Below are 576716 nucleotides of genomic sequence, written 5' to 3'. Positions count from 1 at the left end.
TGTCTCTAGAGGTGAAAATAGGTACAATATTTTAAATGGGACAAATTCCACGCTCAGTGATATATGTTTAAGGACCATATTCTGGCCTTAGTTACACTGATGCAGCTCTATTATCTGCAAAGGCCAACCCTTTATATTTACACAGATATAAGTGAGACAGGAATCACAGGAATCCAGTAGCTCCATATCTTGGATTTTATAGAACCTGATGCTGATGAGAATCAAGAATAACTTCACTGAAATTATTGAAGTTACAATGGTGTAAAACCATTGTTAATGTGCAAAAATCAGGCCCAACAAGTTGTGTAAAATAAAGATTTATTGTGGACTACTATTGCCCTGCTTCTTAAATTAAGTATGTTAAATAATCTCTCAACAAATTATATTCTGTTAAAGATTTCTATAAGACTTTGGGATGCATTCTCAAATATTCCCTTAAGAAAAGAGGTAATGAATGTATTACTAGATAACCTATTTTTCATGTTCAGGGCTATATTAAGTAGGTTATATATAAGGAGGAAAAATGACCCCAAAATAACTAATTAGCCATATATGCTGTCATCCTGGTGATTAATATTCTTCCTGAAAAATATGACATATCAGCAAAGTGTATACCATTTTCATCTGGTAATAGATCTATTTTTGGTCTACTCACTTCATGGCATCTAGATAATATTATCAATCAATCTTGATAATCAGATGTAGCCTATTCTGGACCAGCTATTAATGCCATCAATATATCTCCTCTTAAAATACTAGGTTTCCAAGGAAAGAGAGAGTAATGCCTTTGGAGACAGGTTGATTGGAAGGTATATCATAGAATAGAAAAAGCCATGAAACCTACTGAGTATGCCAAAATGTTTTCCAACAGCCCTTGGTGAGAGGTCTGAGGTGTTGATATCAATGATGATAATATTCTTTTGGAGCTTCAAACTAGAAATAAGAAGAACAGGAGTACTTGTGGCACCTTAGAGACTAACAAATTTATTAGAGCATAAGCTTTCGTGGACTACAGCCCACTTCTTCGGAAGCTTATGCTCTAATAAATTTGTTAGTCTCTAAGGTGCCACAAGTACTCCTGTTCTTCTTTTTGCAGATACAGACTAACATGGCTGTTACTCTGAAACCTGTCAAACTAGAAATGTAAAGGGAGTACAACTCTCCCTCCCACACACACCCCATCCTCTGAAGTGTACAGATTAGTTGCTGTCTCTTGAAACATTCTGAGTAGCTGGTCAGCATCAGTCCCAAAATTACTTCAATTACCTCCCTGTAATAACTCCTAGGAATAATGTCCGCAGCAGCAAGACTTGGTTATTCTGTATAAGGTAAGCAGTAGTCCTTCACTGGGACTGCATTCCCTTTTCCACCCTCAACTTGCTATGATTCAATATGCATACAACTTGTCTACATGCCTGTGAAATCTCAGTTTTTCAGTGGAGTTACACCAGTGTAAAATTGGAGTAACGCTCTGGTGAATCAAACCTTATGTATTTGAGTATAACTTTGAGAAAGTTTAAATGAAACCTGACATCCATAAATCCTTACACACACATGCAACTAGCAGATTTGATAATAATTAATTGTCTTCTGCCTAGGAGCTAGTGGTAGCCTACATCCAATCATAACTTTGCAAACTATTAATTCACAAGATGACGCAAGTTAAATATTTCATTCAATAAATGTTCTGTACAGTTGAACAATCACAAGTACTGTTGGCAAGTATGAAAAATTTAGAAATATTTTTGAGTGGGAAGTAGTCTTCAAAAAATATCCACAGAACTTTTTCATGTTTTTTTTTTAAATGAGAAACTAAAGAACAAATAAAAATGTTATTTTTGATTATCTAGAAATCAAACACAAATTTTCAAATGAAAAGAAAAGTGACATAAAAGAACAAGGGGGAAAAAATGTTTATAAAGACAATCAGCACAGCCAAAATGTATATGCCATTTTTGGCAGTTTTATATTGCATTTAAACTTTTCAATGAGAGTGAATAGCAAGGGGAGGAATTTTCAAAATTACTCAGTGACTTAGGAGCCTATGTCCAATTAAAAAAAAAAAGATATTTAGGCACTTGGGAGCCCAAGTCTCATGCTCTTGATGTTAAGTGCCTATGTAACTTCTGAAATTCAGATTTAGGTTACCAAGTCACTTAGATGCTTTTGAAAATTCTACCCCAAGTCAATTTCACCAGCAATTACATCATGGGAGATAAAGCAAATGCAATCAGGACTAACTCCAGAGCAGAAGAAGGAGTCTAAAACAGTCAAGAATTTCAGCCACCTGCAGAAACTATCAATGGGAATATGAAGTTTGAAATTTCAGTCTAATGAGGTTGAACAAAAAGGTCAAAAGAGATTCAAAAATCTGAGCAGCTGCAACAGCAAACTTGGTGCCTGGGTAGCAAAAAAAAGGGAAGACTGTAGGAATAAGGTATGACAACACACAACAGTATTCCCAGAAAGGTGCCCAGTCTCAAAACCTGAGTGCAATAGACGTTATAAATAAGAGCATTGTGTAAATATTCTGAACAGGCAGAACTTGTACATTGTGAAAAGGAACTGAAGAAAGGAGATACATCCCCATTGATGGTTGGTGCACATTACACTACAACACAGAATATCCTGATCAGGATCCCTCGGCTGAGTTACTCTAAAGGTAATCCACTTAGTTACACAGGTGTGCTCAAGACACAAATGACCAAAGCATATAGACTGCATTATTCCATATATTTAATAACTTATGGCTCAGATACATAGCTGACTTGCTTACTCCACTTTAGGCAGTCATGACTGAGCTACGAATTATAGCCTGTAATGTAACCCTATTTAGTAGAGTCATTGATATCAATCTTCCTAAAACTCTTTCACAAATAAGTCTGCTTATATAATGTCCCCTTTAAGAATAATGGTTTGATAGAAATGTATTTTAAACAGCTCCTCAGGGGCATGATGGAGAAATTCCTATTATTACAATCCTGTGGTATTAGTCTGTTGTTCATGCTAAACGGAACAGAACAAAGGACACACAGTAGCTCAAATTAGCAGCTAAGTAATTGTTATGTACATGGGCTCTGCAAGTCAGCAAAGCCAAATCTCACCTCAGGGTTTGCCACTCTAGCTTCCCTCTCCAAAACTCAGTTTTCTTACAGTTGTCTTCCTGCTTCTGTTGCTACATATAGGTAGCTCTACAGCAAACAAAGATACCCCTCAGCACACTGTCAAAGTTACAGACTCAGTTACACCTCTGGAGAAAACAACTGCAAAAACTGCCAAAGATATCAGATAAAGTGAGTTAACTTGCCAAATTAAATAATACACCTAGGAAAAGCACGTCAACCCAACCAAGAGGGTGAAAACAGCCTATGTTTCAGGAGTATAATTAATATACTACACAGTCATTTATGACTCACACAGTTTATAAGTCATCTTATAAATAACTTATTGCAGAACCCAGGCTTTAGTCATATGTTCCTCATAGTTGTAAGCTGACCCTTTCATCCATACCCTGCCCATTGATTTTAATAAGGCTCCTCAGGGGTGCAGGGATTTGCTCACACAAAGTGTCATTGCAGAATCTTGGCCTAACAAGGAAACACAGTATGAATGTGTTTATTCTTACTCCAATAAGGCTTCATAGTCTTATTCACACCACCTTCAACAATAACAAATATACTGAAACGTAAACTATCCAAACAAGCCACAGGCATTTCTCCTGAGTCTTTAAACACACCCAAATCAACACTTTAGGACAATGACTTATACTAACATCCCACCACACTTCAGCATCTTTAGTTTAAATACTATGTCCATATAAATCTGAAATTGACATTGCAATCTATGGACTCCATTGCAAGAAAGGATCTTGTTTTACTGGTTATTCACAAACCTTCTTTAGAAATCAGCCACTATATTAAACAACATTAGCTATTAACACAGTATTGTATATGATATACTCCTAATTGCCCAGAGATTTGATTCTACAGCTCCTAACCTACTAGGAGAGCTAAATAAGTGCGCTCACCACCTCACTTGTTAACATTCATCATCTTCTCAGCAACAAGAAAAGGAAAACATCAGGTACTTACCAGCAAGAAGACATAAAGATTCAATACTCAGGAACAAAATGACCATTCAAAGACTACAGTTGTTTGACTCTGCTGAATTTAAAGGGCCAGTCCCAGAAAGGCATGCTGGGAAGAAAGTTCCTATAAAAGGTCAGCTCTTCACGGTACTTACTTGTGAGGACCTAGGAAATTGTTAAGGAAGGAGGAAGAGAACAGTTTCTATATCATAGAGTATCCTTTAATTAGAAAACAAAGGGGGAGGAGTTGATATTAATGAATAACGTTTTTAAGTGCCTACATTTCATTGAAAGTCAATAAGACTTAGGCTTCTTAGACACTATTGAAAATTTTACTCAATGTCTACTATTGACAACTGATCATTTGTGCTCCTTTAATACTGGAAGTTGCTACTTTAAGTGTTTCTAAAGTTACATGGGGAAAAATTTGATAAGATGATAATTGAAAAGATAATAGATACAGGCATTTACATCTATTACATTTATAATGCTGTATAAAGTTTTCTAAGTATTATTTACCAATAGTTGGTTGTGGAGGAAAATAAAAAAGAGAAATCATAACTGGGGCAAGGACACAGAGAAATACAGAAATAGAGCCAGTATTTGAAACCAGTTATCCTGGATCTAGTTCTTTATCATACAATCAGCATGGTACAAAAAATAGAGAGAGACAACCTGAAAATAAATAACTCTTTCACAAATCAAACCAGTATCAGCTTTCACTAAAATACTGCCTGGAATGATCTTGGGTTACAGGAGCTGGCTAAATGAGCTTCTTGAATAAAACTTTTAGGATTGCCGGGTGTCTGGTTTTCCACCGGAATGCCCGGATGGAAAGGGACCCTAGCGGCTCTGGTCAGCACCGCTGACTGGGCTGTTAAAAGTCCGGTCGGCGGTGCAGTGGACTAAGGCAGGCTCTCTGCCTTGGCTCTGCGCAGCTTCTGGAAGCCGCCGGCATGTCCCTGCACCCCTTAGGCGGAGGGGCAATCAGGGAAGCTCCAGGAACCGCAACCAATGAGAGCTATGGGGGTGGTGCCTGTGGGTACAGTCAACATGCAGAGCCCCCTGGTCCCTGTGCCTAGGAACAGGACATGCTGGCCACTTCAGGGAGTCATGCAGAGCTAGTGAAAGTGAGTAAGGGTGGGGGAGAGCAAGCGATGAGGGGAGGGGTGATGGAGTGAGTGGTGGTGGGGCTTTGGAGAAGGGGGGAGCAGGGGTATTTGGTTTTGTGCAAGTTGGCAACCCTATTCTTGATCTTATCAAAACTTGAAACCTTGTTTTAAAAAATTGTTAACCTATCTTTCATAAAAGCTCCTCAGTCAATAAGATTAAAGGCTTATTGTACTGTTATACAGTCAACTCTATTTTCAGCAGACCTGAAGACTGAATGTGATCTGGAGATTTATTTGCAAAGTGTGCAGTGATCTGTGTATACACTTGTCCTGATGCTGGTCCCATTGACTTTGAGTATGTAGAGGAAAATATTCATGACATGTTGTGTTGATTTGGCACAGTAGGAACCAACTCAAGGACTTTCCATCTGCTTTAAGTATAATAAACTGCTGATTTATTCCTGGGAGTGTTATGCGTATTTTTCAGAAAGCATTATTGCAAGTGTCTCTTTGAGAAAGGGGTCCCACTCTCTTACTAAGGATTGATCCTGAGGCAAGATACAGTAATAGGATACTTCCAGCTATACAACTGAGAGAGGGTGCAGGGATAGCTGTGTTCCACTTTCAATGTCAAATCCTCCTTTATACTTACCCTGGAATGTTCTATAAGAGACTGCAATAATGGGGAGACAGCAGCCTCCCTTATAACCTTCAGCTTAGTGGTTAGGGAACTGACATGGAATGTGGGAGGCACCAATTCAACTCTCTTCTCCCCACCATGAGGAGAAGGAATTTGAACAGGTGTTCCTCATCTTTCAGGTGAGAGCTCTAACCACTGCACTCTAGTGTCATTCTCTCTCTTTTGCTGGGCCAATTATTATTCAACTATTTAATACAAAGTGGAACATCTTCTACAGGCGATATTGAAAAAGATCCATAACAGAATATTCCATGCCCCTTCTATAGAACTGAACCGGGGTCTCCCACATCCTGTGAGAGTACCCTAAACTATAGGATAAAGGGCTAAAGGGAGGCCACCATTGTCTCCTCCCCTGGAATTAGTTGTTTTCTGGTCTCTTTGGCCCCCTCCCTCAGTAAAAGGTGTAGGCCTTTCATTGTAGGAGGGCTTATGTACACGCTCCCAGGATGCAAATAGGTCTGTGCCACTGCTATCATCTGTTGCTGGAGGTGTTCCTATGGCTTCCAGGGGCTGGCTCCACATCATTAGGTCCTGTATTGCTTCCTCCAACTGATGTGGCTATTTAGGTAATAAGGGATGCACAGCCTCAATTAATATGAAATGATATCACTGAACATCATATTTATTATGAATGCACTAATCTCAAAAGTGTTTTTCTTATTTTTTTCTGTTTTTACAGAAAACAAAATGGCATGCAGCAGTTCTTTACTGGAAAGGAAATCAACATTCAATAATACCACTGTTGTAACTTGAAATAAATGATAATCATAAAAAGCAGACCTAAAACAGAGCAATATTTTGTATTTTCTAGTGTTTCTAACAAAACCAGAACAAAATAGTTTATTGGAGCCTTAAGTTTAAATTTATAAAATTTGGAATTTATAATCACTAAATAATTCACAGTTTTATGATTTACATTTGTGTTTAAATAAATCCATCTAATAATGCGAAACCTCCCTTATAATCATAGGCAGATCCCATTTGAACACTTACAAAGTGATAACAATGAGCTTCACTGGACTATAAAGATTTAGATAAACAAATTGAGGGTTTTCTCCATGAATCCTACCTCGTTGGTGGGTTTTTTTCTCTGAATTTGTTTGGCTTTCTGCTTCTAAAGGATCATGTTTATGACCTTAAACTAAAAGTGAGAAAGACAGATAAGTCAATCCTTGACACTTTCCCACAAAGACCAGACCATCTGGACTCTTTGTATTTGTAACAGGTGCTTTTGGGACTTAGAGCCTAATTCTGGCCCAGATTCTGTTCTGTATGGGTGACTCTGCTGCTCTGTGCAATTGTGCATTGCATTAATTGAAGAGACTGGAAAAGGCCAAGTACGGTAATTAGTCAGTTGGTCATGCAGAAAACAGACTCGTGGCTAAGTGCCACTAAACGTTGAATGCACAGATGTACAGTACCATCAACTTTTGCTCTCTGTGGTACCCAGCTAATCTATGGCAGGTAGAGTAAAGATCTGTCTTAGTCCAGGTTTTCAGTCTCTTGGAAGCAACAACATACATTTCTTAACCACTGGGAAGAGAAAATGGTGTGTTTGACTGACCTAAAAAACAAGCCACATAAGCAGAAAATCATCAAAACAGTAAAAACACCAGATGGGCCAAATATGCTAGTGAGGATTTTAGGTTTCAGACTGAACTCAGATTTACCTAAAAATCAGTCAGTGTGCATAAAAAAAGTTCTGGAACTTGTACAATTCCAAACTTAGTATAACACTCTTTTACAATATAGCAGGGGTTCTGAACCTTTTTTTCTTTTTGAGGCCCACCCAACATGCTATAAAAACTCCACAGCCCACCTATGCCACAATAGGGTTACCATTCGTCCGGATTCCCCCAGACATGTCCGGCTTTTTTGGGTTAAAAATAGCGTCCGGGGGGAATTTGTCAATGTCCGGACTTCCCCTCCTCCCCCCCGCCCCCATGCAGAGCGTGCGCGCGGCTTACAGACCAGCCGGGGCTCCGACAGCCAGAGCCAGAGCCCTTCCTGCAGTTCCCCCCGCCTCTCTCCTGAAACTTGACACCACTCCCCTCCTCTCCCTCCCTCCCCCTCCCTGCATTCACAGATCGCCGGGCTGTTTGTCTGGAGCTCCGACCCTGCTGCCCTCCCCCGCTGTCGAGCGTGCTGCTCTGCAGCACAGTAAGGGGGCCGGGGGCCAGAGAAGCGGCAGGGAGGTTCTGGGGGAGGGGGTAATCAAGAGACAGGGAGCAGGGGGGAGGGTTGGATGGTCAGGGAGTTCGGGGGGGGGGCTGTCTGGCTGTCTGGGGGTTGGGGGTGTAAGGTTTTGGGCAGTCAGGGTACAGGTGGGGGGGTCTCAGGAGGGGGCAGTTGGGGGACAAGGAGCGGGGGGGTGTTTGGGAGTTCTGGGGGGGGCTGTCTGGGGGTTGGGGGTGTAAGGTTTTGGGCAGTCAGGGTACAGGTGGGGGGGGTCTCAGGAGGGGGCAGTTAGGGGACAAGAAACAGGGAGGCTTAGGTAGGGGGGGGGGTTCTGGAGGGCAATTAGGAGCAGGGGTCCCAGGAGGGGGCAGTCAGGGGACAAGGAGCGGGGGGGGGGGATCGGGAGTTCGGGGCGGGCTTTCTGGGGGAGGGTGGATAAGGTTTTGGGCAGTCAGGGTACAGGTAGGAGGTAGGGTCCTGGGGGACAGTTGGGGGGGGGTCTTAGGAAGGGGCAATTAGGGGATAAGGAACAGGGAGGCTTAGGTAGGGGGTGGGGTTCTGGAGGGCAGTTAGGAGCAGGGGTCCCAGGAGGGGGCAGTCAGGGGACAGGGAGCAGAGGGGTTTAGATGGGTCAGGAGTTCTGGGGGGGGGCTGTCAGGGGGTGGGGGTGTGGCTAAGGGTTGGGGCAGTCAGGGGACAGGTAGGGGGTAGGGTCCTAGGGGGCCAGTTAGGATGTGGGGAAGGTCTCAGGAGGAGGCAGTCAGGGGACAAGAGGCAGGGAGGCTTAGGGAGGGGGTGGAGTCCTGGGGGGTAGTTAGGGGCAGGGGTCCCAGGAGGGGGCAGTCAGGGGACAAGGCGTGGGGGGGAGGGTTGGGGGTTCTGAGGGGGCAGGAAGTGGGAGGGAGTGGAAGGGGCAGGGGCGGGGCTAGGACAGGGGCGGGGCTAGGGCGGGGCTCCTCCCGTCCTCTTTTTTGATTGTTGAAATATGGTAACCCTATGCCACAACAACTGTTTTTCTGCATATCCAGTAGATTAAAAGCCAGGAATGGCATTACAGGGTAGCAAGCAGGGCAATTGCCCAGGCACAATGTCACAGAAGGCCCCACAAAGCTAAGATGCTCAGGTTTTGGCTTCAGGCCTGCACAGCGGTGCTTGAGCTTTCTGCCCGGGGCCCCAGAAACTCTAACCTCAGCCCTACTGTCTAGTTTATTTTGGCGGACCCCTAACACCTGCTCGCGGACCCCATAGGGGCTTCAGACCCCTGATTGAGAACCAAAGTAATAAAGTACATTTCTTTAAGCATGTTCAACTCCCCTTTGCTGGCTAAGTTAACTCTTTGTAGCCTTGTTTTCTAAATATTTTAGTTACATTGGAAGCCTTCATTTACTTACTATACGAATATTTTCACAATTACATTGAATTTACATATATGTCCCACCCGAATCCTAGACCCCAGTGAATCAGACCCAGCCGGAATGTTCCATGCAACCGCCAATGGGAACGCTATTCCTAAAGCCTCAATCCTGCAAGCACGAAGATACTTAACTAGCTACCGAGTAATCCCATTGAATTCACCCATTGTGTCCACTGATGGCATCACTCACAGTAGTAAAATTAAGCATGTGCGTGTTTGCAGGGCCGGGGCTTTAGTTCTTTCCTTCATCAGACCTATCTTGTCTCCCTCCCATTTCTAATATGCTTGAGGGTGGACACTGGAAGCCTGAGTGACCCACATCATACTGTCAATTTTTAAGGAGAATTTCCCACTGATTTCAGTTGGAAATTCAGCTTAAAAATGATGGCAAATCTAACTCAGAATGTTCTTCTTTCTGAAGATGAGTTTAGCCATCTCCACACTTCTTTGACTGGGCTTAGGGAACATAGTGCTCTAGAAATTGGTATGGAATTCAGTGGTGTTACACTACTTTATCCCAGCAGAGAATCTGGCCCTTAGAGTTTTTTCTTTTCCAAGGTCAGACTAATCCTCCTCTCATTGTCTCCTGGAAAAGAGGTTCTGGCGCTCGGACATTTTCTTCTTTTGTCACACATGGAAGCAGCCAGCATCTTCCTGATGTAGATGCTCTGGGGTTAGGGAAGGAGGGGGCCTGCATTTCAAAATAGATGTGTTTCTTTAAGTCAGACATTCTTAAATGGAATATTTAGAACTGTTCATTGTTTGGTACTTATTTACCTTCAGAATATAAGTTTGCTGTGGGAGCTGCATCTGCAATAAAGAAGCCAACAGCAGCAGGAAGACGCAGCAAATCAGTTGGGAAGTAAATATTCAGACTTATTTTACAGATATTGATGGAAATATTAAATTATGCCTGATCAGTTAGAGAAAGAAAGCAAAGGGAAGGGGTGAGAGGAGAGAAGTGAACCCTAAAGTTCAGCTTGTTTGATATTTTGTGTTTGAACATTGCCCATCTGCTCTGCCGACCTGTTTCCTTTGCATGAGCAGACATGGGATTCAAGATTTCAGAGGGCTGATCATCCTGGAAAACTTCAATGAGCATTGTGTATATCAATTTCCAGGGATTATTTGTCATTTTATGTGGCATATTTCAGTCCCCTAGCCAGTAATATGAAGAATGGAGCTGAGCGACATCACAAAGAGAGGATGTGATGTGTATGTTGCTGATTCAAAACAGAATCCCTGATTTCATTTTAAACTCATTGGACTTGAAAGTGTCATACACTCCTCTTTATATATAGAGAGATAAATATAGATATAAATATATACAGATATCAGTATTTTTTCAGTCATGATGATTTGCTGTGGATCTATATCTATGTTGATATAGATATATATTCCCAGCAAATGCATCATGTCTGAAAAAATAATAATTGCCTCAGTCAGATGACAGATATTAGGAACTGGTTTATTCTGCAGTTGCTGTATAATGTTCATTTGCCACCAAAAGTTTGCAGACAATAGGCTGGATTCTGCTGCCAGGTAATACTAGTGTGAATCTGATAGAGCTCCATTAAAGCAGTTGAGTTACTAAAAGTTCATACTGGTATGTAAATAGGACAAGAATGGTTATCATGGAATGCTGGGAGGGTGCACCTGGTGATCATGAAAGGCAAGGAGGTTGCAGGTATGAACAGTGAAGATAGCAAGTACACTACCACCACATCTTTGATTCTTCAATACCAGTTCAACATAAGTATTTGCTTTACTTTATTCACATCTGCAAACCTGAAAATATTAATACTAGCCTAATAATTAAAGTATAAAAGTCTATATAGAACTAAATTATTTTCTTTGTTACACTGGTATAAATCTGGAATAACTCCATAGGTATCAATGGATACTATGGAATGATAGAGAAAAATCCCATCTTCAAGGTCTTTGAAGGAACTGTTGTCATATCACTCTATATTTCAGCTCTGCAGCCACACAGGCAGCCAGCCAAAACATTTAAGGTCAATATAATAAAAAAATAAACATGAAGAATGGCTGAGAAATACAAGCAATGTGGCTCCCTACTTCAGATTCCTGACCTATACACATTTTCATCCCCACGCTACAGACCACCAGTGTCAGTGATTACCAGGGTCACTTATTATTGTGTCACTAATGTTATCCTTTATTAAACGACACCACTATCGATAACCGACCATGACTGCTTGAGTGCTTGTCACCAGATGACATCAGATGGCAGTTGAATCAAGAACAGCACCCTGGTAAGTAATGTATGCTCTCTAAAATTTGTTACAAATTTTGGGCCAGATATTCAGCTGGTGTGAACTGCTGGGATGGCTCCACCAATTTAATTTACCAGCTGTGAATCTGTTATTTTATGTTTTTTGGTGGTACCTTCACTAATTAAATTATAATAATTGGAATTTATTAGTTAATATATATTTATTTGTTAGGTGCCCCATACCCAAAGGGCCAACATGATATAATAAATAAGTACAGTAATATCAAGAAAAAAGCAACATGGCCCCATGGCAACCAGGGAAAAGGTACAGGAAATGCATAAGACACATATAAGCAAACATATGTAACTCTTTAAAAAAAGTACAGCTAGTATGGAAACAAAAAAGTCTTGAATCTCACCTGAAAGAGTATACTGTTGTATACATCTAGGGAGAACGTGCCACAGTTCTGGGACATAAATGGAAACAGCTCTGCCTTCTGTCCTTTTGAGACTACATTGTGGACCCTATCACATGGGTAGATATTAGGTGTCCGCAACCAAATATCTCAGTCAGAATAGCCTTGATATGTGGGGACATTTGGATTCCAATCCAAGCATCACAGGCTAATCTCTGGCAGAGATTAGATATGCATTTCCTTTGGTTCTCTTGAGTTTCTGTGTTTAATTGAAATGTCAATCACAAGAAATTCAGTAACAAAACAAGTTTCTTAAAATTTTGGATTTTTCAAATGGACAAAACTGAAATTAATCTAATGAGTTCAAATGATTATTCTTTATATTTGAGTAACTCAATTTGCTGTTGTCATTGCTACTATCAGGTATTATTGGCCAGTGCTTAATTTATAATGAAGGAGGAGCCAGAGCTCAAGCAATTAGGTGCTGGGGCTCAAGCAATTTTTTTTTTTTTACATTCATAACTAATGCAGCAAGCCTAGAGGTGGCAGGGCTATGAACTGCCAAGAATAGAGGTGCTGGGACTCAGATCTGGTAAACCAGGGCACAAATTAAGCACTGTTATTGGTGTCATATTTTTATCACTAGTGTTTAAAATGTGGCCTGAGTTTTATTTTACATACACTGGAGTAAACTGAAAGTGACTGTGTTTAACCCAGGAGACATACCAATTTAAAACTAAAGTGAAATCAGAATCAGACATCATATTTTTAAATTAGGAAAGTTAATAACTTAATTTATTTGAAATTCTGTGTTGCCATTGCTTAAAGACAATGCCATTTATTAGTGAGTTACAAACAATGGTATTTTAAAGGCACAATGCAGAACTTATTTATGCAATAGGACATGAAGTTTATTCACTTAATTATTGTATAATTGTTGTTCTAATACACAAAGGTGTATATGTCATTCAAAAACTGGAATATGAACTTGTGCATAAAAAAAACAAAGATGAGCTTAATTCAAAGTCAGTTTCTTCAAATTTCAGAAATTAAACCTAGATCTGTGTAAATCTGTCACTTCAGTGGAATTACTCTGGATTTACACTGGTGTCACTGAGAGCAAAATCTGGTCTTAAATTATCAAAACTATACAAACAGTGGCAGCTCCCCCACTCCCAATAAACAGATAATTAATTAATTTAGTCTCCTAAAATAATTTTACTCATATAGGTTTACTGAAAGAGAATATACCATCTTTGTCAGGTATGAAAATCAGGTTTACCATTACTGTGCTTTGGACTCCATAACTAAATGGTACATGTTTAATTCTGTGTTTCATGACCTTCTTCTGCAGAGATGCTTACTGAGACTTCACCTCCATTTTCAATCTGATGATAAAATAAGCTAAACAAAGCTCAGACTACAGCCCACCCTCTGGAGGGTGTAGCTAAGTGACAAAATGCTTGAACTCAATGATGGCACGAGTAGCTGTTTCTCTCTGCTGCACCCTTCCTCCCACCAGATGCAGCTTAATCAAGCTCTCTGGAAGGAGAACCAGTTTCTTCAAGAGGAGAATCAGGTCCTCCGAGAAGAGAACAAGGCTTTCCGTGTGGAGAACAAGGTCTTCCACAACGATAATCAAGCCCTTCGAGCAGAGAACAAAGCCCTTTCTGAGGACAACAAGACCCTCCAGGAGAGGAAAATGGATTATTTTGAAGAGAAAAAGGTTCTTGAGAAGCAGGAAAAGGCCCTCCGAAAACAGAACAAAGCCCTTTGGGAAGAAATCAAGGCTCTCCAAGAACAGGAAATAGCCTTCCAAATGGAGGAAAAAGCACTTCAGGAAGAAACTGTGGCCCTATGGGAGGAGAACAAGGCCTTCCAAGCGCAGATTAAGGCTCTCCAGAAGGATGAGATAGCCCTTCAGGAAGAGGAAAAGGCCCTTCAGAATCAGGGAAAAGCCCTCCAGGAGGAAAAAATTGCCCTTCGTGAGGAGAACAGGGCCCTCCATGAGGAGAACAAGGCCCTTCAAGAGGAGAAGAAAGCCCTTGATGAGGAGAACAAAGCTCTCCAAGAATGGAACAAGGTCCTTCATGGAGAGGAATAAGGCCATCTAGGAAGAGAAGGCTCTCCAGCAGGAGAAATAAGAACTTTATGCAGGAGGACAATAACCTGAAACTGTAATTAGATCATGGTCCAGTTTGCAGACTAGAAGATCAACATGGACAAAGGGAGATTAACTGGATGTAGATAAGTCTGTTGGGCTCAATGCCAAGACCTAGAAAGTTCACATGTGCTGAAATAAGTTGGGTATCTACATTCTTGATCCCAGAAACTAATAAAGTTCTACTGGAGGTGCAGAATGTGCAGCATCAGACTGCTACTTTATTTATAAAATTGGTATCATTGAATTGGTTCAATTTTATTTACAATTGGATGAATACAATATGCATATTTAGGTGAATGTGCTTTTAGCGGGCTTACATTCTATTGATATTTGCTTTCCACAAATATACTCTAGCACTTTTGGCCAAAAAAGTTGGTAAATGCTCATGGAAAGAGAATTTTGATTTTGTGAATTCTGAGGGTAAAGGAACGGCACAGGTGACTCTCTGCCACCTTTCCATTCTTCCAATCCAGAGTCATTTAATACAGTAATCTGTTTCTGAGAAGAGTCAATATCAGATACTTTATAGGAAGAGCAAGAAACCCTACAATGGAGAGTAGCGGAATAACTTTTCCACAGGTAAATTTCTTCATAACTTCCACAGTTAGGTTTGGTTTATCCCCGAAGCATACGGTTTTATATCCCTTTTAAAATTTCCTAATTCCTTTCCTCAGGGCACAGAACAAAAGCTACAAGCGATAATGTGAAACACTGGAAGATAAAGATAGTGACTTGTGTTAACTTCCAGCCAATGTGTTATCCTACAAGTTGTCTCCCCAGTTTTCACAATGGTCCCGGTGCCTATCCATTATTGTTTGCACAGAAATGGAACAGTGATGCAGAGTCATGGGAATTTGCAGTCAAACATGTTAATGACACTGTATCATAGCACAATGACACCATTCATTTCACTACTTTACAGCTGATATCCCACTGGGAGAGACAAAAAACAAATAGATAAGTAAGATGGGGAAATGAGGTGAAAGTCCTCTCAAAGACTGTGACGTGGCAACAGGTTGGTCCTATCATCAACATCATTGTCATTAGTTTTTAAAAGGGAAAACAGACAGTGGAATGGAGAAAAAACAGCAGTGAGCTAGGGTTACTCAAAACACAGGACTCAGCAACTAGCCTTTTCAGGATTAATAGTCACAGTTAATCAGGATGAGAGAGCATGATAATAACCCTGCAAGACGGTGTACCAATGATGATGGTTTTCTATTTAGAAAACATTTGGTTTGTAATTGCTTGAGGGGTTATTTCCATTCTGAGGTTATGTGTTTAAATAACGAAGAAATATGGCATTCTAATTTGTCTTTATAATATTAATAAGATTAAATTTACTTACATGCAGAGAAATTAATTATCTTCCATAAATACATTATGTTTAAAACATTAGTAAATTATCATGTGTAATTAGGAACTTCAAGTATGATTAACAGCATTTAGAAGTATTTAAAGCAGGCTGTTTATTTCTTGTGAAAAATTAAATACCATAGTGGCACTAGTGGTGATGATGAAGCTTCAGCCTAATATCTACTAAGAGCTGTATATTGAACAAATTGTATTGCTGATAGAAGGGGCTGGTCCTGCCAGACACTGAGGATCTCTTGGTGGGTACTGAGCACTTTATGCTTCCAAGCTCACATTAGGCTCTCATTATCATGAGATCTGTAATGTTTCTTTAAATCTGTAGGAGGAAACTAGGCAGGAGGGAGGAAGAGAGAGAGAGACTGACTGGCTCTAGGGAAAATACTGTCTTTTTCTCATTCTAATTAAGTGCATTGATCAATGTTAGAAAACAGCATCTTTTTTTTTTTTGAGATGCTCAATCGTTGTCACATGCCACCCATCTCACCTAACTGGACTTTTAAAATGATAGAGAAAAAGTGTGAAATCTTGTGAATTTACTTAGACGAAAAAGGTAACTGGAGGTAAGTAGAGCGCTCAGCATTAAAAGCTCTTTGCGATCCAAAGATCTCCAGGGAAGAAAAGCAGAGATTGGAGTGCTTAGTGTGTCCTTCTAAAATCAGGGAAACTTTCAAAGCTGAAGATGAGCAATCCAGATTTACATGCTTGTATTGTTGCAGTCACAGAGACAATATGCAGGGATGGCACCTGCAGAGATCTCTATTCCACATTCCGCAGTTCATAATAAATCAATTCAACGCCCTGGATCTGTTTAAAATTATTATGCTAGTTTATATCATGGCAGAATTCAAGCAGAGCACTAGCTTCCTTAGGTAAAGAGAAAGGAGGGCTCTAGATAACCTACTGACCCCTAGTAATATCAGAAATTGTGTATCTGACCAGAAAGCACTGAGCTAATATTAGGTGGAAAAGTGAATCTGATATCTGACACTTGCCAACTAACAGCCCCCAAGTCAAGCACTGCCAAACACCCAAGCATAGCATCTGCTTGCAAACAGACACACCGGACAAGGAACTTGTTGAAAATCCAGTTATATCCTCTTACAAAACTGCTGTTAAATTAATTGTCAGCAGAATTGATCCTTTTACAAATCTGCTGTCTGCCGGATACCTCTGAAGGGAAGGCTGGGTAGATTGTTCAAGGGTTGAGAGTATGAGCAATAGGCAAGAAATAAGGCCAAAATAGGGTTCCTGTTTTTTTGGGGAGGGGTAGGAGGGTATAATGGCTATGGGAACCAGAAATCAAACATCATTTATTATTCATTGTCATATCATAAAATGCATGAGGTCTCCAATTTACCTCTAAAGATTCAATCAGTCCACTAGACAATACCATCACATATCCTCAGTTTCTTTGTATCTCTCCTTCCATTCTCACAAAGAAGTCATTTGTTACTCACAGCACAGGAATTGCATACATCTGCCTTGTCAGAAATCTGCACAATAGTTCTGTAAAGCCAATATTCGATTCCTCCTCAGGCCTCAGACAATAACAAGCAGCACAGATCAAAGTGACCACAGCACAATCATCATTGCACATACCCTGTCATGCTACTGTGTCTTGGCCACTCAGTTCAGCGAGGGCTTAATGGAGAGAGGGTGATCAATAATGTGTAATTGTGAAAACCAAATATGCAAATACCTCGGGTGCCTATGCCTATATTGGTCCAATCTGTCTAATCTTTTTATACTTATGTAAATAAATCATTTGCATATGAACATGAGAGCTACGTGCATACAGACACTCAACAGACAAGAAGGAAATTAGCAATTACAAGCTGAGTTGCCTAGCTGTAGAAAATACATGGGAAAGAGGCAAGGTAGAACAAAGACTAGGCCCAGGTACAGGGTTGAATGTAAACAGTGGGGATGACAGGCAAACAAATAGAGCAAAATGAAAATTCAAAGTCCAGCTGACAAAATGTATATGTCCTCACCCTCAAGGTATCTGCCTCGCCACTCACTTCATCATAAAGAGCTTCTGGGTTTCCAGGCCTGGAGCGCCTCGGCAGCACCAAAACCAATGGCTTTGGGGTTGGATCCTCAAAAAGGCAATGCATTTGGGGGAATAGCAGACAGCATATTAAGTAGCAAGCAGGATATTAAATACACTGGAAAGACCTGTGGCTCAGAGCTACATTGACAGTATCCCAGCACTGAGCACCCCTTCAAGGAACACCAAGCTAATGGGAGGGTGCCTCTGTACTCAGGGCCTAGGATAAAGCACTCTTCCAAGGCACCCCTATGAGAACCATCATGGAGATTAGTTATTTGGACACTCTGGCAGTGGACAGCATGATAGCAAGTATAGTTTCACGCCACCTCATTCAGTATCAGTACAATGTAAGAACAGGAACACACAAAGCAGTAACCTCAATTTAACACTCATCTTGTATGTATCTCGCTCCTCAGCTGTGCCCAGTACTCACCATAAAATGCTGCCTCTAACAGCAGTAAGAATCTGCTAAAAAGTGAAACCTGACTGATAGAACATTTCTGAGGGAATTCTGGCAGATAATCAGATACATTTCATTCTGGCTCATACTGATACGCTGTTCTCTGCAGTACAAAAACGCCCTGTTCTTATGCGAGCTGGTAGGGAAGATAAAAGTAAATCACATAAGAAAGTTTGCTTAGCTATGCGTTCACCAAAAGAATCTTTAAATAATGTGCACACCTGCTTAAGGCATATCCATTAAAATATGATTTTTGTGTTAATTGTGTGGAAAAAATATGCCTGGCCTTTGAAACTACTACATTTTGAGTTGCTCCAAAGAATTACTTCTCACTAAGTAGTTATCTTACTCAAACTTTCTCATGGGCATTGACTCATAGTACTCACATCAAAATATTAAATCAACAGGAGATGTAGGAAGCAGAGTTCAGATAACGTTTTGATGCTTATTAAAATGGCCAAAATTATACCTGGTCAGTAAAATCAAGACCACTGATGTATAAATCTAATATACAAACTTTTTGTACTGGAGAATCCACATGTAAGCGCTGGCATAATATTACAGGTTCAAAATGCTCTGAATCAGAGACTCAGGCTTTACTGTTTCCTCCCTGCAGTTACAGACTTTGAATGCGGTTCAGCCAAATGCATCCTGGAGTCAGCAAATGCAAGCTAAATTCATCTGATACCCTTAGACTAGGGCAGAATTTCATCTCCCTATAACAGCAGATTGATGTAATTTGCATTGCTTTCCCACTTACTGATAAACTTATGCCTGATGTGTAACTTAAACATCCACTCACACCACGTTGGCATGTTGTTTTCATGCTGTTTAGACAGTAAACCAAAGAAACGACAAACATTGAAACAGCACTTAACAGGTTTTATAGTCTAGGAGAAATGGCTCCTGGATGCTTGAGTTTGAGGCAATCTATAGGAAGGAAGCTCCTCAGGAAAATTATTCCCTCAGATCCCCATATCAATGTGTAAATGAAACTACTGAAGTTCTGCTGCAAAATAGGAAGATGGGATGGGGTATGAGGGAACATGATCTAAGGAGACCTCACAGGGCATCCATAGCATTTGCACGCTGTGGAGGAGTCCTTCTGGAATGAGGTGGGCAAGTGATGAAAGGTTGTAGCTAACCATTCAAATCCATCATCTAACCCCCTCTGACTGGGAGAGGGGAGTGCAGCAGCTACAAATTTACAGTAGTCCCAAGATTACAGAAGACACAATGGGTCTTACTTTCCACTCTGCTTCTGACCTTATGGACTTCCTTTGCACCATGTGTATTTACCACTTGTCTGAAGGTCATGCTTGCAATGTATTATAACACTGTGCTAGTAACAGTGTACTGTACAGTGGTATCACAAGAAGAACGAGGAGTACTTGTTAGAGTTTCTTATACTTGAATTGTTGAGGGTGATTCAAAAGGAAAAACTAGGAGGGGGGCATAAAACTGGGCAATATATATTGAAAATCAGGACAACTTTCAAAAGTGTGAGAATGTATTAATTAGGTAGAAATATTTTAATGGAAGTAGTGGAAGTACTATAACTTTAGTCATTTAAAATAAGCTTAAAAAGAGATAATCCTCAATTTACAAGAGTATGTACAAAATAACCTAGTAACACATCTTTTCTGCAAGGTGATGTCTAACTCAAATTACTAGTTCTAATTGTAGGGAGGAGTTGATATCCAACCATTGAGAAGAGGTGAGGAGAACCAAGAATTGTTTTGGACTGTTAATAAATGGTGATTCCATTTAAAGAGAGTGTTTTTATTAGAGATGTGCCCATGTCATACAGCTTAGAAGTGAATCTGGAACCAAACTTTCTCAAAAGTCTTGCTATTCAGAACCAGGATTTGGATTTGGTTCATTCTCAGGAAAGAAGCTAGTCACAAAACTAGGATCAAGCTTGCCCGAAGTTTTTGAGTGGTGGTTCCAGGCTTTTGCTGCATGTGCATCTCTGGTTTTGTTATTTGCATAGTTTCCAAAGATATTGCAAATTCTATATGTAATTTCCTGTACATTCAAAATTCTATATTTTAATCTGAATTCCAGATAATAAATTGGATGAAACAATAAGATGTGCAAGCTGGCAGATGTTCAGGGGAAATCTCACACGATGATATCTATTTTCAAATATTCATGAAATGCATATTGAAAACAACATTTAAATACATTTAAATATTTGATACTGAGGCATCATTAACCAGTTGCATTAACAAATGTGCCTTTAGAAATTGAAAAATTGATGTTTCCTGAAACAACACTAAAGTGGGAATGTTAGGTCGTAAATTTTAAAAGAAAAGTAGTATTTCAAAATTGTTCCGTCTGGTGGGCACCTAAACATAGTAGTCACACCTGCCTTACAAGTGCCAAAATTGAAATGCTGTCTTGGAACAATGCATAAAAGAAACAGTTGGTTGAACTAACTGGACCTCCTGTATCTGAAGATGTTGGCCAAGATTTTCAAAAGTGGCTAATGATTTTGGGTACCCAACCTGTGGCACCTTAAAGGGTCCTGATTTTCAGAGGGTGAGTGCTTACCTTAGTAGGACTTAAGCACATGCTTTGCTGAATAGGGATGGATTAAAGCACATGGTTAAGTGCTTTGCTGAACTGGAGTATATATTTCTGTCTGAATTAACTGAAGAGTTAATATCATCATGAAGAACAAGCTTGGAAGAGCAATGGGGGCTTTTACCAAGAGGAGCAGGCCTATATGTTCAAAATAGCCAAACTGGAGTGCAAAACTATGGTTCCTAAATCTGTAGCTAAGCACTTTAAAAAATGACCTCTTTTACAGAAGTGCTAAGCACACAGAATTAACCTTGATTTCATGAAGAGCTGCAGGTTTTCAGCACCTTTGAAAACCAGCCCACTGTTTAATTGCTTATACACGTATTTAGATGCCTAAATGTATGTACACACATTTGGAATTTTTGGCACGGACATATTATGTATTCTGTCTTTTCCTCTTCTTAATCATTATAGATTCTCCTTAATTTCCTTTTTATCACATTCCCCTTACTTGCCAGCTAATTAGCATTAGAGGAGTCACCTAAACTGAGACTGAAAGTTTTGAAATATGTGTCTGAGATACAGAAATAATCATGTTAGTTATAAGCTGGGGGATATAATACCTACACTCGGGATTTAGTGTTCTATATATAGTGTTTTGTCCTTTGTTGTAGAGAATGTGCCTGGAGAATATTCATTTCCAAGAACAAAACAGAAGTGAAGACTTTGTTCTACTTGTATATGTTCCAAGAGTTAAGGCCCTGATTCAGCACATGCATAAGTCTAAGTTCATGAGTATTCACACTGAAATCAATAGGATTGCTCACACATTTAAAGTAAGGCACCAATTAAGTACCTTGCTGAATTAGGGAAGTTGTGACTATAGATCTGCAGAACTGAATCTACAGCATAAAAGTGCAAAATCGTTCTCTGTATTACATCAAATGTGAACAGAGTACAGACCACATTCTTTGTCAATCCAGAGAGTCAGAGCAATACCCCAGATGACAGCAATACCCCAGAATCACTCCTGTCTAGACGGAAGCAGGAATGCTTTTTAATCTAACTTATCTTGGGCCACCGCTGGAACGGTCGATGAAAGGCACCACTTCTAATGAATAAAAAGGGGGAGGGCTGTTTTTTCAATTAATGATATTTTAAGAAATGCAACTCAAAGGTGGAAAGCTATTAGATTTAGAGGAAGAATGAAAGAAAATAATGAGATCAGAAAGGTGAACTATTTTTGTGACTATGAAAGGTTGTTATTTTAATTCAATATTTATCATACTGTCGCAACTTTAAAATTGGGAATTTACAGAAAAGATGCTTAGATTTTAGGTACCATCTAGCACATTCAGTTCAAGATAAGTGCATTAGGAAAGTATGGGAAAGTAATGACATTAAAAATGAAAATGTTTGTAAAAACACAGATTTTTTAAAATCAATACAAAATGTAGCAGCTGGTAGACTTTTCAATTAAAGATTAGAAATTAACACATAACAGGCAGGATACTACACCTCTGGAAATCACTGGAGTCCTGCCTTTGACTTCATTGGGAGTCAAAAATCATGGGGAGTCAAAATGAATATAGCACGTGCATCAGAAGTAAAGAGAATTTTATGTAAATATAGAAGGCCAGATTATCTCGGTCAATGAGGTTGTTTTGAGCTCTGTAAGCATAAATTGGATTTAAAGTGGCAGAATATGGCCACTGAAGAATTCCCCCAGTGCAGGGGATCTCTCCACTGGCAGAATGCTGGTGGAGAGAGCTCTGTTGAATATGGCTTACCGGAGTTTTATGTGCTCTAGTACAGCTCTAATACACTCAATTCTCCACTGGCATAAGTTAGAACTATAACTCTTTCACTCTAACTTGCACCAGACCCAAATAGCTCAGGATCAGGAAGACATAACTGGTGTCCTGATGGCTCACTATCTCCCCTATGCCCACTCTCTCCTTGGGCAGGGTGAAAAATCTGCCCGCAGACATCAATAAATATAGTAAATTTGGTTTATATTTTTATGTTGAATGATTTAGACGTGCCATGCCCTATCTCCCTATATTTTGAGCTGCAGTAGCATCTTTCATACAATGATTTTAAACCACTTTCCGAAATATTATTATTACATCTGCTTAACAGATAGATGGGTACATTGAGACATAAAAACAAGTGAAGTGACTGCCCACAGTTATAAAACTACTTAATGGAAGGGGCAAGAATGTGACACAAAAATCCTGACTCTAGGGCAGTTGCTCTAACCTTCAGATATACCTTATCCCACATTAGTACAGAACATTTTCAGGGAGAAACTGCTGTCTGTGTTTCTCCTCTTTCTGCAGGAAGTCATCAGGGGAAGCTTTTGAGAGCTGCTGGATTTCTGAAGGGATCAGTACTGGTTCCCTTGTGTTCTGCATGAACAGAAATTTGGGAATGCTGCTAGAAGGTGCCTCCCAGTTCAGAAATATTTCCTAAGTGCTTGCCAACAGCTGTGGAAACTCTGCAGGGAAATCAGTGGCTACACTGCCAAATCCCAGTTACAGAAGCATTAGCGGGTGTGTGTACAAGTGATGCTCATTTTCACTGCTCCCGGAGCTGTGCACAACACATCCAGCCGTAAACACTCTAGTGATATTTTGGACTTCCAAAAGTAGTTTTAAATCCCCTTTATGAATTGCTTTCGCACAGAACGTGGCTGGCCTTCGCCTGAGTGTGCAAAGGGGAGGGCAGAGGAAGTGTGGAGCTTACCAAAAATACAGGCATTTTATTCACCTGAAATCAAGGAATGCACCCCACTGATGTCTGAAGCATTCTAGCCAGTCTGAAAAGATTGGAGAGAGCAGGAGATAGAATTATAGAGAAGAAAAAAAACCCTCTGTACTGAGTAGCAGAGATGGCCAGCCATGATAAGCAATGTATGCTGCACCCTCTTAAGAAAAAGCTGTTGCAGGTGCCCTGCCCGTATTCCTTTGTCCCTACTGTACCTATGCAACAATGTTTCCCATAGCTTGCACCATGCAATGTAGTTCTGCATCATCCCCAACCATGGGTGCCAGGTTTGTATCATTTTTGATGGTGCTCAGAACAGGTCCAAGCAGGGTCCCTTTGGGGGGCCCTGTGCTTCAGGGGGACGCAGGGTCCAGGGCAGCCTGGTGGGTTAGCGGGGGGCCTGGCACCAGCAGCAGCAAGCGACTTGGCCCCAGCCCGCCCCACTCCCCCAGCTCCCGGCGTCACTCGGGGGTGGAAGCTGGAAAGAGGTGGAGGCTTGGGAAAGGGGTGGAATGGGGGCAGAGCAGGGACAGAGCAGGGGCAGAGCTGGGGCAGGGGCTTGGGGAAGGGGTGGAATGGGGGTGGGGTGGAGCAGGGGTGGGAAGAGTCAGGGCAGGGACTTGGGGGAAGGGGTGGAATGGGGGGTGGAGCGTAGTGGGGTGGACTGGGGCCAGGTCGCTCACTGCTGCCAGTGCCAGGCCCGCTGCTAGTCCCCCAGGCTGCCCTGGATCCTGCATTCCCCTGAGGCGTGGGGCCCCCCCAAAGCGGTTGCCCCGGTCCGTCCTATTGATGGGATGACTCTGAAAATATAAGCCCAAACTTTGGTGGAGCCTTGCCCATGTTCCTGAATATTGGTGAATCACAGGCACCATGGGCCCATATAACTTGCAGCTTATGTCCCCAACCTCAACACAAGTCTGTATGTAATAGGCATTACTGACTAATAGGCATGACTAGAGGACATCAGAAGGAACCAAGATAAATACTAAGTTCCTTTACAAAGCTGATATATTTTACAAAGATTGATGATGCCTGTTCAGGTCATTTCATGTTGGATTGACACAGAGTTATTTGCAAGGGTCACTTCTCTATGGTTACAAATGATTTAGGAACTATTAAATAGAAATAAAATCAGATGCCAAAACTTTGTCCGTATTTAAGAAATTAGATGTGTGCAAGTTATTTACTTGTTATTGAATTCAAACAAAACAAAAATAATGTATCAATTCTACATAAAGAGTTTTAAAAGTGAAATACTATAATTAAAGTAAACACCAAGTACTGAAACTTATTTTTTTCATTATCTATATGAAAACTGTGCTCCTTTTTTAAAGCTACACTATATAATTTTACAATAGCTCTCTCTTGTGGACATACAAGTTTCTGCATTGTAACCAGTTATAGTATTCACAGGACTTGTTAATATAAGTTTAGATCCTGCAAATGCATAGAAAAATAATAATCATACACAGTCCAAATAGGCAGCAGTTAATAATAATATCATTGAACCCACAATGGATTATCTACCAATCTGTGTGTTAAACAAGGAATGCAGGCCCTGTTATAAGTACAGTCCTAGATTCACCTGAAATCAAGTTCTGTAGGTTCTATACACCTTGAATAAGATGAAAGAAACCAGGGAATAATTATGCATCCGAAGAAGTGGGCTGTAGTCCACGAAAGCTTATGCTCTAATAAATTTGTTAGTCTCTAAGGTGCCACAAGTACTCCTGTTCTTCTTTTTGCGGATACAGACTAACACGGCTGTTACTCTGAAACCAGGGAATAATTAGTGCTCCAGATGCAAAGACAGGGAATAAGTTAACCAAATTAATGCAATAATTTGAACGGAGGGATAGATTTGTGATCACTGGAAATTGATGTATTGTAAGAATTGCTACAGCAAAAACATTCCCTGTGCTTGTTTTATGTGCTCTTCTTAGCATATGCGCAACGTGCCTCAGGTGGCATGTGACCAGGACTCCTCACCAATCCTCACTGCTGGTTGAATAATTAGCTTCCCTGGCCTGGGCTGGCTACTGACGGGGAGTGTGATGTGAATGCTGATCCATGTCCCCCTCGTATATGGTGATACAACTAATCGGGTGAGACTATAGCTCAGTTTCTTTAATAAACAATACTTAGCCTATCTGCTGCATCTGACCACAAGGGAACCAATTCATAACTCTTCACCTTTAGAAAATGTCTTCAAAACCCACCTGCAAATGCATACAGGGACCATGATTATCACTTGGGATCAAACTACTCACCTTCAATGCAGATCAAACTCGAGTCCAGCACCACAAAGGGCTTACACATGGTAATATTAAGTGTTGCCATGTCTAATTTTTAGGTGCCGAGAAAATCACTTAAACACCAATGGGACCACAAAGCCTGAGTTAGGCACAAAGGCTCCCTGTGCAATGAATGGGGAGAGGTAGGCACCTAAGAATGGGATCCACACTAGACCTGGAGCCACCTAAACTGGCGTAACTAATTATTTTATATAATCAGTTAATTATGTTACCTATTGTTGTGGTTAATCCATATGTAATGCATGTGTATTTAATAGATGTAAACTGTAGGTATAAATGTAAGAATACAAAGGATAGTATAGGATTGATAAGCATATATTATTGGTAAGAGTGTGTTAGGTATATAAGTAAGAATGGGATACGTTGTAAAACAAGGCCCACGGGACTGAGGCCTGTCAAATTTCAGCATAGCCATAATGGGCCCTAGGTCTGAACAAAGTTGACATGACTAGTTGACCCAGGACTAACCCTGTACCAGTAAAGTTGCAAGATTATTGTAAAAGATGTGTTAATTAGTGATGTTTGTGAAGACATGCCACAATGTGCCCATCACTGCTGCAAGATGCTGGATTGAAACATCATGGGAAATTCTGCGATGACCGTAAGTTACCATGGGGTTTTGGTGATGTAAATGCTAATGAAGATAAGGGGTGCTCAGAGGATAGCCTATGAAAAGCCAGGAACCCCAATATTTATGGAGTGTAGAAGTCCAAATAAGGAAAAAGGGGCTTGGAACCCTCATGCATATCCATAAGGGTTATAGATGTGAGTGTAACACAGGATAAAAAAGAGGTTCCCCAGCATGAATAAGGAAGGAAGAATCTATCAGGAGGTCCTCCACAAATGACCACCTGTTGAAAGATACACCCATCTCTATGGTATCCTTGAGGTTGTGAATATGAAATCATTGAAGCTAGACATCTTATAGTTTGTGTCTTTCTCTGTGTATGTCTCAATAGATTTGGCTTTGTTCATCTGCTTAATGAAATTGTTAATAAAATGATGATTAATATCTTGTGAATGTTGTGGTCATTGCTATTGTTCCTCGTGTGCTCTTAGAATCTCCAAACCTAATGATATTTCTAATAGTGATTCTCTCTCCCATTAATTCTAGTAATGTAGCTGTTAAGGAGTATGAACCTTTGGTACAGGTGACTGTGGTTTAAGGTATCTTTGGTAATACCAACCCATCAATATTATAAAGCAGAGGTGGCCAAAATGCAGCTCATGAGCCACAAGCGGCTCTTTTGCAGTTAAAGTGCAGCTTGCAAGAAATGCCAGTGGTGGTGGCGATGCTGCCACCCTCATAATGTTTAGCCAAGTGGTTAAAGCACTCACCTGATATTTGGGAGACCCAGGTTTAATTCTCTCTCTGCCTGCTGGGGAGAAAAGATTTGAACACTATCTTTGCAGCGACTGTCCTAACCACTGAGCTATGGGAAACAGCAATGTGGAGCTTCCTTATTCTCTCCTTTTGAAGCTGTGCCAGTGTGGCTAAGCACTTAAATCGTCATTGGAATAGGGGAACTGGACCCAGGTGGGTGCTCCAACCAGTGTAACAACCAAGCTACAGAATCATTCTCACTCTCTCTCAGGCCCAATGACTGTTTCCAAAATATGACTTACCCCCCACCCCTACAGATTTCCAAACTTATCTAAAAACTATATATTTTATAGGATCCAAGCTTGTCAAACTTGCAAAAACAAACAAACAAAAAAAGGTATTTTACATTCAGAAATCAATTGTGGTCAAATCTGTCCAATGTTTTGTCAAAGTTTCACTTAATTCAAAATATAGTTGTAGTTGCTATAAAAGCCCACATTGCAACAGTACAAGCATATTCGATACAATACCTAAAGATCTGTTTCCCATATTTGTCAAACAATTGTCCCTTTTAGCAGAGGAGCTCAGCTGGCGGCTTGTGACCGTCTGGGGGCTGAGAGCAGGTTTCAGGAGGGCCACCAAAGAAGGCTGGCATTAGTGTTGCTGGGGTGGCCCAGGGCAGAAAACCCAAGCTGGAGCACGACTGGGGCTGAAGCCCACACCGTTTAGCTTCACAGGCTCCACTGTGGCGTGGGGCCATGGGCAATGGCCCTTCTTGCTGCCCCGTAACGCCGGCCCTGGCTTTTATATGCAGAAAACCAACTGTTGTGGCACAGCTGGGCCATGGAGTTTTTATTGCATATGGGGGCGGGGGAGTTCAAAGAAAAAGTTTGAGAAACACTGACGTATAAGAACCAAAAAATAAAACAATCTATCCCACATAGAAGCTGAAATCAAAAGTAACTCCCTCTTTAATAGTGGTGCCTTTACTATGCACAGTCATAGGGAAATAATTTTAACACCAACTGACTTCATTTTTAAGCCTTCTCTTGGACAATCACATTGAGTGTCACTGGTGGTGTGAAATGGCATTAGGTGGATGAATCTACTTTGTTCATGTAACACATAACATTTTTTTTCAAGGTATCATTAATGTTTTGTTTATTGTGAATTGGCTTTGTTGTTTCTACAGAAAAGTGACAAGAAAAAGCAGGCTTAATATAGGAGTGCTGGCAGTTGTGCCACATGACAACTTGGCAACAGCACTTGTTTTAAGGGTTCTACCACTTTCCCTCCTCAGTTCAACCCTGAATAAAGAATCCACAGAGTAAAGAACCACATAATGATTCATTACTCTGGCTAGCATACTTGCAACTCAATATCAGCTGTCTCATTCATTAACTTGATGATGTCTCTCAAGAGAGAAAAATAACCACAATGCACTCTAAACTTAGCTATGACGTGACGGTTCTATAACTACAGCTGGTTGAAAAAATTCTGATGGATGTTTTCCATTAGAAAATGCTGACTTTAAACAAAAAAAACATTAAAAGTTTCATTTTGGTAAGGTTGAAGCACTTACTTTTAATACTTATAATATAACACTGCTCTACAGCCAAAATGCTTCTGAAATAAATATAGTCAAACTTTACTAATTCTGGGTCACTGAGAACGAAAATGATGCTTAAAATTGTTGATTGGCTCTAGTTTTCAAGATATGCTATTGGGTCAGTATATACGACCCTTGACTTGGGAATGGCGGAGGATAAGTGAGTTATAAAGGGAAGGGATCTCAACTTAAACCAGAAATGACTAAAATATATCTTTGACTGGATCTATGAATAAATCTATGACTGGGTTTGGATAGTACTTGCTTTTTAGGCAAAACAATGAATGATGCAATTTGAAGCTGGTATTGTGTCATACATGACATGAATTGCATCATGTTATTCCTAGAAGTCATGGATGATGCAATCATAATGAAGCTTACATCATTCTGCTGAATAAATTGCCCTCTATCAGCTCTAGAAATCATACAGTGTTGTGCTCTCTTATTTGTCAGTGTTTGATTTTGCGAAGGGACACATTTCTGTTTAGCCAAAGTGAGCAGAGATGCCTCGTACTTGTGTGAACAGTGCAGATAACTTCTGCCATGTTTGTCGTGAAGTGACTTTTGCATCACAAAAGCGCAGTATAACCACTATGTTTAAGAAAGCCTATCACCTTTATTTTCGCTGCAAAATTGGAGATCAGGACAAGAGGTGGGCTCCACACATATGCTGCAACACTTGTGCAACAAATCTTGGCCAGTGATTGAACAGGAAAAGGAAATCTATGCCTTTTGCAGTGCCAATGATTTGAAGAGAGCCTGTGACGTTGTGCAGTCTATATGGTTTTATAAAAACTTGATAAGAAGTCAATATAATGTAACTGAGATAGTTTTAGAGAAAATACGGTAATAAGTGAATGTAACATAACTGGGATATGCTTCATGCAAAAGGTCTCTTGTAAAGTATCATTACAAAGCTTATAATCTACTGAGTATGATCATCTGATTTGTGTAAATGTACCACTCTTGTATCTAAAACTAGAAATATAAAATGTAACTCTGAGGGCCTATTGTAATTGTGTAAAGTGTGGACCATTAATGATGGTTTGGAATCTTGATGACTCCCATTGTCTGCAGATGGCTGTATTTACCTGTGAGTCTTCCTGTATATGTGTGTGCTGGCAAGTGAGTAATGAAGTCTTGCAGTGACATGTGATCATGTCACCTGAACTGGAATCCATCTTTAACCTGGTGCTTTTCCAGTGAGGGGGGGTGTGTGGAAACCCAGAGGGACAAAGGGTTCCCACCTTATGCAAAAGATATATAAAGGGGGGAAGAGAACAGAGAGGGGGAGGAGCCATCATGAAGAATCCCCTAGCTACCACCTGAGCTGCAACAAGAGCTGTACCAGGAGAAAGAATTGTGCCCAGGCCTGGAAGGTGTCCAGTCTGAGAAAAACTTACTGAAGCATCTCTGAGGGTGAGATTATCTGTATTTAGTTTGATTAGGCATAGATCTGCGCATTTTATTTTATTTTGCTTGGTGACTTACTTTGTTCTGTCTGTTACTACTTTGAACCACTTAAATCCTACTGTCTGTATTTAATAAAATCACTTTCTATTTAGTAATTTACTCAGAGTATGTATTAATACCTGGGGGAGCAAACAGCTGTGCATATCTCTCTATCAGTGTTATAGAGGGCGAACAATTTATGAGTTTGCCCTGCATAAGCTTTATGCAGGGTAAAACGGATTTATCTGGGTTTAGACCCCACTGGGAGTTGGGCATCTGAGTGCTAAAGACAAGCACACTACTGTGAGCTGTTTTCAGGTAAACTTGCAGCTTTGGGACAAGTGATTCAGACCCTGGATCTGTGTCTGGAGCCAAACAGGAGTGTCTGGCTCAGCAAGACAGGGTGCTGGAGTCCTGAGCTGGCAGGGAAAACAGGAGCAGGGGTAGTCTTTGCACATCGGGTGGCAGCTCCCAAGGGGGTTTCTGTGATCCAACCCGTCACAGAGCCAACAGATCAAACCAGCAATTCTTACTTCTGCATGGTGCCTCCAGTTGGGAAAGGTGTGTCAAAGAAGAAAAAGTGGACTGTGCATTATCCAAACATTCCATCAGCTATACGCCCAGTACCCCACGGAGAAGAACCGCCGGTTCCTGATGCACCAGAATCATTCTCAATTGAGTCAGACGAGGAAGAGGAAGAGTATGAAACTTCTGGTCCTGAACAATCAATATCACAGGACCCACATTTTCTCCCATCCTCCTCCTCTGAACCACACCTCATAACACAAGGTGAACTGAATGACCTTGTCAGGGATTTGGAACTACCCAAGAGTAAGGCAGAGCTGTTGGGCTCCAGACTACAGCAGAGGAATCTCCTGGCAGGTGATGTTACGGTTTCCATGTTCCGTGACCGTCAAAAGGATCTTGTCCCATTCTTCTTCATGGAAGGTGATCTTGTAGCCTGCAACAACATTGATGGTGTGATGGCAGCCCTCAACATCTTTCAAGATCCAGATGAGTGGAGACTGTTCACTGATTCATCAAAGACGAGTCTTAAAGCTGTTTTACTGCATAATGGCAATCTTTTGCCATCAATTCCAGTTGGTCATGCAGTCCATATGAAGGAAACCTATGACAACATGAAACAACTTTTGAGGTGCATAAACTATGACCAACATCAGTGGCAGCTTTGTGGCGATTTGAAGGTTGTTGCTCTCTTGCTTCGTCTGCAGCCTGGATACACAAAGTACTGCTGTTTTCTCTGCGAATGGGATAGTCGTGCAAGAGATTCCCACTACATCAAGAAAGATTGGCCACTCCGACAGTCACTGGAGCCTGGGAGGAAAAGTGTTCAGCATCCACCACTTGTTGAATCAAGGAAGATTTTGTTACCACCCTTACACATCAAGCTTGGTCTGATGAAGAACTTTGTCAAGGCCATTGACAAAACACAAGCAGCTTTCAAGTACCTCCGTGGAAAATTTCCAAGGTTAAGTGAAGCTAAAATAAAGGAAGGTGTCTTTGTTGGTCCTCAGATTCGTGAACTTCTTCGAGATGATGCATTTGACCATGCACTGTGTGGCAAGGAAAAGACGGCATGGAAAGCCTTCCAGTTAGTGGCGATAAATTTTCTCGGAAACAACAAGGCAGACAACTACAGGTTGTTGGTGGAAAACCGCCTCAAGGCATACAAAAGCCTTGGTTGCAACATGTCACTAAAGATACATTTTTTGCACTCTCATCTAGAGTTTTTTCCACCGAATGGCAGAGCAGTGAGCGACAAGCATGGCGAGTGATTTCACCAGGACATTGCAACAATGGAGAAACACTATCAGGGCAAATGGAGCCCATCAATGCTTGTAGACTATTGCTGGACAGTGACAAGAGATGCTCCATTTAATGAATACATGAGACAAGCCAAGAAGCGCTGAGTAGACACTGAATAGGACTAAACTATGTACATAATAGTTTTTTGCCTTTTGTTTCACAATACATTTTATTATATAACCCTTTTGCTGATTTTTAAAGTGTTACATAAACAGGACAGGTGAAATATTAGCATGCAAAGCAACCATAAACACATGAAAAGACCTAGGTTTACAATTTATGATTAAAACTCTACTATCTACACAATATACATAGACATAAAATGTAAAAACTTAAATATCTTAGAAACAGTAGCCAATCAGTTGTTTTAATTGTTATATTTGAATTCAGCACATCAAAATACATAATAAATAGCACATTTTATTTCTGACTCAGACGACTTCTTAAAAATTGTTGACCAGTGTAATTAGCGCTGTTGATTAATCGCAGTTAACTCACGCGATTAACTCACAAAAATTAATCACGATTAAAAAAATTAATCAAAGTTTAAATTGCACTGTTAAATAATAGAATACAAATTTAAATTTATTAAATATTTTTGAAGTCTTTCTCCATTTCCATGTATATTGTATTCTGTGTTGTAACTGAAATCAAACTGTATATTATTTTTGCTTACAAATATTTGAACTATAAAAATGGAATAGTATTTTTCAATTAATGTCATACAAATACTGTAGTACAATCTCTTTGTCATGAAAGTGCAACTTACAAATGTAGATTTTTTTTGGTACATGACTGCACTCAAAAACAAAACAATGTAAAACTTTAGAGCCTACAAGTCCACTCTGTCCTACTTCTTGTTCAGCCAATCGCTAAGATAAACAATTTTGTGTACATTTAAGGGAGATAATGCTGCCCGCTTCTTATTTACAATATCACGAGAAAATGAGACCAGGCATTTGCATGGCACTTTTTTAGCCGGCATTGCAAGGTATTTATGTGCCAGATATTCATATGCCCCTTCATTCTTCGGCCATCATTCTAGAGAACATACTTTCATGCTGATAAAAATCAACAGAGTGTCCTGTGGCACCTTTAAGACTAACAGAAGTATTGGGAGAATAAGCTTTTGTGGGTAAGAACCTCACATCTTCAGATGAAGTGAGGTTCTTACCCACGAAAGCTTATGCTCCCAATACTTCTGTTAGTCTTAAAGGTGCCACAGGACCTCTGTTGCTTTTTACAGATTCATACTAACACGGCTACCCCTCTGATACTTGACTTTCATGCTGATGACACTCATTAAAAAAATAAGTGTTAATTAAATTTCTGACTGAACACCTTGGGGGAGAACTGTATGTCCCCTGCTCTGTTTTACTCACATTCTGCCATATATTTCATGTTATAGCAATCTCGGATGATGACCCAGCACATGTTGTTCATTTTAAGAACACTTTCACTGCAGATTTCACAAAACACAAAGAAGGCACCAATGTGAGATTTCTAAAGATAGCTTCCAAAATCTGAGAGGGACGAGGTGTGGAGCGTGCTTTCAGAAGTTTTAAAAGAGCTACACTCTGATGCATAAACTACGGAACCCAGACCACCAAAAAAGAAAATCAACCTTCTGCTGGTGGCATCTGACTCAAATGATGAAAATGAACATGTATCGGTATGCACTGCTTTGGATTGTTATTGAGCAGAGCCCGTCATCAGCATGGACGCATGTCTTCTGGAATGGTGATTGAAGCATGAAGGGACATGTGAATCTTTAGCACATCTGGCACGTAAATATCTTGCAACACCGGCTACAACAGTGCCATGAAAACACCTGTTCTCACTTTCAGGTGACATTGTAAACAAGAAGCGGGTAGCATTATCTCCTGCAAATGTAAACAAACTTGTTTGTCTGAGCAATTGGCTGAACAAGAAGTAGGGCTGAGTGGACTTGCAGGATCTAAAATTTTGGATTGTTTTATTTTTGAATGCAAGTCTTTTTGTACGTAATTTTACATTTGTAAGTTCAACTTTCGTGATAAAGAGATTGCACTACAGTAGTTGTATTAGGTGAATTGAAAAATACTATTTCTTTTGTTTTTTATAGTGCAAATACTTGTAATCAAAAATAAATATTAAGTGAGCACTTTGTATTCTGTGTTGTAACTGAAATAAGTATATTTGAAATGTAGAAAACATACAAAAATATTTAAATAAATGGTATTCTAGTTTTGTTTAACAGTGTGATTTAATTGTGCAATTAATCATGATCAATTGTTTTAATCACATGATTAATCATGCAATTAATCACAATTAATTGTTTTGATCCTGCTATTAATCAAGATTAATTTTTGTAATCGCTTGACAGTCCTAAATATAATATAATATAATATAGAAACAAAGTGCTTCAATAAGGTCGTGTTGATATTTCTGAAACATGTTTTGTTGGAAATTTGAGAATTTCATTCCAATTTGGGATGAATGAAAATTTCAAAATGGCAGAAATTCCCATGGAACAGAATTCCAAAGTTTCCACCAGCTCTAGCTAGAACCATATTTCTGTTTTTCCATGATCTGAATAAAATACATTAACTACATTTTTCTCTTCTATGCTACCTCAAACCTGGCATGTCATAGCCACCATACTTTCAACAAATGAGGGCTTTGAATGACCCATCAACCCTGCACCTGAACTGGCCAGAGGGAGCATCATAGTGGATAATATTTTCTAATATTTCCAGGAGTTGCTTCAGACAGGTCAAAATAATTTTCAAAAATTTGTTTTTTAAACCTAGAAAAATACAAAGAATACAAAGTTCCTGTGTTCCTTCATTTTACTTTGAGAACAAAATCATGTTGGTCTCATAGATCTGAAATTCTCTCAGGTGCAGGAGTTTTTTTAAAAAGAAAAAAAAAAGTCAGACATCAAATCCAACCAAGATGCATGTACTATAATGAAATCTTTTCCTGCACTATCTTACAGTACATTTCTTCCCACATGGTGCTAACAAGCTATTTTCCACAAAGCATTCAATAAGCAATTATTTCCAGTATCTACTGTGTTTCTTCCAACACAAAGTTTAGAATAAACAAACAGCTAATGCTGCCACTCTTTGATTACACTGAGCTGAGAAACAGCAACCTGGGGGGACTTTTTCCATCAGTTGCCCACCCTTCTGGCCTAGAATACAATATAGTCCATAAAACATACAGAAGTAAAATAAAGTTTCACTGCTCATGCAAAGGTGGATAAGCCAGTTGTGCCAGGAAAGTGTGGTATTCAAGAACAGCAAGAATTTAAAAGGTAAGCAGGCAGGAAGGGGGACTGGACAGTGGAGTGGGAGGAAGGAAGAACGAAAAGAAAATAATACAGAGTTGAAAATGAGAGGAACAGTATAAAATGGAACCAAAGAAAAAATGAGGTTGACAGGAATACTCAAAATGAAAATGGTGGCTATAGAACTCCATTAAGGGCCTTTTTATTCTATATGGTGCATTTGGAGAGTCTGTATTTAGTCCTGAGCAGAGCCCCCCGCCCCCCCTCCATGCAAGTCTGAACACTCAAAGGAGGCCTTCAGGGGCAGCAGCCATGGAACCAAATGGCTCAGAGCTGGAGAAAGGCCCCAGGGGCTGGTGTGGAGGCACTGAACTTTGTGCATATGATCATATACTTCCAGCAAAATTCACAAGATCTCAGAATAACTACAGGTTTGGAGGTCCAAAACGCAACACAACAAAAAATCTGTGCAAGGAAACCTCACCTAATTTTCTGCCTCTCAAGCCTCTTCCCATTAATCTTCCCTCAGGAGGGCAGGACCTGGCCATGGATACCTTATCAATAGATGCTAGTATGTGGGGTTCACATTTTCTTACTGTGGTTACTATTGTAAACATCCACTAGATGTCAGTGCATGCTTGCAAAATGGCTTAAGAGTTCTAAAGATATTATGTTTCAAGTACAAATCTTGTCTATCCTTAATATACTATTGAAGTACAAAATGTTAGTATATAGCTAATGCTGCTGCTAAAAGAACAGCTTGCAAATGCAAATACCAGAGTAAGACATTATTTGGCCTGTCTTAATTATAGATTTTTAAAAATAAAGGGCTCTGATTCTAAATTGTGCCCCACTTTATGTAGTTGTCTACCCCAGGACAAAGTGGTGTTTCACACTACCAGTTTGCTGCATTTGGTAGCTTTTACACACCCTTTGAACTAGGGTAGATGACCTCAGAAAGTGCAGGGCAAAGAAGAATCAGAGTCTAGGACCACTTACAGTGGTATAAATCAAAAGTAGTTCCACTGAAGTCCATGAAGTTACACCAGTGTAATGCCTAAGTGAAGTAAGAGCAAAATCAGGCCCTACAATGCTTTTTGGAATTCCAATAAGTCCCATATCCTTATGGTTTAAAATGAATTTTTGTAGGCTGTTAGTCTGTAATTGGTTTTCAGATAGGAAATTTAAAACTATTTCATTGAGAAGAATGGGTTTACTGCACATGCATGCCAGTTTTTTTCACCTAAATTTTAATAAGAATTTTAACACAGCTTTAATAAACATATGCAGAGCCAGATTGACACAATATGCTGTGAAGTCTCTTTCCAAATGTTACTCAGCTACTGTAAGTGAAAGTGTACCAAGGACTGTTGAATGTAAGGGGCATTTGATCAAATCCATAAGGAATGATTTTTTTTAAACTGTATTATTCTTTAGGACAGTGACCATCTCTAACTTCTTCAGGTGACCTGAAAAACAGCTCTATGTGGCTTGAAAACTTGTGTCTCTCAGCAACAGAAATTGGTCCAATAAAAGATATTACCTCACCAATCTTGTATCTCTAATATCCTGGGACCGACATGGCTACAACTACACAAACAAGCTTGCTGCTTATCACAGCCAGGTACTTCGCTCCTCTAGGCTGCTGGCAGCTGCACTGAGATGTTCCACTGATCATTTGTATTGCTCTGCATGACACATCACATCATACACAAACCACTGTCTTACTGTCTGCTTTCTAAGTTGTAGAACAAGACCACTTTATTTTTGTTTTGGTGCAAAGCTGACACCTTTGCCTCTCTCTCTCTCTCATTTCCTAAAATATGTCAATTAAGACACTGATTTTGAATGTAGCCTAAGCATATACAGTTGCTTTGTACCATAGAATCATAGAATATCAGGGTTGGAAAGGACCTCAGGAGGTCATCTAGCCCAACCCCCTGCTCAAAGCAGGACCAATTCCCAACTAAATCATCCCATCCAGGGCTTTGTCAAGCCTGACCTTAAAAACCTCTAAGGAAGGAGATTCCACCACCTCCCTAGGTAACCCATTCCAGTGCTTCACCATCCTCCTAGTGAAAAAGTTTTTCCTAATATCCAACCTAAACCTCCCCCACTGCAACTTGAGACCATTACTCCTTGTTCTATCATCTGCTACCACTGAGAACAGTCTAGATCCATCCTCTCTGGAACCCCCTTTCAGATAGTTGAAAGGAGTTATCAAATCCCCCCTCATTCTTCTCTTCTGCAGACTAAACAATCCCAGTTCCTTCAGCCTGTGTATATATACAGGTATCCCTGAGCACCTTGCCTATGCCAATCTATACCTCACTAATAAATGCTATAAATATAAATATAAATATAAATATAAATATAAATAAAAGAATGCTTCTGTCACTCGAGGAGATGATGTTCCCACATCAATGGAAAAAACCCTTCTGTCAATGTAGGCTATACATTAGCTATGCTGGCGCTGCAATGGAAACCTGCTGGTATAGTCTCCATACCTTAGACATACCATTAGTCAAGAAAACTGCCTACTGAAACCTGAGTAAAGATTCAGTTATGATTTTAGAAATGAGTCCCATATGTGTGATATTTGGTTCAGTCACAGGATATATCAGTTTCTGATGGTTAATACTAGGGCCTCCTCCACAGAAAATCTCCCTGAAGGGGTGTTGCAGGGGTGCTCATAATGCATCTTGTTCTGGGAGGTCTAGAACTAGTCAGCAGATCTGCCAAAATGCGTGACATTGGCTGAGAATGAACTATGTCCACAGTACTCCTGGGTGTGTTGATTCAGTGTCTCTCAAACAGCCTCCACTGACTAGCCCTAGGCACAAATTGAAACTGCTCGGATAGGGTCTTGGCAAAAATACAGTCTGTCCTCCCTTTTGGATGGATTCCCCACGGACTTAGGGGACTGTACAGGGAACAAATATAGTCTGATGAGCCTAGTCTAGTGTAAACTGACAACCATTTTATATCATGTATCCTATTGTTTTGTTTCTTAGTATTCCAAATAGCCTCTGACTCTGCCGACTTTACTACAAGCAGTCAAAAGAAACAAGCTGTCATTCTTGGTTACACCACAACTCTCATTCTTTTCAGCATCATGTAACTGAAATCCCATGTGATCAGTGTTCTAGCCATTTTACTGTCTTCATTTATCTGCGTAAACAATTCCTAGTCTGTCTTCTCATTTTGCCCTGGAGATATAACAGTTTTTTGTATGTAACTATCTTTTACTTCAATACAGTTTGTCGCTGTATTTTCCAAGAGCATTGTGCCATGCAACAATGCAGCTTTATATTTCCCTTTCATTATTGTATGAACATTTTTCTACATAGATGGACCTATCCTCCATGAATTTATCTAGTTCTTTTTTTAACCCTGTTATAGTCTTGGCCTTCACAACATCCTCTGGCAAGGAGTTCCACAGAATGACCGATGGAAAAATACTTCCTTTTGTTTCTATTAAACCTGCCACCTATTAATTTCATTTGGTGGCCCCTAGTTCTTGTGTTCTGAGAAGGAGCAAATAACACTTCCTTATTTACTTTCTCCACATCAGTAATGATTTTATAGACCTCTATCATATCCCCCCTTAGTCGTCTCTTTTCCAAGCTGAAAAGTCCCAGTCTTATTAATCTCTCCTCATATGGCAGCCGTTCCAAACCCCAAATAATTTTTGTTGCCCTTTACTGAACTTTTTCCAAGTCCAATATATCTTTTTCGAGATGGGGTGACCACATCTGAACACAGTATTCAAGATGTGGGCATACCATGGATTTATATGGAAGCAATATGATATTTTCTGTCTCATTATCTATCCCTTTCTTAATGATTCCCAACATTCTGTTCACTTTCTTGACTGCTGCTGCACATTGAATGGATCTTTGCAGAGCCCTATCCACAATGACTCCAAGCTCTCTTTCTTGAGTGGTCACAGCTAATTTAGACTCCATCATTTTATATGTAAAGTTAGGATTATGTTTTCCAATGTGCATTACTTCACATTTATCAACAGTGAATTTCATCTGCCATTTTGTTGCCCAGTCATCCAGTTATGAGAGATCCTTTTGTAGATCTTCACAGTCTGCCTGGGACTTAACTATCTTGAGTAGTTTTGTATCATCTTCAAATTTTGCCACCTCACAGTTAGAATCATAGAATCTTAGGGTTGGAAGAGACTTCAGGAGGTCATCTAGTCCAATCCCCTTCTCAAAGCAGGACCAACATGAACTAAATCATCCCATCCAGGGCTTTGTCAAGCCAGGCCTTAAAGACCTCTAGGGATGGAGATTCCATCACCTCCCTAGGTAACCCATTCCAATGCTTCACCACCCTCCTAGCGAAACAGTGTTTCCTAATATCCAACATAGACATCCCGCACTGCAACTTGAGACCATTGCTTCTTGTTCCGTCATCTGCCACTGAGAACAGCCTAGCTCCATCCTTTTTGGAACCCACCCTCAGGTAGGTGAAGGCTGCTATCAAATACCCCCTCACTCTTCTCTTCTGCAGACTAAATAACCCCAGTTCCTTCAGCCTCTCCTCATAACTCATGTGCTCCAGCCCCGTAATCATTTTTGTTGCTCTCCGCTGGACTCTTTCCAATTTTCCACATCCTTCCTGTAGTGTGGGGCCCAAAACTGGATACGGTACTGCAGATGAGGCCTCACCAAAGTTGAATAGGGGAATGATCACGTCCCTCGATCTGCTGGCAATGCCCCTACTTATACAGCCCAAAATGCCATTAGTCTTCTTGGCAACGAGGGCACACTGCTGACTCATATCCAGCTTCTTGTCCACTGTAATTCCCAGGTCCTTTTCTGCAGAACTGCTGCTTAGACAGTCAGTGCCCAGCCTGTAGCGATGCTCTTCCTTCCTAAGATCTGGACTCTGCACTTGTCCTTGTTGATCCCCATCAGATTTCTTTTGGCCCAATCCTCCAATTTGTGTAGGTCACTCTGAACCCTATCCTTACCCTCCAGCATATCTACCTCTCCCTGCAGTTTAGTGCCATCTGCGAACTTGCTGAGGGTGCAATTAATCCCATCATCCAGATCATTGATAAAGATGTTGAACAAAACCAGCCCCAGGACCGACCCCTGGGGCACTGCCAACTAAACATCGAGCCATTGATCACTACCTGTTGAGCCCAACAATCTAGCCATCTTTCTATCCCCCTTATAGTCCGTTCATCCAATCCATACTTTTTTAACTTGCTGGCAAGAATACTGTGGAAGACCATATCAAAAGCTTTGCTAAAGTCAAGATATGTCAGATCCCACTTTCCCCATATTCACTGTTTACCCCTTTTTCCAGATAATTTATGAATATGTTGAATAGGACTGGGCCCAGAACAGACCCTTGGGGGATACCACTATTTACCTCTCTCCCTTCTGAAAACTGACCATTTATTCCTACCCTGTCTTTTAACCAGTTACCAGTCCATGAGAGAACCTTCCCTCTTATCTCATGGCAGCTCACTTTGCTTAAGAGCCTTTGGTGAGGGACCTTGTCAAAGGCTTTCTGAAAATCTAAATACACTATGCATCTGACGAAATACACCATGCATCTGATGAAGTGGGTATTCACCCACGAAAGCTTATGCTCCAATACATCTGTTAGTCTATAAGGTGCCACAGGACTTTTTGTTGCTTTTTACAGATCCAGACTAACACGGCTACCTCTCTGATACTAAATACACTATATCCACTGAATCCCCCTTGTCCACATGCTTGTTGACCTCCTCAAAGAATTCTAGTAGATTGGTGAGGCATGATTTCCCTTTACAAAAACCATGTTGACTATCCCCCAATAGATTATGTTCATCTATGTGTCTGATAATTTTGTTTTTAAATTAATGGAGATATCCCATCTCGTAGAACTAGAAGGGACCTTGAAAGGTCATTGAGTCCAGCCCCCTGCCTTTACTAGCAGGGCCAAGTACTGATTTTGCCCCAGATGGCCCCCTTAAGGATTGAACTCTCAACCCTGGGTTTAGCAGGCCAATGCTCAAACCACTAAGCTATCCCTCCCCCGCAATAGAATATCAGGATTGGAAGGGACCTCAGGAGGTTATCTAGTCCAACCTGCTCAAAGCAGGTTGATATAGTATCCCCAGACATACTATACTATAGTTTCAACCAGTTTGCCCAGTACTGACGTCAGGCTTACTGGCCTGTAATTGCTGGGGTACCTCTGGAGCTCTTTTTAAAAATTGGCATCACATTAGCTATCCTCCAGTCATTTAGTACAGAAGCTGATTTAAATGATAGGTTACAGATGACAGTTAGTCCTGCAATTTCACATTTGAGTTCCTTGAGAACTCTTGGGTGAATATGATATGGTCATGGTGACTTATTACTGTTTAGTTTATCAGTTTGTTCCAAAACTTTCTCAATGACACCTCAATCTGTGACAGTTCCTCAGATTTGTTAGCTAAAAAGAACAGCTCAGGTTTGGGAATCTCCCTCACCTCCTCAACCGTGAAGACCGATGCAAAGAATTAATTTAGTTTCTTCACAATGGCCTCATCGTTGATGAGTGCTCCTTTAGATCTCAATTGTCCAGTGGCCCCACTGCCTATTTTACAGACTTCCTGCTTCTGATGTACTTAAAATAAATTGTGCTATATCTTTTTGAGTCTTTGGCTAGCTGTTCTTTTTTGGCCTTCGTAATTATATTTTTATACTTCATTTGCCAGAGTTTATGCTCCTTTCTATTTTTCTCATTAGGATTTAACTCACACTTTTGTAAAGGATGCCTTTTTTGCCTCTCATTGCTTCTTTTACTTTGTTGTTTAGCCATGGTGGCTCTTTTTTTGGTTCTCTTGCTATGTTTTTTTTTTAATTTGGGGTATACATTTAAGTTGAGCCTCTATTATGGTGTCTTTAAAAAGTTTCCATGCAGCTTGCAGGGATTTTACTTTTGGTGCTGTACTTTTCAAGCATTGTAGATACTGTGAGCAGAGATGTGGGGGGGAAGAGGTAATTTGTGTATTGCAATTTCACTTTTGTTATACCCTTTTCCCCTATCTGAGGATCACCCACAGCTGGGGGGTAGACAAACCAGTCCCCTGTGTATGTGAGATTCTAAATGTCTTTTAAGTACATTGAAAATTTCTTGCTTACACCTTCTTTGTATATGAAGTCTGAGCCATCTCAGAGATGATATGTTTGTTTACAGTCTCCCCTGTTGACGAATGGTTGCTTCAGCAGTTAATAGTTTTCTATACTTGTGGTCACATCCTTTCTTGTCTCTGAGGACCTAGTCTGTGGGTGTTCCCTAGAAATACAATACATTTCAGTAACAAACATATAGTAAAATTGCATAACTTTACACACAGTGTTTTTACATACATTTTAACAGAACAATGCTGTTCAGCAGATTATGAGTTTTAAAATGATACCTCATAAGGCATACTTTGTACAAAATATATCACACCATATAAAAGTGATGAACACGGGGTACAGGATATCACAGAAAGGCAGTATGCTAAGTGGATGAGATAAGAATCTACCATATTAGTGATCTAGATTCTATCAGCAGGTTTGCCAGAGTGACCTTATACAACCTCTCAGTTATCCCTTCTGTAAACTGAGACAAATAATACATACCTACCTCCTAAAGTAAGGGTATGAGTCATTGCTCATTAATAAGGGCTGTTAAATGAACACTAGCCAATATACAGGTGAGATAGCTACATGGGGTCCTGGCATCTTCCCCTAAGACAAAAGATATTTTGGTGTGGGAAAGCAGAAGAAGTAGTGGAAAGAATTTTACCTATGGCCTATCAGGAGCTCTGACTGCACACTATAATTTGAAAAAGATGCAGGAGTCTTAGTAGGAACTAAGATCATGTGAAGTGGAACATTCAGAGAATTTAGTGCAAACATCTATCAAGTTCTACTAAACAGTTTGATTGGGGATTTTTCCATGGTTCTAAAATTGAACTAATTTGGCAGGGACAGTGAAACACACCTCTGCGTCCTGAGGACTATATCCTTATCAAATTTCAATTCTGAAGTCAATAGGACCACTTGTGAAGAAAGATACTGCTCAGTAGTCAAAAGGGTAGCACAATCAGGTCGTAAGTGACTAGTCCAATGTAACCCCGAAAGTCAGGTGTTGGAGTAGTACTGAGGTCTGTCGACTCCCAACCTTCCACTTTAGCCTCTAGGCTTCCATCGTTACATTTAAAGGATTTATTTAATTTTGAAATATTCTAACTGTATGAGCGATAATGGCTATAATTAGAATGGAGAATATCACTGGAATGGTAATATCTGGAATTAACTTTCAAGTGCGGCTACTCTGTATTCTACTGTTGGGCGTAGTTACAAATCTTTTTAGTGTGAAGCAGTGGCATTCAGAAACCAAACCAAACTCAGATAGTTTGATGCTGTAAATAATTTAAACGTTTGTCATTGTTACATTTATCTCTTTTTTTCAGAAGTTTGAGAGCGTTTTTTGTAAATAATAATAATAATAATAATAATAATCCCTGTAGTCAGCAGTCTCAAGGGTAGAGGCTTCTGTTTTACTGCTGTTGATGCTCGTTTGAACTGTAAAATCTTGTATTCTTGAGTTAGCACTGAGACAGAAGATGTCATGCTTGAGACTTCTGATTACATGGGGAAAAAATCATTTTTTCCAAAATTCACTGAGTCTAAGTTACATATAATGAACCAGATCTCCAGCTGGTAAATCAGTTTACACCTACTGGGAATGTGATGCAGTATCACATATGGCCAGTTTCTTAATGCATGCAGGCTTCTTGATACTGCAGTAATCCTTTACTGATAAGAGCTTTTTGACAGTAACTATATCCTTTCTAATCCACTGATTTGCAACACTCACCACTTCAACCCTCTGGGTGGGGTGATGTCAAGCCACACACCAGCTCTTTACCAGCAGTATATTTCTGGTAGTGTTCCTGTTAAACTATATGTATTTAAATTAGGCACTACACTTGGATACATAAAGGGGAAGTGTTCTAATATGCAGCTGCCTTATTTTAAAAGTAGAACATTCATGGAGTCCAATCAATTAAAAATAGGAGAATGGAGAAAGGGAAAGAAATGAGAAAGAAAGGAATATATATATATATATATATATAGGTGTCAAGGCTGGATCCCCACTTTGAACTTTAGGGTACAAATGTAGGGGCCTGCATGAAAACTTCTAAGCTTAACTACCAGCTTAGCTCTGGTTCGGCTGCCACCATTTCAATGGATTCCATTCCTGGGAAACCTTGAAAAACCTTCACCAAATCCCTGGTGAATACAAATCCAAACCCCTTGGATCTTAAAACAAGGAGAAATTAACCATTCCCCCTCCTTCCTCCCACCAACTCCTGGTGAATCAAGATCCAAACCCCTTGGATCTTGAACAAGGAAAAATCAACCAGGTTCTTAAAAAGAAGGTTTTTAATTAAAGAAAAAGGTAAAAATCATCTCTGTAAAATCAGTATGGAAATTAACCTTACAGGGTAATCAAACTTAAAGAGCTCAGAGGACTCCCCTCTAGTCTCAGGTTCAAAGTACAGCAAACAAAGATAAACACTCTGGTAAAAGGTACATTTACAAGTTGAGAAAACAAAGGAAAACTAACACGCCTTGCCTGGCTATTTACTTACAAGTTTGAAATAGGAGAGACTTGTTTAGAAAGATGTGGAGAACCTGGATTGATGTCTGGTCCCTCTCAGTCCCGAGAACGAACACACTCCCAAACAAAGAACACAAACAACAGCCTTCCCCCCCCAAGCTTTGAAAGTATCTTGTCCCCTTATTGGTCCTTTAGGTCAGATGCCAGCCAGGTTACCTGAGCTTCTTAACCCTTTACAAGGAAAAGGATTTTGGGGTCTCTGGCCAGGAGGGGTTTTATAGTACTGTACACAGGACAGCTATTACCCTTCCCTTTATAGTTATGACAATGGGTCTAACAGTGGACATAGAAGCTGGACAAAAAAAAAGAGTCTTAACTAGCTTCCTTATCCCCTAAAAATTCAACTGTTTTCAAGTTATCAAACCATTCTAAAAATTGATGTAATGTAGTGATACTTTGAATTTTTTTGACAAATTGTCATTTGAAAAAGATGACAGCAAAAATACTCTGACAGCTTTTTTTGTTATTCTTTGTGCTCAAAATTGTGCTAGATAGTTGTGATTGGTTGCAAAGAATTGCAAGGTAGTCACAGTATCAATAAATAATAATAATAGTACTTAGCTTTTACATGTCACTTTTCATGAGTAGATCTGAAGGTGCTTTTCAAAGGAGATCAGTATCATTATCCACATTTTACTGAGGGAAACTGATGCAGAGAAGTGAGGTGACTTGCCCATCATCACCCAGCAGACTCATGGCAGAGTGAAATAGAAACCAGGCCTCCCGAATTCTAATTCAGTGTGCTATTGACTAGGCGAATGGGAAAAGCACACTTTTCTACCACATCCAACATATGTCAATGGAAAGGGCATTTTGGAACATAACAGCATTATCTCCAGATGAATCCCATCAACAAGTAGGACTATGAAAGGGTGATCACCATCACTGGCTCTGATCCAGCACCACTTAAGTCAGTGGCAAGACTCCCATGATGCAGCATCAAGTATTTGTTAATGACATTTCCCCAAAGCAAGTCCTGCAATGTCCCAAATTAGAGGATAATGGAGCTCTAACATGTCTGTTTGGCCATATCATTCAAGCTGTCCTCCAGGGCAAGACACAAATGTTCAGGTTTCACAGGGCAAAAATATATATAGTTGCAGGTGTTTAAGATTATGTGCTCCTTGAGGCAGGGACCACATCGACTCTGTGTTTGCTACAGAATGACACACTGTCAACACTGAGTAAATAATAATATACTATCATCCATATGCTGAAGATATGCTATTGTGTGTTTAGATGAGCTGACCACGAGGCTGTGTGCAAAATAGCAGGTATGATTGAGCTTTGAAGGTTGTTGCATTTCAAATACCTTAGTGATAATTCTCAGGTGACCATCTGTACTGATTGACTTCTACTATAATCGAACCTCTAGAAGACATTTTCTGGCACATCAGCAATATCCTTTCATCCCCAAAACAATACCCAAAATGAATTCCTCTAGGAAACAAAAACAGCAGTTTTCTTCAGGTCTTACAAATGACCAAAACACAATTCTTATTGGGAATTTTTCCTTTAGCTAAGCAAAGTAAAGCATACTGTATTATAATTTGTCAGTCTCCTCAACTTTGCAAGACCTTCAGTTGTTCATTCCCTGTTTCTATTCAACGCTAACATTTAAACTGGGACTTTATTTCTTCTTTGCTTATTATACCTCTTATCTCCATGTTTTTATTCCAAGGTACACTCATTATGATGTACATTAGATTACCAGAGCACTGAGGGATATGCCACATTTAAACACACATAACTACACTTCTTCACAGATTTATTTCAATTAATTGTTCCTTCTGAAGTAAATTTTACAATGCCATAGCTCTGTTGCTGATACCCATCAAAATCTTTATAAAGAGGCACAGAGATGACAGCCTAGCATTATATATCCAGACAAAAGGATTGTCTTCATCTAGCACATTTTCAGATTGGTGTTAACATTTCATCTTAAAGGACAAACCCTAAAGTACCTTTGCCTACATTTGCACTAACTATTGCTTACCCCACACAAAAATCTCTACATGCGTCTGAAAACTAGACATTTAACACGATTGAAACTTAGGATAAATATTTTAAGTAAGTGTGATCCAAGAACCTCTTAATGCCAGCTGGCAAAGGGATTATAGGCATGTCCTGATCCTGGTATCTACAATCTGGCTCACCAAAGAAAGTCATGTGAGGTTTTAAATGAAAGCTGGGGTGACAGTAATCATTAATGTTATTGTGAAATGTATGCACAGATACGATCTAAGGAGTTATGTATATATACTGAGAATATATTCTTTGAGCCTGCATCAAGTAGTAGTCACCAGCAAAGATTAAAGACAGGGCATTTCTTCCAGACAGGAGGGAAGAAAGGCGTATCACCCTTTGGAATGTAAATGAAGCATTGTAAGCTAACACCATGGATTCTCATTTACATACAAAGTCAAAATGTTAATGAAGAGATGTGAAATCAATAGGGAAACAGCACACAGGGAAAAAAAGCCATAGGTGTGTATCCTGTCTATTTGAGGGTTGTGACCTTAAGAGCACCCCAAAGCCAACTGGCATGCAGTTGTCATGATATTTATCCAAAGGGTGGCATGCAATGTATCACTGGAAAACTCATAACTCACTGAACATGACTATTACTGTGTGGTACACACTATGTACAGGTATGTATGTATGGATAATGTATGCAAAGTTACAGACGTGTTGAAATTGTTATTAAAATGTTGTTTTACATGGTGTTACTTAAATCTATGCCTTTTTGATTAATAAAATTGCTTTACTTTTTAATATAAACCAGCACCGTGCTGTGAATGAAATAAGAGTGTTTGTCAAGCCCCATTTAAATTAATGAGCTGCTGTTTACTGTCTCTTAGGGACAGTGAACCTAATAACTTCTGTGAGTGTTTGAGGGAGGACCGGACTGCAGGGCAGACAGTTTGGGGGAAGATGTTGGGAGCCAAGGAGAGGCTATTGTATTATGAGCATGCTACTCGTGTCAGGGCTCTGAACCAAGGAGACATAGCCCAGAGATACCCAGGATTATAGGCCAGATGGTAACAAACCCTTTACTGGTCTGGGTTGAACCCCACAGTGTCACAGGGGTATACATAGGAGACAATGAAGACACCCCCTCATCTTGTAACTAGGAAATACATGTTCAGTGTGTTTACATTTTTGCTTTTTTTCTCTCAGTTTCTGTTTGCACCCAAGCTTTTCTCTTTCCCACTCAGACACACCCACTCACCTGGTGAGAACAATACCTAGTGGAACCCTCTGCCCCCATGGTGCTACTTTCCCGGCAAATTCTATTAGGTCTGGTTTTAGGTGTGGCCCCTTAACTGTCTCACAACTATCTTAAGCGAAGGGTGTATTCACACATCAATTTTAATGAGGTTTTAATTTAACCCATTACAAGGTTTAACCTAGATAATAACAATACTGTACCACTTTGAAAACGTTTTGAAAGGGTTAAATAATGTGCTGGTGAGAAAAAGAAAGAAAAATTCTGTGAAAAAAATATTGTTGGAAAATGTCTTCTTTTTGTCAAAATTTGAAATTTTATGGCCAGCTCTATTAAGGGTGGACATTTTAAAAGAGTTAATGGGATGTGAGCACTTAGGTCCTCAATGGAAATTACGTGTTTAAATCCTTAGGTGGCTTTGAAAATCTCAGCCTAAATATTTCGTTCCATAACACTCTATGAATATGTTGTATTGTATCTATGACTCCCTCACATACTTACACTTTTTGTTCACTGCCAGAAAGTTAGAGGGTGTTGTGGACTAAGGGTCAGAATCAGAGTGAACTCCTAATTATCAGAGCCAAGGGTCAAACCGGAGTCAGAGTCAGAAATCAGAGGCTGGGGTCAGAGACAGGACTGGTAACTAATGGTGGAAGTGAGGTAAGGGCAGGAACTGGACAAGAAGAAAGGATCAAGCATTGAGCAGGAAATCGGTGGGAACAGGCGCAATGGCTGGAGTGAGACAGGAGCCAGCAGCAGAGCAGGAAGCAGGCACAAATGCAGCCACACCGGGAAATCAACTTGTTGCTCAGACAACTTCCTGTGCCTCCTGGCTTAGACAGCGTGGTTGGACAAATTGGTGGAGCCTGGGTGATCCTCCAGTCAGGGCTCCCGTGGGTGACGCCTTGACAGTGGCTGCAGTCCTAGTAGCTTATTGGCAAACCAGGTTTCAGCAAACAATGGGTGAAGGCCACAGTGGGAACTACTAGGTCTTGGTTCAAGATCTGGCCATCACACAGTGTGGGTTATAGAGAGTTAACTAAGGTGCAATCGTTATCTGTTGTAAAATCTGAAATGGAGACAAGGAACTTGCAGTGTTTATTACAATCTAACTAGGTGAGGTGAGCACTGCAGCCAGGCCTCTGCTTGATCTCGCCTAGTTTACCACACGGTGAAACTAAAGTGCCTTGTCTCCACTATGTTTTGATTGTGATATAACTAAGGAATGTTAATTATCCCACAGTAAAAAGCACATCTCTTTTTCTTAATAGCTTCACTAAAAATAGTCTATAAGCAAAAAAGAAGAATGGCAGTTATGAAACCATTGTGGAAGTGAATAGGGAACCAATGGAGATGGCTGAAGATAGCAATGCTGTAGTTATGCTACTTTGCAAGCATGAAAAGTATGTGCTGGAGTCTGGAGTGCTGAGGTTTGGGGGATCATTGAGTAGAAAATCAAAATACCCAGGCAGAAGGAAATAGATATTATATAATTTATGCATGTGTTTAGTTGCCGAAATTCATACATACAGAGAATCCACACAAGCCTCCGTACCACTTAAGTCCTGCTTAAGCTCTCAGAGTTCCTTATCATGATGTACCAGCAAAATTAATATGATATATGGCATTTTTAGCTTTTTAAATCACCGTGGTAAAATTCACCCCAGTGCAAAGGGCTCAAGTGGGATGCAAGTGATGTAATGGCCTTGAATGTGCCTCTGCACTGGGAAGAATTTCATCCCCTGTGAATTGTAAAGTCAGACTTACTACATAGCACTAAAACTTGGAGACTTATCAAGACCTTACTATCAAAATTCCAAGTTTTCATAAACAGCTGCCTTAGAAAAATCCTCAGTATCAGATGGCCAGAAATAATCACAAACAAAGAACTCTGGAGGAGGATGAATCAGGATTGGCTAGAACAGGAAATTACAGAACAAAAATGGACATGGCTAGGACATTCATGGAGGAAAGACACAAATAACATAACAAGACAAGCATAGGACTGGAACCCCCAGTGTAGAAGGAAACGAGCTAGACCAAGGATAACATGGAAATGCACAATAGAAACAGAACTGAAAGCTGCCAAAATGACAAGGGAAGACGTTAAGATTGCAGCAGGAGATTGGCAAAGATAGAAGACAGTAGTGAAGGCCCTATGTTTTGAATGCAATAAACAGGTATAAGAGAAAGAGAGAGAATCCAATAGCTAAATGTGTCAAATTCCATATTAATTACCATTGTACATCACAATATAGTAATCAACAGCTGAATTCTGCTTTCATTTATACCTGTAAATCTCCACAAACTTCAGTGGTGATGCATAGATGTAAACAAGAAAGAACAATGTCTATCTCTATTTGTAAAGACTTACATTAATCAGAGTACCAATGTTGAATAGAAAAACATATACATTAATTATAAACAGTTTACTTACATGCATGAATTATCCTGTAAGTTTGGAACACAAATATTTCATTCGCTACAACACAAGAATAAAAAGTCAACTTTTACCAAGAGATGACACTCAATTAGATTTTTTTTTATTACAAGTCACTTCTATGATAAAAACTACTATGATAAAACCCATCAGAGGCAAGAGAAAATGCATAAAACAGGATTTATAGCTCTTTAAAATATAGCTTTGTTACACACATGTAAAAGACTACTGAAAATAATTTGTGAAATATTCTGAGATAGCAACTTTTAGTTAACCTGAAGGACCTCTCAGTGGAAAAAAAATCAAAACAAAAAAACAGTGATCTTTCTGCAGCAAATTACTGTTCACAGGTGGAGATGGTTGCTGGGCAGGAACTTATACGCAGAAGTGTGAATAAGTCTGTTTTGTAAAACAGTCATGAATGGATGTCAGGATGCATTATCACAGGAAAAATGAGAGACAGAGAGAGAGAGATCATGGCTAAAGTAAAGATTGAAAAAGAAAGAGTGCTGATACGGGCAAAAAAGTCAAAAGGTAAAAATGAGAAAGAAAAGCAAATCAGATTTGGTAGATAGCAGTAACAAAGTTAGAACTGTGGCAATATTGTAGATTGAGGGCATGTAAGACTAAGAACACAGAGCTCAGAATGGAAATATTAGCTTGACCTTTCATTACTGTGAGAAGTAGCTCGTCCACTGGAAGAAAAGCCATTCATTTCAGGGTAGTGCTGCTGAAATTACAGTCCAAGTTGACCTGTTTGAAATGCTTTTTACAGATGAGGTTATGAACCTTAATACAGGACACAGAAAGCAAGTTACCTCTTCCTGTCCACTTCTGGAAAGAAATTCTCATCTGATATCTGTTTATTGGCTGGCAACTGTCTGCAAATGTCTACTGAGTCGCTAAGGAATTTAACATTAAAATGGTGACAGGTTTCAGAGTGATAACCATGTTAGTCTTTATCAGCAAAAAGAATGAGGAGTACTTGTAGCACCTTAGAGACTTACAAGTGTATTTGGGCATAAGCTTTTGTGGGTTAAAACCCACTTCATCAGATGTATGCAGTGGAAAATACAGTAGGAAGATATATCTACATAGAGAACATGAAAAAATGGGTGTTGCCATACCAACTATAACGAGACTAATCAATTAAGGTGGGCTATTATCAGCAGGAGAAAAAAAAAACGTCTATAGTGATAGTCAGGATGGCCCATTTCCAACAGTTGACAAGAAGGTGTGAGTAACAGTAGGGGGAAAATTAGCATGCGGAAATAGTTTTTACTTTGTGTAATGACCCATCCACTCCCAGTCTTTATTCAAGCCTAATTTAATGGTGTCCAGCTTGCAAACGAATTCCAATTGTGCCGTTTCTCGTTGGAGTCTGTTTTTGAAGTTTTTTGTTGTTGTTGGAGAATTGCAACTTTTAGGTCACTTTGAGTGACCAGGGAGGTTGAAGTGTTCTCTGGCTCGTTTTTGAATGTTATAATTCTTGACGTCTGATTTGTGTCCATTTATTCTTTTGCATAGATATTGTCCGGTTTGGCCAATGTACATGGCAGAGGGGCATTGCTGGCACATGATGGCATGTATCAAATTGGTAGATGTGCAGGTGAATGAGCCTCTGATGGTGTGGCTGATGTGATTAGGTCGTATGATGGTGTCCCTTGAATACATATGTGGACAGAGTTGGCAACAGGCTTTGTTGCAAGGACAGGTTCCTGGGTTAGTATTTGTGTTGTGTGTTGTGTGGTTGCTGGTGACTATTTGATTCAGGTTGGGGGCCTGTCTGTAAGCGAGGACTGGCCTGTCTCCCAAGATCTGTGAGAGTGAGGGATCGTCCTTCTGGATAGGTTGTAGATCCTTGTTGATGCTCTGGAGAGGTTTTAGTTGGGGGCTGAAGGTGACGGCTAGTGGCGTTCTGTTACTTTCTTTGTTGGGCCTGTCCTGGAGTAGGTAACTTCTGGGTATTCTTCTGGTTCTGTCAATCTGTTTCTTCACTTCAGCAGGTGGGTATTGTAGTTTTAAGAACACTTGATAGAGATCTTGTAGGTGTTTGTCTCTGTCTGAGGGATTGGAGCATATGTGGTGGTATCTTAGAGCTTGGCTGTAGACAACAGATCATGTGATGTGGTCTGGATGAAATTGGAGGCATGTAGGTAAGTATAGTGGATCATTACACAAAGTAAAAACTATTTTCCCCATGCTATTTTTCCCCTACTGTTACTCACACCTTCTTGTCACACCATAATCAGGATTTGTTTTTTTTCTCCTGCTGATAATACCTCACCTTAATTGAATAGTCTCGTTATAGTTGGTATGGCAACACCCATTTTTTCATGTTCTCTGTGTATATATATCTTCCTACTGTATTTTCCACTGCATGCATCCGATGAAGTGGCTTTTAACGCACGAAAGCTTATGCTCAAATAAATGTGTTACGTTCTCAAGTGCCATAAGTACGCCTCATTCTTTTAACATTAACATAGTGGTGTGTAGGGTGTTATTCCTCTAGTAAATGCACGTGCAGGAAACTCTCAACACCTGGGTCGCTTCCTTCCCAAACAAGACATGTCCTCCACAGCATGATTCCTTCACTGACCCAGACCCCTGAAACACCCTGCTAAGGTCAGGGATCTGTCTGTATGGAGATGGTAGGGATCAGAGGATCATGAGATGGGCAGAGGCAGGACTGGGAAGAACACTCCTAGACACCAGTTGTAAATCCACCTGGAAATTAATGCAGCCTGAGGACACATTAACTTATCTCACAGGTTGCTAACAGAAGCCTGCCTGCCAAGCAGGTTTTGAAACAGTCAGAAAGTTGCCTGGTTTCCTGCCTGCTTGATTATCCGGGGCTTTGGCAGGGCTCCCAGGGCTGCCAAGCTCCAAGCTCCCTGGCTCTGGAGCCATAGAGCTGGGCAAAAAAAATAGTAATTTCATGTAATGGAACATTTTGAATTTGTTTTTGTTCTGAATCAGAATAAAAACAAATTTCAAAATCTCAAAATCCTCCATGAAATGGAATTACCACTCTCTGCACAGCTCTACTGGGCTTATAGAACAGCTGGTTGGTAAATCTAAGCTATAAGGATGTCACCCAAGCTATGAATTACATCAGATGATGGGTAATGAAATACTCTAATTCAGTATGATGCAGAGAATGCCTTATGATGACATCCTATATGAGACTAAAATAAGATATTCATTTTGGTTTAGATTTATCCCTGTGAGAGAAGGCACCAGGACTATGCACTGCTCAAGTCCCTCTGAAGTCCTGTGTGAAAGTGAAATGAATTATATTAAAGAAATAGAATGAATTAAAGAATGCTGTATGTACCTTTAAGTAGAAATGAGAAATGCTGCAAGCCAGGGGGGCAGGAAAGCAGACATTAACTGCTTAACTTGCCTCTTAAGGGCAATTGGTGAAGCATTAGCCTTAGATCGATAAGAGTTAATAAGGAAGCAGGATATGCATATTGTGCCCTATGCAAATTTTACAATTTTGCTCTCTCTGTCCCTTTGTTTAGTTCGCACCCTTTTATCTGTATAAATAAGACTGTTTGAATCTTGCATGGGGGCTCACATTATCTGAATGTATTAGCAGAGCGCTATGCTAATAAAACAGAGTGGTCGGACAAACTATGAGTCCTGAGTCTAACTTTGACACCTGTTTTCAGTGGAACTTAACTGGTGCATAAGTTTTACATTGGCCATCTGCATAGGGATGATTTCACCCCTTCTGAATTCTCTTTTATTCTTTTTATTTTTTTCCACAGTCTGGCACAGAAATTCCTTAATTGTTCCCAGGCACCTTTTCCTTCAACTTTTTTTCATACATGTGTACTTAACTCATAAGATTCCAGCCTCTTGGCATGTACCCAGTGTATTGTAAAGGTTGATGCAAATAGCATTTCCAACTTTAGGTGGCACTGTCCCTTTAAGTTGGCACCAAGATATAGTCTTGTTTGCAAGTTTTATTGTTAGGCAAAAAAACCTCTCAGTTGTACCCTATGTCCTATTTGTGTATGTATCTGTTTGAAAAACCGAGGGCATGAACAGGACCAGGGTGTTTTGGTACAGTATGTTTTATAACCAGATTTTAATTGTTTATGATTAAAAGGTGATGGCTATAGTATTTGTTCTTATATTAGCTTTAATAGGAAGTATATATTCATGTAATTCATTATTATTTTAATGGTGCCAAATGGTGTGGTAGGCCCCTCCAAAAACAAAGATCAAGATCCCAGATTCAAGCAGTTTAAGAGATAGTTTCTGACGTAACTGTGATTGAACTCTGTGGAGATAAGCAACAGAGGGTCCTGTGGCACCTTTAAGACTAACAGAAGTATTGGGAGCATAAGCTTTCGTGGGTAAGAACCTCACTTCTTAGTCTTAAAGGTGCCACAGGACCCTCTGTTGCTTTTTACAGATTCAGACTAACGCGGCTACCCCTCTGATATCTGTGAAGATAGTGTATTGAATTCCATGGGTGTTGGACTGGGCCCCACAGCCCCAAACGTGGAGACAATTATGAACCTGAGTATTTCTTTTTCGCATGAGAATTGTATTGTAATTAAGGTTAATCCTAATTTTGGATAAGATAAACAGAGGATAACTAGGGAGAGAGGACAGGAGTGACTAATTTATTTTTAATATGATTAATGGAAAGAATGACTAGGCAGAAATTGGCTAATTGGTTGTAGGCATTACAAAGAAGTGAGTCTTCAGAAAGGATTAGAAAGGGGAGAGGCTTTATGGACCAGTGTTCTTGTGGTAGAGGTAGGCTGAAAGAGAGAAATGAGATGGCTGTGGGTGGAGTGGACATTTCTATAACACTTCCCTATCAGAGGGCTCCCCAGCTGTGTGCATTTGCCTCTGCAGTTACAGAACCCATGAAAGTTCAGTTGAGTTTGCCCCCTCGTCTGTAGGCGTCTCGTGTGTGTGTGTGTGTGTGTGTACCCAGCACCTAATGAAGTCATCTGAGAGGCTCCCGTTACATTCAATAGGTTCTGGATCTAATCTTTTAATATGAATAAAGATGCAATGTTCTCAGAAGCAAAATTGTAATTACAGTTTGAGCATTTTAGGTAAACAGAGCAAAATAATTAGTGATACTGTAAAATTACTTTTTGGATGTTTAGAATTTAATCCATATTTTAACATTTTTAAAACAAACAGCAGTTACTGATTCAACTTTGTGTTAGCCATAGCTATTAACACTAGGGTTACCATTCGTCCGGATTTACCCGGACATGTCCTCCTTTTTGTGCTAAAAATAGCGTCCGGGGGGAATTTGTAAAGCACTCACAATGTCCGGGATTTCCCCCTCCCCCGGCACAGCAGAGCGAGCGGCTGGGAGGGCTGCAGGAAAGTCCCGGGCTGGACTCCGGAGCAGCTGGAGAGGAGCTCCGCCCTGCATTCTGAGCAAGTGTCTCAGCACAAAGTGCAGCCCTCCCCTTTTGCAACTGGGAGCGGTTTCTGCCATGCAGCGTAGCAAAACGGGAGTGAGAGCACTTTGTGCTGATACAAGGGCAGCTCTCCCCTGCAACCCGGTCCGGACCAGGGACCGGGTTTTGTTGTGCAGGGCCAGGGACCGGGTTTTGTTGTGCTGGGGAGCTTAGCCACGTGTCCGGCTCGCACAGAGCCCAACACCCTGTTCTGAGCAGCAGGGTAAGGGGGGGCAGGAGAAGGGGCAGGGAGGTTCTGGAGGGGGCAGTCAAGAAACAGGGGGGGGCTTTTTGGGGGGAGTGGAGAAAGTTTTGGGCAGTCAGGGTACAGGTAGGGGGTAGGGTCCTGGTGGGCAGTTGGGGGGGGGGTCTTAGGAGGGGGCAGTTAGGGGACAAGGAACAGGGAGTCTTAGGTAGGGGGTGGGGTTCTGGAGGGCAGTTAGGAGCAGGGGTCCCAGGAGGGGGCAGTCAGGGGACAAGGAGCGGGGGGGTAGGGGGCTGGGAGTTCTGGGGGGGAGCTGTCAGGGGGCAGGAGTGGGGAGAGGGATCGGAGCAGTCAGGGGACAGGGAGCAGAGGGGTTTAGATGGGTTGGGAGTTCTGGGGGGGGCTGTCAGGGGGCAGGAGTGGGGAGAGGGATCGGAGCAGTCAGGGGACAGGGAGCAGAGGGGTTTAGATGGGTTGGGAGTTCTGGGGGGGGCTGTCAGGGGGCAGGAGTGCGGAGAGGGATCGGAGCAGTCAGGGGACAGGGAGCAGAGGGGTTTAGATGGGTTGGGAGTTCTGGGGGGGGCTGTCAGGGGGTGGGGAGTGGTTGGATGGGGCGTGGGAGTCCCAGGGGTCTGTCTGGGGGTGGAGGTGTGGATAAAGGTTGGGGCAGTCAGGGGACAAGAGGCAGGGAGGCTTAGATAGTCCTGGGGGGCAGTTAGGGGCAGGGGTCCCAGGAGGGGGTAGTCAGGGGACAAGGAACGGGGGGAGGGTTGGGAGGTCAGGGGGGCGGGAAGTGGGAGGGGCAGGGGCGGGGCTAGGGCGGGGCTCCTCCCGTCCTCTTTTTTGCTCGCTGAAATATGGTAACCCTAATTAACACCAAAATATTAATGTTTTAAATAACCTTAGTTTCGTTTTCTCCTCAATTTGATTAGACAACACCCATAAGGAATTTCAACAATATTCATCATTATCGCTATAATCTGGCAAAGCTAAACCATTATCTGACCAAGCAAGAGATATAGAGCAGGAAAACTTTTGAAGATTCCTCTTAAGGGATATTCAACAAGCCCTCCAGTCACTTAATCAATTACAATGTTACCAACAGCATTGGATGCATTCTGAATTTAGAGTAGAGAAATAGGCACCTGAGAACATGACAATAGAAGTTATATTTCAGCCTAATCTGCTTTTTTTACTCACCCAGCAAAATAAAGCAAGAATTCATCACGTCTCAAATTGACAAATGTAGAAATCATATAGCCTTTTGTTTTTTAAGTCTTTGACCCTCCTGCCAATAACAAATAGATCCTTAAAAATGTAGCACAATGAATAAGAAGAACTTTATACATAGGTTTGGCAGAATTTGATTTTTAGGGGTTTATTACTGGTTTCAATGGATAATATGAGACCATTGCTTAAGATTTTCTATTTTATCAACTTGCATTTTCTCAGTTGCACAAAATTATGGGATTTAAATTTTTTATTTTTATCTCTCTAAATGTTCACAGTTATGGGAAATCATGGGGGTGTTAAACAATGGGGGAAGGGAGTGTGAGACAATAATTATAATCACAGTAGACATTGAGTTTCCAAATGTTAAAGCTTTATAACTATTAAAAACACAAATGTCAACATCACATGTCAAAATATACAATTAAATATCCTTAAAACAAACTCTAATTATCTAGCAAGCACCATTTTTCTGACTTTACCTATCTTTACATTTCAATTATCATCAATGGAAATATTTTTGTCAGTTTTCCTGGGGAAATTGGCATTTATTGATATTTACTAATAAAAATCTAATTCTTCCAAGCCTAATTATATAGCAGTCAGTATTTATTTACATAATTTTTTGTGCATACTGTTAGGCATGACTAGGACTTATTGTCAGGATTAGCAACTAAAGTATGCTCTAACACATAGTAAAGTATTGTGTCATGGCAATAATCTAATGTGAGTTACTTTGACAAGGACTGTATGTACTACCATTTTCTCAGCTCTTTTTAACTCTTTTAGGCTCATGAAAATATCTCTCAGTTTTTACATAGTGTATTTTTAGTATGATTCTGGTCTTAGAGACAAACATGCACATACATCTCAGCCTCCCAAGGGACATGTGAAAGATGTAGTGTGTGATAAGATTCACAGATCCATACTGGAAATTTACTCCTTTAGTGTTGTGTTTTTTCTTTATAGCTGCAGAAATTTCTTTTTAAAAGTGTGATATTGTTTTGGGTTATTAGCTGCACCCCATTAAAGCACACGTTCAGCCGTAACGCTTATATAACTAATATGTTTCATTTTTTTAATCATATGAAGTACATTAATTAGGATGAATTTCTGAGCTTGGCTGATCTTACAAGTGACTCTCCTGTGCCAACATCGAGGCCCACTGAGGTGTGCACAGATATTTGCTGGTCTGGGGCCATAAATTTTAAATACTCTATTTGACTCCTTCAAAGCACCAGGCATTAGAATCACAAAGAAATTAGGCATGATGGTACCAAGCACAGCCACACTTAACTTTTAGGTGCCTGAGTTCAGGACCTCAGCTCCCTGCACAATATATGGGGAGAGATCAGCACCTTAGAATGGTAGTCACAAAACTCAGCACGCTAGGCAGCTCATCACCTAAACTGGTGAATGGGAAAGATCAACCTACCCCTCTCGCAGAGATAGGCATCTCCCTCTGCTTGGGATTCTCAAATGCAAACCGTCTCTTGGCATTAGGTGCCCGTGCCAAGAAGCTGTGGGTAAGAAGCTGTGGGAAAAGGACAACAGCCTCCCACATAACCGCTGGGTTGAAAGCCATGGTACTCACCTGCATGTGGGAGCATCCCAGCTCAAGTCCCCCCCTCTACCTGAGGAGATAAAAAGGGATTTGAACAAGGATCTGCTATCTCTCACGGGGAGTGCCCTGGGGGGTGGGCTATTCTGTTGTGGGGCTTGTGCAGTATGTTGTGTTGAAGATCTTCCACTTTGCTAAATAATGAGATAAACAGAGAGAATGGTAATGACTCTGAAGCCTGGTGGCTAGAGAACTCACCTGAGAGGTGGGAAACCCAGGAACCAGTCCTCTTACTCCAATGACTTTTTGTTTGGTTGTTATTTACTATCCACAGTGGAACAGCTTCAGCAGATCAAGGGAATCCCACATCAGAAAATCCTGTGTGGCTCTGTGGGGGCAAACTTTTTAAAGATGTATCTTTGTAATTTTGTGCCTGCAATCAGTTGTGGAAACAAAACTTGCAACTTAAATTATAGAAATATGAAGCTAACTAACTTGATTTGTAGATTCAGTCAGGTAAATAGACACCTAAATTCTGTTATCTGCACCTACAACTGGTCAAAAATGCAAAATTACAGGTCAGCTTTACAACAGCTGAGGGGCTGACCCAAGTTTACTCTTTTAAACCTGCTGTGTTAAATAGATGACAAAGACTTCTGCTTTTGAGGCAAGAGGTAAAGCAACATGGTAATGATTATCTACTTCATTCAAGCACCTTAAATACTGAATGGTTAAGCCCAGACTTTGGAGAGATAGAGCACCGTAAATAGAACATACCTAAGTGATTTGTTCCCCATATTTTCACATTTGTTAAAAGAAGTTGCTGTCATAATCAAAAGGAGTTATGCTCATGAGGGGAGTCATGATAGGTATCAGCATGGAACATACATACAGAAACATTATTAGATACAACACAGTGAAACAAGAAATCTAAAAGTACTTATTTTAACCCTATTTATTCAGAGGACAATTCTGGAAATCAGGCATTTGAATTTCTATTTTTCTCTGTTAGATACACTGATGAGGCATAGCATTGCAGAGATCTTTCTGATTCCTGGTTCAGCTGTAATGTTAAACTATAGTATTCTATATGCTGACAAAACAACTTACAAGGTCTTTCAAGCTCCGTTGTTGAGCAAATGGAGTTCTCACTTCTCTGGATATTTTGTATATTACTAGTTACAGCCATCTTATATTCACTAAGTGATTCTCTCGCTTTCAGCTGTCTTTCATACATAATTTAGTAAGTGTAGCAGCCTCAGAAAAATACTTCTTTAGGAATCATTTTAAATCCAGCCTATTAAAAAGAAATTCTTATAGCTGAGGTAAAATATATAGTTCAGATTCAAATTTCCTTTAGGGGAAACCAGAAAGCAACATGACAATAAAAGGGTTACCCCTACTTAAAAATAAGTGGATAAATTGGATAATTTCTGATGTAATTGATTAGTCTTTACAAATGTCCCTCATGCAAAGAAAGGCTCAAGGATCTCAGCAGGAAAGATAGTGTAATGTATTCATCCTGGATCATTAAAAACTTTGGAAATAGTGAGCTATTTGCCACTCTGGGACAAGGATTAGATACTGTATTATCAACTCCAGAGCTGCGAGATACAGAAGCTAGTATTCTATTCATACCTTGCATCTTTCTCTCCCTAAGGATACTTTCTTTACGAGAAGCTATTGATTTTTGCCATCTGATGTACAGTCACTCAAACAATGTATTCTACCATTCTGTTTCCTTGCATGACTTTTATGGAAGGAACCATTGATTTTTATTTTTTGGAATAGATTTTTAAAATATTTCTTTTAAAATTTTCCTTTCATCTTCTGAGGTATCTGTAGTAGGGAAAAGATTGAAGTATTAAAAAAAATAACATTACAGATATGTAAGTATGCAGCATGCCAACATGCAGACTGTGTAGGAATACTACATGTTGTACCTGTATTTCTCTGAGGGGCAATTGAGAATATTTTCCGCAGAAAGCGTGCCCATGAATGCTTATTTAAAAGAGAACTTTATATATAAAACTTTATTTTATATTGCATGCAAACTATTTTCCAAAACTCTTTGAGGAGTTACTTCTTTATTACAAGGCAGTGGACCACAGAACATATTTGGTATAAATTACAGAAAACAAGTGTGTAAAAATATTGTATGCAGAAATAGGGCAAACTCACTGCAAACTGTTGTCTATTGTATTATTAGATATACCAAGCCAGAACCAAAAGTAAACTGTCTCAACACACTGGTTAACAAGAAGTCAGGAATGCACTCTCCTTAGGCACCACAGCCCTTGTTTCACCACCCAGACACTAGACTTAATAATGAGTGGTTATTTAAAACAAATTTCATCAAATAAGAGGTTCTTCTAATCTCAAGAGATCAGCCACATACCCAGGTCAATATATAACTCACATCTTACACAGTAAAAAGCAACAGAGGGTCCTGTGACACCTTTAAGACTAACAGAAGTATTGGGAGCATAAGCTTTCGTGGGTAAGGACCTCACTTCTTCAGATGCAAGAACCTCACTTCTTGCATCTGAAGAAATGAGGTTCTTACCCACGAAAGCTTATGCTCCCAATACTTCTGTTAGTCTTAAAGGTGCCACAGGACCCTCTGTTGCTTTTTACAGATTCAGACTAACACGGCTACCCCTCTGATATCTTACACAGTGATCACACTGTTACCAATCCTTTAGTATCTAAAGGTTTATTTATAAGAGAAGACAGTTAAACTGGTCAAGGAAAACAAATACATAAACTCATTGCAAAGTTATTGTATCAGGTTTGAAGTAGTGATGTAATAAACTGCTGGTTTGTAAAGTATCTGGTAACTTCCAAAAGATTGGATACTCCTCAGTCCATTGGTTGGAATGCTCTTTTTACAGTAAGCCCAGTGATCAGAGCAGGAAAGGGACAAAATAGAGATGCTGCCAGTGCTTTTTATACCTTCTTCCATGTGAAGGGAACTTCACTGTACCAAACAAAGCTCCCAACAGTTTGCAGAAAAAACAGGCACAAGATGGATTCCGGGGGTCACATGAGTAAGTCACATGTTCTTACATGCTTTGATGACTCATTACCCATATTTTGGCTAACGCAGCCTCAGGAAGGCTCACCAGGTGGAGAGGGGCTTCTTCTATGATTCATTGTAAGCGTTAAGTGTTTCTTAATGGGCCATCAACCTGAATAGTTCATTCACAATGTGCAGGCCATCCTGGATGTAAATTACTTTGTGGGTGTTACCACAGAAGCAAACACATTTGAAATACTAGTACATAGTCAATATTCATATCTTTAGATACAAAGATGATACATGCATACAAACAGGAAAATCATATTTAATAGACTGTAACTTTTACATGACACACATTGTACAAGATTTGTTGCAATTGTCTAACAGTGGCAATATTAATTATATAAATGGTTGTTTCAATCATACATCACACTTGCATTAAAATTAAAATGATGCAATGCTTAATTGTTTAAACTCTTTTGAAATACACCTTTAGATGCATTAAAAGAGCATTTTTAATCTATTGGATTTGTTCAGCAAAATTAATATTTCTCTATTTTGGGAGCTGATATTTACATACTGTGTTTGTTTAGCAATATCAACTTCAGTTTCTACATACACCCGCTCCCCAACTTACGCAAGCGTTCCGTTCCAGAATGCCTTGTGTAGGTCGAATTTTGTTTAAGTAGGAAATGTATGCCCGACAATTACAAAAAAAAAAAAAAAGCTTACAGGTCTTACGGAACTTTTTCCGTGAGTGCGGATTTGCGTAAGTCGGGTTTGTGTAACCCCGGGAGCATCTGCAGTTCCTTTTCTTGCAGATGCTTATAAAATTGTGGTGCACTAATATAACCTAAGTCAGTATACTGTTCATGGATATAAAACAGAATTTGTTAGCTGACTGCCAGGAAAGAAAGTATAAACAATATGGTTTCAATTTTAAGATATAAGCTCTTATCATTAACTATTCAGGCAAATCAACCACTTTTATGCTTAACACTGTTTAAAGGTAAAATGAGAAAAGGGTGGGAGGAAGGGCTTTTCCCCCTTATTTGGCTTCTTTATCATGTATTAGAAGGCCATTTAGTCTTGCCTACCTTGGATAATTCTATTACGCCAGGAGAACTACTGAAACGATTACGTCACAAGAAACTGTATCAGGAGGGGAACAGAATATTAATCAGACTGTTTAAATGAGTTGTTATGCTGCAGCATTTGACTGAAATCTATATTACTAACCTCTGTCTCTGCAACAGGGATATATGCAATACTGCAACACAAACAGTTCATCTAAAAGAGTTCAAAGAGTTTTGCTTCTAAATTGAGGATGAAATCATGATTCTGTTGAAGGTAATGGGACTTTTGCTATTGACTCAATGCAGCCAGGCTTTCATCCTGGGTTTGTTTTCATGATCTGGAAAGACGGCCTGAAAAGTTGAATTGAATGGGGCAGTGCATACTCAGATTTTTATTTATTTTTTTATGCTGCCTATAGGCTCAGGAGACTATCAGTGCATTTGTTTACACTTGTTTCTCATTTTCAAATTTAATTTTGTAGCCTATAGGGCTGGAAACATTATTCCTCCCCCTCACCTCCCACCCTTGAAGGAAACTGTAATTTCTGGAACACTCATTTGATAACAAATATGTTCAGCAGTGAAAATACTGAATGATTATCCTGATGTTTATAGAAACTCTTATTACAAATAATGTTAATACATCAAAAATTAACATACTAGTAAACTTTTAAAATATCTTATTACAGTAGATTTTGGTAAACTTTAGAAATAAATTAATTTTCAAATCTCAAAATTTCAGAATTTCTTTCCTGGAAAGATCTGAAAAATGTGGAAAAAGAGCAGAAAATGGGACATTCAAAGATAACTATAATTTATACACTAATTAACAGATATATTTGTGAAATATTCAGAAAATTCAAGAATAAGAATGGTACGGTTGGGAAAGGTACTTTATATTATTCATATAAATAAAGAAGTTTAATCCATACTTTAAGTGCAGATCTCAGAGGAACCTTACCTTTTCCAAAACAATTTGCCTTTGAGCAGAGAGAGATGGATATTTTAATATATGAATGTTGAAAGTTACAGTAGGTTATGGCCAAGTGAAAAAAGGACTTTTGCTATGGAAATACTTAAGCAAACTGAACTGTAGTAGTCACTCCCATTGACTTCAATGGCTGTTGGATCAGGTCCTGAGTGCTCCAGCTCTAAGACTACAATAAAATTAAAGTTCAAAGAATCTAGCAAAATTATAGCTGTTTCCTGAGGTGTTTCACTAGGATGGTAGGAGCTCCCTGCATTTTCTCTTCTTATCCCTCTCCTCATAATTTGGCCCTAAAAATCAATATTTTAATATAAATTAGATTCCATTAAAGATGTAACTTGCTTTGTGACATTTTCCTTATCATTACATGGTCAGAAGTCTTGGAAGAGGATAAAATACTCTCAAAAATTTAACAGTGGAGGAAGTGAGTGAAGCTATTCAAAAAAATCCTTGTTAAGTGTAGCAAATCACCTGGTAGGCTATCTACAAGTTTGATAAAAAAGCATCAAGCTATCTTCAAACCAAATCAAACTCTTCAGTGAAATAAGAGTTTTACAGACATTTTAGAGACCAATAATTTCACTCATTGTGAAATATGATAAAGACCCTACAATGCATGACAGCTATCAGTCTCTTTTACCAAAAGTGGTTTTAAGCCACAGCCCCTAGCTGCGGGGTTCAGAGGCACTCCATCCCCACTGTGGCTTCTGGAAGCACAGAGCTTCCAGGAGTGCTGGGAGAATTCACACAGAAATGACTATTGTTGCACCTTCAGAATGCAGAAGTCAGCTCAACTGGCCAATGAGGAATGAGAGAAAGGTCATGATTCCTCTCCCCATTGGGGATTCTAGGCTCCTTGCAGAACTCAACTGTTCTGGGCCTTGCTTCGAGGAGCTCAAGGATTGTGACTGGATGGCCCCTCCAGTCTTTGTGTTTGAAAGTGTGTGTGTTTTGCTGCTTCTCCCTCACAATTCACACATCTACAAGATGAGACACAACGTGGCTCTATAAATTATACATTAAGTCAATGGCCACAAGGCTAAATAAAGATCCTGATCTTGTGAACAATGGTGTGTAGAACTTCCACTGAAGTCAATGGGAAATTATATGCTGGAACATTTTATACCTCAGTCTCTAGGGTAAGGTTGTCACCAGATGGCTATAGCTTTGTACACGAGTCATTTATTCCAAGTACAGTACTAGCTTTATACACATTAAGGCCAAATTCATCCCTGCTGTACTTTCCCTGATGTTGGCTCAAGCTGGCAGCATGAAAGTGATCAAGTACTTTGGGTGAAAATGGAACTTCAGTGAACAGGAACATGAGAGGAATGTGTATACCTAGAGTCTGATAGACCAAAGGACTAGTAATCTGATTATTCATCACACTTGGAAGGCTTGGAATGAGATCATATATTGAAAATTCAACCAAAGAAAAACCTCATTTGAGAATGATGCCTATATACAAATAATTAACTATATTGTTTAAAATTCAAAGATACACACAGGCCACATTCTCAGCTGAGAAGAACCAGGGGAGGGGGTGGCTCTACACTATCTTTCCTCGCCCTGGATCTTGTGCTGGAATATCCCTAAGAAGTAATTTAATGTTTGTTGTGCTCCATTTCACAAATAACTGCAGCATAATACAGTTGTGATCCTGACTCCTATGCCTACATGCACGTGTGAACCACTTGTCAGCTGTGAGGTGTATTTTGTCATATGAATAAAAAGTAAATTAACATATTGTTAATGTAAAAGGTGAGTAAAATGCATAGCTACCATTTACTTCACATTATAAGAATGAAGCCAGGCTCTCATGGAGGTTACATTGCTCTAGCTTTTTTGCCACCCCAAGCACGGCAGGCAGGCTGCCTTTGGCGGCGTGCCTGTGGGAGGTCCCCGGTCCCGCGGATTCGGCGGCATGCCTGCAGGAGGTCCACTGGTCCCACGGCTTCGGCGTACCCGCTGCCGAATTGCCGCCGAATCCACGTTACCGGCGGACCCCCATGGCTTGCCTCCCGAGGCACGCACTTGGAGCACTGGTGCCTGGAGCCACCACTGCTGAGCACAAGTAATAAAAGATCTAAGATAGTAAATACTCTTATTCACTTATTGAAGGCACTGAAGAAGAGGTGAGTTTCCATAATGGATTTTCGGGCTAGATCCTCCAAGGTGTGCTCTAGGCCCATTCCAGCAATACAATACAGCATATGCTTAAATGTTAAGTATGATAATAGTCTTATTGACTATTATTTGGAGACAGGGTAGCATGACTTAACTGAGGAGAGGGTTGTGAGTTGGTGGACCGGAACCGCGTAAGGAGGGAATCTACCACAAAAACTGACACGGAGAGGCCTGTGGAAGGCAGATCAAGGCTGGCATATTCTTTCTGGACCCATTTTTTTTCTGTTGTCTTTTCTTCCCTTTTATCTCATTTTGTTTTTTCCTCTAACTTAAACTGTGATTGATTTTAAAGTTACATAGGTTGTATTATCCTTACTATTTACACTATTGGCTTTTTGTTTTATTTTATGTACATTAGTGTAATTATGTCTTTGAGATAAAGAAAATGAAGTGGTAGGTGTAACATTGACTCATTTATTTCTGTCTTACTGTGTATCCACTAAAAGAGAAATAGATTAGACATACATGAGATCACTCTTCTCATGTTTTTCAGTTTGTCTCATGTGGCTTTCTTGCTTATACTTTTCATTCAAACATGCCTTTCATTAGGTCTCTTTGATTCTCTCTTACATCTCATCTATTTCTCATGGGCTCAGTTCTGAAATCCTTGTTTGTGCCTTACTCAGTGTTTTTAGCCTTTTCATTGTCTCAACAGTTTCCCAAATGCTTTTCAAGGCTTATCAGGGTTCAGCTTTCCAATGGGATAGCATATCTAAATGATCATTTTTGGAGCAGGCTGTGATTTAAGACATGGCCCTTAAATATTGTAAATGGATCTAAGTGCATGTTCCCAGCAGGCATTCTCTGGGGAAAATGTACTTGAGGCACCTACAATGTCTTTACAGGAGTTTGGCTATGTCTACACTACAGAGTTTTTTTTTGATAAAAGTTATGCCGCTTTAATTAAAGAGTTTTAATTAAACTGTTATTGTATGTCCACACTATGCTTCTTTTGTCGGCAGAGCACATCCATACTAGCAGCTCTTGTATCGACACAGAGAGCAGTGCACTGTGGGTACCTATCCCACTGTGGAACCGGCCGCAGGGTGCTTTGGGAAGGATTTTTAATGCCTTCTGAGGCAGGTACAATATCACATGATGCAGGTTTCTCAATCCCATCATTCCACGGGCATCCTACTAGACTGCCAGTGGCTTTTCAACTGAAGTGCAGGGAGGCGGGGGCAGAGTGTGTAACAGGGAGTGTGTGGGGGTGAAGGGAAGAGACAGAAACAGAGTGTCTGTTGGGGACGTAGGGTGACCAGATGTCCCAATTTTATAGGCAAAAAGAAGAACAGGAGGACTTGTGGCACCTTAGAGACTAACAAATTTATTAGAGCACAAGTCCTCCTGTTCTTCTTTTTGCGGATACAGACTAACACGGCTGCTACTCTGAAACCAATTTTATAGGGACAGTCCCAATTTTGGGGTCTTTTTCTTATATAGTCTCCTATTACTCCCCACCCCCGTCCTGATTTTTCACATTTGCTGTCTGGTCACCCTATGGGGACGTGTGTGAGAGACTGTGTGTGGGGGTAATGTATATGTGTTTATATGAGAGATATAGAGTGTGAGTTGGGGAAGAGTGTGTCAGCATGCTGAATCTTTAAGTTCAGACAGCAGCTAATGCTCTCTCTCCCACCCCCTTCCTGCAGCAGAATCCTGCTCTGCCTGCCTGCCTGCCTGCCTGCCGGGGAGAGCAACACTCCACATTAATGGTTCTGATTCCCCCAGGGGTGAAAGTAGAAATAGGGACTTACTGGTATGGGGCTGGGTTGGGGCCAGCTCTGGCCCCCGGAAGGGGTGAGGCCTTGGGCGGAAGGGGCAGGGATGGGTGGTCAGAGCCAGCCCCAGCCCACCCTGTGCTGGTAAGTGCCCTCCCCCGCTGGGGTAGCAGCGGCAGCTGGGGGCTCCAGCAGCAGTTTAAAGGGCCCAGGGCTCGGTCGCTGCTACCGCCCCGGGCCCTTTAAACCGCTGCCGGAGCCCCCGGCTGCCGCTGCTACCCCAGGGCTCCGGCAGGCTCTAGGGGCTATTTAAAGGGCCCAGGGCTCCCCTGCCTCTACTGCCCCGGGCCCTTTAAATAGCTGCCGGAGCCTGCCAGAGCCCTGGGGTAGCAGCGGCAGCTGTGGGCTCCGGCAGCAGTTTAAAGGGCCGGGGCCATAGAGGCAGTGGGAGCCCTGGGCCCTTTAAATAGCCCTCAGAGCTCCGCCGCTACTCCAGAGCTCCGGCAGCAGGGCTCTGGTGGCAATTTAAAAGGCCTGGGGCTCCAGCCACTGGTACGCCGTACCGAGGCGTACCAGCTTAATTTCACCTCTGGATTCCCACCCCACAAGTTCTCCCTCAGCCTTCTTAGCTACCAGCAGCATCTACACTGATGCTTTGTCACTCTAACTTTACTGAAAAAGGCTTTATGCCTCTCCTCGAGATGGTTTTATTTTGTCAGCAAAACAGCAGAGTTTTGCCACCAAAAGTAGCTTGGTAGTGTGTATACCTCTACTGTTTTGTTGGCAAAAGGCAGCTTTTGCCGACAAAAGTGTGTAGTGTAGACAAGGCCTTTGGGTCACAGCAGCCTTTGCTAAACCCTTTAAGGGTGTATCTTCACTAGGAAAAATGTGTGTTCTTAACTCGAGTTAAAAACCATGGAGGAGACCAGGTTTTACTTTGACATGCTAACTCATGTGAAAACTACACACTGCTTTGTCTTCACTAGGATTTTACCTAATGTTAGTTAACTTGAGTTAAGAACGCATCACTTTTTATATTGTGAAGACAAGATCTTACAGTTTGATGTATGCAGCCCCCAGCAACTATTCCTCCGTGCCTATCTGGGGAATCCAATGATGCTCATACACTGCACAGATGAGTCCTACATCATTCAGGACTGTATTGTGCCCATTAGGACCAATTTATATTATGGAGACTTAATGCTACAGAGCCACCTGGGGAGCTCCAGGGGTCAGAATCCTTAAGAGAAGCAGAATGACTCCTGCAGTTTCTCCAGTAACCAAAAATTAAAATTTAAATTATTATTTTTTAAATAAATTAAATTAATGGAGATATCCTATCTCCTAGAACTGGAAGGGACCTTGAAAAGTCATTGAGTCCAGCCCCCTGCCTTCACTAGCAGGATCAAGTACTGATTTTGCTGCAGATCCCTAGGTGGCCCCCTCAAGGATTGAACTCTCAAGCCTGGGTTTAGCAGGCCAATGCTCAAACCACTGAGCTATCCCTCCCCCCCAAAAAAGTATGTTTATGGTCATACAACTTGGTGGAATGCAGTCCTGCTGTGCCCTGCTTCCTTTTGGGCAATGGAAGCAGATGGATAAAACGGTCCTTGTGATCCATCGAGCACAAGGATTGTAACTCAGACAGGCCCATGTGAAGGAATCTGGCACTCAGTGCACAAATCTTAAATAAATGTCTATTTTTTTTTAGTACAGATGCATGCACAGAGCAAGCCACCTCCCTTTAGAACATTGGCAGATCACACTGCTATGGTTTTCAAAAAGCTACTCAGCATGCACAAGGTGTGATTTTTTTTTTTAAAGGCTCATAACTCAGTTCAATCAAAACCAATTTCCACTGTCACACCCAAAGGCACTTTTCTGTAAAAGCCATCATCCCCACCAATTCATCTTTATCTTCCCAGGTACTTCAGTGCTAGAGCTGTTTAAAAAAAGAGGTCACAAGAATTTTTGAATTGTTTAGTGTTTGTTAGTTAAACAGTGACAATGTGCTTGGTATTAGACGAGAGACAATATGAAGACAGTTCCTGTGCCAGAGACCTTACAGTGTAAGAAATCAATTGCATCCAAATGCACAAAAATAAATACAGCAAACAAGGCTTTTTTTATTAGCAAAGCTCTAGTAGTCTGTGCTGAACCCTAATAGCTTGTGAACTGGACTTACTTTTCCAACAGTGCTGGAGTTCACTGGTTGCAATATGGAGGACTTACAGGGACATCACATCCCTCACCAAGTGCTTTGAAAACCTATCCAGGGCTACTCAACATAAACCTCTTTATTTTTCCCTTACCACTTCTCAGACAAGCACTGTCACTATTGCACTTCTTCTTTGAACTCATGTACAAAATATTCTTATCTTGTCCTCTTATATGAAATGGTGCTTAGGAGTCTGCTTTTCAAACAGCTTTTGTAGTTCAGAGTCATTTTAGCATCTGTCTTTCTGCATTCTGTGGGGTTCTGTGAAACTTTTTTTACCTTAACTATCTTGACTGATTGCCTCTCTGGGGTTTTTGAATGGAGTGGAATGTTCTTTTGGTTCTGCCTTTTCTCTGCTGTCAATGTACATCCAGAGTTTCTCCAATTTTACTTTCCCTTTGCTTATGTTTGCCATGGGATCTTTATTTCAGTATTTTATTACTTGGGCAGATGTCTAACACACTGATTTGGTGAGTAGGAATATTGCTATTCTTTTGTCTTTGGTAGTGGTCCAGCTTTGAAGATTTTCATCTTATAGGGTTTTTCTGAAGCAATACCATACATTAAAATTCAGTTTCTCACTGTTCCTGCTGTGCTTCTCAACTACAGAGGCATCAGTTCCAGAATTTGAAAGGTAAGGAGGTAGTGCAAGAGATGCATGTAGCAAAATGGGAGACCAGCCAAATAGACAAGGAGATTTGAAATGGGCGGGGAGGGACTGTAAGTGACAAACCTCTGGTTTATGTGCTTTGTCAAGTACCATGCTTGCCTGGTTTTGTGCATACTTCTCATTAATAATCCATATTGAGTATCTAATGCACAGTGTAGCTGATGAAAACTACTCCATGTGCATTTTCTAAGACACTGAAGGAGGTTATTGTGACAGTTCACACATAAATATGATAATCAAAAGACTGAGCCAGTACCTCCAGCTCAACAAATGCACCATCTCAGCTTCTGCCTCTATTCTGCTGAAGGAGAAAAAGTAAAAAATTACGTAAAAGAAAAAAAAAAGCAGAAAGTAAAGAGTGTCCCCAAAACCTGAGGTTGCTAAAAGCACAAAAATAAGAACATTGTTTTAAAATGATAAAAAAAAACCTTTTGACTAATTTTTCTCTGTCCATTTTCTCTGCCCATAATTCTCATGTATGTATGTTAACAATGTTCAGACTTATAGACTCCCACTCCCTCTCTTCTAATTTTCTGGGATCAAGAAAGAGACCTATCAGCATGGAAGAAATGTGAAAGAAGGAAAGAAGAAAAATGACAAAGAGGAGAAAAGATGTGTTAGGAGGGGAAATTGTGGGAGAAAGAGAACATGTCCTTCCATCAGCAGAAAGAAGGAATTTTATTTCCTATCCAGACAACAGTGGGTTACTGATTGTCACCTCCAGCATTAAAAATGTGGGGTCTAATTCAATTTCTGAATAATGTCAGATTACAGTCAGTGGGGTGGCACAGGTTTACAGCAACTGTAGCAGCAGTGCAATGTGTGCATACCAGTCCCTGGCCATTTTCATGGGACTCCACACGGATGTAAGGGTCTGCCCATGTGATTCTAACAACAGGATCAGAGCCTAAGTGCCTAACTATTGTTAAAATGTCATTGTATGATTAAATATATATCAATGCCCCTTTGTCTATAGCTATGCATTTAATCCCATACTACTTTATTTGTATTTGTTTTTAAGTACCATGTGTGGAAAATGTTAAAATGTAGTAAATGTGCAATCTCCAGATTTACTTTAACAATGTTATAAAAACATTTTATCACTTAATCCTTTGACATTGATACAACAGAAAAATCAAAAGACCATAAATAAATTCAGAATAACACAAATAATATGGCTCCTTTTGTTCTTAATTATAAATACATCATTTCATTCCTGAATTTGAGCATTTCTAATAGTTCAGGATAATTTGAAAGTTGTTTATATTAGCTATTTTTGTCCATTTATCTAAAATTTTAACCTGCAAAAAACATCACCACCCTAATTAGGTCATTGTCCCTTAATCAAAGACCTACTCAAGTTATGAAGTATCTAATTGCATTTTATAAAGGCTTTAAAGAGCAAATATGATACTTAACAGTGAAAAGATACTGCATTTGATTATAATTGTATCTTAGAATGAGTTGAAGAAGTTGTGCTGAAAGGATGTTTCATTCAGTGCTAAATAGCAGTTCAGGTAGAAATAACATCCTCATAAATACCTATTATACTTCAAGGGCTTTTTATGATGTAATTCCTAGAGAAAAATACAAAAATGTTTCAAATATACCTGAAGGACATCATACATATTTCATCTTTTCAATCTGTGAAAATTCTTTCCAAACAATTTATTTCTGCCTTAGACTTCAGATTAAGCAAAATTCATTTCCTGAACTTCAACAGGAAGCACACTTGTCTAGGCCATCTCAGACATGACTGTCCAAAAGATCCATCCATTTACAAAAGGTAATGTGCCTAGGATTTACAATTCACTGAATGAAAGGCTGCCAGGCTCCTGGGGCACCAGGTTTACCAGAATTCTCTGAGGGGGTCAACAAGCAAGTGGAAAAGGGTCATCCAGTAGATATAGTGTACTTAGATTTTCAGAACGCCTTTGACGAGGTCTCTCACAAAAGGCTCTTAAGCAAAGTAAGCTGTCATGGGATAAGAGGGAATGCCCTTTCATGGATCAGTGACTGGTTAAAAGATAGGAAACAAAGGATAGGAATAAATGGTCAGTTTTCAGAATGGAGAGAGGTAAATAATGGTGTCCCCCAGGGATCTGTACTGGGACCAGTCCTATTCAACATATTCACAAACGATCTGGAAAAAGAAGTTAACAGTGAGATGACAAAATTTGCAGATGAAACAAAACTACTGAAGATAGTTAAGGCCAAAGCAGACTGTGAAGAGGTACCAAGGGATCTCATAAAATTGGGTGACTGGGCAACAAAATGGCAGCTGAAATACAATGTTGATAAATGTGAAGTAATGCACATAATCCCAACTATACATATAAAATGATAGGGTCTAAATGAGCTGTTACCACTCAAGTGAAAGATATTGGAGTTATTGTGGATAGTTCTCTGAAAACATCCATTCAATGTGCAGTGGTAGTCAAAAAAGCAAACAGAATGTTGGGAATCATTAAGAAAGGGATAGCTAATATGACATAAAATATCATATCGTCTATATATAAATCCATGGTATGCCCACATCTTGAATACTGTGTGCAGATGTGGTTGCCCCATCTCAAAAAAGATATATTGGAATTGGAAAAGGTTCAGAAAAGGGCAACAAAAATTCTTAGGGTTATGGAACAGCTTCCATATGAGAATAAATTAATAAGTTTTGGAATTTTCAGCTTGTAAGAGAGACTACTAAGGGGGGATATGAGAGAGGTCTATAACATTAAGACTGGTGTGGAGAAAGTAAATAGGAGGTGTTATTTACTCCTTCTCATAACACAAGAACTAAGGGGCACAACCAAATGAAATTAATAGGCAGCAGGTTTAAAACAAACAAAAGGAAATATTTCTTCACACAACAATTTCAATTTCTTAGTCAACTTGTGAAACTCCTTACCAGAGGATGTTGCGAAGGCCAAGACTATAACAGGGTTCAAAAAAAGAATTAGATACATTAATGGAGGATAGGTCCATCAATGGCTATTATCCAATATGGGCGGGGGTGGTGTCCTTAGCCTCTGTTTGCCAGAGACTGGGAGTGGGCGGCAGGGGATTTATCATTTGGTAATTGCCTGTTCTGTTCATTGCCTCTGGGGCACCTGACACTGGCAGCTGTCAGAAGATAGGATACTAGACTAGATGGACCTTTGGTTTGACCCAGTATGGCCATTCTTATGTTCTTATGTACTTTACACAGCATACATAGCTTGCATTGCTAGTGATCATGCAGTTTCTCAAACTGCTTTGGAAACATGCTTCATGCTTATTCACCCTTGGCTTTTCTTCTAAGTGTACGCAAGCTCTACAAGAGGGGCCTCTGAACTTAATTAGAAGTGTTCCAGCTGGGAATCCTAAGTGCGGCAATCCAGCCTGGGAGACTACAACTCCATTTGCCTGGGGGAAGAGAGACTTCCACTTCTAGGGGATGCAGGGAGAGCACGCAGTGGGCTCCTTCTTGGAGAGGAGCTGAGATCCTTTATTGTTTTGTGGAACTGTGTCTAAATCAGAAGCTGCTGCTAAGAGTCTGCTGTGGCTTTAACCAAGCAAGGAGTCTCAGATGCTGTTGGTGGCTTCAGTGGAGCCAGGGAAGAGACTCTTTTGTGCCTAGAACTAACTGTGGTTGCCTGCAATGCAGGCAGTGTGAGTAACCCCATCTTTGTTGTTTGGGAAAGTGCTTGCAAGGGAAAGCGGGTAATGACAAGTCTTTAGGGGGTTGGCTGATTCTAAGAAGAGACAAAGTGGTTTTGTCGTCTAACCAGGATCCAGAGTTACTGGCCTCTGGTTAAAACAACTTCTGTCTTCAGAAGAGTTGTGCTTGGAGTGATCCCAGTTTTGACTTACTCTGCCTCTTGTTGCCTGGGCTGCGTGGGCTGGACTATTTTACTGGACCAACAGAGTACTGTCCCCAGCTTCAAGATCTTCAAGGTAGATCACGCAAGCAAGTGTGTAGAACTTCGATGTTCACAGGAGTGTGCTCTCAGGGGTGCGGTTAATTGTGACAGTGTAAATGTAAGTTTTTAAAATGTATTTACTGGTGCAAACTGTATTTATTAATTCATTTATTGAAGTGCTGCCTGCTGATTTAAGTTGGCTGTGACACTTTAATCAATCTCAATCTGTTATCTAATGTTTTCTTAAGTTGTTATGTAAAGGCATTAATTCAAATCTTAGTGTGTATTGGGTGTATATTGTTTATAATTGGTACTTTTTGAGTTCTACCCATTGCATAGATTAGCTCAAGTTTATTCCTGGAGTGTGTACAGGGCCCAGCCACAGGGAGGCACCACCAAGATTAACTTCCTTTGCAAATAAAAGGACTTCAGCAGAGTAGTGGATAGAGGATTCCTACCTATCCAACATCAGCAGTAGGATACTCAGGATCTCCTTTACTGTCAACTACATCAGGAGCCCTTGCACACAGGTGAGCGTTGCCTGCTCCCAAGTAACCCAGGGAGTAAAGGGGGAGATTACATAAACAGGCCAGCAAGGATATTTGTTTGTGCTAATTGTTAATGGGTAGAGAGATCTGCGATAAATACGCTGCTCAAGCAGGGAGAAAACTATAAGATTATGTGAAATTGATATTGTTTGGGAAATATTGTGAAATGCAGAGTCAGAAACGCAGTAGTCTAAGAGCTGAAATTTGGACTCCAGCGTTCCTGACTCCTTTACCTCAGGCCACTATACTCATGGCTGCTTTAGTACAATTGACAATATTTTTGCCTTTGCTCTCTTTCCCATTTATAGCTAAGGAAAATGATGTAGGTAACCATGGTATTGTTCTTGGCCTTGCATGGGCATGCAGGTGGGTGTGACAGTGGGAAAAGATGCCACAATAACATCCTGTGGCCCTTAGAAGGTGAGCAGGTGATGGGCACAAAGTTTTACTATAGTTTGATAAATATGATTATCTTACAACTAACAGTGCCACACAGATATATATCTCATATATATATCTATATAATAACTGATGTTAATTGTAGTGTTATGGACGCTGAACACCCATGGGAGTCAGACATTATGGCAAATCCTGGCAAAACTCCCATTGACTTTAGTGGGGCCAGAATTTCATACTGCATGCATGAAAATTGCACAGGCACTTATTTTAAATAGGTTTATTATACCAGTTGGATGGAAAGCATTTTGTGTTTAAATAGTGTAAGCTCATATCAAGATACTTTAAAGTATATGCCTAATCTAAATACTAGAATTGCCATTTAGGATGTCTGAAGGCTGAGGAAATGGAGGAACATTAAAGAAAAATCTATAAATATCAAGTGCAGATAATAAAATGGGACAAATCAGTCCAGCTGTGTACATAGGGTATTGCCAAGTAGCAGAATATGAAATACATTCTGAAAACTGAAATTGCAATGGTATGAAAACATATTAAAGTACCATAAAAAGAGTAGTAACCCAAGAAGTTATTTAAAAATGGGACATCATTACCAGGTTTTTTATTGAACAGAGAATAAACATTATAGCTGCCACCTTTATATATGAAAAAGAGAAGATATGTTTTATGCCATGTATCAGGCTAGGGTTATCTCATTAAAAGACAGAAATATTTATTGGAGTTAAAACTAAATCTAAGGAAACTGAGTTATTATGAGAAAAATCTTCTTCATAAATATCTACTGTTAGTAAGCTACAGATATTGTTAGAGAGAAGCTTGAAATTTTTCCTGCATCCCACCTATAAAGGAGAAAAATATTCTGTATTTTGTGGATTCTAATTTTCACCAAAAAAAACCCAGCAACTATATTCTAATGATAACAATGGTAAAGTAACAGAATACAGGTTGACTTTAAGTAATATTGCAAGTTCTGCAGGTCGGTTGTGGAATGTGTGTGTTTAATTTACCAGTTCATATAATGATAGTCTTTTTAATAGTACTCCACTCAGCTCTTTACTTGGCACCATTCTCTTCCTCTTTTTTCCTTCTTGGTTTCAATGACAAGCCCACTGTTTGCTAACTTGGACCGTGAAAGTCAATGGGAGTTCCACTTTCTCTATTTTAGGATGTAAACCACAGCCCATTGGAGTCAATAGAAAAAGCAGGGCCGCCTGGGGTGGGGGAGGGGGCAATTTGCCCCAGGCCCCGGGCTCTGCAGGGGCCCCCATGAGAATATAGTATTCTATAGTATTGCAACTTTTTTTTATGGAAGGGGCCCCCGAAATTGCTTTGCCCCAGGCCCCCTGAATCCTCTGGCGGCAATGAGAAAAAGTCCTATTGACAATAATGTGACAGATGCAATTGTAACATAGAACAACACTGTTACTAGTCCCTTTTGAAATATGAATCTCATTTACAAGCCTGACTTCTGCTCTTCCCAGGGAGCTTCTACTGACTGAAATGGAAGATTCACACAAAGAATGACTACATGATCAGTATGCTTATCGTAGTATCTGATCCTATATAAATGGTTATATTTTTGCTTATCTGTGATGGAAAAGAAAAGTGTACATTGACTTGTTTTTATTTAAATGTTATTGCTAAGTTAGTTCTCTACATATAGCATTTCTGTTTAAAAAGCTACAATAGCTTTTTAAGAGCAAAAAGACAGACATAAGTCTATGTTTATTGTAGCTATCAAATTGTAAATGAACTGCTGCTAGCTGGACATACAAAAAAGGGAGCTACTAAACAAAAATGTGTGTATATAGGAAGTAAAGCAAAGTTTGATTTCTGTAGTAAAAAAAAACCCTGAAACAACAACAACTACAAAAAAACCCTTAGATTTTCATGCTGCTTGAAGCTTCATTCTACCCAAAGGATTCAGCAATAAATTTACCATGGGCTATTTCATAGTCAGGAGTTGTCGCAAACATTTATTAAGGGGGGCTTGATTTGCTACTCTTCCTCATTTTGAATAGGACTTTACACTGTAAGTAATTCCATTGACATTAATAGCATTTAAATTTCCATTCAATGTGATTGTGACTAAGACCAGAATGTGGCCTCAAGAATTTAGCCCACTGTTTGAGTAGAAAATCCTAATTTCCTTTGATTATATTCATTATTTGTATATATTTGTCAAGTACCTTAGCCAAAAAAAAAAAAAAAATTCACCTCTGGCTTTTTCCTGAATTGTTTCGTGTTCATGCTGCATGGCCATCTAAGTCAGACAGTAGTATTTCTACTCTATGATTGAATGACTACAATATTTTAAACAGGAGAGTTTAAATACCAAGAATGGATTATATTCTTCCAGTAAAAAAATTTAACTGAATGGTCCTTTGGGCTAAAATCTGTGCAATTTTCTGAATTCTCAGAGATTTTCACCAATGGACGACAGTTGTTGGGCAATTGTAGAAAAGAAAACACCTGACCCCAAGAATTATAGGAAACGGAAGTTGGCACTTTTATTTGTAAATCAGTGTGGGGTTTTATTTATTTATGCATTTTAACTATTCAGCCAGCTCTACTTTAGAAATAGTCCAGGTAGGTTGCAGACAAATGTGACATTCACTTTCAAAAATACTGAAATATTATTGTAAAATATAGATAGAAAGATCTAAACTGAGGCTGAACGGGTGATTCTTGTGGAAATCTGAACCAATGAATGTTTGTTTAACTGAAGTGGAATGATGGGGTGGTGCAGCTCCTTAGCTCAGTGCTTCTCAAAGTCGGTCCGCCGCTTGTTCAGGGAAAGCCCCTGGCAGTCCGGGTTGGTTAGTTTACCTGACATGTCCACAGGTTCGGCCGATCGCGGCTCCCACTGGCTGCAGTTCGCCGCTCCAGGCCAATGGGGGCTGCAGGAAATGGCGCGGGCCGAGGGATGTGCTGGCCGCCCTTCCCGCAACCCCCATTGGCCTGGAGGGGCAAACCGCAGCCAGTGGGAGCCGCGATCGGCCGAACCTGTGGATGCGGCAGGTAAACAAACCAGCCTGGACCACCAGTGGCTTTTCCTGAACAAGTGGCGGAGCGGCATTGAGAAGCACTGCCTTAGCTATTGATATACTTCCATTGGAGTCAGGGGAGCTGATTTACACTAAATGAAGATACAATCCTTTAAAAGTGCAGTTCAATAGATATAGCATAGAGTTCCCCCATCCCTCATGATGTTATATTACTACATGCCATTGGCCTAGAAGAGTTCAACACTCCAGTAAAGCACTGTAAAGCTCGAACTGAAGGTTAGTCATTCCCCCATGACAAGCCCCCAAGAGCCTGTAGATTCAAAGATTCACCCTAGTGTGTGGGTGAGAGGAGAGTGCTGGATGATTTCCCACAATTGGCTCAAGCAACAGCAAAAGGAGAAGCTTGGAGTTAAGCTCACTGAACTTCATGATCCTCACTTGAAAACCATTTCTACTCTCAATGACCAAAAAAAAAAAAAAAAAAAAAAAAAAAAATAAGTTGATAAAAAATTCTCTAACTTTTGCAAGAGAGCAAATTGAGGCGTAGTAATTTTTCCAATCATTAAAAATGTTCATCACTTTAGAGAATGGAACAGATATTGACCAGCTGGGGCACAATAATGAATAACAGAGATATGACTAATGAGAAAAGTTATTCATTCTGACTGAAAGCACTGCAGTCAATTACATGAGTATATTCAAGGGACAATGAGGAAATCAGAGTGGAAATATTGCAAGTGACTTTTCATTTAGTAATTCAGGCCAGAGCTATAGGGCCTCTGCACCTTCACTTGTGCTGGGCAAGCAGGAAATCAAGCTGAACTACCTTGGGGAAGTGGGGAGTCTGAGCAGTAATCATACAGGACTAAACTGACTTGAACTAAGGCTACATCTTCACTACGGGGAGGTGGGTCGATTTAAGATACGCAAATTCAGCTACGTTATTCACGTAGCTGAATTTGACGTATCTTAGCCGACTTACCCCGCCGTGAGGACGGCGGCAAATTGACCTCCGCGGCTTTCCTATCGACGTTGCTTACTCCTACCTGCACTGGTGGAGTACAAGCGTCGATTCAGGGATCGATTGTCGCGTCCCGACGAGACGCAATAATTTGATCCCCGAGAGATCGATTTCTACCCACCGATTCAGGCGGGTAGTGAAGACGTAGTCTAACTCTTACTCCCTTGCATGGACATAAAGCCCTCCGTTTCTTATCCCTACAACAATGCACAGAAGTATTGGAGCAGGTGGAGGGAAGAGATCATAGTATCTTTCTTCCAACCCCTAGTTGATGGCTAAGCTGTTCTGGTAGGTTAGTAATTGAATGCTGCTAAGGGCCATCAGTAAATTACTACCCCACCATCCCCATGTCCCAGGAGCAAGGATAAAGCAGGGTAGGAACTGTGACTAAGGTGTGTCTGCCACCAGATGAATGAGCTTAGGACAGAGTTGTAAACCAGAAAGTTTGTGGCCAGAAGCTGAGCGGGTGAAGAGTTCTGGGAGCTTGACTGGAGGCTTTGATGATATTAGGAGTTTGATGCAAGCTTGTTTGCTCTTAAGACATGCTAGAAGTGATCTAGGACTGCTGAAGATGATGAAGGGGAAGATGTTGAGAGTTGAATTGAAGGCCTAAGAAAAAGGCCATTGAAATCAATGGGCGTTATTCTGTTGTCTTCAGTGGGAGCTAGAGGAGTGAGCAGGGGTAAAAGTTAAAATCTAAGAAGCTTGTAAATGGGATTTAAGCAGATGAATAAATGAGAATCAGATGATCCTTGGAGTTTGAGAAAGGGAGTTCATTAGAGGGAGGCAAATATTGGCAAGCAAGGAGTGCTTGTATCCCTTCCTGGTGAAGCTAAAGAAGCAATTAATGACTAGGTCAGGATAGCTGTAGTTGTAAATAAAGAATCAATGTTCAATAACTGTAGTATGTTTGGATTCCTGGGTAATGACTAACAGAAGGAATGGAATGGAATCTTATCATTAATATCCTTAATTCTGTGAGTTCTCTAGTTATCCCCAGTTATATCTCATACCTTCCAAGAATTACTATTTTAAGAATTAAGGATGCAAAGGGAAGGATAATAGTGATATCAATGACATCTACGGATAGTGAAAGACAGATGGGAAAATGACTATTTCCAGTATATGAGAGGGTTTACCCATGCCCTTTAGACACTGGTAGAATTGTGCAGAGGACAGAAACTCCATTTTGTGAAATACTGTGAGATTTTGAAATTTGGTTTCATTCTGAATCACTGTGAAACTTCCTGTAACAGGGTCAGTACCCACCTCTCACAAGCGCCCCCTTTCCTCTGGCTGACAGTGCCTGCATAGCCAGTTCTTTTTCATGGGGTGGCACCCACTTCTCGTGGACGGCTCCCTTTTCTTGGTTGGGTGTGAACCTGTTTTGTTTTTTGGTCATACATCAGGGTGGCACTCACCTCTTGGGGGTGTCCTCCCCCCCTCCTTGCCCCTCCCCGTACGATGTTCTTTTGGCAGGTCTTCAGCAGTTCAGCCCTCCAGCAGAGCCCCACACACTGTCCCACCCACCCCTTCCGGGATATACAGTTCAAGTTCTTATCATGACCCTGGTATGGGGCCAAAGCTCTAAAGCTTCTCCCAGAAGCACTGCCTTCTTCAACCACCGAGCCAGGGCCCACCTTGTTACCCGCTGCTGATGGTGTTTCAGCAGGCCTTCCTGGCCTCAGTCTTCAACCAGACCACTTGGGACCATCTCAGTACCCTCACTGACCTGTGCAGTTTCTGTACTCTGTCCCCCTGGGCTTCAGCCTGCCTGCACTGACCCTCCACTAGTCCTGCTTCTCTTCCCACCAGCCAGGCACCCGGTCTTCAGCAGCCTTCCCTGGGCTTCAGTCCTGCCTGCAGTGAGCTCTCCACAGTACTGCTGCTCTTCCAGCCAGCCAGTCCACAAAGCAACCAAAGGCTCTGCTTGTCTTACTTAGAGCCCTTCTGGCCCCAGACTGCTGCTCCATCAGCACCTCTGATTGGTTGTTCCTCTGCAGCCACTCAAGGCTGCCTGGAGGACTTCTCTCTGCTCTATTCTGGGGCAGGGTCACACAGGGCCATGAGGCCTCCAGCAGGGGGCCTCCAGACCTAGTCCACCCTGACACACCTCCCAAATTTGAAATTCTCTGTAAAAGAACATTCTAGGGGGGGAAACCATTTTGGATCATTCAAACCATTTTGTTTCAACAAAATCTAAATGTTTCATTTCCATATTGCCTTTATTGTATTATAATATAATACAAAATAAAACATTCAAAACAAAAAGTAATTTCAAAATGAAAAATCAAAGCTTTTCATTTCAAAAATGTCAAAATGGGTCATAACATATTAATATAGTTGGAACTCCCCCTCACCAGGTTTCCCTGAAATGAAATTTCAATGAAAATGATGTGGTTTCACAAAGCATCTCAATTTCAACAGAACTTATTTTCTGACAGAAAATGGTTCTGTTGAAGATTTTTTCCAAGCAGCTCTTGATACTGGGCTGTTTAACACAGATTAGGATTTAGAAGTTGTTTGGGTGATGATGGCAGTGCCCTCATTCCTGCACATTTTCAGTACAGTTTTAACTATTATGCATTTTCCTGTCATATGGAGAGACTTGGGTCTTTAGCCTTAAGTGTGGTTTGTTCATTGTGACAAGTGATCCTTATTAAACGGATATAAGTGTTTTGCTGTTAAACAGCACAAAAAGCAGCAACAGTTAATTTCTTATGCTTGAACTTAGAAATGGGATTGAATGAGAAAAAAGTTTAATGTTTGGTAAATAAATTCACTATTTTTGTGTTCAGAATTTCAGAGATTTCTATACTTACATTTTCATCAATATACTGGGGATTTAGCTTCTGACTTCCCTTCAAGTCGAGAATAATGCAGTTAAATACCCATGCATTGCTTTGGAAAATTAGGATTTAAGCTCTTGTAGTTAAGGACTGAGCTGTGAAACACTTGACATCTTAGTTGCAGCAAAATATTCACATTTGATAACCCTTTGGGACTACAGGATATGAATCCAAAGTCCTCAAGTTATCGCCAACATAATATTTCTCTCTGCACAATTCAAAGCAAAAAGTAAGTTACCTCAGATGAAACTGGAAGGCAGGATAATTATTTCCTAGTCTATTTAGCAAATCAACTGAGTTCATGGCTTCCACCACCCCCAAACCTAATAACTGTGTTGTTAATTAAGATACACTATCTGTAGGAAACTCTGCAATACTATCGCAGGAAGAAAAGCTTTAACTATCATGTTAAAATCAAAGATTTGTAATAAACTAGCTAGGTCTTATTGCTTTTAGTGAAGTACTGTACTCTCTGCAGTATTGGTTATACTTATAAAAAAAACATACAGAAAAAAAACAATACATTTCCATGTGTTTCCTACAGACCCTTGTGCATCTGTTTGTTTCCATACATATTACACATGGGATCCTTTAGAGTGTATCTTTTCTGAATGGTGCATAGATTAATTTTCCTTATGAAATTTAGCTCTGTGGGAAAAGATGCATCCACATACCAGCCCTACGTGACTTGGTAATTTGAAATATACACATAGGTCCATCAATGGCTATTAGCCAGGATGGGCAGGAATGGTGTCCCTAGCCTCTGTTTGCCAGAATCTGTGAATGAGCAACAGGATGACTTGATGATTACCTGTTCTGTTCGTTCCTTATGGTGCACCTGGCATTGGCCACTGTTGAAAGATGGGATATTGGGCTAGATGGACCTTTGACTTGACTCAGTGTGGCCATTCTTATATTCTTATTTACTTTCTATTAACCTATATCATGTTAACCAAACATCTAATCTGCATATTTTACACTTTACTGTGTTCTTCAACAAAGGGAAAATAGAGAACCAATAAATGCCCCTAGGGATTCTCACACTGCGTGGGAGGAGGGCACACAGGGAAGAAGATAAAGGACCCTGATTTTGACTAGGCTTGGGTTCTAATACAATATTTTGCACAGACCTATTTTGCAGTAGAAGTATTTTTACATTGTACAGTTGATTTTAGGGGCAGTTCATCTTACATGACACACAGTCTTAGATTAATACCTAGACTGGAGCAGGTTTATAGATTACCTATTTAAGTATTACATTTTTCAATAATGGTGGTTCATTAGTAAGAACTTCATGAGTTAATAAATGAAGCATTAGACACATTGCAATGTTTTTATGCTTTTCTGTGACACATTCTATATTGACTGTTGTCAGAGAAAGGGCCATTAATCTGCTCTAGCTTGGTAGTTATTATGTTCTTATGACAGTCTATTCTATAGACATAAAAATACTTTTTGAATCAGTAACAGTAGTGCTTCTGTGTCAGTTTTGGATATTTTTCCCTGTGTATTTCAATTGGATGTACCTTGTTGCAGGATAATCTTTACTTCATGAAAAGAAAAATAAAGCCAATTGCACTTGCAATCCTATCAGCAATGACAGATAACTCTTGTACTATAGGAGGAACATTAGACTGTTAAGATATTTTGCTCTCAAATCCATTTTTAGCACAGATGGTTTGGATCTGGTGAGACATGATAGCCTTTTTACTTGAGAGACTCTTCTTGAAATATGGAGGTTATTGAATTGAAATTAGCTGAGCTCATCTTGTGTGTGTCATTTTTTACAGGAAAGGAGTAATTTTCTCAAATAAATAATTAGTTAGTCAGGCATAACAGGAACAATTGATATATCCAGTAAGTAGAAATAATTTCTCCTTCTTAGTAACAACAGCAGAACATTTACTATATTTGGCTTACTGTTTATCAGTAGTGAGCCAAAACCAAAATCACTTCCACACTTCAATTCCCACAGAATAATTGCAGAAAAACACTTGACACAGGATCATATTAACAATATATAATGTAAAAAAGACAATAGCAGTGGAACATAATATAGTCAGAGAATAAAGGTCTTCTACTTTTCCTTTGTATATATAGAAAATGAATGCCAAAGTAAAGCAGGGTAATTTTATTTTCAAACCAAAGAACATTTATTCAGTGAAAAAGTTCTGTCACTAAGATTTCATTTGTTCTACACCACTTGACTGATGTAAATTCATCCACGTGGCAAAGCAAAGCAACAGTAGCCATTATACTTTTATGAGAAATACGTGAAGTTCAGTAAACATAAGAACCAATTCAAATCTTTGCTCATCTTTAATCTGAATATTTAAAGTTCAAAAAGGGCACTCGCATCTCCCAGAGAGTGGGGAGTTCCCAAAATGCCCCCTATTCTCACTGACTCTCTGCCATATCTCTCCACCTCTTTTCCTGATAGCCACTTTTCGTACAAATGCCAATATAATATTTTGGAGCTCTTGGTGGCTTTGGAAATTTGTCTGCTTGTCTCGGTCTGCTGTTTAGTTTAATTTTCATATTCCTTTATGTGTCAGTGTTGGACCTGATGGTGCATACAATGAATTCTGGGCATATGCACTATATTGGCCAGCTACATTCTGGTTTGAAAGCAAGATGAAACACCAGTCCCGTGACTCTGGGTTTCATTTTCCCTTATGATATGTGGTCCCATCACACCCATTTTCGCCAAAATCATTTTTTCCTCAAGAACTTCTCTCAACTATCAGGTATGATTTTATTTCATGGCTACTCAGACACTCTACTTTTAATAATATTTCCACTGCCACTTTCCTTTTTCTCTTCTTCCTACTTCACTTGCTGCCTCTGACATACAGTGGGTCTGGTTGGTGGAATGGATGGGGGGGAGGTGAAAAGAGGGATCTGCATTCAGACTCCCTCTCCCTTTGTCTTCACAATGAACTCAGTAAAAATCTGTGACATGATTGACTGTATAAATAATGTGTTTTCATACACTACTTAGTTCCAAATTATGCAGACTCACTATTTTATGCCTCTGCTTGTAAACAGAGCTGTAACAGAATAGCCTACAACCACGTTTTAGCAATGTTCTTCTGCTATGTGGATGGCACAGCTTACTTTTTCTTGTAAGCAGGTGAGCCTATCCTGCTACATCCCATGATTCCATGTGGGAGGACATGCCAAGACACAATGAACCATATGAAAAACACCCACAATCTTCTTCCCTTTGCACTAGTAGCTGAGCCATGTCAAAACCTATTTATACATCATAGTTCTAGCTATATCATAGATGGGGCCTACAGGGAACCTTGTTTCCATGGCACTCCAACTGCAGAAGATTTAATTCTGAAAATTTTAGTTCAATAATGTTCAAATGGGTTTGATGCTTTCTGGAATCCATTCTCCCCCTCTCAAATAGCGGATGATATTACATTAGGCACAGTTAGTTCCCAAAGGGATAAAATATGATCAAAGATTTTTTCCAGCTTTTATAGTCCCATACTGTGGCAAATCAATAGCAAATCTGAAGTGAACATTTGGTTTGCCAGAGGCAAACTTATGAACTCAGCTCTACTCTTTTTGCAGCGTATATTGTCTTTTGTTCTTATTTGATAACTCTTCAAAATAAGCCCAGGTTCTCGTCTGTGGTATACTGTCAGCAGCAGTAGTGCTCCCTTCTGAATTCATTCTTTTCATCAAAATGATATGCAGCAATGGTACACAATTTTGGATTCTTAGAAATAACAGTGATGTGTTTCAAAAGACAACTAGAGGGAAAATTTGATTCCAACACACAAATAATTTCTTCTACATTGCAGCCTATTATCATTCAGACTCTGATCATTTCACTTAATTAATACAAAAACTCACATTGGCCAAAATAAAATGTAATGTATGTACCATGCAGGTCAAAGTGCTACCATTATGTTATTAGTTTATAAAAATCTGTGTAAAAGAACACTGCACAGAATTCAATGTATCAGAAAAAAAAATCACTAAATAAAATAAGTGTCTGAAGATAGCAAAGAACTTTAAATGTTTTACTAATATAACGTTTTCCTTTCCTATGAAGAATGTATTAAAGAGGAATGGTCTAGAGGTCAGAGGTCAGGATGAGTGACTAGGAACTCTTCATTTGTATAAGCAGCCCAGTCACTGATTCTTTCTGTAGCCTTAAGCAAGTAATTTAGCCAGAGTTTTGAAACAGAGTATTCACTCTGTCATTGGATGTACAAGAAGTCCTATGAGAGAGCTTGACCTGAAAATATTTTTATCCTGATTTCCAAACTAAAGAGGTGCAGATAATTAAAATGTTCTTCCCAGGTTAGTTTGCTGCTGCTGCTGATCTCCCAGGTGGGTCTTCAGACATTTTTGTGGGAGGATGTCCTACAAACAATATTGCTTTGGGGGCTCTTCCCTCCCCCCCCCCGCCCCCCAAACAACAAAGTGACAGATTTTAGTATAATTATATGTAGGTATTTAGATTGCAAGATGTCTGGGTCAGGTCTCATGATTTGTTTTTGTCTTGTACCGTGCCAGCCACAGTTAGAACAACATTATTGAAATTTATATGTATATATAAGGCTACAATTTCAAAAATTTTTGAATGCCTCCATTTTTGGATGAACAACGTGAAACCCACAAAGAGGCTTGATTTTTCAGAAAGTGTTGAACACTTGCCCTCTGCAAGTCCAGCTTTTTTAGGGCATCCCAAGTTGGGTACCCAAAACCAAGGCAACCCAAAATCACTAATCAGTTTTGAAAATTAAAGCCAACATTTCCCCAGTTTCAGCTATGTCTCTTAAATTAGCTGAAGTGCTTTATTATTTACCCATAACAAGTGTCCTAACATCAACCTCCCTCCCTCCTTTTTCTCGAAAACTTTCCAAAAATTCACTTGGTTCATAGTGCATATTACTCTGATCACTCTATGTCACTCTGTGTTTTTGTTCTGGACAAAACTGTGCTATATTATACCTATGTATATACCTATGTATATACCATGCAATGGTGTATACATACCATATATATACCTATATATATATACAATGTAATGCCATTACATGGTAAGCTTTTGGGTCAGTGAGTTAGTTGCAATTCTTAGCTCACGTATGGTCCAGCATCATGGATGCTTACTGCATTGTCTTATTAATAGCAATAATGAATGTTATAGTTTACAGTAGTACACTTTTCCATTACTGTCTGTGCTCCTCATTTAATTCAAAGCTAAATTTGAAGCTCCTGAGAAGTCAACAGCATGTGATATGTTTGTTGTAAAAGGCTTTTTAAAATCAATTTTGAAATGTTTGCTTGTAACATTGAAGCCAGGAACTGACTAAGATTCAAAGATGGAGTGAACATTTACCTGGATAACAAGAATACCCTACTTACTAAACAGTAAAAAGTTTTAGAAGAGTTACAGAACTTCATGAGTCAAGACTTAAGCCTATTCCTAACTATTAGCGGGTAGGAGGAGACTCTCCTGGGCATCAGATTATACCACAGCATTTCTTCCCACCTTCCTCTAAATCATCTGGTGCTGGCCATAGTCAGAGACAGGATACTGGATCAGATGGGCCAGTGGTGTTATCGACTATGCCAATTCTTATGTAAAATCGTATAATACCAGCTGCTCTGAAGATGGAAATATGCTTCTTTACAGATTCATCCCTAACACACATGTCAATATGCACATATGTTCTTGTAGAGCTGTTCATTAGTGCATGCTACACTACTGGTAAAGATTTAAGATTACTGCAATATTTGTTTTGAAATATATATGTATATGAAGAGAGAGAAAATAAAAATAGAGATACCAAAATCCTATTATATCATCTACTTCATCTCCTTGAGTTGACAGCGGTGATCTTTGTTAACCCCATTTGTCTGGGAAAAAAAAGTCAGCTGTGTGCTGACTGGTGTCTTGTGCTCTCATTATATTATTAGATATAATAGTAAAAGAATCTGAACATACAAGGGTAACTTTTCAATCATGTGTACAGTGATTTAGCTCTGTGTTGCCTATTGAGATCAATGCAGGTAAATTCCCAATGCCCATCAGGGAAGGGAAGATTTTATCACCCTTTGTCACACTGAGTAATATCTTACTCTGTGAGTTGTTGCACTTGTTTCTATATTACTCCTGGGGTAAAACATTACTCAGTGAAAGTAAGGGTAATAGAATCTGACTCTGCAATTTTAGTCTATAATGTACAGGGCTAGACAGGACTCTTACCAAAGGACAACCGCTGTGTGTGCTAGATTAACAAATTTAAACCTGTGTTTAGATCATGTGAATTATATGAAAATATAACTCTTCAAATCCATATTTCATAGAATCCATGGTAAAACACATGAACTATTGGTGCAAGATGACTGTGAAGATTACTACCAGGCTGATGACGTGACACCATTACTGACATTTACAGTAAAGGGGAGGTTTATTTAGCTCATGTTATCATTTTGATTAACCAAGTTTCAGCTGACTGAATACAAATGTGAATCATATTTACTAAATCTTCTGTCAAAAGACTGATTTACAATTAAAAAAGACATGAATAATCAGGGTAACAAGAAGGTAGTTAAACTGCTCTCTCATCAGTTGTTTAGCAGTCACTGACTTTACAGCATTAACAACATTTTCATTAGAGATTGTCTTTATTTTATCAAAGCTGATATAAATTCATTTAATGTATAACTATTACAACTTTATTATAATTCGAAAGTTAACAACTGAGTAGCTAAACATATTGCTTAGAAATATCTTCCTTATATACCAGATGTGTGTCCTTCATGAGTCTCCTTGGGCAGTTCAGTTTAGAAGTGTAATCATCTGCAAGCATTCTCTTCTTTGCAATATATTTTTCGATCCTGAATAACCATACCTTCCCTAGCTTTTTAGTAGCAATTTCTTCTCTTTGTATCTTGACACCAAATAGTTATCCAATAAATAGTTTCCCCAATCTTCCTTGTGACTGCATAGGTGTTATTATTGTACATTAGTTCTATATTCCCAATGAATCAGATCCTCTATTGCGGCCAAGAAGTGCCACAGCACAATTCAGAACCATGAGAGGAATGTGTGCAAGTATGTGCTCCTGGACTATCCATACCCTGCCATAAATTGAAGCAGCCAAATATTATTAATACAACTTTTTATGCAGTCCCATAACCGTGTATGGTGCTTTACCAACAAAGCAAGGAGAGGGTGTCTCTATCCTAAAGTGACAAGGAGTCCAGTGGCACCACTGTACTTGTTGTTTTTGTGGATACAGACTAAGGCTAGGTCTACACTACCCGCCTGAATCGGCGGGTAGAAATCGATCTCTCGGGGATCGAATTATTGCGTCTCATCGGGACGCGACAATCGATCCCCGAATCGACGATCTTACTCCACCAGCGGAGGTGGGAGTAAGCGCCGTCGACGGGGAGCCGCAGATGTCGATTTTGCCGCCGTCCTCACAGCGGGGTAAGTCAGCTCCGATACGTCGAATTCAGCTACGCGAATAGCTTTGCGTATCTTAAATCAACCCCTCCCCCCCCCCATAGTGAAGTCCTGCCCTAAGACGGCTACCCCCTGATACTATCCTAAAGTGCTTACAATCACAGGTCTGAAACCCTGCTACCCTTGTTTTTATGAAAAGTCTCAACCTTGAATACACAATGAAATGCTGAAGGTGGCAAAAACATTTTGAAGCAGCAGAGAGGAAAGATGAGTATGACTACAATAAAGACCATGCAGTTACTTTGGTTAGTAACATGTACATCCTGGGTGGTATGCAATTTTCTTTTATTTTTTTATACTGAGTCTATGACGAGAAAGATAAAATAAGAACTCTGGGAAGAAGTGTGAGACTACGAAGAGGAGTGCTTGAATGGACTGTTGGGATTGGAAGGGATTTCTGGTGTAAGAGGGCATAAGAAACAGAAATTCAGGCCAGTCTTAAAACATACATGAGAAATCTCAATGGTATATGATAAATTCTCTTAACATTTACCTTGTGGCTATAAATGCCGCAAAAGCATCAATAAATTGCTTAACATAAAATTCTTCAAAAAGTTTCACATGCATTTAATGTGACATAACGATGATGACTCGTCCTGATTTGTCATTCTTACTGTGTATATAAAGTGCTTGTGTAACTAGTTCAATTTCAAATATCAACCAGAAAATCAGCTGAAATGTAATCTATTTAATGATCCCTGGTTGAAAGATTTAATCACACACAATAGCTTTAAATCTTGTTTGGATTCAATATTGAAGCATATCATATTCATGTTTTCTCACTATATCTTGTTTGTTTGCTTCTATGTGCCACTGGTGAATTCAAGGTATCATGGTATATTTAATTATATTAATATATGCCTCCAAATGCATTTATTTTTTATATTTCTAGGAGCATTCTTTTTGCACACAAATGTTATTTATGATCTTTGTGTTTTCTGAGGTAGGAATATTTCAATACAGTACAGTACTAGCACAATTGTATCAACTAGCCTGTTGATACAACTAGCTGCCTAACCCAGAGTTGTCATGATTTTTTTAAAATAAATATTATAAGACAGAGGGGTGGAGGGTGTAATGAAATGCATAACAGTATTTTGTATGTACTTGTTCTTGACAGTTTCCTTCAATATGCACCTTTTCAGAAACACTACAACATTTTTCTTGATAACAAGATGACATTTTGCTTCTTGAATAATAATTCATGGAATCATAGATGGCTATAGATTTTCTTTTTGCTCAAAAACAAATCTTTTCAAAATTTGGAAAAATCAATAGCAGAAAACGACAGCAGGGAATGTATTGCTCCGGAAAACATACTTGCCACAAACATTCATTCATTGTTTTTTCCCAACTGATCTGAGTTTCATCCCATCATTTGTGTGTATTTGGGAACTTAAGTACTCAATATTGAAAAAAAGAAATTGTCTTCTGATTGCAGTCACTTAAATGTATATTATTGTCCAATAGGTTGTTTCTGTATTTGAAATAAAGTTTAACTGAAGTTTTCTGAACTCTCAGAAATTAAAAGCTAGTCCTCAGGATAGTGTGTGGTAATCCCATTGCCCTGTGCAGCTCTTTTGTGAGATGCTGAGTGCCCTCACCTCCCACTGAGGTCATTGACTTCAATGGGAGATGAAGCTTCACTACACTTTATAAGGTTGGTCTTTTAGGCCTCAATTCAGCAAAATACTTAAGCAAGCACTTTGGGCATTCATTCATGGAGGATTAGAATGCTGGATTTCATTATATGCTATTGATTTATATTCCAGCACTAGTAGAGAATCAGCAGAGAGAGTAAATTACACTTAGTTATAGCTTGAATATTCATCGAAGTAAACCAGTGGTGCTGGAACAAGTTTTATAGTGGGAGTTGAAAGGCGGAAACCATGTATTTGGGTTATTATAACTACTTCAAGCCAGGGGGGTGCAGCAGCACTCCCAGTACCAGGGCTGGTGCTTCCATTTAGGCGACCTAGGCAGTCGCCTAGGGCACCAGGATTTGAGGGAGCAGCAATTCGGTGGCGGGGGTTCCTTCCGCGCTCCGGGTCTTTGGCGGTAATTCTACGGCGGGTCCTTCACTCGCTCTGGGACCCGCCGCCAAAGTGCCCCGAAGACCGGGAGCGCGGAAGGACCCCCCCCCCGCCGCAGAATTGACGACGACGACCGGGAGCGTGGAAGCACCCCCACCTAGGGTGCCAAAAACCCTGGCGCCGCTCCTGCCCAGTACCCCTCGTTACAGTACCTATCAAGTAAATTTGCAAAGAATTTAAAAAAAAAACAACTACACAGTATCTTAACATACAAAAATATTATATCTTTATAGACTTTCCTCCTCCTCTCTCTCTCTCTCTCTCTCTCTCTCTCTCTCTCTCTCTCTCTCACACACACACATACACACACACACACACACACACACACACACACACACACACACACAGAATGCTCTGGATTTAAGGTGGTTTTATCAGCCTGAGTTTGGGAATGGTGCATTATATAGTAATGCGGTTCATCCCAAATGAGAGGTAGTGAAACGTTTATAACACACCCTGGTGTATTGTAAATATGCCACTTGTTACAGGGGGGAAAAAACTATTTTGAAAAGTATTAACTGAGTTTTAAAATATTTTATTGGAACTATTTTTAATAACCCTCCACATCTAAAGCTAGGTGTCTTGGTTGCCATTGGTCTAGCAGTGCAGGGCTCAGCCATACAAAATTTTAAAATATTTTGTCAACAACAAAAAAATCACTTGCTTTTAAAAGGTGAACAGGAGTACTTGTGGCACCTTAGAGACTAACAAATTTATTAGAGCATAAGCTTTCATGGACTACAGCCCACTTCTTCGGATGCATCCGAAGAAGTGGGCTGTAGTCCATGAAAGCTTATGCTCTAATAAATTTGTTAGTCTCTAAGGTGCCACAAGTACTCCTGTTCTTCTTTTTGCGGATACAGACTAACATGGCTGCTACTCTGAAACCTTTTAAAAGGTGGACTCTCTAGCCTTACCAAGGCTAGAAGCGAGTATCGGGTTGCCCCATCCCATTCAGCTAGGTGCTACTTTGTAGCCCTATGGAGCCACAGCATTCCAGACTTTAAAATTGGGACATTTTTATGTAAAATAAAGCTATTACTGATCTGGGACTGAATCATATTGCTCAGTGGCTACAGTCAGAAAAGAAATTCCATATGTGGGGAGAAGACAAGTCTCTGTATCATAACAAACTGTTGCATTTAATCCCTGAGATAAAAATAAAAAATACATCTTGCAGAAAATTGGGTAAATTCAAATGAAAAGCGATTTTAAGGAAACAGAGGTCTATGTTTAGAAATTCGGAAGTTATTTGTTCATCTAACCATTGGTCTTAGTACAAGCGTCCAAAGGTAGGACCTCCAGCTATGATACAAAATCATTGAGCCTCTCTCCCAACACATACCCCTCCCCATGTCCCTAGTATGGAGTGAATATATAGTAAGTACATTGATAATGGCTTAGATCTTTTGAACTTTTTGGGCTGGGGATGGCTTTACATTTGTACAGTCCCCAGCACAAAATGGTTGTATGACCTGATTGAGGACTCTTGGATATACCAAGATAGACTCTATGACATATAAATATTATTTAAGCTCCGCAGATATGCCAGGCTAATGGTGGCTTTAGGCAAACTGTACTCCTCCAACCCTTGGGGTTGCTAGAAGCCAGTTTTTCCTTTTGATTTCAGTTAAAACAGCCTCAAGGTGAATGCTTGTGCTGTTTTTTTTGACTAGCTTACTGAGTGCATGACCTTTTTCAAAAATTTAATATAAAAATCATGCCTAGAATTTTGGATTTTTTTCATAAGGTTTTCTACCATTTTGACCCACTCTATATATTATGAAGTATTAATATGAATAATTTAAGCTGAAGCATAAGTGACACTGTAAATACATAAAGCCAAATCACTAAACCACAGAATTCAGCAATATACATTATTTCTTCAACACCTTAGTGGAACCAGCAAAGATTTAATCAATTTTTTTAAAGCCCAGTGTTGCTCCCATTGAAAGGCATAGCAAAAGTTGCCATGAAGTCAAAGGGGAGCAGTATCAGGGCCTAAATTGTGGCTGTATTTTAACTCTGTAAAATGTATTTGGATGCAGTTTCTAGGGAAGATGCTATACAAAATAACATTATGGAGTAAGCTCTCCAGGACAGGGATTGCCTTTTTTCTATGTTTGTGTATGATCCAGCACACTGGAGCCCTAGGCCCATTGCTGGCCTTTGGGCAGTACCATACTATATCTTTGGGCACTACTGTAATATACCATAATAATGTACTTTCTGAGATCTAAATTAGATGACAAGGCCCCAGAATTATGAAACAAGATCCAGCACACTGCTGAATCACCACCTCCTCCAAACCAGCACCAAACTGGCTTGCCTCCTCCTCTTCATATACTGTCCTAGTGCAGTATAGAAACCACACTTGGCCCCAACATGTGTCAAGTAATTGCTAAGTTTCCCTTCTCCCTACAGGGGACATAGCATAGCAGCACAGAGGAGAGGAGTTGTTTATGAAAATCAGGCCAGAAGTGTAGGGAAAGTGTTCACAAGGGGCTGAAGCCAGGAAGCTATTAAAGTTAAAACCAAGAAACACAGTAGAAATAGGTGATACTTACAGTAGGAGGTGCTTTAGGAAAGTGTAGGAAGTAGGTGAGACAAGCACATCTAACACTTCAGATCCCCTAAGGCACACAGGAGACAAGCCAGCATGTGTTGTGCCCTAGCCAGCCTGTCTTGGCTGACAGGTCCACCCTGGTTGATTTCCTAAGTTATGTAGGGGGACTCCCTCTCTTGTGTGGCTTACTAGCTTCAGAGCCTGAGAAGATACCTGTCTCACAGAGCTCTTAATGTACTTTGGAGCACGGTTAACATCTCTTCCAAAACCCTCTCTCTGCCACTGGCATTTTCTTTGCTCTCTTTGGCATCTTCGTGGTTGCCACTCCAATAAGGCCCATACACATTGACTAGCCATCAGTGTGGCACAACAATACATTTATGAGGCAGCTTTACAAATGAGAGCTCTGGCATTATTTGCATGGTATCATAAAGTCCTAGTAAACTGAACCTGGGGAATATTAAAACAATTTGATCCAACTAGGGAATTATAAATGATATTCATAGAAGATATAGTGTGTGAAATTATTCTGTTTTAGTTTAATGCACAAATAATCTTGTAAAACTACCATATCTAACTCTACCACATGAAGTATGATATTTAATATCTATCAACATATTTTAATAAAAAGTACTTGAATATCCATTTCAAAACCTGCATGGCTAAGAAATGCACTTTGCTATATATAGTGGTATTACTATACAGAATTGCATGGAAGTGGCAACCTCAGACAATGTAAAAGATAAAAGCTCAACTCTCTGACCTATGCATTGTAATATATCCTGTTAACGTTGCTGTCTCAGTGCTTTTATAGCTGTGCTCTGATGGGAAAAAAATAGAATTACAGCCAAGAGAGTGAAACCCACTGAGTTTTTATGAGCCTTACTAGCCTAACTGTTGTTTAATCTTTATGAAATTACAAATTCTATCAACAGGTATCTAAAAACAGTGTGGGGGGGAAAGCGATGCTGATAAGCTTAATGTACTGGAAATGTGCCAAATTCTTCAGTGTTAAATAAGCACAGTAAAGATCACATGAGAAATGCAAATCGTAGAAGACTTTGGAATGTAATCCATTCTAGTTATCCCATTTGCCTTGGATGCTGGGGGGGGAAAACACTTAATAGGATTGCTGGAGAGGGTAGGCTGGGTAGGTCAAGATCCAATAAGCAGTGTAAAAAGGGACCAAAATGTATTATAGATTTGGAGTCAGATTCTGTGGTGCACCTCAGCATAGAACTCTTAGCCCAGAGGGAGGGGGTCTAAAATGGGTTTAAGCAATCTTTGTGCCTCCCTGATCCTGGGAAGCTCTAAGGGCTGGAGAGTTTTCCAGAGTAATTGAAACAGCCCTAGGGGCCAAAGTTCCAGCTGCCTCCATGGGTTACCCTTTGAGCTGCAGTGTTGCCTAGAATTTCTACAGTAATGCATGCTTTGTCCCTGTCCAAACATACCTCCTATCCTGAGCCTTTCCTCCAACATACATGGTCCTTGGAAGGCAGTCTTATGTCTGCCTGCCACAATTCCTATAGTGGGGAAGCATCCCCCATACTGAACTGGGGCTTTTACATTACTTTTATGTCACTCTGGCCCTTTTATCTGGTTTATGGAGGCCAGAATGGTGGTGAGATCCTCACCACCATAGTAGCTGAAATTAAGACTCAGAATCACAACAGAGTGTGCATACAGTGCTGTAGTAAAAGCAGTGTTGGAATATAAAATATCTGATATTGTAATGGGGGGTTCCCATCTGTGATTTGTATGTAGAAGTATATATAAATATAATACACTAAGGTTATTCTACAATGTATTTTAAAGAATAACTATTTTATCAGGAGCAAAAGTAACAGCTGTAGAATTCACTCAAGATAAAATTACCAGAAGGGCTGATCAGAAGTCTGTGGTCAGTCAAATGGGGACAAGTTATATTGAAAACAGATCTTTGGATTTCAAAATTAGCTTTAAGATACTGACAATAAGGCTTGGAAGTACAGCATTATTATGAGTATTAGAAATATGGGAAAAGGGAAATTGAATTTTCTATGTAATAGGCTGCTTCATGTACATGTCCAGTTCGACTGCTGATGCAATGAGGAAGGGTGGATCAGTGAAGCATTATCCTGAGACTAAGTAAAGATTTATATGGAAAATGCATTGTGCACCTAAATAGAAAAAGTCCTGTACAGTCAGACTGGCAAAAAATCCAAGCAGTAATACTTTTAAACTAGTATCAAAGTAACTACAGTGAAACCCTGCTATAACACGATAATTAGGGTCCAAAAAAATCGACTGTGATAAATGTGGGGTCGCTTTATAGCGGGGTTATGGAAATTTACCATTTCAAGTTGGTCAGTTTAAGTCTTGTAAAAAAAAACAACGGTTATCCCAGCGTGTTTTAAACACAAAAGTAGTGATTTAATTATATTTACATGAAAGAAACATGTGACATCGACTATACTAATCATTGAGCAGAGTGCAAAGTCAATCTGGTTGCATGACTCCATAATTTTAAATTTCATCACTTCTTAATAAAGCTATCTAGTGTGGTCTGCTTATTTTCCACAGACTGTTGGCTTCTAGCAAAGTCAAGAATGCTTCTGAGTTGGAGGATTTTGACGCTGTCCATGTCTTGAGTTTCCAGCCACCTCAAACTGGCTTCTAGGTTCTTTACTGCCTCGGACTCTTTTGGTGGGGGAGTAGAGGTGCCATCATCATCGTCGTCGTCATTAGTGACACTGGTTTTGGGCTCTGGTGGTGCAGCTTCATTCTTCCTGCTGACATTTGCAACAATTTCGTCATCTGAGATGTGTTCATATATGGGGCAGATGTCATCTGCTGAAAACCAGTTGAGGATATCATGATGACTGTGCTCATATTCTCTGAGTGCTTCTTCGGCTAAACGTACGTCGTCTTCAATGAATCTTGTAAATTCAGGCTTATTGTTGTTACCATCATCGTGTGTAGATGACGGAAAAGCTGGAACAAGACCCTTTATCCAGCATTGTTCAATGCAATATGCAAAGATAGCATCTCAGGCTTTCCCACCGAGCTGATAGACTTCTTTCAAGTCGAGTGACGCCAGTGATGTGTCAACGGAGAAGTTGTTATCCACTACCATCCGCTTGATCATTTTGCGATGATAGTTTTGCTTAAATACCGATATGATGCCTTGGTCCAGTGGCTGGATTTCTGACGTAGTGTTCTTCGGGAGATAAGAGACTTTAATCTTGCCATCACAACTGACAAGATTTTCCGCTGGCGTGTGGGCAGGGCAATTATCCAGCAGGAGGAGAGCTTTTTCCTCCTGCTTGAGTTTTTGTAAATGAGCCCGTACGCCTGGCACAAAAGTTTTATGGAACCAGTCTTCAAATATGGAGCTATTCATTCATGCATTCTTGCTGTTGGTATATTCAAAGGGAAGGCCCTTCATATTAAAATGATGAAAACATCTGGGAGACCTCACTTTTCTGATCATCAGAGGTCTGACTTTGTGGCTGCCAGACTTGTTGACGCAAAACAAGAAAGTGACTCGGTCCTTCCTCTGCTTAAAGCCTTCTTGTTTGTGACTATCAGTCCTGGTTGCGAGGGTGCGATCGGGTAACATTTTAAAGCATAAACCAGTCTTATCACAGTTGTAAACTTGATTGGCTGTGTAGCAACCTTCCTCCAGCAAATTTTTAAGCTCAGTTAGGTAGGAATCGGCAGACTCTTTATCAGCTGAGCGGATTTCCCCTTTCACTCTGTTTTATGAGATCCTTCTATCATCTTTGGACTTAACTATCTGGAGTGATTTTGTATCATCTGCAGACTTTGCCACCTTGCTGTTTACCTCCTTTTCCCAATCATTTATGTTGAACAGCATTGGTCCCTGAACAGACGCTTGGGGGGAGGAGGCGTGAGGGGGCATTATTTACTTCTCTCCACTGCGAAAATTGTCCATTTATTCCTAGCCTTTGCTTCCTATCTTTTAACCAGGGAGTCATGGGGTATAGAGGCTACATATCACAGATAGTTGTTTAGCAATTTCACATTTGAGTTCCTTCAGACCTTTTGGGTGAATACCATCTGGTCCTGGTGACTTATTAATGTTTATCAATTTGTTCCAAACTTCCTTTACTGACAATTCAATTTGGAACAGTTCCTCAGATTTGTCATCTAAAAAGTATGTCTCAGCTGTAGGAATTTCCCTAATGTCTTCTGTAGTAAAAAACTAGGCAAAGAATTCCTTTAGCTTCTCTACAATAATCTTGTCTTCCTTAAGCACTCCTTTAGCTCTTTAATCAGTAAGAGGCCCCACTGATTGGTCAGCAAGCTTTTAAAAAAATTGCTGTTATTTCTTAGGGCCTTTTGCGAGTAGCTCATCACATTATTTTTTGGCCTGACAAATTATACTTTTACACTTGACCTGCCAAATTTTATTCTTTTTTCTTTTTTGTTTTTCTTTATTATTTGTCCTTTCCTTTGTCTGCAGCAGGGTTTGGCTTTTAGTTTTTAAAGAATGTCTTATTGCCTAACTATCTCTTTTACTCTGTTGTGTAGCTATAGTGGCATTTTTGTTTGGTCCTTTGGTCCTGTTTCTTTTTTATTTTATACATTAGTTTGGGCATCTATTGTTGTGTTTTATATCATTCCATGCAGTTTGCAGGCATTTCACTCTCGTGAGTGTTCCTTTTAATTTTCCTGTTTAAGAGCATCCTCATTTTTGTGTAGTTCCCCTTTTTGAAGTTGAATGCTACTGTGGTGGGTCTCTTTGGTATTTTGCCCCCTACACAGATATTAAATGTAATGAATTATAGTTGCTGTGACTGAGTGGTTCAGCTCTATTCACCTCTTGTAGCAGATTCTGTGCTCCATTTAGGACTAAATTAAGAATTGCACCCCCATTTGTGGATTCCTGGATAAGCTGCTCCAAGAAGCAGTTATTAATAGTGTCTAGAAATTTTACTTCTGCATCCCATCCTGGGGTGACATGTATCAGCTTGGTGTCATCCACAAACTTTATAAGTGTAATCACTATGCTATTATGTAAACCATTGATGAAGATATTGAACAGAACCGGACCCGGGACTAATCCCTGCAGTAACTTGCTTGATATGCCCTTCCAGCTTGACTGGGAATATTCTCTGGGAATTGTTTTCCAACCAGTTTTGCATCCTCCTTATAGTAGCTCCATCTAAGTTGTATTTCCCTAACTTATTTATGAAAAGTTCATGTGAGACCCAGTATCAAAAGCCTTACTAAAGTCAAGATATAGCACATCTACTGCTTCCCCGCTATCCACAAGGCTTGTTACTCTGTCAAGGAATGCATGCATACACCACCTCATACATGCTGCAATAAACTGGCTAGCCCTCACTCTGCTGCTGGATTTCTGCCTGCACTATTTTTACTCATATAGGGTTTTTGATGGTTTCTTTTTTTTTTTTTTTTTTTGCTTTTTTGTGGGGGCAGGGCAGGGTGTTGCACGGGCAGTTATTAGCCTAAGTTTAGAGAATGTTTGTTAGGTATCTCTGGTTCCCACACTCCCTCTATAAACTCTTTCACAAAACTCCATTGTCCAATAGCTTCCCTGGTTGCTTAGGAGCTGGCTTTTGAACCCCCTGTTCTCCCTGAGTTAGCCCTGCCTCCTTGTCAAGGGATTAGGGATCAAAGGATAGCAGGCTAGGGCCTTGTAGGAAAGCCCTCATCCTTGCCTACCAAGCTACTAGGCTCAGCCCACAGTCCCCCAAACAGACCACACTATAACTTCAATCAAGCTGGCACCCGGCAAACAAGCAAGCAAGCACACAAACAAACTAATAGACAACAAATTCACTCCAAGGGTCATGTAGTTGATCCTCCTTTATCTGGCGAACTCCCTCCAAATAAACCTCCTCTGTTTGCTGGTCCTGTTCTCTAGAATCAAGAGAAAATTCAATTCTTCTTACTAAGGAAAGTGATTTTTTGTTTATTTTATGCTTAATTGTGATTGATCTGACTCTTGAGCTTTTTTGCAATACTGTCAACCACAAGTTCAAAAATCATGAGGCAGTCCCCCTGTGACTGAATACACCCCTGTATTCACATCCTACACCAGGGATCGGCAATCTTTGGCACTTGGCTCTCCAAGGTAAGCACCCTGGCGGGCTGGGCCGGTTTGTTTACCTGCTGCGTGCGCAGATTCAGCCGATCGCGGCTCCCACTGGCCACAGATCACCGTTCCTGGCCAATGGGGGCTGCGGGAAGCGGTGCAGGCTGTGTTTTGAACTGTGTGGGTAACTCCATTTAGAGTGATAAACTGTTGTATATTGATTCCCTTAGAGAGGCAATGTACCTACTGTATCTGAATTGTCCAGGAGATGACTGGATGGTGAAGAATATATGTTTAGGGGAATATTCCATGACTGGGAGTGTGTTGGCTCATCCTGCAAGTGGTAATCGGGTTGGTGGAACCCAAAGTGTGACTGATGTGTGGTTAGCAGGCTGTAGCTATACACAGATACTCAGGGTGATACTTACATGATGTTCATGCAAGTATCAGGTGGGAGCTGCAGCAGCAAAACATTGTGAGGTACCCACTTTTGCAGGGCAAGGATGACATTGGTCACTGGACACCTCACAGGTCTGGATTACACCCTGGAATGTCATACTCCCCAAAAAATAATGAGATTTAATTACACATTGTGGAGTTTTCTTGTGACTTCTGATTTTTGAGTGTTTATGGCTCCTATTTTCTAAATTTTTCCGGCAACTACAAGAGCTAGAAACATACTAAATAAAAGCTGAGATCATCATTTAAATCCCTGAATCCAGGACATGGGGCTTTCAAGAAAAGCACACCAGCTATCATGAGACTCATGATACAATTATGCGAGTTGGCTGGGTGGGCAGTAGCCCAATTTACTTTATTTTCAAAGGCACAAATGGCAGTTAACTCCCACTGACTTTTCCTTCCTTTTCCTTGAAAATCTCTCCTTTAATGTTTCTGTCAGTTATGAGCTTGGCTTGGACCCCTTAATTATGACATTTTTGCATTCTCTGTGTGTGTGTGTGTGTGTGTGTATGTGAGACATAGATCCTCTTTCTCCTCTTTAAAAAAAGAACAAAACTGTATTAATTAAACATTTGTGACCTTGTAGATTATGGTCTTTCTGTGCAATCTAAGGGCCAACTCATTCTCTGGAGATTTGCCTGCAGAGGGGGCTTTCCCCTTGATTCTGCATGCAACAAGGGAGTGTCATCTCTGTGGTGTGCTTCTCTCCTTCCTCTCAACCCCATAGAAGCCCCTCTATGAGGGCTCTGTTTGTGTGTTGGAAGGTATTGGGAGGTGAGTGGGCAGCAGCAACTGGGTAAGTCTATGCTACATTCTCCCTAGAAGCTCTCAGAAAAAGCCTGAGTAAATTACTGCAGATAGAGAGAGCCTGATTCTGATTTCCCCAACTGTGGTTTTACCGCAGAGTAACTCACCTAGTATCAGTAATTACTCCTGATTTAGTCAAGTGTAAAAGAGGAGAATATGCAATAACTTATGCTTCCTTATGGTGGCCTGGAATATGTCCTTGAAGGTGATAGTGATGGGGAGCTCCTGGGCATGTTACTCAAGGAATTAAGAAAACAGAAATGGGTCAGGCAGCAGCATAGAGGTAAAGGGCATTTTTGTGCAGTAACTTCTTTCATCCTGCAGATATCTGGGACATCTGTAGGTTTGTAGAGTTTGACCTCCTCAAGTTTTTTTCACGGTGTGGGAAAGGGTGGAGTGCAAACCCCCATTATAGAATTCCATTGAAACAGTGAGATAAAGCTGAAGAGTTTCCACTTCCCTACTGGAGTTATTCCCACTTACAGTGTGTGTGTATGTGTGTGTGTGTGTGTGTGTGTGTGTGTGATGGGGGGGGGGAACCAAAATGGAGGAGAGAAGGGAAGAGTTCTGAATATGTATATGAAAAATGAATTTGTTGAAGGAGTAGTCTCCATTGCTTCTCTTGGATTTTTCAACTCCGCCTTTTCTTCATCATTTGGAATTTTCCATCTTCCTACTTAACTACATAGACTCCATTTTCAGAGAAAGTGTTTCTCAATGTGTTATTTAAGGGCTGTCAGGGCACAGGGTATTGTTCTCAGGTAACTGTCTGGGATCTGGGATGGGGATGAAAAGCACTGGCACAGTATGTTTGTTTTTTCAAAGAGGGTTCCTCCATAAATACAACAAAGAAATGTGTCCACTACAATAATACCCTAATAAGGTCTGTATTTGTCTGTCATGTTAGACATGAGCACACCATGTTAGTTGAGGTACTATATTTGAATGCAGCTATCTAACAGAAGCGTACGTGACCATAATAACATAAGAACAGCCATACTGGGTCAGACCCAATGTCCAGCTAGTCCAGTATCCTGTCTTCTGACAGTGGCCAATGCCTGGTGCCCCAGAGAGAAAGAACAGAACAGGTAATCATCAATCATGTGATTAAAAAAATATATGTTCGAATGCATTTTCAATCCATTGACTTGTCTTACAAGACTGATATAAGAGAGAGTATATTCTTAAACAAAGGCAAGATGAAAAGAGTTGATGGTAATGCTCACCATTACTCATCAGAGTTCCAGTCTTGGCTTTATTATATATTTATATTACAGTAGCATCTAGAGATTCCACCTGGGTTTGAGACCTTGTTTTGCTAGGCACTGTACACATTCATACTCAAAGAGACAGTCCATGCCCATAAGAATTCATAATCCACACAGATAAAAGTTGAGGGGGAAAACAGAGACACAGAGAAATTGAGTATTTTCCCCAAGGTCACAGAGCAGGTCAGTGGCAAAGATGACCTGAGACAGAACCCAAGTGTCCCAAGCCCCAGTCCCAAGCATTATCCACTAGATACATGCTTCTGTTGTGCAAATTAATCTGTTGGAGTTAGGGGTCTTTAAAAACAAACTTGAAGCAAACATTTGCTGATCTATCCAATGTGATTATCATATTGTCAATCAAAATAACATAGTGGCAATGCTGGAGTGCTAAATACCAGCTTGAAAAATACAATAATGTTTTCAACAAAAGTGGTGTTGACAGTCTGTCCCATTCTTCTTCCATTAAATGAACCCAGCTCGCTTTCTTATTTATACTGCATAGCATTTGTCTCATACGTATTTCAACAGGGTTCTGGTTTGTTCTCTCTGCTTCAGAATATGAATAACAATGGGGGAACCCATGCAAAGAATGGATCTATTAAGAACATCCAGATTATCGTTACAGCAAGATCTTGTCAAATCTGAGATTACATATCTAGGGAAAATTACTTTCCAAAGAATTAGAGAAACTGGAGATGTGGCAGATTTATTACACTAGTTTGTCATGTATTCCAATCAATGAACCACTGTTGTCTATTATTCTTTAAATTAATGTTTTCCGGTGATATATGGCAGGACATTCAACTCCTGTTTTAATCATCTAAGATGTTGAGTCTCATTCTTCCAAGTTTAATTTCTGATGAATCTGCATTTTTCAAGGAAATGTTTGTTTGTTTGTTTGTTTGTTTTTTTAAATGCTTGACCAGCTTCAGTGGCAAGTCCCATGATATTCATTCCCTCCCTTACAGCCAATATAGGTCCACCAGTAGGTTTCTTATTCCCCTTGCTCTATGGATTAGGATTATCTATGAGTCTTCACACTTGTACCCACTGGCAAAGGGAGAGTCCTGAAGTGGTATTGGCAACTGTGGCCAGAGATATAGAGATATTGGAATGAATAGTTCCAAGGTGGAACAGACTGGGTGCCCACTCACACACTTTATATTGTCCTGAAGACAGAGACAGATGATTCTTCAGAGCCCTCCATGTGCCATTTTAGTGCTAATTTTAAAAAGGCACTCAGTATAAGAGTTCAGAAGGAAATATTACCAGAGCTAGTAGTGAAATCCTCTATAGGAGTATTAATCCATCCCAGAAGTCATATGCTCTTGTCAAAATACAATTATAATGTTTAATCCTTCTTTTGTCCCTTCAGTGAATGACACTATTGGAGAAATTAATGTCCAGCAATGTCAAAATCACCAGACTAATCTAAACAAAGAACATTTATCTTTGCTATTCATATGTTCAGTGAACTACAACAGCATTAAATCCAAATTTTCTTTCCATCTCAGGATGAACTGGAATTCACAGTGACTGTGTTCTAGCAATTTTTACTCCTGATTTAAAAAAAATGTGCTTCTCCACACAGATAAAAAGTCTGAAGGACAAAAGAATTAAAATGTAAAATGAAGAAAATGAATGTGGCAGTGAAAAGACAGGGAGACTGCTCTATGGGTTATTCCTTTGAGCAACTCTTGAGAACTCTTCCACTGCCTTTACTGAGCATTTCACTATTATGTGAGCCATAATCTAGATCTGTTCTCCAAGGCTTGCCATTCCCTTTTGAGTGCGGATCTGGTGCCCCAACATGGTAGACGTGGGGGAAGGAAAATGAAAAGAATAAGGAGAACACCAAAGGGAGAGAGCCAGATTCCAACAATCTGACATGCTGAGTATTATATTCATTCAGAAGTACTCCTATGTTCTCCAATAGGATTTTTCAGGGAGTAAGACACTGCTCAGTATAAATACATCAAAATCTGGACTTAAGCTTTGGTTGTCTCTCTCGTAATGATAACATTCCCTATTTGACACTGACACGTTGTTCAGTATTGTATTTGGTACTCTCTTAGTGGCTGTTAATACGGTATCCTTCTAGGATGCTTTACAAGTATTTGCTGCTTTTTATTTTCCAACATCAGTGAACTTTAAAAAATGTTTACCCATTGATGGCCATCCTTTGATAAACTCGGTAGGCAGCTTTTCTTCTATTAGAGCAGTCAGCAGTCAGGGAAGTGGCGCGGGCCGAGGGATATGCTGGCTGCCTCTTCCCGCAGCCCCCATTTGCCTGGGACGGCGAAATGCGGCCAGTGGGAGCCGCGATCGGACGAACCTGCGGACGCGGCATGTAAACAAACCAGCCTGGCCCGCCAGGGTGCTTACCCTGGTGAGCCGCGTGCCAAAGGTTGCCGATCCCTGAGCTATACTATGAGAGTGTTCCTAGAAACCCAGAGCCAGTGCTTGGACTCTGTTCAGACCCAGGAAAGCTAAGAGCATGCTGTATTCAGTGGCTGGATCCAAACACAACTACCTGGTGAGCAGCCACCAGGAGAAGCTCATCCAGGTTTGTAACACAAGCACCGCACCGTGCTAACACTCAAGTCCCTATTTCACCATTATCACCAACCACTAGTAGGCCCATGTCAGAACTACTGCCTCTCCAATAACACAAGGAGCTGTTAGGAATATTGTCAGTAAGCAGGTCAAGTTATATATGGGAAACCCCAGCCATCTCAGCCACAGCTGCATGTGCAACTTCTGAGCTAGCTGGACAAACAGGAAACACTAGAAAAATGAGAGAAAATAGACTTCAAGGGGATTTTTTTCCTCTCAATGCAAGTGTTTATGTGCATATGAAACAAGGCTAAGAGTTTCCTCATATGCACAGTTCCCTGAGCCAGCCTATTCAACTTGTTGCAGTGATGTCCTCCATTATAACATGACAGACCTACGTTCAAGTCTTCTTTCCGCACTACACTCTTCTAGGTCAGGCATGGAGATGGAACTGAGCTAGAATGTAATCAGCTTCAGATGAGATAAGATGGTGTTAAAAGGGGAAAGTGAATGCATTGCTCGATCCAGTACACAAAATGTATCATCCCATAATTTGCTAATTACTGTAAAATTAAAGTTTAGTGGCAAGCATAACCAGTGCTAATGAATACTCTACAAACTACAAAACAACATGAAGTGCACAGTACTAATGGAAGCACAATATTTTTACCTCAAAGAGGTTTAGACATAACCAGGGATAGAATAAGATTTTCAGTATTTCACATACAATCTTTAATGGTGGACACATAAATTCTCACATTAAGAAAATACAAATCTCATTCCTTCAAAACCAAACATAACAGAAACTTCTCTTCCCAAAATGCCATTATGATTTCACTCAGTTCCACTCCTGAAGTTATCACTTGATGTCTGTTGCTACAACCGCCTAACCCTCACTGATACTAATGCCCAGATGTTACACAAACAATTAGAGATGTGCCACCACCTTAAAGTTTACCTGAAATTTATTATTTTAAAAAGTGGCCCTTAGTGAAAAGTTTCTAGTGACAAAACAAAATTTAAAAATGTGCAGATATGCCAACTTTATTAAATGTGAATTAAGTTTCAAAAAGAAAATCTTTAAAAAGAAACTAATATTTCTAAGCATTAAAAGCATTTCCCAATTGCTTTTAAACATATATTGTTTTAACAATTGAGGCTTAGGTATTTTTAATGTTGTTTTTTGTTACTTATAATATCCAGCTGTGTATGGAATCTGAAAGTATAGCTGGACCAGCTAATATAATTGGTGCTGGGATTTCTGCAGTTGGGATTATTTAGGGTCCCACCACTAAACAGCATCCACCCCCTCTGCGTATTGATAGCTAAGGAGTTGCTTCAGAGAGGAAAGCTGGAACTCCTTTTCATGACCCACAAAATCCTGCACACCCCCTGACACTCACAAACACAGCAGAATTCCACCAATACATTTTCCAGGAGATTGAATGATGGACATTTGATGTGAGACTCTGAATTAGTAGTTTGTTGAAATTCAGCTCTCATATGAACACATATTTAGCTCTCACATGAACATGAAAATCCTATCTAACTGTATTATTTTTAAAATCTCAGGATTTTTAATCATATATCATGATTTGGGGGGCTCTGACTCATGGTATTTGAAAGCTTCGGGTTTGCAATACTGTGAGTTAGACCCAAAGAATCATGAGATTGATTAAAAATCACAAGATTTTAAATATATAGCTATAGATATAGATAGGTATAGATTTTTAATCAATCTCATGATTTTATCTATACATACACACATAGTGTGTACATATATACACCACATAGATAGATAGATAGACAGATAGCATACATATATATAAATATTATATAAATATAATAGATAGACAGATAGATAGATAGCATACATATATATAAATATTTTCTCTCTCTCTCACTCTACATACACACACACACACACAAGAGAGAGAGAGTGTGTGTGTGTGTATGTAGAGGGAGAGAGAGAAAATATTTATATATATATATATAGTGACAGACCCAGACCAGTGGGGTACAGGAGTCTGGTAGAGGGCAAATATACTGGTCACTGGATGAGTAGTTGTCTATTCCCTGAGTGACCAGAGCAGGGGCTGCACTAGCATAATCAGGAACCTGCTAGAACCAGTTAAGGCAGGCAGGCTAATTAGGACACCTGGAGCCAATTAAGAAGAAGCTGCTAGAATCAATTAAGGCAGGCTAATCAGGGCACCTGGGCTTTAAAAAGGAACTCACTTCAGTTTGTGGTGTGAGTGTAAGGAGCTGAGAGCAAGAGGTGCAAGGAGCTGACAGTGATGCTGTGCTGCTGGAGGACTGAGGAGCACAAGCGTTATCAGACACCAGGAGGAAGGTCCTGTGGTGAGAATAAGGAAGGTGTTTGGAGGAGGCCATGGGGAAGTAGCCCAGGGAATTGTAGCTGTCATGCAGCTGTTACAGGAGGTACTATAGACAGCTGCAGTCCACAGGGCCCTGGGCTGGAACCCAGAGTAGAGGGCGGGCCCGGGTTCCCCCCAAATCTCCCAGTTGACCTGGACTGTGGGTTCTCCCAGAGGGGAAGGTCTCTGGGCTGTTCCACAACCCACATGGTGAATCTCTGGGGCAAGAAAATCTGCCAATAAGCGCAGGACCCACCAAGATAGAGGAGGAACTTTATCACTATATATATATGCAGAGTCAGGAAGAGCTCTACCCTGACATCTGGTGGTGAATTATGGTGAGTGTGGAAAAGAACTCCAGGGGCTGATCTTGTTTGCATAGGCACACCCACCTGCCTGGCATGAAACAACAGCAACTGAAAGTGGTTACTTTGGCTGGTGTGGGATCCCCAGTTTCTCTGTTATTGGGGCAGGAAGAATAATGTTTTGTTACCCTGATTCTGTGAATCAAGGCCAGTGGAACTGTTGTATGACAGAAGGACTCACCATTACCTAAGTAGCACTTGCTTGACAAGGGGGCATGGGTTACAAAACCTAGTGAATTGAGAGAGGATGGGGACAGGTATTTGTACCTGATAGTATGGGGCCCCCTTTGAGGGCTTGAAACACCAATTGCACCATCTCCTCTCTCCACTGTTGAATGTCAGAGCTAACTTTGATTCTATTAGGAGTCTAGTTACAGGCTGCTGAGCTGAATTCACTTTTGGCTAATGGTGCACCAGCACTGGGGCTCCCCTACTATGAGCTAAAATCACAAAAGAGCTAAAGTTATTAAGAGCTGAGATCACTGAGTGCTGTGTTAACTACTGGGGGAGCCTGAAGCTATATTGCTAAGCAGCTGGCAGAGCAATTTGTGGGGATGACTGGAGGAGCAGCAAGCGGCATGGAGCCTTGCGGGGACGGTTGGTGTGGCCCAAGGAACAGCGAGCGGAGCTGTTTGCAGGGACGGCTGGAGTGGCTCACAGGTCGGTGAGCGGAGCAGCTCGTAGAGCAGAGCAGTTTGTGGGATGGCAGGAAGTGGACTGGCTCATGGTGAAGGCTGCGGCGGAACTCCACGGAGAGACGGCCGGCCGGCCTCGGATCATGTAAGGTGCCCCTTAACACCCTGTGTGCCCCCCTTTTACTCTGGGGCTGCACTGACCAGGGACAGAGACTTTGGGGGTTGTTGGACTTTTGGGACTTTGCGTGGTTGCTGGACCCAAGAGACTTTGGGGGTGTTGGACTTTGGGGACTCTGGGTGATTTTTGGGTTGCTGGATTCAAGAACCAAAGGGAAAGGACACAGCCCAATTTGCTGGGGTGGGTCTTTTGCTCATGGTTTGTGTTATGAATCCTGTTTGTGGTGTTTTTCCAATTTAATGGTGATGTCATTTACCTCATGTTATTAAACATTTTCTGCTACACTCAGACTCCGTGCTTGCGAGAGGGGAAGTATTGCCTCATAGAGGCACCGAGGGGGTGGTATGTAATTGTCCCAGGTCACTGGATAGGGGCTCGAGCCGGTTTTGCATTGCGTTATTGAAACGGAACCCCTAGCTACAGAACCCAGCCATTGTTGCTGCCAACTTAGATGGGCAGAAGTGTTATATATAACCCGTCTCCCTTCCTCTCTGGGTGTTCAGAGGAGACCTCCATTTACCCACTCCTAGCTTCTGGGCGGGAGTGCATGTCTTTCTAGCAGTCTCCATTATTTATCCCTGTCCCACTTATTTCCCACCTGCCAAGCCCACCGCTCACCATCTCCCTGCTGTGCACTCCGTCCACCACTGGTTTATATTATGAAAATTACTTGTTGCTGGCAATGGATAGATGTGAACCAGTGCTGAACATGCAAGTGCAGCTAAGGCCATACTGCGTCCAGCTCTGCTTCAGGATTTCAACCTGCTAGTAGAAACAAGGCATTGTTTCTCTGCACCCTAAGATCACCTTGCATAATCCACCACATACCCTTGCCCTCCTACACAAGCCACCTCCCTACACTCTCCCAGCTCCCCCGAGTTTTCCCTGCACTGTGAAAAATCCCTCTTTCTTTTCCACCCACATTATCTCTGCCCCCTCACTCCACTTGCTACATCCGCCTCATCCATGCTACATTCCCTTTCCCAGATCCTTTTCCATTATCTTTGTCCCCCCTGCCATGTTTCCTCCCTGCTAACCCACCATCACACATCTTCAGCTCCTCTGTCCCCCAAATTCAGCTGCATTTCAAGATCCTCCACATTATGTTTCCCTGTCCACTATATCAATCATACAGGGTGACTAAATGGCCATTATTTTCCCTAAGGCAGGCTTGCTTTAGACCTATTAGAAACTCTGGAATATGGTGAGGAGCAGCCTCATTTTCACTTGCTAATGATGTAGGGAAAAGATGTCCATCTTGGCTTAGGGAATCCATGGAGTACAATGGCCCCTGTGAATAAAGGCAAAACTTCAGGACATCAGAAAATCACAAGAAATCTTCAAAACACAAATCATGAGGCTTGCACTGATGACAAGGGCTAGCAATTCTGAAGTCCACTCTATGTTGAGAAAGAGTCGACATGGCTTTTGTAAGCAGAAACCATGCCTCACCAATGTGTTAGGGTCTCAACAAATGTGGACAAGGGTGATCCATTCAATATAATATACTTGGACTTTCCCAAAACCTTTGACAAGGTCCCTCACCAAAGGTTCTTAAGCAAAGTGAGCTGTCATGGGATAAGAGAGACAGACCTTTCATGGATCAGTAACTGGTTAAACGATAGGAAACAAAGGGTAGGAATAAGGTCAGTTTTCACAAAGAAGAGCGGTAAATAGCAGCATCCTCCAAAGATTTGTACTGTTCAACATATTAATAAATGACCTGGAAAAAGGGGTGAACAGTTAGGTGGCAAAGTTTGCAGATGATACAAAATTTCTCAGGATTGTTAAGTCCAAAGCTGACTGCAAAGAGTTACAAAGGGATCTCATTAAACTGGGTGACTGTGCAAGAAAATCACAGATGCAATTCAATGTTAATAAATGCAAAGTAATGCACATTGGAACATATAATCCCAGCTATACATTCAAAATGATGGGGTCTATATTAGCTATTACCACTCAAGAAAGAGATTTTGGAGTCACTGTGGATAGTTCTCTGAAAACATCCACTCAGTGTGCAGCAGCAGGCAAAAAAGTGAACAGAATGTTAGGAACCATTAGGAATGGAATAGATAAGACAGAAACAATAATAATGTCACTATATAAATCCATGGTATGCCCACATCTTGAATACTGTCTGCAGTTCTAGTCACCCCTTCCCAAAAAAGATATATTAGAGTTGGGAAAAGTATAGAAAAATTACAACAAATATGAATAGGGGTATGGAACAGCTTTCATATAAGGAGAGATGAAAAAACCTGGGACTGTTCAGCTTAGAAATTGATTGCTAAGGAAGAATATGATAGAAGTCTATAAAATCATGAATGGTGAGGAAAAAGTAAATAAGGAACTGTTATTTATCCTTTCACATAACACTAGAACCAGAAGCCACCCAATGAACTTAATAGGCAGCAGGTTTAAAACAAACAAAAGGAAGGACTTCACACAATACACAGTCATCCTGTGGAACTCGTTGCCAAGGGATGTTGTAAAGGGCAAAAGTATACCTGGGTTAAAAAAGAATTACACATGTTTCATGAAGGATAGGTCCATCAATGGCCATTAGCCAAGACAGTCAGGGATGCAACCAACTCCAGGCTCTGGGTGTCCCTAAGCCTCTGACTGCCAGAAACTGGGACTGGACAACAGAGGAGAGATCACTTGATAATTACCCTGTTCTGTTCATTCCCTCTGACTCATTTATCACTGGGCACTGTTGGACGACAGGATACTGGGCTAGATGAGACCACTGGTCTGACCCATCATGGCCATTCTTATGTTCTTATGTAATGAATTGAATGATACATTAAAATTAACATCTAAGTCCCACAATTAAAAGAAGTGATATTGAACAACCTGACCAAATCAACCATATCCTAACAGAAACAGATATTGTTCTCTAAAGCCAAACTCAACAGAAAACAGTAAGTTATGAAAACCCCGAAGTACATAATGGGTTTATTTTCTCTTTATTATTCCAAGAGCATTTATTTCACTTTGGTTGCTTTCTTTCCTACTTGTTATTGATTATCAGCAAAAAAGATAGTCTATTAAAAGTCCACTTAACAACCTTGGTTGTAATTTTATTTGCTGATATTACCACTATAGAAAATGAAAGGTTTTATTTATTTTTTTATTTATTGCCACTTACTGATAAAATACAGTGCTATTACTTTGATGGAATAGAAATTTGTTTTCAAATTAGATGCAAAGAGAGAGTAATTATTTGAAGCAAACAACGTTTAGAGTAGAAGCCTGGAAGTATAAATAGTATTAAATAGAACATTTATGAACAAAAAGCCATTGTAATGTTGCCCATGTAAGTAATTTAGGACTGTGTTCAAACAAGATGAAGTTGCACAGGTGTGCTGGTCATTTTTCCAGAGAATTTTTATTTATTGCCCACAATTTATGTCGAGAACAATAAAATAGGATCTATTTTGTATTGTCCTAGCAACATGCTAGCTGATAATTGGAGTAACCTCTAGCACTTATCTACAAGGCTTAATTTTGCTTCCATATAAGCCAATGGCAAATGTCACATTGAGTTCAAAAGGAGCATTATTTGACCTTCTCACCTTAATCATTAAATATATCTATTATAGAGTTTTGGGGTGGAGCCTCTGAAGGTTCCTGCAAGAAATCTGCTGCTGAGAGAAAGAAATAGGTTCTAATCCTAGCTGTGATGTGTGGATCACTGTGTGGATAAAAAGAATGGCTAAAAATACTTAAATATAAATGGATACTTTACCTCACAGTCATGTTGTGAGGATAAAGTCAAAATGGAGCCCTAAATACTGTGTCTCAAATAAATACTATTATCCTCATTTTATAGAATTGAAGCACAGAGAGTATGGGACTTGCCTGTGGTTACACACCCAGTCTGTGGTGGAATTTAATCTGACTCTCCGGAGTGCCAGGCTAGCATCTAACCACTGGACCATCATTCCTGCCCAGGAATGAAGTCAGTAGCTTTGCCTAGTTACGAAACAAGTAAAAAGTGAGTAAGGACTGGAGTATTTGTCCCTATATTTCTGATCCTCACAAGCCCCAAACTCCTTAGGTGTTTCTTTTTCTTTTCAGTTATCACTACATATACAGAGATTGACCATCACATTAAAGGACTATCAGACTCACAATCCATGACTTCTGCGAATTCACCCATCAGTTTTTGGTCTCAGTGCTGGGCTTCTTAAAAGCTTGCTTTATATACCTGTGCACCCAGTCCCATCACTTTATTTTATCTTAAAACAACCAAAACATATTCACTAAAAAAGTCCAGACCATATTATTAAAAGTCGTAGAACAGTAAAAAAAAGAAAAAAGTTGCATTGTGGATGACGATGTTGTATGGCATAGGATAGAATCTGAATTGTTTCAACTTACAAAGAAAAAGGCAAGTGACATAACATTTACTAGATTTCCAAATATTTTATACACTGCCTCCCATATGCGATCAAGAGAACAAAGAGTGAGCGCGTGTTTAAAAACAGACTAACACAAACACTTAAATGCATTGTCATAACCACTTAATAAAATCACCACAGTAGAACATTAAAACAGGCAGATTTATTGTTGCACAGTGACATGTTCAGGATTCAGATATCTTTAAAAATGAGTTGTGGCAAATGAAGTCAGTTTTCTAAAGTTCAATGTTGTGCTCCATGTCTCCACTTGCATCCTATACATAAGTGTCTGAAACATAATGGCAATGAGGGTAAACAGAGTAACATTCTGTAAACTGGTCTGCAAATATTGCAAATTTTAACACAGAGTATTTGAATTGATTTACAAACATATTTCTATTGTACATTTTCACAGTATGTTTCTTATACATTCCAAACTACTAAAAATCGACTTTTTCTCTGCAGTTCTTCACCACAGTAAACATGTTGTGTATCCACAGAATCCCAAGACAAAAAAAGCGACATGAGATAGCTGCAGAAATGGCACTTGCACTTTATGGAGTTTGAAGGCTCATCATTGAGATATATTGTTAATTACCATGAGTATAGTCATGACCACTCTAGCTCTGGTACAGCTGCAGGGAGGGCTCATGGACCCTTTTCTTGCAGTGCAGCCACACAGAAGTCAGCCATCATTGGGTTGCATGTGCTGGGGAGTGCAAGATGAGCATATGCAACTAAAGTATATTTGGGTAGAACAAAGGCATGAATTTGGCCCTGTTGGTCCTATACATTGGTAGTACTGCAACAGCTACAACTCTTGTAATGGTTTAGCAAGTCCTACTAGCATCATACTTCCAGCCACAGCCACTTGAGCAGCGTGCCTAGTCCCCATCCCAGTCATGGCTCTGCCTTTGCAGTCTTAGGCCTAGTCCACACTTAAAAATTAGATCAACCTAGCTCTATTGCTCAGGGGTGTGAAAAATTCACAACCTAAGCACCATCGTTAAGCCGACCTAACCCATGGTGTACGGGGTAGGTTGCTGTGGCAGAATTCTTCCATTGACCTAGCCACTGCCACTCGGAGAGATGGATTAACTACAGCAATAGAAAAAATCCTGCTGCAGAAACCATCTACACTACAATGCTCCAGTTGCAGAGCTCAGTGCTGTATCTGTGGCCCTGTAGCAACTGTAGTGTAGATATGGCCTTAGTTGTGCCCTAATGTCCTGAGTCTACTCTTAAACCAGTGTAAATCCACTAAGTTGAGTGGAATTACTCCTGATATATGATAGTATGAACAAAAACAATCAGGCATTTTATATTTTTGTGCACAATCATGCAAGAATGTCAGAAACAAGGAAAACCTTGGTTCCATATTGTTTGTTTCTGTATGATGATGCATCACACTCTGTAACCCTAGTGGCTGCTAAACACAACCGAACATAGCTTAAATACATTTCTGCCATTCACCAGGTTTATAAATAAATTACATTTAGCTTGTAAGTGCCTTATAGCAGAAACCCGCCATTTTATTTGTCCGTGAAGTACCATCCAAATCTATGGCACTTTGTTAAAAAAAGTATTATTTAATAAATATATAAATAAATCATACATCCCCAAATTTTCAAACTTGGAAGCCTAAAGTTAAGCAGCCAAATCTACATGTAGGTAGCCAAAGCAAATGGCCTATTTTCTCCAGCGGTGCTGAGAATCTACAACACCCAATGAAATCAATTTATCTAATTTCGGATTAAACTAATGTTTCATCAAAAGAAAGAACCAGGTGATGATCACATCAAAACAACAACAAAAACAGTATATCTATATTAGCTGCACAATGGTTCTGTTATTTCTATGGTTGTGTATACCAGTGGTTTTCACAGGCGCTCCGCTACTTGTTCAGGGAAAGCCCCTGGCGGGCCAGGCCAGTTTGTTTACCTGCCACATCCACAAGTTTGGCCGATAGTGGCTCCCACTGGCCTGCGGTTCGCCGCTCCAGGCCAATGGGGGCTGTGGGCAGCCGCGGCCAGCACATCCCTTGGCCCGCGCCGCTTCCCTGCTCAGATATTATAGTAATGGCTGACCATATACAAATGTAGATAAACAGAAGTATATAAATCTGGATTTAGGTGTCTAACTTCAGACTCCAGAGTTTGAAAATTTTGCCCTTGTTCTTGTGTGAGCCAAACTGCTGCTACAACATTTGAGTGTAGAGAGGGTATGTCTGGTGAAGGAGATCATGCTGAGGGAGCTGGAAAACACTGATTTCAGACACAGCTCTAAGCCATCTGAAGTTCATAATGGTGTTTGGCTGCAGAGAATGAAAGTGGGTTTGTTCACAGTAGAAGTTGATTGTTAGTGTTAACTGCTGAGTGGTTAGGGTTAGTTAGGATAGAAGGCTATGTGCATATTCTGCCCCCTCTCCACGTGCAAAACCAATGCCACTGTGAGTTGGACTTCTCCTTCCCTGAAACACATCCTTTATGCTTCCTGTCAGAGATCCACCCAATTTTAGTGTCCTCTGTCTGAGGAGGTGGAAGGGACAATATTTTTAACATGACAATATCTCTTTTAATGGGAGTCTTTGCAAACATCTACCAGACTCTAGAAGTCAAAAAAGGAAAGAAATGGATGGTTATTTATCCATCCTGTTTTTACAACTACAAACCTCTCTCTTCTTGTGCACCAGATGTACTTCATTCCAATCCCCCTTTAAAACATATACACAAACAAAACAAAAAAACAAGACAACTGAAACGTTTTTCTCTTTCTCAAATTCAAGCCTACGTCTTGCATCTAACAGTCTGTGCTATTTTGTTTTATCTTAGGACCTGATTCTGTGAGGCTCTAAATCTTCAGAAATCAATTATTTCAGTGACTCTGGGCTCACACAGAATCAAGCCCTTGGACTGAAAGCCCATTGCAGGACTCACAGCCTCCTTTGTGTGTCTAGCAACACATTTCTAATTGTGCTCAATAAACAATAACAATGATCCTTAACAGATGAAAACTGGCATTCCATTTGTCACTATGTGAGGATGACACCCTCTTCCCCTGTTCTTTGGCTCAGGCAAAAGAATACACTAGATATTATTTAGTCTAAACTCTCAGATCTGAAGGTGTCCATATTTTCCCACACACAATTCCCACATCTGTTTCTTAATCAGGGTCTCAGTTTGTACCAACATTATTGGATAGTCTCAGTTCCTACACTACACCTTCATGTAGAGATCAACATACCTGTTCTGCGACTACATGATTGTGCTGTGTAAGTCTACACAGACATGCTTTCAAAGCCATGGCACTGCTAAAAAGAAAACAAAAACAAAAACACCCGCATTAGCCAATGAAAATTACTGCGTGTGAGCCTCTTATTACCTCTGAAGAGCAACACCGGTTTGCTTAGGTCTTGCTTATAGAACAAATTACTCACTCTAGTGATATACAAAGGATAATTTCTGTCTCACAGGAGGCGCTCTGCAAGATGGCCTTTCATAGACATAGCTCATATCACGTCAGTCTTAGACGGAAGGTGATTGCGTTCTGAGAAATCATGCTCACTGTATCTCCCGTCTGAGGACCAAGGTGAATGTTTTCTAACTTAAGTGCCTTTCCTGACCTGTACAAAACCTGAACAAATAGGTTATGGTCCTGAACATGAGAGGTGCTGAACATCTGCAATTTCTCTTGTAAGATCAAACCCTTAGTAAGGAGAACTATGTAGAAGTTGTGGGGCATGGAGATGGGACAGCCCCACAGCCCTTCCACAACCGCTATTCCAGCCCTTGATCTAGAATAGAGTTGACACTCCTGTGCAGCCCCACATAGTGGTTTGTGAATATTAAATACACATTATTTTGGATTAAATAGCTACATTCTATCCTTCACCTGCCCACCACTGATCTCCCTCAGCATAAGAGAACCACTGTAGTTTTGCAGCTTTGGGGACCTTCAGCAGCCTCTATTCCCCTGAGTGGATCTAACCTTCATGCATTATGCAGAAATACTATAATGAGGGGATTGGCAATGGAATTTAAGGTTACAGCAATTAGATCTGCTTTATATTAGAGACTGAGAATAAGGCTGAAGAATAATTATTCTGTTGTATATTTTATTTTTCATTTTCTCATTTAAATTAGAGTGGGGTGAATAGACATATCATGGTTAATTCATTGTTTTAAAATCAAGGATAGTTCTGAAGTTATGCTTACATATTAAGAATCTATTCTGATCTAGTGCTTGTGTCCATATAGCTCAGAGTTTGTTTTACTTGAATCATTGGGTGTAAAACTTGCTCAAATTCAGCAGTCCCAATGTTTAAAACATGCTACCAGACTTCTAGAATGGATATTGAGCCACTGTCTTTCAACACAGATTTTAAGTATAGCTATGGGATAAATAACTATTTTCCTCCTGATGTGGTCAAAGAGCCAGGTCAAGTATCTATTTTACATGCAGCACCACAAGAACACACAGCGCTAAAAATGCAAATAGTCTACACATTTATGAGCCAACAGACTGGTTGCAAAGTTATTCCTCCAAAATCTGACTACTACTGTTGAAAATAAAACACTTTTCAGTGAATGGACTATTGGAATTAATGAATCTCTATTTTTCTAATATACATATTACATTTAATATATATTTTAAATTGCATTATATTATCCCTCAGATATTACCTATTATTGTCATTCCATTTTGATGTATAATTTACATTTAACACTATATTTTACATTTTGTAAAGAATTAATATTGAATCACACCTTCATTAAAGTTGGAGGAGATATTCATTTTTACTGACACCTGTCCAAACAATACTTTGACTTAATCACATGCCTGTTTCATGCATGCTATGAAAAAGGTTCAAATGTAAGTAGTAAATATGGTGGTTCAAATTTTCAAAGACGTGAGTGCATAAGTGCCCTTGTACTTTTGAATACAAACTTAGGCATGCACATATACATAGGCACACACTTCAGAGATGTGCACACTTACATTGGGAGCATGGAAAAGTGCACATATGTTGAGGTACACATCTTTGTAAATTTAGGTTTGTAGGATTTAAAATGCCCTCTTTTAAAACTTATTAAACAGATACCAAAAAGTGGCATGGCATAACATGAATAACCTAATGTAGTGTGTTATTGGTCAGTGATGTGGGAAGAATTTAGTCAAAAGGTTAACAACACATAAGTTATACTTATGCATGCATAACTTTGATTGTGCCATCAAGTTTTGAAAAATGGTTTATGTTTTAAGAGAACAATAAGTGGTTTTGGTTATGCCATTCTCAAAACTTTTTTAGATCTATCAAGATAAATAACTAGTTACTGGTATGCTGCAATATTATACCTGCTGTACTTCTAAGAAATAATTCTGTTTAAAATGTGCACAGTGGTATACAGGCTCTGAAATATAACGAAAACATTGGGTTCAACTGTAATTCTCTGTACTTAGAACTGACGTACAGTTTCTGGTTTTCAATGGCTAGAGCCAAAAACAGGCAGTAGGCGCATTTAGTGGAGACATGGCATACATTAATGGTGTAGAAATAGCTGTAGGGCCCTGTTCCCACAATCAGACCTATACTGGAGAAGCTTTGTATCAGCACAGTCCATGGCTTAAGTCACTGGGGCTCCATACAGGCATGGGACTGGGTTTCAAGTTCTCAAACTTTGGGCAGATTATGAGTCCTACTTAAAAATACCCTGTAAATGTATAGTTATATATATTTCCTGCTGCTTAATAATAATAAAATGGACCTGACTATGACCTCCGTGAAGCTACATGGCCCACTCATCTCCATTCACTCCTCAGAATATTTTTGCTGAAGTAGTCTGAATAAAATGTTGGATTGTGGGGCAGTGGGTTTACATACCAATATGTATAGACCAGGTATTGCAATGCTTCCTTAACACCTCAGTCCATGGGGGACCTAAGGAGTATGAGTACTGCAGGTTTAAATGGAGCTGGATTCACTGGAGGCAGGGTAGAAGAGCTGTGGTCCACAGTTCTCGCTTAACTACAGCTTTGCCAGTGTTGGCCTAGGCATGTCAAAGCATGCATTTGGTCTAACAGGTCGAATTTTGCTTTCAATTCTAATTTTGCTTGTGACTCACTCCCACTGAAGTAAATGCGAATCATCTGAATGTATCTAAGGGAGGAATTTGGCATATTGAGTGTATGTAAAAATTCTAACTAGGGTGTTTATTATAGGAAATGAGAAGTAAGTTTAGTTTAAATTTAATGGAAATTAAAGTGAATCTAACATAGTGAATTAGTTAATCTAATATAGTGCTTTCTTTAGATACATTTGACTTGAATTCATATATGAACACTGAATATCTGATGGAGTCTCAGTTATGTTTTCTTTTACACAAATACAAAGGCAGTCAATATATCTTTCATATTTAAGTCATAATAATTTCCTTGTACCAATTAATGTTAGTGCTTATAATAATAATATGAGCTAGATCAGGGATCAGCAACCTTTGGCCCGTCAGGGAAATCTGCTGACGGACTGGGATGGTTTGTTTACCTGCAGTGTCTGCAGGTTCAGCCGATCGTGGCTCCCGCTGGCCGTGGTTCACTGTTCCAGGCCAATGGGGGCTGCGGGAAGCAGCACAGGCCAAAGGATGTGCTGGCTGCCACTTCCCGCAGCCCCCATTGGCCTGGGATGGCGAACTGCGGTCAGTGGGAGCTGCGATCAGCCGAACCTGTGGATGCTGCAGGAAACAAACCATCCCGGCCCACCAGCAGATTTCCCTGATGGGCCGTGTGCCAAAGGTTGCCGATCCCTAAGCTAGACAACTCCCTTAATATACCCTTACAATGTTTTAATATTTTGACAGGTTTCATATGTGACTATAAATCTGTCTTCTATGCACATAGCCTTCTATTCTAACTAACCCTAACCATGTCTTTTAAAAGCTCTATGGAGCAGGGACTGTCTGTCTCTGTGTTTTGTTTCGGACTGAGCACATTATCATCAATAAAGGAAATAATTAATAAAAGATAATAAATAATACAGGAGAAGAGCCAGAGACTCATAGAATCATAGAATATCGGGGTTGGAAGGGACCTCAGGAGGTCATCTAGTCCACCCCCCTATTCAAAGCAGGACCAACCCCACTAAATCATCCTAGCGAGGGCTTTGTCAGGCTTGGCCTTAAAAACCAATAAAGATGGAGATTCCACCACCTCCGTAGGTAACCCATTCCAGTGCTTCACCACCCTCTCAGTGAAATAGTTTCTCCTAATATCCAACCTAAATCTCCCGCACTGCAACTTGAGATCTTGATTCCAGTCTCCATGAAGTCCTCTAGGGACTGTACTATTCCTCTGCTATGCGAGGGGGTGGTGATGGATGCTATGGTGATGGATAGCAGAATAAAACCCTAAGATGGAGTGATACAGCAAATGAGAAATTCTTAGGAAAACTGATTAGGTTGGAAGTGTGGTAATACTATTACATTTAAATAAATACCAATCAATTGGAAAGAGAGAGAATTGAAAACAACTTTAAAATATTTAATTGATATTAATTGTTATTGTTTTCCATAAGCAAGAGGGTGTTTTGTTTTGTTTTTCAAATTAACAAGTTAGTAATTCCATTTTACACTATGTGATTAAATCTAGAATTTACCTACTTTACTTTATTACTACTACTTGCAGTGAAAGGTATTATTCAACATGAATAAAGGAGGCAGAATCTGGCCTTTGAAACATATTGGTACATCTACTATTCCTTCAAAGTTATTACTGTTTGCTTCAACACAGGCTAACAGGAATGGCTTTAAAGCCAGTGTATTCCCTGACTATTTTCTTTGGGGGTATATGGACTATAAACTTCAAGGGTAAGATTTACAAAGGCACTCAGTGTTGGCTTAACTCTGTTCCCTTTGTAGTCAAATGTAAAACTTCCATTGACATAACAAGAGCAGAGTTAAGCCAACACTGAGAACTTTTGAAAAATCCCACCCAAACTCTTCTCCCTTAACAAAATTAATGCAAAGTTGTACTGACATACAGAAACTGAGGGTAGGTCAATTTTTGCCTTTAATCTATATTGTATATGGATCTGTACAAGTATAAATACAATGAAGATAGATCAAGAATCACAGTCTTCCACCTTTGTTGTAAGTAAGGAACAGTGGAGAAAGCTTGACATTTTGGATGAGAGAATAGTTATCCAAGTAGAGAAAGTACAGAGAGATTACAAAAGATAAAATAATGGAAAAAATAAAGAGGGAATGTACAAAAGGGTATGAGAAAATCATGGATAAAAATGAGCAAAGCAGAGTTACAATACAAACCTCAACATATCTTGAGTAACTGTATGGTAATTCTTTTCTGAAGGTTAATATCCAGGGGTGCTATTCATATTTCAATTCTATACTGCATATAAAGTACTTTGGGGAAAATTGTGGAGGTTGAATTTAAAAGATCTTTGCAAGATCATTTGTTTGTCTCTACAGGTGCACTTGGAATTTTATTTATTTTTAGCTTCCAAGTTGTGTTTTTAAAAATCTCATTATTTTGGTTTTAAAAGCACATATTTAGGTGTACAGTATGCAGATTTTAATATGACAAAAATTCTGTTTTAATAATATTTTATCTACTACTAGCAGAAAAAGGAACCTTTTAAAAAAGAAAAATGTATACATTATTAAATATTTTACTTTCTTATTTTACTTGGTTGTTCCCTGTCTTCCCTTCAAATAGCCATGTCATCGGTTAAGTAGATGTTACAACAAGTTAAATGATCCACTTAAGGGGAACTGAGATATTATTATTATTCAAAACCTCATTTAAGATCTCAAATTATTGAGGATGGAATTTACTCCTGTACCAAGGATCAGCAAGGTGTTATACACCACTTAAATCCTACCTAAACCCTAAAAGTAGGGCTTAATTGTGATTTAGGTAATCTACTGGCCCTGAGATGGCCCTGTTTACTTTAACCTGCTAGTGAGTTATCTGTTCCTATGACTAGTAAAACAGAAGGAAACTGCTTGCAGTTGGTGTACACTTGGTAGCTGAGCTGAAACATTTTTAATATTTATATAAATTTCCATTCAAATAATGGTAGGATTTACTGTTTATATAGCTATGTCATACTGCAACTTTCACCACTGTTGGCTGAAAAAATGAAAGAAGTGTACAGAAGAAAAAAGTTGGAATATATCAACTCTTTTTTGGATGGGGAAAAGAGTGGGAAGACACCAGACCATCACTTTTTCCCCACTGTAAGGCCCAGTTAATGGTGGAACCCTCTGGTAGTACAATCACATAAAAAACCATGGTTTATTCCTAAATTCAGACTGTAGGATTCTAGTTTTATACTGCCCTTAAAGATTGCTTGGCTGGACTGCTACAGAGACTAATTGTAATTCAAGAGCCAAATGTTTGTGTGGAGCTTACACTCAGACATTTGCAACTGCCTTCACACTAGCACAGAGAAGAGCACAAAGATCAAACCAGCATCTATGCCTTGATATGAAAGTTGGTTCATGCTATCACATACTCAGGAAACAGGTCAGGTCATTCAATGATAGAGTGACATTATCTCTGCTGGTCCTTACCATTAAAAGGACACGTCTTCAAACCATATGTCACTAAGACTAATTTATATTCTTATCAACCCAAGTGGTCTCAAAGGTTTCCATTCTGATCAAATACTAAAAAGTCTTGTCTTCAGCCAGAATTACCTTCAAAACAGCTAAAGGCAAACCAGTTCAGAATAATTCTGAACTGTTACGAACTGAGTGACTTCTGTAATTGAACTACAAACTTTTTTCCTAATAGATCTGCATTGGTTCAGAGAAAAAGATTGTTTTCTACCAGTAGGTCCATTCCTCACAATTCATGTGCCTCCTTGAATGATGTGATATCTGGGATCCTCACCCTCCATTAGGTTTTAAACTGATTCAACTGAGCAATTAGAAAATACGAAACTCAGCACTATTGCTGACTGAAAAGCATGATACAGCTTTATTACTGTAATTGATAAACTTTAACAGGAAGCACACAAGGGTCTAGTATATTTTCTATACAGAATTGGTTAGCTCATGATGGTCTAATATTGTCTTATTCTACTTGCATACATTTCTAATCCATCCCTTACTTGCAATAACTTTCAGTAATAAAATGGAAGGGTTTTATGGCATCTAGAATAAGGTCAAGTTGAGTGTGTGGTTTTGAAAAAAAAGAAAATGTAATGACATTTTTATCCCTCTTGTCTATCTGCAATGAGGCTTCTGTCAAACTTAGCCAAAAGAAATTTCCATTGCCGAGTCATGTTTCATCTGTTAAATGATGTAATAAAATAGAAGTAGCTGTCTTCCAGGGGCTTCTACATGCAGAAGATGAATAAAACATTTAATGTGACCAAAACCCACATGCTTGATTTGAATACAAGATTAAGGTAGATTTATGAGACAGGTCCTTGGACTCATATTTTTTGCAACAAAGTCCCAATGGGTCTAAAAAGCTTGCTCTTATTTCTGAATTGAGTTTGTGCTAATTCTCAGGATATGATTTCAGGGCAACCTCTGACTCCCAACTCTGACAGGGAGGGACAGTCCAAAGTTACTGAAACAAGCATTGTGTTGTTTTAATTTTTTCATTTACTTCCCCTCAGACTCTAGAGAAGCAGCTTAATCATTTTGAATGAGTAAGAGTGCTGAACTATTCAGACCTTTCAACCTTTCCTCTTTATTTTAATAAGAACTGATTCCCTCTCCTTGTCTAAACATATGTCTAAATGGCAAAGCCATGATCCCTTTGAAGATAAGATTTTGACAAAAGAACATCACATTATGTCTACTTTTCCTTTTAATAAAACAAAAGTTGAAAAAGTAACTGAATGTGCTGTGATGATTCCACAGTCAAACCTATTTGTTTCATGAAACCTCTTCTCATATCCCTTCTGCTCCTTATGAAGAGCTAGCCCTGGGTGCTTCCAATTATCAGCTCTGCAGTACATATTCTCAAGAACAGTACCTGAACTTACTGCAGTATGTTTATACATTTGCTCCTACAACAGACTGATTTTTTCTTGTTCATTGACTGAACAGTTTCTAATGACTGGACAGGGCATAAATCCTTAATCTTTCCCATTTTCAAATTTCCTCAACTTTGTGATCAACAGAGTATTCACTATGAAAATCCTTTTTTTCACAAAGTTATCATTCTTGTTGTCTGATAGAAAAATAAACATTTCACAGTCAGTAAAATCCAAAGCAGTGCTGACAGAGTCACGGTTGCTTGATGACTACGATGCAGGCACCAGCTCTTCCAATATTTAGGGAAGCCATCTGCATAAAAAAAAAGATGTAAATTAACAGAAAATCACACAAGAAATGGCAGAAGTATTGTGGCACATATTATTCAGGAACTGTCAACATTAATAGCAGCTGAACTACCAAAAGTATACAAAACACACTGATATCGTAGTACTGTAATTTTCAAACTACTTGCTTTTATCATACAGTACTCAGTTAAAGGTATAAGGAGGATAGGGAGGCAGTATGTTTTTACAATTAGGCACTAGACTGTGACTCAAGAGGTCTGGGTTTGATTCTTGGCTTTGCCATTTATTCTCTATGTGATTTGGGGCAAGTTTTTTTGTCTGTTTTGTTGTAAATTCTTTGGAGTAGGGATTATTTCTTATCTGTACATTGTACAGAGCCCCAAATCTCAGCTGGGAGCTATAGGTCCTACTATAATACAAATACTTTTAAAAAACTAGCATTTTGGGTTTAGAGCAGGGGTTGGCAACCTCTGGCATGCAGCTCGCCAGGGTAAGCACCCTGGTGGGCTGGGCCAGTTTGTTTACCTGCTGTGTCAGCAGGTTCGGCCGATTGCGGCTCCCACTGGCCGCGGTTCGCTGCTCCAGGCCAATGGGGATGGCGGAATTCGGCCCAGGCGAGGGATGTGCTGGCCGCGGCTTCCCATCGCCCCCATTGGCCTAGGACAATGAACCGCAGCCAGTGGGAGCCGTGATCGGCTGAACCTGCCGACGTGGCAGGTAAACAAACTTGCCAGGCCTGCCAGGGTGCTTACCCTGGCGAGCTGCGTGCCAGAGGTTGCCGACCACTGTTTTAGGGGATAGCTCCCTTCCTGATTACTTTTGATTAACTGCTTTTTTCTTATTCTTGCATAGTATATAAAATATTTCATGAAATATTTTCCACGGAACTGACTTGCTTTCTATTGTTTTTGAAAGACATTTAACACAGTGTAGCAATGTTTACATTTCCCCACAGCTATCACAAACTGGTAACTGCAATACCAGTGTCCATTTATACTTAGGATAGAAAGTGATTGGGCTACTGCTGTGGTATTTGCAAAAGTTACATTTTAATGGCAATAACTGCCAGATACAGTGATGATTCATAGCTTCTGCCACTATGTGCTTGCCACAAATTCTTGTAATAACACTATTTTGTCTCAATGATTTAAAAGTTGTGGTATTTTAAGGCAACACTTCAGAGTCCACTTGAGGTGTTGTTCTGCCAGCTAAATTTATGTAACATACAAACCCCAACATCAGGAGTATTCCGTGATGGAATATGGTGCTATGCAATATGAGTTAGATGGCAGAAGCAGCTTTACAACTAAATAGACAAACAGCAGGAGAAAAGAAATATTTTACAGATGAGGAACTGAGGTACAGTGAGAATAAGTAATTTGCCCAGGGTCACACAGGAAGTATGTCACAGCCTAGAATTAAAGACAGATCTTTTGACTCTTAGTCCAGCACCTCAACAGAAAGACCATATTTTTTGAACATGCACTTTAGGTCAGTCTCTGACACCAGAATTTTAAGGGACAATAATTAACAGGAAAGATATGACACTACGTTCACTCTGATGGAACAAAACAATAGATTCCAAGGCCAGAAGGGACCATTGTGATTATCTAGTCTGACCTCCTGTATAACACAGGCCAAATGATAAGAACTACAGATGAAGGGCAGAACTGAAAAGTGAGGAGTGGAAAGTACTTCATAAGACTTTTAAATTATATTTAAAATCTAAAATCATTATTTAAACACATTTTAATAAGCATCCTGGCACCCACAAGGTACTGAGAAAGCTAAAAGATTACACTGTAGCATGGGTAAGGGAAATTACCTTTTGCATGATTTTCCATAATGTTACTACTGCATATAACCAAACTATTACAATTTTAATCTTGGGAACCATTGGTGTTATCACTACTTCTCCTGAGCGAACAATGAAGAGCATTCTTATATATATAGTGCACTATATATATTCCACTTATGCCAGTGTAGAGTTCAGAACTATTATAAGTTTTCAAAGGCCACTAAGGGTGAAATTGAAGGATGAGACGCAAACCACAAAAAAAGACCAGAATGTTAAAAGCTGAGGTGCTGATACAGGCCAAAATCTCATCCTTCCTTCAGGAAATATGCTTTGTACTGGGGCCTAGAATAGAATTGTGGAGCCTTAAAATTCCACCTCTCCTGCAAGATGAATTCCAATGAATAGCATTGACTTCCTGTAGTAAAGTCTCCCTTCTTGTGGGGCTGGTGGAACAATAAGGTTCCAGAATAACACAGATAACATGTGGCTCCAGAAATCCTTCCTACAGCCTGGATCCAGGATATGAAAAGCTGACACTCAGTCATTCTGTGGTTGCTTTTGCAGCATTTGTGCTGTAGTAGGAAGTGTTACCTAATGTGTACTTCATGGCCATGCTACATGCAAAATGGCTGAAGGCAGGATTTTTCCTTCAGACTTTAAGACATGTTGTTATGACAAATCAAAACAATATGCAATTCAGAGACAGTGCTGATTCACTGTTCTTTTTTATAAGAACATAGTAAAGTCTATTCTCACCTCATTAATTAGGGACCAGATTCTACTGCTTTTCCTCATGTCTATTATACTTGGCAAGTAATCCCATTCAATGGAAAGATACTACACAGGATGAGGAAAGGTGGTAGAATTAAGTCCTAATGGATTTATGCCTGACATTCCCAAAAGGATTAGTGGGAAGTACACACATTAATCTTGTATCCATCAATGGGAGAATAAAAAGCATTTGGTATTTAATTTTGCTTGTTGACAATAACATTTATTTGTAATTACACTAAAGCACAACAAAATCCTGAAGTATATAGTTCAATACTTGTTTTATAATCTTTTAAAATCCAAAGTTAAAGAAAATTTCACTTTAATAAAAGCAGTTGTCTGTGCACTGATATATGCACAGGCACACATATTTATCAGATTACTAGACTGTGCGATACTTTGCTCATGCTTTCCATAGCAACTTGTGACGGGGACTTTTAACCAGGAAAAAGAATTCCCAAGATAACTATATCAACGTTCACATAAATTGATTGTCCTCTGGGTGAAATTAACCCACAGTGCTGAGGGTTGAAGCAAGACTTCTACAATATCTGATTCATTTGGTGAGGCTGCATGAGGTGGAGGATGAGAACAGTTGCTAAGCCTTCCATATTCTGGGTACTGTGGAGAAAGTCTCCAGTCTGATCCCAAGCAGGCAGGAGTCAGATGTGTAAAAGTCAAGGTTACTAGTTTCAAAACCATGTGGCTCCAGTGTTCCTAACTTGATTCCTGCTTCCTATGCAAGTATAATGTGTCTATAGCTTGCTATTTCAACCCTTGAACAGAATTAGTTGCTGCAGAAGGGTGGGGCTGCAACGGCATGGCCTGTGGAAGATTAGGTGGTTCATTCATTGTTCTAGAACTATCATAATGACTACTCCAGAAAAACCTAAAAAATCAGAAAGCTTTCTTATTACTGAATTCTACAAAACCCAGTTGCTCATGCTTTTTTATGGGGACTGGCATACCTTTATGCCTTTTAGAAAAAAAATGTTTTTGCATGGGCCTGTCATATCACAGGATGCATAATCAATAAATCATACACTTGTGTTTTCATTAGCAATAAGTGATGACACAAAGAGACAGAGTAGTAAGAAACAGAACTTTTCCAAAATATACTAGGAAGCCATTGCTATGTGTCTCCAAAATATTCCAGGCATTCCTAAACCACGCCAATCTATGTTTCTTTTGCCATCAACTTAGTTCCACCCATCATACCACAGCTGTATATTCCACATTTCAAGTCACATTTTTTATATTTCAGCATTCAGCGTATTTCATAGTGTCCATTAAATGAAGGCAATGGAAGGAGAGAGTGAATAGAAAACTCTACATGGTAAACAAAGGAAACAAACTGCTTTCCCAGCAAGAAATCTGCATGGCATATTTGTCACCAAACAAAACACCAGTGCCACTTTTGACAACTACAGATTCAGTTTCAACCAGTATACTGAAAATTCAGGATGAAAATAGCATTTCAATTGAAAATCAGACAGATTAAAAACTTTATTAAAAGCATAGCTAGATAATATTTTTAGCAACAAGTTTATCGGTCTCTTCTTGGTTTCGAAGGAGACACATTTTTCTTTTGTTTCTTCTGGGGAAACTCGTATCATAATAGTTGTTGAAATATTAGGAATAATTTTACAGCTATGGCAGTGACAGCTACTTACTAATGTTAATTCATTGTGAAAAAATAAATAAAACAAGTTTATAAGTACCTGCGTCCATTCATTAGTTTGAGGGTCATATGATTCCATAGTGTTCAGGTATGTCTGGCCATCATATCCACCCACTGCATATAATTTATCACCAAGAAGACAGACACCAACTGCATCTCGAGGCATACTCAACGGAGCCACCATTGTCCAAGTATCAGTTTTTGGATCATATCTGAACAAGAAGAAAGGAAGATGCAAGCTTAATGAAAATCTAGGTATTAGCTCATGTCCACCTTTACAAAAATCTGCCCTTCTTAAAAGACTTGTTTACAAACATCTTATCATAAACAATCTTTTCAACAGCAGAAAAAAAAAGAATTATGTGCTAGATTCTGAAACTTTTATGTTGAATGGCAATTTATTCTGTGATTAGTCCCTTGGAGATGAATGGACTATTTACAGAGTAAGTTGCTGTTTAACATGACTATGACTAAGAATGGTAGAATCTGGCCCTATGTAAAAAAACCCAAACTAGTTAAACTGTTCTTCTATAGTATAATGGAAACTACTTTTCCTAAAATTAGATTGAACTCTACAGTAACTTCACTGAAACCTGTCTCAGAAGTCAAGAGATGTTTCATGCTGTATTGTGCCACTGTTATTCATGTTAAGTAGCACTACTCTGAAAGAAAGAAAGAAAGAAAGAAAGAGAAAGAAAGACGATTGATCTAATGTAAAAAAAAAAAAAAAAAGTAGTCTCTATCCCAGTGTAATATGACTGGGTACGATGATCAAAAGTACTTAAGAATTTAGAAGCCTAAGTCCAACCAAAAGTCAATAAGGGCTAGGTTCATAATAAGTCACTTAGACATATATTCACAAAGATACTTAGGTGTTGTGATGCTTTTATCCTTTAGGTGCCTAGAAAATCACAGAAACACAGTGATTCACAGAGCCTGGGTTAGGTGCCTATGCTCCCCTATACAAATGAATGGGGAGAAATAGGCAACTTAGAGTGGGATTCACAAAAACCAGCACACTAGGTGGGGAGCCAGCTATATAGCCAATTGGCAATGTAAGGGAGAGGCATGTATCATAAGCCCTGCTCCTCTCCTGGAGATAATCACCTGAGCCTGGGCTGCAGGGAGGTGCCTGATTCTATTTGTGATCCACAACGATGAACCAACCCTCTTTGGAGTTAGGCACCTAAGGCAATTTTTGCAAGAAGTCAGGGGACAGAGGTTGGGAAGATGAGAAGGAGGACCACATATTTTATCAGTGTTAGACCGTGGTTCGGGTAGTCATTAAGGATGCAGAAGACACCCCTCCACACACACACACTGTTGAAGAGACATGATTTAGACAAGGATCTACCACTCTAAGGTGAGTGCTCTACAATTGGGCTTTGGAATATTGTAATGTGGGGCTCCCTTGATCTCTCCTATTGAAGACATTGCATTCTGGAGAAATATTTAAAGAGTCATTTTGGCCAGAGAGAAAGTCAGAGAGCAACCAACCATAAGAATGAATACCCAGGATCCTGTCCTCCTTCTCCAATGACTCTTTAATTATTGATCCAAAGGAAAACACCTTCAACAGAAAAGTTGGAGGGGGCCTCATAATAAAATATCCCATAGCCCAGTGGATAGAGCACACACGTGAAAGGTGGCAGAGCCCTGTTCAAATCCCTTAATCTCATCAGGCAGAGGAGAACTTGAACTGGGTCTCCCACATGCCAGGTGACTTCCCTAACTACTGGGCTAGATGTTATGAGAGAGAGAGCCGCTGCCACCACCCTGTTTTGTGTGAACTCACCTGAGAGATCCAATCCAGTAGGCAGCCTCTGAGTATGCCTACTGGATTGGGTCCCACATGCAAGTTAGGCAGCCTATTTTTACCTGACTTGAGAATCATTGTGAAGCTTAGGTGGGAGATAGGTGTCTGGACTCCTAAAGTGGGGCAGCCATGCACATGCCCAGAGACAGACACACATGCACCTAAGGCACTTTTTATTGAAAAAAATCTTAGGTGCGGTATGAGTTTAGACACCTACAGAGTTCAGTGGGAGTTTTTGAATTGCAGTAGTGCCTAAATCTGGGACTCAGGCACCTAAGCACAGACTTAAGTGCCTAAAAACTTTTTTGAATTTAGGCCTTGGGCACTTCTGAAAAAAATTATCCACTTTTATTATCTATGCCATTACTTTAATTGGGCTAGATGTTTCTTCCATTTGCCTTTAGTTTGCTATGACAGACATTCTGGCACAGACTGCTAACGCCTGCTTTAATCAAACCTCCATTTTCTCTGTCAAAACACACTTTTTTTTTTTTTAAATCACTCTGAGCTTTATCGAAATCTGATGACATCAGCTTTGATGCTTCTATGTAATGATGTTAAATCCCGATCAGTACAAACTGTGAATCGGACTTCCAATTTCAACTGATTTTGGTATGTATGTAAGGGCATTTCCCAATTAATTTGATTGTTTTAGAGAAAAACAAAAGCTATATTTCTTTGCATGTCTTTCCCAAATCTTCTGCAGTTGGAAGTAATACTGCATATTATTATTATTTTATTAGAGGTGTAATAAAAAACTCAGTATTTTTCAGTTATAAATTATATTATTTGGGGGTTATTTTGACCATTTTTTAAAATAGCATTTACTCCCAAATAGGTGATGTTCAGGATATAATGCTGTTAAAAATATGAGCAAAAGCTCAGTTGCCTCTCTCCTTGTCCTAACCTTGACCTCTTACAATTTATTTATTTCTATATTCAGGAACTTTTATGGTATCCCCTCTCACCTTGGAGCACATGAAGTTACTACAAAGATGAAATATACAGCTGTTTTTCACAGAAGAATGTAAGAAAATGTAAGCATTTTCTAGGAAAATACAAACAGGGAGCTCTTTTTTTCAGTTGAGTTTTGTTGACAGAATTGAGTTCTAAGCATTCTATTTAGCCCCTGGTTACCTGATTATAAAAAAAACAGTGATGTTATTTATATTTAGCTTGCCTGTTTTTTTCAGCTACTCACCTTGACCCTTGCAATCAGAAAGAGAATACTGTATCATGGAGTCTATTAAAGTGTATTGCCCTCTGGGAGGTGAAGACACAATGCACACTTGTTAAAGCTGGTTGTAAAATGAACATTAGCTAGAGGCATATGGTGCTTTCGGAGGAAAAGTCATACAGTCTTTGAGAAAATCCATTCAGAATTAACATTTTTGGGCTTTACCATATGTGTATTTTCCCTTCCAGGTCTTCAAAGATTATTATAATCCCCATCCCCCCATAATTTACAACAATTAGGATAATACTGGGAGATGTAATAGAATTCTTGGTCTTTAGTCAAAACATACAGTCCTTTAAAAAAGATGAAGGAGGAAAAATGCATGATAGTAATATTTTAATTCTCAGCTAGACAGTACAAAAACCTGCTCACTTTACTTATTTGAGTTCCAGTAAAGTCAATAGGATTAATAAAGTCAGTGAATAGATGTTATCCCCAACTATATGTTTCACTTTAGAGACCAATTTAATCAAGGTGAAAGTAAAGAAAATTAATTCTTTTAACACCCAATTAGGAGAACATTATTACGAACTGCAAAGCAGTTAAGAGGGAACTAAAACCTTGTTAAAATATTTAACAAATATTTCACAAACTGCCATCTTTTAGGTACAGTATATGGGTTCTGGCACTATCTAAGTTACGTCCTTCTTAGAAAATACAATTAACTGAGGATGACGGTATAGATGGGAAGAAGATGCGGATCAGGCTTTTTTTAAGCAACTAACAAAATCGTCCAAAGCACAGGGCTTGGTGGTAACGGAAGACTTCAACTACCCAGACATCTCTGGGGAAAATAATACAGAAGGGTACAGATTATTCAACAAATTCTTGGAATGCATTGGAGACAATTTTATTACAGAATGTGGAGAAAGCAACTAGAGGAGAGGCTGTTTTGGGAGGAACTGGTTGAAGGTTTTAAGATGGAAGGACGCTTGGGTGAAAGTGATCATGAAATGATAGAGTTCATGATTCTAACAAAAAGTAGGAGGGAAAACAGCAAAATAAGGACAATGGATTTCAAGAAGGCAGACTTTAGCAAACTCAGAAAATTGTTAGGTAAATGGGAAGCAAATCTAAGGGGAAAAGAGTTCAGGAGAGTTGGCTGAAGAGATCTCTGAGCCATTAGCGATGATCTTTGAGAACATATGGAGAATGGAAAAGATACCCAAGGAATGGAAAAGGGCAAATATAGTAACCATTTATAAAAAGGAGTATAAGGACAATCCAGAGAATTACAGACCAGTCACCTAAACTTCAGTACCCAGAAAGAATAATGGAACAAATAACACTGGTCTACAATTTTTGAGAAGTCATCTGCTTCAGAGATAATATGTGCTATTTATTATGTATTTTGATGTGCTGAATTCAGATATGACAATTAAAACAACTGATTGGCTACCGTTTCTAAGATATTTAAGTTTTTAGATTCTATGTCTATGTATATTGTGTAGATAGTAGAGTTTTAATCATAAATTGTAAACTTAGGTCTTTTCATGCGTTTATGGTTGCTTTACATGCTAATATTTCACCTGTCCTGTTTGTGTAACACTTTAAAAATCAGCAAAAGGTTATATAAATAAAATTTATTATGAAACAAAAGGCAAAAAACTATTATGTACATAGTTTAGTCCTATTCAGTGTCTACTCGGTGCTTCTTGGCTTGTCTCTTGTATTCATTAAATGGAGCATCTCTTGTCACTGTCCAGCAATAGTCTGCAAGCATTAATGGGCTCCATTTGCCCTGATAGCGTTTCTCCATTGTTGCAATGTCCCGGTGAAATCGCTCGCCATGCTTGTTGCTCACGGCTCTGCAGTGCAGTGCAAAAAAATCTAGATGACAGTGCAAAAAATGTATCTTTAGTGACATGTTGCAACCAAGGCTTTTGTATGCCTTGAGGAGGTTTTCCACCAACAACCTGTAGTTGTCTGCCTTATGGTTTCCGAGAAAATTTATTGCCAGTAACTGGAAGGCTTTCCATGCCATCTTTTCCTTGCCACGCAGTGCATGGTCAAATGCATCATCTCGAAGAAGTTCACGAATCTGAGGACCAACAAAGACACCTTCCTTTATCTTAGCTTCACTTAATCTTGGAAATTTTCCATGGAGGTACTTGAAAGCTGCTTGTGTTTTGTCAATGGCCTTGACAAAGTTCTTCATCAGACCCAGCTAGATGTTCAAGGGTGGTAACAAAATCTTCCTTGATTCAATGAGTGGTGGATGCTGAACACTTTTCCTCCCAGGCTCCAATGACTGTCGGAGTGGCCAATCTTTCTTGATGTAGTGGGAATCTCTTGCACGACTATCCCATTCGCAGAGAAAACAGCAGTACTTTGTGTATCCAGTCTGCAGACCAAGCAAGAGAGCAACAACCTTCAAATCGCTACAAAGCTGCCACTGATGTTGGTCATAGTTTATGCACCTCAAAAGTTGTTTCATGTTGTCATAGGTTTCCTTCATATGGACTGAATGACCAACTGAAATTGATGGCAAAAGATTGCCACTATGCAGTAAAACAGCTTTAAGACTCGTCTTCGATGAATCAATGAACAGTCTCCACTCATCTGGATCGAGAACGATGTTGAGGGCTGCCATCACACCATCGATGTTGTTGCAGGCTACAAGATCACCTTCCATGAAGAAGAATGGGACAAGTTCCTCTTGACGGTCACGGAACATGGAAACCCTAACATCACCTGCCAGGAGATTCCACTGCTGTAGTCTGGAGCCCAACAGCTCTGCCTTACTCTTGGGTAGTTCCAAATCCCTGACAAGGTCATTCAGTTCACCTTGTGTTATGAGGTGTGGTTCAGAGGAGGAGGATGGGAGAAAATGTGGCTCCTGTGACATTGATAGTTCAGGACCAGAAGTTTCAGTCTCTTCCTCTTCCTCGTCTGACTCAAATGAGAATGATTCTGGTGCATCAGGAACCGGCAGTCCTTCTCCATGGGGTACTGGGCGTATAGCTGATGGAATGTTTGGATAATGCACAGTCCACTTTTTCTTCTTTGACACACCTTTCCCAACTGGAGGCACCATGCAGATGTAAGAATTGCTGGTTTGATCTGTTGTCTCTCTTCAAATCATTGGCACTGCAAAAGGCATAGGTTTCCTTTTCCTGTTCAACCACTGGCGAAGATTTGTTGCACAAGTGTTGCAGCATTTGTGTGGGGCCCACCTCTTGTCCTGATCTCCAATTTTGCAGCCAAAATAAAGGTGATAGTCTTTCTTAACCATAGTGGTTATACTGCGCTTTTGTGATGCAAAAGTCACTTCACCACAACATAGCAGAAGTTATCTGCACTGTTCACACAAGTACGAGGCATCGCTGCTCACTTTGGCTAAACAGAAATGTGTCCCTTTGAAAATCAAACACTGACAAATAAGAGAGCATGACACTGTATGATTTCTAGAGCTGATATAGGGCAATTTGTTCAGCAGAGTGATGTAAGCTTCATTATGATTGCATCATTCATGACTTCTAGGAATAACATGATGCAGTTCATATCATGTCTGATGCAATACCAGCTTCAGATTGCATCATTCATTGTTTTGCCTAAAAATCAAGTACTGTCCAAACCCAGTCATAGATTTATTCCTAGATCCAGTCAAAGATGTATTTTAGTCATTTCTGGTTTAAATTGAGATCCCTTCCCTTTATAACTCACTTATCCGCCGCCATTCCCAAGTCAAGGGTCGTATATACTGACCCAATAGCATATCTTGAACACTAGAGCCAATCAACAATTTTAAGCATCATTTTCATTCTCAGTGACTCAGAATTAGTGAAGTTTGACTACATTTATTTCAGAAGCATTTTGGCTGTAGAGCAGTGTAATCAAACAATCAATTTGTAAGGACCTATAAGTTAATAAGGTAAGTACAGTTAACATGGATTTGTCAAGAACAAATCATGTCAAAGCAACCTAATATCCTTCTTTGACAGGGTAACATGCCTTGTGATAGGAGGAAGAAGTAGATGTAATATATTTTGACTTTAGAAAGGCTCTTGATCCTGTCTCACATGACCTTCTCACAAGCAAACAAAGGATACATAGCCTAATGAGCATAATATAAAGTGGATGGAAACTGTATTCAGAGAGTAGTTATCAGTGGTTCACAGTCAAGCTGGAAGGTCATAGTGAGTGAAATCGTTCAGGGATGTATTCTGGGTTTGGTTCTATTCAATGTCTTCATAACTGATTTGGATAATGGAATATACACTTATGAAGTTTGTGGATGAGATCAAGGGGAGGGGATACAAGCACTTTGGAGGACAAATTAGAATTCAACATGATCTTGACAAACTGAAGAAATGCCCTGAACTAAATAGGATGAAATTCAGTAAGGACAAATGCAATGTAATACACTTGGATCTGGGGGTTATAATTAGGGTGACCAGATGTCCTGTTTTTAAAGGGACAATCCCGTTTTTGGGAACTTTTTCTTATATAGGCACCTATTACCCCCAAACCCTATCCTGTTTTTCACAGTTGCTATCTGGTAACCCAAGTTATAATGGATCACAAATTAAATATGAATCAACACTGTAATACTATGGGGGAAAAGCGAAAATTATTCTGAGATGCAGGAGTGCTATAAACAAGACATGGAAAGGAATTCTTCCATTTTACTCAGCATTGATAAGGCCTCAACTGGAGTACTGTGTCCAGTTCTGAGCACCACACTTCGGGGAAGATGTGGACAAATTGGAGAAAGTACAGATGAATGAAACAAGATGTATTAAAGGTCTAGAAAACATGATCTAAGGAAAGATATAAAAATGGGTTGTTTAGTCTGGAGAAGAAAAGGCTCTGGGAGACATGACAACAATCTTCAAGTACATAAAAGGTTGTTATAAAGAAGTGGGTGATAAATTGTCATCCTTATCCATTGAGGGCATGACAAGGAGTAATGGTCTTCAATTGCAGCAAGGGAGATTTAGGCTATACATTAGGAAAAATGTCCTAACTGTAATGGTAGTTAAGCACTAGAACAAATTATATAGGGAGGTTGTAAAATCTCCATCATTGGAAGTTTTTAAGAAAAAGTTAGACAAACATGTCAGGAATGTATTTGTCTAACTAGATAATACTTCAGTGCTGCTTCAGTGTGGGGGACCGGACTAGATGACCTATCGAGATTCCTTCCAGTCCTACATTTCTATGATTTTGTGATTCTATGTGTCAGTGCCTTTGTGTCTAAAAAAGCCTAGAATCAAGTCTTGTGCAGGTTACATATGCAAATAAGTTTGGTGTATGATTATCAGTTGTTAGTCAGCAAAAGTGTAGGACTACAAGAATGGAGATGTTGCAGGTCACAGTTATGTGGAGAAGATTCTAGAATACCAGTTTACAATATGCCTGGCTCAAAGCAGTGCTCTAAATTCCTCACTTTCATGTGCACTAAATTAACCCACAACTTTTTTTGGTATGGGTTTATTTAACATAAACAGTTCATGTATGTGAAATGACATAAAATACTATTATATGTGCCCATGTTTTTTTTAAAAAAAGGAAAAGTGAATTAAAATTAGCAGAGATTAGATTGTGTCATATTTCAACACAAAAAAGCAAGCACTACAATTTGTTTCCTCAACTTCTTTCATGATGCCTGGTTATTAGATAAGAGTAACATTTTATATAAAGTGCCAAATTCAACCCTCAGTTACATGCTTACATTCCCATTGATTTCAGTGTGGGGAGAATTCAATCCAGAAACAAGGGAGTAACCAGAAAGCATATGTGGCTGAAAAAGAAATGAAATTCATACCCTTTTTTTCAAATTCAAGTAACACTGCTCCTATATGACAGCTAATACAAATGTTAGAAAAGCAAAAGGTGTTCTATCAGTTTTGCTCTGTTTTTCTAATTCATGAGCCTCAGGTAAATCTAGGGTTTCATGTCCATGTCCACTTCTAAAGATTTTGATTAACTTTCTCCTTGGAAAGGAGTGGCATCCGAAGAAGTGGGCTGTAGTCCACGAAAGCTTATGCTCTAATAAATTTGTTAGTCTCTAAGGTGCCACAAGTCCTCCTGTTCTTCTTTTTGCGGATACAGACTAACACGGCTGCTACTCTGAAGCTTTAACTCTGTATGTTCCCACTTTCCTGGTTAGTCCTCCCTTTTAGCATTATAACTTTTGCATACCTTTGATATGTTAATTTTCTTAGGTTTTTTTTAAACAATGTAATAAAACCTCAATTAAATGTAGAAGAGTATCTGCAAATCACAGGCAGGATAGATCTTAATAGCTCCAATAGTGCCCTGGTGTCCTATTAAACTCTCTTGATTCACAGAATATTTGCTTGTGAAATGCAAAGTACAGGCTATATACTGTAAATACAGTGTCAGGCAATAACAGTCCTGCTGAAGGACCCACCATGGTGCAGTGTGCATCAGCATTACTTAAAGAGCTTTGTTTTATTACTTGCCTGACTATAATTTAAAAATTGCTAAATCTAATTTGGTATTACAGGTTTGCTTTCATGCTGAGTTCTTGTCTCTTCAATAAGAAAATATTTCTGCCTTAGATACAGAAGTTTCCAGTGGAAATGTGAACAGACCTTAGTTCTGCTTCTGTGTTCATGTGTTACTAATGCAGTGGTTCTCAAAATTTTGTACTGGATGCAAAGAGGGGTTTGGGGTGGAGGCTAACAGCTCGCAACCCCCCTGTAATAACCTCATGACCACCTGAGGGGTCCCGACCCCCAGTTTGAGAACCCCTGTACTAACGAAACAAAACAACACAGTATTGTTTTCTATAAGCTCACTTTTGTATGATAGGTGTTATGGTAATATATTATATTTATCTTATTAAAGTAGTTATATATGGTTAATAACATTTTTGAGTTCACTTGTCATTTAGTAAAAAACAACAACAACAACACCTTAACTCTTACAATTTTTAGGATACAGACAATTGTAACCTGTCTTGCATTCGAAAACAGCACACGTAATTGTACACTAAATTAATACCTTTCTACATAGTCCAGAAGTCGGGAACAGTGGTTAGAAGCAGGAGCATCATGGCCTCCAACTGCATAGAGAAAGCCATCACATGTGGCCACACCTACGCCTCCTCTTCTCTTACACATTGGAGCACACATATTCCATTTATTTGTGTGAGGATCATAATACTCCATTGAACTCAAACAAGAACTTCCATCACGACCTCCCACTGAATATAACCTAAAAAAACCCAAAACATGCAAATTTCAGTACAAGAACTTTGTTAAGCAAAACTATAAACAGAGAGGCTTTGTTTGCTTTTCTCATCTGTCATCTGAAATGAAGGGACTACGGAATATGTTTTGTCAAATTTCAAGTTCACAGAAGTATAACACACTGGAAAATACATTGATGTTAGTACTATTGCCAAATTCACATTCTTCTGTGTTTTCTGCCAACCCGCAGTGGAATGGAAGTTATTTCCTGATTAGTCATTTGGGAATAGGTGGTTTAATTCTCAGCTCAAAATGCATACTACTTTCTTCTGCCTCATGGGCCAGAAATCTCAGGAGAACTTGCTTCTCCCACAATTTCCAAACCACAGAAGCAGGGTTGCTGCACAGTTGCCTACCATCTGTGATGGGAAGGGAAAAAAAAAAACAAGGAAAATTGCAGGTGCTCAGTCATGCTCAGTAATCTGGTTCAAATAAGAACCTGGATAGACAGAGCAATGGGTGGAAATTGGTACGGATGAGGATAGAAATAATCTGGATGAAAACTACAGTACACATTTTAGAATTGCAATTTTAGAACATAAATGGAGGGAAAATGGATTTTTGAAATCATAGAACATTTTTTGTACAAGCTGCTGTGTACAGTTTAGAAGAGGAAAAAGCAAATTATCCAGTCAGAAAGCAGAAACAATATCACCATCTTCCCATACACAGTCTATCCACCATTTTCTTGGCTGTCCTTCTGTTCTCTGCCCTTGAACTCTAGTCTCAAATGGCTCCATAGTAGGATTCTCTTCATCAGGTGTTCATATATGCCCATACCATCTCAGGCTCCTCTCTTGTGGCTTCTCTCTGATGCAGCAGACCTAGGTCTCATTCCTGATGAGATCATTCCACACGTGGCCCAGCAATGGTCTTCTCAAGTGCCTCTCATGTCTCTGATCCTAACAGAAGAGCTGGTCTTACCATAGTTTTGTGTTGTTGTTCCGTAAGTAGTTTCGACATTTGTTGATCATAAATCATTCCACTTAACTTTTACCAGACTTCCCCACAGTCAGCAGCCTTCCCTGAAGTTTGCTGTTGATTTGTCCATTTGCCACTAACCAGCCCCTTAGGAACTTAAACACAGAAACCTGATTTAGGAACTGACTCTAATTGTTGATATTCAGCGGTCTTGATTCCATGGGAGTCCCCACCTGACTTCTGTCTTTTCTTTGCTCATTTTGAGACCATAGTTTGTTGGCATCACTTGTCTGGACTAAGTACTCCTCACTATCAGCTATTAGCACAACATTGTCTACAAAGTTTAACTCTGTACCAACTTCCATTTGGAATTGCTTACTTATGAAGTCTGTCACAATTATGAATAGTAATGGATAAGCACTGATCCTTGATGGAGCCCAACCTTCACCTCAAAACCCTTCATTGCACCTAAGGGCATCTGTATCTTTGTCATGGAACCATCCTACAAAACCATCACCATCTGGACAAGGTCCTCCAGTACCCCACAGAATTGCAGTGGAGGCCTCAGCAGTCACTGAGGTACTTTGTCAAATGTTTTCTCCAAATTGAGGAAAGCCCACCCTGCTTGATGTTTACCTTCAGCTTCTTTTCCGCCAACTGTCGATTGATCGGCATATAATCTGTCATCCCTTTTCCTTTTCTAAAACCAAACCACTCCTTTCTTAAAACAGGCTCCACTATTCAACAAATGTGACTATGAATGATTCTCTCTAACAGTTTCATGCAGTGGGACAACATTAATTACTTGGTACTTTTAATAGTCTTGTATGCCACCTTTTGTTTGTATATAGGTACCAGTATAGACTTTCTCCATTCTTCTGGAATTTTCTTCTCTTTCCAAACTGTGTCCATCAATGTCTCTCAAGTCTTTGATCATAGCTGCCTTGACTACATCTGGACCTGCTGATTTTCCAGGTGCCATTTTCAGAAATGCAGCCTTAACATCTGCTTCTGACAGGCCATTGATTATCAGTTCACACAACGGTAGCTTGGCATATAAAGGGTTCTCCTCACTAAGTAGACCTTCACAGTATTTTTGCCACCTGTTATGTACCGTGTTTCTTGTTACAAGCAGTCTGCCCCTGAATCCCTTACAAATGGCATCTTCCATCTTCCCTCCTTTTGCTTCTTGTCCACATGATCACATATATTTTCTGTCTGGCAAGCTGATGACAGTTGTTCAACTCATTATACAGCTCACCTATAGTTAGGTTTCTCACCATTCTGATAGCTTGATTTCCTGCTCCCTTGGAGGCTCTGTAGGCAGCAACTGCTTCTTCTGATGGGTTACTTTCCATCACCTTTATGACTTTTTCCTTATTTCTTATTCCTTTTTGCACTTCCTCATTCCACCAGCAGTTTTCACGAGATATCCTCACTGTGGAGCTTAAATCTGCGGTGAAGAGCATAATTTGGCTTATTATGTCTTAAATATAGATATCTAAAAAGTACGGTAAAGTCCTAGTTTGTTTTCATAGGCTTCTGATTGAATTTGTGGTGATTCTGGTCTATGTAATATGCCTAAGGGATAGTTTCAGGGAATGATACATGCAGGTACTGTTTGTTGATTTTCTTCAATGACATATATGATGAATTTATCAGCAAGGGCTGACTTATGTGTGGATGTCCTGGAAAAACTCTAAAATCTATTTTCAAATTCCAATTATGAAAATGCTGTTGAATTATGTTTCAGTTATGCTTGTAACTATTGTAGGCAAATGAAAATAATTTCCATCCCTTATAATGGTTCCTATGATGATATGATTCTGATTTCATTTTTCCAGTGTTACCCATGCTGCATAAATTTTTATATGAATCCTTTCCCAGTCTGCTGCCTGTTCTACAGTCCCCACAGATTAACTAATAGAAATGCGGGCTAGTTTAAAGTCCAAGCACTGAGCCATTTTGGATGCAAAAGTTTCCTGCAGTGAAACAATTATTCATTTGGAAGCTTTTATTGTTCTAAATACTCCATGAATTCCAAGCTCATTAAATGTTCATTTACTGTCATGTTTCTTTGGCACTGAAGCTGTTGTCCTGAACAAAGAAGCCCAATTCTACCACTAATCTTTAGTGAGTCCATGGAACTTTGAGGTATTGCCTCATAGACACCCTTGTATGGTAACACAAGTAGGCAAGGGCACCAGGCTACATTGATCTGTCATGTGAAGCGGATGTCAAATAAAGCAACAAAGCAAAAGTATAAAGCAATTATCTTACAAGAATGCCTGCAAACTGAGTCTTAAAACACGTATCTTTTCATCTGATTTCTATTGTTCAAGGTAACTGAAGGCTGGGGTCACTACGAACTGATGTTTCCTGCACGTCTAGTATGTGCAATGCATTATACAGTAGTTCTGCTAAAGTTTGCATGGGGGGAAATTCCATTTTGAAAGTGAAATGCATAATATAGATTTGTACTAATGCATTCACTCCCAATCTCTAATTCCATCATTGTAGCAAGACTATATTATAGTGAGCAACAATAGGTCACAAAACACTTTCCACTACAGCCCTGTTTTCATATGCAAGTGCAATTAAGGTATTTAGATGTCTACCTGATATGCAGGCAAATGGGATACTAAGTCAGATATCAGAAGCAAGATTTTCAAAGGTGGGAGTCAAAAATTTGTGTGAAATCAAAATGTTGCTTTAAAACTCTACTTACAATGCTCCACTCTGGCTATGTCTAAACAGCTCAGCTATCAGTTCTATGAATGCTTGATTGTGCATGACTCTGTCCTGACATGGAGAAGGGCATAGAGAAAGCAAAAGAAATCACTCCTGTATTTGCATCCGCTAAATTAGTTATTTATATTGTGCTCATCTCCATGCTATTGAAGCATCCCTGGGCACAATCACAGTCATAGTAGTTATAGAGCTAGATATTACTGAGGAGAGGACTGAGGTATTGGCTCTGCTCCTCCTTTGCATAATCTGGGTAGGTGAACACATACTAAACCCGGATAAAGGGTAGTACTCTGGCCAAATAATGGTGGTAACAGTGCCTGAAAAATAAGAAAAAAATCCTATTTGCAAATATTTTATTAAAAACAGTGTATAAAATTCAAAAAATATTCATGAATTATTTTCTCAGCTTTATAAAATGAAAATATATACAGTCATCTTCACATTATCAGTAGTTTGTATTTCAGAAGCACCCAGATACTCCAGCAAAGGTTAAGGTTCCTTTGTGCTATACACAGTACAGAGCAATATTCAGTTTCTGCCCCAAATAATTTACAATCTAAGTACATAAGACAAAGTAAGTGTTATTATCCCCACTTTACAGATGGAGAACTGAGGCACAAAGTGAGTTGGTCACATAGGAAGTCAGTAGCAAAATTAATATCTGATATCCTGTGTCTGAGTCCGATGCCTTAACCACAAGATGATACCATACTTGCAGCCAGTCTAGGGTGACCAAATGTCCTGATTTTATGGGGACAGTTCCAATTTTGGGGTCTTTTTCTTATATAGGCTCCTATTACCCCCCCGCCCCCATCCCAATTTTTCACATTTGCCGTCTGGTCACCCTAAGCCAGTCATAAATGCACAGTATGTATATGTGTCCAAACACACACATACACACAGATTAGGCAGCCATTTACTATAGCCTTGGATTGTGAAATATGGATTAAGGGCTTCTAATTGTAAAAACAGTTTATTTTCCTCTGAATACAATTTGTTAATGAATCCTTGATAAGGTCTATTTATTCTCACTCTGTTAATTATGCTTTAAACTGTTCTGTATTGGCTCATGCTGATTTTTATCCTTTGGTTGAGTTTATATTTTACAAATACTTTTTGACAGTTATTCATGCTTTGCTGTGTTTGCCTTTTCCTCTGTATTTTATTTGCAAGCATCCAAATACAAAGGAAATTTTTAAAAAAGGAAAGAAAATAGCCAGAATCAAATTCTACAAATCTCTCAGCAGTCTGATTTGCAGGAAATAGGATAAATTTTTAAAAGTTATTTTAATCAATAATTGCTTTAAAAAGCAAACATATCTATTAAATTTAACTGTGCAATTAAACATCTAATTATGCTCAAAATGCAACTGCACCTTAACTAGATGGCTATGCCTCCAGCCTGACCCATTTGTTTCTGTTCTCTCATTATGGGATGCACTGGTTTTCAGCTCTTATGTGCCACCTGTTACAGTTCATGCAAGCACATCTATCTGCCTGCCTAGTTATGCCAGATATTGAGGGCAAAGTAGGGCAAAAAAATCCTGCCCTGTGCTATGTGGATGCATAATGGGAGAAGCAGGATCAGGAAGCCTCTTGAATTGCCAAATAGCAGCAGGGAGAAATTGCTTTCTATCATGCAAAAGATCACTGCAACTGACTGCTGCACCACCAAAGAGCTGCCAGCTTTGGGTCAGGTATATGCACCTTGTCCCCCAGCACACAGGCTCCAGTATGTGGCAGCTGTTAAACAATGGAAAACATTGTTCTTGTGTAAAAGGAGAAGTTGGTTGAGCCAACCTGCCCTGAGCCATTTTGCCTCGCAGTGCCTGGCTGGCTGGTAATGCTTCACACTGAATAGAAAGGCAGGATTTTTCACTTAATATGCATACTTTTCTGCTAGAGTAAATATGTATTTAGCTGGATAAAATATTAGAATTAAGCACTGAAATTATTCCTTTACTGTCAAATCACAATCTTAAAGCTTTGCTGACAAAATCAGTAATGAAACCACACAGACAAGGAGGCAAACCAGAGAGTCCTAATGATTTCAAGGGTAAGAATGACAGGGCTGAAATCCCCATATGCAGAACGGAAACAGATGCAACTGGATGGGAGAGACACATTATTTTTAAGCTTTTCAAAGGATAAAACAAATGAGAGAGAGGGGGAAAACAATATATAGAACTATAACTAATTAATTGACAACAGCTTCAGTCCTAACTCAGACAACACGTTCATCGTTTCCACAGGAGCTTTTCCTGAGCAGAGACAGCAGGATTAGTTCCTAAAACAGCAGACACACTTCCGTCAGTAGAAGTTACAGGTTAATGGTTTTCTTGAAGGTTCCCATAGTTATTAGTCAAGTCACCCTGAAGAAGAATTACTTGCTTTGAAATTTCCCTTTGAAGCAGGGTCGTGCTGCCAATATTTTAACAAGGGGCTCCCACACAAGCATTTTCCACTAGTCTGTGATATACCTGGTGTCTCAGGGGTGCCTCTGTTTGCAGAAAAGAAGGGCGAAGAATTAGGAAATTTATTAATTTGTTTCCCCATTTAAACAGACAATCAATCCTCAAGGGAGGCAACACCAGTGCAAACATATTCAATTGCATTTGCTAGGGGGGAAAAAATCGACTTGGTTTCTTTAAGAAGTGTGGTATATATTCCATAACACTGTATGGTCAACTCATATCGTTTGAAGCTGGGCCTGTGTGTGAAAACCTTGTAGAGGAAGAACCAGGTCTTTTGGCATCTCTGGGAAATTTTACGAAAATTCTTGCCATTTTGTCCACTACAAAGGGAAAGCATTTGCTCTTCAAAAGGATTTTTTAATAAGCTGAAGGGATAAATTGTGTCTGGCATGTATGATTTAGCAGTATCCAGAGCATGGGTGACCTCCATCAGACGAAGGGAAATTATCCCAACTTTCTCTTCAATATCATGACAGAATTTTAACAAAGGGCTCCCAGGAGTTCCCCAGGAGTTCCATGCAGCATATCACTGCTTTGATGCCTTCTACTCGGTGTCCAGGTAAGGTTAGAGAAGAGCACTTCACTTTCAAAATTCTGTCCCTTTTATCTCTGCTGAAATACCCATTGAGACTGATTGCTTCAGTGGTTTTCAAATCTTCTTGTTTTGGTGCAATCACAAATAACTAAAAAGCATCTTGTTTTTATCCTTGATTAAATGGTGACTCAGCCACCTTCATTATTCATTAAATCATCTGCCAAATGAATTCAGACTCCGTTCAGACTATATTTGACTCCAGGTATTAATGTTTGTCATGCCTTGCATCAGTATGGCCAGAATTTTCACGAAGTACTCAGCACCCATAATCAGGGCCAGATTTTCAAAAGAATTCAGCTCCCATTTAGGTACCGAAATAACCGGCCGCATCTGCAGAAGAGCTTGGCATGACTGGTATATATTACTTAAAAATTAAGTATCTAAATAGGTGTCAGGTATACTGAAAATCTGGCCCCAGTGATGAGTTCTGAGGAACTGAACATCTGATTCTCAACCTCTTTTGAAAAATCTGTCCCTAAGGGCTTATCCAGGAGTTAATGAGAGTAGGTGTTCAGCACTTTACAGGAATGAGATCTTATAGGTCTTCTACTTACATTGGTTAAAACAAATAAAATAATAAAATTCAGTAAATTTCACCTATAGAGTAAGATGATGGTCATGCTGAGGCCCACAAGAACAGCTCTATAGCAATAATAAAATCATAATAAATATTATTATTAATGTATATACAGTTAATATCCAGCAGGATAAATTATCTCCACCGCTGGATTCCACAGTTCATCCCATCTTTGAAGTGTTTGATTTTTAGACTGTAAGATCTTAGGAGCAAGAGCTATATATTATGCCCATTGGATACCTCAGAATATAATATCTGAGCTAAACAACTGATAAGAAATAACAGCAATAGTAATATAAAATAATTGTAGTAATAAAAGTAAGCACAATAGATCATAATAACACTGTGCTGCTTACAGCAAGTAGTCAGTAAACAACTGTAAAAGCATTTATTTTAACATGAGGTGATATATCGTTAGTTACAAAGAGCATACAAACAAATGACCTATCAATGTCCAACATCTTTTACTTACTCTCAAGGACAAACATTAAAAAGGAATAAAAATGTCACAAACCATACTTTTTTGCAGGTATTGTCTTTGGCCTTGATTCTCTACCCATTGAAATTTATTTATTTATTTATTTATTGAGGGAAACAGTTGCCCTTGACTTCAATGGAGCAGTATCAGACTCTGAGATACATATTTTTTGTTTGACAGCAGTAATCTTTGTCTAGTGATCATTTTACCTTGACCTCCTATTTATACGGAAATTAATCCTGCATTGTGGAAAACTAATCAATCACAGTCTCTCAGTATTTAAAAGGCACCTGTGGAAAGGATTTAGAATTTCTCCCTTTTCTGAATTTCTCTAAAGTTTGGTTAATCTCCCATTTACATCCAAATTATAGTTCCCCCCCCCCCAGTATAAATGTAAAACGATTTAGCATGGCTTCAAACTTACTATTTGGACATTGTCTTTTTATTATTATGGACTTTATTGGTGCTTTTTGGAGCTTATCTGCATTAGATTAGATTAATATCCTATGATTTTAATTCAATTTTAAAATTAGAAAGACATGATCCATGTGCAAATAAAATTGAGGTGTGGGTACTTCTTCTGTTCCCTCATGTCTCTTGATGGCCTCTGAGTATTTACAGGATTGCAAACTTTTCATTTTGGACCATGTATGCGACTTTTTACGTTTGAGGAATTTATGTGCCTACAGAGTGGATAGCATGGTATGTGTTTCCTTTAAAAAAAATCTTTATTCATTTTCTTGGCTGGGAAAAATCTCAGTGACAGTGCTTACTGAACTCATTTACTGGGGTATCATATTAGTAAGAGCCAGGGAAATGGTCGTTCCTTTTTCAAGCATTGACTTGTAGGAGCCACAAAGAAGAAACAAAAGAATCAATCCTGAACTGCTGGATTTATGTCAATTAAAGTAGAAATGTTGCCTCAATAAGGACTGTCTCAATGATTTATGCTGCAGCCTATTCTAGTACTGTGACAAGAGATGAACTTAATGAAAACTCAGTCTTAACCCCTCCCAAACTTTGGATCTTCTGAACTTCACTTAGTCCCATCTCTAAATTTTGAGGGAGACAGGGAATCCTAAAATCCCTCACAATATGAAAATGGATAGAAGCTACAAAGTAGCCTCTAAAGTTGAAAAGTGTTAGGGAAAGTCATGACTGGTTAGGTTGGAAGTATTTACTTCTACTACATTGTTGCAAAGCTCCTATAACTAATCAGGGAGAACCATTTTAAAATTCAGTTTGAGATGAAAACTTCAAAATATTAGACTGCCTTTGATTTGAGGGAATATGGCTTGTAAAAGCAGTTTAATCATGCCTCTACTTCATTTGTTAATCGGGTTTCACCTATCAAAATGGTTTCAACACATATATCAAAGGCTAGAACTTGGGTCATGTTAAGACCCCTCTGTGCCTCTTCAGGGTACTTAAAAGAGCAGCTGAGAATTACCCTGGCATATGTGAATGACATAGGTATGAGGAGACCTGTCAAAGTAATTTACGGCAGTCCCAAGCTTACTGTCAATTATGGCTGAGGCTAAACCAGTACCCACATGGCCCTAGAATTTGAGTGAGGTGTAGGAAGCAAATATCCACCTTTGTCACATCCTCAGGCTTGCCAAGAGATGCTCCGTTGCAGCTAAGAAAGGAGCACCAACTCTCTGATGGTTGGACTATAGGACCAAGACAGTTTATTAATGGTTATCCCAGTGTGCAACATTTGGGGTAATATTTCCTTTGTTTAGCAATGCAGTATAAGAATTAAGTGGATTAAATATACAAGATGCTGGACAAAGAAAGAAAAGAAACCATTTTTTTTCTGAAAAGAATTGTCCTGACATCTAAGAAATATTTATTGATATTTTGCAAGCAATTCAGAGAGTGGTTTCCCATGGATAGGAGCTTAGCACAACTCATATGACTTGGGTCAAGGTTTAGTTCCTTTTGGTAGAAATAATTTCCTCTTGACAAGGAGTCCTGTTCAAAGAATTAATGTACGAGGACTCCATTAACTGGAAAAGTCTACTCCAATATCAGGTCAAGAGCCGGCCGACACAATGCCCAGCACCATCTCTATGAACAAATAATTTACTATAGAGTTAGAGTAAGAACATTTATTTACCCACTTATTTGTAAACAAACATACCTGGTGAGTCTGTCTTATTGCTCAAGAGATCATTATCGAACTCACAAAATGGTTTTGTGGTAGGCAGTGCTATTATTTTAGTGATATTTATCTCCTCTGTCAGATCAATCATTTTAGATGATAGCACTATTCCTCCTCAAGATTCATTGATCGTATTATTTTCTGTCTGAAACATTATAAAATACATATGTCTCCCTGAAAACTCTACAGCTAAGAAAGAAAATGTTCAAGGAGCATCTCCTCTTCTCTGCAGCAAGGGGCTGATCAATTCTCCTTTTGAGGAGTGAGAGTTTAATCAAAAGCTAGAGTTAATAAATACTCCATTTATAAAACATCAATGGTTTTGATGCTATCATGAAAAGAAATGGAAATATCTGGCATATAGCATAGTAATAATGGAGACTAAAATAATGTGTTACCAATGAATCAGAGTTCATTTGATAAAAGATCTCATTCTGACTAGTAATGAGCTAATTCTGCAATCCTTACTTAAGCTTTACTGAGACAAAAACTAATTGAGATCAGTATTTTTTTTTGCTTCAGAAAAGATAACTATTGTAGTAGTTGTTCCAGTGTCTCTTGCAATGGCCCCAGCATTAACATGTCTTCCTCTGTTTCCTCATGTTGTGAGAATTAGTCAATATGCATAAAGCTCTTGAAAATGAATACCACTAACACTGACTTTCTCCTCTTTCTAGTTTGGCAGGTAATCTGAGCCCCCCTACTGTAAATTGATTTGTAAAAGCAGGCAATTTTTTGATACAGGAAAGCATCGTAGTATTTCAGCAACAGGGAAAATATTTATAACATTCAGTAAAATATTCTTCATTTATATGTCCTGAGAAATATAGTGGGCAGAAAGCATACAACACAATACACACACTCTCTCTTATTCTTTTTGTGTGCTGTGTATGAATTGGCCAGCTTGTGTGGCAGTGTTTCTCTTGGCGCACATGGACCAATTCTATTCCTTAATCACTACATCTTTGTGTACTTTGATCCAAATTTCTACAGATTCACTTTCACATACTACCACATTCTGTGAATGAATGTCCCCTACCATCTTGGCTGGTGTTTTATATTTCTGTTTCTCTAGTTTGGGATCTTCATAAATTTCCCCACCTTTTCTGTATTTGGGATGATATCAAATATCTTTTGAACTGCTAGATCAACTTGTGTTAAGTTTTTTATTATTGAGTAAATTGAGATGGATTCATTCACTGTGAAGGTCACAGACTAAATAATCACACAGGGTATTTTCCAAGTCATCCATGTAATTGCAATGCTCTGCTAATTTTCATACTTCAGTAAACACTGAGAAACTTGCTCAAAGCTGCATTATTTTATCAAGTAAACTATTAAAATAAATATGCTGTAATTATGATTTTAAAGGGAAAATAACACCTCATGATTTCACTAGAACTGGGAAAATCAGAAAATGTGTCTGCACAATTATATTTTTATCAGAATAAGTGTGTGTGTGTGTGTGTGTGTGTATTAGCTTTGTTTCTTATTTGTTTGGTCTTGAAATTATTACACTTTTATTCAAGAACCAGTTTCTTTGATCTTTCTTTTCTTTTTTTTAATTAAAAGCCTTCTTTTTAAGAACCTGATTAATTTTTCCTTGTTTTAAAATCCAAGGGGGTTGGATCTGGACTCAACAGGAATTGGTGGGGAAAAGGAGGGTGGTGGTGGTTAATTTCTCCTTGTTTTAAGATCCAAGGGTTTGGATCGGTGTTCACCAAAGAATTTGTGGAGGAGTCTCTCAAGACTACCCAGGGAAGGGTTATAGTACTTGGGAGGGAAAGATTTTGGGGGAGAAAACAGAGTTTCCCTAATAACTCAAATATTTGGGTGGTGGCAGCATACTAATCAAAGCTGGTAATTAAGCTTAGGGGTTCTCCTGCAGGTCCCCACATCTGTACGCTAAAGTTCAGAGTGGGGGTGAAACCTATGACAGAAGGTCTTTGTACTCTAATGCAATACAATGAATAAATCAAGTAGATTATTTATCTCTCTAATTGATTGCTGAAGACCTTTATTATTCAGAAGTAACTGAGATAGTCCAAATGTGTAATCTCTTCTAAAGACGCATACAGATGTTTTCAAGGGAGTATTCCTTCCCCCTCCCTTCTGTGAGCAGCATCTTTTTTTTTTTGGCCTGACCAACAAACAGCACTCCCCCTACCTGATGAGGCTGGGGGAGGCATTTCCCTAACGTGGGCTCTCCCACACCTTTCCTTCTGGGAACAGTACATTCTCCCTACAATCCGACCAAATGTTCCCTCCACTGAAATGGGGAGAGGGTAATTTAAACAACCCCGGGAGGCTATTGATGCTATGCTTGGCTTGGTGTGTCATGTAAAGAGTGTCACACACTTTGAATGTCTTGTTTAAATTACTAGATATCTGTATTTTGTCCAGTGATTGACAAACCTCAGAGCTTTGATTGAATTTAGATATGGCCATAAAACGTTTGAATGTTGTGAAATGTACTGACTCATTTCAGGTATAATCTTACCTCTCCCTTCTTTGTGTCCTCACCTTTTTCTTCTCAGCTCGTTTCTAATTTTCCTACCCCTGGGCGACTACAGTCCACTCGGTAGCTAATCCACCCTGAACATAATCTAGTGACTGTTCCCCCACATTGTTTTTTTTCTTCCCCCAACAGACCCCATGTTTTTGCTAATATCATGACAAAAATGTTGATAGGGAATCTGCTAGACCATGTATGTTCTTTATATCCTATGTATGCTTGGAACCAGAGCTGGAGAACCAGCAATCTAAGAATCTAAAGGGACTACATTATCCATTTTAGCATGTACCTAAAAAGGAATTGCACATTGAGGACAAACTCTTTTCATTAATGGTAGGAGCTGAATGGTGGAGTGGTGTAGCAAAAGTAGAGTAGTGTCAACTGGGTATAGGATATGGTTCAAGAAACAGCTTGCTCATGCAAGGTGGTATGGTGAGGGATGAGGAGAATTGCTTGATGGCACCCAATTTGCAAGTACTTTGAAAAGGGGCACCACAACTGTTGAAATATATACACACTGCAACACATGAGCTATACAGCTGGGGGCCTGATGGTATCATACCAGAAGACAAGCCATGCTCCCTTGGGATTGCAGTGTACCAGTGAGTGTGGTGGTTGGACACCCCTTTGAGCTATCTCAAAGTCTAGTAGGAAGTCTTCTCTGCTATATGCACAAGCATGCTAGGATGGGAGAGAAGGTGCCCCTTTACCTCCTCTCCCCATTCTAACACATCTTTAAATAATTTTAGGATTTTATCCTAAATTTATGTACTTTTACATCCCTTCCTTTAAAATTTCCATGTATTTATCTGACTTTCATCCCCTCTTAAATGTAGGGCTTGATTGGTCTTTAGCTGGCTAGCTGTAATGCACCAAGTTAAATCCAACTTAGGAATTGATCATTTCTGAGGTTCTAAAAATCAAATAAAGAAACCCCCCAATGCACATTGTATTATACATCCACTGAGCTCTATGTAGGAAATGTGGATTGTGTGCAAAAGCACAAGAGATCAGGTTAGAGTACTGAATTAGTAATGAGTCCTAATTATTCTGCTAAGAGTAAATAACACAGATTCTTTATTATGTGATGCATGAGAGGCAGAAAAATAAAACTCCTCGAGCAGGCTGTAATCAACCATACAATCAGCAAAGGTACGTGGAGATATGAATGTGATATGTTGCTAATTTTCTTGGGCCAAATATTGAATCACCATTAAGGACTTGGTGGTACTGTTAACTTCATGACTTTGTGACGTCAATTAGCAATGAATGTGTCATAACATAAAATGGCTAACCCCAAACAAAGTTAGGTCAGCATAAAATTAACCATTAGCAAAACTACAGCCCAAACAATGAATGTGAGTGCATATTACATGAAAAATGCTTATCTTTCTGACAACAAAAAATTGAGGATGTTAATTAGGAAATGAATGAGTAAAAGTACTAAAGAGTCAGAAATGTACTAGCTACATAATGAGATTTATTCAGTTAAAGCTATTTTCAGGTACAGTGACTCAATATTGGTTTAAATATCATGGGTGAGATCCTGGCCCCATTGAAGTCAATGAAAATTTTGCCACTGACATTAATCAGGCCAGGATTTCACCCTCCCTAGAGCATGAAGAAACCAGTCCTCAGTCAAGGCAATTGTGGCTTTGCAGGTTACAAGGCAGCATGGGAATTGAAGAAGGTAGAGTTAGGGAGAAGTGATTTTCTTGGGTTTGCAACACTCCTAATGCAGAGAATTTCCAGGAGGAAATCTATATGGAAATTAATACTGCTGCAGATACAACCATCTAAGGGACACATTCTGCTGTGGAGGACCCAGAAAGCTGTATGTATAAGACTGCTCTTCAAGCAAGATGCCCAGCTAATCTTTAGGAATTCAAGAAGGCTCTGAGGAATTTCTGGGCCACACTCTCTCCTGTCCCTTTCCCCATCCCATGATTTCAGGAGCTCTCCCTCAAAGAAGGCAGAATCAGAAGGGAATTCTATGAGCAAATTTTTACAGAGTTCCCAGCTCACTTTTCCCCAAAACACAAGTTTTGTTTTGTTTTAAGAAGAAGCAATTGGCCTGTCTACTAAATAGCTTTCCCTTCCAAATCACTAAAGGATTAAGCAGCCTTACATAGATGGGTCTTGTACTCCCACACCAATTCAAAAGATTTATATGGGCTATCCTATTTCTTGTTTGCAAGGAATGTTAGGCCAAGTGGTCTCATTCTATAGCAATAACTTTTATTTTTCAGGTAATAGTTTATAAACTAATACAAAGACTCAAAAACAAAAGGTAAAGCTGCAGCCAGCAAAAGGTGTTTTCCTCAAGGGATAAGAAAATCAACAAGAAAGGATAATAAACAATCCTGTAATATTTGGAGTGTCCACACTCCACTCCATAAGCAGAAAAGTAAACAGAAAACTCCACAGTCAGGGCTTCAGGCCATTCCTTTAATTCTGAGTATGGCACTATACTTTCCCAAAGGCATTCTCTCATTGTCTCTCAGGCAACCACTTACACCCCTTCACCTGACCACCTGTGCAAGGGACTTGAAGTTAACCCTTTGTCCCCAGGATCCAAGGGAGCACTTCTGCACCTTATCACACATTTATTATAGGTGGCACGGTTAGTGATATCTATTGTTAAGGTTGATCAATACTTTTCATTAGCTCCCCTCCACTGTTTTCAGTTGCTTATAACTTTGCCAAACTTAAACCATTAGAGCTGAAATTCCCCCTACTCCCCTCCATACACCCACGCATAAAAAAAATAGCTGAAAATTTGCACCAAGACAATAATCAAATTTGTGGAAACCTAGTAATAAATGAGTACAACAAATGTCAATCTCACAGAACTGAATAAACCTAGCCAAATGTATACAAACCCCAACTGATTTAAATCAATCACTAAACCCTTGCTCACAAAAGTGATTTGTTAGAATACTCAAAAATACATTTGCAAAATAGGAGTGGAGTAGACAGATAATGGAGAAATGCTTTTTTTTGTAATGCATCATTATGTTCTACTTTTGTGATTCTTTCAGCAAAATTAATGGGATGTAAAATCTACACTAAATTCAAATTACTGCAACCAAACATCAGAGAAAAGAATTGCTCACAGCCAGTCTGATCATGAGTGTTCTCATGAGTTTGGCAAATATAAACTCACAGCTTTATGTTGGACCACCTCTTTAGGTGAAAAACGTGAGTGAGAAATAATAAATTCAAATATAAAAAGATTAGGCTAACAAGAGCAGTGAAAGGCTCAAACTGGGATCTGAAAGGGACAAGGGTTAAATCTGTGATGCAAAGGAATCATAAATATTCAGACTTGAGAAGCCAAATGAATTCTTTTGGAACTGATTTATGATATCTATCATGAGGAAGTGGAAGGATGGTGCATTGGATTAGGACTCAGGAAATCTGGGTTCAATTCCATGCTTCTGCCACAGGCTTCTTGTGTGACTTTAGGCAAGTCATATTCTCTGTGTGCCACAATTTCCAATCCCATGTATAAAATGAGGCTAGTAACAATGGTTCCTTGTAGTATATTTTGGCTGCACATTCCTTGGGGCTGCTACTGTGTGTATTGTGCAGTGCCAGGCATACAAGGTTCTGTTAATACAAATAATAATAATGGATTGCTGCTTCTGTGTCAGGAGAACAGAGTAAAAACAGCTGGACATCAATAGGGAATATTATTCACCTACAAAACTCTTGATGGCTCCTTAATACTTCTTCAAGCAAAGCAAATCCTCAAAAGAAAGTCCAAATGCAAAGGTCTATTTTTTTCTGAACCTCAGGGGAATGAAAGGTGATTTGAAAAGAAAGTTAAAAAGTAGTTTTACTCCTAAAAGTTAAGATTAAAAGATTCCTCACTTTTCTTTATTTATCTGTGATCAATAATAGTCTGTGATATTTGATATAAACCAAGGTGCAACTCTAAAGTCCTCTAAAGCACATCTTTGAGTACGAAGTAATCAATAAAGGGCAGAGGTTTTTCTTCTCAGTTCTGGAAGACCGTTACTCTGTGTGGGTGTTGGTTCCTGTGGTGTGCTGAAGTCATTACTGGTGACACTCAGCTTGGTATACCTCTGTGATGTTCTGCAATTGTCAATCAGCATATCCCCTTAGCAGCTGTGTATTTTCACTTATGCGGAACAACATTTATTATTGATGCGCCATTAAAGACACACTTAATTAAAGGTCAAGTATTTTTTTTTTAAATGTGAAATACATAGTTGTTTAACAAGCGTCATGCAGAATGACTAGTTTCCAAAATATGGTTCAGAAATCAGGAATAATTTTTAAAGGGCAATTTTAAAAGCTATAATATAACAGGAAAGTCTATTTGACTTTAATTTGCAGTTGTGTCATACAATTGTTTGGAATATCAAATCTTTGACATACATAGTCTCTAATAAAATCTTTCAATGGAAAGTGTATTGTCTTAATCTTTTTACTTTTATTGTCCCCATCAGCATAATAGTTGTTCTGTTATGAAATGTGTAAGTTCAGTGTTCTTGGATCATCTGTATTTCAAATAGTAAAGACTTCTTTAACAGCAAATTAATAAATAGCTAATATGGACTGGAAGGCAAACACATAGTAACTCACTGAAAGGTACAGAGAAAGGCAACAAAAATGATTAGGGGGTATGAAACTGCTTCCCTACAAGCACAGATGAAAAAGAATGGAACTGTTCAGTTAAAGAAGAGAAGACTAAGTGGGGATTTGACGGCGATCTATACAGTCATGAATGGCATGGAGAAAGTGAATAGGGAAGTGCTGTTTACCCCTTCTCATAACACAAGAACTAGGGGTCACCCAATGAAATTAATAGGCAGGTTTAAAAACAAACTAAAGGAAGTACTTCTTCACACAACACAAGTCTATCTGTGGAACTTGTTGCCATGTGATGTCGTAAAGGCCAAAAGTATAACGGAGTTCAAAAAAGAATTAGATACGTTCATGGAGGATAGGCCCATCAATGGGTATTAACCAAAATGGTCAGGAACACAGTCACATGCTCCAGGTATCCCTAAACCTCCAACTGCCAGAAGCGGAGAATGGACAGCAGGAGATGGATCACTCAAAATCGCCAAGTTCTGGTCATTCCCTCTGAAGCATTTGGCATTGGCCACTGACAGAAGACAGGATACTGGGCTAGATGGACTATTGGTCTGACCCAGTATAGCAATTTTTATGTTCTTTGATGTCAATCAGGATATTGGTGTGTGCATATGCATGCCATTTTCTCTCCACTGCATCAAAAGGATCTGCAGAGTACTGAGAAAACTTGCCAAGTGGAGAAATTGGATGTGATTCTCTCTTGTTGCCAGGCAATTCTCTCATGTTTCTGGAGAGGGTTTCAGAGGATTGAAATAATCTAAAATGGTCCTGCGAGCCTGTCATGGTTAATACTCATGCCACAACAGCAACTTTCTGCTTCCTCCCTGATGATTGGGCAAAACCCATAGATGGCATTTTTACCCAGGTGTTTGTCCACTAACACTATAAGTAGGGCCCTACCAAATTCATGGCTGATTTTGGTTAATTTCAGAGTCATAGGATTTTAAAAATCTTAAATTTCATGATTTCAGCTATTTAAATATGAAATTCCATGGTGTTGTAATTGTAGGTGTCCTGACCCAAAAAGGAGTTGTAGTGGGATGTGTGTGTGCGCGTGCGTGCGCAGTACTTACTTCTGTGCTGCTGCATGTGGTAGCACCGCCTTCAGAGCTGGGCAGCTGGAGAGTGGTGGCTGCTGTCTGGGATCCCAGCTTTGAAGGCAGAGCCACCGCCAGCAGCAATGCAGAAGTAAGGATGGCATGATATGGTATTTCCACCCTTACTTCTGTGCTGCTGCCTGCAGAGCTGGGCCCTCAGACAGCAGCCGCCAGTCTCCGGCCACCCAGCTCTTAAGACAACAGTGCAAAAATAAGGGTGGCAATACCATGACCCCCCTAAAATAATCTTGTGACTCCCCTGCACTCCTTTTTGGGTCAGTACTCCCAATTTGAGAAACGCTGGTTCCCCTGTGAAATCTGTATAGTATAGGGTAAAAGCACACAAAAGACCAGATTTCACAGGGAGCAGTGGGAAAAAATCAGATTTCACAGTCTGTGATGCATTTTTTCAAGGCTGTGAGTTTGTTAGGGCCCTAACTATAAGGAGAAATATCACCTGCCTCAAAGGAAAGATGCTACTGTTTTGAGTGCAACTTCTGAAGAGTAATCAGAGTCTGGACAAGGGTGAGGGCTCTGATCAAGTAAAGGTTCTTTTTGGAAAATTGCTGTCAGCTGGATGCATTAAGCTCAGGCAAACACAATGATCTCTCAGACCACAGCATAAGCAGGAGAGATTTTGACTCTACATCAAGCTCTCCTTGGCTGGATTTGGAAATAAGAGCTATCCAACTCAAGAGAGTGGAACTTGGTAATATGCTTCACCATAAACTTCTGCAGGCAAAAGATAAACTGGTGTCTCCCTGCTGAAGATACCAGTCAGCATAATAAAGTTCTGCTTTGTGCTAGGTGTATGTCTTTGTCACTCAAGTGAAGAACAGTTGATCACTGGTTCAGAGTGGGGTAGGAGGCTATGACAAGAAACTATCCACATTAGGAGATAATGTATGTTATGTCAGAACATTAAGAATTTAGAAGGTGGGGGAAGTGATCAGAGAATCACTGATTTATTTTGGGGAGCTTGGATAATTCCCCTATTCTTCTTTTAGAATACCCTCATTTAGATAGAAATGTAAGTGGGTAGTTGCTTTATTTTTAAGTGTAATTCAGGGTACCATTATCTTATGATTCAAGAAGACAATCAAACGGTATTACATTAGCAATTTGTATTATAGGTTTTAAAGAAGTTCAATTATATTTTTAAACTTGGTTTAAACTGTAGGAAGGGAAACCCAGTTTTCAAATATAAATGGATCCTTGTTTGATTTAATAATAGCCAATGTTTTGTCTCCATAACATTGGACACTACTGCTACCAATTGACTGAATTATGGCTACAATGTTCTCTAGTGTAGATGCAAAAAGATGTGCAAATTTGTTAAAAATGGCAAAAGGTGATAATTCGGTGTGAACCTTTTAAACACTCAATGTTTCCTTACATAGTTTATTCCTAAGCAAAGGTTAGATAGATGTATAAAATATAACCAAAGCACAAACCACTCCTGAGTTTCTTTGATGTATCAGTTATTCAAAATTATTCACCAATACTTAAGATGAACCATTTTCAGACTATTCTTTATTTGCTGTATTTATGGTGCATATCTAATCACATACTGGTAGTAAATTCTGCAATTTAGTTTTTACTTACTGACTGGAGGCCTGAAAGTTTGTAAATGGGCAAATGACTAAACCATAAACAGTAAATAACATCTAGAACTATTCAATGAGCTCTTATTAGTGCCCTACATTTGTCCGATCAAGAAACAAACAAAACCAAAGAGGGGAAGATCCTACAGGTGATGCTTAGAATGTGAGCACATTTTGTGGCCTCCACAAATGGCAGGTTTAGTGCACACAACAAGAGGCAGCTGACGCAGCGAGAGGCATTTTTCCCTTTGGTTTACCTGCTAGAGCTGCTGCACTTCAGACCACAAAGGTCATGTGGTTTAGTTTTTGACTGCCATAATATGCAGAATGCATATAAAGTAATTCCAGCTACTAGGGAAATCACAGTAGTAACTGGGTAAGTTGACTGCTGAATAGAACTAGCACACACAACACGTATAGATCAGATTAGCGAACTCACAGTGTGTCCTAGCCAACACTTTGAAAATGTTCCCCTGTACCTCCTAGAATTATAATATACACAGTTTGACTTCAGCTCTATGTTCTCAGATCTTTAATGTAAATCATGAACTTATTACTTAAAGACAAAAATGAGATAATATATTTTAATTTGCTATTTATCAACATAACATACAGAAAGATGATGTGCATATGGAAACAACCCTGTGTCTATATTTACTTCCAATGATGCCCTCAAAGGTAATACACCAAAAGGTATTTACTATTGTGCAACAGTTACTCATCCTATAGAAAAGTGTGTTTTAAACAGAACAAGAATACCCTACTCACTTGCCATTTAATGCTGCCACTCCAACAGTGCTTCTGGCAATTGACATACTTGCCACAAATGTCCATTGCTGACTTTGTGGATCCCACCTCTCAACCGTGTTCAAATAGCTCCAGCCATCATGGCCACCCACTGCATAAATAGGCCCTTCAAGTACTGTAACACCTAAAATAGAAGAGAGAGAGAGAGAGAGAGAGAGAGAGAGAGAAGATAAACATAGATAATCTTACACTACATCAGGGGTCGGCAACGTTCGGCACACGGCTCGCCAGGGTAAGCACCCTAGCGGGCTGGGCCAGTTTATTTACCTGCTGACGCAGCAGGTTCGGCTGATCGTGGCCCCCACTGGCCGCGGTTTGCTGTCCTGGGCCAATGGGAGTGGCAGGAAGCGGCGCGGGCCGAGGGATGTGCTGGCCGCGGGTTCCCGCCGCCCCCATTGGCCCGGAACAGCGAACCGCGGTCAGTGGGGGCTGCGATCGGCTGAACCTGCCGCGTCAGCAGGTAAATAAACTGGCCCGGCATGTCAGGGTGCTTACCCTGGTGAGCCGCGTGCCGAATGTTACCGACCCCTGCACTACATTCTTAAATAAATAATTACCATAACAAAGGTACCAAGTAAATATTAATATGCCCATATACTCCTAGTTGAATAAGATCATAGCAATCATCTCACCCCTCATCTCCTCCCACTCACACTGCGTTGTTTTTTCATGTTAACTGGCAAATGGGCTGAATCCTTAACATGTCCTCAAAAGAATATAGAGGACAGAGTGGGTCACAAAATGGGTTTATTTTTCCCCATGGAAAATGTCTACTTTTTATTGAAAACCTTTTTTGATAAAAAGTTGAAATTTTCTGTGGAAAGCAGACACTTTTTAATAAGAAAATAATTTAGCTAAAACCCCAGTTTTCCACTGAAGAACAGTTTTGATGGAAAAATTTAAGCCAGCCCTGAGTTAGTGTTCAACATCACAACCTCTTTCCTGAGGATTGATTGGTAACTCGAAAGCAATAAAACAGCAAACTTCAGCCTAAATTTCTTCACCAGTATTGCTTGTTCCTAGAGTTTTCTTCTGGGATCTCCTCTATCCTAGCTCCCCAATCTCATCTGGTCCAGAGACTCTGGTACCATTTCTACATCGTGGCTTGGCCCACATGCCACCATGACTCAGCAGTAGTGTCCCTAAATCTTAATGTAAATAGCATAAGAACATGGACCATACAGTATGGCATGTCCTATCTAGTCCATATTCTGATGGTGGCTAGCATCAGATGCTTCAGAAGCAGGTGAAAAACACTTTACAGTAGTTAGTATAAAATCTTATTGGGAGCAGATTATCCTAATCCCTAATAGATTGCTTTAAAACACAAAGCATGAGATATTTATCCCTTCCAAACTTTTTGTTAGCACTTACTATAACAATTCTGGATATGCCATGTATTTCTCTTGATAAATATATGATCCATCTTTGAATCTTGCTAAATTCTTTGCCTCAACAACATCTTGTGACAAATTCCACAGTCTAATTACACATTATGTGAAAAACAAGTAGCTTTTATCTGTTTTGAAACTTTTCCCTTTTGATTTCACTGAATGTCTCCTTACTCTAGTCTTGTGAGCCAGATAGAACAGTGGTTCCTAGTCAATTTTCTCTTTTTTTAATATACTTTTTATGGTTATATACTAACTATTCATTTTATATACTTTTATCATGTCCCTTTTTACTCATCTCCTTTCTAAGATAAACGATCCCAATTCTTTTCAATCACTCTTCATATGTTGTCCTTCTCTGAAATTCTTCAAATTCTGTAATATTCTTGTTTGAGAAATAGTCACTAGTACTGTACATAGTAACACAGATGTTTACTGAACAGAAATTTTCAATGAGATCTCCACAATGATGACCAGGTCCCCTTCCTGAATTGATACAGTTAAGTTAGAACCCTATAGAATGGATGAGTAATGGGTTCCCTGCAGGGTCCTCCTGGCTCCTGACCCCACTGGACTGAGAAAGTCACACACAGACCTTTTGGTGCAGTGCTCACCTGGTGCTTTTATTTACAGGCTGTGCTCCCACCACCTTTCCACCATACACATAGTCCCCTTCTTACAATCCACCAGCAGGAGAGAGGGGGCAAGCTATCTCTCTCTGCTTCCCCTCTCTGCCTTTCCACTACTGCAGCTTCCCTCTTTCCAGCTCCTTCCTTCTGGCTTCCTTCCCCTGGGGCTCTTATCCAGCCCCAGCCTGATGAGACAGCAGCTGTTCCAGCTTCCCTAATCAGGGCCAAGTGATCTACCCAGCTCCAATTCACCTCCTTTAATTGGAGCTGGATTGACAGAGGGTTGGCTAAGCAGTCTTCAGCTTAGCACCCTCTCACAATGAGTAATACATATTTTCCCTCCAATATGCATTACTTTGTATTATGAACATAGAACTTCATCTGGCATCATGTTGCCCATTCACCTCACTTTGTTAGGATGTTCTGACATTTCTCACAGTCTTCTTTGGACTTGACTACCCTAAATAATTTGTTCCATCTGTGAACTTTTATACCTCAGTGCCCACTCCATTTTCCAGAGCATTATTAACATCTATCAAATGAACTCAATAAAAAAATTCTATATTCGCATCTGCCACCCCATTACATTTACATTTGAAACAACCCCCTCTTTGCAGAGCATCAAATGCCCTCATTCTCCTTGTAATTCCTCCTCAAAAAAGCCAGTCCAGTTCTGGCCCGCTGCATTTTAAAATATTGAACAAAGAAAACTCTGGAGTGAAGAATTTCAACCCATTGTTGTACAGTGATGAAAGTGTTCACTGCAAAAAATTACTCGTTTAAACATTTTGAAAGATATAATATGTATATCTCCAGACCAGCTCATTAGTAACAAACAAAATCCAAGATTTATTAATTCAGACTGATTTTGATTTGTGTCCTACTGGAGTGAATGGGTGTGATACTAATTGAGCAACAGATTCTGCCAACCCTGTTGACATTGAGTAGTGATTTACTCCACAAATACTCCCATGGATATTAGTGGATAGCGCTACTGTGTGTATAAATAACTTGAGTTCAATAGAACTGTTCATGGAGTACGTTATTAGTCAACATGAGTAAGGCTGGCAGAATTGTGTGACCAGTAAATTTACCCAATGCTTTATTTAGGCAGCTAATTTTTCCATTTTAGGCTGTCAGTGGGTGAAAAGTAGAAACACGTAGAACTGCGGCTGTGTAATATATCTCGAAACTGGAAATACAACAGCCTTCAGCAAAAATGAGTCATCATAGTATTTCTAGTGATTTTTATATTTTCCCTAACCCATAGATATTTTAGTTATGCTTTTTTTTTGCATGTGGTTTTTAATCATACTGGAATAAAATCAGAAAGCTGCAACAGCTAGTATTTCCATGCAACAATTCAACAAGTGCTATCTTCTGACTGCAGGAAAAAATCCCATGCATTCTGATTATTTGCCTTTCTCCAAATCATCAGGAAACTATGACAAACCAAGTACTAGTATAATTTGTGAACAGAGTCAATCGTATCTGATAAATAGAACATTTCACATATCACTGATTTGTCTGTGCTCATACGAGATATATGACATCAGGTATTGCTTTTATATTACTTCCATACATGGCAATTTGAGGGACTGCATATGTTGCCTGCAAATGTGTGGGGAGAAGGGGTTGGTGGGTTTCTTTGGTTTGGTTTTCAAATTAAGAAAGAATGCTTAAAATAAATCTGTTTTGCATAAATAAGCAGATGGAAGAAGCAATGGAACAATCAACGTGAAAATAAATTGTAGACCTTTCTAAGAACACAGTAAACCATATCTTTGCTTGGATTAAAATGAAAAGAAAAAAGGGCTAAATTCTGCTCTTTAGGCCAGAAATGTGTGCATCCAGGATAGCAGCATGTAGTCAACACACTTCTAATACAAGAGACACCCTGCAGTCACATTGGACTGGCACACTGCAGGGCACTTTTTCTGCATTTGTCAGTGAAAACAGTATGAACCCTAATAAGTGCTGGCACAGCTTGCTACACTGTTGGCAGCATATGGGAAAGATTCAGAAAAGAACAAGAATTATTGACAACCTGGAAAACCTGCTTTACAGTGAGATATTTAACATCCGCATAGCTTACCCAGGATGTGTATCCAAGAGGTGATTTGATCATTGTCTACAAGTGTGACAGACTGACAATATCCTGGACAAACCTTATGGAATGAAGGAATGGAATTAAAGAATTAAGATAAAATTTACTTATCTTAAACCTTATTGAGTGAGAATTAATGCCTTTGGGATATATTATATTAAAATGCAATTGTGTATTTCTTATTGTGGAGGTGAAGGATGCTAATATAATTTCTCTGGTTATCAGTCCTTTGAAGCCACACCCTCCTTCCCTGAGAGGTTCACATTGGATTCTCCAGGGACCAACAGACAAAGAAAGGATAAATAAATAAATAGATAAATGAATGAATAGGATAAATAAAATTTTGGCTAAATAGCCTGGTTTTCAACAGGCTACTGACCTTCTTCCTTGTCCAGCAAATAGACAGGATCCCTGGTCCACAGAGGGCCCCAATCCTTTGAGAAGGGTTGGAAGGACTGGGCCTACTGAGGGCCCATAAGACCGGGGACGTGTTCTGAGCTGAAGCTGTGATTAACTTGTAACCACAAGAAACCCCATGGGTGGAGTGCTGAAGGACTGCTGTGGGAGCAGAACCCAGGTTAGGATTGGGATAATCTCTGATAAACTTCTTAGTAGGTGTGTAGGCTCTTTTATCATTTTTAGTATGTTTTATTTCTAGTGCTTTTACCTGAGAATAAAATAGGCTTGCATCGGAAGAACTGTGTGGTAATTTATCACTGTGGGCAGACACACAGATATCAGTCTCTGAAGAGAAAGCAAGCCCATCTATTTAGGCAAACTGCTCGGAATAACACAGGGAAGGCAGGGAACTGTTTGGCTTGCAAATACCCAGGCAAGGAGGGAGTGAGATGTGTGTATCCACCCATGAAAGATAACAGCCATGGAACAAGAAGCCTGAGAGGGGTGCCCTTGCTGAAGCACTCTGTATTTAAGGGGAAATACAGGTGCAGTTGTTCTGAACTGTGACAAGAAGTACATACATGGGGAGAATATATCTGATCAAAAGGGCTCTTGAACCTGGTTGATAAAGGCATAACAAGATCCAGTGGCTGGAATCTGCAACTTGATGAATTCAGACTAGAAATATGGCTCAATTTTTCAGTATTGAGGATAATTAAGCACTGGAACAGTTTATCAAGGGATGTGGTGGATTCAGACACTTGAAGACTTTAAATCTTTTAGAATTATTGGGTGAAAATCGATAGTCTGTGTTATGCAGGAAGTCAGATTAGATTATCATAATGGTCCCTTCTGGCCCTAAAATTTATGAATCAGTATGCATTTGCCAAATTGCAGCTCACTAAACTACACTTCCTTTGACTATGGTGCCCTAATCACTAGAATATGGGGTAGTCTGAGATGGGTCTTCTGCAATATCTTCTGTTGAAACTGTTCCACTTTGTGTGAACAGCTTTATAGTAACCGAGCAACAGCAACTACAAGAACGACTCTATAGTTCAATGGTTAGGGCATGTACCTGAGATGTGGGAGACCCAAGTGCAAGTCGTGCTCTACTGGCTTAGTCATGAAATAGGCACCAAGTGTTAGGACAGAGGCATAAGTGCATATGCCTCGCTGCAGAATCTTAGTTACCTAGGGGATTTTAACAGCAGAAATGTAGGTGCCAAGGATGTTTAGGGATGTTAGGCACCAGCTGAGCAGTAGTTTTGAGGATCTCAATGGTGCTTAAATGTTGGCTTTAGTTGTTGAATATGACAGTTATGTGCCTACATTCTTTTATGCGAATCTGGGCCCTAGGGACTTTAGGCACCTGTAGGGTTAGCCAACACCTGAGTGGAGGTTTTGAGGATCTAAATTTTGGATTTAGGCACTTAAAATCACAGTAAGGCACCTAAATCCCTTTGTGGACCTAGCCCATACTGAACACTGCCCTTTTACTCAAGTTGTCTCAGATGTGTTTGGACCAAGCATGCAATATTGGTTGGGTGCCAATTTTTAGCCAGTAAAAAAGTGATGATTTCTTCTTTAAATAATCAATTAGATACAGAATTTTATGGAAATAATTGAGTGGACATATTAGTCTGATTTGATTCTAAACTACTCTGAGATATCTCTTAAATGAAGATTGCTTTATAGTATATTTTGAAAAAATATCAGATCCCCATTGTGCAGGAGCAAGCTCTTCTGGATTTATTCAGTTCACCTCAACAAGATGCCTACAGAATCAAGAAAGAGCTTCTTACAAACAGATGACAATGTAAGTATGAATTATTACTTCTAAGGTAAGGAATTTTCATAAAGTTGAATCAGACTAAGAAATTCACTGTTAGTAAATGTATATATATTGTTCTAAGAAGGGTCCATAAGTAATCAAAATACACGTGAAGATCCTGAAAACAAAAGAATTAACTGAAACAATGGCACTGCCAAGGGGAGTACGGAATCTTCTCTTCATACTCTGGCAATGATGGTACAGTTCTAAAATGTATAGATAAAGGTAAATGAATATTAGTTGAAACTACATTTCTCAGTTACAACATGACACATTTACTAGCTGGAATAAACAACTTTGGAATTATACTGGATATAATATACTTGGCTCCTGAAGACATTACTACAAAGAGGCTGCCGTGCTTGCTGTTGAATAGGATGAATGTACATTTTGTCTATTAAGGGAGCAGACCTACTCTAATAGAGAAATGGAGTTTGTGTAACTAGAATTGATTGCTCAACAAACATTCTGCTTGCCTAATTGATGTCCTTATTCCTTTAAATAACCAACAATTTTCCTTAAGAGCCATGAATTAAATGCACACCCTTAATCACAGAGCAATAGTTTTGTAAATTGACCTGATGGAACTTTTTGTAAAATCTAATCAATGAACCTTGCAGGCTGTTACATCTACAATACAATTTCAATAAAAGGCTTTTGTTCCCTGTTTGCTATGTAATGAGTTACATTATTAATTAATATTAAACAATCATTTATATAGCTCTAGAATTGCAGACAGCACTTTAGCTAAAAATACTACTCTAACCCCGCCCCAGATGAAACAAAATGCCCAGCCTCAAAAAGCCTCCATCCTTAAGACATAAATAGCAATAGCACAGCCAAATCAAGGGTGGCATGAGGATTTTATCACAGGTCGGCCTTGAGCATAGCTGAGTTTTCAGAAGTGATCTGAAGGAGGAGGGGGATTTGCATATATTAAATTGGGAAGCCGTTTATTTCATACAGAGAGGACTCCTAACAGTTAAGAAAATTAAAAATGGTTGATGTTATTAGGGTACCTATAGCCAGCTGTGGGAGATGTAGACTCTTCTGTAGTTAGGGCTCAGACTATTAATTTTTATTATTATTATTTCAGAAATGTAGCTTTCCCTAATTCTTTCAGCTACCCAGACAACTCAATATATTTTCTTAAGAAACAAACACAGCAATTCCTAAAACATACTGACATACTCATTAAAGGCGAAGTCTGCCAATGACTATATATGCAAAGGACCATATACCAGCTGGGGATAGCCAGAGCACAGCAGTTTTTCCCACTCTCTTTCCTCCATGACATACCCTCTCCTTTAGGGACCTCAGGAACAAAGCTGGTTATGCCTATTCTATATCTGCTGGGGACTCCTTTGTCCTGGGGAAACGCCCAACAAGGGAATTGCAAGTGTTTTGCACTCCCCTTTCAGACGCCTGAACAGAATAGTCTACCCCAAAGTATAGATTGTGGATTCTTGTCTTTAGACTCCTGTCTTGTGCAGCCCTCCATTTGAAAAGGTTGGACACCTTTCTATTAAATGGTTACATTTTAAAGTTTCCTTGGGCTAGTTGGACCACTTTCCCTTCCTCTTTGCCACCCTTTCAGCAGCAGTTTGTTTTCCACCAACCACACTTTCTTTCTAATGTAAAATATTACACTGGGAATACTGAACAAATACCAGTTTAATCGTCACAAGAGAAAGTGGGTTGAAAGTGCTTAGAGGGCCATTAAATGTTGCTTGTCTTTCTCCAAATCATTCTCCAAGCTCCATCCCTTCTTTCCTTGCCTCTTTTTACTATCAGTCTGCTTCTATTTTCTTTTCCCCATCCATTCAATATAAGGAGTATAGAGATTCTTTCCTGTGAAATGCTGGGAGATGGTGCCGGACATGTCAATCAAAAGCACCCAACCAGCCAATCAGAAAATGGGTCTGGTGTTCATTAAAGTCAATGCATATACATCATTTTTAAAAGCATCGCAATGTCAGCACCAGGCCTCTTGAATTTGGCAAGATCAGCATCTCAGATATAGTGTTACATTAAATTTAGTTTTTGCACAGAATATACTTATGACTAGAGTGCAGCATGGACATTACAGGTAGATAAACTTAATCTGATGTTAACTGAGATTGTATTCTTTAGGCTCTAATTATACAGCTGCCAGAGCAAAACTATATCTGTAGTAGGGAGTAGTGCAGGACCTTAACGATGACTTTTGTTTAAAAAAACACATCTGTTCTATGTATCAGCAACAACTGACTGAAGATACAGAAGTGTCATTAATAAGGAAGACAGTCATTTGTGCATGGCCTGTAATTATGCTGTACTGCAAGCTATGAATATGAATAAAATGTGTTAACAAATTACCTTCATCAAATTACGGAGCAAGTTATTAAAATTCAAAATTATAACGGATAAAACGTCTTCTAACAATAATCACTGCTCTAGTGCCATCTGAGCCCATTCTTGTGTCTTCTCTTAAAAGCAAAAGCAAAAGCAAATAAAAATTGAAAAATAATACTTTCCCAAGAGCAATTTTCCTTTCCTCCTTGTCCTAACTATAGATCCGCATTTCCTCTTCATCTGCCATGGTCTGGCTTTTTCATTCCTCTCCCCCCCCCAAATTAAAAGACCAATTCTGCAAAGTGCTAAGCATCTCCTGAGAGGTACTGAGTGCCATCCATTCTCACTAAAATTAACTGTTTGGGCTCAGTTCTGCAAACATGGACCTGAGTAAAGTTGCACATGTGCGTAAAAGTGTTTGTAAAATCAGGTCCTTAGTTTGTAAACTCCTAGGGGCAGAGAGCTTGTTTTCTTACTTGTCATAGCTCCTTACTATGAATACCTATGAAACCAAATAGATTAAATAATAATAATAATTATATAGTAACTAAAAATAGGAAAAGCTTTCTAAATCCTGACTGTAACTCCTATAGAGAACACATTTCACACGCAAGCATTCCCAATCTTTTTGGTTTTTTTCTCAGAGATTAGATGACATATTTGTATCAGAACAAGATGTCACTGGCACTAGAAGGTCTCCAAATCTACCATACCTTCTGGGACACCTTTTACAATTTAACAGGCCCTCACACAGCACACAAAGCAAAATATTTTCAAAGAACATTGACAATAGTCTAGTCTCTTCTTATGAAAATTTTGGTTAATTTGTTTTAATATACAGAACTCAATTTATTTTAAAATAGTTTGGAGTGAAATGTCAGAATACCATTCCTACCAGCACACTGAATAACTTCTACTCAAAGAGCAAAGGTGTTAAACCCCCAAGTTTTATTTTTCTTCTTGGTGCTCCTGATTTCAGGGCAGTTTCTTGGGATTAGGGTACGTTAGCTGCCTTACTTGACGCTATCTGGTAACACAATACTGACTCTAAGGAATTTTTCATTTTATCTGTTTGTAAACAAGGCATTGAACAGATATGTTAGAAAATCAGTTGCCAGGGTTACTTTCTGAAACCAGTTATACACTATTTCATGTGCACTACATGATTCCTGCAGTAATGTAGCATCAGAAAAGTTTTTGGAGTGGTCCATACACACTAGTGCATCTAAGGTAATAAGCAGTCCTGTGTAATTTACTGAGGCTGACTGTAGATCCAAAAGTTCTTCACATATACTAGTAGAGAAAAAATTTACCCACATCTGCCGAGATGAACTTAGTGAAATAATTCCCATGTAGTGCATACCTGAGGTCCTATTGATGCTGTGACGGACTGCCCCAGGGTGAAATCTGGAATGGGGGTACTGCTGACATATCAATCTGATATACCAGCCTGGACTCCCTCTCACACTGTTCTGCTGTATCAAGCTGCAGACCACTCCCGGTCCTGCACTAACACAAACCTTTACACAGGGAATGACACACCCAGCTACAGTTACATGAAGTCTTCTCCTCAGCCACTCATGAACTAACAATAGAGAGATTCCAACCGGCTCACCCCACCCCCAACTCCCCAGCTTAGGACCCCAGAGCTGTACCATCTTGCCCTGGGCAAAAACTTGATCAGTATAAGTTTATTACTCAGTCCACCCCTCTCTCAAAGTGGAGAGGACAGTGCACCAGTTTTTGCTCCTCAGCAGATTCTCCAAGCACTTCTAGCAAAACACACGCTTTTAGGTAAAAAAAAAAAAAAAAGACAAATTTATTACCTACAGAAAGATAGATTTAAAGTGAGTATAAGTAGTCAGTGTACAGCTCAAAGTAGATTACCTAAGAAATAAAACAAAACTGAAATATAAGATTTATAAACTAGATAGGATTTGAATCAAGCACTGTCAGCTAGTACAAGCACGTTACAGCTTTATCATACACAGGCAGAAATTCTTCTGTCCCACCTGGGACCCCCTTCTGCAGTTCAGTCTTTGTTCCTCAGCTGTTTTCAGGTGTTGTGTTGTAGGGAGAGTGAGGCCAAGTGATGATGTCACTTCCCCCTTTTATAGCTTCTTCCATGTGGAGGGAACTTCATTGACCCAAACAAAGCCCCCAGCACAGTTTGTGGAAAAGTACGGGCACCAAAATGGAGTCCAATATCACATGATTTAATCGCATGGCCTTGCATGCTTTGATGAAGGAAGGAATCTCTTTCCTTAGAGGTTTTTAAGGTCAGGCTTGACAAAGCCCTGGCTGGTATGATTTAGTTGGGAATTGGTCCTGCTTTGAGCGGGGGGAGGGGGCGGATTAGATGATTTCCTGAGGTCCCTTCCAATCCTGAGATTCTATGTTCTATGATTCTAGGAGTCATGGCAGGCATTACCCATAATTTGGCTGAAGCGTCCACAGAAAAGCTTGTCAGGTGAGGCTAAGCTTTATCCATGGCCCACTGTTTTCACTGATGGGCCATTATAGCACTTTACAGTGTGCTGGCTAGACTGGATGTAAACTACTTTGTGGGTGTTACCCAGGAGCAAACACACTGGAAATATAGATGCATGGTCAATATTCATAACTCCAGATACAAAAATTATACATGCATACAAATAGGATAATCATATTCAGCAAATTATTACTCTTCCAATGACACCTCACATGATATATCTTGAACAAGATGTATCATAATTACATCATAATCATATCACTATGGTGAATATGGGGTACAGAGTGTTACTTTGGGCATAGAGTATCACAGATGCATACAGGGATGCACCCAGGAATAGTGTGGTATACTGTCATCTCTTTGAGGCATCTGTGCACTAAGGGGGAGGGAGGAACACTAATATGAAAGAATTGTGCCATACTTTCCCCATATATAATATTTTCATACTAGAGGAATAATAAAACGTAAATAAGACAGTTATTTGATTTACACTACTCAACAGTTCATAAGAGGTACTGGATACTTTGTCAGATCCAAGGGTGTTAATATATGGTGTTTGATGATGGTACTGTGGTAATGAGGTGAGTTAATGTTATTTTATGTTTAGGGTTGTGGAAAGTAAAACCTGTGGTTGGACATGAGCCAGTGATTTAACATCTGAGGACTCTGAAAAGGCCCATTTGGTAGGTAGAAGCTACCATGTAATGTTTGTTCAAGTGCTAGCAGTTGAGTGAGGACTGGTGGAAGGGAGAGTTGATATTTGCTGGCTAGAAATGGATTTCTCCAGCACCTGGTGTGACAATCAAGATCCAGACACCCCAAGAAAAGAGCACGGGATCTGAACCCCGAAGAATAAACAATTTAATCAACTTATTGTATATAATGTTATTTTGTATAAAAATAAGTCGAGTAAAGTCTTTCATGAAAGCTTGTAATGTTCTGAACTTGATGGTCATTCTGAGATATGCATAAACACTATGGTTATGAATCTATTAATATGGAAAACTGCTCATAACCCATACAATTTCAAACACAAATCACAGCAAGGAGGTGAACCTCCCACACCAGGCATTTACGCAAAACCAGATGCCAGAGAAAGGCATCAATGGGCCAAAAACGTTAACTGAAAGATATCTACAACAGGTGGTTTCCCCACTTTGAAAACTGATGGTAACTTGGGGGGGAAAACCTCCCTGAAAAAAAACGTTTTAAAATGGAAGTGAAGTGAAAGGCATCCAGAAACTCAGGGATAGACAGTTGGGGAGTATGTCCGTGAAACGGAGAGTCCCATCCATGGCCAGGGGTACACAGGGAAACTGTTCAGATGCAACAGGTAACTTGTCTTAGAACAGGGAGTTTATCTAATTTGGAAGTGTAAAGACTGAGGTTGTGTCTTTATGTTTATTTTCTGTGTACTGTTTACTTCCTTTACCATTTCATCTTTGAGTCTGTGATTTTTTCTATTAAATAAACTTTTGGGAGGTTTTTTTTTTTTCACCCAAGCAGGTCTCTGTTGTGCAAACTGTGTGGACTGTGGGTGGCAAAGTGACCTGATAACCAGAGGGCTCATTGCACACCTTCTGAGGATACAAACCAGAGTGGAAGGATAGATTTGAGGTGACTTGAGATTGGAGGGGTGTTGCTTTTACTCTGCAAGAAGTAACGTGGCTGGTGGAAGGCAGTGTCAGACCTTGTGCTTAAGGGAAGGCTACTGGTGTCAGGGCTCTGAACCAAAGCTGCAAAACATAAAGGCTACCAAGGTTACAAGGCAGGAAGAGACAGACAGAACCCCTTACCAGTCCGGGTGATTCTCAAAACATCACAGTTGACTGAAGTTTCCTGAAATGGGCTCTCAAGACACCAGAGACTAGTTCATTTGGGACTGTATGTGTCCAGGTTACCAAGAAGGCAGGACACAACATGTGGCTGGTGAGATGAAGACAGTCTGAGGGCTGGGTCATGGGCACTTGTTGGCACGGGGTGAGCTGCTCAATAAAAGGGCCAAAGAAAAGTTTTGTGCAGGGCCTGCCCAGGTCAAAGCTGCAGAGTCTGCTAGCAAACTGAGAGGATGAGGTAAGAATCAAGGTCCTGCTGGGCCGGGTTGTTGTATAGGGGTCAGCAATGGTCCTAAGCTGAAGACAGTAAACCAAGATGAGGGTTGGGAGTTGGGCCGAGGTAGTGAACCTGGGATCCAGGCGAGTTGAAGAGAGGATACACCACACAAAAACACCCCAGAGCTCTGCATTGCCAGCCAGACAACTCCCAGAAATGCCCCCCTGGTTTATAAGAAGAGTGCCAGTCAATCAGAAAATCATGGAGGGCTGTTGCTCATGCCCCTTAGGGTAGTACTTCCTGCAGATCTTAGATTCTGAGTACTTCTCAGTGGCAATTCCGCATCGGCCCTGATGATGATGAGAGAGCAACACCTGTGGCAGATCCTGGTTCTAGATGCATAGGTTATTGCTGGGAGAGACAGGAAGGGGTTTTTGTTTTTAATTTTGTTCTCTTAATTTCCAGGTATTCTACAAGGAAACACCCGCAATGGGAGGAGAACAGCATGTCACCACACCACTGTTAATTCTTCCTCTGCCTCCATCAGAGGGGCCCCTGCCAGACAGGCATCTTGACTATGGCAGCTTCTAAGCAAGTCCTGATCTTGACTTGATGGGAATGCAACCTGCATATCCCCTCTGACAAACGTCAGCCACCCGGTGTGAAAGGTGTCTGTTGGTGGAGTCCCTCAAGAAGCAGGTAAGAGAGCTGCAGGAAGAGGTGTCTTTTTTGCATAGCATCTAAGAGTTCCAGGACTTAACTGACAGGATGCATATGGAAACATCTGGGGTGGAGGATGCTAGTCAACTACAGATGACCACAACAACACTGTGAGAGGAAGAACTGGCTGCTCTATGGGGAGAATACTGGCTGCTGGCCGCCTGTGGCAGTAGACAGTTCACTATCCCCTCTGAGGTCACCCCATTCATCATGCTCAAGAACCAGTACACTATACTGGCAACATAAGATGAGGAGCAGAATCCACCTGCCCTCAAGGCTGAGGGGCTCACAGGCACCACACCCAAAAGGAATCATAAAGAGCTGGTGGTCAGGGTCTCCCTTCTGAGGGGGACAAAAGAATCCATCTGCTGATCTGACATGATGTCCCGGGAGGTGTGCTGCTTACTTGGAACCCATGTCTGAGACAGAAAGGTTGCCTAGGCTCATCTGTCTCTCTGAGAACTACCCTATGCCACTCATCCATGTGGGTACTAAAGATACTGCCTGAGCAGATCCATTGTGACTACAGAGCTCTTGGAGTGAGGGTAAAGGAGTCATGGACACAGGTTTTGTTGCTGTCCATCGTCTCAGTTGAGGGTAAGGCTGCAGGCAGGGACACACATATGCTGGAGATTAATCCATGACTGTGCAGATGGTGTTGATGTGAGGGCTTCAACTTCCTCAATCATGGGATCCAGTTCCAGGAGGGAAAACTCCTGGAAAGAGATGGTGTTCATCTGACCAACAAGTGGAAGAGCATCTTCATGCACTGACTCACCAACCTAGTGAAGAGGGCTTAAATTATGTTCAAAAGGAGCAAGTGACAAAAGCCCACAAGTAAGCATAAAAAAGACAACCTTAACAGAGAGCTAGTTGGGGGGGGGGACATGGGAAATTAAAATGCAGTCATAGGAGCACCAAGAGGTAAATCACTAGGGGAATCTGCTCAACTTCTTAGATGTTACACAAACTAGGGAAATTTAGCCTAGAGGAATCTACTATGAGGATGGTGCACAACTGGTTGGAAAACTGTACTCAAAGAATAGTTATCAAAGGTTCACAGTCCAAGCTGGAAGGGCATATCAAATGGGGTCCCACAGAGTTCTGGGTCTGGTTCTATTCTATTTTCATAAATGGTTTAGATAATGATATAGAGAGTACATTTAAAAAGTTTGTGACACATACCAAGCTGGGAAGGGGTTGCAAGCACTTTGGAGGACAGGAGTAGAATTCAAAATGATCTTGACAAACTGGAGAAATGGTCTGAAATAAATAGGATGAAATTCAATACGGAAAAATGCAAAGCACTACACTTAGGAAGCAATAATCAATTACACAAACAAAAAATAGGAAATCACTGCCTAGGAAGGATTACTGCAGCAAAGGACATCATTCTGGGAGGTAGTAGAAGGAGTGTTTTAAGCAAGATGTGAGAAGTAATTCTTCCACTCTGCTCTCCACTGACAAGGCCTCAACTGGAGTACTGTGTCCAGCAGTAGGCACCCAACTTCAGGAAAGATGTGGAGAAAGTCCAGAGGAGAGCAACAAAAATTAAAGGTCTGGAAAACATGACCCAGGAGGAAAGACTGGGAAAAAAGGATTTGTTTAGTCTGCGGAACAGAAGACTGAGGAGGACATGATAACAGTTTTCAAGTACGTAAAAGATCATTATAAAGAGGAGGTGGATAAGTTGCTCTTCTTAACCACTGCGGACAAGACAACAAGTAATGGGAAATTCAGGTTAGACATCAGGAAAAACTTCCTAACTTTACTTGTAGTTAAGCACTGGAACAAATCACTAGAGATGTTGTGGAATCTCCATCATTGATGATTTTTAAGAATAGATTAGACAAATACTTCTCAGGGATGGTCTAGATCAGTGGTTCTCAAAGCCGGTCCGCCGCTTGTTCAGGGAAAGCCCCTGGCGGGCTGGGTCAGTTTGTTTATCTGCCACGTCCGCAGGTTCGGCCGATCGCAGCTCCCACTGGCTGCAGTTCGCCGCTCCAGGCCAATGGGGGCTGTGGGAAGGGCGGCCAGCACATCCCTCGGACCGCGCCGCTTCCCGCAGCCCCCATTGGCCTGGAGCAACGAACCGTGGCCAGTGGGAGCTGCGATCAGTCGAACCTCTGGACCCGGCAGGTAAACAAACCGGCCCGGCCCACCAGGGGCTTTTCCTGAACAAGCGACGGATCAGCTTTGAGAACCACTGGTCTAGATAATACTTAGTCCTGCCTTAGTACAAGAGACTGGACTACATGACCTATCCAGGTTCCTTCCAGACCTATATTTCTATGATTTCTACATTTATATACAAATGCATGGACTGGAAGTATAAGTATATTAGATAATTATGACTTAATTGGTATCACAGAGACTTGGTGGGATACATCTCATGACTGAAATACTGGAATTGAGGGATACAGCTTGTGTAGCAAGGACAGGCAGAGAAAAAAAGGAAGAGGTTTTACATTATACATCAAAAATATGCATACCTAGAGGACAGAGTTATAAGGAATATCCAGAATGGATTTTTCAAGAACAAATAATGAAAAATGAATCTAATTTCCTTTTTTGACAGTGTTACTGGTTTAATGGATGGGGGGAAGCAGTCGATGTGATATATTTTTATATTAGTAGGGCTTTTGACAAGTCTGACATGACATTCTCATTAGCAAACTGGGGAAATGTGTTTTAGATGAAATTACTATAAGATGGATGCACAGCTGGTTAACAAGTACTACTCAAAGAGTAGTTATCAGTGATTCGCTGTCAAATTGGGAAAGGTTATCTAGTGGGGTCCCACAGGGTTCAGTCATGGGTCCATCTATATTCAATATTTTCATTGGTAACTTGAATAATGGAGTGGAGAATATTCTTATAAAATGTCTGAATGATACCAAGCTGGGAGGAGTTGCAAGCCTTTTGGAAGACAGGAATTAGAATTCCAAATGACATTCTCAATTTAGAAAATCAGTCTGAAGTCAACAAGATGAAATTCAATAAAGACAAGTGCAAAGTACTTCACGTAGGAAGAGAAAATCAAATGCACAACTACAAAATGGGTTATAACTGGTTAGGTGTTAGTACTGCTGATAAGGATGTGGGAGTTAAAGTGTATCACAGATTGAATATGAGTCAACAATATGATGCAGTTGCAATAAAGGCTAATATCATTCTTGGGTATATTAACAAGAGTGTTGTATGTAACACATGGGAGGTAATTGTCCCACTGTACTTGGCACTGGGGAGGTCTCAGCTGGAGTATTCTGTCCAGTTCTGGTGCCACACTTTAGGAAAGATGTGGACAAACTGGAGAGAGTCCACAGGAGAGAAACAAAAATGATAAAAGTTTTAGGAAACCTGACCTATGTGCAAAAGTCAAAAAAACTGGGCATGTTTAGTCTTCAGAAAAGTTGACTGAGGGAGGCCTTGATAACAATCTTCAAATATGTTAAAGGCAGTAATAAAGAGGATGGCGATCAGTTATTCTCCGTGTTCACTGAACGTAGTACAAGAAGTAATGGGCTTAATCTGAAGCAAGGAAAATTTAGGTCAGATATTGGAAACCCTTTCTAAATATAAGGCTATTTTAACTCTGGATGTTTACCTGAGTGTCTGCAGGTAAGGCTACCAGTAGCTGCAGTTTGCCGTTCCCGGCCAATGGGAGCTGCGAGAAGCGGCATGGGCCAGGCCACCACTTCCCATAGCTCCCATTGGCTGGAAATGCCGCGGCCACTGGAGCTGTGAGTGGCCGTACCTGCGGACGCTCAAATAAACAAAGTGTCTCGTGGCCCACCAGGGGCTTACCCTGAGCAAACTGCAAACCAAGTTTGGGAACCCCTGCTCTAGATGAACAGTGAATGAGTTCATTCATGGGTTTACTTGTAATTAATAAAGTAAGAGTTTGTTAATTGAGTCTAGAGTGGAGCTGTGGTGACTGGGTTTTTCTGCAGTGGAGCACCTACTATTTTTTTATCAGTGAGCACCCTGCTCCCGGGGACAGGTACCTTGGAATAAAGAAGCAGCATGAGGGATGGCATGGCATGACATGACATGACATGACTTTCCAAGTTCAAAGCTTGGTGGGGGCAGCAGTTATCTGAGTGTAGGAAAGATGGGGACATGACTGGTTCAGAAAACATTTTTTTTTATATCCATGAATTTTGTAACAGACCAACCAACCAACCAATCAACCAACAAACAAACAAACAAAATTAAGCCCTGAATTGTAAAGTTTAATCTCATTGAAAATAAGAGCTAAGAAATTAATAAAACCATGTGCACTGAATAAAGCAAGAATGCAAATTTAAATTTTGTTTTGAATATGATCAAAAACTTAATAAACTATGTTTGTTCCCTCTTCAGTCAAGCAAAAGTCAGTAAATATCAGTCTCTTTTGTCTCCTGAAATGAATGCCTTTTCTAGGGAGAATATGTTCAGTTTCATAAAAAAATAGTTTTAATCCAACTCAATTATGTCTCAGCATTCTGCTGTTTAAGAAAATCATCAGAAGGATTTAAAATTGACATACCCTTGAATTGGAGGAAAATTTGAAATGAATACAGAAAACATGGTACACAGAGTGGGAGAAAAAATGGTGGAAGGAAATATGATGATGAATTACAGAGTTTGTTCCATTTTCTTATTTCCTAACAAGAATGAGCTCTGTTTCTGAAAAAAGATGCCTCCTTCCCCTCGTTCATCACTTGGATGTTAGTCTTTCAAAGGGCAAGCTATGCTATTTTTCAAATAAACAAGAGCTAAAAGTAAACACTGTTCAATGGGAGGTCACTTGTACTTTCCCTTTGATTATTAGTGTTACCTTCAGGGAGCCATTGCTGTAAAGCATGCAGGGAAATTCTATTATGTTTAATTAGCTAATGAGGTCTATATGGCCTGAATTATTTATACTGGGAGATTATAATGGGATTTATAAATGTTTTTTTTCTGAAGATGTCAAAAAGCAAAGCTTTTCATATCTTTTACTTACTCTTGATTTCACATATTTGTCGGTCAGATTGAAAGACTCACACCATGTGAACATTTACAAAGCTTAATTATAGACTGCAAAAGTCCACATTCCTGACCAGCCCTTGTACTGGACAGGCAACTTGGCTGTAGGCAAGTTAAAAGAGTTTGACTTGAAGGGTTAGGACAAATATTGTTTTTATCCTGATTCTTTTACGGATACCTGTGAATGCTAAAAGACAAAGAAATAATTCTTTCTAAAGTTAGATCTTCTATGGCCTGCTGCAATTCCATCTCTGATAGATAATCTTAAATGGGACGAATTACCTTCTGCCCAGGTAAAGCACCACTGTTTCTGGGGTGAATTCCAGTAACTATTTAACACAACAGAGGAACACTAGACAACTGTTAGTCAGGACAACACAAAGAATATTGAGGTATGTTATTCAAACATCTGTCTTGAGATAAAACTGCCCAAGCTTCACACCCACATTTTTATTTTCAATTATAAATTTCTGACCTCGCCAATATTTTACTGATTTTCACTAATGACCTCCCCCAATTCCCAGCCTTCATCCTGGCCATTTTACATCTCAAGCCATCTCTCTTGCATAATAGCTGTCTGAACATGCTGAAAAACAGTAAATTGTGAACATTCTGAAAAACTTGCTTGAAATTATACAAAAGAGGCATGTTTAATGTATATGTAATTTGTACAAAACGTGACCTTAAAAAGGCATACAATATTCATAGAGACCCTGTCTGATTTTTGGAACACTGCAGACTTGATCCCTGCAAGAGGTCTGCACACAGAACTTCCACTGGCCTCAAGGAGTGTTTGATGTGCTGAAGGATTGGAGGATTGAGCCTAAAATACCCTTTTAGTGAACATTCATTAAGACGGTGTTGCAAATGCTTTGTCTTCAAGGAGGTGTTGAGATTTGTCCTGAAAAAGGGTTTGAAGCTGATTAAATGGGTTATGAAAACACCCAGCTGCTTCTCAGGGGCCAGTAGACCCTGTACAGCTATGTTAATGGAGCAGAGATTTACAGCAGTGCCTCTCTTTATCTTCAGTTCAGTTTTGTCAATGAGAAACCAGATTCTCATCTGTGACACTATATTACCCTGGGAACCTGGCTCAGAAATGTTTATAACTGATATTGTTATGATTAGTTGGTCTTTAGTGAATTGGAACATGATCTACTACTTAACAAGGGTGCAAATAACAATGAAAAGATACTTTATGATTCAGAGAAATAGTTCTTCAAAACGTGTGCTGATGTAAAAAAACGGAAGCAAAAATCTAGTACACAAACAAATCAATATTTCAGAGAAAATATGTTAAAAGGAGTGAAGCTTGAAATTAAATATTTCTCTTCTGACTTTGGCATAAAAATACAGCAATAATTTAACAAGTATCCTTTTGCTGCAATGAAAACACAGAGACACCTAAAACTACTGAAAAGCACGTCTCCAGTAACATCCTGACCCCCAAAAAATCTAGAGGAAAGAGATGTCCATAAAACAAGCCCTGCTACCTTGACAGATGTTGCTCCTACCTTCCTCTGCTTCTGCCCGTATTAATCCCTGGTGAAGTGAACTTTTGCAGGAGATTCATGGTAAACTGATTTAATTTAAGAGTAGAGATTTTAAGGATGGAATTTGCCAGATTAGTATGATTCTGTTGGTGCAGCTGGGGAGATTTTTTATTTATATGTAATTAGTGACTATGAGTGTGCATATGTTATAAATGTGCTCCTGAAGACACAGGCTGCTAACTGCTCATTACACACACCTTTTTCTTTTAAAATTGGCAAAGCCCCATAAACTCACATTGGTTGCACTGCTTTGGGTTGACTTTATTTTTCTGATGGTGCTTTGTCATTTTACGTAACAAAGGATGCATGTTTAATGAACACTTAGCGGTCCCCTTTTGTGCACTAACAAATTGAGCCTAGTGGAATGGGCAAAGTTCCCTTCATGAAATGCTCTGTTACTTTTTTAACAGATGTTTCATTAGTTGAAAAAGTAGCAATGACAAACTCTCTCAGAGGTTTATAATTACATCCTCTTTCTTTTTTAGAGTCCTCGTATTTCTAATAGCTGATGTGCATCAGACACTGAACATTACATTCAAACTAACCCAAAACAACTTTAGTTTTATTATTGGCCATTTAATCAGTCTCTTTGGAGGTACTAGTGTAAACTTTGTCCTTTTCAGTTCAATGATACTTGTCTCTGTAGCATCTCTTCTGTGACTTCCAGTGCCTAAGGACTATCTTAGCCTCTCCACTGCTCTTCATGCCTTCTTTTCTCTCGTTTATTGGGTTTTTGAAATGAGCTGCACTACCACCTCTTGGGCTTGGCAGAGATGTCGGCTATTTATCTGCAGGCATTTACTCAAGCTATGTTAGTAGGCCTAGCTAGGATCAAGTTGTTTACTAAGCCAGCTCTGTAGTTCTTTAATTCCACTGTTCAGATTCTACATCACTGCATCTTGTAGTACATTTAAAAGGTAGAACTGCTTTGCTGTGTGACCAAAGTATTGTTGCCCCTTTTTGACTTGAGTGGCTAGTCAGAGATTGAGGTTTAGGGATATTCCAGTTGGGAGTAGAGATTAATGATGGAGTCTGGTATTTTCTTTGATGCAATCTTTTTTATTTACAAGGAATGTACAAAGACCTGCTTCGGCAAATAGTAGAGGAACCAAAGGCAACTAGAAGTAGTTTCTTTGTTTACAGCCCCAAGCCTCTTTAGCCAGCCCAGACCCAAAGTGCCCTCTTTCTAACTTCCTCTAGGGCCACACAGTGCTTACAGGCTGTCTCGCTCACTCTCTGGTTCTGTGTTCACAGACACACACACACCCTTATCCAGAACAATACTCAGCAAAAACCTATTTGTCCACACAATCCAAAATTCCTGGCCAGGTTCACATGACCTTTTTAGTCTTTGATGGGGATTTATGATTAAGTTAACCTGAAAGTTATGGTAACTGAATTGGGTTGCCAACATTCTAATCTCACAAACCCAAACACCCTAGCCCTGCCCCTTCCCCGAGGGCCCGCCCCCTGCTCACTATATTTCCCCTCCCTCGATGGCTCGCTATCCCCCATCCTCACTCACTTTCACTGGGCTGGGGCAGGGGGTTGGGGTGCGGGAAGAGGTGAGGGCTCTAAATGGAGGTGCGGACTCTGGGGTGGGGCCAGAAATGAGGGGCTCAGGGTGCAGGAGGGGGTTGTGGGCTGGGGCAGGGAGTTGAGGTGTGGGAGCGGATACGGGCTGCAGCTGGAGGTTGGTGCTGAGGAATTCGAAATGTGGGAGGGGGCTGCAGGCTGAGGCAAGAGGTTGGGGTATAGGAGGGGGAATGGGCTCTGGGATGGGGGTGCAGGCTTGGGTTGGGCCAGGGATGAGGGGTTTGGGATTCAGGAGGGGGTGCCGGGCTGGGGGGTAGGGCTAAGGGATTCGGAGTGTGAGCGGGGGCTGCAGGTTGAGGCATGGAGTTGGGCTGCAGGAGGGGGTGAGGGCTCTGGCTGCAGGTGCGAGCTCTAGGGTGCATGAGGGGACTGTGGGTTGGGAGGGCTCAGGGATGGGGGTTGAGGTGTGTGTGGGGGGTGAGGTCTCTGGGGTGGGGCCAGGGAAGATGGGTTTGGGGTGCAGGAGAGGGCTCTGGGTTTGTGGGGGGGAGCTCAGGCCTGGGACAGAGGGTTGGGACTCAGGGTTGGGGCATGTGCTTACCTCAGGCAGCTCCCAGTCAGTGGTGCCGCAGGGCTAGGGCAGACTGCCTGCCTATCCTGGCTCTGTGCTGCACCCTGGAAGTGGCCAGCAGGTCTGGCTCCTAGGCGGCGGGGGGAGGTGGAGGGACAGCGCATGGAGCCAGACCTGCTGGCCACTTCCGGGGCGCAGTGCAGTGCCCCAGGACAGGTAGGGACTAGTTTGCCTTAGACCTGCAGCACTTCTGACTGGACTTTCAAAGGCCCAGTCGGCAATGCTGACCGGAGCTGCCAGGGTCCCCTGTCGATTGGGTGTTCCAGCCGAAAACCAGACACCCGGTCACCCTATAACTGCAGGGTGTGTTCACACCCATTAATCTCAGTGAAATTGTAATTTGAGCCATAGCAAGGTTTTACCCAGTTTATAACAGTATTATTTTTACTTTCTCTTCAATTGATTCCTTTTTTAAGATGCCCAAATTTTTCCCCTTCTGGTTTGCACCTACAGATGTTAGTGAACAGTTTTCTCTCCATGAGTAGCTCTGCAAGTGATTGTGCACAGGTTAGTGTGGTATTCAGTGACCACTCAGTGCTCAAGGTGCTTGCAAGAGATCTGCTTTATTCAGAGTCTAGTTACAACTGGCTATGTATAACACTATCAAGAGCTTCACAGGGCCCTGCCCAGATTCTCTCACAAGCTCAGCCCTTAAGGCCCAGTCCCCAATAACACAGTTAGAGGAGCTACCCTGTAGGTTAACAGCGAAGATATGTATCCGCTCTATACTCTGCTGCTTTTTTAAAAAATACTGTCCTATTTTATAGTCAGATCCTATAGTATCATGATCAGTGGAACTGAAGTCAGATGGACTGTATTCCCTGGAGGGTCTGTTTTGTATGAGACACCAGTGGAACTGCAAATGAGGGGAGTTAGACTTAAAGCAACTCAGCCACATGGACAGAGTAGACCACAGGGTTTAATAAAGTTTCACTTGTTCAACTTAACCTGCATTCAGTATCACTGTTTGCTAATGGAACATTGAGGCAAGATCAGAGCTGTGAATTCTCTGAAGTGCAGTGGAACACATGCTTACCACGAAGGAAAATGCCAGTTGCACTATGTAGTCCCCTTACCAAGAAGTTCAAATGTCTGCAAATCAGGGGAATCATAGCACCTGTCAAGGCTAGTACAGCCTGAGTAAGAAGCATGATGGTGATAAAAAAGCCATGAGGCAAATTACACATCTGCATAGACCCAAAGCCACTGAACTGTCATTGAAAAGGTGTCACTATCCAAAGCCCACAACTGATGACATCTACCAGAACTTTCCAAAGCCAAAATCTTATGGTCTGCAATGTGATGAATGAGGTTTGGCACATAAGCCTGGAGAAAGAGTCCAGCATGCTGGCAACCTTGGCAGTACCATTTGGTCGCTACAGATGGCTTCATATTCCAAAGGGCTTAAGCCCAGCGCCAGACGTGTTCCGAGAAGACTCATCAAAGTGAATGAAAGACTGCCTGGGCTGAAAATAATTGCAGTTGACATCCTCATTGTAGGTGAAAGGAGCAATGATCCAGAAGCTGAATGAAACCATGAGAGAAAACAACAAGCTTTTCTACAGCAATGCAGGGACATGAACATAAAGCCAAACTCAAACAGTGTGAGTTGACATACATTGAACATGTACTCACAGCAGAGGGACTGAAAGAAGAACCCAGCAAAATCAAGTCAGTTAGAGACATGCCAGCTCCATTGGATGTTGACAGGTGTATAGTGATTCATAGAAATGATATATTTTCTGTCCAAATTCTGTTCATATTTGGCCGCAGCTGCAGAACCCATACATCCGTTCACAATGTAGGATATTGAATGGGATTGGGCAGGTCCCCAATACAAGTATTTGACATGCTGAAATAAATAATAATGGATGCCCCTGTCCGCAAGCACTACTAGTCAGGAAAGGCAGACAGTCCAGTGTGAATCATCAGAAAAAGGTCTGGGTTGAGCTCTTTTGTAGGAGCAGATGATTACTTATGCTAGTGGAGCCTGTCAGAGACTGAACAGGATATTCACCCAAAGAAGAAAAGAGCTTCTGGCTGTGGTACACCCATGGCCACCCAGTGCTAATGCAATCAGACCAGAAACCCCTTGACACAATCATGGCAAAGCTCCATCTTAGTGCTCCAAACAAATTACAGCACGTGTTTATGTGCCTCCTGTGCTACCAGGCATAGATCAGATATTGTCCAGGGTTATCTGGTGTTTGCTGACACTCTGGGCAGGGGATAGATACCCAGTCTCAGAAAGTTAGGGGAAGGGGATCAGATATTGAATCCATCCATATACTGCATTATCTTCCAGTTTCAACATAAAGTTGATAGAAATTAAAGAGGCTACAGAAAATGACATCCAACTACAGACAATCAACAGTGATACTAGCAAGGTGGCCAAATGATGAATACCAGTAAGAACAGACCCATATTTTCAAATGAAAGATGAGCTGAGTGTGCAGGGTGGAATCATATTTCAAGGACAGAGAGCGTTTGTCCCTGCCTCATTATCTAAGGATGTTGTAACAGATTTTGCATGCAATATCTTCGGGGACCATATTGCATTAAGTTTACAAATGGTTTATGTATCACTGTGAGCTAGGGATCGTAATCAATTCCATGGGGGAAGGTTATCACACCTCCTCCAAGAACCAAAAGCAGTGGAAGGAGATTAAGGTGAATAATTCAGGTTGTAAACATCTCCAGAGAGGAACCACTCCCTGGAGAGGCTGACATATACTGTTTCCAACTAGATTTTCCAGAAACCAACTGATAAAGAAAGTGCTTTTGAAATGGGTTTAAACTGACTCAAGCCTCCTTGTGGATTCAGCAAATGGACACGACCTTCTCTCTAAGGGGGGGCCCAAACCTTGCAGAAGGGTTGGAGAGACCTTGGCTTACTAAGGCCCATAAGACTGACTGAGGAGCCCTGGTAAGCTTTTAGCATTCCTCTAGGAACTATTGTTTTATTATGTTTTCTGTGTAGTGCTTTTACCTTAAGAATAAATGTACTTTATTTAAAAGAGTTGTGTGGTAACTGCTGCCAGTACACTGTTCATAGCCCTCAGGGAGAAAGACAGCAAAGCACAGGTGCTGGCTTTAGGCAGCCTGGCTTGCTGGGGATATTGCAGTATAAGTCATGCAGTTGTGCAACCTTGAAACCCCTTGGTCACACTGAAGTGGGACAAGGATCCCTAACAGAGAGAGGTGATGGCTGGAGACCTGAGACCTGACTGGGGACTCCTGGAGTGGACCCTAGGGGCGTGGATACAGGTGCAGTTAATGTATAAATGTGATAGATGACATGCAAACAATATATGCCTCAAACCGGGGCACTGACAGCTGTTTTATAAGCACTCAATAGTGTGTTTACATGCTGGAAATTAATACATTTCTGCTTCATGATATAAGGGTTTGACAACTGCCAGTTATGTGATAGCCACTAGCAGAAAGAGACTTATTACATGAGCTGCCCACCCGATCGTGGGAAAAGGTGGGAGCAGACTTATTTACTGTGAATGAAAACCAATACTTGATTATATTGGACGACTACTAAGATTTCTGGGAGGTCAATAACCCTGCCTGATTGGTAAACTAAGGCCCACTTTGTGAGATATTACATTCCAGACATTGCATCACTAACAACAGACTCTAATTTGCATTGGAAGAATTCAAAGCATTTACACGTAAATGGGAGTTTGACCACCCCACATTCTTCCCAGCATACCCACAGAGTAATGGTAAGATGGAACCAGCTGTGAAAACAGCTAACTGATTGTTACACAAGGCTGTTTCTTTTGGTTCTGACTGATGCAAAGCAATCCAGCGCAGGCACTGACAGGATGAAGGTCCAAAACCTTGCTGTCAATGGGGAAGACCTGTTGAAGCCAGAAGGATAGAGATAGTACCAAGAGTAGATGGCCAAGGCCCTACCAGTCCTGAAGACAGGCACTCCTGTGAGGTGTCCACCATTAGAGAGACATCTGAAGGAGTGGGCTAAAGTCACAAGAGGTGTAGTGGCACCCAGGTGATATGAAGGGACAGCGCAAGGGGGACAAGTGATCCAAAGGAACAGGAGACACTTACAAATCAAAAGAAACAGCACCCAGAGAGAGTCTACAGAGATCATCATAGAACAGAGAGATAGAGAACCATCCAGATCTCAATGCCACAGGGAGGGAGGAAGCTCCACAGTGAGAGAGTTTGCTAGATTTGGAGACAGGGAGACAGAGATAGGTCACTCCTAGTGTGGTTGCCTGATGTGAAGGTCAAAGTCTCTCAAAATCTATGTAACCTGACTGAGTCTGTGGTAAAGATGAGACTCCAGTTCAAATATGTGCTAGCAACCTCTGGCTGAAGGGACATAGGGTGGGGGTCTGGGCATCATTTTTTTTAAGTTTATATTTAAATGTTTGTCCAACAGGCAAGATGCATCATGATCAGTGGCACTGGAGTCCAAAGGACCAAATTCATAGATGGACCATTATTAACGGGACACCAAGGGAACTTGAAAGCTGTTTAGCCACATGGACAGCTCCATCCTCAGGGTTTAATAAAATGCCACTGGTTCAACTTAACCTGCATTCAAAATCACTCTTTGTGAATGAAACAACAGTGAGATCCACATGGGTGCAGGTGTGCACACCCATGGGATTAATGCAGGAGCAAGGCATTTATTTGGATTTGCTTTTCTGCTTTCCAATGCTTTGTGCTTTGCCTGTGGATACTTGGGACTTACTGTCATGTGATAAAATTAAAGATAAAATAAAATCTAAGTTTATTTCCCTTCTGGATAGATTGTGAACTCTCTGATCGTCCCTTGGTCCGTACCACTTCCCGCAGCCCCCATTGGCCTGGGACGGCCAGTGGGAGCCGTGATCGGCCGAACCTGCGGACGCGACCGGTAAACAAACCGGCCCGGCCTGCCAGGATGCTTACCTTGGCGGGCCGCGTGCCAGAGATTGCCGATCCCTGACCTATTCTTATATTTGAGTCTTGGACAATCCCTAACTCATTTTCATTGCTTAACAAGTATGGCCAACTTGTCAAAATAGAAGCCTAAAGTTAGGTTACCATTAGCCTCAAAGTCACCCATCCCCCCAGGTCCAATGAGCATTAGTACTGATCTTGCGGTATTCACTACTGGACAAGCAGTGTCTTTCAACAGAGCCCCTCATTTGCCAGAAAAATTGTTTTCCTAAGTTACCACTTTTCTTATCCGCTGTATCTGTGGAGCTCATTGACTTTGTGTTATTTTCTGCTGAATATTTCACTAAAAATGTGTCTCACTGAACCTAGTTCTTCATAAGGTTGCATAGAGTAAAGATTCTTTCCCATAAGATTTATTAAGTAGAACAATGTCCATATTCACCCCATAAATTGCATTTTTAATCTGCATAATTCCCATGTTCAATCAGTTCCTCATTATAGACTCTCATTATCAAACTGTTTGAGATCTTTGGTTTGATCTTTACCTGTTTCAGTGTGCTCTGGTGTGTTTTTGCTCCAGTGGACAGCTTTATTGGAATTTCTATATCTATTTTTTTATTAGTTGAATAGTAGGATTGGTTACATCATTAGTTGTGAATTTTGGCGTTTAATCATAAAATAATCATTTAAAAATAAAGGGGTGGGGTTTTTTTTTTTCTTTTTCTTTTCACCAAACAGTTGTGTTTTAAAAATTCTTTCATTCATAATAGATTTTTTTTTCTGGTGGCCAGAAGTAACTAATTTATTATTATTTTGACATTAATTCCCTGGCTGATTGAATTCTTGATAACTTTCCCTAAGGCTTAATGCTAGATTGACAGACAATGATATGCTGATGTTGAATAGCAATATTTTGTTTTTCCACTTTTCTTAAATCTCTAGAATTAATAAATTAAATTGAAACCTCTCTCTTGTCTTTATCTAAATGATGACTTTATTTTGAGTCAAAAGCAACAGAGAGTCCTGTGGCACCTTTAAGACTAACAGATGTATTGGAGCATAAGCTTTCGTGGGTGAATGCCCACTTTGTCGGATGCATGCAATACATCTGTTAGTCTTATTCTCTGTTGCTTTTTACAGATCCAGACTAACACGGCTACCCCTCTGATACTTTGTTTTGAGTCTTATACTCTATTTTGTATTTTTTAATATGACATCTTGAATAGACATAATAGTTTTGGATGTTTCCAAAGTGTATAAATAAAAATAAAAAATACACCAATATTTTATGCTTTTATTTTTAACCTCCAATCACACATTCACATCACTCTAGAAAGATCTAAGTTATCTCAGCATTAATAAAAAGCTGCAGCTGTTCATTCTGCTTCCTCTCCTTAAAGAAATCTGTTTTAATTGATTAGTGAAGTTAATATGAGAAATAAAATCTGCATCTAAAAGTTGTGGACTTTTTTCAAATTTTTGCCTAATTAGCATTTCTAAAATGCATTTCCATCTCCTGCTTACAACCTAAAAACTCTCTCGGAAGGGAAAAAAGCATTTTTCCTTTTTTTCCCTCAAGTGCCCCCCTTTGCTTTTTAAGACTGGTTTTAAATAGGACTATACTGAAATTTCTATTCAAATCAATAGTGGACTGAATTTCAACCAAAATAGCAGTATTTGGCTTAAACTACTTTAAGCCTAATAGGTAGGAAGAGATCTAGGACCTCATTGCAATGCCTGTGCTATGCCTGATTTTGACACATATACTCTTTACTTCATGGCCAGAGATGATGGTGCTCCAGGTTAGGAAGAAAATTTGTCCCACTTCCAGAGTACCAGACACTTATTTTCCCTTTCTCCTCAGTGCCAGTTCATTTCACATTACCTCTTTCTATTCTGTCCACTTTTGTATTCAAATCCATCACTCTGGTATATAACCCCTGCTGCTTCTCACTGTCTTTCCTTTCCCACTCATCTTCCCAGAAACAGAAGTCTTTGCTGTCCTATGAATGAAATCAGGAACTCTGGCAAAATGCAGGTTCAAGGTCCACCCTATAGCCTGCAGGCACTTCTCATCTCAGCCACAATTCAAGAAGCCATCCCTGTTCAGCAAAACACATAAGCATGTGCTTGGATCCCATCTACTTTAATGGGACTCAAGCACATGCTTAAAGTTAATCACATATTCAAGCACATGCTTAAAGTTAATCAAATATGTGCTTAAGTGCTTTCATGAAGTGAGCCCCTCACGCTTTATTCCATACTTTAAAACTGTTTTTTCTCACTATCAGCAACTTTCCTTAAAGGCAGATATGAATCTCATAGGCAGACTTATTAACGTTATCTTAACCCTATATGTCAACAATATAAGCAAATAAGTGTTTGAAGTGCAGTCTTCAATCTTTCCAGTGTGTATCAGCCTAAGGTCTATTGTAGAAATAGAAACAATTATCATTTAATAAGAGAAAAGGTTTTATTTTCAGAATATAATTGTCACAATATCTTTATAGAAAATGGAAATACTGACGTTAATTATGATTAGGGGTAGAGTAACATTTTCATCAACCTATTTAATCAAGAGCACATTCTCTATCTCAAGTGTAACTGTTTGCTCCAAAATCTTATGATTACAAAAGCAAAGATTTTTTTTTTAAATCCTGTAGTGTGGTGGGTTGGGAGAAATGTAATTGAAGTGGGTGGGTGTAATCACTGGCGTTCATTTAAGATAGCTATAAGAAACAGTTACGCATCTTTCCAGCAACTCCCATCTAAAACAAAAACATATTAGAGTTTGCCCAGGAAGTAGAACTATGTGGGTGGAAGTCTTCACTGGGTATTGTTTTGGGAAAGAGAGAGAGAGAGAAAAACACACAGAAACAGACTCAGAAAGAAGCCCCAGATGCAGGAGACAAACATCGTGTGAGACCCTGGGAGAAGCCTAGAGAGAGTTTTTGGGTTAGGTGCTGTCTGAAAGAGGCTGGGAGCTGAGAGCAAGAATCATAGAATCATAGAATCATAGATTATAGGACTGGAAGGGACCTCGAGAGGTCATCGAGTCCAGTCCCCTGCCCGCATGGCAGGACCAAATACTGTCTAGACCATCCCTGATAGACATTTATCTAACCTACTCTTAAATATCTCCAGAGACGGAGATTCCACAACCTCCCTAGGCAATTTGTTCCAGTGTTTAACCACCCTGACAGTTAGGAACTTTTTCCTAATGTCCAACCTAGACCTCCCTTGCTGCAGTTTAAACCCATTGTTTCTGGTTCTATCCTTAGAGGCTAAGGTGAACAAGTTCTCTCCCTCCTCCTCATGACACCCTTTTAGATACCTGAAAACTGCTATCATGTCCCCTCTCAGTCTTCTCTTCTCCAAACTAAACAAACCCAGTTCTTTCAGCCTTCCTTCATAGGTCATGTTCTCAAGACCTTTAATCATTCTTGTTGCTCTTCTTTGGACCCTTTCCAATTTCTCCACATCTTTTTTAAAATGCGGCGCCCAGAACTGGACACAATACTCCAGCTGAGGCCTAACCAGAGCAGAGTAGAGCGGAAGAATGACTTCTCGTGTCTTGCTCACAACACACCTGTTAATGCATCCCAGAATCATGTTTGCTTTTTTTGCAACAGCATCACACTGTTGACTCATATTTAGCTTGTGGTCCACTATAACCCCTAGATCCCTTTCTGCCGTACTCCTTCCTAGACAGTCTTTTCCCATTCTGTATGTGTGAAATTGATTTTTCCTTCCTAAGTGGAGCACTTTGCATTTGTCTTTGTTAAACTTCATCCTGTTTAACTCAGACCATTTCTCCAATTTGTCCAGATCATTTTGAATTATGACCCTGTCCTCCAAAGTAGTTGCAATCCCTCCCAGTTTGGTATCATCCGCAAACTTAATAAGCGTACTTTCTATGCCAATATCTAAATCGTTGATGAAGATATTGAACAGAGCCGGTCCCAAAACAGACCCCTGCGGAACCCCACTCGTTACGCCTTTCCAGCAGGATTGGGAACCATTAATAACAACTCTCTGAGTACGGTTATCCAGCCAGTTATGCACCCACCTTATAGTAGCCCCATCTAATTTGTATTTGCCTAGTTTATCGATAAGAAAAAACTATCTCCTGTTTTATTCCTCCTGTATTCAGGGAAACAGAACTTTGTGCATTCATCAGAAATAAACAAAATGACATCAAAGAAATACCTAGCTCGATCACCAACTGGTGCAACCTACAAGACTCCAAATTTCTAGGTAGCCACTTGGGTCCAAAGGGGTTAAAAAAGGAAATATAATAAGTAAGATTTTCAATGAGCCTAAATGACTTAGGAGCCAACTTCCCATTTTCAAACGGGATTTAGGCAGTTAGGACCCTAGTGTGAGATTTGTAAAGGTATTTAGGCACCTAATGAGGCAGGTAGATATGTGATGGGATTTTTAAAAGCACCTCAGCACCTAACTCCCATTGATTTCAATGGAAGGTAGCCACGTAGGTGCTTTTGCAAATCCCACTAGGTTCCCATGGGTTTCTTTAGGAGTGTAAATACTTTTGAAAATATGGCCCTGAAATCCCACTGAATTTCAAATAGACTTAGACTCCTAAGTACCTAAATCATTTTTTGAGGTTGGAAACTTTGGTGATTTTGAGAAAAAAAAAAAAAAGGTACCACGGTCTAATTAGTATGTTCAGCTTCATGAGGATGTCTAACTGTGGAAATTTATTCTTTTATTAAAAAGTGGTAATAGTACTAACATTCTGCAGCACTAATAATCAAATATATGTGGCTGTATCATTCACTGATTCAACTTCTAATTTAGCTTTGGCTGTATCTCTGACACTGGCAGACCAGGTGCCAGCTAATGCCAAGGCCTTTAGGCCTCAACTGAACATTGACCAATGCACAGCTTGAATCCAGTCTGGCTCACCTCTGTTTTAGTATTGGTAAAATAGGTATTAGATTTATAAAAATGTTTTTAGTGTTTAAACTATATAAAATGCTTGTAAACTGCTGCATGCATTAATCTCACTTATAATATCTGTATCCCATGTTACAAAGTAATATTTAAGTGTTTGCTCTGAAACTGTAAACTCACACTGTCAGGAGAGAAGCATTAACAAGTGTGAAATATTAGTTTGCCACAGGAAGTGTTATCTCCTGGCCAACAAAAGAAGACCCATAGACACCAGGCAAACTATTGTGGAACATCAGAGGACAAAAGACTTTGTTGATTGCTCCCTCCACACACATCTAGAGAAGGACTCATTTCATCAGCTTGAACTCTGGGGGAAGGGAACAATAATCCCTGACAAGAAGGAGTGGATTTCTGTGCGGCTGGGACTTTCGAAAGGCTAAATTTCTAAGCATAAGCAACGGATGACCAGCTACATAGTTTGGGCCTTTAGAGGACATATAGAGCTTGCATATTACAGCAGCCTCTATTACCTTTTGAACCTAAGACTATAACTTGTGTTGTGTGTGTGTATTTATCTGCAAATAACTCTCTTATTTCTCTTTCGTAGTTAATAAATCTTTAGTTAAGTTATTATAGGATTGGCTACAAGCGCTGTCTTTGGTGTAAGATCTAAAGTACAATTGATCTGGGGTAAGTGATTGGTCCTTTGGGACTGGGAGTAATCTGAATTTTGTTGTGATTTTTGGTGTAAGGGTCCAAGGGGCCATCTATCACAAAGTCAAGCTTACCTGGGTGGCAAGGTAGACTGGAGTACACAAGGGTACTGTTTGTGACTCCATGATACAGCTGTTATAGTGCCTGCGGAGTTCACACTTGATAATTGGTTGGTGAAATCTAAGTGTAGAACTCACAAACAAGTTGCAGTGTGTGCCCTACTTCTTAACAATCTGTCCTAAGGTTGGCACTCATATTTCTGAGACACTCCAGAGAGCTTGATGGTATATATTACCAGTTATTCAGAATTTTGCTGAATACTAATAGATAATTTGGTATGAGTGACATTCATCACTGTGCATAGGACCAGCACCAGGTCTAAATGTGACTTAAGATCTCAAAATGAGTCTTAACTGGAAAATAAGGGGCGCATAGGACTTCGGTGGGCCTTTTGCATATGGGGTGATTTTTACCCTTACTACCTAATGTATAACAAAATTGGCCTCAATCCTGTAAACAGTTATGCACATGCATAACTTTAGCATATATGTAACCCCAATGGAACTTCTCATATACTTAAAGTAAAGCTTATGCATCGGTTTTTGCAGGATTGGAGCCTTAATGTGTAACCACAGGCTTGGTCTCCACTACATACTTACTTCAGTATAACTACATCATTCAGGGGTGTGAAAAATCCACACCCCGGAGTGACATAGTTACACCGAGCTTAAGTTCCCGGGTTGACAGCGCTATGTTGATGGGGAAGCTTCTTCTGCCAACATGGCTACTGCCTCTTGCGGAGGTAGAATTATGAGGCCTCCAGGAGAGCTCTCTCCCATTGGCAATGTTCGCTGGTGGTGGTGGTGGTGAGTTAATGCTCACGCCTCTCTTTTTAATTCAGAGTCTTGGCCTAAATACCTTTGTATTAGGTAACACACATCAAAAATATATTGCATTAAAATATAATTATTACAGAATATTCAAAATATTCTGGGAGAAGTACTTTTACACAGGCATGAACATAAAAAGAGAGAACATATACTTCCTTTGTAGTTTTTTACATATCACTTGCTATTTTTGATAATGTTTATATCTTACTATAAGCTGCCTGACTCGAAGTCCAACTTGTCTTGCTGTTTGGTGGTGCAATTAACTCATAATCCAAATGTTACTAGTTCTTTAGAAAAGATTCTGAAATAAAAAATTAAACACAGCGGAATATGCATATGTGATGGATTATAGAAGGACACAAATGCAATGTGCAGTTTCCTTTATTCAGGGAAAAGTTACCAAGGGCAATTGGATGTGTGTGAGTGCTGGGAAGAGAAGGAGCCTTTATTAAATATCTGGGCCCTGAGGGTTTTCAAAATACATTAAAGAAACTTCTGAGAGTGATAAAATTGCAGACATGTAAAATTTGCCTAATAATTCACTTTATTCAGAAATATTGTGACTGTATCTTGAGTAAAAGAGTCTCCATAATTCTATCTGTATCTTTATCTCAGAGTTAGCCTAATGGTGCTGTTTATAAATTAATATACATTATGGATCCCACAATGAGCCAAGTCAGAGAACTATTCCAAAGAATCTGTGGGGAGCAGGGGCGGTGTGTGTGTGAGAAATAAAGATAAATCCTCCTCCTCCTCTTCCCTCCTTTTACCACTGCCCATTGTTGAACTGACTATTTCTTAGAAATTAGTTGCATTTTTCAGAAAAGCCAGTTTATGCTATGTGGTTGTCTGAAAGCAAAGACGGGAAGCTTTAAGCTGTGCAATTTCAGTGGATCAAGCGAAGCATTTAGCAGACTTCCCTCCATTAAGAGGTTGGATCCACACCATGGCTTCCTCAGCCCCTTCTTATTACTCTGGTGACAAGGCCAGTAACACAGGCCTTTCAGCCAAAAATAAATAAATAAATAAATAAAAATACTAAGGCACATAAACCCCAGGCAAAACTCTGCCTTCCGCTACATCTGTGTGATAGATGAGGACGAAACAGCATAGCAGCACAGCACATTACAACCTATTGCTCAAAGGAGTGCTATTATGGAAGACCAGCTGCTCTGCTTGCTGATCCACCATAGTCCCAGGGAGCCAACTGGAGTTTAATTAGACTCTTGGTCCCCCTGAATTTATGCAGTGGTGGTGGCAACATGAACCCACAGAAGTTGCAAGATGATACTTCTCAGAGCGTTACATATGTGCATTTCTCCCTTGGCCACTATGAACCATTCTGTTCTGCAGTAACAAATTTGCATGGGTGCCTATAGTGAAAATGACACCTTACCCTCCACTCTTTGTGTGACTCAGTAAATAGCAGCAGGACATTGCTGTAGATAAAATAGTGATTTCACTCACCCCTGAAATTTACTCTTCTACAGTGAAGCACGTCAACTATTCAACAGTGTAGTTAACTATTTAACTACAACAATATACAACAGTTTACTAGGACTGGAGATGAACTATAATTTCACATATTGGAATTAAAGAGAAAAAGTTTAGGTAGCCAGAAATGGCTTTTGGCCAAAACACCAGCAATGTCACCTCTGCTCTTGTTGACAGTGCCCAAGATGGTCATTAGAGATGTCAGGATGCTGGCTTTATGTTTCATCTGATTGAAAACACTTCTAGAGGCACAGTGCCTCCAACTCCTGATTCAAAGGGGTAGATACCATCCTTGTCATGATTTCCTACAGCATGTGGGTTTTTGTTAGACATTTCCTTTCGAAGTATAGACCATGACAAACCCTGTGTTACATATGGGGTATGACATTCGCCTGATGCTGTGAAATCCCTCCATACTCCCAAATGCTTCAGTTACCAAGGATATGTTTTCCTCCCAGGGCTCTGAACAATTTCCATCTTTGTTATTACGTGCATATTTGATCCTCACCTCTTCGTGAAGTGAGTGACCTGGGGTTGCTAGCAATGATGTTACCTAATATTAAATTAAAAAACAGCAAACAAACAAAAGCAGATTTATTCTAAAGTTTATGAACATATAATGGACTGCAATAAGGGCTCTCCTCAAATTAGACGGAAGCAGTGCAACCATACTTAATCAATAAACATGACTAGAATGGCTACTAGAATAAACTGTGGGGCCCGGTCAAGTGCACTAAACCAAACCAGGTCTACTCACTATGTTAAACACACCCTGAAGTGTCTTCCGCTGTGAAAATTGTTCTTAAAAATGAATAAAAAAGTAAAAATGTATGTAAAAGAAAAAGGCTGCTGAAAATAAAAATCACTGTCATTTAATCTTAAATATATGTTTCTTTCAGTTTCAGAGACCTGGGATGATACTGTAGTTTAGTGGTCTCATCCTACCTCAAAGTGGGCACTGGACACATCGCAAACAACCAGTTTGACACCATAGCCAGGCTCTCATTAGTGGCCTTGTCTACACTGGGAAAATTAGATGTATAGTAAATCCTTTGGTTGAGAAAGACCAGCTAACATGTTTTTATATACCGTTGCCTTTGTCTACAACTAGGTGCCAACTGCTGTTTAATTAACAAGTGTTTGCTAGCTCATTTGATAAATACACTTTGTTTTTCAAATATGGATAAGGCATGTGTGTCCATGTATGTGTTAGGACAATCTGAACTACCTTAGTGGGTTTTTTTTCTTCTTTTTAAGCTTCTGCTTAAAATTCATTGCAAGCAGCAACATCAGAGGTGGGAAGCCATCCTTTACCAATGCCAGTCAAGCTCCAGTCTTGCTCTCTATGAATTCCTACAGACCAGCAGGCAGGCAAGCAAGCCGTGGAGCAACCAGAGTGTCTCTCTTCCCTTCTCTGAAAGGCAACAGGTGGTAGTAGGGGTGTTGCTGAGTAGCTGCAACAGAGAAAGTGAGTACTCTCAGCTCACAGTAGAGCCACTATTTTGAGATCAGATGGAGTGGTGAGAGGCATTTGGAGAGGCAGTGCCCCTGTTAACTTCCCCATAGTGACAGAGCTGAGTCAGACACTTCAATTTAAAGTCACAAGGCATGGCTCAGGGAAAACATTTTCAACTTGAAATAAAATGCAACTTTTTTTTCTTGACTGTTTCCCTTGGGGACCAAAATGTAGAGCTGTCAGAGTGGCCCCAAGCCACAGATTGGACACATATTTTCTAATACATTTCATGATAGAACATTTTAGTTTTTAGACTTATGTAAATGCATGATAATCCCAGCTTTCATTTTGTTTTAAATAGCCCTACTGGCTATAAAGAAAGCTTGTAAACATGACCCAAGTGTACCCTAATGGCTAAAAATAAAAAGGTGCATAAAAGAACCCAACATTTGTTGTATATTTTAGAATCTCATGATTCGTAAGGTGATCTCATGATGTTTTGGAACTTGACCCATGATTTTTGAACCTTTGGGGTTGGCAACACTGGGATACTTTTAAAATTAATTAAAGAAAAAATAATCCAAAATACTATTCTTCCAGGCTACAAGATATATAGGGATAGATTGTACCTTTAAGCACTAACCTGAACAAAATGCAGTGCAGAAACAGCACCATCTAAGCAGGCTTTGTGCCTCAGACAAGCACCTTTGAGGCACAGGTCCTCAGGGGCTTCTTTCTTGTGCTTGGAGGTTAAGGGGGCAGGGGGAGGAAAAGGGAGGAAGACAGGAGGGAATAATCTGCTACATCCCTATTACAGGCCACAACATTTTTTCTAAAACAGATGGACAGATATCAAAACATTCTTGTTCAGAAGTATCTAAGTGGACTGAAACATTTTAAGAGCTACCCAGTACATGGTTTCTACCTTCTTATTCAGTTTGGTTTAAAGGTTCTCTAATTCATCACTAGCTGCATTGTAGAATTTTTAAATATGTAATTATTTTTTCTGAGACTTGTCAAATAGCAAGAGTAAAAGTAAAGTCAATAGGAATGAATTATATAAGCGAATCACTGTTTTGTCATTTCACACTGATGAAAACATAAGGTTAAAATTACATCATTTTGCTCATGCTCACAATGTTTTCTTGTTGACTCGGCATAAGGAGCAAGTGTGATACACATGTATAGCAGTGAATGCTGCTGAGTTCTTTAAACAATTGCTGATAAGGAAATAAGTGATTAGACTATGTTCTCACGGCATGCAGATTTAACCCAGTGCAAACATTGACAGACTTCCTATCATACTGTTATGGACTGTGATTACAATAATAAAAAAGGAACAAGAATATTGTTAACAGCCATTAAGAACTTGATTGAATATGTAATAAGCATTCCTTGGAAGAGAATGAAAGGATCATTACAATTATCTACTACCAATTAACTGAAATAGACATAAAATATAGGAATTTATGGTAAAGGCATGTGCACTATGCTAAAATTGCCACAAAATATTGAAACAGCCAGGGGAAAAATTGCTTTCTGGGGGGCTGATTCATTTGAGACCAGTGGAAAATATTTAAATTAACAAAATTTTCCCTGCTAGGAATCAACTGAAGATTTCTGCATAATGAACCTGATGAACAAGCTTCTTAAACCTGTTTCAGAAGACTCATTTTCCCTTTGTTGTTAGGGAAAAGAGATGTTCTCATCTCTAGAGAGGGTATCAACACTAATTTTATCAAGTGGAATTAAAATGCCCTGCCTATCTTACATTGCAAAAGTACTCTCCAGCTAAACCATATCCATAGCAACGCCCAGTACTGAGACTATTCTTTACCAAGCCTAATCACAATATTATATATACACAAACATTACAGTCTGAGTCTTACATTTCTAACACCCCCAAAACTACCAGAGAGTTCAGTTATTAATTGGCTGGATCCTCAGCTGGTATAAATCAATTGAGGTTAATGAAGCGAGGTTGGCTCACGCCAGCTGAGCCTCTGGCTCTAAGCATTTGAATAAAAACAGAGGAGTTTGTTAATTATGTAGAAACACAGAAATTGCCCAAAAGGATCAGACCAGCATTCAGATCCATAAATGAGATCTAGACTCAGTGTTGTAATACCTATCTTTCAGGCATGCTGCCACCTCGGAGAATCTACCAAGTCAGGTGCCCAAACTCCCTATACAATGCATAACGAGAGTTAGGAGCCTAGTAGTAAATGCTGAGGGGAGGATTTAAGGCCTGGATCCACAAAGAGACTTAGGTGGTGTGGTGGTGCCCATCTTATAACTTTTAGCTCAGTGATTAGAATACTCATTGAGGATGTGGGGGGAAAAGTCCCCCCTTCGGCCTGAGAGGAAGAAAGAATTTGAATAGGGTTCTCTCATGAAAGTGCGCTAACCACTGCGTTATGAGATATTCTGATGGGGGACTCCCTCAGTCTCTCCTGTTGAAGCTGTTCCTCTGTACACTGGTACAGAGAGAGTGAGAATGACCCTATATTCCAGTGATTAGGCACCCACCAGGAAGTGGAAGATCTAGGGTCAAGTCCCCCTGCTCAGGCAAAATGACTGTAGATAGTCAGTGTTCTCTAGATCATTTCTATAGACATGTCTATAACTTAATATAGAGATAAGATGGGCAAGGTACTGTCTTTTATTAGACCAACTTGTGTTGGTGAGAGAGAGAAGCTATTAAGTTTACACAGACCTCTTCTTCATGTCTGGGAACCTGAAAAAAAGCTCTGGGTAAGCTCGAAAGCTTGTCTCCCTCACTAACACAAGTTGATCCAATAAAATATATTATCTCACCCACCTTGTCTCTGTCATATCCTGGGACTGACAACACTGCATATAACTTAATACGGCTTTTTCTATTGTAAATATATTATTTTATCCAGAAATTATTTCTTACTAGTAGAATGATTGTCAGATTACCCAGAATGCTGATGGCATCATTCACAGGTGCCGACTTTTCAAACTGCCGGGAGATGCTTGACCCCTGGCTCTGTCCCAGGCCCTGCCCCCACTCTACTCCTTCCCCCAAGGCCACACCCCTGCCCTGCCTCTTCCTGCTCCTGCCTCACCCCCACCTCTTCCCTCTCCACCCCTGCCCTGCCTCTTCCTACCCAGTTCTGCCCCCTCCCCCTGAGTGTACCACATCCTCACTTCTCCCCCCGCCTTCCAGCCTCCCTGCATGATGCAAAACAGCTTTTTGTGGCGGACAGGAGGTGCGGAGAGGGAGGGGGGTGGAGCTGATCTGCAGGGTCGCCAGTAGGCTAAAGGTGGCACTGGGGCAGGAGCTGATGGGGAGCTGCCAGTGGGTTCAGAGCACCCACCATTTTTTCCCCATGGGTGCTCCAGCCCCGAAGTACCCAGAGAGTCGGCGCCTATGGCATCATTAAATATTCTGTACAGCAGTTCTTTAAAACACAGAGCCTACATTTCAGCCATATTCTCATATTTATACATTATGGGACAAATTGTCATTGCTATGTACTATGGATTAGCCAGTCAATTTCTAATATTCATAAGACCGATTTCTGTTCTATTACACAGGTGTAAATCTGGAGTAATTCCATTGAAGTAAATGGACTCACTTGAGACCCACACCCTTCAGAGTGTAGAATTTTTCCCTTTGTGAGAGTTGTCCATCATACCTGTGGCACAAGGCATTTAATACACCTCTAAACTGCTCTATTTTCTGGTTCAGTGTAATACAGTAATGTTCTCATTTACTAACAGATTATCTTCAGTAGAGGTCAACTACTGATTATTTCAGAAAATTAGTAACATTACATTTTGAAATGGATATCATCTGCTCTCAGATAATTTGCACAGGTAGTCAGTCTATGCTCAGCCTGTAGCATCAGATTATGCACATGTATTCTAACTGAAAAAGCACTAGGAAACCATTGTAAAGTCATTTAAAAAATAAGATGATAAAGAAGAAAAAGCTGTACACAGAACAGAAAGTTCAAAAGTAATGCAAAAAGAAAGACAATAGTACAACTTGTAACTCAGGGGGATGGACAAGATGACCTAACAGGTCTTTTCCATTTCTAGATTTCATGATTCTATAATGATTCTATCAAAGTAGGCAACCTTACCAGAACGTAGTACAGATAGGTCAGTTTCCCCATACCTTATAAATGTTATATTCTGGTGGTGAATGTCCTCTGGACTCTAAATTGCTCTAAGAGAAAAAAATCCTTCGCTTAATAGCAGAGAATTAAAATTAAAGGATATTTTTGAAGCCTACTTTAAAATGTTGTAGCCTTTTCTGATCCCTTTTGTCTCTCAAGCAGAGTTAATTTACACTATTTCAAAAACTGTATGTAATCCCATGTATATCATCAATGTAACTGAAGTACAAGTAACAAAATTAATTGACATGAAATCAGGATGCCTTGCTTTCCATTAGGAAAAAAAAATCAGCGTTTGCCAATGGAAACCAATAAGCTTGGAAATACATTTTATTTTACAGATGAATATACATTTATGTACATAATTATTCCAAAGGATTACTAATAAATTAAAATAAAAACAAATAAAAACCCAAACTTTTTTTTTTTAAGTATTCAGTAGTTTTATCTTAATTTCACTCCAGGCAGGGCAACATGCCACCCATCTCCTGCCAACAACTAATACTGACAAAAAATACAAATAAAATAAAACAGTGTTAAGGTAAACTGGGGAAGGGGTGGCTCAAATAAATGGTAACCTTCCACCTATAACTCACTAATCCAGGACCACCTCAGTCATTGCCATCTGACAACTCTATGTTAGCCTTCATCCAGCTCCCAGTGGAGAAGTGTATATAACACAAAACCATCAGCATGGTTGGCATACTTCTTGACAGTGTCAGGAGAAAGGTAAGGAATTCAATAGACAAGAAAACAATTATCCGTTCACATCTATAAGGTGGACAGAAATCTGGCTAGACCATCGGTCTCAACGAGTACTGATCAATGGCTCCATGTCTAGTTGGCAGCCGGTATCAAGAGGAGTACCCCAAGGGTCAGTCCTGAGGCCGGTTTTGTTCAATATCTTCATTAATGATCTGGAGGATGGCGTGGATTGTACACTCAGCAAGTTTGGAGATGACACTAAACTGGGAGGAATGGTAGATACGCTGGAGGGTAGGGATAGGATACAGAGGGACCTAGACAAATTAGAGGATTGGGCCAAAAGAAATCTGATGAGGTTCAACAGAAGAATCTCATGCACAGCTAGAGACTAGGGACTGAGTGGCTAGGCAGCAGTTCTGCAGAAAAGGACCTAGGGGTTACAGTGGACGAGAAGCTGGATATGAGTCAACAATGTGGCCTTGTTTCCAAGAAGGCTAAAGGCATTTTGGGCTGTTTAAGTAGGAGCATTTCCAGCAGATCGAGGGACATGATCATTCCCCTCTATTTGGCATTGGTGAGGCCTCATCTGGAGTACTGTGTCCAGTTTTGGGCCCCACACTACAGGAAGGATATGGAAAAACTGGAAAGAATCCAGCGGAGGGCAACAAAAATAATTAGGGGGCTGGAGCATATGATTTATGAGGAGAGGCTGAGGGAACTGGGATTATTTAGTCTGCAGAAGAGAAGAATGAGGGGGGATTTGATAGATGCTTTCAACTACCTGAAAGGGGGTTACCTAAGGAGGTGGAGGAATCTCCTTCCTTAGAGGTTTTTAAAGTCAGGCTTGACAAAAAAACCCGGCTGGGATGATTTAGTTGGGGATTGGTTCAGCTTTGAGCAGGGGGTTGGACGAGATGCCTTCATGAGGTCCCTTCTAACCTTAATATTCTATGATCTATGGTCATGTCAGGGAAAGATAACTTGCGTTAACAATGCCTATATTTTACTATACAGAAGAACCTCAGATTTATGAACACCAGAGTTACAAACTGACCAGTCAACCATACACCTCATTTGGAACCGCAAGTACACAATCAGGCAGCAGCAGAGACCAAAAAAAAAAAAAAAAAAAAAAAGCAAATATAGTAAAATGTGTGTTAAATGTAAACTATTAAAAAATAAAGGGAAAGCAGCATTTTCCTTCTGCATAGTAAAGTTTCAAAGTTGTATTAAGTCAATGTTCGGTTGTAAATTTTTGAAAGAAAGCCATACTGCTTTATTCAGAGTTACAAGCCTTTCAGAGTTATGAAGAGCCTCCATTCCCGAGGTGTTCGTCACTCTGAGGTTCTACTGTACCTACTTTGTGGATAAAGAGAGGACTTCAGTCTTCAAGGTAGCCAATCTAGCAATCTTCACAAGTATCCCAATTAGTTTAAGTATTATGGGCTGGTGTCATTCATCAGTTTAAATAAAGAATAACTCCAACAATACTCCTGGAGTTACCCTGATATAAGACAGGTGTGAAAGGAGAAAGAGGCCCCGTATCTATATGCTACTGAACATAATGGGCCTAATTTTGACCTTTCATCAGTTGTACAATGGTGTAATATTATTGACTTCCACTGACATGAGAATATATAATATATAATATATAATGTAATATACAGTACCATATTCTCACATCAGTGGATATAAAAGGAGTTACATTGATGGAAATCAAAATCAGGCCCAGTATTTTCAACAGTATACATAGATGCATATATAGCTAGAGAATATGCTCTCTCTCTCTCTCTTTCTCACATACACACAAGCACACACATTTTGATAATCTAGATGTTTAAAGGGATATCCAAAGTCTTCAGATAACTGGAGTTTCAGAAAAGCAAAATTTGGCTTGTATACCAATTTTGAATTCTGGTGACAATTTTTGTTTTTTGGTAGTGAGGATTTAGGTAATCATGGCTTACCTTTCTATATAATTGTTGATGGATTGTGAAAGGTTTGCATGAAGCAGTAATGTGACTGTAAGCACTCTGGAGTGCAAAGGCATGTGCATGTACTAATCACCTCAGTAACACTTATCTGAGGCAGTCTTGCAGTGCACACATGCTACAGGTGCTATTACTGCTGATGAATGTCACTCTTGCCAGAGCTTATAAAGTTATAAGACTTTCGCCATTGCCACTAAGCTGAATGTACCTCCCGTCTGTATCATCTAGCATAGCTGGGGCTCTCCAAAGACATGAGAGAGTGCAGTGTATTTGGATTGTTTCATCAAACACAAAAAAGAATTCAGGATGACAGTGGCAAAAAGAAAATCAAGACTACACTTCAGGGTCAATATTTGCAAGTTTCAGTTTCCTTTTCTTCTACTCCCTCCACCCAAAATTGTATTTGGTTATTGCTTTTTTTAATTTTAGAATTCCATATCCAATTTTTATTTTTCATATACAAGCACACCACAGAGTGACTGAATATTGTTTTTGTATCTGCATATGAAACATTTTGGCAAATCACATTTCTTTTGCATTGCTGCAATTCCTGGCAACATCCATCAAATACACATCACTACTTATTGCATTGTTCCTTTAGCTCAAAAATACTGAGATTTGAAGAACAAATTATACATTTCCAAAACAAATTGTATCTCTTTAAAACTTAAATTTCTTACCTAAACCATGCCTATGTGTTGACATTGGGGGTAAGACAGTCCAAGCCTTGGTTTTTGGATTGTAACATTCAACAGTGTTTAATGTCTTTAAACCATCCCGGCCTCCAATAACAAAGAGTTTGTCATCAATGACAGCCACACCAAACTGCAGCCTCCTGCCATTCATCACTCCAGCCTGGATCCATATATTTGTCCTGAGATCATACTTCTCTATAGTTGTAGCACCTGATGAGACATATTAATGGGATAATGTATTTACTGTATATGGCTTCATATACCCCGCCGCCTCCAAAAGGTGAGAGCTTCACGGTAGTTGTCAGCTTGTTTCGTGAGTCTTATCAATTTTTTTCTGTTTATTTAGAGCCGTTCATAAAATGCCCATGAATGAGTGATTGATGCATCTTTTCCTGGAAGTGAAATAGGAACAAATGGCCACTCCAGAATTAGAGTATCATTAGTTTGAATAACATTACGTACTAGCTTTATGATCTCTTTTACAGTTCAGTGGTATAACTCCTTAAGATCACTAACCTCGTTACATTTGTTCAGTATCCTATATAAAAAACCCTGTGAAATTAAGTGTTATTTTCATTAGAGATGGGAAGTTAGTATTCCTATCTAGGTCTATATCTCCTTAGATTTTTTAGTTCAGATCTATTTTTTTGATTGTTTCAGACCAGCTATAAAACCACTGAGTGTCACCTAGAGACTTACAAGTAACGGCGTTAAAGTAGATTTATTTATACGTCCAACAACATTTCCTTCTGAATATGCTTATTTGTTTTACTTACACATCTGACACCAGAAGCTGCAAAGAGCAAAACATATAAAATAATTATAAATCTTGTCATGATGAGCTGGTAAGTTAAGAAGCTCCTGCTGCTAAAAGTAACTTGTACATAACAAGGAAAGAGAAATGCAATAAACTTGGTTATAAGAAACACAGAGATAAAGGGAGCATAATTAACTTAATCAAGTACCAGTCTAACAGAATAATGGATTCCATTAATTTAAATATGCATATAGGCAAGGTTAATCTAAATCCAGATCACAAATATCTAAATGACAGATGGTTTTAAAGTAGTCCATAGGAAAGATACATAATGATTACTATAATCTGTACACCTTCAGTGTTTTATTTTCATACACATTCGCACATCTAACAATGCTTCATCTCTAATGATTAAGTATCCCTAGATAGAAAATCAGCATCATTACCCTCTTCAGTTAAGCTTCACTATCCTATTTTATTTGGACTGTAATAAAAGGTTACAATTCTTTGGAAAACAATTCTTTCAGGATTCATTCATTCTTTGGAACAGAAGAAGCAATAAGCAAAACAAAACAAAACCTTGTGGAAGCAGTAGTTTTGTTAATTGAACTAAAACAGATGTGATTTAAATTCAATTTGTATCCAAGTTTAATAGAGCAATAATAATGTAGATGCTCAACTGGATATATTAAATCCCCTGTTAGTTTTCTGAAGCTATAAGAAATATGAACTAATTTCCACATTCAATTAACTTAGGTTGTTTTTTTTTTCTTCTGCAGACCTTAATTTAAAATTGTGAGTTGCATAAATAAATTAATCTAGAGATCAGAGAGAATTTTAATATAGTTGTTTGGTGATATTGCATGGAATATTAACATAACCCACATTGCTGACTGACGTTGTTACAAATTCTTGTGTTTGCATTACTAAGAAGTGTTTTACATGCTGCAGGTATTGATTTTATAACTGACATGGCACTGTAATGTACAGGTTTTCTATCTGGCACTTAAAAAATACAGTTGAGATGTTTTGCAATTTTGATGGCAGATCATACCCAGTAAATATTTTTACATTATGGTCAGTTGCATAGTTTCCTATTTTCTAATCTTGGCTAAGTTTTAAAGTTTGACACAATGTTTTATTTAAACTCTAATTTGAGTGTTTGATCCTGCAAGTGTTTCATGAATGGTTGCCTGACATTTTTCAAGCAAATTCATACAGAAGCAAGCCAAAGGCCAGCCATAAACTCATCTGATTGAAGCTAATATCCTAGACCCAAAATAATCTGGAGTTAGGCCGGGGTATGGGATGGAAACAGCTTTAGTTGCACCTATGGATGATCTCCAGCTCTAAATGGGTTTGGATAGACATCCATTCTCATCCTCCTGGATCTCTCTCTACAGTATTTGACATTGCTGACCTGGAGACACTGCTGTCCCACCTGAGAGAGATGGCAGTGGTCAGGAGAATGTATTAAAAATGGTTTACATCCTTCCTGGAGAGACACAGTCTCAGAGAAGTGATAGAGAACTGCACTTCTGCCACTAGCCTGCTTCCTGTGGAGTCCCACAAGAATCAATTCTCTCTCTTGTCCTGTTCAACACTAACATGCAGCTACTATGTGAACTGGTCAGATGACATTGTCTCAAGTGCCAGGAATATGCAAATGACACACTGCTCTTTCTATCCTTCATGATATATGTCCATACCACTATTATCAAGATGGCTGGGTGCTTGGATGAGGTCTTCTCATGGACAAAGGACAGATGGTTGAAGTTGAACCTGAGTACGATAGAGGTTTTGCTGATAGGCAAAGGAAAACTCTTTGTGAAATGTGCAGCTATGGTGCAGTCTGCTCTGGTTGAAGGTACACACCTAATTGTCAATTCAGTCCATAATTTAGGGATGCTCCTAGACTTCTCACTGATGCTAAGCTCCCACATTGTAGCATTTGTGAGTAATGCTTTCTGCCATGTTCGCAGTCTCTGTCCCATCCTGGCACACGATGTCCTGGTCTTCGATATAAAGCAGGGGTTCCCAAAATTGGTTCACGGCTTCTTCAGGGTAAGCCCTTGGCGGGCCATGAGACACTTTGTTTACCTGAACATCCACAGGTACGGCTGGTCGCAGCTCCCAGTGGCTCCAGTTTGCCATTCCAGGCCAATGGGAGTTGCGGGAACTGGCGCAGGCCAGGCCACTGCTTCCCGCAGCTCCCATTGGCTGGGAACTTACCCTGAACAAGCTGCAAACCAAGTTTGGGAACCCCTGATATAAAGGCATTTGCAATGCAGCACAATCCGGGCATGAAGCCATCAGCTCTTAGGAAACCCAACTACTAGAGAATGATGTAGCATTTCTCCTCAGTAACACAACTACTGTGAGCACCTCAAACCTGTCCTCCACTCTCTTCACTGACTTCCCATATAGAACATCAAGTCAAGTTCAAGGTCTCAATCCTTATTTTCAGGGCACTCAGTGTCCTGGGATCAGCATATCTACATAATCATTTAGCACCTCAGGTTGATGACCATGGTTGACAGCTCTGCTCCTCTGCCACAATGGCACTCTGTGGCATAAACATAATGATTATTTATGCAAGAGATGGAGCTTTCATGAGAGTGGGTCTGAGACTGTGGAATTAATTCCCCTAGGAATGAAGGATCATCACAAACATCACCACTTTCCATTCCAAGTAAAAGGTGAATTTCTTTGACCTTGAAAAAGGTCATTAGAGTGTGTACATATGCCAAAACAAAACACTAAACTGAACACAGTTTTTTCCCACTGGGGAAAGGATGAGAGCAAGAATGAACCACATGTCATGGTAGTTGATGAACTACTGGAAAGGTTCTTAGATACTACAGGATCACCACTGCCAGACAGCAATGAGAAGATTATCTTAATCATTTCAGTCTGAATGAAAGTGGGGCATGCAGGAATGGGACAGAAGAAACTGTTACTTAGTCCTGCTGAAAGTAAATTCAATACTGATAGTTTTCAGCATACGTATACAAGGCTTTGAGAATTTTTGTGCATGGACTTGATCTGCTTTACAAGCAGGTGTGGGCAACAAAATATTTTTTGCCATAGTAAGTTTTTCTAATATAGACAAGGCCAATGGAAATTATATGCAGAGTGCTTGAAGCTTGCATTGGGAATAAGGAGAGAGGCTATTAGCTAGCTAAGTGGGGAGGTGGTCACTCTGTGTGGCTTTGCAGAGAGTGGCAGAAGAGGGCAGCGGAGGGGGTACTTGGGGAAAATTCACTGGCGCTGAAGACGACCAAGAGCACCCAAGACTCATCACTTGACTGGAACTTTGCCCAGAACTCCTGAACTCTATGTGCAGACACATTGCTAGGTGTCTGCCCTTTCAGACTGTGGTACAACTGGGACCTGTGGAGCCTTGTGTTGAATGCAACCCTGTTTTATTGTACCACCTATCTTCCCCCCTGTTGTTTTTCTCCTTTTATCCCTCCATAAATAAATATTTCCCTTTCTCATATTCATTGTACTCTCCCGGTATGTGTGTTCACTCTGAGGGGCTTGGAATGGGTGCCCCTAGGGTGGAAGGGATTTTCCCTGCAGTGTTCCTGTGTGTGTCTTCTCTTGGCCAGAGCTGCCTGCAGAGCAGACTTTATCTTGGCCATGAAGGTGCTAAAGTTACAGATGTTTATGCTGTTCCTGATTCCTATTCAAGTTAACTAGTATTGGTAGAGCTCAGATGCACAATAGAATGGAGAACGCCTTTCACATCCAGCTTGCTAGAAAACACAACAAATTCCCTGGAGGATGATCTTGGGAAGCTAAACATGCATTCCTCCAAATTAAGTTACTGCAACTTACTCACTATATCTAGGCATAAAACTAGAAGCAATGCAGAAAGCTCTGAGTTTGTTCATAATGTTGCAGCCCAACTCAAATTGGATGAAACATCACAAGCATATGACTTATATGTTGCAATCCCTCCACTGGCTCACAGTCTATTTTGCTTGCTAGCTCAAGTTCAATTGATAGGAAAAAAACTGCATCTCTAAGAAAGCTATCTCCCTATAGCCAGAATGATAGGGCTATAAGGAAAAAGGGAGGAGGGAAAATGAAGTATAGGTATATATCTCAAGCAAAGCCTTTTGTACCTGGGAAGGGAAAAGAGCTAAGTTTCCAGGTTTACAAAGGACCTCACTAAAGGACCTCACAAAGATCTAATTTACTTACGAAGCACCAATATACTATGGCAGTGGGTCCTATAGGCCAAATCTTCAGACCAATAAATATACTGCATTATTGATTTTTTTTTCTTTTACTGTTCAGACATTTTTAAGGTTTACTCTGCAAATATTTTAGAAACCAATAGTTTTTATCATATTTCAAGTGACAACACAACAAAAATGTTGAGTGGAATTTATAATTTTGGCAAAATTAAGCAAACACAGAACAGAACTCTTAATGTATCATTGTGCTAATTACACACTGCAGCTCTGTGAAGTGAACTGTGGGCAACATTTTGTATTTAAAACCTCCAAAATATAATCTTTCTATGAAAATCTTAGCTTGAGTTCTCATTAGCTTGATGATTAGAGTTTTAAAATTAATTATTTGTGCTTAATTTCTCCAAACTGCTACTATGCAGACTACTACTTGATTGAATAGAAATGATTAGTGTCTCTAAAAATGTTTCTGGATATAACAGGAAACAAACCTTCTTATGTCCCTAACTCTTCTCGCTCTCCTTTCAGTTAATCCTCATTGTGCAGATATGTACAGATCCTCTTTCCGTCAACACTCTCTGCTCTTGACATCCTTATTTTTACTCATTTTTTCATGTTCCTCACCAATGCTCATGGCCACACCATTGAACTCATCATGAGCAATGCCCTTTCTGCCTGATCTCATCTAGACCAGCCATGTATTAATTACATTTGAACAATTTTGCCGTTGACCACCCCTTTGAAAACCTACTATCTTCTCTAAACCTACTATTCAGATTCTCAAGGTTGATTTACTTTCTCAGTTCCCCCTTTCTGTCAGTGCTTTGCACTGATAGCCTAACATACAATGCCCTTAAACAACTTGCTTCATGGTAGGGGCAATGCAACTTGTTAAATTCACATATACCAAACTGCATGCTACATATTTGAAAAGTACTGTCCCAGGATATTAGGGCTTTAGATGGAAGACTCTGCCTTTCAATAGTACTTTCTGTTATGTTTTATTTTACATGAATTGACAAAATAACACAAAAGTTTTATCTTATGTAATTACTCTTTGGTAGTATTTCTATGCCTCAGTTAGCCATCTGTAAGATGTTGCTATTATTCCCTCCCCCCCTTATTACAAAGGGGAACTCCTATTAATGTCAGTGGGTCAATGGGACAAACATAGAGTGAATATGACTAAAGTATGCATTTGTTGCTGGTAAATATCATGGTGAGCAAGGTAAGACAGAGTTATGTTAAAATGAACATTTGTATAAGCTTTACCTTTGATGGAAGTTTCAGCTCTTTACTGCTAGTAATATTTTGATAGCAGTAGACTGGTTTTCTCTCAGGCATTTTTAAATTCTTTTATTTTTTGAAGAAATGCCCCCCTCCCTTTGTGCTGTCATGCCAGCTGCCAAGCCTGCTCTCTAGAAACTGATCAAATATTTACATGACCTGCAATGGAGGCAGTGTGCAGATTCCTTAAAGCAGCTGTTATGATGATTGGAAGGCGGTAGGAGACCGGAAACAGACAGAGTACAATAGGGACTTTATCCAGTATCTCTCCAGTAAGAGTTTTCATCCAAATCACTGGAGAAATCATAATTAGCTCTCTATAACTTCCAACAATAGAAAAGTTTTCTGCTGCATGAGTTTATCACAGAGATATTTTTTCACACAAGTCTAATTTTCACAGTGAACCTAATTAATATAATCACATGTACAAGTGCTGGCACGCTTGGAGGCAGAGCAAACATATTTGAACCCTCTCCCAGAGGTGACACATTGGAGGGGAGCACATGGGGTCATGTGCCCCCCCAATTTTTTGGCTGCATCCCCCCCAACTGGGACAGACTGCGTGGCCCTCTGAGGTGAATCAGGGGGTGGAGGTTGCGCTCCCTTCCTAAGCCCCACCACGCGAGGCTGACCCCACTGAGCGGGCCTGGCCCCAGAGATGACTTCTGTATTTGGGGGACATCGGGCTTAATAAAAATGTTTGTGGGCAGAGAATATGGAAGTTAGACACACAAGTGTGTGTACGGGAAGAGGTTGTACATTCACCCAATCACAGAACAGAGATAATGTGGTGTGATTTATCTGACCATTCATTACTAAATAACACATCTTGATTTTTGAATTATGGACAATCCAGAATGCAAACATTATGACAAGGTATCTGTTGAATAAATTTGAGGAAATTATGATCTGCCTGTCAATAGCCCACAAACAGAAAAACATGGCTCCATTTGCTGAATAAGTTATTCACTCAACTCTATTTAAAATCAGAAGTTAGAAGTGGAATAGACATATCGAGTTATCATGTTTATCCCCTATGTAGTACACTAGCATTGCCCTCATCCCGCCAATCTCAAATTTGATCCACTGACTTTTTCCTGGTGGCCCTCAGCACAAAGCATTTTGGGGGATTGAGTACTTAGGAGTGCAGGTCCTTAGAGGCATCTATTTTGTATGAAGTTGTGCACTTAATGAAAGAGCTGGAAAACCACTGCTGTAAACAATGTGTTGTGAGGGACAAATCTCAGATAGTTCAATTCAGATATTAATCCAAACTTCTTTGTTTTACAGGATCATACTAGAAATTTCATAACAACAAGATTTGTGGTGCTTCCTGCCTGGTCAGAAATACTGCAAGAACAATTTTTCTCCCACAATTATTTTGTCATTTCTGTTTCTGGTTCCAGCCACAGCCTGGAACTCAGAGGGGAAAAAATGGAAAATAGAGTGAAATAAAAAGAAAATGTTAATCAATCATTTTCAAACATCAGAAAAGCTTTATAGCAGCAGTACTGGACAAATTGATTTTTTTGGTTTGGTGTCCAAAAGCAAAACATTTCATTTCAGCGCCAATGAAAGGAAACATTTTATTTCTGTTTTGGGTGTTTTATTACCTTTTTTTTTTAAAAAAAATCTAGCTACATTTCTAAACAGAACATCATCTTAGAAGCAAAAAGCTGGGAGGCCTCCAGAGAACGAGAGAAGGAATTTTATTGGTCTTCAGCAGGGACGGCAGCAGAGTCTGTTCTCCGAGCGATCCTATCCCCCATATAATCCTCCCAAGGTGTCTGTCTGCAGCTTATCGGCCAGGGGCTTCCCCTCCAGCTTCTGGGCAATGGTGTCCCCACTCAGGGCAGCGGTGTCACTCCTGCCACGGGGCTGGCACCATGCTGGGGGCAGCTTGGGGCCAAGCTTTCCCTTTGCTCCTGGTCCTGGGCTGCAGCAGCTGCTCTCCTTTGAGCCCCCAGGGTCCTACCTGGAGTTCTCAGAGAGGCTCTGGCCACCCAACCCTTGTGAGGAAGTTTCAGTAGCCTTTAGACGCCCTTCCCCCTTTCCCAGGACTTTGCCTGGATTCACTCCAAGTGGTCCTTGGGGATGCAGGGGAGCAGGAGCCCCCAGCTAGGGGAGGGAGCCGCTGGAGACCTGGCTGACTCTTATTTTAAGCATGTGAAGAATCAGATTGAATGTCCACTAAGCAGAGTCACACAGTGATTTTCTGCAGTCCACAGCATATTCCCCAAAGTCACTCTCTAGTTTGACATTTTTTTAGTATTCATAATTCACTAAGGTTTCCATAATTATCATTCTTTGTGGACTTCCATTCTAGTTTATAAATAACCACAGTGACTGACCAGTAATATTTCCTGTTGAGCACTTTTAACTGCACTCTGCTAATGATGCTCTCCCTAATGATGCTACTGTAAATGAATCATCCTTTGCAAAACAATGTAGCATTTAAAGATATATCTAAGCAATTGTAAGAAGGGATACTTGCACAATTTAGAAAACTGAAAACCTCCTGACTATGTTCATAGTCTACTTGCTGTAGTATCATCTCCAGATGCATGCACTGAGGTAGCCAAGAGCTAAGCAATGAGCTATCTGTTCATCCTCAGTACCTCAAAAGATAACAAAATTGCTGCTATTATTGTTTATATAGCATTAAGCATTTGCTAGGTGCTTTACACACACATATGAAAAGAAAATTCCTGCCCTAGATTTGAATTTATCTATAATTTGCCATCTGGACGGTGGATTAAAAAAAAATCCCAAATTTGGGTCTTTTCAGTTTGTCAATGATCTGTTGTAACATAATTTAAGGAATTACATTTTGGTGCTTTGTAAATCATTTGAAAGTCCTTTCATTTTAAAGTGTTTAGAGGGTACTACATGATGGTTTTATTCTGTACTTGTATGGCCTTAGGTTAACACTGGTTTGAACATTTCTTAAAAATATACTAAAATAAAATTTCCATCGCCACCATATGCGATGTTTCACAGTTACTGACCCACAGCTGTATGGCAGTTTTTAAAGTGATGCAAATCCCTGTGGTTTGATTAATTACTGGACTCAGAACTCCACATTAATATGCCTTTGCCAAACATGGCTACCTCTCTCTCTCCCCATCTGTTTCCCTACATGCTCTGCTTCTCTAAGCTCCTCTCAGCCTCTTTGCAATTACTGTTTGCTCACAAAAAAGCTGATCTCTCCACCACTACAAAGAGTAAATTATTTTGGAATTAAATAACATTTCCCCCCAAAAGCTCTTTTCCATCTCTCTTTGATAACAGCAGCACTGACCACCATTCAGCTTTTTAATAAATTTACAGAAGAATTTGAGGAGGGAAGAAAATAGTGGTTAGAGAAAGGAGATGAGAGAGCAGAGAAAGGGAAGCAAAAGGGAGCAAGGAAGGCATCAGAGAGTAAATGGGGGAGAGGAAAAAACGTGGGGCTGGCAGGTTTTGGGGCTATAGTAGGGATTGCGTGAAAGGGAAAAAAAGATCATATTTCACTATTATAACCTGAGGCTGACCCCTGTTAACTTGGTAATAACCATATTTTATTGGAGGAGGAGCTTAAGGATGCTCAAGTAGTTAGGGGATTAGCCTGGATTTGGGAGACCCGGGTTCAAATCCCTACTATGCCACAGACATTCTGTGTGATCCTAGACAAGTAAGTTAATCTCTCTGTGCTCAGCTTTCTTATCTGTAAAATGGGGATAATCGTACTTCTCTGCCTCCTGAGGGTGCTATGAGGATAAATGCATTAAAGATTGTGAGGACCTCAGATACCATGATGAGGGCAATAGAAGTCCCTAAGACATAGATTAGCCTTGAGATTCATTTTCCTATAAGCACCTCAGCTTTCTGCCATTGAGTTTAGATGGCTCAGGATAATGTTGCAGCTTCATAGAGGAAGTACTCTTCAGTTATCATCTCAATAAATATATATGGGCAAGAATTTTGAAGATAGGGATCTGGCCCAGAATGTGCATTTTTCTAAGCACAGTAAGTGTTCTCAGCAGTGTTAACTTTTGTAGGTAGAAAGAAAAATAAAATAATAATCTGAAATATTAAGGAAAAAAGTCTGATACTATTCTCTCAACTTCCAACCATACACTATCATGTAAAGAATATGGAAAAATATTTTACTTTCTGCTTACAATACTGTTAAACTATTGAACACACAAAAACCTATCACAAAAAAAGAAAAGAAAAAAAAACAACTCTAGACAATCAGAAAACCTCTAAATTCCAGCCAAACCCCAAAGATATTGAAGGCTGTACTGATGTTAACTACCCTTTTGGGGTAAATTACAAAACAAATAATACATGGAACCATAAATGAAAGGACTTCTTATATTTCATGTTCCCAGTAAACAGTCTATGAGTGTAAATCCAAAGTTTACGACATTTTCACAAAGAAGTATTGTATCCACATTAAAAAAAAAACGCTGGCAAGAGAAAACGTTTGTAAACTGATTTGTTTCAACCTGTTATATTTTTAAAGGCTGTAGATACAAATAAACTTTTCTTGCTCAATATTTATTATTGTTTTTCTTGCCTTAAAATGAGAACAGCAGAGACCTCGATAAATAGATGGAACATGAGTCTAGCTACTGTAGCTTCTGTAAATCCTGCTCTTTAACAGGATCCATTGTGAATTGGTTCCTGGACCTAGGCTATTTAACACTTTTATCAGTGATAAGGAAGAAAACATAAAATCATCATGGCAACTTTTCAGTTGACACAAAGATTGCGGGAGTGCTAAATAATGAAGAGGACATGGATCGATTAGTAAGCAAAGGATATGTAACAAGCCTTGTGGATGGGGGAAGTGGTAGACGTGATATATCTTGATTTTAGTAACGTTTTTGTTACTGTCCCGTATGACCTTCTCATAAATAAACTAGGGAAATGCAACCTAAATGGAGCTACTAGAAGGTGGGTGCAAAACTGGTTGGAAAACCATTCCCAGAGAGTAGTTATCAGTGTTCACAGACATGCTGGAAGGACATAATGAGTGGGGTCCCACAGGGATCAGTTCTGGGTTCTGTTCTGTACAATATCTTCATCAATGATTTAGATAATAGCATACAGAGTACACTTATAAAGTTTGCGGATGATACCAAGCTAGGAGGGGTTGCAAGTGCTTTGGAGGATAGGATTAAAATTCAAACTGATCTGGACAAACCGGAGAAATGGTCTGAAGTAAACAGGATGAAATTCAATAAGGACAAATGCAAAGTACTCCACTTAGGAAGGAACAATCAGTTGCACACATACAAAATGGGAAATGACTGCCTAGGAAGAAGTACTGCTTCCGCATCTGGGGGTTATACTGGACCACAAGCTAAATATGAGTCAACAGTGTAACGCTGTTGCAGAAAAAGTGAACATCATTCTGGGATGTATTAGCAGGAGTGTAGTAAGCAAGACACGAGAAGTAATTCTTCCGCTCTACTCCGCTCTGATTAGGCCTCAACTGGAGTATTGTGTCTAGTTCTTGGTGCCACATTTCAGGAAGATATGGACAAATTGGAGAAAGTCCAAAGAAGAGCAACAAAAATTATTAAAGGTCTAGAAAACATGACCTACGAGGGAAAATTGAAAAAAATTGGGTTTGTTTAGTCTGAAAAAGAGAAGACTAAGAGGGGACTGTGACATTGTGCAGTCTATATGGTTTTATAAAAACATGATAATAAGTGAATATAATGTAACTGGAATAGTTTTATAAAAACATGATAATAAGTGAATATAATGTAACTGGAATATGCTTCATGCAAAAGGTCTCTTGTAAGGTATCATTACAAAGCTTATAATCTACTGAGTGTGATCATCCTATTTGTAAAAATGTACCACTCTCATATCTAAAACTAGAAATATAAAATATAACTCTGAGGGCCATTAGTGGTTTGCTTGATGACTCCCATTACCAGGACCATTGTCTACAGATGGCTGTGTTTACCTGTGAGTCTTCCTGTATATGTGTGTGCTGGCAAGTGAGTAATGAAGTCTTGCAGTGACATGTGATCATGTCACCTGACCTGGAATCCATCTTTAACCTGGTGCTTTTCCAGTGGGGGGGAAACCCAGAGGGACAAAGGGTTCCCACCTTATGCAAAAGCTATATAAAGGGGTGGAACAGAACAAAGGGAGAGAGAGGAGTCATCATGAAGAATCCCCTAGCTACCACCTGAGCTGGAACAAGAGCTGTACCAGGGGAAAGAATTGTGCCCAGGCCTGGAAGGTGTCCAGTCTGAGAAAAAACTTACTGAAGCATCTCTGAGGGTGAGATTATCTGTATTTAGTTTAATTAGATGTAGATTTGAACATTTTATTTTATTTTGCTTGGTGACTTACTTTGTTCTGTCTGTTACTACTTGGAACCACTTAAATCCTACTTTCTGTATTTAATAAAATCACTTTTTTCCTTATTAATTAACTCAGAGTATGTATTAATACCTGAGGGAGCAAACAACTGTGCATATCTCTCTATCAGTGTTATAGAGGGCGAACAATTTATGAGTTTACCCTGTATAAGCTTTATGCAGGGTAAAACAGATTTATTTGGGTTTAGACCCCATTGGGAGTTGGGCATCTGAGTGCTAAAGACAAGCACACCTCTGTGAGCTGTTTTCAGGTAAACCTGTAGCTTTGGGGTGAATAATTCAGACCCTGGGTCTGTGTTGGAGCAGACGGGAGTGTCTGACTCAGGAAGACAGGATGCTAGAGTCCTGAGCTGGCAGGGAAAGCAGGGGGTAGAAGTAGTCTTGGCACATCGTGTGGCAGCTCCCAAGGGGGGGTTCTGTGATCTAACCCATCACAGGGACATGATAAGAGTTTTCAAGTATGTAAAGGGTTGTTACAAGGAGGAGGAATAACAATTGTTTTTCTTAACCTCTGATGATAGGACAAGAAGCAATGGGTTTAAATTGCAGCAAGGGAGGTTTAGGTTGGACATTCGGACGAACTTCCCAACTGTCAGGGTGGTTAAGCACTGGACTAAATTGCCTAGGGAGGTTGTGGAATCTCCATCATTGGAGATTTTTAAGAGCAGGTTAGACAAACACTTTTCAGGAATGGTCTAGATAATTAGTCCAGGGTGCTGGGGACTGGACTAGATGCCCTTTCGAGGTCCCTTCCAGTTCTATGATTCTATGATTCTATGTATTTTAATATGGCCAATGTAAGGTCATACATATAGAACAAGGAATGTAGGCCACCCTTACAGAGTGGGGGACTCTATCTTGGAATCAGTGACTGAAAAAAGACTAGGGAGTTCTGATGGATAATCAGCTGAACATGAGTTCCCAGTGCGACACTGTGGCCAAAAGGGCTAATGTAAAAATGGGGGAATCATGAGAAGAATAGTGCATTTATATTATCTTTTTATTTGGTAATGAAGACAGTACTACCGGAAAACTGCATCCAGTTCCGGTCTCCACAATTCAAGAAGGTTATTGACAAATTGGTTAGGGTTCAGGGAAGAGCCATAAGAACGACTTACAGTTATAGATTAAAGTAGCTCAATATATTTAGTTTAACAAAAGAGAAGGATAAGGGGTGACTTGATTACAGAACAAACGTTTGATAAAGGGCTCTTCAATCTAGCAGAGAAAGGTATCACGTGATCTAATGGCTGGAAGTTGAAGGGTTTTGGTGGATTCTCCATCTCTGGCAATTTTTTAAATCAAGATTGGATGTTTTTTCCTAAAAGATGTGCTGCAATTGAAACAGAAATTAATTCAGAGAAGACCTCTGGCCTCTGTTATGCAAGAAATCAGTCTAGATGATCACAATCATCCCATCTGATGTTATAATCTCTTCTTTAAAAAAAATAAAACTGTATTGATATACTCTTGTACACTTAGCATAGGTATCTTATATGTAGTGTGTCTGATCGAGCATGAAAGACATGGTACACAACATTGTACAACAGCCAGGGAATCTGTTACACTTTGCACTGTTCTCTGAAGCTGAAAGCACAGTAAGTTCTCATAGTACAATCCACTTTGAATTGTAAATATAAGACAATATATTAAAAATAAATATTTTTAAAGGGAACAACCCCATACTTATCTTATCTTACCGAGGGGTGTGAATTCTCCCTCATAACCTCTGTATACTTCCCAAAATTCATAAGGGGTTGTGAAATATTTTCTACACTAGTTCACTCACACCTGGAAATGTTTTAGGACTGGCCGTATGGGGGATAGAGATAGAAATTCATCAGATTATCTTTCTGACTCATCTTTTGGACTACATCTTCCCATTCTGAGAGTCCCTCCACTGGACTCCATTTGCTCCTGCTTCAAACATAAGATTCTTGTCTTTACCTTGAAAGAACTTCATAACTTAACTCTGTCCTATCTAGCTGATCTCATAACGTACTGTGAAGTCAAATCCAACCTTTGCTCTGCCCATGTTACCAGCCTTCAAGGCTCACCAGTCAGCTTCAATCTTAAATACCTTCTCGTTTTCCTCCTGCACTACCCCCTGGGTCTGGGAAAAACTCCCTGCTACAATCTGTACAGGCACTATCTTCAAACCTTCAGTAAAACTCACCTTCATTGTCATGACTACAAAGATTTGCCTACTGAGCTAGGCAAGTAGTGATCTGTGTGTGTCTCTCCTCCCATTCCTTCCTTCCTTTTTCTACCCACTTATTCTTACTAACGTCCCTATTCCTGTCAATACTCATCTTACCCATACAATTAAAAATAAATCCATATACAAAAACAACAGAAAGCAGGAACCAAACATGTAATTAACAAAACTGTGCCAGTCATTAACCTATATTAATTTACCTGTGTGTTATATCACTGCCCCTTATCCTTTTTCAGTTTTGTATCTTTTAGCTAGTAAGGGGCAGGGATTATCTCTTATATGTGTTTGTAGAGAACCCAGCAGAGTGGGGCCATCATCCCAATTGACACCATTGGGTGCTGCCATCTATCATTAATATAGTATAAATGTTTACTAATAATAATATTAAAAAAAGACACTGGGCCAATTTTTGCTCTCAAACTTGTGCAAAACTACTAACTTCAGAATAATTTGATATAAAAAATATCTGGACCAATACATTTATAATTAATGTTCTTTTTTTCAGGGTTTATTAATTTCATTTGGGGAAGTTTATCTGTAACACTTTTTGAATTTTATGTATATGTCCAAAAATTGGGGGCTCTCTTTCTTCATTGTTTACTGAGTAATATGGATTGTATACATGACTCATTACCACAGTATATATTATAATGATTAATTTCTTTGTAATGTTCCTTAGTACACAGTGCTGTTGTAAACAGAACTACATTAAAGCACACTAAGGAACATCTAGTGTAAACCAGAAATGTGCAACACATTCATGTGCTGTAGAAATCTCACACCTCTATAGTCCATATTACTGCTCCATGTACAAGTCCTTAGATACAAGTTACCATTTCTGGTGTTTTACTGTTTTTTATTAGATAAACATCGATTTAAAAAAAATATTGGGGATATTTTATTGGTATGAATATCAAATCAAAACCCTTTTTATAATACAGCCATTGATAATATGTATGACCAATATCATGGATTTTAGTAGTAGTACCTTTCCCAGTTCACAATAGCCAAACATAGAATTGATATGTGTGACCTTGCTGTCTCCTTAGGGCCCAGGTCCTTAGGTGCCTAACTCCTATTGATCTGGGCCTCTAGACCGCTGATAGGCCAGAGGGAAGTGCACTGGGGTTTATGGATAAAAATCTCCCTCTCTTGGAGATAGGCACCTAAGCCAGGCAGCCTGTTGCCAGTCTTTTCTCACAAAAGGGACACCCCATTATAGCCAAAAGCCCAATGGTTAGGACAGTCATCTAAGAGGTGGGAGACCTTGGTTTAAATCCCTGCTACAAATGAGGGATCTGAATGCAGGTCTTCCCCTTCTGAGGCCAGTGCCCCAACCACTAAGCCAATACTCACAGATACAGCCAGCTCCCCCTGAAAAATTACCATCTGTCTTTTGTGTGGGGCCTGAGCCTATATGCATGTTCTGAGAAGGCCTACAAGATTGGGCACCCCTGGGAACATAGGCAGGGGAATGCCCACTTTGAGAATCCTGCTTCAGGGGTGGGACTTTGGCTTCAGGAAGGTCTCTGAAAAGCTCATTAGCTGTGGGGGTAGTGTCAGAGCTTAGATTGCTTTACACAATCCTACCAGTGGAAACTTAGGTGTCAGGGGGATTTTGTAGGCACCTAGAGGGTGAGGCAGCTGCTGAGCAGTAGTTTTGAGAATGTCAGTGGTGCCCAGATGTTGGGAGTAGATGCCTAACTGCTTCTTTAGGCACCTAAGTACCCTTGTGGCTATAGGCCAAGCTGGAAGACATGGGTAAAAACAGAAGGAAAATTTATTATCCATTTTTTATCTACAGAAAAAGTGCTGACTATGGACTGACTTTGCCAAATGATAGATTGATAGATTCATGAACAAGGCAGAAAGAACACTACACTAGTAAAATTTCACATACTTAATCTAAAATATTACACATTACATACAAGACTGCTAGTACATAATAGTTGATGTAACTGTATCATTGTACATTTTACAGTTGCTTCCAGATTCATGGTGTGTAGAAGTAAAATTAATGTCTTCATAGGCAGTCTAAAGAATTTGAATGTGTATATAGAGCTCTGGCATGAGAAAAAAAGTATCAATTACATAATATTTGGAAGGATAATCTTATATATTTGGGCAATCTGTTAGTTTGGGAAGTAAAAGTTGTCACCCGATTAAATTAAGATAATGCAGTTATACAATCAAACGTGTCAAGCACTTAACATATCTGTTCAAGCTATCAACCCCTACCCCAGAAAAAAATACACACAGTCCTACAATTTAGTACAGACAACATATTTACATGGTGAAAAAAAGGACTAGTATTCATCTTGGCACAGCTATAAGAGGGAACCCCATTTCTGTTGAGAATGTGATGTCTTAGTTTTTTTAGACAGAATCTCCAGAAATGCCACTTGGTGCTATGATCCTGTTGGATCTCACAAGCTAAGCTCGGCTTGTATTTGATAGGAAATCTCTAAGAAATCCCAAAGTTACTGCAGGAAGTAGTCCTGGGGATTCAGTAAGTGACACTCCTTTCTGTGAGGAAGTACTGATTCAATATCCCAGAATGGTTTTAAATAGCAGTGTGTTGTTGTGATGACATCTAAAGCCAAAGCCCTGACACTTAGGACCATTAATGATTCTGAAGGAAAGTTTCCTAAGTGTAGAGGTATTAACCCTGATGTCATGGCTAAATTCCAACTCAAATAAATTACATTTTGACTACTTAATTTCTGCCTGTGGTTCAGAACTCTTCGCTACTTTGTAGAGTTTCTCTGCACAGTTAAAAACTGCTGTGTTAGTGCTGGATAAAATTATCTCTATGTGTATCACATATCTACTTGGGGTTTATGAGACTTAATTCATTAATGTTTATGAAGCTTTTTGAGATCTTCAGAGGAAAGGTGCTGTAGAGAAGTGCAAAGTATTATAGTTTAGCATGGTTGCTTTCTACTGAAGTCAGCATTCCACTGATTCTTTAAAAAAAATAATAAAAAAAAATAAAGCAATTTGATAAACCATTGCAGGACTAGGCTTAACAAATCTCCTTCTGACTACACAATGTATCTAACTGCTTTGTCTACATTCCCATTTATTGCTTTATTTTTTGTTGCTGAAATTTTCCTATTGTGATTCAGTGTGTGAGAAACCATCCTGAGTCATCCTTCAGTTATTCTGCCAATTGTTTCTCTTTTCTTCCAGCAATTGAGCTAGTTGCTTTACTAGAACTGTATCAAGCAATAATCTCGTGCAAGGCTGATTTTCATTTACATCTTCTTGAATAGCTGGATAACAAGAGCATAATCAAATAGAGGTGAAATAAAGAGGAGTCATGCCAAATATGTATAAAAGAATGAATTTATTAGGAGATTGAATCTTAAATCAGTGTCTTAACTCTAACCTGTTGATATCAAATACTTTCAAACCATGGATTATGTACAGGTGAATAAACCACATCAAGAATGTCCGAGAGCATAAGGAAAATATATTTATATACTTATTCTCAGGAAAGTTAGCGGAACCAATGAGAAGATCAATCTTTCTCACTTCTGACACAGATAGAGGTCTGTAGGAATTTCCTCCATTTCTTCAGTGTGAATATCCTCCGTGTACCAGTCTACCCAAGTATTGCTAGAATGACCGCAGCATTTGAACTGACAGAAAAAGGTAGGAGCAAAAGGAGTTGAAGTTTATTGCTACAGGATTGCTCTATTATTTTTGTCTGTAATTCTCTCTGCTGATTCTGCTATAGCTGAAGTTGTTGTGGACATGTACACTGGCCATTGTGTTCAAGATTTAGAGATGTTGCTGTGTGGAGGTGCAAGCTGATGACCTTGATCTAGTGATCTGCAACATTACATGTCAAACTGAAAACAAGTCTATTGAAGGGGAACCAATGTGATTGAACTGGATTATTGAAACAGATATCAAGGATAATTTGTTTGTAAAGGGCGAAAAAGGTATACAGTAACTTGGTAAGAGTTCACTATTCTCTTCTTTAACTCAATGGTAAAGACTTCCTTCGTGAAATGTTTCAAAAAGCATACAAAACCTATATACAACTGGGCTTCACCTTGTTGGGTGAAAACACAGAAAGCAAACTTGCCTAAGGGGAAATTGGTTTCCCAGCAACCAACATGATTTCAGAAACTATGAGATAGTGCTACAATAGCTTATATAGCCTAGTAAAATGTGTATATTTCATGTGAGTGAGTGTGTGGAGTCACATGCTATTTTGTGACGTGTGAAAAATTTGTTTTTCTTGTTCACTCGTATTCAATTTTCTAATATTAGCAGACTATACCTGTTCAACTTCACTTTACATTGGGCCTTATCCTGTAGTCCCTACCTAGGCATTGATAACAATAGTAAAAGATTGCCACCATTGATGCCAGGATTTCTAAAACTCCCAACTAGCACATTTTCAATAATATTCCAATCATCTGGTTGAATCCCATGGGAATTTGGTCTGCCTTTGACTAGAGAAGCCAGCCTATAGTGTCTATTTCATGACTTGGAAGTCCAGCCCAGGATTTATAGAGATTTATAGGCAACACATGGTATGCTAGTCAGTCTTTGCCTATCAACAAAATAGTTGCCTATGCATTCTTACAAGGAGCCATAGATGATGGTGGAACTAGGGTTCTGGCGGTGCTGTCACACCCCCAGGCTTGAAGTGGTTTCCATCATATACAGGGTTTACAGTATGGTTCAATGGCTCTCAGCACCCCCACTATACAAATAGTTCCAGCTCCCTTGCAAGGAGTTCTGCTTCAGCAACACTAATTAATTCAGGAAAGAAAAAAATAGATCTAGTGTGAAAATTCCTGGTGTCAATTGAATGTAAATTCCCATGGATTAAATTAAGTCCTCTTCCCAACATTTTCCAACAATTTAATTATCTTATTATAATATCTGGGATTATTATTATAGTGATCCTATATTTTGTAATATGTGTTTTAGTAGTAGTAGTCTCCTTGATTCAATATAAATTTGTTCCTGAAAATATTATCTGGGGCATCGTAGATAAATAAATAAAAAAAATAAAATTCTATTACTAAATGTTTTTCAAACTTCTTTCTTTTTGTGATTCTCTGTTCTCTGCTAAAAATCTATTTTCTTTAAAGACTGCATTAAGAAGGCTTCTGAAACACATATAAAGAGGTTTTTTTCTGGTGGGTGGATAGACAACAGACATAAAGGAAACCAGACATTGAGCTTGTTATCAACTACAGTAGCTATTTTTCTATGTTTACATTTGAAGGAAGCATACTCTTTACAATGGACCATTCCAGGTCATCTGCTCCATTTGAAACAGTGACAGAAGTAGTACTTTCAGAGGTTAACTATAAAACAGAAAAGTCATCAGAAATGAAATGTAAAATAGGCTTTAAGAAACTATCAGCAGGCATTACAAGCTGGATTTTTTTGTTCAGAAAGCCACATTTTAATCGATGTACTGTACTGTAACTGCTAAATGGCCTATAAGAGTGAACCTTCGAGAACATATTAAAACTCACATGAGTGAAAAGAAGCCAGTAATAATGTTAATAGTCATGGGGAACTAAATGAGAAAGGGATTTTAAAGTAATTTATACATTTAATTAACTCATCAGTCATTAACAAGTGGATTTCATATTCCTGTGGTGAAGTAATTAACCAAGATCTACCTCATTGTGCAATAATGGCACCAATATTATATCATTAATTGTGATTAATCTCTACTGAACATTGTCTTGCCAGCCAAATAAAACATACATATATGCTTTAGCTATTCAAAGGCTTAATTAGAATTTCATATAATAGAGTTCATCAAATAAAACATTATGTTACTAGCAAAAAAAATCACAAAACAAACAATATTTAATGGTTCCAAGTAGAATCTCATGAATTAGATAAATTATATTTCTTGGACAAATACTAAAAAGAATGAAACTATACTTCCATACAACAGATATTCTAAGGCTTCTAAAAGTAACTGTCTCAGTTTCTATATAAAAAAAGCTGATGGTTGAATTTTAACAAGCAGCTACATTTATATCTGTTTCAACTGGAGTGTCTTCATAGATGAGTTGGGCTGTGCATTTAAACTACAGCTTGTAGAGAACCACCAATCTATTTCACTTATTCTTTCAAGGTCAAAGAAAGAAGGAGGCCACAGGGAAAAACAATCAGCAGGGGGTGTTCTGTTTATGAAAAAGAATAAGGAACTGTCCTGATATGTCTAAGAGTACCAAAAGATACCCTTCATCCTTCACTATGGCGATAAGTTGAGAGCTTGTTTCATGGAAAATAGATCACAGCCTACTTGGTGAGACGCACTATCAGACATGACAATAACAAGTTAAATAAGTCTAGGTTCTAGGGTCCGTGTTATTATTTTATTGTACATGTAATATAACCATTTGTTTCCAATACTTATCATTTAAATCTATACCCTTTTTAAAATAAAATTTTAGTTGGTTTCACTGTAAGCATATCTAAGTGATGTGTGTTAAATGGAGTGATGATCCAGAGGTGAAATAGGTAAGATGGTATGTACTGCTTCTTCGGAAGTAGCAGGATTGTGAATTCCAGTGGATCAGCACTTGCTCACTCCATGGGGAATCCCAGGGGGTTTGAATGTACAGGAGTTTTTAAACTAAGAGCTGGGGAAAAGTTGACAGGTGTGGAGGAGCAGACAGTTCTGACAAAGACACCCCTTACAGAAAGATATATTAAAGATATATTATTTACTATATTGAATAAAGAAGAGAGGATAGAAGATCATAAAGTACAGGTAAGAACTGAAGAAACAGTCATATGAAAAAGAGGCCCAATCAATTGCATCATAGGAATGGAGACAACTAAATATTGACACATTTTATAAGTTGTTTGTATATAAATGTTACAAGTCTAAATATTAAGATGGGTGAACTTGAGTGCCTGGTATTAAATAATGATATTTATATAACAGATGTCAGAAACTTGATGGAATTTTTATAATCAATAGGACACAATGATATCAGATTACAAAATATATAGGGATGACAGAGTATATCACACTGGTGGGGGAGTAGCGTGGTATGTAAAAGAAAGCATAGAGTCAAATGTAGTAAAAATCTTAACTGAATCAAACTGCACCATAGGATAGACATTCTATGCTTGAATATTAAGAGTATAGCAGTAGGAATATACTACTGACCACCTGACCAGCATGATGATGGTGATTGTGAAATGCTCAAGGAGATTAGAGAGGCTACAGTCACAGAAAACCCAATACTAACAGGGGATTTCAACTATGCCCATATTTCCTGGGTACATGTCACCTCAGGACAGGATGCAGATGTAAATTTTCTAAACACCATTATTAATGACTGATTCTTGGAGCAGCTAGTCCTGGTACCCACTAGGGGTGAGGCATTTCTTGTTTTAGTCCTAAATGGAGCACAGGGTCCAGGAGATGAATATAGCTGAATTGCTCAGTATGACCCAAACATAATTAATTTTAAAATATTTGTAGTAGGGAAAATACCAAAGAAACCCACCTCATTCATGTCATAATGGCACTATATAAATCCATGATATGCCTGTAGTTCTAGTTGCCCCATCTCAAAAAAAAAAAAAAAGATATATTAGAATTGGAAAAGATACAGAGAGGGCCAACAAAAATGATTTGAGGTATGGAACATTTTCCTTATGATAAGAGATTAACAGACTGGACACTTCGTCTTAGAAAAGAGATGACTAAGGAGGGATATGATAGAGGTCTATACAATCATGAACAGTGTGGAAAAAGTGAATCAGGAAGTGTTATTTACCACTTCACATAACACAAGAACCGAGGGTTATCCCATGAAATTCATAAGCATCAGGTTTAAGTCAAACAAAAGGAAGTACTTCTTCACATACCACACAGTCAACCTGTGGAATTCATTGCCATGAATGTTGTGAAGGCCATATATAAAGCTGAGTTAAAAAAAAGAATTGGATAAATTCAGGGAGATTAGGTCCATCATTGGCTATTAACCAAGATGGTCGGAATGCAACTTCATGCTCCAGGTGTTCCTAAGCCTCTGAGTGTCACAAGCTGGGACTGGATGACAGGGGATGGGTCAGTCGATAATTGTCCTGTGCTATTAATTCCCTCTGAAGCATCTGCCACTGGCTAGATGCACCATTGTTCTGAGGCAGTATGGTGATTCTTATGAGTGTTGGAGTATGCCTATTGCTAACTTGCAGAGGGACAGCGGAGACTGTGTAGGCTGAGAGAGGAGTGCTTGTGTTGCCTGTGGCCAGTGGAATCAGAGAACTCACCGTCAGCAGGCACAGAAAAGGCTTCCTCACACTAAGGGCAGGTGGTAGCAGGATTCCTCTCAATTTTGGGTACCCTGGGAAGTGTTATATTCATCACTTGTCTTGGGAGTCTATTTCAAAGATATTAAATCTCACCTGTAAATGTCACTGTTCCTGATATCCACTCCACACTCTATATTTTCCTTTTATTTAAATCCATTACATCTAATTATGCAGCCTTTACAACTGTAATTTAACTATAAAATTGGAGTTTAGGTAGTGTGCCCTTAGTGGTGGTGCACCTGTAGATGATCTCCTTTTTGCTATATACTTTCTCAATTCTATGTCCTGGCCTGAAGTCTGGGCAGACCTGTCGAGGCTATAGTAGCAGTGCCTAGGAAGAACTGGAATGACCTTTGCTGAGCTTCTCAAATAACTTGCCGAGGAATTGGGAGGCATGATACTGCAGGGTAGCTGGAGAGGTTTGTTGCATTGAGTGATACTTTCTTAAGTACTGGCCTTTTTATAGCATGCTAGGTTTGGGAGTTGAGTGGAGGCATTTTGGGTTAACAAGGAAATTCAGTCTGGAATAGTTCGGCGGCACATGATTTAGCAGCTGCTGTATCAGAAAAGACTGTCTATGTCTGGAATAGTCTTAAATCCAGTGTACAATGTTCTCTTTCTAGTCACGCTGATTGTTCCTGAAAACCCACTACTTCTGTGAGACCCACAAATGCACACAATCATCCTTCAAGAAAAGAAAAGTTACATCCAACCTCCCTGTGGTCTTTGTCTTCTTTTTAATCATTAAAATATTAGTTTTAAGTAAGCTTCAAAAAACCTATTGTAACACGCATGAAGGAGAATGACTGCGCAAATCGAGCTCATTCTATCTGTGTGTCTATAAGGGAATATTAGAGAGAGAGGGAGGGTGAAAGAGAGAGAATGCACAATGGTGATGGTGATGATGATGATAATAATAATATAATAGGGTGTTTGGATGCCAAGGTAATAAGCTCCTTAGAAATACCTATGATAAAGTACATAGATGCACCAGAATTTTTATTATTTTAAAAGATGCATAAACTCATACATCTAATATGCATCTATCTTTAATATTGTAAGCTCCTGTTGGCTGGGAATGAGTTTTGTAAGAGCACATACTCAGTACTTAAGAAATAAAAACATATAATTGAAGAAGATTACTCCTGAAAGGAGACTAGAAATAAAAATATAAAGAATGCATGCATACTATGGCAAATCTTTTGGCCTTTCAGAGCCTCATACTGGGTTTAAAGAATACATCAGAACAAGGGAATTAGATGTCTAGAAAGCAGATTTGGGAGAATGAAGATTTTTTAAATTTTAATTTATTTTTGATGTTATGTATAACTACTATCAGTAAATTGAATGTGTATAACACTTTACATTTGAGGATCTCAAAATGCTTGTTAGAGAAGAGTCGTTGTGAGGCTAATGTAATGTGATTACAATTACTTTACAGATAGATTAGGATGCAGAAGAGATAGGGGGCATGCCTAAATCACTGCCAAAGGCTGGACCCATGAGTTCTGTGTTCCAGAGCTCTGCTCTAATCATTAGACAACAATCCTGCTAGAATCAGAAGCAGACATTCAATACAAATATTAAGGGAAAGGTCAAATCAATAACCACTTCATGCAAGACAGACAACAATCATGCTTGAATGGAAAAGCAGCAGCACAAGAATGAATCTAGGGGAGATTAAAATGCATTAAAATTAGACAGTATTCATTCTTCTGTGTACAGCGAGCCGTACATGAATTCTAAATCATTCAAAACAAACGTTTATATGAAAGGTGAGAGATGCAGTTCAACAAGCTTCTTTTTTCTACCATCCTCCTTTTGTTTGCACTAAACCGATACAATATTTTCCTGAGTAGGCACTTTATAATTGACCTATAGAGAAGTGAGATCTTCTCTTACAGTTTAAAAACATGATATTCAGCAAAGGTATTATTGAGCTTACAACACTTTTCTGTATATTCATTACATAAAATTGTGGTAAATTATTGGCTTTTCAGGGAATTAAAATATATAAATTTTGCATTCATTCAAATGCATTTCAACCTTCTGTTTCTCCTCAAGAAATATTTTGTTTTGAAATATGTCTAAAATTAAAGAAGGGTTAACTTGTACTTCTGTAACAGTTGAAGTAATAAACAACTCGTATAGATACAGCTCCAACAATACGACACATAAAAGACAGTGAGCTTAGATTTCAGAATCTAACTCTCAAGGACTATTCTTGTCCACATCTAGAAGAACTGGTTCATTCCTTCTGACAAGCCATTTTCAACCCCCACACTTTTGAGATCATTCTAGTCACTTATGTTTATGACAACAGTATCTTTAAAGATAGAACAAAACACTCCCAAATTTTCTAATTCTTCACAAAGCAATGTCATGACATTTAACAAACAATATGTGCTGAAGACAATCTATAACTAAACCTTCCCTAGCCAGGAGCTGATGTACACATTGGCTCATGCAACATCATGAATAGAAGTAAGTGCTCTGGTTCTTTCCATTCAGAAGCTTGTTACAATATCTTACCATACTGTAGTCTTAGTCTTTGAGAGGAAGGCCTCAGTAATAAGGGGGACATAAATAAATAATTTATAGTGAAAGTCTGTCTTTCTATAAAGGCCAAAAATAATAGGTCACCTGGGAGAGGTGGTCTGTAACTAGAGCAGAGATCGGCAACCTCTGGCACGCGGCTCACCAGGGTAAGCACCCTGGTAGGCCGGGCCAGTTTGTTTACCTGCCGCATCCACAGGTTCGGCCGATCACGGCTTCCACTGGCTGCGGTTCACTGCTCCAGGCCAATGGGGGTGGCGGGAAGCTGCAGCCAGCACATCTCTTGGCCTGCGCCACTTCCCGCCGCCCCCATTGGCCTGGAGCAGCGAACCATGGCCAGTGGGAGCCACGATCGGCCGAACCTGCAGACACGGCAGGTAAACAAACTGGCCCAGCCCACCAGGGTGCTTACCCTGGCGAGCTGCATGCCAGAGGTTGCTGACCCCTGAACTAGAGTTTGAACTAAATTGTGCTGGAAACCTAAAGATATTTTAAAACTGATAGCTTAAGAAAGGATATGCCTACTGGATGTGGTCCTTAGGACAGGTTTCACTATATGCATATTATGTTAATATAAGCACTATACATTCAAACTTTATATACAAGATATCCACCAATGTACACATTTATGAGTACCTGACTTAAGGACTGCATCCCACATTTTCAACAAAAATGTGAAATAAAAAAGAGTTAAGATGAAGAGCTAGAATTTTCCTTCATGTTAGCTAAACACTTCAAATTATGGGAAATGATGATTATCCATCAAAACTGTTTTCTGTATTTGATGATGGAGTGGTTTGTAATGATCACTATGAATAAAATCTTGGGGGTCCTTATACATTTTTTTTTCAGGCAAACGCTAACTGAATCAATGTACAGGAAATAGATTGTTAAGGTGTGATCTCATCAGGCAATTCAGAAGGAGGACACAAAAGGACATAAGATCCAGTCCTGCAAACAAGAAACTTTAGTTAGACAAGCAGTCCCAGCAGACTTCAAAAGGACTACAAGGAGTAGTATGACCAGAATATTGTCTGGTCCCAGAATAATTTACAAAGTTTGTCTACATGGGTACAAAAAAAAGGTTGCAAGGTCAAAAGGTCTGAATGAAAAGTATAGTTTGTGTTTCATAATACAACAATTCAAAACACTGCCTTTTTAAAAAAACCTTGAAATCTCAGAGCATGATAAAATCCTTATGATGTAATGCCAGATAATACAACTGTACAATTATTACAGAGAAAATATACCTTAAAATGAAAAGGGATTAATAATTTAAAAGTGTGATAGAAAAGGCAGAATACCGCCTACGGGAATTTGCTAAGTAAGATCCGAGTACAAAGTGATTTCAGGATTTCAGCCAAAAAGCATAAAGTTTCCCTGTTTGGTATCTTCAGATTTGATACCAAAGAGTTTTATATTTGTCCGATACAGATAGTAATGGAAGAACTCTTTTTTCTAACTTAGGTTGATACACACTGATAATGCATTTTATATGTAATATGTAATTTTGTTGATAGTTTTTATGTTTGATCACTAGATTAAGTGAAAAGATAAATTTTAAATCATTGTTTCAGTAGATCAACTTTTATCTCTCTCCATTATTAACCTGTTTGATTTGTATAGGAGTGTTTTCTTGATTGAGTTATTTTTAAGTTAGTCTTTCCTTGTGTTCACTTCAAGACTGTGATTCACTAAAGATAGAGCTAACCCCAAACTTTAGTTCCACGGATAGAGCTAACCCCAAACTTTAGTTCCACGAGTTATATATATCTATGCATTTCAATCACAATTCCTCTGACAGTATTACTTTTTTCCCCCCTGTGGCTTAGCAGAGTCCCTTGGTATTCTACCTGATGGAACAAGTGAGGTGCATTACAAAACTTGATGATAGATCAATAAGTATCTGATTTTTCTATAACAACATTCAATTATTTATAGTATCTCCTTTTACTCAGAAAGGATATTTCCCCCATAATAATCTCACAATATACTATCTGACATAATATATCACATAAGTATTGTTCTGCATTTAGAATTCCAAGATGTCTATAAGAAGTCAATATTTTCATTCTTCTAAAGAGACACATGCTACCTCTTCTACTCAGACCTATTTATTTCAATCTTGCATCTCCTGCTCACATGAACCTAGACAATAATGAGCCCTAATCTTGCTAGCCTGACTCACAAAAGGCAATGGAACTATTTGTGGTTAAGGTCCTATTCATGTCCCTAAGATTCATGTTGCTTTCTTTGATTACTTTGATGTGCCCAATGATACTGAATTTAAATTTTCCTTCAAAGAGAAACTATTGCTTCTCAATTTCATACATGTACATGGGCTTTTCATTCAAACCTGAAAAAAATCTTTATTTTAGATTAAGATTGTGAGAAAATAAAAAATTGTACACTATAGAGAGCTAAACATTTACAATAAAATAAATTTGCTCCTATTGATTTTGTAAAGCTATTTCTATGCTGTAGGAATATTGATTTATTGTTTAAGACGTCCCTATACCAGTCACTTGCTGATAGGGTTTAATGTTCTGTTCCTATGAGGAAGAAAATAATTGCAGCAGAGATTTCAAAATAAAGTTATATGATCTACTACGTAACCTTAAAATAATTTCATAATACTAGCACCAACCTCCTTCCTTTTGTGCTAGGTACTGAATTGCTAACTTGCTTAGCACATCTAATTCTTCTACATAATACTTTCATTTCTGGAGGAAAATAACAGCTGGTATTATAAAGTACATATTTGTGAACAAGGAGTGCACTATTCCATTCATATATTTTCATGAGGAAAGTGGAAGAAAAGATCAGTATGACTCCCACACATAAACCTTTGATAGGGTGAAAATACATTGATAGCATCAACATGTGGATGAAAGGTTAAGAGTCACTTTATGAATTCACAGCAATTGTTCAAAACACACAACCTTCTCAAAAATGTACGTGCCTTGATGCCACTTCCACTCTTTTTCACCTTTTTCTGAATGTTCTTTTATATAGTCATAAACACAAAACAAACAAGTCTGTACAGCAAACCATCAGATACTCAGTTGTACCTTACTTAGGCTTTATGCCATCCCCACCACACCAAATAGTTATTTATAGCCAAGCTCTAAGAATTAGATAAGTTTCCAACAAGCATCATGACAGCTAAGCAGGCACAGGTTACACCTTAAATGTTACATGACAGGAAATCAACATACATTCTGAATTGCCCAGAAGAGCACTTGTAATGTGAAACTATCAATATGCAACATAGTAAATTTGCTGTGGATTTACATCCTGCAGTTCCTTTATATATATACCTATATATATATATATATAGACACACACACACAATCAAAGCCTACCTTGTAATACCGAATTAGAGATGAGATTCAAAAGATCATTTCAAAGCTGCCTCTGATTTCCTACTACCAAATACCAAAGTGACTGGAGATGATTGATGATACCAGTCCACAGTGTATTAGTGACACCACATCGTGAAGTACCTGAATTTCAAGGAAGCTCAAATCATAGGCAGGTGCACCCTCATCTGAATGCCGTAAGATCCCCCAAATAAGCCCTGAATGTTAATGGTGCTACTAATCTCTAGACTGACCCACTATCAATCATCAGCCAAGAGTCCCAAAGGGTTTCTAGAGTCAGTTCAGATCCCGTGTTGGCTCTCAGGGCTCAGTTTAGAAATTTGTCCACAAAGTGTGGAAATGCCAATATTAATCCCAGGCACATGCTTAGCAATAAAGATGTTATAAATTAAACAGCACAACACAAAGGCCTTGTTTTCTGCTTAAGCCCCAGTGTGATCCACAAATCTGGTAAAAAGAAGAGCTCCCCTGCCTATCTTGCCGATGGGGGCCCGACCCAATAGACGTGCTCAGAGCATGCCTACAAGATGAGGCTAGATTTTGAATGGGGCACAAATGTCTCCTGTTGAAACTGTTCCACTTTGGACAAACACATTGTGGATCCCAGCCTCGGTGTGCTATATGTTCTAAAACAGACTTTGAGTACATTGATTCCCGTATGCATATCCACACACACTCACTCCTTCAGTTCACAGTGCTGAAGGTACAGGACTGACTTGTGACCTAGGGATTAGATGAAAGCTAGGTTTCCACCCTCATAAACAGAACACAGAGATAATATCTTACAGTGGAGGTGGGGGCACTTGCAATTTGGCTCTAAAATTAAAAAAGGCCCCCATATGTAACAAAAAATCATGGCATAGGCAGCATGAAAAAAAAACAACAATAACTTATTGATGAGATTTAAGTAGCTGACAGAGACTATGCTGAAGTTGCTGATTTTTTTAACTTTACTGTATATTGTACTATACATTCCAATCTCCTCAGAGTTCTAATCAGAATCCGTAGCATAATATTAAACTTGTAACATACCATAGAATTTTACCATGCAGATCATGGGAGATGTACAAGAATTCATGCTTATTTTCTTTCAAACAATCAACATGTATGGCCCATTTTACGTTCTCAAGCTTCATTAGCAACAGTGCTTTAATATTTTTTTTTCCAGAATAACTCTAATCTGTTGCACACTCATAGTCTGGGAATATGCACTTTATTGATGGTGCTTTTATATATGGAGCAAAATTGTTTTTGTGTGTGTGTTTTTCCATATGTGTAAGCCAGCGGTCTGAAAGAGCTGTCTCCTGTCATCTATTGATAAATTGGGGAAAAAGACCTCAGGAGCAGTTAGAGCCCTGCAAATCTGTGGATATCCACTTCATATCCACAAATATCCATGGACCATGTCTGCATAGCATGGATCGGATGCGGATACAAATTGTGTATTCACACAGGGCTCTATAAACCATACTCCCATGGACTACTTTGCTAAGGTGATCATAGACTTGCTTTGCCAGGTTAATCAATGTTGACCGTTTTGGGTTAAAATTCACTAGTCTTGGCTGCAGGGGTAATGAAATGTTTCGATCCTTATTGTATGACTACAGGGCAATAGATCTGTACTTAATATGCCCTAATTGAGGAGTCACCCTAGTTTGAAATGTCACTTACTAAGTGTAGAGTAGCAAAGTGAAAATCAGAGGAGGTGTTCCAACTTCATGGTCAGGATTCTGTTTTAAGACTTCTAGATGCTAGTTGACCCTCTCATTCCAGTACTTAAAGACAGAACTGATTAGACTCAGTTGAGACCTTTTGTCCCTTCTCAGAAATCACCAGTGCTGAAATCACTGCTATGTTTGTCTAGAGAGCTGAATCTTAGGCCTGGTGTAGAGACAGTGTTCCAGTGAAAGATAACATAGTGAATGTACATTCCAAAAATTTAGATGTGAACTGTGAAAGGCATATATTTTATCTTATATTTAAACATTTTCTTTATTGACTGTAAGTCAGTACCTTTCATACTAGAACTACGTCTGAAGATATGATCTTCAGTCTAAAGGCTGGCATGAAAGCGGAGAATACTGTGGGTTTGTCATTAGTAAGCCTTTAGAAATGCAAGGAAAGCCTGTCTCATTATAAAGTCTCATTATAAGGCTCTGTAACACCATTTTAGTGCACCATTTCCTTGGTTTCAAAATAATTAAATCACTTTTGATTCCTTTACCGATTTTAAAGGTACAAAAGTAATATCCTTAAAATGTTCACCACAAAGTCTGCTCCAATTTTCATTGCTTTCTAATTTCTCCACTTTAAATGAAATGATTCCTGGCAAATATAATCCTTATAATGAGGCAAGGCAGCAAAACATCAATTTATTTTCTCAATAAACAAGTAAATTTATCTTCTTAAAATTAAGTATTGTAAAAATGGTGATAACATTTTATTAGCCCCATAAGTGAAAAATAGAAAATAAAGATTTGTAAGTGGTACCTTTTAAAGGGGGAGGAACCCATCTTGAGGGTGTTAGGGCAAAGAATTCTCAAAGAATACTCAGTGGAATACCAAACATCATTTTCCAGACTTATGTGATGTTTATTAGCATAAATTTAGGTGCATTTCAAGACTCAGTTGTTGGAAATGTGTCATTCCACATCTGTTAGAGAGGGAATATTCCCATCTGATAGCCACATTTTGCCTTTGAAAACTAGTGGAGTTTCTGTAAGGCAATAGGCTTAAAAGTTACGTCTGGTTGGATTAGACCCCAAAAACCTTTGAACAGAAAATTATTTCATTATTTGCCATCAGACAAAATATAGTCACAGCTGGAAAGCATAACCCGTTTAAAGAAAAAAAAAATCTAATACCTTTGTTGTTGTCCATTCCTCCAACAGCATACAGTGTTCCAACTGTAGATTTTCTAGGTTTAGTCCTTGGACTTTGCATTAGAGTTCTTCTTTCTGGTAAAAGATGGTATTTCATAGCTTCCAGAATTAGCTTCTGACATTCTAAGTCATCCTTAAAAAGTGCATGATTTTCTAGGTCAGCCAATATCTGTGAATGACACAATCATGAATCAATAATGGTACAGTACTCCTGGATAAATAGTACTATGCAACGGGAAAGCCACCAGAAAATTAACAATATTGATTACAAAAGTAACACTAAATGTATCATCTTGTTGCAGGCAAGATTCTGTCAAGCTTATTCATTTCAAAACCTTTTCTACAAGAAATGGGAAATGCTTTGTGGATCATGAAAACACATTTAGAACAAGTATCAGAGGGGTAGCCGTGTTAGTCTGAATCTGTAAAAAGCAACAGAGGGTCCAAGTCTTGCATCTGAAGAAGTGAGGTTCTGACCCACGAAAGCTTATGCTCCCAGTACTTCTGTTAGTCTCAAAGGTGCCACGGGACCCTCTGTTGCTTTTTACATTTAGAACAGTTACTTCCCCAAAGTACATGAGATATGGGAGGTATTTACTATTCAGAATTTTGGGAAACACTCTTGTACACCGCTCAGCATGATAACTGGATAAATGTTGATTTTTAATGGCTCCTATTATAAGTAAAACATTCATATTTAAATGATCACAAATATACTCATTAGTCAGAGTCCTTTGTTAACTTTCTATAGTATTTCACATAATGGTTTACAGAAATGTACTCTAATTGTTTTCAAATGTAGCAGGCACAACAGAGATCCGCCCCACGGAGGGTGAGGCAGGGGAAGAAGACTGCATCTACCTCCAGGACCCGCTCCCTTCAGGTCTCCTCCTCTGCCCCTTCTGTCTCCCCATCCATGGAATCCAGACCCTCGCAGCCCTCAGCAAACACGTTCGTAAGACCTACAACAAACGGATTGCTTTCCAGTGTAGCCACTGCAATCTCCCCTTCGAGACCCAAAATAAATGTAAGTTTCATCAAGCCACGTGCAGGGGACCCCCCACGACTGCGAAAGTGAATCCCACTGACATCCTCCGGGTTCCAAACCTGACCCCCACCGATGATCTGGCTTTAGCACCCCAGCCAGCATCCCCAGAGTCACAGCAGATAAGGGGGGACCAACCGCCAACTGAGGGAAGCGTAACCCCCGCCTCGAAGACTGACGATGCCACCAAAAGGACCAGTCCTGTCTCCAGAATCCCCACGCTGGACCCTGCTGTGAGGGGGACCATCGCCACCTCTCAGGTCAACAACCTCACCAGACGCCTCAGCGACCTCATAAAAACCATCCGGCACAACACGGACATGAGACGCTGCAGCGCTCCCCTACAGGTAACCTCATGCTGCCCTGCCGTAGGAGCAACTAGCATCGTCCCCCAGGCTGCACGGCAAGATCCAGGCAACGGACGAGCCTCCCATAGCCCCCAGATCCCACAGCCAGACCCTGCCCCCAGGAGACCCAACACCTCCTCCAAGGTTACCCAAAGAGCCTCTGACCACCAAAAACCTCATGCCCCACCGAGGACCCACCAGCCGAATGCTGCCTGCAGAAGAACCAGAACCACCCCCAGCGCTTCCAAACATGACCACCCCCCAACAAAGCCCAGCACCGGTGCTTCCAGAACCCCACTCTCTCCTGGAAGATCCAGTGCTGCCTTGGAGACACTGAGAGCTGCCCTCCCCACCACACCAGGACCCCCGCCTCAAGACCCACCTGAACACCGCTCCACAGTCCGAGGGACAACAAGGCCACAAACCGTCCCCACAGCACCTGAACCTGCAGAGGCAACGCAGCAGGAGGAGCGATGGCCACGAGCGAGGGTCGCCACGCTGTGACAATCCACCTGGATGGAGGAGCTGGCAAAGGCTGAGGACTTTGAGAACTTCGACACCCTGATGGATAGACTGGCTGCAGAACTGTCTGTGGAAATTATGGCCAGAAGGAGGGAACCCCAGGAAGCCACACGGGCCACTCGCATATTCCCTGTGCCGAGCCGTAACAACACCGCCAGAGAAGGCAGGAGAGGGGGACATAGGCCACCGCTATGATCCAGAGGCTGCATCCCGTATTCAGAAACTATACAGGATGAACTGGATGAAAGCCATGAGGGAGATCCTTGACGGGACCTCCTCCTACTGTGCCATCCAGCCCGAGAGGCTCTATTCCTACTTCAAGGATGTGTTTGATCACAAGGCCCAGACCAACTTGCGACGCCCAGAGTGCCTTTCCCCGCTACCCCAGATCGACCTCACGGAGGACTTGGAGCGAGATTTTTCCCCACAGAAGGTGCAGGCAAGGCTGTCGAGGACCAAAAACACCGCCCCTGGAAAAGATGGCATCCGCTACCCCCTGCTGAAGAAGTGAGACTGCTTTGTGCTCGCTGCCATCTTCAACAAATGCAAGCAGTTCCATCGTGTTCCCCACTCCTGGAAAAAGTCCATGACCATGCTCATCCACAAAAAAGGTGACCGAGACGACCCCGGCAACTGGAGGCCCATCTCCCTATGCTCCACCATCTACAAGCTATATGCCAGCTGCCTCGCGGCAAGGATCACAGACTGGTCAGTGTTTGGGGCGCCATCAGCTCAGTGCAGATGGGTTTCATGTCCTGCAAAGGATGCTACGAGCACAACTTCCTCCTTCAGAGGGCCATCCAGGAGGCCAGGAGGTCCAAGAGGCAGTGCGCAGTAGCATGGCTTGACCTGACCAATGCCTTTGGGTCCATACCCCACCATCACATCTTTGCCACCCTGGGAGAGTTTGGGATCCCAGAAGCCTTCATCCAGATCCTCCGGGACCTCTACAAGGACTGCACCACCAGCATCCGTGCCACGGATGGAGAGACGGACGCCATCCCCATCCGCCGCGGCGTGAAACAAGGATGCCCCCTTAGCCCCATCATCTTCAACCTGGCCATGGAACCGCTCATACGAGCCATCTCCAGCGGCCCGACCAGCTTCAACCTGCATGGCAAGAAACTAAGCATTCTGGCCTACGCGGACGATATGGTCCTGACCGCGGACGACCCAGAGAGCCTCCAAGGTATGCTAGATGCCACCAGCCGAGCTACTGACTGGATGGGGCTCCCCTTCAATGCGAAGATGTGTGCAACTCTGCACATTGACGGCAGCAAAAGGGACTCAGTGCAGACAACGGGGTTCCAGATCCAGGGTGAGCCCATCATCTCCCTGGCAGCGGGGCAGGCATACCAGCACCTGGGCACGCTATCCGGCAGACACCCGAGGACACCATCCAGGAGATCTTGCAGGATGCCGCCAAGATTGATGCCTCCCTGCTGGCACCGTGGCAGAAGATAAATGCCCTGAACACCTTCCTGATCCCACGCATCACATTCACTCTAAGGGGATCTGCAATGGCAAAGGTGCCCCTCAACAAGGCAGACAAGATCATCCGGAAGCTGGTGAAGAAGTAGCTGTTTCTTTCCCAGAGAACCCCAGCAATGAGCTGGTCTACATCGCCCACAGGCACGGCGGCGCCAACGTCTCCCGCCTGGGTGACCTGTGCGACGTCGTGGTGATCACCCACGCCTTCCGCCTGATGACATGTCCCGACGCCACGGTGAGGAACATTGCGGCCCCCCTCGAACCAAGACATCACCACCTTCCTGAGCAGCTCCCTGGATGGGGAATTCGGACGGGATGTGCATCGCTTCACTGTGGTTCCGCACTCGCAACGCCACACGTCGCCTGGGGAAGCACATCGGCTGCCGCTGGGAGTGGTGCGAGGAGCGCTAGGAGCTGGGAATCCGGGTGCCGCAGATCAGGTCCGACGACAACACCGTCGTTACCCCAATGGCCAGGGGCTTGCTGGAGAGGACTCTGAAGGTCGCCATCCGCTCGCTGTATGTGGAAACCCTGAAGCATAAACCGGACCAGGGTAAAGCCTTTGAGTTGACCAGCAAGTGGGATGCCAGCAACCACTTCCTCGACGGGGGTGACTTCACCCGTTTTGCCGACTGGCGGTTCATCCACCGTGCCCGGCTCAACTGCGTCCCGCTCAACAGAGCCATCCGCCACGGGAACCGAGACAAGCGTTGCAGGAAGTGAGGCTACCCAAACAAGACCCTGCCCCATGTCCTGTGCAGCTGCAAACCCCACTCCAGAGCCTGGCAGCTGCGCCACAACACCATCCAGAACTGCCTAGTGAAAGCCATCGCGCCACGCCTGGGGGAGATCTCCGTGAACTGCACCATCGCCGGTACTGACAGTCAGTTACGACCTGACGTGGTCGTCACCAACGAGGCCCAGAAAAAGATCATCCTCATCGACATCACGGTCTCCTTTGAGAACAGGACCCCGGCATTTCGCGAAGCCCGAACTCGTAAGCTGGAAAAGTACGCCCCCCTGGCTGACACCCTGAGAGTGAAAGGCTAAGAGGTGCAGATGGACGCCCTGATTGTCGGAGCCCTGGGTGCCTGGGACCCCTGCAATGAGCGTGTGCTGCGGACCTGTGGGATCGGTCAACGCTACGCACGTCTCATGCGGTGCCTCATGGTCTCAGACGCCATCCGATGGTCCAGGGACATCTACATCGAGCACATCACCGGCCACCGACAGTACCAGGAGGCGTGAGCCAGAGTGACATCGTTCTCCCACTATGAGAAAGGGACCAAGTGACCTTCTCCGTTGGATCATATGAACTGGAATCATAAACTACCTGAACATTAAATCTCACCAAATGAGGGTCAATCCATCCTCATCATCATATCCACTCATTATAATCCACACCCAAACATAGCCACTTTATGAACTTCATACCCTCATATCTCAATGCCTATACTCTGACCCATCAACTTTTTACCCCCAATCGGGGATATTGCAGATTATGTATTCCTCAGGCCACTTTATCATAAACCAAACTTTGCACCCTCGGTAATCTGTATGTTATTCCCTGATAACCAGAAACTTCTATGCTCAAACTCTGTTCACTATTTTTTTTAACATCATCTTAATAAAAAATTTAAATCTGTTTTTAGCTATTCATTTGAAAGTTTCTCATGGCTTTTCTGGATTATTTCTGCTTCAGCTGTGTATGTTAGCAGCAATCTGATTTCACACTGCAGACACAGATGAACACTTATACCACTTTCTGCTAAATTTACAGTAATAAAATGACTGCATCTCTTGAAACTGGCACATGAGTTGTAATCAATATTCATGGGATATGGGTGCCTGATGAACTAGGTTGCCCAAATCAGTAAGTAAATTTAAAAAGAAAATTATAGCGTGGTAGGATCTGTAAATTTTAGAAGGGGAGACAATAAGATGAACACTTGAAATATCTGTTGTCTGTCTTAGTTATCTCCAAGGTGTTTTTCACCATGATTATCTCAAAACCAAAAGATGCACTAGAAGAAGAAAAAAATAGTTAATTGAGAATACAAGTAAACACAAGTAAACACAGGTAAAATCTAATTATTTGAATGTCTAAACACATAAACCTCTGATTATTGGAGAAATAGACAAAGGAAATTTGATTCCTATAAACACTTCAGATTTAGGGAATAGAAACAATGCTAAGAAATCTGAAATTTGGATAATCCAGGTTTACCCTATATGTACTTGGTGCTTGCATATTACTGTTTGTATGGATGGATTTTGTGGGCACCATTTAGGTACCTATTTCTAAATATATGAACTAATGTAATTTTACTAAACAGTTGTACGAAGGGTAAGTTTTGACTGTTTGGTCCGAGAGCGTTAGAAGTGTTGTAACCCTGGGCAATTGGTATATGGCCACAGAGAAGGTAACAAACTACTAAATCTTTGTAATTCATTTTATGTTTCCATTTATTGACAATGTCACTCAATGAATGAGTAGTAGGCAAGGAAAGCCTCACTACATACACTCATTACTAATGTATGTTTTATTTTTACATATAGCAAGCTCCTGAGGCTGTATCAAATTACTCCCTTTTCACACACAAATATCCTGCTTGATATGTAAACACTTTTTTAAAAAAAAGTTGACTATTATATGCTTTATATCACAGACATTTTCCTCTGGTCTTTTTGCCCTCTCAAAGAGTAGCAGAAACATATCAGTATATCAATGTTAAAAGCTAGTAATTTAGGGAGAACAGACTATTAAAATTCATTAGAAACAATGGATTAAGTACATAAAAAGAGCTCTGGGTAATAAAAATATTTATGCAAACAGGAACAGTAAGCTATTTTTTGTGGAAGATGATAATTTTAAAAGAATCAGAAAATCAAGAGGTCAGAACTCATGGGAAATGAGAGGGGAAAAAAAGGACACCGGATAAATGTCTGTCTTTGAACTTCAGAAAAAACAACATAAACTGCAAAAGGAAGCTGGAGTAATCAGGTGAATGCAAATTTAATTTCTCTCCCTTTTAATAAAGAGAGAGCAGAAGAGTTCCACTGACTTTGGTAGGAAAGAAAACCTATTTGTTCACCCTTTTAAACATACGAGAGAATCAGATAGTTATAAATGGAGAGTAGGGGAGGAGAGTTTGGGAGAGATTCAATTTCCAGGGGCAGATCCTCAGCTCATGTAAATAAAAAACTGTGCCAGCTGAAAATCCATGATTCTGTTATTTTGATGCAGTTTGGAGGTCCCCACTACAGGAAGGATGTGGACAAATTGGAGAGAGTCCAGCAGAGGGCAATGAAAATGATTAGGGGGCTGGGGCACATGACTTATGAAGAGCGGCTTAGGGAACTGGGCGTATTTAGTCTGCAGAAGAGAAGAATTGAGGGGGTGGATTTGATAGCAGCCTTCAACTACCTGAAAGGTGGGTTCCAAAGAGGATGGAGCTAGGTTGTTCTCAGTGGTGGCAGATGACAGAACAAGGAGCAATGGTCTCAAGTTGCAGTAGGGAAGGTTTAGGTTGGATATTAGGAAAAACTTTTTCACTAGGAGGGTGGTGAAGCACTGGAATGGGTTGCCTAGGGAGGTGGTGGAATCTCCATCCTTAGAGGTTTTTAAGGCCCGGCTTGACAAAGCCCTGTCTGGGATGATTTTGTTGAGGTTGGCCCTGCTTTGAGCAGAGGATTGGACTAAATGACCTCATGAGGTCTCTTCCAACCCTACTCTTCTATGATTCTATGATCTAAAAAGCAAAAAAGGTATCTCCATAAAACCAGAGAAGGAACATGTAATTTGCATAGATTTTGGAATCGATAAATGTTACTCGGCTCATATTCTGCATATTCATAATATCATACAGCAAACACACACAGAGCCGGCTTTAGGCCGATTTGCCCAATTCCCCCGAATCGGGCCCTGCGCCAGCACCTAAGAGGGCCCCACACTGGCACCTTTTTCAATTTTTACTCACCCGTCGGCACTCTGGGTATTCGGCGGCATTACAGCGGTGGGTCCTTCACTCGCTCCGGGTCTTCGGAGGCATTTTGACGACGGGTCCTTGAGTGCCTCCGAAGACCCGAGCAAGTGAAGGACCTGCTGCCAAAGTGCCACCGAAGACCCGTAGTGCCGCTGGGTGAGTACAAATTGGGCCCCGCACTTGATAAAGCTGGCCCTGACTACACACCACACAACAAAAACACTAACCCAGGAACTATCCTTACAACAATGCCCATTTCCAAATCTGTCCACATATCTATTCAAGGAACACCATCATAGGACCTCATCACATCAGCCACACCATCAGAGGCTCGTTCACTTGCACATCTACCAATGTGATATATGCCATCATGTGCCAGCAATGCCCCTCTGCCATGTACATTGGCCAGACCGGACAGTCTCTACGCAAAAGAATAAATGGATACAAATCAAACGTCAAGAATTATAACATTCAAAAACCAGTCGGAAAACACTTCAATCTCCCTGGTCACTCAATTACAGACCTAAAAGTCTTAATTCTCCAACAAAAAAACCTTCAAAAACAGACTCCAATGAGAAACTGCAGAATTGGAATTAATTTGCAAACTGGACAACATTAAATTAGGCTTGAATAAAGACTGGGCGTGGATGGGTCATTACACAAAGTAAAAACTATTTCCCCTTGCTAATTTTCCCCTACTGTTACTCACACCTTCTTGTCAACTGTTAGAAATGGACCATCCCGATTATCACTACAAAAGTTTTTTTTTCTCCTGCTGATAATAGCCCACCTTAACTGATAAGTCTCGTTATAGTTGGTATGGTAACACCCATTTTTTCATGTTCTCTGTGTATATATATCTTCTGACTGTATTTTCCACTGCATGCATCCGATGAAGTGGGTTTTAGCCCATGAAAGCTTATGCCCAAATAAATTTGTTAGTCTCTAAGGCCTGGTCTACACTAACCCCCCAATTCGAACTAAGGTACGCAACTTCCAGCTACGTGAATAACGTAGCTGAAGTCGACGTACCTTAGTTCAAACTTACAGACGTGGCAGGCAGGCTCCCCCATCGACTCCGCGTACTCCTCGCGCCGAGCAGGATTACCGGAGTCGACAGCGAGCACTTCTGGGTTCAATTTATCGCGTCCAGACAAGACACTATAAATCGAACCCAGAAGTTCAATTGCCTGCCGCCGAACCAGCGCGTAAGTATAAACAAGCCCTAAGACTAAACAAGGAGTCACAGCATACTCTGATCTAACTTGCCTCCCAGGTGAGCATATCTTTGTGATAAATGGTCCCTTACACCAAGAATCACAGCAATATTCAGGTTACTCCCACTCCCAAAAGACCAGTCACTTTCCCCAGGTAAATTGCATATTAGATCTCACATCAAAGCCTATAATAAACTATATACAGTTTTATTAATAGGAAAAGAAAACAAGGGTTATTTACAAGGTTAAAGCAGGTAAACACAGATATAGAAATGTACTAGAAACTTCTATAATAAGTATCAGAGGGGTAGCCATGTTAGTCTGGATCTGTAAAAAAGCAACAGAGAGTCCTGTGGCAGCTTTAAGACTAATAGATGTATTGGAGCATAAGCTTTCGTGGGTAAATGCCCACTTCGTCGGATGCATGTGGCATTCACCCACAAAAGCTTATGCTCCAATACATCTGTTAGTCTTAAAGGTGCCACAGGACTCTCTGTTGCTTTCTATAATAAGCAAGCCCTTGAGATCTAACCCAAACTAAGCCGCTGGAGACCTCTTGCTTATGTCTAGAAAACCTTGACCCCTAGAGTCCAAGCAGCTTAGAGATAAACATATCTGGTGAGGTTTCTCTTCACCAGCCAGGGGGAAGATGCCACTCTTGGAAAGCAGGGATACTTCAAGACAGGCAGGGAAAGAGGGGGAGCTGTATTCTCCTTTACTTAAACCCCATACCTGTCCCTCTTATTAAGGTGAACATGTTTGAAAAGTAGCCTGTGTGATGTTCTCCTCATGAAAGAACCTGCATTTCAGGATTTTTTCAATTATTTTTTCAATTATTAATGTGTATATTTTCTGAGGCTAGATATAATTGCAAGAGCAGCCAGCCTTTGAATACATATTGGCTATTTTTTATTCACATACCAAAAATAGGTTATAAACTAGTATGTGCAATTGTTTTTCGCCACTGGAAAATATGATTTTAACAACCAAAACCCAAACATTTCACTAGTGAATTTTCTAACAATCATATCTACCCTTTTAGGTTTTAGTGACTAGGTAGTATGAATTCAGAAATTATAGCTGCTGATCATGCTGGAGAAGTTTCTTCCAAATACAGTATAGCAGATTAAAACATAACTTTGATTGAACAAATCAGCACAGCAAATATTAGGTTCTGACTCTGCAAATTACATCTTTGAGAAGTGTCATGGAGAATATCTGAAATTGAATTACCTGATGTCATAGGTTGTCTCATAAAATGTACATTCTTTTCATGTCTTCTAGAAAAAAAAATATCATAAATTCATCAGCTTGTTCTGCACTAAATACTCCAAGACTGTAAACCTGTACCTCAGAAGGGAAGAGGGAGGCATTTTACGCATGTCATATAATTCTCTTCATATGGAAGGCATAATAATCTGGACCCCAAGGTCCAGCTGCCCAAGTCTGAGTACAGAATATTTATTCTGTAAATAAATATTCAAATATGACCAAATATCTTTGATTGATTTTTGAAATAGGTAAAACAAAGTACATAGTGCACCATCCAAACTAATATGCTTACATTCAGCATTCCACACACTGTTCCAGACCTACCCAAAAAGCCACAATTAGGATGATCCTGCTGATGCTGACTCCACATCTTATTTGAAAGCCCAATCATCCATTAATTTCAAATTCTCAACCTAGTAGGTATCTAAAATGGGTGAACCCTAAAAGTTTAGTGTCAACCAGGAGGGATTACAAATTCCATCCTCAGTTTGATTCAAAGCAGCTGGAGGTAAACCACCCATGCATGTTTGCTTTGAGTTTCAATTGTGATAAACTTCAATCTGTGATAGGAATTCCTCCCCATCCACACACATAAGGAAAAGCTTCCCTCTGTGCCCCAAATTCTCCTCCCCCAGGCATTCTCTCATACAAAATATAAAATAATCTAAGATAAAGTTTGAGAGGGGGGTCCCAGAAGTTGAGGAGAAGAGGTTGGTGTGGGAAATTTTGCAGATGTTTGAACATGCTTTGTCCATGTCCACAAAATGTACCAAAGCTTGAACGGGGCTACATTTGAATGGGTTCATAAGCTGATATAAATGTTTCCTGTAGTTTTATTGGTACCCTATATTAAAAGCAGTTTATAATATGGCAATACCTGTTGTGGTTTGCTTATTTATGGCTCCTTCTTGAGCTACTTAGCAGGAACTAGTGAGTAGTCCTGGGCAGTTGGCTGGTGGGAAGGTGAGTGCTGGTAATTACTTCTTGCCCATTGTAACTCCCTTCCCTGTCTCTAGTTCTGCTCTTTCAATAGGAGCTCCGCAAGAGTGGGAAAAGGGAAGCCACTATGCCAGTTGTGTGTGTGGTGTGGTGGGAGGCAGAAATGGAGAAGCAGGAATGGGACAGAGGGGGAAATGGCAGCACATGGCATTTCTGATTATTTATACACAGTCACTGATGAACTACTGCAGAAGTTCTCAAAGCAGTAAATTACACAGCTGCATAGCTGCTTAGCCCAGAGGGCCTAACAACAGACAGAGCATGGCTACTGACAGTGCAAGCTCCTCCACATTGCCCTATTAATGAGCTTCAACACTGAATTTGAGGGACTACCAAAACTTGGGGTCCAAGTTAGTTTAGTCTCCACTTCCATTCAACCCTTAGCCTCCAGTAAGACCACCAGCAAGTGTGCCCACTAAAGCCAACCATAATGGTTGCTTTAAGATGTAGACATCTATACAATAGGTACTGGCACAAACTAATAACCAAGCCACCAAGCAGTAAACAAATAATAACTAAAGAGTTACTAACACAAGCCAGATTAAAAAAAAATACTGCTAATAATAATTGTTTTGACTTGGGCTGTCAGGGTTTGGGCTGCAGTGGTATAAAATTGCAGTGTAGACATTTGGGCTCAGGCTCTCTGGGACCTTCCCCCTTAAAGGGGTTCAGAACCCAGGCTCCAGCCCATGCCCAAACATCTACACTGTAATTTTATAGCCCTGAAGCCTGACTCAGCTGAAATGGGCCAGCCACGAGCATTTAACATGCACGTTAAATAACTGTTCTTTTGGGGTGGGGAAAGAGAAAAAGTTATTTGAGATGGGATGGAGCTGTTGTTAAAGTCCGATCCTGTTTCCTAGCAGTCAAAACAACTCAAATACACAAAAGAGAGAAGAGAAAAGAACAGCAAAATGTTTTTAAAAATGCAGCTTCTGTAACTGGTGTTGACTTTCACTTGAAACCTCAATACTGGAAAACCAGGTATAGCACATGTTTTATTAGTAGGGTTACCAGATAGCAACTGTGAAAAAACAGGACTAGGGGTAATAGGAGCCTATATAAGAAAAAGTCCCCAAAAATGGGACTGTCCCTTTAAAAATGGGACATCTGGTCACCCGACTTATTAGCCACTCTAAGACCTGGCAAACTTGTACAAAGATCAAACCATTTAGAGCACTACTTTTAACTGCCTCTGATCGCATACTTATGGAAGTGTTTCAAAACATACTGTCCTGGCTGCCAGAAGGAAAAAGGAAGATAGGAAAGAGAAGAAATAATGTGGGGAAGGAAAATGATACACTATGAGTGAGTATATGACAAGTCTCACTACTTTTAACTGCCTCTGATCGCATACTTATGGAAGTGTTTCAAAACATACTGTCCTGGCTGCCAGAAGGAAAAAGGAGGATAGGAAAGAGAAGAAATAATGTGGGGAAGGAAAATGATACACTATGAGTGAGTATATGACAAGTCTCACATCCCAGGTTGGGTTTGGGATTTAGCCAAAGCCAGAGGAGATGGAGATATCATCTGAGTCCCTCTCTCTGTCCTGGGCTGGCCAGGACATATTTTGGGCTTAGAATAGCAAGGGCCCAACCGTTTTATGATACATCTTGGGGTCCCAGGAGATGGTGAGAGTTGCAGCCATTATGATGAAGCTCACTGTAGAGCTTGTTGGCAGACAACTTATTCTTGATTTTCCTTCATTTTGAGGACCCCACAAGGAGAGTGATGGTCAGAAAAACAATCCCCTCAATATTTTGTTCACCAGTTAGGACTAATTTCTGACGCACCAATTTTGATCTATTGATTTGCAATTCCACACTTCTCTTGTTTACCAGGCATCATCCTAATAAAGTCCTTGAATTATATCAGTTGGTCTTTTTGTTTGGACTAATTTAGTCTGTCTCCCTTTGGCATCTTTTCCCATCAACATTTATAGTCATAAGTTATTGTGACATTGTATAAACTTTCACTCACTTCTCACAGTTGAGCTCACAAATAGGATAAACATGTAGGTCCACATATTACCACAGAAACTCTGCAGGGAGACCTAGGTTCAAGTCTCTGCTCTGGAAAGGGGATTTTAATCTGGGTATCTGTCTACCTAGTTGAGTACGCTAACCACTGGGATATTGAATATAAGGTGAGCACAACCTCCTCCTCCAGTTTTATGAACAACACCTGTATCTAGCCAAAAATCTGGCAGTGTCGATGAGCAGGCACAGCACCCCATAGCTCACCCCCTTCACCCGCAGGATGTCCGGGGACTTGGCCGCCAGCACTGACTTGTGGGCTTGGATCCGCCGGCCGGACACTTTGATCACCAGGTCTGGCTCCTCCGAGACCGGCTGCTGCGGGCTCCACGGCTGCGCTCCAGCCTGTGGACAGTAAGTGCCAGGCAGCGGCTGCGCAATGTCACCTACTCCCGCCTCAGACTCGGACGTGCGTTGTTAATCTCCCACTGGCTCTTCACCACCCAGATGCAGGAGGAGGCTGCTCCGGGATCCTGCTGCGGGGCTTTGTCCCCTGCCCTGGGCGAACTGAAGCACAAGGAGGAGCTGAAACCGCAGGGAGCTTGCAAAGGGAGCACGGCGCTTTCCCCACCCCCGCTCTCCTCGTCCCCAGCTGATGCGCTCCCTTCCATGGAGCCGGGCTGCTGCTGGCTGCCCTTGCTTCTCTCCGCGTTCCCCAGAACTTTTCCCGGTGGCCCTAGCTGCTGCTCTGCTCCTCTGCAGAGCCTTTTTGGACAGGTCTTTGCCTCACTGATATTCCCATCATCCGGATAAAGGACACAGGATAGGACTGGGGTCTCCATGGCTCTAGCAGAGGCTGGACCTGGCTAATATCCACACACACACACACTCCCAGCTCAGCAGCACAGTCAGCCACCCCTTCGCCTTCCTCTTCTCCCCCATCACTTTTTTTTTTTCCTTTGCGGTTTAAGGTTGAACGTTACTGTGGGTTTTCATTGCTCAACTCTCCTTCTTGGCACATGGTCAATTTCAGCCTTGTTTCCAAGCCTGGCCTGCTCTCACATGCTGACAGCAGAAAGAGGTGTGGGGCAGCCATCCCTGCAGCCACTCGCTGCTGAACCTTTGAACGTCACTAATTTCAACATTGTATAGATATCTGTAACCATCAGATGTTTGCTGTAGCTTGATTGCTCAGATTTTCCGTGAGTGGCATTGACAGATCAATGTATAGTTATAAAGTATCTCACTTCCTGTTCCTTGGGGGAGTTGGATTTTTTTTTTTCCTGGAGCAATTTAATTTTCTATGAGCCTTTTTCCTATTTTTTTCTTCAGAGTAAGCAACACATGTTCTTTAACAAGTGAAAGATCACTGAGTTTTAACAGTTTTGATTTACCTAGATGTTCCTATCAGCCTCCATGCATCTCCCAAGATCCGTTTGACTAATTGCACTGTTTTATTTCAGCTCAAAGAGGAGCTAAAGATTTTCCTTGGACTTTCGGCTCTGAAATTTGCAGCGACAGAGTCAACTAAACATGCTGATGTGTGATTATATTCTGCGATTATTTCCCCAATATGCAAACGTGTAAAAGCCAAAAAAAAAGACGGGGGGGAGGGGGGGCGGCCAAAGTTCTTTTTTGCTTGGTGCAGCAAAAAACCTAGAGCTGGCCCTGCTTCCCCATGTCTAATTTCTATTATTCTGTTCAGTATATTCTCCATTATTGTTACAGCAAAAGTGTGAATGAAATTCAAATTAAAGATTAATGATTTAAACGCTTGATATGAAAATCTCTAAAGGAAAGGTTAAAACATGTCCTGGCCCCAAGGGACCCATGGGGGCTGGCTAAGGCAGCTGTACCTGAAAGGTTGTTAAGAGTGAAATTGTGTGGATTAAATATCCTCTTTTGCCTGGAAGGGGACTAGCAGAGGGACCAACCACAGAAGACATTGGACTTTCTAAAATTCCTTTGTGTTTCAAAGCAGCTCCAAAAAGAAGTGTTATCACTCAGGTCTACCTGACTTAAGCCATGTTTAGCTTTGGAACACAAGCACCATTTAGCCAAATGCTAATGACATTGGGCTAAGGGGATGGCTATTTGAAAAGTACAGGGCATAGACAGGAGAAGAACAGACAGCAGGCAAAAAGCAGAGCAAGACCAATGTTTTCTGATGATAGCACTTGATTCAGTGGTGTTGCAGCAGGGCTTTCTTCAAGTTGAATTGCTGATATGCAGACTTGTTTAATTACACTAGAAAACACCCTGATTCTGTTTTACCAATGTATCAGGCAACTGGTCCACTGTTCCAAAATCTGCTAGGAGGAAAACTATTAGCACTTCAATATAGTTTATATGATAATCATATCATGGCTAGACTGTCGGGCTCAATAGGCAATGATTAACGGCTTGATGTCTAGTTGGCAGCCGGTATCAAGCAGAGTGCCCCAGGGGTCGGTCCTGGGGACAGTTTTGTTCAACATCTTAATTAGTGATCTGGATGATGGGATGGATTGCACCCTCAGCAAGTTCGCGGATGACACTAAGCTGGGGGGAGAGGTAGATAAGCTGGAGGGTAGAAATAGGGTCCACAGTGACCTAGATAAATTGGAGGATTTGGCCAAAAGAAATCTGATGAGGTTCAACAAGGACAAGTGCAGAGTCCTGCACTTAGGTCGGAATAATCCCATGCACTGCTACAGGCTGGAGACCAACTGGCTAAGCAGCAGTTCTGGAGAAAAGGATCTGGGGATTACAGTGGATGAGAAGCGGGATATGAGTCAACAGTGTGCCCTTGAATCCAAGAAGGCTAATGGCATATTGGGCTGCAGTAGTTGGAGCATTGCCAGCAGATCGAGGGAAGTGATTATTTCCCTCTATTCGGCACAGGTGACATCACATCTGGAGTATTGCATCCAATTTTGGGCCCCCCACTACAGGAAGGATGTGGACAAATTGGAGAGAGTCCAGTGGAGGAAAACAAAAATGATTAGGGGGCTGGGGCACATGACTTACGAGGAGAGGCTGAGGGAATTGGGCTTATTTAGTCTGCAGAAGAGAAGAGTAAGGAGGGATTTGATAGCAGCCTTCAACTACCTGAAACGGGGGTTCCAAAGAGGATGGATCTAGGCTGTTCTCAGTGGTGGCAGATGACAGAGCAATGGTCTCAAGTTGCAATGGAGGAGGTCTAGGTTGAATATTAGGAAAAACTATTTAACTAGGAGTGTGGTGAAGCACTGGAATGGGTTCCCTAGGGAGGTTGTGGAATCTCCAGCCTTAAAGGTTTTTAAGGCCTGGCTTGATAAAGCCCTGGCTGGGATGATTTTGTTGGGGTTGGTCCTGCTTTGAGCAGGGGGTTGGACTAGATGATCTCCTGAGGTCTCTTCCAACCCTAATCTTTTCATAGACTCATAGACTCTAAGGTCAGAAGGGACCATTATGATCATCTAGTCTGACCTCCCACATGATCCAGGCCACAAAACCTGACCCACCCACTCCTGGAAGAATTCGCTCCCTTGACTTAGCTGTTGAACTCCCCAAATCATTTTTTAAAGACTTCTAGTCGCTCAGAATCCTCCAGCAAGCGACCCCTGCCCCATGCTGCGGAGGAAGGCGAAAAACCTCCAGGGCCTCTGCCAATCTACCCTGGAGGAAAATTCCTTCCCAACCCCAAATATGGCGATCAGCTGAACCCCGAGCATGCGGGCAAGATTTTCTAGCCAGACATTCTGGAAAAGTTCTCTGTAGTAACTTTTAATATCCCATCATTGACCATTGTTATTGACCTATTGACTAAAATCACTGTATCCCATCAAACCATCCCCTCCATAAACTTATCAAGCTTGATCTTAAAGCCAGAGAGGTCCTTTGCCTCCACTGTTTCCCTCGGAAGGCTGTTCCAAAACTTCACCCCTCTGATGGTTAGAAACCTTCATCTAATTTCTAGCCTAAACTTCCCGACGACCAGTTTATATCCATTCGTTCTAGTGTCCACATTAGTACTGAGCTGAAATAATTCCTCTCCCTCCTTGATATTTATCCCTCTGATATATTTATAAAGAGCAATCATATCCCCCCTCAGCCTTCTTTTGGTTAAGGTAAACAAACCGAGCTCCTTGAGTCTCCTTTCATACGACAGATTTTCCATTCCTCGGATCATCCTAGTGGCCCTTCTTTGTACCCGTTCCAATTTGATTTCATCCTTTTTAAACATGGAAGACCAGAACAGCACACAGTACTCCAAATGAGGTCTCACCAGTGCCTTGTATAACGGAACCAGCACCTCCCTATCCCTACTAGAAATACCTCGCCTAATGCATCCCAAGACCACATTAGCTTTTTTCATGGCCACGTCACATTGCCGACTCATAGTCATCCTGCGATCAACCAGGACTCCGAGGTCCTTCTCCTCTTCCGTTACTTCCAACCGATGCGTCCCCAGCTTATAACTAAAATTCTTGTTAGTTATCCCTAAATGCATAACCTTACACTTCTCACTATCAAATTTCATCCTATTACTATTACTCCAGTTTACAAGGTCATCTAAATCTCCCTGCAGGATATCCCGATCCTTCTCTGAATTAGCAATACCTCCCAACTTTGTGTCATCCGCAAACTTTATCAGCCCACTCCTACATTTGGTTCCAAGGTCAGTAATGAATAGATTAAATAAAATCGGACCCAAAACCGAACCTTGAGGAACTCCACTGGTAACCTCCCTCCAGCCTGACAGTTCACCTTTTAGTACGACCCGCTGCAGTCTCCCCTTTAACCAGTTCCTTATCCACCTCTGGATTTTCATATCGATCCCCATCTTTTCCAATTTAACCAATAATTCCTCATGCGGTACCGTATCAAACGCTTTACTGAAATCGAGGTATATTAGATCCATCGCATTTCCTTTACCTAAGAAATCTGTTACTTTCTCAAAAAAGGAGATCAGGTTGGTTTGTCACGATCTACCTTTCGTAAAACCGTGTTGTAATTTGTCCCAATTGGCGTTGACCTCAAGGTCCTTAACTACTTTCTCCTTCAAAATTTTTTCCAAGACCTTGCAGATTACAGATGTTAGACTAACAGGCCTGTAGTTACCCGGGTCACTTTTTTTCCCCTTCTTGAAAATAGGAACTACATTAGCTATTCTCCAGTCAAACGGTACCACCCCCGAGTTTATGGATACATTAAATATTATCGCTAACGGGCTTGCAATTTCCCACACCAGCTCTTTTAATATTCTCGGATGAAGATCATCCGGTCCGCCCGATTTAGTCCCGTTAAGCTGTTTAAGTTTGGCTTCTACCTCGGATACGGTAATGTCAATCCCCACTCCTTTATTCCCATCTGTCTCGCTTCTACTATTCCTCGGCCTTTCATTAGCCTCATTAAATACCGATGCAAAATATTCATTTAGATATTGTGCCATGCCTAGGTTATCCTTAATCTCCACTGCATCTACAGTCTTAAGCGGTCCCACTTCTTCTTTCTTTGTTTTCTTCCTAGAATCTGTGATTCTATTATTCATATCTAACCTCCTGAATCTACTTCTCAGATAAGGGTTGATTGTACTCTTCCTAAAAAGACAATAAAAGTTTTTCCATTGATTGCAAGCATCTTATCTGAAAAGAGATTTTTTTTTTCTGAAAGTCTCCCAGTATTGCTGTAGAACCAGTGCAGATCCACTATTGGGAACACACTGCATTGTGAACAAGCCATTGAGATTTTTACTACCATCTACAACTTCTCTGAGCAATGAGAGTCATATTGGGCCTATAATTAGGGCCAGATTTATTTTGTTATTAAGTTTCCTTATATTTTTCACAGGATTTACTGTGTAAAATTGTGAGAAAATAGCTGTTTAGAACTATTCATACATTTTTTTTTCTTTTTTTCTCTTCTCTTTATATTCCACAAGATATTTCTCAATGGGTAACAAAAATTCTAAAATAGAAAAGCACTATAAAAATGTTTAAAACCCAATTCTGATCTTCCTTTAAAAAAAATGTTTGAAATTTTCTGATAAAAGGGGCTATATATACTAGTTAGTGACGTGTATAATGTACTAATGATTCCTAAACCAAGTGCTTATCCTGGTAAATTTTCCTTAAAACAAACTTCTTATTCATTTTTTCCTCTATTCTCTGCTATTTCTAATGCCATCATTTTACAGGAGGCATACAACCTTTTAGAAGACCTTATTCATTGGTGAACTGCCTTATCAAATATTCTACAAATATAAAGATTTTAATGATTTTGTTTGGAATATACCACTACTTATAATAATAACATGTTTTACATCTGAAAGTATAGTGGAACACCTGCAACAATAATAACATTATTAAGGTACTCAACTGAATTAATATTCTGGGAAGTGAAAATACAGATGCATAAATGCATAAATGTCAACAAGCCCTTAGTCTCATACATAGCTGGCTTTGTTCTATAACCTTTAAATAGCATCGACTGAGGACCTGAATCAGTAAAGAACTTAAGTACATGCTTAAGACCATCCCTGTTCTGGAGAGCACTTAATTACATGTTTAAATTTTAAGGACCTGCTGAAATCTCATTAACTTCACTATGATTTAAGCACTTGCTTTCCTGAATCAGAGCCTCAGTTTGTATCCACAGAATAATAAGGAAGTTTGAATATAGAAAATGGAAAAGGCGGAATGGAAGGTTGATGACAGGAGCTCAATTATATATTTAAGGCCAAGCCATTGAAGGGTTTCATAATTAAAACATTTATGAATTGTAATGTTAGGGGAGAACACACAGAGAGCAGGTTTGCTGTAAATTGTGAACACTTTTAAGTTTTCACTCTGGAATGCTATTTTTAAATAGGAGCTTTTAAATAAGGAGAGAAAATCTGAAAGAAAAATAGGTCAAAAGGCTATTTGGAATAACAAGCATATGTTTTGATACCTGATGCTTTGAGTATCAGTAATAATGTGAAGAAAAGTTCATCTACCAGCTTTCAAGAGTCATGTTTCCTCAGTTCAACCATTTTGGTACTATGATCATTATTTATTTATATATTGCAATAGGTGAGCATGGTGTTTTACATGCAGACTACAAATGTTGTCAGATAACAGAGAAAGAGAAACTGGGGATAAATAAAGGTCATCTTGGTCATATGTCCAATAGAGCAAGGTTTTCCTTACGGTATATTATGTGTGGTGTGCTCTGTCTAGTCAAAAATAACTCACTTACTGTGGCTTCAACCAGCTCTCCTGTATATCAGTTTAATACTAAATACTCACAAGTATTCATTATTTCCCTGATGTTCAGGAATTTTTTCTTTGCTGAGTTTCATCTTGCTACTCTTCAGTTCATCCTCTTGTATCTCCCTACATGATTCCTTTTCCTTCAGGGTATTTACATTTTTCTAATTATTATTATTATTTATTATTTGTATGGAAGTAGCACCTAGGAGCCCCAGTCACAGACGAGGACCCCAAAGTGCTAGCAGTTCCACAAATAATGAAAACTAAGATGATTCATCAATTCCAAGACTAGAAAGAGATTGTTGTGATCATCTAATCCAACCTCCTGTAAAACATAGGCCATAGAATTGCCCCAAAATAATTCTTAGAGGAAATCTTTTAGAAGAGCATTCAATCTTGATTTAAAAGTTGTCAGTGATGAAGAATCCACCATGAGCCTTTGGTAATTTCCCCCCAAAGGTTAATTACTCTCAGGGTTAAAAAATTACATCTTATTTTTTTAATCTGAATTTGTCTAGCTTCAACATCCAGTCATTTGATTGTGTTATATTTTTCTCTGTTAGACTGAAAATTCCATTATTAAATATATTTCCCAGATAGATACTTATACACTGTAATCAAGTCACCCTTTAATCTTCTCTTTGTTAAACTAAATAGATTGAGCTCTTTGAGTCAATCAAAATAAGGCATGTTTTCTAGTCCTTCAATCATTGTTGTGGCTCTTCTCTGCACCCTCTCTAATTTATCAACATCCTTTTTGAATTGTGGGCACCAGAACTGAATAGAGTATTCCAACAGCAGTCATACCAATGCCAAACTCAGAGGTAAAATAATCTCACAACTCCTACTCAAGATCCCCCTGTTTATGTATCCCAGGATTGCATTAGTTCTTTTGGCCACAGCATTACAGTCGGAGCTCACGTTCAGCTGCATATCCACAGTGATCTCCATATGCTCAAATACTTCTAGACAGTTACACTGGCAATTTAATCAAGTAAAACATATTTAGTTCTTAAAGAACTTCCCATACTGTAAGTCAATTCTGTTAGCCCTTTTGTATTAAATACAATAAAGGAATTAACAAAAGAGTACATCTTATAAAGGATTTATTCAGTAGAAGCTATGTACCAAAGTATCCTTTGCATTTTTGCTAAGGATGCCTAATATTAGGTACCTAAATCCAGGAGTGATCTGATTTTTGAAAGTGCAGAGTACTATGAAGCTCTCATTGCTAAACTGGTGGTCCTGTTTAACCTGTCTCAAATACAAGAAAAGGGGGACATTAAATGAAATTGAAAGACAGTACACTTAAAACAGATGAGAGGAAATTATTTTCAAATTAATTGCACAGTACTGTATTCAAAACAGCTGGACTCAAAACAGAATTTGAAAATTATATAGAAATTGAGGGCCATCTATTATTACATTAGCTAGGATATTACACACAAACACACACACACACAACCCTACTATTTCAGGGTGTAAATCAACTACAAATTGATGAGGATTAGTAAGAGGTTTCCCTAATAGGCAAGTTATTCCACAGTTATCCATTATGGGGGGGTTTGTAACTGTAAGAGATGGATGTTGGACTAGATGGACACTGGTCTCATTCAGTAATGTATTTTTTTTTTTTTTGTTACCATAGGGTTTGATTTTTATAAGTGCTGAGTACCGTCCACTCCAAATGAAGTGCATGGGAACTATTGGTGTTTATACTTCTGAAATAAGACCATGATGTAAATTAAAATCAAATTTGGCCTTTAAAAGAATGAATGGTTCTTCTGTTTGTTAACATTAAAGGAAATAATATATTTCTGTAATATATCAAGTTAGGAGTTTACTGATTTACAGATTCTGTGCATTTCATTTTGATAAAAATGATGTTGGAGCTTCAACACCATGTAAAACTTTCAGAATGACTCTGTCATAGACAGTAAACTGCAGTAATTACTCACTAAGACAGCAGTTAAAAAGAAAATATATCTTCTCTTGCTAAATGTTTTATTATCCAATCAGAACAACTAAACCAACTATTCCCCCCCAACCCTTTTCACTTACCAGAAATGAAACACAACAAATTTAAATACCAGCCTATCAACTTTTTCCTCCATATGAAATCTGAGATAGCTGTATTAGTATACTTTAATTTTTTAATGATTTATTAAGATCTACTATAATTAATATGAAGCTTTTTCCATTTTAAAAATGATATAGACACACAACAAATATATCATCTTGTGCTAGGTAATAGAAAAAAAGCATATCACAACTGTATAGGAATCCAATTTTCAAATCTGTTCACCCAACATAAGATACCAAATTTTACATTTTTGGTGCTAGGATTTGCACTACAACAACCACCTGGGTACTTAAGTGCTGACTTCAGCACCCAAATATGGAATTAGCTGTCTTAATATAGAAAAATCTTATTTATAGGGTTGTCTGCCTTGTCTTTAGGTATGTTATGTGGATAAAATCCCAACCACAACACTTTCTATAAATTTGTGAGTCAATGATCTACTTACAGTATTTATTTGAGCATCTTAAAAGTTCATAGCATCCGCAACAACTTTAAGAACTATTGAGTTTTGTTCTTTCTCTCTTTCCTCTTGGCTTTTAGTAAGAGGATCATCATCTTCTTCACCATCTATGTTACTTTTTATTTTTATTATTATTATTATTATTATTATTATTATTATTATTATTATTATTATGTATTTATTTCTGTGGGGTGGACAGAGAAGGAGATACTGCTTTATTGATATAAAAGCAGATCAAAATATATTAAAACAACAGAAAGCAAGTAGGTTTCCCAGCATTGCTAATCAGTTGAATGAGTTGGATGAGACAGAGGAGGAGAGAGACCTGGGTGTGTGAGTTGATCATAGGCTGACTATGAGGCACCAATGTGATGTGGATATTAAAAAGGCAAATGGGATCCTCCGATGTATTAGACCAGGCATTTCCAGTAGAGATAGAGAAGTATTGATGCCCCTGGTACAAGACATTGGTAAGACCTCATTTAGAATACTGTGTACAATTCTGGTCACCCATGTTCAAGAAAGATGAATTTAAACTGGAACAGGTGCAGACAAGAGCTACTAGAATGACTACAATGATTATGAGAGGGGACTGAAACAGCTTGGCTTGTTTAATCTTACAAAAGGAAGGCTGAGAGGAGATATGATTTTTCTCTATAAATACTTTAGGAGGAATATACCAGGGAGGGTGAAGAACTATTTTAGCTAAAGGACAATTTTGGCACACGACCCAATAGATATAAAATGGTCATGAACAAATTCAAGTTGGAAATTAACCATTAACTGACCATCAGAGGTGTGAGGTTCTGGAACAGCCTACCAATACCAGTTGTGGGGGCAAATTACTTAATTAGTTTTAAGAGAGAGATGGACAAATATATTAGGACAACTGTATGACAGGGTTGCATGTGATGGTGCGGGCAGGACTCACTAGCTCTGGGACTCACTTGTGATTTACAAGTAAGCCCCTTCATTTTCAGTTTAAACCAATTTTTACCGAAAAAAATACAGATTTTACAAAAAAAAAATATTATTCATTTTTTCTGATGTTCATCCTGCTTTTGTATCATTCAAATATATAAAAAATAACTTGTTTTATTAGCAAAATACAATACAATGTGTGATGTTGCACTCCATATGCTTTATGAAAATATGCTTGGCATGTGAATATCATGTAACTGAAATATGCTTTATGCAAAAAGTCTCTTGTAAGGTATCATTACAAAGCTTATAATCTACTGAGTGTGTTCATCCTATTTGTATGTATGTATTATTCTTGTATCTAAAACTAGAAATATGAAGTTAACTCTGAGGTCCTATTGTAATTATGCAATGTGTGGGCCATTAATGGTGGTTTAGAATCTTGATGGCACCCATTGACTAGCACAATTGGCTGTAGATGGTTTATTGACCTGCAAGCCTTCTTGTGGACATAGGGACCAGCCTGTGGGTAATGAAGAATGAGGTCTTACAGTGACATGTGACCATGTCACCTGATACTGGAATGGATTTTAAATGTGGTACTTTTCCATTTAGCGGGAGGAGTGAGAACCCAGAGAGACAAAAGATTCCCGCCTTAGGCCAAAGCTATAAAAGGGGATGAAAGAGAACAAAGGGGGATGCCAGTCATTAGAAATCCCCTAGTTACCACTTGAGCTGGAACAAGGATAGTACCAGGGGAAAGGATTGGACCCAGACTAGGAAGGAGTCTAGTCTGTGAAAGAAGCTTATTGGAACTTCTCTGAGGGTGAGATTTACCTGTATTCAGTTTCTTAAATGTATTAGGCTTAGACTTGCGTGTTTTGTTTTATTTTGCTTGGTAACTTACTTTGTTCTGTCTGTTATTACGTGGAACCACTTAAATACTATTTTTTTATTCTTAATAAAATCACTCTTGTTTATTATTGAGCCCAGAGTAAGTGACTAATATCTGGGGGAGCAAACAGCTGTGCATACCTCTCTATCAGTGTTATATAGGGTGGACAATTTATGAGTTTAACCTGCACAAGCTTTATACAGAGTGAAACAGATTTATTTGGGGTTTGGATCCCATTCGGAGCTGGGTGTCTGGGTGCTGGAGACAGGAGTACCTGATGAGTGGTTTTCAGTTAAAGCCTGCAGCTTTGGGGATGTGGTTCAGACCCTGGGTCTGTGTTGCAGTAGGCTTGCATATCTGGCTCAACAAGACAGGGTTCTGGAGTCCCAAGCTGACAGGGAAAACGGGCTCAGAGTAGTTTCAGCACATCAGGTGACCATCCCAAGGGGGTCTCTGTGACCGAACCCATCACACAATTTATGAGATACATGTATTACGATAATACGTTAGAGTGTGTGTATATACAAAGCTGCCTGTTGAAGTAAGGCTATGTATTAGTCTAGAAGATACACACAATAAATAAACAGGCACGCACGCAAGCTCTGAAGTCCATGAACATCTCAATGTACTGATGAATCTCACAACCACAACGTATATATTTCAAGCTGTTAGCAAATAATGGTTTAAAGATCAAACACATTAAATGGGGAGAAAATGAAAATTTGTTTCAGAATACGTTTCAGAACACAAGGAAGTATTCAAAAGTTTAAAAAAAGGAACAAAAACAGGAGAAAGGGATGGAATTGAGTGTATGCGCTGTAAATGTTGTGGCCCAAATATTAAATGTAAATATTTGTAGGATAATAGTTCTAAGTGTACAAGAGTAAACTGTTTATTGAAATGAAAAGTTTTATTTGTGGATTACAGATATATTGTTTACAGATATTGTGTTTTAAGTTCTGTTTTAGTTCTGTACCAAACCACATAGAATTCCATTCACCAATGAATTAATCTATTGAATACCTTACCCCCCTGTCCTTTTGTCCATCAAAATAAAGCCCAATATTTAGCTAGAAAAATTATTAATATTTTTTCTACAGAGTTTCACCTGTTTTTGTTGTAGTAGTAATAAACTGTGATAAAGTCCCAGGAACAATTAAATAAAACAAAAACAGAAAATGAAGGACCCTATTTATAACTTATGTTCCTTATGCCTGCAGGTTATAACATGTTTCAGGGTTTCTGCCAGTCACCTGCAGGGGTCAGAAAGGGATCCCCCCACCCCCAGGGTATTCTGAGCCATTTTTCTTATTTCCTTTCTTTGAAGCATCAGAGATGGCCAGGGCACTGACATGGCACTGAGCATTCTCTCTCTCAGGTGCTTGGCTGGCTGGTTCTTGCTCACAAACTCAGGGTATAACTGATCACCATACATGGGCTGGGAAGGAATTTCCCTCCACATCAGATTAAGAACATAAGAATGGCCATACTGGGTCAGACCAAAGGTCCATCTAGCCCAGTATCCTGTCTTCCGACAGTGGCCAATGCCAGGTGCCCCAGAGGGAATGAACAGAACAGGTAATCATCAAGTAATCCATCCCCTGTTGCCCATTCCCAGCTTCTGGCAAACAGAGGGTAGGGACACCATCCCTGCCCATCCTGGCTAATAGCCATTGATGGACCTATCCTCCATGGATTTATCTAGTTCTTTTTTGAACCCTGTTATAGTCTTGGCCTTGGCAAGGAGTTTCACAGGTTAACTGTGCATTGTGTGAAGAAATACTTCCTTTTGTTTGTTTTAAACCTGCTCCCTATTAATTTCATTTGCTGGCCCCTAGTTCTTGTGTTATGAGAAGGAGTAAATAACACTTCCTTATTTACTTTCTCCACATCAGTCATGATTTTATAGACCTCTATCATATCCCCCTAGTCATCTCTTTTCCAAGATGAAAAGTCCCAGTGTTATTAATCTCTCCTCATAGGGAAGCCATTCCATACCCCTAATCATTTTTGTTGCCCTTTTCTGAATCTTTTCCAATTCCAATATAGATTGGCAGTGACCTGGGGGCAGGGTTCATTTCCCCCTGCAGCATGTGGGTGTACGTCACTGGCCAGGATTATCTGAATATATATCACTTAATCTTCCCGGCCATTGCAGGGGTCTTGAGTACTGGTGCACTGTGGTTCTTCCTATTCTTTGCCTGTGGCAGATAATAATCCAATCTCCTCTGGTTCTCATTTACTTTGGTCTCATTTCCTTTGATGGGGTTACTGTGTGGGTGGTGGGTGGTGTTGTGGGCTTGTGATATAAAAAGGTCACACTAGATCATCTAGTGGTCCCTTCTGGCCTTAAACTTTATGTCTCTATAAAAGATTTTAGCTTATTCTACAATAATGTATCACATTACCAAAATGGTCTATAACTCAGCATTCCCTGGGATCAAGAGGTCTGCAAGGAAATGTCTTCAAATTAATTGTGTCTGAGACATATTTATGGTCCAGAGCAGAAAGTTCCTTATAGATCAAAAGCAAAATTATAAAAATTATAGAACTGGTTTTATGGTAAACCAACTGAGATCCAATGAAGAAAGAGTTATATTGAGGGCCGAGAAACAGATGGGAAAGTAACCCTGTGTGTCCCAATGGTGCATAGCTTTGAAAAACTGAGAGCCACTAAATAATTAGATTACATGAACTTTGTGGTCCCTACTAACCTTATCATTCTGTGATGAAATAGAGTATCAGAGATACACAAAATAATCCTTGTCTGATTCACTGACATTGTGTTGTGACAGCTGTCTCTTTATTATGATGAGTTATTGTGATTTAACATCATGACATACTGATACACCACAATATTAAGTCAGGATTCTGTGTTGTGATTAGTATACAGCTTTCTGTCTCCTGTGTACTATTATATTCCCTTTGTTATCTCTTTCTCTCTTCCCCCACAACTAATTGCTTTGAGGAGATTTTCTCTTCTCTTCTCTTTGCTTCCAGAACTCCCTACCTGGCCACTTTTAGGAATGGAAGGCGATCCACTTCTCAAACCATCCATCATGAGACCAGGTAGCATGAGAGGAAATCTCATAAAATAAATACGATCTGCTCATTTAACCACAGGAAGACTTGCAGTCAGAATATTTGGGTTTGGTTCTGGATTTGACTCTGACTCCCAGTATGACCTTGACTGAGTAAAGAACTCTTCGTGAGCAAGTTCTTGTTTGCCATTTTTTGGCTTATGTATTTCCTCATGTCAGATGAGGGATGAATGTGTCTCTCCCACACTATCAATGAATATTATGAATGAAACTATGATCACCAAGGTGGAAGTATATTCTTGAGAGGGTAATATGGCTTTTCTATTTTTGCATTCAAAAATCTTTGTCTATCTCTGAATCTATGGATTTCATTTATTTTTGCTTCCTGATTTATAGCTTGGTCCTGTCTTCTGTAAGTCAGATGTGCATATGTAAGTGTGAGTAGTTTATGCAGAAATGCCTTTCTGTGAATCTGAAGAGAGAATCAACTTCTATGTCTACACTACAAGTGCTACAGCAGTATATCTGCACTGCTGCCACTGTGCCACTCTAGCACATGTAGTGTAGACATTCCGACACTATGGAAGGGGTTTTTCAATCAATGTACCTCTTCAGGACGGCAGCTGGGGCAATGGAAGAATTTTTCCATTGACCTGTCTGCATCCATACTGGGGTCAGTCTAGCTTTTAAGTGTTGAGCAGGCCTAAATTATAAGGCAAAGCCACAATAAAAGAGTTGCAACAATTCATTGGAATCTGTCCTAATTCTAGAACAGTTACTCAAGCACTCCACCAAGGCGATTGGCATCACCTGGGAGCTAGAGCACACAAGATAAATGTTATGTTCTACCTTCAAAGTGTGGGGAAAACAGGTGGAAAATACTGGATTGATGGAGCAGATACCTACATGGGAGGAAATAACAATCTCTATGAACTACATTAACTTATTTATCATGCCATGGTATTTTACTAGTATTTATTTTTATGCTGTTTTTATAGTGTAAGAACTCAAAGAATAACAGTGTAACAAAGGAACGGACACAAATATCACCTTTTTTGTTATCATTTGGCCAAAATTTGTAGTAGAATATTTTCAAATGGCAGAAGCATAGAACACATGTTTTAATAAATTCTTAATGTAAAATGTGTAAAGTACTTATATAGTTTAGATACAATGTATTTTAAAGAACAAAACTGAGTATTTTTTCCACTTTACTTTGACAGTTTGCTTGTTTAAAGAACCTAACACTGTTATTTATCATGCTTTATTATTAGGCCATCTTTAAAAAAAAAAGCATTTATTTTAGATTTATTTTTATTGGTTTTCTCCTAATTGTAATATTCATCTTCTTGTAAAATCTAGTAAATATTTTCGGAGTCAGTGTCCTGGCCCTGGCAGTGGTATTTGAAAGGGCAAAGGTGGGTCATAGAAACTACAAAGACGTGCATGCAACATCCCTTCAGGGCTACACAAATAGCCATTTACTATGTATTAAGCCCAGAGTGACAAGTTGGTTGCTGTTTTCCCCTTGCTCCCTGGGAGGATGAATGCTTTTCCTGGCACAGCTCACCCTCCTCTGAGCCAGCTCAGCTGTGCTAGCCACTGCACTGAGGGGTGGAAAGTGGAGTAAAGACTTTACCCACTCTCTGTTCCTGACTGCACACTACCCGTGCACCACTGCAAGGCAAGGAGTTGCAAGTGTTCCCTTTGCCCCACCCCACTCCTTTCTGCGAGTGCATAGACTGGTTTCTGACTGAGCCCTACATATCCTGATTCTACTAGGTTAAATCTCTTAAGTACAAATACTATTAATCACACTACTTAGGAAATGATAAAAAGTACTGTTGAGAAAACAAAATGCATATCAGGCCAATTAGGAATTTATGTTCTCTAGGTTCCAGTATTCTTCCCCTTCCTGTACCTACTTATCTCTCCTCTATGACAACAAGATAGACAGTACACGTCCAATGAATCAGGATGTACTTGATCAGGTAATCCCATTAATCAGGATGATTCCCATGGAAGGAAATTAAGCTGAGTGATACTTAATGGTTAGGACTTCTGTTTAATTAGGATTCTAATTTATTCACACTGAAATAAGGATTTCTGACCTTTGTCACACTCAGAAGCTCATGGTGCTTTGTCTCCTCTCAAAGGACCACTGCCAGTACTGCTTAGTAAAGCAAAACTGTTTATTGCTTTCCAGACATTGCTTACACTTCTCAGATTGGCAGTATCATGAGATTTCTCAACTACTTTGTGACACTGTATTTCTCTATTTCAATTCCTTTCAGATTCAATTTGAGCCAAACCGGCAAGCCTTTTTTCACTTGCAGTTCTAAGTTCCCTTTACTGCAACTCTGTAGTGAGTCAGTAGTTTTAATGTGAGTGAAAGAAAACAATTTGATAACTTCACTGAAAGTCACTCCAATACTTCTGAGAGGCAAGTCTAGTGGAAGACTAGAAGGTAAGAACTACACTGTTACTACTGTGTGGTTTTAGAAAATCATTTTGCAACATTTTACATCCTAGATGCCTGAAGTTAGCATGTTAAAGGTGTGGCCTGAAATTCATGCCATCACCTTAGGCACCTAAATAGGGATTTAGTAGCCTACCTTTAGGAACCTAGGGTTTACATTTTTGGCCTTAATCTCTTTACTGACCAATCTTACTTCCAACAAATCAGATGGGTTTTTTTGCCATTGACTTTAATGGGAGCAGGTCTGAGCCCATTATCTCCATTTTCTTACCTTCAAAATGGGATTATTACTACTTTTCTACTTCCCATGGATATTCTGAGGAATAATTACTTAATGTTTGCTCTTTAATGTCAGTTCTTTAAATATTACAAGAGATAAATATTACTATTTCAAAAGGGCACCCTCCCAGATCTCATTTTCTCCATATGTTAAACAGGGATAATGGGATGTAGCTTGCCTGTTAAAAATTTGTTTTGGAAAACTCAAACAATTTACCTATCTATGAATTTTTACACTCATAACCTCAAAATGTACATTTAATGACAAGTTTAATTTTATTGCACAATCTTGCAGAAGCAGAATACTGCCTTTTTATATGCTTACAAAGATTATCTGCCCATATGAAAATATTGAAACTAATTATTCAAATGGAAGTTATGCAGAATGTGCATAGATGAGATTATTTTAAATGCACAGGAAATTAGCGCTGTAGTATCAGTTGTATGTAAAGTCTTCTAACTACTCACAAATCTAGAAATCCCTCTTGGGAAAATCAAAGGTAGACATGAATTACAGCAATACAAAATCCAGTTGAGTTTTCACTAACAAGTACTATTAGATGGGCTTCTTTTCTGTGCTTCAGCTACTTTGATTGTGCTGTTATTCAGCTCTGCTTGTCTTGTCAGATAAGTCAATTATTTTTCATCTTAAAACCATCAGTGTTTCGTTTATTTAGAAGAAGAGTAATAAATCTATGCCCTCTTCCATAGATTTTCTTTCCATCTTCAACTTCTCTGAGCTCCTTAATAAAAATCTTTTCTTTACCTTTGATGAAGTATTTAACTATGGAAAGAATACTTACTTTTCTGTCAATATTTATTTTAACATTGTTGGCACTTAACACGAAATGTAATACTAAAATATACTGACAATTACAGCTGGGCAACCTATTCATAGCAAATGTTCTATTTGATGTATTTCTCTCACATTTCTGTTCCTGAGTTGTTCAGGAACAGTCTTATATGTAGTAATTTGTTATTCAGCTTATTTGACAAATGTTTCAGTGAACACATTTCAACCAATGGATTTCTCACACACTGTGTTCACCATGTGCATTCACTATTTGTTATTCATTACCATCACTCTGATGTCACTATAGGCGGTTGGTTGTAAACATTCCCTTATTTTGGATAAGTGTAATTGTAGTGACATTGGGAAAGGCATGATCAATTAGTGGGATTTTGATTCTCTCACACAAAGCATCAGAGATGTTTTTGGAGATAGGAAGTGATAGGCCTAAAGGATAAGGGAATTTGATGCTATTGTAATATTATGTGTATTTTTGACTTTGTATAGTATATATTTAGTGGATTCTTTCAGCATACACTTCACAATTATGCATTGTGTGTTGTGCCTGAAAATTGAATCTGTACGTCAATGTTGTTATGAACACTAAGGGTAACGAAATATATGTGAATCAGCTTAAGTCATCTCTTTCACACTTTTTAATTACAATGATCTTTATAAGATCATTTTTTTTGCAGATACAGACTAACACGGTTGCTACTCTGAGAAATGATCTTTATGTAATTTTCATTAATGTAATATTAATCAACTTTAAATGCATGTTAAACAACATTATTATATGTGGATTTCATAAGGTTTCTCTTCTTTTTCTTCAATAAATTTAAAGAGCCCTGAATGCTAAAATCTGGCTGTTATCAAAAATGTTATGTGGTGAAGGCATAAAATCCAATATGGTGCTATGCAGATAGCAGCTTGCAGGTGCAATTTGTGCTCAAAGGAAATAGAGTAGACTATGTCTTTTTCTTGTTAGTTCACTCTTAGACTTGAATGATCAAGGGGAGCATATAACATTCCACTCCACTGGAAAGAAGAACCCAGAAGAGGACATAAAGCCTGCAAGAAGACAACCTTTGCCCCTCTCTCATCTGATCAAAAAAGGCTGCAAATCATCTCCCCTCCTGTAAATATCTTCCCCATACATGCCCTCTCCCCACAACTCAATCCTCTATAACCAGTCTCTGAGCAGGTGCTCCCATTTTGCAGAAACAGCATCCTGCAGGTGGGGCCCCACCAAATACTCTTCCTGGAACAGATACTGGTCCTTCAGAGGTAGACTGCATGCCTGCTAATGACAAGAAGTAGCAGCAGCTTATCTTAATACAGGTTTACCCTCGTGGTGAGCTCAGCCTGGTCAAGGTGCCAAAATGCTTGTCAAAAATCTTATCCTCTGCACCATTTATGAAATTGGCCTACACAGGCCTTTCTTCCTTGACAAACCCTTCCATCTCTGTCCTTTCTTCGTTTAGTGTCTCCCTCTCTGCACAGCCTTCTACCCATTTCCTCTCACTCATTCAACAAATCATCACTTTAGTATTTCTCTCCAAAACTAATTTCATTTAAATAAACTGAATTTCAAGGATAAGCTCAAACATAATTTTCCATAAACATTTATTGGAATAAATTTGCTTGAAACAAAGTTCACAGAAATAATAGGGAAAATATGGTAAAGCAAATTGTAGTTTATTTCATCAAAACGTTGATCAGTTTACCTACTATCTGCCCATTTTTACTGCTACTGCTCTTTTGTGAATTAAAATATATGCTTTGGAAGACAGAAAGCAGACAAACCTGCAAATGAGATTAAACAATGACACTCTGATTTTGTCAGCCATGGCCTTGACTTTTCAAAAGGTAATCTTTTGCTTTTGCAGGTCACACTGGTCTACAATTTTTGAGAAGTCGTCTGCTTCAGAGATAAAATGTGCTATTTATTATGTATTCTGATGTGCTAAATTCAAATATGACAATTAAAACAACTGATTGGCTACTGTTTCTAAGATATTAATTTTTTTACATTTTATGTCTATGTATATTGTGTAGATAGTAGAGTTTTAATCATAAATTGTAAACCTAGGTCTTTTCATGTGTTTATGGTTGCTTTACATGATAATATTTCACCTGTCCTGTTTATGTAACACTTTAAAAATCAGCAAAAGGGTTATATAAATAAAATTTATTATGAAACAAAAGGCAAAAAACTATTATGTACATAGTTTAGTCCTATTCAGTGTCTACTCGGCGCTTCTTGGCTCGTCTCTTGTATTCATTAAATGGAGAATCTCTTGTCACTGTCCAGCAATAGTCTGCAAGCATTGATGGGCTCCATTTGCCCTGATAGCATTTCTCCATTGTTGCAATGTCCTGGTGAAATTGCTCACCGTGCTCGTCGCTCACTGCTCCGCAGTTCGGTGGAAAAAAATCTAGATGAGAGTGACATGACATCTTTAGTGACATGTTGCAACCAAGGCTCTTGTATGCCTTGAGGAGGTTTTCCACCAACAACTTGTAGTTGTCTGCCTTGTTGTTTCTGAGAAAATTTATTGCCACTAACTGGAAGGCTTTCCATGCCGTCTTTTCCTTGCCACTCAGTGCATGGTCAAATGCATCATCTCGAAGAAGTTCACGAATCTGAGGACCAACAAAGACACCTTCCTTTATCTTAGCTTCACTTAACCTTGGAAATTTTCCATGGAGATATTTGAAAGCTGTTTGTGTTTTGTCAATGGCCTTGACAAAGTTCTTCATCAGACCCAGCTTGATGTGTAAGGGTGGTAACAAAATCTTCCTTGATTCAACAAGTGGTGGATGCTGAACACTTTTCCTCCCAGGCGCCAATGACTCTCGGAGTGGCCAATCTTTCTTGATGTAGTGGGAATCTCTTGCACGACTATCCCATTCGCAGAGAAAACAGCAGTACTTAGTGTATCCAGTCTGCAGACCAAACAAGAGAGCAACAACCTTCAAATTGCCACAAAGCTGCCACTGATGTTAGTCATAGTTTATGCACCTCAAAAGTTGTTTCGTGTTGTCATAGGTTTCCTTCATATGGACTGCATGACCAACTGGAATTGATGGCAAAACATTGCCATTATGCAGTAAAACAGCTTTAAGACTCGTCTTCGATGAATCAATGAACAGTCTCCACTCATCTGGATGGTGAACGATGTTGAGGGCTGTCATCACACCATCGATGTTGTTGTAGGCTACAAGATCACCTTCCATGAAGAAGAATGGGACAAGATCCTTTTGATGGTCACAGAACATGGAAACCCTAACATCACCTGCCAGGAGATTCCACTGCTCTAGTCTGGAGCCCAACAGCTCTGCCTTACTCTTGGGTAGTTCCAAATCCCTGACAAGGTCATTCAGTTCACCTTGTGTTATGAGGTGTGGTTCAGAGGAGGAGGATGGGAGAAAATGTGGGTTCTGTGACATTGATGGTTCAGGACCAGAAGTTTCATCCTCTTCCTCCTCCTTGTCTGACTCAAGTGAGAATGATTCTGGTGCATCAGGAACCGGCAGTCCTTCTCCATGGGGTACTGTAGCTGATGGAATGTTTGGATAATGCACAGTCCACTTTTTCTTCTTTGACACACCTTTCCCAACTGGAGGCACCATGCAGAAGTAACAACTGCTGGTATGATCTGTTGGCTCTCTCCAAATCATTGGCACTGCAAAAGGCATAGATTTCCTTTTCCTGTTCAACCACTGGCGAAGATTTGTTGCACAAGTGTTGCAGCATATGTGTGGGGCCCACCTCTTGTCCTGATCTCCAATTTTGCAGCCAAAATAAAGGTGATAGGCTTTCTTAACCATAGTGGTTATACTGCGCTTTTGTGATGCAAAAGTCACTTCACCACAAACATAGCAGAAGTTATCTGCACTGTTCACACAAGTACGAGGCATCTCTGCTCACTTTGGCTAAACAGAAATGTGTCCCTTTGCAAAATCAAACACTGACAAATAAGAGAGCACGACACTGGATGATTTCTAGAGCTAATATAGGGCAATTTGTTCAGCAGAGTGATGTAAGCTTTGTTATGATTGCATCATCCATGACTTCTAGGAATAACATGATGCAATTCATATCATGTCTGACGCAATACCAGCTTCAGATTGCGCCATTCATTGTTTTGCCTAAAAAGCAAGTACTGTCCAAACCCAGTCATAGATTTATTCATAGATCCAGTCAACGATGTATTTTAGTCATTTCTGGTTTAAATTGAGATCCCTTCCTTTTATAACTCACTTATCCTCCGCCATTCCCAAGTCAAGGGTCGTATATACTGACCCAATAGCATATCTTGAAAACTAGAGCCAATCAACAATTTTAAGCATTATTTTCGTTCTCAGTGACCCAGATTTAGTAAAGTTTGACTACATTTATTTCAGAAGCATTTTGGCTGTAGAGCAGTGTCATCAGATAACTGACTGTAACTTAAAAGGTACAAACATTCAAATCAGTGTCAAGTATCAGAGGGGTAGCCATGTTAGTCTGAATCTGTAAAAAGCAACAGAGGGTCCTGTGGCACCTTTAAGACTAACAGAAGTATTGGAGCATAAGCTTTCGTGGGTGAATGCCCACTTCATCAGATGCAAGGCAAACCTGCAAATGAAATTTGTGTCTGATGAAGTGGGCATTCACCCACGAAAGCTTATGCTCCAATAGTTCTGTTAGTCTTAAAGGAGCCACAGGACCCTCTGTTGCTTCAAATAAGTGTAATTCTCTGGCCTCTTATTTCACAGGTAGTAATATAATCCTGATGGTCACCTCTTACTTTAGCAAAACTCATACAACCATACAACCACAGGATCAAAGGTTCATAAAGACAGCAAAAAGGATAATATTTAAATTAGATATTTAAACAACTGTAGGGATACCACATAATAAAATTCTGCTTAGGTTACATACTGAGGCTTGAGACTGAAGGTAAATGAGTTCAATGAGTTCAACCACTTTAGAAATTATATTAGATTTGATCACCACACCTCTGAGTTTCTTAATAGGAATATAAAATGCCACCTTTTTTACTCTTTCAGTTATAAACAATTTTTATTTATGTACTGGTCCAATTGTACTGGTACAATTCCAAGTCATGGTAAGACATCTATAATGTACTGTATCCAGATGCATTCTTGTTTTTGTTAATTGCTTTTTATAATAGTATTTTTCATTTAGACTACCTGTACAATTGACTGTTAATAGGATACTCTAAGAAAACATTTATGTATAAGACAGAGCGAAAAGGACAGTATGAAACTACCTATACCATTAGCATCAAGAAGTTAAAGACTCTAATGTGTGCAGTAGGAAGCACATTCACGCTTAAGAAAATATGTAAAGCATGCAGGTGTTTTCAGTAAATCTAATTACAATAGCCTTTTCCTTCTATTCAAAGATTCCAGACTTATTAACAAGCAAAGAAAACAGTTTTTTAAATAATAATCTTAGGTTTATATGTTATCTTTTATCGCCAAATCATCCCAATATATTTTACAGATTGTATATCAGTACTCCCACCACTGGAATTCAATGACTTCTGGGATGGAATGTGGCAGCAATTCTGTGCTAGCAACACTACACAATAGTTTCTTGGGAAGTGAAATGAGGAATACATTTTTCATTTTTCATTTTAAACTACAAGGGGGACTTTAGGTAGGCACAATTGGATTATTCAGAATGGAATTTATCTAGAAAACCAGGTAAACATATTCACCCTTGTGAAAAATACTATTTAAACCTTAGTGTCCATGAAAGCTGTGAATCACAATTTAATCTCATCTGAAAGATGGTGTCTCCAGCAGCAGAATCACACCGGGTCATTGTTTCAGCAGTGTGCCCTTGTTGCCAAAAAGGCCAACGGCATATTGGGCTGTATTAGTAGGAGGGAAGTGATTATTCCCCTCTATTCGGCACTGGTGAGGCCACATTTGGAGGATTGAGTCCAGTTTTGCTCCCCCCACTACAGAAGCGATGTGGACAAATTGTAGATATTCCAGCAGAGGACAACAAAATGATTACGAGGAGAGGCTGAGGGAACGGGGTTTATTCAGTCTGCTGAAGAGAAGAGTGTGGGGGGATTTGATAGCAGCCTTCAACTACCTGAAAGGGGGGCTCAAAAGATGATGAATTTAGGCTGTTCTCAGTGGTGGCACATGACAGAACAAGGAGCAATGGTCTTAAGTTGCAGTGGGGGAGGTCTAGGTTGGATATTAGGAAACACTATTTCACTAGGAGGGTGGTGAAGCACTGGAATGGGTTATTTAGGGAGGTGGTGGAATCTCCATCCTTAGAGGTTTTTAAGGTCCATCTTGACAAAGCCCTGGCTGGGATGATTTAGTTGATGATGGTCCTGCTTTGAGCAGGGGGTTGCACTAGATGACTTCCTGAGGTCTCTTCCAACCCTAATATTCTATGATTCTATGATTCTAATTCAAAGGAAAGACTACCACCTACTGAATCAACATCACTTTCTGCAGAATCTATGCTTTCCATGAAATCTCCCAGACAAGGACTCAGGTTTGACCTTGCTTACTTAGCTCATGGGATCTGATAAAGTTAGAGCTGGTTGAAAATGAAATTCTATTCTCTCTTCCTCCTTCTCTCTCTCACTCTCTCTCTCTCTCTCACACACACACAATGAAACCATTTTAATTTTGAAGTGTTCAAAACTAAACATTGTTAAATTGTTTTGATGTATTGCTGTGATTTCCCCCCCAAAAATGTGTACTGAAAGAATTCTCAAAATTGTTAGATTAATCACATTAGTTAGAGTTTTATTTGTTGTAGTCAGCTATTGTCAGGGATAAGCATACTACAGGAGCTAAAAATTCAGGAGGAGGGTATAGAGGGGAAAGTACATTATTGGGTACTTCATACAAATGGAACTGAAGAGTCAAAAATCCATTGGTCCATACTATTCTCAGGAAAACATGATGGTGGACTGAGATCCATCCTAAGAGATGATGTTTAAAGCTGAACAGGATATGTGTGTTATTCAAGCCTATTAGAAGTACTGTCTATATCTATGGACAAGGCTGCTATAAAGAAAACATCCTTTTTAGAGCTGATAAAGAAAGGCAAAAGATAATGTTTTGCATCATTCCCATCTCATTTTGTTGACCTTTAAATAAAAGCATTTTGATTTGTCTAATGTACTGGAAGGAATCACTTAACTAACATTTTATATTATTTCAATAGCAAAAAATTGCAATGAATATATAATTGAAGATTACAACTTTCTTCAGATTCACCCTGATCAAAGCCTGACACATTTCTTGTGAGAACTGTCAGTTAAATAGACTCTACTGCAAACATGAAGAAGAATAGGGTCTTGCATATTAATAAAGGTTTTTAAAAAATCTCTGGGGCAAACCTCTCTCTGTTGGGTACAAACCAACCAGCTATAAAGTATAGATCTTTAATAATCTCTTTAAGCGCACCATCTTTACCTAATCTCTTCTGAACTTGTTTAGATAAACAAAGTAGACAGATTCTAAAAGCAGTGAGTTTAGTTACTCCTGTTCTGGATATGTGTCAGCTTAAGTGTTTGATAAAATGTTCCCTTTAAGCCAATATTTCCCCTGTTCCTCCCTCTAAAACAGCATATTTGCTTGATCTTTCTCAGCAAAAATTCAGTCTGATCAGCTAGTTTCCAGTTATATTTTTCATAGGTTAATTGGGTAGATATCTTATTATCTGGGGGACAGCCTATGTATTTGATCCAACTCTGCAATGCATTTTAAACAGTTATTTGTTTTTCCTTTTCCCACCAACAGCCTGATGCAAAAGCTTAAGTATGTTCACCTAAATCAGACCTTAAGCTATAGCACACAATGCTAAGAGTATACTGAATAGTTATCCCTATGAAGGAATAAATGTACAGATGCTTCTATTAATTCAAAATTCTGCCTGAAAAACAAATATCAATGTCTCATCTCAGGAATAAAAAATTGTCCAATATGAACAAGTCTTCTGGGTACAGTCAACAGTTAATACATAACCATTGGCCACTGTTAAAGACAGATAAAAATTGATGGATGATCATTTAAATTCTATTCTCAGGAAGGGAGATTAAGTGAAAAATAATATGCAAATATTGTGAAATATTTAGCTTTCACAGTGAGGGACGCTATTCAATCTCTAGTTAATAAGCCAAAGTAACTAACTTTGGGCCCCATCTCAAGAACTGATGAAAGCTCAGAGTTCTCAATGAAAGTTCCATATAAGCTATGGTTACTCAGCACGTCACAGGGTTTTGTCCTTTACTGTGAGATCATAGGAAGGTTTACCACAGTATTTATCTGTAAGAACATTAATGTCACTATTTGAATCTCTGCCAAAAATTGACATTTTCTGTTGAAAATTTAGATTTTGTTTTTAATTTTTGAATCAATTTTTTTTCTGGGGAAACCTCCTTTCTCCCACTTTTTGAGGTTTGTCCAGCTCTAATACCACCCTCAGACCTGAAGATACTCTCTTTACAGTGTTTGTATGCAGGAGCCTCTGAGCTTGAAAGAATGAATGGAAGCATGACACAGAGCTATCACACCTCTCTTTCCGTAAGTTACAGGACTCATTTGTTTCTTTATCCTTTCCCTTGGCTTATGGTAAGAGAGAGATAATTATGAAGTTAGTAATAGAAAAGCACTTGGATTTTGGAGCTAAAATGTGTCTTGTCTTTTTCAATCTCCTTTTAACTTTGCTTCTTATATAATTAAGAAGTGATTTCCCCCCCTCAACATTTATATCAGAAAGGAACATATTTTAATAAGATAGAATTATGGCTCTCTTGACAACATGATTTATTCATTTAACATTCAGTATTATAGCCTTACATGGTTTCCACTAATCACATAGATTTTTTATATTCTCAGGAAAAATGAGAAAGACATTTCAGTTATCAAGTTTATAACAACAGGTCCTTATGTCATTTATTGATTCTAAACAAAATAAGCACCTCCTTAGCTTTAAACAGATTATGTTATGATTAGATTTTCTTGTACTTTTTGCTTAGCTAAGGAAAATGCACCATATAATTTGGTTTTCAAATACATCAAAGTAATGATCACTGTAAAAGAATAGGAAAGACAGTGGAAGCATTTCCATCAACAACTGTAAGTTTGAAGCACTTACATGCAAAATGGACAGCAAATTATACAGTTGGCTAAGTATGTGCTTCTGACCAGAAATAATACAAATATTTTATGTTTATATAAAGAAGAACAGGAGTACTTGTGGCACCTTAGAGACTAACAAAGTTATTAGAGCATAAGCTTTCGTGGACTACAGCCCACTTCTTCGGATGCATATACAGACTAACACAGACTAACACGGCTGCTACTCTGTCATTATGTTTATATAATAGCTTTTATCCCAAAAGCCATCAAAGCTCTTTAGAAATTCAAACTGCTATTTAAACCGTATACAGGGATCCTACCTAGTACTAAACTGTACCCAGCTCTGGGATGAAATGTTGCAACTGTTTAGCTCTATTTTATTGCTTAAGCAAGAGCATCAAGAATGCTGTATGATCTGAAAACAGCAGAGATGATAGTTAGATAGGCCTCTTAGACCTTAACATCACACACAATGGGATACTGTCTTAGGCATGTATAGTACATTCATCATCAGAGCCTCTGCTTTGTAAGAATATGTTTGAAAATTACAAAAGCCAGTTTGAAATATTCAGACTTGTCTATTTTTAAAATGTCAACAACAACAAATGTACCATCATTTCAGAAACAGAATATTTACTGTATAGGGATTACCTCCAATTTTTGTTCGCAGAAGACATATCACTGGATTTTTTCTGTTGCCATTCCTTACATATAACTTGTGGTGTAAAGCCTCCAAGATTTTATCTGAAGTTATCAAAACCCTAAAGCATTCTCTTGCTCTTTCTTTTTGGTCTTTCTCCTGAATTGCCATGTCTATTTGAACCCATCCTTGAATTTAAAGATCTCACAATACATAATTACTCACAAACTGATTATATATACAGCTGAAGTGAAAATTTCATTCCAAAATCCATTTTATCCAACACCAACCTTACCCATAAAGGCCTCTTAGTTTTGCCAGCAAAGTAATATATTGGGCTAAATCCAATCTAATCATCTCCAATCTCCATCTTAATCTATCATAATGAGAAGCCGCACATGCTTAAATTGAATTTTAATAGAAAGTTTAAATCTGGTTTATCTTGTTATGCTTGGATTTTTTAATGTATTAGTTTTCATATATGGTCTCAGTTAAAAGTGAAGCTGTGGAAAATATTAGTGATGAATCATTTGACTAATTTAGCATTTTTTTTCAGCTAGCAGAATGTCCATAAAGTGATTGTGATTCTTTCTTTCTTATTCACATTTTATCAAGCATTTCAGCTAACCTATTTTAGTATGGGGATTACTTCCAAGCACTTTGCTCCACCACTGAAAGTATTCAACATATGGAATTCAATATTTCTTTTGCTGGTGACTTAAGTCACATGATATTGTTTCTATTCTATCGCTGGATGACTAGTTCATCAACTAGAATAACATCAATAAATCTCTTTAGACTTTGATATTCTCAGGGAGAGGATGGGAGCACTTTAGAGAAAGGAAGCAAGAGACAAGGAGATTTAGGGAATGTAAGGAAATTTAAAACATTTGCCTTTAAGGGGCATTAGAGGCCTCATATGAGGGTTATCATTTCTACAAAAATTAGGTTGCAGTAAGATTTATTATCTGGGTGTAATAAGCAACCTAATTGCCCTTATAGAGAGATTTCCCAGGCTCTTTTTATTATTATTTTTTATGAAAGCATTCAATGCTGTAGAACTATTTGGCTACACACTCCTGGAATATCCTGTTCTGTGCAACACACTGTTGTCACACTCTCATGAATTGGCGCTGTATGTGATACTATGTTGCAAAGACAGCAATCAGATCTCAGTAATAATAAAGAATCTGGACAGAAATTTTGGAAACAAATTGGTTCTTCTGTTGTGATTAACCAGTCCCATACAAAATATATCGACTGCATTCTTGCATCTACCCAACTATTATTTTCTGTAATCAGTCATTGACAGAGAAAGAAAATGCATCTAACTGTAAGTCAGGGTCAGATTTCAGTAACATAGCTTTTATTCCAGGACTCTTGCAAAAAAGTTTTGTGAACAAGACTGGAATATAGAGCATACCAAATATACTGTTGCATCTATATCATGCACAACATTGGTTCAAAGCAATTATGCATGCATGCACACAATTTCCTGAAAATGTATACTTTCTTTAAATGCTTTGTGCACCCTAAAATTAAGTGCAGCAAAGAGCAATACACTGTAACAGTGTCTTTGACAAACTGTATCATGCTTATGCTTTATAATACAGAAAGGTAACTGTAATTACATTGTAGTTATGTTCCTGATGTCTGTATTTGCTATTACAGTTACTTAACTGACTAAGTACATGATGGAGAGTAAACACAATGTACCTGAATTCCTCCCCCCCCCCAAAACAACAACAACAACAACAACAACAACCATGTATTCAATTTGGAATTGAAGAGATAATTGTGACCCAAGAACCTCCCAAGGAGAACTGGCAAGTGGGTTACAGGAATTTCCTGATTCTGGTATGTACACTCTGGTTCATCAAAGAAAGTCGTGCAAGTTCTTCAATGAAATATATATACAGATACTATATAAAGAGTGGCATATGTATACTGAAAATATGTTCTTAGATTCCTTATCACAGAAGAGGTGGAGAAACAGGTTTCCTGTTGAACAAAATATGTTTATTCACCTGTCTTTCTTTGTTGGCATGTAAATTCAGCATTGTAAGCTAACCCAATGGACACACATTTAAGTGTGCAGTAGAGAGATATGAAGTCAACAGGGAAGTGCACACAGTGGGGGAGGAGAACCTAAGCTTGAGATATACTTTAAAGGTTTGCTGGACTATATTTGGGGAATAAAGAAGATACCCATCATCCTGCACCTAGGAAGTAAGTGGGAAGTACATTTGCATTCATGAAAACAGGATCATCATCAGCTTTGGTTGAAGATACTCCAAAAGGCTTTGGGTGAGATTAACTTCATTAGACAGAAGGTTAACCTAATAGTTAAGTTTAATCTCCAGAAAGTGTGTTATAATTTTGTTTTATATGTAAGCTTTTTGTTTCCATTTTTCTTACTCACTATCTCGCGAATCTTTCATAATAAACTTATTGTTGGTTTCACTATAAATATATTTTATTACTATGGTACTGTACAAGGAGCTGATCCTGAGTTGAATCATACCAACTGGTGTATACTATGATCCCTTGAGAACAGCAGACCTGATATTTCTGTGCGTGTTCAGGGAGGGGCTGGACACAAGAGGGGAATGCTTCCAAGGGACTCAGGGACCGGTGTACACCGGTTGCTAACCTGCAAGGCAAAGTAAGCGCTGACACAGACCAGAGGAGAGTGTTTGAGAGGCTAACAAGTTGGTAGCATCAGCAAGCTGACATCCAGTTAAGCAAAAGCAAGTCTTCCTCATACCTGAGGCATGAAGGTAACAAGGGGACTCACAGTCCTGGGTATCCTGAGAACAGTCACAGTAATATGCAGCAATTTTATAATGAAGTTAATTTTCCAGTTATATGAGTGAATGGTAATTACTTATCAAACATCACAACTACAGTGTAATTGCAGTTCAGCTACAGTGTAATTTCAGTCACTGCATTATGAAGTTATTATCATCACTATTTATTAGTATTATATTGCAGGAACACCTAAAGACGACAACCAGGTTGGACCTCAAAACATTTTCTTGATCAGAAAGAACAGTCTCAAGAATATGTCTCTTAAACCAGAATACAGTGTACCATTTTATCCGTTATCTTTATAAGGCAGATACCTTCTGTGTAGGCTAGTTGTTCCCCATAGTTAATGTTGAAGTTTTATTAACCTTATGACATATTTAATATGTGTAGCATTGCAATGATTTGTCATTTCAAATCTTTTTGCCACATGTTAAAAATATCACACATATTTATAGCAGTTCTTAACTCAAAAAAAAAAGAAAAAGAAAAAGAAAAAGAAAAAGAAATAAAAGAGGAGCAGTTTATCATCCTGGCTCCAAAATACAGTGGTTAGAGGTAGATACCAATCTGGTGGAAGCTAAAGTTTGGTGGTGTTAACCCTCCATTAGAGTAGAAAAAGCGTTGGTTGAGGTTTTCCATTTACTCTGTAAAAAATTTAAAAAATGATTTTTTCCCCCAGCTGAATAAGCTAACTATTGGGATTGAGAATATTCATTTGTAGCATCTGTGATAAGTAATTAAATGGTGGTGTTGAAACCATTTCCACAACATTAACACTTCCCTAAAGATTATAATTTAATGAGCCCATCTATTAAAATCCTCAGTATTATTTTGTACAACTGGTCCCCTGTGGTACTTTACCATACTGTTTAAACTTCAGTTTAACTTAATTCCTAAATATGTCCACACTTCTTGGCAACCAGTGAATTTCCCTGGGCTAATGAGTACTGTTGGGCATATCTTTGATAATGGTACTACTGATGATTTTGACCAATTTATTTATTGTCCAGATGCATCAGTAATTCACACTGATTCAAGAGAACAGTATTACTTGAATCTTTAATTGATAGTGCACCATCTGCATACACTGGCACCCTCTGGCAACTGTTTTATAGCTAAGTTCCTTTAACATTTGTTTTAGATCTAATTACAAATAGTAAAGATTCCCAGGTCATAGCAAACATCACCGGTTGAAAGTGAAACATCCATATAGTGTGAAACTGCAGATCTTGTTGGGCTTCAAATTAATATCAGCATAATATGATGCCATGTAAGAGATAAAAGTTCAGATCCCAAAGTCAATTTCTCAGTCCTCAAACTGGCAAGAACAGAAAGCAGTGTGGAGGAAGTATACACAGCCTTTTGGGAAAGAGCCCCTCAGGTAGCTCTCAAGAGCTCTCTGTAATATGCTTTAAATAATAAAATGTTCCCAGTGCAGGGTCTTTTGAAACAAAAGAGGTTTGCACTTGTAAATGTTATTACTTACACACATTTTGACTCCATCAACTGCACTCTCAGATGCCAGTGTTTCAAAGTGGTGTGCAGATGCCGGCACACCAAGTTGCAGGTACCCAAAAGAAGAGTAGGTTGAATCCTTTTTGAAAACCCAGCCCTTAATGTTTAAATGTTTTACATCAGATCCTATCTATTTTACTCAGTTTAGGGCTCCATCCTATATCTAGGTCAGATTCCCCCTCCGCCCCCAATTTGTTTGTGTGTGGAGGGGGGAGGGTGTCTTTTTTCCAGTATGTAAATCTCCTATCAGTTACAGGATGCCTTTAGGTGAAGTTCTATATCAGTCCATTCACTATAACATGTCCTCAGGCGGAGGCTCTGAAGAGCTAAAGAAGCATAGGAAGACTACTACGACAGTAGGTTTCAGTGACTCTTGCTATAATCTGATTTTGGGGGGGGGCAAAGCAATGGGCTGATTTTATATAAATTGCTTTCAGCATAGGCTATTAGGCTATGTCTACGCTGCACACTTCACTCAGGCTCTTATCCAGGTTTTATCCTTAATCCTCATACCGTCCACTCAGAAAGCCTCTGTCCCTGGTGTGTGGGTTATTTAAGGGTGGAATAATTTATCTGGCTGAAGATGTAGCGTGAAGTGGATTAGAACCCACATTGCACCTTAACTCAGGCTGGAATCCACCCACTTTGCAGTGAGAATTCAGACTAAATTACTTGAGTTCTGATGGGGCTCCAATGCCCTTCCCAGACTTGCCACCAAAGGACAGAATAAATTTCCCACAACTGATACAGAAAAAATCCTAGAGCATAAGGAATCAATGGAAATGCCCCTTAGACAGTGAAAATGCAATAACACCAGTCTGACTTTGCTGTAGGAATGCATGGAGAGGTGCTAGGCCAAGCTGGGTGCCCACACTCAAGTACCAATCACCCAGGTTAACTGTTCAGCATAGACACAGCCATATAATTTTCTTGTTCAAACAAGTAAATTAATCAAAATAAGAGACTAAACAAAAGTATTAGTAAATACTAAACTAATGAAGTGTAAATGTCGCTTACATGAGTAACACATTATGATCTACATTTGTAAGTAGGGTGACCAGATGTCCCGATTTTATAGGGACAGTCCCAATTTTTGGGTCTTTTTCTTATATAGGCTCCTATTACCCCCCACCGCCTGTCCCGATTTTTCACATTTGCTGTCTGGTCACCCTATTTGTAAGTTATACCTTTTTTCAAATGAACTTTAGTTTGCAAAAAAATATTGCTACTTTGAGATAACTTCTGTAAAGAAAGTTGGTGAACAGATATGACACTTCACAGGCACACCTTTTCTCCAAATAATGTTCCTACTACCTCAAATATAATTCTAACACTTTAAAAATATTAAAGATAAAAATATTGGAAGCAAAGAAAAATGGAAAAAATTGTAACTTATAACACGTTGTCATAATGCCATGTTCAGATGGGGAACTGTTAAGTATACATGGAACAGAGATTTTTCTTTTGGTACATTTAGGTTCTCTGAAATGTAAATGGTACGTTGTAATGCAAAACTGGGTAGGAAAACTAAACGTACTGGATCATGTGCTCCTCCCATAGAGGAAAATCTACATGGCATAAAGTGTACCGAAAACTCCACATGCATGCACCCTTCAAGGGAAGAAGGGAGAAGGCAGGGACTGGAGACCCTGTTTGGCACTAGATTCCATTCAAAACTCGGGCTCCACCTGCAAAGACTCTGGAATGGTATGAGGGAAAACCAATCCCTGTATAATGCCTTCCAGGGATAAATTGTAAAAGCAGCTCTTTTTAGATTAAAAAGTTACTGAGTATAAATCATAAACCCGTATCTAGATGAGGCCCCCTAGTTTGTTCCGTAGTTTTCTTGTTCATTGCAAGAAAGTGACAGCTGTTATGGGCAAATTACATTTATTTCCAGTATGCTCAGAGAATAAACAAGTGACTGTATGTTGATGATTAAGCCATTAGCTACTTTGTAGAAACTGCTTAAACCTATAATGGATGTTGATGCCAACTGTGGGCCCCATGTTAGTCTACCCCAGATGGAAGGCTGGTGGTACCTTCCTCGGAGTGGATTCCACACTCCTGTGTTTGTATTCTGAGGGACCAGACATGCCCTTACAATTGTAGTCTTTCCAGACAACAGCCATCGTGGATGGGACTTTGCAAAGTGACCTCAAGGTAAAATGTGCCTAATTTAACTGTACCCAGAGTGTATGGACCACCTAATTAGCCCCAGAGCTATGAGTGTGGAGCTGTAAGGCAGAGTAAGTGGGAGTTGGCTCTGAAAGAATGAAAACCATGTGGAAAGCTTGTGTGCTCTCTCACCTCACTAACTTCATCAGACGCAAGCACCCTTCTGAGATCCCTTGGGCAGGCTATCCCTGGACAGAAGAGATACAAACCTCAGTTATCTGCTATTCCAGAATGACCGGTCTACTACTGACCAAGAGCCCCATTCTAGTATCAGACACCCTGCCCAAGCTATTCTATCACATGGTTCCAGTAACTGTAGCTAAAACAGTGCAATATGTGAGACAAAGATCACAAGACCAGAAAGCAGAAGAAGTTCAAACTCTTTTTCTCTATTGTTTTATTGAGTAGAGACATTCCCCATTATCTTTGTTCTCTACTACTTTTGAGGTGTGAATTGAGGGAGTGTGTGATAATTGTACTATTTAATTCCCTATTAGTTTACTGAAATTTCTCATAGTTTATCCTTAGAATATGTTCATTCAACTTTTAATAAATGTTTTCTTTTTCTTTTGAATAAAAGTCATAAAAAGTACACCAAACAAATTTATTTTTTTCAAATATCAACATGGTCTCAAATTACAAGGACTAAGGCAAATTAGCCAAGTTACCTGAAGACCAGTTGGCTCACTCTGTAAACTAAAATCTTTCTCTCTCACACTAGATACCAGGGTGATTGGAGTCTTGCAATAAATAATAAAGTGGGTATTTTCAGGACAAATAAATCTGTGGATTCCAGATACTGCCAGATTTGTCTCACTCCCCCTTCTCAGTAATGTTACCCAGATGGGGCAAGTTAGGGAGAGGGTGATATCAAGTAATATTATCTAGGTCAACTAATCGTTTGCTAAACAAAGGCCCAGTGACCACATCAGCATTTCAAACTCTCAGCCAAACCCAATGTGATATTAAAAGGTGGCAGAATTGGGTCCTGCCTGAGCATCGGTTCATAACATTTATTTGTTAGTGGGGATGAGAATTCTAACTTTGCCCATTGAGACTGTAGGTAGAATTTACAGTAGGTAGGAGACTATTATAAATGCCCCAGGGGAAAGTTAGACAGACCTCTTCTACTCTTGAGACAAGTGCCACAAGACATCTGACACAAAAGTGGTTTTACATCTCATCCAGAAAAGAGCAAATTAATATAAATCCTTAAAATCACATACCATATTTTGTACACTCAAACTATGTATTATTCTACTGGGAGTAGTTTGCAAGTCTTTCAAAATGATCTTATTTAAAGTGCTCCAGAAAGAAATGAAATAGTGTCCCTGCTGTACATTCTGCTAGCTAGTGTTCCCACACAACCAGCCTCTGATATCTTAGGTAAAACAAAAATGTTCAGCATGTGCACAGCTGGCTAGTGGGAAAAAATTAATTTTTAACTTGAGTATTTCTGCAAGTGAATAATTTATTAGACATTCGCTTACTACTAATCACATAGTTAAAAATGTATCTTAAATTACTTTAGTTTCTTAAAAGTTACTCTAGTTGCTGATGTTGCCCTTTCCTGAACTGTATTATTTGGAGAACGATTTATTTTAAATGTATATGTGTATTAAAGAGAGTATGCCTGACCAACTGGGATGAGGGAGCATAATTTTATTTTTTATATACTAGGGATGACCTCAGAATCACTAAGTCGTGCATTGTGCTGCATCCTGATTCCTCCACAATGGCTTCATCTCACAAATACATGCAAACCTGAGAAACTTTATTCAGAGCCCACAGCAATTTCCTGAATACACTGGCGCTGTCATTAGTTTTTAAACATCCAAGTAACTTTTCATGTCTTTTGGAGAGATGATTACTAATGGATGAATTATCCATTAAAACTAAGTGTCTAAATCATCACACCAAGGTTCATCCGATTGTAAGCTTCTTTGAGAAGCAAGTTTTTTTCTTTTGTGGAGCATCAAAAATATTGTCAATGCCAATAAATAAATATATGAGGCCAATATGTTATGTTCATAGAACTTAAATAGCACCAGAGGCCAGATTTTAAAGGCATTTAGGTGCCTAAAGAAGAAGATGGGTGCCTAGGGATTTTCCAACATGCCCAGATGCCTAATTCCCACTGGGTTCCTAGGTAACTATTGTTTTTTTTTTCAAAGTACTTGTCTGCATCTTTAGGCACCTAAATACATTTAAAAATTTGAACCCAAAACCTTAATTCATGTAGGTAGCCTCACTGCTGCTCAACTGGAGCCTGAGCCAACACCCGGTGAAGTCAATGAAAGGCTTTTCATTAACTGCCATGGGGTTGGGATCAGGCTGTAAAAGAGAAATTTTCAACACCATTGCTTTATATATCACATGTATTGTTTCATCAGACATAGGCTATCTGTAAACCATTGTGTTCTGTGAGGGGACAGGATGTCTAGATGCCAGTCTTCAATGCTTATTTATAACATATTGTAATAATATTCCAATAGCTAGAATGATTCAGTAGATGAAAATCAAACTCTTTGTCATCCAGTATAATTAGTAACTGGATCCCCAGTTTCTTAACGAGCACAAAACAAACGAATGGTTCACCTCAACAGGAATGGGATACATCCTCACTTCATATAAAGGATCCAGAATGCTGCAGACTCAGTGTTTGGATCAGCTCAAATATTGGGTCAACTCAGAGTTTAGATTACTCTAAAGCTGAAGGGCATCACATGGTTCCTGGGGTTCTAAGACACTAACTTACTATGTCAATCAAAAAAGACTAATAGCAAATTCTATCACAAACACATGGAATTTCCTCAAATATGATTAACCTTAAAAAACAATAAACCAATTTTCTTCAATCTTGGCTTATTCCTTTTCTCTCTATTAGATGTGCAAAACAAGACAGGTTTGAACAAAATGAGCTCAACCATTTTAGGGATATGTATTCAAAATTCTTTGAGGATTTTTGTTTTGTTTTTGTTTGTTTAAATGTACTAAGAAATAGAAATAGCAAAATTGATTTTATTCAGATTTTTCACATTAAAAATAGATCAGTCTCTGCATAGAGACCAATCCTGGAATCTTCTAACCCCAAATATATTTCTTTGTGAAATTAATGAGCACCTGAAAAAATGGTAGGTTAATTTTTGTCCAACACACAAATACACTAAACTTCAGTATTGGATGCTGGGCAAGAATTTAGGTGTAAAATGAAACTAATTTAATATCCAGCTTAATCCTTTGGAATAGACATGCTTACAGGCATCCATCCAACTTCAATGCTCCCTGAATAATTTTCTGTGAAATCAAGGAATATGTGCTTTATAGAGCACAGAGAACATTGAGTATTCAGAAAATGTATGATAAGGAAGTGTTTTATACATATACTCTGTGACTTTTGTATTTTAATAGAAAATATTTTTATGATGTTGGTCAAGCACCCAACCCTTTAATAATTATTTGAATAAGGAAAATCCCAGTGGGTTTAGTAGGGCCTTCACACAAATCACAGTGAGAAAAAAATCATACTAAAGCTCCCATGGCAACACATATGGGTGTGTCATTTCATTTTCAGCTTCATGAAATTTTCCTTTTATATGTTAATACTTGATTGGTTTGTCCTAAAAAATCTTTCAGTCGAATTCTGAATATTGTTTGATATCCTATTACACAGAGAGTGACTATATTTCCAAGATTATTACTGCACCTTGAAATTGAAATGAAGTATCTTAAAACACAAGCTACAAACTTAAACCTTCATTTTAAAAGGATCTCAGTACAATCTTTTCAATTTGGGAATAACCTGGAGGGTTTATGTTTTGCTTTTTAAAGAGATGATTTGAAAGAAAGGAATCTGAATCTACTCCCTCAAAGTTCTCTGATTAGCCCTTAATGTTGACCTTGTTCCTCCCCAGAGGGCTTTTCAGTGGCATTAAAATGATATGGTGCTTTATTTGACTGATACCATTGTATATTAAAATCTCAGTAGGTAAATTTTCAGCTCCTTGGTAATAAAAATAAAGTATCATTCTCCTCCAGCCTCAACCCCTTATATATAATCTTTTGTATGCTTATTTTTATCGTAACTTTCATTTGGAAGTAATTCCTATGTACTTCTTAAAGGAATTCATTAGGCTATGTGTATATTACCACCTATGTCAGCAAAACTTACTTAGCTCAGAGGTGTGAATATTCCACCCTCCTGACTGACATGAGTTACACCGACATAAGCAATAGTGTGCACAGCATTATGTTGGCTGGAGAGCTTCTCCCACCAACACAGCTTATGCTGCTCAGAGGGGTGTTTTTTTTATTCTGACATGAGAGGCCTCTCTTGTTGGCATACAGCGTCTTCACCAGACACGACTATCAATATAGCTGTACCGCTGCAGTGCTAAACGTGTAGATCTGGCCTTAGCATTAGACAAATATTTATAGTATGCACCACTTAAAGATACCAATGAACATCTACAACTTCAAAGTAGTGGTTCATACTGCAAGAATAGGTTTTTGATTAGATGATGTGATCTTAAATATGGAAAATTAGCAAAATATAAATTTAAAATAATACTTCTTGAGACTCCTTGCAAGAAAATTATGAATCAGTACTTATGGTCCTTCCTATTATAAGCTCAGTTGATAGATACTGTCTCATAACAACCCCAAAAGAAACCTGGTGGGTGAGGTAATATCTTTTGTTGGACAAACTTCTGTTGATTGAAGAGCCAAATTCTTCCTCAGCTCGATGTAAGTCGAAAGCTTGTCTCCTTCACCAACCGATGTAAGCCCAACAAACGATACTTCCTCACTCACCTTGTCTCTCTCAATATCCTGGGGCCAACATAGCTACAACAACACTACATACAAAAAGAAACCTGTTATCTGGAAATTTTAGAGCTGCATCTCAATCCAAGGTAGAGGTTTTGTGGGAAGTCTGGTAAAATCAGGAGAGGAGTTTTAAAGTAATTGTGCTTTGAAAATGTACCTAATGCTTACTTGGCCTACAAAGTTCAAATGGAAAAAATGGTGGAAACTTGGATAGATGAGGGGTATCATAGTAAGTCCATCCCATGGCCTTGAAAGCTTACATTTCATAGGGATGGTTGCTAAATGAATAGAGACAGATTAAAAGCCAGATTTTCAGAAGCTAGAATTCAAAATTGCAAACAGGAGCTGCTGGGTGCTAACCTATTTTGAAATTCTGGCTCTAAATTTAGATGGTAGAACAGTTTAATACATATTTTTGTTCTGTATCTGGGGAGAAAACAGATGATACAGTCTCATCATATGGTGATGATGGCACTCTTTCCATTCCACTAGTATCTTTGGAGAATGTTAAACAGAAGCTATGAAAGTTAGGCATTTTTAAATCAGAAGGTCCAGATAACTTGCATCCAACAGTTTTTAAAGAGCTGGCTGAGGATCTCACTGGACTGTTAATGTTGATTTTCAATAAATTCTGGAGTACTGGGGAAGTTCCAAAAGACTGGAAGAAAGCTAATGTGCCAATATTTAAAAAGGGCTGACCCAGGTAATTACAGGCCTGTCAGTCTGACATCAATCCATGCTAATACAGGATCTGATTAATAAAGAAATAAAGGAGGTTAATGTAATTAATGCAAATTAACATGGATTTATGGAAATCCTGTCAAATTAACTTGATATCTTTTGATGATATTACTAGTTTAGTTGATAAATGTAATGTTGTTTATGTAATATACTTAGACTTCTGCAAAACGCTTGACTTGGTAGCACACAACATTTTGATTAAGAAGCTAGAACAATATAAAATGAACATGGTGCATATTAAATGGATTTAGAAACTGGATATCTAATAGGTCTCAAAATGTAATTGTAAAAGACAATAGTACCCGAGTGGGTGTGTTTCCAGCGAGGTTCCACAGGGATCGCCTCTTGGTCCTATGCTATTTAACATTTTTATCAATGACATAGAAGAAAACATAAAATCATCAAAAATGTTTGCAGACGACATAAAATTGGGAAAGTAGTAAATAATGAAAAGGACGGGCCACTGATTTAGAGAGATCCAGATCACTTGGTAATGTGGATACAAACAATATGCATTTTAATATTGCTCAATGTAAATGTATAAATCTAGGAACAAAGAATGTAGGCATACTTACAGGATGGACAAGTCTATCCTGAGAAGTGGTGACTGAAAAAAAAAAAATGGGGGCCGTGGCAAACATGAGCTCCCAGTTCAAAGCTGTGGCCATAAAGAGCTCACACAATCTTTTAATGCATCAACAGGGATCTCAAATAGGAGCAGAGAGTTTTTTACTTCTATATTTGGAACTGGTGTGTCCATTGCTGGAATACTGTGCCCAGTTATGTGTCCACAATTCAAATAGGATGTTGAGAAATTGGAGAGTTCAGAGAAAAAAACATAAGAATGACTAAAGGATTAGAAAACATGCCTTATATTGATAGACTTAAAGAGCTCAATATATTTAGTTTAACAAAGAGAAGGTTAAGGGGTGACTTGACTACAGTCTTTAAGTATTTGCACGGGGAACTAATCTGTAATAATGTGCTCTTCAGTTTAGCAGAGAAAGGTATAACATGATAATAGAATCATAGAATCACAGAATATTAGGGTTGGAAGGGAACTCAGGAGGTCATCTAGTCCAACCCCCTGCTCAAAGCAGGACCAATTCCCAACTAAATCATCCCAGCCAGGAATACTGGTGGTCCACTGCTGGAAGCTGAAGCTAGACAAATTCAGACTGGAAATAAGACGTACATTTTAACAGTAAGAGTAATTAACCACTGGAACAATTTACCAAGGGCCAGGATGGATTCCCCATCACTGACAATTTTTAAATCAAGATAGGTTGTTTGTTTTTTTCCTGAGAGATCTGCTCTAGGAATTATTTTTGGGAAGTTCTATGGCCTATGTTAGAGATCAAATTAGATGATCACAGTGGTCCCTTCTGGCCTTGGAATCTATGAATCTATTATCTGATCTACACACAAGACGGAGAGCCAGGAATTGTCTTCTGATCCTGGCTGTCTATCCATTTATGATCCTAACTCAAATAGCGTTGAGTAAATCACATAGAACCAGACCCTGTAAACACTCAAACATATGTTCCACTTTACTCACATGAATAGATCTACTGAATTAATTCCTTAGTGCCACATCTTATGGCTACTAATGTCAAAGGGAGTGGTGTTCTTGTCAATTGAGGCAGGATCAGGCCCATTCACCAGACAGCCTCATCTCTCCATTTGTAAAGTATCAATGATAATACGTGCCATGTGAAGTTGTTATGAGTGTAGCCGGACGTCCCCCCCCTTTTATCCCCCATTTGCCCTTTCAAGTGCAGTCTGCACAGTTTCCTGTTATGCTATTACAAAGCCACAAGCAGCGGAAGCTCCCTAATAATGTTAGATGGTTGCTTAAAGCTGCATTGCCCTATATTACCAATTGAATTCATGCTTATGACTATGTAATTAATTAATGTAAGAAATGAGTGAGATAGTGTCAGTGACAGCCAATGGCAAAACAAAGAGGCAAATATTGCCTTTTATGAAACCATGGTGAAGGTATAAATCTCGAGACAGGCAGCCAGGACAGGGGTACCAACAAGGAAATGTAACATCACGCTAAACTCAGGACTGGACTGGAAGCAATATAGCCCTCCCGTGAATCCAAAGGGACTTTGGGGACTCTCGTCGTCTCATGGCCAATCTCTGGACAGCTGTCACATGGCCAGGCTCAGCCTCCTGTGAAATTGAAAGTAATCAATGTCCACGCCTGCAGCCTGCCAGCATGAATGTGTTGTGTGTGTGAGTATAATTGCACAAGGGATGCCAATAAATAAACCCTCAGTGCTGCTCTAGTTCGACTTTTGTCTGTGTTTATTTCTTGGCTGGTTCCAAGAATGGGTACCATTAAATGGTGGAGAACGCAGGCAGTAAAGGGTTAAATTGAATTCAAGCTGCATTTGATGAACCGCCTTGGTGCTGGACTGACTATCACACAGGTGGGCCGGCAGTCCCAGATAGTATCAGCTCCCTCCTCCGTCCCCGAGTACCATAGTGGGTGGGTTGATGTACCCCGGGTAGTCTCTGTGGGAGGGGAAAAGGCATGCCGATGTTTGGAAAGGTCAAGAGTGAGAAGGAATTAGATGGAAAAACGTGAGTGGGGTGAGGTCAGTCACCCCTTGCCCTTTTTGGCATGGCTGCAGAATTTAGGCACAGATCCCTGGAGTCCTGGGGTGATCTTGGGAGGGGACACAATTCCAGAGTTGGAAAATAATTATGAGGAGTATTTAGCATTGTACAAACCTGATAAAAGGGGGCGGACCACTGTGCAAGTGTGGCTTCTGTGGCAAACATGTTGGGCTTGGCAAGCCGCTGAAGTGGAGCGCACCAGATAATTGGAGGTGCTCTGCCAGGACTTAACGGAGACTTGGAGGGAGCAAGACCCATGGAAAGCTCAGACAGCCTCAGCGACTGCGGCCTCTGCTGCAGTATCCACAGTGAAATTGGAAGATAGTCATGCTAGATCCCAGGAATTGCAGGAAGAAAACAGGAATCTAAAGGCACCTGTTACCCTCTTTAAGGATTTGGTGGGGGGACCTGATGCCCCATAAACAGATTCTAGTAAGAAAGGGAGGAAGGGAGGGGAGAACTAAAATATCGCTTTTCTGTCTCCTTTATGTAGGTCACATGTAGGAGGCCTTCTGGGACTGCTGGATGGCTCAGTGCTCACCTCAGAAATCCTGCAAGCGGCGGTGTCCACATGGACTTGCCGCTCCTGGGATCAATTCTGCATGGCGATCCAACACAGATTTGGTGGGAGGGTCAAGTGTCCCAAATGAGCAGTGGTGCTATTCCCCTTTGAGTCCGGCAGGACCCCAATCTGGACAGGGATTTCTGCCACAGCCCCTCATGGACCTCAACAGGGCCAAGGCACAGTTTGCTCCGCTTACAAATTCAGGATGGTACCAAGCCAGCTACTATCCCTTTCCGGCTAGTCGAAATCCCTTGGCCGGCGACGGACCAGTTATGGCTTCCCCTTAGAACTCAATCCCGCTGGACTCTGACTTTGGGACACTTCACCCCTCCTGTTCACTGCTCACAGGTTACATTGAGTTTTTGGGTCTGCCTACTTGGCTTGGTGCTCCAGGATGCCTGCTTCTCCAAGCCAAACCCCAAGAAGGAGGGTCTCTGTGTTTTCCTACCATTGCAAAATAGGGTATCTGTCATCTATGTGTGTAACAACGTACGCAAAAATGTTTCTTGCTACCGGTTGCCCTCTGACAGAGAATGTAATTTTACCTTTAACCATCAATGTATCTGGTGTTCTAGTCAATGACACTTATCATAGCACATGAATGCCATCCCCACCCCCAAAGCATCGATGTTTTGGCTCCCACACCTGGCCTGCCCATGACCGCCTCCCAGAATTGGTCTATTTGGACCGTGCTCTTAAACAAGAGTTCCAACTTGGCCCAATGGGCCCGACTAGTGGCCCAGTCCGCGATGACCACCTAAATTCGTGTGTTGGCTTTGTTTTGCTTGGTGACTTGCTTTGTTCTGTCTGTTGTTACTTGAGGCCACTTGAATCCTACTTTTTATACTTGGTAAAATCACTTTTGTTTACCGGTATATCCAGAGTAAGTGATTAATACCTGGGGGGGCAAGCAGCTGTGCGTATCTCTCTTTCAGTGTTGTGGAGAGTGGACAATTTATGAGTTTACCCTGTATAAGCTTTATGCAGAGTAAAACAGATTTATTTGGGGTTTGGATCCCATTGGGAGCTGGGTGTCTGGGTCCTGGAGGCAGGTAACCTGCTGACCTGTTTTCAGTTAAGTCTGCAGCTTTCGGGGGGAAGGATTGGATCCTGGGTCTGTGTTGCAGCAGGCTACCATGTTTGGCTCAACAAGACAGGGTTCTGGAGTTCTAAGCTGGCAGGAAAAAAGGGCTCAGAGGTAATTTCAGCACATCAGGTGCTGAAAAGGGTCTCTGTGACCGAACCCGCACAGTGGCGTAGTCTAACAGGATCTGAGCATGGCTGGTTGCTTTGAGATACTGGTAGTGATTTTAAGGGAGTTTTAAGTGTGCTGACTGAAGAACAGACAAAGTGGTTGCAGGTTTGTTGTTTTCTTAATGCACCCCATTTTCGTCTTATTAATTATTCTTAGTATAATTTTCATTGTATTTTTATACTTATGTTGTTATACCTGTTGTTATACCTTATGTTGTTATATATGTTGGTTCAGTGAGACACCAAGCTCCACCAGCTGTTTTGGGGGACTGCTGTCTGACAATCTTATTGTGATCCATGGATCAAGGGGGAGAGAGGGAATGTAGCCGGATGCTCTCCCCCTCCCCATTTGCTCTTTTGAGTGCAGACTGCACAGTTTCCTGTTATGCTGTTACAAAGCCACAAGCAGCGGAAGCTCCCCAATGATGTTAGATGCTTGCTTAAAGCTGCATTGCTCTATATTACCAATTGTAGTCATGCTTATGAATATGTAATCAACTAATGTAAGAAATGAGGATAGTGGGAGTGACAGCCAATGGCAAAACAAAGAGGCAAATATTGCCTTTTATGGAACCCTGGTATTATCTTGGCGAAGGCATAAATCTCGAGATGGGAGGCCAGGATGGGGGTACCAAGAAGGAAACGTAACAGTACACTAAACTCGGGACTGGACCGGAGGTAGTAGAGCCCTCCCACAGATCCGAAGGGACTTCGGGGACTCTCGTCGCCTCACAGCCAATCTCCGGGCAGCTATCGCCTGGCCAGCCTCAGCCACCTGCGAAATCAAAACCAACATCCACACCTGCAGCCTGCCAGCATGAATGTGTTGTGTGCATGAGTATAACTGCACAAGTAAGGGATGCCAATAAATCAACCTTCAATGCTGCCCTAGTTCAACCATTGTTTGTGGTTATTTCTTGGCTGGTTCCCAGGACAGGTAACAATGAGATCTGGTTAATGTTTGCAAAGTGCTTGGAAGATGAACTGCTATAAAAGTACAAAGTATTATGCACTAATAGATTTGTCTGCATTGTGCAGAGAGATTTAAAAAATGAACAGTCTACATTTATGACAGATGAACCTTGAAATATGTCTTCCTTGATAGTGTTCCCTTTATCACAAATTTTATATTGGAAAGTAAAAAATAAAATAAAATAACTCACTATGTAACAGTGTATAAATCTTGGTATTGTGATTTATGATTGTTCTTTTAATATTTATATTCTGTTTGCTTTTTCCTTTAGTTGTGGCTATATTTTTTCTGCTGATTAGAGACCTTTCAGTATCAGTGTCTGGTCATGTAATGAACTGCTACTGTATTGCAAGATTGAAAATATTTCTCACTTAATCCGCCTTCCCACATTTCCTGGATGAACTACTGATACTGACCCCCTTTGTAAAGTGCTTTGAGATCTATTGATGAAAAAGTATTATATAAGAGCTCTAATACATAGGTAGTATTATTATCAGTGAAACAAAATCACTACTTATTCATGTCATACAGATAATTAAAAACCTAGTATTAATATTTAAGGATAGAAGGGCTGTTTTTAGATTTTGATTAAAAAATCCCAACTTCAAAATGTTTCAAAATGTTTGAGAATAATATCCAAAGTCACACTATCAGGTTTAAAGTAATTTTTTTTTAAAAGAGAGAAACAAAACAACAGAAAAAGAAAAAGACTTGTCTTTGCTTATGGCCCATTGTGGAGTCAGGAGCTCCTCAATCTCCACCAGACTCCATGGTCCATCCTTTATACTCTTTCCTCCCAGTTTGTAGCACATGAGGGTTTTCCGAGTCAAATAAACAGGCAAAAAAAAGTTCACCCCCACCCCCCTTTCCCTGATGAGAGAGGGGAATCTTGGTGAAAACAAAGAAAGGCAAAGGTGGCCTGTCTCTCAGGCAATCTTTCTGGATTCAGCTCTATGAGCTTGGTCTAGCAGTCTATTGCCCCTTAGTGGGGCCAAAATCCAGCCCTCCTCTTGGGGTGTACTGCAGTCCCACTGGCAGGGTTATATTTGCACCTTTTTCCCCCTTGGACAGCACTTGATCTGAGGGGAGGGCAGACCATCTGGGAGGACCTCCTCAAGATCTGGAACCTCACAGAGATTGTTATTGACTCTGGCTCACCCTTCCAGGTCCATCACCATCCCATCCCCTGCCCTGCCAATGTCTTGAGTGATTCTGCCTCTAGTGATCCTTCAGCTTCTACAAAGTCCTCCATTAGCCTAACCACTTCACATAAAGCCCTCGGGTGATGCCGTAGTACCAACTCCCTGCTTTTCATGGGTAACAGCTTTATAAATTGTTCTGTCACAATGGCCTTGATCGCTTGAACCCCTGATCTTTCCTCTGGGTGGAAACACTTCCAACAGCATTGTCTTAACCACTGCACTACCATTCAAGGTTTTGTCCTCATGGGGTAGTTCTCAGATCTAAACCACTGATGGTGGGTCTCTTCGGAAATATCCAAATAGTCCAAAATGACAGAGTGCACTTGCTTGTAATTTTTGGCCTTCTCCAAATCCAGATTACAATAGGAAACCTATGCCAGACCCGCCAAGTATGAGGCCAGAATCAAAGGCCATTGTTCTAGGGGCCACCAGGCTGCTAGTGCCACCCTCTTAAACGTAACTGAAAAGGTTTCAGGGTCATTGTCCCAACCCATCTTAGTTAGCTTCATAGCGGAAGCACAATCTGCAGGTACTCCATGGGGGAGTAGGGCAGGTATCATCTGCTATAGCATTTCCTTTTGCAACTCCTGTTGCTGGGACATCAGTTCTCTCAGCAGCTGTTGTTGTTGTGTGATCTGGTCTTGCTACTCGGTAGTTCACCATTGCAACACTTGCTGTTGGAACTCCAGTTGCTGAGCAACTTGCTGCTGCTGCATCTCCACTAACCACTTATAGCACTACTCCAGTTCCATCTTGCATGGAGCAGTTGAGTTCTATCCTCTGTAAGGCTTTTTATCCCCTTGCATCAGGCATAATTATGCCCACATTCTCCACCATTTTGTGGGGGGCAGAGGCTCCCATTACCCGCTCCAGACCTGATTATCCCTCATTTATACTGTCTTTTCCCCTCCCCGTCAGTTTGTAGCACATGAGGTGTTCTCTGAGTCAAACAAACAGGCAAAAGAAAGGTCCTCTCCCCTCTCCTTCCCTGATGAGAGATGGGAAGCTGGGTGAAAACACAGAAAAGCAATGGTGGCCTGTCTCTCAGGCACTTTTTCTCGATTCTGCTCTATGACTTGGTCTATCAAAGTCTTGGAGCCTACACCCAACCCCTCCTCTTGGGGCATACTGCTTGGGGCATACTCTGTATAGCTTTGGGAGCGGTGTGGCCTGTGACTGCCTCCTTCTCAGCTGATCGGTCTCTGTTGTCAGCAGACTCTGAGGTGGAGCAACCCTTTTTCTGTTCACCTCCCCTTCCTGTGGCAGATTTCCATTTTTAAGCTCCTCCCGCTCAAGCCTTGCAGGCGCACCTCATTAGTGCTGAACAGGCCCAGAAGAGCTCCTTAGTCTCCTCTCCACCAGAGTGTGGGTGCATCCGTTTACACTTGTGTTATCCCTTCTATCTCCTTGGGCTGAAAGAAGAAATCTCTGCCTACCCAGGGACAGAGGATGCATGTAAAAGGGTACCTGACCCATTCCATGAAATTGGGCTTAGCTCTCCTGTTCCAGTCCTGGTGCTCCCAGTTGGGTCAATTATGGGGGAGGAGCAGCACTTGGGGGCTATAAGAAGTCAATCAGGAGTCACAGCAGACAGAGTCATCAGGAGAAGGGCACGAGATGAGACCTGCCAGACACAGAAGCTTGTTCCTTTTAGATGCTTGAATGCAGGAAAACAGCAAGTGGGATTTGTTGGATGGTGTCCAAGCCAGAGACCCAGAAGGCTGAAGTTAGGAGGAGCAGTAGACGGAGATGCCTACTGGCTCTAAGGAGGAGAGCTGGAGCCAAGGGTCACAGATGGCTGAAGGAAGTGGGGGAGGGACAGCAGAAAGGCTTGCTGGAGAGTTGGACCCCGAGGAACAGTGAGAGGGACCAGGGGAGTGAGGGATGTTTCCCTGGCAAGAAGTTTCCACCAGAGATGCTGTGGGAGTTCCTGCTGGGAAGAGCATGGTGGGTTCCCAGAAAGAAGGGTTGGAATGACTGTCCTGGCAGGGGGATGCCAGTATGGCAGAAGAGAGAGGGGCATGGCGAGAACAAAGCCAGGTTTTAAGGACTACATGCACTGGGGATGGTATGGACTATGTTTTGGGACTTATGTTATAGACTTCTTGAACTATGTTTTGTTAAAATATTGTGTTGGCGGACTAGAGGACAAACTTGAATGGAGTTATTGGGGATCCAAGAGGGAAAATGAGGTGAGGGGCCACCTGCCAGGCTGCCCTGAGGCCAAGGGGTGTTCCTGGAAGGAGGACATGTATTTACAGTTTAGAACACTGGTGCCCAAACTTTTCCTGTCAGACCCACCCTTACCAGTAATGGAATCTAACCAGGCCTCCCCTCCATTACAGTACAGTTGGCTCCGCAGAGGAGCTTGGGCTGAAGGTGGAGCTGGGGCAAGAACTGGGGATGGGGGAGGAGCTGGGGCTAGAGGTAGAACTGGCCTGGGGGCGGAGAGGGAATGAGGGTAGAGCTGGGCTTGGGAAGGAGCAGAGAATGGAGTGGAGCTGTGGCTGGGGCAGGAACTGTGGCTGGGGCCAAAGCTGTGGCTGGCAGTAGGTTTACCAATTTCAGTTGGACGTATGGCTGGAGGTTTCATCACATGACATTATCTTTAATTAAAAATTAATCTTTAATTGCCGGAGACTCCAGGACAATCCTGGAGTGTTGACAACCCTCGCTGGGCGTGGAGTGGAGCTGTGGCTTGGGCCGGAGCTGGGCTGGGTGGTGCTCTCTTCTCGCTCCTCTGTGGGGGTTGGCTCAGGCCCTGCCACGCGCCCCCAGATGCAGGCATTATATACTGACACATGGAGAGCAGGGAGTTACTTCGCAAGTGGAGAACCAGTGTTGACAGGGCCAATTCAATCAGGGTGGATGTAGTCCACTCCCAATAATAGATGAGGAGGTGTCAATTCCAGGAGAGGAAAAGCTGCTTCTGTAATGAGCCAGCCACTCCCAGTCCCTATTCAAGCCCAGATTAATGGTGTTAAATTTGCAAATGAATTTTAGTTCTGCTGTTTCTCTTTGAAGTCTGTTTCTGAAGTTTTTTTGTTCAATGACTTTTAAATCTGTAATAGAATGACCAGGGAGATTGAAGTGTTCAAGCCAGTAAGTGAACTGGTTCTCGACTTGTGAAGTAACTCCCTGCTCTCCATGTGTCAGTATATAATGCCTGCATCTGTAACTTTCACTCTATGCATCTGAAGAAGTGAGGTTTTTACCCACAAAAGCTTATGCCCAAATAAATCTGTTAGTCTTTAAGGTGCCACCAGACTCCTTGTTGTTTTTGTCCCTAAATAGAACACCAGACTCCTGAGATATGCAGTGTAATTGTTGCTGTGTTAGTCCCAGGATACTAGGGAGACAAGGTGGGTGAGGTAATATATTTTATTGGATCAACTTCTGTTGGTGAGAGACAAGCTTTTGAGTCACACAGAGCTTTTTATCTGTCCTATCAGTCCTCATCCTCAAAGGAAACCTGCACAACACTTTCAAAAGACAAGACTGGGAGCTTAAATTCATTACTCTGCTAGACACCAAAAATCATCAACTGAACTGAGACACTGGATTTATGGCTTATTACAACAATCTGTAACCATTAACACACATGCACCCTTTATGTCCTATGACTGCAGAGGAGTTTATGGGCCATCCACCTTGAATGGTCCTTTACAATATGTGCTAATGTCTTAGGCTAAACAATCTGTTCCACCTTGCATTTTGCTGTGAAGCTGGGAGCTCCTTTCTCAGACCTAAAGAAGAGCTCTGTGTGGCTCGAAAGCTTGTCTCTCTCACCAACAGAATCTGATCCAATAAAAGATATTTCCTCACCCACCTTTTCATACTACTGAGAAATCAGTTTCCTTATTTCTATATGGGAACAGTGCATGTAGGGGATGATACTCTTCTGTGCTATTAAAAAAAACACAAAGTGTGAATATGGAGCTATTTTTAAATAGCCCTCTTACTTATTAGATATATTTCTTAACCTTCATGTTGGACCAAAAATCAGCCAACTATTTCCATATTGGAGTCTTGGAGACCTCAAATATGTCAAAATTGGAAAAAGGGTTGCATTAAAAAAACTGACTTTATTGTAACCAGTGAAGTATAAAACTATGAACTAGTTAAAACGTTCCTAGATTGAGAAGCACACTATTCAGTACTTGTGTTAGGGTCTAACTGACACTTTTTTTTATAAAAGCTACACACTATGTAAGCTGTCAGGGTCTAACTGACCCCATGTTTACAATGAAAATAGATAGCAACAGTAAAAATATAAAAAGGCACAAACACATCAATGTGGTGGTAAATGACATCACTACTGTGAACAAATAGAGCAAAAAGGTGACAAATTTTGAACATACCAGCTTTTATACTTTGCACATTTTAGTGTTTTCTGTCTCATACTTTGGAACAGATGTAATCTCCTTAGGCTCTGGATCAGTACCTAGAACACTAGACACTACTTTCCTAGTAGACTGAGGCAAGCCTGAAGTGTTCCTTTCTTGCACCAGTGGTTTCATCATATCTGAACCCAGGGCCCTGAGGAACATACTTCTCTTACTCAAAGATTAGGCCAAGTGCAATTCAACAAAGTCCAAACAACATACACATTCAGACATGCAATGTGTATGTTCAATGAAACAATGAGTCATAGTCGGAGAATACATAAAGAAAGAAAAGGCAGAGGTTTGCGTCTTATGTTTTACTTAATTTTTTGTAAATGTTTGGTGTCCAAGAGACCCTCAAAGACCTTGGAAGTGTAGTACTTTCATTTTCTCCATTGATCTCACAACGTTAGTCAAATTGACCCCATTATCTTTTCAGTGACTTTTTTTGCCACCAAAAATCCAGAACAGGTATGATTATAAAACCAATGCAGAAAGATTGATGTCATCCTAGTCTGAAGATACTTAATGTATCACCAAAGGCTCTTACGCTAAGTAAGCTGCCACAGGATAAGAGAGAAGGTGCTCTCGTGGATTGGTAACTGGTTAAAAGATAGAAAACAAAGGGTAGGTATAAATGGAGAGAGCTAAATAGTGGTGTCCTCCAAGGGTCTGTTCTGGGACCAGTCCTATCCAATATATTCATAAATAATCTGGAAAAGGGGGTAAACAGTGAGGTGGTAAAATTTGCAGATCATACAAAATTACAACAGATAGTTAAGACCCAGGCAGACTGCAAAGAGCTACAAAAGGATCTCCCAAAACTGGGTGACAGGGCAAAAAAATGGAAATTTAATGTTGATAAATGAAAAGTAATGCACATTGGAAAGCATAATCCTGACTATATGTATGAAACGATGGAGTCTAAATTAGCTGTTATCACTCAAGAAAGAGATCTTGGAGTCATTGTGGACAGTTTTCTGAAAACATCCACTCAATGTGCAGCAGCAGTCCAAAAAGCAAACAGAATGCTGGGAATAATTAAAGAAGGGGATAGAAAATAGGACATAAAATATCATGTTGTCACTATATAAATCCATGGTATGCCCACATCTTGAATACTGTATGCAGATGTGATCGCCCCATCTCAAAAAAGATATATTGGAATTGGAAAAAGTTCCAAAAAGGGCAACAAAAATTATTAGGGGGTATGGAATGGCTTCCGTATGAGGAGAAATTAATAAGACGGGGACTTTTCAGCTTGGAAAAGGGATGATTAAGGGGAGATATGATTGAGGTCTATAAAATCATGATGGTGTAGAGAAAGTAGATAAGGAAGTGTTGTTTACTACTTCTCATAACACAAGAACTAGGGGTCACCAAATGAAATTAATAGGCAGCAGGTTTAAAACAAATAAAAGGAAGTCTTTTTTTTTCACACAACACACAGTCAACCTGTGGAACTCCTTGCCAGAGGATGTTGTGAAGGCCAAGACCATAACTGGGTTCAAAAAAGAACTAGATAAATTCATGGAGGATAGGTCCATCAATGGCTATTAGCCAGGATGGGCAGGAATGGTGTCCCTAGATTCTGTTTGCCATCAGCTGGGAATGAGCAACAGGGGATGGATCACTTGATGATTATCTGTTCTGGTCATTCCCTATGGGGCACCTGGCACTGGCCACTATTGGAAGACAGTATACTGAGCTATATGGACCTTCGGTCTGACCCAGTAGGGCCATTCTTATGTTCTTAATAGAAACAGGTTTGGCATGGAAATTTCTATTAAGATTTAAGTGTGGGTTGGGGTCAGAGAGACCCCAAAACATTAGGAGGGTTAAATATATTCTAAATTATATCTTTGCTGATTTTACTAGTGACTGTGAGCTGGATCCTTTTTTGGCCAATATATTGTCAACAGCAATGGTAAGTTAAAACTGTTTATTACTGGTGATGAGTACAGCCAGTTGGGAATATTCTGTCAAAATGATTTTTTGATGAAAAGTGCAATTTATGCGGGGGTGGGAGGGGAATTGCCAAACTTCTTTGATTTTCCATTTCAGGTTGGTTTGGCCCAAGTCTAAACATTTCAGTTTGTTGAACTCGACCAAAATACTTTGTTTCAAGTCAGTTTGACATTAAAGTGCATCTAACTATGGTGCTAGAGTTCCTAGTGGGAGTTTTAGTTCAGGTGCCTCATGCCCTAATTCTTTTCTGTGGACCATGCTCCTTTGCTGGAATACATTTCCCATGAGGTGCTGCCTCCTCTCTGACTGAATCATGTAGAGCATTATGGGAGACCAAGTAGCCAGACTCTTAAGGAAGAATGAGGGGATAAGGCACCCAAACTAGAATTCCCCTGAGGTACCACAGCACCTTAGGCCAATGTAAGTTAATGTCAAATTGACTTCAAACAAAAAGTTTCAACATTTCCAAATCAAAATTATTCTGAATGTTTCATTCTGTGAAAAACATTGATATTTCAACTTTTTGTCCTGATGTGAGATGGAAACAAATGTTCCACAGGATGGAGATTTTTGCTCAGCGATGAGGTGCAAACCATAATAATCTGTAAATTCACTTTTAGAACTCTGGGGTAATTTGCACGGCTGACAAAACATCTTTCAATTCATAAACTGAATTGCTTTAATATTCCATCATTGTGACATTAGATTTCAAAATAGAATTTGGAAAAAAAAATCTAACTTACTTTTCACTAATTATGCTAATTGTTTCCTTTTTGTATTCTTCTCTGATCAGATAATTGAAATATACTATTTAATTTCTCTCTTTTTCCAATCAGTTTAACTTCCGTGTTCTCATATACTAAAATAAGGCTGCACTGAGTGGATTGCTACACAAACACTACAGGAATTAAAAAAAAATACAATTCTATTGAAGTTTATATATTTCTATTGGTTTTTATGAAAGTTTTTTAATTTTTTCCCTTAACTTTGGAGGCAAATTTGACCTGAAAGTTTCCCTTTCACCAAACACCAAACAGTTGTAAATAGAAAAGTAATTTTAAACAGTTGTCTATATTCTTATTTTACACCCATTAGGTTCAACTGACCCTGTTTTACTTTCTACAAAACCTAACGCCTAATTTACTAAAATCACCCAGCTACATATTTATACTTCAGTCTTGAAAAAATGAGATACAACACATACTGGATTTTAAAAAGGCCTTGATGTTACATTATTCACAGAGAGAAAAACATACATTCAGTCTAAAAAATGCATTTACATTTTAATAAACCAACAACCACCATCAAAAGTCAAGTCTCCTTGGGAGAGCATAATACAGGTGTTCCCTCTGAGCAACTCTGAGAATAGAAAAGCTTTTATCTCTGTAGATGATCAGAAATTTAAAGGTATAGTACATATAACAGTTTCAAGCAACATAGATTACCCTCAACGTGCTCCAAAAACTCTCTAGACACTTTATCCAGAAACTGTGAGTGTCTCCTCCCCTATTCCCTAGGGCTGCTTTGTGGCAGTAATACTCTGTATTATATTCTATTAAAACTTAATTAAAACTTGTTAGTAGGAAAAATATATAAAATACATCCAGAAAGATAGCATGAAATGAAAATAATGTTGAATGTTCTAATAAGACATAATGTCTGGTATGACCATTAGCTGCAGCTATTGATCCAAGCTGCCAGTAAACAGCAAAACATCCTCGAGTCACATGTTTAAAATATTCAGAATGCAACCACTTGACAACAAATAACTAAAATATGCAGTTTCTTTGCTCACTTCATATATTTGGCAGGTGGCTCCAAGAAATGAGACCAAACCAGTAAATTACACCACTAATACAGACATTCACCAACTTCTGTCTGAATTTCAGGTGAGATAATATTCTACATAAACACTTAGGATAGGATTAAGTATTTATGCACTGTGGAACAGCTCCAACAGGCGAGACAGAGAAACCTGCCCCAGCATATCCCATAGCTCAGGGGATAGAGCACTCTTTTGGGAGGTGAGAGACCCAAGTACAAGTCCCTGCTCCATACCAGACAGAGGAGGGATTTGAATTCAGGTCTCCCATAAGCTGACTGAGTGCTCTAACCACGGGGTATAGGTTATTAGAGGAGGGAGAAAGGCATCATTGCCATTGTCATCTTCGGTTTGAGTTTAAGCTTGCTCAAAGCATGCCTATCAGATTAGGCCTCGAAGGCAAGGCAAGTAGGGGAATGCCTAGTTTGTGCACTGTGTTGGGGCTGAGGCATAAGTGTAAATCGAGCACCAACCTCCTGGGTGAAGTCAGAATTTAGGCAGTTGTGTACGTGGCTAGCAAGAGAAATGTAGGCACCTTGGAGACTAATTGTGGAAACTATAAGGGACTATAGGTGCCTACAGGGTTAGTCAGCACCTGAACAGGGGTTTTGTGAAAGCCAGTGGCTCCCAAATGTTAGATTTAGGCAGCTATATCCTCCTTGTGAATCCCACCGTTATTGTAAGTAATCATTCTTAGGATAATCTAGTCTAGCTGAATGGAGAATAGTCATCGACACAAAGGAATTATCAGCAAACTATCTGTAAAATTTGAATTCCATGCCTTGAACTGTTTTTTGTTTTTAAACTATCAGAAAATTAAACAAAACATTTACCAGTTATGAATTGCTATTTTCGTAATAACTAATTAATATGCCACTTTATAAAACAAACCAAAAAAATAATGCATTACCTGTGGTGGAAGCAGTGGTAATCTGATATAGGCAAGCAGCATACTGAGGTCACTACATCTCCTCGGCATGTCATATTTAACCCACATCATTAAGGCATGGAAAATAGTCTCTTCATCAGGAACATTCACATCATCACTGGCAAGAAGTTTATGTAGTTCCTCAGCCGGCAGTAGTAAAAACTCTTGATTTCTAATAACTTCCATTATGTTCTCCTATGTAGAGAGAAGTATTTCAGAGTAAGTCCTACTAGAAAATTAATTCAGTTGCTAAAGCTACAAAAACAATAACAGGATTAGTCAATGACCTTCACACTTATCCTAACATGATCCTTGAGAAAAAAACAGGATGTTAGGATGAAACAGCTATAATTGTAATTCAAATGTGAATATACTCAGGACACAAAGGGAGGGTTACACTATGGAGCTTTGTTATGAAGACAGAGTGCAATAAACAATCTGAAATAGGGGATCAACTAGAAATGGAAAAATAAATTATCATCTGAGAATTAATGAAGATTTGTGTGTCTGTTTAGATATATATATATAGGCCCCATCACTGCAGAAACTGAGCACATCAAGTAAAGAAAGAAAGAAAGAAAGAAAGAAAGAAAGAAAGAAAGAAAGAAAGAAAGAAAGAAAGAAAGACAAAGATAATCACACCTTTCTCTATTGTTTTCTTCCTAGTCTGCTTGGGAAATAGCTTAATTAGCTCAGGATTGTGTTACTTATTTATATTCATGAGTGTGAGTGAGTGGGTGATGTTTTAGTGTGTGAAGAAACGAGGGAAAAGGTACAGCAAGGAACTGAGGTTTCCAGTTATTTCTTGATTCTAGTGGGAACATACTGTAGCAAGCCAACTCAGTACCAAGAACAGTATACAGTAATTTAAAAAAGTTATAATAAAAGCAAAAGGCTCATAATAAAAACATTTATAATGACAAAGAAACAATCAGAAAATTATTTTAGTTGGCTGAATCCTGAAGGTTTGTTAGTGCCCTCTCACAAGAAAACTCACAGGAAAAGGGCATGGAAGGAGGATGACTTATGCAAGGTTTCCTCAGCAGATATTCCTCCAAATTCTTCCACTGTGGCAGAGTTTGCTCATTCGGAAAGAACTGAAAGTTTTCTTACAAAATTCTTGAGATTCACACATTTGGAGGGTTATTCTGGAGGAACAGGGCCTTCCCATTGGTAAAAGACTTACCTAGATATGAAGGGGGATGGGAAACTAGTGAAAAGGTTTAAAGAGGGGAGTGACATAGACCAGTAAGTGAAAAAGGATTGTGATTTTGGATACACCTAGAGTGACATGAGGAGCAGGGCAGAAAAGAGAAGGAGATGACAAATGACAAAGGTACAGACAAGGAATTTAAGAGGAAATAGGAAAAGAGGTAGGGACCCAATGGGGTGAGAAGTAATTCTGTCACCATATCTATTCAGTTCTTGGACTACATTTACACCAAGAGGTGGGAGTGTAATTCACATTTTGAGTAGACTTCCTTATGTTAGCTCTCATCGAGGTAGCTGCGGTAGCATGGGAATTGGAAAGCGGCAGCATGAGCTAGCTGTCGTAAGTATGTACCCACAGGGTCCAGGTTGGTTTATATTCGGGGCAGCTAGCCCATGTCGCTGTTCACCACTGCCAGCGCTATCACAGTTACACTATTTTTAGTGTGCTAGCTCAATGAGAGTGAGCATAAGTATGTGTACTCAAGCTGGGAATCACACCCTTAGCTCCAAGGGTAGACATAGCCTCAGACGATCAATGTAGTTTCAAGTTAGCACCAGTTACAATGGTTTGTTTTTGGGGAGACATGGACAACTATCCACTAAGAATGGAAACCACCAACTTATTTTATATAAGGTACCAAATTGTAATGACTTTGAGTCACTAAGGACTTAGATATGACAAAATGATGAAAGGCTCTACATTCCATTACTGTACCCTCAAGTCAGAGGCCCCAGGTATATTGAACATATTCTATAATGTGTATGTATACACACACACACTATGTATATGTATGTACCTGAGAAAGAAAGGGAAAAAGACAGAGAGTGACTGTGTGTGTATGTGTGTGTATATATATATATAATACACAGTGTACCCATACACACACATAGAGTGTATAACGTAGAGCTGATGCCTGTAGTAGAGGTTATGAAATACTTTCCATTATAAACCCTTCTTTTTAATTATTTAAAACGTGTAAATCTCTGCCTGTTTGTTTGTGTGTGTGTGTGTGTGTATATATATATATATATACACACACACAAATATACACAAAGAGTCACAGGTTTATGAACATGATCCATATTAACTGCTTTATTTATTTAGCCATAAAAACTGCTGATTAGAACAAAGAACATCAACATTTTAAAACCTGCCCTGACTAAAGGTTATGAAGTACCTACAGAACCCATACATTTTTGAGCCATAGCAGGGATTTAAGTCTTTAGCTCCCATTAAAGGAAATTTAAGTTTAATAGCTAAGATCCTGTGTAGTGATTTAAAAATGGTAAGGAAAAAGTTTTCAGGCATTTAACTACAAGCTGGCTTTATATTTTATTTTGTTTAATTACATAAGAAAACTTGGAAAAATTAATTATATTTTCTCATCAAAATGATTCATAAGTCAAGCTTAATTACAGTTTGGTTAAATTTAATCTAAACCGCACTATGAGGAAAATTTAAGTCTATTTGCTAATAAGAACCAACATCATACTTTGCAATAATGTATGCACCCAATGCCCTAACATTATTTAATTGTACAGAGGTGGTAGAACAACCCTTCATGAATTCATAAATTTTAAGTGTCCTAGAAGAACATTTGGTTACAACTGAATATCTTTATCAAATAGTTAAATTATTTGCTTGCTAGTATTCAAAAAAATTAGAAAAATACTCTGAATTCAGAACAACACTTTTAGCTTTATTTTATTTTTCATATTTATTTATTTATTTATTTAGCCTTGTACAAGTATTTGGTTTGTTGAGTTCTACCGATTACAAGATCCTACCCGCAACATAATGTAAATAATAACAATAATTAATAATCTAGCAATACCAGAAATGTAACTATTATTTCTCTAGGATTTCAAGTGAAGTAGGCAAACACCAGTCAGACTCATGGACTTTAAGGCCAGAAAGGACCATCATAATCATCTAGTCTGACCACCTGCACATCGCAGGACACAGGACCTCCTATAACAGACTCATCACTTCTGGCTGAGCTACTGAAGTCCTCAAATCATGATTTAAAGACTTCAAGTTACAGATAATCCATCATTTACTCTAGTTTAAACCATCAATCACCCCATGCTGCAGAGGAAGGTGAAACCTTTCTCCTCCCCACCTCCTCGGGTCTCTGACAATCTGACCTGGGGGAAAATTCCTTCCCAGCCCAGATTGCAAGACCCACCAGCCAGACACCTGGGAAAGAATCTCTTTAGTAATTCAGCTCTCCCCATCTAGTACCCCATCTCCAGCCTCTGGGGATATTTGCTACTAGCAGTCACAGATGGGCCACATGCCATTGTAGGCAGTCTAATCATACCATCACCTCCATAAAGTTATCTAGCTCAGTCTTGAAGCCAGTTATGCTTTTTGCCACCATTGCTCCCCGTGGAAGGCTGTTCCAGAAATTCACTCCTCTGGTGGTTAGAATTTCAAGCCTAAACTTGTTTCTGGACAGTTTATATCCACATGTTCTTGTGTCAATATTGGTGTTTAACTTAAATAACTTCTCTGCCTCTCTAATATTTATTCCTCTGATGTATTTAGAGAGAGCAATCATATCTCCCCTTCACTGCATTTGGTTAGGCTAAACAAGCCAAGCTTCTTGAGTCTCCACTTGCAAAATAGATTTTCCATTCCTCTAATCATTCTAATAAGTCCTTCTCTGCACCTGTTCCAGTTTGAATTTATCTTTCTTAAACATCGCAGACCAGAATTGCACACCATATTCCAGATGAGATCTCACCAGTGCCTTGTAAAATGGCAATAACACTTCCCTATCTCTGCTGATATTACCTTGCCTGATGCAACCTAGGATTGCATTAGCCTCTTTCACTACTGCATCACACTGGTGGTTCATACTCATCCTGTAATCAACCAATATACCCAGGTCTTTCTCCTTCTCAGTTGCTTTCAACTGATAAATCCCCAGATAAAAGCAAGAATTTTTTGTAGTTAGTCCCTAAGTGCATGACCTTGCACTATTAAAATTTCATCTCATTTCTATTACTCCAGTTTTCAAAATCCTACAGATCTTTTTGTATGATATTCCAGTCCTCCTCTGTTTTGGCAATGCCTCCAAATTTTGTGTCATCCACAAATTTTATTAGCACATTCCAATTTTTTATGCCAAGGTCATGAATGAAAATGTTAAGATTGGTCTGAAGATTGATCCTAAGGAACTCCGCTAGTAACCTTCGTTCAGCCTGCTAGAGGACCTTTCAGTATGACCCATTGTAGCCTCCCCTTTAACCAGTCCCTTATCCAACTATCAGTTCCCATATTAATCCTCATCTTCTCCAATTTTAACTAACAATTTCCTATGTGAAACTGTATCAAATGCCTTACTGAAAACTGGGTAGATTTGATCAACATTTCCTTTGACTAAAATATCAGTTAACTTCTCAAAGAAAGAGATCAGGTAGGTCTGTATGATCTGGTTTTTTTTTTTTTTTTGTAAAATCATGTTGTGTTTTATCGCCATTATTGTTTACCTCTATGTATGTCATTAAGTACTTTCTCTTTTAAAAATGTATTCCAAGGCCTTGCCTACAACTGAGGTCAAACTAACTAGTCACTTTCCCTCTCTGGTACTACTCCAATACGGCCTCATTTTATTTTTATATTCTGTTTTAACTGTCATTCATTTGCATTAAGATTATGTTTTAAACACTTGGTTTGTCATTTAATACGTTTTTGTTATAAAAAGACCTATGGAGGAAACTAATGGTGAATTAGGGAATATTCATAATGATAACCCCACATGCACATTATAGAGCTGATCCATACCCCATTGAAATCAGAACTGAGAACTAGATCAGGCCCTTGTGTGACCATACACCACCATCACCTAGGAGGAGTATATGGATTTTATAGTCTGTGGATGGAAGCAGTCCTCTTTTCTGACCATAAGATAACATTACACAACTCTTAACCATATAGTTTTCTGTTTTAAGGTTTTACCAAAGGGAGATTTTGAGTGCTGGCAAAAGTTCCAGATAAATGTCCCCGGAAAATGAGCATCAGAAATCATAAAAATATACATTGAAAAATGATACTCTCAATGTATATTTCTCTGAAGAAAAGATTATGGTATATTATGGTACAGTAACATGTTACTGTTAGAGGGAAAATATTGTTTGCAATGGAAAACATACATCTTGGTATATATTAAAAATATATTTCTTACATCCAGATTCACTCTGTCTTTTTCCACACTGCTAAAGACTCTCACCCAAGCCTTTCTCGTCTCCTGACTTGACTATTGCAACCAGCATGGCCTCCCCAACACCCATTTTATTCCCTCTAGTCTATTCAATCTGAAGCTGCTAACTTCACCTTGATTGTTTGTTGATTTTATAATGGAGATAGTATGATTCCCTCCTTCCCCTCTTTCACAAAAAGACATGAGTTGGTTTTGCTCAATATTTTTAAAGGGGGACGAGGGCAGGGGGAAATCACTTTTATGCAAAGACTAAACATGGAAAACATCTGTTCAAGAAGTGAATGTTTTGTAAAGTTATGGTCTAAAAAGATGGCTTCAGACAGAAATAGTTCTATATCCTTAAGTATCTTTGCTATTAATCAATGTACTTATATGATCATTCAGCACTTAACTGACATTCAAATCAAATCTCAGTTTTTGTCAGCATTCACTTAGTTCTATTCTAATGTAATCTATATAGGTTCTAATACCACTCTTATAACTGTAGTGTACGAGTGCCTTCCAGAAGTGCATTCAGGGAATGTGACTAACATCTGTCACCCATGGTTCATTCTCTCTCTCATCTTCTCCCCAAGGGGAAAAACCGCATGTGTAGTATAGTGTGTTGGTTCAGTAGGGTTGTAGTTTGGTGTTTTGTTTTGTTTTGTGTAGACATATATGTATTTGTGTTTGAGAAGCTGATGTGAAATAAATGTGGCTTGCACTTGGAGTGAAAGGTAGTGAGCTTTGTGTTGGTCCTTAGTTCCTGGGAGAGTTTGTTCCACTGACTTTGAGCTTTCTTATTCTCTCTAGGTTCTGATACAGCAGCCAGCAGCCAGCACTATGGTATCTGAACATCTTCATAAGAGCATTTGTCTATTTTAAACACTTTTAACAGCACACAAAATTTGAATCATTTTAATGAATATAAAGTATTAGCAGAGACAAGTCCTTTGAGCAAAATGCAATTGTACCTTAAAGTGATTAATTATGGATATGACAGTAACCAAAATGAAGAATAAAAGAAAAAAAAAACTTACTCAGAAAGTCACAGCTAAGGTAACCCACTGAGTGAATTTCCTAGACCTGAAGAACTCTGAAAGCTCGAAAGTTTCTCTCTTTCACCAACAGATGTTGGTCCAATAAGAGATATTACCTAACACACATTGTCTCTGTAATATTCTGGAACCAACATGTCTACAACACTATATACTTTCCAGAGAACATTTCATTTTTTTGTTGACAAAATAAATGCCTGAAAACAAAAATATTTTGACTAAATCCTAAAATATATAAATTTGGTAGTGATGCTCTGATGGCTCATGAGAGTAATATTTTTGATGTCTCATGTCCCCCTTCTTCTCTATTGGCTGGACTTGCTGGCTGGACTATATCTCCCATAATGCATCATGGCCAGAGACTGCCAAAATGAACCACTTTTCCTCCCCAACAGGGGAAATTGGTACACCATGAGAGATGTACACCAACCAGAGAGCCCAGCCTATAAAGGAAAATGGGAACTTGAGCCACCTGAACTGAAACTCCCATAAGGCAAAGGGGCAGCATTTCCAAATCCAAATATTTCAGTATGGGGCTGAAATTTCTCTGTATTTACATTTCTGACAAAGATCAAAATTTTCCATGGCATTTTTTTTTCAATCAACTCTAAATTCTACTGCTGAGACTCTATCTCATGGTCTCCCTGGGTATCTAATACAAAGAGGTCACATATATTATATGGTGCGTCAAGACCTTTAACTTCTGTTAACTGGTGTTTGATAAAATTGAGCAAAATTTGCAAACCTGGGTGCTTAAAACTATAGTTAGATGCTTAAGTAAAAGTGTCCAGATTTCCAAATGTACTGAGATGTCCTAATTCCCACTTACTACAGTGGTATTTGTGAATATTCAGCCTGTCTGAAATTCTGGCCACTTTTATCTCGGTGCCTAAATATGGATATAGGATCCCAGCTTTAGGCACCTAGGTTCCAAAAGTTGGTCATTAAATTCACTAATTTGTTAACATTTCAATAAAACCCAGTGTTCTAATGTCATCAGGGTTGCAATTGTAACATTTCAGGGCAAATCAATCCTCAGTAAAGAAGGAATAGTTAGAAAGGCATGCAGATTGTGATATGCAGGTGAGGTAAATGTACAGGTCATCCAATTCCTGATCTAGTGTGGAATTTTGTTACTTTCATCGAATATTAATATTTCTATTATATCTGTCATCTGTGGTTCTCAAAGGGCTTACCGAACATCAGTTAATTAAGCTACACAGTTAGGTAAGGTATAGAAAAATCATATCGTTCACCACTCCACACAGACACATCTGGGTCTAATTTAGCAGCACACAGCAATTTTCAGTAAAAGGAACACTATGCACATAGAGGGAGGTCTTATGTCTTGGAGGATAGAATTAGGGAGCTAGACAGATCATTAGGCTGAAAACAGAAAGTTTGTGCTAAATCAGGGGTGGGCAAACTACAGCCTGAAGGCCACATCTGGCCCTTCAGACGTTTCAATCCGCCCTCAAGCTGATGCTGGGAAGGGGGGTCTGGGGCTTTCCCCGCTCTTGCACTCCAGCTGGAGGCTTTCCCCCCTGCCCACCTGCTGTGGCTCCACATGGCTTCCGGAAGCAGCGGTATGTCCCCCCTCCGGCTCCTAATGGTAGGGGCAGGTAGAGGACTTTGCATGCTGCCCCTGCCCCAAATGCTGCCCCCGCAGCTCCCTTTGGCTGGGAACCATGGCCAATGGGAGCTGCAGGGGCAGTGGCTGAGGATGGGGCAGCGTGCTGAGCCGCCTGGCTGCACCTCTGTGTAAGAGTAGGAGGGGGGACATGCCACTGCTTCCAGGAGCTGCTTGAGGTAAGCGCTGCCTGGACCCTGTGCCACTGACCCCCTCCCAAACCCCAATCCTCTGCCCCAGCTGTGATCCCTCTCCCGCCCTCCGAACCCCTTGGTCCCAGCCCAGAGTGCCCTCCTGCGCCTCCAACCCCTCATCCCCTGCCCCACCTCAGAGCCCGTAACCACAGCTGGAGCCCTCCCCCCCCCCCGGCACCTGAAACCCCTGCCCAGCCCAGAGCTCCTTCCCACACCCTCAACTCCTCATTTCTGGCCCCACTCCAGAGCCCGCTCCCCCAGCTGGAGCCCTCACCCCCTCCCTCACCCCAACCCCCAATTTTGTGACTATTCATGGCCCGCCATATAATTTCCATACCCAGATGTGGCCCTCAGGCCAAAAAGTTTGCCCACCCCTGTGCTAAATAACATAAGTAAATAGGTCAATGGGCTAAAAAGACAATGTCTGAACCAGCTCAGATAAAAGGGAGAATACCCAGAGAACCATTTACTAACAATGGACAAGATACTTTAGGATTGCAGAGATGATGCAAAGAGTAAGTTGAGCGTGGACAATGCATGGACCGAACATGCTGCACTGAGATCGGGTTCTGCAAAGTAACCAACACAATTCCAAAACGTGTGATGCAATGTAATGTGTAAATGTGTATAAAGGAAGAGGTTTTCTGTGTAAGTTTTGATGTGTAGTATGCCCACGCCTATGCTTGAGACTGATCAACTCAGTATGACAAATAAAGGAACTTGACTAATGAAATCTGGGAGTCAAAGTGACTTTTTTTGGATCCCAGAGAACTGGATGAAGTGTTCTTCCAGAAATGGACAAGGTATTCTGGATAAGCCAAGCAGGAAAGGTCTTGGAGAGAATCCCCACAGAATATGCAAAACCATAACTTTTTAAAAAAATGTCCTTTATAAATAGCTAATCAATACTGTAATTAACATAATGTTCAAATAGTAATTGGGAACTCAGCCACAGCATTACAGAGAAATTGTCTTCAAATTCCTGTACATTAAATTCCTGTACATTAAATTCAAATTAAAAATAAGTAGCCATTAAAATAAAAATGTATCTAATTAACCATAAGGAATCATATTATTATGGACTGATGCATGGTTCTATTGCACACACTTCACACGCTACAGAGATTTACAACATTTCTCCCTTTCTTCAATAGTCACCTCTCAAAATATATAGACTGTATGCTTCAAAAGTGATAACTGTTTCTGTTAGAGAATGTGCTTCAGTTAAGTTTTTATAAAAGGAGTAAAATGTTTAAAAACATATTTTATGTTAATACATCGAGTCCTAGGGCTATTTGAACTTAAAACCAAATACTTTAAAATGATCATAATAGAAATGTATGAAAGAGTTAGCATTTATATTTCACTTATAACTCATCTTGGTGTAGAAAAGCATATATGTCCACAATAAGGAAGCACTTATAGAAAACAAATTTCCAGTCATAAAGAGGATACATGTAGTACAGCAACAACGCGGCACCATTTGCTCTTCCTTTTACAAACACACACACACACATAGTAGAAACCCAGCCTATTTCCTAATGTACATGCAGTATATTAGAAGCCTTAATAAGCGTCCCAATTAGAATGATTTCCCTATGACTCTAGGAAACAGAGGCTGTATTCTAAATGGAAAAAGGGGCACACAAAAGAGAATTTGGGAGAAAAAAAATATTTTCCTAGTATAGGGGGAATTCCAAAAATGCAATTATTAATTAAAGTTTGTAATTATGTCTTGTCAATATATATAGTCCTCAAGCACATTATTAAACACAGACTTATTTTAAAGAGAGTCTACAATGATTTCTCTTTCTTATAATGCTAATTTTAATTAAGAATAGTCCCTCATCTTCCCCCTAAAAATGACCCTCAGATTGGAGAAATCTTTTGCCATCAAAAGTCTTCTAAAAGATATAAATAGTTTGTACAAAGACTTATAATACTCAACTTCCTATATGGATTGTTAAAATGCAAGTCACTGAAAAGCTGTCACATTAAGCTATTATTCTCTGATGAAACACTTAAAAACTGTTCAATGAATGCTGGGAATATATCAATGTACTATATGAAATCCGAAAGACAAATTTCACACTGAAGTGAGATTGCAAAACATTTGTCATAGTGTACATTACATTGATTAAACTGACAGATACTCTTGGTTTATCCGTGTTTTGTAAATTGGATATTCTGAGGGAATGCACATTATGCTCTACTTTGTCCAAGGTGTTGCATGACAGTGTCCAATAATCGCATACTATCAACTAACTGTAACATGCAATAATTTCTCAATGTCAATATTTTGTTGGGGGGGGGGGGAAGGAGGGAACTCAAGCATTCTTATCTCATTGTTTGTTCTTTATTACCTGCTCTTCCTCAAGGCCCCATGTCATGCTGACTCATTCTACTCACTCCCTTTAAAATCCATCAGTGTACTGTAACTCCTTTATTAATGGGAAGGGTTGTCTTAAAAGCAAGGTGAGGCAGCAGTCTTTTGACCCCAACTAGAATTGCTGCAGCTGCACTGTCACTAGACCATTAGTCCCTGACATCACTTATTTACATTGCTGTAAATCAACAGAAGGATTTCTAGACTAATATTTGCTCCAGTAAAATTACACAAATTCTTTCCTCTTTTGTGCTTACAAACATTTTCAGTAACTTATAGAAGAAATAAAGAGGCTACAAAAGAGTCAGGATGTGGACCAGAGAATTTGCTCTCTGCTACAGTTGGCAGTTTAGAGCAGAAGAGAAGCATGGACATTCTTTAAAATAAAGAATGAAAACACCATGTATTTGGAATTTGCAAGAATGTTATGGGGAAGCCCCAACACCATTCAGGTTCACCTGCCACTGCTTTCATCTCTCCACAATATACGAGCTTAGTATGTTTTTTTGCAGGAGCAGGGAGGAATATTTCAACTCAGAAAGACAAATGAGATTCATTCAAAAATATTAATAGTTATTCAGCTGAGCTGCCTGTAGTGCTGCTGGAAGAAGTTCTAGAGGAAGCCCATAAAATCCTGAAAGTCACAAAGAAATATGTCAAATGACAGTAGAAAGCTCTGCAAATAAAATCTTTTGTGCTGACTAGACAGTAGCAAACAGCTCCACTATACAATATTATTAATAAGGCTATCTAATTGGCCTGTAGCACCAAATGAAGTAAATAAGTTCAATTTCCAGCTGTAGCCACTTACTACCCAGTCCAGCATGTGCTAGAAGCCCTACCAATCCATCAGTCTCAGACTTTGCTTAGAGGGGGGAATGCCTCATACTGTTGTGGAATGCTTCTTGTATCTGAGCAAGGATGAGTGTTGATAAGCTCTGTTTCCTAATGGAGTTTCATTCAGACCTAGGACAATCACTGAAAAACAATGAAGATGGTCTACACTGGGGGGGGCGGGGATCGATCTAAGATACGCAGCTTCAGCTACGCTATTCATGTAGCTGAAGTCGAAGTATCTTAGTTCGACTTACCTGGCCGTCCTCAAAGCGGCAAGTTGACCACCGAGGCTCCCCTGTCGACTCCGCTTACTCCTCCTGCCAAGGTGGAGTACAGGCGTCAATTCAGGGATTGATTTATCGTGTCTAGACGAGACGCGATAATCGATCCCCGATAGATCAATTACTATGCGCCGATCCGGCGGGTAGTGTAGACATGGCCATTGAGAACTAAAAGCAAAAGAACATCTCAGAGCATATGACTTACATATTAAAATGTGTATGTCTGCAGAATGTTCTCGTAGAAGAACAGAATGTTAGGAAGAGATGAGTACATTTGGACGTAGTACAAAATGGATTAATCAATGATAGGCTTCAACAATGACTGTCAAAAGTTAGCACCTGACTGAGTTTACTAGCATTTCACACCTCTCTGGGATTTCTTTCAGGATGTTGGTATCGAAACTCAAGGCAACCCTATACTCGGTAACACATTATCCTGTGAGTTATCTTCACATTAAGAAAATGAAAGAGAATAAAAATCAAACTTAGATTTTGTACAGATGCAGCAAAATCTGTGACAAATCTGTAGGGAGACCCTAAATCAGTGGTGGGTAACCTGTGGCCCACGGGCTGCATGTGGCCCATCAGGGTAATCTGATTGCGGGCCACAAGACAGTTTTTTTACAGGGACCATCCGCAGGCCTGGCCCCCCATAGCTCCCAATGACTGTGCTTCACCATTCCCGGCCAATGGGAGCTGCAGGGGGCGTGCTTGCAGACAGTCAATGTCAGCAAAATGTCTTGTAGCCTGCAATCAGATTAGCCTGATGGGCCGCATGTGACTACCAGCAAGTATTTTTCTGATTTGCTCTAGTGCACATTTGCAAGGAAAATGAAAAAGTCCTTATTCTCTTTCTGTCTGAACATCTTCTGTTGGGTAATTTGCAGGGGGAAATTTAATTATTTTTGTACTAATGCAAACCAGCAATTAAAAGGGCACACACTAAGTACTGTAAGGTTATAAAGCAATTCACAGGATTAGTATTAGTAAAATGGCTTCCTTATGCTTTTTAAGGAAGCAAAATCATCAGTCAAATTATGAAGTGTTTCTCCTTCAGATGAAGTGAGGAGCCAAAAGTTTAGTCATGCAAAAATGTTCTAGAAATCAAATGAATTGATTACTGAGGTCATTTCAATGGCTTGCCTCTTTCTGCTAAATTTGAAGTGTCTGTCATCATAAGCCCACTTAAAATCTTGTGAACCAGGGGCTCAGTTCTGCCCTGAATGCAGCACCAGAGACCAAGAGGAAAATCAATGATCCTTTGCTATTCCAGGTCTATTGGGATCAGTTTCAGCCCCTGCTGCAGGTAAGAGCAGCCAGGGCACTACAGAGAGCAGTCCCTGATGGTACTCTGTCTTGCATCAGGCATCAAACCACTCCGGGATAGTAGCAGGACGATGAAGGCACATTGCCTTCCCGTTCAGTCCCTGAAGTTGGACTTAGAAGTGGGGAAGGAATGAAATCTCTCCACTGAAGACAGTGGACCCATGACCTCAGGCTGGATCCTCCCTTTTCTGACATGATTGGCTAATAGAAGTGAGCAGGAAATCCCAGTGGGCTGGAGGGGAATTGTGCGGCAGCTCCTCATGTGACACAGATTGCAGCTATGAGCAGGAGGGGTCATGGTTAGCTAAGAGAAGAAGCTCTGAGGTGTGCAGAAAGACTAACAAGAAGCTCTGTAGTGCTGCTGCTGAGCCTCTTTCTTGCCAGGGCTCTTTCCTATTGCCCTTTTCCTTTGCCAGACGCTAATTCTTTCTAGTGTTGCCAATTTTCTAATTGCACAAAACCGAAAACCCTTGTCCCACCCCTACCCCGAGGCTTCACCCCTGTACTGACCCTTTTCTGATGCCCTGCTCCCCGGTCACTCCACCCCCTCCCTCTGTCACTCGCTCTCCCCCACCCTCACTCACTTTCACTGGCTGGGGCAGGAGGTTGGGGTGCTGGGGGGTGAGGGCTCTGGCTGGGGGTGAAGGCTCTGGGGTGGGGCTGGAGATGAGGGGTTTGGAGCGTGGGTGTGGGTGAAGGCTCTGGCTGGAAATGCGGGGTGGGGACAAGGATGAGGGGTTTGGGGTGCAGGATGGGGCTCCGGGCTGGAACTGACGGATTCAGAGTGCAGGAGGGGGCTCAGTGCTGGGGCAGGGAGCTGGGGTGCGGGAGGGGGGTTGGGGTGCAGGCCCTGGCCAAGGCAGTGCTTACCTGAGGTGGCTCCTGGAAGCAGCCGGTATGTCCGGCTCCTAGGTGCAGGGGCAGCCAAGCGGTACTGTGCGCTGCCTGCACTTGCTTGCGCTGCCCCCTCAGCTCCCATTGGCCACAGTTCCTGGGCAAGGGGAGCTGTGGAGCTGGTGCTTGGGTTGGGGCAGCATGCAGAGCCGCCTGGCCCCTGCACCTAAGAGCTGGACATGATGGCCGCTTCCGGGAGCTGCGTGGAGCCAGGGCAGGCAAGGAGCCCTGCCTTAGCCCCACTGAGCTGCCGACCAGACTTTTAGTGGCCCAGTCAGGAGGTTGCTGACCATAGCCACCAGAATCCCTTTTTGACTGGGTGTTCCGGTCAAAAATCGGACACCTAGAAACCCTAATTCTTTCTGACAGTGGGTCCAGTTCTGGAAGTGGCGGCCAGCCCATCGCTCAGCCCACGCCACTTCCTGCAGCCCCCATTGGCCTGGGACAGCGAACCGCGGCCAGTGGGAGCCGCGATCAGCCGAACCTGTGGACGTGACAGGTAAACAAACTGGCCTAGCCCACCAGGGGGCTTACCCTGGTGATCCGCGTGCCAGAGGTTTCCGATCCCTGCTCTATCATATCCCTCCTTAGTCTCCTCTTTTCCAAGCTGAAAAGTCCTAGCCTCTTTAATCTCTCCTCATATGGGACTCGTTCCAACCCCCTAATCATTTTAGTTGCCCTTCTCTGAACTTTTTCTAATGCCAGTATATCTTTTTTGAGTCGAGGAGACCACATCTGTATGCAGTATTCAAGATGTGGGCGTACCATGGATTTATATAAGGGCAATAAGATATTCTCCGTCTTATTCTCTCTCCCTTTTTTAATGATTCCTAATATCCTGTTTGCTTTTTTGACCGCCTCTGCACACTGCATGGATGTCTTCAAAGAACTACCCATGATGACTCCATCATATTGTATGTATAGTTGGGGTTATTTTTTCAAATGTGCATTACTTTACATTTATCCACATTAAATTTCATTTGCCATTTTGTTGCCCAATCATTTAGTTGTATGAGATCTTTTTGAAGTTCTTCACAGTCTGCTTTGGTCTTAACTATCTTGAGCCATTTAGCATTGTCTGCAAACTTTGCCACCCCACTATTTACCCCCTTTCTCCAGATCACTTATGAATAAGTTGAATAGGATTGGTCCTAGGACTGACCCTTGGGGAACACCACTAGCTACCCCTCTCCATTCTGAAAATTTACCATTTATTCCTACTATTTGTTCCCTGTCTTTATCCAGTTCTCAATCCATGAAAGGATCTTCCCTCTTATCCCATGACAACTTAATTTACATAAGAGCCTTTGGTGCGGGACCTTGTCAAAGGCTTTCTGGAAATCTAAGTACACTATGTCCATTGGACTTGTCCACATGTTTGTTGACCCCTTCAAAGAACTCTAAAAGATTAGTAAGACATGATTTCACTTTACAGAAACCATGTTGACTTTTGCCCAACAATTTATGTTCTGCTATATGTCTGACAATTTTTTTCTTTACTATTGTTTCAAATAATTTGCCCGGTACTGACGTTAGACTTACCGGTCTGTAATTGCCGGGATCACCTCTAGAGCCCTTTTTAAATATTGGTGTTACATTAGCTATCTTCCAGTCATTAGGTACAGAAGCTGATTTAAAGGACAGGTTACAAACCATAGTTAATAGTTCCACAATTTCACCTTTGAGTTCTTTCAGAACTCTTGGGTGAATGTTATCTGGTCCTGGTGACTTGTTACTGTTAAGTTTATCAATTAATTCCAAAACCTCCTCTAATGACACTTCAATCTGTGACAATTCCTCAGATTTGTCACCTACAAAGGATGGTTCAGGTTTGGGAATCTCCCTAACATCCTCAGACTGAAGCAAATAATTAATTTAGTTTCTCTGCAATGACTTTATCGTCTTTAAGTGCTCCTTTTTTATCTCAATCATCCAGGGTCCCCACTGGTTATTTAGCAGGCTTCTTGCTTCTGATGTACTTAAAAAAACATTTTGTTATTACCTTTTGAGTTTTTGGCTAGCTGTTCTTCAAACTCCTTTTTGGCTTTTCTTCTTAAATTTTTACACTTAATTTGGCAGTGTTTATGCTCCTTTCTATTTACCTCACTAGGATTTGACTTCCACTTTTTAAAAAATGCCTTGTTATCTCTCACTGCTTCTTTTAAATGATATTAAAGCCACGGTGGATCTTTTTTAGTTCTTTTATTGTGTTTTTTTTTTAATTTGGGGTATACATTTAAGTTGGGACTCTACTATGGTGTCTTTGAAAAGTGTCCATGCAGCTTGCAGGGATTTCACTCTAGTCACTGTACTTTTTAATTTCTGTTTAACTAACCTCCTCATTTTTGCATAGTTCCCCTTTCTGAAATTAAATGCCACAGTGTTGGGTTGCTGAGATTTTCTTCCCACCACAGGAATGTTACATGTTATTATATTGTGGTCACTATTTCCAAGTGGTCCTGTTATAGTTACCTCTTGGACCAGATCCTGCACTCCACTCAGGATTAAGTCGATAATTGCCTCCCCCCATGTGGGTTCCTGTGCCAGCTGCTTCAAGAAACAGTCATTTAAAGTATTGAGAAGTTTTGTCTCTGCATTTCGTCCTGAGGTGACATGTACCCAGTCAATATGGGGATAATTGAAATCCCACACTATTATTGAGTTCTTTATTTTGATAGCCTCTCTAATCTCCCTCAGCATTTCACAGTCACTATCACTGTCCTCATTTCTTCAGATGCTGTCCTGGTCAGGTGGTCAATAATAGATCCCTACTGTTATATTCTTATTAGAGCATGGAATTACTATCATAGAATCATAGACTTTACGGTCAGAAGGGACCATTATGATCATCTAGTCTGACCTCCTGCACAATGCAGGCTACAGAATCTCACCCACCCACTCCTGTATCATACCTGTGTCTGAGCCATTGAAGTCCTCAAATCATGGTTTAAAGACTTCAAGGTGCAGAGAATCTTCCAGCAAATGACCCGTGCCCCACGCTGCAGAGGAAGGTGAAACCCCCCCAAGGCTTCTGCCAATCTGCCCTGGAGGAAAATTCCTTCCCAACCCCAAATATGGCGATCAGTTAAACCCTGAGCATGTGGGCAAGACTCACCAGCTAGACACCCAGGAAAGAATTCTCTGTAGTAACTCAGATCCCACCCTAACATCCCATCACAAGCCATTGGGCATATTTACCGCTAATAGTCAAAGACCAATTAATTGACAAAATTTGGCTATCCCATTATACCATCCCCTCCATAAACTTATCAAGCTTAGTCTTGAAGCCAGATATGTCTTTTGCCCCCCACTACTCCCCTTGGAAGGCTGTTACAGAACTTCACTCCTCTGATGGTTAGAAACCTTCAACTAATTTCAAGTCTAAACTTCCTGATGGCGAGTTTATATCCATTTGTTCTTGTGTCCACGTTGGTACTGAGCTTAAATAATTCCTCTCCCTCCCCGGTATTTATTCCTCTGATATATTTGTAGAGAGCAATCATATCTCCCCTCAGCCTTCTTTTGGTTAGGCTAAACGCGCCAAGTTCTTTGAGTCTCCTTTCATAAGACAGGTTTTCCATTCCTCGGATCATCCTAGTAGCCCTTCTCTGTACCTGTTCCAGTTTGAATTAATCCTTCTTAAACATGGGAGACCAAAACTGCACACAGTATTCCAGATGAGGTCTCACCAGTGCCTTGTATAATGGTACTAACACCTCCTTATCTCTACTGGAAATACCTCACCTGATGCATCCCAAGACCGCATTAGCTTTTTTCACGGCCATATCACATTGGCGGCTCATAGTCATCCTGTAATCAACCAATACTCCGAGGTCCTTCTCTTCCTCTGTTATTTCCAACTGATGCATCCCCAGCTTATAACAATAATTCTTGTTATTAATCCCTAAATGCATGACCTTGCACTTTTCACTATTACATTTCATTCTGTTACTGTAAAAAGTGACAAAGAGTCCTGTAGCACCCTATAGACTAACAGAAGTATTGAAGCATATGCTTTCATGGGTGAATACCCACTTTGTCAGACACATTTTCACACAGAAACAAGGAAAAGAAAAAATAATTCGAATAGCCTAATCTCCCCGCACAACACATACACATTAAAAAAGAATGGCAGCAGGGTTCAGCATTGGTGTAAAGCCTGAAACTACGTTTCTGTAATTAAGATATCAAGTTGACAATGTCTCTTTAAGACTAAATTTTTTATGTCAATTGTTAAAAAAAAAATCTAAGACGTAAAGCAAAACAGAAGTGCTAAGTCTTATTATAATACAATTAAATATACTGCTCTACATATTTGAGCTGGTATTAATATGCACCTAATACTGCATTTGTACCAATGTATTTGTACTTGGAAATGTTGTACTTAGTTTATATTGAATTGCTGTTTTGGAATTATCTTCCTCAAAAAGTTGCAGTAAAATTGTTCGATGAGGAATCTAGATAAACTCATAAATAACAGAACCTACAGTCTTTTTTTCCCCAGTGTAACAAACAAGAACTCTAATCAACCTCCAGAAAGGTTCTATAAAGCAGATAGTGCTAGCAAAACAAAAAACATTAAATAAAAATTACATAAAGAGTAGCATAAAAGCAATATAACCTCTGCTCAATTTGAATATATTCATAAAAGTCTACAGTATTTCTTCATGCCAATTAACTGCCCTTATGTGCCAATTAATTAGACTGGTGCTTTCTCAGCACTTACTGGGCACATAGGGGCAGTTTATTACATGCTAAAAGGGAAAGGATCTTATTTCCATGAAGACATTTGGCTAGTAGATGATTAAAAGAGAACAGCAATTAAATCCCCCCATCTTCATTACTGTATGTATCATTTTGCAATAAATCCAACAATGTCTCTATGTTTTACTGTCAGTGTCATTCTTATGAACAATGTATTAAATACAGCTACGTATGCTTCAGCTTCTCCCGTCCCCCCAACACACATAGGGAAATAAACATCTTTAAAAAAGAAAAAATGCATATCTTAAACAGACATAGACTTCCTGTGAGTTCTGGGGATGTTTTTGTTCTTCCTTTTTTTTTTTTTAATTCCCTCTCCCACCAACATCTTTCTTCCTCACATTCACATAAGAAATGGTTCATCTTCATCATCAAACAGTAAAGACTTCAAGAGCATACCCTGTCCGTCTCTTCTTCTAAAGTCAATGGAAGTTGTGGATAAAAGTCCTTGGCAGAATATGGCCTGAGGTGAATTACATTAGATAGAAAACAAGTAAAATTGACTTCTAGTTCTAGTACAAAATGATTAAAAATGCCAAATGAATTGATAATCCAGAGTAATTCAGAAGGGCAGCAAACCCATAGATAAGTATAATATGCAGAGCAATAAGCAACAGAGGGTCCTGTGGCACCTTTGAGACTAACAGAAGTACTGGGAGCATAAGCTTTCGTGGGTAAGAACCTCACTTCTTCAGATGCAAGAAGTGAGGTTCTTACCCACGAAAGCTTATGCTCCCAGTACTTCTGTTAGTCTCAAAGGTGCCACAGGACCCTCTGTTGCTTTTTACAGATTCAGACTAACACGGCTACCCCTCTGATGCAGAGCAATATTACTTAGAGACAAATTCTCCCTTCACATTTGCCCAATTGACACCCTGTTTATTTCAATAGGAGTTGCTCATACATGTTCACAGCAGAATTGAGCCCTCAATGTTTTACAAACATAAAGACTCCAGAAAATAAAGTGAATTTTTGATGACCTGCATGTGGGTTGCTGTTTTTGCCTTGTTGTTCTTTTTTTTTTTGGAGGGTCGACGGGAGGCATAGACAAAATGAAGGAAGTTGGGCCTGAAAGCAGTATGTCCCCTACTCCTGGGAGTTACCAGGAGCTGGATGGTTCCCTGGCACATGTCAGAGCGGCCTCAAAGCTGCTTTAACTAACAGCAGTGCGTAACATCCCTTAAAGTACAGCTCTGTTAGTTGGAATCACCAGAGTGCACTGCATTTTGCCTCTCTACCCCATCCCTGCCCTCCTTTAGTGGGGAAGCCAAAGAGGAGGTGGCCAGCCTCCTGCCATGACAGCCTCCTGCTAGGGGAATCCTCAGCTAGTGCCTTAAGAGGTTCTGAGGATCTGGCCCTATACATTTATATTTCTGCTAATCACTGATTGTTAATTCCAGTATGTCAATGTCAGAGTACATAGGGTACAAAAATTGCATGTAGGTGAGTGTGTGTCTACAATGTACCCATCTCCACATACACAGATAATAATAGCATTCGGACCTGGCATGCTACAACCTGGGAAACAATTAGTTACAATATTGTGCAATAGAAATGCATATAATTAAATTACTTGTTGATATTATCTGAACTCTGGATTAATTTATTTAAAAATGTAAAAGAAAAAGCAGTCTGTCACTTTCAGTGCTACTAAACCCATGTTGCAATAGGTTCCGACTTGTTAGTCATTTAGCTCGCAGCCTGAAAATCACAGGTGTAGCTAGAACAAATATGGAGACTGCAGTAAGAAATCTGTAAGAAAATATTTTGGGAAAATGGAGAGCTGAATCTATTAAATTCTTCTTCACCTTTAGGAAGGACTGAATAGTCAGGAAAAGCAATTTCCTTACCCATCATCTGACAGTGATGACAGCACCACAAGGGTCTGTTTCCAAGGAAGATTTTCTTACTTCAGCTGCAAACAACTTCTCTTTACTGACTTGCTCATAACTCTGTTCAAAGGGGTTGAAGGGTGAGATTGTTCTTTTATTAATATGAGCAGTGCACAGCAGTTCACCTTGTGAACAATTATATTGCTGTCAGGCACAAAACATTGTTCTTAGAGCAATAAAAAAACCTGATGGGTTTAGGTTTACTCGTGGTTTTGCAATAGACTATGTTAATCCATCACCACTATGTGCACAATTCATTTTTGTGGAGCCATAGATCTACACAAATGCATTCTGCAACAATACAGCTCTCCTTCAATTCCATTCATTAGTTAGCAAAGCACAAGCACTCAGATTGAAATAAATTGCATCAGTCAGCTAATTACTGTGAGTTATGAGATTTATATTAATATCACTGAACAGATTGTGTTCCCATATTCATGCATAGAAGGAATAGGTTTCCCCAACCCTATTAACATAATCTAGGGCCCTAAACAGACCACAACACCCCATGTGGCCCTGCTTCCCATTTAGAGTCAGTATTTAAGACCAGAAAGGCCCACCAGATCATCTAGTTTGACTTCTTGTATATCACAGGCTGCCAAAACCACCACACACCTGCACATTAAACCCAACCACCAAAATTAGACCAAGTATTACAGCCTACACACAGGAGCTTAGACTGTCACGTGCCACAGGGGGTGAATAGGAGGGACTTAAGTTTACCAGAGCCCAAGGTCTCTACATGGCAGGGAAATGCTTGAGATATACCCATTAATCCAGGCAAATGACCCATACCCACATGGTGCAGAAGAAGGCAAATAACCCCTAAGATTACTGCCAATATGACCTGGGGAAAATTGCTTCCTGACCCCACATATGGTGATCAGTTAGATCCTGAGCATCTGAGTAAGAACCAGCAGGTCAAGCACCTGAGAGACAGAATGCTCAAGTATCACCTCAGAAGACTGGCCCTCCCCATCCAATGTCCTATCTCCAGCCATGACCATCCCTGATGCTTCAGAGGAATATTAGAACAAAACAAAAGAAAACAAAACATAGAAACCCAGAATACATTGGGAGCAAGATGGAGCCCTTTCTTGACACCTGCTGGTGGATGGCTGAAACCCTGAAACATGAGCTTCTAGGAATGTGGAATGATGATCCTCTTTCCCCTCCAGTATTAGCAGCAGGGGTCCCTTCTTGCTTTCCAGACAGGCAAGCCAGGCAGCAAAGGATCCCACAGTACCTACTTCAGAGGATAGGATGTATATGCAGAAGCAGGCAAGGCCCACTGCACTCTTCTCATGCAACACAGAGGTCCTCTGCTGGGATGGTATTAGCAGGGCCTCCTCAGAGAAGTGGGTTTTGGAGTTAGCATCCTGTTCTGATGCATGAGTCAGTTCATACCTCCCATCTCCTAGAACTGGAAGGGACCTTGAAAGGTCATTGAGTCCAGCTCCCTGCCTTCACTAGCAGGACCAAGTAGTGATTTTGCCCCAGATCCCTAAGTGGCCCCCCTCAAGGACTAAACTCACAACCCTGGGTTTAGCAGGCCAATGCTCAAACCACTGAGCTATCCCTCCCCCAAAGCTATCGTTTTAGGCTCTCTGCAGACTCAGACATCAGTTACATTCTGTTCACATTGTTAAGGTTTTCTTTGTAACAGTATGAGAAAAATAACCTTTTTTTAAAAAAGCTGAGATTTTGATTCAATCAAATGACTCCAGGAACTAAAGCACAGGAAGAATCAAAGGTCTCCCAAAGTGGATGAGATGACAGGATCTGGTACTGGAATTTACTTCAGCTCTGGGGGCCTTCTCTTTGTAAAGGAATGGAAAATTTCAATGAATTCGAAACAGAATAAGGATTGGACCCCAAGTTAGGACTACAGAATTTGAATTAATGACAAACAAACATAGAGGATGCAAAATTCGCTTTCTAGGCCTGCTGCACCAGTTTAAAAACCTACTATGGAATAATACTCCTTGATTCGTCCATTTTACACTATTTAATCCTGTGCAGTATCAGCCCCCAAAAGCCTTTACACAATATGAAGTATTTACTTGACAAGATCAATAAGAAAAAAAAAATGAAGGAAAACAACCATAGTGGAAAGTGCTAAAGAGATTTATTTGGCAGTGCAGCCTCATGTAAAACACCCCTAATTTTTTTTGTTGTTTTTGTTTTTTAAAGATCCCAATCTGTCAAGATCAGAGAGAATGGAGAAGGGAGAAAAACCAAAACAAAACAGAACAAAAAAAAAAACCCCAACCTTCTAAGAAAGGAATAGTTTACCAGTTCACTTTTATTTATTCAGAGGATAAAGTGAACTAATGCACAATTATGTGGCTTGACTTTATTTGTTTAGTAAACTCATAAGCCTCTTTCTTACAGCTTTTTCATTCTAGGTTTCTCTTTGATCAGAGACCTTACTTTTTAGGGAAAATGTGCATATTTTTAACATATATACAATTGCTATAGTAAAGATATTGACTTTTCAGTGAATGAAAAATAAGATAAAACAGTCGTGGATAACTTAATCTTTGCTACATGCTATGTATTGGTTAATATATGTATGCATTTAGGATAGGATTATGCAAACATTATATAAAATCCAGATGCCAATGTATTTGTTAGCATAGTATATGGCTATTGCCAAGATATAGCTATATCATACATGACAATTAAAATATCCATTTTCCTCCTAAAAACAGAGATAGCAATTCTTCAACCAAAACCTCAGTGTTTTAAAACTTATCCATGGAAGATTTCCTATTTAAAAAGTACCTTGACTACTTAAATAATATGCTGTTCACTTACAAAGTGATGCAATTGCTGAATGAATATTTAAACACAATAGCAAGTATAAAGCCATTACTTAGCCAGCTGTTGAAATCAGGATGAATTTCTTTACCTACCTAACATTCGTTGCAGTACTTTAAACTTAATATCCATATTTCAAAGAATGATCTTTTTATTGGCACTTTATCTAATATTAGTTGCCTGTTTTGATCATTTTGCCATCCATAATTAATTATGATGATCAGAATCTAAGAGTGAGATGAATAATCAAGTTACACAGTGTGATTATACTTGTTCAGACAATTATTGAGTTGTGCATTAGTTTAGTATATTATTGTAAAGTTGCGTTGCCTGCATTTGAAGAGATGGTCATCTTGAATATATTTAAATTGTTGTTTCTTTAAGAAAATTCAGTTTTTAACAGAGCAGAATGTATATTAAGTGGTATGTCCTGAAATTCTCTTAAATTTTAAACAAAAGTTGTAAATATGTTTCTCTCATAGTGTTAGGGAGGTCTTTCATCAGGAAACAAAAGAGTGATGCTTATAAAACCACCACTGTATTCTCTCCTTTCCCATTTTCCAACCCCCCAAAAGTTTATGTGCAGCCACTAAAACTGCATCATTGAGGTAAATCTTCCCAACTTCTAAACTCCTCAGTTGGAACTTGTAAATATTATTTCTTCCTGGCCTCATTCAGAGCTTCTGAGGAGTGAAGTAGGGGCTTCCCCAGCCACCCCTGGTTCCTGTTGCTTCAGGCTTCATGCAGAAGCATTCAGAAAAAGAGAAAGGTTCCTGCCACCTTACTCCGAGCAGTAGCACCTCTGCTGCTGTGCTACTGGTAAATACTTGATTACAAGGCAGGAGCCAGGAGGAAGAATGTATAGGTCAGCTTCCTCTCAGAAAGAATGTGCACGAGGGTGATGTCACTGTGCTAGTGCATAAGAGAAAAAAAATCTGTCTAATCCAGATATTTACTGCTATCCCATGCCCCTAACCATGTTTATGTGAGTGCCACTCGATTTATTTATCTGCCATTCCGTTGATTTATTTCCTATTCACGGACCAGATTCTAGCATAGTAAGCACGGTATACATTACAGTATACTTTAGCTAATTTCATAAGTGTTTGCACAAGAATACTTCAAATATGATAAGCTTTAGAATTATTTGTAGGGGTTTACTTAAATAGCAGAGAAATCACAGATTTTTTGTGGATTGGTCATGGCATAAATAGCAAATTTCGCGGATGTCACTACATAACCCTGATTCATCCTACTGATTGAACGAGGCAGCAGTCCTGTGGAAACATAGAATGTAATCAGGTAAATTAAGACTGTATCATAATGAATAAGCATAACAGGGCAAATAAAGGTTGCACACACAACCTTCATTCTGGCATTTTCTAACTTTTGAATGTTTGACTTTATAACCTTAGTGTTCATTTAGCATATTTTTGTATGTAATTTCCTAGGTTTTATAAAAAATTTAAACTGAAAAAAAGAGAAGTTCTTATTCTTGTTCATGGAAATGGCCGACCCATTTTTGTTGAAAATTTCCAGAAATGACATCCACAATGAAGAATTTCAGCCTGAAAAAGTCAAAGTTTGGTGAAGTTATAAGTTTATAAATAAGAAGCCCAGGGGGGGAATGTTGGGCAATCTTTATTATAGGTAGTACTAATGGCACCACCTTTAATAGATGTTACTACCAGCTCCACCTATAAAAACACTGTGCTGCACTGAATTTGGTATCTTAAATATTTGTATTTTTCCATAACAAGTTCTTATTTCATCTTTGAGTAACAGTATACAATATACCTATTGCATTATGCAAATATGATTATGAATACTGCATTTGGCAAGGCATGACTGTGTCATGTTCAACCCAAACCAGTAAGTGGTTGTGTCACCACCTGCCCTGCAACTCTGGCTGCCTTAAATATTATGCTACTGTGGCTCACAGCCCTGACATCAACAGTCAGCCAACAAGAATGCAGGTCACACTCCAGCTTCCACCACCCAGTTACATTTTGCAGGGTGACCCCAACACACACCCCAGTCCTCATATTCCCCAAAACAGTCTGCCTGCCCCTGCAGTGTTCATCCCTCTCCTAGAACACTCACAGAAGTTATTCAGTTTGTTGCTTCTTTAAAGAGACAGTAAACAGCAGTTTGCTAATTTAACCATGATTTCACAAACACTCTATTTCAATCATAGCACTTAACTGGTATAAATTAAAAGTAAAACAAAAAGTCATGGGTTTAAGTGATATCAGTTGGAAGGAATAAGGATAGAAATGGGGTTACAACCAAACAAAAGTAAAAATATGTTCCTAAGACTAAAACTTACAGCAAGTTACAATCTTTGCCTAAATAGGTTTGTTACCTATACTCAGTTTCCAGAGGCTTCAACACCTTTGGTTGAAGGATCCAATGTTCTGTGATTTCAAGAGCTCTGGGTCCTTTAGTCCCTCAAGTGATGGCTGCCAAAATGTCTTTTTCTCTCTCTTTATATCTTCCCCAAGTTCATTGCCCCTGTTTCAAAAGCCAGGAAACCCTCCTGGGGTGCTGTGACCACCAGGGAGCTGATGCCTTGTTAATTTTTGTAGTCTCTTCCCCCAACCCCCCAGTCATGATAGTTAAGAATCTATCTACCCCACTCATTAGGTTGATGGCTTTGTTTGCCTTTTATGTAAACATACCTTCATTGTCTTAGCCTGATGACCAGGCTGGTCAGGAAAGCAAATACATTCCTTTGTCTAGAGCAGACTGGGCTTATGTATTGCTTGCTAAACACATTTTAAGAACATAACTCTAGCACATATTTATAACTCTTTGTACACACTCCAGATAATGCCACACAATGACTTTTCAGGACTGGCACGTTACCAATTTGTATATGATACCTTACATGACTCTTTTTTAGATACAGATTATGAGAACAGTTTGTTTGTTAGGTGTAGTGAGTGTGTAGGCTGACACAGAATAGTGAACCCCCAGTGGGCCTCTCTGTCACACATGTACCTTAGTAGTGAAGACCTTCTTGACACACACAAGTTAAAACAAGATTTCCAAATTCTTAATCAGGACAAAATGACAATATTTATCTTTTCAATGAAAAGAGAAAATTAAATGTAGGCTCTATCCAGGTGTCACAGATCCACTGAATCACTGCATGCACTTTTTGGTGGGCGATGGGAGAAAGGGATGGGGCAGTTAAATATATAACAGGAAGAAAATGGACTTTTTTTTAACATTTGCTACTATGAGTTAAAGCTGCAAATGCACCCTAGAGCCTTAAATAGAAACTGGACAAAAACAATTACAAACAGAAGCACAAATGTATATATAGTATAATAATAAGCTAGACTTAACCACATTGAATTCGGTGCCATATAAATATTGCAATGGGATTATATCTTTTAAATAATACACTGCACATATTGTACACTTTATATAGTATTACATTTGTGGGTGGAGAGACAAACTCTCCCCAGCCTGTAAGATATATGCCAGTTTAATGCTTTAACATTTTTAGAATGAACCATTCTGTAGTGCTTGCTCACATAAATCTACTTTAGAAGACAAAATTTTGATTAAAAAAGACCGAACTGATTTCTATTTTGTATATTGTTACGTAAAATTGTGAGAGTTGTTCTTCATGGTGATTACCTGCCTCATCATCAATGTAATATACACACAGTCTTATATTAGTTTCCACCCAGGCAAGGACTGATTTGGCACGGTTCTTTTCAGTTGTAATTGAACTTTCCATTTCTTCCCACTACTCATTAAGAAATTGCTCTTTGTTACTGCTATGAGTACAAAAGCAGCAAAAAATCACCTCAAGAATAATCAAAACAAGGTTAAGTTAAACACAAAATTTTGATACTATGTAGCATATATAAATCTTATTTCACCAGCCTCAGAAAATATTAATGCTTTATTTCTTTAACCCAACCATTATTTTATTGAGAACTAACTGTTCTGCTAAAGAATTTAAACCACTCTTCTTGCTTCATTTACAAATGGGAGATTTGTTGTACTGAGTGGCCATGCAGGGTGATGAAATTTGTGCCTACTATTCCTGCATGCTAGTGAAATTCATGCAAGTATGGCCTTTATAGGAAAGTTGATCTACAAGGCAGAGTTAGTGCCTAACAAACGGAACTCTTTAAACTTAAGCGTACCGCTTTAAAGCAGAAATATATACGCGGCACATTGAATTTTGTAAGTGCTGAAAGTGTCAGACTGACAGTGTAATTCAAAGTGGACGAAGAAGCAGAAGCACAATACATGCAACAAAATAAACAAATTGGGATTCAAAAATGTGAAACTCCTCATGAACACAAGTTATCTCTGAAGCATTATAGGGTCAAACTTCCTCATCAATTCCAGGGCAATCACATGGAATCAATCTCTAATAGACATTGGTCAAGGCTTCTAAGATGAAGAAGTTTAGGGGAGGAGAACCAAGATGACAGAATCAACTAATTTGATCTTGAACTTGAAAGCAACAAGAAGGAGATGTGCTGATTCAGTATATCCTCACTGAAAATGCTTCAGGCACATGTTAGACCTGTTCCCCCTGTGGAAAATCTGAAGAGGTTGGCAGTGGTATCACCACATGCCCTTCTTTGGTTGAATTCCTTTGGGGTGCAAAGTATTAGATTGACACAGGGAGGTGCAACTGACATCTTACTGTGCCAACAATAGTGACTCTAAGTTCAGATGGTCTGTTCAGATTTTATTATATTTATCAGATTTTGACTTTTTTTGTTCAGGAAACAAAATATACCTTACTATACAATTAGAAAAGATTAATTGAAGATTACAGTGATATTTTAACAAGATTTATTTCTGAGATTAATCTTATCTGCAAATAAGAACACATCTCTCTTTTTAAAATAGGGCTACACTTCTCATGAATTCACATATAAATGACTATTGCAGATAGTAACTATTTATCAGCCTGCACATAGTACATGTAGAAGGTAAGCATAAAGCCAGTTATTTCAACCTTTAAAAAAGTATAATTTTAAAATCACAATAATTTCTGAATAACCTGACCTTGAACAAAAATTCTAAAACAAATTCATTTTTTTAAAATCACTGAATAATGGTGATAGTTTCAACTTACCAGAGCAGTATATAGCATATTTAGATTGGCAGCACAGATTAATTACCATCTGGTTTCTAAGGCTTCCCTTATGTTTTTCATATCATTATTATTGCTGCAGCACCTAGGAGCCCCAGTCATGAATCATGACTCCATTGTGCTAGGTGCTGTACATACAAAACAAAGATGGTTAGTGCCCCATAATTTTGTCTTTTAAAGATTTCATCTTTTAAATCTAGTTTTCTTTCAATTTTTACTTCATACACAACTTCTTGGATTAAGCATCCTACATATTTCTAACTTGTGTTTTAATCCACATCATGTTTCAAAAAATATTTTAATTCTTCAAATCACATTTTGCTGTCTCTAGACAGCATAATATTTTTAGGCCCTTTAAACTTCCTTCCAAGGTCTGGCAAAGAACCATCCAGGCAATAGGATGTTGGAGAACTTTTCAAATTCATGCAATGGAGTCTTTTGTCCTTGCCTAGGATCTGCATCTCTGACAGTTAGACTGGGCAGGGAAGAAGCCCAGAAAGAAGTAAAATAGGAAATAAGAAAAAGGAATTCCATAGCTATGCAGCGAAGGAGGAACCTGGGTCATTTCAGAAACATTAGTACACTGAACATTACATATACAATTCAGAAATCCCATATTCTGGCACAGATTTAAGGTCTTTCTAAGTTTTATTAGTTCTACTGTTTTCTGCAGAATGTAAGCTTTAATTGAAAAGAAACATTTCTAATCCTTCTAGTGGTAAAAATATCTTCCTGAATGTGAGACAATGAAAGGTTGTCTTCCTGAGACTCCTAAGCTGTCCCTTTCTTCCCAGTGTAATATTAACTCTGAAGCCTAAATGTCCCAATTTGAGTAGACACCGATTATTTTAATAATGTTCCAAATAATGTTTTATCCATTATGGTGGATCATTTGAAAGTACATTCCACAGAAATAAGAATGTAAGATTTAAGGATGTAAATGGTCAAGTGTGTATCAAAACTCTGATGTGTGTCTGAGTACATGTGCAGATATGAACTTGATGGGAAATCTAGAATTTTGCCATGATCATACTAATCACTAAAACTCTATTTTTTCTTGCATATTTATAGGACTTTGTGTTTAAGATCCTTTCTGTGTATGTCTTGTGAGAAAACGTTCGAAGCTAAAGTTGTATCCAGTGTTGTTGTAGCCATGTCGGTCCCAGGACATTAGAGAGACAAAGTGTGTGAAGTAATATTTTTGTATTGGACCAACTTCTGCTGTGGAGAGAGACAAGATTTGAGCTACACAGAGCTCTTCTTCATGTTGGCAGTTAGAGTGTCACAGCTAAATACAAGATTGTTGCTGTGACACTCTAACTACTGACCTGGGGAAGAGCTCTGTTTAGCTTGAAAGCTTCTCTCCCTCCCCAACAGAAGTTGGTCCAATAAATTACCTCACACACCCTTGTCTCTCCTAATTAAAGTTGTAAATCTACTAAACTATCTCATTATTAGATGGCAGAAACCAACAAGCTGAACTCCATTTCTCCATTTGATGATTAAGGAGCTGGATTGTGGGTTTGGGTTTTTTTGTTTGTTTGTTATTATTTTTTTTTACTGTATTACTCATAAGAAAGCTAAAATGTAACTTTTTCTTTCAGGATCTTTTCTCTGTATTGTGTTTAGTCCCCTAAGTTTTTAGTTTGTTTAATAAGCAGCCCACTTGGGCCTGTGAGCCAGTGGAAAAACTTTTCAGAAGAAAAATCATAATAAATAAAATAATAAAATAATAATAATAATAATAATAATAAAAATGTTTTTATAACATAAAAGACTTTACATAATCAGAGATTACATACAACTCCCCATTTTAGGGTTCAGTGCAGTACTATGACCTATAGGTGTACAACATTACCTTTCTAAATGTTTTCTCCCGCTCTTCCTCATATATAGACACTGTTACTGCCTTTCTTCTAAATACATGTTCAAGATGAGGAAAAACTGAGCAAAATAAACCTCTTGTTCACCCCAGACCATCGTGACTTCAACCTTTTACTCTGGAACATTAATTTCTTCCTTTACAGACCCCATGTATTTCTCTACATTTATCAGAAAATAATTGTGGTTTTCATGATCTTTCAGCAGGGAGAGTGAGCAATTTATTTTTTCTCTGATACTGAATTCTAATGCTGATTTATAAATTGGTACATAATAGCCAACACCACTCTATGCTTTAACAATAAGGAGAAAAAGAATACTAGGACACCATATCATACTCTGTGCCTTGTCCCAGGTCCTTTTCAGAAATGTAGTATTGGCTGAAATTTACATTTTGGCTTTATATATACATTTTTACATTTCCTCTTACTTTGTACAAATTTTCAAATTCCAACAGCAGATATAGTAGGCATGTCATTGTAATTGATTATTCTTTTATAGTGAGATATTGTACAATGCCATCCCTTTAAATGTGATACAGTGTGGTGGGAACAAGGACAGCAATTGTCAGGGTCTCATTGGAGCCATAAAAGCCTAGTAGGAGTGATTGCTCACACTCACTTCTAAAGTCCTTTTATAGTTTAATTTTCACTTCCAAAAACCTATTTGAACATTACTGATTCTACTGGACTTTTGGAATTAAAATATGTTTCAAAATTAGCAGCAGAATCAATGTGCCTCAGAAGGAAAACATGATGGGAAGGATTTTGAGGCTAATGTAACATCATATGCGACAGAAGGAACGAGTATGGGTACCATTTTATCAGCAAATGTAGATTAAAATAGTTTCATTTATATCAATGGAGATACATTTGTTTATGCTGGATGAGAACCTGATCCTCATACCAGCTTATTTTTATACCCTCCACTCAAATGGTGGTGCCAGAATAACACCACGTCCATTCTACACACTTTGCTACACACTTGATTGTTTTCATCTTTAAATCTTACATTCTTATTCCTGTGGAATGTATTTTCAAATGAATCCACCATAATGGATAAAACATTAGCTGGATGGGTCTATTAAAATAATCAATAATGACTACTCTGTAGGCTATCACCCATCACCGTAGTATCTGAGTGTCTTCTATGTAGATAAGATGGGTGATAGCAAGCACCTCTAAGGATTATTCTAATTGATAAGATTTTCTGGGGAATCTGCCATTGACCGGCAATGAGTGATGAGACTGGAATATTGGCAATAATCCCTCTACCTACACTGCCTGTTGCCTTTTATAACTAAATAATATATCTCAGTATTTACAGGTATCCTTTGTAATAAGTATAGAGAGCTACAGAGAGTACTATAAATACAGAAGTAAAGTTATCTAGGGAAAAAAAAACTGACCTTTTTGAAGTGTGGTCCCTGAACCTACAACTGATCACAGAGTGTTTGAAGTGGATGACAAAGTAAGTAATCCATCCCACCCACCTTAGGGTTGGAGGCTCTGTTATCTGTTATATTAAAATAGATGGAATAAATGAGCCAAAGGTTTTAACATACCACTGTTTGGACAGTAACTAGGTTAAACAAGGTTCAGAGTTTTTGGGATGGGGTTTACGAACCCTTAACTGGCCAAGAAAAGGTTAAGGAACAGCTATGCACTAAGGAGACCCTGCCCCTTAGCCCTTGCTGAGCATGCTAAAACTGGAGTTGGGGTTTAAAAGACAGCAAGGGAGCTCAGTCTTGGCCTGATCAGCCAGGGTGGAGGACATATCCTGGGAGCTCCCAGGATGGAATGGAGAAAAGTCTGCCTCAGGCTGGCAAGCAGGAGATACTCAGCACCTGGCGGTGGAGAATGAGGGCTGGGAGCTCATTCTCCAGATGACATCCCCCGAATCGGGCAGCAGCTATATGGGATGCACACTGGAGTATGAAGTGACCGAGGGAAGCTGATGGGAAGCTTAACTCTACATAGCCAGATGAGCAGTCAAGTCAGCCCACAGGGCCCTGGGTCGGAACTCTGTGAAGTAGGGTGGGTCCGGGTTCCCCACTTAAGCAATGACCACACAGCAGGATTGCTGCCACCCTGAGCAGTTAAAACTAGGTGGGATTGACACTACCCTGAACTATCGTTACTAGGCAGGATTGTCTCCGTATTGAACTGTCCCCATCATAGGCACCAACTCCGTGGGTGCTCCGGGGCTGGAGCACTCACAGGGAAAAATTAGTGGGTTCCCTGCACCCACTTGCACCAGTCAACTGTTTACAGGGCCCCATCAGCTGTTCAGCGGGGCTATCAGGTGGGCCGATCAGCAGTTTTTTGCAGAGCTGGGAGCCACCGCCGATCAGCTATTTCTGGCTCTGAGCTGCTGCGCTAATTAGCATAGCAAAAGAGCTCTTTTCGACAGTGCTGTTTAGCTGTTTTTTGGCCACCAGCAAATCAGCGACGGGGGCTCTCCTCCTGGGGCAGGGGCTGAGTGACCCCACTCCCACCGGTGCCGCTCACCCCCCTTCTCCTACCTGCTTCTTGTGGGCAGGGATAGGATGGGGGAGAGGGGGTAGGAGAGAGAAACTCAAACTATCAGGGCAAACCTTCCTAGCAGTGCAATCTCTGCCTTGGGGTGTGGATGGAATAGTCTCCCAAGGGAAGGGCTAGTGACCCCTGGGGTACAACCTGGGATGGAACTATCTGCTGTTTAGTCCAAGCATCATGTTGGGGGGGGGGGGCATTGCTGAGTCCCAGGGTTGAGTAATTCTCTGGTGATGGTCATTGAATTGCTAATTGTCATTCACTTGCCACACAGAGGCTGGTGATGGTTGTGGAACACTCACCTAGCCATTCTGTCAAATGCCTTGTTGTTTCTGGGGAGTTGCCTTCTGGGCTATTCCCAAATTTGCAGCATATTTCAATAACAATACCATACAGCACAATCTCATAACTTTATACAATTTAATGATATACATAATTTGATAGAGCAGTGGGTTTCAGCAAATCATAACCTTTCCCATGATACCTTTCATGGCATGCTTTATATGAAATATAAAGAATACATACAAATGATGAATATGGGGCTTACAGAGCACAGCATGCCACTCCCCCGAGGTATAGAGCAGTGGCTCTCAAACTTTTGTACTGGTGATCCCTTTCACATAGCAAGCCTCTGAGTGTGATCGACCCCCCCCCCTTATAAATTAAAAAAACACTTTTTTATAACACCATTATAAACACTGGAGTCAACGCGGGGTTTGGGGTGGAGGTTGACAGCTCGTGACCCCTCATGTAATAAACTCGCGACCCCCTGAGGGGTCCCAACCCCCAGTTTGAGAACCCCTGGTATAGAGTATCAGAGCTAGAAACTCCAAGGCGTGGGACTTTTAAAAGGAGACTGGACAAAACATGCAGTAAGGATCAGCCCTGCATTGGCAGGGAGATAGACTGAGCCAGGATGATCACAGAGGGCTTTTCCCCCTGTAACTTCTATAATTCCATCCCACTCTCCTGGGAGTACAAATTCTGGTACTAAAGACCTGGTGCCTGGATCCCATATTGCCTTGCAGTGGGACTGGAAATTAGTGCCCTGACTACTGGGCACTAACTCCTCCTATTGGGCCAGTGTAGATCCTACTGTTAGTACAGCTATTTGCAGGTGCCCTTGTGTTTAGCTGAACCGTTGAACTCAGCCTCTGAATGTATCCCCACTAAACTGAGAGCTAAACTGACACTACTATCCACTGCGTGGATCCCAGTGTGCTTGTACTGTGGATTTTTGGCATGCACACATGGCTACAATTATCTCATTGTGCTGGTAGTGCTACTTCCTTGGTGTAATGATGACATTATGCTAAGATGAATCCTAAAAATAGTGCCCTGGTGTGATGGTCACTCTGTGCTGTTCATGTGAATCCTACATTTTTGTATGCTGTGTTGTTGTAGCCCTGTTGTTCCCAGGAAATTAGAGAGACAAGGTAAGTGAGGTAATATATTTTATTGGAGCAACTTTTGTTGGTGAGAGAGAGAGAGAGAGACGCTTTGGAGCATTCACAGAGTTCTTCTTCCTGAAAAAGAATTCTGTGAAAGTTCAAAAGCTTGTCTCTCTCACCAACAGAAGCTAGTCCAATAAAATATATTACCCCACCCACCTTTTTTCTCGAATGTGAATCCTGTCATTATGGCCATGTTGGGTGCATCCTAATATACAGAGAGCATGAATCTTGGCCACTAGAGGTGGAGTGTAAATCTTGATAGTAGTAGCCTGTTGTTTAGATCTTACTCCATTCTGAGCCTGGGAGATTTAATTTTGGCATGGGTACATATGCCAATCCATGAAGGCAGTGGAGTTTGGAAATAAGGGGAACACAGGGCTGGCCTTACGGATGGGTGCTGTAGTTAGGAGGGTGCTGTGGTCAAGAGGTAAGGAGTAAGGTGGGTCTGGGGTGCGAGACTGTGGAAGGGACTAAAGTTTTTTGGTTTTTGTTTTTTTTTTCATTTGTTTGTACTATAATTATAGGGCCAGGATGTTAGTGAAGACAGCTTGTGTGTGCAATGATTTTAATGTACTGTAATTCATGATGATGTAATTAGGTAGTTCTATACTATTTTAATGATTAAATTGTTAAAATACCAATGATAGTCACATTCAATAACTAGAATGTGAAAGAAGTGTATAAATATGCTGAAAATAGCCTCCCCCCAAAACTGGCAGAGGTGCTCGGAGGAGGGGGTGGAGAGGAGCGAGCGGTGGGCAGGCAGGGGAAGGGGTGGAGCGGAGGTCGGGCCTAGGAAGGACACCCACCGGCAAATCCAAAAGTCAGCACCTATGGCCCCCATTAGGCAAGAGGCCACTACAACAACCTCTGATCACAGTTTGGTATAGTGACTTCAGCCTGCTTATCACCATGGCAAACACACCAGTAAAAATATTTTAACCTTTTATAAAAAATACATCTTCTTCTTTTCCCCACCAAGTCACTTTCTTCAAGGATCCAAAAAGGGAGTGATTGGAATAGTTTGTCAATAGTTTCTCCACTAATTAGGCCTAATATATGAAACCCCAAATTTAGTTCATTAATTTCTGGTTCCACATCTTCTGTTTTTACCATGCATGACTTGAAAATAGTCCCTAATTTGTATCAGCATGGCCTTTTTTTGTTTGGACTAATTTAGTTCCTCTCTCTGGTTCTCTTGCTCCTGTTTATAACATTCATTATTGAAAGCAACTTGACCTACTTTCCATCCATGTTTCTTATTACAGGTTATTGTAACATCTTACCATGTTCTATGCTTTTTACAAAAGAGCTTACAATTAGGGCAAATTTATAGACCTAATTATAACAACATGTCCTTGATGGCTCCCTTGCAGGCCTAAAGCTCAGCATTGGCTTAAATACCATTAACACGTCTTTTCCAACAAAGTGTGACTATAGAGCTGAACTATATGAATAACAGATTTTAAAACAAATTTTACTTTTGACTTTTTTGAAGAGCTGAAAAAAATCAGATCAAATGAAATGTTTAGTTTGGGATTCTAAATCATTGTAAAAATTAAAATTAAATTTGAAACAAAGTTGTTTCAAATAAAGCTATCAAAACAGTTTGGTTACAAAATATCAAAACAAAACATTTCAGGGTGTTTTATTTAGGTTTTTGTATTGATTGAAAAAATTCAGCAAATGACACAAATTCACAAAATTTTTCATCTGAGCCAAATCTTCATTTTTTGGCATATAAGAACTTGTCTGAAAATTTTCACCAAACTCTGCACTGGTTGTTCTCAGTCTTTTTAAGTTCTGTGCTTTAATAAGAGACACCTCAATCTGTCAAAACCTGTGGACTGTTCAGGGGTGGTCAGCATTATGCATCTGTGGAACAAATTCACTTTCTCCCCAAATGTGTCTCTTTAATTTGTATGGATCTAGAGGAACCAAAGGCCAAGCAGAAATGACATTCCACACCTCTTCACGTCACCTGGGACTTCAGTTAGTATCACACATGGTAGACTACATTTCATCCATCTCTGTTCCAAGTTAGTTTGGGCCTTCTGTTGATTTGTGCAATTTCAAATTTATTCCAGAAGTAAACATTGATTTTTTTCAAATAATAATGCATGATTGAAAACTAAGGTATGAATTAAAAGGTCAAAATTATGTCACCTCTGTGTTCGTATTTCAACAAACTCCCTCTGAATTATTTAATGAAAATATTTTATTAATTGTTTAACAAAGATTCTGTGTAAAGGATATGATTCTAGAGGCTAATTTTGTGGGTTCTAGTATTTTGGGGGTTTCACTTTCATTGTTAACATTAATTTCTCTGAAAGGATAAAGTCAGTCTCTAGGATGATTTTGTTTATCATTTGAACAGACTTGAACAACTGATACTGCAATGGTCTAATTCTGCCGCTCTGATTTACGCATGAACTTCCATTGAGCAGAAGCAGGTTAGTTCTCTTAGTAATTACTCCTCACAATAGATAATGTTTGAAGAACACTATTCCTGATAAGTTTGAACATCTTGGGCTCAAGCACACCAATTCAGCGCAACCTCAGGCAAAAAGCAGTGCACTTGTATTGCCTCAAGAAGGCAGAATGCCCCCCCCAAAATCCTGTGTATGTGTGTGCACAATTTATGTAATTTCCTACTCGGGGGGGGGGGGGTGTTCTCTTTACGTTGAGGAAGAGGGCAGATTTCTCTTTACATTGAGGAAGAGGGCAGATTTTTATGAGCTTGCACTGTGCAGATTTTTATATACAGTGCAAGATAATATTATTTTGGGTTTATTTCCCAAAAGGGTACGCACATGAGTGCTTGGGGAGTCCTCTTACACAGAGCTGACTTCAGTCTGTGTCTGCAGTGGGTTGTGGCCCTACCTGTGTCTGTGTGTGCTGCAAGAGGCCAGAGACCCTAATTCAGCAAAGCAGGGAGAGGGAACCCAGGGTGGTTGAGCAGGAGAGGCTCAGTGAAATCCCAGTACATCAGGTGACATACTAGAAGTGTGTGTGTGGGGTCCAACCTGTCACAACACTCACATTCCAGGATGCCCTAAGAACTGTTATCGTTAAGGTTTATTGGACAAACTTCTGGTGGTGAGAGAGACAAGCATTCAAACTACACAGAGCTCTTCCTCAGACCTGAAAGCAGAAAGCAGAGGAATGTAAGTTGGAAGCAGCAGCCAAAAGATGAGAGAAGGAAAGGGAAGCAGCAGCCCAAGATTGAGAGAAAGATAGTGAGTACAAACTTAAAAGACTGGAAATGCCAGGGCAGATCCCTCAATTCACAGGTACCCCTCAACAGGGATCACATAGCTGGGACAAACTGTCTCAGTTATAGGGAGACTGATTGCACAGAAGAATATTTGACCATCTTTGAAAGGGTATCCAGTGTGTACAAAATCCCTAATGACCAGAGAATGACTGTCTTACTCTCCAAACTGACTGGTAAAGCTTTGTAAGTGTTTAATGATATAGATGTAAATGAGGCCATGAAGTTTTTTAAAGGGTCTGTGTTTAGATGGTTTCAAATTATACTAGAAGCATGTCACTTAAAATGTAGAAGTCTCGGAAAAGCTGGAAAAGTAAGTTGCAAGGACTGTGTTCATAAAATGGATTATTTGAACAAATTGAGGACATGGACAGAAAATGATAAGTTGGTAGATCGAATTGCTCAGGAGCAGTTCTTTGAGTCTGCTCAGCTGAGATGAGAGCAACTGTGTGGGAGAAATCCTTAGCTTCTGCTGAAGAGGCAGCCAAGGCTCTAACTCATACTTACTGGTAAGACCCTTCATAGAATGCAGATTCCAAAGGGAAGAGCAAAAGCCTATAGTAAATGGCAGTCCTCAGCTTGTTCCTGGGAAAGAGAAGCAGTAACGAAGCCCACAGCACCCCAATATCGGTCAACTCCCAGTAACTCTGATTATCGGACCCGAGCCCAAGAGAAAGGCCCAATAAAGTGTTACTTACGTGTGTTCCTTGAACACATGAAAAAGCAATGGCCCAGGTATGGGGGATCCAAATACACTCCCCAATCTCTCCAGCTAACATTGAGTCAGAAACTTCAGTAGCAGCCAAGGGAATTCTGATTAATTTTGTCAGGTCTGATCTCCTGAGAGGTAGACAAAGAGTTTATTAAAGAAGCCAAGGTAAATTGTAGAGGGTGCTAGGAGTTGAGAGACACTGGAGCACATATTTTCTAGTCAGAAGAGATGCAACTAGGGAGAGTGATATGCTCCCAGGGGAGAAGGTAAAACTTGCAGTAGGGAAATTTAAAACCACAGTACCTTTAGCTTACATTGAATTAGAGTGGGAAGATTTAAAGGGAATTTTGCATGTCTTTTTCTAAGAGTTTTGGTTGGAAATGACATAATATAACTGCTCAAAGCTGTTAATATTTTGACCTGTAACAAAAGGGAATCTGTCCACAAGGTCGCAAAGGTAAACTCTCAGGAGGAAGAAACAGCTGAGAGGGGAGAGGAAATCACTACGCCCTTATCAGCAAAAAGTAGTGATATGTCTAGGGGTGAGATGAGTAAGGAGTTATCCTCCCACACTGTTTGAGACAGCTCTCAGTGCAAGCAGAAGCCAAATGGAGTGTTCAAAATGCTTTGGATAAAAAGAACAAGGGAAGATTCTTTATAGAAGAGGGAAAGATGGACAGGGAAGACCTCCTGGGGAAAAATAGAAGTCCTGGGGAACCCTACAAACAACTGATTGTGCTCTGAAAGCATCATGCAGAGTTAATGCTATTAGCTTACAAGTTCCCTTTGGTTGGTCACTTGAGATCAGAAGAGACACATGAAAGGTTAAAGAAAAGCAACCATTGGCCCAATATTCAAAATGAAGAAAAGGAATACTGCAGGACTTATGACTTTTGCAAGAAGTGGAAAAAACCCTTTAGGACACCACAAGGCTCCCTTAAACTCATTACCAGTATCCAAAGAAACATTTTTCAAGGTGGCCAGGGATACCATAGTGCTGCTACCCTAGCCAATGAAGGGGGGGGGGGAAATAATATTAGGTGTGATAGATTTTGTCACCAGTTACCCAAAGGCAGTTCCCTGTCTAGTGTGGAAGTTGAAACAGTTGTTAAGGAATTTTTTTCTATATTTAATAGGGAAGGCTTTGCAAAGGAAATATGGGTCAGATTTTATGTCCCTGCTATTTAGTGAATTACAGAAGATGTGTGGGGTAAAGCAATTAACGTCTGCCCCATATCACCCAGAGACAAATAGTTTAGCTGAAAGGTTCAACGGGACCCTAAAATCTATGCTGACAACGCAGGTAAACAAGTTGGCAAGTGACTGGGATGTTATGTTACCCTACATGTTGTTTGTTTATCAAGAGGTGCCCCAATGGTTTGCTCCTATTGTATGGAAGAAAGAGGTGCCCCTTGACCTATTGTATGGAAGAAAGATCAAAGATACACTGGATCTTATCAATGACTCCTGGGAGGGAAGCACTGAGGCAGAGTGGGAACCAGTGGCTGAATATATGCAAAGGTTTAGGAAGAATGTAAAGTTTATGATGGAAATGGTGCATCAAAACCTTACAAAAAGCCAAGCAGACCATGAGGAATGGTATGACCGTGACACCTGTGACCAACCACATGCTCTCAGAGATTCGGTACTGGTGTTACTCCCTGTAAAAAGGGTACAAAATGCAAAACTCAGGGGAGGGTCATTTTGAAGTGGTAGAAAGGGCTAATGATGTTGCCTACAATGTACAAAGGCCCCACAGAAGAGCTGCAACTAAAACTGTGCATATAAGCATGTTAAAAGCATATTACAATCACGAAGACACTCTAAACATCATATGCTGTGCAGAGACATATTGATTTGCTGACTGAATGTCATAGTGACCTTCCATCCTACCCCTGCCACTAGAGAGTATGCATGTATGCAGAGTTATCACTAATGGAGAGGGAAGAGGTTATGGCTATGCTGTGATGTCACCAGCAAGAATTTTCCAGTAGGGCAGGCTTGACTCTCAAAATAGTCCATAAAATTAACATTTTAGGATCACAGCCTGCACTCAGCAAAAGATCTGCCTTCATTACTGATTTGGAACTTTTTGAGTTCAAACTGTTGCCATTTGGATTAATTAACGCAGGAGCCACATTTCAAAGGCTCATTAATCAGATGTTAACTGGTCTGCAGGATTTTATACAGGTCTGCATTGATGATATTTCAATCTTCAGCAAATCCTGATGCGATCATAAAAACCACTTGGGAAGAGTGGAGAGATTCAAAGATGGAGGTCTCCCCAATGCAAGTGTCCAAGTGTAAGATAGAGGCAGCTAAAAAAGTCAGTTACTTAGGTCTCTTCACAGGAGCAGGAGCCAAATTTCCTCAGATTCCTTGAAAGTAGGATCCATTATTAACTGGCCTGTACCCCAAAGCAAAAAGCAAGCTCAGTCTTTTATACACATGGCTAATTATTACTACAGATTTCTGGGGGGTATTCGGGACATTGTGTCTGTTACCACAAGCTTGGTTAATAAAGGTAATTGTGTTGATGTAATAGACTTCTGTAAGGCCTTTGACGTGATACTGCACAACATTTTGATTAAAAAACTAGAATGGTGTAAAATTAACATGGCACACAGGTAAGTGAATTAAGAACTGGGTAACTGATAGGTCTCAAAATGTAACTGTCAATGGGGAATCATCATCAAGCAAGTCCTGTTTCCTGCAAGGATCTGTTCTTGGCCCTATGCTGTTTAACATATTTATCAATGACAGCTGCAGCAGCACAAGAGCCAGCAAACAGTGCTGTAAACAGGGGAGTTTGCAAGGGGACTTTGTGGGGAAGACTAGGAGAACCAGGCAGAGGAACAAACAGGCTAGTGAAGAGAGTGTGTGGTGTTCTGGCAGTGTTTTGGTGCTCGATGGGGGTTTGTTTTGCTGTGGGTGGTGGTTTTTTGGTTTGGTTTGCATTTCCCAGACTAACAGGATTATGTGGGAAGGCTATGACAGATAGAGAGGCAGCAGTGGTAGTGACCCAAGCAGTGGAAGACACAATGAAGATGACTAGATGTGGAAGCTGCGGCATGTACATGATCCTGGAGGGGGTACCTGAAAATAGTTTTGTCTGCATGAAGTGCTGCCTAATAGAGCTGATGGAAGAAAAGATCGAAGGATTGGAGATGCAGGTAGAAACTCTGGTTGAGTTTAGAAGGGGATTTGAGCAGATGATGGAGCAAAGACACGAGTAGGCTGAAGAGAAAAGCACAGACTTGCAGATGGAAGCAGGACCAAAGAACTCTGAGGGGAGACTGTTGGGTGAGGAAAGTGGACAGTGGAAGCATGGGACTAAGAGAACCAGGCAGAAGAAAAGATGGGCTAATGAAGGAGAAATAGAGCTCAGGAACAGGTTTGCGGAGTTGGAAAATGAAGAAGGCACAGCAGGCAGTCACTGAAGCTGAGAGGGCAAGGAAGAAGAGAAGAGCAGCTAGTCTTATAGGAAGAGGGGAAGAGTCAATGGAGATAACAACACCAAATATGAGCCTCAGGAGGATATGGGATGGGTTGCAGAGGATTGCAAGTGAGAATAGGAATCGAGAGGACTTGCAGCCAGAGGGAACAGGGGATTGACCGGAAAATCGCACCATCACCAGGAAAAGGCAGGTCTACATGATTGGGGACTCCTTACTGAGAAGAATAGACAGGCCTGTAACCAGAGCTGATCTAGAGAACAGAAGGGTGTACTGTCTGACAGGTGCTAAGATACGGGATGTGGACCTGAGGCTGAAGAGGATCCTAACAGTGGCGGGAAAGAATCCTCTGATTGTCCTTCATGTGGAAACAAATGATACAGCTAGATTCTCACTGGAACATAGCAAGGGAAACTAAGCCAGGCTGGGGAAGACGCTTAAGACATAAATTGCCTACCAGGTCCAAGGGTGGCAGACTTCTTGAGACATCTAGACAGACTTATGTGCAGTACCAAAGACATAGGGAAAGATATGACTTGGAGGCCAATTTTGTCTTATAGGTAAGAGATTAACGTCCAGGATCTCTATGGTAACATTTTACGAAATGCTGCCAGTTCCAAATGCAGGGCCAGTTAAACAGACAGAACTGCAAGGTCTCAATGTGTGGATGAGATAAGGGCGTTCAGAGGAGGGGTTTTGGTTTATTAGGAATTGGGGAACCTGATGGGGAAAGAGGAACCCATAAAGGAAGGATAGGCTCCACCTAAGCCAAAATGGAACCAGATTGTTGGCATGTAAAATTAAAAAATATTGTAGAGGAGTTTCTAAACTAAGAGCTGGAGAAAGCTGACAGGTGTGGAGGAACACACAGTTTGGACATACTAATCCTTTAGGGGAAGTTTTATTAAAAGGGGATATATAGTATTTACCAAATCCTAGTAAAGAAGAGAGGATAGAAGTTGATAAAGTACAGTTAGGAACTGCAAAGAAATAGTCAAATGAAAAAGCGCCCCATTCAATTACTTCATATGAAGGCAGACAACTAAATATAGACACATTTTATAAGTGCTTGTATACAAATGCAAGAAATCTAAATATTAAATTGGTTGAACTTGTGTACCTGGTATTAAATGAGGATATTGATATAACAATCATCACAGAAACTTGTGGAATGATGATAATTAATGGGGCATGATGATACTAGGTTGCAAAATATATAGGAATGACAGAGTAAAGTCATGCTGGTGGGGGAGAGGCTCTATATGTGAAAAAAAGCACGGAGTCAAATATAGTAAAACTCTTTAATGAATCAAACTGTGGATAGAAATGTAATACTTGAATAATAAGGGTAGGAATATACAGACAACTTGACCAAGATGGTGGTGGTGACTGTAAAGTGCTCACAGAGATTAGAGAGGCGATAAAAACAGAAAACCCAATACAAATGGGGGACATCAACTATCCTCACATTGACTGGATACATATCACCTCAGGATAAGATGCAGAAATAAAATGTCTAGACACCATTAATGATTCCTTCTTGGAGCAGCTAGTCTTGGAACTCACAAGGGGAGAGGCAATTCTGGATTTAATCCTAAATAGCGCCCAGGGTCTGGTCCAAGAGCTGAATACAGGTGAACAGCTCAGTAACAATTATCATAATGTAATTAAATTTAACATAGTTGTAGGGGGAAATTACCAAAGAAACTCACCACAGTAATATTTAACTTCAAAAAGGGGAACTACACAAAAATGAGGAAGCTGTTTAAGAGAAAATTAAAAGGAACTGGCACAAGAGTGAAATGAGTGAAGGTGTAATGGAAACTATTTAAAAACAACATAACAGAGGCTCAAACTAAATGCATACCCCAAATTAAATAAACAAACAAATCAATAACAGTAAAACGACAGAAAAAAATGCCATCTAGGCTGAGCAGCAGAATAAAAGAGGTGGTTGGAGGCAAAATGGCATCCTTTAAAAACTGGAAGTCAAATCCTATTGGGGAAAATAGAATGGACCATACACTCTTGGTAAGTCAAGTATACAAATATAATTAGACAGGCCAAAAAAGAATTGAAGAGCAACTAGCAAAAGACAAAAAAGTTACAAGAAATTTTAAATAGATCAGAAGCAGGAAGCCTACCAAAGAATCAATAAGGGCACTGGATGATTAAAGTGCTAGAGGAGCACTCAGAGGAGACAAGGCCATTGCAGAGTAGCTAAATGAATTCTTTGCACCAGTCTTCATTGCAGAGGATCTGAGGAAAATTCCCACATGTGAGCCATTCTTTTTAAATGGCAGAACTGAGGAAATGTCCTAAAACACTCAGATTAGAGTGTTATCCTAGATTGAGTTTTAATGGAGGAGGTTTGGGAACAAATTGATAAATTAAACAGTAATAAGTCTCCAGAACCAGATGGTATTCGACCAAGAGTTCTGGAGGAACTAAAATATGAAGTTGCAAAACTACTAACTGTGGTATGTAATCTATTGTTTAAATCAGCCTCTGTACCAGATGACTGAAGGATAGCTAATGGGACACCACTTTTTAAAAAAAGGCTCCAGATGCTATACTGGAAATTAAAGGCAGATAAACCTAACTTCAGTACCAGGCTAATGGATTAAAATTATAATAAAGAACAGAATTACCAGACAAATAAATGACCATAATATGTTGGGGAAGTCAACACGGCTTTTGTAAAGAGAAATCATGCCTCACCAATCTATCAGAATTCTTTGAGGAAATCAAGAAATGTGGACAAGGCTAATACAGTTGACACAGTGGATTTGGACTTTCAGAAAGCCTTTGACAAGGGCTCACACCAAAGGCTCTTAAGCAAAGTAAGCAGTCATGGGATAAGAAGGAAGGTCCTTTCACAAATCAGTAATGGTTAAAGATAGGAAACAAAGGGCGGGAATAATGGTCAATTTCTCAAAGTGCAAAGATAGTAAAGGGGTAAAGAGTGAGGTGGCAAAATTTGCAGGTGATACAAAATTACTCAAGGTAGGGACGTCGAAACCTGAGTCTGAAAAGTTACAAAGGGAATTCACAAAAGTGGGTGACTGGGCTACAAAATGGAAGATGAAATTCAATATTGATAAATACAAAGTCATACACATTGGAAAACATAATACCAACTATATATATAAAATGCTGGATCTAAATTAGCTGTTTCCACTGAAGAAAGACAAGCTGGATAGTTCTCTGAAAGCATTAACTCCATGAGCAGCAGTAATAAAAAAAACCTAAGTGAATGTTAGGAATGTTAGCGAAGGGATAGGTAATAAGACAGGAAATATCATACACCACTATATGAATCCATGGTACAACCACTCATTAAATACTGTGTATAGTTTTGGTTGCCGCATCTCAAAAAGGATATATTAGAGCTGGAAAGGGTACAGAGAAGGGCAACCAAAATAATTAGCGGTATGAAACAAATTCCATACGAGGACAGATAAAAAAGACAGGGACAGATCGGCTTAGAAAAGAGACAATAAAGGGGAATATGATAGTGGTTTATAAAATCATGAATGGTGTGGAGAAAGTGAAAAGGAAAGTGTTATTTACCTCTTCACATAACACAAGAACTACGGGTCACCCAATGAAATTAATAGGCAGCAGGTTTAAAACAACCATAAGGAAGTACATCTTCACACAATGCACAGTCAACCTGTGGAATTCATTGCTAGGGGGATGTTTTGAAGGCCAAAAGTATAAGTGGGTTCAAAAAGAATTAGATAAGTTCATGGAGGATAGGTCCATCAAGGACTATTCACCAAGATTGTCAGGACCATAACCCTATTCTCTGAGTGTCCCTAAACCTCTGACACCAGAAGTTGGGACTGGACAACAGTGTGGATCACTTGATAATTGCCCTGTTCTGTTCATTCCTCTGAAGTATCTGGTACCGGCCACTGTCAGAAGATAGGATACTGAGCTAGATGGACCACTGGTCTGACCAATATGGTTGTTCTTTCATTCCTATGGAGCAAATAGAAGTATTAGCATGGTGAGCTACTGGCTACTCACATTTCTGGAACAGCCTTTTCTACTACATCAGAGCCACAGAAACTGCACATTTCTGTGTGCAGCATAAAAAACACTAAGGCTCAGATTAGAGTGGTATCCCTGATGTATTTTCCCAGGAGTAATTCAGTCCCATTTTCTACCATATTAATCTATTTAGTGGAGTCTAAGCAATAAAATGGAGGTTCCTGAAGATAAATCAGACATCAGACTGCTGATTAATTCTCTGTGGACTATTTGCTTAACTATTTTCCTGTAGGTTTCACAGCAGTTTACTATCAGCAGTTGTCTTCTCCATTGCCTATTAATTGACTTGTTGTCCATATGCTGGTTCTTAAATGTTTTTACTTTTACTTTTCTCCTACTGTGCCTTGATGGAGTGGTACTATAATGTGTATCTCTAGAGTATCAGAGAAAGCATATGATTTGGTAAGTGTTAGCGGCAATAATTCATTTCAAACAAGCATCTTCAAATCATCTAAGTGTGAGAAATGACCTTCTCTTTATGAGTTGAAAGAAAGATATCAGAAGAAGATTCAGAGGAATCTGTTAATCCGAACAGTACAAAGAAACAACTTCACTGTTGTCTTTGGTACTGCACTTACATTAAGAGAATGCTATAATAAATCGACAGGAAAGTACTGTGTCTACCTACCTACCTAAGCTTGATTACCTACAAAGTGTGTTATAATGGTTAGATTTTGTTTTTGAAAATTAGATTACCTAGAAAACTACAGCATTTTGAGAGTATGGTCTATAATTGCACTATTTTTCACTCCTTTATACTTTTGTATATTTTCCCCATGGGCTTCAATAGCTATAATATAGCAAATACTAAGACAATCACACTTGGAGGTATGTCACATGGGACATGTTTGAATCCGAACATATGGGGGAGGCTGTGGGGGTGTTTTTGTTTCCCCTTCTTTGTGTGGCTAGTTTTCTTTGTTTTGCTTACCCTGGTTTCTTTGGGGGATTTTCACTACTGTTCCATTCTCTTTGTCCTATTGATGCCTGGGGTAAGAGAAGATGCCTAAAAAGAAACCTTCAATGTCAAAATAGCAACTTTCAAAATCAAAACTCAGCCAGGGAACTGAAGGGATTTTATTTCTGCTATCAGCTCATCAGTGTAGGTGTCAAATGGTCCTAGCCAGAAAGACAGTCTCAGGGTAATGAGATGATGAATCAAACTTTGGTCCCTTGAAGAGACTGACAGAGGGGAAGGAGGGACAATAAGAGGGAAAAATCAAACTTTTGGAGACAGGAGAACAGAATTTTTGTTGTATCCATATGTCACAGAGCACAAAATGGCTTAAAGCTCCCCTTTGCACACCCCTGATCCTGCTGCTGCTCTGTGCAGATTAGGCTGCTCTAACACAGTACAGAATGACCAAAGGTTTGCTTTATAACACAGGGCTGCAACAGCCACAGAAGGACAATAAGGAAACCAGTATAGTTCATGAAGGGTTTTGGCACCATCCTCTTACATCTGGCTGCACTGGCAATAGGGATGATCCTTGGCATAAGAGCCCATATGTCATCTTTATGACACTAGAAGATCATCTTGAAATTGGCATGATCTCTGTGTTGGTTATAACAGATTTATGGCTACAGTATGCAAGCCAGTAAAGTATAAAGCAGCCACAGCCACCAAGAGGCTCTAGCTGTCCAAGTTAGACCTCTACAGACACTTTCAGGGGCTGGGGGTGAGTATGATCTAAGATTACAGAATTTATAAAGAAGAGCAGGAATAACTTTGAGTTTACAGAAAAAAGAAGTTAAAACTAAGAACTTCAGCATGATGGGCTTTATGAGAACTTTAAAAAACAGACAGGACAGAAAGGTTTCTTAAGAAGTGACTCTCAAAAGCTTTATTATGTATTCCTCATGAGCAATTGTTATTTGGAGATATCAGAAGCCACGGCTAAGAATTTCTGAGATTCAACAACAGAGTTGTGCTTATCACGTGACATGCTCTTTCATCACCATAAAAACTGCTTAAAACCAGTTCAGGTCTGGAGCAACATTATGAAGAGAAATCTTTGGTGAGCTTAAATACAAAAAAGGAAGCTTACAAGAAGTTGAAACTTGGAAAGATGACTAGGGAGGAGTATAAAAATACTGCCTGAGAGTGCTGGGGTGTAATCAGGAAGGCAAAAGCACAATTGGAGTTGCAGCTAGCAAGGGATGTGAAGGGTAACAAGAAGGTTTCTACAGATATGTTAGCAACATGAAGAAGGTCAGGGAAAGTGTGGGACCATTACTGAATGGGGGAGATGACAGATGATGTGGAAAAAGCTGAAGTACTCAATGCTTTTTTTGCCTCGGTCTTCACAGACAAGGTCAGCTCCCAGACTGCTGCACTGGGCAGCACCGTATGGGGAGGAAGTGAGCAGCCCTGAGTGGAGAAAGAACAGGTTAAGGACTATTTAGAAAAGCTGGACATGCACAAGTCCATGGGGCTGGATCTAATGCATCCTAGGGTGCTGAGGGAGTTGGTTGATGTAATTGCAGAGCCTTTGGCCATTATCTTTGAAAACTCATGGTGATCAGGGGAGGTCCCGGATGATTGGAAAAAGGCAAATATAGTGCCCATCTTTTAAAAAGGGAAGAAGGAGAATCCGGGGAAATACAGACTAGTCAGACTCACCTCAGTCCCTGGAAAAATCATGGATCAGGTCCTCAAGGAATCCATTTTGAAGCACTTGGAGGAGAGGAAGGTGATCACGAACAGTCAACATGGATTCACCAAGGGCAAGTCATGCCCGATCAGCATGATTGCCTTCTAAGGTGAGATAACTGGCTCTGTGGATATGGGGAGAGTGGTGGACATGATATATCTTGACTTTAGCAAAGCTTTTGATATGGTCTCCCACAGTATTCTTGCCAGCAAGATAAAAAAAGTATGGATTGGATGAATGGACTATAAGGTGGATAGAAAGCTGGCTAGATCATTGGGCTCAACAGGTAATGGTCAACGACTCGATGTCTAGTTGGCAGCTGGTATAAAGTGGAGTGCCCAATGGGTCTGTCCTGGGCCTGGTTATGTACAACATCTTTATTAATGATCTGGATGATGGGATGGATTGCACCTTCAGCAAGTTTGCGGATGACACTAAATTGGGGGAAAGGTAGATTTGCCGGAGGGTAGGGATAGGGTCCAGAGTGACCTAGACAAATTGGAGGATTGGGCCAAAAGAAATCTGATGAGGTTCAACAAGGACAAGTGCAGAGTTCTGCACTTAGGGAGGAAGAATCCCATGCACTGCTACAGGCTGGGGAATGACTGGCTAAGCAGCAGTTCTGCAGAAAAGGACCTGGGGATTACAGTGGATGAGAAGCTGATTATGAGTCAGCAGTGTGCCCTTGTTGCCAAGAAGGCCAACAGCATACTGGGCTGTATTAGTAGGAGCATTGCCAGAGAGTCACTTCTCAAAAAACCTTTCTGTCCTGTCTGTTTTTTAAAGTTCTCATAAACCCCATCATACTGAAGTTCTTAGTTTTAACTTCTTTTTCTGTAAACTCAAAGTTATTCCTGCTCTTCTTTATAAATTCTGTAATCTTAGATCATGCCCACCCCCAATCCCTGAAAGTGTCTGTAGAGGTCTAACTTGAACAGCTAGAGCCTCTTGGTGGTTATGGTTGCTTTATACTTCACTGGCTTGCATACTCTAGCCATAAATCTGTTATAACCAACACAGAGATCATGCCAATGTCAAGATGGTCTTCTAGTGTCATAAAGGCTGTGGAAGGGAAACTCATCTACGTGCCTAGCCTATTGGGTTTTCTAGGTATCACGGTTGGTGACCGAGAGGTGTAACCTGGAGACTCAGTTGGGGAGCTGCAGGTTCTCAACACCAAGATAAGTGGAGGCATGAGCCAGCCATTTGAATGGGATGCACTTGTAAGACTGGAAAAGACCCTAAATTGGGGTGCTTACCCAGCAACCAACATATTTTGGGCAGCAGAATGTTCTTTCTAAGTAAAAAAAATGAAGGCTTCTGTTTTCCATATTGTACAGTATGTGCTAAAGAAAATGATAAATAAAAAGTTACCTTTTTAAACACTACTTTATACAAAAAGAAGAATTCTCTTTATTGTGTGCAAAGTTTGGAAAACACAATATATTACATATTTAGACAAACTCTGGTTCAGCAATGTGAGTTATATTCTAGGAAACATTATCTGTTACTATTTGAGAGGATTAATTTGTTTTCACAATTGCTAGAATTGTAGGATTTATTATGTTGTTAGTTTCTAGTTGGCTGGAGGAAAGTTTAAATAGGCATTTTAAAAACAACAATACAATACATAATAAAGTGAATGGGATGAGTTCTGCTGCTGCTAAGAGTGCCTCAAGTCTTCTATGATGGACTATCTATACAAAGAAAAATACTATTACAGTTGGCTCATTTTGTGCAAGATGCCATAAAGTTTCAACAGGCACCTTGCAGTTCTATACCTGCTATCTACAGTACACAGTGTACAATAATTTATTTTGTAAACACATTACTGACAGCCAGTAAGAACATCCGGAGCGTCCCTGCATGCTTTAAAATACAAATGTGTTACTACTAACATACTACTAATAGAAGTCACATCAAACTTTAAATGTAAGGACTTGTCATCCCATCTGCTGCATGAAGAATAGTGTAAGGAGACCCAGCCTAGAAAAAACCCCACAAAAAAACAGAGCAACACAAAACATACAAAAAAGGCAGCACTTTCACAATACATTGCCCCTGCATGCTGTGTGGTATGGATCCCAAAGTACTAGGGATGTTCAAATGAGATTCATCCATAAATGGGGTGTGGTATTCCAAGAAGCCATAGTCTGACTGAAAAGTACAGCAACTTATAACCCTTCTCAGAATTTAGCTGTCAAACACACATAAGTGAAGCACAAACTAAAGCTGTCCCAGATGTCTCTAAAGTAAGCTATATGGTGTGTGTTCAAAGATTTGAGGGGTAAAATGGTAAGAACAGAGATGAGTGCAGGCAGTCTAATGAGGAAAGAGGAAAGTCTAGCCAAAGGGGATGTAGAATAGATAAATCATCCTTCCAATGACGACTGGACTTTGAGTCCATAGGCATGAAAAGATGAAAGCAAGTTATGGGGTATGTGTGATACAGAGGCCCATTGGTGGTTCATTATGCTATGTCAGCAACTCTTGTCAGGTTTGATATACTCAATACACTTAACACACTGTTGTCATGATATATACCCAAAAAGGTGGCATGTAATTTATCATTGGAAAACTAATAACTCACTGATCATTAATATTCTTGTGTGCTGTATGTATGGGCTGTGCACAAAGTGTTACAGATATGTGCTAGAATTACTGGCTTAAAATTTGTTTGGCAAAACATGAATAAGCCCAGTCTGCCTTAGAAAAAAAAATGCATATGTGCTTGTCTGAAAAACCTGGTTGTCAAGCAGACACAATGAAGGTACATTTACATAAAAGGTAATAAAACCATCAACCTAGCAAGTAAGGGAGTGTATTGTATGTACTATTAATATATTATAAAAGGGTAACATCTTTTATAAAAGCCTGTGACACAAGGTGATAAATTTCATTGTAAAATGTACACATTGACGTCATATGAGGAATTATGATACTCACTGCTACCATGCTTTAAAGTCTGTGACCAAACACAGGGAGAAACAGGCTTCCCCCCAGACAGGAAGGAAAGGAACTCTCTACCCATCTCAAATATAAAGTGAGCATTATGGAATCAAAACAATGGATGCCCCATTTACATATGCAGCAGATGGGAAGTCCACAGGAAGGGGAAAGATAAAGAGGTGATCCTGCCTCTTGATACTGGGTCAATGAATTCTAAGAGATATAAGGGGTGTGACAGGGTCTGCTTACCCCGCACTAGCCCAGACAGGATTAAGCCCATATAATTGACAGCAGAAGTCGTGCCTCCCTGGCGAGACTGGGCATGCTCCAAATGCTCTGGAGGCCGCAGGGGAAGGACCTGCCTGGGAAGCTCCTGCGGAGGGCCAAGCACAGCTCCTGACAGCGCCAAAAATCAGAGCCACCCTGGGCCAGCCTGCACCCCGGTGACTGGAGGAGCCATCGGAGGCAACCAACCCCACTGACCACAGAGAACCCGACATCTCATGGGAGACCCCAACACAGACTCTGGTAAGAAGTGACCCAGGGAAGGTGACAGAGTGGTACCTCCCACCCAGGAAACCTCAGCGTGTTTTGTTAGGACCCCCCGCTCAGTGGCAAGCCATTATGCCACTGTTAGGGCCCTGGGTTAGAGCCCGGTGGAGTCGGGTAGGCCCAGGCCCCCCTACTGGGGCCGCCACACCCCTTACTGGGTGCCCCGACTTTATAGACTCCATCCTCTAGGCTGCGCTGCCCCACACCGAAGGGTGGCTCTATAGACTGTGACCGATAGCCCACGCTGCCTTGACCCTAGGGGCATGGACCGTCACAAGGGGAAAGAGAACACCATTTTGGCATCTTTTACCTAGGAAAGGGAAACCAGCACCTTGTACTTCTGTGAAAGGTCCTGACTTAGAGAAAGTCAGCATTGCTGGAAAGAAGAAAGATTGGTAAGAAATCTACCCTGAATCAAGACTGTAGATTGTTGAGTTAAGTCTCAGCCACCGGAAAACATATTTTACTTTTATTCACTTCTAACCATTTTTGAAGTTATCCCTTGTACTTGAATTTACTGAACAACTCTCTCTTCTTGTCAATAAACTTGTTTTACTTTTAATCTAAACCAATACAGTACTGTGTTTGAATTGAAGCAATTGTTAATTATAAAAGTAATAAGCTGTGCTTTTGTCTCCTTAAAAAAGTAATGAACCTTATTGATCCCTGAGTGCTTCAGGAGAGGGCTGGACACTTCAGGGCAGATGGTGTAGGGGAAATTTGGGACTGGGGGTGTATTGGGTTCCCCTGCTAGCAGTAACCAAGGCTGATGGAGACCAGGATGCTGTTGTGTTGTGGCAAGCTACCAGAGACAGACTGCTGAACCAGGGTGCACAGCACACAGAAATTCAAGCACTGCATGTTTGTCTGGTGGCTGTTTGGTGTCCAGGCTGTGAGCCACAGCAGCAGAGCATTTAAGGCACCTAAGGTTAAAGGGTAGGTGGTGACAAAACCCCTTACTGGTCTGGGTTGATCCTCATAACATCACAGTACGATCATGGCGATCATGGTATTTAGGATTAGACATGCAATATGCAATGAGATGTAAACATTCTGTTGAGATATCCACATTCAGAAATTCTCAAAAACTATGTTGAATAGGCAAGAGAAGAATGCACAAGTTACTATAATGATGACAGAAGCACCCCTGCTTTTGCTCCCCACACCTTCCACCACCTTATATGTGCACAAGTACACTCCCATTACACAATATGCCAGCAGTAGTGTGATTGAGGGTAAATTCAGGGAACCAGTTTAGCCACTTTTCATTTGGGGAATATGGAGTTTAGTTTAGGTGAGTTTACCCCCTTTTTTAAACCACTACATCACTACATGCCAGTGGTTGTCGAAGAAAAATACAATCAGATGGTCTTTCTGAAAAGAGAGAGTCCACCAAGAAGGCTATTGCAAAAGTCTAAGCAAGAAATAATTAAGGAATTAATCAAATGTTTATTAGAGAAGGAACTGTTTACTGTTACTCTAGTTTGAGATTTTAAAAATGTTGAATATTTTAAGTCTACAAGAGTGATTGATCAGATTGATATGGACTGTAAAAGCCATGCTGCAGGCAAAGGCTCCAGTTAGGACTGTAATATAACCAGGAATCTTGCGTGAAGGACATTCTGTGTGTGTGTGTGTGTGTGTGTCTGTGTGTGTGTCTGTGTGTGTGTGTGTAAAGCAAAAAAACCCCAAACAAACAAAAAACCCACCAACGATTGTTAACCTCTTCCTTTCTGATATTTATTTTGCAGTTTGGAAGGAACAGTTGGAAACAGGGGTAAATGGGGACAAGGGAAGAGTCCCTGTTGTGAAAAAATGGGTATTTAAAGATAGATTTCCTAGTATTCCAGGCATACTATTTAACCTACACTACTTTCTGTAGTTAAAAGAAACCATTTCAAAATCATGTTTAAAAATATTAATCTGAGTACAAATAGAAAGTGAGTTCATTTGTTGAAGTCAGGACTGAATTTTGACCAAAGTAATTTACACTGCAACAATTCATTTCATATTCAGAAGAGCAGGAAACAACCTTAGCTCATCCCTTCACCATACTGCTTGACCATGCCACACTATCTTGAAATAATCAAGTAACTGTTATGCATCCCCCAGAAAAAAAAAACACAAATATACACACACAAACAAACACAAAAACCAAAACCCAAAATACCCACCAACCAAACCAAAAATGCCTAACAAAGCTGCCTAGCCATCTTGTGAACTCCCATTCCTGGGCATCTTTTAGGTACCTACATTTGAAAATCTGCTCCCAAAGTGCTTAATAACTCACTTTTGAAAATTTTGACTTTTTTGGCTTTTCTTCCTGGTTTGAGACAACATTTTTTCCACAAAATTCCAGCAATTTCCACTCGAATGAAATGCCACAGTATTTCATTTTGTGAGCACAAGCACATTCCTGCAGCTGGCATGTTTCAGTGTTTCTGAAATGAAATATGCTCCCCAGGCTCCCAGGGAGCCCACTAGGTGGGCTTCTGAGAGGCTGGGTAGATGTTCAAGGAAGCTGGGTAAACATCAGGCAATTTTCCAACCTGCTTGATTTCCATTGAAAGTTTTGACAAAATGTCATGCTCAGAATGTTTCAACTTCAATAAATCGGTATTTTCTGCGAGAAAAATGATGCAGCAGAAAATTTCTGACCAGCTTATATTAATATTAATATTAAATACTAATATTAAACATTATTAGCATGAAACCTCACTATAGCATTTTTAAATTAAATCTCTGATACAAAATAGGAAGATGATATGTGTGGCGTTGAGGGGCAGGGTGAGAATCAAATATAGTGATGAGCTTCTATATTGTTCCTGATTTAATAGGAAAATGTATCAATATAATATCCTGAATGATCATTTGTAGTTATGAAAATTAAGGTCCACCATTTAAGCACATGCTTAATTTAAGCACATGCTTAACCACTAGAATAGTCCCCATTTAGGCTTTTCTGTGCACAAAGAGAAGCCATGTGTTTACAGACTGAATTGCTTATTCTAGATTGTGATACTGTTCAACAAGGAAGAACTAAATTAAAGTCTCTGTGAGGAGCAGGGTGTGTGAGAACAAAATGTTGGTTGTTCCTGCAACATAGCCAGAATTCTAAGGAAATTAAAAGTTCAGTGTATAGAAAATAAACTTCACTGTGACAACTCATCTGCTTAAAATTAAGCATGTGTTTAGGTCCTTTGCTGGATTAGGACCAAAGAGCCCAACTGAATGAAGTACTGTAAACCTCTTGAAAAGTGAGTGACTTCAACTCCCAGTTCATACTATGGGAGTTGAAAGTGTTCTGCACCTCACATGTGATGAAAACAGCTATGAAACGGACACCTTTGGTTTCCGTTTAAATATCTAAGAATTCTGATTGTGTTGCAGGGACAGCAACCATTTTGTTCACACACATAATGCTCCTCATCGAAAATTTACTACTGTTCTTCTTATTAAAATAAATATTATTCATAGTGAAAATATATATTTGACTCATTGTCCAAGGGCAAGAAGGGAGAGAACAAGGCCCTAGGCAGAGCTCTCTCTCCAATAAGACTAAGAACAATTTAGAAATTTGCTGTATTTGAAACCTATATGCTGCTTTTGTTTTTGGATTGCCTGATTTTTGCTAACTTTGATGCATCTTTTCCCTTATTTATTTCCCCCCATAGATGTTTTTGGTAACATTTCCTTCTCCCCCGCCATGTTCTCTCCCATTTGGCTTTTGCATTACAAGCATGTAACAGTCAAATTTCTCACTGAAGACCAAGTAGAATAGAAAACATAAATGGCCCAATGTATCCATGTATGGAGAGGAGCCTATGCCTGTGAAAGTGGGATTTCTGCCTCTTTGGGATACTACCCATTTCACAGCAGTCCCTCCAGAAGGGATCAATGGTAGCTGAAAGAGAAGGGGCATGGGGAAGAAGGGAGAGTATGAGTGAGACAGCTGTGTTCCTCCAGATTCTTCTTTTCCAAACCATTGAGCATTAGGAGCAAATGTTAAAAACAGCATTATATTTTATCGATGTGCACTGCTTTTCATTCTCTTCTTTGGAACCACACCAACCCTAAGGGGTATCCCATAACAATACAGTACACGTAAGCTCTTTGAAGCATGTCTTCAACAGAAGGCATGCTGCCATGGTATGGGAAATGTTGGCGGGATTTAGTGTCAAGGTGGCTACAAGGGCCATCTATGCCAATGCACCCCAGCTCCTGTGGCTCCTTCAGAATTCATAGTCGAAGAACGGTTGAAATTCCATCTTCCTTCATGACAGTGACTCCCATCTTTGTGACAGAAGAATGGGAAAAATGGAATGACTGTCAATTCACAGAGTTCCTTTCCCCTATTGAGCTGTTGTCCAGTAGGGGAGAATGGAGCTTATAAAAACAAACTGATTAGTTAGATTTTATTGACATTTCCCCCCCAGTTATAATAACAAATATATTATAATGAAAATTGAACATTCAGTGACTGAGACCTAAATTAGTAATGAAATTATGAATCTTTAGGTGCAGCAGCCCATAATTTAAAAACAAAGTAAAATCTATCATGTCACTATAGGGAAAACATGAGAGCAGAAATGATCAACAGGGAGGTTATCACTTGGTGAATGTAATGTTTAACAGATATAAGATACTGAGAATGAGAATTTCTTGGTTCTATCTCAGTGGAAGAATGCTTTTATCTTTTGAAGACAAATTTTAGAATCATTTCATTTTCTGCCGTTATTCTTTGGCTGGTTGAAATTTATGACCCATTAACAAAATATTTTGTCTTTGGATTACCAGTTCTATATTCTCTAAGTGTCCATGTAGCCAGCTCTGATTCCCTACTCATTGGGTTGGTATAATATAATAATTTTAGTGATAAATATCCAGTCACAAGTAAAATGTTTCTGAAGTTTGGGGGTGGGGGAAACAAGTTTAAAAAGTAATAAAAAAACAACCCTGTTCTTTAACTTTTCAAAAGCCTTGGAAGGTCTGCAGTGTTTTCCAAATTTTTCCCTGATTTTTTCCCCACTGTTTCCATTATGCTTGATATTCTGACAGTGCTGTAGATCATAAGAGAAATTATTTAGGTCTTGTAATTAAGAAAATTAGCTAGAGAAAAGTCAATTCACCTATTTCCATAATTTTTTTCATGTCTGAAATTACCTTTTGGTTTCATAAAAAGTAAACGCACTTGAATCTTGAAAGTATGCATTCATTCATCCTTTCTATAGCCTTGAAGTCAGAAACATTCATAAAGAATTATTATTAATTTGGTTGGCTCGCCAAAAATGTTAAACTTTTACAAGTAAAAATGTAATGTAAAACACTACAGCTAAAGGATTACAAATTACTTATTATTCACAATAAAACTGATTTTGCAAAGATGCATAAATGTGAATTTCTGTTTCATGTATCAAGTAATCAGACATTTATAGGATAAAGATTTCCATGAGTTAGAGGATCATTTATGTACACAGAAAAATACACATACGTGTATGTGCACAGTTGCATATTTATCATGATTGCAAAGTCAGCTGTGATAATGTAGCTACATAGGCAATTACAATTACACATACAACTTGGGTCTTGGTTTTGAAAATCTGGCCTTCAAAATGTACTTCTAAAGTTTACCACCTAGACAAAGTAATTTAAGATAAAGGCCAACTTATTAGTTACAACTGGTTTCTTGCTGGCCTACAGTCCTCGCTCGGGCAATTTTCCCATTGCATGAAATTCAATGTTTGCTTACCAGCTTGAAGATCAGGTTCCCTGTCTCCAAGCAGCTGTGCATAAGCTACTCAGATCTCAGAAACAGGTTCAAAATGAACACTGAAGTAAATTAGATATATCAGATATGAGTAATCAATTCTGCGGTAACAAGCAACTCCAAAAATCAAACCAAATCAAGCAAGTGTAATGAAAAAAAAAAGATAATGAAATGAATTTCATTTTCATATATTCAGTACATTATTAAAAAGGCCAATAGCTGCACTAAATAAGTGCCAGGTTCTTGACCTGTGGAACTTACATTCTAAGTCACAGAGGTTTCAACACATATTTTGAAACTTCTGTAATAGTATATGAATATTCACATGCATATAATGCCATCAGCATAGTGGTCTGAAAACATCTGTGTTATTATATGGTACTTAATAATCATGCAATAAAACAAGTGTGCTTTTTAAAATGAAGAACTGGCTGGAGAAACCAAGCAGCTGCATCAAAAACTTTCCTATTACTTCACTAATAATTTCAATCTCGACCAGAAGGGACCATTATCTCTCTAGAGGTGATAGGTGACCCGGTCTCCACGTAAACCTAATCTCACGAGCCAGATGTTCTTAATTGCAGCAAACCATGCAGAATTAAATGAGTACAGATAGGTTTTGGTATTTTAGTAGGAAGCATTTTTTCTACTTTGATTCCGATTAATTTCTAATAATGTTAATGTGATATCAGCTGTGTGTTGTAGTGGGTACCATTTAAAGTACTGTATGATATAGAATCAGTAGCTCATTTCTAAATGATCATTTTAATCATTAATGCACATGATAGAGAAGAGAAAAGGCAAAAAACATATTGAAGAGATTTTGTTTTGCCTTTTCTCTTCCCTCTCATGTGCATTAACGATTAAAATGATCATTTAAAAAAACAACTACAGATTTTATATCATACAGAACTTTAAATGACATTCTTAAATACATTGAACAATATCAAGTATAAAGCTTCCCTATATCCAAATCAGGCACAATAGAAACCCTTATTAAAAATATTTTGAGGCCCTAAGATTCATTTTCACAGTATAAACATGAACCTAATAAAACAGTATGCTACTGTGATTTACAGCACATCCTGAACAGTGTCTTAGCTGCTAATTGCATTCACCATTCAGGGTGAGATTCTGATGACATTATTCCAGTTCAGTACCACACTCCATGAGCAGCCCCACTGTCTTTAGTAGGATCACTTGTGGAGTATGGCACTATTCAATAAGAGTAATGGCAACAGAATTGTTTCTCCAATGCTAGTGAGATACTTTGAAAATAATATGTAAGCAGAGTCAGGATGAGCTCTACCCTGACATCTGGTGGTGAATTATGGCGAGTGTGGAAAAGAACTCCAGGGGCTGATCTTGTTTGCATAGGCACACCCACTCGCCTGGCAGGAAACAACAGCAACTCAAAGTGGTTACTTTGGCTGGTGTGGGATCCCCAGTTTCTCTGTTATTGGGGCAGGAAGAATAAAGTTTTGTTACCCTGATTCTGTGAATCAAGGCCAGTGGAACTGGTGTATGACAGAAGGACTGAGTGAGTCATTCACCATTACCTAAGTAGCATTTGCTTGTCAAGGGGCATGGGTTACAAAACCCAGTGAATAGAGAGAGGATGGGGACAGGTATTTGTACCTGATGGTATGGCCCCCTCCCCGAGGGGTTGAAACACCAATTGCACTACCTCCTCTCTCCACTGTTGAATGTCAGAGCTAACTTTGATTCCATTAGAAGTCTAATTACAGACTGCTGAGCTGAATTCACTTTGGGCCAATGGTGCACTAGCACTGGGGCTCCCCTACTATGAGCTGAAATCACAAAAGAGCTGAGATCACTGAGGCTGTGTTAACTAGTGGGGGAGCCTGAAGCTATATTGTGCTAAGCGGCTGGCGAAGCAGCTAGCAGAGTGGAGCCTCATGGGGACGGTTGGAGCGGAGCAGAGCGGAGCAGAGCTGAGTGACTCACAGGTCGGTGAGCAGGGTGGAGTGGCTGGAGAAGCAGCGAGCAGAGCAGAGCGGAGTCTTGTGGGAGCAGCCCAAGGAACGGCTGAAGTGGAGCAGAGCTGAGTGGCTCACAGGTCGGTGAGCAGAGCGGAGCAGCTGCCAGAGCAGCTCGTGGACGGCGGGAGCGGCTCATGGGACAGCTGGTGGAGTGGAGCGGCTCGTGGAGAAGGCTGCGGCGGAACCCCACGGAGAGGCAGCCGGTCGGCCTTGGATCACGTAAGGTGCCCCTTAACACCCTGTGTGCCTTCCCCCCCCCCGCTTGAACTCTGGGGCTGCACTGACCAGGGACAGAGACTTTGGGGGGTTGTTGGACTTTGGGGACTTTGGTGACCCTTGGGTTGCTGGACCCAAGAGACTTTGGGGGGTTGTTGGACTTTTGGGACTTTGGTGATCCTTGGGTTGCTGGTTTCAAGAACCCAAGGGAAAGGACACAGCCCAATTTGCTGGGGTGAGTTTTTTTGCTCATGAAGCCTGTTTGTGGTGTTTTTCCAATTTAACGCTGATGTTGTTTACCTCATGTTATTAAACATTTTCTGTTACACTCAGACTCTGTGCTTGCGAGAGGGGAAGTATTGCCTCTTAGAGGCGCCCAGGGGGTGGTATGTAATTGTCCCAGGTCACTGGGTGGGGGCTCGAGCCGGTTTTGCATTGCGTTATTGAAACGGAACCCCTAGATACAGAACCCGGCCCTTGTTGCTGCCAACTTAGATGGGCAGGAGGGTTACAAATATATATGACTCACATTAGTATAATTGAAATATATTGAAGTTGCCTTACCATGGTGTAGCTGTGAGCCACCTTCATAAGATCTGTGCACCCCTGTGCATCAGCAAATGCTCGTATTCCCAAACAGTTGGATGGATGTAAAAGCTTCATTAGAAAATGGCAGCAAACCTCTACTACTTGTGGAAGTTGAAGGAGGCAGGCAGCTGCCAGAAGGTTTTCAATGGTGTCCTCTTTCAATTCCAAGCAACCTGAAAAAGAGATTAAGATACACATTAAGATACAGATTATTTCCTGTATGTGTGTCTACATAAGAAAACAATTGCCAAATGGGATTTTAGCAAACAAGTCAGTAATAAATAAATACTAAACTGCTGTATGATGGTCAGATGACAACCTTAACATCAACATTTATTATTGCGGAAGCCTGCCTTGGTGGCATATGGGAATCAGAGTTAACTCTCCATTGGACATCAACAGCCAATTTGTAGGTAGTACCGAGCTGGATGGTTGCAGATGTGCAGAAGCAAGGTCACACAACGGGAATTTTTAAAATTGTTCCTATACTTAAAATATGTCTATCAGGCAAATCAAATGCTTGTGGTTTGGCTTAGAGTTTTTCGGGCTCTTATAGAACCTCAAGTTGGCAAAATGTAATTTTCAGACTAAAAAAAAAACAAAACAAAAAAGTGAGTGGGTATTTTTTAGGCCAGGCTGAATAGAGGACAGAAGAGGGCTTATGGAAGGTAATATTTTAACTGTTTTCATGCTCAGTCTTCAAACTCTGAAATTAATGCCATGGAACTATTAAGTCTTCAAGAAAACCTTTTAAGTTATATGCAGTCTTAACCTTTAAAGCATCTTGCATTATTAAAATCTGATTTTCAAAATAAAAATTATAATATTTTTCTAAATATATGTAAGCAGGGTCTGAATGAGTTCTCCTTTGACAGCTACCTGGGGAGGGGAAAAGCCTTCAGGAGCAGAATATATTTACAAGAACACACCTACTCTTCCTAGAAATCCAGCAGACAGAGCTGTGTTGCCCAAAGTGATCAACTTTGGCTGGTTTTGGGTTACAAATCACTTTAGTACTGAATGCAGGGGTTGTGAAATGTTGTTTTCAATGTTGTTATCTTTATTGTATGAGCAAAGGGGAGCAGAACTTTGCTTAGTCTGTCCTGATTGAGGGCTCACCCTCAACTGAATGGAACTAGCTAAGCCAGGGGATTGAATGCTAGACCCAGTGAAGATAAGCAGGGGACAGGTGTCAATGCCAGGAGATGGTCTCTATCTCAGAGCCCCAGGCTTGGTTTAACCTGCTCCTCCCCACTGTTTAAAAGACAGAACTAAGTAAGGCTCCATTAGGAGTCTTTTGTTTTGTTAAATGCTCACTAAAGCTGAAATCACTTGTTGCTGGGAAGGCATTTCTGCCCAGCTCACTTAAGTTCCTCCGCTGGTAGCTGACAATCACTGACAACTGAAAATCACTAAGAGTTGGGGGGAACTTCAAGAGACTGACCTACAGAGGTCACAGTATAAAAGCAGTTGATAGAAGGTGACTGTGTGCAGAGCAGCAGCTGGCAGGGCAGCCTGTGGAGCAGAATGGTGGTTGGTGGGGCGGCCAGCCACAGCAAGTGCTCAGATGGCAGCGCAATCACAATGCCTTCCCCCTGCCCCAGGTGGGAGGTGAACTCGCACATATGCACCTCTGAACCCTGGGTCCTCACTGACCCAGGACAACCACTGTGAGTGGGGTGTGGTGAGGGAGCAGAGGGGGGCACAGTAAAGGAAATTTTGGTTGCAGAACTCAAGAACATGAATCAGAAAACACTGCTACACACTCTCTGGGGTGGGTGTCCTACTCACGGTTTTATGTTTATGAATCCTGCTTACAGCATGTTCCCTATTCAATGTTGGATTTCCTACACTCAGGCCTGGTCTACACTAGGGGGGATCGATCTAAGATACGTAACTTCAGCTACTAGAATAGCTTAGTAACTTAGATCGACTTAGAATCACTAACTTTGTGTCCTTGCGGTGCGGGATCAACGGCTGCCGCTCCCCCGTCGACTCCGCTTCCGCCTCTTGCCGCGGTGGAGTTCCAGAGTCAACGGCAGAGCAATCGGGGATCGATTTATTGCATCTACACTAGATGCGATAAATCGATCCCCGATAGATCAATCACTACCCGCCAATCTCGTAGAGTCTACCTTCAGACTCTGTGCTTGTGAAAGGGAAAGTATTGCCTCATACAGGCACCTGGGGCAGTATGCAATTTTCCCAGGTTACTGGGTGGGGGCTCGAGCTGGTTCTATGTGTTGTATTGTTGAGAAGGAACCCCTAAATATTGAACCCAGCCCTGGTTACTGCTGATTCCACCTGGCAGAAGGTTTACACATATAAGTAACAAAAGATAATAATAATAAAATATGGAGATATTCTATCTCCTAGACCATGAAGGCCCCTGGAAAGGTCATGAAGTCCAAACCCCTGCCTTTATTAGCAGGACCAAGCACTGATTTTGCCCCAGATCCCTAAGTGGCCCCCTCAAGGATTAAACTCAGAACCCTGGGTTTAGCAGGCCAATGCTCAAACCACTGAGCTATCCCTCCCTGATATATTGATAGAGTTCAGAGTAATATTAGTCACAAGTATAGGAGCTGGATTTTATAATGTACTATAAGAATTAATGTATGATTTGATTTCATCCTGCCAGCCACCCTTTTTCAATAGCAGAAAGGAATGACAGACCAGAACAATCCTTATGACTAATTATGGTCATCCTTCTCGGCTCTTTGAGCTGTGGTCAAGTGAAAAATTCTCTAAGTTATAAAGCGACTATGGTTTCCTATATGTATTACAAATTAGGAAGTAAGAGACATGATTCTCTATTGTGTCTATGTTAAGTAGCTTAGAGGAACATTGAAGGCCTGGGTCTCAATGTAAATTGGCTTGGTTATTGACTGTAAAACTTAGCAAGGTTTAAGTTTCAATGTCCTTTTGCTCAATATAAAATACTACTGTTTGTATTCTCAATCTGTTTGTGTAAATGAGGAATGTATGCATTAGAAAAAGATAAGGTGTGAAGGCCATTGTTATAGCCAGAGTCAAGGAAGAAGGAGTAAAGAAACTTAAAGGACATCAAAGAATCATCAACACGCATCCATAAGGAAGGGCAGATTGACAACTCTGAGGTAAAGGCTGGCACCCCTAAAGACAATTGATTAAATCGGAACAAAGAACAGGATGACCCTCTCGGAGGTGTATTGGAATGTTTACACCAATTAAGAAGTAACCGGTCACAAAGTGACACAGCAGAATCCATAGGCTTCAACAGAGAAGAAATCCTATAAGAGCAGGGTGCTTTGCCATAGGACTTTGGGTTCATCTTGCCACACTCCAGGAGCATCGGATCGCGACCAATAGAACCCCGCTCCCCTCTGCGACCAATCTGGCTGGCCACTAGATTGATCCAGACTCTGAACTGGTAACTATAAACATCACTGCAGGACTCTGTGTGTGTGTGTGTGTGTGTGTGTGTGTGTGTGTGTCTAAAAAGCATATGCTAACTGTGGTATTCTCAATAAACACTGTGTATTTACCTTCCTCTATAAAGATCCCGTGTGCTTTGTATGAGCATAACACAAGGATTTGAAATATGGATGGCACAGCCTCCCTTATGCTATGCTCATGGTGATGACTTAAACGCCACAATTTATGAAATTACTAAAGACAAGGGGAAGCTGGTGTCCATGGGTAGGTGTCTCAAGGATTTCAGTGGATGTCAGTGTTTCATCACTTAGATACAGTGACACATCTCATAAAAATATTATAGATTCAATTAGATAAGAAAAGTAAAGTAAGATTGGGCCTGACAAAGGGCTGAAGGAAGTGGAAACCTAGAAAATATTTTTTATATATTGGACTAAAGATCTCTATATCACAATGTCAAAGCTCCCACTGGCTTCAGTAGTACAGGACTGAGATCCTAGATTATTATATGACTGTAAAGGCCTCGATTCACTGGCTTCAATGGGACAACTTGTCATACATGAGTATTTACAGGAATGGGGCCCAAACCTCCAAATTTTAGAATGTTTGTTCACAGCTATAATTTAAAAAAGGCTTAACATGTGAGGACTTCAGGGTAAATTTAACTCAAGTTATAATATACAAGCATGGACTTTTTAGATCATAAAGGTTTTTGAGATAAAAAAGGCCAGATATTAAATCTGATGCAACACTTGACATTAACCAAAATGTCATAATTTCAATAATTATATTCCATTTTTAGTTATAATTTCACAGTTCATGATTTATCTTCTAGATTTAGTTATACATCTCAAACACCAATACGTAGAAAACATGCAATGCTGCATCATCCTAATGACAGTACCACTACAAAACATTACCTAAATTATAAAGATTACAAATTAGAGGTCATTGGGGAAGAAATAAATAGGAAACTATGGAAATTAATACATGCAAAAGTACAATATTTAAGGTACTTTCTGAAAAAGCATGCTAAGAAACTAGCACTTTGATTTTACTTTTACTGATCAAAACATTAAAAAATATAAGGCAAAGATTAAAATGCAAATTAATCTTGCTGTTTAAAGTAATAGAGTTTCACTATTAGATAACTTCATGTTTTTCCACATCCAAGTTTTGTGTTCACTGTCATACTAAGGAAAAAAAATCTACAAGTCTTAATTCTATCACCTACTATTGAATAATTGTCTTGGCATCTTAAAATAAAACAGCACTAGAATTATATTTAAAGGAAAACCCACCACTTTATCTTTTGTTATAAAAAACAAAATGCATTAGCCATAGCATGGAATGTAAATTTCTGACCTTCTCTCCTTCCTCTTTTAAAACAATAAGGGCTTGATATAACAGGGAACTAAGACAATTGCTCCTCACTAGAATTAATTAAAATGTACCCATCAAACGTTCTAAAAATATGCAAAGATATTAAACAAATTCCAAAATAGGACTAACATCTAAAGACTAAAACCTTTGATCATTACCCCAAATTCAAACAATTCTTCCCTTCATGTGTAAAATAATTAAGGCTTGGAAAAGTGAGCTCTAGCAGAGGGAAGTGGGGAGGTGCATTCCAGGTTGCAGGATCCTCCATCTAGAATGAGCTGACACCAGACCTCTCACAATTAAATTAGAAAACTATCTGCTTGAACACCTCAGCTGTTTCCAACTGTCATGACATCACACAACGAGAAAGCAGTCAGTGAAATTCAAGGCATTCTACCAAAAAAACCCTGAACAAACTATTTAGAGCTAACAATATAGCCATCTTCTATTAAAATTATACATCAATAGGTTTTTTAAAAAAATGAATATATTTATTACTCAAACTTATTCAACAAAGGATGTATATTAACATATTTCAGCTAAAGACTGATCATGCTGCAACTATTGCTTCAAGTAGGTGCTATTCATAATTGCATTTTGTGAATGATCACCTAAGGAATATTGCATTGTTTGTGCTCCCTAACTGGATGACTTGTGTACAGTTATCAACAGTTATAAAAACAGTTATCAAGAGACCGACATGAACACTTACAGTGTGAATGCTCATGCAACTATACATTCACAAAAGTATTGGCATATGGACACATATACATGTAAAACTTCCTTTACACAAGTATTCTAGAGAATGAAATTTTGCTCACATGAATATTTGCAAACACCAGTTAATGCAAACACCAAAGCAGCTGAACAAGGAGTCCCACAGTTTTGAGAGTTTTACCCCTGCTCATTTGCTAGCATCTTCTGACCTCCCAGCAGCAACCTCTGGTCCCACAACCCACAGAAGCCATTCTGTAGTTCTCTATCAGTTCATTCCTCTCCTTCACTCACTTATGAAACATGGACAAAATAGGGAGTCAATTGCTGATCAGGGGAGTTATCCTTATTCTGTTCAACAGTGGAACATCTCCACATGGGTGCATGGCCCACACACCCGTCATTTTCTCTAGGTGGAACACAATGCTGATGAGTGACTTAAAGACAGGCACATTCTGACTGTCTTCAGGTGTGAAATTCTCTCACAGCACCTACAGCAGGGGTAGGCAACCTATGGCACGCATGCCGAAGACAGCAAGAGAGTTGATTTTTAGCGGCACTCACACTGCTTGGGTCCTGGCCACCTGTCCGGGGGGCTCTGCATTTTAATTTAATTTTAAATTAAGCTTCTTAAACATTTTAAAAATCTTAATTACTTTACATACAACAATAGTTTAGTTATATACTATAGACTTATAGAAAGAGAATTTCGAAAAATGTTAAAATATATTACTGGCATGTGAAACCTTAAATTAGAGTGAATAAATGAAGACTCGGCACACCACTTCTGAAACGTTGCTGACCCCTGACCTACAGGAATGGAGGAAATTGAGGAATGTGGAACACAGTGGAGGAAAGTGTACAGGTTTGGAAAGGCATAAAGAAAACAATATTAGAAAATCAAAGCCTAAATCTCCTTTTCTTATACAGTCACCCTCCAACACTATGCAAATTACATTGAAGCCACTGGCCAAGACCCAGAAGCTTTGTGTACTGCAAGTCACAATCCTCTAGAATCATAGAATCATAGAATAGCAGGGTTGGAAGGGACCTCAGGAGGTCATCTAGTCCAACCCCCTGCTCAAAGCAGGACCAATTCCCAACTAAATCATCCCAGCCAGGGCTTTGACAAGCCTGACCTTAAAAACCTCTAAGGAAGGAGATTCCACCATCTCCCTAGGTAACCCATTGCAGTGCTTTACCACCCTCCTAGTGAAAAAGTTTTTCCTAACATCCAACCTAAACCTCGCTGCAACTTGAGACCATTACTCCTTGTTCTGTCATCAGGTACCACTGAGAACAGTCTAGATCCATCCTCTTTGGAACATCCTTTCAGGTAGTTGAAAGCAGCTATCAAATCCCCCCTCATTCTTCTCTTCTGGAGACTAAACAATCCCAGTTCCCTCAGCCTCTCCTCATAAGCCCCCTAATCATTTTTGTTGCCCTTTGTTGGACTCTTTCCAATTTTTCCACATCCTTCTTGTAGTGTGGGGCCCAAAACTGGACACAGTACTCAAGATGAGGCCTCACCAATGTCGAATAGAGGGGAATGATCATGTCCCTTGATCTGCTGGCTCTGCCCCTACTTATACAGCCCAAAATGCCGTTAGCCTTCTTGGCAACAAGGGCACACTGTTGACTCATATCCAGCTTCTCGTCCACTGTAACCCCTTGGTCCTTTTCTGCAGAACTGCTTCCTAGCCATTCGGTCCCTAGTCTGTAACAGTGCATGGGATTCTTCCGTCCTAAGTGCAGGACTCTGCACTTGTCCTTGTTGAACCTCATCAGGTTTCTTTTGGCCCAATCCTCTAATTTGTCTAGGTCCCTCTGTATCCTATCCCTACCCTCCAGCATATCTACCACTCCTCTAAGACAGTGTTTCCCAAATTTGGGACACTGCTTGTGTAGGGAAAGCTGCTCCAGGCCAATGTGGGCTGCAGGAAGTGGCATGGGGCAAGGGACGTATTGGCCGCCGCTTCCAGCAGCTCCCACTGGCCTGGAGCAGCGAACCGCGGCCAGTGGGAGCCGCGATCAGCCGGACCTGTGGACGCGGCAGGTAAACAAACCAGCCCAGCCCACCAGGGGCTTTCCCTACACAAGCGGCGTCCCAAGTTTGGGAAACACTGCTCTAAGAGAAGGCTTTTGACAAAGTGATTTGAGAGATTCCTTTTGCCATAAAGAGGCAATAGTGCTGCAGCTAGGCTTTTTTTTGTTAGTGACTATGGCCTTTGTAAAAGAATCCAAAGGCAACATTGAAGATAAATGATATTATTTCAGAACCATTTACTTTGAGAAAGCAGACAAGGAAAGAATGACTTCCATCTCCCCTGCCCCTCCTCCTCCCCATTCATGGTAACAACTAAGACATTTGCAATAGCCATAAGGGACAACCTGGGCATTAGTGGGATTAAAATAGGCTTGAGTGCGTACAAATTGATCTTGTTCACAGATGATATATTACTTTACATAACTAATGTGGTCATTTTGCTGCAGACCCCTAGGATTTTTTTTATGGCATAGTATGAACTATTATGTGGTTTCAAGGTGAACCTATCAAGGAAACAGACAAATGGTTTTAGATACCTGGGGATATGGGTATGCTGAAGTTTGATAGCTCTTCTTAAAAACTAAATGCAGAGATTTCATCTCCATGGTTAAGAATCCTATGATAAGGGCAAAAGTTATATGTGACTAACTTTAAACGGGGACCCGCTACTTCCAAATTGCAGATGTGATTGGGGGGCTCTTATCCTTTTAAAAATGGACTTCAATTTGCCTTTTGTGCACAAATCTGATGATGGGAAGTGGTGTGACCCTCCATGGCTTTGTTTTTATAAAGTGTTATCTTCAACAGGAGTTAGGCACTGCTTAGGAACTTTTCAACATCTGACTAGGTCCCTAAGTACTTTGTAAAACTAACTCTAAGTGACTAAGTCAATGTTAAAAATGGTAGTTAGGATCCTAGTTGCTTTTAAAATTTTTGCTTGATGTCAAATGCTTCAGGATGATCAAAGAGGAAAAGTTGTAAAGAAGCTCAGTAAATACAAACTTTTAACACAAAAAAATGATTTGCATTCTTTGATAATTTGATGCTGAAAATGAGACGATCTAAGTACTCAATCAAAATTCTTAATGGGGCTTCATTTTTAGTTACTGCTTCCTTCTCCCCCCCCCCCCAGTTATACAAAATGCAATAAGGCACCTGACCAACAGCTCCAGTCTGGTCAAAAACAAATTAACTGTGGCTCAGAATCTCATTTTGTATTACATTAATTAAAATGAATAAAAAATGTATGGGAAACAATCAATAGAAAATTTAATGGATTCTAATTACTACGCTAAATTATAGTTCTATTTGTGTCAAATTTTATGTGCATTGATTATGCAGAAATAAAAATGTCAGTCTGTAGGATGCATCCTTATAATGAATATTGATATAATTTGTATTACCTTGTTATACAAGGGTTGAGGACTATGGAATAAATATTCCCTAGACCCTTCTTTCCTTTGTTAGCCCTGTTTTCTGAATAACTGTCATTGGTTTTAATACATTTTCTTCTCAAATTCTTACCTTTTTAAGCCATGATCTTGAAAAATCCTCTGAGGGAACAGGGGAAATCTTGTGGAGCCCCACTGACCTACATATGGGTCCACCCATGTGGAGTCGATTGAAAGATCAGAAATAGAATAAATCCCCTTACCTTTGGTTGTGCAAGGATTGCAACTCTTGACCCTTAACGTTTTAAAACTTCAGTTTCACTATAACGTAACCAATTATATTATAATTTTTTCAAGAGATTCTGTTCTGGTGAGTTGTTGATGCAATTGAGATGTAATACAGGACTTCTAGTAAGTCTTTGTTTTTCAGATTAAACAGAAAATGGTGTTCAGCCATAATTACTCCCTTCCCCAATGTTATACATGTCATTTCCTGTAGTTATTTCAACATAAACTCCTGCTTTGAATTTATGTTTTTCATCCTAGGAAACTACTTTTTCAAACTGTACTCGATTGCTCATTTCCTTCAGCTCCCATTCAAGACTGTTAAACAAATAGAAAATTTGCTATGTTGCCCATATAAGACCTCAGATTTTTCCCCACCATGCATTACTCAGGGGCACATTCTGTGGAGTGTGTTAGATCCCCAACACTGGTTGGCTAGTATTATAGCATTAGCATCCTGGAATGGTTTTATTACCATGAAATTGTAACTGTTTCTTTTGAATGCTGTCTTTGTTATCATGATCCATGCCTTTGTCAACTCATAGCCATGAGGAAATGTGCTTTACATAAGGCTATATTTTACATCAATCCAGAAACTTTAGTCACTGCAGAATGCAGTAATTTGCTTATTGGACTGTGCTTCATTGTGGCAACACATGATCCTTGATCTGCACTGGCTGTCTGTTTGCTTCTGGATTGATTTTCATAGAATCATAGAACTGGAAGGGATCTCAAGAGATCATCTAGTCCAGTCTCCTGCACTCAAGGCAGGACTATTATCTAGACCGGGGTTGGCAACCTCTGGCACACGGCTCGCCAGGATAAGCACCCTGGCAGGCCAGGCCAGTTTGTTTACCTGCTGCGTTGGCAGGTTCGGCCGATCGCAGCTCCCACTGGCTGTGGTTCGCCGTCGCAGGCCAATGGGGGTGGTGGGAAGCGGCGCGGGTGAGGGATGTACTGGCCGCGGCTTCCTGCCGCCCCCATTGGCCTGGAACGGCGAACCGCAGCCAGTGGGAGCTGCGATCAACTGAACCTGCCGACTTGGCAGATAAACAAACTGACCCGGCCCACCAGGGTGCTTACCCTGGTGAGCCGCATGCCAGAGGTTGCTGATCCCTGATCTAGACTATCCTTGAGAGGTGTTTGGCCAACTTGATCTTAAAAAATCCCCAATGATGGAGATTCAATCACCTCCCTAGGCAATTTATTCCAGTGCTTAACCACTTTGACAGTTAGGACATTTTTCCTAATCTCCAACCTAAACCGCCCTTGCTGCAATTTAAGCACAGTGCTTCCATCCTATCCTCAGAGGTTAAAAACAACATTTTTTCTCTCTCCTCCTTGTAGCAACCTTTTATGTACTTGAAAACTGTTATCAAGTCCCCTCTCAGTCTTCTCTTCTCCAGACTAAACAAACCCAATTTTTTTCAATCTTCCCTCATAGGTCATGTTTTCTAGACCTTTAATCATTTTTTTTGTCTTCTCTGGACTTTCTCCAATGTGTCCACATCTTTCTTGAAATGCGGCACCCAGAAATGGACACAATACTCCAGTTGAGGCCTACTCACAGCAGAGTAGACCAGAAGAATTCTTCTCATGTTTTGCTTACAATACTTCTGCTAATACATCCCAGAATGATGTTTGCTATTTTTGCAACAGCATTACAATGTTGACTCATATTTAGCTTGTGATCCACTATGACGCCCAGATCTTTTTCCGCAGTACTCCTTCCTAGGCAGTCATTTCCCATTTTGTAGGTGTGCAATTGAAGGTGTGTTCCTTCCTAAGTGGAGTACTTTGCATTTGTCCTTATTGAATTTCATCCTATTTACTTCAGACCATTTCTTCAATTTGTCCCAATCATTTTGAATTATAATCCTATCTTCCAAAGCACTTGCAATCCCTCCCAGCTTGCTATCATCCGAAAGCTTTATAAGTGTACTCTCTATGCCATTATCTAAATCATTGCTGAAGGTATTGAACAAAACTGGACCAGAACCGATCCCTGCAGGACCCCACTCGTTATGTCCTTCCAGCATGACTGTGAACCACTGATAACTACTCTCTGGGAATGATTTTCCAATCAGTTATGCACACAGCTCCATCTAGGTTATATTTCCCTAGTTTTTTTTATAGAAAGGTCATGGGAGACAGTATCAAAAACCTTACTAAAGGAAAGATATTCCACATCTACCGCTTCCCCCCCATCTACAAGGCTTGTTACCGTGTCAAAGAAAGATAACAGGTTGCTTTGACAAGAGTTGTTCTTGACAAATCCATGTTGACTGTTACTTATCACCTTATTATCTTCTAGATGTTTGCAAATTGATTGCTTAATTATTTGCTCCATTATCTTTCCAGGTACAGAAGTTAAGCTGACTGGTCTGTAATTCTCCGGGTTGCCCTTATTTCCCTTTTTTTAGATGGGCACTATATTTGCCCTTTTCCAGACTTCTGGAATGTCTCCCGTCTTCCATGACTTTTCAAAGATAATTGCTAATGGCTCAGATATCTCCTCAGTAAGGTCCTTGTGTATTCTAGGATGCATTTCATCAGGCCTTGGTGATTTGAAGACATCTAAGTTGTCTAAGTAATTTTTGACTTGTTCTTTCCCTATTTTAGACTCTGATCCTACCTCATTCTCACTGGCATTCACTATTTTAGATGTCCCATCACCACCAACCTTCTTGGTGAAAACCGAAACAAAGAAGTCAATAAGCACCTCTTCCATTTCCATATTTTCTGTTATTGTCTTTTCTCCATCATTGAGTAACAGGCCTACTTTATCCTTGGTCTTCCTCCTGCTTTTAATATATTTGTAGAATGTTTTCTTGTCTCCTTTTATGTCTCTAGCTAGTTTTACCTCATTTTGTGCCTTGGCTTTTCTAATTTTCTCCCTACATACTTGTGTTATTTGTTAATATTCATCCTTTGTGGTTTGACCAAGTTTCCACTTTTTGTAGGACTCTTTTTTTACTTTTTTTTTAATTTTAGATCATTGAAGATCTCCTGATTAAGCCTCTTGCCATAATGCCTATGTTTCCTACACAGTGGGATAGTTTGCTCTTGTGCCCTTAATAAAGTCTCTGAAAAACTGTCAACTGTCTTCAATTTTAAAGAGTTAGGTTTAACCTATAATGCTATAGATATCTTGGGACCTTTCTACATGAGAGATTGCTACTCCCTACATGCCACCATGCTGCAGCTGTGATCAACTGGATACCTCTTGTATTAAAAAAAAGATAATGGTGGTAGTATGTACGCAGTTCAGAGGTGCCTCAGTTCTGGACCAAATTCCCCTCCCTGGTCATCCTGTTCTTGTGAGCTGTTGCAGACAATGGGTTTTGTTGGATGTTATATCTGTGTGGAATGGAAGGTAATTCTGCAGTTTAGGTTTTATAGGGGGCTTAATATTTTTTGTCAGTCAGAGTTAAGCTGCTGTTTATTTTTTTTTCTATTCTTGTAAGTGGTGTCAGAGGCATCTAGATATTTTGGATATGCATCCTTTTTATTAATGTAAAAAATCCCAATTAATTACTTAAAAGAAAACTAGTATAGTTAATATCCCACACAGATGGGTGGAACAATCAGCTGTATTTTTTGGGAAAATAATTAAATTAATCACTCATTGTTTTAGAAGGCTATTTATTTGTTCACCATCACTGGGGGGGGGGGGGGGGGGGAAATCAGCATTCTCTATCCTGTATATGCACACATGTGTATGCTTGGTGGCATTGGTAGTGTAAGAGAATGCAAGACTTGAAGAAAATTGAAAGGAACAGTGCCCTTTATCAAAACGATTCAAGAAACACTAGGATACAATTCTGTGCAGGGCATTTCAATTCATCAGTTCATGGCCTTTTGTAGTCAAGTATCTTTCTTAAGGCAATCTACTCTTCCTACTTCCAAGGGTAACATTAGTATAGACATTCAAGGTCCTTTCCAGCTCTACATTTGTATAATTCTATGATTACAGGATTAAACAGGTTCACATATTCTCTGTAATGAATAAGACATGGCTGCATCTGTGTCTTACTCTAGTGAATACAGAAGGCAAATTAGAAGAATAAGTTACTGTAAATCATTAAGCTATATAATATTTGTTTCCCATTGTCACCTAAATACATTCACATTCAATTCCTAAACTTTTTTTTTTCTAATTTATCAGTTGAATGCTGGTTTGATATGAAAACAACAAAGAGTCTGGTGGCACCTTAAAGACTAACAGATTTATTTGGGCATAAGCTTTCGTGAGTAAAAACCTCACTTCTTCGGATGCATAGGCATCCGAAGAAGTGAGGTTTTTACTCACGAAAGCTTATGCCCAAATAAATCTGTTAGTCTTTAAGGTGCCACCAGACTCTTTGTTGTTTTTGTAGATACAGACTAACACGGCTACCCCCTGATACTGGTTTGATATGAGTAAACCCCAAAGTTAACTAGAGCCCCCTATTCTTTAGCATAGCATTTGTAACTATAAAAGATTCTTCCATTTAAATAACATTTCTACTTACTTTCCAGGTGGATCTCATCGTACAAAGCATTCTAAAGAATTAGTTATAAAATACAGTAATGCTGCAGTAAGAAGGCTATATTCAAAGGACCAAATTAAGTCCTGACATAAGAGGTGAAACTCCCATTGAAATCCAAAGTTGTTCTTGCTAATTTAGCCAGAATTAAATTTGAAGCATATATTTTCCCTTCGTTATAAATTTGTATATTATATTTACCATTAAAGAGTTTACAAACGGATTACAGATTTTAAAAAAAATATATCAGGATCATCACTTGTTCTGGTATCCCTGAACCCCTTCATATAATGGATGAGCACTATCCTTCTCCTCTACTGACTATTGTCAGAGACAGGATACTGAACTAGATAGAACTTGTGTTAGGCAAACCCATAGCCAGACCAGGTCTGTTAGCTCAGCTGCCATGCTTCACCCCTCCAACAGACCCTGCAATGTCTCATCACTCAGGCATGCACCAGCAACTCAACTGCAGGGACTCAGCCTGTAAGCAGAGTCTGCAATGCCTCAGCCTTCAGACATGCTGCAGCAGCGTATCCATGGGCAGGGACTGGGTCAGATGACCTCCACGCACAGGTATTTTACTGACCCTGCCAGAGCTGCAAGTTGGTTGGTGCAAAAGCACTACCTGGCCATGAGTCCTCCTGCTACTTCACAGTGTGACAGACCAGCCTGCTCTTGGTCTGGTTCCTGTTCCTGCCCCAAGTCTTGCCTGGGCCTTCTTCCAACCCCCTTAGCCTTGTCCATGCCGCATCCTGACCAGTTCCAGCCCTGCACCTACCTCCTGATGCCCAGAGACTTGAACTGACTTCAATCCATCTTCAACCTTTGGCCTGCTTCCTGACTCTGACTATGATCCTGATTTGATTTGTCCACAGACTCTGACCCCAGTTCTGACACCTGGCCTGTCCCTGGATCCCAGGACTGGACACCTAGATCCCAGAGTGTGAAATCTTGGGTCTGATCTAGTATGGCAATTTTTATGTTCCAACTGAATCCAAAGACAATTAGTATAGGCTTCAAAAGACCCTATATCTATCTTCACTCTCCTCTAAAATGTTTCAATATGACTGAAAATGAAGAAAAACTTAGTTGTAAGGTCAAGAAAGGGCCAATACTCCAGAAAATGAGGCTAAAGATAGCATTCTGCACACTGCTCAAATTGAACTGCAAGAGGATTGTAAATCACCATTAGTTTTAACTTGATAACTGAACCAGAAGTTTCAGAGATGTAGCCTTATTAGTCTGTATCAGCAAAAACAACGAGGAGTCCTTGTGGCACCTTAGAGACTAACAAATTTATGAAAGCTTATGCCCAAATAAATTTGTTAGTCTCTAAGGTGCCACAAGGGCTCCTTGTTGTTTTTGCTGAACCAGAAGTGGCTTGATTGGAGTGTGTTCATTGCCCTAGGAGCTTTTTACGAAGTAATTTTGTTATCTACTCATGTCAACTCCTAAATCCAAGAAGAGGCCCACTAAAGCCACTGTGCGCTACACAATGTAACATAAGAAGTCAATGGGTTGGATGCAGGATCTAGCCTTAGAAAGAAAAAAAAATCCCCATAGATCAGAGTTCTCTTGTTGCTTGAAAAATGAGGCCTTATTTCTTGTGTACCTACTGCAAATAGATATTCACTCTGAGATTCCCCCAGTTATTGGCATCTATCACTTAATTCTATAATTTGGCTCAAATAATAAATATAGCCCAGGTATAAAAGGGGAAGCTTGTTTTCCTTAGATCAGAGTTCTACTACATCAGATATCTAATCTAGTCCACTTGCAGTTTCAATGAACCACTGAACTAAAGCAAAACTGCATGAAAGGACATGAACTCATTGAATGTTTGTGTTTCCTATTGGTCCAACACAACATTCACTGTAAGATTAGATTACTTTAAACACAAACCTTTTTGAACATTGGGATTGACATACTATACAAATTAGATAAGTGCACAATTTGGCAAGAACATTTTGCACCATACTTGTAGGGATTCACAATGATTCTAGATAGACAAATTATTATGGCAATGTCATCTTTTTATTTAGAGATAGATGGCCAGGTATAAAAAATCCACAATGTTGCTTACAGGCAGTTGTCTGTGAAATAAAGACCATAAAGCCACAAGTAAATGGAGTAAAGGATGTATCTAAGGAAGTGCTGTTGGCCAGACTGTGTTTTCATATCAATTACAGAGACAGCAGAGGTAGGATTAGAGCAAATACATACTGCTTTAGATTATAGGAAAAGGAGTTTAACTTTTTATTCCATGTAACCATTCTGGTGTTCAATGCATTCTTGGGCTGGTCTACACTAGGGTGGGTTGATGTATGATACGCAACTTCAGCTATGGGAATAGCGTAGCTGAAGTTGACGTATCTTATTTTGACTTACCTCACGTCCTCATGGCATGGGATCGACGGCCAAGGCTCCCCCATCGACTCCGCTACTGCCGCTCTCCCTGGTCGAGTTCCGGAGTCAATGGGAGCGCGTTTGGGGATCGATATATCGCATCTAGACGAGATGTGATATATTGATCCCTGATTGATCGATTACTACTCGCCAATTCGGCAGGTAGTCTGGACGTACCCTTACTTTTGGAGATTGTCTTGCAATATTCTGAAAAGTCACCGTGCCCCTATACCTTTCACACAAATGCTAACAAATACTCATTTATAAAGATAACACAAATTATTATTTAACAACACACACGTAACATGCAGATTATTTCCATATAATACGTCCAAGATTTCTATTTAAATAAAATCAAACCCATCAATTCTGTGTTTAAAATATTTCTGGTATTTTCTTTGTGACAAGTATTATCTTATAACAAGTTAAACATTATGATGCTTTTAGGAACCACTACATATGATGTTTTCCCCATAAGTAGTACAGTAAAACACATACATTAAAAATTGCAAGCAATCTAATATAAACTACTGATTTGAAGACTGAGTAATTAGTATTCTAGAGAAAAAAACTGTAAATTACAGCAATACTTTACTAATGCACTTGCATAATATATATAATTTGAATTAAACTTGCAGTTCTAATGAAACTATAATTTAGTTTACTTTGCAATGAAAACTCTACTTATTTTAGATAATAAAATAATGTGTGATGATTCCATTATAAAAGAGAATTTCTTACAAAAAATATATAAATTATTCAATTACAAATGGTTGTTGGTGAAAAAAATTACTCAATAAAAACATTATAGCTTATATTTGTATATATTTTCTTCATGCTTTCTGCACTGAGCAAATTCCATTTTAAGGATACATATTACATACTAAGATTTTAATTAATTTTGCTCCAGACATTGCTTGTTCACAGCAATATTAACACACTTCACTATCATTAAAGGTTTGTAGTTTGGCAGTTTAATTTCCTACCCATCTTCCAAGCACTACTAGATGGACAGCTCCCTTTATTTAAGCCATGCCCTTATCAATTCTGTGCAGAACTTGATGCTCTGCTGGTAACCTTGCAATTCCACCTTGCAATTTTTTTTAGAACTCTATTTACTTATACATCAGTGAACATGGTACATTTTCACAGTATCTCATGATGCTAGTGTCTATCTATACAGGAGATTCACAGAGAAGATAATTTAATGATGACTTTTTCTTTATAACCAAGCACTACAGTTATTTTAAATAAAATAATACATTTAAGAAAAAAATTAATATGTTGGCAAGGATTGGTCATTATCAAAATAAAAAGTCAATAAATCGTCAGACTAACACGTTGCACACACACACAGTACAGCAACTTTCAAAATCAGGCAAACATTATATACTGCTTTACTTAATATACTTAAGCACATGAACTGTGAGTTATTAAGGCTCAGTCCTTCATTCCTTATGTACTGAAAGTTGTCTACTAAGTCAATTGGAGTTTTAAGCATTTGAGGAAATAAACATTATCCCTATTTTATAAAATGTGGGGAGACCTTGATGCTGTGAGATGCTATCTGCCTCCTGTGAGTCAAAGGTAGCTGAGCATGCAAAGTACCTGGAAAGATTGAGCCCAGAGATGTCAAGTGACTTACTCAACATCACACAGTGCACAAGGCAATAATGCTGGAGGGCTTGTAAAAGAGATTTGATAATATGTTCATTTTAGTTAAATGAACATAGACCCATAATGAAAATAGGAGACCCTGACACATTTTCTGGTGTGTCTTTTGGGTAATTTTGGTATTTTTACCTCTAGGTATTTACATTTGGTAAGTGCCCAATGTAACTTAAAATCTTTTGGTAGGATCTGGTTTGCAAAGACTACAATGAAGTGGCCACAGATTCATTTAAGTTAAGGAAGATGGGACAGCTTCCAGAAAGTATGAAGTAGATCCTGAGTCTGAGGTATAGCGTTTTGGTTAGAGGTTAAATATATTTAACAAGTCAAAGAATGACATTTTATGTTCCTGGATTCCAACTTGACTCCTGCAAGTTTTCTTTATTAAAATTTGTAAAAATACTAAAAAGGGTACCTATATAACATGACAAATTATACATTAAAAGCTTAGTAATGCAATTCAGTATAATCCATCACCTGCAAACCAGGCTCTAATCATAGAATCATAGGACTGGGAAGGACCTCAAGAGGTCATCTAGTCCAGTCCCCTGGACTCATAGCAAGACTAAGTACTATCTTGACCATCCCATCTTGACCATCTTGACCATAGACATGTGTTTGTCTAACCGTCTCTTAAAAAATATCCAATGATGGAGATTCCACCACCTCCTTAGGCAATTTATTCCACTGCTTAACCACCCTAACCGTTAGGAAGATTTTCCTAATGTCCAACCTAAACCTTCCTTGCTGCAGTTTAAGCACAGTGCTTCTTGTCCTATCCTCTGAGATTAAGAACATTTTTCTCCCGCCTCCTTGTACATATTGGCGTTCAGAAAGTGGGTGGGCGTAAGCCCGCCCACTGCTAAAGGATCCCCCTCCCAGCCTAAGGGGAGGATCCACAGGGCCTGAAACTCAAATGAGTACGGGGGACAACTAATGTAAAAACAGGGACAGGAGTGCGGTCAAAGGGTCAAAAGAAGGGAACCCTCCTCCTTGTAACAACCTTTTATGTACTTGAAAACTGTTATCATGTCCTCTCTCAGTCTTCTCTTTTCCAGACTAAACAAACTCAATTTTTTCAATCTTCCCGCATCACTCATGTTTTCTAGACGTTTAATCATTTTTGTTGCTCTTCTCTGGATTTTCTTCAATTTGTCCACAACTTTCCTGAAATGTGGCACCAAGAACTGGACACAATACTCCAATTAAGGCCTAATCAGTGTGGAGTAGAGTGGAAGAATTACTTCTCGTGTCTTGCTTACAATACTCCTGCTAACACATCCCAGAATTATGTTTGTTTTTTGGGGGGGGGGGGGTTTGCAACAGGGTTACACGGTTGACCCATATTTAGCTTGTGGTTGACCATTAGCTTGTGGTCCACTATGACCCCCAGATCTCTTTCTGTAGTACGCCTTTCTAGCCAGTTATTTCCCATTTTCTATGTGTGCAACTGATCATTCCTTCTTAAGTGGAGTACTTTGCATTTGTCCTTATTGAATTTCATCCTATTTACTTCAGACCATTTCTCCAGTTTGTCCAGATCATTTTGAATTATAATCCTATTGTCCAAAGCACTTGCAACCCCTCCCAGCTTGCAATCATCCACAAACTTTATAAGTATATTCTCTATGCCATTATCTAAATCATTGATGAAGATATTGAACGGAACAGAACCCAGAACTGATCCCTGTGGGACCCCACTCATTATGCCCTTCCAGCATGACTGTGAACCACTGATAACTACTCTCTGGGAACAGTTTTCCAACCAGTTATGCACCGACTTTATAGTACGTCCATCTAGGTTGCATTTCCCTATGAGACAGTATCAAAAGTTTTACTAAAGTCAAGATATATGACATGTGCCGCTTCCCCCCTATCCACAAGGCTTGTTACCCTCTCAAAGAAAGCTATCACGTTGATTTTACATGATTTGTTCTTGGCAAATCCATGCTGACTGTTACTTATCACCTTATTATCTTCTAGATGTTTGCAAACTGATTGCTTAATTATTTGCCTCATTATCTTTCTGGGTACAGAAGTTAAGCTGACTGGTCTGTAATTCCCTAGGTTGTCCTTATTTCCCTTTTTATAGATGGGCACTATATTTGCCCTTTTCCAGTCTTCTGGAATCTCTCCATCTCCCATGACTTTTTCAAAAATAATTACTAATGGCTCAGATATCTCCCCAGTCAGCTCCTTGAGTATTGTAGGATGCATTTCATCAGGCCCTGGTGACTCGAGGACATCTAACTTGTCTAAGTAATTTTTAACTTGTTCTTTCCCTATTTTAGCCTCTGATCCTACCTCATTTTCACTGGCATTCACTATGTTAGATGTCCAGTCACCACCAACCTTCTTGGTGAAAACTGAAACAATGAAGTTATTAAGCACCTCTGCCATTTCCACATTTTCTCTTATTGTTTCCCACCCCCATCATTCAAACAATTCCCCACTCTTATATTTCCCCTCCATTTTCAAATGGCTCAATCAATCAATCAAACAAACAAACAAACAGGTAAACCTTGAAGCATCCTTGAAGGTCAACAGATTCAGGCAATTTTAGACCAGGGGTAGTAAGGCAGAGTTGCCTCCCACTGGACCTGAGAGGGAGGGACCATTACATGCCTTCGGCTGGGCACAGCCAAACATGCCCTTCCTCCCATACCGGAAACACTGGGGCGGACAGAAAGTATAAAGAGAGGGACTGTTAGCTCAGTTTTTGCTGGGCCAGGGAAGGAGTGGGATGTCTGGATCCCTCTGTGGGTTCCCAGACCAGTTGCTGAGCCATGCAGTGCCGTGGCAATGAAGGAGGCTGAGGGCAGGGAGGTTTTGCTAGAGCCGACATCAGCCGATTATGAAGCAGCAAGAGAGGTCTCGTTGCCAGCAGAGCAACGCTGGTGAAAGCAGAAAGTAGAAAGTAGCCCATGGGAACCAGACATTGATCCAGTTGTGCTGCCAGGAAAAGAGGCAGCATGTTTTGGTTGTTTCCCAGTTGACCCAGTGGCAGGACTACCTGACACTGTTAGGGAGCTAGGCTGGGTCCCCTTACCTCCCCCCCCCTTCACAATCTCCTCTCACACCTGGGACCGGTGATCAACCTGAGGCCTAAAGCTGTGGTGATAGACTATTGCTTTGCCCCGCCCAGAGGACCAGAACCCATACACTGTTCCTTTACTGTCTGGCCCAGCCTAAAGGTGCTGTCCCACCCAGAGGGCCAGAAACCGGACTGTTGGAGTCAGCTATGAGGAAATGCAGTGACCTCCCTCCAGACTCGAGAGGGAGGGACCATTACACCAAGAAAGATAAAGAACCTTCATCCTGGGGGACATTCACAGAGAACACTCTGCCACTAGCCCCTTTTGATTTACACCAAAGGTGTTCCCTCTTGCATGTCTCTGCTGATCTCAGTTCTGGCAGTGTGGCACAAGGTGAAGCAGTCTCTTACAGGCTAGACCCACTCCCTGTACAATACATGGGGAGAGATAGGTGCCTAAGAATGGGATCTACAAAAGCCAGAATGCTAAGCAAGGAGCCAGTAGGAAATGCTGAGGACTGTGATGTGGCCTAAGCACCACCCCTCTTATGGAGTTAGGTGCCTATCTCTGCTTGGGCTTCTGAGCCGTGAACCCTCTCCTGGAGTTAGATGCCTAAGTCGTTTTTTTTTTTTTCAAGGAATGATACTGCAGTCCTCCCCCCCCCCCCCATAACTTTTAGCCCAGTAGTTAAGACACTCACCAAGGATGTTGGAGTAGGAATTTGAACTGGAATATCCCACGTCTAAGGAGAGGTGCCATAAACACTTGACCACGGGCTATTTTGATAAGGGTGCTCTCAATGTCTCCTGTTGAAGCTATTCCACCGTGTATCAATAACACTGCTCTACAGCCAAAATGCTTCTGAAATAAATGTAGTCAAACTTTACTAGTTCTGGGTCACTGGAACGAAAATGATGCTTAAAATTGTTGATTGGCTCTAGTTTTCAAGATATGCTATTGGGTCAGTATATACGACCCTTGACTTGGGAATGGTGAAGGATAAGTGAGTTATAAAGGGAAGGGATCTCAATTTAAACCAGAAATGACTAAAATATATCTTTGACTGGATCTATGAATAAATCTATGACTGGGTTTGGACAGTACTTGCTTTTTAGGCAAAACAATGAATGATGCAATCTGAAGCTGGTATTGCATCATACATGATATGAATTGCATCATGTTATTCCTAGAAGTCATGGATGATGCAATCATAACAAAGCTTACATCACTCTGCTGAACAAATTGCCCTATATCAGCTCTAGAAATCATACAGTGTCGTGCTCTCTTATTTGTCAGTTTTGATTTTGCAAAGGGACACAATTCTGTTTAGCCAAAGTGAGCAGAGATGCCTCGTACTTGTGTGAACAGTGCAGATAACTTCTGCTATGTTTGTGGTGAAGTGACTTTTGCATCACAAAAGCGCAGTATAACCACTATGGTTAAGAAAGCCTATCACCTTTATTTTGGCTGCAAAATTGGAGATCAGGACAAGAGGTGGGCCCCACACATATGCTGCAACACTTGTGCAACATATCTTCGCCAGTGGTTGAACAGGAAAAGGAAATCTATGCCTTTTGCAGTGCCAATGATTTGGAGAGAGCCAACAGATCATACCAGCAATTGGTACTTCTGCATGGTGCCTCCAGTTGGGAAAGGTGTGTCAAAGAAGAAAAAGTAGACTGTGCATTACCCAAATATTCCATCAGCTATAGGCCCAGTACCCCAAGGAGAAGGACTGCCAGTTCCTGATGCACCAGAATCATTCTCACTTGAGTCAGACGAGGAAGAGGAAGAGGATGAAACTTCTGGTCCTGAACCATCAATGTCACAGGACCCACATTTTCTCCCATCCTCCTCCTCTGAACCACACCTCATAACACAAGGTGAACTGAATGACCTTGTCAGGGATTTGGAACTACCCAAGAGTAAAGCAGAGCTGTTGGGCTCCAGACTACAGCGGTGGAATCTCTTGGCAGGTGATGTTAGGGTTTCCATGTTCCGTGACCGTCAAAAGGATCTTGTCCCATTCTTCTTCATGGAAGGTGTTCTTGTAGCCTGCAACAACATCGATGGTGTGATGGCAGCCCTCAACATCGTTCACGATCCAGATGAGTGGAGACTGTTCATTGATTCATCATGAGTCTTAAAGTGGTTTTACTGCATAATGGCAATGTTTTGCCATCAATTCCAGTTGGTCATGCAGTCCATATGAAGGAAACCTATGACAACATGAAACAACTTTTGAGGGGCATAAACTATGACCAACATCAGTGGCAGCTTTGTGGCGATTTGAAGGTTGTTGCTCTCTTGCTTGGTCTGCAGACTGGATATACAAAGTACTGCTGTTTTCTCTGCGAATGGGATAGTCGTGCAAGAGATTCCCACTACATCAAGAAAGATTGGCCACTCAGACAGTCATTGGAGCCTGGGAGGAAAAGTGTTCAGCATCCACCACTTGTTGAATCAAGGAAGATTTTGTTACCACCCTTACACATCAAGCTGGGTCTGATGAAGAACTTTGTTAAGGCCATTGACAAAACACAAGCAGCTTTCAAGTACCTCCGTGGAAAATTTCCAAGGTTAAGTGAAGCTAAGATAAAGGAAGGTGTCTTTGTTGGTCCTCAGATTCGTGAACTTCTTCGAGATGATGCATTTGACCATGCACTACGAGGCAAGGAAAAGATGGCATGGAAAGCCTTCCAGTTAGTGGCAATAAATTTTCTCAGAAACAACAAAGCAGACAACTACAGGTTGTTGGTGGAAAACCTCCTCAAGGCATACAAAAGCCTTGGTTGCAACATGTCACTAAAGATACATTTTTTGCACTCTCATCTAGATTTTTTTCCACCGAACTGTGGAGCAGTGAGCGACGAGCACGGCGAGCGATTTCACCAGGACATTGCAACAATGGGGAAACGCTATCAGGGCAAATAGAGCCCATCAATGCTTGCAGACTATTGCTGGACAGTGACAAGAGATGCTCCATTTAATGAATACAAGAGACAAGCCAAGAAGCGCTGAGTAGACACTGAATAGGACTAAACTATGTACATAACAGTTTTTTTCCTTTTGTTTCATAATAAATTTTGTTTATATAACCCTTTTGCTGATTTTTAAAGTGTTACATAAACAGGACAAGTGAAATATTATCATGTAAAGCAACCATAAACACATGAAAAGACCTAGGTTTACTATTTATGATTAAAACTCTACTATCTACACAATATACATAGACATAAAATGTAAAAACTTAAATATCTTAGAAACAGTAGCCAATCGGTTGTTTTAATTGTCATATTTGAATTCAGCACATCAAAATACATAATAAATAGCACATTTTATCTCTGAAGCAGACGATTTCTCAAAAATTGTAGACCAGTATAATTAAATAAATAAACTTGAATGGAGACAGCGAGAATGAGTTTATAGTCCCGTAGTTAGGGCACTCACCTGAGAGGTGGGAAACCAAATTCAAATTTCTTCTCCACATCAGACATTAAGTGCCTACAGGGTTAGGTGGGAATTGAGCTGGGATTTGGGGCATCTCTGTGGTGCCTAAATGTTGGACTTCAGTATCTAACTACCACTTTAGGTGACTAAGCCCTTTTGTGGATCTAGACTCAGATAGTTAGGTAAATGAGGATAATCAAAAAACAATGGCAAAAGTTCAATGATTAATTCATATAATAAGGATGATAAAGAACAGCTTTGCTTTGCTCCCCTCACAAGCTTAGAGAGCTCTGATTATACATGTATCAGTATTGTAACAGGTAGCTTTTGATCAAAGACACTAACCCGTGTACAAAATTGGGGACCAATACTGAAAAATTCTAGAGTTGAAAATAAATCTCCTAATGAAGCCATTTGACTGTGTCTGCTGAGTCAAGATTTAGAATGGGTTCATGAGGTTTTTTTGCCACTGTAGGAAGTAAATAAGGTTTTATTCTCCTTTCATTGTTACTGGCTGTCCAATACTGTAGAAAGCCAGACTGATATGTATGAACTGAGAGAAGGAACAGTTCATTTGAATACACCCCAGCAAGGACTTTTGTGAAGGAATTTTAGTGTACCCTCAAAAAAAAGATGATACAGAATTTGTTGGTTTGAAGTAACTGGACATTTTGTGTAAGGTATGAGAAAAATTCTTATTTTTTTAGAGTCCTGAATTTCAAAAGTGCTGAGCACTCAGCAGCCCTCGGTGATTTAACTGCCCAAAAGACCATGCCCTTGTCAGAGTCGTAGAGAGTGCAGTTCCCATGAAGGAGTTGTTATTATGAAAAACAGTGTTATTAGGAAGCTGAAAATCTGTAGAGATACCAATAAGGGCTTGATGTTTAAGATAAAAGCATCTCTTTATCGATCAGAGGATGTAGTAACTGATAGCAGTCCCCCTTTTGGATAGATGTGGCTATCAACCTTGGTGTCTGTGATGAACGCACATTCACTCATCTTTTGGGAGGTTCAGTTTTCAAGTGTTGTAACATTATTTTGTTTTATTACTTTAATTGAAGAGAGCAGCCAGTGATCAATAAGAGGATGCTTTTATCTCAATCACTGATCTTTTATTTATAAATACAGGTTTTCAGGCACCTATTAACACTGCTTACAATTTTTAGCATGTGATAGAGATCAAATAATTTCATTAGACTCTAAACCACTGTAAAACTGGCAGATAGATTACATTAATATAACAAGGACATATAATTGTTTACACCTGTTTAAAACTAGTGGCAATGCTATACTGTCAGCACGTATGGTGTGATCACTTTTTTCTGTTCTGATAGATTTCTTCAAAAACTGCTATAAGCCCATAATCATCCTTGATTTACTGTAACACTCAACTTCCCCCAAGTAAAGACAACAGCAACTAAATCTGAAATTAATTTAATTTTTGGTACCACATATCCAGATATAATTATGGAGATGTTGTTGTCTAATTCTGACAAATGGAGTTAGTAAAGTGAATTACTGCCTCTCTACAAACTGGAAACCTAACATGGGCATCCCACAGAAGATATTCCTGTATGTTTATAAATTGTAGATGTAAGGACACCAGCATGGTGGAAATCTGATAAAATACTGATGGCTTTTTTGCAGTCTCTTCTGGAAAGCTCACACTTCAGACTTTGCCCGTCTCCTTACTCAATAGCCCTTAGCATATCAATTTAAAGAATCAAGCTCTTGGGAACTTTGAAGTTAAACTGACTCCGACAATGAATGACCATTTGCCAGCATTTAACATATAATATCTAATTATCTGAAATGGACCTAAGATGTACAGTTAGAATCCTGATTTATATACAAATTTCCACAAAGTTTGAGTGGGTTCAGAACCAAGGATTGGACCTGTGTATAGAGGTGTGCCTGAGCCCCAAAGTTCAGATCCAGAGCTAAACTTAGCTAAAGTTTGAGAGGGTTTGGATCTGGCTTTCCACTCTTAGCTGATTTCTAATACACGAGCTTTATAGTCAGAGATGGTAGCACCTGCTATATTTATGTTTGCCTGACACTTCCCACTTCTTTGACAAACTTTCACTATTCAGCTGCAATTTTCCATATCATAGAAGATTAGGGTTGGAAGAAACCTCAGGAGGTCATCTAGTCCAACCCCCTACTCAAAGCAGGACCAACACCAACTAAATTATCCCAGCCAGGGCTTTGTCAAGCCAGACCTTAAAAACCTCACATATTTGCCTCAGGCTGAATTTTTCTAAAAAGTTTCAGCTAAAATGTTTGAGCTGTTTCAGGTAATAATATAAGAGGAAAAATGTTTTACCCATCTCAAAAAAAAAGTTATTACAGAAGTTTTATTGGCCAGCTGTCTAGCAGCCCCAGCCTTTGGTTTGAGGACTAGAAATGTGGTGCAGGGTTGCCTTTTTTGCTTGGATATGCCTTCCGCTGTTTGTGAGACAAAAATGCACAACTTTGCTAAGTTATAAGCTGCTGAAAAATCTCAGTTTGCACACACTGGGTTGCAATTAATTTTCGGAATATAAGAGAAAGCCAAGGAAGACAACTTTATCCTGCACATAGGAAGTAACCGGGCAGTGTGATTACATTCATCCATGATCACAACTAGCCCTGGTTGAAACACTGCAGAAGACATTTAGGGTGAGAAATTTATTTAGACTGGAGGTTGGCCTGTTAAATTTAGTCTCTAGGAATCATGCTATGATTTTGTATTATATGCAACCCTTCTGTTTTCATCATCCTTGCTCACAATCTCTTAAATCTTGAGCTTTGGTAATAAACTTACGATTGCTTTCCCTATAAATATATCTCAGTGTGGTGGTATTGTACGGGGGGCTGATCCTGAGTTGAGTCATTCAAGCTGCTGTGTACACATAATGTGGTATTTCTGTGGCCTGTTCAGTAGAGAAGGGGCTGAACTACAGGGGTACACTTCAAAGAGGCTTAAAGAGTGGGATACATCAATTTTTAACCTTCAAGACAAAGTAAAGGCTGACATAGCTCAGAGGAGATTTTTTGGGAGGGAGGCTACCAGGCTGAAGTGGAGGTGTCAAGTAGCTGACAGCCAGTTAAGCACAAGCAAGCCTCTCTCTCACTTGTGGCAGGGGGGTAACAAGGTGACTCAAAGTCCTGGGTACCATGGGAACCATCACATAAAAGTGCTATATAATGCTAAGTATGCTGAAAAATCAGGCATATGTGTCACATACTGCACACCCAAAAGTAGTGGGAACTTTTGACCATAATCTTTCTGTGTCTCACCTCCTCATGTGTAAATTGGGGATAATAAAATCCCTTGAATTTACATGAGTACTTTGAAAATCATTCATTAATGTTTGTGAAGCACTCAAATATTACAATGATGAAAATGGGGATAATAAAACCCCACGATGAAATTAATAATTGTATAGTCTGAAAAGATTTGGAATAGAGTGCAGTAAATAGTGCCTGGGGCTTCACATTGAACAGTGAGGAAAAAAACCCAAACATTGAACAGCAGCTCATTCAGTCACCACCGTCCATTTTGTGGAGTGAATGGGGCTGATACACTGTGAGAAAAAAACAGTATGTGATCACATAATTAACAGCTGTATGCATACACAAAGGGGGCAAATTAAAGTTGCACAGACTACCTTAATTCTGGTATTTCCTGTCTTTTGAGTGCTTGACTTTGCAACCTTAATGTTCTTTTAATGTTGTTTTTGTGTGTGAGATACATATATATGATTTGACTTCACTCAGTAATAAAATACAGCAGCTGTTCAGAAAAACACAGCTGTTCAGTAACATAGAGAAACACTACATAACAGATTGAAAGGCTAGACCAGGAATTGAAGAAGACTGTATCCAATTCAAACTAAAACAGGATTTTTTTTTAAAGTATAAAGTAAATAGAATTTGACCAGGACATTAGAACACTCCTGTACTTCCAAAAAGTGCCATAGGTCCTGACACATATGGCCATTTGTGTTTTAGGATTATCCAATACACAGTGCTTTTCTCAACAGTGATAGATAATACAATGCTAGATCACACCTGGCACATTAAGTAGAATGTCATTTATGACTATCTAAAAAATGCCTTTTCCTGGACACTCCAAGTTCCCACCAAGCCCGATCCTATATAGGTTTTGGAGATTTGAGTTCAGAGTCTAAGGTGCAGAATGATGATCGATAAAAAAATAGAATGATATTAAATATTCCAAACACGTATTAAATGAAGGGTTTTAAATTAATACTGAATAAGAAAAATACATAAGATATACCTCCAGTTAACTCATAGGAAACAAATATGAATATCCTCCTTTCTGGGAAACATAATGAATACATTATAGTACCTGTGTATGCAAACTGAACAAGATCCCACAGAGCATTAGGGTCGATGCCTTCCATTTTGATCTCCTCTTGCTTGGCCTCACAAACATCACTTGTAAACATGGCAGCAAAGTAGTCAGAGACAGAACTGAGAACAAGCCTACAAAAAAGTGACATAGGTGTCAGTAAAATTACTGCATTTCCATTAGTTCCCTAAAATGATTACATTAAGAATACTCACAGATTTTTATTTATTAAAATGTTAAGTAGTATCAGTATTTTATTAATATCTGTAGATGGAGAGATATAAAATGACAAGTGGGCTAATACTTCCCATTATAATTTGTTTTTGCATCACAATGTAACTCAAGTGGTACATAAGCACAGAAGTACAAAAGCAGAATAGACCAATTAGTTTACAGTCTTAGTCACTGAGGCCCTATCATGTCAGGATCAGAAATAATGTCACTTTTGTTAAGATAACTTGGTGTCAAAGCCAGATTATGCGAGAAATTGGTACCATGGATCAGAGGTGCTTTTAATACCTTCCAAAAGGCAAACACTGTACTCCACCCTGAACTCCACACATAGCAATTTAGATTTCAGTGGGATTACTGTAAGGCAGTGGTTCTCAAACTTGGGCCGCTGCTTGTTCAGGGAAAGCCCCTGACGGGCTGGGCTGGTTTGTTTACCTGCTGCGTCCGCAGGTTCGGGCAGATCGCGGTTCCCACTGGACGTGGTTCGCCGCTCCAGGCCAATGGGGGCTGCAGGAAAGGCGGCCAGCATGTCCCTCGGCCCGCGCTGCTTCCTGCAGCCCCCATTGGCCTGGAGTGGTGAACCGCGGCCAGTGGGAGCCGCGATCAGCCGAACCTGTGGATGCGGCAGGTAAACAAACCGGCCCAGACCACAAGGGGCTTTCCCTGAACAAGCAGCAGCCCAACTTTGAGAACCACTGGTGTAAGATACTATTAAATATGAGCAAAGACATCAAAATGTAGTGGAAGCAAATTGTTTATTTAGGACACAGTACCTATAGAAAATTAATTGCTTAATTGCCACCATCTATGGCTTGTTTGTCCGGGGACATAATTTGTATAAAACTAATATACTGAAAAAAATATACATGTCAGGAATATCCTATTTCTTTAAGACCCAAACACCAGATCTTTAAACATTCATTCAAATGTCATCTTATAATAACGTGACTTTGTCCTTTGTCAGGTATGGATATTTACAGAAAATAATAGGATCAGAAAATGTTTGGGGGAAACCTAAACATAGAATGAGTCCTACACACCGTAGTAAACCATAACAATAGTCCTCATCTTATATTCTCAGAACAGTCAATGCACAAGTGCATAGCTGCTAGAGGGAATAGGAAAAGCCCTGGGAGATGCTCACTCCCCTTGCATTAGGATGTGTATTCAGTACCAATCACCACATCAAGATCTGATACATTCACATACATATTCAATCAGGCCTTTAATGACAATAAGAGAAAAATACATCACAATACATCACTTTTTAAAAAAAGACAATACCTTTTATTTGGCTCTCAAGAGACTCCTAACTGATTCATGATCAAAGTATTATTTAATACTTGGAAACATTCTGTCAGATAAAGCCTCTCAAGTAGTAGTTTGCAAGCCATTTTGTTTTAAATCTCACATCTAAGGCATAATCTTATTCCCATGTGACAAATGCTGTATTGTTTCTTATTTATTAATGATTGTCTTAGATTTAATACCCTAGCTGTAAATTAGACAATTAGACTTTGAAGTAATGGCTGATTAAAAAAAACATCAAAGATTGGCTAAACTTCACAGGATAACTTTACTTCATTAAAATGCTATTCACAGATTTGTAGGCTTCCAATGGATAAAAATACTGTGTAAAAATGCACTGATTAAATAAAGTTGAACAATATTCTTTTAAAACAATTAAGTATCTTTTCTCTAATTTTCACCATTCATAACATAGTCATAAATTATTTATGTTATATTATAACATATCCAAATAAAGTGAGAATTCCTGACCTAACTCAGAGGTACAGTGGATGGACAAAATATAGCAATGAAGGACAGGAGTGCTATCCATGTCTTTTGCCAAGCCTCTCCAAGGGCAAGCAACGGGGATTGTGAAGAGGCTATTTGGACTAGCCATCTGCACTAGCACCCCCACACAAACAAGCCAAGATTTTGGCTAGTGACTAGTTAGAATTTCTTTTAAAATTGTCTCCAGCAACATCTGAGAAACATGTTAATAGTGAAAATAGCTGTATTAGCAATGGAAAAGACCAATAATTAATTCCACAACATTCTAAAACTTTTTTCCCCTTTCATATTATTTATTAAACAAGTGAAATTCAATTGAAAGACACCTCCTAATTAATTTTTTTCCTGAAAGGTAACACTTTATTAAATCATACTTTTGCTTCACAAACATCCAATATTCAAATGGAATTAAAAAAAAAGAAGATATCAAAGGGCTCGATTAATCTATAGTGATCTGCTGCTTTCTGCACCTCTTGAGGGTGCAAATAGTTGTAAATCTTGACCTGGAGATATGCTGACCTATTCAACAGAAAGGTCAGTTGTCTCATGGATGTCATTTTCCCAACTACTGCACTGCCCATAGGAATATATTAATTCAGGGATCGGCAACCTTTGGCACGCAGACGGCCAGGGTAAGGCAGTTTGTTTACCTGCTGCGTCCGCAGGTTCGGCCGATCGCAGCTCCTACTGGCCAAAGGTTGCCAATCCCTGTACTAATGAATCTTTCTTGCTTTGAAGATCATTACATCCAGTTCTTCACATAGGTTCAGAGATGATTCATGGAGAGAAAAATAATTTGTGGGGGGGGTGAGGAATTTAATCCAGGTAGATTGACTTCTTAATTGCACCAACCATTAGCTGGAATTGCAACCTGCTCCCAATAACCCCCAAAACTTTCTGTTTCCACTTGCAACATGTTATGTACTGGCAAGCTTTTCCTATTTTATTTCTGTCTGACTTCTTTCATAGTACAATGATGCATTACAATTTTCCCAGCAGCCTTGTGACAGCCTAGGCCCCTATGATCACTCTGTTAAAAGGTTATGATGATATATTTTGTACAAAATACATCTTGTGAGTATCATTTGACAACTCGGTCTGCTGAACATTACTGTCCTGGTAAAATGTGTGTATCATCATTGTATGTACAATTATAAGATTCTACTCTATAACATTGCTGTAACATGCTCCAGAGTTAGAAAGCAGGCCAAAACAGTTTTGCAGAGACAACAAGGCTATAACTTAGTTAACTAAACATTATCAAGCAGGGGAGAATGTGTGAACAAGAAATTTACATTCCATCACAGGGATGATTCACATCCACAAGAGACTGTTTTTCACCATGACTGAGCAAGGATGTCTCTAGTACAAAAAACTGAATTATAAAGATGGAAGAAAAATGCTTGATCTCACTCTCCTCCTTCATCTCTGCTAAGGACATCAATGACTCCTAAAGAACTGAACTTTGTGTGTGTGGGGGGAGGGGAGCAGAGAGATCCTGGCTGAAAAGAAACTCAGCCAATGGACTGCAAAGCATCTGGTGAGAAAGATATTTTCTTTAAGTCCCTTTTAGCTTGTTAAGTTAGATGTCAGTTGCATTTCATCTTTTATTTATTTTGTAACCAATCCTCACTTTTCTGCCTCTTTACTTGTAGTCACTTAAAATCTTACTTTTGTTTCAGGTAGTTAATACATTTATCTTATTGTTTTATCTTAACCAGTGTGTTTGGATTAAATGGGTGGGAAACTCCATTTGGGATAGCAATGCTGGTCATATAATTTTCCTGTGATGAAATGACGGACTTTATATGAGCTTGCACTGTTCAGTAGTGTGCTGGGCAATACAGGATGCACATTTCTGGGGGAAAGTTTGGGACTAGAGAATCTTCTGGTGTTCTTCCACAGTGTGATTCATGACTGGCTAGCTAGTAGCACTCAATGCTGTGTAACTAGGAGCAAGTTACAAGCTGGAGGCTGTGTGCTAACTAGCAAGGAGTGGCTGTTCTTGAGTAAAGCAATGCAAAAAGGCATCCAAGTTGGAGAACTGAGGAGACACAGTTATTCAGCACTCCAGATGGTACCCTGGGTAATGTCACAAGTCTACATACAAATGTCCAGTCACACAGCAGGAAACATCTAGGGAGTTCCTTACTGCATAAGGACATTTAGGGCCTGATTCTTCTCATACTAGTTTATTCCATTGACCTCAGTGGAATTGCTCCAGATTTACAGCAGTGTAAATGAGAAGAGAAAGACACTAATGGCGTCTGCTTCAGCATCTTAAGTCCTTTAACATTTAGAAATATTTTTCATTAAAAATATTGCCCTTTTTCTGATGGTCAGACACAAAAGATACTTTACTTGATGCAGTAATATAGAATTACATAAAAATACTTCATGTTATGGGTCTGCAGAAAATGCTCGATTTTAAAATAGGCAACCTGGTTTGAATAAAAATAGAGCTGAACCTTCACCAAAAATTACTGGTGAAAGTCTTCCCTCAAGATCAAAATAATTTGATTACTTCTCTCTACCATTCATTCATTATGTTACCTTTGGAACTTCATGGTTTCAACGGGTACTGGAAGTGAAAGAACAAAAATGAAGGCTACAGTAGGGGGAACTGTATCCTGGAAAGCAATGATTGTGAAAAGGAATTAGTGCTCAAAGTGGACAAGGAACAAAACATGAGCACCCATGGTGGCCAGAAGGGTTAATGCAGCCCCTGAATGTATAAACGGGTGAGTAGGAGTCCTTCAGGAGCTCGATCTGTTTAATTTATTAAAAAGAAGACTGAAAGGTGACTTGATCATAGTGTCTAAGTAGCTTCACAGGGAGAAAATACCAAGTATTAAAGAGCTCTTTAACCTAGTGAAGAAAGGCACAACGAGAACCATTGATGGGAAGCAGTGGCGTATTATCACCTAGGCCAGCAAGGCCTAGGCCTAGGGTGGCAAATTTGCAGGGGCAGCAAATTTAAAAAAAGCAGCCCAGCATTTTTGTAATCATGGCATCACGCGTGCCGCGATTCTACCAATCATGATAGTGCATATTGAAACTATCGATGACGGCGCGACGTGACGCCATTTAGTAAACAACATATTCGGGACTGGAGTCGCGACAATCCTAAGCGTTAACAATATGACCGGAAGGAAGAAATTAAGTGGTTCTCAGTTAAAAAAAAATGCTATACAAAAGAAAGAAAGGGAAAATGAAATGAAAGCAAAAATACGCAAAATTGATTCCTTTGTTGTATCAGTTAGTGCCGACAGTGAGACAGAAAAAAAAGTTGAAAGAAGTAGTAAAGTAAAAAGTGAAAATATTGGTGTTAATATTGAAAATATTGATGTGTATAAAGTACATATTAAAACTAATGAAGAAATTCTGGCTGCGGTTAGTGTTGAAGAAAATGTTCTAAATACTAGCGTATCAGAGACTACCGGGAATCATGTTGATCTGGATATCTTTGACAATACTGCAGAGATTTGTGAATCACGACAATCAGAAATTCAATCTGACATTGGAATATCTACCATAAGTGACAATCCGGCCCAATGGATATTGAATGATGCTACAATTGAGTATTTATCAACACATGGTATTAAACAAAATATCAATAGTGATTTTACTAATTCAAAAAGACAATATACTGATAAAATGCATGTTCTAACAAAAAATGTGTTTGAACGACATCTTTTAAATGGTGAAGTAAAGCCACAGCAATATCTTGTATATTTGGAGAGCAAAGGAGCCGTGTTTTGTGCCCCATGTCGATTATTCGGAGGGATCTCTAGTCTGGCAACGAGTGGATATCATGACTGGAAAAACATATCAGCTCGACTACGTGAACATGAAAATTCGACTGAACATAAAATATGTGTACTGATAATGGTGAGGAGAGGTGAGATATCCGGAAGAATTGATACGAATTTAAAATTTCAAATGGAAGAAGACATTATTTATTGGAGAATTGTGTTGAAGAGGAGTGTAGTAGTGGTAAAGAAACTTTCAAGCAGAGGACTTGCATTTAGAGGTAAGGTGGAAAAAATTGGATCACCTTATAATGGCAATTACATGATGGCCCTTGAGTTTGTCGCAGAATTCGACCCATTTTTAGCAAGTCACATTGCATGTTACGGAAATGAAGGTCGAGGTAACATATCTTATCTTTCATCCTATCTATGTAATGAATTTATAAAATTAATGGCTTCAAATGTGATCTCAAATATTATTAAAGAAGTAAAAGAAGTCAAATATTTCTCGATAAGCGTTGACTCAACTCCCGACATATCTCATGTTGATCAATTGGCTTTTATATTGAGATATGTAAACGATGATGGCATACCAGTAGAGAGGTTGCTTTGTTTTTTACCAAATACTGGCCACAAATCAGAACAGTTAGCTGATGCTGTACTTTCAACTTTGGATTGTTATGGATTAGATATCGCAAACTGCCGTGGCCAGTTTTACGACAATGCCACTAACATGTCTGGTGTATATAGCAAGTTGCAAGCAAGAATTAAGAATAGAAATCCTTATGCTGTCTATGTGCCTTGCTCTGCACATTCTTTAAATCTGGTTGGAGTATGTGCAGCAGAAAGTTGTCAAGAAGCATGTTCATTTTTCTCAACTGTCCAACATCTTTATTCATTTTTTTCTGCCTCTACTCACCGATGGGAGATTTTACTATCTAATTTGAAGCCAGGCAGTAAAGTAATAAAAAGACTTTCTGAGACTCGATGGTCATCTCGAGTGGAAGCTTGTCATAATTTGAGTGAAAACTAGAATGCTATAATTAAAGCCTTAAATACAATAAAGGAAGATGCTACTGAGAAACCAGTTACACATAATGAAGCTGCAGGCCTGCAGCGAAAACTCAATCAACTTGAGGCAGCTTTTATGGCTGTATTTTGGAGCTCACTCTTGGAAAGATTTCATATAACTAGCCCAAAACTGCAAAATGTTTATATGGATATACAGACAGTTGTAGAACTCTACAACTCACTAATAGGATACATTAACTCTATACTGGATTTGTTTGATATGTACGAAGAGAAAGCCAAAGAAAAAGCTGAAATTGAAGACTACAAATTTGACACAAGGCAAAAAAGAAAGTGTAAGCTGCAAGCTGAGGAGACACGCAAAGTTGAAGTGGAAATGTGTGGTAGAGATAAATTTAAAGTAGATACCTTTTTAACAATACTAGACCTTGTATGTTCCGAATTAAAACACAGAAGTAATGCGTATCAAGAAATTTATGGCAGATTTCATTTTCTCTCTAACATTACCAATACTTCAACAGCAGATATAACAGTTCACGCTAAAAAAGTACAGCTATGCTACCAAGGAGATTTAGAAGACTCATTCATGAATGAGTGTCTACATTTTCGATTGTATTTGGAAGGTGTCAAAATTCCTGAAAATGAAAAGAAGTCAATTATAAGATATTGCAGCCTTCTTTGAAATCGAAACATTCATTCAGTGTATCCAAATCTTGATATTGCCATCCGAATGTTTGTTTGCACACCTGCTACAAACTGTTCAGCAGAACAATCATTTTTGGCATTAAAAAGGGTGAAAAACTATTTGAGGGCTAATCTCACTGAAGAAAAATTAAACTCCCTTTCTTTCCTGACAATTGAAAAGCATCTAACAACGTCTCTGGATTATACAGAATTAATTAATAAGTTTGCTGCTTAAAGGTGTAGACATAAACAAATGTAATTACTTACTACTCAAATACTTTTATTTCTTTCATTTTATCTACATAAAATAAAAAATAAATATTTGATATACACCGGACCCCCGCTTGAATGCGGCATTTTGGATCCATGCACGGTCCCGCGCTATAAGCGAAATTGTGCTATACAGATGCAAGTTCAAGCGAGGGTCCGTGTACTCATAATTTTATTTATAATAAAACTTGTAAATGTTCAATTATTTTAATGATATTTAGATGTATTTTAGTTCAAACAAATCTGTAAAAAAACTAAATCAAGTTCATATGGGGCCAGACGCTGGAGGCGGCAATTATTTCAGGGCCTAAGGGTGGCAAAATCATTGATCCGCCACTGACTGGAAGTTGAAGGCCAACAAATACAAATCAGATATAAGGTGCATCTGTTTGACAGTGAGGGTGACAAACCACTGGGACAAACTACCAAAGAAATGGTAGCTTCTCCATCTTGTGATGACTCCAACTCAAGATTGGATGTTTTTTACTTAAATACAAGCTACTGGACTCAATATAGGGGTAACTGGGTGAAATTCTATTGCCTCTGTGTTATGCACAAGGTCAGACAAGATGATCTAATAGTCCCTTCAACTTTAAAAAAAATTATGAATCTGATCTCTTTGAGCTGTGTTCTGCTACCATGACAAGCAGGGGTGGCAGAATTGAGCAATTTACTTTTTGCTAATTAAATCTAAAATGGGTTGCAATATTTCTTTTTGTATTTGCGTGTAGCACCACTTTTCATATAAATATATACAGGAAGATGTTTGTGGGACAGAAAAGTTAGGATGAGAGGGCTAGGTTCACAAAGGGCGTTAGGTGTTGCAATGCCTATTAAAAACTCACTGGGATGCACAAAGCTTGAGTTAGGCACTCAGGCTTCCAACAAAATGAGTGTAGGGCACCTAAAAATGGGATTCACAAAAGCCAACATGCTGAGCAGGGAGCCACCTAAGATAGCTAACAGGAGATGCCAATGAGGGGCGTGTGTGTTAAGCATCACCCCTCTCAGGGAATTCAATCTAGCACCTATCTCTGTTTGGGATTCTCAGCTCTGAGCCCTCTGCTGGGGTCAGGCACCTAAATAATCCAGTGAGTGGAAGTGGGGGAGAGGAGCTCCTTCATTACTGTCAGCCCGGAGGTTAGGGTACTCACCTCAGATGTGGGAGACTCCTACTTCAAGTCCCCCCTCCACCTGATAAGAAGGGATTTGAACAGTGATCTGCCACCTCTCAGATGAATGCTCTAACCACACTACCTAGCATGCTGTCTTTTGGGGATAACGTTCTAATGTCTCTTTCATTCATTGTACATGGAGCCTACACACCTAATTGACGTTTTGTAGATCACATTGTTATTCCAGTGATTTTCTAGGTGCCTATAAGATGAGCATTGCATTGCTGAGTGTCACAAAGCCTACGTCCCTTTTTGGATCCAGCCCTAAATTTCTGCTAGATTTTGTGAGGGAGGATGGTCTGTAGTCCCCTTGTCTGGGGCCCAGATCAGTTCCTCCCCGGCTTTGGATTCTAGATGCCCTGAAGAGAACTATACAGAGTTCGGGACAGAAGAGGCAGCTGACACCTCCACTCTCCAGAAAAAGGAGCGAGCCCATGTATACTGGATGTTGGTTGGCCCATCCAGCCATTACTCTTTTGTTCTAAATTTGCTTCCATGAGGTGAACATTTTGTATGAATGCCTTTTATTCTTTCATTGCTGGTAGGATGGTGAGTGCTTTCTCCATCTCTGTAGACAGTTTTATTTTGGTGACTATTAGTATTAACACAAGTCCTTTGTGGGCTATTACTGTCCTAACAATCATTAATCTGAGTACTTCCTAATATTGATTTTAGATCTTTGCCTATTTCTTTCCATTATTATTTGATCACTGAGTAATCCAACATTATGTGTTTGCATTTGTCCATTTCTGATTTGTATCCCCAGAGAAATTCAGGCCTGCTCATTTCACTTTATAGGGCACTGTTTAGGAGTTTTAGGTGCAATATAATTTTAGAATGGTACAGTATCTATGGAGGTGGGCTCGGAGTTCACTGCTTGGCAGCTTGCAGTACTGTTCTTCCAAAGACAACATTGTCTCTGGCCTGCTGGGTAAGTGCATAATGGGATATGAAGGTATGGACCAATGACCAGGTGGCTGTTCTACAGATGTCCTGAATAAGCACTTGTGCTAAAAAGGCTGCTGAAGAGGCCTGAACCAGTGTTGGCACAGCCACACCGACACTATGAGATGACCTTCATCCTTTCCTGTTTGATCTTCTTGAGGACCCTGGGCAGCAACAGCACCGGAGGGAAGGCGTACATCAGAGCCCACGATCACAGGAGCAGGAAGGCATCTGACAGGGATCCTTTGTTCCTGCCCTGGAACCAGCAGAAGATGTGGCATTTTCTGTTCTGCCTGGACACAAATAGGTCCACCTGGGGAGTTCCCCACCTGTGGAAGATAGAACTGACCACCTTCGGGTGAAGGGATCACTCGTGGTGAGTCGAGAATGTCCTGCTAAGGCAGTCTGCCCAAGTGTTCCTGGCCCATGGGAGGTCAGCGGCCACAAGATAGATGCCGTGCTGCAGACAGAAATACCAGAGCTGGAGGGCTTCCTTACAGAGGGCAGACGACCTGGCTTCCCCCTGTCTGTTGATGTAGAAGACCATGGCCATGTTGTCCGTTAGGACCTGAACCGCCCTGCTTTGTATGTGAGTAAAGGCTTGGTAGGCTAGGCGAACCACCCTGATTTCCCTGATGTTGATGTGCAGGGACCAATTGTGACTGGACCAATGGCCTTGAGTACTGAGATCACCCAGGTGGACTCCCCAACTGAGGTCCAAAGCGTCGGAGACGAGAGTCACTGACCAGACCGGGGCCGTGAAGGGGACTCCCTCCAGCAACAGTGTACACTCTCTGGAATCCTGATCATCCAGTCCATACTGTGCCAGTTGGGGACATAGATTGATGCCAGCCATGCCTGTACGGGCCTGAGGCAGAGTCACACATGCTGGACCATGTAAGTGCATGCTGCCATTTGGCCCAACAGTCTTAGCCACATGTGGGCGGTGGTGAGTGAATGGGCACACAGAGACGAGATGAGGCCCACCATGGCTCAGAACCAAGTCTCGGGGAGGAAGGCTCTGGCTCGAGTGGAGTTGAGTACCACCCCAATTAATTCTATACGTTGCACTGGAGTGAGGGTTGACTTTTTATCATTTATTATTAGGCCCAGGTCACGGCAGGTGGAACAGATCAGGTCGAGATGCCTCTGCACCTGATCTGAGGACCAGCCCCTTATCAACCAATCATCGAGGTAAGTGTGGATTTGGACCCCCGACATTGCAGATAAGCGGCCTCTGGTGCTACTCGGTGAACACTCTTGGAGCCAACGAGAGACCAAAGGGCATTGCCGTGAACTGGAAATGGCGCTGGTCCAATGTGAAACAGAGGAAACCAGCCCCAAGAATATGGAAATATAGAACTACATAGTCCTTTAAATCGAGGGTGGTATACCAGTCTCCCGGAACCAGGGACAGGGTGATGAAGGCCGGAGGGGGGGCCATACGAAACGTCAACTTTTTGAGAGACTTGTTGAGATAATGCAGGTCTAGAATAGGTCTAAGGCCCCCTTTTTCCTTCAGAAGGAGGAAGTAGCAGGAGTAAATCCTCTTCCTTCCATGTCTTGCAGAAACTCTTCTACTTCCTCTAGGTGCAGGAGGTTTTAACCTCCTGAACAAGGAGTTGCTTATGAGAAAGGTCCTGGAAGAGGGATGGGGAAGGGGGAGCACCCACCGGTCGGAGGTAATATTGGACCAAGCTGACTGGGAAGGGCGGAGGTAGTTGAGGAAGATGGGGAATGGATCCAGTGCAGTGACTGGGGTATCATCCTCGGGCACACCCTCAAAATGACTGCTTTTGGCTGCTTTGGTCCCTAGAAGGACCTGGCTGGGCAGGTGGACAAGACGACAACTGGCAGCATTGCTTAAAACCTTTGTCTTTGTCTTTCTTTTTGTAGGAGCTGGATCAAGGAATACCTCAAGACATCGACAATGCCAAAGGCGGGGGGGGGGAATGTTGGGGTTTTCTTTGGCTTGCTGAGGAGTATGTAGGCCCAAGGATCAGAAGGTGGCCCAGGAGTCTTTAAAGCCATGGAGCCTAGCGTCAGTTAGCTCCAAGAAGAACCCCATTCCCTCAAAACAGAAGTCCTGGAGGGTGGATTGCATGTCCTTGGACAGCACGGAGGTCTGTAACCAGGAGCTACGCCTCATGGCTATTGCATAGGTGACCATCCTGTACGCTGAGTCTGTGGCATCCCAGGTCATCTGGAGGACACTCCTGGCCACCACCTTACCCACTTCGATCTTGTGACGAACTTCTGCCCCCGATCCTGTGGGAGGCTCTCTTTGAACTTGCCGACGGAATGCCACAGGTTGAAATTGTATCGGCCAAGGAGGGCCTGATGGTTAGTGACCCTAAACTGGAGGCTTGCTGTTGAATAAATTTTTCTGCCAATTAATTCCAGCCTCTTGGCATCCTTATTTTTGGTGGTGCCACTCACCTGGCCCTGCCTGGCCCTTTCGTTGACAGGAGACATGATCAGGGACCCCACAAGAGGGTGTGCGTACAGGTATTCAAACCTCTTTGTGGGGATGTAGTACTTCTTTTCCGTCGTCTTGGATGTGGACGGAATGGAAGATGGGGTCTGCCACACCAATGTGGCGATCTTTAGGACCCTGGGATGAATGGGCAATGCGACCCAGGCTGGGGCACAGGAGGGAATGACATTGAATAAGTCATCGGGTTCCTCAGCTAGTTCCTCAACCTCCAAGTTCAGGTTGGCCACCATCCTTTTAAGTAGGGCTTGGTGCTCCCTAAAGTTATCGGGAGGGCTACTGGTTTGCAAGGGCCCTGCCACTGCCTTATCTAGAGAAGATGAGGATGACTGCACCACCGGAGGCTGGGAGGCATCCCCTTGCTGCATCAGGGACTGCTCTTCAGCATCCAGGGCCTCCCACGGAATCACCTCTTCAGATTCAGACCCCTTGTTCCAACACCGGTGCCGGCTGTGCCGGGGGTAGCTTGTTCGATGCAGCCTGAGAGGAGCGGTGGGAGTACAGTGCCTGCATAACAGGCACCTCCCCACAGGTTCCAGTACTGCCACTGAGATGGACATTGCCCTTGACACCATGCCGGTGCTGCGGGTGCCTTGGCAGGCTCCCAGCTGGGAGACAATTCTGGAAGGGCTGAACTGTCCCTCTGCCCCAGAACATTGTTCTTCTGATGACAAGGGTGGGGCTGTGGATGTCTGAGTCTGTAGACTGACTCATGTGGGTGACCAGTATGGGAAAGGCGGGGGCCGGTGCCTGCCCGAAGAATGGTACAGGGATCCCGGCGACTGGTGCTGTGACCAGGAATGGTCTTGTGTTGGATGGGACCAATGCCTAGGAGATTTGTGAGGCAATGGTGACCAGCACCTTGGCAATCTCTGGTGGAGGACCATTGGAACCGAGAGTATGGGGATCTGCATCGTGAGGCCAGAGTCCCATGTCTTGTAGGCGGAGACCGGGCTTGTGGTACTGGGATCCTTAGCTATGGCGAAGGGGAACAACACCTGTGGTCCATGGACTGAGGGGGCATTCCACTGCCTTTAGGGGCGGTCTCATCACAGACTTGGTCATTTGAGCTGATATCTTGGTGGGATCTGTCATGCGGCCAGGCGTCTGCAGTGCTGGTCAGCCTAACTGTTCTTTGGCCACTAGGCCCACCTCGGGCACAGATGGCCCTGCAATGGGCCAGGACCCTCTACCACACCCCAGAGTCGGAGGCAGGTCCCTGGCTAGGCTAGGAGGTCCAACCACAGCGGTACCCCCGAGAGCCTACTTTGAAGGTCTAACTCAGATCCTTTGCCCAAAGAGCCCTTGCATGGTGCCTGTGGATCAGGCAACTTTAACCACTTCTTTGGTACTGTTGAGGGTGAACGGTGCCAGGCAGATCTCAGTGCCAGCGGTGCAATGTGTGCTGACACCAAAGTACCACTGTGGAGTCTGAGTATGAGGGCTCCAATGCTGAGTGCAGAGCAGCCTCCATGAGGAGGGCCCTTAACTGAATGTCCCGCTCTTTTTGAGTTTGGGGCCGAAAGTTTTTGCAGATCTGGCACTTGTCTTTTCTATGGGACTCCCGCAGGCACTTCAGACAACTCTCATGAGGCTCGCTGATGAGCTTCGGCCACCTGCACTCAGAACACGGCTCAAAGCCTGGGGAGCGAAACATGCCCCACTCCAGGACAAAGTCCCAACTGGGACCCTAACTACTAAAGTACTACTAAAACACTTAACAGCTAACTAATCACTGAGTAAATAACAAAGGAGAATGATCTGAACAATGAAGAACTGCTAATGCTCTTGCTAAGACGGACCAGGCGCTCCAACCAACCATCACGGGCCGTAAGAAGGAACTGAGAGGGCATAGGGCTGGCAGCACCTGATATACCACTGCGTGAGCGTGACACTCCAGAGGTCACCACAGCTGGCCCTACGGATACCGCTAAGGCAAAAGTCTCCAACAACTGTGCACACTGACCCGCATACACCTAGAATAGAATCAACATGAGCAAGGACTTGAAGAAGCACTTAAAATTTACCGTTGGGACTGCTAAAGTGAAGTGTGATAGTTACTAGCTGACAGTACCTCCTGCTTTGAAGTGCATCTCCTTCTAATCTTGAGCCTCACACATCACCTCCCTAAAAAGTGGAGTCCCACTCCCATACTAGACCCTCGGCTGCAGTCCCCCATGATCAACCATGATTACCTCAGCAGTTCTTACTTACCTTCAGTGCCATTCTGTTCCCTCCAGGAGAAATGACAGTGGCAACCAGTGAGCAGTCAGTCTTCTTATAGCAATGTATTCTTCATTTAGGACCAAGGTATTTAACAGAAAACGGATCTTAAAGCAGTCTGTACACATATCTGTCTCTCCCTAAGGTTTACCATTCCCTGGATCTAATCTGAGGGAAGGGCCAATTTCTTCAGACTCTCTCTCTGCAGATTCTCTTTCTGTGGACAATCCCTAACAACTGACTTCAACATCTCTCTCAGGAAAGGAAGGAAACTGTTTATTGTCCTTTTCATCTCTAGGTTTTGCCAGGCCAGGAACAAGATTTTAATCTTTATCAGAGCCAAGATTAGCTTCAGAGAGCCTATCTAGCCTTCTTCATTGTCTTTCAAATGTGATTATCTAGTTCTATTATGTTGCTTTCCTGTTTGTTCTTCCAGCAACCCCATATTAAGTTAGATCAATACATTCATAATAATGTAAATTCTAATAATCGTCTGTAATAATACAGTAATCTCACCTCACTCACCAGGTCCTTACAGTGTTAATACAATTCTAACATTTCGCTATTCTTGGATTATATAGCAGGCCCTCATCCATCACAAAATCACAAAACTTTTGTAATTAAGCTTTCAGTCTCAAACTATCCTTATGCAAAGCTTCATATGAAACACTATAACTCTATGGGATAGATTATCAGCCCTGCTACAACTACTTTGTATTATTTAGACATGAAAAGTAGAGCTTAACCAAACCCACTCAGGCTTTCTCTGTTCAATGAGTCCCCAGGTAGCTTTGAGTTAGTACAGCTCTAATGCAGCCCTGCTCCTCGATCCTGGTAGATGAGACATGTCCAGAAGTAGGAGGCATAGCTGGGACATCCTTAATGATTAGTGATCCTTAGCTACTGAAATGGATCCTTTGGGGCTGTTAGCAGCTGACACAACTTTAAGCAGCTGTGATTCTGCTCTACATTGCACATCGGGACCAGACTGGCAGCCACAAGATCAGACAATTGGAAGGTGGCTAAAAGTCACCTTTGTGTTTCCCCCTTACCCCTACGCTATGCTGAACATTAAAAGGCTGGCTCTGAGTATTAAGGTGTTTCAAAAAGAAACTATTTAATCCTCATTCATGTTTGTGGGGTAATGTTGTACCTCACAAGCAAATATGATGTGATAGCTCCTGAACTAGTGGCCTTCCACTACACTGTTTTAAGGAAGGCATTCTCACCTAGGCACATGTACACAACTCAGAAAAAAAAGTATAAAAAACATTTGTCTCTATCAAAAAAAGAACAATTGTACCTCAGACATGTTGAACTGTTACCCTGTATTTTTAATGGCTCTATCCTGTATTCTAATAGCATATGCTAATTACTAATAGCAGTGACAGTGGTAGCAGAATACAGTCTCACCCTATGATAGAAGGTACTCCACGGATGTTGGTCCCTTCAAAACCAGCCTTGTTAGCACCAGTTGACTCTGTGTTGAGGATGCCTATCTTCCTTTGCCTAACATTCCTGAGGGGATTTTCTGTCTAGGAATTGTGCTCCAAACACTGAAAATGCAGAAGACTCTTGAGGGGATTTTCTGTGTTGTATAATTCAAGATGGTGAACAAAAGGACACGTTATTCTGCTTCTGATCTTATAAAAATTATTCAGAACTCTGAAAGCCAGTTGTTGTGTGATGACAATGTATTAGATGATAGTGACTTTGTGCCAGATCGTGTCAAGAGTTGCTGTGAGAAGGAAGACCATGTTTCCATTGATTTGTTCACCAAGCTTGTCTTCAGACAATGAGGAGCTTGCGTTCAACCCTGGTCTAAGATGGGAAGAAACAGTTGGGGATAACTTCTTAAACCAGTTTCAGCTTGCTGAAGATCTCCTCAATGAAAATTTCACCTATGTTCTAACAATATGACAAAACAAGCCAGATATGCATCTCAGTGAGATGCATCCTCATTACAGCACAGAAAACTGTCATCAGTGTTGGGGTTTGCTGGACCACTCAACCCTTGTTTCCTGCATTCCAAAGAAGGGCAAGTCAGTAATAATGCTATTGACGATGCATCATAACATGGTTTTAAAAGGAGACAAAAAAGAAACCCTACATAATTCTCCACTACAATGACACTAAAAGTGGTGCTGATAACATAGACCATCTTGAAATAATGTGCTTCTGTAGGTGCAAGATAAATAGGGAGCCAATGGTTCTTTTTCTTCAACATGTTTGATGTTACTGGCATTGTAAGTTTCATCACTTGGTTTCACAACAATCCTGTTTGACAGCACATTCAACCAAGACAAAGAAGGCACTTGTTCCTTAATAATCTAGAAGAATGACTTATAGATGCACATATAAAGAGAAAAATACTTGATGCCTATCATCCCACCATGCTTATTAAAGCAGCATTCTCATCCCTTGGCTACCATCAAAAACCAGCCACAAAAGGAGCACCTAGCAAACCTAGCAGTGGACACTGCCACATTTGCCCAAGGTCAGCTGCCCAGAAAAGCCACAAGCGATGTGAGTGAATTTGTATGCTCCACATCGATGTTGATGTGTGAAAACTGCATATAGGCTCACCCTGAATGAGACTCCTGCTGGTCCTTTCAATTTCAGGGTTGTTGTTTTTTTTTTGCCTAACACTTTAAAAAATGTTTTTTGTTTCTGAATGTATTTTGGGGACAAAAGTCCCCCACAATATAGTTAAAACCTTTTTTGTGACACTGGATTTATTGTTTTTTTCTCCTAAAACATTTAAGAACTGTTCTTGGTTCCTAGAATGCATGTGGAGTCCAAACTATCCTCACAACATTATTCATGTAACTTTTTTCTTGACACTGGATGAAGGTTAAATATATTTCTTAAATGCAGAATATTTGAATAGTACATGTAATTGATTTCTAAAATGAAGAAACCAAAAAAGCAAACTCAGTGTATTGTGGGGGGGAGGTATTTTTTTATTTTAAAATGTTATGTTCTAAAAAGATTTTTGGCAGAAATAATTACTATATCACAGCCTTAACTGCATCTTGAAGATTTGTTTGTGGAGCGGGGGAAGGGAGCAAGGTAATGTAAAAGGTCTTGATCCTGTAAACATTTATGCCCATGAGGAGCTGCATTTAATGACTGAATTCAATTTGACTACACACATGACTAACAGTGAGCCGTTTACTTTCAGCAAATACTGACACTGTAAATGAGTTTCCTTTAGTGGTATTTGCTAACCTTTGGAGTTTGGTTTCTATTTATATTCTAACATATGTTGCACACATGAATTCTCAACTGTTCACTGAAAATAAATTCAGAATTTAACATTTCAGTGGCAAGATCTGAAATTCACAATGGTGTTAGTTACATAATACTTCCAATGGGGGGGGGGAGGGGAAAGCTAAGCTACATGATCTATTTGAATAACCAAAACTTCTTAAGTTTTTGCAGCCATCTGTAAACCATCAAGAATTATTCAGTGACTGCACTTGCTTGTTTAAAAACAATCAGGAAAATGATCCGTTCATGAACAATTTACAAACAGAAAAAAATCTGACATTTTATTAATTTTTTTGTACACCTCAAGTTACAATGTTGATTGCATTATAAAATGGTGAATATCCACTCACATGCAGTACTCTTACAATTCCTGTTTTGTTTACATTTTGTTGTACATTGTTTTAACTAATTAGTTTGATTGCTCCAACATCTGCTATTTTTACTGCTAACACTCATGCAATTTAAATCAGGCAGTTGTCATCCACATGTCCTGAAATACAGCACATGAATCAAAACATTAGCTAGTTACCCTGAATTACATTATAGTAAACAAATTCACAGGAAGGCAAGAAAGATAAATTGTTTAACACAGCTTTTGCATTTTACTGCTACCAATGGACATCAAAAATTATATGCAAATATATACAAAATAAATAAAAAAAATATTGTGACCTTATATTTAGTAAAAGCAAACAAGCCAAATAGTGAATGTAGCATGTATATCTCCTAGTATAGAATTTTCTAACAAGGATATTAATTATAAAAATACAATGTGAAACTTTTCTTTATAAAGCTGCATACAGTAATGCTCTCAGGATATAAAGGTGATTGTGAAATACTCTTTTGTCTTGCATCATGGTGAATTTTATCATGGATGATGAACTAGTATTGGTAAAATAAAAGACATCTCAGCCTAAATCTGATTAAAAGAAGCCAGAAATGTCAGAGCAGTAAGTAAGGAGAAGGAGGATCATAATATAAAGATCTGCACAAGCTACTTAAGGTGCCAGCTCATTTCACCACATCAATGGCTTGGGAGACATCACGCCCCCCCGCCCATCAAGAAGCCAATCCTAAGGAGTCTAGCAGAGCATCAGAGTCCCTCTCAAAGGGGAGCCAAACTCAAGAAGCTCAGTGGGGCATGAGTCTTGGGAAAGGAAGGCAAACCTCAGGAGCCCAGCAGAGCACATGGGTGCATTTACTGAGAATGAGTTAAGCCCAGAAAGCATGCATGATCATATTTTGAACACCTGCACAATTCAACATGTACAATATCTCATGTGGCTGGTGTTTATTAATTGAGAAGTCTTGGAAAATATCACTACCTTTTTTTCCTAATTTCACCCTGGTTAAAAAAGTTCAGAAATATAACTTCTTCCTGACCCCAGTAGACATGCCTGCATTTAAAATCACTGAGGATCACTGTTGGAGTGGTTGCTGTCTGCCAATCTTACAAATTCCATGCCTTTCCCACTATCAAAGGCACAGTGGTCTAATAGTGTTTTGAGAAAGGGTAGTAAAATATCTTGGGAGGCTGCCTTTCTCTTCCCTTGGGTTCATTTTGGACACAGAGACTTCCACCATAGAATCAGGTGCTGCTGCTAAGGGTCATAAACAATTGAGAGTTGGGAGATTCTCAGCTGCAGCAGGTTTGCCTATCAATTGTTTTATAAATTGGATAAAGAGGAGAACAGCCAGTAAGGAGACAGGTGGCTAGTAAATAAGTACTTTCTAAAACCTGGCTATTCTAGCTGTTAAAGGATCATAATTCTGTTGTGTTTGTTTATTGTTATTCTAGCCCCATCCCCAGCAAGTTGGGGAAGGGCAAAATAAATACAGTGGACTAATATTTAACTGATAAACTGGAGCACCCCCAGTGTAATACTTACAAGTCAACCTGCCCACTCTGGCCCACTAACAGGCAGTTTTGACTAGCGCAGACAAGGGGTATGGAAAATTTGACTAAAACAGCCTGTCAGCTAGGGTATGTCTATACAGCAGATTGCAGTGAGTCTGCTGGCCTGGGTTGACAGGCTCAGGCTAGCAGAACTTGCCCTAGTGCTCTCAAAATATGTGTGTAGATCAAGGGTTGGCAACCTTTGGCATGCGGCTCGCCAGGATAAGCACCCTGGTGGGCCGGGCCAGTTTGTTTACCTGCCGTGTCGGCAGGTTCGGCCGATCGTGGCTCCCACTGGCCGCGGTTCACCGCTCCAGGTCAATGGGGGTGGTGGGAAGCCGTGGCCAGCACATACCTCGGCCTGCACCGCTTCCCACAGCCCCATTGGCCTGGAGCAGCGAACCGCAGCCAGTGGGAGTCGCAATCGGCCAAACCTGTGGATGCGGCAGGTAAACAAACTGGCCCGGCCCACCAGGGTGCTTACTCTGGCAAGCCACGTGCCAGAGGTTGCCAACCCCTGGTGTAGATAATGCTTTGAAGTTGTAGCTGGGACTGGAGCTGGGCCTGTGAAGCCCATCCTCCTCCCTTGGCTTCAGAGCCCAAGCTTCTGCCCGAGACGCAACTTCAAAGTGTGTCTATTACAGCTGTTTTTACAGCACTGGCATGAGCCCTGCTAACCCAAGTCTGTTGACCCAGGCTAGGAGGCTTGGTCCTGCTCAGTTCAAAGTTTTGTGTAGACTTAGCCTCAGAGCTCAGGAGAAAGTAGACTGGACATTAAAAAAAAAGGGTTTGTCCCTGCTCTCCAAAAAACACCCTTCTACTTTGATTTCATTATATCCCACAAGCTAAAAAGAGTTTGTATTATGTCAGTACTTGGATGGGAGAACTCCCATGAACATTCAGGTTTAATAGGAACTAGGGTAGGTGATTTAGTACCATATATAACACTCTTCCAAGTCCACTAATAACCTACCATGCTGCCAGCAGACACTGCTTCTGTACATGCCTTTCAGATTAGATGAAAAACTGAGGTACTGTCCTCTGGGGCTCATTTAGAACCTGTCATTTATTGTTTGTATTGTATTAGTGCTTAAATGCCCAAACAAGGATCATGGTCCGAATGTGCTAGACACTGTACAAACACAAAGAATACAGTCCCTGCCCAAAAGGGCTTCAAATCTAAAGTGTAAGATAAGAGGTGAATACAATAAAGACAGTACAAAATAAGGTAACAATAGGGTTGCCAATTTGTAATACTTAAAAAATGGACACTCCAGCAGGAGTGTCAGAATGTGCCCAAACCTCACCTCTTCCCCCCTGAGGCCCTGCCTCTGACCCACCTCTTCACCTGAGACACCACCCTGCCTTGTCTCTTCCCTGCGGCCTCGCTCCCCATTTGTTCCTCTTTCCTCTTCTTCCCGTCGCTCACTGCTCTTCCCCTCTCCCCCCCACCCCGACCAGGTTGTGGGGGACTTGCCTGCTTGCTTGCTTGCAGCAGCCCGACACAGATAGAAGACATCCCCGACTGAGTAGGGGTGATAACCTGGTGCCTCTCCCACAGTAACCGGACTTCGAGTGTCTAGTCAGTACTACTGTCAGGTCCCCTTTTTGACCGGACTTTCTGGTCAAAAACCAGACAGCTAGATAAAATGAATAATTATGATAAGTGTGGTAAGCTATGGTCTCTACACACCATTTACCTATTGTACACAGTTGAGGGTTTTTTGTTTTTTTTTCTAGGCATGCCAGAGGAGAGTTTTAAGGAGGGAAGTGAAATAAGACAATGAGGTAGCTTTGCAGATGTTTATGGGAGATTTTCCTATGTATAAAGGCCAGCAAGGGAGAAAGTGCTATCGGAAAATATAATAAACGGGAAGCCAAGGCTAGCATCATTGGCAGAGTGGAGGTCGGAGTTACCTATTATTACTTATGATATTGATGTGTTAAGGTGGAGACAGGCCTTAAAAATGAAAAGTAGTCTTTGGCATTTGATGTGATAGAGAAAGGAGAGCCAGTGGAAGCATGCAAAGAGAGGGTGAGACAGCTGAAACAACAAGTGAGTGGATCATCATCATCATCATCTTCCTATTACACCTCTGGCGTTTCGGGCAGTGATGAAGCTCCTCCACTCCTGTCTGTGTTTGGCAAATCTTTCAGTGGTTCCCCAGCTGTGCCCCAGGTTTTTCAGCTCGGCTTCCACAGCTCTTCACCATGTTGTTTTTGAGCAGCCTCGTTTTCGCTTGTGTTCAGGTGTCCATCTTATTGCTACTCTGGTGATGGAATCAGTTTCCATCCGAAGCACATGACTGATCCATCTCCAATGCCTCCTGGCAATGACAGTGCTCAGATCCTCTTCGCTGCACTGTGCCAATAGATCTTGGTTTGAGATTGTTCTGGGCCAAAAAAGATACAGAGGATTTTTCTGAGGCAGGTTGTATGGAATGAAGACAGTTTGGACATGTCATACTTTCTCATTTCCCAGCATTCTGCACTATAAAGTAGTGTTGAAAGTACGCAGCTCTGATAAATCTTGAGTTTGGTTTTGGTGTTGTATTTTGAAGATTTCCAGATTGTATTTAAGCTCCTGAAGGTGTTTCTAGTTTTATTGATTTTGTTGTCCTGGCTTGTTCCACCATCCTGGCTGATGTTGCTGCCCAAGTATGTGAATGTGTCTACATTGCTGAGAACATAACCCTCTATCCATACTGACATGATATCTGTCTTATTGCAGTTGATTTTCAGTCCAATTTGCTAGCTGAATGTGTTGAGTCGAGTGGATAAGTGAGACAAAATAGCATTTGTCAAGGCCACAAAAGAAAAGATCACCATTGTCAACACATGAGGTGATGAAGGCCAACAGAAGCATTATCACTGTATGGATAAAGAGGAAAAATTGGATCTCAGAGATGTTGTGCATGAAGTAAAGGCAAGATCTAAGCATGCAGTAGATGTGAGGGCCCAGTGAGAGCACTTAGTAGAAAATGATGCCCTAGTAATGGGCCTGAGCGATGAGGATACTGATTGTTGTTCATCGTGACTCAGAAAGATTCCCTTTTTAAGCTCAACTCAGCAAGTTCTTCCTTCCATCCTTTTTCCACTCAATCATCACAGCTATCCCCAATGCAAGAGTTACACCTTTAATATATGAAAAATCACAAGTATATTGCTCTGTGAATATACTGTAGAAAGTAAATAGAAGTTTAGAGTAAAGAAAAACAAATTAAGATAGACTTGAAGATTAAAGGCTATGTAAATAGGAAGCTTTATTCCAGGGATTGGCAACCTTCAGCACACGGCCCGTCAGGGAAAGCCCCTGGCTGGCTGGGACGGTTTGTTTACCTGCTGCATCCGCAGGTTCGGCTGATCGCTGCTCCCACTGGCTGCGGTTCACTGTTCCAGGCCAATGGGGGCTGCGGTAAGGGGTGGCCAGCACATCCCTCAGTTTGAGACATAAGACTAACGACCCCCTTTCCTAAAAACAGTTCTTGACTTTCCCTTAATTTAATTAATTTCCTTTAATCAAGAAAATTATATTTACCACATACTATGAAAGTCAAAAGTTACTCTTGAGGGTCTGATTGTCTTCCCTGAGCATTACAGGAGTTTGTTCCTTTTACTGTAATCCCTCCTTTTTGGTTTCAAGGACCTTCCTATTTGAATTTAAATGTGGATTAGTGAATCCTATCTTAATTGTAAATTCTTCCCATCCAATTTCCTTAATTGTGTGTGTTTTTGTATAGTTTGAGTGCATTGTTCTTAGTCAAATTCGGTAATTTCTTCACAATCATGACTAGGCTTACCCTTTTCAGTCTGCATTTAGAGCTGGCCACTGCATTGAAGCAGTTTTGATTAAAGCTTTTAATGACCTTTCCTTGGCAAATTCAAAAGGTCTATCACTAGTATTGATTTTGCTTAGACTTATTTGCAGCTTTTTAACAGAATTGATTATAGGAAGCTTATTTACTGTCTGTCTTCCACATTTGGTATTCAGAAACATGCACTAAAGTGCTTGGAGTTTTATCAAACATTCTCAGTTATTTAAGGGGGAAATTATTTTTTATTTTATTTTATTCTTGATCCATGGGACCATTGCAGGATTTGGTTCAGGGTTTTTTCATTATCCTTGGAGCTAACTGGTGCTTTGCTTAAATTGCAATGGTTTTGAATAATGTTGTGATTAACCTGTTAAGCAGGAAATTATGATTACCATCAGTGTCCTCCCCTTTCTCCTGACCAGACAGAAGGACCCCGACCCAGGTGATGATTAGGCACTTCTGGGGAAGCATTGGATACTTCAAAGCAAAGAGCGACAGAGAAGCTCGATGCAGAGAGAAACACCCAGGAACTGGGTACACAGCAGGCAGTGCAGAAGCTGAAGAACTGTAATCGGGAGCTGGATATGACTGCCAGACATTATAGCTGGGTGCAAGTCTGTTTGGGGCATGAAGACTGGGCAGAGAGTCAGTGCAGATGGGCCCCAATGAGATATACCATTAACTGAGCCTGGCCTAGAAACCTTAAAGCTCCTATTTGCTTTAAACAGAAGTTTGGACTGGGGAGAGCAACACAGACACTAGTACTGAAGAGCCCTAACCCTTGACTGGACTGTCCCTGACCACCACCAGAGGGCCTAAATAAGAACCACTATTGTCTCACTCAGTTATAACTACTTAAGCCACTGTACCTAGGTACCTGAAACCTTTCCCTTTCTTACCAGCACTAGTAAGACATCCTTCGCTTTAGCCACAAGTCTGAGTGGTTATTCAGACCAACCAGAGCTAGCACCTACAAGGTCTAGGGGCTGAAGTGCATTCAGCACTTGTCTCCTAGTTGTGGTACACCTGGCACACTACTGGTACCTTAGGGTATGTCTACATGCCCAGGCTCAAGGCAAAGCCCCATTGCATCGACATTACAATTGCGGTAACTCAGGGCTTGGACCAAGGGTTCCGGAATCCTGCAGGGCTGGAGAGTCCAAGCTTGAGTGAAACTGGGGTCCAGGGTCCAAGCCCTATGGCTTTGCAGTGTAGATATAGCTCTACTTGACTTGGGTCCCAGGAGTCATCCAGAAGTATCCCACAATTCCTTGGGGGCAAATTCTTTAGTCCTCTATGCCAACAATCTGCAATGCACTCTAGTGAAAATGGAAGCCGCCCCTGTGACACGCTGTACCTCGGGGGAACACCCAACACCCCCATGTTCATCTTTGTAAAATGATTTTGTGGTATCCAATGCAAAGTTTGTCATGTTGGGTGTCTTCGGAAGGCTCATGATGCACTGAGCATTGTTGTTATAGTGATATTATAGTAATTGTTGTTAGAGTAATGTTATAGGTAATACTTTCATGTATATAGTTGTGAGGCTGAAAATGTGTCTTCATAGCTTAAAATAAGCCCAGGCAAAAATTCTCCAAAACCAGAGAGGCAGTTCACACCTCATCAGGGCATGTATGGGACAAACCCAACCCAACCTCACAGGAACAAAGGACACTGGCCTAGGCAGCAACAAAAGGATCTGCTGGATTCTGGAGTGAGTCACCCCCTTTCCTTCGCTCAGTTTGGGACTGTGATGAGATAATGCTCATTTGACTCTGAAGGGGGTGGGGGGCAAAGCCAATAGGGAAGAAAGAACATGATAATAGGGAGAGATGTTTGCCATGTTCTTCCTCTCTCTCTTCCTCCTCCATTTACAGACATCACCACCCAGTGACTTAAACACTGATCAAAGGAGAGAGACTCACTGAAGGCACACTATCAGAGATCCTCCTGGGTTTGCAATGTGCTTATGGCCCTGCACCAGAAACGGTGGTCTACATAGGGAGCATCAATGACTATGCCAATTATATTGAGCAGCATTTGCCAGGGAGAGTCTGAGTGCCAGGATACTCCTCTTCCTCTGCCTTCTCCTCCCCCTGCAGATCCATCAGGAAATCCATCAGGTACTTTTGGTGGGATAGAAAACACTGCCAAAATGTCCACCATTTAGTTGAGGTGTAGATAAAATATTCGGGCCCTGATCCAGCAAAGCAATTATGCATGTTAGAACTTTACAGCTGCCTGAGAAACCAGACCAGTGAAAAGCAGTTATAACAAGAACAAGAATCAGGCAATTATGTCTCGAAGCAGAGAAGATTTTGTATTTTGACTCCATATTTTTTCCTCTTTGGACAGTCAGTATCCAAAGAATAGCCCTTGAAGCCATCCTCAGTCTATGGCAGACTTACAAGACAGCCACTTACAGCATGAGGGCCTATTATTGGAGAATCTAGACAGTAGCAAGAGCTTTCCCTCCAAGTGAATAGTTATATTCAAAAAGAGTCTATAGTATATAATCAAGATGGAAAAATATGTTACCAAGAATAAATCACAAAACCATTCAGAGAATTTCATCTAGAGTGGCCACTGGTTGAATTCAGAAAGATCACGAAGAAATCAATGCTAGGATCATTACTTTTTACCTACTTCATTTCATTTGGAGTAATGCATTCCTATGAGAACCTATTTTCATTCTGAATTCAATTAGTGCCACTGATGCTTTGTTTATTAAAAATCAGAAAAAATAAAGATATGAAAATAATGTGTTTTGTTTTATTGTGGGTTGTATAAATATGTGTAAGTTAGGGGGAAATGATGAAAAATATTGCTTTTACTTTAAAAACACACAACAAGCCAGAATAAAAGTTCAGTATTCAAGGCATGCTATTTTATGCTGGCTCTCCACGAGTCTGTTTTACAGTAGTATATTGCATTGGCTTGATTTGCTTTTTTATAAGGCAAAAAACAATAGATGCTAACTAGCAATCACGTTACCTAATATTTATTAAAGAATAATTCTGAATATGTCTTTAACTTGTTGCAAAGTACATTTGCGACTTAGCATATCCAGCATGTAGCGCTGCTTGTAACCTGTTATAAAATTACCTAAACTAATTAAAAGTTTGTCATTTTATTTGGTATAGGGATATATACACCACACTTTAGGAATTTATAAACTCTAGAGGCTTGGAGAGATAAGCTCTGCAATTACTGAGCACATAACATGATCTGCAAGCCTGTTTCTTACAGGCATATATACACAAATCAGCCTGCTCACCTTATATATGGACCAGTATCAAAATAATTTTAACATACAAATCACTAGTGGTTTGACTGGTTTTAGTCTGTATGTTAAGGTAATGTGTGTGCATATGTGTGTGTGCATGCACACATGAGTGTCTGTGTGTGTATATATATATATATATATATATATACAGATTCAGACAATTGCAAACCTCACTTTCTTATAGGTTTAATAGACACATTGTCTGACAATACAGTCTCATATATATATATATATATATATATATATATATATATGAGACTGTATTGTCAGACAATGTGTCTATTAAACCTATAAGAAAGTGAGGTTTGCAATTGTCTGAATCTGTAAAATACTGAACTGTTATCTTGTACAACAAAACAAGGGGTTTCAAATGTTTCTGAAGGCCTGAACCTGTTCCCATTTAATTTAATAGTGGTTTTTGCCATTCATTTCAGGGGGAAGAGATTTGGTCTTTTAACTACAGACAACTGAGAAGCCAGAAATGATATACAAGGTTGTCTGAAGCTTTCCTGGTAAATCTAAACAAGATTTGGTTTTTATTTCATGGTCAATCTTATATTTATTAGAGTACTTTCCCAGTTCCAAAGGGATTTAGATATGCTGCAGAATTGGGATGACACATGTGAAATCAAATTTACCACTGGTAAGTATGAATACAAATATGCACATCTGTCTTCAAAATAAAAACAAGTAGAAGATGGTACTGAACTAACTAAAGACCTTCTAGTGACAGACTCCTCTGTCAATCCGTCTTTGTCATCTATTGAAGCATTTAAAATTGTCAAGAAAATGCATGGAATGTTGTGACATTTGGGGTTCACCCAGGCCAGGAAGGGGTTCAGTCAACACCTGCATTGTAACCTTAGGTGTCTTGTGAGTATTCAGTTTGGTTCAGAGCTCCAGACCCAACAGCCTGACAGGAGCCCACAAGCTTTACCCTGGATTTGCCCAACTTGGATACTCCTTGCAAGCAGACCTTAGTACCCTTCCAGCCCTGAATGTGCCCTCCCTGCAGGGTCCAGTCACCGCTCACTGGAACCTAACAGAAATTTATTAGGTTCGCTGCCTCTACAGAGACAGTACAATAATATTCCAATACCAGAAGCGCACACTTTACTGAACTTACCCAGCACCGATGATATATAATGAAAGCAAGTTTATTAACAACAAAAGTATGGATTAAGTGATACCAGGAAAAAGAAAATAAAGGCAGAGATGGCTATCAGCAAGTGAAAATGAAAACACTCATCTAAAAGTCTAAAGCTTAATTTAGCAAGAAAGTCTTTGTTCAAGATGTTTTTTCTCTTACCCACAGTCTCCTTTGCAGCCTTTTACTGGCTGGCCTGGCTAGGACCCATCACTAAAATCAAATTGCTTGGTTTGTCTCCTTAAAGTGAAGGATAACTTAGAGGTTTGCTCCCCCTCTCTTTATAGTTCTGTGAACTTTTTAAATGTATAATTGTGAAGGGTACTCCCAGATATAGTTAATTAGTTCATGCTGAGTAAAGGAGCCAGGAGGTCTGAAAGATAAGGCTCCATGCTGGTTTCTCCCCACCTGTAGTTGCTACTATGTGTAACCCTTCTGCCCATCTAAGTTGGCAGCAACAAGGGCCGGGTTCTGTATCTAGGGGTTCCGTTGCAATAACACAATGCAAAACCGGCTCGAGCCCCCACCCAGTGACCTGGGACAATTACATACCACCCCCTGGGCGCCTCTAAGAGGCAATACTTCCCCTCTCGCAAGCACGGAGTCTGAGTGTAACAGAAAATGTTTAATAACATGAGGTAAACAACATCAGCATTAAATTGGAAAAACACCACAAACAGGCTTCATGAGCAAAAAAACCCACCCCAGCAAATTGGGCTGTGTCCTTTCCCTTTGGTTCTTGAAACCAGCAACCCAAGAATCACCAAAGTCCCAAAAATCCAACAACCCGAAAGTCTCTTGGGTCCAGCAACACAAGGATCGCCAAAGTCCCAAAAGTCCAACAACCCCCCAAAGTCTCTGTCCCTGGTCAGTGCAGCCCCAGAGTTCAAGCCGGGGGGGGGCAAGCAGGGTGTTAAGGGGCACCTTACGTGATCCGAGGCCGACCGGCTGCCTCTCCGTGGGGTTCTGCCGCAGCCTTCTCCACGAGCCGCTCCACTCCACCAGCTGTCCCGTGAGCCGCTCCCGCCGTCCACGAACTGCTCTGGCAGCTGCTCCGCTCTGCTCGCCAACCTGTGAGCCGCTCAGCTCTGCTCCACTTCAGCCGTTCCTTGGGCCACTCCCACAAGGCTCCGCTCTGCTCGCTGCTTCTCCAGCCACTCCACCCTGCTCACCGACCTGTGAGTCGCTCAGCTCCAACCGTCCCGTGAGGCTCCACTCTGCTAGCAGCTCCGCCAGCCGCTTAGCAATATAGCTTCAGGCTCCCCCACTAGTTAACACAGTCTCAGCGAGCTCAGCTCTTAATAACTTTAGCTCTTTTGTGATTTCAGCTCTTAGCAATTTCAGCTCATAGTAGGGGAGCCCCAGTGCTAGTGCACCATTGGCCCAAAGTGAATTCAGCTCAGCAGCCTGTAAATAGACTCCTAATGGAATCAAAGTTAGCTCTGACATTTAACAGTGGAGAGAGGAAGTAGTGCAATTGGTGTTTCAAACCCTCAAAGAGGGCCCATACCATCAGATATAAATACCTGTTCACATCCTCTCTCCATTACCTGGGTTTTGTAACCCATGCCCCTTGTCAAGCAAGTGCTACTTAGGTAATGGTGAAGGACTCACTCAGTCCTTCTGTCATACAACAGTTCCACTGGCCTTGATTCACAGAATCAGGGTAACAAAACTTTATTATTCCTGCCCCAATAACAGAGAGACTGGGGATCCCACACCAGCCAAAGTAACCACTTTGAGTTGCTGTTGTTTCATGCCAGGCGAGTGGGTGTGCCTATGCAAACCAGATCAGCCCCTGGAGTTCTTTTCCACACTCGCCATAATTCACCACCAGATGTCAGGGTAGAGCTCATCCTGACTCTGCTTACATATGCAAATTATCCCTTCCTCCTGCAACCTCCGATACAAATGAATAGTGCAATACAAATTGCAGTGGTTTTCAAACTTTAGGAACCTGAGGGCCCGCATTTTTATTTAAATTTTTGGGGACCCCCAAACACCCCAGCTCAGCCCTTGACCCACCCCCCATGGGCTACAGACTGTGGGCTGGGAGTTTGGGTACAGAAGGGAGCAGGGTATAGGCTGAGAATTTGGGTGTGGGAGGGGGTTTGGGCTCTGGGAGGGAGTTTGGTTCAAGGAGGGAGTGCAGGAGGGAGTTAGGTGCTGGAGGGGGCTCAAGGCTGGGGCAGGGGGTTGGGGTGTGGGAAGGGGTGAGGGGGATGGCACTTACCTCGGGTGACTCCTGAAAGCAATTGGCACATCCCTCTGGCAGCGACTCCTAGGTGGGGGGCCAGGAGGTCTCCGCACGCTGTCCCTGCCTGCAGGAACTGCCCCTGCAGCTCCCATTGGTCACAGTTCCTGGCCAATGGGAGCTGCGGTGTTGACGCTCGGGCCGGGGGCAGTGCATGGAGACCCCCTTTCCTCCCCCCGCCCCCAGGCCGCAGGGACGTGCTGGCCGCTTCTAGGAGTGGTGCAGTCTCAGGTTCTCCACTCCTTCCCCTCCCTCCCAGGGCCTCCTTCAGGCTGGGGAACAGCTTCTTCAGGCCAGGGAACACCTGCTCCCTGGCTTGAAGGAGGCCCTGGGAGGGAGGGTTAGGAGTTGAGGGAGGGAGGGGGGAGGAGTTGATCAGCAGGGCCCGCAGACATCCTGGAGTACCCTTGGGACCACCAGGGGTCCACGGACCCCAGTTTGAGAAATTGTGGTCTATTGAAAAGGGAGCACACCTGGTCCGAGGTGTCGGCCTCCTTCCTTTGTTTATCAACTCCCCCTGACATGCCTGGTTTAAACACTTTTTAGGTCACAGACTTTAAAATGGCTCTCATGGTGGGGGGAAATATTGGGCATGAGAATCTTGCCTGCATGCTCGGGGTTCTACTGATCGCCATATTTGGGGTCGGGAAGGAATTTTCCTCCAGGGTAGATTGGCAGAGACCCTGGAGGTTTTTCGCCTTCCTCCGCAGCATGGGGTGGGGGTCGCTAGCTGGAGGATTCTCTGCGACTTGAAGTCTTTAAATCACAGGATTTGGGGACTTCAACAGCTGAGTCAAGGGAAAGGGGGTGAGTCAGCTTTTGTGGCCTGCATCATGCAGGAGGTCAGACTAGATGATCATAATGGTCCCTTCTGACCTTAAAGTCTATGAGTCTATGAGTCTATAAAACACAGTACTAGTGACCATCCGTACTTTTACATGCAGCATGGCTACATATATTTTACAATGATATTATTGCCCAGTGTGTTATCAGTTTTCAAATGATACTTCACAAGGCATATTCTGTACAAAATTATTGCAGTAGTGTGTGGGGTGTGAATACAGGGTGTCTTGGATCACAGATATACCTTAAACAATTCAACTTATATCATGGAAAAAAATGAGAAAATATGGTATATGTACCTAATATATTTTTTTGTTGTTTAATCCAATCTAATAATGTGTGTTAAGTATTAGATGAGATTTTTTCCCACCCATGTTATCCATGTGTGAAAGTTGGACAGTTAGGCACAAACCGATTAACTTTTAGAAAAGTAATAACCATAAAGGCTCAAGGGCCTAATTCTCATTTACTCTAAAACCCTTTTACACTGCTGATAGTGAAAAGGGGTCTTGAGGTGGGTGTAAATTAGTGGGGTCTTAGTGTAAATGATAACCAGTTCTTAAGTATTCTTCTGGGTCAGGATCTAGGTATGAGCCCATCCCAGAGGACTGAAATCCAATTCACACAGACGAGATGTGAAGATTCATCTATGATCCTCCTCTCCCCATGTGGAACTCATACCTACATGTGAAAGGAGTCTGGACCACCCAGCTATGTCTGAACACTACCACATCGGCTCAGAATGTCTGGTGAACAGGAATGCTGGAGTTGAGCCAGGTAACAGGAAGGATAATGAGAGACAGTGGGATTGTCAGTTCAGTAGATAAAATTTTTGAGGAGTTTGCTTGCAACTGGCAAATGGGCTTGTGCAGATATTGGAGGTTAGAAGAACAGGAACCAGATTTTAAGAGTATGCTAAAGCATGGGCATAGAAAGGTGAAAGAGCACTGAGCAGGGGATGGAGAGTTCTGAGTCACTTCTACAATTGCTAATGGGGACCTAAATGGAGAGTCTATTTCTGCATCATCATTGATAGGTACCTTGCATCTTATGGTACGTCTTTACTACCCACGATCCCGCGCCGTCTTCACTACCTGTCGATCCCGCGCCGTGTGGACCCCAGGTAAGTCAATCTAAGATACTTCCACTTCAGCTACATTATTCACGTAGCAGAAGTTGCATATCTTAGCTCGATCCCCTCCCCCCCCAGTGTAGACCAGCCCTCAGTCCCTTGCATTTGTTCAGCATCTCATTTACTCAGATACTATGGTTATGGTGGTAAAATAAAAACCTACATGGAAAGAATATTTTTTCCTTAATACTTTGACAATCATTGCTCTGACTTTCCCAGTCTTGCATATTCCTTGCATGGTTCTTTCATTTTTCTCAGTATGAATAGTATAATTCACAGCTTTTTTGCACTGCATAAGGAGACAATAACACCAGTGCACGGCAACTCCGCACAACCTGTACCTGTGCCCATGACAGTTTAAAGTGATGAGGCATTCCTTGCAATGGCCCACAAATACCACAGGTTGGTTACAGTCTGAATAAATACAGTCTGAAACAGAAATACACTAGGGCAGTGGCTTTCAAACTGTGAGTCATGATCCCAAAGTGGGTCATGACCCCATTTTAATGGGATCTCCAGGGCTGGCATCAGACTTGCAGGGGCCTGTGGCCAAAGCCAAAGATTGAGCCCCAGCACCTGGGGCCGAAGCTGAAGCCCTTGGGCTTCAGTCCTAGGCGGCGGGGCTCAGGCTTCGTTTTTGGCCCCTCACCCAGGAGAGCGAGGCTCGGACGGCCTCAGGCTTTGGTTCCCTCCTCCTGGGGTCGTGTAGTAATTTTTGTTGTCAGAAGGGGGTTGCAATGCAATGAAGTTTGAGAACCCCTAGGGTCTGCTTTTCAGAGGGTTCTCATGCCCAATATTTCCCCCCACCATGAGAGCCATTTTACTGTCACAGAACCAGAGGTCATTTCTGAAATCAGGCCCTCAATGAAGAGGCTGTATTTTCAGGTGCAAATGAAAGCCATAACCTAAGAAAAGCATCATGTAGGTCTGCTGCCTCATACCAAGATGACCCTTTGCAATGCATTTAATTTTGTATTTTTTTTACAAACTGCAATGGCAATATATATTTACATGCATAATTGTGATTAAAATGAGTTAGTAACATTTTTATTTTTAATGCATACTTTCTGCCTATGCAGGTTAACAGTTTAGGAGAAGGGCAGTATTGAGAATAATTATTTTATGTTCATTTTTTGGTTTAAATAATTGTTTTAAAATTTATAAATCTGTTGTAACTAATCATAAGCATAAATGTTACATACTGGGGGAAAGGCACCTATAAGGACTGATCTGCAGATACTGACTTCTGTGAACATCCTCACTTGAGCAAACTTAGTGGGCTGTAGTCCACAAAAGCTTATGCTCTAATAAATTTGTTAGTCTCTAAGGTGCCACAAGTACTCCTGTTCTTTTTGCGGATACAGACTAACATGGCTGCTACTCTGAAACCTGTCATTAGTTTTGTGTGGATTTAAAACAGTAAAATCAGAATGGTAGTTTTGCATCGATTTTGCACATGCATAAGTGACTTTTCAAGGTGCAGGTTGATAGATAATCCGGATGTTTATTTTAATTGTTTCAACACCATGTTTTTATGCCCTACCTATGTGCAGGTATCCTACGGTTCCCAGCAATCAGGATAACATCACAGAGTTGCTGTTGCTTCAAGTAGCTTTCCATCTTTCTGAAAGTTTGTTCAGCATGGTGCACTGCCTGATAGAACTCCTCAGAGCTACTGGAATCCATATCACATTGAGGTGTCAGGGGATGGCCGGCTGCTGACAACCTGTGAAACACAAAAGAAAGGAAGTGTTGAAATGCCACCAATTGTCTAATCTTAATCACAGACTTCTAGATGGTGATAGAGAGAAAACAATGCATCTTTTCCTATCATCACTGGAAGCACAAGACAGCAACATATTTTTTTCAGTTTAAAGAACCAACTAATGTACGTAACAGTGGCTTAGCAAAACCATTGTTATTTCAGGGATACTGAAAAAGTATATCATTTCTTTCAGCTAAAGAAAAATATTATTAAATCTGTAAAAGTCAAAGAATAAATATGAGGTTAACATAATTATGCTAATGTTAATTGTAAAATTTGGTCTTTAGGTTATTGAAAAATTAACTTTCATTATCTTGTTACTATTTTTGCACTGTAAATTCTTATTATTGACAAAACTGTATAAGTTGCTATTTATACAGGATTTTTTGCAACAAAATACATGGAAAAGTGAGTTGTCACAGAAGAAATTAAGAAATAGAACATCTCTATACTTTTTATAAGTGTGCCTTGTTTAGTGCAGATCTATAAATCTTAAAATTGCTTTGATCCACTTCAGAAGACAAAACTGACTTCACTGGAAACAGGATTGGGCCCTTAGTGTCTTAATAAATATCCAACACTGAGCCAGAACTTTAACAAATAGTTAATGATGCTATACTTAATTTAGCCCATTGTGGTGAGCTATTTGTGATACCAAAATTCAGAAAGCAGGTCTTAGAGATTAGGGATAGATGTAAAATGCCTATGAAGATCCAAAACCTTGGATTTCAAAGTTTGACGAGTTTCAGATCTGAGTACAAGCCCTTTGCTAAAAGTAAAAATATCTGCCATCAGAATTATTGATCCTCCACATGAGTGTGTGCTCCCAGTCATTCCTTGAGCAAAATGGAAGTATGGTACAAAAACAATCCTCTCCTTTTACAAACATTTTGTGTGACTACTTCAAATTAAAACTGTGGATATTTTTCATATCTAGTGCTGTTAAAAATGGTGTGTGTCACATAAAATTAATAAAATTCTTCCACTCCGCCAAACCTATGAAAATCATCTAAATCAACAGGATGGTATCAGAGTAACTGAGGGCAGAATTTAGCCCAATATATCAAAGATATGCTCAATTAATAAAAAGCAATCACAATGTACAAATATTCTACCAAAATGAAAATGCTAAAGATAACATATGGTGATTATTGATAAACAGTGATACAACCTTTTCAAAGCAAAAGTTGACTCCAGTAACAACAATATTCCAGTGACATTATTGACAGTTCCGCAGCACCATACACAGGACTTAACTATGCATACCCAACACAGGCAAAATTCCTACTGAAGTCAATAAAGTAATTTCACAATTATATGTTAAAGCAGGAAAAAACAGATGCCATAAATAATAAAAACAAAAACAAAACCACAAGAATGTTTACTTTTCTCTGGTTGCAACTTCTCTTTAAGTGTATAAAAGAGTTATAGTAACTATTTCTGCTTTTCCATATACACATACCAAAGATTTTATATTTTCAGATACTAAATCTGATCTGTATCCAAAGCTATTCCACTACTATATCCTGCTGTTATTGCCAGGTAAAAGAGGGCAAGACTAGGAAAGCATCCCTATACCACACCGATTCTTAGATATCATGGTGTCCCCTTGAAATGGTTGGCAGCAAGCATAATTTGGGGCGGCCTGCATACGATTCTAGGTTACAGAGCACAGACACAGTCACCTCTGCACCTCCCCTACTGAGCCACACCATGCCAAGTTTAACAATATATGTGAACCTGAACCAATTATACTTCCTGATATAAAATAAGAATTGACAGAAAACAACTGACAGAACTTTATTGAACGTATTACTAAATAAATCAATTTATAATGTACTACTTATTTAATTCTCTTGTACCCAACCTCGAAAAAGAGAAAGCATACAAATAATAATGAATGGAGAGGACCCACATGATGTGACGTATGAGACAGGATATGGTTGAGTGGAGCTGCAGCCCTGCTGTTGTATTAACTTAGATGGAATATATAGGCCCAAAGAGTCAAAGGCGTTAACATGACCCTGTCACACTGCCTAACATTAAATAGTTTTCAACAAGGTTCTGGGTTTGGTATACAGAAATTTCAGCCTTCTTAGTACCATTGCAAACACATCATTAAAAGTCTCAGTATCTTTCTGGGTATCTAGTAAGGTGTTCTTAAATGATTCCCAATTATTGTTCACACTTTTCTGATCAAATTCATCCTCCCAACTGATTTAACTCATAACTGTTTTTTAGCGTTGTGAAATTGGCCCTATTAAAGCACCATATTATATTAGGACTGTTAAACGATTTAAAAAATAATCGTGATTAATCACATGATTAAAAAAATTAATTGTGCAATTAATCGCACTGTTAAGCAATAATAGAATACTATTTATATAAATATTTTGGATGCTTCTACATTATCAAATATATTGATTTTAATTATAACACAGAATACAAAGCGTACACTCCTCACTTTATTTTTGATGACAAATATTTGCACTGTAAAAAACAAAAGAAATAGTATTTTACAATTCCCCCATTACAAGTACTGTAGTGGAATTTCTTTATCATGAAAAGTTGAACTTACCAATGTAGAATTATGTATAAAAAATAACTGCATTCAAAAATAAAACAATTCAAAACAGAGCCTACAAGTCCACTCAGTCCTATTTCTTGTTCAACCAATCACTCAGACAAACAAGTTTGTTTACATTTCCAGGAGATAATGCTTCCCACTTCTTCTTCACAATGTCACCTGAAAGTGAGAAGAGGTGTTCTCATGGCACTGTTGTAGCCGACGTCGCAAGATACTTGTATGCCAGATGCGCTAAAGATTCAATGTCCCTTTATGCTTCAACCACTATTCCAGAGGACATGCACCCATGCTGATGATGGGTTCTGTTCTTTAACAATCCAAAGAAGTGTGGACCAATGCACATTCATTTTCATCATCTGAGTCAGATGTCACCAGCAGAAGGTTGATTTCCTTTTTTGGTGGTTTGGGTTCTGTAGTTTCCACATCTGAATGTTGCTCTTTTAAGACTTCTGAAAGCATGCTCCACACCTCATCCCTCTCAGATTTTGGAAGGCACTTCAGAGTCTTCAACCTTGGGCCAAGTGCTGTAGTTATCTTTAGAAATCTCACATTGGTACCTTCTTTGTGCTTTGTCAAATCTGCAGCGAAAGTATCCTTAAAATGAACATGTGCTGAGTCATCACCCGAGACTGCTATTATATTAAATAAATGGCAGAATGTGGGTAAAACAGAGCAGGAGATATACTATTCTCCCCAAAGGAGTTTAGTCAAAATTTAATTAATGAATTATTTTTTTAACAAGCATCATCAGCATGGAAGCATGTCCTCTGGAATGGTGGCCAAAGCATGAAGGGGCGTACGAACGTTTAACATATCTGGCACGTAAATACTTTGCAATGCTGGCTACAAAAGTCCCATGCGAATACGTGTTCTTACTTTCGGTGACATTGTAAATAAGATGTTGGCAGCATTATCTCCCAGAAATGTAAACAAACTTTTTTGTCATAGCGATTGGCTGAACGAGAAGTAGGACTGAGTGGACTTGTAGGTTCTAACGTTTTACATTGTTTTGTTTTTAGTGCAATTATGTAACAAAAAAAATCTACATTTGTAAGTTGCACTTTCACGGTAAAGAGATTGCACCACAATACTTGTATGAGTATTGAATTGAAAAATACTGTTTCTTTTGTTTATCATTCTTACAGTGCAATTATTTATAATAAAAAGTAATAATATAAAGTTAGAAGTATACACTTGTATTCTGTGTTGTAATTGAAATCAATATATTTGTTAATCTCTGCCATTTTGGTTTCGTGGCTTTTTTACATGCACTTTGCACAGGTGTATATAATGGCATAAAGCACAGGGCAATGGAGACTCAGACCTTAGAGGTATTTAGTAAAAAGGCTGATAGTAGGATGAAGCTAAAAGAAAGACAATAGGAAAGAGGTGCCCTGGGGATATGGAGGGAAGTGGAGGGCTATGTTGTCAACGCTCACTGGTTCTCTCTCTCTCTCTCTCTCAGGGAAAACTGAACAATTAAGTAGAGACAATGCAGCCCTTGAGCTGCTGAGCCCCAAATATACAAATAGCAAACAATAGCATGTAAAATGTATGGCTGACAAAGGCTCAAAATGAACAGAAGAGAAAGAAATTTGAAATAAAATGTGATGTGTATTGGTAGGGTTGGACACTCCACTGCCTTGCACCTAGTGTAGACATTTACACCTCTGTAAAATGGGTGCTCAGATTTTATAGCGATAGAGTAATGAAAAAGGAAGTATGTAAAATGCCACCACTTTACACAGACTTCCATGATTATTGTCTATTTCATCTACCTAATTTGAATGCACTTTCCCTTCAACCACTGAAAGCCAGGCCTTAAATGAGAAACTTTTAAATTGGGATATATAAGAGCATTTCATTGTTACTGGAACACACAATTTGCCCTCTTGTATTTAACTTTTTTCAATTTATAAAGGGATCAGCCATCCAGAAATCCAATTATCTGCCACCTGTTTCATTTGGTATAAAATATGCTATACTTTTAAGTCTTTATAATAAATATTTTATAGAAAGAAAATATCTACAGTTCCTTAATAAAATATATATTTTAATAGACTACTCTTTATAACTGGCAAATGGACACAATAAATGTTCTACAAGCACAGACAAAAAAAAAATCTTCACATAATTTCTTCCCTAACCAGTGCTTATTGTGTACTTTGTGTTCATTAATCTGTGGGATTGCTGTTTCTAATCTAAAATAGTCTGTCAAGAGTCATCGCCTATATCAGTGATCAACTGTTACAATTCAAGAGAGAAAGAATTTTATAGTATTTCTAAACTCTTGCTTACAGTAACAGAGGATTGTGGTTTTGTTTGCAATCAAAGGTTTGGTTTCCAGTCTGCCACCAGCAATCAAAGTTGTAATTGTATGTCCTACCAGCAGTTTAAACAAATTACTTGTCTTCAATTTATTTAATCACAACCAAGTTATCCAGAGTGCTAAATCAAACTGAAATACTTTGAATTTTCCTCTCTGGAAAGTTATATCAATATTTATTTGCAGTTCAAAGATTGTATTACATTTTTGTTATCTATTTCAAGGATTTTTTTTCACAATATTTCTCTCTCTCTCTCTCTCTCTCTCTTTCTCTCTCTCTCTCTCACACACACACACACACACACACACACACACACTGAAGTCAAGTGCAGACCTACTTTTTAAGCTCACTGGTTGCACAAATCATCTGTTCCATTCCTACAGCTAAATCTGTATAATGTATCATTGAAAATAGAATTTCATCCAGGAACTAATTTGGGGCTCAAACTACTTGTAACCAAACTCATTTCTTAGTCACCACGAGGCACCATTCAAGCATTATGGCGTCCAAGTACCTAATCAAAATATACCTGATTATCAGGCTATTCCAAAAGGACAGGAGACACTTGCTATGGTTTTAATCAGACTGTGACTTTGTTATTAGATGTCTGGGACTGCACAGCAGATAGAAGTGTACAGTGCAGGTAACTCCATGTTCATTCAATAACTACCTGAGGGGCTTCCATCAGCACCCCTCCCAGCCCTTTTTTCCATCCAGGTCCCACAGCCAACCTACTGCTGGGACCTTACCATCCACATCCACTTGTAGTATGATTTAGGTGGGATATAAGAAAAGGGAGTTGGCTCCCTGCTGTACCAGTCATAGGAGCCCCAAACCACCTGTCTGTTACAGCTTTCCCCCTATTCCATTTTTTTCTTACAGCTGTCCCCTTACTCCATTTTGTTTTTGTTCTCCTCCTGTGGCCACCCCTCTGGCTGTTAAGTTGTTTACCAGGGCCACTGCCCTTCTCAAAGGGAGGGCCCCTTAAGTTGTTTACTAAGAGCCATTGCCCTTCTCAAAGGGATGGCCACTTGTGCTGCGTGCTAAGTGGGACCACTGCCCTGTTCAAAGGGTTGATCCTGTTATCACCTTGTTAAACCTGGGCTTGGTGTACGGTAGGCAATGTCCAGAGCTGCAAGACCTAATGTGTTTTTGAGATCCTGGGCATGAGTCATACAACTCATGTGCTTTTGAGTCCTGAGGTGTGAACTCACGCCTATGGTCCAGGACTCTGCCCAGGCACATCTCTATGCTCACCTGCAGTTTTTCCCTGTATCTCCTCCCCTGTGACAGAAGGAGCCTATCAGGATTACTGGCGGGAAACTGCCTGAGTTTGCCTTTAAGAACAGGCATTTTTGAAACAAACATCAGAAAGGTTCTTGCATTGCTACCTGGTCTGATCAGCCAGGGGTTCTGGGGAGTTCTTTCTCCACTCTCGTTTTATTTTTGAACATACCCCCGTTTTTAACCCCCCCACGAAGAATGAATTGCTGCCTGAGAGACCTCCTGATTATCAAGACCGTACCAAGCCCTCTTTGCTTCTTCTGATGTTGTTGCTGCTTCTGCCTTTGCTGCTGCCTTGGGGACTGGTAAGAATCCCTCTGTGAAACTTTCTATACTTTTATTACTTTAGCTGCTGGCTCTGTTTCCCCAGCACACAGACTCAAGCTAAACCTTGGTCTGTGTCTTAAAACCTCTCTTAAACTCCTTGGTCTGTATCTGTAATCTGTTTCTTGCTTTGCAGCGCCTTTGCTGCTAGAAATAAGCCTGTGCTTCCTGGACTGTATCCTGGGCTGCCAGCTTGCAGGCCCCCCTCCTCCCCCCCCGCTTGCAGCCACCACTAGTTAAATCCCCCTCCCCCCTTGGAGCTGTATCCTGGGCACACACCACTCTGCCCTCTGGAACTACCCCTAGTATAAGGTGCACCCATTAGGTTAGATTTTGTCCTTTAGTCTAGATAAGTTGTAATTTCATTTTGCATAGCTGTAGTTAAGTTAGGTTTAGAAAATTGCTTGCATTGTACCCTGTAAGTTAGGCTTAAAGAATTGTTGCATTGTGTTTTGTTACTTGCTAATTTGTGTAGTTTTGGTTAAGTTAAGTTAAATCATAGATAAGATTTTGCTGTGTTTTGTATAATTGTCTCTCTGCTGTTTAAACTTGCAGCCTGTCTGTTCTGTGTCTCCCTGAGTTTAAATCTCCCTCCACCACGTGCTCCTCTTCCCTCATCCCCCAACCTCACTTCTCTACCACTTTCTTTCTCTCTTCTTCTCTGCTGTTTAAACTTACAGCCTGTCTGCTCTCTCTCTTTCTAGCATAAAACCCCATTGGTTACCCCTTTTCTCTCTAACACACCTCACATTTTACATTTACACCACTGTGACACATTTTTACCTAAAGTTGTTAGTTATTTAACCCATTTTACCCATACTGTTAGTTGGTTATATGCTGCTGTGACACACTCTTTACATAGAAATTGTTAGCTACCTGTTACATTTATACTTCAGTGTTAATTGGTTACCAACTGTATTGTACCCCACTGTATTGTACCCCACTATCAAAACCCCCTATCCCATTTACTAAAAGACACCCCCCCATCATTGTCTATTGTAAACATCCTATACACCCCATCCCATCGTATTTCATTGTTAAATTCCCACCACTTCCTTTTTCCTTTAATAAAGAAATTAATTGGCACCCCACCTGTGTGGTAATTGCTCCCCAAGATCCCATATACCTGCTGGCAGGGACACCACCCTCCCGCACATTCTGTTCTTTTAACCAATACCTCCTTTTAAAGTCCTTTACCAAGCCATTTATCCGGTCACTGTATACCAGTGCAGTACCTGCACTGGCCATCAGCCCCACACTTACTTAATGAGTAACTAACTCCTTTCACGTCTCACATCAACAAAGCCCTCCCCGAACCCACTGTGAGGAAGGGAAAAATACAAAAAAACCACTCCACCTAAGCTACTCTGGTAGTGTGGGGATAATTCCTGACCAGTCCCCCTACAAAGGGGCAGATAGCACAAAGTCCACAGCAGGTCCTGACAAAACTGGTATTTTGTCCCCTAAAGGGAAGGGAGGGTGGGTGCTGCCTTGCCTGCTCCGTGGAAAAGGGCTTCTCCCACCCAGGCTTGCCTCTTTTTAACCCTCGTGCCCTTCTGGTCCCAGGAAATTGGGTAAGCATTGCCACACTGAACCATTCCCCTATTTTGCAGCAGTCTGATCTCTCTCTCCCCCGACACCCGTAGAGCACTGTTTCCTTTCCCTCTGCCAGCTGGACAACATCCACACACACCCCAGTTTAAAGGTGCAGTGCAGTCAATCTGATGTTGCATGTACAAAGTTTTCTCTGAGATCAAGGGGAGCTCCATATACAAAATAGCATCAGAATGTTATTAACCTGAATAAAGAAAAATAAAATGCCCCTTTTCCACAAGACTTATGAACATTAGGAATATTCTCCCTGAAAGAGATGCTAACAGGCATCTCAAACTAAAGCACTAAACATGACGAGGAACAATCATAACATTAACAGAATACTTAAATAAACATGATTCAATCACACTGCTTGCCAATGTTTCCCATTCCCATTTTTATTTTTGTGACTATTGAGACTGTAAACTCTTCGGGGTGTAGATCTGACTTGCCTTCACATGTGGCTGTAAAGCATCTAACATATGATTGGCAATATGGAAACAATAATAAAATTAGATAAAAGCAGAAATAATACCAGGAAGAATGGACTTGTGGCTAAACCACTGGCCTGGGACTGTAGCAATCTGGCTCAATTCCTAGTTTGGATACAGACTTGCAGTGTAACCTTGAACAAGTCACATGGTGTGGATTTTCAAGAGTTTAGGGCCAGATTTTCAGGTGCTCAGCACCCACAACTGGAGACAGATTTTTAGAAGAGCTCGTCTCTGGTTCCAGGGGCACTGGAACCTTTGTAGAAGTGTGGGGGTCAAAGCCAAAGTGCCCACGCCCTCTCTGCAGTTGGCTGCTCCAGCGGTGAGCCAGCTGCCCTCTCCTCTGGTGTCGTAGAAGTCCCTGGTGGGTGAAAGGTGAATTGCAGCATCTTTGGATTTATCAATATTGAATTTCACCTGCCATTTTGTTGCCCAGTCACCCAGTTTTGAGAGATCCTTTTGCAGCTCTTCACAGTCTGCCTGGGACTTAACTATCTTGAGCAATTTTATATCATCTGCAAATTTTGCCACCTCACTGTTTACCCCCTTTTCCAGATCATTTATGAATATGTTGAATAGGACTGGGCCCAGTACAGACCCCTGGGAAACACCACTAGTTACCTCTTTCCAGTCTGAAAACTGACAATTTATTCCTACCCTTTGTTTCCTATCTTTTAACCAGTTATCAATCCTATAGATTTTCTTCTTCCCATTCACACTCAATTTAATCTTTAGTCAGAACATTAGTTGGCACACCTGTTTTGCAGCAAGAACATACCCAAATCTTACATCTCCACATACACATCAGTCAAAGCATAATTTGACATTATTTGCATTTTTAATCTGCATTTCCAGATGATATTCTCTTTTTATTTATTTATTTTTTAATTTTAACAGATTCTTTCCCAGATCTGGGAAATGTAATTAGATGTTCTTCCTGTTTCTTTTTTTCCAAGCCAGAACACATTAAGGTGTTGAAGGCTGTCCTCAGCAGAAAATCCCATCATACTGAAAATTGGTCTTATTGTTCTCCTTGGAATTGATTCCAGCATTTGAATGCTCCTCTTCTAAACTCATGGACCTCTACTACCCATTTTGGGAAAGTTCACGTCATTTGTACAAACTCAGAGCACATATTTTTTTTTTTCCTCCAGGGAGCAGGGCAGCTACAGAAGTGGCTGTAGCCTGCTACAAACCCCTTACATGGGTATTCTGTTGATTGAATTTGTGTAGTTTCTGGACCAGCTAAGACAGCCCATGCCATTGCCTTGTCCTACTCCTAAACAATCCTGTCTGCATTGCCTTGGAGTGGTGCTCCTCAATGAGAAAGCATTGCAGAGTTTCCCTGTTTGATTGCTCCATCTCCCATGCACTGCTGACAGAGGGTCCATTGCTCTTTCAACCTTGTTTGGGGCATATTGTTCCTATTATTCCAAATGAACCTAATATGACAGGATCCTTGCCATCTGTTTTATAGCTAAGCTTTCTGCCAATGCATCCACCATTGCACTCTGGTTATATTACACATGTAAACATATTAACAATTTATTGACTGTCACTGTAACCTATGTTTACTGGTAAACTTAAATCCATTTCCTCATTAGCTTTCACTAGTTCATTCATCATTTTTATGCAAACTTTCGGCTTGTTGGATCTCACCTAATACATTACTTTGCAAACAAATGCATTTTAATTCCTGAAGGGTAAAAGCAGCAGAAAGCTTACAAATATATTATAAAGTACACGAGGCAGCTAGAGACCAAAGTTACACCCACATAATATACTAGTTATATGAAAAGAAAAAAACTGCAGCTGGAGGGATATGAGCCATTTGTGTTGAAAATGAGGCACATAGCCAGAAAACAGCATCCAAAGTCACAGGAGACTTCACTGTTTAAAACTGCTGGCACCTGAAAAGCAACATAGGAGCACAGCCAAACTTCCAACGAAGAGAAGTGCCATCAGCAGACACTGGTGCAGGAATTTCAACCCTTGAAGGGAAACCGGACGGGGCTTCTTACAACACAGAGAAACCCAGGGGAGCCCTCCTTTCCTGCCCTCTCCATGTCCAAGATGAGTAAAAGATTTCCTTTTACATTGGCTGGAGCAGTCAAAAATACACACACCCCTGAGACAGCATGCTCTGGATGGGATGGGGAGGATGGCTGCTACTTGATCCCCACAAGAGTGTTCCCCTCTGGTTACTTTTTGTTTTTGGACAATGAAGAATTTGGTCCCAAGTGAGTAAATAAGTGTTGTGCCACTACGTGAACACAATTCCCTTGTGTCTCTGCCAGGAATTGGCTTTCTTTTACTTCAGAAAACTGAAATTATTGAATTATGATCTTCTTAACCTCTTAGTGGAAGCAAGTATATAAAACAGGAAAATCATTACAACTGGAATTAAGAGGTTGGTAATTCTTTTACATTACATTAATATTAGGGCTGTCGATTAATCGCAGTTAACTCACACAATTAACTAAAAATATTGTGATTAAAAATTAATTGCAATTAATCACTGTTTTAATTGCACTGTTAAACAATAGAGTACCAATTGAAATTTATTAAATATTTTGGATGTTTTTCTACATTTTCAAATATACTGATTTCAATTACAACACAGAATACAAAGTGTACAGTACTAACTTTATATCATTTTGATTGCAAATATTTGCATTGAAAAATCATAAACAAAATAAATAGTATTTTTTAGTTCACCTGATACAAGTACCATAGTGCAATCTCATTATCGTGAAGGTGCAACTTACAAATGTAGATTTTTTTTGTTACATAACTGCACTTAAAAACAAAACAATGTAAAACTTTAGAGCCTACAGGTCCACTCTGTCTTACTTCTTGTTCAGCCAATCCCTAAGAGAAACAAGTTTGTTTCTATTTACGGGAGATAATGCTGCCTGCTTCTTATTTACAATGTCACCTGAAAGTGAGAAAGGACATTTGCATGGCATTTTTGTAACCAGCATTGCAAGGTATTTCCGTGCCAGATTAGTAAGGCTTCCATGCTAATGATGCTCATTAAAAAAAATAGTAAGTTAATTAAATTTGTGACTGAACTTCTTGGGGGAGAAATGTATGTCTCCTGCTCTGTTTTACCCAAATTCTGCCATATATTTCATGTTATAGAAGTCCCAGATGATGACCCAGCATGTTGTTCGTTTTCAGAGCACTTTCACTGCAGATTTGACAAAACGCAAAAAAGGTACCAATGTGAGATTTCTAAAGATTGCTACAGCATTCAACCAAAAATTTAAGAATCTGAAGTGCTTTCCAAAATCTGATCAGGACAGGGTGTAGAACATGCTTTCAGAAGTCTTAAAAGAGCAACATTCAGATGCAGAAACTACAGAACCCAAACCACCAAAACAGAAAATCAACCTTCTGCTGGTGACATCTGACTCAGATGATGAAAATGAACAGGGGTTGGTCTGCACTGTTTTGGATAGCTATCAAGCTGGAATGGTGGTTGAAGCATGAAGGGTCATATGAATCTTTAGGGCTTCTGGGACGTAAATATTTTTCAATGCCAGTGTGATGGGTTCAATCACAGAAACCCCCTTGGGACTGTCGCCTGATGTGCTGAGACTAACTCTCAGCCTGTTTTCTCTGCCAGCTTGGGCATACAGAACCCTGCCTTGTTGAGCCAGACATGCCAGTCTGCTCCAACATAGACCCAGGGTGTGAACCACGGGCCCCAAAGCTGCAGGCTTAACTGAAAACTGCTTACGAAGTGCTTCTATTTCCAGCACCCAGACACCCGGGTCCCAATGGGATACAAACCCTAAATAAATCCGTTTTACTCTCTATAAAGCTTATACAGGGTAAACTCATAAATTGTCCGCCCTCTATAACACTGATAGAGAGATATGCACAGCTGTTTGCTCCCCAAGGTATTAATTATTTACTCTGGGTTAATTAATAAGCAAAAGTGATTTTATTAAAGTATAAAAAGTAGGATTTAAGTGGTTCCAAGTAATAACAGACAGAACAAAGTAAGTTACCAAGCAAAATGAAACAAACCATGCAAGTTTAAGCCTAATACCTTAAGAACTGATTACAGATAAACTCTCACCCTCAGAGGTGTTCCAATAAGCTTCTTTCACAGACTGGACTACTTCCTAGTCTGGGCCCAATCCTTTCCCCTGGTACAGTTCTTGTTAGCTCCAGCGCAGGTGGTAACTAGAGGATTTCTCATTACTGGGACCCCCTTTGTTCTGTTCCACCTCCTTATATAGCTTTGACACAAGGTGGGAATATTTTGTCTCTCTGGGTCCCCACCCTTCCTTCTAAATGGAAAGGCACCAGGTTTAAGATGGATTTCAGTACCAGGTGGCATGGTCACATGTCCTGTGAGACCCCAATCCTTCATTCTTCCTGGCCTGACTCACAGGAAGGCTTGCAAGTAAACAGAGCCATTTACAACCAATTATCTTAGTTGATGGGAGCATTCAAGATTCCAAACCACCATTAATGGCCCACACGTTGCATAATTACAATAGGACCTTAGAGTTATATTTCATATTTATAGTTTCAGATACAAGAATGATACATTTATACAAATAGGATGACCACACTCTGTAGATTATAAACTTTGTAATAATATCTTACAAGAGACCTTTTGCATGAAGCATATTCCAGTTACATTATATTAATACTATACAGTTACATTATATTAAATATGCTCATTAGCATATTTTCATAAAATCATGTGGAGTGCAGCGTCACAGCCGGCTGCAACAGTGCCATGCAAATGCCTGTTCTCACTTTCAAGTGACACTGTAAACAAGAAACGGGCAATATTATCTCCCACAAATGTAAACAAACTTGTTTGTCTGAGAGATTGGCTGAACAAGAAGTAGGACTGAGTGGACTTGTAGTCTCTAAAGTTTTGCATTGTTTTATTTTTGAATGCAGTTATTTTTTGTAAATAATTCTACATTTGTAAGTTCAACTTTTATGATAGTGATTGCACTACAGTACTTGTTTCAAGTTAATTGAAAAATATAGTTTTTTTATTTTTACAGTGTAAATATTTATAATAAAAATAAATATTAAGTTAGCACTGTACACTTTGTATTCTGTGTTGTAACTGAAATCAATATTTTTGAAAATGTGGAAAAAATCTAAAAATATTTATATAAATATTTTTCTATTATTGTTTAACAGTGAGATTAATCGTGATTATTTTTTGTAATCACTTGACAGCCCTAATTAATATTTTAATTAGCCAACTGTTATTGCTGGAAAAACCCTTTCTTATTCACATAACTGCCATCATAAAACACTTTTTTGATATATAGGTTAAGTATTTTGCATTATATTTGGTACTGTGTTGATACTATACAAAATACTATGTTGAGAGAACAATATTCAGGTGGCAGATTTAGTAATTGAAAATTGAGGTTTTGCCAAAACTCAATTGAATTTGTACCTCCAACTCCACTCAATTGTACATTTTAATAGTCTTAATGACATGATCACCTAGGAACCATTTCTCAATATTTACAGTATAAAATCCAGTCTTTCTAAAGCCTTCACATATCCTGTAATAGTTGTTATTGTTGTATTTTATTTAACAATAATGGTCCAATCTATCTTTATAAACTCGGACTTCATACCTGTCAAATTCTGCACTCTCTAAGGCAGTGCTGCTTAAGATGGTTTGTGAGGCAGTATCCAGGGGATTGCATGTACCAGCTGTAAATGGTTTCTGAAAGTAGAGTGAGGAATGTACTGCTGGTCTTGCTATGGGAGGGGTGGAGCCAGTGTTGTTGTGTGGGATTTTTGTGGGCAAGAGGACTAGTGATACTAGGTGGAAGGTTGCTGGGTGGGAGGACAGGTATTGATGAGCAGGAGATTTGTGAGGCGGTACTGATGGGTGGTGGGATGGAAGTATTGCTCCCTGCCTTACTCCATATATACAGTATTTGGATCCAAGTTATGTGGCCAAGGGTTTCCCTACCTGGAAGAGGTTTTGGAGTTATTTTTTCCTCCCTAAATGTGACTAAGACGCTGCCCTGGCATCGGGTTGTGGGTAAGAGAAAGACCGAGCTGGGACTGAGGCAGCTGCAGTAAAAAGAGGGAGAGGAGAGGGCTCCTTCCCTAGAATACCCTACCAGGCTCCCAGTGGGCCCTAGCAACAAAAGGAATTCATGATACCTGGTGTCCACCATCAGCTGAGCTATGTTGATTTACACCAGATAAGGATCTGACCCAAACCTTTTTAATTTTCTGAGGAGGACTGACAAAACAGACTTAAACGTTCTCCTACTGAATTGAAATAATTCTCTTAAACTTTGGTGCTTCCTATTAACCTTTGGCACTTTCTCTATATTAAAACTTTATTTTTACAGGTTTATAACTCAGCTGTAACAATGGACTGAAAGTTTGAGCCTGAAGATAAGGATGAATGGATATTGTTATGCATGATCTGCCTTAGTACCCTTTGTTAGAAGAAAAAGCTTGTGAGCTGCTGACAAGCCTATCTTTCCAGTTACTAGAAAAAGATTCAGGTCATGCACTCGGTATCTGACCTGCTTAGCAGAAATAAAATCACCACAGTTTCCAGTACAATATTCCCACTCCCACCCTGCACTCATCATTCAGTGCCTAGACATATACAGAAACAAAGGGGGGCATCAAGAGAGAACAGTGAAAAGGATGTTTATAAACAGTGCTGTGGAATTTCTCCCAACCAAACCTGATTTAAATAACGGACACATTAAAGATGCATCATTACAGATAGAGTGTCAGCAGCTCATATCTAATGGGTTTATATATGTCCAGATCCATATTTAATGCCCAGATCATATGGGTCTGTCAATGTAGGGATGCAAAAGAGTGCACCCCCCCACCCACTCCTCATTGTAAAAATAGTCACTGGAATCAGCACATACTGACCCCTGCCATCTGACCAGAATAAAGCCTTTTGGAAGGGCAAGAGCTTTTTCTGGGGAAATGACACTGAGGGATTAGGGAGACAGTGGAGAGTTTCTGGAGGGGGGAGAGAGAGAGAGAGAGAGAGGTAAGAGAGAAAGGGAGCTGGTAAGGTTGATATTGTTTGTTTTTAAAGTTAATTAGGTGTCAAAAGATTATAGATAGTAAACACAACTGAGTGTGTTTCATATTTGTATATCAATGTATGTGACTCTGTGGAAATCACAAAATTCAGAAACCTAGTAGTATGGTCACAGGAGTCTTTGCATAGGATGGGGAATATCCTGCTTTAGAAGGATTTTTGTTGTGGTTGCAATTATCTTCTTCACCCTATGCATTTAAGATATAAGTGGGAACAAGGTAAGTATCACCCTATGAGAATAATTTTCCAGATTAATTTGCCATGTCTTTAATAATGCAGGACTACAGTGAGGCCAAATGCCATTGTGTATTCCTCAGACATGCACACAAACATATGTTTGTATTTACTATTGAGAAACAACCAGTTTTGTTTTGTTTTTGTTTTTAATATGGGAGACATAGTCAGGATCACTCAAAGGTATGTAAATGAAGGGGGGGGGGAGGAGTCTGTTCATTTGCCCTATTCCTTAATAGCTTTAGAATTGGAACTGGCAACTGGCTTCCAAACATAATGAAACATGAAGCATAGGTAAGACCATCTGCTGGCTTTTGTGACACTATAGCAGATGTTGATCCTTTAAAAACTCATTCAATGGAAGAGGAATGGACAGGGACCCTGTCTCAGGACTGACAGATTCAACAGCATGAACTTCAGGGTTTGGTAGCTAGTATTAACAATATGTTCTTCGGGAACTGTTATTTTGATGGATGGGGGTAACATTTTACTGACACTAGTAATATAAGAAATAGCATTAGCAGGTACAACTAATTTGGATTTGGTTAATGAATCAGAGAGCCTGCTGAACATGTAAAAAATAGCTCTCCAAAAGCAAGCTTTGTCCAGTATTTTTATTTTTATGATTTTCCTTGTTCAAATGTCTTTAGTAGTATGTAAGAATTCCAGACTCAACATATGTCAGTCCATAGCAGGAGGGAGAATAAAGAGGATATACACAAACAAATTTAAAAAATGGAAGTCACAAGCTTCCCTGATAAATTAGTTCTGGAAAACATTTTGAAGGACACATGTTATGACTGGAAAAGCTAAATTAATGCACAAAATTACTTACATAATGTTGCAGTTGCAGCCACTCTCCCTGTAGAATTCCCATTGGACTTAAATGTGTGTCTTTACATACAGCAGCTATGGGATTGAGCCAATAGCATAAAATATTCAAATACTATTTTTTCTTTTCTTTTCTGTCTTATTTACACCAACAATTTGATATAATTAAGCTCTGCATTACAGTGAAAAGAAGTGGCAGAACTGGAAGTCCTGGCACAGTCAGGGAACTATGATGTGATTGGAATAACAGAGACTTGGTGGGATAACTCACATGACTGGAGTACTGTCATGAATGGATATAAACTGTTCAGGAAGGACAGGCAGGGCAGAAAAGGTGGGGGGAGTTGCATTGTATGTAAGAGAGCAGTATGACTGCTTAGAGCTCCGGTATGAAACTGCAGAAAAACCTGAGAGTCTCTGGATAAAGTTGAGAAGTGTGAGCAACAAGGGTGATGTCGTGATTGGAGTCTGCTATAGACCACCAGACTAGGGGGATGAGGTGGACGAGGCTTTCTTCTGGCAACTAGCAGAAGTTGCTAGATCACAGGCCCTGGTTCTCATGGGTGACTTTAATCACCCTGATATCTGCTGGGAGAGCAATACAGCGGTGCACAGACAATCCAGGAAGATTTTGGAACGTGTAGGGGACAATTTCCTGGTGCAAGTGCTGGAGGAACCAACTAGGGGCAGAGCTTTTCTTGACCTACTGATCACAAACAGGGAAGAATTAGTAGGGGAAGCAAAAGTGGATGGGAACCTGGGAGGCAGTGACCATGAGATGGTCGAGTTCAGGATCCTTACACAAGGAAGAAAGGAGAGCAGCAGAATATGGACCCTAGACTTCAGAAAAGCAGACTTTGACTCCCTCAGGGAACAGATGGGCAGGATCCCCTGGGAGAATAACATGAAGGGCAAAGGGGTCCAGGAGAGCTGGCTGTATTTTAAAGAATCCTTATTGTGGTTGCAGGAACAAACCATCCCGATGTGTAGAAAGAATAGTAAATATGGCAGGCGACCAGCTTGGCTAAACAGTGAAATCCTTGCTGACCTTAAACGCAAAAAAGAAGCTTACAAGAAGTGGAAGATTGGACAAATGACAAGGGAGGAGTATAAAAATATTGCTCAGGCATGCAGGAGTGAAATCAGGAAGGCCAAATCACACTTGGAGTTGCAGTTAGCAAGAGATGTTAAGAGTAACAAGAAGGGTTTCTTCAGATATGTTAGCAACAAGAAGAAAATCAAGGCAAGTGTGGGCCCCTTACTGAATAAGGGAGGCAACCTAGTGACCGAGGATGTGGAAAAAGCTAATGTACTCAATAATTTTTTTGCCTCTGTCTTCACAAACAAGGTCAGCTCCCAGATTGCTGCACTGAGCAGTACAGTATGGGGAGAAGGTGGCCAGCCCTCTGTGGAGAAAGAAGTGGTTTGGGACTATTTAGAAAAACTGGACGTGCACAAGTCCATGGGGCCGGATGCGCTGCATCCGAGGGTGCTAAAGGAGTTGGCGGGTGAGATTGCAGAGCCATTAGCCATTATTTTTGAAAACTCATGGCGATCGGGGGAGGTCCCAGATGACTGGAAAAAGGCTAATGTAGTGCCCATCTTTAAAAAAGGGAAGAAGGAGGATCCGGGGAACTACAGGCCAGTCAGCCTCACCTCAGTCCCTGGAAAAATCATGCAGCAGGTCCTCAAGGAATCAATTATGAAACATTTAGAGGAGAGGAAAGTGATCAGGAACAGTCAGCATGGATTCACGAAGGGGAAGTCGTGCCTGACTAACCTAATTGCCTTCTATGATGAGATAACTGGCTCTGTGGATGAGGGGAAAGCAGTGGATGTGTTATTCCTTGACTTTAGCAAAGGTTTCCCACAGTATTCTTGCCGCCAAGTTAAAGAAGTATGGGCTGGATGAATGGACTGTAAGGTGGATAGAAAGCTGGCTAGATCGTCGGGCTCAACGGGTAGTGATCAATGGCTCCATGTCTAGTTGGCAGCCGGTTTCAAGCGGAGTGCCCCAAGGGTCGGTCCTGGGGCCGGTTTTGTTTAATATCTTTATTAATGATCTGGAGGATGGTGTGGACTGCACTCTCAGCAAGTTTGCAGATGACACTAAACTAGGAGGCGTGGTAGATACACTAGAGGGTAGGGATCGGATACAGAGGGACCTAGACAAATTAGAGGATTGGGCCAAAAAAAACCTGATGAGGTTCAACAAGGACAAGTGCAGAGTCCTGCACTTAGGACGGAAGAATCCCATGCACTGCTACAGACTAGGGACCGAATGGCTAGGTAGCAGTTCTGCAGAAAAGGACCTAGGGGTCACAGTGGACAAGAAGCTGGATATGAGTCACCAGTGTGCTCTTGTTGCCAAGAAGGCGAACGGCATTTTGGGCTGTATAAGTAGGGGCATTGCCAGCAGATCGAGGAACGTGATCGTTCCCCTTTATTCGACATTGGTGAGGCCTCATCTGGAATACTGTGTCCAGTTTTGGGCCCCACACTACAAGAAGGATGTGGAAAGATTGGAAAGAGTCCAACGGAGGGCAACAAAAATGATTAGGGGTCTGGGGCACATGACTTATGAGGAGAGGCTGAGGGAACTGGGATTGTTTAGTCTCCAGAAGAGAAGAATGAGGGGGGATTTGATAGCAGCCTTCAACAACCTGAAGGGGGGTTCCAAAGAGGATGGAGCTCGGCTGTTCTCAGTGGTGGCAGATGACAGAACAAGGAGCAATGGTCTCAAGTTGCAGTGGGGGAGGTCCAGGTTGGATATTAGGAAAAACTATTTCACTAGGAGGGTGGTGAAACACTGGAATGCGTTACCTAGGGATGTGGTGGAGTCTCCTTCCTTGGAGGTTTTTAAGGCCCGGCTTGACAAAGCCCTGGCTGGGATGATTTAGTTGGGAATTGGTCCTGCTTTGAGCAGGGGGTTGGACTAGATGACCTCTTGAGGTCCCTTCCAACCCTGATATTCTATGATTCTATTATTCAGATTGCATACAATGTGTTATATACAAATGCACTTTTCTACTTGCCTAAATTCAGACCTTATGGAACTTTGAATAAAGAATTGCTTGTCCTTTTCTTTCATATTAATTGACCTTGTTGTCATAGCCTGTATGTGCAGTGCAATTAAATAAAATCCATGGTAGATCCCAAAATATTCTATTCAGCTAGTCCAATATAATGTACAACTTCCAAAAATGAAAAAGCAAAACATTTTCCTAGTATTTTATAGCAGTGTTTCCCAAACTTGGAAGTGGCGTGGGCCGAGGGACATACTGGCTGCCGCTTCCAGCAGCTCCCATTGGCCTGGAGCAGCGAACCGCAGCCATTGGGAGCCGCAATCAGCCAAACCTGTGGACACGGCAGGTAAAAAAACAGGCCCAGCCCGACAGGGGCTTTCCCTAAACAAGTGGCGTCCCAAGTTTGGGAAACACTGTTTTATAGAATAGCAATTTGATCTATGAAACTCCAAATATTTTTCCATCTATTCCAAGAACATGATTGTTTGACATTTACAATAATACTGAACTGAGGTGGTATCAACCTACTGACAGAAAATCACTTAATTTTCAAGATCCATTTCTGGTTTTCTTTTCTGTCTTTGTTTGGTCCTTCATGCAGCATCTACATTATCGCCTCTGTTGTTCTTCCACAGTAGATTATTCACTACAATTCAGAAAGAGACCATTCTCTCTTATACATCTTTACACACACAAACAAAGAGCCTGTGAGGCAAGATAGCTCAAGGGAGTGGTAATGCACTGTGGAGCTGTCAAATATAAAGGGAAGGGTAACCACCTTTCTGTATACAGTACTATAAAATCCCTCCTGGCCAGAGGCACAAAATCCTCTTACCTATAAAGGGTTAAGAAGCTCAAGTAACCTGGCTGGCACCTGACCAAAAGGACCAATAAGGGGACAAGATACTTTCAAATCTGGATTTTGGGGGAAGGATTGTTAGGGTTATCTGGTGGACTCAGCTTAGCTCTTTCCAGATCTAAGCACTTCAGCTCTAACTCCATCTCCAAGCGTTTCGCCTCTGCCTCCAAACGGTGCTTCTTCGCCTCCACTTCCAAGCATTTTAAGGCTATCTGTCTGTCATATTCTTTTTGTCTCTCTTCAGCTTCAAATTTAGCTAATTCTGGTTTCTGTTGGACATTGCGTTTCGCCATCCTAGCTCCTGCTTGCCTAGCTTACCCATATCTTGTCCCCTTATTGGTCCTTTTGGTCAGGTGACAGCCAGGTTACTTGAGCTTCTTAACCTCTTTACAGATAAGAGGATGTTGTGCCTCTGGCCAGGAAGGATTTTATAGTACTGTATACAGAAACGTGGTTACCCTTTCCTTTATATTTATGACAGGAGCCTTTCACCTCTAGATATTTTTTTTCCCAATCCAAATCATGAAAGTACTGACTGGAAATCATTACCAATGGCTGTTTGGCAGCCATTGGTAAGTCTATTGTCTCAGAACAATTTCTAGATAAATAAATTGTCCATATAACAAAAATCATCACTACTATTGATGCTACTATGTATCCTTTTAGAAGTGCCTGCAGTAAGGATAAGAACTGAATTGGCAGGGAAAATTAAACTTTGATTTCATCAGGTCATGTAGCTACAAGAGCTAGCTTTCACTCATCACTTGTGCTCTCCCCGTTTTGTGGAAAAAACAGCAGACTTCAGAAAACAGGTTTGTCAATCTGGCAACTTTTACAAGTCTTAAAACTACTGTTAAAGAAAGAATCATTTAGTGACAAATTTTCACAGCAGAATTTCCTAAAAAGCTCTACAAATACCATTTCTGAACAAAGAAATCCCTATACATGCACCCAAAGTTTGAGCAATTGCATGTGTAGACAAAGATGAAGTTTTCCCACTGTATTAGTAAATGAAAGCTTTTTGTGGGTGCACCCAGTGTATCCTTGCTTTGAAAGTTTGGTACCATGGGGCTAACAGCGAACATCACCAGTAACTTTCCAGGCCACATATTCATGTGGTCGAAGGCCATAGAACATGGCTGAACAGATCACAAGAATGATGTGCATCTGTTTACCAGGAATCCCTTAAAGCATGCACTGAGACCTCATAGTGCAGTATTTAATTGTAAGTCATAGTGCTCCTATCTTCTCACTTGGTGAAATTGACCTTGAGTGCAGAGGGCTGACACAAGATTATCCAAATCACTAAAGTTTCATACAGACACTGCACAGAAAAGAGGGTGGGAGGGTGAGTTGGCTAAGCAGTCATGCAGCAAAACCCGTGCACTCCTGTAAGCCTCACAACTGGTCTCCATGCCATTCTGTGAAGGCTGTAAAACATGAATTTGGTTCTGGTCCAGGGCTAAGACATGAATCCCTATTTACTTGAGTGCTATGCAGGTGGAGTGAATTTCACCCAGAATATGTTTTCACACCAGCAGGAAAACCACCCAAAAATCACATTGTGATAGAAATGGCAATTTCCTGCAACATCCTGGACAAACCTTATTGAATTAAGTTGAAGTATTTTAGAAGCTCATTGTATTAAAAATGAAAAGGTTTGTATGTTATTCTGGGATTGTATGCAACTTATCTTGAAGACATGTAAATCTTGGGCAGCGTTATGAGTTTCAAATGACTCTCTTAAAACAATGGGCTAGCGCCAGAATAAACTATTAATTGAGTAGGTTCCCTAGGAAATACCTAGGAGTAGGGCAATGAAAATGCCCATCTATGGACCTGATATTTTGAAGCTTTCCTCTGGGGAAGGCACCTTTATCAACAAATTACTTAGTCCGAGGAGCAAAAGGCCTAAAAGGCATAAAGAAGCAACTCCCAGATTAATGAGGTTCTTGCTCTTAGCAAAAGAGGTTATGAATTTGTAATTGCAGCAAAATCCCTTGATGTTGTATGACAGACTGTTCACCAGTTAGAGCTTTAGTGAAGATGGGGTGATCTCTGGCAAGCTTATTAGCATGTTTGTAGGTTTTATTGTTTTAATATATTTTCTCTGTATTGCTTTTACCTTAAGAATAAGTGTGCTTGTTTAGAAAAGGCTGTGGAAACTTAATAGTGGCAATTACACTGTTTACTGTCTCTGAGGAGAAAAATAAAACAGGCCTGCTGAGGCAGTCTAACTTTGCTGGGCAATTCACAGTGTAGACAGGGAACTATTCAGACTGGAAATACCCTGGTCAGGAGGGAAAGGGATGCATGTCTCTACCCAGAGAGGTGATGGCTGGGAAGCCAGAAGACCAGGAGTTGGTGCCCTTGATGGACCATAGAAGAGCCTATAGACACAGTTCCCCTCAAATACTCCATCCTATACTGAGCACAGTGTAAGACCTGGGATGGATTTTCTGGTGGCAGTATGTGTTTCTTTCAAAGATTTAGTCACGATATTATAACAGGCTTGATCATCATCTAAAAGATTTTTGATTCAAAGTATATTGGGGGATCTGCAAGGTGACCCTTGTCCTAACTGTTACTGTGTAACTTTAGATCCTGTCACACCCACACTGCTATCACTTTTCACTTGCAACATTTACAAGGCTTTCATGAGTTTAAATACAAAACCAATACATAGCCAATTCTATCACAGCAAAAGAAAAAGAAGTGATTTGAGTTTGCTACTTTGCTGTACTAAAAAGCAAACCTAAATGCACTGTTTCAACATTTGATCTCAGGGCCTGATCCTGACACTCCTGATTTGAAAAGCTTCTTCAGTTGAACTGGAGAAGAACTGATTATTGTATTTGTAACTATGGATAGCTGCCCTTATAACTACACTTTTAATTCAAATGACTAAAAATGCCATTATATTTTATTGCTGTGAAATTTATGAATGTCATTATTAAATATGGAATGCTGTAATTTGAAATGTTGTTGTGTGTGTATAAAGTTAAAGGTTAAATTAAAAGTAGAATTCTGAACTGATGTTGATTTATATACCTCTCAAAGTAGAACAATTTCAGTGGCTAAGTCACAAAACTAGCTGTAACAAAATACTTTTGTTCTCTAAAAGTCATGTTGATAAAAGAAAGATGTGATTACAGATCACTTATTCAAATACTTCCAGGGAAAACAAGAGTGCTGCATTTAATAAGCTGAGATATTTTAGGTACTATGTTTGCTGAAACAAACAACACAAATGAGCCTTCTCAGACATAAAGCACTGGGAAAAATCCCTGTCACCTTGTGATGTTACTCATCTTTTGGCTTATTCAACTAAATATAAAATCAGGGACATTGGTGGATCTGTGACACTCTAAGGATTGTGAGTTCACTGAACAAAGTACAGATTGCTTTTATTCCTTTATGGTACCTATTGATTTTCATCCAGATATAGTAGTAGTAGATTCACAGATTCCAAATTCAGAAGGAATTATTGTGATTATCTAATCTGACCTTCTATATAGCACAGGAGATAGAACTTCTCAAAAACAATTCCTAGAGTATAGCTTTTACAAAAATAACAAATCTAGTTTTAAAAAGCTCAGTGAAGGAGAACCCACTACAATCCTTAGTAAATTGTTCCAATGGCTAATTACTCTCACTGTTAAAAATGTACTCATTTCCAGTCTGAATTTTTCTAGTTTCAACTTTCCGCCAGTATAATTCATTCAGTATCTTACCCAGGTATAATACAATGCAAGATACTAGTACATTACCACATTTTCAAAGGGAGAGGTCTACTTGTTCAGTCAAAAGATTGTGTTGGTGGCATGTAAATTACTAAAATTGCATATGCAAATTGAATACATTTCCTGGCATACTTACCAAATTTGTCCCTGAGTAACCCATGCTCCTGTTGCTATTTCTTTAAAGACTAGTAGTCAGTTGTTTGTTTGTGTGATGGGGCAGAGTGGCCCCGCACTGGTACCGCAGAGGTTAACCCTTCTTTCCTAGCAGAGGAAGCCACACCCTGGAAGCTCTGCTGGGCATGCTCCAACTGGAGAACAGGTATAAAAGCCTGCAGAGCTGCTCAATCTGGGCTGACTGCCAGAGAAGAAGGAGCCATGCTACTAACTCCTGAAGAGGGAGAGCCTGTGCACCAGGATCCAGGGCTGCCCAGAGCAGGGGGCAAGTAGGGCAATTTGCCCCAGGCCCCGCAGGGGACCCCATGAGAATATAATATTCTATAGTATTGCAACTTTTTTTTATGGAAGGGGCCCCTGAAATTGCTTTGCCTCAGGCCCCCTGAATCCTCTGGGCGGCCCTGCCAGGATCCAGAGGCCAGCCAAGCCGTGACGCACCCTGATACCCAGATGAAGGATGTCACAGGAGGGGAACAAACCGGAGGACCCCCCGAAGCCAAGAACCTGGCATTTATGGTAGGAAGTGACCCAGGGGAACTTTAGAGGCAAACAGCGTTAGAGCCACATAGGTGCTTGGTGTGTTGTGGGCAGATCCCCGCCGAGCTGGTGGCAAGGGAAGCTTGCCACTACCAGGGCCCTGGGTCGGGACCTGGTAGAGTGGACAGGCCTGGGTCCCTCTACCCTCCCACTGCCCCCTGAATGGTGGGAATCCTATGGACTCTGGCCGTTAGGCTGCACCACCCCATTTGTGAGGGGGATTGCAGAGACCCTGGCCATTAGGATGCACTGCCCCCACGTGAGGGGGTGAGTTATATGGACCTTGGCCATTGGGCCACACTGCCCCGATGCTTGGGGGCGAGTTACATGGACTCTGGCTGCTAGGCCACACTATCCTGTCCAACGGGTGACTGTGTGGAGGGAAGCCATTAGGCCGCAACTGGCCGCCCGCAGAAAGGTGGGCATGTGAATTTGTAAGTCCTGAGGTCATGACACCCCATCCCACCCCTGCCACAAAGGGATGGTGTGGTGCCACGCCCACTACAGTTGGGTTTTTATATTGTTTTTTGCTTTGTTTTTTGTTTGTTTGTTTGTTTGTTTGTTTGCCAGAAGAGTGGAGCAGCTGTTCATTTACTCCAGCAGGTCTGGGACTATCAGAAAAAAAAAGTTTATGAACTCTCAGACTTCATGCTCAGTAGGGCATCTCTGGGGTTGGGGATGGAGCAATCCCCCTCCAACATTAAAAAAAAAAAAAGAAGTGCCAAACTTCAGTGATTTCAGCCATACCTAGAGGCAGAAAGCCATACCAGAGGGAGATGAAGATCTCTGGCCTGAGGGCTGATGCTCAAAGGCCTGCATTTACTTAACGCATCAAGAAGCTAACCACAAGGAGAAGAATACCAGCCTATTCAAAGAACTGGGAGCTTGCTGTTTTTTTCAGTTCAAGATGGTGTAGTGACAAAAATTCCAAATAGCAGCACATGTTTTACATGCATAGGATTTGTTACTTGTGTATCTTTTGGTACTGAAGAAATCTATATATTTGATATTATTATTTTTGTTGGCATAATATTTGTTGTTTTGCTGTAATGATAAGCTCATGTTTAGATTTATGAAGAATCTTAATTAACACTCAAATTGTTTTCTTATAAACTGAAAGGGTTGTTTGTTTGTTTTGTCCCAGTAGTTTTACTACATTGTGGTGTCTATTTCAAACTGGAGCAACTCAGGTTACAGGCATCCCATGACTGTCCACATTTTCATATTAATCTTGTGTGTTATTATCTGCAGTCGGGAGTTCTGATCTCACAATAGACTGAACTTGCTCAATTTTCCTGCAGTAAAATGGAACTATAGTGCAACCTGTATAATCAAAATTTAGTGGTTTGCATATGCATTCAAAATAATAATATATGGAGATATACCTATCTCACAGAACTGGAAGGGACCCTGAAAGGTCATTGAGTCCAGGCCTCTGCCTTCACTAGCAGGACAAAGCACTGATTGAACTCACAACCCTGGTTTTAGCAGGCCAATGCTCAAACCACTGAAGACAGAGAGAGTGTGTGTGTTTTCCACTTTAAAAATTGGGACTATAATCTATAGATAGAGTAAATCAAATTAAGCCTTTCTTTACATATATATGTATATCTTTACAAAAAGATGAGCATTCTGTTATATATGGGATGCCTCAGTAAAAATATAACTTTGTCCAAGAATTCCCCATGCAGAATGTCACAATGTTGGTAGCATAGAAACATGGAAGAGACCTCAGGAGGTCATCTAGTCCAACTCCCTGCTCAAAGCGGGACCAACCCCAACTAAATCATCCCAGCCAGGGCTTTGTCAAGGCGGGCCTTAAAAACCTCTAAGGATGGAGATTTCACCACCTTCCTAGGTAACCCATTCCAATGCTTTACCACCCTCTTAGCGAAATAGCTTTTCCTAATATCCAACCTAGACCTCCCCCACTGCAACTTGAGACCATTGCTCCTTGTTCTGTCATCTGCCACCACTGAGAACAGCCTAGATCCATCCTCTTTGGAACCCCTCTTCAGATAGTTGAAGGCTGCTATCAAATCCCTCCTCACTCTTCTCTTCTGCAGACTAAATAAGCCCAGTACCCTCAGCCTCTCCTCATAAGTCATGTGCCCCAGCCCCCTAATCATTTTCATTGCCCTCTGCTGGACTCTCTCCAATTTGTCCACATCCTTTCTGTAGTGCAGGGCCCAAAACTGGATGCAATACTCCAGATGTGGGCTCACCAGTGCCGAATAGAGGGGAATAATCTCTTCCCTCTATCTGCTGGCAATGCTCCTACTAATGCAGCCCAATATGCCGTTAGCCTTCTTGGATTCAAGGGTACACTGTTGACTCATATCCAGCTTCTTGTCCACTGTAATCCTCAGGTCCTTTTCTGCAGAACTGCTGCTTAGCCAGTCAGTTGCCAGCCTGTAGCAGTGCATGGGATTCTTCTGTCCTAAGTGCAGGACTCTGCACTTGTCCTTATTGAACCTCATGAGATTTCTTTTGGCCTAATCCTCCAATTTGTCTAGGTCACTATCCCGACCCTCCAGCATATCTACTTCCCTCCCCAGTTTAGTGTCATCCATGAACTTGCTGAGGGTGCAATCCATCCCATTAATAAAGATAATTATTAATAAAGATCATTAATAAAGATATTGAACAAAAACAGCCCCAGGACTGACCCCTGGGGCACTCCGCTTGATACCAGCTGCCAACTGGACATCGAGACGTTGATCACTACCCGTTGAGCTCAGCACAGGGCATTTATTCCTCAGATGCTCAGTGGAATTACAATGATAACACCTTCTGAGCTATTCTGTTTTTACAGGAGATTTGGAACGAGGGCTGGAGAAATGAACTGGGGGAGGTGAACGTCCAGCCTCCCATCCACCCTTCTTCCCTGGGGTAAAACGGGAACCCTGCTTCCCACCAAACTTAACCCACTCTGCCTGTGATTTATTTCTAATGGATGCTTGAGACTGCTCAAAAGTAGCAAGTTTTTTCAAGTTTTCATTTTTTGTCCCATAGACACTTTTTCACATCATTATTACACATATTCAGGAAATGGTCCTGAGCAACAAGAACACACATTTCTTCAAAGCCTGTAATTCCCTTTCCCCTTACCCACTTACACAGTAAATCTCTCAGTTGGTTCACATATGCCACATTACTCATTCCAAACCCTCTCTTAAGGCTTCTAAATTTCACTCTAAATGTTTCAGGTGTAATCTGAAACTGTTTTAAAACCATTTCCTTGAATTTACCATAATTTGAAGCATCCTCAGTTGGCATCTTATTGACTATATCCAGAACTCTCCTAATCAATTCATGCTGTCTCTCTTTTTCTTCCTCCTCCATGGCTAGCTTCTGGGCTTCAATTTCTTTGTCTTTCAGTTCCACAGCTTTCTTCTGGGCTTCCATGGCCCTCTCGTATGCTGTGTCTTGTCTGGTATTTTCAGTTTCTTGTCTGGCACTCTCTGCTTCTAGTAATTCCGTATGTTCTTTTTCATTTTCTGTTGCCTGTAACCTGCAGTGCTCCAATTTTCTGATGTACAGGGGTACCACTGAGCCTATCTATTCCACCAGCCTGGGCTTCCTTACACTGTGCTGCTGAGCCAGGCCCTTAAGCCTCTGCTAGCACACACACAAATATGGACACACCCAGTTGCAGAAACACACAGACACTGAAATCAGCTCTGAATGGGAAGACTCAACTAGAGAACTGCCCGGCTCTCAAGCGCATACCCCCTCTGGGATGCAAACTGAAAATTGTATCATCTTGCATTGCACAGAGAACTATACAGTGTAAGCTTATTGAAATTTGCCTCCTCCCTCAATGTGGAGGAAGATGTGCACAACTATGAATTCCAGAAACTGGTTTTAGAGAAAACAAGTTTATTAACTACACAAGATAGATTTTAAGTGATTATAACAGATAGCAAACAGATCAAAGCAGATTACTGAACAAATAAAACAAACACACAAACTAAGCTTAAAACACTAAATAAACTGGTTACAAGTAGTAAATTTGTACCCTAGATGCTGTTTTAGGCATTTTTTCACAAGCACACACCTTTTTCCATCGTGAGCTCAGCTCTCCTACTCCATTTGTCTTTATTTTTTAGATGTTTCCAGCAGTCATTCTGGGTGGGGATTCAGTGAAGATTCAGTGGGGATTCAACCCCAATTATCTCACTCCCCTGTATTAAATAGGATTTACATATGGCAGGAATCCTTTGTTTTCCAGTGTGGTTCCTCCCCACTCTGTGGAAAAATACTGGTCTTCAATCATGGAGTCCAATACCAGGTGACATGATCATATGTCAAAGCAGCTATGAGTCAAAGGTCATTTGTAGCATCCCAGGAAATTTCTCAGGAAGGTGGGAGATTAGCATCTTCAAATACCTACTGTTCTCCCTAATAGCTCATCCAGGCTGATTGCATTATATCTGGTGGGCGTTCCGCAGGTGTAAACCCACTTGTAATTGATACATAGTCAATATTCCTAACTTTAGATACAAAAGTGATACATGTATGCAAATAGGATAATCCTATTCAGTAAATCATAACCTTTCCAATGATATCTCACACGACCCTTCTTGAATAAAAAATATCTTAGTTATGCCATATTCATATCATAACCAGATCGCTATGAAGAATATGGGGCATAGCATCAGAATGTCAACTGGCAGGAAAAGCTGAAACTTGAACTGCAAAGCACAGCTTCAAATATTGATAAGATATGTAGGGCTAAATAATAATCACATGTGACAAGAGGCATTAGATAGGTAGCGGCATGACTGACACTTGAGTCAGCTTGATAGTGCAGATCAAGATCTCTGTGAGCGTGCACAAAGTCCAAGAGAAGCAAGCATACAATCCCTAACTACTGCCAGTTACAATCCTGCCAAGTGTTATGTATTTCACAAATCTGTCATGCCTGCCCATGTCTCAGGTTAAATTCCACGTAATTTGGTGGGCAAGACACATCTAACAGAAAAGACTCAAATGTCATACACTTTGTCCCACTGTTGTTTGAAATTACAGTTTCAAATCTACATTCTCGCTTATATTATCTGTAACCAATACTCTAAGTACCAGGCCATGCTTTGCTCCCAGAGCCAAGAATACAAGCCAAGAATATCCATACCTACCATTCTGCTGCTGTTCAATAAATAGTTGTGCAACCAACTGGCAAAGTGTCTTTCTCTAGAACTGATTTAGATAGAATATAACAGACTGCTCTTCTATCTGTTTCTCCTTCAACTCAATTTTAATGGGTCTTTGTGGTAGATCTGAAGATCGTTGGTTCAAAACTTGGTAATGATTCATGTGGGAGAAAATAGTATGCAGTCATGTAATTGAAGATTATCATGATGCATATCCACAAGGGGACAGTAATTCTGGTATTCCTGGTTTGTGAGTGCTTGACTTTGCAATATGAAGGTGAGATTTTCTAAAGAGCTTAGGTTCAGCCTAAGTCTACTTCCACTGAAGTCAATGGGAGCTTTATCACTGATTTCAATAGGAGCAGAGTTAGGCGAACACCGACCACTTTTAAAAATACTATCCTTACAGTGCTAATAATATAATTCTTTTCAGCGTAATATGGCGATAGTGCCCCTGCCTCATATAAGCACTTTTGTGAGACTAGATGTCTCAAGGCAAGATCAGAGATGAGGACAGGCATGTCCTTATGCTACACTGTAGAAAAACAAATTATTTAATTCAGCAAGGGGTGTCTAACTAATACCTTTCATGTGCACTAAATCCATTTTTAAGTTGAAGTTTTGTCCATATGCAAATTACTTGCAAATAGGCAAATTCGCTTATATGATTATTTGAATAAAATGTCCCACAAAGCTGCACAACATTTTGGAGCTATTTACTTAGTACTTGATTCTGCTCACAACATATTAACTAACTACCTGCACATCCTCTTCTTCCTGCAGACCACAGTCACGGGAGGACATAATGAGGCGGGTGGTACATTATCTGGGCATATAAATTCTAGTACTTTAAGTCTTGCCATTTGTAAGGAAACCCTTATGTCCTCCTTTTTTTTTTTTTTTTTTTTTTTGTATATGGAGATATACCTATCTCATAGAACTGGAAGGGACCTTGAAAGGTCATTGAGTCCTGTCCCCTGCCTTCACAGTAGGTCCAAGTACCATCCCTGACAGATTTTTGCCCCAGATCCCTAAATGGCCTCCCTCAAGGATTGAACTCACAACCCTGGGTTTTGCAGGCCAATGCTAAAACCACTGAGCTATCCCCAAAAAATATGTACCCAGCACAGGAGATAGTCAATAGTGTTTTTGACCAATATATAATTTATGGAGGCAACAATCACTTACAGGATATGAAAATATATTGCAGGAATTACTTAGTAGTCTTTTCCATCTCCGAACTAGAGATATATTCTCATACAGACAGACTAAATACTGACCTTAACTGGCAAAATCTGAGACCAACCAAAGCCTGTACGTTACATACAGTTATGCATTACTAACAGGAAAAGAGCAGCATGCAGTGTAATTTGTGCTTCATTTATGGTACAAAGGGATACAGTGTTTTGCAGTATCTTCTTATTTTCCTAAGAATTTCAGTATTCAGCCTTTAATTAACAGAATGACGAAGCACTAGTACTTTCCCAACTCAGTAAGCCATAATTGTTGATTCATTACAAACTATGTATGTGAAACTTTATGAAGACTTTTAAAGGTTTATTCTTAATAAAGCAACAACTTTGATTTAAATTATATAAACAGATTCCACAAGTATCACCCGAGTCAGTCAGTCAGTAAGTAACTTGTGGCAGTCAATCTAACTTGTTTATTTATTTATTTTGATTCCATGAAAGTTACCTATGCACAGGAACTGGGTGTCCTGGAATCATTTATAGCCAGTCATCTAAACATTCTAAACAGCTTAATGCTATTATAAATTAACATCTCACCCTTTTACAAACCAGCAGTCCAAAAATATAAGCACAATTACCACATAGTATTTCTAACCATATCTGTCTAATCTTTATCTAAGCATTTGTAAAGCCCACATCACCACATAGTCCAGGTGCTATATAAGATTTAGAAAAAAAATAGTGAGTTTGCTGCAAAGTAGAGTCCCGACAGGAAAGAATTTAAGCAAGTGTTCAATTTGAAACATGAGTTTAAATGTTTTCCTGAATAGGGACACTTTTGTGACCTGAAACTTATGTTTCTTTTGTGCTGACAAGTTTTTTCTTCCTTTCTGCTTGTTTAGGGAATACCTTCAAGAAAAGGCTAAGTACCAAAGCATACACAGATAAAGCCAAACAAGGTCTACGAACAAAGCTTTAAAGTAGCTGACAGATGGTAGTGTTAGGGGAACAAAATTCACCTATCATTTATCTATTTTCTTTTGTTCCCAGCAACCTCAAGGAACTAAAAAGTAAAGAGGAACTACATCATTCCATGTGATTGCACCGTAGCCATTTACTTTTACTGTCAGCCATTCTTAGCTTTCTAAAGGTAAACTCTGGAATCGTGTTGGAAAGTTTGGCAGATATTTCCACACCCTTGGCCATTGTGAGGTGGGAGCAGTGTCATTCTGTTAATCATATCCATTTTCCTGTTAGCATCAAGATTTAACCTGACACTGCCCCCAATGGCAATACTCAAAGGTTCTTATTAGGCATATTAGTAGACCTAGAGTCTTTCAGGCCATGTAATTTCCTGTCTGTTTGTTCAGCAAACAGTGCCAGGCCATCGAAGGGGAGGTCCTGGATGGACTGCTGAATCTCCACTGACAGGCCTGACGATTGCAACTAGGACGTACGCCTCATGGAAATGGCCGAAGAAATGGTCAGAGTCCGATGTATCTGAGGCCGCTTGGTTGGATACCCTGGCCACAGCTCCGCCCTCAACAAAAGTAGCCCAGGCTCCTCTGGCAGCGAGTCCGCAAACTTGGCCATGGACTGCCAAATGTTAAAATCAGCCAAGTAAGGCCTGATGTTTGGCCACTCTTAACTGGAGACTGGGCATAGAATATTTTTTTCTGCCAAAGAGATCGAGCTGCTTCGCCTCCTTATGCTTAGGGGTTGATCCCGGTTTGCCCTGTCTATCGCGCTCATTGGCTGCTGATATCACCAGTGAGTTTGGAGCAGGGTGTGTATAAAGGTATTCAAATCCCTTAGAAGGAGAATAATACTTTCTGCCCACTTGGATATGGGGAGCAGGGAGGAGGAGGTTTGCCACAAGGCCTTGATCAGATTTACCAATCCCTCATGGAAGGACAGTGCCACCTTGAGGGGGGCTGCTGTGCTTAAAACATCAAACAGTGAGTCGGAGGTTTTGCCAACTCCTTGGCCTCCAACCTCAGGTCAGATTCCACCCTCTTTAGAAACTCCTGGTAATCCTCTACATTGTCCTGGAGAACAGGATGAGGAGGTGGGTATAGGCATGTCTGCCAACTCCGTAGCCTTCGTCAAGGAGCTTCAGCCGAGGTTGGCTGACCCTGGGGACCTTGCTCTCACTCCGCTTCCAAGTCTGGGGGTGAGTGGTAGACTATTGTCAACCATTCCTCAGATACCCCTGAGACTGATCGTTGGTTGGGGAAACCCCTAGGAGTGCCATAGCTGCCAGTGAGGTGGTCATTGGCTCTGGGGTCATGCGGCTACTGGTGGTCCATATGGGAATGCTGATGCCCCTAGCAGGTGGCCTTTGCCTGCAGGCAAATCTTCCTCCTCACTATCCGAGCTTGAGGAGGGAGAGACTCATCTGGGGCACCAGGACGGTACCAATGCCACCTATCTATCCCGTTCCCGTTGGCCATCTCTGCGGGTCTCCACCAGTGACCTGTACTGGGAAGCCGGCTCTCAGTGCAGCGCTTCCGGTGACTGCCATCAGCATTTAGCAGATTGGTGATGGCGCCCCAGTGATTGACACTTCATGCTTTGAGAGCAATGACGCTCCGTGGATCAGGAGCAGGAGCAAGAGGATCGATGTCTTGGCTCAGGGGATCGTTGACGTTCCTATGGGGCTCCATGGCAGCAAACCGGAGACCTGTGGCGTCTCGACTCTCTGGAGTGGTGCTGTGAGTTTGGTAATTGACTCAGCTTCTTCAGGGTCCAGTGCTGGGACTCCAGGGACTAGCGATGCACCTCCACAGCTCTGAACCCAACAGCCAGTGATTGGCACCAGGATCCCGGGAATGCTGCCTAGAATCTGGGGAACAATGCCAGGAACTCTGACAGATAAGCTGACCCATATCCAGGGGCTGGAGGCACTGCTCAGATGTGTGCTGGCGGGGCACCCCCTGCATTGGGGAGTGGTACTGCACTGATGGGGGCTGCTGGAAAAGTCCCAGGATGGGTTTACCCCTCAAACGGGGCACCTCACTGATCAGCGTGGGTGGCACTAGAAGTGACAATATGTCCTTAGTGGCCTGAAAGGCTTCTGGCATGGACGGCACCTCCAGGTGCAAAATGTCTCTGCCACTTCCTGGGGTGGTGCGCTTGTCTCGAAGGGGCTTGATAGCTCAACTGGTGCTGCAGCCTGGCCACCCTCTGGGGGGAGGAGTTGTCCCACGTGCAGGGCCACCCGGGGGGGCAAGTAGGGCAATTTGCTCCAGGCCCCGAGCACCGCAGGGGCCCCTATGAAAATATAGTATTCTATAGTATTGCAACTTTTTTTATAGAAGGGGCCCCTGAAATTGCTTTGCCTCAGGCCCCCTGAATCCTCTGGGTGGCCCTGCCCATGTGGATCTTTGCTCTCCTCTGGCTCTCTCCTTCCCTTTATGGGATGTAGGAAAATGCCCTCTCCTGGCCTTTCTTTGCTTTTTAGCCAGTGCCGGAGATAGGGATCAGCGCTGGTTGGAGGCTGGTGCTGGTGACACACTCTGCACTAATGCTGCGGTGCACGGAGTGGAGTCAGATCTACCTGGCTCCAAGGCCAGTTCGAGGGCCGACCACATAAGGAGCACTCTAAGTTAAATGTCCCACTCCTTTTTGGTTCACGGTTTGAAACTTTTACAAATGTGACACGTGTCACTCATGTGGATTTCTCCTAAGCACTTCAGACAGCTTTGATAGGAATCACTGACTGGCATAGATTTTTTGCAGTGGTCACAAGGCTTGAAGCCCAGAGATTGGGGCATGCCCCATCCTTAGGCTAAGTTCTGTAGGAGACTAACTACCTATGTCTAACTTATGCACTAAAACTAATAAACTATACAAACTTTTTAAGAACTATATCCAAGAGACTCACAACTAGGCACAGTTGAGAAGAAAAGCTTGCCAAGGCAAGAAGATGTTCCAGCACCATCACTGATGGTAAGAAGAAACGGAGGGATGGGGGATACAGCGGTGCCCCTTATACTGGCGCATATGCCACCACTCCAGAGGGTGCCAGAGCCTGTCCCCTACGGATACCACTGAGGGGAAAACTTCTGCTACTGGTGCATGTTGTGAGCACATACACCTACAATAGAATGGACATGAGCAATCACTCGAAGAAGAACAAAATTTCAAGAGCTTTCAGAGAAACTCTGTTACATGATACATGAAACTCCTATATAGCACTGAAGAGTAATAAGTTGCATAATTAAGACAAAATCAATTAGGATCAATATCTATGAAAAAGTGTGCTTCAAAAGAAAGTCTGAATGCTAGTATAATTAATAATTAAAAAGAATTCCTTGAGTTACCTGACTTGTTAACGTGAAGTAAATGTGCCAGACATTTGTGATAAAATACTGTATGATTGTATATCATGAATTTTCTTCTAAACCACAGCTGTACGCATTAAATAGGATTAATCCTATTTTATCCAATTATAATGACTTCAAAGATAACCTGTACACTGTGGATATTCTGATTTATTAGTCTCTCTTGACTCATCCTAGTGATGTTCTTTGGAAAGGTGAAGATCAATATGGAGAGCAGTAGGACACAAGTGCAGTTCCAATCAAGCAACTTCAAAAAAAAATCTATACAGCAGCCTACACCTCTATTTTTTTTTTTAAAATGACTTGCATTAAATTTTAATCATGCTTCAGATAAAATGCTACCATAATACCCAACAATTAAGTGCTTTAGCATAATCAGATGCTTAGCAGGATAGGTCAAAATTCAACCTAAATCATTTTACAAAGCAAAATTTATACAAACATGCATTACATGATTTAAATAGAACATTTTAAAGCATCTTTAGATTAATATAGACTAGGTGCAGATAAATGACGTATTACGGATATTTCAGTTCTGCTGCTTCATCTGAAGCAGCATCTGTGATGAAACTGTGCCTTCTAAGAGTAGTATGCCTTTAATCCCCCTGCCCTTCCTTCATAGGGCGCTATTCAGAATTATTTTCTGGGCATATGAAGCCAGAGTCAGAGCAGAGCGCAACAGAATAGCAGTTAAAGGAGTTTCCTCCTGATTGTTATTTGGATTCATTTCTGGATTGTTTACCCACATTTGTTTATTTTAGCTATAGACCAGAGGTCGGCAACCTCTGGCACGCGGCTCGCCAGGGTAAGCACCCCGGCGGGCCAGGCCAGTTTGTTTACCTGCTGCATCGGCAGGTTAGGCCGATCGCAGCTCCCACTGGCTGCAGTTTGCCGTCCCAGGCCAATGGGGACTATGGGAAGCGGCACGGGCCGAGGGATGTGCTGGCTGAGGCTTCCTGCCTCCCCCATTGGACTGGAGCGGCAAACCGCGGCCAGTGGGAGCCGCGATCGGTCGAAACTGCGGACACGGCATGTAAACAAACTGGCCCGGCCTCCCAGGGTACTTACCCTGGCGAGCCGCATGCCAGAGGTTGCCGACCCCTGCTATAGACTGTGCATGTCTACTAAATTGAATAGCCTTTTCTACGAAGTCTACCGCTTCCAGTCTTGACTACATATTTTCATAGGCATTTTTGGCCACTCTAAGACAAGTGGAAATAAGATATTAATGCCAGAATTATTAACTTACCAAGAAGAAAAAACATGACAATTGTACATTAGCAAAACTGATGTTGGATTTAGTAGTTTATATACTGTATAGTTATAAGTTCTTGGTAGTGAAATTAATTATGTTTTATTGTCATTGAAAAAAGCTGATTCACCCTAAAGGTCTTTGCAATTTGAATACATCAAACTATATTACAAATTCTTCAGGACAGCCTGGTGACAATCAGACAGTATTGGTTGGTCTTAGATGTCTGTTGACTGAGACATTTTCATTTTCAGCTTTCTTTCCAGACCTGAGCATCTGACTTACACAAACTTAATAGATAAATCCATGCCTATGAGGATGCATTGTGGTTTATTAAGAGTGTTTTTCAACAAGTGCTAATGTTTTCTATGATCTTTTTATAGGGTGTATGTTATTCATCTCTCAGAATACTAAGAAAAACTAGAGAAGACAAAGTAAACTGTTCAGTACTTCATACAGTGCAGTAATTTTTCAACACCTGAAGTTATATTAAAGAGAAACAATTCATACCAAGCTTAACATACCACTCCTTAATACACAGACACTGATTGGAATTTTCTGCCTGTGCAACACTCAAGGAACCTTAACTCTGCTCCAGTAGCACCAAAATCTCATCTTCTCTTCTCAGCTTCTTAAGGACCAAACAATGCCTCTATAATAAAGCATCTAAGCATAAAGATTAAGGCAGTGTGGTGTGTATTTAACTTTACATTTTAAACCAGAGTATGACTTAGGCTTATGAAGATATAAGAGCTCTATATTTATAGATAAGTGTAAATGATGATATGACAACTACATCTCCAGTTACATAGCACAGTAATGCACGCCTTAGGAACACTGACAGTAGACAGATACCCTTTTCATAGAGAATGAAGAATTAAATTCTTTATGCTGTTTCTCTAATTAGGAATTTACCGTATTTTCCGGCGTATAAGACGACTGGGCGTATAAGACGACCCCCAACTTTTCCAGTTAAAATATAGAGTTTGGGATATACTCGCCGTATAAGACTACCCCTCTTCCAACGCACACCAAAAAAAAAAAATTTAAAAAACATCAGATTTGATTTCAATATGGTAATTTTAATTCAAATGCTTATGACATGCAGGTACTTAGCAGGAAAACTGTCACTTATAAACATAAGGCTGTTTGTCATCAAACATGTAAACATAAAACAGTGCAAGTGGATTAAACTTTTCCTAATTCACTCTAAAGCTGAAAGGAAGGATAAGACAATAAACCCTTGGGAGCTGCCATGCTGTTTGTTTTCTAAGCTGTCAACCAAACTGGAACTGATGATGATAGGAGGAAGATAACAAACAAGAGAGAGAGAGCAAGTGCCGGGCAAGTCCCTGGCGAGTTAGCAACGCCCATCATAACTGCAAGCTACGGTATTTTTACAGGTTTTGCTGGTGTGACAGTTTCCCTTTAAAAGCCTTCAAAATCCTCCTGTTCATCATCTGATATCATAAGTACATCAATGACATCTTGTGATACATTTGTAAGGCAGTCATCGTATGGATCGAATTCCGTATCAGATGGTGTGGTCTCAGCTTCGGCTTCCTCTTCATCTTGCCACAAGTAGTCGTCCTCCATACCATCTAATGAATTTGATATGCCACACTTCTTGAAAGACTTGATTACTGTTTCTGCATCAATATCATTCCAGGCTTTTATGACAAACTTGCACAAAACATCTAACTGTGGAGCACGCATGTTTCCTCCTTTTGTGAATGACTTTTCGCCGCTAACCATCCATTCATTCCACTGTTCTTGAATGCGATCTTTAAATGGCTTGTTTAGGCACACATCCAGTGGCTGTACCAACGATGTCAATCCTGCAGGAATAACTGCCGCATCTGTGTTTAGTCTTGCAAGCATTTGCTTGGTGCTGGGAGTTAAATGAGCCCTGAACATATCCCACACCAGTAGACTACATTTTTGAATAAGTCCACCTGGTCGCCTGCTCCATACATTATCAAGCCATAGCTTTACTCCTTCTTCATCCATGCAGCCTTTTTCATTCACATGTACAAAACAACCAACAGGGAACTTGAATTTCGGCATTGTTTTTCTTTTAAAAATAATCATTGGTCTCAGTTTGGCGCCATCAGCTGTGCATCCTAGTACCACTGTAAAACTGGACTTCTCATGTCCTGTTGTTTTAATTAAAATTGTTTTTTCACCTTTTTGATGGACAGTTTTATTTCCAACCATATCAAAATTCATTGGAGTTTCATCCATATTTCCAATACTACTTAACGCATAGCCATGTTTAGTGCGCTGTTGTATTACGTATCGATGGAAACTATTTACTTTGCTATCAAGATCTGCAGGTAATTTTGGGGCAATTTTCATCTTTTGCCTCAGTACCATATTATGCCTTCCCATGAATCTAGTACACCAGGATACAGTGGCCTTAAATCTGTTGCTGTGATCTGGGTTAGATTTGGCCCACTGAAGTGCAAACAAATGTATTTTATTTCGTGTCACTACATAACCGTTTTGGCGATGCTCATTCACCATGTCTGCTACATGTTTTTCGAGTTCTGGCCAATGTGGAGTGCCTCTTCTTAATGCACACTTACCCCTTGGCATACTCTTTAATGCTTTTTCATTTGCTTTCCAGTCCCGAACCATCTTTTCTGTTACTCCATATTGTCTTGCAGCAGCGCAGTTATTATGTTCCATGGCAAAGTTTACAACTTTAAGTTTGAAACTGGCTTCATATTTCTTTCTTCTTGCTGGTGGAGCCATGATGGGGTTTTGACTGTTGGACATTTGTATACTGTACTGTATGTACTGGTGCTATACTGTATGAACAGGTACAGATACTGGTGCTGTACTGTATGTGGTACCCAGTATACAACAACCAACTAATCACGGCAAGCAATGTACCTTACCGGCGATTGGCTGGTTGTTGTATACAAAGCCTGCTTGGATTGGTCAGCTCTCCCTGCCTGCCCAGCCCTCCCTGTCTCCAAGACTATCAGAGCGGTAGCGCAAACACGCCTCTTTCACCCGTCTGGCCCGCCCTTGTATCCTATTACCTCCTTCTCTGCCTCTCAGATCTCGCACATGCACGCCTGCGCCGCTTCACTGCAGTCCTCAGGAGCGAGATCTGAGAGGCAGAGAAGGAGGTACGGTAATAGGATACAAGGGCGGGCCAGACGGGTGAAAGAGGCGTGTTTTTCTGGGCACAGCGCCGCTCTCTCTCTTTTTTCCATACCCCGGGCGTCCCGGACGCCTGCAGCTTGCTCCGCCCTTCACTTACACCTTCCCGGTGAGGCACCCCCTCACCTCGTCATCGGGTGGGGATGCGGCCGCGGCCATTTTTGAGCTCCCCCCACCATATGCGGCGACCGCAGATTCTCCAGTCCGGCTCGGAAGTTTCAGCACCCGCCCTATAAGACGACACCCGGCGTATAAGACGACCCCCGACTTTTGAGAAGATTTTCCTGGGTTAAAAAGTAGTCTTATACGCCAGAAAATACAGTATGTTATTTCTGCAGACTGTGTATTGGCCATAATGAAGGGCAGTGTTTGCTCCAGCATTGTATTCAGCAGTAAGACAGCCAAGTGTTTATGGTTGTTGACGTGATGAAATCATTACCTACTGATGGATACGACTGTCTCAGAGATTTGGTGCATCTGTTAGGCTTAGCTGTGAGGCAGAGTTAAAGTTGGCTGTATATTGAGAATGTATGCTATCACATCGGTTTCCAAACCATTGCGTGGACCGTCAGTGGTACAGGAAGTCCTTACTGTTCTCCACACACAAAAAATGACTGCCCACATGTTGCTGACTCTTCCTCCTAAAGTCTCTATCTTGCGCCCCAAATAATCTTTCCTCTTTGTCATATCAAATAGCAATTTTTTTAATTCTACAAGATACAAAGTCCCTCTCTTCTGTTTCTTCTTCAGTCATAGTATATAATGATCACCTATTAGAACCCAATCCTTCCTGCCTGGTACCTTGAGTGTTCACCCATGCAAACCAAAAGCACTAAACAGAGATGCTATTGAAATTAACTATGTGGCAGACATTCCTTTTTCTTAATAAAACACTACTCTATTTTATTAGTTTTGAATAGGCCATAACTCTCATATTTCCAGTACCTTTGCAATAGCTAGTCATTAACACTGAGATCAGATATTAGATCATCTCAATTGACTAACTCTTAATTTCCAATGATTTTGCTTGTTAGTATGCTGTTTTCTAGATCCAAACATGATTCTATCTACTGCAAGTACTGTCATTTTCATTATTTTCTTAAAGTTCGGGAGTATTAGGGTTAGCAGTAATCCCTTTTATCAGGTAAGTATAGCATAGCAAGAAAACCTTTTTTATACTTTTAACTTTCAAAACTGCACCCATACAACACACTATTCCAGTGGTGGGCAACCTGCAGCCCGCGGGCCTCATGTGGCCCATAAGGGTAATCCGCTGGCGGGCTGTGAGACAATGTTTACATTGACTATCTGCAGGCACAGCTGCCTGCAGCTATCATGGTTGCGGTTCGCCGTTCCCATCCAATGGGAGCTGTGGGAAGCCGCGGCAGCACGTTCCTGCAGCCCGCACCGCTTCCCGCAGCTCCCATTGGACAGGAATGGCAAACCGCGGCCACTGGAAGCTGCAGCCAGCCGTGACTGCAGACTGTCAATGTAAACACTGTCTCACAGCCCGCCAGCGGATTACCCTGATGGGCCACAAGATGCCCACTGTTGCACTAACCCATACATTTTAAAATGGGATACCCTCAAAGTACTGTTTTCCTGTGTATGCAGTGTTGTTGTAGCTGTGTTGGTCCTAGGATATTAGAGAGACAAGGTGAGTGAGGTAATGTCTTTTATTGGACCAACAATCTTTTGAACTTTCCCAGAGCCCTTCTGACCTGATCAAGAGCTCTGGGTAAGCTCAAAAACTTGTCTCTCTCACAAACAGAAGCTGGTCCAATAAAAGATATTACCTCACCTACCTCGTTTCCCTGTGGCACTTTTACTGCAATTGGTGTTCTAACATTTAGAAAATAGTTGCAGAGAAAAGAGGGGGAAAAACAGTGTATTGCACTATTTCATAAATTTTGAGAGCACTGGAAGAAATTCTTCAGGGGCCATTTACTCCCTGGATTAAGAAAAGTGTGAAATTCTAAGTAAAAGCTTTCTCCCTTCAGATTTAACTCAGAGGTTATGGGCAGCTATTCTGTAAGTAGGCCCCTACGTGTATCACTGCTTGACAGCAAGATCAAATCATGAATTAAACAATAGTGTCAGTAATGTAAACGTTACATGTTATTGTTATATACGCACATCACAAGTTCACTGTCACACTCCTGACTTTATCTTACTGGTTGTCAGTTGGGAACTGTTGTAGTTCCAAACCTTCTTAAACTTATTAAATAGCTGCAGTGTTCACATATATTTTGGTATGAACATTAAAATACAGTTTTTATTTTAGATTTAAAGGAATAGTGATTCTGAAAGTACATTCTGAGTCCTTGAAAAATAATTGAGAAATACTTTGATTTGGGAGAAGGAAAAACCTAGTTTTCATCATGAAATTCACATGGGATATTGCACAGCAGAAAATTACTTTATTTAACCATGTTCAGCTATACAAGCTTGATAAAATTACAAATTGTAAGCCAACAAATAGCACCCAATTCACTGTTGTGATAAATCTAATTTTTAAATAGGTAGGAATGAAGAATTTAATTTTCATGGCAAGAAACTGCTGCCATATGAATACTTATGATAAAAAACAGTAAAAAGTTTATTTGTCCACAGGCAACAATGTATTAAGAATGAGATAAAGATAAGCTAGTTCAAAGGCCTTTGAAAGATCTATTGATTTTGCCCATAAGACATCCTCTCCCCATGTTGGGAAGAATATATTTTGACTACTTTGTAATGCAGTGCTAGTGAAAAGAGTAACCTGCAGGGTTCATTGATAAGCTCGTAATACACACTGTTATCAAGATTAATCAGCAGCTGACAGGAAACATTATATTTCTGTATTTTACATATTTACGAAATAAAGATGACAGAGACCCTGTGGAGGGTTTCACCTTCCTCTGCTGCATGGAGCACAGGTCACTTGCAGGTTTAAACTAGTGTAGATGGTGGATTCTCTGTAACTTGACATCTTTAAATCATGATTTGAGGACTTCAATAACTTAGCCAGAGGATAGGGGTCTATTACAGGAAGTGGTAGGTGAGGTTTTGTGGCTTGCAATGTTGAGAAAGTCAGATGATCATGGTGGTCCCTTCTGACCTTAAAGTCTATGATTCTATGAAACAGATCAAAAAGAAATAGGGTGAGCACCTGATCTTTCACCATTTCTAGGATATAGGTAACAATTACTTAACACAAGTAAAGTCTCCATGAATATCCATGGCAAAGGCCAGGCTGATAGAGAGATTAGGGAAATCAAAGGAATCAAACAACTTAAGTTGCAATGACCCAGCCTTCTCAATCTTCCCCAACAGTTGGCACACAGGCCCATATGCACAAAGGGAGTTAGGCTGTGTGAGGTTGAGGATTGGAACCCCTAACTTTTAGGCACCTAGAAAATCACTGGAATCCACATAGCCTGAATTAGACAACAGGCTTCCTATATAATGCAATTGGAAAGACAGGTGCCAAAGAATGGGATCCACAGAACCCAGAATACTAGGCAGTGCTCCATCTAAGCTAACCAATAGCAAATGCCAAAAAGTGGGGTGTGTCCTAAGTGCCACACATCTCAGGGAGTTGGACACTTAAGTCCAGGCTGGAGGGAGATGCCTATCTGCAACTGGGATCTGGGAACAGCTGGGAACCCTCTACTGGAAATAGACATCTAAGCTATATCTCGCAAGAAATGCCAAAGCAGGACGAAGTGGGATGTCTCATAACTAGGGCTCCGTGTTTGTCATAGAGGTTGAGTAAGTCACAGATTCCATGACTTTCTGTGACCTCCGTGACTTCTTCGGCCTCCAGTGTGGCTGACCCCAGGGCTGCCCAAGTAGCTGGCTTTGAGGCCAGCTGCTCAGGTGCCCCTGGGGACAGCCACACCAGCCACTACTGGAGTGGCCCCTAAGCCAGACACTTGAGTGGCCCCGCAGCTAGCCATACCAGTCACTGTTGGAGTGGCACCAGGCCAGTCACACTGGCCACTGTTTGGGCAGCCCCAGGCAGCAGGCCCCAGGAATCGCTTGAGCAGTGGCCAGTGTGGCTGGTCCTGGGGACCACCTAAGCAATAGCCAGTGCACTTGGCCCCAGGGACCGCCTGAGTAGCAGTCCCCGGGTGGCCGGAGCAGCCGTTGTCTGCGGCCCCCCAACCGTGGTCCTGGAGCGTCTGGAGCAGGCACTGTCAGCGGCCCACCACAGCGGTCCCAAGGCAGCCAGAGCAGCGGCTGCTCAGCGGCCACTGGCAGCTGGTGCCACTGGCCCCAGCCCCTCCCAGCCGCGGCCCCCCAGGGCACCCCGCCCAGCAGTGACACACCACCCCCCCACACCAAGATTTAGTCAGGGTTATTTATAGTATGTCATGGACAGGTCAGGCTGTGATTTTTTGTCTGTGACTTGTCCATGACTTTTATTAAAAATATCTGTGAGTAAATCATAGCCTTACTCATAACTTTTAGGCCACTGGTTAGAGCATCTGCCTGGGATATGAAAGGCAGAGGTTCAATTCCCACCCCCATTCCTGATGGGGCAAACGGATTTGAACATGGGTTTTCTACCTCTCAGGTGGGTATTCTAACTACTGAGCAATGGAATAGCCTGATGTGAGACTCTCCTCTGTTGAAGCTGTTCCATTCTGGATTAAATAATTAAATGCTGAGTGGAGCAGGGGCCCTGGATCTTGGGTCTCCCAGATGAGTGCCCTTATCACCACACTGGCACCATATCAGGTGACCTAGGCAGGGGGTGCCTATTTTCACCTAGTGTTAGCATCCTGCTAGGGCTCAGGGTGAGATTAGCATCTGGACACCTAAACTGAGGCATTGTGTGCATGTCCAGCCACAGAAACGTAGATGTTTGGAGGACTTTTAGAGTGAAAATATATGTGCTAAGGCATTTTAGGCATCTACAGAGTTAGGCAGTAGCCAAGCAAAGTTTTTGAGGATTCAGTTGTGCCTAAATTTTGGACTTAGGTGCCTACTTGGGTGCTAGGCACCTGGGCCAGGGTGAAAATTGGTGAGGCAGCCAATGTCAAGAGATGGCTTCCTGAGCACGACCCTGAGAACTGTATGCCCTGTCATAGGAAATTAATTGTTATTTCAAACAGCAGTGGACCTGTCAATTTAAATAGCTGGGAGGCCATGCTTTAACTTAGCCATACCAGCTGTGAGGATCCATCTGACCATAATAAACACATTCCTTTGATTCCTAAAATCATAAATTCAAATGGAAACAACATGGTTCTCTTAAGAGTTATGCTTTCTGAGAAAACACAAAACTATTGATCACATAGACACCGAAATTCCCCAAAACAAAAGTCTGATGAGAGATTTGGAAAAGAATAAAGTCATAGAGGAATGTATACCAGGAGAAGAAGTGAGATGAGCAGCTTCAGGGCCACAGGGAAAATGGCTCAATGTGTTAACAGATATAAATCACCAGGACCAGAAAATGTTCATTCTGTGGTGCTGCAAGAATTAAGTATAGATTTAGCGTAGTGCTTGGCATGTCTCAGAAATACTGCTCAGGGAAGGCACCTGGGGAATAGAAGATTACTGTCATAGTGCCAGTTTTTAACTAAGGGAAGCATGGAATTATAGGCCTGTAAGTCAAATTTCAATTACAAAACATTTTTTAGAATTATTTAAAATCCATGAGCTGGAAATTTTACTGATACAGAGTGGTAGTCTAAGCAATGGCTAACATGGGTATATGAGGGGAAAAAATCATGTCAAAATGAACTAATAAATGTCTTTGAACAGAGCATATAAAACTGAAGAAGGAAAGGGGATGGATGTCTTCAAATCAATTAATAAACTATTCCACAAGAAAATACATAGCATTAGGGAGTTGGGGATCAATGCTAAATTCACACACTGGATAGTAATTTACAAATGCAGATATTGTGGTGATGGAATTAAATTAAACTTCACTGAATTAAGTTTAAGTTCTTGTGGAGTCCCTTATATTGAAAATGCAAATGTTTGTATACTACTTTTATAGAACTTCTTCAAGAGGAAGACAGGATTATTGCAATATCTGGAAGATATTAGGAACTGTAAAGGACTTTGGGAACAATACATGTGAAGTAGATTTCCTAGGAAACAACTGGGGATGAGCAGAATGCAAAGGACCCACATCACATCCAACCATTTTAACTTTCACTTTGAGCAGAGACCTGCTATCTGGCTTATTACCTATTCACAGTCTCCTCAAAGAGTCAAACTGGATAAATGAATGATTCTTACTCATGAGTGTTTTTCAGAGCAAAGGGTGTGATGAACTTGAAAGCACATGAAAACCCTGGGTGAGGTCTGAAGGACTGCTCCTGCCACAGCCCATATTGCAGATTGGGTGATCTCTGGTAAGCTTCTATTTGCACATGTGTAGGTTCTTTTATTATTTTTAGTATGTTTTCTCTACACTGCTTTTACCTTAAGTATAAAACATGCTTGCTTAGAAAGAACTGTGTGGTAACTTATAACTGGGGCAATTACACTGTGACCCACATAATAAAAAGATGGTCTGTGCCTTTGCTATACATAATTATCTTTGTGGACTGAGAGTAGTCCTATTGACTTCAATGGGATTACCCACAGAGGGCTTGATACTGCTGCTACATGGATCACAGGGTACCAATGAGTACATGGAGCCTGGTGAGCACACTGAAGAATGGCATGTGATCCAAAGCCTGCCCATGCAGCAAGGAATGGGCTCCAGTGCAGAGGCAGTGCACATGCTGCAGAGGACTCTGTAACAGTGCATAGAAGGGTCACCTCTCTGGCTTGCTAAATGCTGGCCATCCTTCAGAGAAGATCCTTTTCCAGCAGGTCTGCCTGTGTTCAAGACCATGAAGCTTATGGTGCAGCCACCAGGTCCCTGCAGCTTGCTGCCTGGTGCCCCTGTCTGTGCAGATGATCCCTATGCCTGAAGCCAGTAGGCATAGGACAATTTGGTGTGTATGTGTGTGGTGGGGAGGGGACATCTTCTTAACACACCCACTGCCTTCTAGATCCCATGTCTACAGAGGGTGTGACATGCCAGACCCATTAACAGACTCATTGTGCCATCTGTACAGTTCTATGAGGCTCGGTGTGTGCAGACTATCTCTGCTATGTGGCAGCATGTGTGCATAGCTCTCAGCACCGGGAGCAACTGAGGACTGGCACCAGTGCACTGACCATGCTGTGCCCAGCACTGATGCAGATCCCAACTGTTGTGATAATTGGGCCTACACATTTACCCTAGTTGTGAGCTCAACTGTAAAAAATGAGTATAAGTTTATAAGATAGCACAATAACCAGTCACAATAAATGTTGATAGGAACATGTGCAAAATGGAGACAGACTGAATTAGTCCATACAAAAAGGCCTACTGATATAACTCAAGGTCTTTGTTTAGAACATGGCTAGTAAACAAACAGTGCAAGTCCAAAAATCAATGAACCAAAATTCGTGTGCTGGAAATTAGGCCTACTACTCCCTTCACTCCCTTTTGGGGTCCATAAAGAAAGAGGCTGTGGGAAGAAAATCTGACTTTGGGGGCCCTTAAAGAAAGAGATTTTGGGAAGAAAAACTGGCTACTGAAGTGAGCTCCACCATCATAACTACCACTCCCACCACCTCCTGGGGCCCTGGACCTTCTTCATCCTAATCCTGAGAGAAGTCCAGACCAGAGCAGCTCAGAGAAAGGGACCCAGATGATACCACCACTTACATCGGCTCCACCTAAATCAAATACCACCTGGGATGTGAGATGTTGTCTTTCCCACCCCTCATGTGTCATTTTCTTTCCCCACATTATTTCTTTTCTTTTCTATCCCCTCTTTTTTCCTTCTGTCTAATAAGTATCTGGCTTAGCCAGCCAGGACTGTATATTTTGTACCACCACTGTTAGCCTGTGACTAGAAAAAGGCAACTAAAAGTAATGCCCCAAACAGCCCCTGCTGTACCAGTTTGCCAGGTATTGACAGGCTGATAAGACCTGGGCCTATTTTTCTCCAGCAGTGAGGTGTAAGTGAAAATCAACACCAGAGACAGAAACTGCACTTTCTATCGTTGCTATTATTTTTCTCTTCCCTTTTGTGTGTGTTTGTCTTGCTTTGTCTTCTAGGAAACAGGATCAGACTTTAACAATGACAGCAATGACAGGTCCAGCCCATTTCAACCAACAGTGTCTCTTTTCTTCAAAAGGATAGTTATTACCATCTTTGATACCATCAAAAAGACTGTCAAACAAGGTTTCTCCCCACTCACCCCTTCTAAAAACTCTCTTCAGTTAAAGGGAAAGGGAACATGGGATACAATTAAAATGGAAGCCTTACTTAATACTTCACATTTCAAACTGTTTTTGCTTCTTTTCTGTATTTTTAATAAAAGATTTAAAAGGATTTTCAGTAGTGTGTTTGCCATGGTACTCTGCAGGCAGAGGTCTCTGTACACCAGACCCCAAACCTTAAGTGATGTAGTGCCTGTATTTAATTAATAACTGAAACATCCGAGGAAAAAGGGACTTAATATTATGATCTCATTAAAAAGTTAATACCACTTTTAAACAAACTGTCTGGAGGCATTGTGATGGGATCCCCAGGGTACAACTGAAGCTGGGGTACTGCTGTGCTCCCTTAACTTTCCAGGCTGGGCTGATTCTCACAATGCTTGGTTAGTGACAAGCATCAAACCCCTCCAGGCGCTGTTATCACTCAGTACAACACCATGTGTAGCCTTACACTCAGCTAAATTGCATGAATGCTCCCTGAGCCACTCACAAATCACATAGAAAAAGGTACCAGCAAATCTCCCAAGCCTACAGCCTTGTACCCTCGGAATATACCGTCTTGCCCTGGTCAGAAGCCTGACCAGCATAACTTCATTACCCAATCCTCCCCTCCCTCAATGTGGAGAGGACACACACTATCCTTTGTAAACTGAGCTGAAATTTCCCAAGCACTTCAAGCCAAACACAGTGTTTTAGGTAAAATATAAAAAGATATTTATTAACTACAGAAAGATAGATTTTAAGTGATTATAAGTGGTGAGAACAAAAGGTCAGAGAAGGTTACCAAAGAAAATAAAAGGTAATCATGCAGTCTAAATCTTAAACCTTATTAGATTAGTCAGTATTTGGATCAAGCCATTCTTCTGACCCCACTGGATGTTATAGGTAGGTCACAGTCCTTAATACACAGGCTCCCCCTTTAAGCTTGGACCCAGTCTCCTCAGCTGAAATCTTTGTCTTCCAAGCATTCTTGTTGCTTCCAGTGTGGGGGAGGAGAAAGGTAAAAGCATGATATCACTGTCTCCTGTTTTATATTCTTAGTCCAGGTCCCTGGAAAACACTAGCCCAGACACGTCCCTGGTGGGCTTTGCTTAGTCACAGAGTTGAGCAATCCCCCATTGTGTGATGATTGCACAACTCTAGAACAGAATTGTAGATCTCTTGTTTACAGCTTCACTGCTGATTATTTAACACCTGCCTGGGTGTGGATCAACACCTTTGCTGTTACTGGAGAAGGAGCAGTGGGCAACTCCCAAATCTACAACATTTTTCAATTACAACCATACAGCAGAATCTCATAAATTCATACACACTAATGATATACATATTTTGACAAAATAATGGCAGATCATGGTCTTTCATATGATATCTTACATGACATTACATGGCATGTTTTGTATGAAATGTCACAACCATATGAATGATGAATATGGGGGTTACAGGTACAGTATGTCACATCTTCCCCCCTTTGTTTGCTGCAGGAGTGTTAGTCACAGACTAATGCGGAGGCAATGGGCCCAACATCTTTTTTCAGTTTTAACCAGACAACTCCCAAGTGTTGCTAAACATTGTAGTGCTACCCACACGTGTGCTTGCAAAGTTCTGTGTACCTCTTAATACTTTGTGAATCAGTCTAATAATTTCAAAAGTTAGCAAGTGTGTCTTCTCTGGGGTGCTAGAAAACTTCTCTTTGTACCTGGGCAGCATTGTTAACCCCATTTGCTTTTCCAGCTGGTGTTATCTCAATGCATATATTAAGGTTTTCTAGAGTGTATGTATCTTGACATTTAACCATCAATGCCATGAGGTAGTGTGCCTCAGTTTCCCCTTCCACACAACAGATCGGGTTTATTATGGTTTCTCTGTTGTGCCAAGCTTCAAGCCTGTTTATAGGTATTAGCTGAGAAGCAGCCTCACCATCGGGTTTCTTAACACAGGGTGTGTTCTTATTTACCACTCACAACATGTGCAAAAGCTTTCCCCCAAAATTGTGTATATTGTACCTTTTCAAAGGATTTACCATCAGTACAGAATTCTTTGTCATAAGGTTTACCATCAGCACCAAAGTCTTTATCATGAGACCTAACAGTAACACCAAACCTTCCTCACAAAGAGACATTTACATGTATTTGGTCATAATATGCCATTTGTTTAGGCAGTCTGGTTTGTTCAATACTCACTGTGTCTTTCAACTCCTTCCTGAACCTCTACATGTGTTTAGTTACCGTTTTTTCTTTCTCTCCAGTTTTCCCTTCTGTGTCCCCTTCAGTATGGGTCCTCAATCCAATGGCAGTTTAGGGGCCTTGGTACACTAGGGTCTGGTGAGGTAAGCATGTAGGGGGGATTCTGTGGAGGATAGCCCCTGTGGAGCTGTCTCCCAACCCCTGGGTTGTGCCCATACACAAAATCCATCTCCCCTCTTGGGATTACCCTGTGATCCCTGCTCCCAGCACTGGGACCTGGATTGGGGTACCCTCTGTCACCCCTCTCTTTTTGTCCTGGGCATCCTCTCCCAGTTGATCATTGAGGATACATTCCTGTATCCCCACTATTCTTTCTCCAGCTTCCTTCTCTGGGACCCCCTCTGAGACACCTCTCTCTATGCTCTCTAGAGTGGGATCTGACCCTTGTTCATCTCCATTGTGCTGTCAGCTAACAGATAGTTTTCTCACTGACAGGTGCTACACGCCCGCTCCCTTCCTGAGGTGATGTTGCCTCTAGTTGTGGTACAGGAGCTGGTTTCAACCACCCCAACACCTGGAAGCATGTGGCTTTCCCGCTGCTGCAGAGGAATCAAAGAGACTCCCTCTTATTCCTTCAGCGGTTCCTGGGATTTTACCCTTTCCCTCTGGGGTCCCAGAATAATACTCCTTCTTGTTGCATGTAAATACTTTAATAATCTGAGCTAAATGGAAAAAAATCCTTCCCAGTTAGCATGTCCACCACAAAGTGTTCTATTACCCTCGCAGTCAAAGCACTTTCCAAATCTCCCCACACCACATGAATTCTAGCTAGTGGCAGAGAGTATCTGGTTCTGCCCACATCTACAATTTCTGCCATTTGACCAGGTAATATGCTGGCATCTGGGGCCAGACTCTGCTTAACCAGAGAAATTGGAACCCCCATTTCCCTCCATCCTAAACATTCCCTTCTATTAACCCTGATGTCTGTGCTCCATATCTGGTTCTGCAGATACTAATCTCACAACACCAGTATGATAAGTGACAGGTGCCTGAGTGACTTCTGTGCTCAGGGCAGTAGCATTCACATTGGCTATTTGCTGCCTGCTTCCTCCCAACATAGGGCATTTTATTCCTCTGGTGATCAGTGGAATTACAGTGATAGCTCAGAAGAACAAATCATATGTACATCTTCTGTAATTCCTACCCTATACTTCCCATCTCTTGTTTTTCTTTGCCTTCTGTATTTGCCACCCTCTTTTTTAATACTTATATAAAATATGTGAATTGTCAACAATTCTGTTTATCCTCGACAAAAATTTAATAACTAAGCCAGCTCTGCACATCTTGAAATGAACACATAAAACCCTAGGTAACAGGATGAAAGGAACATGCACTGCATAGAAGTAGTTGGGTATGTACTACAAATTCCCTTGTATTTATTCTATTAAGTAGTGATATTTATAATCATAATGTTTTTGTTCACTTAATCAAAAACTAATACAAATTAAAATATAAAAAGTAGCCTATAAAACAGGATCTTGGAATGGGATTATCTAATGGAATCTTAACTATGATGACACTATTTTGACTCTAAAACAGATTGTGTGAAATTTTCTAAAGCATTCAGCATTGGCCTAACTCTGCTCCCATTCAGTGCTTTTGAAAATCCCACTCACCAAATTTAAAGAGATATAAGATGCATGGAACTTGATACACTACCAGATTATTTCATTTGGAATCTATGGAGTTACACTGTCCTAAAAATGGAATTAAACAATGGTAAATTAGTTCCATGGAATCTAAGATTGCTAGTAAAAAAGACAAGAAGAAATGTAGAACCAGTTATGCAAGAGCACAGAACTGAAAGGGGAATTAAAAAGACATGGAAGGCGAGTTGGTATGCAAGGTCATGCATTCAGAGTACAGCTTGTAAAAGAACATATAGGCTTACTTGAAAAGAAATGGTAGCAATTAATTAGAAAGAGGACTCGGGGATTGTAATAAATAAATAATATTAAATATTAAATAATATTAAATAAATAAATTATATATAAGAAGGTAGACTTTAGCAAACTTGGGGACTTGATAGTTAAGATACCATGGGAAGCAAATCAAAGGGGAAAAACAGTTCAAGAGAGTTGGCAGTTTTTCAAAGAGACATTATTAAGGGCACAAGAGCAAACTATCCCACTGTGTAGGAAACATAGGAAGTATGGCAAGAGACCACCCTGGCTTAACTAGGAGATCTTCAATGATCAAAAATTCAACAAAAAAAAAAAAAGAATCCTACAAAAAGTGGAAACTAAGTCAAATTACAAAGGATGATTATAAACAAATAACACAAGTATGTAGGGACAAAACTAGAAAGGCCAACGCACCAAACTAGCTAGAGACATAAAGGGTAACAAGAAAATGTTCTGTAAATACATTAGAACCAAGAGGAAAACCAAGGACAGGATAGGCCCATTACTCAATGAGGGGGCAAAAAAAAAAAACAGAAAATGTGGAAATGACAGAAGTGCTAAATGACTTTTTTTTTCAGTTTTCAAACAGGTTAGTAGAGATTGGACATCTAACATAGAGAATGGAAATGAAAATGAGGTAGATCAGAGGCTAAAATAGGGAAAGAACAAGTTAAAAATTACTTATATAAGTTAGATGTCTTCAAATCACCAGGGACTGATGAAATACATCCTACAGTACTCAAGGAGCTGACTGAGGAGATATCTGAGCCATTAGCAATTATCTTTGAAAAGTCATGGAAGATGGAAAAGAATCCAGAGGACTGGAAAAGGACAAATATAGTGTCAATCTATAAAAAGAGAAATAAGGACAACCCAGGGAATTACAGACTAGTCATTGTAACTTCAGTACCCAGAAAGAAAATGGAGCAAATAATTAAGCAGTAAATTTACAGACACCTAGAAGATAATAAGGTTATAAGTAACCATCAGCATGGATTTGTCAAGAACAAATCATATCAAACCAACCTAATAATTTTCTTTGACAGGCCCTGTGGATGGAGAAGAAGCAGTAAATGTGTTATATCTTGACTTTAGAAAGGCTTTTGATACTGTCTCACATGACTTCCTCTTAAACAAACTACGGAAATACAACCTAGATGGAGCTACTATAAGATGGGTGCATAGCTGGTTGGAAAACCATTCCCAGAAAGTAGCTTTCTGTGGTTCATAGTCGAGCTGGAAGGTCATATTGATTGGGGTCCCACAGGGATCAGTTCTGGATCTGGTTCCGTTCAATATCTTTATCAATGATTTAGATAATGGCAGAGAGTACACTGATAAAGTTTGTGGACGATACCAAGCTGGGAGGGGTTGCAAGTGTTTTGAAGAATAGGATTAAGATTCCAAATGATCTGGACAAACTGGAGAAATGGTCTGAAGTAAACAGGATGAAATTGAAGAAGGACAAATGCAAAGTACTCCATTTAGGAAGGAACAATCAGTTGCACACATAGAAAATGGGAAATGACTGCCTAGGAAGGAGTACTGCGGAAAGGGATCTGGGCATCATAGTGAATCCCAAGTTAAGCATGAGTCAACTGTGTAACACTGTTGCAAAAAAAGCAAACATAATTCTAGGATGTATTAGCAGGAATAAGCAAGACATGAGAAGTAATTCTTCTGCTCTACTCCACTCTGATTAGGCCTCAACTGGAGTACTGTGTCAAGTTCTGGGTGCCAAATTTCAGAGAAGAGCCACAAAAATGATTAAAGGTCTAGAAAACATGACCTATGCAGGAAGATTGAAAAAAATGGGCTGGTAGTCTGGAGAAGAGAAGACTGAGAGGGGACATGGTAACAGTTTTCAAGTACACCTCTCCCTGATATAACGCGACCTGATATAACACGAATTCGGATACAACGCAGTAAAGCAGTGCTCCGGGGAGGGGGAGGGGGCTGCACACTCCTGTGGATCAAAGCAAGTTCGATGTAATGTGGTTTCACCTATACCGTGGTAAGATTATTTGGCTCCTGAGAACAGCATTATATCGGGGTAGAGGTGTACATAAAAGACTGTTACAAGGAGGAGGATATGACAAGAAGCAATAGGCTTAAATTTCAGCAAAGATGGTTGAGGTTGGACATTAGGAAAAACTTCCTAATTGTCAGGGTGGTTAAGCACTAGAATAAATTACCCAAGGTGGTTGGAATCTCCATCATTGGAGATTTTTAAGAGCAGGTTAGACAAACACCTGTCAGGGATGGTCTAGGTAATACTTGAGTCCAGGGGACTGGACTAGATGACCTCTCGAGGTCCCTTCCAGTCCTATGATTCTAAGATTCTATATTAAAGTTTTGGCCCAGTGTCTGGAAGCCACAATGTAAGTAAATAGAGGGCCAAATTCTCCTCTCAGTTACACCAGTACAATCTCATTGACTCTAATTGTGTTGCACCTTTACATTGAGCAGGATTTAGCCAAGGATAGATGAATAGGATAATCTGTAAAGCAAGGAAGATAATTATTTAGACTTAGTGAGGAAACAACTAGAATATAGCAAGCAGTTTTAAGCACTACTCTCAATATGTTGCTGTGGAGCATGGCGCACCTGTTTCAATTATCCTGAAACAGAATTTTTGAAAATGTCCATCCCACAGGAAATTTCACATATCCAAATTTTTGTCAAAATACAGAACTCCTCCCTGAAAGGTGATTTTTTTTGGGGGGATAGAAATTCTGATTCCCACCGAGATCAAGTGTACACACATATAATAAAAAGTTGACCCCCACACCTCACCCCAAAGAAATTGCATTTGAAGCATAAGTCAAGAGACAACAGGTGAATACAACAAACAGACTGGAGAGCACAAGGTAACAGTGAGATGATTTCTAGTCTACTAAGCACTAAGTGCTCATAGAATTGCTGAGTTACACATACCAAGGATACTATATGGCAGGGATCAGCAACCTTTGACACGCGGCTCACCAGGGTAAGCACCCTGGCGGGCCAGGCCGGTTTGTTTACTCGCTGCATCTGCAGGTTCGGCCAATCGCAGCTCCCACTGGCCACAGTTCGCCACTCCAGGCCAATGGGGGCTGTGGGAAGTGTAGCCAGCACATCCCTCGGCCCGCACCGCTTCCCGCCACCCCATTGGCCTGGAGCGGCAAAGTGTGGCCAGTGGGAGCCGCGATTGGCCGAACCTGTGGACGCAGCAGGTAAACAAATTGGTCCGGCCCGCCAGGGTGCTTACTCTGGCGAGCCGCGTGCCAAAGGTTGCCGATCCCTGCCATATGACCTTTGATTGTTCCTGAAGTTTCAGGTAGCTTCAGTGGTCAAGAGTTTACATATGCAATTGGCATGACAATTGTGACCATTCCTGACAGAAGTAGACCCATTTTGATGTCATTACTGCATTTAGCTGTGCTTGGACGAAAGCTTCTGATGATGCTGAACTGTATGGCCTGATTGCTTAGTGGACTGTTCTTTCTATTGACTTCTTGGTTATCACTATCAAGACGTTGATACTGATCTTTAAAGCCCTGTATGGGTAGGATCTTAGATATCTGAGAATGACTGTAATTTACTCTACTATCACTGTAGCTGAGATCAACTAATGAGCTCTTGCTAACTGTCCCTAGATTTTATTTTCAAGGGAGATTATGGCAGGGCACAGTCAATGGGGACCCCTCCGTTTTGGATTCACAACTCAGGTTGATTTAACAGTGCTGGAGCTGCTAACATTCTGTGTATGGTGAAAAACTACTCTTTACTCACTTTTGTCTGTGACAAAGCTACAATGCTTCTGTTTTTCCTCCCACTTGCACCAGTTTTGACTCACAGGAATTACTTCTGATTTACATCTGTGTGACAGGATAATCAAGATTGTTCCTAAGGACATATTTATAAAGGTACATTCCAAGTCTTGATTCTCAGGTGCCCTCATGGAGTCAAACAGGAACAGTGATAATATTGTGCAATATTACAGAAGTGGTACTCTAATACAATCCACACCTGAATTATATCTATTTAAAAATTACAGAAATCACAAGCACAGAGGTGAAAGCATTCTTCTTATTAGCCCTGTTCTTGCTTAGGATTATACTACAATGCATGAGGAAAAATCTATCACAGGTAAAGGCATGTGACTTTAATATTTGGCATACTGAGCAAAAAGGAAAAAAAATATCTAAGCAACAGCAGCTAATCTATGTAGCATACATCAGAGTCCTTCTTGGAAAATGCTTCCATTATCTTAAATCTTTGTATTCCCCCCTCATATGCAATTGTGATTGGTGCAACAGCTAGCTACTCAGAATTAAAAAAAAGATGGATATAGTGTTTTAGATTTTCAGAAAGCCTTTGACAAGATCCCTCACCAAAGGCTCTTAAGCAAAATAAGCAGTCATGGGATAAGAGGGAAGGTCCCCTCATGGATCAGTAACTGGTTAAAAGATAGGAAACAAAGGGTAGGAATAAATGGTAAGTTTTCAGAATGGAAAGAGGTAAATAGTGGGGTCCCCAGGGGTCTGTACAGGGTCCAGTCCTATTCAACATATTCATACCTGATCTGGAAAAAGGGGTAAACAGAGATGTGGCACAATTTGCAGATGATACAAAACTACTCAAGATAGTTAAGTCCCAGGGAGACTGTGAAGAGCTACAAAAGGATCTCTCAAAACTGGGTAAATGGGCAAGAAAATGGCATATGAAATTCAATGTTGATAAATGCAAAGTAATGCACATTGGGAAACATAATCCCAACTATACATATAAAATGATGGGGTTTAAGTTAACTGTTACCACTCAAGAAAGAGATCTTGGAGTGATTGTGGATAGTTCTCTAAAAACATCCACTCAATGTGCTACAAGCAAATTCAATAAAATGTAAAAGTCAGAACCATTTTTCTTAAGAACATAAGAAAGGCCGTACCAGGTCAGACCAAAGGTCCATCTAGCCCAGTATCCTGTCTACCGACAGTGGCCAATGCCAGGTGCCCCAGAGGGAGTGAACCTAACAGGAAATGATCAAGTGATCTCTCTCCTGCCATCCATCTCCACCCTCTGACAGACAGAGGCTAGGGACACCATTCCTTACCCGTCCTGGCTAATAGCCATTAATGGACTTAACCACCATAAATTTATCCAGTTCTCTTTTAAACTCTGTTATAGTCCTAGCCTTCACAACCTCCTCAGGTAAGGAGTTCCACAAGTTGACTGTGCGCTGCGTGAAGAAGAACTTCCTTTTACTTGTTTTAAACCTGCTGCCTATTAATTTCATTTGATGACCCCTAGTTCTTGTATTATGGGAATAAGTAAATAACTTTTCCTTATCCACTTTCTCCACATCACTCATGATTTTATATACCTCTATCATATCTCCCCTTAGTCTCCTCTTTTCCAAGCTGAAGAGTCCTAGCCTCTTTAATCTCTCCTCATATGGGACCTGTTCCAAACCCTTAATCATTTTAGTTGCCCTTTTCTGAACCTTTTCTAGTGCCGGTATATCTTTTTTGAGATGAGGAGACCACATCTGTATGCAGTATTCGAGATGAGGGCATACCATCGATTTATATAAGGGCAATCATATATTCTCAGTCTTATTCTCTATCCCCTTTTTAATGATTCTTGGTGGTAGTTGATAAAGCCGTGGGAATACCTCTTGCAAGAATTCTTGAATGTATCGTCTATAGAAACTGGCACACCCTAGGAAGCAACGGGTATCCTAGATACTCTTGGGAGTAGCGCAAGTAAAAATCGTAGAGACTTTTCTGTGATTCACACTTATTCTGCCAGGAGGGATAATATAACCCAGGAACCCGCAACCTTTAGCATGCGGCCCATCAGGGAAGTCCACTGGCTGGCCGGGACGGTTTGTTTACCTGCAGCGTCCGCAGGTTTGGCCAATCACAGCTCCCACTAGCCGTGGTTTGCCATTCCAGGCCAATGGGGGCTGTAGGAAGTGGTAGCCAGTACATCCCTCGGCCCGCGCCGCTTCCCGCAGCCTCCCCTGGAATGGCGAACCGTGTCTAGTGGGAGCTGTGATCGGCCGAACCTGCGGACACTGCAGGTAAACAAACTGTCCCGGATTTCCCTGACAAGCTGCATGCCAAATGTTGCTGATCCCTGATATAACCTAAGAATCCAAAGAGGTGCTTTCAAATTTACATTTCTCAGGTTTCCCATATAATCCATTTGTTTAAAAACATTCAAGTACTAACCAGACATGTAGAGTTTGATTCTCTGAAAATAAGAATTTGTCTAGGTAGATTATAATAAACAGGTCCAGAAAACATCCCTTAAGATATCATTAACCAAGTGCTGGAATGTGGTAGAGGCATTACAGAGACCAAAAGACATAACAAGTTACTCAAAATGTCCATACTGAGTACAAATTGCTGTTTTCCATTCATCACCCTCTTAGATGTGGACCAGGCTGAAGGTCAAGTTTAGTGAAAGTTTTATCCGACCCGACCCTCCTCACCGCATGTGGTTTAATCAGTCTCTAGTTCAGGGATGACTCATCACCTCACAATCGGTTATCAAAATAAGTACATAGGTTCTAATTTTCCCCTCAGATATGGGCACAACTTCGACTGAAATAGATAGCATCTGTAAAAAAAGTCTCCCTTAATTCCAAATTAAAATAAATAACATATGAGTTCTCAGTGAAAACAAAATCTGCTTTTATTAGGATTCTGCCTTTGATAACAGTCTAAAAATTCGGTTTTTAAAGTGATACGAACACTTCTGCAATAATGAAGAAACTTAGAGACTGAAGATGAACAGAGCATGTTGTTTTAGAGGTGTGACAGAATATATCCCTCTATTCACACCCTAACATAATTGTAATAATCTTTGTACAACCTATGCTTTGCAAGGTATCATTTGAAAACATAATTTGCTGATCAGTATCATCCTGATAAATATTTCTGGCAATATTCTATGTGAAGTTATAAGATTCCATTTTAGGGTGATGTTAACACACGTTCCAAACTGAGGTCAGCAAAGAAGTCTGTCCTAACTACAGGAATGTGTGCTATACATTTAAGAGTTATCAAGCAGGAAGGGGAGACAAAGGAAGTTCAAACAGGTGGAAAACTACCGCAGGGAATATCCTCTCATATAGTCTCTTTGTCTCCTGAATCTCAGCATGCTTTCAGAAGTCTTAAAAGAGCAACACTGATGTGGAAACTACAGAACCCAAACAACCAAAAAAGAAAATCAACCTTCTGCTGGTGACATCTGACTCAGATGATGAAAATGAACATGCGTTGGTATGCACTACTTTGGATCGTTATCAAGCAGCACCCGTCATCAGCATGGACACATGTCCTCTGGAATGGTGGTTGAAGCATGAAAGGACATATGAATCTTTAGTGCATCTGGCATGTAGATATCTTGCAATGCTGACTACAACAGTGCCATGCTAATGCCTGTTCTCACTTTCAGGTAACACTGTAAACAAGAAGCATGCAGCATTATCTTCTGAAAATGTAAACAAACTTGTTTGTCTGAGGAATTGGCTGAACAAGAAGTAGGACTGCTTGGACTTGTAGACTCTAAAGTTTTATATTCTTTTATTTTTGAATGCAGGGATTTCTTTGTCCATAATTCCACATTTTTAAGTTCAACTTTCATGATAAAGAGATTATACTACAGTAATTGTATTAGGTTAACTGAAAAATAATGTTTCTTTTGTTTTTTACAGTGTTATTATTATTTGTAATAAAAATAAATATAAAGTGAGCACTGTACACTTTGTATTCTGTGTTGTAATTGAAATCAATATATTTGAAAATGTAGAAAACATCCACAAATATTTAAATAAATAGTATTCTATTATTGTTTAACAGTGCGATTAATCATATAATTAATCATGATTAATTTTGTTAATCGCAGGATTAATTGTGATTATTTTTTTTTGTTCGCTTGACAGCCCTAATACAAACCCAAAGGAGCATAACCCAGGTGTGCCTTCATTACTGCTCTTCCTGGGACCCTTCTTTGTAACAGCGTTATGATAATGTGAGATATCTCTAAAAAGGAATAGGAGTATTTGTGGCACCTTAGAGACTAACAAATTTATTTGAGCATAAGCTTTTGTGGGCTACAGCCCACTTCATCGGATGCATGTAGTGGAAAATACGGTAGGAAGAAAAATATATACACAGAGAACATGAAACAATGGGTGTTACCATATACACTATAAGGAGAGTGATCAGTTAAGGTGAGCTTTTATCAGCAGGAGAGAAAAAGAACTGTTTGTAGTGGTAATGAAAATGGCCCATTTCCAGCCATTGACAAGGAGATATGAGGAACTGTGGGGGGGGGGGGGAAGGGGGGAATAAGCATGGGGAAATAGTTTTACTTTGTGTAATGGCCCATCCACTCCTAGTCTTTATTCAAGCCTAATTTAATGGTGTCCAATTTGCAAATTAATTCCAATTCAGCAATCTCTCGTTGGAGTCTGTTTTTGAATTTTGTTGTTGTTGTAATATTGGGACTTTTAGTTCTGTAATCGAGTGGCCAGGGAGATATCTCTTATGAAAGGCAGCCATTGTCATTTCAACCAAGGTCTCCACAACTATGCAAATGAACTGAAGGGAGTGATTGATGAGTTGCTTGATTATCTTAATGTCACAATGATACTGCTCAGGAAGCAACAGGAGCCAGCAAATGTGCAGTATGTGGGGAAAAGAATCAGGCTTTCTAAGATTCCTATTCTCCTAAATTTCCTAAAACCGCTAATGACATACAAACACAAAGGACACATTGGAGATCATCACACACACACACACGCACACACACACACACACATACATACTATTGGTTGAAATTTGGTTCAAATTCTGTATGGCATGTAAAACAGAGAAGTCTAACACAACCTTAACTATGGTGTCGCTGCTGCAAGACCATGATAATTTAATAGAAAGATTTCTTAAGTGACATTCTGCAAACTTTTAGAAAGACAGGGAGAGATGAAATACATTATACCAGTAAGTTGGAAAAGGAGCATAAGAAAATAATAAAGGCTACTAGGGAAGTAGTAAGTACTGTTCAGAACTGTCTAGATATTAGTTTCATGCTGTATCAAAGAAAAGACAGTTGCTTTATTTTCTATTTTCTTTTGTAAATAATTTTCAGTATATAAGAATACACTAGATATGAATATTAACTTTCCATCTTTTTAATTTGCATGTTAACCAATAATAGTCTCTATAAGAGAAGATATGTCTTGTTATATAATGTGCATATTTGCAACAGTTCATTGTTCCATTTAAACAGAGAGAGCTGCCAAGCTAAAGGCATACTAAAACTAACTTTTAATAGATGAAATTCCTCTAGTATATTTTATCTCATATTTTAGGATCTACACAACAAACATATGTATACAAAAGCTATTTAAATTAGAACAACAAATACTTTTGTGACATACCCGGGTACAATCTAGACTAATGAGCAGCTCTGCCACACATTCCCTGCAACCTTGGGCACCTTATGATGCTTTTGCTTAAGGAGTTCCTACCCGAGATGCTCACAAAGAGCCTTCCAACATGCAAATTACACCCTGAGTGCTTGTGTGTAACTGTAGCCTGCAGACACACTTGGGTTACACTCTGGCTCTAACCAGCCTTGGTTATACTTCAGGGTAACCCCAATACACCCCCAGTCTTAGATTTCCCCCAGAAATGTATATCTTGTAATGTCCAGCACTCTTCTGGACAATACAAGTTTATATATAGTCTCTTATTTCTATAATACACAGCTTGCCACTCCAAATGGAATTTTGCAAACACTTTAATTTAAACACACTGGATTAGATAAAACAATAAAAACAAGTTTATTAACTACAAAGAGTTAGATTTTAAGTGACTACAAATAATGAGGCATAAAAGTCAGAAATGGTTACAAAAAATAAAGATAAAATGCAAGTGGTGCCTAACTTAACAAATTATATTAATTTCAAAGCAAAGTTTTGTCACTGTATTCAACAGTCTTACTTACCAACCTTCTTAGGTCAGGACCCCTTTTCCCCAGAGGCCAGAAAACACTTTCTTTGTAGCTTCAGGTGCCTTCAATGGGCAAGGAGAGAGGGGGTTGCTTGGGGTGTTTGTCCGTCGTGTACACTTTGTATTCTACATTGTAATTGAAATCGATATATTTGATAATGTAGAAAACATCAAAAATATTTAATAAATTTCAATTGGTATTCTATTGTTTAACAGTGTGATTAATCATTATTGAGTATTGAATATGATCGTTGTTGCTCGCCAAATCCAGGAAAAATCTTGAGAGCAAAATCAGGACCTGTACATGGCTTTCATAGATTTGACAAAGGCCTTTGACTCTATCAATCATAAAGCCCTGTGGAAGGTGCTAGCCAGATTTGGCTGCACTCCAAAATTTATTAAGGTTCTAAGGCTTCTCCATGATCAGATGACTGCCACGGTTCTCTATAACAGCCTTGAGACGGAACCTTTTGTCATCAAAACTGGAGTTAAGCAAGGATGTGTTGTTGCCCCAACCCTGTTTTCCATCTACTTAGCAGTCATTTTGGTCCTCGTTAAAGAGCACCTCCCCAGTGGAGTTGACATTCAATATAGAATGGATGGGCATCTCTTTAATCTTCGACATCTCCGCTCATAGCCTAATGTCTTCAGGGTGTCAATTACTGATCTTCAGCTGATGATTGTATCATCCTCATGCACGCTGAGAATGACCTTCAGTCCATACTGGATTTTCCTGTACAAGCTTACCAAAGCCTAGCACTCTCATCTAGTCTAACCCCTAGTCAAGATGCAGGATTTGTTGTGTATAAACCATCCAAGACAGATGGCTATGCAGCCTCCTTTTGAAAACCTCCAGTGAAGGAGTTTGTACAACCTCCCTAGGCAGTCTGTTCCATTGTCCTACTGTTCTTACACTTAGGATTTTTCCCCCCTGAGATTTACTCTAAATCTGCTATACTGTAGTTTGAACCAATGGCCTCTTGTCCTGCCCTCTGTGGCAAGAGAGAACAACCTTTCTCCATCTTTTTTTATGGTATTTTCAAGAATATGAAGACCACTATCCTATCTCCCCCCTTAATCTCCTCTTTTCCAAACTAAACATACCCAGTTCCTTCAGCCTTTGACATATGACAAGCTCATATGACTTGCATTTCATCCCTTTGATCATCTTTGTCGCTCACCTCCAGATCCTCCCCAGTTTCTCTACATCCTTTCTATATACTGTTGACCAAAACTGGACACAATGCTCCAGCTGAGACCTACCCAGTGCCGAATAGAGCAGTACTATCACCTCCCATGACTTGCATACTATGTCTCTGTTAATGGGACCTAAAATTGCATTTGCTTTTTTTTCAACAGCATCACATTGCTGAATCATGTTGTGGTTGTGATCCACCACAACTCCCAGATCCTTCTCAGGAGTGCTGCTGCCAAGCCAGGTATCCCCCACTATGTATTTGTGGATTTGGTTTTTCTTCCCTAAGTGTAGCACTTTACATTTGTCTTTATTGAATTTCATTTTGTTGTCTATAGCCCAGTTCTCCAATTTATCAAGATCCCTCTGAAGTTTAGCTCTATTCTCCAAAGTATTGGCAGCTCCCTCTAGGTTTGTGTCATCTGCAAATTTGATCAGTATGCTCTCTATAGTTACATTCAGTTCATTAATAAACATGTTAAACAACACCAGCCCAGAACACATACCTGTTGAACACCACTTGAAAACTCCCTCCAATCTGACATAATTCCATGAATAGTTACTCTTTGTTTGCAGTTGTTTAACAAATTAGGTATTCACTTAAAGGAAGTTCTGCCAAGCCCACGTTTCTCCAACTTACTTATCAGAATTTTATGTGGGGCTGTGTCAAGAGCCTTGCTGAAGTCCAGGTATATTATGTCCATCACATTCCCCCTATCCAGGAAACCAGTTACCTTGTGAAAGAAGGAAATCAAGCTGGTTTGGCATAATTTGTTCTTAGTAAATCCATGCAGGCTTCTATTGATTACCTCTTCACCCTCCATGTATTCGCAAATTTAATGTTTTATACATTGATCTAGTACAGGGATTGTCAACCTTTGGCATGCACCTCACCAGGATAAGTATCCTGGTGGGCCAGGCTGGTTTGTTTACCTGTCGCGTCCGCAGGTTCAGCCGATCGCTGCTCCCACTGGCCATTCCAGGCCAGTGAGGGCTGTGGGAAGCAGTGCAGGCCGAGGGATGTGTTACACCTCTTTGCTTCAACTCTCATTCTAAAATAAAGATGCTTCTTTGTCTAGCTTTTCTATTTATTTAGTAAGCTTTTCAGGACAAGGTCCTATTTCCTACTCTTTGTATGTTGAGGACTTAGCACACAACGGGAGACCAATCTCACGTGGAGCCTCTAGAACTACTGAAATACAATACCACTACCAATAATAACTGACATTTAGTTGTTTGGGAACTATTTTAGATTTGCCCTGTTTGGTTAAGCTGTACTATTATCAGACAGAAGGTAAAAAGAGATGGGAAACAGGTAAAAGATGGTGGTGGTGGAAGGAACATGGCTGACTAGCAGAAATTATAGGTTCACATCACAGGATTTTCTGAGGATACAGCAATGGAGATAATTACGCATTCTGATTCTCTCTCTTGTGGGACCTTCAAAATATTATTCAGTTTTGTCAAAAAGTAGATTCAGTGATATGGTGGTCTACGTCTGATTCTCATATAGTGTTGGTGACTATGTTTGTGATGCTGGTAATGGCTGGTAATGCTCTAAAGCTCTCTATTTAAATTGCTGAGTACTCCCCAAAATAGACATGTGCAATGCTTAATTTGTAATGAAAGAGATGTCGGGGCTCAAGCATTTTTTTTTTTACTTTCATAACTAATACACCAAGACCAGAGGTCCTGGAGGCTATGGACTGCCATGCCTAGAGCTGCTGGGACTCAGCCCTGGGAAACCCTGGCATAATTTAAGCACAGGAAATGTCCAAAATGTCCAGCTGAAATTGTTCAATCTGTATAAATATCTAGTAGTCTCTACAAGTTCCCCTTTTCTAATCTTAAGAAGATTTTGGTCTATTGCTATAGCATTTTATAACCTTATCAGAAGTTTTGAAAATCTGTAATCACTCATTCTTTTACTCCAGACAAACTCATTCCCACCATTTCTTTGACTTCTGTTTGTGGTTTTTGAACAACAATATTACACCACGCATTTCTAAGTTAAAATGACATGCTGCCACGTTTCACCATCTTTGGACTACTTAGGATTGAATCACAGACAACAACACAACACGCTGAGTAGAACTTTATGTGATGCTGCATAAAAATGGCTAGTTACACTAATACATTCACCACTGTTACAAAGTTGCAATAACTCTTGTACAATGTGTATCATGTAAGGTGTCAATGGAAAAGTTACAATCTATTAGATATGATTATCCTGATCAAATCCATGTATCCTCTTTGTATTTAAAGTTATGAATATTGGCTATATATATATATATATATATATGTATACATATGCTCACACACACACATATATATATACACACATATATGTGTTATGTTCCTGGATGACACTACCTCCGATAGCTGTCTAGCCCTTACACAAATCTGTGTGTTAATGGCCATTTAAGGACACTCAGCTCATAATGGGCCAGTAAGTCTTTCCTGTCGACTCCTCTGAAAGAATATGGGTAATGGCTGCCCTCTGAGTCAGGAAAGCATGTAAGGACATGTGATATGAACATGTGATCCTGGATTCCATCTTGGACCAGTAATTTTCCATGTACATGGCAGAGGATATAAATTGTAGTTGGAACATCTACATTTTGAAAGCTACTAGAGCGACTTTTGCAAGCCAGCAGTCTATTCCATCACTGGTACAAACCTGATATAAGGACTTAGCAACCATTTGTATGTATATAACCTATTAGCCATTTTAACTCTTATTTTCTTTATTAATAAAACTTTAGTTAGTTAGTAAGGATTGGCTGACAGCGTGATATTTGGTAAGATACACCTCTACACCAATATAACGCTATCCTCGGGAGCCAAAAAATCTTACCACATTATAGGTGAAACCGCGTTATATCAAACTTACTTTGATCCGCCGGAGTGCGCAGCCCTCTCCCCCCACCCCCCCCCCCGAAGCACTGCTTTATCGCGTTATATCCGAATTTGTGTTATATCGGGTCGCGTTATATCGGGGTAGAAGTGTATCTACCTGTACTTACTTAGCCCTAGATCAAAGGATGTATTAGCTTTCAGATGAGAATTTACTTAATGTGTAAAACTGCATGAAAACTAATGAAGAATTGTTTCTGTCTATCACATTGTTCAGGAAAACGAATAAAAGAGTGTCCAGATGGCTGTAACTAAATGCATTATGTAGCTCATTGTTGCCCACTAACTGGGATTGAAGCCTTTGAACTGTAAATGAGAAGTATGCTATCTTCAAAGCACGGGTCATTGGTGTCACCAATGGGAAATCTACGGACCCAGTCTGTGATGGGAACACCTGCCAGACTGCTTTCCGGGGAAGACAGCTGTAAGAATGAACCCTGGGAGCGATCCTATATCTCTGGACTGACGGATTCTGACAGGGGGAATTCTGAGCAATTGGACAGAGATCTCCAAAGCCATTTTGGGTAGCCCTGATCAATTTATGGGAAACCAGCAGATTACTACAACTTTGCTAATCATTTGGCATTACAAACTTTGAGTCACCTGTAATGTATTTTACGTGCCTTAACCTATCAATAACTCTCAGTTCTTAGCTAGTAAGTCTTTAGTTAGTTTACTAGAAAAATTGGCTACAGCATTGTTTTTGGTGTGAGATCCTGAGAATCCATTGACCTGGGGTAAATGTCTAGCCCTCTGAGGTCATGAGTGACCTAATGTGTGGTGATTTTTGGTTTTAACAATATTTCATCACAAAATCCAATTTTCTGAGTGGTAATGAGGGTCTGGAAAGCTTAAGAAGACTATCTGTGACTCCATGGCAAGACATTTATTACTAGTTTGGTGAAATCTAATAATAGAATATACCACCAATTTAGGGTGTGCCCTGTTTTTTAACAGTCTGACCTGAGATTGGCACTCACAGCTGTGATCCAATCTATACATCTTGACAGCCAGTACTTTAATCCCATGATTATCCTGCTTCTCTGCAATATTTTGCATCCCACACAATGGCCAAAAACTGGCCATAGACTGGAAATAAAATAAGCCTATCCAAACATTTTCAAGAACTAGGGCAGTAAAGCCAGTTTGTAATAATGGTTAACTCTTTAATGGGTTGTTTATTGTGAGCATGATCTTCCAGAAACTGAACAATAAGCATCAGAGAAAGACAGGGTGGGTGAGGTAATATCTTTTATTGGACCAACTTCTATTATTTCGAGCTACACAGAGCTCTTCTTCAGGTCAGCTCAAAAGCTTGTCTCTGACCAACAGAAGTTGGTCCAATAAAAGGTATTACATCACCCATGTTATTTCTCTAATATCCTGGGATCGACATGGCTACAACACCACCTCATACAAGCATCAGAAAAAGACATTTTCATATCATTTGTTATTCTTTTCTCTCTTCCAATTTGTGTGTTTGTCTTGTTTTGTTTTAAGACAAAAAAGAATCAGACTATACTAACAGACCTGAGAGCTACTACATGAAACCTCTTCTTTCCAACAAGGGTTTCAATGTCATTTAAGAGACTTCCAGCAAAGCATTCCTTTCACGGACTGTACACCAATAGAGAGTGATGCAAAATGAGAATTTATTAAAAATGAAGATGTATATGATTTATTTTTTAGACTTAAAAGTTGTTTAGTCCCCCATTTTCTTTACCTTCTATGTGTGTTTAATGAACTGTGACAAAGTTCCTCCTCTATCTTGGTGGGTCCTGCAGTTAATGGTGGATTTTCTTGCCTCAGAGATTCACCACATGGGTTGGGGAACAGCCCAGAGACCTTCCCCTCTGGGAGAACCCACAGTCCAGGTCAATTGAGAGGTTTGGGGGGAACCCGGGCCCGCCCTCTACTCCGGGTTCCAGCCCAGGCCCTGTGGACTGCAGCTGTCTATAGTGCCTCCTGTAACAGCTGCATGACAGCTACAACTCCCTGGGCTACTTCTCCATGGCCTCCTCCAAACACCTTCCTTAGTCTCACCACAGGACCTTCTTCCTGGTGTCTGATAACACTTGTGCTCCTCAGTCCTCCAGCAGCACACCCTCTCAGCTCCTTGCGCCTCTTGCTCCCAGCTCCTCACACTCCCACCACAAACTGAAGTGAGCTCCTTTTTAAAACGCAGGTGCTCTGATTAGCCTGACTTAATTGATTCTAGAAGCTTCTTCTTAATTGGCTCCAGGTGTCCTAATTAGCCTGCCTGCCTTAACTGGTTCTAGCAGGTTCCTGATTACTCTAGTGCAGCCCCTGCTCTGGTCACTCAGGGAACAGAAAACTACTCATCCAGTGACCAGTATATTTGCCCCCTACCAGACTCCTGTACCCCACCGGTCTGGGTCTGTCACAGAACATTTTAAAGTACTTCTTGTTTGACAGTGTACAATAAATTAAATTAATTCCCTTGTAGCAGAACCATAAACCGAAATTATTATTACCCATTGCCACAATAAGAAAAGAAACAGAGTAATTTTTTTTAAAATTATAACATATTATAAACCTATCCAATGCATACCACAATGAATGCTCATTAAGAGCCTCTGAACTAGTGCAGCACAGATTCAGCATGGTCCAGCTAAGAACATGCTTAAAAGTAAGCCTGAAAGTAGTTGCTTTAACTTTAATAATATGTTGGTAATATGTAAATCAGCTTTTAACAGCAGCTTTATTCAAAAGGGAGTTATTTGCCAATCATACCCTGCAATTATTCCACAGGGAAAGATAAAAAAAGATAAATTTATGTTGTCTTGAAGTTTCCTTTTTGATTTATAGTACTGCTGAATTGAAATGTTTACTTTATTTTATTCTGTTATTAGGGTATAATATGAAAAGAGCAAAATTGGAGATTAGTTAATATACAGTTGATATAATGGTATCAGGATCATGTTTGTTTACATATGTGCAAATAGAAAGACATCACTGTGCATTATCTTTGCTTTACTGGATGCATTATAATTAAAGCTGTCCTCACTTCAGTGGGAACACTGTCTTGAATAAAATTAACCAGGGGGATATACAGATGAGAACAAAAATTAAATTATCAGAAGACAATAAAAAAAGAGTACTTGGAACAAAAGAGAACATGTGAAAATTATCAGAGGAGAACAAGACCATTGGCTGAATACTAAGAGCAAATTCACTGAAGTCACTGAGTGAGAAGACAGTTGATATGGACAGCAACAGAATAACATAACTGAAAGGGGTGTGTGTGTGTGTCTGTGTGTAACAAGAACATGCAGCAGGATGTACAAAGGCAGATGGTGTTCAGAATGGGGTGACCTGAACTTCATAAATTGCCATTAATTTAGCAGGGATGAGAAGGAAAAAGTAGATTAATGCTAAAAGGCACAAGGTAAGAGTTACAAAGTTGGTTCTGTTAAAGGAAAATTTCAGGGGGTTTTGTTGTTGTTGTTTTTTTTGGGGGGGGGGGTTGTATCAAACTGCTCCTTATAGGTAATTGGATACAGGTTTATAGTATGACACAAATAAATAAATAAATAAATAAATAAATACTATCTATTTTGAAATCCGTATGGCAGTAAATGTCTCTGAACTTATTTCATGGTCCCTACAAACTCTCTCTGTCAACAGGTTAACTGATGTTGACTTTGGTGGGAAAAGCACTTGGCATTCAGTACTATTAGGAATTGTCAGCATACACTCAACGTTGTTGATAACTGCTGCTATTTGTTTCAAATAAACTGTTACTTTCTAACAACAGAAGTTCAGCATATTTTTCATCAGTTGTTTTCTTTTTTCCCCCTTTCATTTCTGCAGGTTTTGTCTTCCATTATTTATTTACTGTTTCTGGTTTCTATTTACTTTTTCTCTCCCACATTTCCCTCAACGGATGTCGAGGATGTTGTTCGCAAGGCACCAATTCCAGAGCTTCATAGCTTCTGTGCAAAGCAAGTGAGAGCGAGCTCCTCCCTGCCTGTTTATGTAGAACATGCAGGCGATGTTGTCTGTCATTATCCATACATGTTGGTTCTGGATTAATGGGAGGAAATTATAGAATCATAGAATATCAGGGTTGGAAGGGACCTCAGGAGGTCATCTAGTCCAACCCCCTGCTCAAAGCAGGACCAATTCCCAACTAAATCATCCCAACCAGGGTTTTGTCAAGCCTGACCTTAAAAACCTCTAAGGAAGGAGATTCCGCCACCTCCCTAGGTAACCCATTCCAGTGCTTCACCACCCTCCTAGTGAAAAAGTTTTTCCTAATATCCAATCTTGACCTCCACAACTGCAACTTGAGACCATTACTCCTTGTTCTGTCATCAGGTACCACTGAGAACAGTCTAGATCCATCCTCTTTGGGACCCCGTTTCAGGTAGATGAAAGCAGCTATCAAATCCCCCCTCATTCTTCTCTTCTGCAGACTAAACAATCCCAGTTCCCTCAGCCTCTCCTCATAAGTCATATGCTCCAGCCCCCTAATCATTTTTGTTGCCCTCAGCTGGACTCTTTCCAATTTTTCCACATCCTTCTTGTAGTGTGGGGCCCAAAACTGGACACAGTACTCCAGATGAGGCCTCACCAATGTCGAATAGAGGAGAACAATCACATCCCTCAATCTGCTGGCAATGCCCCTACTTATACAGCCCAAAATGCTGTTAGCCTTCTTGGCAACAAGGGCACACTGTTGACTCATATCCAGCTTCTTGTCCACTGTAACCACTAGGTCCTTTTCTGCAGAACTGCAGCCTAGCCATTCGGTCCCTAGTCTGTAACTTTGCATGGGATTCTTCCATCCGAAGTGCAGGACTCTGCACTTGTTCTTGTTGAACCTCATCAGGTTTCTTTTGGCCCAATCCTCTAATTTGTCTAGGTCCCTCTGTATCCTATCCTTACCCTCCAGTGTATCTACCACTCCTCCCAGTTTAGTCTCATCTGCAAACTTGCTGAGAGTGCAGTCCACGCCATCCTCCAGATCATTAATGAAGATATTGAACAAAACCGTCCCCAGGACGGCAGGCATTGCATATGGCTCGAAGGTCTAGGACGTTTATATGTAGGGAGGTTTCAGTTGAAAACCATAACCCCTGGGCTATGTGGTGGGACATGTGTGCATCGGTAGTTATTATGTGGGATGGAACATCCTGGAGGAAGGGGACTCTTGAGCAGAGGTTGGAGGGAACTGTCTGCCATAGGAGAGAGTCTTTGACTCTGAAAGATATGGATAGAGGTTTGTTTAGAGCATGTACATTCCGTCTGTAAACCATGGCTAACCAAGCTTGGAAGCACCTCATGTATAGTCATGCATTTTTGACCATGAAAGTGCACGAGGCCATTTGACCTAATTGTTGTAGACAGTCTCAAGCAGTGACCAGACACTCTTGCAAAGTTTCATGGTCAGGAGTTTTATGGTGTTGAAGCGGTCAGGTGGGAGAGATGCTATTCCCATCCGGGAATCGGGGTATGATCCTATGAACTCCAGGTGCTGGGTAGGAGATAATGTGGACTTGTTTTTGTTTATTTGTAGGCTGAGGGATAGGAAGAAAGTGACACTGAGCTGCGTGAATTGAAGCGCTTCGTCGAGTTTTGAGGAGACAATCGTTGAGGTAAGGAAATATTATGGCCCCTTGTTTCCTGAAGTAGGCAGTGACTATGGCTAGGAGCTTGGAAAAAATATAGGGGGCGATGGATAGGCCGAAGGGTAGCACCCTGTACTGAAAGTGTGTCGAGCCAAAGGTAAAACGAAGGAAACGTCTGTGGGCCGGATGTATAGTCACATGAAAATAGGCGTCCTGTAGGTCAAGGGCTGAAAACCAATTGCCCTGCTCCAGCACTGGGATTATGATGATGAGGGTAACTTTTGCTTTTTGATAAATTTGTTGAGCTGCCTGAGGTCAAGGATCGGTCGCCATCCCCGGGTTTTCTTTTCTGTTAAGAAATAATGGGAACCCTTCCGTCTGTGTTGTTTGGGCACGACTTCCACTGCTCCCAATTGAAGGAGATGTTGTACTTCTTGGAGGAGCAGTTGCTCATGAGAGGGGTCCCAGAAGAGGAACGGGGAGGGTGGGTGGGTAGGAGGCAAGGATAGGAAAGGGATGGAATAGCCAATTGTGACGACCTCTATAACCCATTTGTCGGTGGTAATGTTCTGCCATTGATGGGAAAATGGTCGTAGGTGGTGTCCAAAAATAAGGGCCTGTGGTGTAAGCGCTGAAGTGGGAACGTAGTTTTCTATACCCTAGACCAAGGCTTCAAATCTGCTTATTAGTCGAAGGGGGTTGAGACACTGCCAAGGAATTGGGACAGCGGCGCTAGTATCTGGGTCTCTGGCGTTGTTGTTGTTGCTCATGTGATCTATGGAATTGCTTGGTGTATGCGGGGTAGCGTGGACGCTGGTAAGGTTGATATCTATATTGTCGCCTTCTTGTCATAGGGGTTTGAATTCCTAGGGACCGGAAAGTTGCCCTTGAATCCTTCATTGAATGAAGTACGTCGTTCATCGTGGAGGCAAAGAGTTTGTCACCACTGAAGGGAAGATCTTCAGTGGTACTCTGGACCTCTCGAGGAAAGGAAGAAGAAGAGAGCCATGAACCTTGGTGCATCACAACTGCTGTAGTAGTGGATCTTGCTGCAGTATTGGCTGCATCAAGGGCCGCTAGAAGAGCGGTACGTGAGATGATTTGTCCCTCGGAAACTAGAGCCATAAATTGTTGTTTCTTTTCTTCCAGAATGTCATCAATAAAGTCCATGAATTTATTGTAATTTTTGTGGTCATATTTTGCCAGAACAGCAGTATAATTTGCAATGCGAAATTGTAACGTGGAATATGCGTATACTTTACGTCCAAGCAGATCTAATCACTTATTGTCCTTGTCGGATGGGGTGGAGCAGGGAAACTGGTGTCTGATCTTGGTTGACTGCGTCTACTACCAGTGAGTTTGGCGCTGGATGAGTAAAAAGGAATTCAGAGTCCTTGGAAGGGATGAAGTACTTCTGGTCCGCTCGCTTATAGATAGGTAGGCTTGCAGCAGGAGTCTGCCAGATGCCCTTAGCAGATTCCAAAAGGGCTGTGTTGATCGGTAATGCAATCCTAGAAGAAGAAGAGGGCTGCAGGATGTCCATTAATTCATGCTGCTATTCAGGAACCTCCTCCAAGTTAATTTTTAACTCACTGGCAACGCTTTTGAAAAGGTCTTGAAATTTTGAGAAGTCATTTGAAGATGTTGCGGTAGGAGGAAGTAAGGCTTCATTAGGCATAATAACTGGGTCTATTGGAGTAGAGGCAGGCCATGATTGATCCTGTAGTTGTGACGGTGCTGCCTGGTGCCTTACGTCAGAGGCAGGTTCGTCAACTGGCGGTGCCGGGCAGGTGTCACGCCTGGCTGTGGTGGCATAGCAAGTGTGGTCTCGAGGATAAGATGCCCATGGAGCCCAATATTGCCACTGTGGTGGTAAGAGCATGGGTGGTGCCATCCAGGGCTTTACACACCATGGGGCAGGATCCTGAGAGTAGGATGAGGTAATTTTTCTATGACCCCTATTGATTTGGGGTCTGAGGACGGGAGATTTGATATGGTGAAAATTTCCCCTGCGGTCCAGATTCCTCATAACCGGAGGAAGGCTGTCCGGACCCTGACTGAGCATTTGGAGAGAAGTAGGCATTAAGTAGGGATGACTGCAGGATAGGTAACACCAGCAGGTACCTTGACTGCATAAATTGCAGTGCCAGAGCCCCTCTGTGAGGTGAGGGCTGTGCAAGAGGAATCTGTGTGAAGAAAGGTTCCTCCGCACAGTTGTCCTGAGCCTTGTTTCACTGCCGGCCAGCTCAGCCGGTGCCGGTGCCAGGAGAGCAATAATAGCCTGCAGGAGTCAGGCATGTCAACATGCCATGAGAGAGGTGCCATGAAAGAAGCAGGCAACTGGAAGCCTGAAGCCTCGGCACCAGAGCTTTGTGTTACTGCCGCAGCCACAGGCGGGTTTCTCGTGTTGCCGGAGGAGCCCGGCGTGTCAAAAGTGCTCAGCCAGGGAAGCGCCGGGAGGGAGGTTGTAGACCTGCCTGGAGAAGTCTTCTCCCATGAAGTACCCTTTGCGTATGAGAGAGGGTGCCTTTTTTTTAGGTTTTCTTTTCTTTCTTTGTAGTGGGGGTGTGTGTGAGCCTGCGGCGTGCAGCTGACCCTAAGGACTTCTGGAGGAGGAGCAGTTTTATTCTCAGCTCCCTGTCCTTACGTGCCCTGGATTTTAGCTTGCTGCAGTGGGCACATTTTGGGGGGATGTGGGACTCTCCCAAATATTTTATACATTTTGAATAGGCATCTGAGAGAGGGAAGTCATCATTGCAGGTAGAGCAGTGCTTAAAGCCTGGGGAGCCAGGCATGTCAGAAGCGGCTGCCGCTGACAGGAACGAAAAGTTTTGTTTTGTTTTGTTTTAGAGAGAAAATGATAGGAGAAGTGGTATCTAAGTACTACTGGTAAAAAAAAACTAACAAAGAAGGAAGGTATTTAACAAAGGGAGAGAAAAGTCTCTAACGAGTCTGCTGAGCTCCTTCTCAGGACGGGGATGGTAGAGAAGTAAACTGAGGAGACCAGTCATGCGTGCACACTATTAAGGTACACTTAGTGTGGGGGGAGGGGAGGCTCTGCACGTGCGCGACCAGTACGAGTACTGCTGTCAAAATCTCTGAGCGAAGGCGCAGGGACGCACCAACACCTGGAGTGGAGCACCCACAGGAACATCTCTCAAAGAAGAAGCATTCTTATTATGTAACAGTTTCAGAACTTAGAATCATGGTTCTGCTGAATATTAGAAACCATGAACTTAACAAAGACAATGCTTTTATAGCTCATTACAATGATTTGTAACACCCCCTTTGTGCCTGCTAACCCTTCACTTGCCATTTCATTTTAAGTGGTCTCCTACACAACATGTGCAATCCTTATGCTTACCAATTTGTCCAACCTTGTATTTAGCTCAGACACTCTGGTTACCTTCTCCAGACCCGAGGAAGACCTCTGTGATGTTCAAAAGTCTGTCTTTTGCAGCAGCAGAAGTTGGTCCAATAAAAAATATTGCCTCACCCCCACACCCCCTTCTCTCTCTTCTATCCTGCAGCCTACACAGCTGCAACAACCTGCAATCAGAAATCCATGAGTGAGAGGGGGGAAAAAGAATGGAAATTGCTCATACACAATGAAAGAAGGGATTCTTTAACTAATCTATCTGTGGTATTTATAATGCCCCCTTCACTACAGTATCTAGGCCTTGAATAAATAACTAAAATTTACATAAAGTTTTTTTGTTTACACAATTTGCAGATTTGGAGAAAAATTATCATTACATTTCAAATTGCAAATATAGCAGCAAGACAATATGTAGAGTAAGAGTTGATACAGAAGTGGAATTTTAATATCCTCCAAATCCATTAATTCCATGCATTACTGCTAGAGAGATTGAAGACTATATTTTTTATAGCAAGGCCTTAATAGTTAGGACCTCAAAGAATAAGGGGCTTGATTCTCTTCTTGAATATAGTGTCCACATTTCCTAACCTGCCCGTTTGTGTATTTAGACTGAAGCCCCTCAGGGAGCAGAATGTCTCCTTTGTTTTTTTGTATATTACCCAGCATAATGCAGGCTTTTGAGCACTATGATAATGTATTTATTTATTACTGCTATTAAATAATAATAACAAATACTCTTTTTACACACAGGTGGAACTGCATTGACTTCAGTGAAGTTACTTCTGATAAGTAAGTAAAGAATGAGGACCATGTCCTTTAATGCCTGATTTTCTTCTTTTTTTTTTCACTGCAGGTTACAGCATTTTCTGACATGCAAAGGGAATGACAAACAACACCTTTTCCCACCCAAATAACTGAAAAGCATGTCCTCCATTCAGATTGCACAAAAATCAGAACCCTGAATCTGTTAGTTAGATGCTCCAAAGTTCTTATACTCTATGATTCACATAGGTTCTCCAAAATGTTCAGCCTACAGTGTCCTATTACTTCCATAGAGAAAAAAATTGATTATAATCAACTGGGAAACAAATCAGATTAAAAGAAATCTGAATAATTTTGTCCCCAAAAATAATACCTTGTTTCCTTAAGAGGCTGGATTTGTTGTAGTACAAAATCATACACACATAAGGTGCTTAGGTATTTCAAGTAATGAAATCCACTTCTGTTTAAGTTATTCCAGCATTAGTTACCAAATTTTATATATATCAGTTTTAGCCAAATATGCATTTAATTATACGTGAAAACTATTTTCTGAGTAATTTGTATATTTTTACTCTCCCATTTTTTCTTGATAGATGAAAGAAGTATCCGTTCTTTTTTCCATATTCCTCTGTGATTTTATCTATAGTCTGCTGCACACGAATGACTCTTAACAGTTAGTGATAAAAGGTACCACTGGTAACTTTAGTGTTTGAAAATATAACCAGAGTGACTTGTTTCAGGTAAAGATGCTAGAAGATATAAGCAGAGCCTCTTCTAAAGAAAGAACTCACTGGTGAGATGAACAGACTGAGCACTGAACTTCAGAGGACATTTGACAGTTTAGGCAAAATCATATAAAATTTAATGAGAAAACAGTTTGTTAAAAGAAAGGATATGAAAATTGGAATTTAATCGGTACTAAGAATTATTCTATATAAAATAGTCTGGGCTTTTTACAATATTCATGTTTGCATTAAGGAATAATATTCTTTATTAAAAGAGTGGACCTAATTTTTCTACCTCTTAAAATGGGATTTAATGACTATATTGTTGTTACATGAGTGTAAAACGGGACACAGTTTGGTCCAGCCACTTTATTCAAAATGCCTACACTATAATAAAGTTTAGCCTCCCTTTGATATGTCTATGGGACTTCCATTAGCATCAGTGGTTACTGTGTAAATAAAAGGGCCATTGCATCATTAAATTTGTATTATACCACGAGTGAAAATTTTAACATAGAAATGAATAAAACATGTAGTGCTACATTTTGTATTATTAATTATCTTTTTCTACAAAACACTCAAGAACACTGCTTTGAACATGTTAACCACCATTTTCAAATTAGTTGTGTTACAGCAGCCACCATTAAAAAAAAGTAAATTCTTAACTACAGTTGTTGCACAGTGGTAACTGACGTAAGTTATCTCCTACAAAAAGCATAAGGAAATAATGTGGTCTCTTGCACATCACCATGTGGACTATGGGTAAATGTTGACCTTTTAAGCACCATTGTATTAGAGGTCCAGCACTAATGCTTTTTGGTTGAAAAGTGACAATACTAAGTCCTACCAGAGTGGCAATATACTTTGGGTATTTAATTCCATTGAATAAAAGACTAGTGAAGTTATTATTTTTAAAGCTTCCTACTGGAGCTGTACCAACTAGAAGACACCTAGATATATTAATGTTTGGCTGTCAGAGGGATCTTGTAGACTGCATAGTTGATTAAGCACGCCTTTCTGAGCTCATGCTTCAGGATATGGTACATATGTGTATCAGTTAAAAGCCTTATGCCACAAGATTTCCTTGCTATTTTCCCACAGAAACTATTGCTGCTTAAGGCCTGAGGGTGTGGCGGGGGGAGAAAGCAAATGTATACCCATTGATGAATAAACTATTGGATGTTATAGAAGGGAAATGGAACAAGATTAGTCCAGAGCTTTCAGCATGCGGCAGCTAACATTTAGATTTACTCTCCTATTTGTAAATCAATAATTCAAAACTATAAATAAACCTCTTATAAATATGTAATTGTTTTCTAAACTGTATTTAACCACATAGTGACAATAGTAATGATTAAAACATTTCTCACAGGCCTATGACAGCACCTTCTACTTTTAAAAAAAAGTTACATTTTAGAATGCTTCACACATATGCCTACTTCTTTCTTCACCTTCACATAAATTCTCTTGATATTAAGACACATGGCCAAAGTATATTTTAATACTATCATAATAATAAATGGCACAATAGACGGCAACACATCCAAACTCAACTCATAGATATGCAGTACATTTTCATTTAATTGAAGGGGTGTGTGTATGTGTTATAAAATTAATTCTGTCCGAAAGCTGGAAAGATGATTCCAATGAAAATTAATGATATAACATCCTTTTCCAGGGGATATTTTCTTGCTTATTAAATAATTTTGGGTGGGTTTGTTAAGTGTTTGGGAGTCTTAGGAGCACAATTCACATTAAAAAGCAATACAATTTATGCTCCTAAATAACTCAGGTATGTTTAAAAATAGCACACTATGTTGATGTATGTATTAGTCCATAAAAGTTGACTGAAAAAATTTATTTAAAGTTGATCTTTCTGTTCTATGCTGACCTCCACTCTACCCCTCCTGCTCTCTCATATATTAATTTAGGGGGAGAAAAGAGGAACCTGTAGGACATTCACTGACAATGGTTATCTAATTACATTTTCTGTTCCAACCTTTGTCCTTTCTCCCTTTCTCTGACATTCCATACTGTGTCATGTCTTAGGGCCAGATTATATGGTGAAGGGGCTGGCCTGGCCGGGCCTGGCCACAGTGGCCCAGGAGGGATTGTGCTCAGTTCCTCCATAGAACTTGACTGTGTACTTTTTACATGTTTTAGGATAGTGCCATGTGTTCACTTCTCTGTTGACCACTATGGAGATGGTGTGATGCAATGGCCTTACGTCCTCCCACTCTTCCATCACTTTGAGGTGGTTTGCATGCCTACAGTGCTAACGAGGAGTGTAGTGTGAGACAAACACAAAGAGCTATGTTAAAGTAGCAACTACAGAACTTCCTGACCAAGAAGTTCCCACCTGTATTAAGCTCCCTACTGCAAAACATCCTGGACCTTTGGTACATGTGGAGGACCAGGCATTCTATGAGCACTCCCCAAAGAGTCCACAGGGAGCTTCTCTTCCATCTGGTCTTTGTTGTGATGTGTTAAGGGAGAGACACCTTGCATCCTCCACCTCTTTACACACCAGAATGACCAACCTCAATTTAGCACTTAGATCCCAAACCCACAAAAACATATGCATTTCCTTAACTTTACATATTGCCTTCAAGGCTTTAGGCTATATGTTAATTGTGACAGGAACTTGTCTTTTATTTGTCCATAAAACACTATGCATATTTAGGTGGCTGTACAAATGTTACCAACAATCTAAATAATCCATTATTTGTTAGCTGCTTTTTTACATTGCTTTTCTGCAGCGATGTCATGCTGAAGTACAATTGGCACTTTTGATTCTCCTTGGATCTCTGGACATCCACTATAAGTAACATTTTACTGGCTATTGTTGCTAGCAACGATGGAATTGATTGTATTACCTTGCAGAAGATATTGTTTGGATGGAACATCAGAGTTTTTGTTATTCGGGTTCGTGGAGAAAAGTTGAAATGAAAAAGTTATTTATTTAGTCCTGAATTCACCAAAGCACTTAAATAAATCATTTCTAAGCGAATAGGATTTAAGCACATGATTACACTTTGGCATGTATTTTCCTGAATTGGGTCCTCAGCTTTTAATAGGACACACAAACCAACCTTGTTTGTTTAGTGACTTAAGGAGAAGCATAAACAGTGAACATACATAGTGAAGCTAGCCATCTATACTTGAGGAGAGAGGGGAAATAGAGATTACTATCTGAGCTGGATCTGGGGATTGTGCAAGGCCTCTCACCATTAAAAGATAGCCTCTAGCCACATTTAAATAACTAGACAGGTAACAAATATTATTTATTCTAATTTATATTTAAAAAAACCTACCTATTCTGGATTCTATGAACATAGAGATTTTATTTTAAAAAGAAAAAATGCATCTTAAAAAAATGGAATGACATTAATATAATCATTAAGATTCTTCCAACTAAGGAAAACTAAATCTCTTCACCCTCCATCCAATGTGGTCCATTTCAAACATCCCTTCAAGATTAGCAATCTTAATCATGCAAAAAAGGGTGCGAGAAAGGCAACTACAACTACAATATTCCTGTGCACATTCCATGGACTCCAGACAAAAAACAGAACAAGAGAACCCAAACAGGGAGTAGCAAGGAAACAGTCAGTCTACATGTTCTTATCCCTTTATGTAAAATAATAATGATAATTAAAGTTGTGGGCAGGGTTTGGTTATAGTGTTAAGACAATAACTCAGCAGGAATGAATTTGGGTAGAGTGACAGGGCCATTCAACCAATTGCCACTGGAGACCCTGTGGGGTTTTCCCCCTGAGGCTTGGCCTTCCCATGTTTATCAGCTAGAGCAGGGCCGCCCAGAGGATTCAGGAGGCCTGGGGTCTTCGGCGGCAGGTCCCGGGGCGGAAGGACCCCCAGCCGTCAAACTGCCACTGAAGACCTGGAGCGGAAGAAGCTCTGGGGGCCTGGGCCCCGTGAGAGTTTTCCGGGGCCCTCAGAGCGAGTGAAGGACCCCACTCCGGGGGCCCCGAAAAACTCTCAGAGGGTGGGGCCTGGGGCAAATTGCCCCACTTCCTCCCCCCCACCTCCTCCCCGGGCGGCCCTGAGCTAGAGTGTAATCTTCACTCAACAGAGAGGAGCCGCTTCACCTATGAAGGACGTAAATCCAGAACTCCACTGATTTCAGAATTGAATCCAGTGCCTTTAAAATATCCCATGTCTGAATCATGTATTACTAGAGAAAGATCAGATTATATATCAAAATATGAAGGGGGGGAGGGGAAATGAGCAAGCTCAGTGCTTCCTCCAACATCATTCCTATGAGTCTGCCTGTTCTGTATGGCTATTGAAGCCTTATTGTACTTCTCAAAAAGCTGGGTCTTCAGCTGGACTGAATTGGCATTGTGCAGCTGGCACAGAGGAGTGTCATTTTGAAATCATCAGTATTCACAGCTGAGCTAGATTTAGTCTTTCGGTATTAAAATAGCAATATAGTACTATCTGCAAAGACAAAATATTTTAAAATAGTCATATCTCAGAATAAGGGAACTTCAGATTTGTAATAAAGTAGAAATACGGAAGGATCACATACATTGAACTGTGCATCACATTTCCCTGCCCCCACTGCTTTTTGAGCATATCCATTTGATTACACTTAGATACACATCATTATAAAAATAGTTGGGTATTCTACAATAGGGGATATAAACCTGCTCTCAATGAAGTCACTCTGCTAATTATAACAATAGCATTTTGGGCCACTGATGTAAAATAGAATAGTATTTTTGTGAAGATAGAAACAGCTGACTAATTACACTACTCTACAGCCAAAATGCTTCTGAAATAAATGTAGTCAAACTTTACTAATTCTGGGTCACTGAGAACGAAAATGATGCTTAACATTGTTGATTGGCTCTAGTTTTCAAGATATGCTATTGGGTCAGTATATACGACCCTTGACTTGGAAATGGCGGAGGATAAGTGAGTTATAAAGGGAAGGGATCTCAATTTAAACCAGAAATGACAAAAATACATCTTTCACTGGTTCCATTAATAAATCTATGACTGGGTTTGGACAGTACTTGCTTTTTAGGCAAAATAATGAATGATGCAATCTGAAGCTGGTATTGCGACATACATGATATGAATTGCATCATGTTATTCCTAGAAGTCATGGATGATGCAATCCTAATGAAGCTTACATCACTCTGTTGAACAAATTGCCCTATATCAGCTCTAGAAATCATCCAGTGTCATGCTCTCTTATTTGTCAGTGTTTGATTTTGCAAAGAGACACATTTCTGTTTAGCCAAAGTGAGCAGAGATGCCTCGTACTTGTGTGAACAGTGCAGATAACTTCTGCTATGTTTGTGGTGAAGTGACTTTTGCATCACAAAAGCGCAGTATAACCACTATGGTTAAGAAAACCTATCACCTTTATTTTGGCTGCAAAATTGGAGATCAGGACAAGAGGTGGGCCCCACACATATGCTGAAACACTTGTGCAACAAATCTTCGCCAGTGGTTGAACTGGAAAAGGAAATCTGTGCCTTTTGTAGTGCCAATGATTTGGAGAGAGCCAACAGATCATACCAGCAATTGTTACTTCTGCATGGTGCCTCCAGTTGGGAAAGGTGTGTCAAAGAAGAAAAAGTGGACTGTGCGACCAGGGGCTGCTAACAGGGAGTTTCACAAGGGAGTTCTCCAGGTGAAGGAGGAGCAATACAGCATCCTTTTGGGGTAAGTGACTGTCTGTAGTGTGTGTTTGTTTGTGTTTGAGGGTTACTTGCTGTGTGCTGAGCTTGTGTTTGTCAGTCTGTTTGTTTGTTTTGGTTGTTTGAAGGACCGTGTGCTGTGGCTGGCAGTTGGAAGGTTTGAAAGCTAGAAGCCTCTGGTAAGTGGCTGAGCCTTCAGCAGTGGGCGGGGCATTCATACAGGCCAGGGCTTTATAAAGCAGCGCACAAGCGACCAGGGAGCTTTGCGACCAGGGGCTGCTAACAGGGAGTTTCACAAGGGAGTTCTCCAGGTGAAGGAGGAGCAATACAGCATCCTTTTGGGGTAAGTGACTGTCTGTAGTGTGTGTTTGTTTGTGTTTGAGGGTTACTTGCTGTGTGCTGAGCTTGTGTTTGTCAGTCTGTTTGTTTGTTTTGGTTGTTTGAAGGACCGTGTGCTGTGGCTGGCAGTTGGAAGGTTTGAAAGCTAGAAGCCTCTGCTGACAGGGGGCTGCAGACGGGAGTTTGACAGAGGGAGGCTTACGATGGTTAGGAAGACCCGCAACACCTGTGCCAGCACTGCTACTGTCTCCTCCACCTGTGCCTGTAGCCAGACAGAGTGCCTAAGCATGGATGCCTCTACCCAGATCCTGGTGTGGTTTTGCAAAGACTGTAACTTGCAATATCCACTTACTGATATCCAGGCTGGGGGGACCATCCAATGTGAGAGGTGCCTGCTGGTGGAATCTCTCAGGCAGCAGGTGGGAGAGCTACAGGAGGAGGTGGCTAGGTTGAGGAGCATCCGTATCCACGAGCAATTCCTCGACAGTGTCCATGTGGAGACAGCTGAGGTAGCTGTCCCAGTACACAGGACTGCTGATACACCACTGGTGGAGGAGGAGATGGCTCAGGGTGGACACTGGCAGCTGGTTACTTCTGGCAGCAGGCAGCGCTCCACCCTTGCTCCGAACCCTCCTGCCGTGGTTATAGGTAACCGTTATGCTCTTCTTGATACAGGAAAGAAGGAATCACTCCCTACAGTAAAGGAGGAGAAGCCTCGTACCCCTAAGGCTGGAGAGTCTGCTGCCACCACTGCAAATAGGAAACGTAGGGTAGTGGTGGTCGGAGACTCTCTGCTGAGGGGGACGGAGGCGCCCATCTGTCGCCCTGACATTTCATCTCGGGAGGTATGCTGCCTGCCGGGGGCCCGTATCAGAGACGTTACAGAGGCATTGTCGAGGATTATCCAGCCCTCTGACTACTACCCCATGCTACTCATCCATGTGGGCACAAATGATACTGCGCGGTGTGACACTGAGCGGATCAAGAGTGACTACAGGGCTCTGGGAGTACGGGTGAAGGAGTTTGGAGCGCAGGTGGTATTCTCTTCAATTCTTCCTGTCAAAGGTAGGGGCCCGGGCAGAGACAGATGCATCATGGAGGTGAATGCCTGGCTGCGAAGATGGTGTCGCCAGGAGGGCTTTGGCTTCCTAGACCACGGGATGCTATTTGAGGAAGGACTGCTAGGCAGAGATGGCGTTCACCTTTCGAGGAGAGGAAAGACCCTATTCGGCCACAGACTGGCTAACCTAGTGAGGAGGGCTTTAAACTAGGTTTGACGGGGACAGGTGAGCAAAGCCCACAGGTAAGTGGGGAATATGGAGACCGGGGAGATGGGTCGGAAACAAGAGGGAGTGTGGGCTATATTGGCAGAGAGAAAGGAGAGTCAGGACAAAACTGGGAGGAAAGATCAAACCAGTATCTTAGATGCCTAAATACAAATGCGAGAAGTATGGGGAATAAGCAGGAAGAACTGGAAGTGCTAATAAATAAATACAACTATGACATTGTTGGCATCACTGAAACTTGGTGGGATAATACACATGATTGGAATGTTGGTGTGGATGGGTACAGCTTGCTCAGGAAGGATAGACAGGGGAAAAAGGGAGGAGGTGTTGCCTTATATATTAAAAATGTACACACTTGGACTGAGGTAGAGATGGACATAGGAGACGGAAGTGTTGAGAGTCTCTGGGTTAGGCTTAAAGGGGCAAAAAACAAGGGAGATGTCATGCTAGGAGTCTACTACAGGCCACCTAACCAGGGGGAAGAGGTGGATGAGGCTTTTTTCAAGCAACTAACAAAATCATCCAAAGCCCAAGATTTGGTGGTGATGGGGGACTTCAACTATCCAGATATATGTTGGGAAAATAACACAGCGGGGCACAGACTATCCAACAAATTCTTGGACTGCATTGGAGACAACTTTTTATTTCAGAAGGTTGAAAAAGCTACTAGGGGGGAAGCTGTTCTAGACTTGATTTTAACAAATAGGGAGGAACTCGTTGAGAATGTGAAAGTAGAAGGCAGCCTGGGTGAAAGTGATCATGAAATCATAGAGTTTGCAATTCTAACGAAGGGTAGAAGGGAGAACAGCAAAATAGAGACAATGGATTTCAGGAAGGCAGATTTTGGGAAGCTCAGAGAGCTGATAGGTAAGGTCCCATGGGAATCAAGACTGAGGGGAAAAACAACTGAGGAGAGTTGGCAGTTTTTCAAAGGGACACTATTAAGGGCCCAAAAGCAAGCTATTCCGCTGGTTAGGAAAGATAGAAAATGTGGCAAAAGACCACCTTGGCTTAACCATGAGATCTTGCACGATCTAAAAAATAAAAAGGAGTCATATAAAAAATGGAAACTAGGACAGATTACAAAGGAGGAATATAGGCAAACAACACAGGAATGCAGGGGCAAGATTAGAAAGGCAAAGGCCCAAAATGAGCTCAAACTAGCTACAGGAATAAAAGGAAACAAGAAGACTTTTTATCAATACATTAGAAGCAAGAGGAAGACCAAAGACAGGGTAGGTCCACTGCTTAGTGAAGAGGGAGAAACAGTAACAGGAAACTTGGAAATGGCAGAGATGCTTAATGACTTCTTTGTTTCGGTCTTCACCGAGAAGTCTGAAGCAATGCCTAACATAGTGAATGCTAATGGGAAGGGGGTAGGTTTAGCGGATAAAATAAAAAAAGAACAAGTTAAAAATCACTTAGAAAAGTTAGATGCCTGCAAGTCACCCGGGCCTGATGAAATGCATCCTAGAATACTCAAGGAGCTAATAGAGGAGGTATCTGAGCCTCTAGCTATTATCTTTGGAAAGTCATGGGAGACGGGAGAGATTCCAGAAGACTGGAAAAGGGCAAATATAGTGCCCATCTATAAAAAGGGAAATAAAAACAACCCAGGTAACTACAGACCAGTTAGTTTAACTTCTGTGCCAGGGAAGATAATGGAGCAAGTAATTAAGGAAATCATCTGCAAACACTTGGAAGGTGGTAAGGTGATAGGGAACAGCCAGCATGGATTTGTGAAGAACAAATCATGTCAAACCAATCTGATAGCTTTCTTTGATAGAATAACGAGCCTTGTGGATAAGGGTGAAGCGGTGGATGTGGTATACCTAGACTTTAGTAAGGCATTTGATACGGTCTCGCATGATATTCTTATCGATAAACTAGGCAAATACAAATTAGATGGGGCTACTATAAGGTGGGTGCATAACTGGCTGGATAACCGTACTCAGAGAGTTGTTATTAATGGTTCCCAATCCTGCTGGAAAGGCGTAACGAGTGGGGTTCCGCAGGGGTCTGTTTTGGGACCGGCTCTGTTCAATATCTTCATCAACGACTTAGATATTGGCATACAAAGTACGCTTATTAAGTTTGCGGATGATACCAAACTGGGAGGGATTGCAACTACTTTGGAGGACAGGGTCATAATTCAAAATGATCTGGACAAATTGGAGAAATGGTCTGAGTTAAACAGGATGAAGTTTAACAAAGACAAATGCAAAGTGCTCCACTTAGGAAGGAAAAATCAATTTCACACATACAGAATGGGAAAAGACTGTCTAGGAAGGAGTACGGCAGAAAGGGATCTAGGGGTTATAGTGGACCACAAGCTAAATATGAGTCAACAGTGTGATGCTGTTGCAAAAAAAGCAAACATGATTCTGGGATGCATTAACAGGTGTGTTGTGAGCAAGACACGAGAAGTCATTCTTCCGCTCTACTCTGCTCTGGTTAGGCCTCAGCTGGAGTATTGTGTCCAGTTCTGGGCGCCGCATTTTAAAAAAGATGTGGAGAAATTGGAAAGGGTCCAAAGAAGAGCAACAAGAATGATTAAAGGTCTTGAGAACATGACCTATGAAGGAAGGCTGAAAGAACTGGGTTTGTTTAGTTTGGAGAAGAGAAGACTGAGAGGGGACATGATAGCAGTTTACAGGTATCTAAAAGGGTGTCATGAAGAGGAGGGAGAGAACTTGTTCACCTTAGCCTCTAAGGATAGAACCAGAAACAATGGGTTTAAACTGCAGCAAGGGAGGTCTAGGTTGGACATTAGGAAAAAGTTCCTAACTGTCAGGGTGGTTAAACACTGGAATAAATTGCCTAGGGAGGTTGTGGAATCTTGGTCTCTGGAGATATTTAAGAGTAGGTTAGATAAATGTCTATCAGGGATGGTCTAGATAGTATTTGGTCCTGCCATGCGGGCAGGGGACTGGACTCGATGACCTCTCGAGGTCCCTTCCAGTCCTATAATCTATGATTCTATGATTCTATGATTCTATGATTATCCAAACATTCCATCAGCTATACGCCCAGTACCCCACGGAGAAGGACTGCCGGTTCCTGATGCACCAGAATCATTCTCACTTGAGTCAGACGAGGAAGAGGAAGAGGATGAAACTTCTGGTCCTGAACCATCAGTGTCACAGGACCCACATTTTCTCCCATCCTCCTCCTCTGAACCACACCTCATAACACAAGGTGAACTGAATGACCTTGTCAGGGATTTGGAACTACCCAAGAGTAAGGCAGAACTGTTGGGCTCCAGACTACAGCAGTGGAATCTCCTGGCAGGTGATGTTAGGGTTTCCAAGTTCCGTGACCGTCAAAAGGATCTTGTCCCATTCTTCTTCATGGAAGGTGAACTTGTAGCCTGCAACAACATCAGTGGTGTGATGGCAGCCCTCAACATCGTTCACGATCCAGATGAGTGGAGACTGTTCACTGATTCATCAAAGACGAGTCTTAAAGCTGGTTTACTGCATAATGGCAATGTTTTGCCATCAATTCCAGTTGGTCATGCAGTCCATATGAAGGAAACCCATGACAACATGAAACAACTTTTGAGGGGCATAAACTATGACCAACATCAGAGGCAGCTTTGTGGCGATTTGAAGGTTGTTGGTCTCTTGCTTGGTCTGCAGACTGGATACACAAAGTACTGCTGTTTTCTCTGTGAATGGGATAGTCGTGCAAGAGATTCCCACTACATCAAGAAAGATTGGCCACTCCGACAGTCATTGCAGCCTGGGAGGAAAAGTGTTCAGCATCCACCACTTGTTGAATCAAGGAAGATTTTGTTACCACCGTTACACATCAAGCTGGGTCTGATGAAGAACTTTGTCAAGGCCATTGACAAAACACAAGCAGCTTTCAAGTACCTCCGTGGAAAATTTCCAAGGTTAAGTAAAGCTAAGATAAAGGAAGGTGTCTTTGTTGGTCCTCAGATTTGTGAACTTCTTTGAGATGATGCATTTGACCATGCACTGTGTGGCAAGGAAAAGACGGCATGGAAGGCCTTCCAGTTAGTGGCAATAAATTTTCTTGGAAACAACAAAGCAGACAACTACAGGTTATTGGTGGAAAACCTCCTCAAGGCATACAAAAGCCTTGGTTGCAACATGTCACTAAAGATACATTTTTTTGCACTCTCATCTAGATTTTTTTCCACCGAACTGCGGAGCAGTGAGCGATGAGCACTGCGAGCAATTTCACCAGGACATTGCAACAATGGAGAAACTGTATCAGGGCAAATGGAGGCTATCAATGCTTGCAGACTATTGCTGGACAGTGACAAGAGATGCTCCATTTAATGAATACAAGAGACAAGCCAAGAAGCGCCGAGTAGACACTGAATAGGACTAAACTATGTACATAATAGTTTTTTATCTTTTGTTTCATAATCAGTTTTATTTATATAACCCTTTTGCTGATTTTTAAAGTGTTACATAAACAGGACAGGTGAAATATTATCATGTAAAGCAACCATAAACACATGAAAAGACCTAGGTTTACAATTTATGATTAAAACTCTACTATCTACACAATATACATAGACATAAAATGTAAAAACTTAAATATCTTAGAAACAGTAGCCAATCAGTTGTTTTAATTGTCATATTTGAATTCAGCACATCAAAATACATAATAAATAGCACATTTTATCTCTGAAGCAGACGACTTCTCAAAAATTGTAGACCAGTGTTATGTCTAGTTATTTTACCTTATTCTGTAATCTAAAATGATGCAAATTCAGATGATCTTAGGCCTGAAATTTTTAAACTGTTTTTGCTATGTACAACTGAATCATTCTATTTTTGATTATGCCTTATGAAACTTATTTATTTTTATTTTAGCAAACAGAAATGTAGAGACAAACATACAAGTTCCATAACACATATTGCTAGCATTTCATAGTGTAAGGCGGGAATTGAAAAATGACAAATGTACAGGCTTGTATTTGTTCATGAGTTTACACTATTTTTGAAGACAAATAATTCAAAAAGAGAAACCAAAGATTTTAATTGATTTTAAAAATTGCATTTTACATGCTGCACTTTCAAAACAATAAACATATATAATGATGTATTCTTCATTTGTTGTGCATGTGTAACTCCCATTAATGTAAATCAGCCAGATGCAAAGAATATAAAACCCATGGGAGTTTCTCCACTGACTTCAATGGGCTTTGGATCAGACCTCAATGCGTGTTACAAAAAGTATGAATATGTTTCATAATTTGCAAAAATTGCTCTGGCTACAGTTTACACTTTTTCAGAAAATATATGGGCTAGATTGTCCCCTTCCACTTCTTAGAAAAATATTCCTCACAGAGATCATCCCAGTTCCTCAGGGAAAGGCCACATCTAAACCTGGCTGAAGCTAAGGAGGCCAGGACCACCTCCATGGCATCTGTGTATCCCCACTTTGTCTTTCCTTCACACACTGGTAGGTACCCTGTTGGGGGTATGCAGGAAAGTCAGTACAGCCTAAGGCATCTCAGACTCATAGACTTTAAGGTCAGAAGGGACCATCATGATCCAGTGGTGGACAACCTGCAGCCTGCGGGTCGCATGTGGCCCATCAGGGTAATCCTCTGGCAGGCCTCAAGACAGAGTTTACATTGACCTTTCACAGGGAGAGCCGCGGTTCGCCATTTCTGGCCAATGGGAGCTCGGGAAGTGGCAGCCAGCATGTCCCATTGGCCAGGAACGGCGAATTGCAGCCACTGGGAGCTGCAAGTCCACCTGCAGACGGACAATGTAAACACTGTCTCGTGGCCCACCAGCAGATTACCCTAATGGGTTACCCACCACTGATCTAGTCTGACCTCCTGCTCATGGCAGACAACAGAACTTCACCCATCCACTCCTGTAATAGACCCATAACCTCTGGCTGAGTTTGAAGTCCTCAAATCATGATTTAAATACTTTAAGTTACAGGGAATCCACCATTTACACTAGTTTAAACCTGCAAGTGACCTGTGCCCCATGCTGCAGAGGAAGGTGACCCAGCCCCCCCCCACCCCCCCACCCCAAAAGGTCTCCGCCAATCTGACCTGAGGGAAAATTCGTTCCTGACTCCAAATATGGCAATCAGTTAGACCCTGAGCATGTGGGCAAGACCCACGAGCCAGACACTTGGGAAAGAATTCTCTGTGACATTCCCCTAGTGTTATCTGGACCGGTGATCTCCTAGGTCACTCCAATCCTCGACTCTGGGAGCCAACATTACCCTGCTCTGCTGTGAGAACCCCCACTCCGGGCTGTTCACGCACAGCCTCTAGCATGTAAGCTGCTCCCAGCTTTCTTTTGGCCAGCTGCTGCTTCGATTGTGCAACCGAATGACACTAACCAATATCTCCCGTCCCATGCACAACCATAGGAACCTCCATCTTGCAGTGTCCAGTTATGCCCGCTGGATGCAGCAAGTTTATATGAGTTCCTCAATTTAACAAAGATACTGATATGTTCCAACCTTGTTATCCCAAGGGGACTCTCTGACATGCTTCAAACCAAATGCACTGCTTCAGGTAGAACAGGGGTTCCCAAATTTGGTTCGCGGCTTGTTCAGGGTAAGCCCGTGGCGGGCTGCGAGATGCTTTGTTTACCTGAACGTCCACAGGTACATCCACTCGCAGCTCCCAGTGGCCACGGTTCACAGCTCCCATTGGCCGGGAATGATAAACTGCAGCCACTGAGAGCATAGAGCGGCTGTACCTGCAGGATCTCGCAGCCCGACAGGGGCTTACTCTGAACAAGCCATGAACCAAGTTTGGGAACCCCTGAGGTAGAATAAACAAACACATTTATTAATTACAAAACTTAGATTTTAAGTGATTATAAGTCAAAGCACAAGAAGTCAGATTTGGTCAAATGAAATAAAAGCAAAACTCGTTCTAACCTGATCTTAACACTTTCAATGCCTTTATAAACTTAGATGCTTCAGCCAGGCTGCTCATTTGTAACCCCAGGTTAGGAATTGTTGAACCCTGGATCCCAGCTGGGACTCCAGCATCTGTACTGCATTATGCAGGCCTGAGTCCAACCACCTATATCCCAGATTTCCTAACACGTTCCCAAAATGTGGCCACTCTAGCCACATTTTGTTCATGCTGCAATGTAGGAAATTGTTGCAGATTGGCTACATGCCATTTTAGGCAATCCCATCATACTACCCCCTCCATAAACTTATCCAGCTCAGTCTTGAAGCCAGTTAGGAGTCTTGCCCTCACTGCTCCCCTTGGAGGCTGTTCCAGAACTTCACTTCTCTGACAGTTAGAAATCTTTGTCTAATTTCAAGCCTAACTCGATAGCCAGTTTATATTCATTTGTTCTTATGGTCACATTGGTGCTTAACTTAAATAACTCCTCACCTTCACTGGTATTTATTCCTCTGACGTATTTATTGAGAGCAATCATATCTTCCCCTCAGCCTTCTTTTGGTTAGGCTAAACAAACCAAGCTCTTTGAGTCTTATCTGATCATTGGAAATGGTAGACTTTCCATTACTTTGCTCATTCTAGGAACTCTTCTCAGCACCTGTTCCAGTTTGAATTCATCTTTCTCAAACATGGGAGACCAGAACTGCACACTGTGTTTCCTACAGGGTGAAAGGGATGTTGTGTGTCCTCACCAGCCACCTGCCTGCCCACTACTCCCACAGTTTATCTGCCTCCCTCCCTTCTCCTGAGAACTCCACTGAAGTGGGGTACAGTGCTGTGGAAGCATGTGAGCCGACTCCCACATGAAGGGTAGGAGATCAACACCAGGAGGACACTATTTCATGCAACTTTGAGAAAGCATGCTCTAACGACAGACATTTTTAACTGAAAAAAATAGATTATCTGTACTCAAGAAGAGTTCATGATTTTCCTTATGACGTAATACATGTGCCATATAAGTTATTTAATATAAAATCACTCTGAATTTCTCATACTAGGTATTCTTCTTACTAATGAACTTTTTGTTTTTGTTTTTAAGAGCAGGAAATTAGATTTGATTACATAATCCTCTAGCTAGTACTTTAAATCTGGTCTATTATGTTTATAAGGTCTCTTTTATTACCTTTAGTCAAAATAAAAAATAAAAAAACAATCAGTAAAAGCAGGGAAGGATATAGGGAGATTATATCAATAAACATTCACACACTTCAGGGATTTCTTCAGACTGTCTTAAAGTAGATTTGAAAAGACTATGTGTGTGGTTTGGATCTTGGGTGGAAAAGCTCTTTTATTAAATGAAAATAGAGAAATCTTAGCCACAGAACTCTTTATTTCCTCAGCTAGTAATCACACAAAAGAACAATTCCTAAAATTCATAAAATTTCTAACCAGAGTAAATTTATGAATTATTTTTTTTAAAACTATACAAAAAGATAAAAGTTAACATTCAAAAATAGTCTGATGCATATGAAATTTGATACATAATCCTTTTCTCTGTGTTTCTCGTGATATCCTTCTTCATGTTTCTTATTTTCCCTTAATTTGTATTTTAAGAAACCACTATGGTATTAAGCTTATATTGTTAACTTAGATTCCAATATGAAGATTTTTTTATTTAGTTCCTTTCTCCTTGTTAATTCTACAAAGTATGTTTCAAATAATATGAAACAAACTGAACTGTCAAACTTCTCCCTTTAAAATTTTCTATCTTTGTTTCTTCTTTCTACTGAACATTTTTTGTACCTACTTTGTTCAATCTGTTTTTTCTAGGTTTGTATAATATAGTATGTTTATGAACAATATTAAAATATTATTTATGGGATAAAACATAGAAGCTTCCTGAACACTAAGAAGCCAACCACATCAAAATAATTTGGGTAAATTGTATACTGAATATGCTTTTAAGTATCAGCCCCTACGCTGAAAGCAATGTGGAAACAAACCAATATGGGAGGAAGGATGGTCTAGTTCAGTGGTTTTCAACCTGTGGACCACAGACCCCTGGATGTCTGCAGACTATGTTTGAAAGAAAGAACAGTGGCTTTCAACCTATGTATAAGATTTCCAAAGGGGTCTGCATCTCCATTTGAAATTTCTGAGGGGGTCCACAAATGAAAAAAGGTTGAAACCCACTTGTATAGTTGTTAAAACACTGAACAGGAACTCCAAACAATTGCAGATTCTGCCTTAAGCTTCTTGCATTACCTTGGACAAGTCACCAAATCTCACTTTCTCATTTGTAAAAGGGGACAATACTACTTCCCCACTTCTTAGGGCTGTTTTGGGGCTAAAATCACTAATGTTTGTGGGATCTTCAGGCACCAAAATTGGGGCCACACAAGTCCATAGATAGGTGGCGGTGGGCAGGCATGACATCCTCTGGGACTCTTGGGAACAAAGAAGGAGCACAATTGCTGTACTGACCTGTTACAGAGAATAATACAACTTTCCCTCATGTGTGATGATGGTGAATGTGTGTGGCGAGTGGAGGCATAATTTATGTCTATACTTCAATGTAAACCCAGGGTTCAAACTCAGGCTCAAGCCTACCCCCCTATCATCTGCACTCAAATGACAGTAGGGTCCCAGGACTTCATGGGGGTGGAGGATTCAAGCCTGAGCCAAGCCAGGTCCCAGGTTTCAAGCCCCACTGCTTTGCAGTGTAGGCACAGCCCCATTGGACTCGTGTTCTGGGAGTCTACCAAAACCATCACACAATCCCATGGGCTGACTTTTTGTCCTCTACACATTGTAGTTTGCGGGACAATCAAGTTTTCCTACATTGCAGCATGAACAAAATGTGGCTAGAGTGGCCACATTTTGGGAACGTGTTAGGAAATCTGGGATATAGGTGGTTGGACTCAGGCCTGCATAATGCAGTACAGATGCTGGAATCCCAGTTGGGACCCAGGGTTCAACAATTCCTAACCTGGGGTTACAAATGAGCATAGATGCTCAAATCCTAGGTTAACAAACCCAGAGTCTAGTGACTTGAGTTCTACCAACCCTGCTCTTCCATTGCGTTCTAAACATAACCATAGGGGCTAATCCTGTTCATGTTTAAATCAATAGCAAAACTGTCATTGACTTCACTGGGACAGGAGGCAGCCCTCAGTATCTGAGATGTCACAGTATTTCACTGTTCTTACCAGAGATAATAATTGTGTTTTTGTAACTACTTCTGTGTAATAACCGAGTAACTGTTGACTTTTTAATGGAAACTACTGTACATCTTAGCATAGAAATTAACCTTTAATACGTACAGGTACAGATGAATGTTACACAAAAATTATTTAGTTTCATAATTATTGCCATTGGTTTCAACCAAAAATATAGGGTCAGATTCTTGGAGCTCTGCTGATTTAAACCAACTGCGAATTCAGCCCTTGTATTTGTTTATCTGTGTCATTAAAAAGATCAGTTTATGAGACAATGCACACCTGTTCTCAATATGTATGCTGTCTGTCCTCTCACTTCAACTTGGCAAATCCACAGTGTTGGGTAAAAAACCCCAAACAAAAGTAGTTTGCTCTTCGTGAACTGTTTTCTACATTATCATAAAAAACAATGGTATCTAACAAGTATTAGATAATTCATTGCAGATATTTTGTGTTAAGTTCCAAAACCTCTTCTATATTTTTGAGAAAGTGGTGGGCACTACACAGTCTTACAAGGATATGTTTTATGCACTTCCTTACACATTAAATGTTTTATGAGTTCTAGAGATATTTGAAGTAAAGTAGGTTCTGCTGACAAACATTAAAAAATTGATAGCAAAAATATTCTTAGTGCTACACTTAAAACAATGAAACATAACGGACCAAGAAATTAAGTGAAACTGTCTATTCGTCAAGATATTTAAAATGTTATGAAAATTCATATGCTGCATCCTATTTTTTTTCCATATACATTCCTTTTAAAGGTACAGCAATCATGGTTTACTTTTTGAACATATTGAGTAAGAGTCTGATCTCAGTTACAGCGAGTTATTCTGGGTTGACTTTGTTGTAACTGAGACTGAAATGTGGTCATGTAGTACAAATCCTGACCTTTTCCAAGCAAAACTTCTACTTTTGGAAGGCTTAGGGCGTGTGTGTTTTTCACAGGATTTCAGAGACTGTTAACAAGCTTTTGGTTATCATTTTAATGAAAGGTTAGTGAGTGTACACATGAGAGATGGTCAAAAAAAGAGATGGTGGGGGGGAGAAATGTTCATGAAAGTGTCTGCATTTTTTCACTAAAAAAATACCGTGACAGAAATATCCCGAGCTAGCTCTCGTTTATGCATTAGAGCAGCTTTGCTTTGATTTCCTCAACTGAAGTTGAGTTTTGTTCATCATCTTTATTTGCATTGTTATGCAACAGTCAAATATATCTCAAATTTTCACACAAATAAGTTACATTCACAATGGGCAATAAGTCTGTTCTATGAGAATGGAAAAGTGTTGTGTCTTATCTTTAATGATACTTTAGAACACATCATGAAAATTATTTTGATGGGATTTAACTAATCTGGTGGGTTCTCCTCCTGCCCTGTGTTCTATCCCCAGCTCTGACTTTGATTCACTGTGTGTTCTCTGATAAGTCTGTTACTGGTAACTTCTCTGAACCCCACTTTGTCCAGCCTTAAAATGGAGCTCCATTATTATGTCTGAATACGGTGGAGCTAGAGCGGTTCCACTATGTGACGAGGAGCAGCCTGCACAGCTTCTGTGCACAGGGTGTCTGCAGTCTGTAGAGTACAAATTTTTGGTGATCTCCAGAGCACATTCATAGAAGAGACTTTGGGAACAGGGTGAAAAAGAAAAAGGATAGGGCTACTGAATCCTCGATGAAATGATCAAACAGCAGAGTGGAGTGTGGTACATCGTTGTTAAGAGCAGGCATAGTAAAATGCAATGGGCCAGGCATATAGCGAGGCTCACTGACAACCAATGGACTGCAGCTGTTGCCAAGCGGTACCCATGGGAACTGAAACGACCCCTCGGCCAAAGAGATGGGAAGATTTTATTGTGAAAAGACATGGCCGCACATGGAGAAGGAAGGCCAGTATTTGAGAAGAATGGAAGACGTGTTGTGATCGGCACAATCTATACGAGGACTGAAGGACCGACTGATCAAGGTGATCAAGGTGGGCTTGTACTAAATGAGTTCTGCCAAAAACAAACTAAAACCCTGTGAAAACCACAGGTTTTGAAACCTCTGGTTTCAAGTACCATTATAAATTGTCCAAGCCACTATAATAATACGAAGTTGAAATCTCCTTCATGAATAGTAACAGGCTTGGTCACTAGTATAACGAACAAAAGTGAAAACAAAAATTAAAGGTCATGACCTATTTTTTTGGCAAATTATATCATTCTACATAAATAAAATATTTAATCATAGAGGTCAAAATGCCTTACAATGGCAAGCGGACTGAAATTCCCAGAATTCTTCTTTCCACCGCCCTCTCTGTGACAGACAGTTGCTGCTCCTCTGTCTTCATCAGCACCGTACAACATCGCTTCCATACAACATTGCTGGCAGTACTGTTGAGTTGAAGAGGCTGGTGCGTGTTGCCTTGTTGAGTTTTCCTTTGAGGACATCCTTGATAGAATTGAATGCGCATCAACCTGCTTTCTTTCTTCGCAAGAGTTCACCTTCCTGATCGAGGTGCATGTTAATTTCTTGGCCCAAATAAACATATTGCTCAACTTCTTCTATTTGTTCTCCCTTGATTGTTATTTGGGCTTTTGGCAAGGTAACAGACTGCATAAATTTTGTTTTGGAGTGGTTAATTTTCAGTCTGACTTGGCTGCTTTTTATGTTGAGTTCTCGCAACATTTTCTGTAGTATTTTCGGCGAACAACACAATGTCGTCCATGAATCTGAGATGGTTTAACTGCTCTCCATTGATGTTGCTGCATCCCAACCAGCCAGTCAAACTCTCCAGCCACTTTTAAATAATTTAAAACCAGTTCAGATATTGCAGTTCAATTCCTGCATGTGAAATAGGCCATAGAGATCTTTCTTACTAAAAAAAATACTGAATTGAAATGTTTCTCCTCTCCATCTGCTTTTATAATCTCTCCATGGGATGAAGGCATCTTTAGTACTACTCATATTTTTAATTTATCACAGAGACATATGTATTAAAAACAAAAGTTAGCAAGGATTTCACATACTTCTGTGTTTGGTATTAGTGGAATAACCTTTCCCAAAGGTTAAACCTAATCTTTTGATGGTCTTTGTACCAAAAAGTTGAAGCCTTTCATTGAAACTGGTTCTTGTTACATGAAATATTCACAAATGATTTCAATGCTTTCTTCTCTGAACTTAAGAAACCTTTTCAAACCATTCTTATTCAGCAGCGAGCTTCTGCTGATGTATTACTTTTATCCTCAGAGTTAAACTTTTATATGGTTAAGGTTATAAAATATTAACACAAGGGTTGAGGCTCTGCTATGTACAGTATAAAAGAGCACATATATCTACCAAAATGAAAAATGCACTCTTTACCACAACTTTGCTTTACAATCTCTCTCAGTCTATTCTTTTCTCTAAGCCAACTTTGTTTTTGTTTTGGTAAATGCATGAAGTAATAAAAGAAAAAAAAATGAATAATCTATGAGTTGTAATGAACTTATACTGTTGCAAGTTTTCTTAAGGATCTTTCAATTGGGAAACTGTAATCTAATGGTCAAATCACAAAAACGGGAGTCAAGATATCTAAGTTCTATTTAGAGATTTGATGTTTGACCAATCACATTCAGCCACTGATTTTGGGTGCCTCAAGGTATGGTTCTCCACTTCAGATATAATGGCACTGATTTTCAGAAATACTTATCACATGCAGCACCAACTGTAACTTGAAGGTGCTCAGGATCTCTGACAAAAATGTAAGGTGCTGTTTTTGTGTGCCTCAGTTCCCCCATATATTTAAAGAAAAGGAAATGTTTACTTACCTTACTTCACAGATAAAAAAATGCCTTATATTGCTAACAATACTTTCAATTACTAAAACAAACAAAAAATACGTGTACTTTTTATTATTTACATTTTGCATTTCTTGCATCTTGCACAATAAAATCAGTTTTCCTAGAGTTTCTAGTCACTTTCACTATCAAGTTCTAAATGTTGCAATGTTTAGGTTCAAATACCGCAAATATGTCTTTCTTTGATTAAGCAGGTGATGACAACATAATATGTCAGAATTTTTTTTTCAAGAACTATTACAAACACCTAATGTTACTATAAATTAAACAGTAGACAACAATGATTTTCCCCTTTTTTACAAGATGTTTACTGTGTGTGTGCATTTGAATTTTATCTTATGTATAGTCAGGTTTGTTATTTCCACTTTAGAGTTAGTTAACTATTTAATTTTCCCTCTTGTATGTGTGGGTCATTTACACACCAACAGAAGAGAAAAAGCATTTGACAACATAGGGAACATGTGACTATAAAACCAAAGGTCTACGTAGTAGTACAAGTAACAGCTTCTTGTAACTTTTTTTTTTAAGTTGACTCTATGTTTCATGCTGATGGCATTGTTTTTTTAAAAAAACTGTTCATGCAGGATTTCTTTTCTTTTCTTTATTTTATTTTTTTATCATAGACTCATTTCTCTGTTTAAGTAAAATCTAAGTTTTCTCCCAACTTAAAGTTAGAAGTGTTCACTTATTTCAGTAATAGAATCATAGAATCATAGAATATCAGAGTTGGAAGGGACCTCAGGAGGTCATCTAGTCCAACCCCCTGCTCAAAGCAGGACCAATTCCCAGCTAAATCATCCCAGCCAGGGCTTTGTCAAGCCAGGCCTTAAAAACCTCCAAGGAAGGAGACTCCACCACCTCCCTAGGTAACGTATTCCAGTGTTTCACCACCCTTCTAGTGAAATAGTTTTTCCTAATATCCAACCTGGACCTCCCCCACTGCAACTTGAGACCATTGCTCCTTGTTCTGTCATCTGCCACCACTGAGAACAGCCGAGCTCCATCCTCTTTGGAACCCCCCTTCAGGTAGTTGAAGGCTGCTATCAAATCCCCCCTCATTCTTCTCTTCTGGAGACTAAACAATCCCAGTTCCCTCAGCCTCTCCTCATAAGTCATGTGCTCCAGACCCCTAATCATTTTTGTTGCCCTCCGCTGGACTCTTTCCAATTTTTCCACATCCTTCTTGTAGTGTGGGGCCCAAAACTGGACACAGTATTCCAGATGAGGCCTCACCAATGTCGAATAAAGGGGAACGATCACGTTCCTCGATCTGCTGGCAATGCCCCTACTTATACAGCCCAAAATGCTGTTAGCCTTCTTGGCAACAAGAGCACACTGTTGACTCATATCCAGCTTCTCGTCCACTGTGACCCCTAGGTCCTTTTCTGCAGACCTCCTACCTAGCCATTCGGTCCCTAGTCTGTAGCAGTGCATGGGATTCTTCCGTCCTAAGTGCAGGACTCTGCACTTGTCCTTGTTGAACCTCATCAGGTTTTTTCCGGCCCAATCCTCTAATTTGTCTAGGTCCCTCTGTATCCGATCCCTACCCTCTAGTGTATCTACCATGCCTCTTAGTTTAGTGTCATCTGCAAACTTGCTGAGAGTGCAGTCCACACCATCCTCCAGATCATTAATAAAGATATTAAACAAAACCGGCCCCAGGACCGGCCCTTGGGGCACTCCGCTTGAAACCGGCTGCCAACTAGACATGGAGCCATTGATCACTACCCGTTGAGCCCGACGATCTAGCCAGCTTTCTATCCACCTTACAGTCCATTCATCCAGCCCATACTTCTTTAACTTGGCGGCAAGAATACTGTGGGAGACCGTATCAAAAGCTTTGCTAAAGTCAAGGAATAACACATCCACTGCTTTCCCCTCATCCACAGAGCCCGTTATCTCATCATAGAAGGCAATTAGGTTAGTCAGGCACGACTTCCCCTTCGTGAATCCATGCTGACTGTTCCTGATCACTTTCCTCTCCTCTAAATGTTTCATAATTGATTCCTTGAGGACCTGCTCCATGATTTTTCCAGGGACTGAGGTGAGGCTGACTGGCCTGTAGTTCCCCGGATCCTCCTTCTTCCCTTTTTTAAAGATGGGCACTACATTAGCCTTTTTCCAGTCATCTGGGACCTCCCCCGATCGCCATGAGTTTTCAAAAATAATGGCTAATGGCTCTGCAATCTCTTGTAAGGCACATTGAAAATAATGAATGGGGGTGCAAATATTTCTATTGTTATGAATTACATTGTTATTATAATGACGGTAATGTTAGAAAGAGGTCAATTCTTTCCATCAAACCATCACAAAGAACTGTAATGCCAATCAACTGATTCCTTTCTCTCGTGTATATTGGCCAGTGTGTTAGAGCAGGGCCTAGACTCTGCCCTTCCATCTCCAGCCCATTCCAAACCTTCCCATCCACCTGTGTGTGAAAGTGAGATATACTGGTTCTGCTTAGCCTGCTTCCCCTCTCATGTTACTACCTGTGATGTAGGTATCTGCCTCAGTTCCGTTGTTCTACAACGCTAACCAAACCACAATTTGATCCAAAAAGATCAACACCTCTCCACACCCCTCAACATTCAAACATACCAAATATGACAGAAATAATTGAAACCTGTGCCAAATAACCGTTATGTGGAATATTTACAGATTACATTAACTTTACGTGGAGCTGCAGATGTTCAGCACTTCTGAAAACCCGGCCTGAGGTATCCACATTTTGGTTAACTGAAAAGTGGGCAAGCTCAAGCTCATTATAGACAGAAAATGTATTTATGACTCACACAGCAAGAAAACATTTTTCAAAATGTAATCTATTTTAAGTGTAAAACCTAATCTGTCACTTATAATTCATGGTTTAATAAGCAAGAAAACACATGTGCTTCACTCATCATCCATTTAGGGCTCAGGTACCAGGAAGTGGAGGGTCCTTCCCTTACTGTGGAAAAATATCAGCCCAACAGTCCCTCCCTCCTCACCCCTCCACTATCTATAAACTCCCCTCAGCTCCTGGGCATCTCCCCTTCTTCCCTTACCTGCCTTTCTCAGCATTTTTGAGGCACTCAGAATAGAGATCATCTCTTCCTCCCACCCGTAAGCTAGCTATGAACCTCACTGTTCATTCAGTCTTCATCAGCTTCTAGAGAAAGTATGATTCTACTTTTTTTCTTCCAGCTAGTACAATTAAAAAGTTATCATTTATGTAATATTTTAGTACTATGCATGTTTTACATAGTGTAAAAATGTGTCTATTTGTTTAAATATAATCTGAACGTAGCAACTAACTACATCTACAAAAAAATATGCTTAGTGTCAGACTTAAGGAAAAAAGGTTTTACTAGAGATATGCTCAGCTTTTTTTTTTTAAGTGCATCACAACAATTAATAAGCACTTTTTTCAAAAGCTAATTCGAATGCATTCAGATAAATAGAGCTAACAAGAGCTTCTGAAATAGTGCCATCTAGCAATTCCTAGTAATGCTACATCCTCCTTCTTTCTATGGAAACAACAATTAGTTTACAATCATAAGTATAGAAATTTGCCTTAACCAAACATTTCTGAACATTGCCATTTTAAATTTAAAATTTAGGTATTAACTTTATGAAAAATATTACATCTCAGGTGATTTTACAATATGGCCAGCAGGGGTATTGGGATAGTAGGGGCGGTTAGTAATTCATGCTGAAGTCCAATTATGATAATTTAAATGTCAACATGACCAGCATAATGGGTGTACAATTTCAGTTACTTATATGCCTCCCATTACCATAGTATCTGAGTACTTCATAACATGAATGGATTTATCTTTAAAGGAAGTACTATAATCCCCATTTTATAGACAGAGAACAAAGCAGCAAATACAGATTTCTCTGTGAACTTTATGGTATACATTTTTTTGTGTATCCTTACACATGTAAAGCCCAGCTTTAACTGGTCCACAAGTCTTCTATCCTCTCTGCATTCTAATCTCTTCTGAAGACCGACCTCTCCCAGGAGACCTACAAGAAATTGTCTGACTAATAATGTGATGATTGACAAATTGGGGAAAAGTCTACACCACTGATAAAAACATCCTGTTATCAAAATATCAGGACATGGCCCATTATCACTTTGAGCACTTTATTTTCATGGCATGCCCCTTTCCAGTACTCTTTGTCAATTTTATCTGTCATTTTAGATAAGTCCTTTGGGCAGGCATTTTGCCTTCCTTTATGTTTGTACAGTGCCTAGAGCACTGTGGATGGTCCTGGAAACAAATAATAATAAAGAATGATCCTAAAATTATGTCATCTATTTGAGCTAGTGCTAGTGCCACTGGCACCAGGATAGTTTCACTGCCATTAACAATTTGATCAAATTTAAGATACTGGAATGCTCATAACAAGAGCTGAGGGTGTCCGGGTGTACAGGTTAGATATGTAAACATGTTACATTGTGTTTTCAGAGTGCACTGCATGCACATAAACAAATAATTTCTAAGCAGTGAGTATGAAGTACTTTAAGAGTTTTTTTTATATTTTGTGGACATTATGGGGGACATTTTCAAAAGCAGCTGGGATGCAGGAACATAAGTTTAATTGACTTTCAGTGTACCGATGTAAACTTAATGTCGAAGCATTTCTCACAAAGAGTAACCATTTGATCCAACTGGGGTGCTACAACTAAACCTATTCCTATTCCCGCTGTTTTACAAATGACTCCTTCAACAAAACATATTCCTCTGTATTGTGCTGTGGGGATGCATGTACCTCATGGATTCTTTTGGATTTGCACTGTTTTATACAATGATTTTTTTAAAAAACACATACAACCTATCTTTTTTTCCATTGATATGGATTGTGTGATGTCCCAGCAATTCTCCTTTTGTCTGCCAGTTTTGTAGCCTGATTGCTTGTGTGCTTCAGTAAATTTTTGTTGTGTGGAGCTGTGTGAATGCTTCATGAGACTTTGCCACTACATATGCTGCCTCCTCTTTAGGTTTGGGTTTCAGGTGGGCTTGTGCCTTGCATGTGCTACCCAATGTCTACTGTTTTATTTGAACACAGAGGGAAGCTAGGCTTTTGCTCCACCTTTTACCTTTGAAGCACTGTGTGCCTCTAGTGGAATAGGGAGGAAGTAAGAGTAGAGGTACTGCAATTCTGGTTGGTCTGTAAGTAGGCCCCTTCCCATTCTGGGCTCCCATATAAGGGCCAAATAATGTCTGGACTACAGTGCCTTTCATCAGAGGATCTCAAAATACTTCATGCCTTAAAAAGCTTTGCCATTCAAAGTTACATTAAGGACCAAATAATTATTACTAACTAAATAATCCAAAGGACAGAGTTCAAGCTTGGTACTGTGATTCCCCCCCGCCCCCAGTGTAAATTATAATTAAAATTCATGAAAATAAAAATATTGAAAAAAATTCTCTCAGTCTCAAGACTTGAACTCTCAATATTTTAATTATTGGTATACCTCCTTCACTCAGTAAGCTGAACAGAGATATTAGAAAACACAGAAGATTTTCATTTAGGTATCTTACAAAACAGCAGACATGTCAAGTCAATTGTACTGAATGGCAAAGCAAAAACCAGTGGATATATGCCTTTCAATTGATGGTGATAGGAATTTTATGCAATTTTTAAAGAGTTAAAAGTAAAAGCTGTGACAAAGTCAGACATGACAGTTATAAGAGTGGTGGAGGGTAGATATATCAGTCCTAAAATGGCAGAGACCCTTTTCCCTATGAGCTGAAAAGAGGGTCTCAGGTTACTTAGAAACACCTGAGTCCTATTAAGGGCTGCTGTGACTTTTATAAACCCCCTATTTGTTGAGAGACAGGGAGGAGGGATGAGAAACACGCTGCAGTAAGGTTAGGGGCAGCAAGGAGAAAAGGCTTCTCCTAGGTGGAAGGCTGTTCTTTTCCTATAATAGAAACAATCAAGTGTACTGCTGTTTGGGGAAGGCCTGGCAATCAGAAACCAGTGTAATAAGGAAATGCCCTGGGGAGGGGGCAAGGAAATATATTTCTTTTCTGTTGTGAGTTTGTGATTCACTGAAAAGAAATACCTGGGCCTACTCTGTAAACATTTAAAAAATAAAAGCAAAGAATTGCAAACGTTTTCAGTAGGTCTGATTTACTCCAGGCCCCACTGCCAGAGGGACAAACCCGGAGGCTGATGGAGGCAAGAAGGTGCCTTCCTACAAAGCATATCAGTGGAAAAAAGGTAGCATACTAACTACTTCTAGAGGATGAGTATTCCTATTTCTCTTGTCTACTGGGAATAATTAACAAGGCATCCTGAGAACAATGTTAACTAGCACTGTCATGACATTACAACATTGGTAAAGAACTGTGCCTTGCCAAGAAAAATTAAGCAAAATGAAGCATGTGAAATCTTTCATTTAAAGGAGACTAATGCCATATAGCATGAAATGATAGAAACCCCTTGCTACATTTTGGAATAGCAATTTTTACTGTGGTATAGTCTCTCACACATAGTGTTCTGAAACAGCTAAGTAATAAATGTATTATACCATAACTACTGTGGAAAAGATGAAAAACAAACTGTATTTAGGTATTGTGCCGTAGTTTTCATGCATTGACATCTCAGCCCCAAGTTCTCTAATGAATGTAACAGATCCATGTGATACCTCACAGTTAAGGCTGCGAGTTTGTCGCAGAGGTCATGGAAGTCACGGATTTTGTGACTTTCCCTGACCTCTGTGACTTCTGCAGCAGCCAGGGCTGGGGCAGTCTCAGGCCACCGCTTCCCCGCAGCAGCAGCAGGAGTTTGGGTGGTGGGCTCAGCGCCACCCCCACCCAGCACCAGCAGGGCTCCTGGGCTGCTCCCACCTGAGCACTCGCGGCACCCCCACGGCTTGTCCCCCCCTGCATCTGCACCCCCCCATGCAACTGGACACCCCCCCAACCCCCTCATGCACTCTTGGATCCCCCTGGTCCGTGCCCCACCAGCACCAACAGCGCTTCCCCGCTCCCTCCCCAAACACTTGCGGCCTCCCCAGCACTGGCAGTGCCCCCCAGGCTTCCCCCCAGCACCCACGCCCCAACCCCCACGAGCACACGCTGCACTCCCAAGATTTAGTCAGGTATATAGTACAAGTCATGGGCAGGTCACGGGCTGTGAATTTTTGTTTACTGCCCGTGACCTATCCATGACTTTTACTAAAAATAGCCATAACTAAAACATAGCCTTACTCATAGTGTAACACTTTGTAGCAGATAGTTTCAAAGGCACAGTTGGCAGTTAAGCACCTCAAGCCTTATCTACACTACAAGTTAGGTTAATTTAAGCCACCTTGCATTGACCTAGTTGTGCATACGTTTCACTTAAATTTGTCTCCTACAGACCTAAGCTCTCCATTATGCCAACATTGTAACATCATCTTCCTGAGCAGTGTTGAGCCATGATTGATGTACTGAGCTCAACACAGCATGAATATAGACACTGCATTACTTATGTCAACCCCAACAGTCCTCCAACAGCTCTCCCATAATGCCTGTGTAGCAGGGTGGACACCTGCTCCTGCCTGGAAGAGCCTGAGATAGCCCAGGGAGAAGGCAGCTTGAAGGCTGAACTGATTGGGGGAAGTGGCTGCAGCTGGGGCCACGCCCCAAACAGACTCAGCTGGCCCTATAAAGGCAGGGAGCCAGGAGCTCTGGCTGTAGAGAGAAAAGGGTCTGGTTGCAAGGAGCCAGACACAGGGTACCTGAGTGGAGCAGGGCTGGGGAGCTCCAGCCTAGAAAGCCCCAGGCTGCGGCCTAGAAGAAGGCCAAGGGGTACTGGAGGTTGCAGAGGGCAGCCCAGGTCTAGGCCAAGGTAGCAGGTCGAAACCCAACCTTGCCGATGATGAGTGGCCTATATTGCAGTCTGTCCCCGGGAGCGGGAGCTAGTTGGTGACTGGCAGTGGCCATATCCTGAGGCGAGGTAGGGATAGTGGGTGGGGTTCCCCAGGGAGGAGAAACCCAGAGAAAGGGATTCTGCCAGGGGGCAGCCCCCAGGTAAGGGCACTGGGGTCCTGGGAGGGATACAGGGGCCAGAAGCGGTAAGGCAGATCACCAGCCTGCAGAGGGCGCTCTGGGCTGGATGGAGCTGATTCCCTAGACGACCAGTAGGAGGCGCCACAGCCTGGCACTGACCACAATTATGAGCTCCATTGCCCAGGGGTCACAGAGACCAGAAGGTCTCCACATATGCAAAGCCCTGCACATTTTTGAAATGCCTTTTCCAGAGTGCCCAGCTTGGCAACCATACCTAGTAGCTCTCCACTGTTGTGTGCAACTGCCCAGCTGATCATGCTGGCTACACACTCCAGACATGCTCCACCTTGGATAAGATCTCCTGGGTCTTTGGGGAGAAGAGGTGGTGCAAGCACAGCTACAGACCAGTAAAATAAATGTAGATATCTATGAGCAGATTCCACAGGGTATGCAGGAGAAGAAGTATGGACAGGGATCAACAGAAATGCTGTGTGAAAGCAAAGGAACTGCATCAGGTATACAAGAAGGCCAGGGAGGCCAACATCTGTTCTGGTGCCAACCTGCTGCTTTTACAAAGAGCTGCATGCCATACTTGGCAGAGACCCCACCACCCTTCACATCACCATGGAGATGTCTGAGAAGCCGGAGTCACAGGACCCGAGCATGAATAAGGTGGAGGTGGACATGCGATCAGAGGGTCCAGCTATGCCCCAAGCCAGGACCCTGTTTGAGACTTCACTGCAGTCCAGTCAGTCCGGCAGTTTTGCAGGTGACCCCAATGCAGGGGAAGAAACCTCGAATAAGTGTGTAAATATATTCCCCATTACAGTGATGGCACCCTCAATTTAGCAGAACACAGCTATTGACTTTTACTTAAATTTACTCATACTAGAAAAGATAACAACTCTACCTCTTTGTTGTACTGCAATCTGCTTTTCATTTCCCTGTAGAATTAGGCAGTGTGGCATGGGGATATTAGGAGGGCATATGGGGCAGTTCGTTTATGCGCACAGGGATCTCCCTTGAATCCTCCAGAGAGATCTTGATGCAACTTTCATGGAGGTATTCTGTAATCCTCTCCCAAAGGTTTCTAGGGATGGCAGCCTTATTTCTTCCTTCATGGTAGGACACATTTCCTTGCCAGCTGGCAATAACTTCAGCAGTCACCATTGCAGTAAACAGGTTAGCTGCATATGGGCCCCTTTCTGACTTTGTTACCCTCAGGAGTGACCTATCAGGAGGAAAATGGTGCCAGTATTCAATGCCATTGCCCTATATTTTCATAAAATCAAGCGATTCTCTTTTATTTCCCTCACTCGTGAACCATACACACCATGGGTGGAGCTGTGAGTGGTGCCATGCACAAACACTCTGAAACAGAAATGTCAATAAGCATGTCTTGTTTAAAACTTTAGGGAAGCAAGGGAAGGGAGTTCTGAATCTTTATTTTTGCTTTCCATTGTGACTACACTGACACTAGTTTATCTGCATAGTTTATCTGTAGCTACTGACTTTGCAGCCTTGAGGAATCCCCCTCCCCCAAACCTGTGGAACACCTGAGCCAAATCAGGAGAAAGAAGAGGATTTAGGATCCTACAAGCCACTGCTGCATCAGACCATGATCAGAGGGCCTGGAGGATGAATATTGCAGCCTGTTTGGAGAATGACAGAGCAGACAGGAGAATGACTCCTGGGTCTGAGAAGGAAATGCACTAGGACATAATGGGGCTTCTTAGGCAGCAAATAGATGTTGCAGACTCTTGTGCACTGACAGGTTCAACAATCCTGGGCTCCCCTCCTTTTGCAGCCCATGGAGAACTCCAGAAATGAATTGGTTAGAGAAAGAAAAGTCACATTCATGATTAGCTACAGTGAAAAATATATTTTACAATAACTTAAAACCAGAAACATATTTCAGAAGCAAGACAGCATCAACGGAATACCATTACTAATACAACAGGCAATATAATCAAATGCAGGGCATTACAATGTATCCATTGGAGAAATACCAATCATAGGTAAGATAAATTGTCTCATTGGTCAACCTCTAAGTACAGTAGATGGAATCTTTATAGAATCCTAAGCTCCCAGGTGGTAAAAAGTTGCCAGGCCAACATGAAGAGGAGAGGCAGGGTATGTAAGAGAGTTGGGACATGTAAGTGACAGAGAAAGAGAGAATTGAGGGAGTAATAGTGTTCTGCAGCCCCCATTGGCCTGGAACGGTGAACCGTGGCCAGTGGGAGCTGCAATTGGCCGAACCTGCAGACGCTGCAGATAAACAAACCATCCTGGCCCACCAGTGGATTTCCCTGATGGGTCGTGTGCCATAGGTTGCTGATCCCTGCTCTAACCTCTAATCATTCAGTTTTGTAATCATGAAGTCATTAAAGTCAAGCTCCTTTTTTCACTACACCATTCTGTCTACAATCATTTCTGCAACACAGCCCCCACTACCTTGGCATTCACTCTGCTGAATCATTCATTCATTGATTTAATCCATAATCAATCTTAATTACTGCTACTCCCTTATTTATGGCCTCACAAAAAGTTACTCATAACCAGACTTCATTCTGATCAAAAAGCTGCAGCTTGCCCCATTCTCCACGCATGCGCAAACAACTCTATCAGCCAGGTCATGAAAGACTGATTCCAGTAAAACATCTTATTTTTTTTAATTTTCAAGAACCCATGCAGCCTTATCCCTGAAATTAACTCACGTTGTCTCAAAGGAGATTCCCGTGCTTCTTCACCTAACCTTAAACTTTGCGAGTTTTGACCTCCTTTTAACTCCCCTCCTTTCTCTTGGAGGTTGAACCTTTTACCTGTTTGCTATCAGCTATGTATAAGAGACAACATTCTGCACCCTATCTCACTGATATTTCTGTTTTAAAAACATAACTTAAGATTCATCTATTGTATTGCTTGTCATCAATGGGCTCACAGGTCAGTTCCCTACACTCATAGTATCTGTTACCAACCATTCCCACCTTTCCTGCTCAAATTTAAGTTATTAATGCTTAGGAATCAAACCTTCCTGCATGTTTGTGCTGCATGTTTGCCTAGCACAATGTGGACATTATCCTGATTTGGGGCCTTTGGTTCAGTAAATAAATATCAGTAATACTATCCTCACCACACAATCTAATTTTTTTTGTCATATGGCAACATTTTACAGCATTATCCATTCTTGCAATCCAGGTCCATTGTGTGATGTCTGCATGAATGAATTATTAAAATAATTTGTAAGGTATTTTCTTAGTCAAAGCATTTACGGATGGTCTTGGTCCTGCCTAATGCAGGGGGTTGGACTTGATACCTCTGAAGGTCCCTTCCAGACTTACATACCTATAATTCTATAATTCTGCATGTATTAATTTCCAAAATACTAGATGGCCTTATACAAAAAACAACACAATGTTTGTAAGTTGAATATTTAAGAGATTTAAGAGAACCACTAAAAGATTATATACAGTAATAATTAGATTGCAGAAAAATTTTATAGTCTTCATAAGGTTACTGTAAACTCATATCCTTGCATCCACTCTAACACCATTTACCTGAATTAAAACTTTCCAATTGTACCTAATCTTAAAGAATACTTCAAGGCCCAGAAACTAGCTTCGCAATGTTTATTTAAATGAATTTCCATGCAATGTAGAGATTTGCAAGGAAATGCCATTTGAAGAGGTCAAACAGTGGCAGAACATAGCATGTATCTAAAGGTTTAGCAGAAGAGTAATACTGATCTTTGCCCCTATTAACGGCTTTTAACTGTGATGGTATTTTTGATGTAAGACTACTATGGCTCAATTCCCAATGGCACTAAATCCTATTAAGGAAGTACATAACAAAAAGAGTATAAGGTCAAAATATGTTGATAGAAGACCATAAAACTTCTCATTCAAAAATAATTAAGTCTACTTATTAAGAGGTCACTGATTAGTGTACACTTTATCCATCTAAAGTTGATTATTGTTGTTTAAATCCCTAGCTGCTCTCACAGGTAATTAGAATGCAAGCAAATACAGTACTAATTACTCTGTTACACAATAAGGTAACTATACTATAAAAATTATTTTTGACAAAAATATATACCAATTTAAATAACATTCATATAGTGGCACAATTGAACAAAGACCAAGAAATGTAATTTTCAGATTAGCAACAAAGCACACTCCACTGACTTGTGTGTGTGTGTGTGTGTGTGTGTGTGTGTGTGTTGCAAAACACTCATCACATTCTAGGCTGAAAAAGGAATCCTCATCTGTTTCTGAATGACATCTCCCCAGTGAATTAATCTAGTGAAAACAGGAAAAACTTTTTCCAAGTAACCACCTCCTAGCTATAGGCAACATTTGCACTTTTCTTCCTTTTAGCACATTCTTCTTTCCATTTAATTCCCAAGATAGCCAACTGAAATTGCTAAACTGGTCAAGTTAAAGCTTAAGGTTTAACTAGGCAAGTACAGCTTCTCCGTGTACTTAGTACAGTACTACTACTGCCTCAAGAATGTGTATGCACAGTGGAGAAAAATGGAAGAGAAAGGTTTTGTTTAAGACTCCAGCAGTCTTATTATGTGGTGGATCTTTTCCCCTGGAGCAAGAAGTGAAGTAATATTAAGAACTTTATAAGAAAAAGGAAGGTAGAAGCTTACATTATTTTTCCAGTGTGTATAATAAGCAGTTTACAACATCACATTTTAAATTCAAGATGTTTATATTGAAGTTTCTTAAAATCCAAAATGAAGTGAATAAGTTGCATTTTTTTAAATTTTTGATGTTAAAATTAAAACATCAAGTGAGAGAATAAAAAGTTTCACCCTCCTTAAGAGATACAGTAACTCCTCACTTAACGTTGTAGTTATGTTCCTGGAAAATGCGACTTTAAGCGAAACAATGTTAAGCAAATCCAATTTCCCCATAAGAATTAATGTAAAAGAGGGGGTTAGGTTCCAGGGAATTTTTTTTCACCAGACAAAAGACTATATTATATATATATATACACACACACACACACACACACAGTATAAGTTTTAAACAAACAATTTAATATCGGTACACAGTGATGATGATTGTGAAGCTTGGTTGAGGTGGAAGAATCAGAGGGTGGGATATTTCCCAGGGAATGCCTTACTGCTAAATGATGAACTAGCAATTGGCTGAGCTCTCAAGGGTTAACTCTCACATTCTACAAGGCAGTAGGAAGGGAGGGGAGACAGCATCGCAGACAGAGACAGAGACACGCAATGTGGGTGAGAGAGAGAGAGAGATGTGCATTTTCCCCTTTAAGTTCACTGCCTTGTTAATTAGATCAGCTTGCTGAGATGCAGCTGCTGCCAGCAAGCTCCCTCCGTCCTGAGCCCTGTCGTGTGTCCCTCCTGCTCTATGGAAAATGGGGTAAGCGAGGTGCAGGAGCAAGGGGGAGGGGGACACCCTGACATTAGCCCCCCTCTTCTTCCGCTCTCCCCCGCACAGCAAGCAGGAGTCTCGGGGAGCAGCTCCAAGGCAGAGTGCAGGAGCAACACATGGCAGTTGCGGGAGGGACAGCTGCAATTGCTAACCTGCTGGCAGCTGCTGCACAGGGAACTTAGGGGAGCGGGGAGCTGATAGGGGGGCTGCTGGTCCACCCTGGTTCCAAGCCCCCACCGCTAGCTGCAATGGGCTGCTCTTCCTGCAAGCAGTGGACAAAGCAGGTGGCTGCCAAACGACGTTAGAAGGGAGCATTGCACAACTTTAAATGAGCATGTTCCCTAATTGATCAGCAAGATAACAACAAAACAACGTTAACCGGAACGACTTTGAGTTACTGTACACTTATGGATCCTGTGATTCAAATATTCCAGAATTGTACAGAAAATATTACTGCTTTTGGACTTTAAGATGTCAACTCAATTATTCAGAGAAGCTAATTAGGAATTTGCACAAAATTGTAGACAGCTGTGAAGATATGATTACCCTGTGCATTTGTGTCAAAGAGGTGTTCTCTGATACACTCTTCCATACTGTTTTGGATATATATGTGATGTGTTTTCATTTGTTATAGTGGAACTTGAAACTTTCACCTTTGGGATGAAATTTTCCAGGCTCAGACTCTGCCCAAAGATGATTTTTTTTTTAAAGTTGGAATAGAAATAGTTTTGCTAGTTTTGAGTCTGAAGGAAGACAATGAAAAATATACACTTTTCTAATTATAAATAATTCTTGCAACCTTTTCTAAAAATGTCCTACAGCTAAAAGAGGCTAGGGTTTGATATTTTGATATTTGATATTTCATTTGTAAATAGCAAATGTTAGGAATAAGTGCTTTTGCATGTTCCTATGTAATCTGGCTTTCATCCTATCAAGTTATGACCCGCTGAAAATTGTACACTGTGCATGTGCAGTCTATTTTGCTAAAGGCTTTTTTTCTCAGCTCATAGACAATGTAGTTTGCCCTGTACAACTAAATGATGACATAGTTGCATACTGAAAAAATGTACTCAAGGTAGAAAGGGATAGGGGAGGTTTGATACTTTGTAAATTATGCTGGGTCTTGGTCCTTTTAAATATTTTAAGACATAGAGGTCTGAGAGGGATGCTGTATATCAGTGGTTCTCAAACTTTTGTACTGGTGACCCCTTTCACATAGCAAGCCTCTGAGTGTGACTCACCCCCCTTATAAATTAAAAACACTTTTTTATATATTTAACAACATTGTAAATGCTGGAGGCAAAGTGGGGTTTGGGGTGGAGGTTGGCAGCTCACAACCCCCCATGTAATAACCTTGTGACCCCTGAGGGATCCCGACCCCCAGTTTGAGAATCCCTGCTGTATATCATACAAGAAAGGTAAAGAATCACAGAAAGATTTGCTTTCTTCTGACACTGGATAAGGAATATTATGAGAATAAGGAAACTCTCTTCACTACAGCACTTCTGTCTCCTGTCTTCCTCTTCACTGACTCATTGACTGTACACTGACTTATAGAAAGTCAATATCCTTCTTCCAGCATGCCATATATGGACACTTGTTTATTAGAAAAGCTATCTGCAAAGATGGATATAAATTAGTTATAATTTTTTGTTTCCTAATTCACCTGACATTGTCACTTCTATTAAAGCTAGTTTTCTGTATAACACATCTTTTTTCTAGAAAGTTAAGAAATATAGGGCTTGCTTGAAAGTACTGGTACCAGGGGAGAGTGGGACAGTTAAAAGTTAGAAAAGATTCTTTACTGAAAATCTGGCCAATTGTGTGTATTCTGTGGCTCTCCCAATCTTAGCTTCAATGGTTTTGAGAGTACAACTCATTTTTAATGTGTATTTTTAATATCTTGTTTCTTATTAAAAAAATTTGAGAAATTCTGTGAACGAACTATGTGAGAAAAATCTAATGTATGCATGTTTAAAAACTCAAAAGTCAGGAAATACCATAGTTTAGGTTGAATACACATCATTAACTCTGCAGTACAGACTGTAACTACATGATCATGCATTATTTTTCAAATAAAATATAATTATGCATTTGTATACAACTTTATGTATTCCTGTTTATCATTATGTAGTACTAGTTACTATTCTGTGTATGCCAGACACAGTCCGTTAAAGTCATAAATATGAAAAATAACCAGTAAACCATAAGTACACAACATACAACAGATTAGGTACAATAAACAGAATAATAAAATGTGATGACATAAATAGGCATCTAATTTTCAGATGAGTTACTGTTGCATCACAGATAAGTTTCTCAGCCCCTGTACTGGACTGAAGAAATCAAAGAAAGCCTGTGCTGCACTTGTGTGCACAGTTAAATTAAGTTTGCAGTAACTGCATCATCCCATGAATTACATGTGAGGAAGACTGAGGTGCTGATTGAAATGGGTGTTGACCAAATTATTAAAATATACATATTTGAAAAAGAAAGAACATATCATATAAAACTGCATGGCCAAAATTTTCCTGAAGTCATGATCCTGATTTCATATTTGCCTATTTCAACTTTTCATCACTTTTATAAAACTGATTACTGTTCTCATAATTGTTGATTTTGATATAGTTTATTGTAAACATTGTTTATTGATCATTTTCTTTTGGGAAGTGATTGTCTTCCATATTCTGTTTGTACAATAGGGACCTGATAAATAAATAAATAAACAAATAAATAATAATAATCAGTTAACAATACTCTTTCTTCCCCATTATTCTTTCATTTGTATATTTTATTTCTTCATTCTCTGACCAAAAAAACAGACACATTGAGATTTTTAATGTTTCTTTTATATCAAAATATCTTTCCATGGTGTATTCATCTTCTAAACTATTTGCAAACTGAATGATATAGTTGACAATAACAAAGTGAAGATAAAGGACATTATGTAACTCTAACAAACAAAGTTTTGTTAACTATTTCTTAAGGATTGCATTAATGTTGGAAGCTTCCATTTGTACAATGCCACTTGAGCAGAATGTTCACCAAGCAGATCAGACGGTGATTAGGCAGATGGTATTTGAGAGGCCTAGTTCTGTTTTCAACCTTTATTTCTTCATTAAATTTAGGATAAAGTGCAGAATTTAAAACAATAAGTAAGCAGTCAACAGTGGAACATCATTTATCCAAATACAATAAGCAACATGAAATTGATTTGGTTAAATGAGGGCTTTTCAGTTGAGCTTTTGAAATAAAAGGGGGGTCAAATAGACAAGCCCCTCCTGCATCTCTTTTGTGAGAATGGAGGGTAAAAATTATTTTAGTACAATATTTATTTTAGGAGGAGATAGAAAGTATGGTCTTGTGATTAAGGCACTGACCTGGAACTCAGGACATCTGGGTTCAAGTTTGATTCTGCAACAGTTTACTTGTGTGATCTTTGGCTGTCTTTTAATATCTTTGTTCCTCAATTCCTCCTTTATAGTATGGGATAATACTGACTTACACTTCTCCTTCATATTGTCTATTTAGACTGCAAGTTCTTCAAGGCAGAGATTGTCTCTGAGTATGTATGTGTACAGTGCCCAGCACCATGGGGCCTAATTTCAGTTGCGGCCTTTAGGAGCTACTCTAATATAAACAATTGATAGCAATGGGGGGCGGGGGATTATGCATAAAAAGACAAATGTCAAGACTGATATTTTGGTTTAAATAAGAGATTTATTTATGAATTACACTGCAGTTATCTGAAATAAACTGAAATGAACTAAAGAGAATAAACTGAGGTGAGGGTTTCTCTTCTAGTCTACCAGCTGTGAATTTTATTACCTCGCTAAGACCAGATTTTGAAATTTGTGTTTGGTTCTCTAGGGTTGGCAGGTAGTGGTAGCACTGTTGGAACAGAACAAACTACCACTGTTAATTATTAGAAAGGGAAGTATTTATGTTCTGTATTTGCTGTGCCACTGTCCTTTGCTTGCCATCATAGAATGACAGTGTCACACTAAGGTAGTTCTATTTCTGGCCTGGTAGAGGACGGTTTGGAGGTGGTTTGAGGAGCCCATCTAAATCATAACTGCACAAGCCATCCTGTCATAGCCTTCTTAGGTTATTCCAGGGATGATGTAGGAATCTGACAAGATTTTCATTCCTTTTATGGGGATAGGAAATCCAAAGGAAAGCCAGTGAAAAATTGCAAAAGGTCAAACAAAAAGAGGAATGGCCATAAAAAAGAGAATATATTTGAAAAATAACTGAAATAATAATAAATCCTGTCAATCATCATGTGAAGCGTATGTTTTTTATTTTAAACCTGGTCTTCATAACTTGTAGCAAGCCTTTTATTACATTCTATTGGATGAGCATTGTGCAAAAGTGGTCTCTTGCACCTACTTTCCTGTTCTTCCATATATTTAAACACAAATCCTTAATCTTTTACATGAAAATAATTAAAAGGCAATCTATGTGTAACTCAAATCAAAATCCTTAAACATAACCAAATATATTCTTGAACACATTCATAATAAACAAAACACTTAGCACTGAATTCTTTTCTGTATTTAAAGTGTTCTGGAATTAAGAACTACTATATATGCAGCAGTTGTTAAGGTATAAGTACTGTATTCCATAGATACAAAAGAAAACTGACAATTTTTAAAAAATGTTTATATGGAAAGGTCAAGAACTGTTTATTCTATATTTAGTTTAAAAAAATACTATATGGTCAGAGGTTGTGCTGCCTACCTGTAGTACTATGTTTTTATTAAATAAATAAACAGAATAAAAAACTAAAAATGAAAATCTCTAACCAAATAAACTAAACATTTAAAGTAGAAGGCAGTACAAAATACAATAAGAAATAGATTATCCTCTAAGAGGAATATTTTAGAGATCACAAACATAGTAGCCGAAATGCAGATCAGTTATACCAGGTCTATAATAATACATTTAAATCAGACTTTTTTAACTATAATGAAATCAGCATTCAAATTTTCTTCCTACTTGGATATTTATGACTTGTACTAAATCTTACTCATAAACACAAAGAATGTTTCAACTGATATCAGCTGATATAATATATTCAATAAAGTTATCGGAGGTAAATCTGAAGTGTTATCTTGTATAGCTGGGCAAATTACTCCAAACCTGGTATGCATTTTCCAAAAGTAAATAAACATCTGTGTTCAGATTTTTTCACAGAACCTTTCTCTCAGCCCCCCATATTCATAAGGAAACTTTCTACAATTTTAAGACAGCATAAATACATTGATCCTTTCTCTATATCTGACTGATATTTCCTAAATTCCTTCATTAACAGGATTCGCTGTGGTTCGCCGCTCCAGGCCAATGGGGGCGGCGGGAAGCGTCAGCCAGCACATCCCTTGGCCTGCACCGCTTCCCGCAGCACCCAATGGCCTGGGACGGTAAACTGCGGACAGTGGGAGCCGTTATCGGCCAAACCTGTGGATGCAGCAGGTAAACAAACTGGCCCAGCCCGCCAGGTTGTTTGTCCTGGCCGGCCATGTGCCAAAGGTTGCCGATCCCTGGGTTAAAGTCTGCAGCTTTGGGGGTGTGGACCAGATCTGGGATTGTGTTGCAGCAGGCTAGCATGTCTGGCTCAACAAGGCAGGGTTCTGGAGTCCCAAGCTGGCAGTGAAAACAGGCTCAGAGGTAATTCTAGTACATCAGGTGACAGTCCCAAGGGGTTCTCTGTGACCGAACCCATCACAGTGAGTGCACAACCAGTTGAAAGACCATACTCAAAGAGCAGTTGTCAATGGTTCACTGTCAGACCGAGGAGGCACACCTAGTGGGGTCCTGCAGGGGTCAGTCCTTGGTCTGGTAATATTTTTATTAATTACTTGGATAACAGAGTGGACAGTATGCTTATAAAATCTGTAGATGACACCAAACTGGGAGGGATTACAAGCACTTTGGAGGACAGAATTAGAATTCAAAAGGACCTGGACAAATTGGAGAACTGGACCGAATTCAAAAAGATGAAATTCAACGAAGATAAGTGAAAAATACTTCACATAGGAAGGAAAAATCAAACAAGAGCTACAAAATAGTGAATAATTGGCTAGGTGGTTGCACTGCTGAAAAGGATCTGTTGGTTAAAGTGGATCACAAATTGAATATGAGTCAACAGTGTGATGCAGTTGTGAAAAAGGCTAATATCATTCTGGATTTTATTAACCGGTGTGTCATATGTAAAGCACAGGAGGTAATTGTCCCATTCTACTTGGCACTGATGAGGCCTCAGCTGGAGTTCTGTGTCCAGTTTTTGGTACCACACTTTAAGAAAGATGGGGAGAAATTGGAGAGTCTTCAGAGGAGAGCAACAAAAATTATAAAAGATTTAGAAAACCAGACATATGAGGAAAGGTTAAAAAAACTGGTCATGTTTACTGTTGAGAAAAGAACACTGAGGGAAAACCTGGTAACAGCCTTCATATATGTTAGGGTCTGTTGAAAAGATGATGATGATCAATTGTTCTCCAGGCCCACTGAAAATAGGACAAGAAGTAAAGGGATTAATATTCAACAAAGAAGACTTAGGTTAGATATTAGGAAATCCTTTCTAACTATAAAAGTAGTTAAGCTCTGAAAGGTTTCCAAGGGAGTCTGTGAAATCCTCATCGCTGGAGGCTTTCAAGAACAGGTTGGACAAACACCTATCAGGGATGGTCCTGCCTCAGCATCATGGGCTGGACTTGATGATCTCTCAAGATCCCTTCCAGCCCTACATTTCTACAATTCTATTATTCTATCTTAAATTCAGCAAAGACATGGAAACCTTTTTCTAAGTGTTGACTGATCAGGGAATACAGAGAACAGAGAAAGGATGGGCACTGTGTGTAAATGAATTGTTCAACCTCTCATTTGTCACTGATTTGTGAGGGCTCCAAAATTTGATCTTTCTCTATGGCAACCTAAGCGGTAAAGAAATATGTTGCTAATCAATATGTTTCATTTTCCAAAACAATATAATTTTTTTCTCCTTTAAGTTTGTCTTGTACAGTTGATCTACATTCAACTTCCTGCAGAAGCACAGAGCTCCTAACCAACCCCAGAAAGGACTGTATGTTAATCTTGATTCAAATGGGAACTCCCATGGACATCAGTAGGAGTTCTACTTCAGATTATACACTAATAAGGCCTAAACACCTGTGGGATAATGCCTGGTGATGGTTAGAGCCAGAGAAATGGCCGGGGCCGAAGTGGCAGAGATCGTTGTCCTCCAACAGATCCTCCTGAGTGAAGGGAAGGAGTGGGTGCAGTGGCACTGGCTGTTGAGGCTGGCAGAGGCTATAGAACTAATGGAGGACTACTTAGCGGCTAACAGTCCAGAGACACAGCCTCTGAAGTCCGGAAGCCCGAGGAAGAGATACGGACAGGCTGGGGGGAACCCCCGCAAAATGGACCCAGGGGAAGCATGACACCTCCCCTGACCTCTAGCTAACCCCCGAACCCTCAAATGCAGGTAGCCAGGCAGCTGGACCCATACCAACAGGGAAGGAGACCCTCAGGAGAGACAGAGCCCACCAAAGGTTGACTCCAGGGCTGGGGGAGCCAAAGACCATTGCTGGGAATGTGCCCAAGAGGGAAACTTTCAGCCCTGACTCCACCCATGCTCCCCCACCCCGCCCCACCCCCATTCCAACCCCTTCATCAAAGTCCTCGCCCCAACTCCATCCCCTCCTTGCCCCTATTTGCCTCTTCCCCGAACACACCGCATTCCCCCTCCTCCGTCCTCCCCGCTCCCTTCCAGTGCTTGCCCCCAAAACAGCGGGAAGGGCTGGGAGCTAGGGGGAGAAGCAGGGAAGGCGCGCTTAGGGAAGGAGGTGGAATTGAGCTATGGTGGGGCGGGGCGGGGACCTGCTGGTGGGTGCAGATCAACCACCAGTTGTTCCCCGTGGGTGCCCCAGCCCCGGATCACCCACAGAGTCAGCACCTATGAGTCTGTATCAGCAAAAACAACAAGGAGTCCTTGTGGCACCTTAGAGACTAACAAACTTATTTGGGCATAAGCTTTCTTGGGTTAGAACCTACTTCATCAGATGCTACATAACTTCAGCTGGCCCTTGAGCCTGGAAGAAAGGTCCAGAAAAACATATGGTCCTGGTTTGAGTGGAAGGAATCCCCACAACAACCTTAGTAGACTCTGGCTGTAGCCAGATGATCATTTGGGAGGGACTCGTTCCTGACCTTGAACTCTCCGGGACAAGTATACACCTACAGAGTATCCATGGGGATACACAGCCCTACCCAACTTCCTGTGTAAGACTTGAGGTCCACTGCCGGGAAGAAACCCTCCAGGTTGGCATAGCTCCCAAGTTGGCCTTCCCTGTGATGTTGGGGCGAGAATGACTGGAATTCCGGGAGATCCTGAAGGACCATGGCAGACTACATCCAGGAGGGGGAGAATCAGGATCAACAAGGGGGGAATTATTTGGCCACCCCTCGGAATCTGATCCTGGAGAAGGGCCATCTAAATCCCCTGAGCCATCCACCAACTCCCATCCAGGCACAAAGTGCCCTGTAGAAGATGCTCAGGCGGAGTTGGAGCATGATGGGAACTATGTCCAAAAGCAAAGGGAGCCCCTGTCATAACTATAAAGGGAAGGGTAACAGCCCTCCTGTGTACAATACTATAAAATCCCTCCTGGCCAGAGACACCAAAATCCTTTTACCTGTAAAGGGTTAAGAAGCTCAGGTAACCTGGTTGACACCTGACCCAAAGGACAAATAAGGGGACAAGATACTTTCAAATCTTGGTGGGGGGAAGGCTTTTGTTTGTGCTCTTTGTTTTGGGGGTTGTTCGCTCTTGGGACTAAGAGGGACCAGACATCAATCCATGCTCTCCAAATCTTTCTGAACAAGTCTCTCATATTTCAAACTTGTAAGTAACAGCCAGGCAAGGCATGTTAATTTTATCTTTGTTTTCTCAAATTGTAAATGTTCCTTTTGCTAGAGTGTTTACCTCTGTTTGCTGTAACTTTGAACCTAAGGCTAGAGAGTGTTCCTCTGGGCTCTTTGAATCTGATTACCCTGTAAAATTATTTTCCATCCTGATTTTACAGAGATGATTTTTACCTTTCTTTCTTTAATTAAAAGCTTTCTTTTTAAGAACCTGATTGATTTTTCCTTGTTTTACGATCCAAGGGTTTTGATCGGTGTTCACCAGGAAATTGGTGGAGAAGTCTCTCAAGGCTACCCAGGGAAGGGTTATAGTACTTGGGAGGGAGATATTCTGAAGGGGAGGTAGACAGAGTTTCCCAAATAACTCATAAATAATTTGGGTGGTGGCAGAAAAACCAGATCTAAGCTGGTAGTTAAGCTTAGAGGTTCTCATGCAGGTCCCCACATCTGTACCCTAGAGTTCAGAGTGGGGAAGGACCCTTGACAGCCCCCATTCTTAAATCAAGCCTGGGAACAGGCAGCAACCCTACACCAAGAAAGGGACAATACCCCTCAACCTTCCCAAGGACCACAGTTTGTGATCTGGGGAGACCACCTTTACCAAGTGGTGCAGGAACCCCAAACAGGAAATTATCCGACAGCTCTTGGATTACACCGGAATCTCTTGCAGCTGACTCACGCAGTACCCTGGATGGGACACCTGGGTAGAGAGAAGATACTCCAGAGGATAGCACATTGGGGGGTTTTTTGGCCTGGCATACACCAGGAAATAAGAGATTATTGTGTCCCGAATGCCAGCGGACCAGACAGGGAACCGATTCATCCTTGTACTTATTGATTATATGACACGGAACCCCAAGGCCATCCCCATGCACACGCCTATGGCCCCTAACATTGTGACACAGTCAGTGAAGGTTTTTGCTCAGGTCAGGATACCCACGAAAATCCTAACCGATCAGGACACCAATGTGTCCTCCAAATTGATAGCTGAGTTGTGCCACCTCATGAACATTAGAACCCTCAGGACTTCAGTGTACCACCCACAAACTGATGAGTTAGTCAAATGCTTTGATGGAACCCTCAAGTCAATGCTCCACATGTTCATAGAAGATGATCCCTGACATTGGGACTTGTTGTTGCCCCACTCTACTGTTTGGTGTGTGGGAGGTCCCCCAAGCCTTGACTCCCCTTTGAGCTCCCTTGTGGGAGACAACCTCAGAGCATCCTCAACCTCCTGAGAAACAGCTGGGAGGCACAAGAGACACAGGTCCTGGGAACTACCCACTATGTGTTATGACTCCGTGAGCATCTCCAGGCCTTGGGCACCTTCGCTTGAGTGAATCTGTTACAAGCCCAGCGAACCCAGGAGTAACAACACAACACAGGGACTAAGGTACACAGCTTTGAGCCCAGGGATTGGGTTCTACTATTATTTCCCTCCACTGAGTCGAAGCTATTAGCCAACTGGCCAGGCCCCATTGAGGCGTCTCACCAGGTAGGACCAGTAGATTATGAGATCAGGTTGCCGGGGTGACGGAAGCATGTATGCACATATCACATGAACTTGTTGAAAGCCTGGAAGACAAAGAGGCCTTATTCGTCGCACCTTCACCCCCAGAACTGGAACTGGGTCCCCTTGTGGGAGAATCTCCAGAGCCGAAGCCGGTGGTAATGGGAGAAGGCCTTGGCCCCGCACAACAGGAACCATTACAATGTCTCCTACAGGACAACCTGGACGTCCTGTCAACACTCCCAGGGCAGACCGATCATGACCGTTGGCCTCTCCCCAGGAAGATGTGGAACACCGTCCACCAGGATTTGGAGACGATGCTTGAGCTGGGAGTGGTGGAAGAATCTCAAAGCGAATGGTGAAGCCTGATCATACTGGTCCTGAAACCAGACAGGGCCATGCCTCATAAGTGGGATTAGGGGCCGTCCTATCCCAGGAAATCAATGCAGAAGAACACCCCATTTTATATCTGAACCATAAACTGTTCCCCAGGGAGACTCAGTATTCGATGATCGAGAAGGAGCCCTTGGCAGTGAAGTGGGCTATCAATGCTCTATGCTACTATCTGCTCGGTAGCACCGTCACACTGATTACCGATCCTGCACCCCTCTGATGGTTACACAGCATGAAGGACACCAACCCCAGGATTATGCGTTGGTACCTCTCCCTCCAACCATATGACTTCCACGTGTCATCGACCTCGTAAGGTTCATGCCAACGTGGACTTCTTCTACAGGCTGGGAGGGGAGGAGAGGGAGATGGACGACCCACCGGGGTCCCTCTTAAGGGGTGTCTGTGTGACGGGATGTACATACCACGCACTGGGCAAGAGGAGTTAACCCCACAATATGGTTGGCAGATGTCCTGCCTCTCAGACCGTGCTGGGCATGCTCCAACTGCTGCCGCAGTATAAAAGGGAGCAGCCCAGCTCATTCTAGGTTGACCGACAGAGAGGACCTCATTTTCTGAATGCTCAAATGAGTCTCTGATTCGTAAAAGTGCTGAGCACTCACAGCTGCAACAGAAGTCAATGGGAACTGTGCTTTGAACTTATAAAGTGATATATGATGGTAAATGCTCTGCAAAATCATGTCCTAGGAGTCTCAAATTGCACACCCAAAATTAGTGAATATTTTTGACCTTTATCTCTCTGTATCTCAGTTCCCCACTTGTAAAGCAGGGATAATAACACCCTCACCTCACAGACGTGTTATGAAGACAAATTAATTAATATTTTTGAAGCAGTCAGATACTCTAGTGACTGGAACAAGAGATAATCCTGTGAGGAAATTGATAATTCTGTCTTCAGAGCAGGGTTTCAATATTGTGCTTTAATTAAGGTCTGGGGCCATACATTGAACAATGAGGATAAAACAAAATATTGAATAACAGCTGATTAATTGCGCATCCTGTGCACTGCATGAGGCAGGAAAAACTAGTATGTGAACATATAATTAAAGACTGTATCATAAAACATATGCCCATGAGGGCTGAATTAAGATTGCACAGGCAACGTTACGTCCTAAATTCTGAGTGGTTGACTTTGCAATCTTAACAATGTTCTTTTAATAAGGTTTTTGTGTATGTCATTAATAATAAATATAGCTGATATTTTTTGTATCTATTGTTATCTCTAAATTGCCTATCAAATCTTTAAATCCAAGCTAAATCAAACAATCAACTGTCAACTATTTTAGCACTATATATATGCAAAGGTTTTAACTATTTAATTAATTTAAGTATTTGATAGTAGCAATAAAAGAGGCAGAAAATTATGAGGGTACTCTACCTGATATGATGCCCAATCCTGGAAAAAGTGATGTGTATGAGCATCTTTACTTGTGCAAGTCGTGTCGTTGGTATCAATGACACTGTTAACATAACTTTATGCAAGTGCATACGTGTTTGTGGGATTTGCTCCACATAACTCTTTGCAGGTGAACAAAATCAGTTTGACATAGCAAAATGTGCCTTTTATGATTCAATTAAACTGACATTTGTATAATACCCTTAATAAAATGTATTCCACACTATTTTACAGAATAGAAAAGTCAAACTTAAGAGTTACAGTAATTAAGACCAAACAGCTAAATTGTTAGCTCAGATCTAAATACTGAGCCTGTGTCAAGAGTCATGAATCACCAAAAGAAAGAAGTTCCACCTATAAGGAATGCTGTTGTTAAAAGCTGTCAGCACAAAGTTATTGCATCAATAGATGGGAATTGTGACAGACTAACAATATCCTGTAATATCCTGGACAAACCTTATGGAATTAAGAGAAAATGTATTGAATTAAATTAATACTTACTGAATTAGGTTTAATATCATTGAGGTCAACTGTATTAAAAAATGCAATTTTTGTGTGTGGTGTTATGGAATGGTATGTACCTTCTCTATTAGTAGGCGGATGCTAATGTAACTCCTTCATTAACTACCCTGTGAAGACACCCCCCTGGAAAGGTACACATATACTAGTTCAGACTGGATTCTTCAAGGACCAACATACAAAGAAAGGATTTTTTTGTTAAATAGCCTGGTTTTAAACTGGCTCGGTGCCTTCTTCCTGATCCAGCAAATGGACAGGATCCCTGGTCCACGGTGAGCCCCAATCCTTAGTGGGGGGTTGGAAGGACTTGGCCTATTGAGATCCATAACACTGGATCCTAATTCTGAGTTGAGAATCTTATGAACTTGTGATCACAGAAGAGAATCTTTTTGTGGGGTTTTGAAGGCCTGCTCTTACCAGAGCCCATGTTAGAGTTGGGGTGATGTCTGGTAAGCTTATTAGCATGTGTGTAGGTTCTTTTATTCTTCTTAATCAGTTTTCTGAACAGTGCTTTTACCTTAAAAATAAAATAGGCTTGCATAAAAAGAGCTGTGTGGCATCTATAAACATGGGCTATCACACTATTAACAATCTCTGAAGTGAAAGCAAGCAGGTGTGCTTGGGCAACCTGTCTCTGCTGGAAATAACATAGTGAAAACAGGGAACTGTGTAGCCCGGAAACACCCTAGTCAAAAGGGACCAAGATGTGGGTTTTCTCCACCCAAGAAAGGAAACAGCTGGGATGCTGGAAGCTTGGGATTGGGTGCCCTTAATGGACCACTGAGGGGAAATACAGTTTCGGTTGCCCTGAACAGTGACAGGAATTCCAATAAACTGTCTGAGCATGAGCATGCAGATCAGATCAGAACCCAAGGAAAGACATGAATAAGATTCATACTCACAGAAAATGGAATCATACATTTAGGCCCTCCCATAAAAACACTGCCTTCCTATACCTGTTACAGTGTTTGATTACATGCACTAGGAACTCACATTATTCCATATTGTGTTTATGTTAAGAACACATCACCCATCAGCAAAAATAAATTCTACAATTCGTTCATGCTTATGAGGTATTTATTTAAAATTTCAAACATGAAAATATGTCTTAAAATTACTGTTATGAAAAAGCTAACATTCATTCAAGAAATGCAAAATTATTTCCTTTCTTTTCTTGAAAGGATTTTTACTGTATATACTGTGGATTTATATTTCCTATAAGACAGATATACCATCATACTAAAGTACACCATTTTAGGAATAACTTACGTTATCTTCAGTTTATCATAATATCAAAAGGTATACCAACAATTTCAATGTATGAATGGAATTTGACATCTTACAGGACTTCCAGTTTTGTAGTAAACAAGTTTGCTGTTTCAGTTCCCAGAATCAAAAATATCTGAAGTGTTACAGCAGTCTTAAACCACATATCAACATATGGGAAACCAGAGCTGCAAGACTTGAACAATTTCATACTCAGTGGGCCGAACACATTGGTATATGGTTAGCAGGTTTGCACTTGTGCCATAGACCTAGATAGAATCAGGCTGTCATTCAACAATGAACCATGGATCATATATCTTACAGAAACAATGATGTAAACAAGCAGTGAAGTTGATACTACATTTCAGCAATCATAGTTTCTATAGAAAGCAAAACAAAAGTGGTCAGGGCATAGAGAAGATTGTTGGCAGCACATGGTAGCTATCAGTCAGGTGTTAAACAGTAAGATGAAATGTCAGTTTTTTTGAATGTAGAAGTATACTTGACTCACTGTGCTGAACAGTACATGTCAGAAGGATAAAGATGATGATGCTCTATTACAGAAAAACAATTATTTCAATACTTTATACCCTCACATCATGGTATTGAAAACTGAAATAGTTAAATTGAAATTATCCTGTATTGTAAAACTATTTTAATCAATACATTTTTCTTTTTGAAAAACAGGTTGTTTTCTTTTTTACCAATAAAACTGTTTTCCCTTCTTTAATCTAACCATTTTAAATACTCAAAAATTAATATAGGAGTTTAACAAAATAATATCAATAATAGATGGCTTTGTATGTTACTGAAGTAACAATGAATCTAAAGCATAAAACCAATGCAGTCTGAAAACGTAAGAACACACATAAACCATTAAACACAACTCATGTCAGAAAATACATATCTAATTATCATACCTATCCTCATGGATAAAGCAATTCCATTCAAATTCAGTAGGCTGGAAAGTATTTTTTCTTTGGTCAATATGCAGCATCTCTTAGGATTCTTAAATCAGTGATGCGCCCAACAATAAATGTGTGCATAGAAAATGTATATGAACTATAAATGCTTTTATTATGAAGTGCTGATGGTTTTCCTTATATATACATTGCAAATATTTGTATCTTTAATTCTATGTTAAACATCCAACTCATTCTGAATAATAATCTCCAAAGTACATAAAATTTCAGCACCAGTGATCTCCCCTTTAACAAAGTACTCTAACTCATGCCTTGGATGGTCCACATTTGTTTAAACAAGGTAGCTACTGTGAAATGAACTACACTAATTGATAAAAAATGTTAAAAGCCTTTTTCAAGTAAATTAAATATGTTTTTGGTCCCCAGGTGAAAGCTTTTACATTCTCGAGAGTGGCATCTGTCAAATGAAGTTTGATCTTCAATCATGTGAATCACAGAGAACTTATACAATGTTGTCTTTGCACATAATAAGATATTTAACATATGTGTTATTTGCAATACAGCAAACAGAATACCAGGACTTGCCTTTCTGTTTATAAATAAAACTGAGGAAAAAGTAAATGTAGAGCAAAAGAAATGCAATGAAAGTTACTAATGTAATGAGTAAAGTAGGGGAGACAGACACTGATGCAGTGTTGATGGACCTCAGGGATCTACTCTTCAGTTTCACTTGACTCAAAAAGTCTTGTCCCCTCTACACTGAATGTTAATTACACTCCACTCTTTTAATGACTATACTATTAATTTAACTTTTTACCCTAAGAAGTTAGAAAAATAACTGAATAACGGGGGGGGGAGGTGCGCGGGATGGGGATCTGAAAAACACATGGCTGAAATCACCTTTCTCACTGTCTTAACTTGTAGTTTCTCAGGTATCTCCTTTGCTCTTTAAGCTGGACAGTTCACCATTTTAAAGGCAGGTTCTCATTGTCCTAAATACTATATTGTCTCTGAACTTGCTTATGCAGTGTAAAGGAAATTGATTTGAGGAGAGAGAAAATGCTGAGCCACCATCTTTTAATATTTAGGTAACAAATTTGAAAAAAAAAAAAGTGCCACATCTTCAGGTAATCTTTTTCTATCAAATTTTAGGTTTTTGATGCTTTTAGTAAGTCTTTTCCATTTAAAACATCCATAGTGACATTTTTAGTAAACTTTTTTTTTCAAGTTACCATTTTTTCCCCTAATGTGTAATAGCTAGTCAGTTGGTTTTGACTAGAACTTGTCATGACACCAGCAATTTACGGGAGGGAGGAATAGCAGACATGTCCTGCCCATTGCTGTAAAGAGCTAGAGGAAGGTCGAGAGTACACCTAGAAGCCAAACACCCCACCCCCCTCCCCGTGCAATCCTGGTGGCAATGACCTAAGTCCCCAGGCTGATGAGCCTTGTGGAGCTGAGCTTCCTCCTGCCGGGATGACCCACTTGCTAGCCCAACTGAAGTTGGTCAAAACAACCCAACCAACAAGAACCCTCCAAAGTTGAGGCTGGCTTGGCCGTGAACACGGACACAGTCTGGGGAGCATCAGATCTCCTCTCCCCCTTAACCTCACCCCCACAGATGGGCTGCGCCGCACGGGTCACTGTACCTGTGTCCACATCCTTCACCTGTTGCTTGGCTGCTGCAGTCCGAACAGTCCGCCGGCTCCTCCTTCATCTCCTGCAGCACCAGCGACTTCTCCTGCTCTCGGGTAAGCTCCATCCCGCCGCGCACCTCCTCCTCCTCCAGGGTCTCCACGTAGAAGACGGTCCTGGGCGACGGCCGCTGGCCCAGCCCATGCCTGGTGGCGGGCAGCAGGGTCCCGTTCAGCGGGCTGGAGGAAGATGATTTCTTCCAGAAGGCGCTGCTGCCCCTCTCCTGGTTCTTCAGCAGGCGGCTCTGGCTCGGCCCCCAGTGCTCGAAGCTGCCGTCCGGCTGCAAGCAGCCGCCCCCCACCGGCCCGGCCGGCGCCGACGGGTGGCTGAATAGTTTCCAGCGAAGGCGCAAGATGTGCTTCACGTCAAAGTCCTTCCTGCCCGAGCCTGACATGCTGCTGCTGCTTTGGGCAAGCGGGGAAGAGAGCGAGGGGATAAGAGCACCGCGCGGGAAGGGGGCTGCAGCCGGGGAGGCACGAGCGGCGCGACGCGCAGTCTGACACTGCAAAATGGCCCAGGCAGGAGGGCGCCCGCTGAGCTGCTGCGCCCAGCTCCGCGCGCGCGCGGCGATGGCCCTCCGGCAGCTGCGGAAAGTCCCGGTTTAGCAACCCCAGCCTCTCCAAGCACAGCTGGGCATGCTGAGGGGCCCGGCCGAAAGCAGTGGCGCGGGGCGGGGGACACACACGCAGGGAGGACGGAGAATGGAGAGGCGCACCGAGCTGGAGAGCGATAAAGGAAAAGCGGGGGAGAGAGGCAGAGGCAGCTCTCAGGAAAGAGAGAGACTTGCAAAGGAGCGGGGATGAGGGAGGCTGCTCGAGAAGCACTAATCTGATTCACAGACACAAGCCGAGAGCGGGCTCAGTCGCCGCTGCCAGGGTATAACGCCGGGGGGCTCTTCCTCCGCCTCGCATTGCTCAGTGACAGGGTAGAAGGAGAGAATAAAGTCACCCACCCACCCTCAGTCTCTCAGGGGATTCCCCTGCTTGCAGTTATCTGGGCAAGCAAAGCCTGGGAGCTGGCGAATGGAGCAAGCGGGTCTTCTTTTATATACATCACGAGGCGGGGGGACACCAGCTCCCCGCCTGTGAAGCTGTCAAGGTCCTCACTGTACAATTTTCCATCTGCCTCCTCAGCGCCTCCCTCCGAGCCGCCCCCTCCCCTGGAGGTGACGCAGATGTGCACTGGAGCCTTCAGAGAGGAGAGTCAGATGCATACTTCAATCTTCCTCAGGCAAGTAAGTCTGTAGGTCTAACTGTCGCCGTCCCCCCTCCAGCCCGTGCAGGTCTTTTGATTTTGGTGCTGAGACCGCTGCATGGCCCTGAGAGTAAAAGGATGTCAACAAATGCAGCAGCAGTAAACAAAAGAGCGTGAATCACAAGAGTGTGCAAACTTCATAGACTGTGATCAGGTTGCAGGTTAAGGACTAGCTGCCTTCATTAGCCTCCTGCCTTTGTGTTCTTGTAGTAGTAGAAAATACTAGATAGAGGGCCATCACACATCTAATTCTTACCCTTTGTCTCTGCCATTAATGCAGTCAGACAGTACGCCCAAGGGATGTTCAGTCACAGCAGAGAAATTTGCTTAGGGGTAGGTAAGCATTTGGGAGGGGTGTTGTAAAGGCCATTGTGCAAGTGAGACATAATCACAGAATGAAAGATTTTATGGTGACAAGGCAAGGAGAGGAATACAGTGGCAAAACTGTATTGGACGTCCTCACCTTCTAGCTCATAAATCATCATATGCATGATGGAAGGCTGTAGTAGGCAATACAATGACACACACAGCATTTGCAAATCACTTCCTTGTCTGAAATTAGTTGTTTGGAGGAGGAAAGAGAGCTTTTCTCATTAAAAAATTGATAATAAGCTCATGTTTTCCTCAGGATACTTCACTATTTTTACCTTGCTTTAGTGAGCCATCAAAAGAGTGTTACACCAAGCCCTTCATGAATGCAAGTGGAAGAAGATGAGAGATGATTTCCCTAACGCAATAAGAGACAGCTTGAATAATCGTCGAGAAGAGTACAGAAGTCAAACATTAGCAGTTCTATTACCGTTCTTTTATATCATTATTGAGCTAGTAAAATCTAGTTATAAGTCAATATTAGAGTTTGTATTCTAGCCTAGACAGTTATGTATTTTAATAGAACAAGAAATTCAGGACACAAAGCCCTACTTTCAATGGAAGAAAAATCACTACTGTGCATTTTAAATATTGATTTATGCAATGACAGCTGAACTGCAAAGTCCCCTGTGCATTGATTTTGCTCTCAGTATTCAGTGATAAAAAAATGATTTAAAAACTCTTTAAAGAGAACAGCAGAGACAGCTCATTTTTATCAAAAACTTAACTGTGTAAATGTGTCCCATTTGGAAGATTAGTGAAGGAAAGTGTAAACCAAAAACAGAGCAGAAAAAACGTTGTCACTTTAGAAACTTGAATGTCACACCTTATTGTGTCAAAACTATTTGTGAAGACACCAGTGTTAAATGTATGTTCCCCATATAGCCTCAACATGTGGTAACATGCCATAGAAGATTGAAATATAAATGTGCAGTTAGTTTCAGATATTTTTCTGTATTTAACCCTTTTTAAAAATATTCTCTGAAGTTTGAAAAAAATCGCTCTTGAGCTGAGTAGGATTGTATGTCACCAAATATGTTACAAAGTTCAGTGACAGGAATTTGGCATCTGGTAATTAATATCTATTTGATTGTTGTGATGTAAACAGTTGATGTGTTTTAAAACATTACCTTCTCAACTCGACTGTAATATTTTTATATGGTTATTACTTTTGGATACCTCAATAAATATATTTAAGATAGCATATTTAAACAAAGCTAGCCAAATTTTCAGATGTTATTCTAACTAGTGCTTACTATCTAACTAACTAAAGCATAACTCGACAAAAAAAATTGATTTAGCGAACAAATTTTATCAGCGTTTGAACAAAATTATGTGAAAAATTCTAAAGAAATTTTTAAGCAAAGTGTATGCTCTCACTGACTTTGAACTCATGAAGTTCTTGCAATTTTTTCTTTCTTGTAACTAAATCATCAATATTTTGCTTACAGAATTGGATGGTAGCTTTAATGTTAGTTGAATCATCTGCTCATCAAGACACAAGTGTTGACTGCAAATCAGGATGTGTTGCCTTTTGTCTTGGTATCTAATAGCATATAGTTCACCATACAGATCAGTGTGTATTTCAAATATGAACACAGAGAAACACATGTTTACCATGTAGATGTGGAAATCCCCCACAGGCTTGCTACTTTGCTCCATATTCATCAATGTAAAAAATTATCTCTATCACTATGTAGTAAGCAAGAACAACAACAAAGAAGTAGCTCATGTCATAATACAGTACCGAGTGGATTTCTTAGCACAAAGTATAACAACTACCTTAGAAAAGTTTGCTTTACTTATGTTTTTGAGTTTTTGTTGTTGGTGCTTCTGCTGCACCAAAATTGTACCTTTAGAAACTGTCATGTGGGGTGGGGGGAGGACACATTGTACATCCTCATATGCCAAGATGACTACAAAATACATTTAAAATATATTTGTGTAGATGAAACTACTGGGCAGAAAATAACTTATAACAACTAGTTATTCTGTAGACTTAGTGTTGTAAGGAGGAAACCTACCAAAAAGTAAAAGGTGAGGAATATAGTTATGTTCTGTTCCAGAGACCTAGAGATATGATACCAGGGATGTATAATAGGAGTCTTCACATATTAAAAAAGTCAGACATGTTTTACATTGACCATACATAGTTTTGCTAATGAACAAAAGAAGCAAGAAAAGACAGGGATGCCTGTTATTGAAGGAAAGCATCTTTTTGCCTAATACACCAGAGAAATTGTTCAAGAACAGTTCATCCTTGCAAAAACATGCACCATGAAAAGCTCACAAGGTCATTGTAAGATTCACTTATCAGCCAGGTATTGTAAATGTTGGCTGTGCAAGTTTAACATGCATATGTTATGTTTTTCATTCATTAAACCACATCTGTACTTGATTATCCCAGTGCCATTAAATTCATCTTCTCTACCCTTTCTGCTTACACATAACCACATATGTTGGATGAGTATCCCAGGCCTCAAATACGCCTTGTTAATTCACACCATTTTAATTTAGTTTACATGGAAGTGGCACATAGCTAATTTTTTCATGCATATTGCATGAAAATATATGATAAAAGGGTCAAGACTTAGAGCTCTTTTGCATTCAGATTCATACTATCTTCTATTTTCTGTCTTTCTATCCAAGTGTTGTGCTGGTGAATTAAATCAGCATGACAGGGTCCCTCATGGAATCTTGTGCATGTGTTCGTTCCGTGTTTATAGAAACTCTACCTAGGTAGATGTATTCTTTTCATAGCTCATTCCTCTTATGGTGGGAAGGTATTATCAGAGAGGGTTATACTGGATTGACTTCATCTCTTCTGGGAGTTCATTCCACTATAAACGCCCTTGACTGTGTCTGTGAATTCTTTATTTCTAGGTTTGATGTGCTTCATCTTGGGCTTTACCAGTTGTATTGTCCTAGATGAGTGCATCTGTTATGGTAGGTCATGAACCAAGGCTGTAAACGGCAACTGAAGCAGACTGTGAACCAGTGGAGGGATCGTAGCACAGGGCGATGTGTTCACGATAGAACATCTCACTGAGCATATGTGCAGTTATATTGTGTATGAGTCTCTGCATTGCAGTCACATTCAATCTCAGATATAGTGAGTTGCAGCTATTTGTTCTGGAGGTGTTGAACACGTGGATCACTGTGGCTAGATCCTTATCGGGGAGGAAGAGGTGATGTTTCCTAGCAAGCTGCAGATGGAAGATATTTTTTAGCCACTGATATCACATGATATTGGAGTCTTAGTTTTGAATCTAGCAGTACTCCATGGCTTCCTGTTATTTTGATAAACAGCAGCCAGAGGCCTTTGAAGGTGGAGTGGAAAGGGGACATTGTGTTGGCTACAATAGAGCAGGCTAGATTAAATGGCACCCAAAGAAATCTCTGCCAGGGAGGTTATATCAGGTACCTCATCCAAAATGAAATCATGAAGAATGTTGATTTTGTTGATGGCTGACCTTGCATTCAACAGCAAGAAAGTGAGGCGGTGTAATGGGGTTGGCATCTGCCTCTCGTGTGTGCCCCCTTTTCCCTGGCCGATAGTGCCTGCAAACACAGTCTTTTCATGGGGTAGGGGGAGTACCCACCTCTCATGGATGGCCCCTTTCTCTCACTTAGATGTGAGCCCGCTTTTCTTTTTTGGTCTTATATCAGGGTGGTGCCTGCCTCTCGCAAGCACCCCCCAGCCGCTGGTTCTCTCGGCTGCTCTTCGGCAGTTCAGCCCTCCGGCCGAGCTGCACATGCTGTCTCCCCTTCCAGGGTATACAGTCCAAGTTCTTTCTTGGACCTGGTATGGGGCTGTAGCTCGAAGGCTTTTTCTCCAATGCACTGCCTTCTTCAACCACCCAGCTGGGATCCATCTTGGTATCCTCAGCTATTGTCCTTTTCAGCAGTCCTCCCTGGGCTCAGTCTACTACCAGACCAGCCTGGCCCATCTCAGTACCCTCGCCTGGTCTGGTCCTGGGCTCAGTCCCCTGGTCTCAGCCTGCCCACACTGACCTTTTCATGGCCCTGCTGCTACTCTATCCAGCCAGCCAGGCATCTGGTCTTTGGCAGCCTTCCCTGGGCTCAGTTCCGCCTGATGAGCTTTCTGCGGTGAACTGCCCATGGCCTGCTGCTCATTTAGCCAGCCAGGCACCCAGTCCTCCCTCGTCAAGCTCCACACAGCAACTGCAGGCTCTGCTCTGTTGCTTGCCTTTTATCTGGCCTTTCTGACCCCTTACTGGTCGCTCCAGCAACCCCTCTGATTGGCCGCCCTTCTGCAGCCACTGTAGGCTGCCCAGAGGCCTTCTCGTTGCTCTGTTCTGGGACAGGGTGTATACGGCCGCAAGGCCTCCAGCAGGGGCCTCCAGACCTAGTCCACCCTGCCACAGGCTGTTATCAATGAGCCAGCTGAATCATATATAGAAAAGCATGTTACTGGAGACTATAGAATGAGAAATTGGTGGGACTAGACAAGCCATAAGACTACTTGAAAAGTCATAAATTGCTGAGTAAATACCGTTGTAGTATGTGGCAAAGGAATATACCTTACATTAAAGACATCTGTCTTTCAAACTTTCTAATTGTGCTCAAACATCTATAAACAGTAAAGTAATTTGTGCTACATGTAGATGTACATGGTTTAATAGATTATTGAAAACTGCGTAACTCTTCTTGGTGGAAAATAAAGTGACTGATAATACTGGGAATAAAAAATATCAAAGACGTGGTATCAGATTACTCATAAATATTTTATTTTTGATATATTAATGTAATTAATCTTAGGGTACAATATAGAGGCATACAGCTAATGATCTTCCAAATAGATCTTGGGGTGGATGCAGTGCCAAAGAGTGGCCACAACTTGTTCCATAACAGGCAGCCTATAGGGGACCAGCAGCACTCCACAAGAAGTGGCTGGCTTAGGCCACATAGGGAATATAGCCAATGTAAGCACTGATTCAGCATAACCCATGTGAAGCATCCACCGGAGACTCCTCTGGAACTGCTGAACAATTATAAAATTGCCCTTTATAAGCAGACACTTTGGAGGGCAATTTGGAATGTGGCAACGGGAACATAGGCAAGTCATGGAATATGGGTGCAAGAAGTTGTGTGGTGGAGATAAGAGAGAAACCAGTTCAATTTTTTTGCTTAGAGCACATCCACAATTCATTACATTCCTGGGAATTCTGTTCTGACGGGTTTATATGAATGTGTTCTGTTAAGAAAGTGGTATTTTTGTTACCTCTGCATTCCTCAATGGATGAAGTGGAGCTCTTGGATTGTTTTGTTTTGTTTTGTTTTGTGTTGTCATAAGATTTGTAAATATTCTAATTGTACATCCCCTACCTACAGTGATGTACAGACACATTATTTTAAATAGAGAGAGAGAGAGAGAGAGAGAGAGAGAGAGAGAGAGAGAGAGAGAGAGAGAGAGAGAGATACTGAATTATTTAACTTTTTTGAATCTAGTCTGGATATACATATTTTTTAAATTTATGGATGACAAGCTTTGTAAAGTGTTCCCTGACACAATATGTGAAGGACACTATATAAAATTAAATTGTGTTATGGGCTACTTCATTTTGAGGGACAGTTAAATGCATATCAGTTTGTTGCTCCTTTACCTTAGACCTTAGTCCATCCCATGCTTTGCTGCACATTGGGCTACCCATATTTGCCATTCTTGCCTGTCAAATGCCCTTCTCTCCAAATCTTCCCATTTCTTGTTGAGGTGATTGACATCATTCAGAACTGTTCATTTCCATGTTATTTGTGGTCTTCCTCTCTTTCTTCTTGCGTTTTCTGGCTTCCATTCAAGGGCGGTATTTGATAAGCATTCTTTTTGAATTCTCAGCACATGTCCAAGCCACTGATGTCTTCTTTTGTAGATTATTTGTCAGAAGGTACCTTGTCCAGTAATTTTTCTGACTTCTTCATTCGTCTTCCTATCTCTATATGTTATTCCCAATATTCTTCTCAGATATTTGTGATGAAATGCATCCAGCTTTTGCATATCTTTCTTGGTAAGTTGCCATGTCTCACTGCTATATGTTGTGATGGTGACAACAGTTGCTTTGTACATATTCAATTTTGTCTTGAGAGAGATGTTTTTAAGTTGCCAGATATTTTTGAGTCTTCCAAATACACCATTTGCCTTCCCGATTCTTATTATTATTTCCTCGGAACTAGTACCATCTTCGCTGATCGTACTTCTAGGATACGTAAAATTGTCCACCTTCTCCAGTTTCTCATCTTCAATTTTGATTTCTGTCCCTACAGTCCCCATTAACATTACTTTACATTGCTTTGCATTGTGTCTCAAACCTATCTTCTCAATTACTTGTTTTACATGGTTTGTGCATTTTTGTAATCCATTGGCATCTTCACTGATAAGAGTGATGTGGTCAGCTCCTTTAGGTTAGGTGAAATAAAGTTCAGAGAGCTTGTAATAACAAGTCTTCAGTCTTAAAATGCAATTATTTTCTTTGTACTATGTATTTTGCAGTTTTATGAAAAATAATATGAAGACCAAAGTGCAAACAGCAAGCCTTTTGTTAGCAGTCTATGTGCTTCTAAATGCTCTTTTTCTTCTGCAATTTACTGTTATATTAAAATATGTTAAAACATAGAGCAAGTAGCATCAAATAACTTCTAATCAACTGCTAGAAAAACATGGGCTTTTATTTCCCCTTACTGTTGCAAAGTAAGAACAAGATTGATATAATGAAATTCTGTAAAGTTAAAATGAATGGGATGAATCCAGGTTGTGCCCTGAATATTAGACACACAAAAATGATTAGGAGAAGGAAATAAGTTTTGCACATCTCTTAAATGCCTGACCGCTTAGCAGGATGGGGTGTTGAATTGGCCAGATGAAGATAAAGCTTTCTTCACTTTCTTTTTTTCCTCCTCCTCACATTTCCTTTTGGGTACAGGGTCCTTAGGGCTTCAGGTTTTGGCCATATTGCATCCACTAGGAAGGGGGACATACAGCTAATGATAAGCACCTGCTGCATTCACTCCAAAGGTAAAGGAGTGATAGGAAGGAATGCAGCAGGTGCTTATCATTAGCTGCATGTCCCCCTTCCTAGTGAAGGTGTATTTCCCACCCCTTGCATGAGGCACTATTGAGCAACAGAAATCTACCCCATTGCATGTAACTTGTTGTTTTTTTTTTTAAGTTGGCGCTTGAATTCTGGGCTATGGAGGGCTGTAGATAATAGCTCTTTGACAATAGGAAGATACTTTTTCCTCAAGAGAAAATTGTCCAGAATTTCATGGGTTTGTTTTGTTTTTCCACTTCCTTTCATCAGCTAAAAAGTGTTGGTTGTGGTTGTTTGGTTGGTTTTCTATTGTTTGTTTTGTCGTAGTTTTGTACCTGATTAGGGTATGTATGTCCAACTAGCAACACACTAGCCAATTTAGGAAGACTGCTTGGAACTCATAGACTCATAGACTTTAAGGTCAGAAGGGATCATTATGATCATCTAGTCTGACCTCCTGCACAACGCAGGCCACAGAATCTCACCGACCCACTCCTGTAACAAACCGCTAACCTATGCCTGAGTTATTGAAGTCCTCAAATTGTGGTTTAACGACCTCAAGGTGCAGAAAATCCTCCAGCAAGTGACCCATGCCCCACGCGGCAGAGGAAGGCAAAAAACCTCCAGGGCCTCTGCCAATCTGCCCTGGAGGAAAATTCCTTCCCCACCCCAAATATGGCGATCAGTTAAACCCTAAGCATGTGGGCAAGACCCATCAGCCAGAACCCAGGAAAGAATTCTCTGTAGTAACTCAGATCCCATCCCATCTAACATCCCATCACAGACCATTGGTCATATTTACCTGCTAATAATCAAAGATCAATTAATTGCCAAAATTAGGCTATCCCATCATACATCCCCTCCATAAACTTATCAAGCTTAGTCTTGAAGCCAGATATGTCTTTTGCCCCCACTACTCCTCTTGGAAGGCTGTTCCAGAACTTCACTCCTCTAATGATTAGAAACCTTTGTCTAATTTCAAGTCTAAACTTCCTAATGTCCAGTTTATATCCATTTGTTCTTGTTTCCACATTGGTACTAAGCTTAAATAATTCCTCTCCCTCCCCGATATTAATCCCTCTGATATATTTATGAAGAGCAATCATATCTCCCCTCAGCCTTCTTTTGGTTAGGCTAAACAAACCAAGCTCTTTGAGTCTCCTTTCATAAGACAGGTTTTCCATTCCTCGGATCATCCTAGTAGCCCTTCTCTGTACCTGTTCCAGTTTGAATTCATCCCTCTTAAATATGGGAGACCAGAACTGCACACAATATTCCAGATGAGGTCTCACCAGTGCCTTGTATAACGGTACTAACACCTCCTTATTTTTACTGGAAATACCTCGCCTGATGCATCCCAAGACTGCATTAGCTTTTTTAATGGCCATATCACATTGGTGGCTCATAGTCATCCTGTGATCAACCAATACTCTGAGGTCCTTCTCCTCCTCTGTTACTTCCAACTGATGTGTCCCCAATTTATAACCAAAATTCTTGCTATTAATCCCTAAATGCATGACCTTGCACTTTTCACTATTAAATTTCATCCTATTACTATTACTCCAGTTTACAAGGTCATCCAGATCTTCCTGTATGATATCCCGGTCCTTCTCTGTATTAGCAATACCTCCCAGCTTTGTGTCATCCGCAAACTTTATTAGCACATTCCCACTTTTTGTGCCAAGGTCAGTAATAAAAAGATTAAAAGATTGGTCCCAAAACCAATCGCTGAGGAATTCCACTAGTAACCTCCTTCCAGCCTGACAGTTCACCTCTCAATACAGCCAGTTGTAGTCTCCCCCTTTAACCAATTCCTTATCCACCTTTCAATTTTCATATTGAGCCCCATCTTTTCCAATTTAGCTAATAATTCCCCATGTGAAACCGTATCAAATGCCTTACTGAAATTGAGGTAAATTAGATCCACTGTGTTTCCTTTGTCTAAAAAATATGTTACCTTCTCAAAGAAGGAGATCAGGTTGGTTTGGCATGATCTACCTTTGGTAAAACCGTGTTGTATTTTGTCCCAATTACCATTGACCTCAATGTCCTTAATTACTTTCTCCTTCAAATTTTTTTCCAAGACCTTGCATACTACAGATGTCAAACTAACAGGCCTATAGTTACTCGGATCACCTTTTTTCCTTTCTTAAAAATAGGAACGATGTTAGCAATTCTCCAGTCGTACGGTACAACCCCTGAGTTTACTGATTCATTAAAAATTCTTGCTAATACGCTTCCAATTTCATGTGCCAGTTCCTTTAATATTCTTGGATGAAGATTATCTGGGCCCCCCGATTTAGCCCCATTTGAAGAAGTTTGGCTTCTATCTCGGATGTGGTAATATCTACCTCCATATCCTCATTCCCATTTGTCATCCTACCATTATCCTTAAGCTGCTCATTAGCCTCATTAAAGACTGAGGCAAAGTGTTTGTTTAGATATTGGGCCATGCCTAGATTATCCTTAACCTCCACTCCATCCTCAGTGTTTAGCAGTCCCACTTCTTCTTTCTTTGTTTTCTTCTTATTTATATGGCTATAGAACCTTTTACTATTGGTTTTAATTCCCTTTGCAAGGTCCAACTCTACATAGCTTTTGGCCTTTCTCACTTTATCTCTACATGTTCTGACCTCAATAAGGTAGCTTTCGTTGCTAATCCCTCCCTTCTTCCACTCTTTGTAGGCTTTCTGCTTTTTCTTAATCACCTGTCTGAGATGCTTGCTCATCCAGCTTGGTCTACAACTCCTGCCTCTGAATTTTTTCCCCTTTCTTGGGATGCAGGCTTCTGATAGTTTCTGCAACTTTGACATGAACTAATTCCAGGCCTCCTCCACCTTTAGATCCACAAGTTCTTCAGTCCAATCCACTTCCCTAACTAATTCCCTTAATTCTTTAAAGTTAGCCCTTTTAAAATCAAAAACCCTAGTCCCAGATCTATTTTTGTTTATCCTTCCATCTAGTTTGAACTGAATTAGATCATGATCACTCAAACCAAGGTTGTCCCCTACAACCATTTCTTCTATGAGGTCCTCACTAATCACCAAAACCAAATCTAAAATGGCATCCCTTCTTCTTGGTTCTTCAACTACTTGGTGAAGGAATCCATCAGCTATCGCATCAAGGAAAATCTGAGCCCTATTATTATTACTAGCACTTGTTCTCCAGTCTATATCTTTGAAGTTAAAGTTTCCCATGATCACACAATTCCCATTAGTGTTTACTTCATTAAAAAGATTAAAGAGGTCTCTATCCATATCCAAATCGGATCCTGGTGGTCTGTAGCACACCCCAAGCACTATCTCTGGGGAGGCTCTAGTAGCTTTCTTTCCCAATGTGATTTTTGCCCAGACAGACTCTGTCTTATCTATTCCATCACTTCTTATTTCTTTACAATCTACCTCATCATTGATATACAATGCTACTCCACCACCTTTGCCTTTATTTCTGTCTTTCCTAAACAGCACATAGCCTTCAATACCTGTACTCCAGTCATGACTACTATTCCACCATGTTTCTGTTAATCCCTATAATATCTGGTTTCACTTCCTGCACCAGTAGCTCTAGTTCCTCCATTTTGTTACCTAGGCTCCTTGCATTAGTGTACAAACATCTTAATTTTTGCTGTTTGGCTTCACTGACATTCTTTACCCGATTAGGCACAGACATTCTACCACCAGTATCACCTATTAGACTGGTATCTACACTACCCTTCCTCCTTGCGTCCATTCTGATATCCACGGTTGCATCCTTTCTTACTTTGTTTTCTTCCTTCTCAATGTTAAATTCCGACGTGGAGATTACCTGGACATCTCCCAACCATTCCTAGTTTAAAGCTCTCTTAATCAGTTGTGCCAGCCTCCATCCTAGAAGTCTATTTCCCTCCTTACTCAGGTGAAGTCCATCCCGAGAGAACAGTCCTCTGTCCATGAATGCTTCCCAGTGGCCATACATCCCCAAACCCTCCTTATAGCACCACAGCCTGAGCCATCTGTTGATCGCCATAATCTTGTCACACCTTTGTTCTCCTTCTCTAGGAACAGGCAGAATCCCACTGAAGATCACCTGAGCCTCGATTTCCTTAAGCGTCTTCTCCAGACTGGCATAGTCTCCCTTGATACATTCCAGTGAGAATCTAGCCGTATCATTTGTTCCCACGTGAAGGACAATCAGCGGATTCTTTCCTGCTCCCATTAGGATCCTTTTCAGCCTCAGGTCCACATCCCGTATCTTAGCACCCGGCAGACAGCACACCCTTCTGTTCTCCGGGTCAGCGCTAGTTACAGGCCTGTCTATTCTTCTCAATAAGGAGTCCCCAATCACGTAGACCTGCCTTTTCCTGGTGATGGTGCGATTCTCTGGTCTATCCCTGCTCCCTCTGGCTGCAAGTCCTCTCAATTTCTATTGTCCCTTGCAATCCTCCACAACCCATCCCGTATCCTCCTGGGGCTCATATTTGGTGTTATTATCTCCATTGACTCTTCCCCTCTTCCTATAGGACTAGCTGCTCTTCTCTTCTTCCTTGCCCTTTCACCTTCTGCGACCACTTGCTGTGCCCCTTCTTAATTTTCCAACTCCGTAAACCTGTTCCTGAGCTCTATTTCTCCTTAACTAGTCCGTCTTTTCCTCTGCCTGGTTCTCTTGGTCACATGCTTCCACTGTCTACTTTCCTCGCCCAGCAGTCTCCCCTCAGAATTCTTTGGTCCTGCTTCCATCTGCAAATCTGAGCTTTTTCCTTCAGCCTCCTCATGCCTTTGCTCCATCATCTGCTCGAACCCCCTTCTAAACTCAACCAGAGTTTCCACCTGCATCTCAAATCCTCGGATCTTTTCTTCCATCAGCTCTATCAGGCGGCACTTCATGCAGACAAAACTCTTTTCAGATACCCCCTCCAGGGTCATGTACATGCCGCAGCTTCCACATCCAGTCATCCTCATTGTGTCTTCCACTGCTGCCTCTGTATGGGTCATAGCCTTCCCACCTAAAACCTTAGTCCGGGAAACACAAACCAAACCAACACCACCCACAGCAAAACAAACCCCCAACAGGCACCAAAACACCAGCAAAACAGCACCCACTCCCTTCACTAGCCTGTCTATTCCTCTGCCTAGCTCTCTTAGTCTCCCCTGCAAACTCCCCTTGCACACTCCCACTGAAACTCCCCTGTTTACAGCGCTGTTTATGTTTTTTGTTTGTTTGTTTGTTTGTTTTTGGGGGGGAAGAGTTCAAGTTAACCATATGTGCATCAAAGACCTAATCCTCATATGAGGAAGTGGTAAAAAGTGATTTATATTGCAGAGCCTAACGTCTTGTTGTTATTGTTATTATTTATTATATTGATGAAGGGAGCAGGGGGCTAGGAAACGTCCCCGGCTCTGGTCAATGAACAGAGGGCTCTTATGTTGTGTGAGGGTCTAATAGCAGAAACCCACACTGGCTATTTCTGATGGGTAGTGGTGAGAGGATTTAATTTGTAATGTTGATTGGCTAATAATAAAGTTGTATTCTTAATTTAACCACATATATGATTGTCTTATGTCTTATATCTCAGGATGCCAAAGACAAGCAATTTATTTACAGCTTGGACAACAGTTTACCTTGTTCCTGGAGAACCGTTACTTTTAGAGAAACCCTCAGTGCGCACACAGCACAAAGCAACAAAGTTCTCTCAGAGTGTCCATTTCCCAGTCAGACAGAAAACATGGAGTTTTGATACAAATTGAATGTGCGATACTTCAGATATCTAATCCTTCATATGTTTGCAATAAATGCCTAGTTATTAAATCAAATAAAAGCAGATGTATATATTAATGCTTGTTGTTCCACTTATTCACACCTGAAACTATTTCAGTTGAATGTCCAAGCATGCAAATATATTCAGATATATACATTCAGAGAATATTTCATGCCACTTAAATGGAGCATAGGTAATTGGAAAGACACTTTAATGTGAAAAATATCTGAGAGATATTTTTCCCTAATAAACTGAATGATTTTTTGTCACTTAAATGTCACTAATTGATTGAGCCATTTTTAGGGGATGACTTTCTACCTAAATGCCATGCCACTTGCAATAATAAATGTTAATATTAAAGTTTAAGATCACAAATTGTTCCAGTTTCTATTGTCTGACTATTTCACAGAATGACAAACATGAAATGTCCAATAATGTATTTTTTCTGATTCTTTTCATTGTGATATTTTAGAGAGAAATTGGTGAAACTGGTAGGGTTTGAGATTTTACATGCCTGTAACTTTTTTTTATATTCAAAAAGGTTTCATAATTATTATGGGTTTACAAATGTTATTTAGTGATGTTAACTACATTATAGTTTTATTCACTGAGCTAAAATCTTCAACACAGATGTAGTCTGATAGATTTCAGTACAGTGAAAGCAGAATTTGTAACTGAATTTTAGTTATCATTTTCACACATGCACTTATCACAAAATCCTATACATTAACTATGCTGCAGTTACTATGCAGTTAGAATTTACATAAAAATAACTTGTATGGAGTATCTGTTTTGTTGCTGCAATGTACAAACGGGCACACAAATACTTTTACTCAATGAATAGTCCATTTGACGTCAATAGAACTACTCATAAATAGAGTTACTTACATTTAGGTGTTCTAACTCAGTAGTTTTCAAGCAAATCATGGTGGTTGGTTTGATAGGCCTGTTAACTCTAAGATCATGTCAAGACTTATTTTCTGGGAGGTGAATTTGCTACATCAGCAGCCTCCAGTCTGTTAACTAGGAGATTTGCAAAGCAGCCAAATAGCTTTTCCTCTGCATATTCACCAGTTTTGTTTAAAGTTGGCTGTTAGATCTGTGTCAAGATGTGGTTTAGAACAAAAATAATGTCAATGTTCAACAGATACATATATTTAGAGACATTCCTGATGGCTTAAGGTTCTTAGAGTGGAGATCTATTCCAACAGAAACTTTGTAAATTCCTAATTTAAGAATATGCTGTTACATTGTAATATCTCACTAGTCACCTGTTTGCTCTTAAAGTTTAGGGATTCAGTCATCTCCTCATCTTCTTTGTAATCATGGGAGTATTTTTACCATGGTGGTGGTCAGGGACTCCCTCCTAAGGGGAACTGAGTCATCTATCTGCCATCCCAACCGGGAAAACCGAGAAGTGTGCTGCTTGCCAGGAGCTAGGATTCACAATGTGACTGAGAGACTGCCGAGACCCATCAAGCCCTCGGATCGTTACCCTTTCCTGCTTCTCCACATGGGCACCAATGATACTACCAAGAATGACCTTGAGCGGATCACTGCAGACTATGTGGTTCTGGGAAGAAGGATAAAGGGGTTTGAGGTGCAAGTGGTGTTCTCGTCCATTCTCCCTGTGGGAGAGACCATTGAATCCTGGAAGTCAACGAATGGCTATGCAGGTGGTGTTGGAGAGAAGGTTTTGGATTCTTTGACCATGGGATGGTGTTCCAAGAAGAAGGATTGCTAGGCAGAGACAGGCTCCATCTAACCAAGAGAGGGAAGAGCATCTTCACTAGCAGGCTGGCTATTATGGCTAGTGAGGAGGGCTTCAAACTAGGTTCACTGTGGGAAGGAGACCAAAGCCCTGAGGTAAGTGGGGAAATGGGATACCAGGAGGAAGCACGAGCAGGAGAGCACAAGAGGGAAGGACTCCTGCCTCATATTGAGAAAGCAGGACAATCAGCAAGTTATCTTAAGTGCCTATATACAAATGCAAGAAGCCTGGGAAACAAGCAGGGTGAACTGGAAGTCCTGGCACAGTCAAGGAATTATGATGTGCTTGGAATAACAGAGACTTGGTGGGATAAGTCACATGACTGGAGTACTGTCATGGATGGATATAAACTGTTTAGGAAGGACAGGCAGGGCAGAAAAGGTGGGGGAGTTACATTGTATGTTAGAGAACAGTATGACAGCTCTGAGTTCCAGTATGAAACTGCAGAAAAATCTGAGAGTCTCTGAATTAAGTGTGAGCAACAAGGGTGATGTCGTGGTCGGAGTCTGCTATAGACGATCAGACCAGGGGGATGAGGTGGACGAGGCTTTCTTCAGGCAACTAACAGAAGTTACTAGATCACAGGCCTTGGTTCTTGTGGGGGACTTTAATCACGCTGATATATGCTGGGAGAACAATACAGCAGTGCACAGACAATGCAGGAAGTTTTTGGAATGTGTAGGGGACAATTTCCAACTAGGGGCCGAGTTCTTCTTGACCTGCTGCTTACAAACAGGGAAGAATTAGTAGGGAAAGCAGAAATGGATGGGAACCTGGGAGGCAGTGACCATGAGATCGTTGAATTCAGGATCCTGACAAAAGGAAGAAAGGAGAACAGCAGAATACGGACCCTGAACTTCAGAAAAGCAGACTTTGACTGCAGAAAACCCTCTGGGAGAGATTAGCATACCAGCTACTGTCATAGACAACAGATTCAAAACACAGAGGATGTTCCCCTGGGCAAAAACTTAGTTACACAAAAATACCCAATTTGATTATTCCCTAATGCCCAAGACAAGTTACAAAGAAAATAAACATAAACCTATTTATTTCCTTCACTAATACTCCCCTACTTGATAAGAGGCTGAATTCTGGAGCTTCCCCAATCTGGTCAAAACTTAAACTGAAACAAAACAAAGGGAACTTCCCTCCTTCCTTTTGAACCACCATGTCCCCCCATTGGTTCCTCTGGTCAGGTGTCAGCTAGGCTAGGCAAACTTCTTAACCCTTTGCAGGTAAAAGAGGCATTAACCCTTAACTATCTGTGTATTTCAAGCTCTCTGTGGAGAAAAAAGTGGTTCAGGACTATTTAGAAAAGCTGGATGAGCGCAAGTCCATGAGGCCAGATGTGCTGCATCTGAGGGTGCTAAAGGAGTTGGCTGATGTAATTGCAGAGCCATTGGCCATTATCTTTGAAAACCTATGGTGATCGGGGGAGGTCCCGGATGACTGGAAAAAGGCTAATGTAGTGCCCATCTTTAAAAAAGGGGAGAAGGAAGATCCGGGAAACAACAGGCCAGTCAGCCTCATCTCAGTCCTTGGAAAAATCATGGTGCAGGTCCTCAAGGAATCAATTTTGAAGCATTAGAGGAGAGACTGAGGGAACTGAGATTATTTAGACTGCAGAAGAGAAGAATGGGGGGGGGATTTGATAGCTGCTTTCAACTACCTGAAAGGGGGTTCCAAAGAGGATGGATCTAGACTGTTATAAGTGGTAGCAGATGACAGAACATGGAGTAATAGTCTCAAATTGCAGTGGGGGAGGTTTAGGTTGGATATTAGGGAAAACTTTTTAACTAGCAGGGTGGTGAAGCACTGGAATGGGTTACCTAGGGAGGTGGTGGAATCTCCTTCCTTAGAGGTTTTTAAGGTCAGGCTTGACAAAGCCCTGGCTGGGATGATTTAGTTGGGGATTGGTCCTACTTTGAGCAGGGGGTTGGACTGGATGACCTCCTGAGGTCCCTTCCAACCCTGATATTCTATGATTCTATGATTCACCCACAACATCTCTGTAAGTTGGGATTTCATGCATCTTGAAGGAATCTCACTTCTTTGAGACCTGAACTGGATTTTGTGATTTTGAAGTGACAAACTGAGAGACAAAAAGGATCTGAATTTGCATACTTTGCACACCCTGGTGTGTATTTATTTGTATGAATCATCCAATTGAAGTCTATAACATGGATAAGTGCTCACCAACATGAGTATTGGTCACATAATTGGTCCCTGAAAGAAAGATTAAAAGGGGACAGAGCACATTTACCCATCACTTTCTTAATAACAGCATGTGTTTGACTATATATCATTGTATAATCACCACATACATTTCAGAGTTTGGTTTATCTTTGCTCATTAAAAATTCAGTGCATTTAAAAGAATACAAAATTAGTCTTATGAACCTGAATTAAGTATGGAGCACACAACATGTAACAGTGATATTCCTTTGAAAATACTTATTGAGTGGCATAAAAATTAATTTTACTTAGCCTCACCTAAAGAATGGGATACAGTGGAGGTGCATATAGTGAAGCCAACCCATTGAGCACTATCTTCCCAGCTTCCAAGCTGCTCACTTGCCTCAATTCTCCTGCCTGCCAGCCTTAAGCTTTGCCTTGAAGAGAAGGGCATAGAAAATAGAAAATGGGCCTAGTCCTAATCCAGGCATGCCATTGTCTCCACCAGTCCCCTCACTGAGCATGAGGTGTCAACCTCTTTTCTTTTTCTGAGGTTACATGTACCAGCTGACTTATAAATATATATATGCATTTCTTGCCTAGGAATGTCAAGCCTGCCTGCAACATTCATATTAAAAAAGATATTTCTGGGTTGCAATTTAGGAGGAGTATACCTCGCCAATTCTAGGGGACAGCAGTCACTTATTCCTAGTTGTGACAGGGTAGTAGCTCACCGCTGTGGCGCCTCC

The 576716-nt window shown here is 40.4% G+C and overlaps 2 protein-coding genes and 1 long non-coding RNA gene across 4 annotated transcripts; 2 read left to right on the top strand and 1 right to left on the bottom strand.

Moving 5' to 3' along the window:
• Nucleotides 1-13602: 13602 nt before the first annotated feature.
• On the top strand, nt 13603-14247 carry LOC101947119 (calcium-binding and coiled-coil domain-containing protein 2-like). The gene has a single exon (XM_065581953.1). It carries the CDS (start codon nt 13603-13605, stop codon nt 14245-14247), a length of 645 nt encoding a protein of 214 aa, XP_065438025.1.
• A 110370-nt stretch (nt 14248-124617) lies between these two features.
• On the bottom strand, nt 124618-558197 carry KLHL1 (kelch like family member 1). Its single transcript, XM_065581135.1, has 11 exons — nt 557574-558197; nt 428910-429092; nt 395117-395253; nt 366405-366601; nt 305671-305883; nt 237070-237256; nt 205065-205289; nt 160415-160577; nt 139591-139803; nt 129603-129774; nt 124618-125316 (listed from the first exon to the last, which is right to left on the bottom strand). Exons 1-11 carry the CDS (start codon nt 558011-558013, stop codon nt 125257-125259), a joined length of 2190 nt encoding a protein of 729 aa, XP_065437207.1. The 5' UTR covers nt 558014-558197; the 3' UTR covers nt 124618-125256.
• On the top strand, nt 557539-571945 carry LOC122173411 (uncharacterized). Of its 2 annotated transcripts, XR_010597749.1 has the most exons (3): nt 557539-557675; nt 558753-558853; nt 571840-571945. It is a non-coding gene; the product is annotated as an uncharacterized LOC122173411 (long non-coding RNA). The 2 variants fall into 2 exon arrangements; XR_006173882.2 differs by lacking the exons at nt 557539-557675; nt 571840-571945 and adding an exon at nt 559531-560448 and having other exon boundaries at nt 558751-558853.
• Nucleotides 571946-576716: the final 4771 nt, after the last annotated feature.

This window comes from Chrysemys picta, chromosome 1, assembly GCF_011386835.1.
Source record: "Chrysemys picta bellii isolate R12L10 chromosome 1, ASM1138683v2, whole genome shotgun sequence".
NCBI lineage: Eukaryota > Metazoa > Chordata > Testudines > Emydidae > Chrysemys > Chrysemys picta.
The sequence above is the reverse complement of the archived record's forward strand: the minus strand, read 5'-3'. Positions and strand labels throughout refer to the sequence as shown.

Bases quoted from the DNA above. Each gene is read 5' to 3' on its own strand.
- KLHL1 (XM_065581135.1), bottom strand. From the start codon at position 558,013: ATGTCAGGCTCGGGCAGGAAGGACTTTGACGTGAAGCACATCTTGCGC. The intron at 366,602-395,116 runs GTACTATAATGT...TCTCTTTTTCAG, and splicing joins TGTTCAGTTTGCATACACAG to GTTGCTTGGAATTGAAAGAG. The intron at 160,578-205,064 runs GTAAGAAATTTA...CTTCTATTTTAG, and splicing joins AACACATAGGCATGGTTTAG to GTGTTACAGTACTTGAAGGG.
- LOC101947119 (XM_065581953.1), top strand. From the start codon at position 13,603: ATGCTTGAACTCAATGATGGCACGAGTAGCTGTTTCTCTCTGCTGCAC.